The sequence below is a fragment of the Mauremys mutica genome, chromosome 5 (assembly GCF_020497125.1).
Source record: "Mauremys mutica isolate MM-2020 ecotype Southern chromosome 5, ASM2049712v1, whole genome shotgun sequence".
In the NCBI taxonomy this organism is placed as follows: domain Eukaryota; kingdom Metazoa; phylum Chordata; order Testudines; family Geoemydidae; genus Mauremys; species Mauremys mutica.
The window spans coordinates 24,973,710-25,550,425 of NC_059076.1; the positions used below are offsets into that span (position 1 = coordinate 24,973,710).

At 44.8% G+C, this 576,716-nt stretch overlaps 7 protein-coding genes across 8 annotated transcripts; 3 read left to right on the top strand and 4 right to left on the bottom strand.

Annotated features, from left to right (window-relative positions):
- The first annotated feature begins 560 nt into the window (after positions 1–560).
- LOC123371604 (probable E3 ubiquitin-protein ligase HERC6) lies at positions 561–41,134 on the top strand. The gene is made up of 23 exons (XM_045019366.1): positions 561–830; positions 7,652–7,811; positions 10,883–10,959; positions 12,289–12,516; positions 15,238–15,332; positions 16,598–16,725; positions 17,666–17,811; positions 18,450–18,523; positions 20,887–21,014; positions 21,701–21,760; positions 23,062–23,155; positions 24,642–24,831; positions 28,070–28,218; positions 28,312–28,428; positions 29,094–29,204; positions 30,826–30,996; positions 32,023–32,169; positions 34,212–34,378; positions 36,036–36,102; positions 37,337–37,407; positions 38,704–38,887; positions 38,992–39,094; positions 39,552–41,134. The coding sequence occupies exons 1-23, from the start codon at positions 584–586 to the stop codon at positions 39,761–39,763; spliced, it is 3,126 nt and encodes a 1,041-aa protein (XP_044875301.1). The 5' UTR covers positions 561–583; the 3' UTR covers positions 39,764–41,134.
- Positions 41,135–45,681: 4,547 nt separating this feature from the next.
- Positions 45,682–93,054, top strand: LOC123371608 (probable E3 ubiquitin-protein ligase HERC4). The gene is made up of 24 exons (XM_045019369.1): positions 45,682–46,273; positions 48,583–48,715; positions 50,219–50,295; positions 51,773–51,994; positions 52,884–52,975; positions 54,115–54,245; positions 55,115–55,272; positions 57,661–57,737; positions 58,091–58,191; positions 59,118–59,177; positions 60,258–60,363; positions 61,146–61,329; positions 61,693–61,865; positions 63,256–63,354; positions 70,623–70,670; positions 72,462–72,563; positions 72,658–72,771; positions 81,485–81,628; positions 82,408–82,574; positions 84,530–84,596; positions 84,813–84,895; positions 85,757–85,940; positions 90,734–90,833; positions 92,492–93,054. Exons 1-24 carry the CDS (start codon positions 46,021–46,023, stop codon positions 92,704–92,706), a joined length of 3,090 nt encoding a protein of 1,029 aa, XP_044875304.1. The 5' UTR covers positions 45,682–46,020; the 3' UTR covers positions 92,707–93,054.
- PIGY (phosphatidylinositol glycan anchor biosynthesis class Y) lies at positions 75,896–76,614 on the bottom strand. The gene has a single exon (XM_045019368.1). It carries the CDS (start codon positions 76,612–76,614, stop codon positions 76,399–76,401), a length of 216 nt encoding a protein of 71 aa, XP_044875303.1. The 3' UTR covers positions 75,896–76,398.
- On the bottom strand, positions 76,681–78,336 carry PYURF (PIGY upstream open reading frame). The gene is made up of 2 exons (XM_045019367.1): positions 78,041–78,336; positions 76,681–76,822 (listed from the first exon to the last, which is right to left on the bottom strand). Exons 1-2 carry the CDS (start codon positions 78,256–78,258, stop codon positions 76,681–76,683), a joined length of 360 nt encoding a protein of 119 aa, XP_044875302.1. The 5' UTR covers positions 78,259–78,336.
- A 16,283-nt stretch (positions 93,055–109,337) lies between the features above and the next one.
- On the top strand, positions 109,338–209,581 carry HERC3 (HECT and RLD domain containing E3 ubiquitin protein ligase 3). 2 transcript variants are annotated; one of them, XM_045019364.1, is made up of 25 exons: positions 109,338–109,485; positions 129,937–130,200; positions 150,660–150,819; positions 153,260–153,336; positions 154,203–154,424; positions 156,614–156,705; positions 156,926–157,056; positions 158,668–158,828; positions 162,188–162,264; positions 162,965–163,089; positions 163,978–164,040; positions 167,072–167,183; positions 170,226–170,415; positions 172,522–172,685; positions 174,577–174,690; positions 176,322–176,345; positions 176,433–176,522; positions 178,250–178,420; positions 179,284–179,427; positions 180,875–181,041; positions 182,270–182,336; positions 184,232–184,314; positions 192,387–192,570; positions 194,568–194,670; positions 208,017–209,581. In XM_045019364.1, exons 2-25 carry the CDS (start codon positions 129,975–129,977, stop codon positions 208,223–208,225), a joined length of 3,156 nt encoding a protein of 1,051 aa, XP_044875299.1. In that variant the 5' UTR covers positions 109,338–109,485; positions 129,937–129,974; the 3' UTR covers positions 208,226–209,581. The 2 variants fall into 2 exon arrangements, with proteins under 2 accessions (XP_044875299.1, XP_044875300.1); XM_045019365.1 differs by having other exon boundaries at positions 163,981–164,040.
- A 7,415-nt stretch (positions 209,582–216,996) lies between these two features.
- Positions 216,997–419,428, bottom strand: FAM13A (family with sequence similarity 13 member A). The gene is made up of 24 exons (XM_045017748.1): positions 419,398–419,428; positions 416,294–416,483; positions 407,187–407,396; positions 395,232–395,412; positions 372,244–372,403; positions 365,160–365,240; positions 324,678–324,850; positions 281,216–281,257; positions 269,026–269,070; positions 266,179–266,358; positions 262,774–262,960; positions 257,834–257,910; positions 256,467–256,509; positions 249,974–250,124; positions 240,252–240,465; positions 238,712–238,850; positions 237,613–237,694; positions 237,264–237,484; positions 235,837–235,920; positions 231,647–231,742; positions 229,882–229,965; positions 225,800–225,996; positions 225,407–225,508; positions 216,997–223,143 (listed from the first exon to the last, which is right to left on the bottom strand). The coding sequence occupies exons 1-24, from the start codon at positions 419,422–419,424 to the stop codon at positions 223,017–223,019; spliced, it is 3,093 nt and encodes a 1,030-aa protein (XP_044873683.1). The 5' UTR covers positions 419,425–419,428; the 3' UTR covers positions 216,997–223,016.
- Positions 419,429–509,238: 89,810 nt separating this feature from the next.
- Positions 509,239–512,057, bottom strand: GPRIN3 (GPRIN family member 3). The gene has a single exon (XM_045019447.1). It carries the CDS (start codon positions 511,972–511,974, stop codon positions 509,539–509,541), a length of 2,436 nt encoding a protein of 811 aa, XP_044875382.1. The 5' UTR covers positions 511,975–512,057; the 3' UTR covers positions 509,239–509,538.
- Positions 512,058–576,716: the final 64,659 nt, after the last annotated feature.

Below are 576,716 nucleotides of genomic sequence, written 5' to 3' on the forward strand. Positions count from 1 at the left end.
GTTTTCTGGTTTGGGGGAGACTGCGGGGCTAGGGCTTTGTTTCTATACACACACTTTAAAGGCACTTAGGGGAGAGATTTCCAAAGGCACAAAGAGCAGTTGGGTGTCTCCATCCCATGGGAGTTGGGTGCCTCTCTCCTCAAACGCCCCCAGAAATGCCAGGGAAGGGGCGGCAGGGAAAGCTCAGGAGCGGCGCCCTAGGCGGGGGTCCTTCCGCGCTCCCGGTCGTTGGTGGCAATTCTGCGGCGGGGGGATCTTCCACGCTCCAGGTCTTCGGGGCACTTCGGCGGCAGATCCCGGAGCGAGTGAAGGACCCGTCGAATTGCTGCCGAAGACCCGGAGCGCGGAAGGACCCCCAGCCACCGAGGGCAGCAAAATGCCGCCCCCCCAAATCCTGGCTCCCCAGTCGCCTAAATGGAAGCACCGGCCCTGGGAAAGCTCCCGCCCTCCCTCCCCCCAGCTGCAAGGCAGGGCAGGCTGGAAAGGGGCCGGCTTGACACGCGAGGGCGGAGGCAGGTTCCCCCGAGGTGGCGGGGCAGAGGCCGGGCGAAGCAGCAGCAGCAGCCGCCGCCACCGGCCCAGCATGTCGTACTGCTGGGGAGCCGGCGCCTGCGGGCAGCTGGGGCTGGGCGAGGCGGCAGCCGGCGGGCCGGTGCGGTGCCGGCGGGGGCCCGAGCCCGGCGGGGGCTGGACGCTGCTGGAAGCGGCTTGCGGGGAGCGCCACACGCTCCTGCTGCGGCCGGACGGCACCGTCTGCTCCTGCGGGGCCAACGCCCGCGGGCAGCTGGGCAGGAAGCTCCGCCCGGGGCAGCGGGGCGGCTACACGCCGGGTAAGAGGCTGGGAAGTGCCGGGCTCCAGGCGGGGGGCTGCGGGGCCGGCGCCCCCGGGGCGGGGAGGACGGGACGGGGCCGGGCCAGGTGCATGGGGCGATGCGGGGAGCTGGGTGCAGCAGGGGAGCTGGGCGGTGCTTTTCCCTGCCCCCGGGCGCTGGGCATGGCAGGGGCTGGAGCTCTCCCGGCATCAGGGCAGGGCTCGGGGGTGAGGTGGGTTCCGCTGGGTGTGGGCAGCGGCTGGGAAAGCCGCCCCGGGAGGGGAGCCCGCCCCCGCTCTGGTAAGTTTCTATTTCTCCCTCCTGCCGATCCAGCTGCAGGTTTCGGATTCCGCCCCCAGGTCGCTGCTACTTTCGGTTTCGGTTTCCTGGTGGGGGCAATCAGCTGCTGAGAGGCGAAACCCAGCCCCAGCTGCTGCTCTGCTTTCTGCCTGTGTGGGGCTGGCTGGCGCCACTCACCACCAGTAGTAACTCAGCGAGAGTAGGAGGACTTGTGGCACTAACACGGCTGCTACTCTAAAACCTGTCCGAGACACTAGGATCAGGGGCTAGGCTTGTTAGTCTGTGGCCACAGAACAACAAGGAGTCCAGCGGCACCAAGTGGGGTTTTTTGACCCACAAAAGCTTATGCCTAAATCATAGAATCATAGATTATCAGGATTGGAAGGGACCTCAGGAGATCATCTAGTCCAAATCAATCCGTTAGTCTTTAAGGTGCCACCTTGTTGTTTTTCAAATAGTTTAGTGAAAGCAGGTAGAGAAGGTGACAGCCCTCTCTGCACCTGCAAATCAATATTAGTGCAGGGTGGATTTGATTTAAATCAAATTGATTTAAATTACTAGTCAGGAAGACTGGATTTAATCATGGTTTGCTACATAAAAGTGCATTCTTGTTGGTTGTTATAACCTTAATACATATTCTTCACAACTCAGAGATAGAGGTGGGTTTCATTTTTAGAAGGTACACACTATACATTTTTAAACAGTGATTTATTTTGAAAACTTTTTAGATGAGTTTTACAGCTATATCAGAAACTGAATGATGGTTATTTCACTTAGCAAAGGTAAATGAAGCAGATATTTATGAAGTCATTGGGAGGTGAACTATCTCCAATATTTGGAGGATTTTCTTGCTGTATTAGGAGGAGAACATCACCTGACAGACATTTAAATTGTTTTATTTAACTAAAACAACAGCGTTAAGTATTCTGGATTTTTTTTCTTGAAAAGCAAACTATAATATAAATATAATATTTTGCTTCTCACATTTATCTCCAGACTTCTTCTCATTGTCCAGATCTATTCCGCTCCCAACAATCTTCTGTTCATTGAACTTTTTGAAAGTTTGCACTTTTAGAGAGAGTTAAGGGATTGACTCTGTGTACACAAATTTGCAGAGGGAAAATGGAGTTGAGGCCTGTTATTCCTCATCTCTATATATTATTTATTTATTTAAAAACATTTTTGCTGTTAACAAGCATGTTACCTCTGGAGACACAAATCCACAGTTTGAGAACTGCAAAACTGAGCATCTTGGATGGTATCTTCTAGACCAGGGGTAGGCAACTTATGGCACGGGTGCCAAAGGCGGCCTGTGAGCTGATTTTCAGTGGCACTCACACTGCCCGGGTCCTGGCCATTGGTCCGGGGGGCTCTGCATTTTAATTTAACTTTAAATGAAGTTTCTTGAACATTTTAAAAACCTTATTTACTTTACATACAACAATAGTTTAGTTACATATTATAGACTTATAGAAAGAGACCTTCTAAAAACGTTAACATGTATTACTGGCACGGGAAACCTTAAATTAGAGTGAATAAGTGAAGAGTTGGCACACTGCTTCTGAAAGGTTGCCGACCCCTGGTCTAGACTGAGCGCTGAGTCCCATTGGGTAGATAGAAAGATTAACCTAAATAATCTCTACAGAAGCCTGTGGAACCCCATAAAATTGGATCCCTAATCCATGAACTATGGGAACTCATTTACAAAATTTTCCTTAAACATTACATGAATATAGTTTCATACTATAGAATTAGAATTTATAATCCCTATTCCATGATGAGATATATTTGAGCTATAATGTATCTTAATTAAACCCATCCTTAGATAGGTTTTTTCCCCCAAAAAGCATTTTATCAAAAAAATCCAATTTAAATTTTAAAAAATCTGATATTTTTTATTTTTTTTTAAATTGATTTTTATCCACCTTGATCAGTGCAAATCAATATCGGTACAAACAAGCCTTGCTCCTGCAGAGAGACTTATGTGTTTGCGCAACTTGTAGCCTGCAGGTAATTTTCGTTAAAATTACAGTGCCTACAGGAGGCTCGGCACAGAATCTGAGCCGTTATATTTTTTGTTTTCTTCATGGTATTCTGGCTACGAGCATTTTTTTTATTTTAAATAAAGCACTGCCTAATTTGGTGTCCTGGTGTTGTCTGCGTGATGTGCAACCTGACAAGATGAGTCACGCTTTCTGCAAAGAGAGTGCTGTCACTAAGCAAAGGTTATGTGGCTGGTGGTTTATTTGTCGCCTTCCTGTGAAGCATCAGAGATGTCCGTGGTTGGAGATGTGATGCTAGATGAGGTGGGTCAGGGCTCTGATGTGGCGCTGAATGTTCTCTCTCTTGGGCGCTTGCCTGGCTGGTTCTTGCTCAGGTGCTCGGTGATTCTAACTGATCACTGTATGTGGGGTCGGGAAGGAATTTTCCCCAGATCAGATTGGCATTGGCTTGGGCGGGGGGGGCGCTTGCCTTTCTCTGCAGCATGGATCATCTCTGTGTCACTTGCCAGGATTATCTGGGTATATCTCAATCATTTTCCTGCCATTACAGGAGCCTCGGGCATCGGTGCGGCTCAATCCCTTCTGTTTTCTCTATGTGGCATAGAATAGCCTCATCTGCTGTGGGCTGTAATACTTTGGTCTGGTTGTTGGGTTTGGTGTGCAGGTGGTGGGGGTGGCCTGGTCAGGCTAGATGATCTAGTAGACCCTTCTGTCTTTAAACTCTGTGTCTAGAAAAATAATTAAAATTGCAGAATTTCAAAATCATCCCATATGGAAGAACATGACTGCAGGCAATCTTCTTTGCATGGCTTTTCTGCTGCTCTGCACACTTCTGCACAGCAGGGGCTATGTATTTAAACCGGTGGCTAGCTTTCTGTATAATTAGATTTTAAAAAATCAGTTTAATGTTATTTTGAATACACATGAATTGCTACATGGAATCCTCCCTTTTGAGTGCTGTTGCTTTGGTGTGGTTTCCAATTTGTTTTGGTACCAAGCTGTTATCTACTTCATTCTTTCTTAAAGGAGGGTGTAGAACATTCCACACTGAGACCTAATAAGCTGTTTATAAGCTTTTGAAATGTTTAAAATATTTATTACCAAACTTCAATTTGTGGAAAAAATCGGTTCAGCTGTGGTGTCCAAATCTCTAAACTCAGTTTTGTGGGCTACTGTATCTTGTAAATACAGTGAGATACCACTTGCCTTGTCCATATCTTCCCGTATATTCACTGTTTCCATGATGCCACAAGATGTAGGTTATTAATAATATTCCAGAAGCAAAAACTTTTGTTGAAAAGAACTAAGGATGGTTGAGTTGGCATCCCCCCGTCAAACACCCACCCCCCCCCATTAATACAACTCCCGAAAAGCAAGAAAATACCAATTTATGGAAGGTTTCAGAGTAGCAGCCGTGTTAGTCTGTATCCGCAAAAAGAACAGGAGTACTTGTGGCACCTTAGAGACTAACACATTTATTTGAGCATGAGCTTTCGTGGGCTACAGCCACTTCATCGGATGCCTAGAATGGAACATATAGTGAGGAGAGATATACACATACAGAGAACATGAAAAGGTGGAAGTTGCCATACCAACTCTAAGAGGCTAATTAATTAAGATGCGCAATTATCAGCAGGAGAAAAAAACTTTTGTAGTGAGAATCAAGATGGCCCATTTCAGACAGTTTGACAAGAAAGTGTGAGGATACTTAACATGGGGAAATAGATTCAATTTGTGTAATGGCTCAGCCATTCCCAGGTCTCCATTCAAGCCTAAATTGATGGTATCTAGTTTGCATATTAATTCAAGTCCAGCAGTTTCTCGTTGGAGTCTGTTTTTGAAGCTTTTCTGTTGCAAGATTGCCACCTTTCAACCTTGCAACAGAAAAGCTTCAAAAACAGACTCCAACGAGAAATTGCTCAATTTACGGAACCCCTTTTAATTGTACCCCAGTGGCCATACAGTGCATTTTCCCTGACTGACAGACTCCATCCAAGGAACTTCCTTTTGCTTCCAACAAGATAAGGAAATGTGCTTGTCACAGGCCCACAGGTTCAGTACTCTGGAACTGCTCTGAATGAAATTCAGACAGGACCCTCCTATAGTGTGACTACACCTCATGGCACACTCTCTTTAGGGCACGCCTCCTTGGCTGTTTCCCTGAGCTCCCCGCAATGAGTCCACCTGAACAGGACACCTGCGGAAGCCTTATATGCCTCCCCCAAGGGCCATGAACCCCCAACTTCGCAGTCAGCAGTGACTCTCAGCCAGCCTTGTAAAACAGAAGGGTTTATTAGTTGTCTGGAACACAGTGGAGAACGGACCTTGTTAGCACAGAAAGTAGGAAGATTCAGCATGTCTGGGAGAGCTGGGCCCTCCTCCCTGCCCCGGTCCCAAACCAGGAGACTGACTAGCTTCCAGCAGCCCACCCTCACTCAACCCAGTTGCCCCTCCTCTGCCCTTTGTCTCTTTCCTGGGCAGACTGGTCACCTGGCTTCACCTCCTTCGGCTGGCTCCTTGCAGAGGGGTCCCGGCCATCAGTTGCCAGGATACAGAGTGTCTGCCCAGTGTCTGGGCCCAGGGAGCTGGACGGCAGTCACACCCGCCCTCTACGAGTCTGTAACGATCACACACCCTTGATCAGTGGTGGGCAACGTGCGGCCCATCAGGGTAATCCTCTGGCCATTTGCACGGCTGCTCGCAGTTCACGTTCACCATTCCTGACCAATGGGAGCTGCAGGAAGCGGCGCCGGCTGCAGGGACATGCTGGCTGCTGCTTCCCGCAGCTCCCATTGGCCGGGAACAGCGAACTGTGGCCACTAGGGGATGCGGGCAGCTGTGCCTGCGGACAGTCAATGTGAACAAACTGTCTTGAGGGCCGCAGCCATTGTTCTAGTAGCGCCCGGTTACTAGTATAGTTTATGGCTGGAATGTGACCAATCATAGATGTCCCAGAACAGTGGGGGTTAGGGGGCAGCCCCCCAGATACACACATCTCGGCACAGTGGTGGGGGCCCCAAGAGGCCCACCAGTTTATTTCACATCCATTCCAGTGGCATTAACAGGCTCCAGACATGCACGTTAACCAAATAAACAGGATTTTGGTATTAAAACAACAACAACAAAACAGTTGCTCTACAGCAGTTGCTTTACAGCAGTTGCTTTCTCTATTAACAGTTCTCTACCAGCCTCTCTCTTTCCTTTGCTTATTTCTCCGCTTGCTGCCTTGATCATCAAAGCCCTAGCTAAAGCAGAATTGTATTCTTTTAATATTATTAAAAATACATACTTTGAATCTAGATATTTCCAACCAGGTTATAACAGTTTTATAAAGGCAAGGCTAAGTTTTAGGTTCAAAATCAGGGCAGTGGAAGGATTGTCTCATTGCTGTAAGTTTGGATAAAAATAGAATTTTACACAAAGACAATTACTTGGCTAAATTTTTTCCCTTCCTTTCTCTTTTTACTATTTTTGAAGCTATTCAAATGTTCGTGCTTTGTCCATCTCAGCCTACTTTCTGATTTTTCAGAAAGCACTGAAGTCATAATTCTGTACAAAAGAGATCATGGTCTGTTCTTATCAATAAAATTAGTGCTACAATTTGGTTTTATGACTTATTTCCAGCATCAAAGAAGAAAAAAAGTTCTCACAACCCATCTTTTCAAGTCAAAGTACAATAACATTGGTAATTAGCAAACCTAGTGAAGAGAAATGGAAAGGTGAATTCAGATTTTAGGCTGATGTGTTTAAATGTTTCCTAGTACAGGGGTGGCCAACCTGTGGCTTTGGAGCCACATGTGACTCTTTAGAAGTTAATATGCGGGTCCTTGAATAGGCACCGACTCCAGGGCTGGAGCTACAGGCGCCAACTTTCCAGTGTGCCGGGGGGAGCTCACTGCTCAACCCCTGGCTCTGCCACAGGCCCTGCCTCCACTCCACCCCTTCCTGCCCCCTTCCCTGGGCCTGCCGTGCCCTCGCTCCTCCTCCCCCTCGCTCCCGCCCCCAGCCTTCTTCATGCCAGGAAACAGCTGATCGGGAGGGAGGGGGAGGCACTGACCAGCGGGGCTGCCAGTACGGGAGAGGCGATGGGAGCGGGGGCGGGGAGCTGCTGACGTATTACTGTGGCTCTTTGTCAATGTACATTGGTAAATTCTGGCTCCTTCTCAGGCTCAGGTTAGCCACCCCTGCTTTAGTATAAAAGTTCTCTTATATTCTTGTGGTACTGCCATAATTTTTTCCCCTGAGGCACATTAGTGTTAAGTGTTAGAAAACTGAGAATGCCGTTGTTTTTCCTCTGTATTAACCAACACACTCGTGGTCCTGTCTCAGCTCTGATCTTTCCAGTAGAGGAAGGAAACTCCATTTAGAGCCTATTTATGCTACTTCTTAATTAGTGGGAGGAATCGTCAATGTGAATTTCTTCCCCCAGGAGCTGAGTGTTGCTATATGACTAATCCTTTGCTATTGGCAGGTATGGTTTGTATATATTTTTTCTTTCTGTAACCTCTGAATAACATTTTTTCCCCCACCAAAAAGAACAAATTCAAGCTTTAGAAGCACAGATTATTGTTCATGTGAGCTGTGGAAAGGAACACTCACTGGCTGTTTGCAACAGAGGAAAGGTCTTCTCCTGGGGAGCTGGGTCTGAAGGCCAGCTGGGCACGGGAGAATTTAAGGAACAAAGTTTAATCCCAAAGTAAGTAGCCATTTAAGCATAATGTTTCAGACTCACAGTATGGTCCCCATTCGTGCACCTCACGAAACCACTACAAAATCTGGCCCAGTTTGACCTGGGTCACTCGAACTGGAAGGTCTGAGAGAGAAAAGTTGAGTTTTGGGGGAAGTTTGCAGGGCATTGAATCTCACATGTAGTTGTCTCAAAAAGGTATAAGAGTATTAAGATGCTGTGCGTGGTTTCCAGCTCTTACATAGCATGTTCTTTACTTACCCAAACATAGCATTTCATCCACAAGTTAACTTTGTCTCTGCATGGTTTCTTTTATCATAAATGAGAGATTAGACAGTGGTTCAACATCACCTGAATTGTTTGCAGCTTGTTTAGAAGAGATGTTTCTGCTAACTATATTGGGGGTGATGTAGGCTTCAGCATGCATGGAGAGAAAACTGCTTGAGGATTTCAGATTTTTTTTTTAAGTGCATTTACGGGATTTATTTATAAATATCAGTACATGCTCTCATCTGTGAATATGGGACTAAATTCAGCTCTGGCATAAGTGTTCCAGTGGAAGTCAGTGCCAGAGCAGAATTTGCCCCCTGCAATTTTTGGGCAGTGGTGCAGGCACAGGTTAAAGTAGGGGATACATGTATTTATTTCACATAATCCTGTTAGTTGTTCTTGTAAATGACATTTGTTTTGCATCCCCCACTGCGAATGTCCGATCAATGCAAGTTACATTGCTTTGCCAAATATGCCTTTTTCTAACCATTTTGCACCTGACATGTTTATGACATGACTGAATGGTATACCAGAAATGTAAAGCACGAACAGTACGAACACAAACCCTTCGTTATTTTTATAGCAAGTATATTTCTGTCTCTCTCTTTCCTGTAGAAGGAGAATTGTCGTTTACCTCTTCTTCCCTTATCCCGCCTCCTCCTCCCTCAAAGTCAGATACATCTAAGACCAGGTCAGCTACTTCAGCTCCCTTTAATCCTGACTAAAGTTTAGGCTCTGCAAGAAGGGTGGGAACAGGTCTCCACTCTCTTGCATGTTGCACCGAAAATTCCAGAGTCTAGAGCTTACAGTTTGTTGTCATTTAGAAGCCAGTGCACGTCATGTAACACAAAGCTATTCTGGGACCTTCACGGAGCTGCTGTAATGTTCAGAGTTAGATTTAGGCTTGGATTCTGACTCCTTTTGCCTCAGGTGGCAGAGAAGTCAGCCCGCTAGAACCTCCCCTTCACCAGCATGGGTGGGTGGGGGGAAGAGGGTAGCAGCGAAACAGAGAAGCTCCGAAAGTGGGTGTTGCTTGCCAGGAAGGGGATGTGGCAATGATGGCTCAGGGATGGTCCTATGGGGGCATGACCAATTTAAAGCTGCACTTCCCTAGGGGAATCCTTGTGAGAGGACGGTGCCTGCCCTTTCCCTGACCTTAATTCTTTCCTTCCCCTACTTTGCTTCCCAGCAGGAGATCACTAGACCTCTCCTCACCAGCAGGGATGCAAACAGCTCCTCAGCACATCAAGTTCTAAAAAGCCAGTGAATGTTGTAAAATAGTCGCTAACATCTGTACGCCACTGTAGAAGAATCATCCTGACCAGACCATGACTTTTTGGTCACGTGAGGAGTGGTTTCGCTGGCGTATGAAATTCTGAGGCCTTGCTGAACTCAGGAACAAAACGCTCCCATCCTATATCAGATGAAACTCTAGCACTTCTTTACCCATTCGTAATGTTGTTTTTCAGTCTTGTAAGACAACATTTTTAGTTAGTTATTCATTCCTCACCCCACCCTGCCATGCATGCCCTTTCTATCGGCTTGTTGTGCATGGGGTTGAGAAAATTGTAAGCAGTTTATTAAAACTCACATTTGAAAATGATTTAGTGAAAAATATTGGGCCCATTCTTAAAAGCACTCTGCACACAGACTGAAATGGGAATTTAGCACATGGAATAGATGCAGTCTGGATGACTTTATGGCATATCAAACATGGCTCCTCAAGGAAGTGTGTAGAGCAGATAGGGTTTTTCAAAACGTTTGGAACAATCTAAAACACCAGTCAACTTTGTTTTACATGCATAAGCAATAACAACAGAGTATATTCAGAGAGTGCTATTTAGAAAAGAAGCTTTTATAATTAAGAAATATAGCATGCTTTTTTTACCCTTAAAATTCAGACATAAGAATGGCCATACTGGGTCAGATCAAAGGTCCATCTAGCCCAGTATCCTGTCTTCCGACAGTGGCCAATGCCACTGAGGGAATGAACAGAACAGGTAATCATCAAGTGGTCCATAATCCAATCCATAATGGATTTTCATTACCAAAAAATCTGACCTATAAGCAATCTTCATGCTAAATTTCCAGTTTCTGTTCTAAACTGCTAAGACACCAAAGTTCTTAAAAAAAAAAAAAACAACAACTTTAGAACATTTTCTCCATTATTAAAATTTGTTTGCTTTCTGTTTCCCACCCTGTCTTTGTAGTAAAACAAACAGCAGAACAATATTTGCCTGAGCTTTCTAAAGACGTTCATCATTAGGAAGAAACCAGACCCAGAAAGTTTCACCCTCTCTAGGTGAAAATTTGACAAAGTTCTAGGCAAAAGTCCTTCTTAGCATGGACATGTTTGGGGAACCTTAACGTTAGCTGTAGCTATGCTCTCCAGCTACAATGTTTATATATGGATATTTTTGCTGTCAAAAAAAAAAGTTACATTGCAGTGGATGTGTAAGAATCTATTCTGAATAGTGTCAAAATACAGTGCACGTTCACCTCGGTGTGAATAATAGACAACTGAAGCACAGGGCATATTAAGTCAGAGTCCAAATGACACATTTATGTGCAGATATTCTAAGTAGCGGAGAAACAACCTATTGCAGAAAACTCTGACTGGCTAACGACCAGGCAAAGGTAAAACAGAGACTGTGCAGAGTCAGTGTTATCATTATATAACATTAAAATATAATGTATTTATTATAATATTAATATTTTAGGTATTACATCATCTGTTGTCTGAAACATAATTGAGTTTTTCATGTGATCTAGAAGCCAGGTTAACTTGGCTGTCCTGTTATCTACTACAGGAAAATAGATGGTCTCTCTACTCTCAGAATAATACAAGTCACCTGTGGACACTTTCACTCGGTTGCACTGGCACAAGGTAATACACGTTTCATTTTTATATTATTTCCCAAGTGCAATGCAAGCAATTCTGTTCTTTGGTGCAGTTAATTTATATGCAAGTCAGATGTTAAGTTATCCATTACTCCTTTAATAGGAATTATTATTATTAATCATGCTTGTTAACGGTAGTTATGGACCAGCCTAGAATGGAGCCCCATTGTGTCAGGTATGATGCAAACACAGAGTAGTACGCAGTCCTTGTCCCCAAAGAGTTTATTGTCTAATAGACGAGACAGAGCAATCAGTGTGATGCGAGAAATGTCAATTTATCTTTTTCTGTTTTTCCTCCAGCCGAAATAATGCCCAGTACCTCATTTCTGAAAAAGGCCAGTGGGGCCAAGTTACCCATTGGTTAGTTATGCTCACAAAGGAGCTGCTCGTAACGTTTTTTGTCAAAGCGTTAGCTATTGTGTCAGGTGTTGTCTGTGATGGGAAGGCAACCCTTCTCAAAACTGCTATTTAGATAAGAAAATGTCAAAAATCTTCCCCACGTTCTTTTTGGGAATTGTTCATTTGATAGGTAAGATCCATCTTCAATAATAAAGAGATGAACGTGTCCCTTCTTTCTTCTCCTAGTGACGAACCACAGTTCCTGCTACATGCAATGAGGCTTCTTACATCCAGCACTGATGGTTGGATGGGCAGAGAAGAATCTTCCTCTGCTGTTGCCTGTTCTGTACTTGTTCTGTGGCTAAACAGAAGGCACTGGGTTCCAGGGCTGTCAATCTGGCACTTGTCATGAGCACTACATTAAATATATGCATTTGGCATAAGGTGTCATGTTAAGAGGGTGGTATGTTATTTTGTTACACAGGTTCACTGGCATTTTACTAGTAGAAGGGGACACTGAGAAGTATTTTCCATTCATTATTTTTTATTGTTAGATGAAAAACGTAACACAGTTTCTGTGAGCATACAGGACTACCTGACTCCTCAGCTTTGGATGGATTAGGAAACTACAGATACTAATTTCAGTTTGTTACAAACACAAGCTGTGTAAAATTATTCTGTCAGCACAGTGTCACGCAGCTCCAGGTATCTGCCAAATCACAAGCATGAGGAATAATGGGTATGTGCCAAATTTAGTTGTCATGACACCCCACAGTCATTGGGGTGGTGTGTGGGTTAGTGAGCGTAGAATTCACCCTTATGTGGCTTGACTGAGTGGTAAATCTGCCCTCTGTGCCATCAAGTTCACATCAAGGGCATAATTTCTCACAGCTCTTAGTGAGCTAGTTAATTAACATGTCGCTTGAAGGTGTGTTGTCTTTTACTTTGTTTCTCTCTTTCTTTAAAAAAAAAAAAGATGGCAGAGTCTTTTCATGGGGACAGAACACCCATGGCCAGCTGGGCCTGGGACAAGAAATCCCCTCCCAGCCTAGCCCACAGCATGTCACGTCTCTCAGCGGGATCCCCGTGGCTCAGGTTGCTGCCGGCGGGGGACACACCTTTGCCCTGTCTCTCTCGGGAGTTGTGTATGGGTGGGGAAGGAACAACGCACGGCAGCTGGGATTAAGCCACGCTAACACAAGAGGTAACTCTATCCTTTCATTTCTCAAGGAAACACCATCTTAATTCCAGATTTCCTCTTGTTGTATAGACTCTCCTGAGATAATGGGATGGACTTAGACTGTTCACTAGAATGAACCATGACTAGAACTAGATGAATATGAGGGGGAAAAGGATACGTAAATGTTTGAATGAATTTGCACCAACTGTGTTTGCCTTCTGTGCATGTTGTATCAAATGAGTTTATTGGCGGGAGAAATCACCAGAACAGCAAACTTTAAGCAAAAAATGGCAGAATGTTTGCAGGAAACACATTTTGAATTCCTATTGACACTGGAAACCTGATTGTAAGAGTTGTACCTACCCAAAGAGGGAGCAGAAACGTACTGTGACGTTACCCAGGGTACAATCTGGACTGATGGACAGCTGTGTCCCTTCAATTCTCCAACCTGGAGTCCCTTTCTCACTGCTTCGCCGTGACAGCAACCACTCCTGGTCTGCTCACACGCAGCCTCCCGCATGTAGGTTACTCCCAGTTATACCATATCAGTGCTATAGCCAGCCACTCATGAACTACTCTTCAGGGCAATACCAGCAAACTCCCAGTCCCGGACTTTTCCCCCAAAATGTGCGTTTTGTACTGCCCAGCGCCCTCCTGGACAATACAAGTTCATACAAAGTCTGTTATTTCATTAATAGAATAACAGGGGTGGCCAAACTGGCTCGCAAGCTCTTTTACCATTAAAGTGCGGCTCGCAAGCCCCCCCGAATCTCTCCCGTTCTCCACCTACCAGACTGGAGATGGGGGGGAGAAGCTCAGGACCTCGCCTTGCAGTACGGTGGTGGGGGAGGGGCTTCTGTCCAGCGGGGGAGGAGGGGTTTCAGGGCTTCAGCCCTGCGGGATGCCCCTGCCGGGGCTCAGGACTTCAGCAGGAGGGGGCTGAAGCCCCAACCCTCGGCTCCTGGCAGGTGTGCCCCGGCTCTTGAACTTCTAAAGATTGTTGTACGTGGCTCGGAGGGCCAGTAAGTTTGGCCACCCCGAAATATGAGATGCACCAATCCTGTTCTCCCAAATGAAGTTTCCCAAACACACTGGTTTAGATAAAACAAATTTATTAACTACAGAAAGATTTTAAGTGATTACAAGTAATAAGACATAAAAATCAGAATTGGTTACAAAGAAATAAAAGGTAAAACATAACTAATACTTAACAAGCTAAGTGAATTCAAAGCAAAGGTCTTTCTCACCAGAAGTTCCAACCGTTTTACTGGCTGAATCCTTTAGTCAGGATCCCTCTCCTATGCTGCTTCCTTTGTTTTTCAAGTGTTGTAGATGCTGAGAGTAGAGAGAAAGGGAGAGGTGGTTTGGGGTGTCTGCTCTCTCCCTTCCAGCCATTTCTCTTTCACAAGAATCACCTCCAGCTGATGTTCAAGAGACAGAAAGTCTGTGTCAGGAACCTCAACCTACTGCTTTGTCAATTCTTTGTCCACACCCTCTCTCCTGCGGAAGAGTGGCCACTTAATCAGCTGAGGGTCCATTTGATCTTGTTGACACCTGGCTAGCCGTTTGTCTCTGGGGAACTGGTTTGTGACTTCTCCTCAGAACAGGTTGCAGCATGTCTCAGTAATACCACCCAGTGGAATCTTTACATCCAGGGTTGCCACACACATTTTACCAAGACAAATAATGATCAGCAAATCCTGTGTTTTCAAATGATACCTCCCAATGCATACTTGGTACAAATTTTACCATAATCCTCTAAAAGGCGTGAACATAAGGGGACAGACTGTCACACATACCACTAGCCAATCACAACAGCTTGAATTTCTAACATTGAACTCTTTCAATGTCCTCCTTACAAACAAGATACCATGTAAGAACTATTTACTGAAATTCAGTGAATCATGTGAACAGCAATTAAATTGGAGAAAATGATGTGTTTGGACAGGAAAAGATGAGATGATTGACTCTCTTCAGCCAGCTCTAACCATAACATATTCACAGCTTGTATAATGGGCCCACAGTTCCGGCAGCTGTGGAGACAGTAGCATCTTTGGAAACCAGAGAGAATGACCAATTCATTTGAAAGTTGATGGTATAAAAACCAGCAGAGTTATGTGATAGTATTATACGCATAAAATTCTGGCCAAGCTAACAATATGCAATTTCTGTCTGGATGGAAAGTTTGATGGTTCACTATTTTCAGAGAATCTGTTAGGCCAGATTTAACCTGTATGGAATGTGAGGTTTGGGGTGGCGGGTTGTTTTGTTTGGCAGTCTGGATGTTTAAGCCAGCATCTTCAAGCACCCTTTGGGCTTCTTGCTCAGCCTGTAAGATTTCCCACCAGGAACCAAATCTATGATCTGTTTGGATTATAAATCCAAAACAAAGACAAAAACTACAGCCAGGTTGATGGCTTTCAAATGCAACTTCAGCATGGCCTAGAGCAAAAACTCTTCTGTTTCTACTGCTCACCAGACAAAGCACTTACATTCCTTACACTAGTGGATGCTATAGTAGGTGTGTATGTAAATACGAGGCGAGTAAAGCACAGACGATCTCATTTTGCCCTTAAATTCCCCTTCCCTTTTAAATATTTGTAAATAATCATGGTCAGATGATATGAAATCTCAGCGGGCAAGATGCTAAAAAGCAGGGTTAGAGTAACCCAACATCTGATGGATGGTGCTCTGAAAGGAAAGAAGCCATTTCACATGCTATAGGAATCTGTGCTTCTCCAACAGAGCAAGTCTTCAAACCGTATGCGGTAGCTGCTCTGACGACTATTGGCGTGGTCTATATCAGCTGTGGAGATGAGCACACTGCAGTGCTCACCCAGGTATGCTCCATATCCTTCTGTGTGGTGGACAGCCAGGCCATGACAGTCGAAAAATAAGTGTGTGCGGGCGCGCGCGCTTAGTTGGTATGATGGCACAGCAAGGCTTAAGGGCCTTTGTTTGATTGGGGGTGGGGTCGGAGGGATTAGAAGATCTGGGCAGTGCTACTCTTGTGCAAAGACCTTCAGCCTTGTAACTTTCACTGAGGTCTCTGGGATGTTTATGTGCTCAAGGACGTCCAGGTTGGACATTGCTGCAGTCTCTGGCATTGGAAACTCCTGTTGAGTGTTTACATGAAACAGAAGAAGGGCAGCTTAAGGTTATGGGACCCAGTCTTGCTCCCATTATATTCAATGGAAACTTTGCCTTTGACCTCAGTGAGTGTAGGATTGGGCCAAATTCTGCTCATCTTACTCAAACCTATGATGGGACTACGCAGATGAGGAAGACAGGAAGTAGGATATGGCCCAAAGTGCTGACCATATAACCATGAAAATCTCCATTATCAATGGATAATTCAAGAAGATTTGTTCCCAAAACAGAGCTGTTGGAAACACCCCACTTATAGCTACTCTTTATCCCAAAATTAACAGTTATTAACCATTATTCCAATATGTACAAACAGATGTAATGACAAATGTAAACAGGTTTTGTTCTGTAGGAAAACGGTGGTATTTTGGAAATTTTTTTAAAAATTTTTACTTTAAATCTAGACAAAGGCTACTAATGACAATAGAAATTGAATATATTTTTTTTCTAATACCAAAAGCTGTTTTCTGAAAAATTATCAAAAATAAATGGAAAGCACATGAAGTAAAAGCTACATCCCTGCACTACTTCTGACATAGAAATGTTCTCCAACCAGCCAGTCCATATGTTCAGCAGGTTGCTTTTCCCTGGGGGGGATGGGGAGCTGAGTGTGTGCGTGTGTGTGAGAGACCCCATTACTTTGACTGCTACTTACAAGAGGGTTATGAATCTGCTCTCTCTTCCATACAGGGAACTTAGCCCTGTACTTCAAGCAGCAGGTTCATGCTTTTAGTATGAGAAATCCCAGGTTCAAACCATGCTGATGGCCCAAACTGGATTAGTTACATGCCCACCGTGAATATGATCCTTCATTGGTTTCACTTGTGTATGGCCAGATTGCATCATCTTCTTTCAACAGTCTTCAAGTTTTCTTCTTTTTTGTTGGAGGGGGTTAAAAAAAAATAGGAGGTGAAAGTCCCATAACCATGGGAATCAAATTTTGCTTTTGTTTCAACAGGATGGCAGTGTGTTCACATTTGGAGATGACAGTGCTGGACAGCTGGGACATCGCTCTTCAACCCAGATGCCTGGTCCTCAAAAGGTCGAATGGCTAGATGGTCCAGTTTCCCATTTGGCATGTGGAAGGTGTATACTGTAGCTCATATGTTTTTCATAATAGTCACATTTTGCAAGGGAAAACAAAATTGTTTTCTAAAGGAAGGTAGACAATTTTGGGTATTTTTTTTAACCAGGTGTGTGCTTATTAAAAGCAAATAACTGCTTCAATATAAAGCTAAAATTGTACAGTTACAATCAAAGGGGCCGTTAGTGAAGAAGTTACCCTCCAGTTCTGTGAGAACACGGACACATTAGGTGTTTGTAGCAGCCGGTAGAAACAGAGTTTTAGGGTGAAGTTCAATGGTATGCTCTGACTGCTTGGCACTCATTCCTTCATTAACAGTAAGCAGCTGTAAACCCAGCTGTAACTGGCCCATGAAACTGGATTTCTTGCTCCTTTGCATCAGTGGAGGGATGCAAAGCATTCAGAATATTCCAGTAAAGCTGGCTCTTAATGTATAATTATAATACAACTTGCATATGCAGATTAGACACTCCTGAGGTAGTTCTACTGTCTGGATTTTTTTTGTGGATGGTCTCTATATAGCAAATTCTAGAGGGTTCAGAGGTCTGATACATACTGTAATATGAAATAAAATAAGGCAGGGCATTTATGTATAGTGTATGTATTGCTCTTCATTGATCTCAAATGATTTTGCAAATCAAGGGCCAAGCTGAAGTCAAATAAGCCTTGGTCACTAAGTAGTAGTACCCTCCTTTTCAGATAGGAACACTGAGTTACAGTGGGACTGTGACTTCCCGAAGCTCACCCGGTCTGTAGTGGTGAAGAATAAAGCCCATCTTGTCTCATTCCCAGTCCTGTGCTCCAACCACTAGATATCCTAGTGAATTTCTACAGGTGCCTTTATAACCCTGCTTTACCATCAGCTGACCCTTATTGACTGGAAGGGAGAACCGAGAGTTTTCTGGGACAGATTTGTAACATGTTCTCTCTTCTCTTTGGCAGCTATCACACCCTGGTCTACATGTCTACTCCTGGGCAGGTTATATCTTTTGGACGTGGTCCCCAAAGACACATTGAAAATGGAACAGCCAATAACCCAGGGGAGCAGACGCAGAACTTTGACATCAGCAGCCTGGTTTCAGCTAACGGTACTGATTATAAGTGGAAAGATGTTTGTTTTTACACAATGTGTAATGAATCCATGGAACTCCTTGCCATAAGAGATAACTGAGGTCAAGACCTTTAATTGGATTTAAAAAAGGATTTGACATTTCCTTAAATAACAAAAACAGCACCAGTAATATTAGATGATATGAGAATATCTATATTTAGAAGGAATATAAAGCCCTCATGCTTCCTGCCATAAATCTAACACGAACATGGGCTACGAAGAAACAGGTGATACCCTCACTGGAATATAACTGTCATGTAATTATTTCCAAGAAACAGAGAATATACGATGAAAGTATATGGGGGAGTAAAATGTTGTGCCTCTTGTCTGTATTTTTCTATAACATCTCCCAGGGTCCAGTTCTGTAACATGCTGAGCAGCTTCTGGGCATTTCTTAGCCCTCTCCATTCTCTTGACTTTAATGGGAGCTGTGGGCATTTAGCAACTTGCAGGTCTGAGGCCAGATCCAAAACCCCATTGAAGTCAATAGAAGGACTTGCACTGGCTTCAGTGGGCTGTGGGTCAGTGCCTAAGGCCCAAGAGAACAAAGTAGCAGCATAAATAGCAGCAGTAGAAATTGAGGATTTGGGATTGATCTGATTCATATTCTTGTAGATCTGTCGGGCGTCCAAGTGAAAATGATTTTTGCTGGAACGTATGTCAACTTCGTCAGTACTCTTCAGTCCCAGGTAGTGATATCCCGTCTTGTAGATTTCATTTAACTCATTTGTTTCAATGATAGTGGGCGGAATTGCAAGCAGTGTGTCACTAGCATGTTAGCAAATTTAAGCTTTATTTATTTTAAAGTAGATATGTCGTGTTTATGGAGAACGGGTTGGAAGCAATAACATGGCAGCAGTTTTTGCCAGGAACAAGCAATAGTTAGCAAAACACAGAGGAGAAAATGGTAATATCCAGTTTATAACTCAGCCAAATCTGAACAGATTTACATGGGGCCCACAACAGACACCTCCCTGACCCCAAGTTCATACCCTTGTGAAGTTTCAGTTTTGCTGGCTGTAAACTATGAAGGCATTAGAGGTCTTAATTAAGATTCTTACTACTTTTTTATGGGAAGTATTATGCAACTTTAATATTTGCTCTTAGTAACTTTTTTCTAAAATCAAATGTTATGGGCCAGATCCTCAGCTGCTGTCAATGGTGGTCACTGCATTGATTTCAATGAAACTTCGTTGATTTGGCATGAGGATCTGACACAGTGTTTTAAGAAAGGAAAATCCATTCCTTAAATATACTCAAGTATATGAGCCAATGTTGTTTTTAAAGGAAATATGTAACAAGTTTGTGTTGCAAGAGTAAATCACCCAGTGTTAACCTAGCACACACAGAACGGTAGAAAGAACAGAGTTACAGTGGTGGGTATAATTCTGACCATAATATCGCAAGGAGGAAGTTGAGGTTGAAGAGCTGCAGTATGGGCTGATGATAATATTTGGTATTTATACTGAGCTTTTACATCTTCAGCGTTCTGTAAAAACATTAATTAACCATAGCAATAGACTAGTGATGATTTATGGCTTTGAGCCCTTTGGTGGAGAATAGTGGTTCTCCATGGATGCTCTGTTAACCATAAGTCATCACAAAGCCCTTCCTGGTAGTCTGCTGAATGAAATAGTTTGGAACTAAGTGATGGTTGTTGGAGCAGGAGGAGGTCCAGGCGAGACTGGAAGTTTTCATTTAGTAGTTAGAACACAGCTCATGTATCTTTATTGCCTGGTTCAGGCTTGGAGAGCCAGCTGAGCAGAGAAGATCCTCCAGTCATCAGCTCAAGGATTTCTCAAGCAGTTCACTTTAATCTCCAGAAAGTGTAATCCATAAATACAAAGCGAATCTGGAGACCCACAGCGGTTGGTAGGAAACTATGTGGTCCCCTAACTCCTCTTCCCACCCCAAATTTAACAATTTTAATCTTCAAAACCTAGTTAGTGGCTCTCTTCCTGTACTGACCCTTCTTCCTCTCTAGAATTGTGTGCAGATTATTCTAGGGCTGGTTCATATGGAGGTCAATAGCAAAACTCTCATTGACTGCAATGGGAGCCTGGTTTTAGAATTGGTTGCTATCTCAAAGAACTGGTTGGCATAGAGAATCAATGCAGGAGCTTTCAGACTGTTACTACAATATACCTTAACCTGTGTCCTTTTTCATTTTACTAACTGTTGGATAGATGATAAGGGATACTGTGAAGAGGAAAATTGGTGACCTTCAGGAGCTAAAATTAAGTTGTGAGGGATCCTAGGTACAGTTTGGTCCCATCTCTAAGGGTTAGTAATGATGATCTCCTTCTTCTGCTTCAGAATCCAAGCCAAGAGAATTGCACATGTTTATTGTTTGTCCTCCCAGTATGTTACAAAGTGTAAATCAGGGGTAGGCAACCTATGGCATGCATGCCAAAGGCGACACGCAAGCTCATTTACAGTGGCACTTACACTGCATGGGTCCTGGCCACCGGTCCAGGGTGCTCTGCATTTTAATTTAATTTTAAATGAAGCTTCTTAAACATTTTAAAAACCTTATTTACTTTACATACAACAATAGTTTAGTTATATATTATAGACTTATAGAAAGAGACCTTCTAAAAACGTTAAAATGTATTACTGGCACGTGAAACCTTAAATTAGAGTGAATAAATGAAGACTTGGCGTACCACTTCTGAAAGGCTGCCGACCCCTGATGTAAATAAAAACACAAATTTTCTTTTCAATTTGGGAAGAACCAGGGTTATCATGGTAGTACTCGCATCTTGTTTTGCCTTTTTACTTTATAGCCTTCCACATAAAATAAATCTACTTTAATGTCATGAAGAGTATCACAAGATTAGCGACCTGGTAGTTTCTCCACGTTGCCTGTTGCATTTACCTGCCTAATGCAAATTCAGGGTCTTCAGTTTTGAGCAAAAGTGGGAGCAGATTTGATCAATTGCTTTGTAAAAAGCCTGTTTGCAGTGGTGGTTTATAATTTTATATACAATCATATGCATTTACTGAACTTAATCTTTTATTGTTGTATCTTTGCTTTTTGGTTTTATTTAAGGATCTTGAGCATGCACGTGGGATCTCTCCCGCAGATACCCTGCAGAAGATTAGCAGGCTTGACAGGACGTTGATAGATAAATGGATGGCAGTGACAGTTGGCACTGATGAATCCCAGGAGGCTAAAAGGTTCCTGTCTACCACTTTTCTACATTATGGGATATGAAGACTTGTCTTTAGACATCTTTATAGTCGATGTCTATAGTCGATGTTTATTCATAAACTTTAAACAAAAGTAGGGTCTGTTTTACTGCCTTTACTGAAGCTACTAGGCCCATAGCTAGCCTATAACGTGGCTATCCTACAATTTAGCCAGCCTTGTATGAACGCTCTTTGATGACAACCAGCCCTGACTTAAACACTGTTCCTGAACTCAATTCTTTCATTGTTTTTCATTGAATCATCAGAGACCTGTTTGCTGCTAAATGGGAATTGAAGCAGACCCTTAACTGACTGGAAAGACACCCTCTCATTTCATTTGGAGTCAGATTAAATTCTAAAGGCCTGATGCAAAACCGGTTGAAGTTAATGGAAAGACTGTCTTCACTGGGTTTTAGATCAGGCCCTGAGAGAGAATAAAAATCCTGCAGCAAACATTATCTTCCTCTAAATGACATATCTTAAGAGAGCATCTTTTGGCAGTAGAAAATTCATCATGCAAATAAGACAGAAACAAACGTGCTCTTTTAATAGCTAAAATAACAGAGTAATTGCTTAAGATTCAGTCTTGTAAATGTCTGAGCGCTAATATATTGACCTAGTAGGTGGGATAGTTGTTTAATGCCTACTTTCTTGTATTATTGTGCCTTTTGTAGGGAAATAGCCGTGATATTTTCTTCTCCCGCTTGTTTAAGTGCAAGTTTTTTAAAACCCAGGTAAGTGATATTTTCAATGCCATTCTTTGCAAAGTTTAAACAAGAAGCTAAAATTGTAAGTCAACTAAATTATGAAGACAAAACCTTATGCCCATTTCCAGAAGATGTACCTGCCGGGCGTAGGGGTGGCAAGGGAGTTAAAGCAGAGCGGTATCAGCCATTTTTAAGTTTGAATAACCGTCATGTTGCTGTGGGACAAGAAGGTGCCAGGTAGCAAAGAGGGATCATGCAGTTGTGATACTCTGCTGCTACTTTAACAAAGGAACACTATTCAACACGCTGAATCCCCAGCACCCATTCTAGCATATGCTACACACTGCAGTATATGCACTAGGCAGCCAGAGACCCAGCCATACCCCTAGCCAGCCAGACCATGCTTGTCAGCTGGCCAGTCTACTGTTTGGCCTCCTCAGCATTCGTTTGTGAGTGTGCTTAGGGGTGTGTTGGAAAATGCTCCCTTTCCCCTCTTCCCACTCCTTCACCCTGGGCAGGGCGGATCTAGCCCTTGGAATTTACCTGAGTTTCCTAAGGCTTTCATTTTAAAAGACCTGAATAAGAATTGCAGAAAGAAGCTGCCGGCTGAGCTAAGATGTGTTCTCGTACTCTTTCACTTCACTTCGCAGTTCTACAGCTCGAAGGCTAAACAACAATCCTTCGGGGCTTGTTACAGAGCTACAGCAATTCTAAGCTTGTTTATATTAAAAAAAAAAACAACCCACAGGTGTCTGATATCATTTTTGCTGATTTAGGGGACAGGGTTGGTATTGTGTTGTGAGCCTACAGCGTCACTGGTTCAAATCCAGCTCATTAAAATAGTGACTGACACGTGGGCTGTTTGGTGGCAGTGTGACCTGAGTGGGTAGTCCTAGGTCACTTCCCAGACAGTGGACCCTTGTCCATGTCACAGCTGGAACTGGCCCTCTTTATTTAACAGTCTCAGCAGAGTGACCAGGGATTGAATGGGCACAAATCCTCAGCTGTCCCTTTCCACCTGACAGGTGATGCTTGGTCGAGGCACGCTGACTGAGCATTGGGGGAAGCTTGCATTACCACTCTCTATCCTGTAGATTAGCAGAGAGAGTCAGTTTCTAGGGCTGTCAGTTTAGCACATTGCACAGCACTAAATTCTGAAGAAGAACCTGTTAAAAATCAGTACTTGCTAAAGGGGAAAGAGCGTTTTCCAGAAAAGATTTTAAAAGAACAACAACCCTGAGACCAAAATGTATCCATTGGGGTATATTGCAGGTATATTCCTCCTTTATTGTATAAAATGAGATGTATATTTTTCCTAATCACTTCAGCTCTGCGTTGGAAGCAAATTGTATTGGTGTTGATCTACAAAAGGCAAGGGACGTATTTGATGAGCTAACCAAAAACGAGTGGATTGTTAACCAGGTAAAAGATCTTGCAAGTTTTTGTGCAAATTACACTCAGGGTATAACTTAATTTAACAGGGCGTCGGGGTGCACAGGCTCAGTACTCTGGAATTGCTCTGAATGAAGTTGAGACAGGACCCTCTTGTAGCATGACACCCCGCAGGGTGCACACTCACGAGAGCACAACTCCTTGGCTTCAGCATCTCCTGTGTCTGATCTTGCAGTGCTCAGCACCCATTTCATGCTGTGAGCTCCCTGCAGTGACTAGGGGACCTGGGAAAGCCTTCCACACACCGTCAGGGGCCATGCATCCCCAACTTCGCAGTCAGCAATGACTCTCAGCCAGCGTCGTAAACAGAAGGGTTTCTTAGTCATCTGGAACACAGCACAGAACAGATCTTCTTAGCACAGAAAGTAGGAAGATTCAGCAAAGTCCATTTTGGGGAGCCGTAGAACCCTGGGCTCTCCCCCCATGTTCCAAACCAGGAGAGTGACTCGCTTCCCGCAGCCCACCCTCCGTCATGTCCAGTTGCCCCTCCTCCGTCTTTTGATCTGTTTCCAGGTCTTGCAGAGCGTGGGGCCCGGCTATCAGTTGCCAGGACACAGAGTGTCTATCCATTGTCTGGGCCCAGGGTGCTAGGCGGCAGTCACAGCTGCCCTCTAGGGTCTCTGAACGATCACCCACCCTTGTCCCACCACCTAGATACTTTTGCAACATATAGGGGAAACTGAGGCACACACAGTATTCCTACAAAACATTAAGTAAATTCCCACTTCATCACACCGGTTGCTACTGATTAATTTGTTAATGAATTAACTTGCAAGGGAATTTTTCTGTGTGTGTTTGGGGAAGACATGCAGGGTCTGTATTGCTATCTGCCAGAGCTGCTCAGGACAAGCGTAAGATCCAAACTGCTCCCTGTGCAGTGATGCGTTGCACTTGGATATGCTAACACATGGACTCTCCTGATAGGCCGTTAATTTCCCTAAACCTCTCATCTCCCAAAGTCTTCACCTCCCAAGTATGAGGAATTGTTTTTAAACATAAAAAAGAGGTAGCTGGCAAGTATATGAGAGGACGGGGACAACTCTTTATCCCACGTCTAAATCGCCTCGCGTGTGGCATAATGTCAAAAGTATTTCTGTCTTTTAACGCCGTGACTTTGTAATTGGGGGGTAGACAAGAAACAGAGCAGCAGCACAAATTCCAAATAATTTGGATAGTTTAGGCATTTGGGATGACCTTTCAAGGTCCCTTTCAGTTCTAGGAGATTGGTATATCTCCTATTATTATTATTATTTTATAACAGATTATTTTTTATTTTAACTACATCTGAACTCTGACTGCACTGAATGCTTTAAACTCTACATACAAAACTCTTCTGCAAAGTTTCAAGTCCAGCATTATGCCAGGTAGAAAGTATTGGCCGTACATGGCACTGCAAATCATTCTCTGAGTGCTTTCTCTCCTCCACCTTTATTTTATTTTATTTTATTGCATACAGATAAATTACTATCTGATGGCGGATCTGATTCCTGGTCTTCCACTGCGTTCTCCTCATCGTGAGGCTTTGTCTATTTTCCTACTCCTGCCAGAATGCTCTGTGATGTACAAAGAACAGAACTTGGAACCTTTTGTTATGCGACTTGCGCAGGCCATTAATAGCATGAGTGACCGTTCCTCAAACATACTGGGTAAGGTTCTTTCACTTTGAGCATGAGGAGAAGCCACTGCCCGAGATGGTAACTGCAGCACACATTTTAAAACGACTTCATTTAGGACCTGGTTAACATACTGGTGCAAACATACACAGTGATAACTTTTGCCTCTTCACTTCACTACTTGTGGATAGTGCTGCTTTCCCAAAATCTTTATATGACGTGTGTGTGAGAGAGATTTATTCTCTCACACAATTTTTGTTAGATCCAAAGGTGCTAGACTATACAGTCAATCAATGCAAACCCTAAAAAGCAAGGAAATAAAATATTCTACACTCCATCTACACTGTACTCCTCAGCTCCTCTTCTCAATTTCATGTGCATCTCTTCCACAACTCACAGACCATATATCTCCACCTTCATCCTAAACAACCAGTGGGCTCCCTTTCTTGTTGTTGTTTGTACTACCAGGCCTAGAAATCTTAGACCCAGAAGCTCCTGGTCCCTGGGGCACTGTACGCACAGAACAAAAAGACAGTCACTGCGCCAGAGAGCTTACAATCTAATTATAAGACCAGATAAATTAGGTGGACACAGACAGACTGGAGAGCATAGGAAACAATGAGATAGTATTGATCAGCGTGATAGGCAGTGGTATCAGCACACCAGTAGCCCAGTTGTTGTCAGGGATTGATTGGCATCTTGGCAGTGGGGTTTTGAAGGAGGGTAATGAGGTAGCTGTGTGGATGTTTATGGTAAGCACTCCCAAGCTTTCGGGGCAGCGTGGGAGAAACATGAAGGTGCTTGTTTGAAAGTTTAACAAGTGGACAGTGGAGGCTGGCATCATGGTCCATTTGGAGGCAGGACTCAACCTTTTGATACTGAATGAGAGGGTAGGGTAGGGATAGATTGTGAAGGGCCTTGAAATTAAGGACAAGAAACATATGTTTGAAACAATAGAGGGAGCCAGTGGAGAGGGACTCAGAGAGGGGTGACAAGAGCCTTTGATGGGCTAGGAAAATTACCCTTGAACTCTGACTGTTTATTGGTCTGGAGTGGTCATAAGTTCACGTTTAGGCTTGGTGTTTCTCTCATCTGCTGTTGTTCTGTATGTGTGTTTTATATGAGTGGGTGTAAATAGCTGAAGTATGGTGTCTGATTGCATTTAGTGGCTGCATTGTTTCCCTCCAAAACCATGTTGCATTAAAAAACACTTTGAATCATGTATCATTCATAAGAATGCAAGCTGAAAGGTGTGTTTGTGGATGTTGTACCAATATAATAAAAACCAGCAGGATCTTATTAAAAGGGATAAGGCAAAGATGCCACATTTATTGTAAATACCATAATAAAACAAAAGACAACAGTAAACAACGTTGTTTTACTACTTATTTCTTATACACACACACATATATTCATTCACACAATCATTCATTCAGGTTCTGTATAGATGTTATAGTTACCAGCCTAGATGTTGCTCATGCCAAGTTACTGGCCAGGTATCTTGGTCATGAGGATGGAGCCGAGTCTGTGTCAGATGCATCTGATGCTCCTGGAGGCTGGCGGCAGAACCATAGACTCAAAGTCCTTATTCTTTAGAGTCCAGTTTTATAGGGATTTTTCCCTATGTTAGTTGATAGGAGTTGCTTCATTCTGCTGTTGCTAAATCAATCAGCAGATGGCTGGCTCCATTCTGTCGGGGCTTGGCTACACTTGCAAGTTGCAGCGCTGGTAGAGGCTTTCCAGCGCTGCAATTAGTAACCGTCCACACCTGCAAGGCACATCCAGCGCTGCAACTCCCTGGCTGCAGCGCTGGCTGTACACCTGGCCGGGTTGGGGTGTAGCGATTGCAGCGCTGGTGATCCAGCGCTGCTCATCAAGTGTGGACACACACTAGCGCTTTTATTGGCCTCCAGGGAATAAGGAAATATCCCAGAATGCTTTTAACTAAATTACTCCCTTTGTTTTGTTATGCAGCCTCTCTTTGTTTTGTTGTGAACCTCCGGAGCTCCGAGCTCCGTTTCTACCGGAGCTGTTTATCAGCTCCTGTTTGCTGTGATCAATCTGTGAACAATCAAATGAGATCCTCCTCCCTGTTGTGAACGAGCTCTGTGGAGCTCCTCCGTTGCCGCTGCTGCTATCTAAAAAACAAACAAAGCTCCTGTTTGCTGTGTGATCATCTGTACCTGGCTGTAAACAATCAAATAGAGGCAGGCAGGGAAACAGTGGGGGAGTCCTGTTGCCTGCAGGCTGTTTGCAATTAAGAGTTAAGACTAAGGGTCGGAAAAATGTTCTGATTTTTCAAGTCAGGAAGCTAACACACAGTGTTGGCTCCAAAAATCCACTCTCTCTCTCCCCCCGCTCCCTGTCACACTAGAGCCCACTCCACCCCCCTCTTTTGAAAAGCACGTTGCGGCCACTTGAATCCTGGGATAGCTGCCCATAATGCATCACTCCCAACAGCGCTGGAAATGCTGCAAATGTGGCCACACACCAGCGCTGGTAGCTGTGAGTGTGGCCACACACCAGCGCTGCTCCTATACAGCTGGATGACCAGCGCTGCAAACTACCAGCGCTGCAAACCGTAAGTGTAGCCAAGCCCTCAGATACTTGTTTTTCCTTCCTTTGAGGTGGTGGGGGTCATCTGGTTGATCCCACTTGACACCTTCTTCAGCCAACACTGAATTCTTCAGACTGGTAACTCCCTAACCATTCATTCATTATTTAAACTAGGCATGCATTCACATACATTCTCTATCTTAATCACATCTATTTCACTGTCTCTTTACCTTTTGGGGTGTTACCAATTTATGTGAGACTCCCTGTCTTTTAACAAGCAAAGATAAAGTGAGATGAAAACTTACAGATGGTGGGGGTCTCTATCTATACACTATAACAGCTACTGTTTTGGCTTACTTAGAGATAATTAATGTTTAACAAGTTTTATACAAAGTATTTCTTTGAGCTTAACAAGTTTTATACCAAGTATCTCTTTGAGCAGGCTTTACACAGACACAGCTGGTGGCTTGCAGGTTAGAAGCTAAATGTTGGGAATCACAAATTTACTTCTAACATAAACCTTAAGTTATAAAGTATTAATTAACAATAAATCAATAAATCATTTCTCATATAAACCATGTTTAATATAAACCTTCCTTAATATCCCTACATGGAGGAAGGCTGGGATGTGTGTGTTTCTTTAGAGATTTTTTTTTTCGTTGGTTTTTTGGCAGGGGAGTTTCATTTACATGAATATTTTCCCCTCATATTTCAGAAAAATGCTGGATGTCGTTGTCAGCATCCTTTTTGGACACTGTGGTACAGATGTTCAAAAAGGCTGTAGTATCTCAGCTGCCATTTTACGCCACTCCCCGTTGCCGGGACACCAAACCGCTCCTAGAAGTGCTTGAAAAGCTGTACAGGGTAAGCATGTGTAGTCTGAATAAATGCATAGAGAATCGTCACTGGTTCTAAGCCAACACGTGCATCTTAACCCAAATTTTATTCCATTTCAAGGCAAACAGGAAGGCTAACTACACACTACAGTTAAGCAATTTTTACATAGATGAAATCTCCGGAACATTTATCCTTCCAACCGACGTAGGGAGGTGGCGCTCATGGCAAGCTACAGCTGTAAGTATGACATTGTACCGTCTCCTGGTTATTCCAGAGTTTCTAAGGACAGTGGATGGTTGAAAGACAGCAGTTGCTCCTTATTAGTGTAGCACCTAGCATCTGCAGCTGAGATGAGGGCCAGATTGGGCCTGGCTCTGAACAGCTGATAAGCAAGAGACCGCATCTGCCCAGAAGAGCTCACAGTCTAAATAGAGAAACACACACAACCATGGGAGGGGAAATAGAGGCACAGAGCTTTGAAGTGACTTTCCCAGTAGGTCAGTGACGGAACCAGGAATAGCACCTTGGTTTCCTGACTCCCAGTCCAGCGTCATAACCACTACACCCTGTCGCCTACCTCAGAAATGTCTAACCTTAATATTAACTCCATATTGTAGCTGTGTTTTGATTTTTAAGTCTGGGTTTGGTTGCAGTACCTGGTTGGTGGGGGAAATGGGCCCCAGGACCTGCACGTGATGCACAGCAGCTAATCCAAAGGGGTAGAGAGACTGTTAGAATTGTCTCCCAGGCAAGAAGGGGAAGGAGATTGCAGCCTTGCAGTGCCACTTCTTTGTGTGTGGGGGCAGGGAAGAGAGGGAATCAATGAGTTAAGAGTGCGGAAACTGGGACTTACCTGTTTTATTTTTAAGTATTCAAAAGATATGTACCATTCTCATTGGTAGAATTCGTGTCATGAAGACGACGTTCCCGTCATATTCTGCCGTTTCCCTTTTGTCTTCAACTTGCTTTCCAAGACTCAAGTGTTCCACTTTGATTCAATTTTCATGCAAGAGGTATGATCCGGTCTCTGTATACTGTGAGAAACAGTCTAGGTTTGTTTGTTTTTTGTGCACCACAAATCTACTGTGGTGTTTCAACCCCAGGAGCATGTGCTGAAGTGAAGGACTTAGAATCTATTCACTTTTTTTCCCCCCCAAACCAAGGCTGTGACTAAACTACAGCACTGACAGTGGTGCAGCTGTAGTGCTGCTAGTGCAGAGTCTTATGCCGACGAGAGGGAGCTCTGCCGTCGACTTAACGACTCCAGCCCCCACGAGTGGCAGTAGCTATGTCCATAGCGCTGTGCACACCAGCACTTAGGTCGATGTAACTTACGTCACTCATGGGGGTGGCTTATTCACACCCCTGAGCGACGTAACTTATACTGACTTAAGCTGTAGTGTAGCCATAGCCTAAGTAAAGGATTTGCATGACCCAGCAGGTGCTATCACATGCCAGTCTAGAGTATTTTGCTGGAGATGTTTATATTTTGTTCTTGGAGAAAATGGCATTGGTTGTTCAGATAATATACTAACAGGATCGACTCTGTAACATGACATGGGGCAGTGTGGTTTTAGATTGGGGTGGGAGGGAGGAAAAGAACTTGCAGTGGAGCTTGGGAGCACTGTCTCCCAGGACAATTATTTGAAAATACACCTGCAGTTCAGTGGAATTTAATCCATTATAAGTTGTGGTGGGGGGGGGGGCGGGAATTGTTCTAATTTCCCTGTGGTTTGGTGGCAGAATTTTAACAAAGGGCTTCTGGAGCCTCAGCCGGCACCTTCCTGCTTTCCCTACAGGAGAAGAGTAATTCCACCTAAATGAGAATTATTTAGATCTTATTAAGTGTGCCACACTGTGTCAGCATTCTGAACCCTCAGCCTCCCCGGGGGTGGGGGATGGGGTCTGACCAGGCTCAGGACTCTGCCCCTGTGGATTGAATTTCAGGATTTGGGGCCATTCTGATGTAACAAAGAACGGAATTTGCAATTGACCATCAAAAGTGACTCCTTTAAACATCACTTAAGTCTTCTTTTACCAATGGGTGTTTTGGTTTGCCATAGAGAGACAAGGTGGGTGAGGTAATAGCTTTTATTGGACCAACTTCTGCTGGGGAGAGAGACAAGCTTTCAAGCTACACCGAGCTCTGGGGAAAGGTATGCAAAGTGTCAGCGCTAAATACAAGGGAGGCCAGTTTTAGCATGAGCAGTTACCACATTTCATGGGACCATACCAGGTGAAGTGTCCAGTTAACACCCCTCCAGTCATGGGAGCCGTGCGGGGCAGGGGAGCGTTTAGTGGGTTATAGATTGTTGCAATAAGCCATAAATCCAGTGGTTTGCCATAGTCATTTCTGCCATGTTTTCCTGGAAAATGACTCTTTTGATATGGAGTTCATTCACATTTTTATCTAACTCTCCTTATAAAAGAAGTTCTAATTATGCTGTATGACGTGAATACCACTTACTTCTAACACAGTTTGTTTCAAATGAAAGAAAATGGGTGTGCAATGCAGTAAATTAGTGGTTAGAGCTGGGCAACTGTCACATAGGGGGAAAAATGTTTTACCCATTATCCGTGCAGTATTTTTTTCAGGCAAGATGCTGGAAATATAGTTATATATTCATTTTTTAGGGTGCGAAGGTAGAAGCCCAAGTCATACTGAAGCAGAATGAACTCCTGAGAAAGGGCGAGCTTCCTGAGTTCCCTGTTTTTCCTCTGCAAGTTAAACGCAGCAACCTGGTTGAAGATACTTTACGTAAACTAAGTCTGGTGGAGGACAGTGTCCTGAAAAAGCAGTTGTTGGTATGGTGCCCAGTCATGTTCTTCCTACTTAGCAATATGAAGGAAATTAGAGAGAAACTGTATAGCTGGTTGGAATTAGGGCTGATTGAAAAAATTTCCATTGCAACTGCCTCTCAAGTACCTGAAATTATTTCTGAAAATTGCCTGCTTTCCACAGAAATGTCATGTTTTAGTTGGGGGTGGGGGAATGAAAACTTTTTGGGTGAAAACTCAAAAACATTGTAGTTTCAGTTTTTGATGAAAACTCAGGATTTTCCATGGAAGAAAAAACATTTTCTGGTCAGCTCTAGCTACATTAGGTGTCTAATTAGCCAATTAGCAAGGATCGGTTTCAACGCATTAGGCAGATTTATATGCTTGGTTACCCTCGACAGCTTTGAAAATTGTAACCAGGGTTTTGAGATTTTAACCATATGATCCCCCCCATTAACAAAGATCAATTACTGCAAGGTTGTGGTCTTACATCTGCACGACAGTGAATGTTTACCCCTCTCTATTAATACTTCCTGCCCTTGGATCAGTATGACACCGCAGCTTGTGGTTCTTCATTAGAATGCAGGCTGACTCGGCGTGGCTTGTCTGTTGCTTTGTCATGGGACCTCAGAGGGCTGGCGAGTTCAAAAGCCAACTTCAGCTTATCTTGAGAGGAAAAAACGAGAGCAGTGCGTCTCTAAGCAGACATAACGTGCACTGTAGCAGTGTGTTGTGGACATCATTTTTCAGAAGGTAGAGAAGGGAAACGAGGTGAGTCAGAGCTCAGAAGAGAGGTGAGAATTGCAATTTGTAAGAGCAGGAATGATGAAGTCTTCCCAAATCATCCCTTTGCAGAGTTGTTCCTGCTCTGGTCTTGGAAAGGGCTGATTATTTCAAGCCCTAAAGCTGTGCATACGCTGCACTTAGTAGTTTGACTGCAGCACTAAGGGATGAATGTGGCGTTGATTGTTCCGTTTCTGGGGGAATAGTAGTCTGCAATGACTTTGGAACAATGGCTACGAAGACTAGCCCTCTTTCTCTGTGTTTCTGCAGGTGCAGTTTGAAGGGGAGTTGAGAGGCCTGGATGCAGGCGGAGTGACGTTAGAATTCTTCCTGTACCTATTTGAAGAGATGGTGAATCCACAGTATGGGATGTTCGTGTACTGTGACCCTGCGTCCCCAATGTGGTTTCCTACCAGCGTAAGTCAGAATCTGCTCAAGCCATTCAGGGTCAAGAGACAAAGGAAGTAATTTCAATTTTGACTCCAAGCTTCCTTACCTTCTGCTCAGTAGCTGGAGTCGGCAGGGGAGGTCTTGGAAGGCTGGGCAGTTTTCCAGAGGAGAGGGTCTGTTCCACCTGGGTGTTTTATATTGCAGAATTGGAGAGGGTTCAGAGAATGATTGGGTGCATGGGAAAACTCGTACGCGGAGAGATTGCAAAGACTGGGATTTAGTTGACCATAGAAAGGAGCTGAATAGGAGGGGACATGATTAAAGCACATAAATCAGTGAATGCTCTATACATGATAAGTCATGAGCTTTGTTGTCTTTGTCTCACAACACAAGAACAAGGAGACGTCCAACGAAACTGAAAAGTATTGAAGGAAATAATTTTCCATTCAATGGATAATTAGACTATGTCGTTCTCTGTGGCCAAGAATTTAATTAGATTCAGAAAGGGACTGGACATTTATATGGATTACAAGTTTATCCAGAGTTGTTATAGTACAAATAATAGTTTTTAAAGGGATAAAAATCTCATGCCTCATGTTTTACGTCATTCTCTAGATATTAGGGATTAGGATGCGATCTTTATGAGAGGCAGATTATGCCACTTCTGCCTCCTGTAGGGGTTCTTACTGCTTCTGACTAGCGGGACTTCTGATCCAGGTCTGGCAATTCTAAGAAATAAAGTTAGGGAATGTTAACCACTCAGATTATAGTCTCTGTCTAACCTCAGTAATTAGCCAGACCACAGCAGTGTGTGGATTACTGTTCTCTATACTGAAACTTTCCATTAGTAAACAAATTGTAACTGATCATCAGAGTGCATCTCTGAGAGTTCAGGTGAGCTGCATGCAGTCAGATGGGGGACCAGTTCCATGGTTCTAGAATTCTGAATGACTGGTGTTCCCAGGCTAACTACAAGCATAGTCAAAAACAATTAAATTCCTACAACCAGTAGCAACTCTTCAAGGGGTCATATGCTGCTTTTGTACACTTTATACGGCAGTGACCCAATTAATTCTGTGTCCTTACTCCATTGTGAAATTGAGTTTTATTGCTCAGCAAAATCTATTTTTGTCAGGGAGGGGGAAGAAAAAAGGTAAATTCCTTCTCCCCAATTTCCAAATGAATGTGAACAAAAAAGGGGAAGACTTAATGCAGCAAATTAAGTCTAAAAGAGGGCTTTTCAACATAATTTTGCTCAATTGCCTTTGGTTTGCACTCTGTGAAATGATAGTGTGACACACACCATCTTGGCGGATGCACCGGGGATTAAAAGCATGAACTGCTACAGCTTGAGTTAAAGAGCCAAGGTGTACTCGGTGGGCCTGTAACAGACTCTTATCCTTTGCAGATGAGGCACAGAGTGAGACCTCTAACACATTTCCCAGTGAGACACAGGAGGTCCATGAAATCCACTGATGGCAGATCTGTGGCTAATGCATGCCCCAAAGTTGCCAAATGCCCTGTCTTTATCAGTAGCCTGATTCAGTCCTCCTTAAAGAGTCTCATTAACTTCAGTGGACCTTGGACTGGGCTTCAAAACAGGAGCAGACCTCTTATTCCAAGTGTCACCACTACTTAGGACTCTGTCCTACTCCCATTTTTTTTTTCAGTGGGAGTTTTGCCATTGACTTGAATGGAGCAGGGTTGGAGCCTTGGGGAACATCAGAAGGTTCTGGTGGGGTTTCTTTAAACATAATTTCAGCTCTTCTTAAATGACTGATAGGTTCTGTTTTTGCTGATTTTGCTTTTTCTTAATTACCAGAACAAAAATGTTTAAAAAATTTGCAGAGGGAGTTAAATTTTGCATCGATTGACCTTGACGTGATCCAACTAGTATAAAAAATTCTGTAATTAACCTTTTTAGGGCTCAAAAATGAACCAAAAGATGTATGTAAATGTTGTCTTTCTGATCTCTCCGTTCTGGCTTGTTTGTTTGTTTTTTGTTCCATCATGACCTACTACTTACTTGGTTCTCCAGTTATAATATTTCAACACTTGGCTTTTTTCAGCCTTCGGTAGAGAAGAAAAAGTATTTCCTCTTTGGGATCCTGTGTGGGCTGTCCCTGTTCAACCGGATCATTGCCTTCATCCCTTTCCCACTCGCTATTTTTAAGAAACTTCTGGATAAGAAGCCTTCCCTCGAAGATTTGAAAGAGCTGAGTCCTGTAGTAGGGAAGTAAGTGATTTCAGCTATTGGTTCCAGCTGGATCTCTAAAGGAGTTTGTGCATGTACCCACATGTATATGAACGGGCTGGATAGTTTGTTGACATTCACTATATTGTCTGTAGAGTGGCGGAAGGAAGAATAGTCTTGTGGTTCGGACACTGACCTGGGACTTGAGGCAGGGTCCCGTTTCCAGCTCTCCCACTGATTTCCTGTGTGTGACTTTGGGCAAGTCACTTAAATCCTCTGTCTCAGTTTCATGTCTGTAAAATGGGATTAACATTTCCCTACCAAGGGGTTGTGAGGATAAATTGGCTAATATATGTGAGGTATTCAGGTACTGAGGTTAAAGTGGGGGCTATGTAAGAACATAGATAGGTGGAAGCATAAGAGTAGCAAATGTTCTATTATTTTTCTGTGCGTGAGTTCTGTGTCAGGGTCATGCAAGCTGCCTTTGTGAGGCTCGTGTTGGCAATAATTTGCCAGCAGCAGTGTTGCTCTTAAAATAGAGCGGATTGCAGTCTTGATCAAATTGAGTTTTATCTGCAGTCTCGTCATCGCCACTCTCTGGGCCCACATTAAGAATGAGGGCTGCTATGACCCACTCTGTAGCATTCCACACTTTGGCCACCCTCGTACTAGGCTGTCTGTCTGGTTTTGCCTATTTTTGTAGTACCTTTCTGTTGGTTGTGATTTGATGTGGGGATTAAGGCCATGCATTGTAACAGGAGGAGATGCATTGTTGAGTACATCTGGATCCATTTTTTTTAGGGAATCAGTAGCACCTTGAGCCACACAAAGCCCTAACGGTAAAGATCTGTCAGACAGCTGCACACCCTGTCCTACCTTACGTCTTATCTGCTGTCTGTTTGGAACAGAAGGAGAGAATGTAGCACAGGCAGCTGTGAAATACAGCATACCACATACATTGGCTGTTGTGAGGATGTCAGCATAACTAAAAGAGCAAAGCCTGAATAGCTTGTGTTGTCATCAAAGCCCAGCGATTCAGTGTTAAGAAAAAATAAATAAAAAAAGACAAACTACAGTTACTAGTAATTGTGCTGGACAATAAAACATACATACAAGTGCTGGTTGCATGCAAAACAACTTATGGTTTATAACATAGAACTCATTTTGACTTCTAAGAAGTTGAAATACCATATGTTTTATGGGACAACCAGCCTTGAGATACAGGTTTTTCCTGGACAGATATTGAGAAAACAAAAAATTCCCGGCTTGACCTGCAGGAGGGAAGGGAGACAGAGATTGATGAGAAGGACGGAACTCTGTGGCAGATACGGTAGCAGAGATGGGGGAAGTGGGTGTAGATTTTCTACTGGTTTTTGAGCCCAAAACTTCTCATGGTGGCTCTTGTCCTTGATGTGTATCCAGTCCTTCTACCCATAAATGCAGAATTTACTATTTTTTGTTGCTTGCGACTGGAAATATGTTTAACTATAGTATTTGCTACTATGGTTAGCATAATTTAATCTACAAACAATCAATTGATTTTTTAATTGTACATTAAACATAATGGCTCATAGTTATTACAAATCAATAATAAATGGTTGAGATTTCACTACTCGCAATGCAGGGTAATTTATCACGTGGTCTGTCATCTAACAACTTATAAGTATATTTTGGTCTCTCTTTTTTTTTTTTCCTTTAGGAGTTTGCAGGCAGTTCTAGATTATGAGTATGATGATATTGAAGAGAATCTTCAGATACATTATTGTGTGAGTACCTCTGGAAGCCGTTACGATACATGTCCGTTTCATTTGCTATGCACTACAGTAGTTACAATTGTTGTCACTTTTGAAATGTTGTTCTTCGCTTCACACGGTGGATTGGGCGCTTTTACACTGCTGAGGTGGTATTTGGAAACTTTTCATGAACTTACTTCAGTCGCTTATTCATTTCCCCCTCCCCCCCACATGCTATCCAGTTTGGGAGACAATGACTGTTCCCTTTGGAAATTCAGAATAAGCCACTATGGGAATGCAAGTCTAGAGTGTCTTTTTATCAGCTCTTTGAGGCAGGGGCAATCTTTTTGTTCTGTTTGTACAGTACCTGGCACAATGGTGTCCTAGTCGGTGACTGGGGCTCTGACGTGCTACTGCAACACACATTATTTTCCCTGCTTCCCAATCTTTGAAAATGAAAACCCCACTTTAAATAAGATACTTGTAGGAACTAACTGATTTTGTTTTAATTATCATAGCCTCTTCTTGGAGCGACGAGCCCTTTGGCTCTGAGGCTGGTCTCTTCCAGTCACAGGGGGCCAGATCTTGACTTGTTGTAAGCAAATGCAATTCCATGGACTTCACTAGTGTTGAATTTAGCCCGTTCTGGCCTGTCCGTCAATGAGCGAAAGCTCTGTTTATGATAGGGGAGACCTGAGCTTGAAGGGGAGATGGGAAAGGCAAAAAAGAGGACCGAAATCTTCATGTTTCCTTTAATGCCTAGAAACACACCCATCTGAAACTGACATACCCCTCTACCCCGATATAACGCTGTCCTCGGGAGCCAAAAAATCTTACCGCGTTCTAGGTGAAACCGCGTTCTATCGAACTTGCTTTGGTCTGCCGGACTACGCAGGCCCGATTCACCCCAGAGCGCTGCTTTACCACGTTATATCCGAATTCGTGTTATATCGGGCCGCGTTATATCGGGGTAGAGGTGTATAAGAGTTCTACCTGTGCACATTACTGACACACCCATGTCTTTTAATAGCTACAGGAAGTCACTGAAATTGTGGTCCCATTTGCACCAGGCTGGCCCCTCAGTCTCTCTTGCCACTCGAGTGCAGTTTTGAAGGTGATTGGATTAAAGGTTTCTGTAACACACACAACCCCAGTGGGAAACTTTGCCGCCATATTGATTTCAAGTACCGTAGTAGGGAATTGTTTAATGGAGAGAAGGTTGCCTGGATTGTTGCCTCTTGTCACGAGAATGTTTTCATGGTTTCAGGTGTCGTGGGACAACAAGGAAGTAGACCTGATTCCAGATGGCAGTTCCATAGCTGTGAACAACAAAAACAAGTATCTTAATGCAGATTGGTTTATTTAATTCTAACTGGTGGGCCTTTCACAACCAGGCCTCAGAGTCAGAGCAATTGCCCAACTCTTTACAATAGTGTCCTTTTACGTACTGCTGTTCTCAGTACCTCCATGCCAATGATAATGAGGCAAACCCTCTTAGCTGGGAGAGCAGGGATAAGATGGAAGCTACAGGAAAATATAAGCTTAACACTTACAAACACCCCTGTATAGAGACCTGAGCTAGCCTCCGTCCATCTCCCCATCCTCTCTGCCTGGAAGGCTAGGAGTGATTACATGTCTCCTTTGTTCAGTCCCAGACTCCTCTCCCTAGTGAGGTTATGTGAACCCCTGACTTGTCACCCAATAACTGATTTAAAACAACTCCTCCTTTGGCACGTGTCTGTGAGAGACTCACCAACATTTTCCCCAAATGCGTGTGTGCAATTGCATGGTCCTGGGACTCTCTCCCTAGAACCGGGCAGTCTAAAGGCACTTGTTGAGACTTTACCCACTTCAGGCTCCCGATGAGGACACAATCCCTAATGAAATTTTTGCCATTTTGTTACAAACTCAGGGCCAGATCTGTGAGTACTGAGTGTAGCTCTTACTGTCATGAGTAGTCACTGGGACTATCATGATTTCAGTTCGCAGTAGTAAGCAATAAATCCAGCAATAAATGTTTGAAGGGTCAGATTCTAAAGTACTTCCTACCCCTGGGACACAACACATAAGAACGGCCATACTGGATCACACCAAAGATCCAGCTAATCCAGTATCCTGTCTTCTGACAGTGGCTAATGGCAGGTGCCCCAGAGAGAATGAACAGAACAGGAAATCATCAAGTGATCCACCCCCTGTTGTCCAGTCCCAGCATCTGGCAGCCAGAGGCTTAGGGACATCTAGAGGCTGGGGTTTCATCCCTGATCATATTGGCTAATATCCATGAAGGACCTATCCTGCATGAACTTACCTAGTTCCTTTTAGAACCTCGGTAGAAACTTTTCTCTTATAACCATCTTTTGAAACTATTATCTGAGCCATTAAATGAATGTCTCCCTCTTCCTTAGCGTCAAAGAATGTCAGTCTTTCTAACAAGGAGAAAAACACTTTTTAAAAAAAAATTACAGGAAAAAATTGTGTGTCAAACTGTATCTGAATAAAAGCTATTCTTATTACTATTGTATTGCTGTGAGGTGAGAAGCAAGGTGACCAGGCAAATATATTTACTGTCCTATGTGTATGAAGAGAAGAATGTTGTGTGTGAGCTAACCAATGTCTCTCTTTGGTTCTGTGAAGGAAGGACTTTGTCAACAAGTATGTGGATTACGTCTTCAACAAATCTGTGGAGGTGATTTATGAGGAGTTCAAGAGGGGATTTTATAAAGTCCTGGACAGAGAGATACTTAGATTCTTCCAGCCTCAAGAACTGATGGAGGTGGCAATTGGAAATGCTAATTACGACTGGAACAAATTTGAAAAGGTATGAAGGGAACAGGGGAAAGAATCTTCTCCAATATCATTCTGATTTATCCACTGAGTTTCACTTCTTTAGAGTAAACATTTTTCCTTTGTTCCATTTTGAAGAATGCAGTCTACTGGGGAATGTACACTCCATCACATCCCACCATCAAAATGTTCTGGAAGGTTTTCCATGAGCTCACATTGGCACAGAAGAAGGGCTTTCTCTGTGAGTATCATGTCCACCAACAGAAGAGTTTTTCTCCCAAAACTTCAACTAATGAAAAATCTTTCAAAATAGAGTAGTTACCATGAGCAGAATTGACTCCTCTGGGGTTCTACAAAGTCTGTCCTGACATGTACAGTGCCCAAAGATTCTGTGCAGTAAAAATGACTTCTGAATGAATGTTTGCAGGATCAAGACCTTAGACAAAGTCCCTGCAGTTGAGACGCTTACAGTCTATCTGTTTGCCTTTAAAGTGCTAGTCACGCCTGTGGAGCTATATAAATAATTTGAATATCATTCTGAAACTGTACCATTCTGCAAAGCATTATTGGAGATAAGTTTATATGAAATGTGCTATCGTAAATATTCCTCAAATGTCCATCACTTTATAAAAGGTAACTTGAAATACATACTTCTAACTCTTCTTCCAGCTGAAATCTAATTCTGTTCTGTTCTGTAGTGTTTCTCACAGGAAGCGACCGGATCCCTGTAATGGGAATGGACTGTATAAAGATAAAATTCAACCCACACATGACTATGTCTGAAGATCACATCCCTGAAGCACAGACCTGCTATCACATCCTGATCCTCCCCCAGTATTCTACAACAGAAAAACTCCGGGAGAAGCTGCTTCTAGCAATCGAGAACAATCGGGGGTTTGGCAAAAATTGAGTCACAAATATGCACAACATGCATCAGAAACAGAAATGCTGTCTCTTGATCCTGGATTCCTTCCTCCAAAATTCCCATTGGAATCAGGCCAGTCGTACAGACTCTTCCGCATACAGGAGAAAAACTTTGGAATAATTTAAACACCACTTACAAAAATGGGTTTGTTTGTTTTTGTGTTAAATCTTCAGTGGCAGTTCCCAAACCCCTTTGTTCAAGAGTGTCAGAATTATTCAGGGTCTCACTAATGTGAAGAAACAGATTAAACCCAAATAATATCTGTATAAATTTAATGGTTTGACTAAGCCTCAGCAAAGCAGAAAAATGTAGAGCATAACTTAAAATAGGGTTTATAACAGAAACTGTGGCATGCTCTAACGCTAATCTAAAACTGTAGTGCTATAGGATGAGAATTTAACTGCCATATATTGAAAGCATCTAACCAACACACTATATTAAATTACTGCTATATCACTTAAATCTCATATTAAAAAAATTCTCTGACCATTCAGCATATACATTTTGTATTAGAAACTCCATAAAATATTGTCTTGAAGTATATGGGAAGAATAGAGAGTAGTTGTATATGTTACGATCAAGTATTATTAACCCTGCTAAAAGACAACTTCAAAAAATATATATAAAATATGAGTGTCGAAGGAATTATTTTCTTAGGTTGAAAACTAATTACAAAATTATAGCCTGTCTACTGCACCCAGCAGATCAAACAGCGAGTTCCAGTTTATAACCTTAACTTTAGTTGTTTGTCAAATTTCACTAGCTTCATGACAACTCTGCCAGTTATTGAAGCAATTTTGACCTACTCTTTTTTTGGTAGCGTCTTAAGGGTCAAAATTGCCTGGCCTCGTTTTGATGTTAGCAACTTGCAAACACTATTCAATACAATGTAGTAAGAGTGACATTGCATGTAAAAAGAACAGGAGTACTTGTGGCACCTTGGAGACTAACAAATTTATTTCAGCATGAGCTTTCGTGGGCTACAGCTCACTTCATTGCATGTAAATGATTCTGACCTATTTGGTGGTTGGGTGAGCAGGGTGAAAAGAATGTTAATGAAGAAAATACATTTGCTGGGATAAAGTTCTGTAATATTTGTGCAATAATGGTCTTTCTACTATATTTAGATAAAGACAATGTAAACTTTTAGGTCCACATTATATCACTGATGTTTAAGTAGAACTCCCCATTGAAATCAATGAGATCTACTTAGAAAGCAATTGCATTACATGGCCTTTTTTTTTTTTTCTTGGTATTTAGCAGCACAGAAGTCTGATTTCCTTGGCCTGACTGCTAGTTGCGTGTAGTTTGCTAATGAAAGTCACGTCAAATAAAATTGTAACCCATTTTTATTTCCTTCAGTCTTCACATTGTCTTTATTAGTAAGGAAGTCAATCATCTGGGCCTGTAGGCATTTCTCTAGCGAAAAAAAGGATTGAATGACCGGACTGTATTGTATGCATGATGGACATCTGAGGAAGGGACCTGGGGAAAATAAAGGGATTAGTAATGGAAGAGAATATAAAGGAGAGGAGAGGTAGTCACACTTCCTGCTTGGGCCCAGACTCAGCAAGACATTTAAGCACCTGCCTGACTTTAATCACGAATACCCCCATTTATTTCCACTCACGTAGTTGCTTAGAGATGATGCAGGAGGCTTAGTAAAAAGTTTGCACTTTGACAAGATCTTGAACTTCTAGAAATAATGAACAACGTCATATTGCGGATGCACAAATGGCAGTTTTCGATGGTGTATAATTAAGCGAAATAGATACATTTTCACAGAAAAAGGCACATCACCTCTGCTACATCTGTTAACTGCTCCCTACCCTGAGGACCAAGAACTGTTTAAAAGAAAAAGCAGGACAACTCAATATTCACATATTGTTCATTGACCTCATTCCTGCAAGTGGATGAACTGTTTTTGATCAGACTTTTCAAAAAAGTTCAACCTGAGACAGGCACAAAGCACAAAAAATTTACACCCTAAAGTTTAAAGATTATCTTCTGGAAACTGGGAGTTATAACATTATAGTGTTAAGTGAACCTTATCTATAGGCATTACTACTGTGCTGCTTGTAATCTTAGAAGTTTAATAGTCAACACAACATTCTCTTTGTTTGCAGAAGGGTGGCATTTTCTGATGGGGGAGAGACAACTGTTAAAAATTGCTCTTCACTGGACTGAGGCTGAGAATCAGTGGGCGAATGCGTCCTTCATAAACTGTAACTCCAGGGCTGAGGGGTGGAGGTGGGGAGAAATGCAACTTCAGATGGATGAGAGAAACTTCTGAGTTACATCACATACACATACCCACACACACACTTCTTCCATCAAACTTTGTTCTCTGGCCTGGTCTGGTTTCTGAACAGTGTTAGAGAAACAACTCAAAAACAGCATTTGTTTGTGTGTTCTGCTCTGGCCCAGGGGCTGTATTTTCTAAGTCAAGTCTCTGCCATCTTTCAGAAGTTGCCTTGGGCAGAGAACAGGTGTCAGTGAAGTAAGGCTGGAAGTTTTCATCCATCAGAATGTTCATCTTGAGGGGTTCACTTGACTTGTAGAGAAGATGACTGCCTGACTCCAGATATCCTAAATCTCCACACACTAATCCTCGTCAATTAAGGGCTCCCAGGTATCTAGACAATAACTTTCTGTCAGAAATGTATTAACTAAACAAGGGGGACCCTTTTTGCTGTGTTTTATGGATCCTGTTAGGACAAATAGAAACACCAAGTGAGCCAAGCCTGAGTCTCCAAAGAAAGAAGGCTGAGGAAACGAAGCAGTCTCTCTCGCACAACTCGGCAGCTCTGAGGGACTTTCGAACTACCATATTTGATCTTTTATCTCAAGATATACATGAGCTCTCTAAAGATCCAAGAGAAGTGAAAGCTTGTTTCACCTATTTAGAAAATGAACTATGAAAAACTGGCATAAAACTGAAGGAAGTTAAAACAGAGAACATTTCCTTAAGGCAAAGACTAACCAGTCTTGAGGAGAAACAAGAAGATCTTGAAAACCGATCATGCAGGAATAATTTGTCGTTACTGGGCATCTCTGGCGGGCTGGAAGGAAAAACATGATTCGCTTTCTCCAGAACATGCTCTCTGAGGTAATGGGATTGGGTCCCATTTTGCCTCCCCTAGAGATTGGAAGTGCCCATCAAGTGTTAGGAGCCAGAAGGAGAGAGAACAATAATAACTCCAGACCCATCATCATTAAATTGGTAAGATTTAATGACAAAGTTAAGCTGATGTCTGCTGCTAGGCAAAAAGGAACTCAAGTATAAGGATTTTAAATTTTCTTTGTATCCAGACTTCTCTGCAAATTTAACCAAGAAGACAGCAGCATTTAATGGCATCAAATGAGCTCTCTCGGGGTCAGGTATTAAATACAGCCTCAAATAGACTGTGATCTTCATAACAAAGATGACAAACTCCGTGAAATACTTCAATATCCCATTGGATGCTTGGCAAAGACTACAGAAGTCAAAACTAGATCTCGCTAACAGCATGATCTTGGCACATGTAGGTATTTTGGTAAATATAGGTATAATTCTGGCAGATTCTTAATTTGTATTGTGTATGGGGGAAGGGAGGATCGGTGCAGGAAATCTGCGATGTTACAGGGATGGAGGATTGCATGGGGTGTTGTTTTTGTTTTATGGAGAGGCACTTGGAGGCTGTGAGTCTATTGGGCATCAACCAGCAGCTGAACAATCACTGATTTTTCATGAGCCCTATTTAAAGTTTTGTTCCTGGAATGCACAGTGGCTTAATGAACTCTCCAAGAGATGTAAAACTTTGAGGCACTTAAAATCAAATGGATGTCTCATAGTTTTCCTTCAAGAGACCCATTTAAGGAATGAAGATGCAGACAGAATTAAAAAACTGAGTGGGAAGATGAATATCACTCCTTTTTCAACTCCAGATGAAGGGAAGTAGTGATATTAATCCACAAGAACCTAATTTTTCAATATATTCTGTCATGAGTGGCTCCAGAGGGCAGATACATCATAATTGAAGGCATTTTCAATGCTAAGTGATTAATTTTGGGGAGTGTATATAATCCTACTGGTGAGAATGCACCCTTTATCGCAGAAAAAAATGACATTATTTCCAACAGAACTGATGTCCCAGTGGTACCAGGAGGAGATTGGAATGGTGTCATAGCCGATATTGTAGACAAATCTCTGTATTCTAAGCAAAAATCTCAGGCCTTTGCAAGCTATCCATTATCCCTGCTGAAAGATAGTGGACTAATGGATGTTTGGAGTCTGAAGCATCCTAGAAAGGATAACTACACATTTCTCTATGGTTCATACCTCCTATTCCAGATTAGATTTTTTTTATATCATCTAAGGTACTAGCTTGTAGAGGTGTAAATCAGTAATATTATCATCTCTGATCATGCTCCAATTTCTGTTCACATAGATATTGGTTATAGTGCTACAAGATGCTCAAGATGGGAGTTAAACACACATCTGCTTAGAGACCCTACATTTCTTTAGATGATTGAAACCTCCATTACAAACTTGTTAAAAGAAAATACAAATACTGTCTCCTCTCCTACAACTTTATGGGATGTACCATAAAAGAAATATGGGAGGAGCTAAACATCTCCTTTTCCTCTGACAGGTGGGATAATATCTGGCGCAATATATGAGAGCATCCAGTTCTCTGTTTTTGCATTTCTTTCAGAACAACATTTTAATTAGCTATTACTGGACTCCGGGGCAACTGCATAAAGCTGTCCTCACCCTGCATAAGTAACTGCTGGAGATGTGACAGCACCTGTGCAAACCTGTCTCATACATTCTTTGAATGTCAAAGTATATCTACATTTTGGAAGAAAGAGTGTGGTTCTCTATCTAAGGTGACTGGGGTAGGGGTTTACCCTACTTCAAGCCTCTGTGTTTGGGACATTCTAGAAAATCTACCTGTTCCCCCGATGGCAGGAAACAGGATTGCTGCAGCACTTTAGAGAGGCCAAAAGAGTCAATTTACAAAAATGGAAATCTGCTATTCCCCCCCAACATTCTCTGATTGGCTGACAGCTAACTAACACCATCCTCCTGGGAAAACTGACAATCTATGGAGATACAAGAACCAACTATCAAGACACTTGGTCTTTCATGGGAGTGTTACAAACTGTTTCCAGGTACATTGGGTTTCTGACGCTTCTCCTTTTTGCGGGGTGGGTAGGGTGGTTAGGGAATTATTTTTCTTATAACACTTAGGCCAGGAGTATTTATGAATAGTTCATACTGTGTTGTTGTTAAATCCATACTCCTGCTGTGTTTTCTTTGTCATTGTATTTGAATATGGCTGTATGGATCTGTTAAAACTTCTGAAAGATGAAAAAAATAAGAATGTTCGGCTTCTCATCCCTGCTCCAGGGGATGCTGTTTGTGAGGCATGAGAGAAATTGCACCAGGCACATAGAGATGATACTTTTCTTATGGTTGTTTTAACTGAAAGGAAGGGGGAGCGATAAATACTACCGATGTAATGTCCAAATTTACAACAGGGTGGTCCCAAAGGGCTGCATTTTCTGACACAATGCAGGTCACTGAGTCGTTGCCATAACAGACTGGTTGTCTCTGCTGGAGAGAATGAATTGGATCCGCTCAGTCACCCAGCTAAAGAAACTCCGGCTCAAGTTTTCATTGCGCAACAATGGAAGAAGCTCTGAGTTTTTCTCTTTTCATTAACTGATGCCTTTAAATCCCTGCCCTTTGCTGCTTCTGTGTGTGTGACGAGCAGGTTTTACTTCCCTCCCCGCTAAGCAGAGGGCTCGGGAAAGCAGCACACTTTCGATTTCCTGCAGGGACACACCTCCTGGCTCTCTCCCTTTCACAGCAGGCAGAAGGGCGGAGCAGTTGGTGGAGATTTAAACCTGTAGCCTCCTCCCTTCTCTTCACCAACATTCACACCGAAGGCGGCATCGGACCAGAGCTTCAGCCATACAAGGAACTTTTTTATGAGCTAAAAAAATCCCTAGGCTGCCCGGTTCTGTTTTTCTTCTGCAAATCTTTAGAGTAAAAACCCTTTTTCTCTCTCCAATTACTGCCACAAGCAAAAGCTGAGAGACAGACGCAGCCTTTCCAACGTGGATCCCAGTGGACTTTGTGTTTGTCAGCTGGTTTTTGCTGCATCTGGAGCTGTTTCCACAATACCGTGTGTCGGGGCTGGCTTTCTGTGGAGTGCTGAACGCAGCTGGAGAATAAGAGCAAATCTAACAAAATGCCAAGGGGCTGCCAGACAGGCAGGCAACAGGCCGACAGCCAAACGCGTTTATTGTCACCACCGCCTCAACCAGCAGCGGTAGCATCCTCCTCGTTGCTGCTGTTCCCAAAACCAACCTGCCACCCCAACTTCTTCAAGAAGCACCCGCAAGAAATCTGCCAGATCAGCTGCAAAGAGAGCTCCCTAGCGGTCGTGGAGAAAAATGGGAGCGTTCTCGTGTTTGGCAAAGAGGGTGAACACAGAAAACCCGGTGAGTATTTGTTTTTCAAGCCCAAGGACCAGGTTCTGATCTGGTGTAAACTGACAGAGCTCCAGAGATTTCACAGCTTTCCAGCAGCCTAGAATCTGGACCAGTAGATGAACATTTTCTTTTTTGTTGTCGTACCCAAATCCAACCCCCTCGTTTAGAGTTAAATGTGTGATAGAAATGGAAGGTGCCTCTGCTGTGACTCTGTGATACATTATTTTGACAGTGCATTAATATGTTTATAGTCTTCCTCTTTAAAATAAACTTATCGCAGGAGACCAAAGTAATTTAGGACTTAGGTTGATTTTTCACAGGAACCGCCAAGCAGTTTGTGATTTGCCTACTCTTGCTGTTCAGAAGTCCAATTCCCCAGTCCCTGCTGCCACTCTTATTTCTGTCTTATCACTTACTTCTCTTCTCACTACAGCAGTTTCCTTTCTCTGTGTACCAAGTACCAGTTTCGGTTTCCATTCCAGAGGCTGAGCAGAGTGTTACTCAGGGGCCTGTCAGGCTGCCTGTCAACCTACAGCTGCCAGGAAATAATGGGTGAAGTGCTCACTTCTGCACTGCAGACGCCTCCTGATTGCTGGAGGAATAGCCCTTTCTCTCCGAAAAATGGGGATTTTGTTGTTATTACAGACACTTGGCTCTCCTTGACTTCTCAGTGATCTGAGTGCCTTGGGCACATAAATGTAAGCCCTGATGACTGGCTTCATGTTGATTTAGTTTAAGATAAATTTGAATGAGAGGATCATAACTGATGGAGCAGTAATGCCTACATGATAAGGCAAATGAAGGCATGGATTAGTAAAATGGTGTCAAGATCTGTTGCACACTTACAGGTATCTGAGATTCTGTTATATACTGTGAATGTTAAAGCTGCTGCGCTAAAGCCCAATTTTAGATAAAAACTATTGACTTTGTTAGGGTCCAGGGATAATCATCTTCCCCTTTTCACCCTTCTGGGTGGGTTTCTTTGGAAACAAACAAACACGGACTCCTGTGTGCAGGAGTCCAAGTCTAATAAGAATGGAGTTCAAGGGATTTAGTGGGGACACTCCTATTTTGGTAATGGAATAGAGTCTGTGAGAAGAGGACCTACAGCAGGGGTCGGCAACCTTTCAGAAGTGCTGTGCCGAATCTTCATTTAGTCACGCTAATTTAAGGTTTCGCGTGCCAGTAATACATTTGAATGTTTTTAGAAGGTCTCCTTCTATAAGTCTATAATATAGAACTTAACTATTGTTGTATGTAAAGTAAATAAGGCTTTTAAAATGTTTAAGAAACTTCATTTAAAATTAAATTAAAATGCAGAGCCCCCGGACTGGTGGCCAGGACCTGGGCAGTGTGAGTGCCACTGAAAATCAGCTCACATGCCGCCTTTGGCACCCATGTCATAGGTTGCCTACCCCTGACCTATAGGCTAGAAAAATCGAATTTAAAGGGACGGTGGTTAATTTTTGCCTCCCTTTTTGATACTATTGAAGAAGAAGAGGAGTTACAAAATCTAAGCTGACTAGAAAGGCTTTGATGATTTCTTTTGTTGTTGCACTAATGCAGGTTTTTATTTATGGATGTAACCATTTTCCTGCAGGATGGTGAACCCCAGCAGGCATGAGATCCAGACAGACAGCTCGGCTATATACAACCATGAAACTGACTAGTTTGTTTTCCATTATCTAGACTGAGGGATGTGCAATAAAGACAAACAGCCAGAAAAAACAGTGGCAAGCAAATTAGAGTGGTTTAAAACTCCTTCATTTGTGATCATCTGCTGGGCTGACTTTCAGAAGAACTGAGCACTCGTAGCTCTTGCTGAAGATCTGGGTGTTCAGCACCTCTGAAAATCAGGTCATCATTTATTATTAGCCATGTCACATTCCACTGCATTCAGGAGACGAGAAGCAAAGTGGACCTGCCGTGGGTTCCATAAGCCACAGAACTGAGCTCTGCAGTGTTTCTTTCTCTATGGGGTGTTGTGGGAAGGCTGGGGAAGTTGGGGAGGCAGGGACGGTGGGTGTACAAACTGCACGGCTGCACTAGAACACACCACTACACGGAGCGGGGAGGAGTAAGGTTCGACCATTACTGAAACCTATGGCCCACGCTACCCACTACATCCAGGTCATCTGGGTGCCCTGCATGCCACCTAGGAGAGAACTGTGTGCCTGAGAGTGGCCACATACCAGTAAATGCATATGTGCAAAGCTTTGTGCTGAGGATCATTAACATAGTGTGACATTGCTGGGTAGCTTTTAATATGTTCAGTGTCTCAAAATGATGGTGGGTTTCTGTCTTCATTTACTCTGCAGAATGCGTGAATTCCGGAAAGGACAGGAGGGTGCATTCCTTGGACTGTGGAGCAGCTCATATGCTTATTCTCTCCTCGGATGGAAAGCTTTCTGAGCACAGCATTTCAGCCACAGCTAATAAGTCGGAGATGAGGTGGGAAATGTCTCAGGGGATGGTGATGATGGTTAGAGAGCGAGACCAGTGTTTGGTGAATACCAAGTTCAGAGAGAGACCGAAAATGGGGGGAAGATGGTCCAGAGCTGAGGGTCCAATAATGAACTTAAGCAGAGAAAGATCTGGGCTGAAGTAGCCCAAAATAAGGGTAAGGGATTGAGAGAAGAGGGGACAGTTTAGCAGGAAATGCGGGGCCCGGTGTAACTGACAGCCAGCTGGAGAGTGCAGGGAGAGAGAAGAAGGATGGAATGGTCTTCAGAGGAGGATAGATGAGGGAGGTCCTGAAATAATGACAGGGCAGGAGAAGGAACCCATCCATCACTGTTGTCCTGGCCACTGGGAAGGGAAGTAGGGAACGGTAGAACACCTCAACCCCGATATATAACACAAATTCGGATATAACGCAGTAAAGCAGCGCTCCAGGGGGGGCAGGGCTGTGCGCTCTGGTGGATCAGAGCAAGTTCGATATAACGTGACTTCACCTATAACGTGGTAAGATTTTTTTGGCTGCCGAGGACAGCGTTATATCGAGGTAGAGGTGTAGTAAGCCAATGGTGCACAGTGGCAGAGACTGAATTAGAGGGGTATTTGGGGATATGTTTCCCTTTTGCCTAGGGAAGAAAGAGTTTGTTTTTCAACCAAAGAAAACATGGGTCTAAAATGTAAGTTAGGGGGTAGCTTTGTTTATACAGAAAGTATGGTCAATGCCCTGAAAGACCAACCACACTGGAACGAGGCTTGAGCGTCACCGGAAGGGATGCGCGACCCCAAGCAGACTCCTGTGATTACACTGTAGTGCACTGAGCATGTTTGAGGATAGCAGTACTTACAAGCAGCATATGAGTGCCTGCCTATTTCTCCTAAGGATGACAGCAGTGGACCAGGAGTTGCTCCTGTTATAAAGGAGGGGGGTGGAGCAGAGTCAGGTTTGGAGCCTACTTTGTTTTTTGTAACTCAGCAAGAAATAGACGATTGAGGATTGTTAATGGTACCAGACGAAATGGACTATCTGAGTACCAGATTCCCTTAGCATCAAGCAGTACCGTATTCCATCAGCCCCACTGGTCTCAATGGGACTACTTGTGGAGTAGAGGTACCGCTCAGTGTGGTGAGGGTGGGAGAACTGGGCCCAAAGTGACCATGTAGCATCTGACTGAACTGTATTAATTGACTCATATCAGTACACTGCCATCACCTGTGTGATGTATTCTGTAACCTTGCCCCAGTCAGAGTTTAAAAACTATGTAACCATAAGGCCTGATCCTACTCTAGCTCACATTGGTCTAAATCTGGATCAGCTCAGGTGAAGCCAATGGAACTACACCTGGGCAGAAGCAGGGTGAGTAAGGTTAGGATCGAGACTGTCCAACATGCTGAAAGTGGTAGAACAGGATAAAAATAGATTCTCAGGCAGGCTCTTGTTGGATTTAGATTAGAATCATTTATGTTGGATTCACAGCACTTTGTGTGTGTTTTTTCCAGACTGCTGAAAGAATTAAGAGACAAATACATTGTCCAGATCGCATGTGGGGACCATCATTCCATGGCACTGTCTAAAGGTATTCTCTTTGCTTAGCTTTCCTCTAAATTATTAAATTGGAGTATTGCAACCCTCTCCTCAGGAGCTAAAATTTTAAGCATCACAATTAGTTACTGAATTATTATGAAAGGGTAAATACTGGATAGGAAACTGTTTTCACAAGGGCCAGAGAGGAAGGGTGATCCAGTGGTTAGGGCGGTAGTCTGCAACTCAGGAGACCTAGGCTCAATTCCCTATTCTGCCAGAAAAAACTTGAGCAAAACTCAGAGTCTCTCTCTGTGCCTCCGTTTCCCCATCTGTAACTTAGGAGCAATAGTTACCCTCAATAGTTGCCCTCCTCAAAGGAGTGTTGAGGATAAATACATGATACTGGGATGTGCTCTAATACTATGGTAATGGGGCCATGTAAATACCTAGGATAGATATAATTCTCACTATATTTACATGAATTTGTATGTCTCAAATTGTGCTCTTCTCTGACTGTGCATGTTCGTTTGGTTTTCTCCAAATGACAGTGTGTGTTCATTTAACATTAGATGAAAGAGCATGGGGCTGTTGTCATACCACTTCCTATCAGATTTCTTCCTGTCACTTGTTCCTGGAAATAATAAAAAAAAGCTCCTACTCTGAGTCATAATTAATTCTTCATATTAAAATTGTGTGAATCATTTATTTATTTCTATAAATGTCAAAATTATTAATTAGGGTTTTTCACTTTTTAAAATATTGAATGTATAGAAGTGCCACTTTTCCATTAAAATTGTTTAAGAAGGCTACTCGTGTCTCTGATGGGGCTATTCCAGAGCAGAGATTACAGGATTGGATCCTTAGTAGATAGCAGAGGGCGGCTACATCTCGTAGACTAAGCCTGGGGCTGAGAGTCAGGAGATGCTTGGTTTATTCCTGACTCTGCCAGTGAGTCGCTGTGTGCCCTTGGACAAGTTACTTAACTTTATTCTCGCTCTTTCCACATGTGTAAAATGGAGCTGATAAAGTGCTTTGAGATCTATGGATGAAAGGTCTGAATTGCAGATTGGCAGGGAGGGTTACGACCCATCACAACTTTAGGGCACACTCCGGATTTTCACAAGTCAGAACCAGATCCAGCGAGTCCTGAACTGATTTAATGTCCCCATTGTGGAAACGCTGCTTTTTTACTGCCTGACCCCTTCTCCGCATGTGATGACATCATTCGATAATGTGATGATGCAACATAATCCTGCACTGATAAAACATTATGGAGCAAAGGTAGAGAAGGCTGGTTTGGGACCACCTCCTCCAGCTGCTCCCAAGGCTAACCTCGCTGTGGGCCCCTGAAAGCCAGAGCTGAGGCGTCCGGGATCTCTGCCATTACTGAGTATTAACTGGGGTCTCGATTCATATATAAAGAAGTTAGGCTCAATCTTCGGGTCCCTGGTGTGAAAGTAAGAGGGCCCATTAGGTGGAAACCTGTATGTTTGAAACTGTGATGGTTTTTTTCTCTTTCATGTGTTAAGGAGGTGAGCTTTTTACCTGGGGACAGAACTCGCATGGTCAGCTTGGAGTGGGGAACCAGACTGCCTTTACCAACAAACCACAACTGGTGCAGGAGCTCAGAGGCATCCCGCTGGCTCAGATTGCTGCAGGAGGAACTCACAGCCTTGTCCTGTCGCTCTCAGGAGCTGTTTACTCGTGGGGGAAGAACGATTTTGGACAGCTGGGACTTGGAGATATAGAAAGTAAGGAAAGACACAGAGCAGCATGAAAAGTAAGGCGGGGAGGATATTTTCCTAACAGAGGAGCTTGACACAGACACAGAAACTATTAAGGATGCCAACCACTATCAGAGCAATGATGTCTGACAGTGTCTCTGGGAACAGCAAATGCAGATAAATTGGTGTTCCACTTGCTAGTTTGCCCTGATCTGCTACTGCCCATGGAAAAGCCAGCTGGAACAAGGGAGTTTGGTGTTTTACTTCCAGAGGACTAATCAATCATTTTACACTCCCACCCAGATAACATGGGCTCATAAGATGCTCGGGCCTACAAGTTCTCTCCCTGATCGCATTATGCTCTGCCAGTAGTTTGCAGCCTCCCTCCTTCAGTTTTCTGTTTCATAGATTTTATAAATACAAGGTGAGAGAAAATTAGCTGTCCAGATTTGGAAACGTTGGTGGATTTTTAAAGTTAGGATCATAAAATCATATCTAAATATATATATGGCCTGATTTTCAGAGGTACTGAACACCCACAAATCCCACAAAAGTCAATGGGAACTACAGGTGCTCGGCACCTTTGAAAATCAGGCTACTTTATCTAGGTGCATAAATATGGATGTAAAAGCTTAATTTAAGGACCTCGGGTCTGAATATTGGCCCAGGTTTTATTCTTAGTTCTCACTACATAAATATGTAAAACAACCAAATAAACAAACTTGCCAGGGTATTATGAAGCATTCTGCATTGTAATGGAATGTAAATAAGCCTTGTAAGCAAGTTCTATATACAGGAAAAAGGCTTCTTTTTTTTTTTTAAGAAGTAATTCCAAGGATGGTTATAAGTATTTTCCTAGACCTTTATTTGCTTTAGATTTACCAATGTCATCAATCTACATTGTTTTTCTTTTCAGACAAATATTACCCTTCATACATTAGAGCCCTAGAACATAAGAAGACTGTGTATATCTCGTGTGGTGCAGAGCACACTGCCGTTCTCTCACAGGTTTGGTTGAATTTGAATTCATTCACTTCACAGAACACAAGGGAAGTTGAGCCCAACAGAGATGATACACTAACTAGTAGAGTGTTGATTCCCTGCAAGGGCAATATTTACATTTATGGGAATGTGAAGCTGGCCCCTGGCAGTTGCTAACTGAGTTTTATAGGACCATAGTCTACTTAAATTCCTGCAGAACTTTAAATGAGTTGTTGTTCTCATTCAGCCGTGGGTTATCAAAGAACCAAAGGGACATTCCAGTAGTGTCTGGCAGAAGCTGAAACTTTCAACCCAAGTACATGGAGACTGGATGTCTCAAGGCAATGTTAACAACACGCAGTTCAACTGTCAATGATGACCAAACATTATTACTTTTTGATGGTTTTTATAGTGTCCTCATGACTGAGAACAACAACAACTTATTTACTAAGTTTACTCACACGAGTAAAGCCCTTAAGCAATAGGACTATTCTCAGGAGCAGGGGCGGCTCCAGGCACCAGCGCTCCAAGCGCGTGCCTGGGGCGGCAAGCCGCGGGGGGCGCTCTGCCGGTCGCCGCTAGGGTGGCGGGCAGGGTGCCTTCGGCGGCTTGCCTGCGGAGGGTCCACTGGTCCTGCGGCTTCGGTGGACTTCCCGCAGGCATGCCTACGGAGGGACCGCTGGTCCCGCGGCTTCCAGCAGACCCTCCGTGCTTGGGGCGGCAAAATGTCTAGAGCCACCCCTGCTCAGGAGTAAAGTTACTCACGTGTATAGGTAATGCAGGATCAGGCGTTACATTAGCATTATTCAATTTGTATTTGCATCACCCATTCCCTGATCTATGGTCTGTAGCATGTTCTGACTTATATGTAGTGTAGTTGTAGCTCAGGATATTAGAGAAACAAGGTGGATGAGGTAACATCTTCTGTTGGACCAGCTTCTCAGAAGTTCCTCTCTTTTGCCAGCAGAAGTTGGTCCAACATAAGCAATTACCTCACCCACCTTGTCTCTCTAATGTCTTATCTGGATAATCAACAGGACTATCCACATGAGTGAAGTTGTGTCAGCATTCGCGGGATCTGGTCCATAGTTGGCAATTACCATTTTTTAATAGTTTGTGCTGTTTTGAGATTACATGACCCTCATGTCTGTCTGTTCCTCTCCAAGGATGGGCTGGTGTGTACCTTTGGAGCTGGAGATTATGGGCAACTTGGTCACAACTCCACCCGGAATGAGCTGACACCTCGTATTGTGACTGAGCTGTTTGGAGCAAGGGTGTCTCAGATAGCATGCGGAAGGTAGGAAATGGCAATGTCCTTGAAGCTTTAAAATGACAAGGAGATAACTTAGCGAAGCTTTTGGGACGCACAGGAGGATGTTAGGAAAAGAAATCTCGGACTCACTTTTTTCAGCTCCTCTTATTTTAACGGCTCGCAGCTGATAGACTATTGACCAGACACACGTTTTATTTATTAACTTTTCCACACACAGACCCTGCCCTCCATTGAGCTTCATGAGGACAAAGTCCCGCTCCAATCGCATGAGCAGATTTAAAAATCATACTGTACCCATAATCCCTGGCTGCTCTCACCAGGTGATGAAGAATACATACATGTGTCAAACAGAAAAAGACCATCAAATTACCTAACAGGGACGAAATCTACCAAAATTTCCAGTCAATCCCTGTACAACATGGGAAAATGGGTGTTACTGAGCAGTTACACTCTAACTGTGAATGATGGAAACTATGAAATTATATTCAGTCATTAACAGCCTGATACAATGTCCACTGAATCAACAGAAAATCTCCTGTTGACTCCTGTGGGCTTTGGATCAGACCTAAAACCACGGAAAATATTTATGCTTGCCAAATGGAAAAATATCAATGCAGAACACTATTGTTTGTAATTCTCACTGGTTCAAAATTAGAAAATAAAAAGCTATCTGGAAGCAGCGGAACCGTGTTCATTTAACTAAAGATGCACACATTGTTCTTTCCGTTCTCCATGCTTATTGTAAGGAATGCCCTACAAATTTGACTGGAAGGCTTCTGTAGCATGGTTCTCAGTAACTTTAATGGGAAGCTCCCCCATGTACTGCTCTGAAAATGTGCCTGTGTGTATTATCCTAAGTTGTCTTACGTTGTCCATTTTCCTTCTCTGAACAGATGGCACACGCTTGTCTATGTCCCCTCCTTGGGAAAAGTCTATTCATTTGGTTGTGGAGCAGAAGGGCAGCTGGGCAATCGTGACACATCTAATCAGTTGATACCACTGCCTGTCGAATTACCTTCAGACTGGGTGAATGGTGGAAAACTCAACCAGGGTAATTTGCACAGTAGATCTTTACGAGCTGTACTTTGTTATTTTAGGTCCAAACTAGGGAGGAGTTTGTTTTTTAAAATGAAAAACACGTTTTGTTTAAGGAGTGGAGTGACAAGAGCGAGGGAGAGAGAGGGCTGGAAACAAGGAGACTTGTGCCTAAACATTGGACAGCCTGAAAGCAATTGAGATGATTGACCTTACAAACACTTGAGAAGAACTAAGTAGATATTTGTGTGGGGAACCTCCTGCCAGGATAAAGTCACTAACTGCTATCTTCTCCTTCAAATTGGGCAAACTCATGAGAATCACACTCACTTCCAAAGGCAAAACTTGCCATCTTTCTCCCTAGCCTGAATAAATGAGTGGTTTCCCTGATGACTAATGTACTAGAGGACTCTGGGGGAAAACATTCCGGCAGAGTTGCTTTGCCTGAAGCAACAGTTACCCTGGTATCTTCTTTACCTCTCGGCCTGATGTCTAAATAAGCTGTCACCGGGTAACTGTCCCCTCTAAGGGGAGTTGGGGGCCAACCACACCTGTGCCACCATAATTAATTAGCTGCTTCCCACCCTGAGGGGGCAGGACTAAGGAGAGGTCAAGTGATAGATTAGTGAACACCTGGTCCTTTTAAAAGGGCTGTGTGAGATCTGGCTGAGTTGGAACCACAGGGAGTCGGCACCTGAGGAAGGCCCTGAACTGAGGTTTGGAGGGAAATGGTACTCCAGGGGAGCAAGTCTAGGGGCCGCGTGCTCTATCCCAGAGGCTGCTATATTCTCAAACGTTAGCCCAGAAAGGGGCTGGGAATGGGGCCAGGAGGGCATTGCTGAAGGGAAGCCCTGAAGGGCAGAAGCCCTTTTGCTTGTTTGGGAGTTTTTAGTTTGGACTTTTGCTACCCTGGAACAAGTGAGGTTTGTTTGTCACTTGGCCAGAAAGTTAAGCCACATCTCCATCACAGCCAGGTGCCTGGAAAGCCAAGGAGACCACCTTTGGGAAGGAACCTGAGGCAGGGAGTGCTGGCTACACCACAGCGAGCCAGCAGGGGGTGTAACTGAGCAGCCATGGCATTGATGTTAAGGGTCAACTGTGGATTCTGGTATTTCTCCTCTTCAGGCAATGTACTGCAGGCTACTCTTACTGCTGTGCTGTTCAATCTATTTAATTGTCTCAGTTGCCTCTTCTATGATGCAATGCAATTGTAGAAAGAACATCATGCCTTTAAAGGGTTGCTTAATAGCTGCTTACATCATTGTACCTATTGGTGTTTAGCTAGATGTGCTGTGCATTCTCATTCGCTGGATTTTTTTTTTAATTAAGTCATTTTAAATTACTTCACACCTTATTCTGAAACTCAGATTTAAACCTCTTCAATTAGTCTTGTCCATGAGGCACTGACTGAGTCTAGTAATGTTAGAGATGTGGAAACCAAGCTAGTGAAGAGCCATTGACTCTGGTACCAAACTCAATTTTAATGAATAGGACAGATGTCTTCTCAACAGCACACCCTGGCCATAACTAGGCAGTTCTTCAGAGGATTATAGCAATAGTTTTTCACTGTTGCCCTCCATGCTCCTAGGTTTGTAGCTGTTTGGGACATCTGGGATATATCCAGATCTCTCTCATATATTGGGTAAACATGCAGTGATATTGAGGGCAGATCAAAATTAGCTTCTTATTCCTTTTTTATATTCCCTTATTTAAAAAAAGTACCATATTACAAAGTGACAGTTGGAAACCGTTATATCACACTTTTCTAACAACAAAGTACAAGTAACAAAGTAAAATATGGAAAATAATGAGGAACGCTAGCTAGATACCACCACAAGAACTGTACAGAAAGCAACTAAGGAAACAGACTCCCCCTTTATGGGCTTATTATAACCTTAAGGTGACTCAGGTTAACCTGCAGTGGGCAGGCTTTACCCCTCTCAGAAATGGGGTTCCTCTGAGTTTTGTATTTAGGAGACTCTGACTTTCCTTGGGTCTCTTCAGGCTTGATAACCACTCTTTTGTGGAAGAAGCTCTGCTTCTGTGGAAGAAGCTCTGCCTCTGTGTTGGAGATCTGGAACTAAGACCTTCCATGAACTAGAGACAAACACAGCTCTCCACAGCTGGCTTCTTCCTGCCAACCAGAAGATGCAGGAACTTGCATGCTGCTTTTAGATTGGCCAGCCACCCTCTTCCAGTGTCCCCACGCTGCTGGCTGATCCCATCAGAGATACGTTTACTGTTTTCACCATGATAAATAAATGTTATATAGAATCACTTCTGAGGCTGGGAGCTTTTGATTAGTTTTTAAGGTTTGTTTTTATATGCCTTGTCCAGGCACTGAACTTTCTAAAGATAAGGGATTGTTCTTTGGCTCATGCTTTTCTTCTTTATCCCTTCACAGGAAACAGTACCTCTGAAAAGGTGATTCAAATTATTGCGGGAGGAAACCAAAGCATTGTGCTTTGCTTGAAGAAAAAGGTATGCAAAGTATCTGGTATGTTTTTAACTATGTGGTTCATGGCCAAGGCTTCTGTTTTGCTGCTGTTGAGCCACATATGAATTTGGATTTGCCATCTAGACCCATGATAGGTTTTTCTTCCAAAATCACAGCACGCTCCCCACCTCCCTCCATCCCTACACTGAGCCCAAATTGTGTCAGAAAAGCAAATCTCGCTCTCTCTCATGACATCATTTCTGTATTTTATGCTTGTGGTATTGTCTACTGATTGGAAGCCCATTTGTTCACTCCCAGTTTGGCTGTGATCCTAGCTAACCAGAGTCTCCTCTACTGGGCTTCTAACCTCATTGACATTCTTGCCCCTTGTATACAGAATCCATATGTTACTTTGAACGGAACTGCCATAGCAGAAGACAAGGAGGTGGATAAATGGATTTCTAATTCGGATCCTAAACAGTGGGAGACTATAAAGAAGTAAGTCAGCTCCCCGGTGGGTTTTTCCATTGATACTGTAAATGCTAAATGTTCAAAACACTGTATTTTCTTGGTAATGTTCTTCCCTTTCAAAAAATCTTGTCAGGAATGTAATTAAAAGGACTATGGCAGAGACGCAGAACTGGCTATTTGCTTGTTTGCTGTTTTGAGACTCAGTCCAGCAACGCTTTACTGCGTCTTTGCTCAGGCAAAACTCACATTAATGAAACAAGGGCTCTAGTGTTTTGGCCCTTGGTCACCATTTTCTTGCAAAAAGATGGAAGTGGACATTTCACAAGTACAGAGGTTGAGACGCTCCGGCCAGCTTTAGGAGTGTATCCTCCTCTTATTGCAAATATATACATGCCACTAGTGTTACTGGGAGTTAAGAGCGCACATCCAGGGGGAGACTTAACCCCAAAGCGTGGTGGCCTTAAAACAAAAGAGCCTGATGCAAAGTCCATTGAGAAGCTTGGCTGGAATTTTCAGAAGGACTCAGCATGCACAATTGGTGCCCAATTTTCAGAAATGCTCAGCTCTCTTTTAGGCACAGAAATAAGTGGGCAGATTTTCATCATAACTTGGTACATTGCGATGCTGAACACTTCTGAAAATCTCGCCTTTTTGAGGTGCCTGAAAGGGAGCTGACTTTCTTTCGGGAAGTCTGGCCCCAATTATGCATGCTGAGTACTTCAAAAACTGGCTCTTTTGAAAATCTATCCTCACATGGCTAATTTGGATCTCAGTGATTTTCCAAGTATTTTTAATTTAAGGTAAGTGGTAAGGAAAGTGGCATTTAGAACAGCCGGCATCTTTAAATCACAAACCAATTTGTACACATCTTTGCTGTTTATTCAGACTGTTGCTGCTGTTTTTGTTGGAATGATTGATTCTGGGTTGTTTTTGTTGTTCTTTTAAATTAACAGGACTATTTGGCTGATCTTTTCATCTGAGGCTTGTGTCAATGGAAGTTTCTTGGACAAAAGGTAGAGTGCACGAATTTGAAAACAAAATAGTACATCAGCTGTGTATAAATAGTCAGAAAGTAGCTACATCACAATGAATGTAGAGATTGCTAGGATTATCTGGATTTGTAAAATAGAAGCTTATAGAATTTTTTTTCAAGGGAAGGCTAAAATTCTCCTCTGGATCCACATAACAGATCTTGACCAAGATTTAAAAAAAATGAGTGCCTAAAATTAAGCTTCGAAATTCACATTTAGGCACTTAAATAAGTGGCCTGATTTTCAAAGGTGCTGAGCAAACCCAGGTCCCATTGAGGTCAGTGGGAACTAGGGGTGCTCAGCACACTTGCAAAATCTAATCACTTTGTTGCCTAAATATGGATGTGGGGGTGGGGCTGGCTCCAGGGTTTTTGCTCCATGCCGCTTTCTTCTTTGGCGGCAATTCGGCAGCAGGTCCTTCCCTCCGAGAGGGACCGAGGGACCCGCCGCTGAAGATCCCGACTTGCCATCCCTTCCTCTTGGCCACCCCAAGCACCTGCTTGCTGAGCTGGTGCCTGGAGCCGGCCCTGCGTGGGGGCCAAGATTTAGAACTCTGCTCTCCTTGCATGCTCCCATCTCCCACTAATGTAGAGAGGGCAAAGGCTCTGAGTGGAGGCTTATCACGTGGATGTGAGAAAAGCACTTTACCCAAAATGAAGATCGGCCAGGTTTGTCACATATTAACATTTACTGTTAATAAACTTACATTTATATAGCATCTTATACCCAGAAGGATTCCAAATCATTTCATAAATGTTACTTTACCCAGCACTGAAATGCAACCACTTGTAGGGTGGAATATGGCAAGCAGCTGATTAACAACACACAGCCACGCTATGTGAGAGTTTAGAACAGGGAGTATGGAATATCATTCAACTGATGCTGCAGTGAGAATTTCTTGGTAGGCAGAATATAATTATAGTAATTGGAATTAGGGTTAAGCATTTCTCAGAATGTACATTCCCTTCACACCCAAGGAGTGTTAAAATGCTTCAAAGTTTAGCCAGTAATACACAGCAGAAGAGCAGATCTTTCACATCCCTGATTTTTCTTCCCTTCCAGTAGAGACAAACATTTCAGAACCTCCAAAGAAATCTCAGGTGTGGATATGTCAGCAGTGCTTCTTTTTTATGAGAAGATGAACAAGAAACCAAAAGTTTTCCAGGAGGTAAGAAGTGGTGTAGAAATGATACTTGTTACACTGATACCCAGTAGCTTTGGATCATCCCATTTTTTTTTCACAAAGGGATGCTGACAAAATGTAGGTCTGGGTTTTTCAAGTGCTTTATAGACTCTACCATAAACAGGAAAAAACCAAATCTACTGCCTCTCAGAGCTGCTTCCAGTGGAGCAGAGAGAGTTTCATTTGTGGTTCTTTCTTTGTATTAAATTAGAAGTTGCTAAGATATTATGGCGATGAAGGCCATGTAATGACTGAGGTTCACGTAATGTTTTCATGGTTGTTTTGTTTTGTTTTTTGGTTCTAAGCTTGTTTTCCTAATTCAAACTCTCCCTGCTACAGCAACAGAAACGGAAAGGGAAACTGACTAGAAGTGAAATTGATCAATCTGCAAAACGGTGGTGCAGAAGGTGTGCGTTGTGCTGGGCACTATACAAACACAGAGTGTGAGATGGTGCTTGTCTCAAAGAGCTTACTGTCTCTAAATTGGCAGGCATATGGACAAGGGTGGAAGAATTATTATTATCCTAATTTTAGTGATGGGGAATCTGAGGCACTGACAGATTAAGTGATTTGCCTAGTCACACAGGAAATCTGTGGCAAAGTCATGAATTGAACCCAGATCTCCTGAGTCCCAGTTCAGCGTATGAAAGAAGATGGGACGTGAAACTGGGAATTCTGCTATTCTTGCTGTTATAAGTAATAAATTATGGCAAAACTCCACAGCATTTTTTAATTTCTCTTGTCCCCTTGCTCCCTCAATCCCCCAGATGATCTCTGCAGTTGAGAAATTGCTGTCATTGCTGTCTTCCTCTCCCAGCTCACCTGAAGCTCTCAGGCTCTACCTGATCATTCCTGTCCTTTTACGGGGGCAGGATAACATGTCTGACTGTCTTCTTGATCGGCTAGCAGCAGCCATCCTGAGTCTCCAACAAAAAGATCTGAAAGTTCTTGGTAAGGCCTATAGCAGTACCGCTGGATCACCTGAGTTCTTCAGCACTTTCTGGGGAGGGATGGGGGAAATACTTCCATTGACTTCAGTTGGGCCAGGATTTCATCCCAGATATTTTCTACAATGGAAAAGGGTTTTGACAAGCTGCTTATGCAGAAATACATGCGAAGGGATAACTTGTCTGGAGCAGTCTACAGATAAGAGCATTATATGAGTGTGAGATTTACTAGTTTAGTTTAAAACCAAGTGCTTTATTCGGTTCATTTAAAAACAAAACGAACTGCTGTTGTCCAAAGGACAGATCTTACTAAGGTCTATTTGTATATTGTCTAAGGTAGAGATGTCAACAGTTGTTTTCTTTACAGAATCCCTGTGGTCAAATCTAGAAATATCCTTTTTCAAGGACCTAGTGAGCATATATCAAAGGGTTTCCAGAATCAATTTATGTCTTTTCATCATGCAAGCCAGAAACTCTGAAGAAGTTACCTGTGAACCACACTTGAATAGGACTCTGAAAATGCTGCAGATTCTTTACCAGGTAGGAAAGCATTTGGCTCTGGTGGGTTAGAAAATACACATATGATTCGAATATTTTTTCATGTATTTATTTCTTGAATTTATGAATACATGGCTTTCATACCAAGGGTGACCAGATAGCGAGTGTGCAAAATCAGGACAGGGGTGGGGGGGTAATAGGCACTTATATAAGACAAAGCCCCGAATATTGGGACTGTCCCTATAAAATCGGGACATCTGGTCACCCTGTTCGTACCTGAGGTACAATTGCTGATTACAGAGCAGAATACACTTTGTCCCATCTGTGCGAAGAGACTGGAACTGTAATGTTGCTTTGCCCCATTACCAGGCCCCATTTGCCCCCTACACAAGAATAACCGGCATAGGGGTCTGCAATCAGTGAGGCTGAACTCTATTTCCCTCTTATTCTTCCATTAGGGGCCTGCCCCATGTCTTGTGGGCCCCACCCCAGAGGCAGGTTGAAATGTGAGTGTGATGTTTGCTGGTTGCACTCTAATGCTGCAGAAGTTTTTTCACACTGATCAGCTGCTCTGAGGTCATAATAACTTGAATCCTCTGGAGAGATAGGGGTTCTCTCCCCTTTTATTACTGTCCTGGATGTTCAGCATCACAGATTTCACCCCCTCTTCCCGTTTCATCCACCACTTTCTTAACTCTCTCTCAACAAGCCCATGCACCAGTTCCAGACACACGACTTTCTGAGCACCTCCACTGGATTTGCACCATCGTTGGCATAGGATTTGGGGGCAGATGGGAAGTTGGAGGGAACTCGGGTAAACTTACACACTGAATCTTGGGCCTTAAATCATGGGGACCCTAAGCTAATACCTTTGCTGGAAGCCCTGGATTTGTTTGAATTAGCTCTGCTTGTTTTTTATTTACTGACCTGATTAGAATCTGTTTTTCTTCTGATTCCTCCCCTGTCTCTCCATATTTGCCACGTCTAAGTAAAAGGCCTTTCTTTGTCCCTCTCATCCCCATTTGGTAGAATTGTCTCCCTTGGGAAATCTACACTGTCATTCTAAGATACGGTGTAATACAAAGGTCCTGATTCCCATTTACACTAAGGCCCCTTCTCCCATTCTCGTAGTAAAGAAGGGCCTTACGTGAGTATAAATGCAATATGTGCTCACTGCCAGAGCTGTGTAAAGGAGCTTCGGTGTAAAAGAAAATCAGGCCCGTGGAATTCTCAATTAATGCACAGAGTATACTACGATTCTTAGCTGTAGGGTTCTGTTTATTGTATTGGTTTTGCACTTCTGCCCATGTACTTTGCTCCTTTGTGAAAAGTGCTATGGTACATTTGCAATATAGTTCTGTTCTATAGATTGTGTTCCTAGCTCATAGGATCCGCTGGCTGTTTCCTTTTAACACTGTACGTATTGATGCAGGTGAATTCCAGTGCTGGTTTCAAAATACAAGAAAACAACTTCTATGTACCTGAAGTGAAAATGATTTGGGGACAGGATTGGGATTTGGATGAAGGACCAGTAAGTAGAACATCTTTCCAAAACTGCAATGTATTTTCTTGTTGTTATTCAGGAAGTTAGAGATATTGGGGCCAAATCCTTGGGTCCAGCTCTTCTATCCCCAGTGCAGCTCAGAAAGCTTTACATCCTCTCCGGTCCATGGCTACTGGGCATTAGGCTGGCCCCGTTACACCATTCAGAACAGCAAGGCTCTTCTAAGTTGTGCCAGCCGCCCATGACATCCGAGGTTGTTTTGGCAGTCAGAGATCGACTGGGTGCAATCACCCCCCCCAGCTACACCTCCTTTTCCATGGCCACATCCCCCCTTCACTGGAGGCTTGGGAGCAGAGTTAGCATAGGAGGAAACATTGGTGCTACATGATCTGGAGATTCCCACGTGCCTGACGTAGCCAATCCATCGGCCAGTCATTGCAAAGCAGCTGCAATGGGAGCCAGGATCTGGCCCATTATATTTCTTCTTATTTTGGGGTTTATCCATTCAGAATTAATGGACTCTTATACAGTCCTTTGAAACTTTTCACCAGGAAGCCAACAGAACATTTTAATTTCCTTTGAGTCATGGACGGGAGCTACATAACAACTTCAAACAAATTTTCACTCCAGATTTTGTTTGTTACTGAGACCCGCTCTACAAACTAATTTGCACCTGTTTAACCAAAGGCATTGTTTCCGATTCTTGTAGTTAAATTGGTGCAAAGGCCATTTTTGAATGATATTAAAATTGACATAAGCCATTTTTAAACTGATTCAAGAGTGTCCACACAGGGCTTTGCACTGCTTTAGTTTAAATCAGTCTTATATTGGAATATGCAGAAATCACATCTGGGAGAATCGGGTATGACTTTGGGTCTCATGCTGATTGGATGTGTATTCATTATGTCTAACTAGCAGCTATAATTCTGCACACAATGTTAAGTGTTTGTTACATGAGGCTGTTTTATAGATTTTCACCTTTTCTTAGCCATAGATTTAATCGGGTCTTGTCTTCCTTAGAGAATATGCCCTGATTCAATATATCACTGACTAGCCACTGATACAGCTGCATCAGGGCTGCCCCTAGCATAGATAGTGGGTTATACGCCATGATTTGCACTATGCAAGGGAAAGGTACACCCATGCCGATTACAGCTGCTTGTGGCTATCAATACTAGGGGTTTGCACTAGTTCAGCTACATCCATGGTTTGGCACCGATGGCTGAAATCCTCAGCATAGACCGGGTCTAAACTTCATCCTTGAGGTCTCTCTTGTCTTTATCTAATAGCGGACTTTGGTTTTGAGTCTCATTTGCTCTTAGTTTTCAGCGTTTGATGTCTATTTGTTGTGTGCTTGCTGCTTGACTGAAGTATGCTGTGTGGTTTGTTGGAGGGCGGTGTGCTGAGCCTAGTGGCCTGCTCAGCAAGGCTGAGAGCGTCTTAAGGAGGCTTTGATCCCTAAGCCCTTTAGGATCTGTTAACTAGGGGGCAGGGTTACTCTCCCTCTCCGTTTAGGCCAACAAACACTCCCCCACCCAAAAAAGCTGCAGGAATATAAAAGAATGCAGGCAGAAGTCCAGCAGTAGAGTGGGGTCTATCCAGTTAATTGCATTGAATGTATGATTACCTGCCTGTGGGAAGGTGGCATATGTGTGCATTCGGTGCAAGGAGCTCATGGTCCTCACAGACTGAGTATGGGCTCTGGAGACCAGAGTGGCTGAACTGGAGGAGCTAAGGGAGACAGATAGGGACATAAATGAGATTTTCCTGGACAGTTTCCCCACAATCTGATAGCCTCTGTGCTGTTGAGGGAGATGAAAGTCTTGGGGAAGGAGAACATCAAACTGGAGCAGAGGGAAATGATTCCATAGTTGGGACCCTCCTTCCAGATGATGTCACGGTATCCTCTTGCACTGAGGTTACCTCTCTGGGAGAAGAAATCTCAGTTATTAGGAAGAGATGGCTAATAGTGATGGGAGATTCGATCATTAGAAATATAGATAGCTGGGTTTGTGATGACCTGGAGAACTGCCTGCCAAGTACGAAGGTTGTGGATCTCTCCAGACATCTAGACAGTCCTATGTGCAGTGCTGGGGAGGAGCTGGTGGTTGCGGTACATGTAGGTACCAATGACATAGGGAAGGATAGAAGAGAGATCCTGGATGCCAAATGGAGGCTGTTAGGTAAGAGATTGAAGACCAGGACCTCCATGGTAGCATTCTCTGAAATGCTTCCAGATCCACGTGCAGGGCCAGCTAGACAGGGAGAGCTACAGGGTCTCAATGTATGAATGAGCCAATGGTGTAGGGAGGAGGTTTTAGTTTTTTAGCAACTGGGGAACCTTTTGGAAAAGGAGGAACCTATACAGGAAAGATGGGTTTTCCTAAATCACAACGAAACCAGATTGCTGGCGTAAAATTGAGAAGATTGTAGAGGAGCTGGGGGGAAGGACTGAGGGCCGACAGGTACAGAGGACTGAGACATCCCTTAGAGGAGACTCTCTATTAACAAGGATTCTCTATATCCTAGTAAAGATGAGAGGATAGAAGTTCATAGAGTACAGGTAGGAACTGAAGAGAAACAGTCAAATGAAAAAATGTCCCATTCAATTACATCACATGAAGGCAGACAACTAAAAAGTGACAAATTTTATAAGTATTTGTATACAAATGCTAGAAGTCTAAATTCTAAGATGGGTGAATTTGAGTGCCTGATACTAAATGAGGATATGGATAAATAAGGATTAAATGAAGATTTTGATGCATCAGAGAAACTTGGTGGAATGATGATAATCAATGGGATATGGTAATACCAGGGTACAAAATATATAGAAATGACAAGAGTAGATTGTGTTGATGGGGGAGTGGCACTCGATGTGAAAGAAAGCATGGAGTCAAATATAGTAATCAATCAATCAATCAAACTGTATCATAGAATCTCTATGTATAGAAATTCCAAGCTTGAATAACGAGAGTATAGGAGTAGGAATATACTACCAACCACCTGACCAGGATGGTGATCATGATCGAGAAATGCTCTAGGAGAATAGAGAGGCTACAAAAGTAGAAAACTCAATAATATTTATTGGGGGATTTCAGCTATCCCCATATTGACTGGATATATCTGTCACCTCGGGATGGGATATTGAGATAAAATTTCTAGACACCATTAATATCTGCTTCTTGGAACAGCTTCTCCTGGACCCCACAAGAGGAGAGGCAATTCTGGATTTAGTCCTAAGTGGAGCACAGGATCTGGTCCAAGAGGTGAATATAGCTGAACCGCTTGGTAATAGTGACCATAAAGTAATTACATTTAACATCCTTGCAGGAGGGAAAATACCAATGAAGCCCAGCACAGTAGCATTTAACTTCAGAAAGGGGAACTACACAAAAATGAGGAAGCTAGTTAAAGGAAAATTAAAAGGTACAGTCACAATAGTGAAATGTCTTCAAGCCTCATAGAAACTTTTTAAAACACCATAATAGAGGCTCAAATTAAATGTATACCCAAATTAAAAAACACAGTAAGACGACCAAAAAAGTACCCCCATGGCTAAACAACATAGTAAAAGAAGCAGTTAGAGGCAAAAAGGTATCCTTTAAAAATTGGAAGTCAAATCCCACTGAGGAAACTAGAAAGGAGCATAAACTCTGGTAAGTCAAATAGAATTAGACAGACCAATAAAGAATTTGAAGAACAACTAGCCAAAGACTCAAGAACTAACAGCAAATTGTTTTTTGAGTACATCAGAAACAGCTGCCAAACAATCAGTGGGGCCACTGGACAATGAACTTGCTTAAAAGAGCACTCAAGGAAGACAAATTTGAGGAACTGTCTCAGACTGAGGTGTCAGTAGAGGAGGTTTTGGAACAAATAGATAAATTAAACAGTAATAAATCACCAGGACCAGATGATGTTCACCCAAGAGTTCTGAAGGAACTCAGATATGAAATTGCAGAACTATTAAGTGTGGTGTAACCTACCACTTAAATCAGCTTTTGTACCAGATGACTTGTGTATAGCTAATGTGTCACCAATTTTTTTAAAAGGCTCCAGAGGCGATCCTGGCGATTTCAGGCCAGTGAGCCTAACTTCAGTCCAGGCAAATTGGTTGAAACTATAGTAAAGAACAGAATTATCAGACACATAAATGAACACAATTTGTTGGGGAAGAGTCAACATAGCATTTGTAAAGGAAAGTCATGCCTCTCCAATCTATTAGAATTATTTTAGGGAGTCAACAAGCATGTGGACAAGGGTGATCCAGTGGATATAATGTATGCTGACTTTCAGAAAGCCTTTGATAAGGTACCACACCAAAGGCTTTTAAACAAAGTAAGCAATCCTGGGATAAGAGGGAAGGTCCTTTCATGGATCAGTAACTGGTTTAAAAAATAGGAAATAAAGGGGAGGAATAAATGGTCAGTTTTCGGAATGGAGAGAGGTAGATAGTGTCGGAGAAAAACTCAGTTCTCGCTTTTTTTTTTTGGGTGCAGCAAAATCAAATACTTTATTATTTCTCCAGTAATTACAATAGAGGGAGGGAGTGCCCTAGGACACAGGGTTGCCCCAGTCCCGGACAGGTCTCTCAACAGGTAAACAATTACAGCAAGCATTTATACCTTTGTTACAGACAATAACAAGCAATAATACAGACAATAATGAGCAACAACTGCATTTTGTTTATACATAAGCCATCCTGCTATCTTATTTTTCTCACTTCTAGGAGACGCCAGTCTACATATTTGGTCAGTTGCAAGGTCATAATAACTTCTCACACAGTTCTTTCCCTCTCGCCTCACACCATCCTCGCTTCTACAAGTCTCACGTCATTAGGGTTACAGTGTGGCCTAACTCTTGCTAACTACGAGCCTGACTCTTGCTAACTGAGTGACATGCATTAAGCTCCCCTTCAAATCCTTGTTAATTCTTTCCCTACTTCCACAATAGTGATGTCCCCTAGGGGTGTGCACTGGGACCAGTGCTGTTTGACTTATTCATAAATGATCTGGAACAAGGGGTAAATAGTGAAGTGGCAAAATTTTCAGATGATGAAAAATTACACAAGATAGTTAAGTCCAAAGCAGAATGTGAAGAGTTCCAAAGGGATCTCACAAAACTGAGTGACTGGGCAAGAAAATGGAAGATGAAATTCAGTGTTGATAAATGCAAAGTAATGGACATTGGAAAACATAATCCCAACTATACATACAAAACTATGGGGTCTAAATTAGCTGTTACCCCTCAAGAAAGAGATGTTTGAGTCAAAGTGGATGGTTTCTGAAAACATCTGCTTAATGTGTAGCTGCAGGCAAAAAAGCTAACAAAATGTTAGGAACCATTAGGAAAGGGATAGATCAGTGGTTCCCAAACTTGTTCTGCCGCTTGTACAGGGAAAGCCCCTGGCGGGCTGGGCCAGTTTGTTTACCTGCCGCGTCCGCAGGTTCGATCGATTGCAGCTCCCAGTGGCCGCAGTTCGCTGCTCCAGGCCAATGGGAGCTGCTGTACCGCAGCCATTGGGAGCCGCGATCGGCCGAACCTGCGGACGCAGCAGGTAAACAAACCGGCCCGGCCCGCCAGGGGCTTTCCCTGCACAAGAGGCAGAACAAGTTTGGGAACCACTGGGATAGATAAGACAGAAAATATCATAATGCCACTATATGAATCCATGGTACACCTACACCATGAATACTGTGTGCAGATCTGGTCACCCTGTTTCAAAAAAGATGTATTGGAATTGGAGATGGGCAACAAATGATTAGGAGGATGGAACAGCTTCCATAAGAGGAGAAATTAATAAGACTGGGACTTTTCAGCTTGGAGAACAGATGACAAAGGGGCGATATAATAGAGGTTTATAAAATCAAGACTGCTGTGGAGAAAGTGAACAAGGAAGTATTATTTACCCCACCACATAACACAACAAACCAGGGGTCACCCAATTAATAGGCAGCAGGTTTAAAACAAATATAAGGAAGTTCTTCTTCACACAACGCATAGTCAACCTGTGGAACTCGTTGCCAGAGGATGTTGTGAAGGCCAAAACTATAACAGGGTTCAAAAAGAATTAGGCTGTGTCTACACTGCTACTTTCAGCGCTAAAATTTTAGTCATTCAGGGGTGTGAAAAAACACACCCCTGATTGACAAAAGAAAAGTGCCAGTATAGACAGTGCTTTATCCCGGCGATAAAGCTACCACTGCTCATTCGGGGTGGATATTCGGCCACGCTGTAATGTGGGCAGTGTAGACATACCTTAAGATAAGTTCATGGACAATAGGGCCATCAGTGGCTATTAGCCAAGATGGCCAGGGATGCAACCCCATACTCTGGGTGTCATAAGCCTCTAACTGCCAGAAGCTGGGAATGGACAACAGGTGATGGATCACTTCATAATTGTCCTGTTTTGTTCATTCCCTCTGAAGCACCTGGCATTGGCCACTGTCGGAAGACAGGATACTGGGCTAGATGGACCTTTGGTCTGATCCTGTATGGCTGTTCTTATGTTCTTAGCAATGAACAAAAAACTATCTTGTCTTATCCAGCAATGAGTCATAGAAGTCAAAATGCACTATCATTTAAATACTGGTGAAAACCAGACTTGCTGATATCTAAAGTAAGGGGAGGAAGAGGGGAGGGACATAGAATATTTGCCTCCTCTTCTTGAACTCCAAATCTATTCTAAATAATGTATTTTCAGTTATTGCCTAATATTGTTCATCATGTGGACAATGCACTTTACTGTAGTTTTTCCTCCTTAAATAAAATCTTCTGGTTACACTTTCTAATCCAGTGACTAATCACATTGCAGTGATGCTTTTAGATAAGCAGTTCAGTCATATAGTTCAACTTCTGGTTCTATGAAGTAGTCATATAAAAAAACAGCAGTGTGATTACACTGCAACTGCGGTTAAATGACAAACAGTGTATTATGAAGCATAATGAAATTAACAAGGTAAGAGAAGGGAGCAAGGGAGGGGAGAGTAGTGTTTGCTTCGGTATTATTTCTAAAGAACACACTGGCTGAGGTTTTTCCCTATTCAGTAGAGAAGCTAGTAACCAGGTTTTCTTTTTGATGTGGCATCTTGAATTAGACTATTTTGTATAATATCTATTTTTGAATATTTCCTAAAAGGTACCTATAATGATGAATCATTTTGCTAAATTTGTGCAATGGTTACTCAACGGTCCAGATGTTCACGTTACTGGTACATAACTCATTCTTTTGTAGAGTGCTTTGCAGTATCTGAAGTTTGAAAGGTGCTATTAAAACACCTATTCTCTTTTTTTAGACTTTTGAGCAGCGGATCAAAAACGAGATTTCAAAGCGTTTGGAAACGGTAAGCTATATTTCATATCCAATTAGAAATTGGCCTTTGGACATTAGCATTAAAATGTACTTCTTGTTGAACACTCAGTCATCCAAAAAATCCCAGACCGTTAGTAGAGATGGTTCTGAGTGAAAATTAGTCATAAGAAACACAGTGATGCAAAATGTTTGGTTGGAACACAGAACCCACCAGAATTCAAGCTGGGTTTGGATTTTAGTCTTTTCAATAAACGTCTGCCTAAGTCTTTAAAGGTTTATCTGGCCTGAGCCCCACACCTCCTGCCCTACACATACCCTTTCCTGACCTGTTTTCTTTGAGATGGGTTTGGGGTCTGACTCCCCCCAGCATCTCTATAGCGTACAGGTTCAGGGATTGACAGGGAAGAATTACTATCCTTTTCAATTCCTACAAGAGGAGACGCTGGGCTGGAGATAGTCCATCCTCTAGGGCATCAGGAGAAGGGAAATATTGGGTGTTCTTCTTGCAGCAGCTTTTACAAATAAAACTTAATTGTAAACCTCTGTTTAAAACCAAAAAAGGTGTAAAATGGGTTCATGTGTTGAGTATTCAACACTCACTTAATATTTCCGGTTTTTATATCTGTGTTACAGCAGTTTAATAAGAGCTCATCCACAGTGGTAGAGAAACATTGTGATGTTCTGCACAGTATAATAGTTCATTAGAAATCTATACAAGCACTACATTTTTCTTTCTAGACCTTCCTAGTGTAAACTTATATGCTGTTATCTTTCTTGCTCTGCAGCTGGGGTGAGATAACCAAGAGAGGGATGTAATTTTTTTCATCCATGCATTCTCTTGGACGGTTATCTTTTCTAGCTCCTAAAGCCCCAATCTTCTAATTTGTTGTTGATTTCAAGGGGTTTCCATGATGATAAAAGGGTTGGCCCACACACAGCAAATGACAGGAGCAGGCTCAGCCTGTCCACAATAGTTTTGGAAGTATACCAGATTGAAACCTCCTGCCGTAACTTACCAAATAAATATTTGAGTAGGCATAGTTGCTATAGTGAGTGGCACAGTTCTCAAACCATTCAGATGTCTCCATACCAGCAGCATTTCTCACACATTTGCTGCAAATTTATTAATAAAATGGTCCAGTCTCAAAGACTGGGGTGTTGTTTTCAGATTTTGCAATTTAGGTGAAATCCACAAATATCAGTCAACCCTTGTGTTTATAACCTACACTCACTGTCTCCTTTTGTTGGTTAATATATTGCTTTGGAATGTTCATCATTATGCCTTTAATGATAGCTACCATTGAAATTTAAGAGTAGCGACAAACAGAATTGTGGGGAGCTGAAAACCTCTGCAAAAATTCAATAGATTTTGAAGAAAATATGCTGAATCTGTATAAGCTATCTGGGAATTTCTACTGCCCATGCTCATTGCTGTAATTATAATGCCTAGGCCCAAATTTCAAAAGCAGCTTTCCGAAGTGTACCGAGTTTGCAAGTGAAAACCATGCATTTGAGCATGCAAAATGTGAAGGCCTGATTCTGATTTCAATGGGACTACTTCTGTAATGAGGTATGGTGCATTGTGAACAAGGGTGCAGAATATCAGGCTTTAGAGCTGAGGTACTCACAGTAGGGAACAGAACCTGTAAGTGGCCATTTTAACAGACAAATGGGGGATTTCACTTTTGGACGTTCCTTTTAAAAATACGGCCTTATGTACATAACATGACAGAGGAACAACTGACAATCCAGCTTGTCTTTATCGCAGTGATATTTTAAATACATTTTCCTAATTGAAAATGAAACTTTCTTGTCATTTCAGAGGGCTTTGTTGAAACTGACTGCATATCCTTGCATCTTTGACATGCAAGATAAGATTGTGGTTTATGACATTGACCGCCAAATTCTGTTCGGGATATATAACGTACGTATTGCCAAAGTCAATGAGGTTTTTTTTAAACAATTTAAAAACCAAAAGAATGTAAAGCTTGTAACACATTGTCTATTCTGTTTTGTAGGAAAACTCTTTCCTGGTGCCATGGTTTTTAGCGATCAGAAGAGCACACCTTGTGGATGATGTGTGGCAGAATTTAAGGAGCGCAGCACCTAAAACATTTGAGAAATTCTTGAAAGTAAGAAATCAAGCTTGATTATTTTGTTACCTCTGAGTATATTGCTCTAGAGTACTTCGCCTTTAATATAGCTAATAACCAACAAAGAGATTTTTCCAGCATTCAGCAGGCATTTTAAAATCCAGTTAAAAATGAAGAAGGGAAAAATATCATGGAAATTACTTAAAAGCAAGTTCCATGTGGGCTAGAATTAACTTCTCGTTCTTGGCATCCCTGTAATTAAGCTTTGTGAGATTAAAGCAAGTGGCTAATACAAATACCCAGTGAACGGGTGAGAACCAAGTCTTAGGACTTATCTACATGGTGTGGTATTGCGCACTACGGGGGTGGAGTATTTTATAAAGCACAGGAATGTGTTGCGTATTAGTTAGTCTGGGTACTCCCTGGTGGTGCACTTCAACATAGTTATGTTTGAAACGACAGTGTTAAAGTGCACTACAAGAGAACCGTTAGTGTGCAAAAGCAGGGTCTACAGGGACCAATTAACACAACACATTTGTGCGCTTTAGAAAGCACAGCCACGTATAAGGCATTACCCCACCATGGAGACAGCCCTTAGCCAACCAGTGCCAGCCATCTTAACTTAAACAGGAGCTCCCAACTGGACAGAGAGAGACAGCTCTGATGTTGAGACAGAGAATGGTGGTAGCAAAAGTGACTCCTCTGCATGAGCTAGACCGTACATGTACAAATTGTCCTTATGCATACCATTGCCACCGTGATGTAAAATGCAAGAGGGTAAGGATGAAGGAGCAGAAAACTCTCCCTATGTAACTTTTTAGCTTAGGTTGGAAATGTGCTTCCATGTACAGCTCAGTAACAAATATCTATCTCCATGTTAAAATTGAAGAGTAACATCTGTGTGCTGGATACCTATCTGGGTAGTGAGATATATATGTTCCTGCAAAGTGCCTATCTAAGCCTGTGATTCTGGCTGGTCACATATATGGGCACTCAGAGCCATCCCTTGGGTACGGTGAATCGGGGTGACCGCTGGGGTCCCCGCAGGAGGCAGCGGGGAGGTGAGGCGAATGAGGAGGCGAGCGGCAGCTGGGCAGGGGTGAGGAGCCCCCTACCAGAACCTTCCCCTCACGCCTCTCTGCACTACTCTCCCCTCCCCCCCCAGCACCTCCTGCCCACGGGCGGGCCCCGCTCCCTCTCAGTACCTACCCGCGGATCAGATGTTTTGTGGCATCAGGAGGGGAGAGGAGTGAGGGTGCAACGTACTCAGGGGAGGGGGCAGAACTGGGTGAGGAAGAGGTGGGCCGGGCAGGAAGAGGTGGGGCAGAAGGGACAGGGACGGGGCCTGGTCAGAGCGCCCTCCCCCCTGGCAGATTGGAAACTCAGCCCTTATGTCCCGGGCCCCGCAGCCCCCTAGGGACAGCCCTGTGGGGGCTGGTTAACATTGGTTATGTCTTCTAATGGGGAGGGGGAAGCTATTCCTTGCATTGGGATGGAGTCAGTGATCTGTGGGTCTTGTCTATAACTAACTACTATGACCCTAAGTAAGATGGAGTCACTGGTACAAGTTGACAGAACAAATACAGCAATAAATCAAAGAATACAAGTCTACCAGATTCATTCTTTGTTACCTCCCTGCCCCTCAAGTCTAACTCTGGGAAACAAGAGCTGGCCTCCTCCCCCCCCCCGCCCCCCCGCACCCCTTTGGATAAAGCACATGATGACAGCAAACCATGACACTGCCCAGCACTATGAGGTAAAGAGGAAGAGAGGAATCAGGTAGCATATTTATCCCATTTTCACAGAGTCTGTATTTAACTGGATGGTAGTTTACATACATGAATTTATATATAAACAAACCAAACTACAGGTAAATATTCTTAAAGACTTAGTTACTGAGAAATCAGAAGACAGTAATAAGATGCTCTAGGGAAAAGCAACTAGTTATAATCTGGGAGGGCAGTATTTTTGATGTGTTGCTTAATGAAGCAAAGCTGTAGGCAGGGCATTCGATGCTGTAAGGCAGAGTGAACCTGCGTGTTCACACTGCTGAGGTAGACGCAGGGTGGGAACTGCTGGCAGGGAAGGACCACCACCAAAAGAAAAAAAAATTGGGTAACAAGGGTTGTTGCATTTGCTGTCTCTCGTGGCGTGGATATGATAACCAGAGCACTCCAGTGCGTAGTGCTGATAATATGAGTTTGGAACATAGAAGCCTATATGACTCTATGATCCTGTAGTGAGATCTATGCAGATCCTGATCCTGGGCCCATGCAGAGCTCCATTAAGCTTTCTACCCAGATTTCCTGCAAGGTCAGGACCTTATTCACTCATCCATCCAATTGTTTTTTCATTATAGTTGGTGCCAGACCAACATAAATGGAAACTGAAGCCTCCTTTGTAACTACATGATGGTACAGCAGAGACAGCAGTTATACAGTCATCTCCCATGCTATGCCATCTCATCCATGGTGTGCAGGAGGCCATCTCCAATAGGGACAGCAGTTAGTCTCTGTGGCCAAGTCAATTCTTGGCCCCTAGTGCTGGTCATGGAGATGACTTGTGTTGGCCAGACACTGGTTAGCCTGGCCACCACTTCCACAAACAGCAGATTACCCAGCAGCCATGAGGAGGTGACCTAGCCGTGAAGGAGTACTCCATTGGGTAGTGCTAATACGAGTTTGGAAAACAGAAACCTATATGCCCCTATAATCCTGTAGTGAGATCTAACAGCAAACAGTGGATATTTTACCAGGCCAGATTCTGAGCCCTGCTCTGCTCCCTTTGTACTGCATTTCCCCAGACAGCATAGATCTGGCAAGGGGCTGGGGAGAGGGTGTGGTTGCTGCATGCCACACTGCTATCCCCAGCTGGTAGGGACCATTGCCAGTTGGCACAGATTCCAGGATCCTCCCCGGCTACTATCCCATGAGGAGCTGGGCCAGTTCTGCTATCCTGGCAATCATCATAATGCCTATTTCAGTAATGACAAATGCTGTCTTCATTCCCCCTATGATTTAAATAGCGACATTACTTTTCACTTCCCCATCTAAAATTAGACTTAGAGCGTTACAGGTGCATAAATGGATGCCACCTCCAATGTGGCTGCATTTCAGTAGTGACCGAAGAGCTCCTGGTACAGAGTCTGCAAAGCACATGTGGATTTAAGTTTGATGTATTATACTTTTTATTTCCATAGCACAGTAAGACAAATGCATTCTACTGCAGACATCAGTTCAAACCACCAAGGCAATTACTGAATGACAGTGCTGCTCCTTGAAAGAGGCATAGTGAAACTCACCATAACCTATTTAAAATAATTCATCTCAATCAGTGCACAATGTTTATTCTTAGCAAAGAGACACAATACCTTTGATGGGCTAATAGCATAGCCTTACAATACACCCCTGGGTTTTGATGGGACACACTGACACGGAGGAGGAACAAGAGACAATGTTGTTTAATGATCTCTCTCAGCAGTAATGAGGCCATTGTGCATCAAGGCTTGTGCAGAAAGTTACATTTTCAGGTGTCATTGGGAGATTAATAAAGACCACCGCTAATGCTAGGAGACCATTGCAATTGCACAGGATATAATATTAGGGTGCGGGTAGGCCACAAGGTTGGCAAGTCTACTTTTGTGGTGCCTTCCAAGCTTTTGCCACCTTAGTTGTGTCTAAAAAGTTTAATACCCATCCAGGTCCAAAGGTGAAAGAACACATAAACCGGTATGGTAACAGGAAGCAGCAGACTGTAGAAACACAAGCTGGTTGTGCTGGTGCAGCCCTCTGGGAACTTTTCATCCACACTGGCTGAATAAAACAGACCAGCTAAGGACAACAGTGGAACAAGTACAGTTAGTGTAGGCAGCGACAGGAACATTTTTCCTCCCTAGTTACTGTAGGCGCAGGTTAGTCTTCAGGTTTTGTTTTTAATGATAACAGCTATCTAGGTTTGCTTTGGTTCCTCATCCTGGGCCTTTCTGTCAATCATCCTTGCAGCCTGAGGGATCATATTAGGAATGCCATCAATGACTGGATAGGCGATGCCCAGCTCTTTGTTAATTAGTTCATTGGTGGATGCTTCATACCTGGTCAAAAGATTTAAAAAACTGAACAGTAGATACAAAGACCTGGATTGTTAAATTTAAAAAAAAAAAAAAAAGTGCAGGGATGGGAGGGAGGGTGAAAGACAACTGAAACAAACATCTCAACAGAAGTATATAGCTGGAAACTATGGAACTAGTAGAATTATCGTAACAGAAAGTAGCCAGGACACATTCTCAGAGCAGGAAATCATGCCTTCAAATAAAGATACTATTTAGAATGGAGGCAGGGTGTGACTCTTCATTACAAAATTTATAACATTTAAATTATGAACATGAAAACTCTCCTTAAGTGCTTGGGCACCCTACAGCACTGCAGCTGAGAACTAAGATTTTGTGTAGAAAATGCCATTCAACTCCGTTGTACTTCACAATTATGTCCTCAAGGCTATTCACGGGGTACTTTGATTGTGTGTCTGAGAAGGTGTAAATATAAATTATGGCAAACTGTAGCTTCCACAGAGCACATGTGCTTGTCATGAACCCTAGAGGTTACATTCAGTGCCCACCTTTTGCTGTATTTCAGTTAATTCTAGTAGATATGAATAGCATGCCCATGGAGGGAAATAGGTTAAAAATGGAGGGAGAGCGTGAATGGGTCACACACACACACACTCTCTCTCTCTCTCTCTTCCATTGTAACTTGCTTCCCTCCCCCCTGCAGATACACAGTTCAGTTAATGAATAGCTGCAGAAAACTGGAAGTGAGTGACCTGCCAAGATTTACTCCTTGGATGGCGTAGGCGCTCGTTCAGATTAACTTTATGGCTGATTTTAAAACCCGCTCCTTTTGTGATGAAAGGCTGTTGCTGTGCTTTTCACCAGGACAGTGAAATTTCACTCCTGCTTTGAAATCAGCCTCCAGGCAAAATTGTCACTGTTGGTTAAAATCTTCTCTCTAAAGAAGGGGGTGTGGGAGGGGGCACTTAGCTGAACTCTGGAAGTTCAGAGCGGGGTGTGTTGTGGGAAGGGGGGGAGGAGAGAATATTCCCCCCGGGCAGGAATTACTGGGCAAGGTTCTGTGGCCGGCATCGTGCAGCAGCTCAGACTAGATGATCACAAGGGTCCCCTATCAGAGGGGTAGCCGTGTTAGTCTGGTTCTGTAGAAGCAGCAAAGAATCCTGTGGCACCTTATAGACTAACAGACGCTTAGGGCCCCCGAAGCGCTCTGCACCCAAGCGAGGGGAAGGAGGCTGGCCTCACCTCAGCGGTTTCTTGGAGAGCGGGCACACCAGGAACTCCAGCAGAGCCGGGTCGAAGGCCTTGGGCTGCTCCTGGCCCTTCTGCCTGTCCGAGGCGCGTCTCCGGGCTGCACCCGGGAGCGGTCTGTTAGCAGCAGCTGCAGCGCCTGCTCCCAAGGGCTGCGGCTGCCTGCACAGCAGCACGGAGGCAAGGGACCTGCTCACAGACCGTCCTCGCATGGTCCTGCTCAGCCACCCCCAGGCCTGCTGCTGCTGCTGTGTGCTGACTCACAGGCCAACCTCCTCCCTCTGCAACTAGTTCCTTCCTGTGCTGGCAGGAGAGAGTCCCTGGGCAGCCTGGCTGCTTGCACTTGAGTTCCTAGTCATCAGCCCGTGCTGCATTGCTCTCAGCTGTCCCAGCCATACCCCCACTCCCCCCTGCTTTTCTTGAGCTGTGTTATTTATAGCAACTGCTCTTTCCTTGATAGCAATTCATCTTTCCTTTCAGCCCAAGCTAGATGTATTCAGTTCTCACTTTCACTTGGCTCGCCACACTATCGGCTAATTAAGCTATTTCACCTATGGCTTGGAATGCAGAAACTGTGGTTACTATTTTTTAAATACTTGGAGACTCTCAGATACTATGGTGGAGGTACTACATCAGTACCCTAATAGATTAATGGATCAACAGATGTAGTAATTTAATCTCATTCTAAAACAAGGAGGAGTATAAATCTGTTAGTCTTTAAGGTGCCACCAGACTCCTCATTGTTTTTGTGAATACAACCTAAGACAGCTACCCCCTGATACTTAATCTCATTCTAAGCATTTCCCTTAGCAGTTCAACCATGTCTAAAACCTGAGGCTACAGCCATTTGTGCACCTATAGGAAAAGTTAAGCTCCCCTAGAGCTGACAAATTGTACTCATGTGGAGGGGTTCGGGATACTCCCTTGCTGGGAGTTAATTTTTAGTCTATTTTTATTTTTAAGCTCACTGTGATGAGGAAAGGATTTGTTGAGTTGATTTCAGGGGGACATTGGAATTTCTTTTGAAATCTCACTTGTTCAACATATTCCAGCTTGACTGCTCTAAACCTTTGTTTTCAGAGATTTATCACTTGCTCAGGAAAAAATGGTTCCAGTGGGAAACTGGAAAAAAGAGAATCTAGGGCGTTTTAAACTCAATTAAAAAACTAAAGAAAGAAAAACAAACAAAAATACCAAATACTTAGTGTCTAATGTCATACAAATAATAAGACAAAAAATATTACATTTTGGCAAGTGAGCTTCCCCATAGCCCGTATTTTGACCCGAATACCTGCTGACATGCAGAAAAAAATCTAAACTCCCCAAACTGTGTCAGCAAATGCCCCAGACAGAGCAGCACTTGCTTTGATGTTTGATGTCACAGAGCTGCCCTGCCAGAAGAGGGCACTCTACAAAATATTTCAGTAATAGGTAACTGAAGCACATTGAAGCCACATGTGCTTTCAAATGTGGACACGGCCACTGCATTTTCCACATGCTATTTACTGCTGCTATGATACAACAGGGATGGAGCAGCAAAACACAACTGGGAGGTGAAGTGGAGGAGCAAAGAGGGGAAGGGAACACAGGGGAGAGATTGGAGGAGTAGAGAAGTATATTGGAGAAGTAGAAAAATTCATTAGGGAATAGAATGAAAGAACACTTCAAAGAAAGCACACTGCAAGAGAAGACTGGAGAGAGAGAGAGAGAGAGACTGTATCAGGCATGAGAGAGCACAGAATAATGGGAGTGGGAGCCTGAATTTATTACAGATGTTCCTGGGGACATTTCCTTGGATTCTTTTTCACTTTACAAGTTGGGGCCTATGTGACTGCTGCACATGCTCTTATTTTTTTTTCATAAGAATGTCTAATGCTCATTTTAAATTAACAAAGTAGTACATTTATTTAGTATCAGAGGGGTAGCCGTGTTAGTCTGGATCTGTAAAAGCAACAAAGAATCCTGTGGCACCTTATAGACTAACAGACGTTTTGCAGCATGTGCTTTCGTGGGTGAATACCCACTTCTTCAGATGCAAGATGACTTGCATCTGAAGAAGTGGGTATTCACCCACGAAAGCTCATGCTGCAAAACGTCTGTTAGTCTATAAGGTGCCACAGGATTCTTTGTTGCTTTTACATTTATTTACACAACAGTCAGGCTTAGCTGTTCAGGCAACTCCTAGCTGGGTAATTATCCCTATCCAGGGGTTCTGAGATTATTAGAAACCATGACCCAAAAGATCGTGTGATTTATTATTATCGCTAGAGGGGCAAGAAGGAATTACAGCTTTATACTGCAATCCACATTTGGGGAGTATAAAGTTTTCTGAGACCCGCTATACAAATGATGCAGAACAGTAAATGCATATAATTTTATTTTAATGGCATTGTGTATGCATGTGTGTTATATCAGGGGTTTTAATGCAGATACGGGTAATATTTAATTCATGGCATTAAAATTAGGTAGTAGCAACTGATTTCCACTAGATGGTGCTATGCTGTTTATAAAATAAGGTTTAAGCTCAAGTTTCTATGGTTTGCAATGTTATAAAACTACCAGTAGTGTTTTCTGTAAGTGAATGTATTGTTCTTGAAAGGGGCAAATTTGCACTGTGGCTTTATGCACAGTGCCCGCTGTGTGACTAAGCAGGAGACAACTATTTCCAAGGCTAAGTGAGTGTAGAACATTACCAAGTCAGAAGGATAGCCTTTTCCACCCACTGGGCCCTGGTGTAAATAACTGCACAGGTTGCAGACCAACAGTGATACAGATCCTGCAGGTTAAATCCTGTCCCCATGGAAGTCAATGGGAGTGTGGGGTCAGGATTTCACCCCTCATGCATACTAACATTCAGGTGTGGCTTATCGTCATTAAAGTGGGTGTCTGTCTGGCATCTTTCAACAGCACTAAGCAAATATTGGTGAAGCAAAGTAACCTGTGAAAACTGGGCAGGGGAGGAATTAGAGCTTTGGATTTAAGGATAAGGATATAATTTGTCAGATTATGGTACCGGTACTGCCAACTTCAAGCATTCAAAAAAATCACGAGTCAGGCCCCCAAAATTATTATTGCTAGCACAAGACTCACAACAAGTTTATGACCGTTGCCAACACTGTGGTATTGCTTATACCTTTTCCTCCTTCTATCTCCTGTCCATTGTAACAGACAATGTTCATTCAAGGGTAAACACACTGAGCGTTTCATGCTGAACAGCCGCTGCAGTTATGGGTATTCAGTTTGTTATTGCCACTTCTGGAAACAAAGGCCCCAATCCTGCAATTTCATATGCATTGACAGTCCCTTGCACCTGCGTCAAGCTCACTGCAGCTTTCAGGGACCGAGTAACTGCCTAGTGCTGGGAGGAGTTGTGCAAATGATCATTTCAGTATGGACACAAGAGCAGTGATTTTGTTGGGGTCTTTTGGGGCTATTCAGGTGCACTTCGTTGGAGAACAAGGTATTGATGATGGAGGGTTGTCCCAGGAGTTCTTCACTATCATTACAAGGGAACTGTGTTGTCCAGAAGCACAGATATTCAGACGTTTTGAGGACTCCAAGCTGATTTGGTTCCCCTCCCAGGTGAGTTATTAAGATGATACTATTTTTTCACCTCACTTTCAAAATAAAAGTCTCCTAGCTGGTATTTCCCCATATGACTGTCACCCCCCTTCACGTTTTTATGAACTGGGTCATCCTCTGGGTCATGTCTTCTGTGAGAAACAGAAATGCTGCAGGGCTCCCTGTGCGCAGTGCTTAGATTCCACTGAGCAAGCTCAGCCTCCATTAGGGGAAATCCTGGAGTTCCACCAACAACCAGATTCTCAGTTAAAGGAGTTTCCAGTTCATATTTTGGGCCTCAGAAATGCTTGCTCCTTTAAATAACAGGCATAGGGTTCTGTATGGATGCAGTTACTTCTTTCTTTATGCTTAGGGCATGTTCTCTGCAATCAGGAGGTGTGATTGTAGGACATGGAGACAAACATGAGCTACTTTTGAAGCTAGCTTGAGTAACAATCGCAGTGAAGCCACAGTGGCACGGACTAGCCCTGTCTGCCCAGGACCCTGGGTGTATACTTGAGTGAGTGTCATCTGCAGCTTCATGGCTGTTGATACTCAGGCTAGCTTTGGTCTAGTGAGATCAAAGTTAGCTCAGGTGTATCGACATATGCTGTAATCACACCTCCCAGCTGCAGGTTATGAGCTATGAGAACATGTAAGTGAGTTGCCCAAGAACTCAGCAGCAGAATGATGAATACAATTCACGGATCCAGATGCCCAGTCCCCTGCCTCTAGCCACACTCCCTCCCCACTATAATAAAAAGTCAGTAATAAGGGGTTTGTTTTGTTTTTTAAACTAGGTACCAGGAAGCGAAGACACCTTTTTCCTGATTGGCACTCTATTTGGAATGGCACTGTATAACATGAAGATCGCTCCCTTTCATTTCCCTCTAGCTCTGTACAAAAAGTTGCTGGATATTCCACCCACTCTAGAAGATTTAAAAGAGCTGTCGCCTACAGAAGGGAGGTATGATGAAACAATTTCCCAAGCTTTGTGCCATGAAATAAAAGTGGGGGAGGCAGTCTCCCGCTAAATGCAGTTATTCAAGTACATGCCTTCGATGAACCTATAATACCATACTGCTTTTGATATGATAATTCTAGGGCATGGACATGCTCCAGAGATGAGACACTCAGGGTACGTCTGCCCTGCAAGTGGATTGCTCCCTCTGTTGACTGATCATGTCCGCATTGGGGACACCATCATCGACAGGGTGAGCAATGCACCGTGGGTATGTATCCCACAGTGCAGTGTTGTGGGAAGGACGAGCGCTGATCCCTGGGCATCTTGGGATTCTCTCCGAGTTCTCCCACAGCCCCCTCAGCTGCCGAGAGCAGCATCACGTGAGCTCCCCGTGCTGAGGAATGGCAAAGCAGCCCAGCAGTCTGCCCCCCTCCCCCTGCAGCAGCAGTCTGCCTGCTGCTGTGTTCCTAGCGCAGGGCAAACAGGAGCATTCCAATGATTTGCTCTTTGTTCCCCAAACGAGCAGCACACAGATACTTCCTGGAGCTTTGGAAAGGGAGGGGCGCATGCCTGCAGGGCAGCAGAGATCAAAACACTGAGCAGAGCAATCAGAGCAGGCATTGTGGGATACTGCCTGAAGCCAGTTCTGTTGACAAAACAAGCAGCAGTGTCTACACTGGCTCTTTGTCGACAATAAAGGGAGGGGAAAAGACAAAAGTCTCTCCTAGGGGTGGAAGTTTTTTGTTGCCAAAACTGGGTGTTTTTCCTGACAAAAGTCCCATTGTAGTGTGTGTGCTCTTGTTGTTTTGTTGCCAAATGGCAGTTTTTGTGACAAAACTTGCCAGTGTAGACAAGGCCTAAGACTGTTGTTGGCTATAATTTAGACCTGGCTGAAACAAAGATGCATCTCATCTAATAGTCTCCTGATTGGCGGGTTATATATTTCTGTTGTGATTCAATTTTAACCAACTTAAATGGTTAGTATAACAGAAGTATTTCTCTATGCTGTGATCATGTCAGATCTGAGAAACTAAGCTTTGGTTGCGTTAGGGTTTGAATAAGAGATTTCAGCTATGTACAGCAGGAGATGGTGGTGGTGATTCAGTAAATAGCGTTCTCCTCAATTCAATTTTGAACCGATGTCCTATCATCATAGATGGGGATACTGTGGTGCTCGTTCTGGCTGAGAAGTCAGAGGCCAGGATCACAAAGATTGCATGGCAATTTATTTTGTTTGTTTTTTTAATAGCATGTCTATTAACTCCAGTGTCTTGGACAGGTTCCAACTTGGTTACTTGCATTCTGCCTACCCAACCTCCTCCCCCTGCTGGTTCACTTCTGATTTCACTAACTTGCACAGCACTTATCACCATGGCAACTAGGTGCTTCACACAAAAATTAAAAAAACAAGAAAAGCATGAATTACATCAGTGAACCAGATTACTAAAAAAATCTTCACTTCCTGTCTTAAATTGCTGTGTGGTGCCGCTCTGCACTACAAAATAGTTCTTCTCTACCATCCCCCTGGTCCATGATGGAATTCTCTTTACTCAGTAAACATAGCAGCCGCAGGCCTTGATTCTGCACTCACTTACACGTGTGATTAACCGTCAGTGGGACTATTCACGTGTGTAAGGTTATTCGCATATGTAACTGTAGCATGGAGGTCCGAGACCCCAGCCCTACAATGACCTGGGTGCAAGCTGACCCATACATCTGCATGGAATTCCTTTAAAGTCAGGGGGGCTCTGCTCAGGCCACATGAAGCTCATTGCTGGATCAGGCCTGAAGTTTATGGATCAGTTGTAGACCAATTTGCGGGTCATTCGGAATGAACGGTGCTAGATAAGGTGTAAGACATAAAATATGTGTATATATACGGAATTAGAAAATATTTTGCTAGCTTGCACTAACAACATTATTTAGAGTCTATTTCCGTATTGCTTCTTGTCTGACAGGAATCTTCAAGAAATCCTGGATGAAGACTATGATGACATCCTTGAGAACATGATGATCGATTTCACAGTAAGCCATTATCATCCTACTTACGGGCCCAGTTCTGCAAACACTTATACACAGAGTAACTTGGTTCATGAGTGGTCCCACTGAAATCAACACAACTGATCATATAAGTTAAGTCCTCACCTTGATAAGTGTTTGCAGTATCAGGCTCTGTGTAAAGAATAAGAATGGCATGTGTAGCCAGCATTCTGTTTTTTACTTTGCCTTTGACTGTTGTAGATAATGAAGGAACAAGGAGGATCTATAGTTTCCATCGAACTTAAAGAAAATGGTGCAGACATTCCAATCACAAAGCATAACAGGTAGTTCGTTCTCTCTCTCTCTCATACACACACACTTTTCTTTAAGCATTTCATGTTTTAGTTTCTGTCTTGGAAGAGGCATAGATTCATATATATATTGGTTTTAAACTGTAAGATTTTTCTGATGAGCGAAGTGTTTGTTACATAGGACAGAAAGATAGTTGGAAGTAAAAGTCCATTAACCTTACAGTGTATCAGGGATAACCTCAACACAGGGGTAACTGGGAGATGATAGTCTTTGGTCTGTGTTATGCAGAAGATCAGAAATGGTCCCGACTGGGCTTAAAATCTCTGAATCTGAAAGCCCTATTTATAATGTTTAAAATGGGTAGAAGGTATAGAGCTACCATTCCAGTGAATTATTCCTATCACAAATAAAAAGAAGACTCAAACTGAGTTAAACCTGTGTAAATCCAGAATAATTCTGCTGACTTCAATGGGAGTTACTCTGGATGTATACCACAGTAAAACAGCAGAACATGGACCAGGGATCTGTGTTCATAAATGTGCATATAGCACAAAATAAGGAATACCTACCATGTCTTACTCGGGGGCCCTTGGCTACTACTAGAATATAAATAATTAATAAGTATGACCTTATAATGTATAAAAATAGCATGGAAAATGCATTCATGGGGGTGAGTGAATTGACGGTCATTTGCAGTGGCCATTACTGTTTGTTTATGTACACAAGTAACCCTACTGAACTCAGTGGGATGGCTACACATGTGCACAAAGGTTCTTGCATGTGTTGGATTAAGGCCACATTCAGGAATGAACTATTCCAGGTTTCCCCTTTAAAGTCTCACTCTGTTTCACTAAAAGCAAGAACTCAATAGCATTCGGTTGATATTTCTGCAGGAAAGAATACGTTGATGCATACGTGAATTATGTGTTCAATGAATCGGTAAAGAAGCCGTTTGAGGATTTCAGGAGTGGGTTTTTAAGAGGCTGTCCAGCTAAAAAGTGGAAGCTCTTCCTTCCTATCGAGTTCCTGACTGTTTTCCGTGGACATACAAAATATGACTGGAAGCTGCTGGAAGAGGTAATGCAGTCCAGCAGAGCATGCGCCTGCTTTACTTGCTGAATATAGGTTCTCTGCCTTTGTTCTTTGTTGAGTACAAACCTCATGAATGAGGTTCAGGGGCCTGGTAAGAGATGAGGGGCTTTTCACTTAGGGTGACCAGATGTCCCGATTTTATAGGAACAGTCCCGAATTTTGGGCCTTTTTCTTATATAGGGGCCTATTACCCCCCACCCCCAGTCCTGATTTTTCACACTTGCTGTCTGGTCACCCTATTTTCACTTTGGTTCACACCAGTGCCCCAATGTATTGTTCCTAGTGGCTACTAGTCATTTTGGAGCTAAACAGGTTGATGATATTCCTTTAAATTCTTTTGGGTTGTGCTGTTGTCTCATTTTTAGTGCTCTGTAGCCAAAGAAACATGATCTGGAGGTCCATGCTGCAGCATACAGCACCAAGCATGCTTTGGGCACTCAAAGTAAGACAGTAGAAGAGTGGTGCCTCTGCTGACTATGCATATGTACAGCACCGAGCACAGTGGGGCCCCAGTCATGGCAGGGGTCTCTAGGCATTACTGTCATACAAATACTAATAACAATTTTCAGAGCTGCACCTGTTACACTCTTGTTGGAAATTTGCCCCATATGAAAGAGGCCCCTTCGGTTTTCCTGGTACCACTTCTTAAGATTTAAAAAAAAAAACACACAAGAGAAGAATTAGAGATGGGCCTAAAGCAATACCTCAGATCTGACCTGAGTCCTTCCCTCCCACCAACTTCAAGCTGCGAAGTGGGCATGTTAGAAATCCATACCCAGATCTGGATCTGAGATGTACTACACTCCCCTCTCTAGAGCTGGTTGAGGCAGGCCCTCGCTTAGAATGCTCTGAACTTCTGTGTTAGTGCAGGGATGTTAAAAATCTGAATTTGGCAGCTAGGGCCTGTATGTGGGAGGGTGGAAGTGCTGTGCGAAGAGATGGCCCCAAATGGAATCCATCGTAGCAAATAAGTCCAATGGCCTAAATTCATCTAGTTCTCTGTTACTCTGCACCTTATGTAGTCATTTGTACCCATGCTAAGTAGGTGTAAACACTTTCATTGTGATTTGGTGGCACTGTGCCTGGCACCCCATCAGGGGCGGCTCCAGGCCCCAGCACGCCAAGCATGTGCTTGGGGTGGCATACTGCGGGGGGTGCTCTGCCGGTCACCAGCAGGGCGGCAGGCGGCTCCGGTGGACCTCCCGCAGGCGTGCCTGCGGAGGGTCCGCTGGTCCCACGGCTTCGGAGGTCCACCGGAGCCTTGGGACCGGCGACCGGCACCATGCTTGGGGCGGCGAAATGGCTAGAGCCGCCCCTGCACCCCATGTAGTACAACCTGGGGGCAATCAGGAAGTAGACCCACTGGAGTTACAAAAAGTGGAAACTAGGTCAAATTACAAAGGATGAATATAAAATAAAAACCCAACACCACAAAAATATAAGGAGAAAATTAGAAAGACCAAGGCAAAAAATGAGATTAAACTAGCTTGGAACAGAGAGAGAACAAGAAGAAAGCATTTTACAAGTAAAGAAGCAAGAGGAAGACCGAGAACAGGCCCATTATTCAACAAGAAGGGAAAGACCGAAATGTTAAATGCTTTTTTTGTTTCAATTTTCACCAAAAAAGTTAGCCATGATTGGATGACTAGCATAGTGAACTTCAGTGTAAATGGGGTAGGATCTAAGGCTAACATAGAAAAAGAACAAATTAAGAATTACTTAGACAAGTTAGATGGTTTCAGGTTGGTAGGGCCTGATGAAATACATCCTATGTTACTTAAACTGGCTGAGGAGATCTGAGATATTAGCAACTATCTTGGAGAGCTTGTGGAGGACGAGAGAGATCTCAGAGGACTGGAAAAAGGCAAATATAGTACCCATTTATACAAAGGGGAATAAGGACAACCCAGGGAATTATAAACGAGTCATCTTAACTTTGGTACCAGGAAAGATAATGGAGCAAATAATCTATTTGTAAGCACCTAAAACAAAATAAAGGTGATAAGTAACAGTCAACATGGATTTATCAAGTATGAATGATGTCAAACCAACCTAATATCCTTCTTTGAAAAGGTAACAAGCCTTGTGGCTAGGGGGGAAGCAGCAGATGTAACATATCTCAACTTTAATAAGTCCTCTGATATTCTCTCACATGACCCTATAAACAAACTAGAGAAATATAGCCTAGACAAATCTATTATAAGGTGGTTGCATAACTGGTTGGAGAAGAGTACATGGAGAATAGTTATCAATGGTTCACAATTAAGCTGCAAAGGTATATTGAGTGGGGTCCAGCAGGATCTCTCCTGGCTCTGGTTCTAATCAATATCCTCATAAATGATTTGGATAATGGCATAGAGCAGCGGTTCTCAACAGGAGGGCTGCGGACGCTGTGGTTAAAACCCAGAGTCCGAGCCACAGCACCTGCCACTGGGTTGAAGCCCCGATCCCTGTCTCCACCCCTGCCCTGCGCGGGGCTGAAGATGGGAGCAGCAGGGCTGAATGCTAGAGCCCCAAGCCCTGGTACTGTCCATGGGGCAGAAGCCCTGAGCCCATGGGTAGAGTTGGGGGGCGCAGCGGGGGACACAGGTTGGTGGCGGCAGCTGCTGCTCTGGCTGGTGCCATTGCACAGGTAGCCAAGGCGTTCCCTTGTCTCCTGCTGCTGCAGGGGGTTGAAGCTTCTCCTCAGCTCCCAGCCCCCTTTGCTCACGCAGCCGGTAAGAGCCGTCTGGGCTGGGGGACCTGGCTCCGTGGCTGGCAGAGCCCTCGGGGAGCAGCTACCACAGGGGAAACCCTCCTGGCACACAGCCGCTAGCTACACCCTCCCTGCACCCCGAGCTACCCCCGTCCGCACACAGCCCCGAGCTACCCCTGTCTGCACACAGCCCCGAGCTACACCTCTCTGTACTCCGAGCTACCCCCGTCCGCACACAGCCCCGAGCTACCCCCCCGTCCGCACACAGCCCCAAGCTACACCTCCCTGCACCCTGAGCTACCCCACTATCCACACACAGCCCCTAGCTACCTCCGTCCTCACACAGCCCCAAGCTACACCTCCCTGCACCCCGAGCTACCCCCCGTCCGCACACAGCCCCGAGCTACCCCTGTCTGCACACAGCCCCGAGCTACACCTCCCTGCACCCTGAGCTACCCCACTATACACACACAGCCCCTAGCTACCTCCGTCCTCACACAGCCCCGAGCTACACCTCCCTGCACCCTGAGCTACCCCACTATCCACACACAGCCCCTAGCTACCTCCGTCCTCACACAGCCCCGAGCTACACCTCCCTGTACCCTGAGCTACCCCACTATCCACACACAGCCCCTAGCTACCTCCGTCCTCACACAGCCCCAAGCTACACCTCCCTGCACCCCGAGCTACCCCCCGTCCACACACAGCCCCGAGCTACACCTCCCTGCACCCTGAGCTACCCCACTATCCACACACAGCCCCTAGCTACCTCCCTGCACCCTGAGCTACCCCTCAACCCCTAGCTACCTCTCTGCACCTTGAGCTACCCCAGTCCACACACAGCCACTAGCTACCCCCTGCCTGCACCCTGAGCTACCTACTAATACATCCCAGAATGATGATCACTTTTTTGCAACAGTGGTACACTGTTGAGTCATTGAGTTTCATCCTGAGCTACCTCCCTGCTCGCACACAACCCTTAGCTACCCCTCTCCCTGCACCCTGTGCTACCCCCTGCCCACACGCAGCCCCTAGCTACCCCCTCCCTGCACTCTGAGCTATTTTCAAAATTTTTGACCTCAGCCCCCCACTTTTGCGTTATAATTTTTGGTTGCACCCTCTCCCACCCGAACCCAGACAGGCGGGTGGCACTGCTGAGGTGAGTCAGGGGGTGGAGGTTGCGCTCCCTCCCTGGACCCCACCATGTGGAGCTGTCTCGACCCCCACTGGCCCCAGCCCACCCAAAATAGAAGACAAAGTACATCTATGCCTGAGCCCCACAGCCCCAAGTCCTTCCCTCCCCCAGTTGGGCCCTGGAGTTTGTGTAGTATGTTGTGGGGGCTTAGAGAGAACACTTATAAAGTTGGTGCATGATGCCAACCAGGGAGGAGTTGCAAGCGCTTTGGAAGACAGGATTAGAATGCAACATGATCTTTTGGAGAAATGGTCTGAAATAAATAGGATGAAACTCAATGAGTCAGCAGTGTACCATTGTTGCAAAAAAGTGAACATCATTCTGGGATGTATTAGTAGGAGTGTTGTAAGCACGCCATGAGAAGTAGTTCTTCCACTCTACTCAGCACTGAGAAGGCCTCAACTGGAGTATTTTGTCCAGTTCTGGGTAGTGGGCACCACACTTCAGGAAGGATGTGGACAAATTGGAGAAAATCCAGAGGAGAGCAACAAAATGACCCTGAGGGAAGGCTGAAAAAATTGGGTTTGTTTGGTCTGGAGACGAGAAGATTAATGGGGGACATAACAGTCTTCAAGTATGTAAAAGGTTGTTACAAAGAGGAGGCTAATAAATTGTTTTTCTTAACCACTGAGGACAGGACAAGAAGTAATGGGCTTAAACCGCAGCAGGGGAAAATTAAGTTAGCCGTTAGGGAAAACTTCCTGTCAGGATAGTTAAGCACTGTAACAAATTACCTAGGCAGGCTATGTAATGTCCACTATTGAAGGATTTTAACAACAGGTTAGACAAATACCTGTCAAGGATGGTCTAGCTAATACTTAGCAAAGTGTCTTCCGGTCTTATATTTGTAGATTAACTGGGCAGGGCTATTTTTATTCTCTTTGACAGAATACAAAGTACGAAGATTATGAAAAGTCTGATCAAACCATCAAGAATTTTTGGACTGTGTTTCATGAACTCCCAGAAGAAAAGAAGAAGAATTTTCTTGGTAATGAAACAGGCACTTTAAATAATGCACTAAATATTATTCCACCTAAAGCTAAAATATAACCAGTGGAGGTGATGGGTCATGAATCAGCATGCAGCTGAGGCAGGAGGTATTTGATTAGCTTCACAGCAATTACCTCATGAGAGTATTTGACTAAATGGAAGAATATCTATTTCTTAATTCTTCATAGTGTAACCCCATTGACTTCAATGGGATATAAATGAAAGAATGTGACACTGGATACTAGTAGAATAATGAGCTACAACCACAGCAAGAAATCAGGTAGTTCTGCTGGAAATATTTTAGAAGTATTTGTTAGTGGTTAGAGCAGAGGACTAGGAGTCAAGACTTTTCCCCCCAGCTCCCTCTTTGATTGGATTAACTGATTTCTTAGTACAGCTGGGATGCAGATTTCTGTTAAAATATTTTTTCCACCAGAAAATGCCATTTTTCCAGGCAAAACTTATTTTTGCTGATACTCTTTGATTTTCCAGGAAAATCTGAACAAAATGTTTTGGGTCAAGTAGACCCAAATTGAACATTTTGATGTTTTTAAATGAATCAAAAAGGTTTAGTTTCAGGTCAGTTCAGCATGAATCTCTGCTCAACTAAGCAGCTCTAGAGCATTATGGAATATGTAGTTCAGTTGCCCCATGCCCCCATTTTCTTTTTTGGGCAACTACTCCCTGGCTGGACTGCATTTCCCATGATGCACCATAATGGTTCAACGAGCGGGGAGACTGTGATGCTTCATAGGAGATGCAGTCCAGCCAGGGAGCCTCGTCCATAGAGGAGAATGGGGGCATTATGCACCAGCACTACAACTCCCATGAGGTGCTGTGACAGCTTGGGAAGGCCCCAGATTAATGTTGAACCAAGTCAAAATTGAACCTTTTACTTTGGTTCACCAAACCAAAATGAAATGTTTCTAATTTGAGAGTGCTGAAACATTTAATTTTGATTGAAAATGTTGAACAATATGTGTAATTGAAATGTTTATGAACTTTCCAGTCCATGAAAAAAATTGAAATTTGGACTTTTTTTCCTGATTTGGGATGACAACAAATGTCAAAATATCAGAAATTCCCCACAGGACAGAAATTCTACTAGATCTACTAATTAATCTCTCTCTCCAAGGTATTTCAAGACATATATCGCCATAGTACCTTAGTGCGGGATAACCATAGATAGCAATTCCTGTGTGTCTTTTTGTATTTAATTTTATAAATGTTGAGGTGAAATTGTGGCACAGCTCAGAAGGAGGGGGCACAAAAGAGATGGCTTGGTCGGGGCCTAAGAGGAGTCCTTAATTATGTGAGTGGTCCTTACTGACACAAGTTGTCCCTGCTTTATCCAAGAAGGTTGCTGGATCGGGTTCGTAGTTTTTAAACACAGAAAGCCTAGCCTAGCATTTCTAACTTAAAAAATCTTTTTGATTAAAAAAGAAAAGAAGGGATCATGCTCATTATAAGTCAGCAAGTAAAAGGATTCAAAATACTCAAGTACACTAAGTGCAAAACAAAAAACACAGAACAAATAGCTTATACAATTACCTGTATATTTACTTTGTGATTCTCTGCCCCCGACCCCACTCTGCAATAATATTATCTTAGTATGTTTTCTGTCTGTATCTTGTTGACTTTTTTTTCTCCCCTCAGCTTTTCTGACAGGAACGGATCGAATCCCTGCCGAAGGGATGAGACATTTTCAATTCACTATTGCAGACTTTAAAAAAGAAAACCCAGACCTTTTCCATCCTGTTGCCAATACCTGCTATCACGTCTTGATGCTCCCGAGATACAGCAATGAAGAGATTCTTCGGGAAAAGTTCCTGAATGCCTTAGAGTTTTATGAAAAATTTAGCCTATCATAAATTGGGGCCAAGAAGCAATTTAAAAAACATTTTTCATGTCTTACTTGCAATAGTCTGTATTTTTAGCTCTTGTGGGAGAAGCCACCAAATCCTGTCTTTTATTTATGCTGCACCTTAAAAACATTCAGATTCATTCATCCATTGGGATTGCACTTTAACAAAGGAGGTGATTCTCAGGCCTGCAAAGTACCTAACATTGTAGAACAGGTTTGTAAAAAGACACTGAACTAACTAACCAAATGCAACATTGACCAAACAAAAATTTATTATTGTTATAGGTTAAATGACTTTTTCCCCTGCATAATCTCTTACAATAGTTATAAAGTGTGTGTGTGTGTGTGTGTGTATATATATTTAGGGCTTGTCTACACTACAGGACTATTTCGAATCTACTTAAGTCGAATTTGTGGATTCGACCTTAATAAGTCGAATTTGTGTATCCATACTAAATACACAAATTCGAACTTCTTAGTCCACATTCACGGGGCCAGCTTCGACTTTGGAAGCGGTGCACTGTGGGAACCTATCCCACAGTTCCCGCACTCCCCGCTGCCCATTTGAATTGTGGGATTTCCCCCCAATGCATGCTGGGGGGAAAAATGTGTCGTCATTGAACCGTCAATCCCGCCCTCCCTGTCTTCCTTGAAAGCGCCGGCGGGAAATCTGTTCGCCTTCTCTGGTCGGTTACAGCGTGGACGCCACAGCACTGCGAGCATGGAGCCCGCTGCGATCATCGCTGCACTTATGGCCGTTGTCAACTCCTCGCACATTATCGTCCACCTCTTCCACAGTCAGATGCTGAGAAACCGGGCGAGGAGGCTCCGGCAGCACGGTGAGGAGAGTGGCGCAGACCTCTCACAAAGCAGGGTACGCCGGGCAGTGGAGATCATGGTGGCAATGGGTCAAGTTCATGGTGTGGAACGGCGATTCTGGGCCCGGGAAACAAGCACAGACTGGTGGGACCGCATAGTGCTGCAGGTCTGGGATGACACAGAGTGGCTGCGAAACTTCAGGATGCGTAAGGGCACTTTCCTTGAACTGTGTGACTTGCTGTCCCCTGCCCTGAAGCGCCAGGACACAAGGATGCGAGCAGCCCTGACTGTGCAGAAGCGAGTGGCCATAGCCCTCTGGAAACTTGCCACGCCAGACAGCTACCGGTCAGTAGCGAACCACTTTGGCGTGGGCAAATCTACCGTGGGGATTGCTGTCATTCAAGTAGCCCACGCAATCGTTGAGCAACTGCTCTCAAAGGTAGTGACTGTCGGAAATGTCCAGGCCATCATAGATGGCTTCGCCGCGATGGGATTCCCAAACTGCGGTGGGGCTATAGATGGGACTCACATCCCTATCCTGGCACCAGCCCACCAGGCCAGCGAGTACATTAACCGAAAGGGCTACTTTTCAATGGTGCTGCAAGCTGTGGTGGACCATAGGGGACGTTTTACCAACATCAACGTCGGGTGGGCGGGCAAGGTTCATGATGCGCGTGTGTTCAGGAACTCTGGTCTGTTTAGACGCCTCCAGGCAGGCACTTTCTTCCCGGACCACAAAATAACGGTTGGGGATGTGCAGATGCCTACAGTGATCCTCGGGGACCCGGCCTACCCGCTAATGCCCTGGCTCATGAAGCCCTATACAGGCGCCTTGGACACTGAAAAGGAACTCTTCAACTACCGGCTGAGCAAGTGCAGAATGGTGGTGGAGTGTGCTTTCGGACGTCTCAAGGGGAGATGGCGGACCTTACTGACTCGCTCGGACATCAGCGAAAAGAATATCCCCGTAGTTATTGCTGCTTGCTGTGTGCTCCACAATCTCTGTGAGAGCAAGGGCGAGACCTTTTTGGCCGCTTGGGAGGTTGAGGCAAATCGCCTGGCTGCTGTTTACGATCAGCCAGACACCCGTGCTGAGAGAATATCCCAGCGGGAAGCGATATGCATCAGGGAGGCTTTGAAAGCGAGTTTCCTCGCAGAGCAGGGTAACCTGTGACTGTCCACTTGATTTTAAGAGAGCCTGATCATAAACCAAGTTTTCCCCACTTCCCAAGGACGTTTTAAAACTAAGGACATGTTTTAGTAATTAATAATAAATCTTTCGTTGACTTTGCATTTCTGTTTATTCGTTGAAACATGGAAGCATTCTGTGCTGGTTAAGGTGTGCACTGATGGGTGGGTTTGCAGGAAGGGGCGAGGGGTGCTGTCCTTGGATAGGGGTTACCATGACGGCTGTGGGTTTGGGCGTTGGAAGGGGGGAGGGGTGTGGGGGAAGGGTGAGTATCTGCCCCTGGATGAGGTCTCTTTTTGGGGCTCGTGGCACCGGGGAGGATCGTGACTACGGTCCAAATGCATGTGAAGGGAAGCCTGCCTTTACATTCGGGGATGTCAGGCACCAGGACCCTGCACAAGCATACACATCAAGGAAAGACCCGGGGCAGCATACACCACACAGACTGTCCCTGGTGCCTAGTGACTGCAGTCTGTGTGTGCCCTGCAGTTGACCCTGCAGCCAAGTCTGTAGCATGGCACTGTGGGCTATGCAGTGACATTACAATTCCCCCCCCCCCCCACAGAACAACAGACAGTCTTCTGACACCAGAAACGTGACGGAAACAGTCAGTAACACCAAACCGCTTTTAATAATGTAATACACAGTGGGGGGTTTGAACTTGGAGTTGGGACTGGTTGATGCTGTAAAGAAAGAGCTTGTACAAATTTACAGCGCGACAGTTGTCTCTAACATTATCGGTGTGCGGTGCAGGGACAGTTCTCACGGCCCCTACCGCCCCTCCGTCTTGTCACTTTGGGTGAGGGGGGGACAGGACTTCTTGGCGTTGGAGGGCGGTTGCAGATGCACTGCAGGGGGCTCTCTCCTCCTGACTGCGGTCTTGCAGAACATCTACAAGGCGCCGGAGCGTCTCCGTTTGCTCCCTCATTAGACCAAGCAGCGTTTGAGTCGCCTGCTGGTCTTCCTGCCGCCACCTATCCTCCCGTTCCAGGTGTGTGCGATGCTGCTGACACAGGCTCTCCCTCGACTGTCTCTGCTCTGCCGCCTCCGCTCTGGAGCTGGCCATCAGTTCCTGGAACATGTCGTCCCTTGTCTTTTTCTTTCGGCGTCTAATCCGAGCCAGCCTCTGCGAGGGGGATGGCGGGGCAGTCCGGGAAGGAGCCGAAGCTGTGTGATGTGAAAAAGTAGGTGATTTCCTTGAACACATACATGTTTGCCAACAGTAAACACAGTCTAGTCAGTTTCAGTTAACAAGACCAAAGAGGGAACCAAGTCTCAGGAGATCTCAGAACTAGTCCGAGATTTCGGAATACGCTCTCATTGGCGGCGCCATTGCACTGGAGAGCGCACAAGCGAGGAAAGATAGCTGCATCCCTCTTGCACAAAGTCCTGGTAAGCCTTACAGTACATACTGCTTATCAGTTACTGGTTAGCTGTGCTCTCCTGCTAAAGGCAATGTGCAAAGCAGAAAGGATAAGCCTTTAGCAGCCCCTCCCGCCAGCGCACGGGAACGATCAATGCATGCTTGTTCTCTGTGGACTCTCGCACGTGGCTGTTAGGCGAGGGTCATTGTTATGCAACCTAATTGTAAACCATTAACAATAGTAACACTACACTAATTGCCCTACTTAGATGCAGTATTTGCAGACCGAGATCACCCTGAGGCGGGTCACTCGTGCCCAGAAAGACCGCATGTTACGGGACGCACTGCACAGACCAGGACCATATGCAGCAATGCTAGTAGAGGCGATGGTTCCACTCTATATTCGGATGTCCTGGCGTGGAAGAGTCTGCTTCCACGGAGCGCCCAACAAGCGACCTCTTCCGACGAACCTCATGCGGAGGCTTTGCGAGGAACTGAATGACACCTTCGTAGAAATGTCGCTAGAGGACTATTTTTCTATCCCCATTTGTGTGGACCTTCTCTTTATATAGTTTAATATATATTATAGTTTAATATTTAGAATGTTTTAATTTGTAAATATTTAGAATTTCTTAAAGTCCATTTGTGTGGACCTTCTCTTCATATAATTTAATATATATTATAGTTTAATATTTAGAATTTTGTAAATACTGTTTCTATTTTTTCTATAACAATGTTATAAAAAATAAATGTTTATACGTGTGTTGCACTTACCGCCTGATCCTTCCCCTGATTCCGAGTCCTGGTTAACGGGCGGGGAGGGTTGGTAGGGGATCTCTGTGAGGGTGATGAAGAGATCCTGGCTGTCAGGGAAAGCGGGAGTGGGTTCCATGTCGCCTGCGCCGTCCTCTAAAGACCCTTCCTCATCTTCCCCATCGGCGAACAGGGAGGGGGAACTGTCCCGGTACACTATTCCGTCCTCGGAGTCCACCGTCACTGGTGGGGCACTGGTGGCAGACCCACCTAGAATGGCATGCAGTGCCTCGTAGAAGCGGCATGTCTGGGGCTGGGCTCCGGAGCGTCCGTTTGCCGCTCTGACTTTTTGATACCCTTGTCTTAGGTCCTTCACTTTCACGCGGCACTGCATCGCATCCCGGCTGTATCCTTTGTCTTTCATGGCTTTAGAGACCTTCTCGAAGGTCTTCGCGTTCCGCTTGTTGGAGCGCAGCTCCGAGAGCACAGACTCCTCGCCCCACACAGCGATCAGATCCTGGACTTCCCGGTCAGTCCATGCTGGGGACCTCTTTCTAGTCTGGGATTGCCCGGACTCCTCTGCTGGAGAGCTCTGCATCGTTGCAGGTGCTGCGGAGCTCGCCCCGATGTGCAACCAGAACGTCAGATTCAAACCGCCCAGACAGGAAAATGAATTCAAATTTTCGCGGGTCATTTCCTGTGTGGCTGGCCAGAGAATCCAAGCTCGGACTGCTGTCCAGAGCGTCAACAGAGTGGTGCACTGTGGGATAGCTCCCGGAGCTGCTAAGTTCGATTAGCATCCACACCAAGCCTAATTCGAGCTAGCAAGTGCGAATTTAGCGTTACTCCACCTGCCGGGGTGGAGTACCAAATTCGAACTAAAGAGCCCTCTAGTTCGAATTAAATGGCTTCCTGGTGTGGACGGTTGAGCGGTTAGTTCGAATTAACGCTGATAAATTCGAATTAAAGTCCTAGTGTAGACCAGGCCATAGAGAGAGATTGATTTTGTGATATGACAGGTGTATATATACTACATAGGAATTTAAAAGGTACGTAATGGAGTTAAATGCCCAATTCTCCTGGAATTTCATTTGGATTTGGGTGAATGAGTCTCTTAGGTTCCATTGCAAATCCTAGCCTTAATATGTATCTAAAGAAAACGTTGTAATTAATTATATAATGGTGTATATATATATATAATATAATAGGTACTTTTAACTTGAGTGCTACCTAATGAGCTGCTGTGTTAGGCAAAATCACCCTCCCAGTTTTAACTCTCGTGCTTCCTACATTCCCAGTATTTAAAAGAATCTTGCTGCTTCACAGATGTTTCTGGCTGGGGTTTTCAAAGGAGCCTAAGGGAGCTAGACACCCAATTCCCAATGAATTCTAATGGGAAATGGGCAACTGACTCCCTGTGGCCACTTGGAAAGTCTCCAGCATATCAAGCTGTCTCCACATTCAGCGAAAAAGAGGTTAATTAGATGCTGGTAGGAGGGGTTGGTAAAGACAGTGATGACTCTAACTCTACAGTGCTCTTATTTGACATGGGCCTGATTACTCGGCAAAATAAGTCACTATCTTTGCCAGTTGCAGAAGCCTGAATTGTGTTCACATGGTGACCTCGAGAAGCAAGTCAACAACTATAATATTAACAAATAAGAATTAACACTTCTCCTATAGGTTTCCCAATGCATCCTGTCTTCACTGTGTCTTTTTTTGTTAGGCCTGTAAGGTCTTTGGGGCAGAGATTCTCCATACTTTGTATCTTGTATAGAACCAAGCACGCTGTCAATGCATTCTTAATAGTAGTTATGCCAAGGGGAGAGGAGGATGAAATTTCCACTGATCAGATATACTAGTGATGAGTTCTCTAGCCTCACCCACTACCTAAGGGGGCTTGAACCTGCAAATTCGTACTTGACTGAGCAGTCCATACTCTCACAAGCACTGCTTTTGACTCCCCTAAGTAAGAGTTTTCAGGATCAGGACCTAACATGGCAAATATTTTATATTCTGTCAGTCATTTCCAGGCTTTGCTAAAAGCTGTATTTTTAAAACATTAATGCAAGGGCCTTGCATTCCCAACTTATTTTACTGTAAGTAGCTTTTTAAAGAGGGTGTGTGGTGTCCTAAGCAAATAGATTTCATTTTCAAAAGCATGATGTTTTTTTAAATAAATGTCACTGCTACCGTAAGTTAAACTCTTAGGGTCCAACTCCATGTGAGTGGATCTATGCAGGCTTCCTGGTGGGCCCTGGGAGATGCCCGTACTTTGCACAGTTAAGGCCCAACACTGATAACATTATGCAAGGTTGTAAACACTGCAGACTATACTTCTGTATTCTTCTGTATAGTTTTGTTTCTTGTAAAAAGCATATAAATATTGCATCTTTTTCACTGTCCGACAACAATGCTCATTGTTTACCCTGCGTACCATATGTTTGTTAGACATTGTTGAATATGTCAATGGACAGGTAGCTAAAGCAAGTTTCATGTGTAAGAAAGTGTTTTACTGGCCCTTTTGCCAAATGTTGTTTTGAAATAAATGACGATAGTCTTCCATATTTACAGCTGACAGTGTTTTTCTTTGTTGTACAGCTGCCGGTGGACTGTTGTGTTTCCTTGGGTTTCTCTTCGTAAAGCACATTTTGAGAAGTGGTCACAATAGGAAGTGAAGGCTGAGCTGAGTGTTTAAGTCCATTATGTGCAGCATAATTATGTTTCTGATCCAATTTCCTATTACATTAGTGAGCCAGGTCAAGGCCGTTGCTGTATGGTGAGATGTTTGCTTTATACTCGTATATAAATCTAGGACAAACATTAGATACAGTATTCTTCACTTCCTGTCCTAAACTGTTCTGTGTTGCTGCTGTGTGCTGCACAACCCCTATGTTTTGCTCCAGAGGCAGCTGCATTTCAGTGATAAGTGAGGTGATTCCTGTATAAGTCTGGCCCCACACTCCCTTTCCTTTTGTCAGTGCAGAGGAAACTAAACTCTTGGATGTGAACAGGGGAGCACCGGCTCTACCCATGGCTCCAGATTCCCACAGAAACTTCTCTGTGGGCCGGGCAGGCCTGGCTATTCTCTTTGGCATCCTGCTCCTTCCTCCTAAAACTGTAGGCCAAAGCAAAGCAAGTGCCATATGTTGTGATGCCTCCTCCCACACATACCCTCTACAGGAGTTTCAGAGAGGAGCAGCAGCTGAAGTCTCTGGCTCTGTCACTCCTGGAGGAGATAGGTTGCCATGGTGTTGCAGGGGGTGAAGTGGAAGTGTGTGATGAAACAGGCAGCAGGACCCTGTGCCTCTTTTATACACTGCACTTTCTTTCACTGTAGTGAGGAGATTTAATTGGGATGAACGTCCTGCAATATCGTATTCCCAAATCCTAACTGAGCTGGGACTCCCACTCAGCTTTCCTGCACGGCAGCTCAGAGCACCACCCCGGGCCAGCCTGCCGCTGATCTACTTGTTTCTTCCCTTTTATATTTTCTGATTCTACACTAGGGCTTGGAAATTCTGAGTGATTGTAAGTACTGTGCAACTATACGAAAGAGGTTTTCTGTTTGGATTTCACAGTAACCCAGAACAGATTAAATGATTATTGGTTTATTTGCAGCCTGCAGGAATTTCCTCCATCTTGTATGATGCAACTGGGCATGAGAGATAAAGCCTGGAGTAACTTGCAAGGCTATTTTTAATTCATCCTCAAATAAGCCCTAATCTTATAAAAATAGACTCCCTCACAAGCAGTACTTTGGGCATCAAGTTGTGTCTATATTACAGCTCCTGGGTACATTACCAAAAAACCCCAAAACAATCCAGAGGCGCTGAACCTATTTTAAGACATTAATTCAAGAGAGTCTGTGTAGGCCAGAGAAAGTGTATGAAACCCACATTAGAAAGTGTTTTTGAGACTCCTCTTCCTATCTGAATGTCACACTTAAAGAAGCCCTAATGCCGTTTGCAGAGAAGGAAGAGCTAGTTTTGTCAGGCATCCTTTGAGAACAAAATCTCCTTGAAGTTTCTAGGTCAAGATAAGCCAAAGGGTGTGAGATGTGCTCTGTGAAGAGGTTTAGCCAGGGGTGGGGAATGGATGTTCTGGAGGAAAGGGCCACTGGACCACTTGCACACAGAACTACAGCTGTAGCACTGGTTAGCATAACCTCGGCCTTGCTCTGGAGATCCTGCACGGGATACAGGCATGACAGCCCGGGACTCTTGGTAAATGTCCCCCAAAAGGAGGTAGCTAAACCATGGCAGGAATACAGGAAAAACACATAAATTGGTTCATTCCCTCCAGTGACAAAGAGACTTCTATGGTCAGCTCAGGGTTATTACTCCCACACAAGCATGTTTATGGATGGTGGGTGAATAATGTCTGGCTTGTCAGACGGCATCTTCTCCCATTAGATCAAGAGTTCTGCCTTCAGGCTATTCCCCACCCCCAACTCTGGGTCATTCTGACTTTGAGTCACTTGCTGGCTGACTGACTGACAGATTCCTCCAGGGACTAGAGACATCAGTGCATGTCTGCCAAGGACCATCTACCAGAACTATAATAGAAATTTTTAATCTGCCTTCATTCCAGGTCTAAAACCTTTCTGTTCCAACATTAATATAAGGCTTGTCTTATTTCTTCTGAGACAATGCAGGGACCATACGGATGAGAAAAGACCTGTGCACTTATGTGCTAAAATACTGTAAGGGGAAATAATTCCCAGGATTAGAGACTAAATAAAGAAATAAAAAATTTTAAAAACAAAAACAGACAGTAAGCCACCAGACACAAGAAATAATATTAATTTTAACAAGAGAGGACAGAGACTGTTGGAAACGTAGGGGCCCAAATTCTCTGCTGCACTGAGTTTCTGTGTGGCACAGCAGAGGGGGGGGCAGCTCCTTGAGTCTCAGGGTAGATCTGAACCCATGGTTGGTTAGAGCAGCACCTAGGCTGCTCTAACTTATGTCAGCTGACTGCAGCAGTTGGAGCTCAATGCACTCTTGTACATCCGGGCCCCCTCACAAATCTTTCTCCCCCATTCTGCAGGAATTCTCAGCTAGCCAGATCTGGCTGCTTCCTGGCCTTTTGTGTACCACCAGAGAAAAAGCAAAGGGGCCAGAATGCACAAGAGAATCTGCCCTCTAGCATATACCAGTTAACGAATGTTGGTGCTCTGATGTTTCTGTAAAAAGCTAGTAGAAGATGGGATGAAAATGACAAGCAAGGAGGAAAGCAGGCAAGAAATCTGTGAACTGACTAATCTGAGACAAACCAATAAAATGTAAAAATACATGACACGTACGCTGTGCCAGTATAGATGACCTAGCTGTCAATCTATCAAACATCCAATCACGCTGCCTAAGCACTGGTACAAAATAAAAGATCAGATTGATTTTACTACAGAAGACGCTGCTGTTGTGCTGAACTACTCTTACCTGGTTGGATGGATTTTTTTTATTTGTCTGAAGTTTTCCTTTTCTGCCTGTGAAATGGCTCATATGTTTTTCAGTCCTCCATTGTGGCAAAGCTCATGCAAAGAGATGGGAATTATGCGGTGATCAGAACATACACAGTATTTCTATCCCCAAATATTCAAGGAGAATGAGTCAGCTCCCTGCACCCAACAAAATAATGATTGTCTTATAAATTATGAGATTTTAAAGTAAAAACAATTTGGATAATTTTTCTTTATCTTCAGGTTTTGAGTCTTTAGGGTGCGCACAGGTCACATTCTCGAGCTTTTCTCAGAAGCCCCAGTGCTAGAGAAACCTGCTCTTTAGAAAAGGAAGCTGGGAGTCTCATGTCTTCAGTAGCTCGGGCTTTCGTTAGCTTGGGATTGTTCTGATCTCTTCCAGGAGTCAGTTCCCTAGGGCAGAGTCCTCTGGTGAAAAGCTCTGCCCCCTGCAAGCTGCACTGTGGACCTCAACAGTTTCACCAGCTGTGTCAATGGTTCCTGGCAAGAAGGTCTCAGAATGCCCCAGGCTCCTTTTGGATCGGTTTTCTGCTTGATTTTTGGGGAGTACGAACATACATTGTTTTGGGAATTATTTTAATATTACCTTCAAGTGATACTACACGAACGCTGGCACCTTTTCTCTTACTGCTGCATACTGAGAAAGCTGATCATCTGGCTAACCAGCACCTCTGTGCAATTGGCACTAAAAACTGGATTTAAAACAGGGCTGTTCCTCTCCCCTCCCTTGTTTGGTCACGTGGCTTCTCAGATTGTAAACTCTTCCAGGCAGGGATTATGTTTTCATATTGAAAGGACAGTAGCTACCACTAGCAAGTAACAGCAATGAGAATCATGCTAATTGTTTGGCTACTAATAACATGCTTAACTTTGCATGCTAGGATTCAGGCCAGATCCTCAGCTGGTGTAAACCAACAGTTAATAGTGCTACACTGATTTACACCAGCTGAGGATCTGCTAATCAAATGTCATGCTTCTGGGTGCAAGCTGATCATCACAGTAGTCAGGAAGGAACTTACCCCACGTACAGCATTGAATGATTACCCAGATAGCTATAAAGCTACCAGGAAGAGCATTTTGGTTAGGTTTGTGTGTATTTTTACTTTGCTTTGGCCTGCCTCTAAAGAATTAGGCATTAGTGACTGTTGAAGGAGCGACAGAAGATTTGATGTGGTATGACATCTCCTATGTTGCTAAGTAATAATGACCAATCACAGACCAATGCTATATCTGCATGAAAATATAGCCTGCAGCTATGAATTCCTGGGTCAAGAGATATGATACTCTACATCACCATTGAGACAACATGAGCCAAAAGGTACAAAAATAGAAAACTGGAACATTCCACAAACTATGGAAGGTCACATTCTTAACGGGGCCGAACAAACCATGAGAGCAGAGGGAAGAGCACAAAAGATGTTTGTGGCTCCCCGATGCTGGGGCAGGATCTGCCTTGGCCAAGTCCCTAATATGCTTTAGAGCAGCCCCAGACAATTATTTTCCACCAGTTCCTTTCAAAAACATCATTCCCTCCAAACATGAACAGCACCTGCTTGCCTCCTGAAATCAGACGTCTCCAACAGCTCTCCCATAACAGTCCTTAATGGACAGAAATCACATCCGATTGTCCACTTGTGCGGACAACTGTGGTGGTTTGCACCACAGTGAGGTCAGCCCTGGATCAGCTATTACTCAAGCTGGTATCGTGTATGGTAGGAGAAAGCTGGTCTGGCCAAAAGTACCCAGGCTCTGGAGTATCTGTAATCATACTCTCATATACAGTCAGTCTCTTTTCCCCTCCAGGCTGGAAAATAGGTGTCCAGACTCTAATTGACTCACATGGATAAGAACATAGTGAGCTGAAATGGTATTTAAAGAGAACTGTGGTCTAGGGCTTGGAGCTTTTGAATGGCAGCTAAAAACAGCAGCATTCGAAACCTGGAGCTGCCATATGCCTCTGAGTCAGTTTACATCTTGAGAAACTGGTAGCCAGTAGAAATGAAGCATCTTGGAGATCTCCCTGTCGTTAATGGCTGTCCCACTGTTGAAGGAGCATATTTCCTCTATAATAACTCCTATTTCACATGGGGATTTAGAGGGTTACTTTAGTACCTATTTGTGAAGTGTTTTGAAGAGGGGTAGTGCTATTCAGATGCATAAATAGAAGTCACAGTTAAAAATTCATACCATGCACAAAAAGTGCAATCAGCACTGGACTCTGAAACACACACTGAAGATAGATACCTAATTACCTATTACAGAATAGATGAATGCTCCTACCTCATCATCTTTCTTGGGCCTAAATTGCATTAGGAACATTAACCCCACCTTGGGATGTGTTAGACAATATCAGTTTTCCCCTCTTCAGTTGTGGATTCAACTCCAGACCTCTTAAAAACAGGCCAAGGTAACTAGCTTTTCTGGGCCAGCATTCCATCTGCAGAGCTAGTTGGCTGCAGTGAGGAATGCATTGTCTTAAACTGATGGTTGTGTCAAGTATCCCTACCCTCAGCTTAGGGTGACCAGACAGCAAGTGTGAAAAATCGGGACGTGGGGTGGGGTGGGGTAATAGGTGCCTATATAAGACAAAGCCCCAAATATTGGGACTGTCCCTGGTCACCTTACCTCAGCTTGTCTGAAAACCAGGCTGTCTAAAAAGCATTGCATACTTACATTTAAAAGCATCACTGTAATGTTTTAATCGTTCATGTTCGTAATAGCTGCATGATCTCTTCAGAAGTGAGATAGTCAGAAAGCTCTGCTAATTATGTTTCATAGGTAGGGAAACACCCACAGCTTGCTGAAGACAATATTCCCTGAGTCAAGGTCTGGTTCCTCTGTAATGACCAGCATTGCCGGAATCCAATATATGTAGATTGATTTTTCAGAATTACATGTGGAAATATAAAAAAAGAGTCAAACATTTCACAGTGTGTACTGCTCTTCACTCAAGTGAGGCTATAGTAAACTATTAACGACCATATTGTTAATGGTATTTTGGCACCTAATGTACAGATAGGTGTCTAGTGGGATTTTAAAAATGCCTAGGACCCTAATGCCTATTGATTTTTTTTTGCATCTTTTGGTGCCTAAATACCTTTGAAAATAACTAAAGCACTACAAAGGTGAGTGTAGACCAGGCCTGGATTTTGTGCTGTAGAAAATGTATACACATGCCATGATATCTCATTGTTGAGTAATTGCATAGGAATGCCAAAGAGAAGGGGAGTGAGTCAACACTCACCAGCCTGTCATATGCAGACTGAAAAACCAGATGACGAAAATTGGCAGCACATGGAAACCTGAGGTCAGGATGCAAGAAATATATGAACATAACAGTAAAAAGAAGAGCAGTGGGAAGAGAGATTATTTTATTTATTATTTTAGTTATTGGTACTGCAATAGCTTTGAAGGATCTCCAACTTGAAACCTAGCCAGTTAAAAACATACTTTAAAAATAGTTTCAGGTGTTACATTTGCCTTGAGTTCCTCTCACAAATGTTGTGGTTTTATAATCACATTTTCCTATACTTCTGGTGTTTTCTTTCTCCTCTTATAGCTCCATCAAAGACCCATGCAAACAGAGGAAACTGACAGTATATGGGAGAAAAACACAGAAATTGACTAAACACAAAGTGCTTCCAAATCACAAAGTCAACAAAGCAATAAATAAAAAGAGAAATATATTTTTCCTCTAATCCCTTATTACAAGTTGCCTCTAGATTACTATAAATAACAGTACATGAAACATTTTCAGTCAGCAGTGTAATTTTTAAGTTGATGGTATTCTTTTAAGCAAAATAAGTGTGCTAAATGCAACATATAAGGGTGGATTGAACTCCATCAATATAGAACCCTGGACACTGAAGGGAAAGAAAGACTATAGATATTGGGCCTCATTTCCAAAAGGGGCCTCCTTTTGTGCCCATGCAAACATGTGTGTCACTGTTCAAACACTAACATTTATTATGATACCGTAAGTGGCACATAAGTGGTGTCGTGATTTTAATATTGAGAGCCAGACTTGAAAAAAGACTATGGAACCTGGCCTCTAAAGTATAGACCCCTTCACCTCTGACTGAAATGCAATTACCCTTTGGGAAGAACGCAGCAGCTTTTAGATAACCCAGAGCAATATTGCACAACCATTTAAAATCAGAAAATGAGTCAGCATTAGTTATAGCTGTGTTCTCACTTGAACCCCCTTCCCCCTCCCCGAATTTACAATTGGGCTGAAACATGGTAAAAAAAAATCTGAGCCTCAGGGCAAATATTTTTTACCAAATGTCTCCAAAGACTCCAAAAATTATAAGATAAAAAAGGGAAATAATCACTTTGACATGATATTGTTATAAAAGAAGTGATGTTTCATGCTCATACAACTAAAAATAATATTTGGACAGAAATGGAGAAAAGGTGAACCTCACTTGAATAAAATATTTTTATTTATGGATAAAGGCCACAATTATGCAAAAATGTATGCACATGCTTAACTTTGCACATCTCAGTAATCTCATTGCTTTAAATACAACTACTGATGTGCTTAAAGTTAAACATTAGCTGTATGCAGGATTGGGTGTGATTGCTAACAGGGTGACATTTTCAAACATGCTCAGCTTTGAAGTCAGTGAGAGTTTTACTACTGATTATCCCCAGAAAGCACAAAAGACAGGGAGTGCTGCTTAGAACATAAGAATGGCCATATTGGGTCAGACTAAAGGTCCATCTAGTCCAGTGTTCTGTCATCCGACAGTGGCCATTGCCAGGTGCCCCAGAGGGAACGAACAGAACAGAGGCAATTATCAGGTGATCCATCCCCTGTCACCCATTCCCAGCTTCTGGCAAACAGAGGTTAGGGACACCATCACTGCCCGTCCTGGCTACTAGACGTTGATGGAACTAGTCTCCATGAATTTATCTAGTTCTTTTTGAACCCTGTTATAGTCTTGGCCTTCACAACATCCTCTGGCAAGGAGTTCCACAGGTTGACTGTGCATTGTGTGAAGAAATACTTCCTTTTGTTTGTTTTAAACCTGCTGCCTATTAATTTCTTGTGCTATGAGGAGTCAATAAATAACAAATAACACTTCCTTATTTACTTTCTCCACACCAGTCATGATTTTATAGACCTCTATCATATCCTCCCTTAGTCTTCTCTTTTCCAAGCTGAAAAGTCCCAGCCGTTCCATACCCCTAATAATTTTTGTTGTCCTTTTCTGAACCTTTTCCAATTCTATCATTATCATCCCCCTTCTTGAGATCCTGCACAAAATCCCACCACCTGAGTTCCATGGGGATCTGCCAGGTTTATGGGGGAAGCAGGGGTGGAGTCACTCTGTCTTTCACCTCTTTCTCAGCAGAGGAGACGTAAGCAGCAGAGCTCCATGGCAGAATTATTGCTGCTTCAAACAAATGCCCAGGGTTGGGTGGCCTCTACATCCTCACTCATTCTATTCAGGGGGCAATCTGCAGTAAACTCCTTGAGATGAAATGGGTGGAGATTTCTTGTCCCTCCGGTTTCTCTTGGGCCGCACACCAGGACAATTTTGACCTGGCAGCAGCAGGTACATTTAAAGACAGAGATCTTCCCCAGTGCATTTGTAAAAATGCCTCCTTCGAGAGCTCATGAAAACCTGCCTGTCACAATCAGAAATTTTACTTTCAAGAAATTAAAAGCTGTATGCAGTGTGTTGTGCAAGGTATTGCCTGCCTGTGCCGTATCCTTGCACATGGGGGTGGACAGTCCCCATGTTAGCCAAGCTGTATGAAATCAGTGCAACCTCTGTTTAAAACAAGCAATCTTTTGTGATTATTATGCAAATAATGAGGCTGCCAAGTTTGATTCACCCCCTGTGATAAGAATATAAGAACATAAGAAAGGCTGTACCGGGTCAGACCAAAGGTCCATCTAGCCCAGTATCTGTCTACCGACAGTGGCCAATGCCAGGTGCCCCAGAGGGAGTGAACCTAACAGGCAATGATCAAGTGATCTCTCTCCTGCCATCCATCTCCATCCTCTGACAAACAGAGGCTAGGGACACCATTCCTCACCCATCCTGGCTAATAGCCATTTATGATCTTTACACATCATGATCCTTTGCAAAAACACCAAACTGACTGGTGCCATGGGGCATCCTAATTCACCAAACTCGTTTTTTATCACATATAGTGTAGTTATCCAGCCCTCTTTCTCGAATAGGGGCTCATTCAGTGAGCACTCTGAGGTAGGGGTCCCGTGGGAAAAACCAGTATAGGATCATAGAGAGATAAGGTGGGTGAGGTAATATATTTTATTGGACCGAGAACAGCTCTGGGTGGCTCGAAAGTTTGTCTTTCTCACCAGCAGTTGTTGGTCCACTAAAATATATTACCTCACCCTGTCTCGCTAATATCCTGGGACCAACACAGCCACAACTACACTGCGTAGTGCATGATTGTTTAATTACTGATTGTATCATAATGCACGTGCAGAAGGAGGGTGAATTTAGGTTGCACAGGCAACCTTCATGCTGGCCTTTCCCAACTGCAGAGTGCTGGACTTTGTAACTTTAGTCTTTTCACATATTTAATGGAAAAGATCTATAATATTTATCACACGATTTCTCACTTTGTCCCTTTGATATCAGCTCTATACTATGTAGTCTCTCTCTCTCTCTCGCTCTCCTGAGTGAACCCCAGACACTCTCATTTTGACACCAGAACGCTGGCTGTCCTCCTGGCATTTTATTTCACCCATTTAAAAGCCTAGGAGGAGATGCTGGAGCTCAGACCGTTTTCTATGTACCTCCTCCCCACTTGCAGGCGGAGCAGCCGCCCTGTGAACATCGTCCCGCTGCCAGCGCGACCGCTGTCCCTCCGTGCCCACCCCAGCGCGGCCAGGCTGAACAAACCGCGCTGCTCCCCCGTCCCCCTCCTCTCCTACCCAGCCAGGCCTTGGCCCCGCCCTTCCAGATCCCTTCTAGGCCATGGCGATTGGTGCAGGCGGGAGCGTTTCTGGGGCTCCCATTGGACGTGGCGCCGTGTCCGTCACGGATGTCGGCCTGGCTGCTGCCTCGCTAGGGCTCGGGGGAAACTTCCTGACTGTGGTTCCCGTGAGCGACCCGCAGGGCGAAGCCCCGGCCCGCGCCAGAGGTGCCGCCGCAGCTGGACGGAACGCGGGGAGCAGCTGCCGCCGCCGCCGGAGGTGGGTAGCGCTCGCTCGCTCGCTCGCTGCAGCCCCCCGCCGCTGTGACCCCAGCCCGGCTTGCTGCGGATTTCAGCTCCCCCCGGCGGGCAGCGGGGAAGGCAGAGCCGCCGCGCTCAGCTTTCCGGGGGGGGGGGGGGGGGGGCAGTGGGTGTGACGCCCCTGTGAGCCCTTTCCCCCAAGCCTGCTCTCCGCCCCGGCCCGGGGCTTTCCTGTGTCCACAGTGGCGGGAGATAGGGAGATTATTGCTGGCTTGTATTAGCCAGAGGTCCAAGCAGGTTTGCCTGGCTTCCCCCCACCCCCTTCCACGTTTCTGTGCATGAAGTGACAAGGGCCAGGAAAAAAATGCCCTTGCCCAGCCCAGCCCAGCCATACGGAACTGGGCGCAGACTAAACCCGCTCACTTTCCAGTGAGCCCCCAGGGACTGGTGAGCTATGGACTCAGCGGCCGAGGAGAGCGAGCAAAGAGCATAACGCTTCTAATCCGTGGTAGGCGGCTTCTTGCAAGCGGCTCCTTCTCTTCTCTGCAGCCTGCCAGGGTTAGCAGCATTAGCATCCAGGCTTTTCCTGGGAGATAGGGGGTGTGCATGTAAAGGACTTGTCTGGGTGGTGTGGGGCTTTCATGGCTCTCCTGGAATTGTGGTTTTTCTCACAACTCAGCTGATACACACTGCAAAGTGCCCATTTTTATTAGCGAAGCAGCGGCAGAATTTGTCAAGTTCCAAATGATCTACCCTGCATTTTATTTAGGGTAGATCTTACTTATTTACCTTGTGTCTGATACCTCCAGGAATGTATGTAGAGGGATGTTGCTTAGTTAAGTCTTTATCCTTTTACCCATTTCAGCATCTTATTCTCTCCCTGGCTGGCTCTCTGTAGGGGGCAGAGACCAATTCTTAGTTTCATTTTGGCCTGATATTTTCAGAGATGCTAAACAACCCCGACTCAGTCAGCCTCAGGAGCTCAGCGGCAGCATCTGAAAAGCAGACCACGTGTTCCAGCCAGAGCATGAGGCTTATATACCTTTGTGTGTGTGAGAGTGTGTGCGCAAGCCTCATTCCCGAACTCCCCCTGGGCTCCGAGGATAATGAGGTCAAAGATAAACTGGTTTATGCTAATAGTGAGTGGGTCTGCGTGGTGACTCAGATATTTGGGTCTCCTTTAGGAATTACAGTATAGTAGAGTAAAGTTAATACACTAGCCTACCTGTACATTGATAGAGAAGTGGCTTTTAATAAGAGGGTTTTTATATGTGGTTGAAAAAGTCTCAGGAACTATAAACGTGGGTCCTGGGGTGTAGCTCTGCAAAGGAGTATACTGTACTTCTGCACACCTCAGTGCCATGTGTCTGCATATATGCAAAGAGTTTAAATTGTAGTAGATGAAAAATTCATGCATCTAGACAATCTTAAATCACTATTAGCAGTTTAATGGCCTGTACAGTACCATTAAGATACTCTAGAAAATTGCACAGGCGAGGATCCTGCAAGCGATTTTCACACATGTATAACTTTAGACGTGTGAGTAGTACCACTGACTTCAATGGACTACTCTCCTGAGTAAAGCTATGTGTTTGGCAAGATTGGGTCCTAATTCGATGTCCATTTGCATATGATTTATTTTTAAGAACAAAAATTGGCTTCCATCCAGCATAAGGCATGGCAGATGTCCCAGAAAAATGGATTCTCAGTCTTTTAAATGCATTGTAGGCAATTTATTTGCGGCTGTGTCCCCCAAACAAAGAAGCACCTTCATTGACCCTCTAAAAGTCTAAAGCATATAGCTAGTGCATTCTCTCTGGGGTTCTAAATGACTAAAATAATCAGCTGAACTAGCATTTTGCTCTCTAAAGCATTCTCCCCATCCTAGTGATCATGATATTTAGGGTTTGTGTACACTACAAAATTAGGTCAAGGAATGGTAGGTTGTCTTACAGCCACTGCAGTAATTACATTGGCTGTTGGTGTCCCACCTGCCTTCCTGCCAGTGGTACGTGTCCTCACCAGGAGCATTTGCACTGACTGAAGTGGGGCATTGACAGTCAGAGGGTGGGGCACTGGCAGCTGCCTGGGGCTCACAGCTGGAATCCTCCCACCCCGGGCTGACAGCCAGAGCCAGAGAGGAAATGTGAAATAATAGCAGCAGTGAAACTGACAAGAATGTCAATTTCACTGCTGGTAGGCTCCCTGCTGTGAAATTGGGCCCCCTGTGGGGCTCATAGATCTCGGCGCTGGGGGATGAGGAGGGCGCTCCCTGGCTCACAGCTTCAGCTGTAAGCCGGGGGCGGGCTTGCAGCTTGGGTTGTCAGCCCTGGGTGGGGAGAGGTGGGGGCTCTGGCTGTGAGCCCCGCATGGAGCTGACAGCCTACAAGTGATGTAAGTCATGCAGTGTCTACACAGACTGTGTCACCCTAACTGCATTGACCTAAGCACTACGCCTCTCGTGGAGGTGGGGTTATTAAGTCGATGTAGTGGGCGACTTACTTTGGCTGGAGGGTCCCGGAACGGAAGGGGCCCCCCGCCGCCGAAGACCGGGCTGCGCTTCGGCGGCGGCGGGTCCCTCTTTTCCCCACCCCGGCCGGTCCCGCTTCCCACCCCGGCCCCGGCCCGGCCCCGGCGGGTCTCGCTTCCCTTCCCCCACCCCCCGGCCCAGCCCAGCCCGGCCCGGCCCCGGCGGGTCTCGCTTCCCTCCCCCACCCCCCGGCCCGGCCCGGCCCGGCCCGGCCCCGGCGGGTCTCGCTTCCCTTCCCCACCCCCGGCCCGGCCCCGGCGGGTCCCACTTCCCTTCCCCACCCCCCGGCCCGGCCCGGCGGGTCTCGCTTCCCTTCCCCCCCCCACGGCCCGGCCCCGGCCCCGGCGGGTCCCGCTTCCCACCCAGCAGGGCCGGCTCTACAGTTTTCGCCGCCCCAAGCAGCGCGCCGAATTGCCGCCCTGGGCGGGGTGGAGGGGGGCAGTCTGTGCCCTTAGGGCAGCAGGCGTGTTTCCGTGGCTCTGGCTTTTTTGCTGCCACAAGCACAAAACAAACAAACAAAAACCCACCTGCACGGGGGCCCGGAGCAGCGGAGGGCGTGGTGGGGGGACAAACCTGCCGCTCGGCCGGGGCGGCGAAGGGGCGAGGGAGAACGAACCTGCCAGCCAGCCTGAGCAGCGGGGGGGGAGGGGGGGGACCAACCTGCTGGCCGGTCCGGTCGTAGCAATGAAGGGGCGGGGGCCGGAGCAGCCAAGTGGGGGGGACCTGAAACAAACCTGCCGACCAGAGCAGCGGGGGAGGGGGGGGGCGTGAAACAAACCTGCCGACCAGAGCAGCGGGGGGGGGGTGTGTGAAACAAACCTGCCGACCAGAGCAGCGGGGGGGGGTGTGTGAAACGAACCTGCCGACCAGAGCAGCGGGGGGTGTGTGTGAAACGAACCTGCCGACCAGAGCAGCGGGGGGGTGTGTGTGTGTGTGTGTGAAACAAACCTGCCGGCCGGAGCAGCGGGGGGGGGGGCGGGGTGTGAAACAAACCTGCCGGCCGGGGGAGCGGGGGGTGTGTGTGAAACAAACCTGCCGACCAGAGCAGCGTGGGGGGGGGGGGTGTGAAACAAACCTGCCGGCTGGAGCAGCAAAGGGCGGGTGGGTGCAAAACAAACTGCCCGGCTGCCCAGAGCGGCGAAGGGAAGAAAAAACAAAACAAAACAGAATCCCTGCGGGGCGGCGGGAGCGCGGGTGCGGGGGACTCCCCGCCCTGCAGCCCCCGGGCAGCGGAGCGCACACCCCAGCTGGGGGAGGGGGCCAGGGGGACTCCCCGCCCTGCAGCCCCCGGGCAGCGGAGCGCACACCCCAGCTGGGGGGGGGCAGGGGGACTCCCAGCCCTGCAGCCCCCGGGCAGCGGAGCGCGCACCCCAGCGGGTGGGGGGGGGCAGGGGGACTCCCAGCCCTGCAGCCCCCGGGCAGCGGAGCGCACACCCCAGCTGGGGGGAGGGAGAGAGAGAAGGGGGGCGGCCAGGGCTCCCTTACGCGGGGCGCTCGCCATGCGGCCCCTCCCGCCGCTCCGGGGGGCGGGCAGGGAAGGACCCGGGCTGCGTGCCGGGCTGGCTGCAGACCTGGCACCGCTCCCAGCAGCTCCCCTCCTCCGCGCGCCGCCCCCTGCAGGGCCGCCGGAGCAGCGAACCAAAAGAAACAAACCTGCAAGGGCGGAGGAAGGAAGCAAAAAAAAAAGAAAGGGGGATTTGGCGGGAAGCCGCCCCTGGGAATCTGCCGCCCCAAGCACCAGCTTGTTCGGCTGGTGCCTGGAGCCGGCCCTGCCACCCAGGCCCCGGCCCGGCCCCGGCGGCTCCCGCTTTCCCCCGCCCCCCTTACCCGAGCTCGTCTCCGGCGAGGGCTGAGCTTCGTCCCGCTCAGAGCCGCGTGGTGAGGGGGCGGGGCTGGGAGCTCCACGCCGAGCGCAGCGCTCAGCCCAGAGCTCCCAGCCCCGCCCCCTCCCCACGCGGCTCGGCTCGGGGCGGGGCTCAGGCGCTCGGACGGAGACGCGCTCGGGTAAGGGGGGTAAGGGGGGGGGGAAGGCTCCAGGAGAGGGGCGGAGGCGGGAGCCTCCGCTTTTCTCTTAGGGGCCCCTGCGGAGCCCGGGGCCCGGGGCAAATTGCCCCCTTTGGCCCCCCCTCTGGGCGGCCCTGGGGAGCTCCGCGGGCCGCAGGGAAGAGCTCCGCGGGCCGCATGTTTGAGACCCCTGGACTAGTAGATAAGGGCATCATCCTGGAGGGTGCTAAGTGCTGGGGAGGAGTTCTGAGCACCCTCTGCTTTCATTAAAGAACGGGAATTGAGGGTGCTCAGTGTCCTTTAAGAAGCATTTGGTACATTGCAGGCTCATGTCCAGGCATCATGTGCTGTATGCTGTCTCCAAGAAATGAGATGAGACAGAAATCGATGATGCCGATATTTTCAAGATGTGCCCATGTAACTGAAATGATGATGCTGTTGTCATCTTGACCTTCCCCTTGTGCCTGCTTATGATCCTCACTTGTTGTGTTGAAATTAGATTGTGCTCCTTGGGGCCAAGGGCATGGGTCTGCCTTTGAAAATGACAGAGCTAACTCAGAGAGAACTCCACTGGAACGTTACTGCAGGTCTTAGGCCAAGAGCAACCAGTAAATGAGCCGTCCCTGGGTTGGCCTCCCAGGCAGACACCTCGGAGAGCCTCATTAGCTATTCTGTTGATGCTGAGGCTTGTGATTATGTAGGTGTCAGAAGCTGTCTGAGGACTCCATGAGACTTCACTTAAAAGTGTGTCAATGCTCCTACCTGATCAGCTGGCAGGGTTGTCAGTGGGAAAAATGTGAAGCAGTTCCTCCGTCTCACCCCGCCCATCCTCCAGAGACTGAGAATCCTCCTGGTGTGGCGAGCAAAAGAAATTGGAATTGGGTGTTGTACCTGGAGCTCCTGCAGGCTAGGACAAAGGTGGTCCCAAGGTGATCATCTGACCCATTCACTCACCCACCACTTCTTCACTTTGCCAAAGACTCACATCCCAGAATTTTAAGAAGTCGACTGGATTTTTATTTCTGTAGTCCAGTGATTTCAACTTTATTTTCAGTACCAGTTTCCTCTTTCAGCCCTGTTAGCCCCATAAATAGGTGTCCGTGTAGTGGCACCGTGCTTCTGGGATATAGTCACATTCTTTTTTCCCCTTTATATACTAGATCAGGGGTAGGCAACCTATGGCACAAGTGCCAAAGGCGGCACACGAGCTGATTTTCAGTGACACTCACACTGCCCGGGTCCTGGCCACCAGTCTGGGGTGGCTCTGCATTTTCATTCAATTTTAAATGAAGCTTTTTAAACATTTTAAAATCTTTATTTACTTTACATACAACAATAGTTTAGTTATAGATTATAGACTTATAGAAATAGACCTTCTACAAACGTTAAAATGTATTACTGGCACGCAAAACCTTAAATTAATGTGAATAAATGAAGACTTGGCACACCACTTCTGAAAGGTTGCCGACCCCTGTACCAGATGTTAAAAGGGACAATGTCCTTACCAGGGCTACAAAATAGGGATTGGGAAGATTGTTGTTTAAATTGTCCCACGAGCTGAGGATACTTTGCTTGGGGGAGGGATAGCTCAGTGGTTTGAGCATTAGCCTGCTAAACCCAGGGTTGTGAGCTCAATCCTTGAGGAGGCCACTTAGGGATCTGGGGCAAAAATTGGTCCTGCTAGTGAAGGTAGGGGGCTGGACTCGATGACCTTTCAAGGTCCCTTTTAGTTCTAGGAGATTGGTATATCTCTAATTATTACCTTTATTTTTACCTTACAACAGAAGTGAAGGTGCCATACATTCTGTCACACGTGGAACGGTTCTTGTAAGCCTTCCACTTTTTGCTGCCTGTCCTGATTTAGCTCAAACGTCGAGTTGTAGCAAAACGAGGGTCTCTGGGACAAGAATTATTTCCGTTAGGAGAAAAAACATTGGACTAGGGGCTTAGCGAAGGGACCGTTTGGTAAATTCTGTAATTATTGGGGCAGTGTCAGTAGAAGAAGCACATTAGTTACCACAGCAGTCCAGTGAATAACAATGAAGGAAAAGTTTATTTGTTCATGCTCCGCCAATTGGCAGCCATCAGGTGTTTCGGGAGTGCTCAGCACTGAGCGTTGTTTGTTGTGAGTACAGTGCTGTGTTTACTTTCACTCACTTTCCCAGAGTGGTGTGGTTATAGCAATAGCTTTTGCTTCTAGTTCTTTGAGGTTGGTTGGAACAATAACTTCCTATAATCACATGAGGAGGCTATTAGATGCCATGCTGATAAAAAGAGCTACCTCTGTTTGTTAGATGCAGAGTTGTGTAGGACAAAAAGGTGTTAGTGTCCTATGACTACAGGGGTGGTAATAGGACACTTCGTCTTAAGTGGTTTCTTAGAATACGTGTTAACTACTTGTGCTAAACCCGGGGTGGGCAAACTTTTTGGCCCAAGGGCCACATCTGGGTATGGAAATTGTATGATGGGCCATGAATGCTCATGAAATTGGGGGTTGGGGTGCAGGAGGGGGTGAGGGCTCCGGCTGGGGGTGCGGGCTTTGGTGGTGGGGCCAGAAATGGGGAGTTCAGGGTGCAGGAAGGGGCTCCGGGCTGGGTTAGAGGGTTGGAGTGCAGGGGCTCTGGCTAGGGTCCATCTAGCCCAGTATCCTGTCTACCCACAGTGGCCAATGCCAGGTGCCCCAGAGGGAATGAACAGAACAGGGGATGGATCACTTGATAATTTCCCTACCGTCCATCCCAGCATCTGGCAGTCGGAGGCTTATTACCAGGCGTGTTGTATGTAAGACATGGGTGGCAATTGTTAAGATCTACTCGGCATTGGTGAGGCCTCAGCTGGAGTATTGTACGGGTCCCTCCTCCCTTAACATGCTCGGCCCCTCTCCCCGGCAGCTGAGCCCGGGCCTGGAGTGAGCCACCGCTGCCTCCCAGCGAAGCGCTCTCAGAAACAACTCTGTCTCGCTCCCCACCTTGCTGCCAGGGAGAGCGGTCGAACATGCCGGGGGAGGCACAGGGAGAGAAGGACAGAGCCCCTCTCCCACCCCACCAGGCCAATCTGGAGGGGCACTTGACCCCACATGCCTCCACTACATGTTGCCTCTGCCATATTAGACAATTTTGGGGGCTTTCACTTTCACAGGATGGCACCTCTGGAAAAATCAGATTCCATGTCCTAGGGGTGTCTCAAGTTGGGCACCCATAATGACTAATCACTTTTGAAAACTTAGGCATATATATATATATTTTCCCTTTACCTATTGCCTGTCCTGGAAGATTTCCACATGGTGGTCATCAGGATAAAGGCTTGTCTACATTACAGAATTAAGTCGACTTAAGTTATGTTGACGATCATAAGCCGCTTTAATTACATCGGTTGTGCACGACATCACAACGCTCCTTGTATCAGTGAAGCGTGTCCCAGTCGTTGCTCTTGCATCGACAGAGGGAGTGTTGCATTGTGGGTAACTATCCCACTGTACAACTTGTCACCCTCTGTCTCTGGGAGCTCTGGGAATGGATTGTGATGCATCATGGGGGGGCATGCTCGCCATCCCATGATGCATTTATTTCCATCCCATCATTCCATGGGCTTCCAAATTCGTTTAGTGCCGTTTTTCAACAGCCCTTGTAAACTGTGCACCCACCATCTCTGTCTAACAGCATGGATCCTGAGTTGCTGACCATTGTGGTGATGAACGTTATGAACACAACACGGCTGGTCCTGCATTATTTCATGAACTGCGAAAGAGAGAATGACTCGGTGGTGCCTGCCCTGCTGGCTGCCATGGAAACAAATAATTCAAGATTGCTGCTGGCATTCACGGAACAGCTGCACGCGGTGGACCGTCGGTACTGGGCTCGGGAAACAAGCACTGAGTGGTGGGATCGCATCGTGATGCACGTATGGGATGATGAGCAGTGGCTGCAGAACTTTCGGATGCGCAAATCCACCTTCCTGGAACTGTGTGCGGAGCTTGCCCCAGCACTGCGGCGCAAGGATACCAGAATGAGAGCTGCCCTCACTGTGGAAAAGCGAGTGGCGATCGCTGTGTGGAAGCTGGCAACTCCAGACTGCTACCGGTCAGTCGCAAAGCAGTTTGGAGTTGGAAAGTCCACTGTGGGGGCTGTGATAATGCAAGTGTGCAGGGCCATTAACCGCCTCCTGCTACGAAGGACCGTGACTCTCGGTAATGTGCAGGAAATAATTGATGGCTTTGAGGCAATGGGATTTCCTAACTGTGGAGGGGCAATAGATGGAACTCATATCCCAATTTTGGCCCCAGACCATCTTGCGAGGGAGTATATCAACCGAAAGGGCTACTTTTCGATGGTCTTGCAGGCTCTGGTGGATCACCGGGGCCGTTTCACTGACATCAATGCAGGGCGGTCAGGGAAGGTGCATGATGCACACATTTTTCAGAACACTGGACTGTATAGAAAGCTGCATTCTGGGACGTTCTTTCCAGACCAGAAGATCCCAATCGGGGATGTTGAAATGCCCATAGTGATCCTGGGAGACCCTGCCTATCCCTTGCTGCCATGGCTCATGAAGCCTTACACTGGGAAACTAGACAGCAGCAAGGAGCGCTTCAACAACAGGCTCAGCAGGTGCCGAATGATCGTTGAACGTGCCTTTGGCCGATTAAAAGGTCGTTGGCGCTGCCTTTTTGGCCGGTTAGACCTCGATGAGGAAAATATTCCCATGGTCATTGCGGCCTGCTGTATTCTGCATAATATTTGCGAAGTGAAGGGGGAAAAGTTTCCCCAGGAGTGGAGCGCTGAAGTTGAACGTCTGGCTGCTGATTTTGAGCAGCCAGATACCAGGGCAATTAGAGGGGCACAGTGTGTGGCTATTCGAATCAGGGAGGCCTTGAAAGAGCATTTTGACCATGATTCCCAGTAATGTGTCTAAGCATTTGGCCAGGCACTGTTTACTTGCTGCCTTGAATGGTCCCTGTAGTGCTTGCTTCCTGAGCTTTAAATGTAGTGAGCAAATGTTCCTGCCTTTAGCCACTGTGTTTAAATGTTAGCACTGACTAACGTGTGTATGACACAAATAAAAAGTCAATTTGTATCAAAGAAGAAAGTTTAATAACAGGACAAAACACAATTTTTTTGTCAAACTAGGGGCATGGAAATGAGGAACAGTCTCAGTTACGGCTCTCACAGCTGAGTGTAACTCCAACTTTCACTGTGAAACCAGTCCCTCGGGGTTGAGTGCAAGGTGTACTGTGAGGGACCGGGAACATGCTTAGAATGTGGTGGGGACTTTGGGGAGGACATGGAATGGAGTTCTGTATTAGCTGCAGGGGGACTTGTGCATGGATGTGCTCTGACAGCAGTGTGATGAGGGACTTGAGCATCTCTGTCTGGTCCTCCAATAGCTTCATCATCTGCTCCTGCCCATATCTCCTTTCCAGGGTATCCATCCTGAGTTTTTCATTACTTGTCTCCCTCCACACACTTATTTTGTTATGTGCTGTATCTGTTGACTGCAGCACTTGACGAAACATATCCTCCTTACTCCTCTTAGTTCGCTGCCTTATCTTACGGTGGCGCTTCACCGGTGTGGAGGAGTGGGTCCTCAAGGGCACATCTGCAGAAACCAAAGAAATAATGAACAGTGACAGTCTTGTGAGTGCGCTCACAGCTGTGAATCATAACATTTACACACACCTCTTTCTCACTGTCTCTTGGGTAGCACATGGGTCAGCGCAAGCCCCAAATACGGTGAGTTCGGCAGGAGGCGCGGGAGTATTGGAAAGAATGGACTAAGGGTCTGGGTGGTTTCCAAAGGGAGTAACTAGAAGCCTCACGGGAGACTTTTCTGAATATTGGTAATGTTTTCCACAGGCTAGGGTAATCGAACCCAATATCTCACTCCTAAGGGTAACCTAAGATGCAAGGGTACATCTCCTGCTTGCGTGTGGCTTCAGACCAGCTCTGTATGCTGCTCGCCTATGTGCCGCTCTGGTCCCTGCAGAAATTATTGTCATGTGGTGCGGCAAAGTTTCGTACAGCAGTGGGAAGAAACAAGGCAGCTCTTCCAAGAAATTTTTGGCAGAGGATTGCAGAATACCTACAGGAAAGTTTCCTGGACATCTCTGTGGAGGATTCCTGGGACATCTCGGTGTATGTTAACAAACTTTTCTGCCGGGTCCCCACTGTGTAGATGCACAGGCTCTGCTGCATGCCCCTTCTTCTGCATGCCACTCACAATCAGCCTGTAGGTATCAAAGTTCCTACAGCTGGAGAGAAGCTACAACCCCATAGACCAGGAGTAGGCAAACTATGACCCATGGGCCAGATCTGGCCTGTTGGGGCTTTGGATCCAGCCCATGGGATTGCCACCCCCGTGGCGCTCCAGGAAGTGGCCGGCACCACGTCCCTGTGGCTCCTAGGGGAGGGGGAGAAGAGGGCTTCGCATGTTGCCCTCGCCTGCAGGCACCGCCCCCCACAGCTCTCATTGGCCGGGAACAGGGAACCGCAGCCAAAGGGAGCTTGGGGGGAGGTATCCACAGGCGAGAGCAGCGCGCGGCGCCCTCTGTGCCCCCTCCACCAGGGGCTGCAGGAACATGGTGCCGGCCGCTTCCAGGAGCGGCGCAGGGCCAGGGCAGGCATGCAGCGAGCCTGCCCTGGCCCCGGTGTGCACCGCTGCCACCCCGGAGCTGCCCCAAGTAAGTGGCGCCGGGCCAGAGCCCCACCCCAACCCCCTTCCCTGAGCCCCCTCGTACACCCCGCACCCCTCCTGCACCCCAACCCCCTTCCCTGAGCCCCCTCGTATACCTCGCACCTCTCCTGTGCCCCAACCCCTTCCCCTGAGCCCCTTCCTGCACACTGCACCCCCTCTTGCACCCCAGCCCTCTGCCCCAGTCCTACATCCATGGCCCTGCATGCAATTTCCCCACCCACCCTTGGGCCAAAAAGTTTGCTCACCCCTGCCATAGACCCAGCAGATCCAACAGCTCTGGGAGTGCGTTTATTGTGGAAAGCCGGCATGGTCTGCTGGGAAGGTGCTGTGTGCATGGTCCATGCAGAGCAAACAGGAAGAGGAATTTTAAAAATTCCCAGGCTTCAAAAGAGGGAGGGGCGCATACCTATGTACCTTCAGGGCATGGAGTTCAAACTGCTGACCACAGCAGTCAGGATGAGCATTGTGAGACACAGGGCCATCCTTAGGCATACGCAGAATACGGGACCCCCCCAGGGCACCTGAAAATTTGGGGCACCCCTGGTTCTTCGTGTCCACCCTCCCAGCTCTTCGCATCTCTGTTCTGACCCTTCCTGCAGACTCCCACAGCCAGCTGCTGCGGCCGGATGACTCTGACTCCGGAGGGGATCTAGTAACTTAAAAGTGAAAAAGCCTTCTAGACCTATTAGCACAACACTGAAACGGTTAAAGAGCCATTCAAGGGGTAATGAAGCCATTTAATGGGCATTCGCCAACCCACAGGTATCTACGGTCAGTTTCTGAATTTACTGGGCAAAACAGATGTGCATGACTGTATACTGGTTTCTCTTTTCGCCCTTTACTCACAACATGTTAGTCTACAGGACCTTTGTTTAAAATTTGCTTTAAAATATTTCATTCGTGAGTTGATGAAGATTATAAAATCACATCTCTAAAAAATCCTTGCATAGATTTTTAGATGCACAATCATCTTTAGCCTTAAATGCTTGGCTCTTCAGACATATAGTTTTTTAAATAAAGCCTTCAAAAGACCTCCCTTATCTAAAATACACATTTTAATTTTAATTACTATAGTAAAAAAAAACTTGCTTCCAAAGTCTTCCTGTCCTTTCTGTCCATCCCTTTCTCCCTTCACACACCTCCACCCCCGTTGAAGAGAGCCCTTAAAGGGACAACACCCCTTTCCTTCCAGGTAGCTGGACAAAGAGTTTCCCTTTCTTTACTTCCAACTATCTGATGAACTAGTTTTAAGAGAACCCTCCAGCAAAATCAGTACCTAGTAAAATATAAAATCCTTTGTTATGGCTAAAATCTTTGGAGACAAATTTTTTAAAGTTGGCGAAATTTCATAAACATGTCTGTTGTTATGGAGATCAACAAAGTAATTTAGTGTTTCCTTTTTCTAAAAGCAGTGAACATTGTTATGAACACACTAAACCTCTGTGATGGATTAATTTAAAATAATGTCTTTGTTTCAGTGAGTTAAATATGTAGTAATCTGAACGATTATTTTATGAAGGCTTAAGAGTACATTTAAAAAATATAAAATAAGCTTAGAAATACTGATTAAGAAAATGTAAAACAGAGGAGAGCTACATCATGTATTCCATAATATTTAATGTTGTAATCAGCAAGACAGCTGACTCACCCTTACTACAAAGTTTTTGCAAATAAATCTCGGACAAACTTCTGGGCATATCAGAAAACCTGTGACCGACATTTTTTTATTCCCAAGTTTAGTGCTTTTAATTAGGTACCTTCTGCATGTACGGTCTTCACCATCAGGCATGCAGTGGAAAACAGGCTCCATTTTCTTTAGAAAGAAATTGCAGAAGAGTGTTTTTTGTTTTCAAATGTCGTTTGCTTCATTTGGGTTCAGGGGTTTGGCTGAAAGGGGTTGAGCAGGGTGGGGGAGGAAAGAGAGGAGGGAGACAGTAGGGAGAGGGCGGGGCCGGAGCCGGGGGGGGTGGGGAATGGGAGTAGGGTCTGGGGTACAGTAGTGGAGTATGGGCGAGGCCACAGGCAGAATTGGTGGGCTGGAGAGCTAGCCTCGCCAAGCAGTAGCTTCACCCACCGCCCATCAGGGTGGATTTGATATAAATCAAATTGATTTAAATCACTAGTCGGGAAGACTCAATTTAATCATGGATTTTTACATCAAAGTGCATTCTTGTGGGTTGTTATAACCTTAATACATATTCTTCACAATGCAGAGATAGACGTAGGTTTCATTTCTAGAAGGTACTCACTATAGATTTCTAAAGTGATTTATTTTGAAAACCTTTCAGATGAGTCTTACAGCTATATCAGAAAATGAATGATTGTTTGGTTATTTCATTTACCAAAGGTAATTGCAGCAGATATTTATGAAGTCGTTGGGAGGTGAACTATCTCCAATTCAACAGGTTAATCATTAATATTTGGAGGATTTTCTTGCCATGTTGTGTTGGAAGGAGAACATCACCAGACAGACATTTAAACTGTTTTATTTAACTAAAACAACAAAGTTATCTATTCTGGATTTTTTTCTTCAACAGCAAACATATAGTATCTTAACAAAACAAGCATATGAATTTTTTAATTTAGTTAAACATTCAAGTTTTTTAAAATCAGGTTTGTTCTTGTTTAAAATAGTTTTAAACTAAAATAGTTAAATGAAATATTTAAAAAACAAAAATTAAATTGACTATGTCAGCCAGGTCAACATGAGAAACTTAAAATATTGGCTTCCGCAGCTAACTCAGTCATCTTCACCTTCATTTTCCTGTTTGTTCATAATCTGGAACAGAAAAACAAACTTTCCTGCTTTTTCGGGTCCCAAACGATTTTTCAATTTGGAATGAATTAGTCGAAAGGAAGAAAATATTCTTTCTATACTGGCAGAAGAAGCTACTGCTGTTAAAAGTGAGATTATCACTTCAACAGTCTCTGAATCCTTAAGTGACTTCCACCAGTTCACTGGTGTGACTTTCTTTAAAACATCATCAGCCAGGGCCGCCCAGAGGATTCAGGGGGTCTGGGGTAAAGCGGGAGAGCTGCGGCTCTTGTACTCACCCTGCGATGATCCGGATCTTCGGCGGCATTTTGGCGGCGGGGGGGACCCTTCAGTGCTGCTGAAGACATGGAACAACTGAAGGGCTCCCCGCCGCTGAAATGCTGCCGAAGACCCAGAGTGACTGAAGGGCCCCCGCCGCCGAAGACCTGGACCGCCGCTGGGCCAGGGCTTGTGGAGCATTTCGATGGTGGGGGGACCCTTCAGTCACTCCGCATCTTCGGCAGCACTGAAGGCCCTCCCACCACTGAAGACCTGGAGCGACTGAAGGGCCCCCCACCGCCGAAATGCCGGCCGAAGACCTGGACTGCCGCCAGGGCAGGGCTTGCAGGGCCTCTGTGGGGTCCGAGGCCTGGGGCAAATTCCCCCACTTCCCCCGACCCCCCACCCCGGGCAGCCCTATCATCAGCAAACATATTTCTTGAACGGTTCGCCCTTAGCTCTGAAGTTTATTATAGTTGATATTATGGAGGGATGATTGCTGAATGTCCATGTCATAGCCAGCTCCTCTTCTTCAGCAGTTAAGGTTTGACCCTGGTACTGAGTATGGAGAATATTTGCAAGAAAATGAGCTGGAGATAGTGCTTGTCCCATTTGTTTTTTTTAATGCTTGTAATTTAACTCTGTCATTGAATATATCTCTTTTTAAGATCTCACTCAGTTCCTTCCAAATTTCAACAGTGTCAGCAATAAAACAGCTACTTCCCTGCATTTTCTTCAAGGCTACGGAAATAGGCTTCAGAGTACTCAGCACGTGTTCAACATTTCTCTGAAGCCCAGTGTTGAGAACTTTGGCTGTGACAGTGCCATCCGTTTTTTCACGATTTTGTTCACAAACTGTCATCAGATTGGGCCAGTTCTTGAGATAGTGCTCAAAACAGTCCACTACCGCAGTGGTTCTCAAACTAGGGCCGCTGCTTGTTCAGGGAAAGCCCCTGGTGGGTGGGGCCGGTTTGTTTACCTGCCGTGTCTGCAGGTTCAGCTGATTACAGCTCCCAGTGGCTGCGGTTTGCTGCTCCAGGCCAATGGGAGCTGCAGGAAGCGGCACGGGCCGAGGGACATATGTCCAATTAGGGTGACATAACTAACCGCAGGGCTATGCTGGCGCTGCGTCACTCTAACTGCGTCGCAAAAAGCTCTGAGCCGCTCGTCGAGGCGGTTTTATTATGTCGGCGTAGCAGGGGAGTTACATCTGTGGGAGGAGCATTTCGGTGCGGTCACCTCCATTGTTTTATCGACACAAGCTGACTTTTGTTGACAAAACTGTGTTGTGTAGACAAGGCCAAAGTTTTTTTTAATAGAGCTTTCAGACTCAAACTCCCAAAACAACATGAAGTTTCCACTCACGACATTAATGGCAAGGAAGAGTAAAAACCTTAAATAGAATCGGCAGTGGAGCAGGAAGCTTCCATTTTGAGTCTTGTGGATAAGTATACAGCAAACACTGCGCCCATTTGAACATACGACACACAAAACTTGCAGCATTCTTGCGTAATGCATTTATAAAAAACAAAGAATTTTAATTTAAACTTTAAAATGCACATCTTAGAAATAAAGCAGTAACAGGCCGGGACTTACGGGACCTTTGGAAAATCTTCTGATTTGTCATTCTTTCAAATAGATGCTGCATTTGTGTCTTGTTCTGCTTCCTGCAAATATAGCACTTCCTGGGAAGTGTCAGTAAAAAAGCTTGAGAGACACAAAGGTGCCCTTTCCAGTGCCCTCCTAAAAACTGTTTAGAAAACTCATGTTTGTGGTCAGTTATACCACCATGCTTTCAAAAGAGCTCAGCACCAGCATCTCCCATTGTTTTCAGTAGGAGCTGCTGGTTCTTCTGCACTTGAAAACCTGGCCACTTAATTTATGGGGCTAAATGGGGGCTGAGGCCCTTTGAAAATCTGGACCCTAGTTTGTATTTATATTACAGAGGTTCTCAAATTTTTTCATTGCATGGATCCTGTTTTAAGAGATGCTCTTGGTGGCCACATTCTCTCCAATTGTCAATCACTTACCATCCCTGTGGCAATTGCTGCAATTGCTTACATGGAAAATTAAATTAGGGGAAATAATTATTCGATCTATTTTTAACTTTAGCAGCTGGAAACAAAATAGCCAGCTCTCCCCAAACCATAGCCCTGCAACTCTTGGGGAGCGGAGTGTGTGTGTGTGTATCCAGCTCCTATATACACACCCAGAAGATTAATATATAGCTAATATATTGTAAGAAATCAACGTAGCTTACCTGTATAAACAAATGCTGGAGACCAAATTTAATGTTGGTGCGACTCTTACAGTCAGTGGAGCAGCACCTGTTTTCACTATCACAGATTTTGGACTTGGACATGTAGGGCTGCTGTTGTGTGGATAGCTGTCAAGCAGGTTTCATGCTGGGAAGAGAGTCATGTCCCAGAGCGAACGTTGAAGCTGTGGCCTCACTCTGGATCGCACTGGCTGTGTTGCTACCCAGAGGTTGGATGATGGGCTTCTTGGAGCGGGAATGTGAGTTTACTACAAGTAGATATCATTTGAAAAACAAACCATCAAAAATGCGCGCACACCACTTTTACTGCGCTGCAGTATTGCCTGTTCTTAGGGAACTGCTGTGGTGCACTTAGTTATCACTGCCTGGTGCGTATCAGCTGGGATCTGTTTTAGTGTCAGCTACTGTGCAAGTTGTCTTTCACCCGGCATCTATGTCCAGTATAATTAAAACCCAAAATACATGGAAGAATCAATTTGCACAGGTGGACAGAGCCCTGTCAGCTGGCACAGGAGGAATCCTGACAGGCGACTTTCACTGTTCAGAAGGAGCAGTTCCCCACTGGTGCAGAGGATTTAGTCTATACCATGGGTGGATTTGGAGGGGGCGGGGGGATGGCTGGGAGGGAACAGCCCTGAAAGTTTAAATAAAAAGGCCAACAAAGACCAATGGGATTTGCAGCATGTTCTAAAGCAACCCCAGGAAGGGACTCTCCCATACCCATTCCAGGAGAAAACTCCACCCTTCTCAGTCCTGCCTTAGTGGAATTGAGAGCAGGTCACCTCAGCTGACCTCAACCAAGATAGGGTGAGAGATGATCACTCAAATGTTTAGGGCCTCGATCCCCAGGCTATTTCCTTCTCTTCCCCCCTCACCTTCCTCCCCCAAAACAGTAACCTTGAATCAGTCCTGTTGTATTCCTAGAGCAGCCAAAGGAGTTTGCTGAGGCTTCAGGGGTGGAGTTTTATTGTTAGTGCAACATGTTTTAACAAATGACCCAAATACTTTGAGATTAGGCCTGATGGGAGAATTTACAAAAAGTCTCACAGTCGCTTCTTCTGGAATGAGAGATTGTTCCTCTTGCTGCTGCCAGGTATAAACCAGGAGTGAGCTTGGCTTCTGGCAGGAGTGGCCAACTTGAGCCTGAGAAGGAGCCAAAATTTACCAGTGTACATTGCCAAAGAGCCACAGTAATATGTCTCCCGCTCCCAGCACCTCCCACCCACCGGCAGCCCCGCTGATCAGCGCCTCCCCCCTCCCTGCACCTCCTGATCACCTCCCATGCAGGAGGCTCTGGGGGGAAGGGGTAAGGAGCGAGGGCACGGCAGGCTGAGGGGAGGGCGTGGGAAGGGGTGGAGTGGGGGCAGGGTCTGTGGCACAGCCAGGGGTTGAGCAGTGAGCACACCCCCCCCCCCCAGCACATTGGACATTTGGTGCCTGTAGCTCCATCCCTGGAGTCGGTGCCTATACAAGGTGCCGCATATTAACTTCTGAAGAGCCGCATGCGGCTCCGGAGCCACAGGTTGGCCACCCCTGGCTTATGGCATTGTCAAGTACTGGCTGACTTCATGTTTTCTTCTTTTCTTCCTCTTCTGTCTATCTTTGTTTCTTTGTCCCATGTTACTGTTCCCTCAGAAGGTGCTGTCTGTTAGATGGTTTAGTGGACCCAACAGAGGCGGGGGGGGAGCCAGGTGTTCTAGTATACAGGTTTGGGCAAGTCACTTCACATCAGTATCTTGTTTGTACAGCTCTGTTAGGTGCTAAACTACTGTTGTGATGCTCCATGGGAATTATATATGGTGCATCCTTTCTCCTGGACACTTCATGGCCATGGGGTGGGTGGGAGGACGTGTGTGCACACACAAACGTGTTTTGGTTATGCTCAGTAGTGCAAATCCCTTCTCTGCCTGGATTTCTCAGCTAGTAGTGTACTATGGTATTGCACGTGGCCAGTACCCTGTAAATAATTGAGATCAATCTAATCAGGACCTGTTCAAATAACTTCTTTGCAGATGTCATCCTTTGAAAAGGTGGTCTATTGTAATTGCCCAAAACATTGCACTATCATAGAATATGAGGGTTGGAAGGGACCTCAGGAGGTCATCTAGTCCAACGCCCTACTCAAAGCAGGACCAGTCCCCAGACAGAGTTTTGCCCCTGATGGCCCCCCTCAAAGATTGAACTCACAACCTGGGTTTAGCAGGCCAATGCTCAAACCACTGAGCTATCCCTGCTGTGTTTTGAGCCATTAGTTTAGAACATTGTAGTGGGTTTTTAAGGGTCAGAGGAAGAATAGTTTTGTCTAAATAACAATACTTAGCACTCTCGTATAGTGCTTTTCCCTGCTAGATCTCAAAACACTTTAAAAAGTAAGCACCATATCCTCATCTTATATTGTTATATCAATATAATAAAAACCAGCAGGATCTTATCAAGAGGGATAAGGCAAAGATGCCACATTTATTGTAAATACCATAACAAAACAAAAGACAATGTTTTCCTACTTGTTTCTATTACTAATTATTCCTTATACAAACACACACACACACACACACACACACACACACACACACACACATATATTCATCCACACAATCATTCATTCAGGTTCTGTATAGATGTTATAGTTACCAGCCTAGATGTTGCTCATGCCAAGTTACTGGCCAGGTATCTTGGTCATGAGGATGGAGCTGAGTCTGTGTCAGATGCATCTGATGCTCCTGGAGGCTGGCAGCAGAACCATAGACTCAAAGTCCTCAGTCTTTAGAGTCCAGTTTTATAGGAATTTATTCCTATGTCAGTTCATGAGAGTTGCTTCATTTTGCTGTTGCTAAATCAATCAGCAGATGGCTGGCTCCATGTTATTAGATGTTTTGTTTTTCCTTCCTTTGAGGTGTGGTGGGTGGATTCCAGTTTGCCCTCCGGGGGTCATCTGGTTGATCCCACTTGACACCTTCTTCAGCCGACACTGAATTCTTCAGGCTGGTGACTCCCTAACCATTCATTCATTGTTTAAACTAGGCATGCATTCACATACATTCTCTATCTTAATCACATCTATTTCACTGTCTCTTTACCTTTTGGGGTGTTACCAATTTATGTGAGACTCCCTGTCTTTTAACAAGCAAAGATAAAGTGAGATGAAAACTTACAGAGGGTGGGGGTCTCTATCTATATACTATAACAGCTACTGTTTTGGCTTAAGTATCAGAGGGATAGCCGTGTTAGTCTGGATCTGTAAAAGCAGCAAAGAATCCTGTGGCACCTTATAGACTAACAGACGTTTTGCAGCATGAGCTTTCGTGGGTGAATACCCACTTCTTCAGATGCATCAGATGTATTCACCCACGAAAGCTCATGCTGCAAAACGTCTGTTAGTCTATAAGGTGCCACAGGATTCTTTGCTGTTTTGGCTTACTTAGAGATAATTAATGTTTAACAAGTTTTATACAAAGTATTTCTTTGAGCTTAACAAGTTTTATACCAAGTATCTCTTTGAGCAGGCTTTACACAGACACAGCTGGTGGCTTGCAGGTTAGAAGCTAAATGTTGGGAATCACAAATTTACTTCTAACATAAACCTTAAGTTATAAAGTATTAATTAACAATAAATCAATAAATCATTTCTCATATAAACCATGTTTAATATAAACCTTCTTTAATATCCCTACAATATATTGCCTGGGCAGCTAAATAAGGCACAGTAGCTGTGACACACTGAGTCTATAGCAGAGCGGGGAGTGGAGCCCATGAGTCCTCATTCTACTGTCTAATGCCCTATTTATTGGTAAGGGTTAAAGGTGAATCCATGTAGCAAATACACAGACATGACGGGATTAGACAGGAAATATTTTTCTGTTGGTTCCGCGTCCTTCTGAGAACAGGATGTGGTTGCATCACTTGTTCATCACTTTTCATTTCTCTTCTTCCCCAGGAAGGAAAAAGCTACATGACTTGCTGAAGGGAGAGAAAATGTTATGTTGGGGATGTTGGTCTTTTGGCCAACCTGGGATAGGTAGCAATCTCCAAGCAATCATCCCTGAGCCACAGGTGTATGGATTCATTCACGACCGAAACATCAAGGAGGTGGCTTGTGGAGGAAACCATTCTGTTTTCTTACTGGAGAATGGAGAAGTTTACACCTGTGGCTTGAACACCAAAGGACAGCTAGGCCATCAGAGAGAGGGAAGCAAGCCAGGTACATGGATTTTTTTTTTGGCTACTTCAAACACCAGCTGCAGTGGTGGGGCACGTGTTTGTTTGATTCTTCATGTGAAAACTCTTGTATGAGTTCTTTGTGACTCAACAATGACTGGAGCTGACGGGCATGCTTAGTTGTATAGAATTAGGGTGCTGAATAAGGTGGGTTTGGTCATTGGAATCTATACCTATAGAACGGTGGGGTGAGGAGAGAAATAACCATGATGTATCGAAGCACTGCACAATGGTAGAGGCGTCAATACGGGCATAGACGATCTGGGGCAGAAGTTTCCTACTTTGTGTAAATGTGACTTGCTTTCTCTTAGCGTTGTAGCAAGGGAAGGCTGTTAGTTACAGGGCTCTCCCCTGCCTCTCAGACTTCACTGTGTTCCCCAGAATCAAAGGTCTCATTAGTGTAGGGGTTGACATCCTGCTGGGAGCAACCCTGGGGGCTGCTCCTGCTCCTGTATCAGTGGAAGCTTGGTCATTGCTATTAGTGGGAGTGAGCCTATTTTTAGCACAGCTGCTGATAGCAGGGTTTCTTTAGACAGGTGGGAAACAAGAGGGTGTCTTCTGAGAACCCTGTAGCAGGGTGTCACGGGGTACAGCTTCATCGCCAGACTGGTGCCTCCTCCTGATCGAGTTGGGGATTAGCTCGAGGCCGACGTTCACATCTGTGGTTTGCACACCAGCACTCTGTCTCTGTTCCCGCCTATGGCTCCTCTCAGCTCCCAGAAGTGCAGTGACTTCTTTGCGACTCCAGCTAGGTCATCATCTGTGTTTCACTGTCCAACAGTCCAGCCACTTCCCCAGTGGCGAGTAGTGGGGACCCGGGCCGTCTCCTGTGCTCTTCTGTGCCCTCCGTCAAGGCTGCTCTATTTCCCTGGGCCACTTCCCCATGACCCCAGCACCTTCTTCACCCTCACCTCAGGGCACTCAGCTGCTCAGTCCCAGCAGCCAGCCAGGAGCTCCATCTTGCTTCCCTGGTTCCTGCCAGCAGCTGCTCTGTCCAAGGTGCTTAGTTCTCCCAGCCCTTATTCCCTGGGCTCCATGAGAGAAACTGATCTTACTCTGCCTTGCAGTTCCCTTTTATCTGAGCCTGCTGGGCCCAGATTGGTTGCTCCCTACAACTCTTCCCTGATTGGCTGTGCTTCACACAAGGACTCACCTCCATTGCTCCTTCTGGGGCAGGGCATGATTAACCCCTTCTATGCCTGTGTGGGGTAGGGACCCCATCTGACAGGATTCTCAGAAGAATCTGTGCCACAGTCTGTCCCTGTCCCTCCACCTCTGGAACAAGGTATTCCCCCCCCCAACACACACACACACAAACTTGCCTCCCCATTCTGTGTTAGCCAGCAGAGCCTGTGTGTACAAATTGTGGGTTCTCAACCCCTCCCCTCCCATGTGCCCACAAGGGTGAGTCAATCCCCTTACCTTTATTTTTTTGGAAGGAGTTACAGACCTTCATAAAACTGATCTCTCTAACAGTAACATCCCAGTTTGCTTGGAGCTGCTTTATATCTTTCTCACTCCAGTGTGGTCCAAAGAGCTGGAGTTCTTGGCTGTGATTTTCACTGAAAACAGAATATTAAACGGTTTAAAAAAAGAACAACTCCAAACCAACACTTCCCTCCCAGGCATCCCCAATCCAGGTCAAGGCTATTTCTGCCCTGCGAGGTAGAGGTGTGATTCCCCTGCTCACACGTTCATACTCACGCTAGCTCTGATTGAGGTAGATAAATAGCAGCCTATCCACAGTAGCTCGGGTAGCAGCCACAGAGACATTTGAACTTTTTAGCAGATAACGGTTTAAAGCTCTGACACACTAAAATGGGAAGGCAACAAAAATCTGTGTCACAATATGCTTCAGAACACAAGGACGTATTCAAAAGTTTAAAAAAAAACAAAACCAGGAGAAAAGGATGAAGTTGTGTGTGTGCTGCAGATGGTGTGGCCCAGTTATTAAATGTAAGTATTTATAGGCCTAATAGTTCTAAGTCTGCAACAGTAAACTGTTTATTGAAATGAAAAGTTTTATTTGGGGAGTAGAGGTATATTGGTTTCTTAAACTCAGAGGTGGTGGTGTGTTTTGAGTTCGGTTTTAGTTCTGCAGCAAACCACATTGAATTCCATTCATCAAAGCTTTCATCTACTGAATACTTTCCCCCCCAGTCTTTCCGGCCACCAAAATAAACCCCCATAGTTACCCAGAAAAATTATGAATTGCTTTTTCCACTGATTTTTTTACCTGTTTTTGTTGCCGTAGTAATAAACACGGATACATTCCCAAAAAACAAATTAAATAAAATAAAAACAGAAAACAAAGAGCCACACTCATTTTGTAAAGGGGGAGTGGCCCAAATAAAAAAAAAAAGTTGGCGGGTGACTTGGAAATGGTTGAGTTCCCTTGTCCTATTGCAATTCCTTTGGTCCTACAACTTATTTTTCAATTTGTTATTTATGGAGGATGGGGTTTCAGAAGTGCCTAACTCACTTAGGAGCACAAATCCCACTGACTTTGGGACTTGTGCTCCTCTGTGACTGCAGCATTTTTGAAAATCCCACCGAGAATCAGAGACTAAAATTTAAAAATCACACACTTGTGTGGCTTAGTGCCCACTTGGGTCATTTTTATTCAGCTGGATACAAATATTTCTTCCCACAGATCTTATTGATTAGTTGTGTTGCTGTTGCACATAATGGCACCCTGACCTTGCTTGGGTCTTCTATGCAAAGGTACTATATGGTGACATAATAAGAGACAGACTGTACAGAGTTTTCAGTCTAAATTCACAAAATAGACAAAGGTGGGAGGGAAAACGGAGACACAAAGAGGTCAGGTGATTTGCCCTAGGTCATACCAGTGTCTGCATTCAGAATAGAATCCCGCTGTCCTGAATCCAAGTATGGTGCTCTGTCCGCTAGATCATGCTGCTTCCCATAAAGATTTTGCCAAGGCTGCAGTGTGGGATTGGGAGGATGGGATAGGAAGCCCTTGGATTGATCCCAAGTTCGCCTCTCCAGCATAACCACAGAGCCATTGCTCCTACTGCTGATTATCTCAAATATTTAATTGCTTTTGAAAACGTTACCCAAACCACATGCTTTCTGAGAGCATTTCAGTGTCATTTGTAAGTCATTGTGTCGCTCATGCTATGGTTCAAAGCAGTGCTTTGGGTCGCATCTCTCCAGGGTTTAGTGCTAACTATGTGAAAGGTAGCTGGCGATGCTCAGGAGCACAGTACTCGAAAAGAAAGGAAAGCATCTTCCCGTCTCTGATTCCTAGTTTCTTTATACACATACAAGAGTTTGAATGGTGAGAGTGGTTTTAAAGCTCCTGAAGGCTCCCAGCCTGCTGCTCCATTGGCTGCAGGAGGCCTGCCTGCAAGGTCAGGGCCCAAGTTACTAAGCTTAACTTGTGAGTAGGGGCGATAGGAACTGGGTATTCCGGCTGCCCTCCCACCCCTGGATTTTTATGGCTAGACATCGGAAAGACCTGGCTTATTGTCCTACTCTCTGTTAGCAAACTGTGAATCCATAAATAAGGCTTCGCTTTCATAGAATATCAGGTTGGAAGGGACCTCAGGAGGTCATCATGTCCAACCCCCTGCTCAAAGTGAGGGGAGCTTCGGAATGGGTATACTCGCTGGCGTCCCAAACTGCTGGCAGGAGAGGGATTGTGTCCCCTTCTGATCTTAGCACCTGCATGTGTGTGGTCGGGGGCAGGGTGGAAAGCAGCGGGGGAAGTCGGGTGGCCAGTTGTTGAGCGTTGCTGGAAAGGGCTGCCAGTGCTGTTACTTTACTGCACTCTCCATTGATCTAGGCTTTGGGGCCCAATATGTACCCAAACTCCTGTTAGCTTATTGGCACAACCTGGCTGTGGCTGAAGCAGTGCAAATAGTGTGTGATCCCAGCTATGCCAGTGGGTTTGTGGCTGGCTGGGTTACCCCCAGAAGTGGGTAGGGTCCCCTAGGAGGCTGTTGAACCCAAGCTGGCCAGAGGATAGACACAGATTTGTTGTGTCTCCCGGGCAGCTTTGGCTGGAAGAGCAGCTGCCAAGCCCCACCTGGAATGTGGAAAGGTTTACGTTGCCCTACCACACGGCTTTGCTGTCTCAGAGAACAGGGAGAACGTTCGGCGGTCCTGAGCCTTCTGAAGCCAGTGGGGAAAAACTCGGTGACGTCGGTGGGGTAGGATCAGGCCCCCAACGGTTTGCATCTCTAAGGGGAGATTCCCATTCCCCCTCCTTATCGCCCCGTGGGAGCTTTTTGCAGTTGCTGCATCAAAAGCCTCCAGTAGCGTTTTGGGATCGTGCCATCCTGTCGTCACGTCCAAGATGGTTCCTTCCCCTGGTGACGTCTGCTCTTTAGCGAAATTCTGGGTGGGACTTTCAACAGCGCTGCACATCAGCCTAACTCTGCTCCCATTGAATCAATGGAAGTTTCACCAGCAACTTCAATGCGAGCAGAGTTAGGCCAGCGCTGAGCACTTCTGAATGTCCCACTTTCTGTCCCTTTCCTAATTCCAGCTGACTAGTGTGTTCTCCTGCCCCACATCTGTGCATCCATCAATCAGATGGTCACTTTATAACGCCCCCTTCTGTCAATGTCCTTAAACATCAGACGGTAGGGTGTCTGTGTGTTCAGGTAGCTCCTCCTGGATGAGTGTCCCGCACTCTCAGAGAGCAGCTCTGGAGATGCAATAGGGCTCAGAAAGTGGTTAGTTAAGAGGTGGGGTGTATCGTCACCTCAGGCAGGCACGTGGCTGTAATACAAAAATCATACAGGAACAGCAGGTAAAATCCCAATCTGACAGGCTGGACTCTGGTCCTCCCTCCAGTCTGGGGTATCAGACCCGCTGGGGCTAGGCTGTCAGAGTAGAACTTGTAGAGATTTCTGCTTTTCTGCTAACTCCCTTCTCCCTGATTCGACCACTTGTGCAGAATAGGCAGAGCAGAGCAGTTAGAAGTGGAAGAGCCCCATTGAAAGGACCCTCTGCAAAGACAGGGTATATTTCCTCCCCTGTGTGCTCTTCTCTTCCGTCCCCCGTCCTCCCCGCCCCGAGAGTTACCAGTTTAATGTCTGACACATCTCCAACTTCACATGATGACTTTTTATTGGAGTAGATGTAAATGTGCTCCCCAAGACTTCATTTGTACATTTCGACTGAGTCACCCATGGGTGTAGAAGCTCTCTCTCCTTTGGCCTGGGTTCCTTAGAGTCCAGTCTCACCTTGGCTGCCCAGCGTGATCCACAGCTCGTGCGGCTGCCGAAAGGGGCATGTCGCTTCAACAGCAGTTGCTTTTGCCTGGAAGTGTCAGAACAGGTTGAGGGGCACTAGGCAAGGGTTCTTGCTGGGTGTATGGTGTTGGCCCCATGGGGCTACGACCCCAAATGGATCTTCAATGGCTCCCAGTGGAGCAGATTACTGAAAGGTCCCCAGTAATTAACTTGCATAGACTGCAGTTCATTCGCGAAGGAATTACACAAGCGGTAAAGGGTTACATTAAGCACATAACTCCTATGTTAGACATTAAAGAACTATACAGTAAGAGCGATACATTCCTCTTAGCGAGCCTCTCTTTCACAACCATACACAAACAGGCCTGTGCTAGCCTCACACAGTTCCTGCTTGGCAAACAGAGAAGGTGGTTACCAACTTCTATGGACGATTTCTTCTCTCCAGGTCCGGTCTCCTCAGCTCTCTGGTCTGTCTCGGATTTTCCTCTGGCTCACAGTCCTACTCGAGCCCACGGAGCAGAGTTTGGGCTACTCTGTCTAGCAGCTTTGCTTCTTTAAGTGTCAATTAAGAAATTCCCCATCACTAATTTAATTTGCTTGATTTTTATACTCTTTTTCCTCAAAGGAGTCACATGTCTTAAAAGCATCCCCAGTGGGGGTGTGGCTACTAATTTTTACCTAATTAATACTTTAGGAGGAGACTGCAAAGTGGTGCCAACTGAACATTAACCCACATTCACTCCCTTATCAATCCTTCACTTCAGCCCCCTGTGTGATGGCCTTCAACAGGGTCGAGATGCCCCGGTCAGCCCATGCTCCACTCAGGATGTTCTGCACATGTTGTTTGCTTTCAAGTGGACATATTTGCTGACCCAAAGATCAGTACTGATCATACCCGCAGCATGGAGCCAGTCAGTTTCACCTCTGCTATCTGCCTGATGCTAAGAGAGAGATTTTGGTCCCTGAATCCTCTTTCGTTCGTTCAGTACGGCCACACCATTTGGGCACCATCCCAACATATGGTATGCTGTGTTATTATTCGTGCCGCACCAGACGTGTGCTAAGCCATTTAAAAGACACAGGCTCTGATTATTCAGGTTTTTTTCCTTGTACCTGGAGGTATGGTACCAGCAGCTCCATTTGGCGTTGTGGATCCTTGGTCCTCACGTCGTATAAGGATCCACTATTTCAAATGGGCCAGGTCCCAGGAAGCCTATAATGTTAAGATGTGGGGTGGGGTAGGATGGAGAAGGAAGCTTGCACCTTTCCTCTAGCAACAGGAAGCAAAGAAAACCGTGCTTCCCTTACCCCACCATTGCCTGTAGAGCTGCAGATCGACAAGGCATCAGTGCGTCAGTTTGCATTGTGTAGGCTATCGACGCAGCCTGGGGGCTTGACATGTAATTAAGCTGATATGTAAAAAAAAGATTCTGGAGAGTTGTAGGAATATCCACAGAATGATCCATATCCCCTGGATTTCTCTGTCCCTGATGGCCTGTACTCTGCAAATTGAACTGCACTCATTCTAAACTCCAGTACACGGTTAGCTGTGTCCGGAAATCTCAGTGCTCGCACCAGAACCCTGCTAACAGATGTGTATCTTGAATGGAAAGGCTGTGCGGATGCTTGGTCCCCGCTTAACCTCTTGCAGCTGGATGAGGAGTTAGCTGTGCCAGGGCTGCTTCATTTAGACTGTGGGAGGAGCGTGAACGGGAGTCGTTGCACTCCCTGGAAGCAGCCCCGGGAGGGAGCAGGTCCCAGATGGAAAGCGGTGCCTGGGGGAAGGCGGGGGTGGTGACTGTACGGACTGGGTGAGCATGGGGTAAGTTGGAGAGCCACTTGGCAGGATGGCAGCAGTGGCACAATTGGGAGGGTGGTTGGTTTGCAGCTGTGCTCCCCTCTCCCCCGTCAGTTTCCTTTCTTGTTTGCAGAAAGACAAACCTGAAACAGGAAAGAGAGGGAAAAAAGGCAGTTTAAGCACCAGTGACCTGCTGGGCTTGGTGCTCCCGCCCATGCAGCCTGAGTGAAGAGGCTTTTCAGGAGGGAGCTAAAGGGAATGTGGAAGATTCTTCCCCCTGCCGACACGGGAAATGTCAGCACAGCTCAGAGCTGCAGGAGTGCACTTCCTTAGGCCTGTGGCAGATCTGCTCTCCTGGTTTGTATCTGCCCTGCCTCCAAGCCCTCTGGTGTCTCCTCTGCACTGCAAAATAGAACTCCACAGTGCATAGGGAATAACGCACGGTCCCCCTGTAGACTCTCCATTCTGCACTCTCTGCAGCAGAAACACAGCGGTCCTGCTTTTAGGAGTCAGTTGTCAAATCAGAGGATGCTCCTATTTTACGGTCTTGTCCTGCGTGACTTTTCTGGGCGAGGGAAACCCGAGCAGAGCAGCACAAACCCTTTTGGGACCACTAAACTTGTTGAGAATCAGAGATTGCAGATGGAAAAGTATCTTAAAGCGGTCAGAAATATTTCTTCTGCCACCACAGAAAAAGTTAACCTCCCTTCAGAAAACAGTCCAACCCCTTTACCCCTGTATGGACACCTGCAGGTCATCATTCCCAATCACAACACACTTTTACTTGAGCGACCTTCGTGTAAGACATGCCCCTCCCATAATTGATTGATTGTTTAATTTTGGCATCATGTGTCCCCTTTACCCTAGTTGCCCGCCCCCGCCCGCCCAAAGTGTATAAACTCCTATTAAAGTTCATTTTGTTTTTCCAGTGAGACAATAAAGAAAATAGTGCTGCGAATTTTAACTCTTAGCTAAGGGAGCAATAGGACAGATTCTAGCAAGTTAGGGGGAAATTGTAATCCACCTGGCACTTGCTTGTTGCTGTTTCTCTTCTGGCAAGACATGAAATGTCCCAGAGGCCTGGTAATTACTCCAACAACTGGAACCTCGGATGTAAACCCGCATTCTACAGTTCCTCAGTTCCACTCAAACCACGAACAAAGCGCTTTTTCTCGTCAAGATAATCAGTTGGCTCACTCCAGCCGCTCCCTTCTAGATAAGGTCTCTTTTTGGAAACCAGAAAAGCTCAGACCAATTCAAGGTTCGCAGCAGCATCTGAGAGGATCTGGCATTCCCTCCTTTTCGGTAACGCACAGTGCGGCTGTGAAAGGCTGCTCTGTCTTATCTCTTGGCTTACCCTTGAAACCACCTGTCTAAGGGAGGGAAGCTTACAAACACTCCTCTCTCCTCTTCTTAGAATGCCCTTTGCATGTTGTGCAAACAAAGAAAACTAAATTATTCTGTTTGTTTCTTTAATGTAATATCATTACAGCTTCCTGGCCTTACTCCTGCACTGATGCTGGGGAGCATATTTCTTTATGCTTTGCTGCTGCTTTTCTACTGAACAACCACTATTAAATTACTGAATTGCTTAGCCTTGAACTTCACAATGTTTTTACTATGTTGACAGGAGAAGACTGGAGTTTTCCTGAACTCTGCATTGATGCCTGTGTTCTAGCTGGGATATTTTTATGACTCATTTGTACTTTAGCCCCATGGCAATGGCAGAATATCCAGCATTTTGATGTTTTCTCCAAACAGCCTGAATATATTCACAAGAACTACAGCAAGAATTCCCCCCCCCCCCTTTTTTTTTTAACTAGATGGTTCCAGAGACAGCAAGCTGCTTTCATACTGTATCTATCTGGGAGCTGTGAAATCACTGCCTCATTGCACATCCTACACTTCCTCAAACTACCACTTTCTTCTCTTACGTATCTTGCTAAAGCAACAATTTGGTTGGAGTGCGCTTTCTCATTAATTTAGCTAACCGAGCGATTCATGAACCGGGGTCAGAGTAAATGCCAATCCACACCAGGGAACTGTCTCATATTACTCGGCGTGTGTGTAAATGACATCAGTCTGTCTCAGGGCTGAGGGTTACTTAAGTCATTTTAAAATGTCAGTAACTGTCTGAAATGCTGCTTTCAATCCCCCTGCCCTCTTAGTAGTAGGATATTCTTGAGCAGTATTTGTGAAAGTGATCTGGATTGCACTGGGGGGAGGGAACCAGCTCTAAGAGAAATGATCAGAGAAATGCAGGGCTGGAGGGGACCTCGAGAAGTCAAGTCCAGGCCCCTATGCTGAGGCAGAACCAAGGAAACCTAGACCATCCCTGACAGGTTTGTCTAACCTGTGACAGAGATAAGACCCACTCCCCTGCCATGGAACATTGTTCTCTTTGTTGTCATCCTACAGCAGACCAATGGTCCTTCAGCTTGGGTACCTAGGCGCCCACAATGATAAATACCAGATACTGTGGGGAAGGTGTTCAATAATCCCCATAACACACCCTCCTGGGCAATGACTTGACTGAAGTACATGGACAGAGGCTCTTGTGATTTTTTTTTTTTAAGCTGTAGATGATGTTAGTGTTAATGTCCGATCCCTTTAATCTACATGTCCATCCAGCCTTCAAAGCTGGTAAACCCTGGTTGAGCCAGAGAGTAGTTTGTTAATCTGTGATCAAGTGGAGAAGGAGGTGGGTGCAGAGGGAGATTCCTGAATTTACTTAGTGTGTTATTCTCTTTTTCCCACTGATGCTTCTACTCAATAAGAGTGTAGCTTTCAGCTCCCTGGCCAGTGCTGATCATCCAGGCACGGTAAAGGGCCAGTAACCCTGTTGTCCAAGAGTGTGTGAGCTGCCATAGGAAAGGATGCTGAGAGATCAGCCATAGCGGCACACCCCGGTCTGCAGGGGTGGGATTCCTCCTTTGAATATGAGTGGACTTTTGAGTTGGTGCTGTGTGTCGTTTCCTGTCTGAAAAATGGGCTGTCGGTCTTCTGGAGCTGTAACAGGTTGGTTTCAGCTGTCGCAGTTCTCCAGGCAGACTTAACAGGAATGGCATCTTCGCTGAAGGTCTGGTGGAGCTACGTGTGCTAGCACATACAGGCTGGAGGTTGGTGAATAGTTCAAGCACCCTTTAATAATACTAGTGGCTGACTTCAACTCTGTGTTGATTAAGCTGTGTGCGGTGACTGTTTACCCCCAAACCGCAGAGCAGTATTCATTTGGAGCAAACAGCAGGGCCGAAGCAGAGGTACGAAGGCCCAAAGGGTCTGCTTTGCAGGAAATTCCTGATAGTTTTCATATCAAGGCAGTATGAGAAGAGACCTTCATTTTCAGGTGTTCCAGGTGGGGCCAGTATGTCAGGCTACGGTTAGTTTTATTCCCAAGTATGTGACAACTGGTCAGAATGGCAATAACCATCCTTGTACACCAATATAGATGGGTTGATTGGCAAGACGATTGTTTAGATGGAAAGTAGTTGGTTCTGCCTTGTTTTCACTAAGGATTAGTCTTCATTGTTGGAAATAAGTGGTCAAAATACCATGTTTTGGCTGAGATTCCCTTCAGTGCTATGGAAATCATTTCCAGTGTCTGCAATACAAATGTCATCAGCATACGCATACTTCTGGGCCTGCATTTCAGGAAGGTTGCATGAGTATATAGCGAACAAAAAGGAGGCCAAAACTGGCCTTTGTGGAAGGCCATTGCAGAGACATTTTAAGGTGACTGATTTTTTTCCCAACTTGCAGAATGAATCTTCAGTTACTAATAATTTCTCAAATGAGCCGCACCATTGGCCAAGAAAGAAAGAGAATAATTTACAAGAGCTTGGCAATCAGCCCGATGTGCCACACAGTGTCCTAGGCTGCCATCAGGTAAAGACTACACCACCTTTCTTTCCTGACTCAAACACATTTTCTGTGTCTTGAGTCAGACAACGTACCTGATCTTGCGTGCGTTGTCCCCGCTGAATCCAGCCTGAATGCAAGGCAGCTGAGGGTTTGTCTACACTACCGCACGGGGTTGATCTAAGATACGCAACTTCAGCTACATGAATAGTGTAGCTGAAGTCGACATACTTAGATCTGTTTACCACGGTTTCTTCACTGCGGTAAGTCGACAGCTGATGCTTTCCTGTCAACTCCACTTGCGCTTCTCATTCTGGTGGAGTACTGGAGTCGACAGGAGAGCGCTATAAATCGATCGCTGCCCGCCGATCCAGCAGGTAGTGTAGACAAGTCCTGAGATCGACTACCTTATTATTCCACCTCAGGATTAGTCTGTCAGTTTATAGGTAACACACAGCAGAGAAATTGGTCAGTAGCTCTTCAGGTTTATCAATGATTTCCCGGGCTTGGGAACAGCTATGACCTCTGCTCTGCACCAGACTTTTGGGATCCTAAGTACAACAATTCAGAAAACAAAGCAGCCTGCTTTTGATGATTGGATGAACTTGTGGATGTCACCAGGAGCCTTGGTAGTCTGCAGTTGATGTGTGATCTTGATTTTGATCAGAGAAAGGAGTCATCAGGTTTGTTTCCACACGTAGAGCTGCTATCTCTCCACAACCATCATTTGAACTGCATGGCTGAAAACTTTTGTCTTCATTAGGATGTCTTCCATTGGCCACCAGCTGAGATGCAGTGGAGTTTGCTGTGACTGGGTGTTCCTTCTTGCCCAGACTGGAATATCCACTCTGTCTCTGAATAGTTTTCCAGGTTTTGTGATCACAATGTGTGAAGACAGTGTTTTTTCCCATTGCTCTTGTCTGTACTTTTGTTGAAAACCTCTTGTTCATTCTTGGCAGATTTAAATTCATGATATAGTCTGGTTGCATCAGATGACCAACCAGGAAGGAACTGTTGATGAAATCCCAAGCTTTGTATTTCTTTGTAGCGGCTAGAACTTTATTGCCGTAAGCTTGGTATTCAGCACTGATATTGTTCTCAATATCTGATTCCGACTCTTTGTCCACAAGAGACTCCAATTCAGATTGGAACAGGCCCTACCTTGCCTTCCAGAAATTCCATCGAGGCTTCTGGAATTTGTATGCCTGTTTTGATCAGGCATGGCCAATGCTGAGATCAGCAGTGTCAGTCTCCTCATCAGGTCCGAATGATGTTATCGAATGGCAGGCTAATGACTGATATTGGGGATTGTTGTGGGATGGGAGATGAAATGGTCTGTTCTACTACCACTCTGTTAGATATGTGGGCAGAAACAGAAGGTTTATATAACACGCAGTGTGCTCCCGAAATGAGTTGATTCTGTTATGGTAGTGTCCAGTGACCCCAGTCAAGATAGGTGGCCCTGTTGTTCCAAGTACTGTACAATCGTATTGGGAGATATGTCCCAAAGAGCATGCAATCTAAAGGCCTTCACTCGTAGTGCTGTTCAGAAGAACAAATGCCATGTTTCAGTTATTTGGGGGGATAACAAGAGCCTTGTTGTCTTCTAGGATGGGCTTGGGAGAGAAGATAAAGGAATGGGGAAAGTGAAGAAAAACTGATTAGAGAGACTAAAACATGCTTGTAATAAAATTAAACTTAACCTCCTCTCCCCTTTTTAGGCTAATAAGTCCACTGGCATTTAATCAGCCAAGGAAATCGTTATTAGTTTGTAAACACAGGGAGTGTCCTAAAGTCGTGTTGGTCTTTACAGCACCGTTAGTGTGAATGTTGATTTGCGGATGTTATAAATAACAAACTGAGGAGCTAACAATTATACTTGTAGATAACACAGTGGTAGAGACCGCAACTGATCAGATGATGTGGGTGGTGCTGACAGACCACGGAAAGGTGATCAGAGTGTGATGAGGAGAGTGAGTTCTTGGTAGGTTTTTCCCTTTGAGCCCTTTTGATGACAATTAATTGAACTGTTGTGTTACCTGCTCCAGTCTTAGGGCTGGTCTACACTGGGGGTGGGGGGGAAATCGATCTAAGATACGCAACTTCAGCTACGCAGTCGAAGTATCTTAGTTCAACTTACCTGGCCGTCCTCACGGTGGCGAGTCAACTGCCACGGCTCTCCCGTCGACACTGCTTACTCCTCCTGCCGAGGTGGAGTATGGGCATCGATTCGCGGATTGATTTATCACGTCTAGACGAGACGCGATAAATCGATCCCTGATATATCGATTACTACCCGCCGATCTGGTGGGTAGTATAGACGTACCCTTACAGGCGCCAGTTCAGCCATTTTTTGAAAACATTTAGTTTTAAATTTAATTCTGAATTGCCTGACTCGCCAGTGTTGTTTTTAGTAACTACCCATTTGAGTTTTGGCTTTATTAACAAAACAGCAATCAGGGAACATAAATAAATAAGCTCAAACTTCCCCAGACTTGGCTGCTCCCAGAATTCCTCTCAAGCTGCTCAGCCCACATCGTAAATGACCCTCGCTTCCCCCCCTCCCCCTGAGCCAGTCCCCATATCCCTTGTATCCACAGGTAATGAGCCACCTGCCTCAGTGAGTCAATCAAACCTTTCCCACAAGCAACCAGAGTAGAATGTTTCAGGCAAAGCCTGTTACGCTCCTTCATGTCCCTAGTCACTTATAGGGTTGCCAACTTCCTAATCGCACAAAACCGAACATTCTTGCGCCACCCCCTGTCCCGCCCTTCCCTGATGCCCCGCCCCTTCTCAGAGGCCCAACCCCCACTCACTCCATCCCCCCTCTCTCCATCGTTCACTCTCCCCCACCCTTACTCACTTTCACCAGGCTGGGTCAGGGGGTTGGAGGGTGGGAGGGCTCTGGCTGGGAGTGCGGGCTCTGGAGTGGGGCCGGGGATGAGGGGTTTGGGGTGGAGGAGGGGGCTCAGGGCTGGGACAAGGGCTTGGGGTGCAGGAGGAGGTGAGGGGTGTGGGCTCTTTAAGGGAGTTTGGGTGCTGGAGGAGGCTCAGGGCTGGGACAGGGGGTTGAGGTGTGGGAGGGGGTTCAAGGTGCGGGCTCCAGTTGGGCAGCACTTACCTCAGGTGGCTCCCAGAAGGGGCCAGCATGTCTAGCTCCTAGGTGGAGGGGCTGGGAGATCTGCAGTTCCTGGCCAATGGGAGCTTCAGAGCCGCCGCTCAGGGCAGGGGCAGCACGCGGAGCCTCCCTGACTGCCCCTCCACCTAGGAGCCGGACATCCTGGCTGCTTCTGGGAGCCATGAGGAGCCAGGGCAGGCAGGGAGCCTCACTTCCTTAGCCCCACTGTGCCGCCGACTGGACTTTTAGTCAAAAACTGGACACCTGGCAACCCTAGTCGCTTAACTGAGCGGTGTTTTTTTCTGTTGTCAGCTAGGGATTCTGCTGCTTACTGCCTTGATGACCGGGGAGATGGGAACTAGGTTTTCTTCTTGGCTATAAAAAATCTTGATATTTGAATTATCCAGCTCTTTCTGGAACAAAATCCACAGATCCTGAATCACTGTGGTTGACTTCATCCACGCTGCTGTGAGTCAGACCAACACAGCCACCTCCGTGTTCTGCACTGCAAAGGTTACTTTTCTAATTGGCTGAGTCAAGGTGTGTGGTTGCTGTCAGCCTTAAAATAGAGTGACTTCATATGTGCATGGGAGGTGGCATCCTCCAAAACGTGCTGGGGGGAGGGTGACATGTATGGGGACTCATCCCACCGGGTACTTTGAAAATGGGATTTGATTTAAAAGTTAGTGTGTGTTATGGAGACACCCTAACCCTCTGCTTCCCAGCCTTGTTTTGTTGGAGTCCCTGACCCCCCTTTTTTTTATCGTGTTGTTGTGCAGTCATGTGCTGTTATTTCTGCAGGACCTCTGGGGAGTGAATGGCGTCTGATCGTGTAATTAAATATCGTCATAATGCTTATGTGCAAGGAGGCAAAATGAGTTGCACTGGCCGACTTTGGCATTTCCTGCCTTTTGAGCGCTTCGAGTTGCAACCTTAATACTTTCTTGGTGTGGGGTGTGGGCGTTGTATGGGACCATACACGCCCTGTGTACCACTGGCTGTCAGATATACCATGAGCAGTACTCATCGCCCTCAGGCAGTAAGCTGGTCGTTTCACCTAATATACAGTGTAAAGCTGCTACTGCCAAGCCTTGGAGGAGGTGTGGTGTCTCAGCTGGGAGGTCACTCCCCTGTGGTGGAAAAGCCTGCACCTTGTCTGTACTGAAGCTTCCACCAGTTGTCACCATCAGTGGAGAATTCCAGATCCGAATTTTGCCAGTGCAGCCTCAATACATAATATTTGTTACATTTAGATGGCATGATCTCGGGGTAACTTTGTTCTATATCTGTGCAGTACTAGGCTTGCTTATGGTGCTATACGTACTATATGTATAATAAATCATCTGGTGAAAACCTGTCTTGCAAATGCCAAAGGGAGCCTCTTGTGTCTGCAAAGGGAACACCACCTGACTAGGAAATGTGTTGGAAAAGGAAGGCCTGATTAATGGTGCAGTGGTTTTATCTTGCATGCAGACAATCAGGGTGGATTTGATTTAAATCAAATTTATTTTAAATCATGATTTAAATCACTAGTCAGGAAGACTCAATTTAATCATGGATTTCTACATCAAAGTGCATTCTTGTTGGTTGTTATAACCTTAGTACATATTCTTCACAACTCAGAGATAGATGTGGGTTTCATTTTTAGAAGGTACTCACTAGAAATTTTTAAGTGATTTATTTTGAAAACTTTTCAGATTAGTTTTACAGCTATATCAGAAAATGAATGATTGATTGGTTATTTCATTTACCAAAGGTAATTGAAGCAGATATTTATGAAGTCATTGGGAGGGGAACTATCTCCAATTCAACAGGTTAATCATTAATATTTGGAGGATTTTCTTGCCATGCTGTATTAGGAGGAGAACATCACCAGACAGACATTTAAATTGTTTTATTTAACTAAAACGACGACCTTCTGGATTTTGTTCTTCAACAGCAAGCTATAATATTTTAACAAAACAAGCATGTGAATTTTTGAATTTAGTTAAACATTCAATTTTTTTTATATCAGGTTTGTTTTTGTTAAAATTGTTTTTAATTAAAATAGTTAAATGAAATATTAAAAAAAAAATTAAATCGACTATGTCAGCCAGGTCAACATGAGAAACTAAAAATTTTGTACTTCTAATAAGCCCTTGCTTCCAAGGATCTCGCAGTGTGTTACAAATAAGCTTCACATGACCTTGGGGAGTAGATGTTATCCCTGTTTAATAGATGGGGCGGGTGGAGAGAGAACCAAGGCTCAGCGATTGAAGGTGGTATTTTCATTCCCATTCAGCTTGGGCCTATCTCTGCTCCCATTGAAGCCAATGAGCAGGCTCCCTTTGTCCAAGGCTGCAGAGTCAAGAATAGAATGTAGGGGTCCCAGTTACCAGAACTGGGTATTACTGCTAGACTACGGCGAAGTCAAACTGTCTTGAAGACAGTGGGCCTCTTCACCATTATACTAACCCATCTGTGTTGCTCCACTGATGCAAAGGAGCTGTAAAGCTGGGGGATGTTATCAGCTGGGAATTCCACCTGCGCAGAGAGCATGGCTGCAGCATCTCTTCATGCCGGTTGCTAAAATTGCCCCTTGGGGCCACTGCCAGGAATAAATCAAAGCAGACTTGGGGATGCTCTAAATGTACACTGGAAGCCAAGCCACCTTTACCCCTAGCTCTCTTGGGACAGACCTTGCACCAAGTACAGGGTCCAATTTGTATTCAGAAAAATCTGAGGACGACCCTAAAATAAATCAAACTTTGTTACCTTCTCCTAGGAAAAGTGGGTGAGCGGGAGCTAGGGATGAAAGTGGTCCCGTGGACCGAAGAGCTACATTTAAAAACTCCCTCAGGGATTCCCAGCTGGCACGCTGGCTCCGAACACAGATGCTGCAGTGGGGCGCGGCTGTTCTCTGAAATGAAGGGTTGTGACTGGGTGTGTTTTCTATAAACACTTTCAGTTTGGAGTTACAGAGCTGTCAGATGAGGTTGACTCTTTAACGTAATTGGTTTGATATTTAAACACTTTCCCATTCTCTAAGGATTCACACCATTTTCCTTTGTGAGTTCCTGGGTGCATTAAACTATCTCAGCTTGGCCTATGAATCTCCAGCAAATATGGTAAAAACAAGATAGTGGGGATAAAAAGCACTAGCCACACCCTTCTCCACTACGTATTTTCAGTCCGGTAATGCCTGTTACTGACGTCCAAGTATCGATTGCCATTGCCTATGGGAACCTGTAAACGTGCATCAGACATTTAAACTGTCTGTCCTCTACACTCTGTGAGGGGGTGATGGAGGATGAGTTAGGGAAGTATTTGCCAGTTGCCTGTAACACTTTGTACTGTTTAACAGGGAAGCGGTAGATTCTATAGCATAGTGCATTGCATGTAGTAGCACTGTGTGTGTGGCTTAAACTTCGGTTCCAATCAGAAGAGGATGTAGCTAATACAGCGCCAGGGCCGACTCCAGCTTTTTTGCCACCCCAAGCGGCGGGAGAAAAACACAAAAGGATTGAGCTCCCGCCGAAGTGCCGCCGAAGAAGAAGAGATGTCGTGAAGGACCCGCTGCCGAAGACCTGGACGTGCCACCCCATTACCGGACGGAGTGCCGCCCCTTTCTATTCGCTGCCCCAGGCACCTGCTTCCTCTGCTGGTGCCTGGAGCCGGCCCTGTACAGAGCATATGGGCTGTGCCTTTGGAGCTCTTGGCTATAAGCAGAGCATTATGTGCAGAGAACAGACTTGGGAAAGGCTGAAACTGTGGGTTTGTGATGAGTATATTGAATAAACCTTGCACAGCCTGTAATAGCAGATGGGTAAGTGCATCACAGCAAGCCCAATTAAGGTAACATGAGAGGTGGGCTGCAATTTATAGTTAAGAAGGTAACAAAAGCCAGTTCCTCATGAATGCAAGGAATGTTTTTATTTGACATTTCTTCACTCTGTTTTCTTGTGAAGATTCCTTTCCAGCTGGGGATTTTAATTGGGGACTTTCAGATCCTAAAGCAGGAACGCTACCTTTTGAGCCGAAAGATGATCTAACATCCTCTTTTAATTGTCTGGCCACTAAAAGGAAGAGACTGGTAGAACTAGAACCAAAATCAGTCTTTCAGTGTATCACTGTGTGCTCAAGAATGACCTATTCTTACCATCCATGGTACCCCCAGGCAGCAGCTACGTGCTTGGAGCCTGCCTGTAAAAACAGGCCACCTAAATCATAGAATCATAGACTTTAAGGTCAGAAGGGACCATTATGATCTGACCACCTGCACAACGCAGGCCACAGAATCTCACCCACCCACTCCTGTAACAAACCTGTGTCTGAGCCATTGAAGTCCTCAAATCATGGTTTAAAAACTTCAAGGTGCATAGAATCTTCCAGCAAGTGACCCGTGCCCCACACTGCAGAGGAAGGGAAAAAAACCCCAGGACTTCTGCCAATCTGCCCTGGAGGAAAATTCCTTCCTGACCACAAATATGATGATCAGCTAAACCCTGAGCACATGGGCAAGACTCACCAGCCAGACACCCAGGAAAGAATTCTCTGTAGTAACTCAGATCCCAGCCCATCTAACATCCCATCACAGGGCATTGGACATATTTACCGCTAGTAGTCAAAGACGAATTAATTACCCAAATTAGGCTGTCCCATTATACCATCCCCTCTATAAACGTATCAAGCTTAGTCTTGAAGCCAGATATGTCTTTTGCCCCCACTGCTACCCTTGGAAGGCAAATAGCACAGAACAGGCCACAGAGTGCTGCAGTTGGGCACGGAACGGCCCAAACCTTGGTCTCGTGTGTGTAACTTACATGGCTGCTCTTGACAACTGAGTCCTGAGCTACATGTGTCCACCCTTACTGTTATGAGAGAAGGTGAAAATCTTAAATTAGGTAGAAAAAGTTACAGAAACTAAGTTACTAAGCACCGATCACTATTTTCATAGAATGTAATCTCCCCTCCCTTCCCTCTCCTGCTATAGGCAACCTGGTTTTCTTATGAAAATGAATCCTTTGCTTGCATGTGACAGAGCAAAGCTTTTTTGGTCCAGTCTGAAACCTCCATCTGTATTTAATTTTTGTCTAATTAAAAATCATTTTGATTTGGTGGGAAAGTTTTGCTACCAAACATGTGCCAGCTTATTGCAAGACAGGAATTTTCATTTAGTTAAGTAAGCACTTAAAAAAACACCCTTGTAATGAAAGTGCCTTGATCGCTGATGCTACAATAACATTAAAGCTATTTCAGATACATAGAGTGACTTAGTAGTGAAAAATTAATTGCAGACAATATTCTTATGGCAGAGTGACTGACTTTTACTCCTCTGTAAAATCTCTTGATGTACTCACTGTTTAATGCAGACATGAGAGAGTGTTATAATTTGTAGTAATTTAATTGGGCTGATTGATTTCTGCCTGGTTCAGTCTTGGTACTATGTGATATTCTAGCAGCTCAGCTTTGGTAAGCTGGGTACTGTCCCAGGAGATGAGTAGGGAAGAGAGGTGAGCAGTGGAGCTAACATTAGGAAGATGTGTGAAGTAGGGAAGGAAGGAGTGAGGAGTTTTGGAGGGGCCTGCTAGGTCACTCACTGATTCCTCACAAGAGAGCTGAGTGAGACAGTCGATGGGTACGTCTACATTACCCGCCAGATCGGCGGGTAGTGATTGATCTATCGGGGATCGATTTATCACATCTAGTGTAGATGTGATAAAATCAATCCCTGATCACTCTGCCGTCGACTCACCGCCATCCTCACAGCCAGGTAAATCTTAGCTGAAGTTGCGTATCTTGGGTCAACACCTCCTCCCCCGCAGTGTAGACCTAGCCTCAGGCAGGGACAGTCCAGTTCATGACTAACTCGCTTTATTAGCTCCCTAAATACTTAACTGCAACATGCCCTGCACCTGTACCTTAATTACACTTGCTTTGATGCACATTACTTGCACACTACAACACTACATCAGGCTAGACTTTCAAAAATCTCAGCAGACACAGTTTTGGCCAGACTTTCAAGAGAGCCCAGCACGTTGAGTACTGAGCTCCCCTGAAAATTGGGTGACACGTGCCACAGCGGAAGCTGCTAGTTACTGAGCTCTTCGGAAACTTTGCATCTCTCTGCTGCCGTGTGGGTGTTGGTCACAGATGCAACATGACTGTGAAACAGTGCAGGAGAAATACATTAACGGTTGTGAGGTGATCCGATACCATGGGCGATGGGGGGCAGGTAATCACCATAAACAGAGGGGTAATTCAGTTTTTGTATCATCATTTGTATTCGACTTGTGCGTAGTGGGCTTCCCAACCAAGCCTGGGATTTCATTGTGCTAGGTCCTGTACAAACATATGTCTTCTTTATACCCGAGGATATGTGGTGTATGTACAGGGCTGTAATGTCCATGCAGAAATATGAGAGCTGCCCTGTTGCTTAGGGGGTTTCTTGTCTTCCTCAGAGCAAATTGGAGCATTGGCAGATCAGCACATAGTCCATGTTGCCTGCGGGGAGTCTCACAGTGTGGCACTCAGTGAGCACGGCCAGCTCTTTGCCTGGGGTGCAGGTAGTGATGGACAGCTCGGGATCACGACTAGAGAAGATTCTGTGGCAGTACCAAGGTAAAGTTTACAGGAACCAAATGCTAAAGTTTTCACATGCAATGTATAAAGTTAGATCTTCTAGTTCTTTTTCCTGGGCCTGTGTGAGTCTTTTCATGAACTTCAGTGGCCCTCCTTGTTTTAAGAGTAGTAAAGGCAGGACTTTTCTCCCCATCCCTATTCTGGTTATCAAGTCATCGAAGCCCTTTGGTTTTGGTTTTTACTGGAAAAAATCTCAGGTTTTGCAAAAGCTATTTGGTTTCCACTGATTTCTTCTCTTCTTTCCACCCACCCCCCGCCCCAAATTAATTTTGGACCACTCAGGTACATGAAAATGTGGATTAAGTTAAGAAAATCCAATCCATTACATTATTTATGTTAATTACGGTTTAGTCTAAGTGTAAATGCAAGACTGTCAGAGTGAGGCAATGTAGTGGAAGATACGCATGCACATGTATACACGTGTGCTCAAGTACTCATAAAAGAAGGGCCAGAACTCCCTGGACCCAGTTGCTTTCTCCAGTAGGAGAGATAGCGACTCAGTAACATGGGCCGCCCAGGTTACTGAGTCACCATCTCTCCTTCTGGGTGAGGAATATTCTTCCTACTTTCTCTATTGCCTTTTTTTCTGTCCTCTCATCCTTCCCTAGTAACCCTGATTTTGACCCTGAAAACAGAAGTTAATTTTTTGCACTGATTTTTCACTTTTAATTTTTTGTAATATACACCAATCAATTCCTGGGAAATTTTAAACAAAATAAAAACTACAAGCAAAGGACCTTGCAAGTCATTCATCCCTTTTGGTCCAGAGATGAGTTTTTGTTAAGTTCTGCTGCACAATTCGATGCATTATACTACGCTATCACAGACGAAATGGACCTTGCACTCTGGTTTCTCAGGAGGAAAAATGGGGCGTAAATTAGCAGGTACTTTTTTTTCTGATGCCATAATATTTTAGAACTTTGTATGAGACGTGGGGAGGAGTTGGGATGCAATGAAAATGCTGATTGGCACCCAACCACCCTTTTACTCCCTAAAAAGTCTTGTGCTATGGGATCTGTCTTTCAAGACTAGAGAACTAAACTTGGATGTATGAAGGAGCACTGTGATTTTGAAAACCTTATGCAGCGTTGCCTAGTCACTCATTTTACTTAGTTGAGTTTATGGCACATCACAGTTCATTAAGGAACTATGAAACTGCCCATATCAGCACTGTAGTTAATATTACTCAGAAATCTTTAGATAGTGCTGACATTTTTTACATTTGTTTAATCTGATTGGTTCCTATCATTTCAAAGTGCTGAAAGTCTTAAAAAGCATAATAAGCTTGGTATCATCTGAAAAATGATGAAAAACATCACCTTAATCCAGCTACCTAGTCCCTGTATCTACTGAGTCAGAACGCCTTACTTTAGGGGCAGATATATGCTTTCTCTGTTACTTGTTCCTGGAAGCCTGGCAGAGCCAATACAGAGATGGAAGAGGAACCTTGAAAGCTCTTCTAGGTTGTGCATCATGAGCAAAACTGTTAATGAAGTTCCAGTTTCAGAATCTTGATGATGCCTGATCTGAAGGAATCCAGCTTGGCTCGCAGATGTCAGGTTGACTCTATGGTACTGGCTGCTAGGAAAACATCTCTTGTAAATTGAGCAGAGTTATACAAAAATCATGGAAGCAAAAATGGAAACCCCCTCAGTGCCATTTTCTGAGTGTTTCAAAGAAATAACTGCACCTTATGAGCCTTATGCCATTCTCCATGCAAGACCTTAAGCTAGTAAACAGAAAGAAACTGCACATCCCACCCATTGACACTGGCAAACACCAGTTGCTTGACAGAGGCTAGCACTATAGACACTGCGACCCAGCTGTTCTAAGTAATCTACAAATGATAGAGCTCAGCTGTACTGAAAAAGTTAGCTTGGCTCTATTAAAGCTAGTTGAAGTCTGTGGTGTTACTCTACTGTCCAGGGATGTTTTTAGCCGCTCCACTGCTTTGTATCCCGAATGGGTGTAACTGTAATCTCAAAATTAGAACTATATATCGCTGTAGGGGAAACATGTTGCAGGGAAAATATTGGTTTTGGGTTAGAATGAGCACGTGCGCTGGCAAGATGTGATGGACTCCAATAATAGAATAAAAGAATATCAGAGTTGGAAGGGACCTCAGGAGGTCATCTAGTCCAACCCCCTGCTCAAAGCAGAACCAATTCCCAACTAAATCATCCCAGCCAGGGCTTTGTCAAGCCGGGCCTTAAAAACCTCTAGGGAAGGAGATTCCACCACCTCCCTAGGTAACCCATTCCAGTGCTTCACCACCCTCCTAGTGAAAAAGTTTTTCTTAATATCCAATCTAAACCTCCCCCTCTGTCTCTTGAGACCCTTACTCCTTGTTCTGTCTAATAGTATTGTGTGTATGTGTGTGTGCGCGTGGTTACTTTTTAAAATAACCTTTCCTCTTTAGGTTAATAAAGAAACTGAACCAACAGACGATACTGCAGGTTTCCTGTGGCAATTGGCATTGCCTAGCTCTCGCGGCAGGTACTGTCACATTCAGTCTGTGTTGTTAATGATAATATTTGCATTGTGGTCGTGCTTAGAGGCCAGGGCCCCGTGGTGTTATGCTCCGTGTGCTCACATAACACAGAGACAGCGCTGCGCAAGGAGCTTGCAATGAACTGCAGAAAACCGCTGGAGACCACAAGCGGGTGGAGGGAGCCCAAGGACATGAGGAGAGAATTCTGGTCAGAAAGAAAAGTGATGGTCTCAGCACACCAGCTGCCTAACCGTTGTAGGGCAGCTGAGTGGGAGGGATAGCTCAGTCGTTTGACCATTGGCCTGCTAAACCCAGGGTTGTGAGTTCAATCCTTGAGTGGGATCTGGGGCAAAAATCAGTACTTGGTCCTGCTAGTGAAGGCAGGGGGCTGGACTTGATGACCTTTTGAGATCCCTTCCAGTTCTAGGAGATTGGTATATCTACAATTATTATTATTAGCTGGAATTTTTTTTTAAGTCTTTCAGTCTCTGTGTAAAAAAAAAAAAAAGTTCACGATTACAGTCGTTGTGACATTGGGAAAAGCATTCCTGGGTGCTTCTCTTCAGCATGCAGAACATGTGTCTTTTTCTATTTAGCGGCGTGTAAGCCATGGTAGTTTTCCGCTCTGTCAGTCTGCTGTCTGTTTTACCATAATATCTGCTGAATCTCCTAATTCAATCACACACTTTATTTATTATTTTACCTGGTAGCTCCATAGTGCACATTTTTGTAGCCAGTAGCGTCTTCGTCACCACTCCTGCCTTCAGTAGCACTGAAGCCCAAAGCAGTGTTTCTTATTCAGGCTTATCAGATTTGTTTTGATGTTGGGCAGATTTTACTTACTAACTTCAGTTGTCTGTCTTCATTTCAGACGGCCAGTTCTTCACATGGGGACAGAACAACTATGGCCAGCTGGGTCTGGGTAAAGAATGCCCCTCTCAAACCAGCCCGCAGCGCATCACATCTCTCGATGGGATCCCCTTGGCTCAGGTTGCTGCCGGCGGAGCTCACAGCTTTGCCCTGTCTCTCTCCGGAGCTGTGTTTGGCTGGGGGAGGAACAACTCAGGACAGCTGGGCTTAAGTGACGAGCAAGGTATTGGAACACTTAACAACGAAGGATGAGCTGATTGCTGAGCATGGCTTTGCTTTTTGTAATAATCCATCATTCTACCAAGTGGCTTATAGAGGAGAGCACGGAAACGTGATTCCTCCCTAAGGGTCCATGAGCCTTTTATACCATCAGTGGAAGGAAACTCTCTGCAGATGTAAATAGGAATTAGCAAGGTCAAAAAGAGAGTGGCCAAACATTTCTGGGTGCCTGTATTTTGACACCTAAATCAGTGGTCTGATTGTTTTTGCAGTGGCACTGAGCATATGTAACTCCTGTGGAAGTCAATGGGCTCCACGGAGGAGCTGAGATCCACCCATGTGGAACAGCCTGCAGGATCACGGCCCTAGGTTGGTTGAAGCTAGCAGCCAGCAGGTATACAATCTGCAATGATTAGCAATAGACATTATCACAGTATTGTAAAATTGTTTATTGGTGGCATGTGGGCAATGACTCTTTTTTTCCCCTGACAGCCATGCTAGCCAAAGTTGCGTGTAGCCTGGTCTCCAAACAGTCTGCAGCATGGATAAGTTTCAGAAAAGCAAATGTCATGTCCATCCTAGCCTCGAACACCTTGGTATTGTTGTTAACATATTTTCAGTATGGTGTATATATCAGAGGGGTTTTTCTGCAGGTGCAGATGAGCCTGTCAGCATTCTTTAAATGTTTTCTGAGTGGCTTTAAATACATGTTTTAACTACTAGGTAGGCTATTGATTGTGCAATGCAGGTAAGTTAATGATGATTCTGTTTTGCCATGTATGTAAGTGTGTGTATATACAGTACATACAGCCTTTTATAATATGCTGCATTTTCATAATGTAGATTGCAAAATATGATCTATGCATAATATTTATATATGTTGCAAAATAAAGCCATGAATTTGCTCCACATTTCACATACATGTAAGTGGAAGTTGCAGCTTTTAGCAGCTCACCTAACTAATACAAACCTGTATTTTAAAATTACACAGAAAATGTGCAAAGAATGTTGAAGGTATGACTTTAACCTGCACAATGCCATATGCGCGCAGTCTCATCAGTGCTGGGGAATTGCTGCAGTGTCTAGGCAGGTCAATCCTCCATTCCAGGGGTTCTCAAACTGGGGGGTCGGGATCCCTCAAGGGGTCACGAGGTCATTACATGGGGGGTCGCTAGCTGTCAACCTCCACCCCAAACCCCGCATGTCTCCAGCATTTATAATGGTGTTAAATATATTAAACAGCATGTTTAATTTATTAGGGGGATCACACTCAGAGGCTTGCAATGTGAAAGGGGTCCCCAGTAAAAAAGTTTGAGAGCCACTGCTCCATTCCATATTATTATTTATTAGCATTGTGGTAGCTCCTCATGGAGGTTAAGTCCATGAATGGCTATTAGCCAGGATGGGTAAGGAATGGTGTCCCTAGCCTCTATTTGTCAGAGGGTGGAGATGGATGGCAGGAGAGAGATCACTTGATCATTACCTGTTAGGTTCACTCCCTCTGGGGCACCTGGCATTGGCCACTGTCAGTAGACAGGATACTGGGCTGGATGGACCTTTGATATGACCCAGTACGGCCATTCTTGTTCCTAGGAACCCCATGGAGCAGGGTTCCTAGAGCATTCCATTGCGCTAAAAGACAGTCACAGAGCTTGCCTTCTGTAGCTATTAAGTTTCTCTCTCAACAATAGTGGTGTGTGATTAATGCTTTAGGGTATCTCCTTTATTTTTGTTCTTTTGAGGAATGGCAGAACACATTTTTAAAAGGTGTGTCGGGGGCGTTTCATGTGTGTTTTTTTATAAGATCTAAAACTTTTCTCTCATGTAAATGACTCATTTAAGAATTAACCGTTGTGTCCCCTGCAGTGTTATCCTTGAGGATTTCCCAGCTCTGCAGAACTTAACTCTGTCTCACATGGTCTTCTGGCAATATATTACCTAGCTGCTCATCTGCTTACTATGGCTGGATCCTCCTGTGGCTCCAGTTAGGGCTCTTAAGCTTTGGAGATGGAAAATGCTATTTAAACACTTAAGAGTCTGATTTTTTTCAGAGTTGCTAAGCACCTGCAGCTCCTGCTGATGTCAGAGTTGTGAGTGCTCATCGCCTCTGAAAATCAGGCTGCGAGAGTTTTTCAAGTACTTCAGCACCTTATCGATGAATTGCCTCCTTTGCTCCCATTGTCTCTAATGCAGACCGAGAGTCCCCTTGCCACGTGAAGCTCTTACGGACTCAGAAGGTTGTCTATATCAGCTGTGGAGAAGAACATACAGCCGTTCTGACAAAGGTAAAGGCACCAATCAATCCAGGAATTCCTTACTAGTTTCTTACTTACTGGGTTTGCTTAGTTTAGCTTTCTGGGTGATATCACGAAAGAACCATGTGGCTTTTTGCACCTCTCTTCTCTCTCCTGGCCCCAGCATGATTGTCTTTAAGTACGAAATCTTGTTTTACTTTACTCTAAGATTAATCACCAAACAACCCTTCCTCTACTCTTCTGCTAACAGAGTGGAGGCGTGTTCACGTTTGGTGCTGGTTCCTGTGGGCAGCTTGGCCACGATTCCATGAATGATGAGGTTAACCCCCGGAGGGTTCTGGAGCTAATGGGCAGCGAAGTGTCCCAGATCGCTTGTGGCAGGTGAGTGACTGTGTGGAATGGATGACTCCTATCTTGTGGAGGATAGCCCAGATGACTGCCCTTGTATTTTTTCAGGTGCAAATGGAGGGGTTAGATACCTCTCTGCCTTGTAGACCACACTTACAGGTCACTAGGTTATAGCTTCTTGTATGTCTGAATTTTAATGTTCTCTGTAAATGAGATTGGTTCTGATTTGGGCTGTTAATCATACTATGGCCTGGTGCTGTGTAAGATCCCCCTATACAAAAACAGCCCAACTGGATCCTAAAGCGTTATTACCATTATACGAGGCACTGGTGAGACCTCATCTGGAATACTGTGTGGAACCCTGGTCTTCCATGTTTAAGAAAGAGAAATTCAAACTGGAACAGGTGCAGAGAAGGGCTACTAGGATGATCAGAAGAACAGAGAACCTGTCTTATGAGAGGAGACGTAAAGAGGTTGGCTTGTTTAGCCTAAAAAACTGAGGCTGAGGGGAGGTATGATTGCAGTCTATAAAAACATCGGGGTGGGGAGGTAAACACCAGGAAGATAGAGGAGTTATTTAAGGGCCAATATTGGTAAAAGAACAAACTGGCCATCAATATGTTTAGGCTTGACTTTAGATGAAGGTTTCTAGCCATCAGAAGAGTGAAGGTCTGGAACAGCCTTCCAAGGGGAGCAGTGGAGGCAAAAAAACCTAACTGGCTTTAAGACTGAGCTTGATGAGTTTATGGAAGAGATGGTGAAATGAGATCGCCTACAATGGCATATGACCCATCCGCCAATGGCCACAGATGGGACACTAGAAGGGGAGCGCTCTGAGTTACTACAGAGAATACTTTCCCAGGTGTCTGGCTGGTGGGTCTTGCCCACATGCTCAGGATTTAACTGATCACCATATTTGGGGTCAGGAAGGAATTTTTGACAGGTCAAATTGGCAGAGACCTTGTGGTTTTTCATCTTCCACTGCAGGGGGCGGCCCACAGGTCACTTGCTGGTTTGAACCAGAGTACATGGTGGATTCTCTGTAACTTGAAGTCTTTAAATCAAGATTTGAGGACTTCAGTAACTCAGCCAGAAGTTATGGCCCTATTGTGGAGTGGGTTAGTGAGGTTGGTTGGCCTGCAATGTGCAGGTCAGACTAGATGATCATGATGGTCCCATCTGGCCTCAAAGTCGGAGTCTCTAGCTGCACTCTCCTCACCCTAATTATTTCCAGCCTTGCTGAGAGAGAGAAAGTTAGCAATGCTACATTCTGTAGTAGCCTTGTGATGTGGCAGACCTTTGCCAATGACGAGGCCAACACCAGCAAACTCATTACATTTGAGGAATGAACCCAGGTGTGTTTAGGAGAAAGGTTGAGTGTGTTTTCACACTGTGCTGTGCATAGGGCTCCAGTTGTGTCCCACCTGTCTTAGGTATCCGCATAGGGAATTCTGTCGCACTTTATCATGGCTGAATGCTCCTGTTTTGGTGCAAATCAGCAATCTGCTATTGATGTAAATGGAGCTGTGCTGATTTACTCCAGCTGAAGTGCTGGCCCATAGTTTTCATAGCTAGTTTTTAGTCTGCTTTTGAAAAAAATATTATTTAAACTTGGCACAAACATTGCAACTGTCTTCATTGCAGACAGCACACTCTAGCCCTTGTGCCTTCTTCAGGACTGATCTATGCATTCGGCTGCGGAACAAAAGGCCAGCTGGGAACTGGACACATATGCAACGTTAAATGCCCATCTCCAGTGAAAGGTCACTGGGTGGCTCACAATGGTCAGCTCGCAGGTAGAGCTGGTAAGTGTTCTGTTTGTGTGTGTGATACAGAGTAGCATCGCAAAGAGACAAGCACAGGCTGAAATGAGCTAAAGACATTTTGCATTTGACTAAGGGTATGTCTACACTTGCAGAGTTTTTGCGCTGTAAGTTTCACTGGTGATAGGGAACCAGTGAAAGTAAAGTGCTGGTTTGTGTACTTGCTTAATTCCTCAGGTGTCAGAGAGTGTTTACACTAGCAGCACTTCCATCGCAGAAGAGAGCAGCTATCCCACAGTGCAGCTCTCTCGATAAGTCTTGTGGGAAGGGGGTGAGTGGAAGGCATTCTGGGTCCCTGCTCAGTGTCCCTCTATAACAATGACATCTATATATGGCGATATACCTATCTCATAGACCTGGAAGGGACCCTGAAAGGTCATCGAGTCCAGCCTCCTGCCTTCACTAGCAGGACCAAGTACTGATTTTGCCCCAGATCCCTAAGTGACCTCCTCAAGGATTGAACTCACAACCCTGGGTTTAGCAGGCCAATGCTCAAACCACCGAGCTATCCCTTCCACCCATGCTGCACTGCTTCATAGGATGACCATACAGCAAGTATGAAAAATCGAGACGGGGCTGGGGGGTAATAGGCACCTATATAACACTAAGCCCCAAATATCGGGACTGTCCCTATAAAATCGGGACATCTGGTCACCCTACTGCTTCATGTCCCAGCAGCCCCATTACTGCCTTGTTTCTTTTGTGGCTTTTTTTTTACACCCCCCCCTGCTGTCTGGCTGCTTTCCCCGCCACATCTACAAGCAAAGGGAAAGGGAGTTTCAAACTTCCTGGGGCTTACAGCGGGAGGGGCAGAGTCCGTTTACCTGGCGTCAGAGCAGCAGAGATGCTGGCCAGAATGGTCACTTTTGGACTTATGGAATATCTCCTGGAGGCCAAAACGTGTTTACACTGGTAGAACGTGTCTTCACTTTCACAACAGCGCAAAAAGAACAGTGGGAAGAGCTGTATGCCTCTCATGAAGGTGTTTTCACACTGTGCTGTGCATAGGGCTCCAGTTGTGTCCCATCTGTCTTCGGTATCCACATTCCTCACATTAGCATAGGGAATTCTGTCGCACTTTAGCATGGCTGAATGCTCCTGTTTTGGTGCAAAAATTCATTAACCGCTCCCACGGCTTTAGCGCAAAAAAGGGACAGTTTGCACTTTAAATAGACATAGCCTTAGAGTGAAACTGCAAACAACAAAACCACATAACTGGGAGGACTCTGGGAATTAATTTGTGCCTTTCTCATCTTCTGCATGGCAGTGCTGAGCCTTCGACTGGGCCACTCTGTGCCACTGGTGAAACACTGATGAGTTGTTCAGTGGCTGACTGCTGGGAAACCATTCCATCGTAATTAGGGAATGGGGACTTTTCTCTCCATAGACATCATATTGGCTTTCTCTATAACAATATTACAAAATAATTGACAGCTTTTATTTTAAAATTCAAAAGTAGCTGTAATTTTAGTTGGTAAAACATGGGGTGGGGATTGATCTTTATCATTGTAAAGCCTGATCCAAAGCTCACTGAAGTCAGTGGACAGGTTCCCGTTGATTTCAGTAGCCTTTGGGTCAGGGCCTGAGTTCATAAATTTGGCCAAGCGTGCTCCTCTGTTGGAACGAATCTCCTGTTCATCTGAAAGGGGTGATGACATCCAAGTGGTCACAAATTAACTTTGAAGTCAGCTCATAACATTTGAATCTAAGTACAAGAGCAGCTGGATGTAATTTCAGATTTGATTTCTAAAAATCTAGGTATAAAAACTTTTCCTAACTAAAATGGACCCTGCCCTGTGCCATCTCAGAATACTTACAATGAAAGTTTATATTCCCCTCATTGCTATCATTAAAGTAATACCAGATTTTCTTTATCCCAATTAATATTTCTGGTTTTCAGCTATTTGTATCAGGATTTTATTTAAACAGAGGCCATCAACTTGAAAATCACATTTCTGTCTGAAAACCACCGACTAAAGCTGCAAGTAACATGTAGGATTACAAAAACTAAAAAATAAGTTAACACAATTATATTTTTTCCTGTGTTTTAAAGCTTAATTACTCTGTCCATTAAACAGCACTTTGTGTATAATCAGTTTTACTGGTTTGTCTTGTATAGTCAGGTTTTGTAAATATTAATAAGGGAGCAGAAAAAAATATTAAACATTTTTAAGGACTTTAAAAAATGAACCAAACCCTACATTTCAGGTCTCACTGTTTAAAGAGTGCTCTTCACTTGATAAATAGGAAATTCTCATAAATGTGAAAATCAGCATGACATTAGGAGTATTCACAGCTATAACAAGATCTGAGACAGTCGTCACAGCTTTGGCCAAGACAACTAGTTTTAAATACCAGTATCATTCTTGTCAGAATTAGTTAGACAGTTCTAGCGAACAGGGCCAAACACTTTGGAATGCGTACATTGTGTCACTTACTTGCTGATCCTGCGCCATTCAAATCGGAGCGTTTTAACCATTGCCTTCAGTGGCAAAAGATACAAAAATATAGGCCCTGATCCTGCAGTAGGCTCCGTGCAGGTGCTAGGGACCACCTGTCTGACTCAAGTTGTAGGATCTGGGCCTAAGTTCCTATATAGCCCCCCTTCCCTGCCCCGCCCCACCCCACCCCGTTGTTGGGATGGTCAATTGCATTTAATTGTGACTAATTGCAAATAGGTGAGGTTTGTAAAGAGTATCAGAGGAGTAGCCGTGTTAGTCTAGATCTCTAAAAGCAGCAAAGAGTCCTGTGGCACCTTATAGACTAACAGACGTTTTGGAGCATGAGCTTTCGTGGGTGAATACCCACTTCATCGGATGCATGTAGTGGAAATTTCCAGAGGCAGATATATATATGCAAACAAGAAGCAGGCTAGAGATAACGAGGTTAGTTCTGCTGCTAGAAGAGGGCCTCATCCTCCCTGATTGAACTAACCTCGTTATCTCTAGCCTGCTTCTTGCTTGCATATATATATATCTGCCCCTGGAAATTTCCACTACATGCATCTGACGAAGTGGGTATTCACCCATGAAAGCTCATGCTCCAAAACGTCTGTTAGTCTATAAGGTGCCACCGGACTCTTTGCTGCTTTTGTAAAGAGTGTTTCTTGCACGTCATGATGTTTCTTTTCTGATATGAAAGTGGAGTCTTTATGCCCCCTTCTATTTTAAAGGGCCAAGCCCAGGGCATCTGCTAACAAGGTGATGAATGCTTTCCCTCCCATTGACCTCAGTCGGAGTTGAGGGTGCAGAGGGCCTGAGGCAATATAGGTCCATAGCTGAAAGAAGTAGGAAACTTGTGTTGATCGATCTGTAGCACGATTGTAACTCTTTCTTCAATAGATGCCTTTAAATATCACATTGTTAAACACATCTTCTGTGGAGGAGACCGGACTTTTGTACTTTGCTCCAAATCTGAGGTAAGCAAAGAATGCTTTGTCTCTTCTCTACAAGAGGGTGTCTGTGTGTGTGGAGGGGGGGAAATGTGTCTCTTCTTACTTTGCTGTTGAATTCACATAGGTAGCATCAGTTCTGAAAGGAAGCAGGGTTAGCCTGTCTGATTAGCAGCTGTGCAAACTCAAAAGAGGGATATTTGTCAGTTGTAGAACGGGGGTCCCTGCTGTGTGGTTGGTGAGCTTAGGGCCACACAGTGAGCATGCTGATGGTCTGCCAACATAAGCTCATCATGAAGTTTTGTGACCACCAAATATAGAGATCTACAGTGGTGATAGGCAGGGGATGGGGAGGCTTTAGGTGACTTTTTTCCCCCTCATTTCCTCAGAGATGGGTGCCTTAAAGTGTCAAGCACCCTTTTGGGGCTATATAAATAATAAATCACACAGTCACTGTTATAAAACCAGTCCCTTGAGTCCACCCAATCTGTACTGGTCAGTGGTGACTTTGAAATGGCCTTTGGCACGGTGTCAGAAATCAAATTCTCCATTTTTTTCTTTTCCCTCTTTCCCTTTTTAGTTTTGTTTGGGAGTATCTTCTCCTTTGGAGGTGGTTGAGAGATGCCTTTGGGATGGTAAATGGTGCGGCAGCCCTATTATCAATCCACCCCAAAGAAACGTGTTATGTGTCTTCTCCTTAAATCCTGAGATCTGTATCTTCTCACAGAATTCCTTGCCTGCTGATGATTTCCGGACCATAAATCAATTACGTTACACTTGTTTAATAAATGATGAAACTATAGACGTTTGGAAACAAAAGCTATTAGAACGGAACAGCTCTAATTCCGTCAAGTAGGTGTTATTGGACAAGCCACTTTTGTTTTACAAGCTTTTCTTTAATTGTTTTGTTGGCATCTGTGCTTTAGAACTTAGCAGCATTTTCTAGTTTGGGTCTCGCTCATATCAAAAGGAAAGGCCAGTAGGTGAGAATTCAGCTTTTAGGAAACTTTGTTCAGATACAACCCTTTTAAAAACAAACAAACAAAACGTATTTAGGTACAGTTCACTACTCATGGTCTACTCTGATTATTGCACAAAGTTTGTTTTGAAAGTGGTATAGAAATCTAAAGGCTGAACTCAAATGATGCATCACCCAAGTCTCAGCAGAATTTCTATGCATCACACACACACACTATGTTTGAACTTCAGTTACTGTTTATTCTGAAACCTGGGATGTTCTCTTTTTGTCTAAACCAGCACCAATTCATAATTTATATCAGGAATCTCAGGTCAGATCTTCCTAGCAAAACCAGGAAGATGTGTCAGAGCTTTCTCAGACCCTAACTGAAGGGATGGGGGCATTGGATTCTAAAGAAAGAATCTTTTAACAAAAGAGTGGAGTTCACGAAAAGAAGCAAGGAATTTTGAACAGTCTGATTTAAAAATCCCTTCCCTCTCCAATGTGGGTGCCCTAGGGAAAGCATTGTAAGTGAAAGGAGGTAGTGCCAGCCCATCTCTACCAAAAACTTGTCATGTGACCTTGAGGAAGTCTCTAAACCTCTGTGCCCTGCCGTCTTCCCACTTATAATACAGGGGCGGTGATGATAATACTTTCGCATACAAGGGATAGAAGGGAAACAACTAGACTTGTTGGTAAAAGAGCAAGTGAGATATGCAGACATGTAGCATGACATCTGTTCATATTAGCACCCCTGTTTCCTTTTGTCTTCCCCCTCCAAGCAGTGAAGTTGTGCAGATATTGTCGTCGGCTGCCTGTTGGAATGGAAGCTTCCTGGAGAAGAAGTAAGTAGCCAAATGGGGTCAAGAATCATGGCTTTCTTGTGCTTGCTATTCTGTAGAGATAAAGTAGGAGTCACCTACTTTCTTCACTGCTGCAGTGGGCTGTGAGACTAAAGAATTTTTGATCAGGCCAAAAAGTGGGACAGAGAGTGATGACTGGATAGATGTAGACAAGAGGTTTAGGGGCAGATTTGTGACTTGCTGGTAAAGGAAGACAAATTGCTTAAGAAAAAGACTTGTGCGTGTGTTGTTAGTCAGTGTGTCTGTTTCTGTTGAGGGATCAAAGTGAAACTCACCAGACTTGAATTGCTTTATTAAACATTGCTTAAATGACTTAAAGACATTGGGGGGACCCTATGGGTAGTTATGATTATTTTCTATCTGAGGAAATAGTCATCAAAACAATATACTCTAAAGGAGAGAGTTGGCCTATTGAGGTGAAGTGAAGTGAGAATGACAGTGGGTATATGGGCTGGGTGAGACTGCCACTTTCAGTGCAATAACACAGAGAAGGTTTGGGGCTGATAGCAGAGTAGGCCCAAGCTCACAACATGTTGCTATTGGGAAATATGTGCTTTTGTGGTGGAATGGCGTGAGTACAGGTGCGGCCCTGTAAGAACGAGGAAGCAATTCCAATTTGATGATGTCATCCTTGGAAAGTTTTGAGCTTCTCGTTTTTATCAAAGTGACCAATAGAAAATGAGATAATTCAAGGAAAGCTGACAAAGATGGATAAAGGATTAGAGCAGGGCTTGGCAACCTATGGCACAGGTGCCTAAGGCGGCACGCAAGCTGATTTTCAGTGGCACTCGCACTGCCCGGATCCTGGCTACCGGTCTAGAGGGCTCTGCATTTTAATTTAATTTTAAATGAAGCTTCTTAAACATTTTGAAACCGTATTAACTTTACATACAACAATAGTTTAGTTATATATTATAGACTGAGACCTTCTAAAAACATTAAAATGTATTACTGGCACCCCAAACCTGAAATCAGAGTGAATGAATGAAGACTCGGCTCAGCATTTCTGAAAGGTTGCCGACCCCTGGATTAGAGGGTGTGACCGATGGGAGGAGGCTAAAGGAAGTGAACACGCACAGCTCAGTGGAAAGACCAGGGTGGGTTGGGAAGGGTGTGGGTTGTGACTACTGTGGCTATAAATTGTTGGGAGGTAATAAAAATAAGATGACGTTGACGACTTTTTTTATGGGGACATGATGAGTCATGGCCTGCAATTAGGTGAAGGAAGACTTGTTATACCGGGCAAGAGCAGCTCAGACAGGAAAGAAAAACACCATTTGTTCTTCCCATCTTCCAGTGGTGTGAAGCCTTCAGCTCAGGCTCTCTGAGAAGGCTACAGTCATTTTGGGGGTCTTTGGGTGTAAATTCATTTTTTATTTAAAATATTCTATTTTTTAAACTTTAAATGCTTCTATTTACTAACTCTAGAACCTCATTTGAATGGGGAAGATAAGCTGGGTGTAGCTGTGGTTGGGGTACCCTGACATGATACCCCTCCAAAACTGGAAAACCATTAATGGTATCATACACTGAAACAGTAACTAACGCTGATGGAAACGGCTGTGATCTGTGCCCAAGCGGCACATCAATCCTGGAGTGTGATTGCTTATAGCCTTCATAATATGGGGCATGACTGTATTTTAAATGTGTCATTTTATATGAAAAATATAAAAATCTTCATATGCTTGAGAAATAGGCCCTACAGCATTACTTCTGATGCGCTGTCCATCTTGGAACTTAGTCAAGTTGTAGCGCCGTTGGGCGTGGACAAAGGGGAGAGACCCTGCTTGCCTACTATGCCTGCTCGACTTGCACACTGTCATCATTGCTCCTGTGTGCTGCTTCCACACATTGCAGCGAGAGCCTCCCTGCACAATAGGACTCATGGGAGTTCTTTCCAGCCCCGTCATCTGCGCTGTTATGCTAATAATAGCCATCCTATCACAGGCTGCAGCAGTAAACTGACAAATTCAGTACATATTTAATAGGTGTCTTTCCTTTCTGAGAGCGTCTAGCGTTGTTCAGGGTTAAGGCTGGCTGGTTCCCACAGTGATCTGGGGAAATACTGGGTGCTGATGCTTGAGATCTGTGGAGTTGTAAAAATTGCCTTTTTACTGCCATCTGCAAGTTGTACAGGCTATTTTACCTGCGTAGAGTTGTGCTGTAGGCATCTGATACAAACCATTAAACCTGATGCAGGGTCAGATCACTCACCAGGTGCATTGCATGAAGCTCCAGGACCTAGTCAAACCGTTAGCCTGCTTGTCCTCTGCAAGCTTGACGTCTGTCTCTTCAACTTGGGCAGTTTCCAGTGAGATGCAGCCTTTTGCATTCAAAGATGTCTGTCAGGCCGAAAAAGAAAAGGATTTGTGGCTTGATCCAACACCAGCTGAAGGCCATGGAAAGACTCCTCTTAACTGTATTGGGGGTTTGATTGGGTCCTTGATTAGCTGGAGGACTAGAAGATTTTAGGGTGAGGTTGTCAGAGGGGCCAAAGGGAGTTAGCCCATGGGAATTGGGGGTTTAGCTTGCTTAGGCTACTTTGAAAAACCCAGCCTCATCTCCTTTGAAAACCATTCCAAGTTCTACTGTGTGGCCCTAACCACAGTCAACATCTTTGTCCGCCCTCTCCTGGAAAAAAACAAAACAAAAAAAACTTGAGTTCCCAGGGGACCATCATAGGGACTTTTTCCACATCTAGCAGGACTGCTGTTTTTCAAGCTTAGGTCCCAGTTCCGCAACTGGATCTGTGTGGGCAGACCCTTTGGCCTATATGCAATCCCACTAACATCAGTGGACTCAGTGCAGGGATCTGGTTCCCAGATTAGGACCCAGAGGGAGTACAATAAAAGGAATAGTTTATCTTGCACTATTGTATTTAGCCAAAGATTCCAGTTTTTCTAAGTCTTGTTATCTCTCTGTCTATAGACCCGTTCCCCATTGGTGCACTTTGCCTGTGTATCTTATATCTTTCCTATACTCACATCTGTCTGGGGCTTGTTTTTTGTTTTAGGATCGATGAACATTTTAAAACCAGCCCCAAAATCCCAGGAATTGACCTGAATTCCACCAGAGTGTTGTTTGAGAAGCTAATGAACTCTCAGCATTCCATCCTGTTAGACCAGGTATAAAGGTGTTGTATAAGTATTTTAAAAAAACGACTGTTTCATAGTGTTGCCAGAGTGTTCTGTGTGTGTGTGAATTTTAAAAATGTGAGACAGTTTTTATTGAAAGCTACAGGCTAGGTCCTAAACTACTGTAAATCAGCCTAGCTCTAGTAATCTCAATGGAGCTACACTGATCTTCGCCAGGTGACAATCTGGCCCTGTAATTGTTTTTAAAAAGTGTTTGCAATTAAGTGTGTGTGTGATACGCAGAGCAGATGCTTGCTAATCCCTTGCACCTGTAAATTCATATCTCGGTGAATGTTTTAGGAAAGACTGAATAATAGAGTGGTGTAACTAGGACTTTATTACTGCACAAAACTTTTACTAAGACGTTATGAAACGTCACATAGAAATTAAACTGCACAAGTACATCTTGTGATGCGGAATTTTAGTTTTGCATGCGTCTGTATTTGGCTACTCATTGCTTTACAAAATTCAGTCTGTCACACTGGGTCTCTGCCGTTAATGCAAAGTAGGATCTTCAGCTGGTGTGGCAACTTCAGTGGACCTAAATTGATTTACGCCAGCTGAGGATTTGGCCCACAGTCTTTGTAATAACTATTGATGATGCTCTGGTGAGAAATACGAACATTTTGCTATAACTTTGTCAGATTTTCAGGAGTTGTAGAGTAACTGCACTTCTTAGAGGTCTGTTCTCCCACTGATGTTAATGGGAGATGGAGTTGTATGTGCTTTCGGAGGAAACGAGACCCCTTTAGATATAGGTATATGGCTACATATAGTGGGCCTAATTTTTCTCTTGTTTACACCAGTGACTCCATTGACTTCAGCGCAGCTATTCCTGATTCACACTGGTGTAAGCAAGAGGCAATATAAGCCAGAACATTTTACTTTTATTTCTAAAAAGTAGTGGCAATTATACTCTCTAGTGCAGCGTTAGTTAATGATGGATGGATTTGTTCACTAAGACTTGTAGGACATGGTCCTTTTCAGAGCCCCCCCCGAAATACATTTGTGTCACTTATGGACACAGACATTTACTATCAGAGGGGTAGCCGTGTTAGTCGGGATCTGTAAAAGCAGCAAAGAGTCCTGTGGCACCTTATAGACTAACAGACGTTTTGGAGCATGAGCTTTCATGGGTGAACACATGCATGCATCTGACGAAGTGGGTATTCACCCACGAAAGCTCATGCTCCAAAACGTCTGTTAGTCTATAAGGTGCCACAGGACTCTTTGCTGCTTTTACAGACATTTACTACTCTTCTAGCTATTATAGTGATGATAGAGTAAAAGTTAATTTTCATTATTACCTATTTTCTGGGCTTTATCAATGGCCTGTTTAAAGAGAGATTTTTTTCTCTGAGCTAAATTTAATAGCGATGCATGTTAATTAAAAATTGCTTTTAGAGTTAAGGGAATAATAGATCTTAATATGCGTGAAGTATTTAAAGCAGTCTTAAATTAGCTAATTGCCTTGTCTGTTAGATTTTTTGTCATCTTGCACCTCAGTATTAACCTGCTTTTTTAACCTGTTTCCCCAGAGCAGAGACCACCTAGGTGTGTTGAATTGTATAGTAATGTTGTGGGTAACGTGACTCATTGTATCCTTGTTGCATGCAGAGTGGATCCCATTTACAATGGATTCCGTATAATGAAACTCCGTTTGTTATAGGCAGCACAGGTACCGGCACCTGTCGTTACGGCTGCCCAACACTTCCAGTTATAAGACCTTGTTTTCAGCTGCTTGTAACATTGCTAAATGTAACCTCAAGCTGAAATTTTCCAGGCTGGCTGTCCACTTCAGGCTGACTTTTCTGAGAAAGTTTCGGCTAGAATTGCTCATCCGTTTCTCAGACTGAGCTTAGGGAAAAATACATTGTTTTGACCACGTTAAAAAAAAAAATTCTTGCAACTGTTCCATTGAAAAGCTTTAGCACCTCAATGCTTTGAAGCAAGGACTTGATATTTGGCAAGGGGGTTGGTTGGGTGTCAGAGATGAGTCATCTGCCCTCCCGGTGAAAATCTACCCAAATTTTAAGCCCCTGAAAAAAAATCTGTTTGCATGTGCTCAGTAGAGACTTGTTAGAATTGGGCAGCTACATTCTCCGAAGAGATGTTTTCACAGCTCCTACGTGCCAGCCAGACTGCACATGCACCATCCCCAGGGAGTGACTGACCATGCTGCGAGCCGACTCAAAATGCAGAGGGTTGAGGAACAGGGAAAGGAGATGCAGGGCAGAGGGAGAGGAGCAGAAGGCTGAGGAGGGGGTAGAGGAGAGGCAGTAGCAACAAGGGGAAGAGGGGCATTTCCTAACTAGAGAGCTTGACTCCGCACCCTCAATGTTCTTTTAATGCGTTTTTGGATGCAGTAGGTGAAATGGAACAACAGTTCTCCGGTGTTGCATTACACTGCGGCCTCTAGGTTTCTGTACAGCGATGCTGTAGTCTTTGTGTGGGTTAAAAATGAATGCGCTTTAAGAGGATATTGCTGTACACACCTGTCTACTCGCCACCTAGCAAATACTGTATTTCAACAGAGCCAAATGGAGGAGGGTTTTTTGGAGAGGGGCGTGTGACGTTGCTCACTTAAACCCCCAAAACTATAATAATAAAGTGTAACAAAAATGAATAGAAAGAACAGGAACTCAGGTCTGCAATAAGGATTTTTAGTATCGGTGTCAGATTAAAGAGCACAAAAGCTTAAGCAATGGATTAAATTACTATCACTTTACCTTTTTCCTCCTGCTGCCCTTCACTCCCAGAGTCCACCCTGCAGGCTGAGAGAACAAATGGGAATGTCAGCCTGGATTTTCAGCCTTCACAAAGTACTTCCTTGCTTTAGTGAGTTATCTTTAGACCCTTAAGTGTACTGACACTTACACAGCAGAGTACAGAAGAGCTGGTAATGAGACAAATGTGCCAGATGCGCACATGTGACACACACAGCGTGGTCTTAGGTGAGCACTGAGCCAGCCTCCTCTTGTTCTTCAGGGATGTAGGCTGAGTTAACTTCTCTTGTCCTTTTTTTCCCTCCAGATCTTAAAGAGCTTTGAAAGCTTTTTGATTCCCCAGCTGTCCAGCTCCCCACCAGATGTTGAGGCAATGAGAATCTACCTGATTCTCCCTGAATTCCCCCTGTTTCAAGACTCGAAGCATTACATAACGTTAACGCTTCCTCTAGCGATGGCCATTCTGCGACTGGATACCAACCCCAGCAAAGTATTAGGTAAGGGGTGAGCTTCGTAGGGGTGCATCTTGTTCTGCGTCATGCCTTTAGCATCAGTCTGGGGCACTAGGGGGAGATCATTCACAAAACATAGACTTGGGACTTTCAAAAGCGCTCCGTGTTGGCTAAACTCTTCTCCTGTTGAGCTACTGCTGGCTTCAGTGATAGCAGAGTTAGGCGGGTACTGAGTGTCACTCACAGTGCTCCGTTGATGGCTGGTTTGAGATTCAAATACTTGACCCTTCCTCTCTTTGTTCATAGAGACGTTAGCACCAGCTGTCCCTCGTCCATGAAACACTCTCTATAGAAATCCTAGTTTATTGTGTTTGTGACTGTCTAGAACTGAACAGGGTGCTAATACTCCTCCCTGCCAGCCTCTAGTTTTTTTTAAATATTAAAATCTCCAGGGGGTAAATCCCCAGATAGTGGCTAGTTCCTAGTGGTTGAATTCTAAATGCTATTTTGTTTTTCGCAAAATATAGAGGCAGACTGGTTCTTGGGGTCGTGGTCCAGTGTTGGTAGCAGAGCAGTGCTAGAAGCTGACAGGCAGTGTCCCAGCAGAGGCTGGGCTGGGGGTATTGCCTTTGGCTAGAGAAGATCTCCCCCTCGAAAGAGGTGGTGTGGGCCGACCTTAAACACTGATGGGATTTTCATGGGGCACGGGGAGAGAGAGGGGAAAACCCTCAGGCAGATGGAGTGACAGGGGCCAGGCAGGGGAATGGAGTGATGCAGAGGGGCAAGCGTTTCTCCTTCATTTAAGAAGGCATGATGGGGTTCTCAGCAAGGTAACAGAATCCTGCAAAAAATCGATGTGGGCTCTACCACTGCTGGGAACAGGGGGATTACTGCTGAGCTAATTGGTCGTGGCTAACAAAGGAAAGAGGGGTGGAGGGAAGGGATCCCCTGAGCTGTCCTGGGTTCAAACCGCTGCCTAGGGCTGACTCCTGCTTTCTCCCCGTAAGCCTCTTGGGAAGGAACTGGAATCTAGATCACTGTGCGTAATTGCGGGGGGGGGGGTAGGAGTGTATTGTTTAAAGATGGAAATGGCACATGGGAGTTATTGTGGCTCCTAAATTCTGCCGTCGGCGTCTCCCAGTACCCAGAGATTCACTCATGGGCGTGACACTTATGCTGTCTCGTAGGAGAAGAGGGTTTGGACAGGTCGTGGAACAGCCCCTCTGTGGTCTAGAACAGCCTCTGGAAGGGGGTTAGCTTATTGGCAGTCATTGGGTGTAGCTTGGCAGGCACTCACTGCCACGGCATCTCCTGCTGGTTGGGGGGACCCCCCCCCAAACCCCTAAGCCCTCCTTGCCTCAGTGACCCACTGCCAGTCTTCATCTAGCCCCTTTGCTCAGGGGCAAACTGAAATGGCCGCTCATCATTGGCAAGGGGGTTTGGACCTACTGCCTTTTCCTGGCCTGGCTGCCCCCACAGGCCCTTTTTGCCTGGCCTTAGCCTGGGGACTCGCCTGGCCAGAACTCCCCAGCTCTGCCTGCCCTTCCCCAGCACCGCTCTGCTTAGGACACCCTCCTCTAGCCAGCAGCCAGGTCCTTCCCACCCCACCTCTGGAGTGAGACTCCTCCTGCCTAGCTCCCAGCCCTTTTATCAGGGCGAGCTGGACTCTAATTGGGTGTGGCCACATCTGCAGCTGCCTACCCAATCAGCCTCCCTCCCTTTCCAAGGGCTGGCTTTTAACCCTTTCCGAGCCGGAGCGGGGTGACTGCCCCATTACACGGGGCTATTGAGCCATGGTTGTCACTTGCTCTTCAGAATACAGGACATGTGACTAACGAATAGGAATATAAATAATGGCCAAGCTGGAGTGCGGAAACTTCCCCCAGCTCCGCTGCTTAAAGGAGTCCTTGCTTACAACCTTCACTTCACAAATACATATATATGGTATCATTTGTGTCAGTGCTTGCATTTTTCAGAGCTTCTTTTAATGAAACTGCAGAGCCCATCTTTGAAACAGAGAGAGGAGATACAATATATTGTATAGTGTTACAATACTTTTTTCTCAGATTCCATCACTATAATGCCTGCTACCACCAAGTGCTCTAATAACAATATTGACATATATATATATATATATTTTTCCCCCTGTAGATAACTGGTGGTCTCAAGTATGCCCAAGGTATTTCCTGAGGTTAGTGAACCTCTATAAAGGCGCGGTAGTTTATCTCCTGAATGGAAGAAAAACATTATTGATCCCTGTCCTGTTCAGTAGTTACATTACAGCTGCTCTCAGACTGCTAGAGAAACTTCACAAGGTAAGAGGCAAGCATGTGTGTTTCGGAACAGTACAGTGTCATAGTCCAGGGGCTCTCTGACCTTTTCCATGCCAATCCCTCTTCCCTGAGCAATGTGGGAAGGGCAGGGCAGTCGCAACCCGTGATGCCAATTCACAAGCCCCAGGTTGAGGACCCACACCACCATCTACCACAGACATTTGTAATGGCAGCCAAGGAAAGAGAATGTTAGCGCATCACCTGAACTTGAGGCAACATTGTTTAACTTTATAAGAATTTGTTTGAAACAATTTAATAAATAGCTGAACTTCGGTAGAACACCCCACCAGCAAAGCGCGCGCGCGCACACACACACACACTCACACACTCTCTTGGTGTGCATGTTCTTTTCTAAAAATACCAGTAGCACAAAGCAACAGGAAAGTTTAAAATCTTTTTGTACATAAGTGGATGAGTTGTTTCTTGATTGTATTTTAACATCTTTCCATGTGCACTGTAACTAATGACACAAGTTTATTGGATGCAAACTAAAATCTGAGGCACCTCAGTTGTTTGCAAATGCTCTTTTTGGACTGCTGCCTGATCTTTAGATTATATATTAATTATATTGATTATGTAAGAATCCCCAGTGATCACTTGAGGGTTAACAGGTTCTTGCCCCAAGTATTATTTAAACTATTATATAGTTGGGAACCCCGATGCGCACAGTTGCAACACTCATACTATAGGACCTTTTATATTTACAAATAGAGTGTATTAATACTCAGTAAGGTAGATAGCGATACTACAGAATATACATCTGCACATCCATACACTCACAGCATCCCTTGCAGAACAACCTGAAATGTTAGCCATCATCTTCCTCATCATTACCAGTGGCCATCATTCTGGCACCTCCCAAGGACTACATCTTCTCCTACTACCCCTAGGCTGGGATGCCACTTTTATAATATGTTATGCTGGCGCCGCTAAATTTGATGCATATTCAGTAGGGGATTTTCCCCTTTTCCTTATTTGTATTTACTCACCTTACTAATGTTGGAGTGTCTTTTCCCTCTAGGCTAGCATATCAATTATTTTCACTTATTATTATACACGTCAGTTCGTTACCATGGCCCTTTTGTGATTAGGTATCACATTTGTTATTTCTGTCCTAACCGGTTCTTTCGGTTCTTTCCAAGTTGTGGTGTACCTGTTAAGTTTAGAAGGGTATGAACTTAGGAAAGCCCCTGTGCCAGCCTAAATATGGCCTTTATATGGACCTTATGCTTTAGTTCATCTAAGTGAAAGGTCCCAAACATATATATGCTAACTTTGGTTTAGCTCAACATACAGGATGTGGCCTGTAGGTCTCTTGTGTTACATCCAAAATATACTCTAATAGAAATCCATACACCTGTTATAATAAAACAGTCAAACCCATAAGAAAATAAGAAACTTATAAGAAAAGAGATATAGGCAAGCAAGCAGGCTAGCCTTAGATGTATCTCATGTACCTGTTATGTACGTCAGTTTGCTGCCAGGACACTATTGTGGTTGACTCATGTACCTGTGGTCAGAACTTCCCCTTAAACTCTATTTTCAGCTCCCCAAATACTTGGGGTTTTCTGTTGGGCTGTTTATCTGTGCAAAGTTTATCTGTTCAAAGTGCATAGGCCTCAAGCCGTATGCTAACTTGCTGAAGCTAATGTCTTACAGGATACAGGCTGGTAGGTTTTTTGCATTACTGCTGAATATAATACAAAGCAGTGAATATTAATAAAGGCAAGCTAGCCCAATCCTGCAAGCTGCTTTATGCAGGCAGATCTGAGTATGTGTGGAGCCCCCAGTAAAGAAAAAGAGCCTGTGTGTTTCTAAAGGTGGGAAAAGTGCATATACCCTGAAATTTTAAGCCTTTTGTTTTCTTAATCAGGTGAATCTGAAAGTTAAACATGTGGAATATGACACGTTCTATATCCCGGAGATTTCCAACTTGGTGGACATTCAAGAAGACTATCTTATGTGGTTCTTGCATCAAGCAGGAATGGTAAGGGGTTTTAATGAGTTACGAAATTGCTGTCCATCTTCACCTCTTCAGTGCGATTTATAAATTTCAGTATCCCTACTAATAATGATTGTTGGTTGGTGTAATACATTGAATACTGGAGCATATGTGGGTAAGCCGTCTTTGATTTGGGTACTTACTAGCTCGATGAAGATAACTTAAAACAATGCCATCAGAAGAATAAAGCTACCAAATATATATTTAATGTCTCCTAAATGATCTCTAAAATTCACTAACGTGGTGTTATGCCTTCAGCTTAATTCAGTCACTGTTTAACTTGATCTTCTTAGTTAAATCAGAACCTCAGGAACCAGCTCATATATAATAAAAATATAACTTCTACCCTTAACTTCCAGGCAGTGTTATTGTAGCCATGTCGGTCCCAAGATATTAGAGAGACAAGGTGGGTGAGGTGATAGCTTTTATTGGGCCAACTTCTGGTGTTGAGAGAGACAAGATTTCGGGCCACACAGAGCTTCTTCTTCTGGTCTGGGAGAAGAGCTCTGTGTGGCTCAAAAAATTGTTTCTCTCACCAACAGAAGTTGGCCCAATGAAAGATATCACCTCACCACCTCTTCACCCTTTACTTCTATCATTTATAGATATTAGGTATTATAGAATAAGGTGATCATTGGCTATATAATGCGGCTCCTTAAAAGGAAACATTGTCGTGCCAATGAGCAGGGCACTGAACTGGGGCTCAGGAGATCAGGTTCTATTCCAGGCTCTCCTAGTAACCTGGTGGGTGATCTTGGGAAAGTTCCTTCATCATTTGGTGCCTCAGTTTCCCCATCTCCAAAAATGGAGGTAATGGTATTTGCCTCCTTTGTAAAGCACTGTGAAACCTGTGAATGGAGAATGTGATATAGACGCTAGGGATTGTTAGTCTTAATAATGACTATGACCAAAATTTTGAATGAGAGAGAACAAAAATATCAAGGGAGGCCACAATAATAAAAGATGGTTGTGACTAAGAGTTGTTCATCTACTTTTATGGAGAATAAAGACTACACTCTACCGGGCCAGCTGTGACACCCCCTTTCAGTCGTACGGTAATACTGTAATATCCTAGGCTTGTTTTAGCCAAAGTGATGAGATGCGATCAGAGCAATACGGCAGCTCTGTAATAGTAAAACTTAGTCAATTGAATGAAAAGCTGGTTAAAGGGATAAATGTGTTAAATGAAAATTGTAGCATTTGGGAATTGACCGAACTTAATGTTGTCACAGTTGTGGGCTTAAAATAGTACCTGTTTGTTTGAGATAGTCCCACTAGCAAAGCTAGAGATGAAGTAATAAGAAGTTAATGAGTTGATTTTGTTGATTTTTTTGGGGGTGAAATTCACCCCTGTGCATAGGGTTAGCTCAAGGCTTATGGACCACTTGGGATTTAAGTGGGGCCTTTCTGCCATATAAGCCTTGACGTGGCCCTCTGCTCAGAAGTGACACTCACCATGTCTCTCTTCCTCCAAGAGGAAGAAGCTGGGGTTTTCATCCCCGAAGATACGAGGTTCAGAGGAGTTGGATCTCCTCTGAACTGTCCATCCGAAAAAGCAAGACATGGAATATCGAACCAAAAGAATTAACCTTTTTTCCCCTTCTCTCTTTCCACAGAAAGTAAGACCATCTATCATGCAGGTAAAAAAAATAATTGATGACTCTTCTCTTTACAAGTGCTTGTCCAAGTCGCAAACAGCAACTGAAATTTCCCTTTCTTCCTTCTAGGATGCTGTAACACTCTGTTCTTATCCTTTCATCTTCAATGCTCAAGCCAAGACCAAAATGTTACAGACGGATGCTGAACTACAGATGCAGGTAGCCAGCTCTCCTTTCTTTCACTTTGCCTGTTCCTAGTCTTCTCTTCTGCCTTCTCCCACGTACTTAGGTGAAGTTTGCTAATCATTTATACATGGGCAGGATTTCATCGTTAGTGTAGTTATGTGCCATCTCACGACGATTAACTATCTGAAGGGCCTCTTGCTACTGGATTCCACTGAGGCACTGCTGAAGTCCTTATTGTACAATAACCCTTTATGTAAATAGAGCTATTTCACTAGGCGAGGTTCACCATGATCAGAATTGTGATTTGCACCTTGCAATACATTGAACAATGTGAGATTTTCATTCTGTTCCACTAAGTGGGTGGCATCAAATATGGCTTCCGCCTGGAGATCCTGATGTTGAGTGAGTGATTCTCAAAAACGTAGTGCTGGGTTCTATCGTAGTATACGTGATCAAGCACCAATTTGCATCGAATTTGTGGCCACGAGTCAGCATCATGGTCCTCAGCTAAACCACACGTGTGCACTCTAGGGAATGGAATCCAGAGCTCTAACGGAGGACAGTGGCTTGTGGTTGGTCAGGTTTGATACATCCCTTCCAGTAGATGGCAGTGATGCCACGTACTAGTTAGCTTTCCTCGGTTATCTTTGTGAATGTAAAAACGTTGTGTGTGAACAATGGGGTCATTTCCATCGACATTCATTGAGGACCAGGGTGGGTGGAGAGGGTCATTAATAATGAGTCACTTGTTAAAATGTAGCACAGATTGCTAGTGTCCAAAAGTCATTACCATCTGATGCCTGTTATGCGGACTGTGTGAAAAGAGAGTCTAGTTCCTAGCTGACGGGTTCCCACACAATGAAAAACGGTCACCGCAGTTGTCACTAGAGGTGACTCTAGTCTCGGTGGTAGGGTTACCATCTTTGAAATGAAAAAACTAAATAAATTGGCACCTCCAAGGCAAGTCTGTCGCAACCTTAACCCCCAACCACAAGGCAACTCCGCAACCCACCCACCCTTCAACAGCCACTTACAGCGACTTAAACCCTCTCTCAGACACACACACAGTGCTTTTGGGTATTGGTGGGCAGACGGCTGCTGTATTTTCAACAGTTTTGGTCTGTTACTGCTTAAACTACGGAAGTGAGAATATTGCATCGTCTTTAGCTGGACACAGAAACTTTTAACATTAGATATCCCAGTGTATTTTGGTGATGATGCAAATCTTTAGACCCACATAAAAAAAACCCAGCAGATTACATTTTTTTTCTGTCAACTGGCAAATCCATTTAAAAAAAAAAATATGGACAGGCCGGTCAAATACTGGCCAAGTGATAACCCTACTCGGTGCAGAGGCTAAAAGCTGAATGATCCACAGAAACTAAACTACCACCTCGCTCCTTGAGAAAGTCCTTCCAAGTCATGACCAAGGCATGTTGTTTGGGTAGCGTGGGACCAGCTTGAACTGCTGTTTCCTATGTTGCATCTATTCTGTATATTAAGGACTTTAGCCTTCTGGGAGGCAGTTTATTTATGAGCACTGTGCTGCTGTGAAGAGAGTATTTGTAGTGAATCCTCTGGGTCTCACCCTCAACAGTAATCAGATGGCTGATGCTGGTGTAACAAGAGGCAGAAGGAAGGAATACCAAGGATTGGTCACAGACTAGGGGGTGGTGGTACGACTGTCTCCACTCAGGAAATAAATAGTGCCAGGGTACCCTGCTTTTTTCAGTCTCTCTCTTTTTTGTGCTGCTTTATAGGTGGCGATCAATGGAGCGAATTTGCAGAATGTTTTCATGCTTCTCACTCTGGAGCCTCTGCTGGCCAGAAGCCCTTTCCTAGTTCTTCACGTCCGCAGGAGCAACTTGGTTGGCGATGCTTTGAGGGAGCTGAGCATTCATTCAGATATCGATTTGAAAAAGCCTCTGAAAGTAAGATCCTTCAGGAGTTTTTTCCCTAATCTGCCTGATTTTCCTTGTTTCCTTCTCAATTCTCTTGGAAAACTGTTCCCCCCCCAATCCCTGCCACCCACACAGTGGACTCATAATAAGGTATATGGACTCCACCACAGCTATAACTGGTTGCAGGGCTTCATCTAACCAATGAGGGGATGAGTCTGCCTCCTTCCTGATCAGCAGGCTTTGTTGGGACTGGTTGGCTCAATACCTATGGGCTTCTCCCTCATTGTAAAAGGACCAGATAAAAGAAGCCATAGGGAGAGGTTTGGCATCCACTGTGGAGGGCCCCCTTGATGTGGCTACTGTATGTGTGTGGATGGGTGGGTGTGGAGGGGGATGTGAGACCAAAGCGAAAACAAACCCCAGAACAAGTATCTTGTTTTTATACAGTGTTAAGCAGTGTCTTGTTGCCGTTTTGCAGGAAGAACTAGACTGGGTCACCTAATAAGGAATGTGTTTTATGTCTGAGAAGATGCAGCAGAGTTCAGCAGCTGCTGGTATCAGTCCCCTAACACTTGTGACCAGGAGAATGGCCCTCCTACTGGGGCGCGGGGGGGAGGGGGAGAGAAGGGGGACATACAGGAGGGGGGGCTGTGCTGTTACCCGCAGAGCAGCTTATTATTCATGACGTTTCCTTCTTGCGCGAAATGTTGAATCATCCATTAAAAAAAAAAAGTCTTCTTAATACTTCACTTCCCCCAGCACTGAAACAGTCCCGTTGTTGAAGTCAGCTTTGTATGCTACAGTTATTAATTTGCATGACCTGTGATTAAATCGGATGCCTGTAATCTACAGTCACATTCGGTATCCTGATCAGTTACCTGTTTTCACGGCAGGTGATCTTTGATGGCGAGGAGGCTGTTGATGCTGGAGGGGTCACAAAGGAATTCTTTCTCTTGTTGCTAAAAGAACTCCTGAATCCCATCTATGGAATGTTCACCTACTATCCAGAATCGAACCTGCTGTGGTTTTCAGATACGGTGAGTCGCTGACCTGTCTGTACTGTTTGCGCACACGTGCTACATTGAAGTTAGTGACAAAAGCTATGTGAGAGAAAGTCAGCTTCCTCTCGTTTTTTCCCCATGATCCTAATTGATAAGTGTGGAGCAATTGGATGGTGTGTATTCATTGCTTGATTTGATAGTTTGGTGTTTCAGCTATAAACTGGGGATGTACAAAATCAGACTTCTAATCCAATTTAAATTTCTGTGCATCCCCTGCTCTTCATATGATCATAATCAATACACTACAATATCTCATTCATGCTTTGAGCTTTTTAATGTACAGTGTCAGGGAGCCATGATCTAACCATTAAAATAGCACCATTACTCTGACTTGCCTACCTCTCCAAACAGTGTTTTGAGTGGTGTGGAATGAATGTCAGGTATTATACAAGAGACGGTCCACTCTCTCTTCTTGACTGCAAAATTGAAAATTGCATTGTTGGGTAGTTCTAGTATGTGTGGTGGTTTCTTAAAATAATCTGATTATTTTTAAACTTGAAATTTTACAAGCGAGAAAACAGCACATTACATTTTGTAACCCACAAATAACATTACACTGCAATTGTTAACATTAACATTGTGAAAACAGCAAATCAGATGGTGCTAAGAATAATTGTAGTATACACATGAAAATATCGCATTCAGATGGTTGCAAAGTTCAAAAATATGTGCAACACTATTGTCACTGACGCACAAATCTCAAACCAAACAGCAGTGAAGATGGACGTGAAACACAGCAATAGCTACTTGTGTGCTCCTGAACAACAGTGCAATTATGCATGACTTTTAAATGAAAAGAGGCTTTGTTGTTTGGATTGAAACATTGTCCTGCAGTATTTGGAACGGAAACATTGTGGCCTGGGAACCTGGCTCTGCTTTTGTTAGGATCCAACTTGAGGGATGTGCAAAAGGCATAATAGATTAAAAGTAATTCGGCTGTAACAGTCTAAGGTGGTGATTCAGCTGAGGCTCCAATCCTGCCGTGAGCTCTGTGTGGACTGGGGGTTCTGCTCGCAGGGAGTTCATGGCAGGATTGGAGCGTACAAGTGATATTTTTACATCTGTCCCTCTTGAATATCTGGGGCCAGTTCATTAACAATAAAATTATTAATAATGATTTACGGTACCATTTACTGGGTGGGAGGTGCTGTCCAAACAGTCTAGGAGCACAGTCTCGGCTCAGATGCTCACAGTTGAAGGCCAGATTTTCAAAAGAGCCCAGCTTCCGTTGAGGCAACCAACTGAAATGACTGCATTTTCAGACAGGCCCCACATCTCTATGGGAGCTGCTTGGGGGCTGAAAGTCTGAGCCCAAATCATGATGCTGCAATATATGTATATCTGCAGGGGGAAGATACATTGGCGTTCCATGAAGCTGCACAATGAATTTTGTTCTAACTGTGACTTCCCTGTGTGTTTGAAGTGTTTTGTAGAGCACAACTGGTTTCACTTGATCGGCATAGTATGTGGACTTGCTATATACAACTTCACTGTGGTAGACCTCCATTTCCCGTTGGCGTTGTACAAGAAGTTATTGAATGTGAAGCCCTGCTTGGAAGACTTAAAGGAGCTGTCCCCTACAGAAGGAAGGTAAAATGCTGAAGGACTATCTAGGCTGCTGCTCTGACTTCTTCCCCTCCCAGTCCCCACAAGGTGTTCATCTGAGAACAACGTATGTTAAACTGGTTAATGTCAGTTAAATAAATGACCTGCTGACTTGATCAAGTAGTTCATTCTAGGGGCCCTGATCCATCAAAGTGCTTAAGTACATGTTTATTCTAAGCACCTGAGGGGTCCCATTGAAATCAGTGTTCCCCCTCACACGCATAAGTGGCTGACTGAATCTGGACCAGAATGGAGTGGAGTTATGGGGGAGGCTGCTTGTCCTTTTGAGCTTTCAGCAGCTATGTAGGTATGTAGTGGGCTGTAGGTGGGGGTTCAAGAGATCTGGGTTCTAGTCCCCACTCTGCTGATGACCTGCTTGGTGACCTTGGACAAGTGACATCGCCTCTCTCTGCCTCTGTTTCCCCTTTCCAACCTTGGTCTGACTCATCAGTTAAGACTGTAAATTCTCCACCGTACAAGCTCTGCCATCTGTTCATTGCTTGGCGGATGGGGCTCTGATTTCTGTCGGAGCAACTGTGACGATAACTGGCTAGAAAGGCAGTCAAATGTTCAGGAGAAATGGCTTCTGAACACAAGGAAACTGAAGAGTTACTCCCCGAGCGTTGTTTTTTCCAAGCTCTGACAGGTTGCAAGGTTCAGGTCACATGAGATTCTTGGTCTGATTATCATCTGACATCGATTGCTATGTGATTTTTTTTTTTTTAGCTCAGAGTTGAACAATATCTAAAAAAAGAATTGATGGGGCAAAGCGAGGGGCCAGGAATATACAGGAGTCCTGCAGCCACGTTTTGGGAGACATCAATGAGACTCTAGAAAAGGGGGCTATGGACATGCCCCCCCCTTCTGCAGCCCTCACGCCTATCTTTGTTATCCTTCAGAGCTAGAAATCGAATGCTTTTTCCAAGCCCTGGGCCACTAAACAGGATCCTTGTTCTTGTCAGACACAGACTAGATTGAGAATTTGTAGTGCGGCCTTTATTCTATGTATAACAAAGCACACACGTATATGGGAATGCAGGTCATTGTGCTCCTTTACGCAACCCAGCATTTCTCTCTATCTTGTCCTGTTACTCTGACTTACATTATTTACTTTCACTGCTGGGGTTTTTCCTTTAAACATAAAGCACAGACAGTATTGCCTCTTGGATATCTGATTTGTCTCCTTCACCTCCCTCTCCCGCCTGTCTCATAGGAGTCTTCAGCAGCTTTTAGATTATCCTGGGGATGATGTAGAAGAAACCTTCTGCCTGAACTTTACAGTAAGGCAAATTCATACCATTTCTCAGTGACGTGATTTGTTGTGTGGGTGCCTGCAGAGGCCATAGATATGCATGGGTGCTGTGGGTTAGACCCAAACATGCCCATAAAATACGTGCTGTATATTGCAGAAATGTTAAACTTCCTTGCGGGTATTCTGCTGTTCTTGTGTAGATGGTCAAGAAGACTGCGCTGCTAAGTGGATTAAGGGGGTACAGTTTTCAAAAGTGCCCAACTCCCGTTTTCAGAAGTGACCTAGGCACTTAGGAACCAGTGTCTCAGTCACTTTCAGTGAGGTGTAGGCTCCAAAGTCACTTGGTTGCTTTTGAAAATGTTACCCCATACCCATCTTTTTTTTCTCCCTTCTCATAGACTTTAAGGTCAGAAGGGACCATAATGATCTTCTAGTCTGACCTCCTGCACACTTCTATCATGCTGTTATTGGTAAACAGTGCAGACTCCTTTTGTAACTTCAGACATTTACAGTGAACAATATTTTACTATTGTGTCAGACCTTCTTTGAGACCAAATGCTGCACTATATCACTAGGACACTGGCTTTAGCAGACTGAAATAGGGAGGCTCCAAAACATTTTCTCCCGGCCAGTAAATGCAATCGAAAGCCTCTGCAGTGGGGTGGAAATCCATGAGAGTCTCTCTGGTTTCTCTGCCTGGTCGCTCAGTCTGAAGACATGCACCTAGAGGCACCTCGTGTACTTCAAAGTTACAATACGCTGGCAGGCCTCAAGCTGAAATGGTCTCACCTGGAACAGGATGTTCTGGGTAGGCCCTAACTTTACAAGTAGGTGCTTATCACCTTCCTGTTTTATACAGAGGAGTGTCTGGGGTGGAGATGGATGCATTAGTCCAACATCTGAGCACACCTGTTACTAGCGAGAAGACACGAAAGCTCCTTTCCCAAGGGGCTCTGATATGAGCTGATATGGCCAGGAATTGGGTTGAGTATTGTGAAGAAATCCTTCCCACCTCAGTGTGCTCTGAGAAGGCTACACTTCGTCTTGTTTGATAAGGGAGGGCTTTTAAAACAAAGCTGTCTTATAAATCTTGGCTCTAGAGCGAACCAATTCTGGGTCTAACACAGCCACACACAGGTCTGTGCTACCGTTCAGGGTGAAGTCAGGAGGCGATAGCACTGATCGCATCTGCCTATAAAATGAACAGTTAAAATAACCTTATATAACTTCCCCCAAGCACTTTTGTGCCTGGCTTCAGGCAAAAGGACATCTTTACTGCTGTGTTGATGCCTTGAAATGGATTCATAATTTTCCCCAAATGGTCTGAAGGAGATCTGTTTTGTGGCTTATTTATGCTGTCTGGCTAAAAATCTGCCCCATAATATTTTATCCATGAGACACTTTAAAATAATAGAAATATGTATGGAGTGCCTATGTACCGCTGGCATTCTAGCTCTGTTACAAACACAGACAAAAGTAGCACATCTGACTTATCAAATGGTCTGGTAATCTATTGTGAGAGTAGATTAATGGAGCATCCTGCATTGCCGTTATTCAAAGGGGACTTCGTTGGTGCCAATACACATGGCATTGGTTAAATGTAATTTTTAGCGGTTATCAATCTCTTGTTTTTCAACATGCAGTTGGTTCTCTTCCAGGTTTGCATTTGGCCTTGATTGCAAATCATGATCTAAGAGCAAATGTTGAGTATGAAAAATGATGCAAGTATAGAAGGGTGTCTGCATATTTTTTTTTATTCTCTCTAACTCATTGTATCTGTTTTTCCAGCCTCCTTCCCTCGCCCTTTGTGTCAGTAGCTACGCAGTTTACCTGGAGCGAGTAAAAGAACCCTGCACCCATTCTGCAAGCTTGTATGGTGGCACACAGAATGGAAAAACAGCCCTTTTTTTTTTTTTAACATAGATATGCAGAGAAAGCTATGGCGTGACAGAGCAGAAGAAGCTAATACCAGAAGGAGACAAAATTACTGTGCAGAAGGACAACAGGTGAGTTACTATAATTGAGAAGCCATTTCAACTGAAATGCTCTTTTGGTGATGCCCTACGTCAGTGGGCACTGGGTGATAACGAACTGAGACAGGGGATAGATAGGTTAACACAGGGGAAATGTTGGACCAGACTTTGAAAAGATGTCAGGACCCAGTGGGTCCCATTTCGGCACTTGAATAAGTGCCCAGATTTTTAAAAGAGCTTAACTTCCTGCCACCCATTGTTAAGACCTGGTGCACACCCCTCACCCCACCTCACCTGCACTCTCCCTATAAGGCCCTATCCATCACTTGAGCCCTTAATGCAGCTGCTAATCTCCCTTTGCAACTGATTATGGGGGAGACCAAATCCGAAAACACGCCTCAAGACTGGGACAGAAGACATAGACATCGATATAAACGGCCCTAGCCAAAGACGACACTTGAAATCGTCCTTTCCAGGATGGAGGGATTTTCTGCAGAGAAGGCTGCCATTCTGCCTGGTACAGAAGCAGACATCGTCTGCCTGCGAGAGAGAGAGAGAATAGCCCCAAACATCCCTGGCATGCATATAGGTACACTTAATCAAAGTTTAGGCCCCAGACCATTTTTCCTCCACAGTACGAATGCTGAATGCAACATTTATGGCAGTACAATACTTGCATGTGATAAAAGGTTGATGAAAAACACTGTTGTGAAAGACCAGGGTATCATGGCTGAACTTGACCAAATAGCAGTAGTTTCTGTTACACGTGAACTTCCACTTGACAGAAAAAACATGCCTTTTCATAGGCGACTTCAACAGTCACTGAACCATCTGGGGACACCCCAGCAATGACAACCATGGGGAAGACGTTGGGAAGTGGGCAGCAACAAACAACCTGACTCTGCTGTATGACCTCCCAGGACTAATGCTCCTTCCAAAGTGCGTGATGGAACAAGGGGATATTTCTAGCCCTTGCCACTTCTGAAAATGCAGGTAACTTCAGAAGGGAGGTCATGGCAGCAATCCCAAGATCATGGCATAGGCCAGTACAAGTCACAACAGAGGCTGCAGTACAACCCAGGAAAACAAAGTACTTGCCGAGATCCAACCTCAAAAAGGCTGACTGGGAAGACTTTGCCTCTGAATTGGATGAATCCATCTGTATTAGTACTCTGACACACAAGAACTCTGGAGAATTTGTCTTGCTGGTGTGGAAGATTGCCCAAAGAACATCCCGAGGGGATTTGGACATTATATGTATGGTCTTTTCAGAAGAAACCCACCAACAATATAAAAGATATTCAGAATTGACAATTCAGTGAAGAAACCATTGGGCTTGGGGAAATGCTTGTGAGAGAGATGAGAAAGGAGTGGTGCAACTGCTGGTGGTAGATAGTTGAAACAACAAACCTGTGGCACAGTAGCAAAAAAGCATGAACCACCCTTCGCAAGCTGAACCCAGATGGACAACAACCAAAGCGCATTGCCACAGTCTGTCCCAACCAAGTGACACACCAACTCATCCTAAATAGGAACCCAGCCCACAAAACACAGCGTGAAACAAAACAAATCAAGTGGGAGCCTCACTCACTCCTCACAGTAAGCAAAGTCCAGAGTGAGCAGCTCAATACTGAGGAGCTCACGATAGCTATGAAAACTCTGAAACGTGTAAAGGCAGCTGGATGTGATGGTGTATCTAATGGACTATTACTACACTTGGGGCACAAGAGCACAGAAGTATCTACCTGATTTCTTTAATTCTCTTGTATGGAGACAGTGCAGATACCCAGGCTGTGGAGACAGATCAAAGTGGTTGCACTACTCAAACCACGTAAAGATGTTAACTATGCAAAGATTACGGTATCCTTACTGTATTACCAGTATCCTTATTTTGCTTAACGTACAAGCTATATAAGCTGATGAATATAACTAGAATAGTTTAGTTGAAGGGCAACTGCTTGATGACCAAGCTGATTTCTGCCCAGGATGTTTACACTGTGGCCAAGTTGTAAACCTAACTTAATAAATCGAAGATGGCTTTGAAGCCTGCAAAATTACAGGGGTAGTGTTTTATAGGTCTGTCAGCTGCTTATGACACTGTAAACCATTGTTCACTTCTTCTGAAATTGGCAAGAATTTAGAGCAATAATAAGATGGTCCAGGTCATCTCCTCTCTGCTCGAGAATTGATGTTTCTCTGTTGAGATGGATGGTTAGAAAAGTAAATGGCGAACTCAGCAGAATGTGTTGCCCCAAAGTTCAGTTCTAGCACCCTTGCTGTTTAATGCCTACACAAGTTACCAACCAGAATTCCCCATTTTGTAAAGATGTATTTATGCAGATGATCTTTGCATCGCCACCCAATCGGAAATATTTGAGGACATCAAGCACATTTTAACTGACTCCCTGGGCATATGTCAAGAATACCATTGCGCGAGGTCCCTGAATGTTAGTTTTAACAAGATACAAGTGTGTGCCTTCCATCTGAAACACCTTCAGACCAAGAGAAAAATCCAGATATCGGGGATGGTACAATCTTTGAGCATTATAAATATCCATTGTACCTTGGGGGTCACATTAGACTGAATGTTGACATACAAAGATCACATTAAGAAGTTAAAAAAGGAAAGTGAACTCCAGGAACTGTGTACTTAAAAAAAAATTGTGAATACAAAATAGGGAGCTGGTCCCAAAACACTCTGAGCAACCAGTGTTGCCTTGTGTTACTCACTTGAGCAGTTCTGTACACCATTATGGTCACACTTGAGCCATACACACAAAATTGATACTGATCTCAGTCAATCTTGTGGGATCATCACAGGGACTTTGAAACTGACTTGCGGTGATTGCACCACCATCAGTGAGCTCAATGCTTTCAGTAGGAAGGCAAGAGAGACAAAAACAGATGCATGATCCAAGACACTCATTGTATGGACACATTCCACCACCCAAGAGGCTGATGCCCAGAAAGAGCTGTGCCTCTGAAAATTCCTCACCACAAAATACCACTGTGGAAGGCTACAGAATTACAAAATGGTGAGAGAGGCTAATGATCCTGGAGAACCTGGCTCCTTCAGAACAACTGTCCTCACGCACTGACCTAGAAGGAGAACTCTGGTATGCTCTAAACTGAGTAAGAGCTGGAGTGGCAAAGATTGGTGACAGTATGACCAAGTGGAAGCTGAGGAAGGACCCCCAAATATGAATGCAGAGAGCCTAGGCAAACACGTGAATACTGCCTAAGGCAGTGCCCTCTGTCAACATCTTGCACCCCAGAGGTGCTGTTTGAGATAAGCAATAACACCAGGTCTTGGTTATGGTTTTGGAGCTAGATGATGATGATCAGCTGCTTATATAGTGTATAGGGCACTGAGTGAGTGATTTTCATCCTTGAAGACTAATTTGAGATTTTGCAGGACAGATACTGTACATGACAGTAAATTTACTGAATGAGGTTAAGACCAGCAGGCTTACTGTTAACTCTTTGAAGTAGAAGCCATCTATTTTTATGCATATCTGATACAGTGGGGTCTTGATCAGGGGCCGTAGGTGCTACGTAACACAAATAGTAATTAATTCCTTTCAATTTGAACCAGCTCCTTGGATTGGAATCAACACACCTACCTTTTTTCTTTTTTTCAGCTATTAAACTGTTTTCTTCTCTTAATCCTGTAATCGGATTTTTACAAAGACCGTTTTTACTGGAAACGGCACATAATTATTTTTGTGATAGTGAAACAGTGTGATTCAGTGACTACTCAGCAGCATGTCTTTGGATTGGCATTGGCAATCTTCAAGAAGTTGGCAAACTTGACGAAGTCCTTTTCTTCTAATCTGATTGTTTCTCAAAGAGTTGGGAAGCAGAATCTGTAGCCCCAAGACTGGTGTAATGAAAGAGTTGTCTGTAGGCTGAACTTTCAGTAAACACTATAACAAACATCTTAGGATATGTCATCACTACAGCAAAAGTATTTTTTTATCTCAAGATGACTTTGCCACTGTAAAATCCTAATGGAGACCAAGTGCAGTAGTGTTTATCTCCAAGTAGCTAACTGAGGTCAATCCTGGATGGTTGTGCTGTAGGGTATACCTAGCTCCATTACACTGAAGTGTAAAAAAAAAAAATCCATGCATTTTCTCCACTGGGATGTAAATAATGCACCTTTCTGCAGTGAAGACAAAACCTTAGGACACGTCTGCCCTGGGGAAAGAAGTGTATATGTTAGCTTGGCCTAGGGTCAAGCACAGATGTTTGCAGCCTGGAACAAACATTTGGGGAGTGTCCAGTTTAGTCTTTGCAAATGTGTTAATGAACTGGAGGTTGAAAAACTCTAGAGAAGGAGGAGCCTCGACTAGACTTTAGCTCAATCAGTTTAGCAAATGCGGCAGTAGAACTGTTTTCTCTTGACTAGAATTCTGAAGGTACAGATTGTGCTAGCGAACCTGAGCTAGCATCTAAATTCTAGTCTAGCCAAAGCCTAGCTGGCTACACATAGTCACCTGTCATCACTAATGGTTAGTTTGCCCCTTGGACTAAATAAATAACACTTCTTGCCCATTATTGTTCCAAATACAACACCAACATGCTCCTCGGAGTGCAGATGAAATGGGATTTGGTTAACTAGTGACTCTTCAGGGTTTCATTGCTTGATGATTTTCCGCTCCATTCCTCTGTGCTTTGGAGGCAGTCCCTATCCCAATAACCTGCTGAATGCACACCCGTAGGTATTTCATACTTCAGTACTGCTTTCCTGGATATTGGTATACTGGATAGGTGTATAATTTTAAGGAAAAGTAAACTGTGAAGCATCTGCAGCGTTCCCTTCTCAGAGTTGCCTCGTAGAATTTTACATCAAAATGACAATGTTCCAGATAATGTTCATGTAAACAACTTCTTTTGAAGCCACAAGGGCAGAAAAGGGATGTTGGGCAACAGATCAGTGTTTAGTGTCTTGATATTATCAGTGGGAATTTCTCCAAGGGCTCAGTCAACTGTCAAGAAAACAGCAATAAAAGACGCACACCGGATAACAAAATTTCCCTCCCCCGTCTCCTTATTTCAGGTTTTCATGTCTCTGTCTGTTGTTTCCTTTCTTAATTTCTCACATTTCCCTTGTGCATGCTACCCAAGAGCATATATAAGAATCTCTTTCTCCCACTCTTTGGGAGGTCACTGTTTTGGTTTTTGATTGTGTTCTGCTTTCTGTCTATTGGACTCTGCTCCATTTCCTGACTCGCTTAGCAAACGAACAATAGTGTGAACTGTTACCAAATGTCACGCAGAAACAACTGCTGGAAGAATTTGGGGAAGTCACGTCCACCCACATCCCAAAGAGCAGCCCACAGACAAGCTTGAGCTGGTCTCTTAGTTTGCCATGTTACTGTAGGGCTAATACACCGCAATGTACTGAAAACAGCTTTAAAGGGAAATATTGCTGGGTCTTTGCATGAATAATGTTCGTGTGAAATTAGGCATTTGGGTAGTATTCTGGTCAAAGTGTAGTGCGGAGAGGGAGGAGGGTGGAGAATAAATATGCCCTTAGCAAGAGGTGGAGGAGTCATAATGATGCCTGGCGCAAGATTCTGGCTTTTGGTGCCAAAGGCTACAGGACATTGTGTTTTATTCCAGTATTGTTCTTGACCACCCCCAAAGCAAAACAGTGTAGTTCTTGTAGGCCGGGAGAAGCCAGCTGCTTCTTGCCAAGCTCTCTTAGGGCTGGTCTGTGTAGTTTTTTGCACCAATTGAACGCTAAGAAAACCATTTTACTCAAATTGGTATAACCCGTTTGTTGTGTGGACCCAGTTATACCCTATCAAGGTGCTTATGACAGGCTATACCCTTATAAGCACATTTACACCAGTATAACTGCGTCCACAGTAGGGCCGTATCACTTTAACTCCATCGGCAGCGGACTGCACTCAGCTACGTTCGGACAACGCATGGAAGGTGTGGCTATCTCCTCTGCAAATGGAAAATCAAAGAATCAACAAATTGTGACCCACCACGGACAACTATCCCATTCACATGTACAGTGGGGGACCCACCCAGCTATCCACGAAAGCATTAGAGTGGCTTTTGAATCTCAAGATTCAACTATAATCCCAGCCAATTGCTTTTCAAATGCCATATGAAAGAAGAGGATGACTCCATTGGGTTGTTTACCAATTTAATAAGCTGGAGCAAAAACTGTGTGTGGAAATACCCTAATATTTTATTCTAATCCAGGGATCGGCAACCTTCGGCACGCAGCCCATCAGCGCGACATTTTGTTTACGTTGACCATCTGCAGGCAGGTCCCCACACACCTCCCAGTGGCCGCGGATCACTGTTCCTGACCAATGGGAGCTGTGGGAAGTAGCGCGGGCCACAGGGACGTACTGGCTGCTGCTTCCCACAGCTCCCATTGGCCGGGAATGGCGAACTGCAGCCACTGGGAGCTGTGGGGGTCCGTGCCTGCGGACGGTCAGTGTAAACAAAGTGTCTCATGGCCCGCCAGTGGATTACCTTGACGGGCCATGTGCTGAAGGTTGCTGACCCCAGTTCTAATCTTTCCTAGATGAGCCTTCTCTTAACTTAATCCTTATATAGAAACCATGGCACCCTCTACTGGCAGTCTCTAATATTGCATGAGTTCACTTAACCATATTAGCATCTTTTAAATGAAGAAAGTCTCACATGCATTTGTAGGATTAAACACTTCAACTGAGTCACTTCGTTCACCCTGCCTGGCCCTCTGTGTAAATTAGAGCAACGTCTGGGCTGACTTAAATTTCAATTCTGCTTCTCAGGGCCCGCTATGAATTCTTAAAAAGTCAGAAATAGCTGTAGCATGAGGCACTTGATCCACAACACCCTCCTGCCCTCGGCTCTCCGACTTCTTCCTCCAGCCTGCCCTCAGCGTACCCCATACATTAGGGGTGGAAGCAGGGCTGGCCTACAGCTCTGACACCAGTTCTGCATTGACCATGGAGGCCCTTGTGCCAAGGATAGTCTCAGGGAATAATTTCTAGCGCTTTCCGAGCTCCTTTACGCTGCCAGAGTGGTGTAATGAGATCTTAGTGTAACTAAGAATCAGGTCCTTTGCCTTTCGCTGCTTTCTGTCTGTTACACAGGTTAGCTGTTACTGGAGGTATCTGACTCTAGAATGTCCTTGTATCTTTTCCCTTCACAGCCCTCAGCACACACAGCGCCTGTGTTAATGGGAAAGAGAGGGAGGTTATTGTAGGTTTAGACCAAGACTTTCTAAAATAGGCCCTCCAGTTTAGGCTCTTCTGAAGTGCTGAGCATCCAGCAGTTGCCAGTGAGCTCTGTCCAACAGGTGCCTAAATATAGACTTCTTAGGCTCTTCTTTTTGAAAATCTTGGCCATGGTCTCTGTCCCTTTGGTTTGACTCCCAGTCCTGAGGAGAGCATCAGCTCAGGGCATCAGGAAGCAGCAGGTCGGTGTAGAGAAAGCAGGAAATGCTGTGCTGAGTGATTTCCCCCCTCCCGCCCCTGTTCCCTAGTCACTTTAATGGATGGCTGAAAGGAGCAGTAAGTTATTTCATGCACGTCTTAAACATAGGGCTGAGAGAGCTGTGCTGAGGCGCTGGTGTGTCCTATGGAGGCCTAATGGTAACTTCCGCTTTAGTGGAACATCAGCTGTAATGTGCACAGCCAGGAAAAGGACTCCACAACTCAGCAGCTCCCAAAGGCTCAGCTGACTCCTAGCCCTCGATGCTCTGGGCATCTGGATGCTCTGCCCTTGAGTGGGTCTGTATTCATAATGCGCAGCATGTGCTGTCTGAGGAGCTCTCCACTGCCATTGGGTCAAACAGGCCCCCGGTGCCACTTGCTCTTTGACTCTTTACACTCGTGTGTGCCGTTACCGGGGAGGTCTTGAGACATGGGGCGGACTGGAAGCATTTCACTCCGGCCTCCTGAACAGCGTGTCCATTTTATTCCTAATACACAGGAGTCCCCTTTTTAAACCTGACTGAGCGTGTGTGTCTCCCTATAGCTTCCAGCCCACCGCGTGAACCGTCACTTCCTGACAGTTTTAATAAAACCCAGCAATGTGAATAACAATCTTTTCTCTCTCTCCCCTCCCCTTCTCTAATACACCAGGCAGGAATTTGTTGAGGCCTACTTGAATTACGTCTTCAATCTCTCAGTCCATGAGTGGTATATCGAATTCTCCACCGGCTTCCTGAAGGTGTGTGGTGGGAAGGTCCTGGAACTCTTCCAGCCCTCAGAGCTGAGGGCCATGATAGTAGGGAACAGCAACTACAACTGGGAGGAACTGGAAGAGGTAAGCTGCCGTGGGGCGTCTTTTCTGTTTGTCTTGATGGGCACAGAAACCAGTAAGGATGGTCCAGTGGTTAGGGTGCTAGTCTGGGACTCAGGAGACTGGTTCCTCAATCTGACGCAGACTTCGCGTGCGACCTTGGGCTTGTCACGTAGTCTCTCACTGTCTTAGTTCCACATCTGTAAACAGAGGGTAATAGCACTGCCTGGCCTAACAGTCGAAGTTGGGAGGAGAAACCCATTGACGATTGTGAGATGCTCAGATATGATGGTAATAGGGGCCACATTAGTACCTAGCAGATAGTTTATCATGTGGGTAGAATTAAGTATGCCTATGATCCGGACACTGCATGCCAACTGCTAAGGGACAGAATAGAGCCTCAACCTCTAATGGGAACTTCCTCGTCTCTCCTCACTGGAGCACCTTCTCCTGAGTCCCCTGAAAGTCATTATCGCCGGTAAGTTTTCCTGCCACTGACAAAGGCAGGCAGGAAGAGAAGGCTTTGCACTGTCTTTGTTTAGGGGTGAAGTCTGGATTCAGTGGAGGATATGAACACAGCATAGCTGGTCCCTCTCTCGGGGAAATTCACCCTGGGGCAGAGAGGGCAGGAGAAGGCCAAGAGTTGAAGTGGAACTCGCGTAGTACACAGGGCGTGTGCTGCCCCTCTGCATGAGAGTGAATTGTACCCTCTAAGTACAAGCATGTAAGCTAGTTTCTTTCCCCTTTCCACACCTTATAAGTAGTACTGGGCTTGTGCTGTAGATCAGTGGTTTTCAAACTGCGGGTCACGACCCGGTACTGGGTCGCGGAATGTAAGGCACTGGGTTCCGACAGCTCTGGTCAGCACCGCCGACCAGGCCGTTAAAAGTCCCATTGGCAGTGCTGCTCGGCTAAGGCAGGCTAGTCTCTATCTGATCCGACACCACGCTGTGCCCTGGAAGCGGCCAGCAGCAGGTCCTGCTCCTAGGCGGGGGGCCACGGGGCTCCACGCACTGCCCGAGCACTGGCTCTGCACTCCCATTGGCCGGTTCCAGGGAACCGGCCAATGGGAGCTGGGGGGAGCAGTCCCTGTGGGCGAGAGCCACGCATTGCCGCTTGCACACCTCCGCCTAGGAGCTGGACGTGCTGCTGGTTGCTTCCAGGGTGCAGCACGGTCCGCAGTGCCAGAACAGGCAGGGAGCCTGCCGTAGCCCCCCTGCTGCGCCGCTGCCTGGGAGCTGCCTGAGGTAAGCCCATGCCACAACCCCATGCCCCAATCCCCTGCCCCTGCCCTGAGCCCCCCCCAACCCAGAGCCCCTTCCTGCACCCCAACTCCCTCATCCCTGGTCCCACCCCAGAGCCTGCACCTCCAGCCCAGAGCCCTAACCCCTCCTGCACCCCAATTCCCTGCCCCAGCCCTGACCCCCCCAAACCTGGAGCCCCCTCCTGCACCCCAACCCCCTCATCCCTGGCCCTACCCCAGAGCCTGCACCCCCAGCCCAGAGCCCTAACCCCCTCCTGAACCCCAATCCCCTGACCCCCCCAAACCTGGAGCCCCTTCCTGCACCCCAAGCCCCTCATCTCTGGCCCTACCCCAGAGTCTGCACCCCCAACCCAGAGCCCTGATCCCCTCCTGCACCCCAACCCGCTGCCTCAGCCCAGAGCCCCCTCCCACACCCTGAAACCCTCATTCCTGGCTGCACCCCGCAGCCCACACCCTGCACCCCAACCCTCTGCCTCAGCCCTGAGTCCTTCTCAAACCCCTCATCCCCAGCTCCGTTGGGTCGCGGGCATCAGCAATTTTCTTCAACTGGGTCACCAGAAAAAAAGTTTGAAAACCACTGCTGTAGACAGTAAATTACCACGCATGGTGTTATAAGTATATCAGCAGTTATTCTTGAATTTCTAAACTGTGCATTTTATTAGTTAAATACCTCCTGCTTAGGATTCTAAGGAAGCGGAGGTTAGTTGTGGGCCATCACTTTCTCTCATAAGAAAAAAGCTTGTGCCTCTTTTAACAGTGTGCCATCTACAAGGGGGACTACTCCGCGACACACCCAACAGTGAGAATGTTCTGGGAAACCTTTCATGAATTTCCCATGGAAAAGAAGAAGAAATTTCTATGTAAGTATCTTGCGGTGGCATTGAAATTGTAGAGCCAGATTTGAACCTCAGCTATATTGGTGATCTCTCGAGTAGCTGCACTGACTCTTGCTGCACAATCAGAGTTGAAAGATTGGTGTCTTAAATAAGAACTACCGGCCAGAATAGCTTTTGCCTTTCTCCTCCTGTTCCTTTTCTCTCCCATGTGGAGCTTGGCACTAAACATCCCCATAGTCCCCTTATCTGGCTATGCCGCCCCTTCCTTGTGTCTTAAGTCGCTTACGCTCCTGCCCTCCCCTTTCTCCCACCCTGCTCTGAAGGCAGCACCACGCCAGCAGCCGCACAGAAGTGAGGGTGGCAATCTGAGAAGTGGTATTTGTCAATATCACTTTTCACAGCCAGTTTTGCACGCCGTTGCCACCCTTACTTCTGTGCTGCTGCTGCCACCCCGGAGCTGCCTGCTGGAGCCACGCCGCCACCTCCCGGGGAGGGATTGGGCAGAGGGATTGAGGGGGATGGGGAAAAAGGAGAGCCCGAGCCCAGGCAGTGGGGCTCTGACTGTGCTGTCCCCTTTATTCCCCCCTCGCTCCACCTCCCAGGTGTGCACGGCCCTTCTACGCAAGCCCCAGGTCTGACAGCTGGAGCTCTTAAAAAGAAAAAAGGCCCACAGCTCACACCTCCCTTGACACATTCCCAAAGAAGGCGTGGAAAATACAAAAAGCAGTAATTTCTCTGTGGTGGGAAGTATAATGCCGCTATGTTCCCGCTGTATACCGCGTAAATACCCTGCTATGGCAGGGGAAGCCAAAGCTGCAAATAGCTTTCCAAAGCTTTCAGTCCTGGTCAGCATGGACTTTCAAGTGAACTCAGTGACCTTAACCATGATCAAGGGACTTTGGAGGTTGGCCCATCCCTGAAAATCCTTCAGCTAAACGTTACAGTCTCTAGTCCCTAACGCTGAAACGTAACACAGTTGTAATCTGCCTCCAGGAGACACTTCATCTCTCTTTCTGCCAGCTGCCTTAACATCAAAGGTTATGACCTTTTGAGTGACTTTCGGCATAGTAAATATGCTGTGCTGCCTATGTTAGAGCCAATCTTGCTGGCACAGAACCTCTCCCATCTATTTCAGACCTCTGTGATACTGAGAGAGTTGGTCATTTCAGAGCGGCAAATGTGTACAAGTCACCCGGCCTACTCCAGGCTCTTAGGGTCCCACACCCTACCATCTATGTTGGAGACTTTACTAGCCCCTGGGATATGGATAGTCTGATCAAAATGGAGTTGACTTTTTTCACTGAGTCTCACTCCATGACCTTCACCTCATTCAATATCCAGAACAACAGGGTACATTTCATTCTGCCAGATGGAAACAAGACTATTTCCCTGGCCTCCCCTGGACCATCAGTACAGGCAGTCATTCATTTCAAGCTGTAAGCAGTATATTGAAAAACTTTCCACACAGTCAACATCATTTGGTCCTTATCAAAGTTGAAGTAATCATACCTGTTGGGAGCACCAATAAAAGCCCTCACTGGAATTATTAGAATGCAAACTAGCCGAGCTTTACTCAGTTCACTGACTGCTACGTCACTTGTATCCCACACAATATCTCCATTGAAGACACTTACTAGTTACGCGACCCCCGAGCATGCTGCAAAACGTCTGTTAGTCTATAAGGTGCCACAGGATTCTTTGCTGCACTTACATGTGGTTCATAAAAGCCATATATGAAGCTGCCATGGAGTCAATTCCAAAAGGTTGCTATGAGAGACGTACATTCCCTGCCTACCTGAGGAGTGTGTAGAACTCCTTCTCAAGCAGTATGGAGAGTGTGGTGCCCAGGCATTGCCACACATCTCTTGGACAACTTGAATGCTTCTGGAAGAGCAAGGTGAGAGGAACTGAGGAACGAAACATATTGAGATCCAGCTGCAAATCCTGGGCCCCCATCAGAAAAGTGTTGTGCTGCTGAGAAGCCTTCAGCACAGCACCTTTATGCAGTCTCTGCAAAGAGTATTGCTACCCACCTGATAAATGTTACAAATGCGGATAAGGACAAAATGTTTGATGGAGGGGTAAAGAAGAAATAGTGACAATACAAACAGTGCATACCAAAAACCAAAGAAGACCTCCAGCCTTTCACCACAGATTAAATTTAAATTGAAAACAGGTAACGTCTGTGGGCTTGGTAACCTCTCCCACGAGTTCCTGAAGAACCTGGTAAAAGCTAGCAGAAAATGGCTAGCCATCTTTCCGTCTAGAGCCATCCAGGAGAATGAAATACCGAAGATCTGGGGCAGAGCAAAAGTAATAGCCCTGTCAAAACCTCACTAGCGACTGCAATATGTTACCAGCCCATCTCTTTGCTAAGCTGTGTGTGCAAATGACTTGATAGGCTTATCCTTCAACGAATTGTCTCCACCACTGACGGTATCCAAAGTGTAGATTTAAGCAGGTTTCAGATCAAGCTGCATAATTGTCATCAAATACTGGCACAATTTGGTATACAGGTCTACTGTACAGACTGTCATTGGTCCTACCAAAGTGGGTTGTCACAGCTGTGGAACTGTTGCAGAGAGGCTACCTGTTCCAAGGTCTACTTGGACAAAAGACCAGCTCCTGGAGGTCCCAAAACAATGGTCTACCTCAGGACTCGGTTCTAGCAGTAACACTTTTCAACCTCTTCCCAATTGACCTTCCCAATCAGGGCCGGCTCCAGGTACCAGCGCAGCAAGCAGGTGCCTGGGGCAGCTGATGAAGAGGGGCGGCACGTCCGGCTCTTCGGCAGCATTTTGGCGGTGGGTCCCTCAGTCCCTCTCAGAGGGAAGGACCTGCCGCCGAATTGCTGCCGAAGAATGAAGCAACACAGTGGAGCTGCCGCCGAAGTGCTGCCGATCGTGATCGTGGCTTTTTTTTTTTTTTCCCCCACACTGCTTAGGGCGGCAAAAACCCTGGAGCTGGCCCTGTTCCCAATGCCGCTGGCAGGCATTTTATTGATGCAGATGATAGCTGTTTGGCACTACGGGACTGGGATTTCAGTCACCTAGGAGAAGTTCTGAATGCTGACATGAAAGAGATGGCCTGCTGTTGTAAAAGATGAGGACTTAAAGCTCATACCAAAAACACAGTTTCCAGCTGCTTCCACATCAAGGCCACACCAAGGCCAATAAACAGTTCAATATCTTCCTGAATGGACATAGGCTGGATCAGGACCCAAAGTCTGTGTATCTGTATCACACCTTGACTTTCAGGGAACACCTTCCCAAGACCTCGCTGAAACTAAAAACCAGAAAACCTGGTTCTGCCTGGGGAGCCAGGGCACAGACTCTAAGACACTCTGGGTTCATTTTGTGCCATTCAGTGGCAGAGTATTGTTCCTGGTGTGGCTCATTTCTGTTCACACAGAACTAGCAGACACTCAGCTGAATGAAACCATGCATATAACAGGTACCCTACCATGAGACCGACCAGCCTGGCTCAGCTGCCGGGTCCTGTCCACCGTCACTCCTCTTGACATTGTGTGAATCTGCTCCTTAAGGTGCAAGACTCGCCACAACTATCTCTTTAAGGAGTCATTGAAAACTACACACCATAGCATAATCCCTGCTTAGACAGCACAGCTCTGTCTCCTTCTAGTGTCTGGGCCACAGAGAGATTTGATTCTGCAACAGACCTGTGTCTTTTTTTAGCCCAGGTAGTAGAGGCTCTTGGTTTTAGATCCAGAAGTCCCAGCTTTGGTCCCTGCTGCTGTTGACCCCTCAGGGGCAATGGAGAGCACAGAAAACAGACAAACTTTAGTTTCCTTCAAGTATAATAACAACAATAGTTGGTACCATTCTAATCAGCGGAGGGTGAAATTCTCAAAGGCACCTTTAGGGATTAGCTGCCATTTTCACTCAAGGTCACCAAAACTTCACCTCCCTGCTCCTTTCTTCTCGTCACACGTTCTTCTTTCCAAACTTTTCCTTGGTCCCTCCGCCAGCACCCAGATGGCCCTCTGTCCCACAGAAACCTGGTGAGGTTAACGGTCCTGCTTTCCAGTGGCATTAATTACGCCAGAGCCCTGGGCTGAGATGCTAGAAAACTGGGCGATAGAAACGAATCCTGTAGAACATGGAGCTTTCCCCAGCACCTCCAATGTTTTGGGTTTCTAAGCTGTTGGTGGTATGGCCAGGAGAAGGATATTTTTGTTTTTTATACAAATGTCATCTTTAAGGGGAAACGCTGCGGCAAGTCTCCCTTGGTGGATCAATGTGTAGATGATCTTGTAAATCAGCATGGCAGAGCGATTGGTGAATATTTGATAAGATGTAGCTGTGGAAGCTTCCCCTCTTCTATGGCTAGAGAAGGCCCTGATTTCCTCATGTGGAGGCTGCTTGTTCTTCTGGCCGAACAACCTGCCTTCCTAGCATGGCTTCCCTCTACACGTGCCACAGCTCCTCTTCTACCCACTGCACCACTGGTGTACATGAGTAAACCTCTCCCTCTGGCCTGTCCTCATCTCCTGGCTACCATCCTAGCCAAACCTCTCCCACTGGGTACTAGTAGGGGCTGTTCTCCTCACACTTCTTGTTCTGTATCTATATCAGTTTAGACACCACTGGTGCAAAGCCCAGTGTGGAAGCAATTGTACTGATGTAAGCCCTTTCATACCAGTATAATTGGTTCCATGCCACGGGGATTGCACTGATTTAATGCTTCTAAACCGGTATAGTTAAACTGGTACAAAAAGCGTGTGTAGCCAAGCTCCTCTGAGTTTCCAAGCCTGATGTTTGGTTCAGTGGCCACCCTTCCTTTTAACTAAACATCCAGGACTTGCTTGTGAACTCCCTTCCTGAGTCACTTACCCTGTTCTCCTGCTCCCTTCCTGCAAGCTGTCTGAGTGCCCTGGGCTGTGTAGAGAAGAGAGATGTTCCCTCCCTGAGGCTGGAGCAAAGGCCTTGTTGCAGGCAGGGGGGAACGTTGGAATGTTGCATGCTGAGTCGCTGGCTCCCTGGCCAGATGACGGGAAAGAAAATGAAACACCAGGATTGTGAGCTGTGAAAAGGCTCTCTCTGCCCTCCAAGCACTGTGAAAACCCTTCCCCCTGGGAAATCAGGGTGGGTTTTAGATTACAAGCTGTTTGAGGCTCCTGTGTGTCAGTGCAGCACCCCGGGTAACAGGAGAATCATGGTTTGTGTTAGATTTACCATGTGAAACCTGCTCAGCCACTTTTCTTTCTCTTACGGTGGTGAAAAATGGAGTTTGCTTTTAGCAAAGGGCTTTGCAGGTGCAATGGGAGGGCCAGAAGGGAGCTGAAATAGAAACAACAAGCAGTGATTATACAGCATCCCCTTCCTCCCCTCCACTTCTCTGCAGGGACCTCTCTGATGGTCTCAGCTTTCCTTTCTTGTTGATCCTTGGCTTCCTGGGTAGGCCTCTTGTAGTGCCTGTGCAAATGTGGCAGTAGAGTGGGATTTTCCAAAGCACTCAACGTTGGCCGAACTTTGCTGCTATTGAAGTCTATGGTAAAGCGCCCGCTGACTTCAGTGGGGCCAGATTGGGCCCACTCCTGCATGCTTGTGAAAAGCCCACCCTATAGCGTGTGGCATTCCATGTCCCACCAGCTGCTGCTGGACTCCTCAACTAATCCTTTACCTAGTGGTTGGAACTCCGCGAGCTGTGGCTCTCAGACGATTTGGTTTGTCCATAGGCAGAGGGGTTTGTTACAGAGGGGGAAACTCTTCCTCTCCCCTTCTTTGGTCTTGTGTAGAAGTGAAGATGCAGAAGTCTGCAAAGTAAAACTGCTGAATTCAGCAGCGCTTGGGCCCTGGTCCCCATAGAGCACTGTCAGCTCATGCTTTACACGCCACGTGGGCACCACCCCAGGCTGTGCATTCTTGCCAGTGCTTGCTGCCTCCTTTGCCAGCACACTTCCTTCCTCCTCCCTCCCATGCCCTCTTATTCTCCGCAAAGCTGTACCGCCACCCTTCAAAGTGAGTTCATGCCAGCGAGAGATCCACACGGAACCAGCGCTCTGGTCTGCTCTGAAGGCTGCACATATCTGTGTCCAGAGCTGTGCTGAGGTTCACACGGGGGGCAGTCCAGCTGCCAGCATTTTTGCCAGGCTAACATTGAAATGAGCGAGTGTTTCTTTGCCTGCAATGGTAGCTTGCTTAGCGGATGATCCGGGGGTGCTGCATATGAAAGATCTGGGTTTGAGCTAGAGTCTGGGAGTCTATTGTTTAAGGTCAGTACAACAGCTATTTATAACTGCCCTTGGTTATTTTCACATGACAGAGGCCAAGCTGCATATTTGTGGCGTTTTTTGCATGTTCCAGTCCAGTCTCTTTGTGGTAGTTCTGCTTGGCAGGCAGCCACCAGCCCACTGCTCAGCTGGCACGGGGCACGGGGAGGGGACAAGCCTGGAAATATTTGCTGTCAATTTATTTTAGCTGATTCCTTTTAACAAATCCAACATCACAGGGCCAGATTCCTTGCTGACGTCACGCCATTGACTGCAGGGCCAGCTGGGCAGGAGGCTGGGGACGCCATCAGCAGAGAACAGGGCCTATAGGATAAGAATATCAATGGTTTCAGGGTAAATCCTCCTCCTCCTCTTGCAATAACTAAAACGCAGGTGGAAGAGAGTGAGTTTCAAATGATCAGACCCTTGTGAGATGTCATCGTTTCAGCTTGGAAGAGGGGACAGCTTCCCCGGGGAGCCAGATGGAAGTGGGCAAGTGACACATGTATGCACAGCCCCTGTGGGGCTCTTGCTGGTTGCAGAGGGCATTTCCCTCCCTGTGTTTCCTGTTCCTCTCTCATTTTTGTTACCAAAGGGCAGGGGCAATGTTTGCCTTGGTTACAATAATAACTGCAGCCCTCGGCGCTCCCCCCACCCCAGGTCTGAAAGGGTCTGGGTAAGTCTTTGTGTAACAGGGGAACTGGCAGTGGGGACAGAAAGGAAAAGGCCAACAGTTACAAACCTGGGTGCCTAAAGTTAGGCACCTACACTCATATGTAGTGTTACGAACTGCCCTTCCTCCCCCGAGCAATTGAGTCACGTTTGAGAGAGACCAGCTGGTTTTAACAAGTTATTGAAAACCACAACAGGATCTAAATATACGATCCTAGGTACAACTACACCAGGTAAGTAAAATCTCACTCCCTGCTGGGCGGTGCGGCAAGGCGTGCCAGCTGCAGTCAGGTTAATCTGTTTCTCGGGCTAGAGTCTGTCCCTGCTGCTCCACACGCCACCCAGAGACGCTCTTAACACACCCATCTATACTCTAGGCCAGTGGTTCTCAACCAGGGGTACGCAGCGGTCTTCCCAGGGGTACATCAACTCATCTAGATATTTGCCAAGTTTTACAACAGGCTCCAGAAAAAGCACTAGCAAAGTCAGTACAAACTAAAATTTCATACGACTCGTTTATTCTGCTCTATATACTATACATTGAAATATAAGGACAATATTGAGATACAAAACTGATTTATTGTATAATTATATGGTAAAAATGAGAAAGTCAGAGATTTTTCCATGCTGTGACACCTTTGTATTTTTAGGTCTGATTTTGTAAGCAAGTAGTTATTAAGTGCGGTGAAACTTGGGGGTCCACAAGACAAATCAGACTCCTGAAAGGGGGACAGTGGTCTGGAAAGGTTGAGAGCCATTGATCTAAGCTACACATGCACCCTGTGACAGCACATAGCATCTCCAGACCTGCCTCAACCTTGGCTCCCTCAGCTGCTAGAAAACGTAGAATACATACTAAAAAGATAAACATTAAAAACAAGAAAGGGGTGAAGGTGCCTCACCCCAGGGACTCAAGAGCATCTCCGGGTGCAGCCTGTATGGGGCTCTCCAGTTCCATAGCCATCCATCTCTCTTGGCTCACTGTCAGATTTTACCAAGCTAGTGTCAGGCCATACCCACATTTTAGCGAGTATCCTCATACTGCTTTTTCCTTTCCCATTTGGTTAATGCCATTTCCATATTGATTTGAAATGCCAAAGTAAATAACAGGCCCAACATCAAGATTGTGGTTATGCTTTGAATTACAACTATTAGAGCAACTGTGTGCATCAGCATCACTACCTTAACTTGAGCATTTTGGAGCATTCTGGTGGGTTGGTCAACCTTCATTTGGATAGTTCCTGCAGATTCAACAGGCAATTGTTTTAATGATTTAGGAGTTGGCAAAGGAATAATTTTAGGAGCAAAAGTAGTATTAACTTTGTGATTGCTAATGGACGAGCCCTTAAAAGAAGTGATTCAACACATTTCTATGGACTTACATTTAACTTAAAATAATAACTACCATTTATATCTTTAACAAATGTAAAATTAAACCAGCATTCACTATAGTACATGCTTCCATAAGTACTCGAACCTCCATCATGCCAGGTTTAAGTTGGTACGGTAGATTCAACTGAACTGACAGAAAAGGTTTGCCATGCACAAAAAGACCATCTATTACTATCGGACTGATGTGATCAATTATTTTTTTGTCAAAGTAAGTTGCGGGAGTGTATGTATTAGCAGGAGTGTACTAAGCAAGACACAAGAAGTAATTCTTCCGCTCTACTCTGAGCTGATACAGCCTCAGCTGAAGTATTGTGTCCAGTTTTGGGCGCCACATTTCAAGAAAGATGTGGACAAATTGGAGGAAGTCCAGAGGCAAGCAACAAAAATGATTTAAGGTCTAGAAAACGTGACCTATGAGGGAAGATTGAAAGAACTGGGTTGTTTAATCTGGGGAAGAGAAAACTGAGAGGTGACATGATAACAGTTTTCAGGTATATAAAAGGTTGTTACAAGGAGGAGGGAGAAGAATTGTTCTTGCTAATCTTTTGAGGATAGGATAAAAAGCAATGGGCTTAAATTGCAGCAAGGGAAGTTTAGGTTGGACATTAAGAAAAACTTCCTAACTGTCAGGGTGGTTAAGCACTGGAATAAATCGCCTAGGGAGGTTGTGGAATCTCCGTGATTGGAAATTTTTAAGAGCAGGTTAGACAAACACCTGTCAGGGATGGTCTAGGTAATACTTAGTTCTGCCATGAGTTCAGAAGACTGGACTAGAAGACCTCTCAAGGTCCCTTCCAGTCCTACATTTGTAAAGAGTTTCTATAAATTCTAAATTTCTGGGTCAAGTTGTCCCACCAATTACACTTGTAAGTCCTTCAAGGCTGCATGGACCTGACGGAGGGCTAGTCTACACTGGGAGTGGTACATCGGCACAGCTGCACTGATGCCGTCTAGCAAAGGTGCTCTGTGCCAACAGGAAGGAGCTTTCCTGTCAGCATAATAACTCCAGCTCTGTGAGAGGCGATAGCTATGTCGGTGAGAGAAGTTCTCCTGCTGACATAGTGCTGTCCACACCATCACTGAGGTTGGTGTAACTTACGTTGCTCCAGGGGGTGGATTATTCACACCCCCTAAGTGATGTACGTTGTACCAAAGTGAGCACCTGTATCAATTAGACTAGATAAAAAGGAGCCAAAACAGTCCTCTGGAGGCAATCCAGCCCCTATTACCACCCAGACAACTGGATTTTTGTGATGTGGGGTTATTAAAACCAAAACCATCACATGTTCACTTTTTACAGTTCCAAAGAACCAGCCACACATCCCAGGTCAATATATAGCTCATGTCTTACCCAAAGACCACACTTGTAGCCAATCCTCTGGTAATGAAAAGCTAAAAGTTAATTTAAAAAAAATGATGACTTATTACAAAGTTAAAATCAATCATATATGTTACAGTTGATTTCTGAGTTTGTTAGGGTAATAGCAGTGCTGTTAAACATGCTAGTTTGCAGTAAGTCTCTCTGGATCACCCAAAAAGTGTTGGGGTCACCAGTCCTTTATTCAAAGCTTCCCTTTGTTAGAAATTGTAGCCCAGAGATGTGGAACAGGAATGAAGACAAAGAATGATGTCGCAGTCTGCAATGTATACCTCTTACTCCAGGCGCATGGAAAGTTATTGACACAAACCTGGAGGCCTGGGTCATATGTCTTTGATGAATCATGAGGCATTCGTTGGCTGCATGCTCCTGAAGAGGCCTCAGAAGGGGTCCCTGAAAGAGCTGATTTGACTGTAATAGGCCATCAAGTAGGCTGGCTAGCCTAGGTGTAAATCTGTCTTACCCAGAAACAACAGGTTTGAGATATATAAGCACATAGCAAAGTTTCATAACTTCATATGCAATGACGATACGTCCAGCTAAACAGGATAATCCTACTTTGTAGATTATAACTGAACACAACATACAAGATTTATCACAACTGAGCATCAGTGATAATATAGTACTATAAACATAGGTGCCTTGCTTTCATACAGCGTCATACAGTCCATGACCCAGAATGCCTCCAAATGTTTCCTCATTGACCCACCATGACCCCATTCCCTCCACCCTCTCTCTGTTCTTCTGTGTGCTCCATTCTTGTTCGGCACACCCCGAGTGACCCCCTGTTTCCTCCACGTTATTCTTCATTGATGATTATGTAACCCCCCACTTTATCTAGCATTACTTCCTTGCCCCATGTGACTTCACTGCCTTCAGACAAACAGTCATTCACACCTTCATGATCCCAACTGTATAGAAATTCATCCCCAGTTGGGGTCATGCAGCGTTCAAACAGGGTGAGGAGCAGACCATGCAGGTCATCTGAGGACACGGACTCTCAAGCTCAATGTAGTAGGGGTCACAGACAGATCAATTTGGAATACTTCCAAGGCAGTTGGGGTCACTGAGGATGAATTTACAAACAATTAGAGTCATGAAGAGTTCAGTCAGGATGAGGACGAAGCCAGTGAGATTATCTGCGGACACAGACCCTAAGGCTCAATGTAGTCTGGGGTCACAGAGGTCAATGTATGAAACTGTCAGGGCAATTGGGGTCAGCTGGGGTCATTCAGGATGAATTTACAAGCACTTGGGGGTCACTCAGAGTTCATTGAAGGTGAGGATCAGCCCATGCAGGTCATCTCAGGCCACAGACCCTAAAGCTCAAACTACTTTCAAGGCAGTTAAGTTTACCTGGGGTCATTGAGGATTAATTTTCAAGCAATTGGGGTCATACAGAGTTCAGTTAGGGTGAGGCTGAGACCATGCAGGTCATCTGAGGACACGTGCTCTCAAGCTCAATGTAGTTGGGTTCATGGGCAGCTCAATGTGGAAACTTCCAAGGCAATTGGGGTCACCTGGGGTCACTGAGGAGGCTTTCTGAAGCAACTGGGGTCATACAGAGTTCAATTAGAGACCATTGAGGTCAACTAAGGACACAGACTCTCAAGCTCAATGTAGTGGGGGGTCACAGGGAGGTCATTGTTGAAACTTTCAAGGCAATTGGGGTCAGCTGGGGTCACTGAGGATGCATTTACAAGCAACTGGGGTCACGCAGAGTTCAAGCAGGGTGAGGATGAGACCCTGCAGGATATCTGAGGACACGTGCTCTCAAGCTCAATGTAGTTGGGTTCACGGACAGGTCAATGTGGAAACTTCCAAGGCAATTGGGGTCACCTGGGGTCACTGAGGATGCTTTCTGATGCAAATGGGGTCATGCAGAGTTCAATTAGAGACCATCGAGGTCATCTAAGGACACGGACGCTCACACTCAATGTAGTGGGGGGTCAGAGAAAGTTCAAGGTGGAAACTTTAAAGGCAGTTGGGGTCAGCAGGGGTCACTGACGATGCAGTTACAAGCAATTGGGGTCATGCAGAGTTCATTCAGGCTGAAGATGAGACCTCATAGGTCATCTGAGGACACGTGCTCTCAAGCTCAATGTAGTTGGGTTCACGGACAGGTCAATGTGGAAACTTCCAAGGCAATTGGGGTCACCAGGGGTCACTGAGGATGCTTTCTGAAGCAATTGGGGTAATGCAGAGTTCAATTAGAGGTCATCTAAGGACACGGACTCTCAAGCTCAATGTAGTGGGGGGGGGTCAGAGAAAGGTCATTGTGGAAACTTTCAAGGCAGTTGCGGTCAGCCTGGGTCACTGAGGCTGCATTTACAAGCAATTGTGGTCATGCAGAGTTCAATCAGGGTGAGGATGAGACCCTGCAGGTCGTCTGAGGACACGTGCTCTCAAGCTCAATGTAGTTGGGTTCACGGGCAGGTCAATGTTGAAACTTTCAAGGCAGTTGGGGTCAGCTGGGGTCACTGAGGATGCTTTTACAAGCAATTGGGGGTCATGCAGAGTTCAATCAGGGTGAAGATGAGACCACATAGGTCATCTGAGGACACGAACACTCCAGCTCAATGTAGTGGGGGGTCAGAGAAAGTTCAGGGTGGAAACTTTCAAGGCAAATGGGGGTCACCTGGGGTCACTGAGGATGCTTTCTGAAGCAACTGGGGTCATGCAGAGTTCAGTTAGAGACCATCGAGGTCATCTAAGGACATGGACTCTCAAGCTCAATGTAATGGGGGTCAGAGACAGGTCAATGTGGAAACTTTCAAGGCAGTTGGGGTTACTTGGAGTCACTGAGCATGGATTTACAAGCAAATGGGGTCAGTCAGAGTTCAGTCACGGTAAGGATGAGCCCATGCAGGTCATCTGAGGACACGTGCTCTCAAGCTCAATGTAGTGTGGGTCACAGGGAGGTCACTGTTGAAACTTTCAAGGCAATTGGGGTCAGCTGGGGTCACTGAGGATGCTTTTACAAGCAATTGTGGTCGTGCAAGGTGCAATGGGGTGAAGAGGAGACCATGCAGGTCATCTGAGGACATGGACCCTGCAGCTCAATGTAGTGAGGGTAACAGCCCGGTCCATGTGGAAACTTTCAAGGGAATTGGGGTCACCTGGGGTGACTGAGGATGCTTTTACAAGCAATTGGGATTATGCAGAGTTTAATCAGGATGATGCTGAGCCTATGCAGGTTGTCTGAGTACTGGGACTCTCAAGCTCAATGTTGTGGGGTTCACAGACAGGTCAATGTAGATACTTTCTATGCAATTGTGGTCACCTGTGGTCACCAAGGATGCATTTACAATCAATTGGATTCATGAAGAGTTCAATCAGTGTGAGGATTAAGGTAAGGAAGTCATCCAAGGCCACAAACACTCCGGCTGTACGTAGTGGGGCTCACAGGTCAATGTGGAAACATTTCTAGGTAATTGGGGTCTGGTGAGGTCATTGAGGATGAATTTGCAGGCAACTGGGGTCATGGAGATATCATAGATGGTAAGACTCAAGCCAGGGAGGTCATCCAAGGACATAGACACTCAGGCTGAATGTGGTGGGAGTGACAGCGAGGTCAGTGTCGAACAATTTCAAGTGGGTTCTTAGTTGATGACAGTATTTGTTCTCTAGTGTTGGTGCCTTCATTAGTGTGCAGCTGCCTTCTCAAAGTTATGTGTTTTGTTTCTGTTCTCTTAGTGTTCCTGACCGGCAGCGACCGCATCCCTATCTATGGCATGTCAAGCTTACGTATCATCATCCAGTCCACATCGAGTGGGGAGCAGTACCTGCCCGTGGCTCACACCTGCTATAACCTCCTCGACTTGCCCAAGTACAGCAGCAAGGAGACCCTGAGCGTGCGGCTTACACAAGCCATCGACCACTACGAGGGTTTTAGTTTGGCCTGATCGGCAAGAGACAGAAACAGACACAACCAATGGAGCAGGTTTTTATTTTTGTACAGTAATGGATCAGAATGTTTTTTAAAAATATTAGAATGAAGGGACACACAGGCCCAGCATGACATTGTCAACTCTTTCTGGGATTTTAGCAGGGAGAACGTGTGCACTGAAGTCTCGAACCCATCAACCAAAATCAGTTCAGACTTGTTTTGGTTAGTTGTTTTTGTCACTGGCAGTTGCTTGCAATTTTCTTCCCTCATCCCCCATTTTTTCTTTCAATCATCTTAATTATTTTGATCTTTGCTGCTCCTGGCGTTTCTGGCAGTGGGTGAAATGGTGGTTTCTTTTTAAACTATCCACCTCTCCCTCCTTGACTCCTCTCCTCTCCTCCCCTCCAAATGCAAGCTGGTTCTTGCTTGCATAGAATTGCTACATCTCATGCCCACTACCCTCCTCTCTGCAGGACAGTTGGGTACTGGGGTGGGGGCACTATTGTGATGCTTGTCTCCAACCCCACACTCATTTTGTTTGCACAAGACTATGGATTCTCTGTTTTTGCTTTTGGTCTCAAATTTTGCTCGTATCTCCCTGCTTAGCCTTTTGAGAGGGCTCTCTTGGGGGGCTAGGTCACTTCTTTTTAGTTCTGAGGCAGAACAAAATTTAGAAATTGGTTTCCCAAATTGAACCTCTACCAATATAGAAGCGCAATATACAACTCTACAGTAGACTTAACCTAGTCCTAGTTTCTCTCCTCTAAGGCAAATGATCCTGATCAAATGTGAGATGGCAGCTCCAAGAAATCAGAATCAAATCAAATCCCCAGGCTCGTATATGTTTGGAGTCGGGGGTGGGTGGGTTCAGTGCAACATTTCTACTGTCTACTTGCCACTTTGTGTTACTATTAAATGCTGGGACTTAAAGGCAATCTTTGTTATGAAGCTTTTGTTGAGCACATTTGAAATGTACATTAACACTTCTGGGTAGGTAAGAGGGTGAATTAACCATCCATTTCTCAAAAGATTAGTGAGCCTTCTTTTTTCCCCTCCATGATCAGTTAAAATGGTGAACAATCTCTCATTTTCCAAGAAGCGGTGTAAATCTGTTGGAGAATGGACATATGTATAGAACATACACTATTTATGTCCCCTGTTTGATATGTAGTATTGAGCTTGGCACCTCTCTAACAAAAGGTTGTAGGCATGGGTTTTTTTTTTAAAATGCGGATTGCTACATTAGTAGCCTGTCAGCCTCTTTATAACACAGCATTAAAGACAAATATACAGCTATAGCAAATGTTTATTTTCTATGTGTGTGTGTACATAGTTCGATATTATGCAATAAATTTGATGTTTAATTCCCTGAGCATTAGCTCCCTTTGTTTGAAGGTGTGGAAGAGGGATGGAAATATTCTGTGTGGGCTTTCAGCTTGGAGAGACGTGGTAGGAAAGGATGCCTTCCTCACTCCACTAGAATCTGCTCACTTCAGTGGAAGTGCTGATGGTGCTATAAGTTCTCTCCCCTCTGCCTTTTTCTCTACACCAAATGGTTTTATGGGTATATGCTATAACTAATGGCTTCCCTCCTGCATCAGCAAGACATGTTTGTCAGCTTCCCTTCAGCTGCATCAGTAATACGGACCAGACAACTCAATTATGTGGTGAGAGCACCTAAAGCCACACACCCCCAAGCAAACAGTGTGAGAGTCCCTGCCCCCAAAGCACATATTGCCTAAATCAGGGGTGGCTCTGATTTCGCCGCCCCAAGCACGGCAGCATGCCACGGGGGGCGCTCTGCCAGTCGCCGGTCCTGCGGCTCCGGTGGACCTCCCGCAGGCGTGCCTGCGGAGGGGCCGCTGGTCCACCAAGGTCCACTGGAGGCAGCCTGCTTGCGGCCCTCCTGGCGACTGGCAGAGCGCCCCCCGCGGCATGCCGCCCAAACACGCGCTTGGGCCCTGGCCTAAATAGTCAAGACCGAGAGAGGTAGTACTATTCCCATTCTATAGATGGGAACTGAGGCAGAGAGCGAGACTTGTCTAATGTTGCAGAGAAGTCCCAGCTAACCTCCATGCCATCTTTCTTCTCCTTGTACTCCACTTTGTACAGTGCTTTGGGAGCTGCAGAAGGGTGGGGCTAAGTATGTGCCTATTACTGTCATCTTCTCTGGGTACTGTTCTGTCAGTGCACAAGCAATGCTGTAAAATGGTGGTGTGAGTATCAGGGTCCAGTCCCAATAGCAGCTCATTAGGGTGCCAGGCTGTGGGCACATGAGAACTTCCCCAGGCCACAGGCCCTGCAGCAGAGGGGAAGAATGTTCTCTGCTGGCTCAATCTCCTGGAGGCTCCTGCAGCCAATCCAGGAGATTTTTAGGCTGCTAAAAGTCAGGTGGTGCAGCGGGGCTAAGGCAGGCTCCCTATCTGACATGGCTCCGCACCACTCCTGGAAGTGGCAACGTGTCCAGCAGCAGCTCCTAGGCAGAGGCATGGGCAGGGGATCTCCATGTGCTGCCCCCTCCCCGAGCGCTGACTCCACAGCTCCCATTGGCTGGGAATGGGGAAGCCAATGGGAGCTGTGGGGGCAGTACTTGCAGGCAGGGGCAGTGTGCAGAGCCATCTGGCCGCCTGTGAGCCTAGAAGCCACTTCCCTATGTGCTGCTGCTTCCAGGAGCCACCCAAGGTAAGCACCATCCAGCCAGAGCCTGCACCCTGAATCCCCTCACACACCCCAACTCCCAGCCCCCCTCCTGCACCCAAACTCCCTCCCAGAACCCACACCCCATCCTGTACCCCAACCCCCTAACACAGCCCTGAACCCACTCCTGCACCCAAACTCCCTCCCAGAACCCACACCCCATCCTGTACCCCAGCTCCTGGCCCGGTGAAAGTGAGTGAGGATGAGGGAAAGCGAGTGACAGGGGGAGGGGGGCTGGAGTGAGCATGGGTAAGGCCTCAGGGAAGGAGCAGGGCAGGGCAAGGGTGTTTGGGTTTGTGTGATTAGACAGTTGGCAACCCTATGCCCACCAAGATTTTTTTGGGTGCTGATTCTGTCATTACAACCCGGAAAAGGCCAAGCTGCTCAAAGCATTGATAAAGTGCACAGAGAAATCCTTGCATTGTGTCTTTTTTGATGCTGGAGCTTGGGATAACTATTTTCAGTTGCTTTCATAGGTGGTTGCTCTACAGGGGAGTGCAGGAGGGGACCAGCGCTTCCTCCATTTTATTTTTTGAAGGGGTTTGGCTCTGATTTCTCTACAGTTGGCTAGGCGTGGCTGGGGAGCTGTTTTCAATACGCCCAAATACCCAATTACTTGTTAAAGGATGAACCTCTTTGTGGACGTGGTGGCAGCTGACTGCAAGAGGGGTGGGTGATGCTGTGTGGAATAGGGGTGACCATTTACAATACTGTTGATACCAATATTACAAAATATGCCAGGTAAGGTCGCAGTGGAAAAGTTATGATTTGCCAAGTATGATAATCTTGTTTGTATCATCGTTGTATGGCGCACTATAAATGTGTGTGGCAGATCTGTATCTCAGAGCTGTGCTGTGTATCTGGGTGACACCCCCAGACAGATTGGCATCAGCACTTTCTAGCCAGCGTGATGGCCTAGCAAAGGCGACCAGCTGTACAATGAACACATTGAGAGAAGGCAGGGATACACCTGAGTCAGCAGGACATGTAGGGACATGCCTGTGGACAGGGGACTCTGCTTTCGCAGGAAGTTTGTGTTTGGGACAAAGGAAGTACAAACCACATGGCAAAGGATATAAAGAGGCAGCTGCTGCTGCTCCATTTTGTCTTCAATCCTGCTTCTTACCACTGCAGTAACTTCTCTGGAAGCTGAGCAAAGGACTGAATGACTCATCCAAGCTTTGGATTTGTTTCAGAGGGACTCTCCAAGCCAGCAAACTCACCAATACTGCTAAGAACCTGATATATGGACTCTGAAGTCTTACTTACGTATCTGATTGCTTTACCATCTAACTCCTCTCTTCTCATTCTTTTCCAATACACCCTTAGTTTTAGGTACTAAAGGATTGGCCAGCAGCATGGTATTTTGGGTAAGATCCAAATTAATATTGACCTGGTAATGTGGCTGGCCCTTCGGGGTTCAGAAGATTTTGTATCATGACCAGAGGTTTTAAATACCTCTTCACTTTACTGGACCCATGCGCTGATTGAGAGCCAGAGAACTGCAATGCACTAAAGAGGGAGGTGTGATTCCTTGTTTCAGCTTCTTGATAATGAGCGTGGGAGAGCAGGAGCACAGTTTGTGACTAGTTGAGCACAACCCCCTAGTTTTGGGAGAATCTGCACATCTTCTTGGCACCTGCCCTGACCTTGGCATTCTCAGTGGGGCTACCCTAGGCACCCCAAGTCACAGGGTGTTCCTCTTGGTGGCTCAGGTCCAGGTCCTCAAAGGTAGGTTGGTGTTCAACTTCCAGTGTGGTTCTCAGGCTTTGGAAAATGTGGTCACTACAGGAAGAGAAGGTGAGTGGGGAATGGGAGGAGGAAAAGGCTTTAGCTTGAAAGCTGATGCTATGTCCATGCTCTCAGAAGGACTTTCTCAGTCTCTTCCCCAGGCAGCACCCGAGTTCAATGCTGAGACTATTTCTAGGAACTCGTTCTTTGTGCTTGCTGCAAGACAGAACTGCTCAAGGGAAGGGAGGTTGGACACGTCTGTTCTCGCTGTCTCCTGCTACATGAACAATGTCAGATTGAACAGATGCAAAAGGTGGCAAGTTCAGCCCTGCTCAAAAGAACTACGCTCTTGCACAATGAACCTGGGGAACTCATTGCTACCCAAGATCTTAGCAGAGATGAAAACAGGATTGGATATTTATATCAGTAACTGGAGCCTCCATACTTTACGCAAATAGGAGTATTAACATAACCTGATATCTAGCTTTCAGGAGGAAATTGTTCAGGGGGTGGGGTGGGGGAAGGAGCCAGTTAGCCTATCGCTGCCTAGTGCAGTGTCTTCCTCTGAAGCATTTGGTACTGGGTACTGTTGGAGATGGGCAAGAGGGCGCGATGATCACTGGTTGGATCCACTCGGGCAATTCCTGCGTTCCTGAGAGGGAAGTTGCCCCAGGTGCTCTGTGTCTGATGGGCATCGTGTATGAACGGAGAGAGCGCTCTAAGGCCTGATAGCTCTTGCCTTGGTGTATTGCCCCTGTGACTTCACCCACGATGACTCCTGGCTCACCCCAGTGGAGCTGAGGGGAGAATCTGGCTCTTTCTAGCTGCAAACAAACCGCTGAAGCCATCTCACTCCTATGTGTTTCCAGGCTGCAGCGCTGAGCCTGACCCGTCACCCTGGAACTAGCACTGAAAAGCATGTGATTTTTTCCCCCAGAGGATGCTATGAAACCGATCTCCCCCCCGACTCAGCTCCTGGACTTTGGAACGGCTGCAGTCTCCCATGTGCCATTGAGCCCCGGGAGTAGGAGTGTCACGGTGGGTGGAAAGAGGGGAATCCCTACCTTGGCAGAGAGCGCCCGTCACGTGTGGGTTTGACCCTTTTCAAAGGCAATTCTACCGTGGCTCATCCCAGGGGAGTTGCATGCAATTTTCTGGCTTTACTAAGCCAGGTCCCAATGCAGCTGAACTTCTCGACTCCGGGAAACAAACATCGCAACAAGAATTGCCCCAGCTGAATTCCAGCCCATAAGGGAAATCACACAGCTTCTTACAGGGAGAGGGGCTCAGGCCTGGCTGTAGGCTCCCGGGGGTCGGTACTCAGCCCCAGCAACTCCCATTGGGACATACTGGGGGGTGGAGTTCGTAAATTCTGGCCCTGCTGGCAGGGGCACACGACAACCGGCGGCTTCCCCTAGCTTTGCTCTTCACGTGAATCCAAGATTGACCATGAGTCTTGAAGCTCCGGAGGCCCCACTCCCTCCCCTTTTCTAAAACTCTGCAGGTGAATAAGAGATCTAGTTTGTTATGCTACTTCAAAGCACCAGGCACACTGGAAAATCCACAGCAGAGTCCCTCTGCACCTGATGTCCCCACAACAGCAAGAGCAAGGTGTATTTGGGTCAAACTTTCATGAAAGGGATCCTGCTGTATCCCATTTCTTGGGATGAAAACTGGCTTATAGCAGCTAAATGGAGCTGCAGGCAGTTGTCCGATGACTGTGCTTTGTCCCAGTGTGACAGCCCATGGGATTCAGACCCTGGCCTGGCACACATTAGCTCAGGAAGCCGGGATGTTCCCACTTTACCTCAATGAAGGATGGAGAGTATCCACTTCCTAGTCTTTCCCTTACCTTACTTGAGCCGGAGCAATGACACAACCGTGCATTTCTATAGCTGCGTCTCTCAAATTCAGTGCTGATAAATGCCAAGTAATGCACAGTGGAAAACATAATCCCAACTGTACAAAAAAAATGATGGGGTCTAAATTAGCTGCTATCACTCAAGAAAGATCTTGGAGTCATTGTGGATAGTTCTCTGAAAACATCCACTCAATGTGCAGTGGGAGTCAAAAAAACTAACAGTGTTGGGAGTCATTAGGAAAGGGATAGATAAGGAGACATAAAATATCATATTGCCTCTCTATAAATCCATGGTATGCCCACATCTTGAGTACTGTGTGCAGATGTGGTTGCCCCATCTCAAAAAACAAAATAAAATTGGAATTGGAAAAGGTACAGAAAAGGGCAACAAAAATGATTAGGTGTATGGAACAGCTTCCATGTGAGGAGAGATGAATAAGACTGGGGCTTGGAAAAGAGATGACAGAGAGTGGATATGACAGAGGTCTATAAAATCATGATGGGTGAGGAGAAAGTAAACAGAGAAGTGTAATTTACTCCTCATAACACAAGAACTAGGGGTCACCAAATAAAAATAATAGGCAGCAGGTTTAAAACAAACAAAAGACAACCTTTCTGCACACAACGCACAGGCAACCTGTGGAACTCTTTGCCAGAGGATGTTGCAAAAGGCAAGACTGTAACAGGGTTCAAAAAAGGACTAGATAAGTTAATGGAGGCTAGGTCCATCAATGGCTATTAGCCAGGATGGACAGGGATGGTGTCCCTAGTCTCTGTTTGCCAGAAGCTGGGAATGGGTGACAGGGGATGAATCACTTGACGATTCCCTGTTCTGTTCATTCCCTCTGAAGCACCTGGCATTGGCCACCGTTTGAAGACAGGATACGGGGCTAGATGGACCTTTGGTCTGAAGCAGTGTGGCCGTTCTTATGTAATTGAGTGCTGGTGCCGGAGCCCAGTCACAGCTCTAGAGCCTGCAATCTTGTTTATCTATGGCTCCAGCACACCAGAGGCAGATTCTCCCACTCCCACCCCATTTCCTTTGCCAATAAAGCTCCAATCACAGGCAGAGCCCTCCCAAGTGCTGCTCATTTAGCCTTAGGTTGCAAATTCTCATGCTAGTGCTTAGAGATGATGACACTTGGCTTCTGCGTGGCTGCTTCATTCTTCCAGCTAGTGCAGCCTGTCCCAACCAGAGCAAGCATCTCTCATTGGTTCCAAGAGAGCTCTGCCTGTCTCAGGATTGGGTGCTAAATAAGGGTTCTACTGTACCAATGGGAGTTTTGCTTGAGTAAGAAGAGCTTAGCTAAAGCCTCAAAGGGAGACAAGATGCTGGGTCAGGAGAACCTGGCTCCCGAGTCTGCTCTGAAAGGAGTTAGCGTGATCAGGTCTGTTCAAGAGAGAGAACTTGGATGGGGAGGAGGGACTTCTACTGGCAGCAATCCTGCATTGTTGAGAGCGGCAGATGCTTTCCAGCCCCGCCCCCCCGAGTAAGAAACTCACAAAGCTTTACAGCGTGGAACTCCTCCACTACGGGAAGGAGGGCGGCAGCCTGGAAGGAGGGGGACATGTGCACTTGGCAGCAAGTCAGCACTTTAATGCTCCAAGATCAAAGGAATCTGTGGGATAATTAGAGGATCACAGATGTTTTAAACAAGTGCACCAGTCCCTATCCCAGAGAGCCACACAGGGATGGAGTTTGCAATGCAATTAAACTGGGAATCTGGGCCATACCCACACCATCACTTCGCCGCTAGGGAGCAAGTGCTGGAGTCTTTTCAAAATGGCTTCAAGTTTGCCTCTGTTTGCAGAAAAATAAAAGCTTTGAGGTGAGGGTGCGACTTGGAAACACGGATGCCTTTGGCATGACCCGCATCTTGGTTTTTATCTTCCTGCACACTTTACAGTGGCATCCCCCTCTCGCTGCAGCAGACTTCTGTAAGGAAGCTCCCTGTGTACCCTATGAGACAACATATCGGAGGGGCAGGGGATGGGCTGAAGGGGGCTCTTGTAAATGTTTTCTCACCAAATTCAAAGGCAGGTGGGGCGATTTCTCCACCTCTCGTGGGGTGCGCACTTCTCTCTGGATATTGCTAAATCATCCCTGCTGCAGGTGAGACAGCCTAAAGCTCAGCAAAACACTCTTGCAGGGCAAATATTTTGCCTTTAAATGATCCAGATTTATTTTACCAAATCAGCAAAAACTCCCAAAGCAGGATATACCTAACGTTTATTTCCGGCCATGGTGATCTGTGCCAAGTGTCTGGGACTAGCAGGGCAGTTTCCTCGCACCCCTAGTTGAGGACTTAACATAGCAAGGCCCTCACCTCGGAACGATACCGTATTCTATCCCTGGAGATGGGTGCAGCTGCTTTTTCCTCTCCTCACCCCTAATCCTTGCCAGCCAGATCCCTCATGAGGGTTACTGAGCCCTGTTGATTGTTGCACCAGTCTCTTTTGTCAGCAATTCATGCAGATAGCAAGGATTGCTAGAGACCTGCAGTCAAAATAGTTTTATTTCCTTTGTTTCATACAAAATACAATCATGTACAAAAATGTACACAGAACATTTGTCAATCAGTTCACATTAAAAAAGACACTGTAGATTCAAATTAAATTTGCTTACATAAATCATGTAAACATAGAACCGGGCCCACACTGGCTAAGATTGCATTATTTGTTAAATATGTCATTTGCATGAGCTGGTTATGGAGTTGCTTTCATACAGAGAATGAAGTCTGCAAAAGTGATTTCTCCAGCCACACATCTGGCTGTTACTGGCTTCCGACCTCCAAAATCAAATTGTATACACACATGCACAGTCATTTGTGTAAATATATACCTCTCTATGTATATACATATACACAGAATAGAAGATGGTTTACACCAATGCATGCAGATGTCCACAGAGAGGCACAATGAATACTTTGAACATACGAAGTTGTAGCAAGCATTAAATACCCTGTGTCATACAGAACAGATAATATACAGGTTGGACAGAGTTTGATGCCCGCATGCCATCATGAATAGCTTGGATGTGCAGATCCTCTAGCTGTACAAGGCCAAGAACTTTTACAATTCTTTTTGCCAAGGACAACAAGATACTTCAACGATACATCAAAGTGTAAGGCTACCACAGCCTATGGTTCCTTCACGGATAAAGCTAATAAGGTAACCGGTAGAGGACTTACCAATCTCATGTCCAAAAATAAAGAGGTATTATACACTGCAAATTATGGTTTCCAGGGGCAGAAATCTATTTGCCTCAAAAGAATGCGGCCTTTCCTCATCCTTCTTTGTTTAGTACCTTCCTATAAAAAGCACGTAGAAATAGGGTATGAGAGAAAAGAGGTCAGAGGTCATTCTGGTGAAACCACATTCTTGTCTATCTAATTTGCCCTCCAAATGTAACAGTCTGCAACATTTGGAAAAATGAATATAATGCTGTGCATAGTTCCTCTACATTTCCACTTCAATCTGCTACGGGTTACCTTGCATTTTCCATCAGGGTTGACAGCAGAGGGTAAATGCATTTTTGGTTGGCCTAACTGACAATTACAGCTCCATTATTATTGATGGGGGAAGAGGAAATATATAAACTGTTAGTTCTGCTTAGTTTTCCTCATTTCCTAAGAGAGAAATTTAAAGGGACATGCTGTGGACTCTAGTGGCAGCAGGATCAGGTCACACATGGCACAGGCATTTCAATAACCCAATGACTCCCTGAGGGGAAAAGCAAGAGGAACCGGTCAATGTTATGCATTTAAATGCACTGCAAGGATTTTGGCAGGAAGTGGGCATACAGTCAATGCACTTAAAAGGTTCCTTCTTGTTCTGCAGATATTGCCAGTTCTAACAATGATCCGAGGTACAGGCTACTGCTAGAGCCAGTAATCTCTCAACAACTAGACAGCACTTTTTAAGTGCATCCACTGTAGCAAAGTGCTTCTTACTTTCTGAAATATACAAAAAATGAGAGACATTCACAACATTAGCAGCTGCAAACAGGCAGCGGCTGTTAACCATGTGCAGTGATCCCCCAAACTAGCACAAAGGCATAGCTAAAGATAACTACTGCAAATGGCAACAATTCCAGAATGCAAAGTTACTTTCCTCTCTAGGATGAACAAGGGTGCACAAATTCCACTCCCCTGCAATCACTGGCCTCCAACCCAATTTCTCTCCCACATCAATAAGAAACCCAGATGTTGCTGTGGATCCTCGTAGTGAGTTCCCTGGGGCACGGAAAACGGGAATAAGTCAACAGTACAACTTTGCATACTGCCTGCAAAGCATTAGTGTTTGACAAAATCCATGCTACAAGCACGCAGCATGTGAACTCCTGTACTAGGAGCCTTCACAAATTTAACAAACACTGTTCCTAAACAATATTACACCAAGGCTGCAAATAAAGCCCTCTCTGACTTCTAACCAGCTACTTCCATTACGACCTAGACATGAGAACCAGGCATCGACTGAAAGATCTTACTCTCAGTGATTTATCCAAGCAAGCTTCTATTTCTGTTCTGTTTCCAGTGTGTCTGAATTACCATTTTGCAAACATTCCCCTAAATAGAAGTCTTGCTGAGATGTCACTAATCTATGCTTTTCCCTCTCAGGCACAAAGGCTTTTATTATGACTTGATGGCACTTACGAATTTTTGCACATACATGTAATAAAAACTGAATTCTAACAGAATAATCAAGAGTTATATAAGATGCTTTAATTACACCATATTTAATATAAACATCTATTAACTGAGTGTTTACGCCAAAGTAAACAGAATAAAAGCAAATGCTACCTGTGAAAATTACAAGCTTTTGCCATCTTTAACTCTTTTCGTTTTATCATTATATTTATACCCTGTTTATCATCATCATCACCATTAAATAAACCTCAGTCATTTATGATGTTCACATTCGGTAATACACAACCACGCATTCCTGAAAAAACAAAAAGGACACGTGCCTGTATCATTCTAGGCCATGCGAAGCCAGTTACCAAACAGGCCATAATGCCACCAGAGAACACACTACAAGTTCTATTGCCATGGAAGTATATTTTGTCTTATTCGAACAGCTTACTCATTTTATTTGAAGCAGATACTTGTACAGCATTTCACCCCTATTAAAAGCACTCTCACTTGCATTCAAACGTTCTCATGTAAACAGCAATATAAACTGGGTTGTACACTCAAGGGCCTGCAGTAAGTGAAATAACAAAGGAAACCTGAAATGAAAAAATTTGATTTTTGCATGACTATTTTTTTGGAGATGGTGGGGGTTGATCAGTACCTGAATGGCTATTTTGTGAATTGCAGTAAATTCTACCAAACTCAATCAGTTTGCAGGAGATACAGAGACTTCATGGAATTAAGTTCAACTGGTGCTATTCATTTTATGTTTTTGTTTAAAGAACAGCCTTTTAAGAAGAGAGAGCTAGACAAGGATTTTTAGAGTACAATTTTGGCTATATCGGTTTTATTATTAGCTTTCAAACTTTAAAAATATAATCTCTCTAAAGTGCATCATTATACTTATCATTTATATAAAATATTTGAAATCATAGCAATGTGCCATGAAAACAACAGTAGCTAGGCAGTCAGAAAACCCTACAGTCTTAACAATTTAAAAACAAAATATTTTGCTATGTACTGTTGGTCAAGAATTGTCGGGGCAACAAAACAGTTAATTATCAGTACACAGTTCAAGCAGGCTTTTAACAACAAAATGTAGTCTTTGTGACTTCTGGAGTTTTGCATGAAGGCTATGGACACTGATGGCTAGGTAATCACAGCCACTGTAATTTAGGTATTAAGGAGATAAGGCCCTGATTCAGCAAAGTATTTAAGTTTGTGCTTAAGTCCACCTCTACTCACAAAAACACCAGCCACAGGCTTGACTTCAAGCATGCGCTTATTTCAATAGGATTGACACATGGCTAAAGTTAAGCATGGGTTTCAGTGCTTCATTTAACTGGGGCTTAACCGTATAAAAGGCAGCCAGCAATACTGACTTCTGAGGAACCCAGCAGCCATTTTTGTCCTGTGACATATCATCACTGTCCTATTAAACAGTTACGCCCCAAATACCCAACCCTCCCATTCATCCTTTCAACGGGCATAAAGCTGGTTTGGAGGACAACGGCACCACTGTTATTTGCTGGAATTCTCAGACGTCCTGCATGCAGAAGGGAAAGAGGACTGCAGTCAGCCAATCCGGCCCACATTTTCAAAAGTAGCTTCTGCAAGTGTGTACCCAGGTACAGACACCTATGGGGTCTGGTTCTCAGAGGTGCTGAGTGCCTACAACTCCCAGGTCAATGGAAGCTGTGGGTGCTCAACACTGCTGAAAATCAGGCCCTAGGCTGGGCGCCCAAAAACTAGGCTACCTTTTTAAATATAGGCTTCAGTCTCTCCTACTTCTGTTATTTCTTCTAGATGGAGGGGATAATTCTGTGATCGATGAAGAACCACCTGGAAAATCCCCCTAAGTACAATGAATTTGGTGACTAGCAAAAGAAAAGACCCAACTTCTACTACTTCTTACCAACTGGCGCTGGCTTATCTTTAATGTACTACTTCTCCCGGGCACTGTCCCACGCCTGACATTCTAGAGAACCTTGCCAGGGCTCAGGGATGGGGAAGAGAGACACATTTCTTTTTAATAAGTTTTGAGATACAGAAGCTATTGAAACACGCTGTAGATGTTCTGTATCTATCGTGGCAAGAGTCAATGTAACATAGCAACGTGGGGGAAATGCGCTTAGGGAACAGGAACTGCCACGTATCTTGGAGCCAGACTGGCCTGGTATGTAAGCATGGGGTAGGGCACAGGCAGGCTTCCCACCCCCTCGCCAAATACAATTGCAATCCCTGCACTCAATATCACTGCCCTGTTCCTCCACACTGGCTCACTGATGGGATCAGTATGCAGGAGGGAGCATGCTGGCTTGCTCCATCTACATGCAGCAGGGATGAACCCTGCCCTGGGAAGTCAGAATTCTTACTCTAGTTCCAACTAGGGGCCTCTCCCTGGGCTGTGTGAAGCTGCACGTTGACGCTCTTGAGGGTAACACAAGGAAATAACGGAGCCCAATGGCTCTGCATGACAGAAAGAAGAGCCTTCCACCCTTTTTTTAGCTCATTTCCCTTCAAAATAGCAAATGTCTAACATAAGCGTCTAAACCACCTGTCTATAATTCATTCACAACAAGGCTTTCCTTTCTGAAAATTGTTCATGTTGATTTGAGTGTGTTAAGTTCCAACTTTTGACCTCAGACTCTCACACTTCCAAGGGCAGAATCTGGCTCAAAGTTTCCCATTTCCTGAAGCATCCTCTCTCCTCCAAAGTATTTATATTTGCAATTATCATCGGGAAGAAAAGATCATGAATTCACTGTGTTCTGTATCTCCATCTCTGCAATTCACACTTAGTGCTGCAATCCATGTGGTCTTACCATTTAGGTGCACAAAAGAAAAAAGTTTAGGGTGTGTGCACTGTATGTGAATGGACTGTCCAGCTCAGTCTTTAATGTCAGTATCAGACACTGAAAGACTGGTGGTCTGTCTATGCTGATGTGGACAGATCTTCACTCTGCTTACCGGATACCTGAACTGGGACAGCTGTAGTGACAGAGCAGCATGTTCATTTCAATAGAACATCTCAGCTACTAAAACCCAATAGGATTCTGACTGCTGCCATCAGAACCTCCACTCTGATCCAAATGCCCAACCACAGTCCCAGTGTCACAATTCAAAATGCCAGCTAAGAGGACCCGGCAACTAAGCGTATTGCTGAACTTCCTTTGACAGCGCTTTTATCATCAGAGGCAGCTACCATCTACCTAAGCAGAAGTGACAGCTAGAAAACACATGTAAGAAAATCAAACACTGGGAAAAGTCACACTGAAGGCCAACGCAGTAGGCAGGGCGTTGATTAATAGCAATTCTCCAGCACTCAGTGGGGTAACTGAAAAGGCCCAATTCCCAAACACCAAACCTACAGGTAATTTGGGAGCCAGAGCTCACTGTCATGGTAGCTAAGAGAGAACAGCCTCAGGACTTCCCGACAGCAGGAACCGTGTGTCACTTTCCATTGGACAGGGCACTCGGTTGGGAAAGAAGAGGACATTATTGGACGATTCACCACTATTCATAGCACTCAGCCTCTCAGTATGATTCGCTGGAAAAACGTAATCTGACTCTGATATTCTAAACATGACAGAATTGGTAAGCGAATCAAAGCTAAGGACCCTTTCGGCGCCGTCTCTGAGCACAGCATCACCTCTCTCTTGCTGGCAACCCCAGTCTAGGTGACTGGCCTGGTGGCACAATGGACTACGCCGAGTGCAGAGAGTGATAAGCCACCTTTCCTCCACCTCCCACCTCTAAAAATGGCCTTTCAGTTCTTGGGGAGCTGCTAAGCCCCTCATTGTCGGGCTCCTGCTGCACCCTTCATGCATTCATCTGGTTGTCTCGGTCTCTTCTTAGCCTCTCTGTGAAGTCGATCAGCTTCATTACATAATCTTGGAACTAATATCTCTTTTACTGATCAGCACCTCCAGCAACCTCAGCTTTGCCTTAATCTGCTTGTATTCATTGTATTCTTCAGCCATGGGAGTACGATCTTCTTTCTGGACATTTCTAACAGAAACAAGGAGGAGATGTGAGAATTTTCTGGCAGGACATTACTTCCCCAGCTATCCCCCCGTCTCCATTACTTGTCATTTTTAGTTAGCTACAAAAGGAAAAAAAGGTGCATAACCTAACCGAATAACAGGGGGGTGAAACTCAGCATATTTCTGTGTCAAAGCTGAAAGTGATCCTGATGCTATTCTAGAGTCAAAACATATTGACATCCTTGTATCAGAGCCAGTTATGCTATTTCCCCCCCCCCCCCCGATCTCAAACAGTGCTCAGCTTATGATGTCTTATGACAGCTTCCTGTTCCATTGAAACGCTCTCACTGGCTATAACAGAAGCTATTATGAGTGGGTACCCGTTTCCGAAGGTATAAAAGCTTCCATTTCTAGTTCTGGAGGGTCATGAGATATCAGACCATACATCTGCCAGTGGAGCAAGATTGAACACTGCCCATCCTGGGATCCAGGCCACACATTTTGGGCAGAAACTTCTGCGACTATAGAAAGAAGGAAACTTTTTGTTGTAGATTAACCCCGGGTCCTTTTTGAAGCCGCGCAGAGATTCAGCATGTTAGAAAAAGTCTCTGAGAGTGCTGAGCCAGGGGACAAAAGGGCTGGCGAGGTTGTCAAAGGTGCATAAATAGATGAATTTATCACATGGGTATCATCAGCTCACATGCTACATAGATATATGCCCATGGGCAAGTGTACATATACACACAAACACCAGCAGCCGATGCAACTGAAGTGAATTCCCAGGGGCATTAACTTTCTGAGCTCTGATGCTGTTCACAGAGCGAGTGCTCGAGCTGCATGCTTATGGTCAAATTCTCCACTCAGATGCACTTGGTTTATACTGAGGCCAACGGGAACCATGCTCGTACAAGGAGAAAATTCGGCTCGTAGGGTTTATGATGTCAGTTGAGCCTAGGGTGACCAGATGGCCCAATTTTATAGGGACAGTCCCGATATTTGGGGCTTTTTCTTATATAGGCTCCTATTACCCCCACCCTGTCCCGATTTTTCACACTTGCTGTCTGGTCAGCCTAGTTGAGCCCCTCCCCAAAGTGGGCCTAGCCTTGCATTCACTGGGACCATCTTTCCCCCTAGAGCACGTATTTTCAGTATCCAGAATCTCTAAAGTCTAGGATGTAGCATGTTATTTCTCATTATGGAGACTCAGATATGGAATAGACTCTTCATATACACAATACGTTACAAGAAATCACACGCATTTAACTACTGAGTTTCACATTTCTTTTTGAGAGATGATTACACCTCTTGTTGCATTGTTTTCCTGTGCTGCTATTGAACATTAATTTATTCCATGAATTACCCATTAAGTACCAAAGTAGTGTTTGCGCTGACCACAAGATGGGAGGGAGGGATAGAGAGATACATTTCTATAGTGTCCCTTCAGACAAGATTATTGTTCTGTCCAGGGCTTTGGAGCTGTGCTCCAGCTCTGCTCCAGCTCCAGGCAAAAACCTGCAGCTCCACTGCTCCGGAGTTGCGCCGCACTCCAGCTCCAGGCTCCGCTCCAAAGCCCTGATTCTGTCCCAAAGAATTACATTCCTAGGAGTCAGTCCATGAGTTGGCTCTAGATTTTATCTTATGGTTTATGTGATTTACTACTCTGAGCATATGAGAGGGAGCTTGGAACACTTGGGTTTTCATCTTGGCTCCATTGCTGCGTTAGGGCAAAATTTTCAAAAGCCCCGAAGTCCCTTAGGAGCCTAACTTCTCATGGGATTTAGGTGCTTTTGAAAATTTTACTCTTAACCTCAATGTGTTGTGTCTCACAGAATTAACGGGAAGACTCTCAGGCCTGGTCTATACTGGGGGAGGTGGGGGTCGATCTAAGTTATGCAACTTCAGCTACGTGAATAACGTAGCTGAAGTCAACATACTTAGATCTACTCACCGCGGTGTCTTCACTGCAGTGAGCCAACTGCTGCCACTCCCCCGTCGACTCCGCCTGCGCCTCTTGCGGCGGCGGAGTACAGGAATCGACGAGAGAGCGCTCGGGGGTCGATGCTGCCCGCCAATCCGGCGGGTAGTATAGACATACCCCTAGTGACTTCAATTGGCCTTGGAACAGATGCTCTGTATCCCAGCTTCCCTATCAACAAATTGAGGATAACAAAGTGAGGATTAATTTGATAGCATACCTAGGGCACTTTCTATTTTCAGAGCCTTTTGCTCTCAGTAAGTATTACTGGCAGTAGTTATAGAGATAGATGGATGAATTAGAAATGAAATACCTTCCATTTTCTCGGAAAAAATTATCTTCAAATTCTCTCAACTTTTTTCTGATCTGTTTTTTCTCTTCCCTGACTTCTTGGAGCTGCTCTAAGAGTTCTGGCCTGTAGGGTTAAAGTACAGATATAGAAATTACATAGAAAATTAAAACGGGAGTGGTAGAGTAATTCTACCAAAATATATGTAGCCAATCCTACAAACACTCCCTAACAAATTGACACAACTCTTAAGTTTAAGAATGTGAACAGTCCCATCACTGATCAGCAAAACAACTAAGCATGTGTTTAACTTTAACCATGTGCTAAGGTCCCTTTGGCTTCAATGAGATTTAAGCACATGCTGTGGTTTGCTGCATCTAGGCCCACACTTGGTATAGTACAAGAAACCTGACATACACAGAAGCAGCATGGAGGGTAGAAAGCCCCATGTCCTGGCTGCTCTTTGAAGGCATCTTATCATCCACTGGAGAAATGAAGCCATCAGCCTCATCTTCTAGTTGATCCAGGAAACTCCGCACGCTGAAATCTGGTTTCAGGGTGACTGTGAAATCTGGTTTCACGGTGCTGTCCTCGTCGGAACCCTCCTCTTCCTCCTACAGAAAGAGAGACAGAGCCCTCATAACAAGAGGTTACTACTTCTCTCTGCAGACACAACCCACATATTATATTCTTTCACCACAAGCACTGGGCTACAGATATGGAAAGCGGTCAATAGACAGAGACATCACCTTAATTGTTCTAAGATTTACAGTGCACTGAAGTATCAGTAGTAACCCCCCTCCCACACACACACACACAGAGCCCCTACCCATTATTAGTAGAAACCACCACCACAAATTCAGCTTTGTTAGTGAGACAAAGTGCGGCAGAATCACCATGATGAAGGAAAATCAGAATTCTTGGCAGCCTGCTATTGTTTGTTCATTTGTTTACAGCATTCTTGATTATGCTACAAGTACTTCCAAACTTGACAACTATTGGACACAATGTCTCAATGGTGCCAGCGTCTTCCACACCTAAGCCCATCAGTAATTTAGTTGTGACAAATCCACAAGCTGCCACGTTAATTTGCATGAAACCTCTCCTGTGGTGGATGCCTCGCAAAGGCTCTGTAGCACTTGGCATGTTGCCGATAACTTTTACATATGGTGAGGATAGAACACAGCAAGGAACCTGTCAGAACCAGAGAGCTAAAGGACTGATTTGTGTTGCAACAAGGAGTTACAAAGGGAAGGTTTGTGATATTTCAGTCCAATGGAGGCGTTCAAGAATTAGACTGTCTATCTGGATTAAACTGGAACACTGAACTCAGCCCAGAATTTCAATTACATGCTAAACATTAAAAAGCTGAAATACTTTAGTGAGAGCATCTCCTTCAAGATGCACTTGGGGGCCCGGCTAAGTGAAAGCTCCCTTTGTTTATGGCTATACAATGTGAAGGGCTCTGCACACCCAACTACACACCCACAACCTGGCGCTCCCAAAGAGGAACCTGTTCTGGGATTGAGTTATTTGCTCAGACTTTGTTCCGGCTTCTAAACAATTGAGCCTTGTCCTCCTCTCACATCAAGCTAAGTTGCTGTAAGCCAGTTGTATGCCATAATATAGGTAGCAAGGGACAGCAAATGAGATAAAAGAAATAAATAATAAGATAGGTAAGAAATATTTTAAACAGGGACTGACACGCCGGGTTCAGCAAGGTACTGACGGACACCTCTAGGTGTAATGAGCTCTTGGGCAGTCCCAATGAAGTCCTGCAGGAAATGATATATGCTAAAACACACTGCTGAATTGGGGCCAAAAAGAGCCACTGCCTTTGCCGTTTCTCCTGTGTTCCCTTTGCTAGTATTTCAATTGTTTCTATAAGATCTTTCTCCCTTTCAAACCTAGATCTCCTTCTGCTTCATTCAGTAAGGAAGCAACAGAGCCAGATTCAGAGCTTGTGTACTCAGGTCGGAATCCACTGAGGTCAATAATGTGTAAATGGCCAAGAATATACCAGGTCTGGATTTGCCCGTAGTCTTGCGGTTATGAGGTCAGTGGCCTTTCCCAGGGAAATGTAATCTGAAGCCACAAACTGAGAATGACGACAGATGTAGCATCCACTGGCTAGCCAGGGACAAAATAAATAAAAACAGAAACCTGAAAACATCAGAAGGAAAACAGCAGGGAACAGGTAAAAGATAACGTGATTTCTGATGATTAGATTTTAAAGCTTTTCTAGAGACAGACCATGGCACAGTATCACTGCCAGTTACAAAACTTAGGCCAAGGAAGAATGACTGCCAGTGCCTTCGGTTGTGTACTGTTCTCACACCTCATCCTGCTGGCTAATTCATAGAGCAGTGCGTGGGTTTCTGCATTCAGGTACAGGGTGCTGTGCACACTAGACCTATGTGCTATGATAAAAGCAATGAAGAACGCAGAAGGTGACAACAGCACCTGCTCAGATGTCTGGGAGTGTCTGCTACTCTCCTTTGCCATAGGGAGAGAAATTTTAAAACTGATTACTTCGGACCCCTCCCCCTCTAGAGGGCTGTGGATATTATGTCAATTAAGTCTATCCTAGTGGGGCTAGTTCAGGTGGCTTTTTCCATTTCTAACTGCACTGTACTCGCTGTCACGACTGCCAAAGAGTAGTGTGATTCAAAAACATGCTAACTAGCTTTTGCCAACTGGAACCAGACACCATCAGACACAGCACAGAATTGTCACTTGTCCGGGGCATTAGTGCCTCAGATTACAATTTATAGTCACAGACCATCCGCAAAGATTTCAGCTCCTTGAACTGAAGGGAGCGAATCGGAAGGCTCTTTAGTGAGAATTCAACTGGAAATGGCTGACAGACACGTAGGAGCATGATTTTAAATGGGCCTCGACCTGGCCTCGAATTTTGTCCCCACAATCAATTCACTTCTGCAGCCAATCAGACTGTAACCACATGTGACTATTTGCAGCTGCAATCCATTAATTTTTAGTTATTTTTTCATCTTTGCGGGCATCTATTTGGAGCTCCCAGCACCTTAAAACATTCTAAAATATACAATTACAAATACACAATTTTAAACCCAATACTACAGTGCATCAGTTTTCCTAGTGAACAAACTTTCCAATGAATTAACCTGGCTATGGCCTCTCAGGGAGGTCGACTATTTATGACAATAGGAGAACCCCTCCCATTGGCGTAGGTATGGTCTACACTGAAGTGCGGCTGCGACCCAGCTCTGCCGCTGGAGTGTGTTAAGTGCAGACAAGCCCTTGGGCAGATAGCCACAACGTCACTACTGCTGGTACCCATGCTGCTAGATTAAAGCTAGCTCGGGTATGTCTACACATATTGCAATCACACCTGGAGTTGGAAAGAAATCGCAGCGCAAAATTGGTGGTGTAAAATTAGAGGACACTTTAAAAGAATAGGGCCCTTAATTCAGGCTTGGTTCAGCAATTATCTATTAAATATTAAGAACAATTCACTGAGGGATAAGCAGCTATGTAAACACACAGCCACTTAACATGTATGATATTGTAACTTCACCTTAATTCATATGTACTTCATATATGCAATTAATATTTAGCCTGCAATAATTATAATTAAAGAATATTTAGTTCATGGTATCTGCAATATTACCCAGTTTTGGATGGTTAACAGAGAAATGAGCATGAAATCAGAATGCACTGCAGCATGTTTCTCTTGTTCATACTGTGATGGCAATAAAAAGCATGCAGATAATTGTGTCATACGCTAAGCCCCATGGTGCTGGTGATTGGACCTTTCTTGGACAAAAGTAATATGGACCAAATTAATCCCTAGGGCGTTAACTATTTAAGGTACATGCAGTAATGAATCTGGCCCAATGTTTTCACATCAGTGCTTAACACTGAGAAATACCAACCCATGGCTGCACAGAGTGAAAAAAAAAAATCCAGCCAAACAAACCAGATCAAATATTCACTAACGTAACTAAGCTGTACTTACTCTGCTTCGAGAAGTGTAGTTTCAAAGTGTAAAATAAGAACTGAACACAGCCAGGAGGTGAACAGGGGTGGGTAAATGTCCATAAGCTATATGGGTGTGCTAGCTATAACCTATTCATGTTCTGGGAAAGCCCAACCCAGCCATGGTGTGGCATAAAAGCATCAGAGCTTTGGTGCGAGAAAAAGAACAGCAAAAAACTGGTGAGGACTATTCAAAAGCAAAAGAAAGCAGAGGTGCAACCAATAATCGTGAAGTTTTTACCAAGTAAAATACGTGTAGAGAGGAAAAACACAAAGCCAAGGAAATACTGTAGGCTGATCTGCAGTAACTTAAAGGAGGGATTTGTTCAAAACTGGCTAGGCTTAAGCAGCTACTGATTATTTTTTTTTGGCGACACTGCAAAGAATCAATACTAATGAAAAAAATCAATCAATCTCTGTTATTGGCAGGAAGGGGAAACTGATGCAGACTGAGCAATTAGTTAGCAGCTGGAGGTCTTCACCTTTATCTCCTTGAAGAAGGAAGCTGTTTCGCCCTCGATAATTGGCTGCAGCAAAGGGCTTCTCCGCTTGCTGGAGGGGGAACCCTGTGACAGGTGTTAACAAGTAGGTTACATTGTGAACCCCTTTCTCCTCCACCACCTGTTCTCTTGCTCTCCTCTCATCTCCATGACTCTTTTAGCTCATCCAGACCATCATAAGAAAACTGCTTCTTAAAAAGGAAAAAAACCTCTGGCGAAAACCTTGAAGCAGAGAAAGGTTTTGTTTTTTTTCAAGTCGCTGCTTAGCAATGGACATCAGTGCCAAGTGCAGGCAAACACAACACTATGCATGGAAGGACGAGCTGTGCATGAGCGGGAAAATAAATGCTTTAAGGAAGGGGGGGGAAAAAAAAAAGGCAACCCCATAGATGTATAAAGACAACATGTGGCTCTCTGCAGCTACGCTGTATGCCCTGCAAAACTCCACTGGGCCGATTTTCAAAAGCGCTCAGCACTCACGACCGAGGCCAGACTTTCAATAACTCAGTTCCCATTTAGGCACTTAATTGACATGGCTGGATCTGCAAAGGTGCTCTGCCCCCAGGAGCTCCCACTGTTCTCAGAGAGGTGGGGAAAGGGGAAAGACATGCACCATTGTTCTCAATGGCAGCTGCTGGGGGCTGACTGAGCACTTTTGAAATTCTGGCCATTTCATTTTGGTGCCTGAATGGGAACTGAGCTACTTGGAGAAGCTGGCTGCTGGGTTGGATGGCTTCCTTCTACTTGCTAGCCTTACGTATCTAGTTCACACAGGGGACTAATCATAATAGTGATTCCAGGAGTTTTTTTTTTTTTAAATACAGCAGGACATGCCGAGAACACCCAGAAAAGTGTGCTCGCCAGTGTGTCTGACTGCTCTGAGTAACACTTCGCTGGTCTGTTCTTCTGAACAGACACCCTGTTAAAACAGCTGCCAAGACACAAGCATGGCCTGGCAATAGTGAAAGGACAAAGGATCATTCGTGAAACAAAGAGCAGGCAGAAACCAATATAAAACAGCTTACTTTCACTGGCAGGGTGAAATGAGTGTGCATATGTGTTTTATAGTACAATAATTTTAGGGCCAGTGACAAGCGCAATACCAGATGTGTGACGCAAGGAGCTTCAAATTTGGGTCACTGAAGATAAAAGCATGTCCATGGAGCTGATGACAATGGGCCTGCAGGACAGATGTGTGGGACTCTGTGGAAGTGGTAGCACTCCTTGCATCAACTTAGAAAGCAGCAGCAGCCATTTGTGTATACTGCTAGTAAGTGTTGCGGACTGGGAGACTGCCTGTCCTGTCCTCGCCTTCAGACAAACTGGGCAGGATGGCTGCTGGTGCAGTTGAGCTCCTCAGCAGCGTAGGCAAGACACAAGTCTCTACTCCTGCCAACGTAAGTAACCAACACCGAGTCTATGATGTTGAGGGGAAAAAAGGAAGTGAGGCCTTAGTCAAAAACCATGTAATGAAAAATCAACAGCAACCCAGTGGAAGGAGGAGCACCAGAAGGTGAAAAGTGCTCGACATCCAGCTCTGGGGCAATGGAGTCCTTGACCAGCTCGTCACTAGTCCCAGCTGCTGTGGTATGATTGACTTGCAGTCGTTCAGGTACTCGGTTCTTTGGTGACCAGGGAGGTTGGGCCTCTGTAACTGTGCAGACGTGTGATTCTCCTGTCCTCCTCCCGCCAAAAAAGCTCCCTCACCAAACCAAAGCAACCCCCCCTAGAGAAGTGCTGTACTCACAATAACAGGGATGGTGTTGGCCCTGGAGAGGATCTGTTTGACCAAGCGGTACCTGTCATACAAAGGCTTCATCACCTGGCGCTCATTTTTTGTTACCTGAAAAGCAAGAAAGAATGGGACCATGAGGCTGGCAGCAGATACTCTGGTCTGTAATGTATGCTCCTGCACCCTCATTTATCTGGGTTCAAAAGAACGGTGTGCTAACGGCAATGGTCCTGATATTAGTATGGGGGGAGGGATAGCTCTGTGGTTTGAGCATTAGCCTGCTAAACCCAGGGTTGTGAGTTCAATCCTTGAGGGGGCCATTTAGAGAACTGGGGTAAAAATCTGTCTGGGGATTGGGCCTGCTTTGAGCAGGAGGTTGGACTAGATGACCTCCTGAGGTCCCTTCTAACCCTGATACTCTATGAACTTTGCCACTCTGACCTGCCAGTGTACCTTTAGCCCTGCTCTTCCAATCCTTGGCGTAACTTCCAGCTGTGTGGTGCTTTTGTAATGTGGTTAATCGGAGGTTAAGACATTTAGGCTCAAGCTAGTATTCATTTGTCCTCGTCACAACCCCCTCCCCACCACACACACACACACTAGGCAGTCTGTGTCTGTGACCACTTCTGTACTCGTGGCCAAAAGCACAGGGCTCACACCCACAGTCCTGTGTCTGGGATCCCAGAACAGGGTGATCATTTTGATCTAGGAACAAGGGAAAGGAGCTGTGATGACTAACTGCCTTCCCTTGGAGGCCCCTCCCCAAGCATGCTGATCTACAGCCCCTATGTAAAATGACATTGCAATGACCCTCCTTTGCCTCTGCACTTTCTCCCCTAAGCTGCCTGCAAGTTGTTAGCATAGAATTGCTCATTTTACTCTCCAGCTCATCTTCTGGAACAAAGCTAGGGAGTAAAACTCCCTTGTAATGACTGGGCAGAATGCAGGAGAGGAGAGGGGGAGATTTAAACCGACACTAGCTAAGAGGGGTGTATGAGAAAGTGAAGCTCTACACTTCTACAGAATCGTTTGCTTAAACGGGTTTCTGTATCTTTAATATCTTGTGGGTGAGATTGGAAAACAACAAGTAGAATATTTCACATGACCATGTAGTTTATCCTCTTCATTTTATTCACCACTGTGTCTTGGCTCTAAGTTTACATTAGGAGGCTCTTAGGGCAGGGCCTTTAACGGACTGTGATGTCATTTCTATCTACCGACATTAGGATTTTAAAGTGCTGCTCATCACGGTAGTATCTGGGTACCTTCCATGTAAAACTGATAGCAATAGAAAAGTCCCTCGTGTAAAAACTCTGCTTGGGGTAGGGTGTGCGCTTCGGATAGTTTAGATTTTATTAATTTACTTTTTTGCTGTTTTGTTTTAGGTTGATTCTTTTCAGGATAGGTTCCCCCCCCCCCAAGGTGTTTTTGTGGGGGTTGGTTGGGTGTTTTGGATAGAAGGGAGGAATGTAACCAGCAGTACGGAGCCCAGAGATACACCACCCATTTACAGGACTCGCAAGGCAGGCTCACCACTGTCTTCATTGGGTTTCATGCTGATGTGATTAAATTCATTAGCTGGTGCAGTCAGCATTGCCTTGTAAACTGTGAACTATTGTCTGTAACTAGATGGTTTTAATGGTGTTACAAGGGCACAAAATGGAGTAATGCAGTGGTGAATCAGGATCATCTCCTCCCTGCCTAGGCTATGCTGGGACCCAAAAATGGGTAGAATGCCCTGGCACTGCTTTGCTGTTGGACTATGCTGTCCTTAAAGGCTAGAAAACAACATGAGAAGGTGCCTGTTGCGGGAGAGAACCGAACCGTTAGTTAATGCCACTTCAAAGAGGATAAACTCCCATGTTTTGTAAAAAATAAAAATATATAAGGTTTGGACTGGGAAAAAGAATCCCTAAGTGTGCAGAGGAAATGGAGGCTCCTTACCTGTCACTAAAGGTTCTTCCAGATGTGTGGTCCCTATCTGTATCTCTGAATATTTTCATTATCGATTTAGATAATGGCATAGAGAGTACACTTATAAAGTTTGTGGCTGATACCAAGCTGGGTGGGGTTGCATGTGCTTTGGAGGATAGGATTAAAATTCAAAATGATCTACACAAACTGGAGAAATGGTCTGAAGTAAATAGGATGAAATTCAATAAGGACAAATGCAAAGTACTCCACTTCGGAAGGAACAATCAGTTGCACACATACAAAATGGGAAATGACTGCATAGGAAGGAGTACTGCGGAAAGGGATCTGGGTGTCATAGTGGATCACAAGCTTAATATGAGTCAACAGTGTAACACGGTTGCAAAAAAAAAAGCAAACATGATTCTGGGATGTATTAGCAGGAGTGTCGTAAGCAAGATACAAGAAGTAATTCTTCTGCTCTACTCTGCACTGATTAGGCCTCAGATAGAGTATTGTGTCCAGTTCTGGGCACCGCATTTCAGGAAAGATGTGGAGAAATTGGAGAAAATCCAGCGAAGAGCAACAAAAATGATTAAAGGTCTAGAAAACATGACCTATGAAGGAAGATTGAACAAATTGAGTTTGTTTAGTCTGGAAAAGAGAAGATTGAGAGGGGACATGATAACAGTTTTCAAGAACATAAAAGGTTGTTACATGGAGGAGGGAGAAAAATTGTTCTTCTTAACCTCTGAGGATTGATGGCTTAAATTGCAGCAAAGGCAGTTTAGGTAGGACATTAGGAAAAACTTCCTGTCAGGGTGGTTAAGCATTGGAATAAATTGTTTAGAGAGGTTGTGGAATCTCACTCAAAGGAGATTTGTAAGAGGAAGTTACATAAACACCTGCCAGGGATGGTCTAGATAATACTTAGTCCTGCCCTGAGCGTAGGGGACTGGACTACATGACCTCTCGAGGGGCCTTCCAATCTTACAATTCTATGAAAAAAGCAGTTAGCATAACGGAGCCTTTGGTCGAAATTCCAGGCCCACGCCACGTGGCAAACAGCAGCTAATGAAGAACAGACCATTTCTTGCTTCATTAGAGTGGCTCCAGGAATTCTGCAAAAATAGACTCTCTGGTTTAACTATAGCTGTTCAGTCCCTACCTCTGCAGGCACATCTGACACCGGTGCAGACCCAGTTACACAATAAATCTAAGCGCCACTGATTTTTGTTGTTTTTTTTATTTTATTTTAAGTGGCCCAACTGTCCACATTATCCTAGATCTCTCAGTACTTTTCCACAGCAGTAAAGCCAGTAGTTGGAAACAGGAAAGCTGGTCAGCTGTAGACTTCCTTGCTACTAGGTTCTGTTTTGCTGGGTTGTAAAAGTAGCTTAATTTAAAAAAATTAAGAAGCAGTTATGCTAATAAAAAACAAAGAAAAATATATTATAACAACAGGCCAGATTCTGCCCTGACACTGGTTTTACATGGGTGTACATTCATTAACTTCAGTGGGGGATTACCCCTGATTTACATCACTGTGAGAGCAGAATCCAGACTCAGAAAGGAGACAGGAAAGATAAATCACTTCCCTGGAATGGTTTGTTGCTGTGCCTTACACAGTAATAGAAGTCTATTACCTAGATGACTGAGTGTAGGCAGTAATAATCATGTGGCCTTTGAGCAGCCATGCAGATGGTGTTGAGAGGGGGAAATTAAAGTAAATAGTTTTAGAACAACGGGCCGAGAAGCAAATATTTCAGGCTTGAGGGAAAAGAAGGGATCAGGGACTCCAAAGCATCAGCACAATGAAGGGGAGAGAGAATTTGCCAACTTGGCACCTTCGGATACATTGGCAGCAGAAGGCAGGCGAAGTGGAACTAGAAAACGTTAGCATTTACCAGAGGTGTGCGCTGTTTAAACAACTGTTACAACGGTCTCAGAAAGGTGACATGTGAATTTGCTCTCTCATATATTATCAGCGTCACAAATGAGTTTCCCTTTACATCCAGCCAGCCTCCACCGGGACAAGGCTCAGGGCTACCAATCATAATTAAGAGCCTGTTGCTCTGATAGACACCAAACTTTGCAGTTAATGCAGGACTAAAAGCACTTCTCACCAGATGAGTGATTGCACCGAGTAAAGGGGCTGGGACTGATTAACAAAATCACTGCGCTTTTTTCCCCACCCGCGTGGGTGTTAGTGTACTTATAAGGTGGCGGGAGGTTAATTATGACAGGCGAAGACAATTCAAGCAACTATTTTACACGTGTGCGGCTGTACGTACCGGTCTTCCATGAATGCTTTCATAATACAAGAGAGCTTTCTGAAGAGCCACTTTCTCAGCTGATATCTCATCTCTAGTCATGTCCTATATAAAAGATGGAGGGAGGGGGAAGAGAAAAAAAAGTCACATTTCTGCACTCAGAGAACACTGAGCTTTAGCCTTATCTGCATTCACACTGTACTTTGAACGATTAAGCCACATTATTTTGCAATAAAGCCTGCAATACTTGCCACTACTTCCCCGAATCCCTTATCCTGTGATGCACTTTAAAAAATCGTTACCATAAAGGACCCATGTTATGTGCTATGGAAACAAATGACAGCTAAATGCCATTTAGATTTCAGGGGTAAGGGTTTGTGTGTTCATCAAGGGGATTCATTAGTTTTTTCCGTGCTTTGAAAATGTAAAGTGCTATATAATTGTTAAAGTTTATTGTTTATTTTGAAGTAAGAGGACATAACAGTGTAAATCATTCACAAGACACTTGCCCTTCGAATCCAACACCATTCATTCTCTTGTCCCATCACTGCACCCAATATTACAGTAGCCCACACAGAACGAGCACTTTTGAAATCTCTCAGTTTGCAGCTTTTTGTCCTGCAAATCCAAAGCGATGAGAGAATTCTGTCTGCACCTTTTCTAAAAGCCGTCGTCAGGGATTACATTTTTGTTTTTCAAAAAAAGGTTTTGCTTAGTTGACATGTCAGCGAACTCAAGGCCTTAATGTACAAGGCTATCAACATTTCAGGAACTAGCTACATCAGATTGAGACCGCTTCTCTGCCAATCACCCTCAAAGACAACCATGTAGCTAACAGGGCCAGATATGAAACTCCTAAGAGTGGAGATAAAGTGCCCTCAGACAAGGGCGACCGACTTTGAACGAGCTAGCAGGGAAGATAAGACTAAGCCAAAGCATGCCCATCTTCAGAGAGTGCAAAAAGACCCACGTGGTTTGCCTAAACCTTCCCGTCATAACAGAAGACAGGGAAACCCAAACATGAGAAGGGGGGACCCACAAACAAAAGCACCTCAAACACTTCTTGGAACCTGGGAGAGGCAAAGAACAAAATCCATTATGAAATTCAGTGTGGATAGTTCTTTGAGAATCTAAATGATCAATTCCATACTTCAAACCTCTGGTGAGAGATACCACAGGAAAACGAGAGCGAGAGAGAAAGAAAGACTAAGTAAAACCAATGTAGTATCATAATTAAAGATTATTTGACAAAAATGTATGTTACAGTCCTCCAGTGAAAAGTAAAACTACTTTAAAAACGCTGTATGTTATACATATATCAATATCACTAGATTCTAAACTCAGCAGTTTGCAAGATCTTGCATGGATTTCAGAAGCTGTCATACAGCTGTGCATTACAGGACTGTATTTGAAGTCCTGACATCTAACCTGACCTGCATGCACTGTACCTTAATGTCCTCAGGCCGGTTCGTCTCTGCTCGTTTTTCTTGCAGCTTCTTCTGGATGGAGTCTAAGGTCACCTCCACTGCAGGTTTTGCAGATTTATCGGACAGATCTTGCTTCTTGTCATCTTCCTTCTCAAGCTGTGACCCGAAGCTCTTGGGGAGCGTGTTGCTACGCTGGCGCATCACAGGAGCCAGATCCTCTTCCGATATCTTTAGTTTTGACTCTAGATGGATTTTTTTGGATGGGGATGGAAAAAACAGAATATTTTCAGTTACTGGATAATAGCTCCATGAAGCATTTCAAGATAGGTCAAAGTCAATCTAGGACATTTTCCCCCTGCCAGTTACTCACCTTTAAGCTGCTTCCGGAATTTTGCCAGTTCATTTGTCCATTTCAGCACCTCCGGGTTGGCTGCTTTGTCACTGTGGGAAGGCTAGAGGAAGAGAACAGAAATCCACAGTGAAATCATTCTGAAGAGAGCAGGGAGAGAACCTCAAACCAAGATCTGTATAAACAGGCTTACTGCCTACAGCAGAGGTTTGGCCATAGCAGAGGGAGCCAGGAACTTCTGCTTTCCAATCACAATTCTATTTATTAAGACCCTCTGTGGCTTGGGGCTACTTTCTTAAAACTTCCTGCCTCAGCTTCTCCCTCTGTAAAACATGGATAACAACTCTCATGCAAGGGCGCTGGAAGGGTTAATTCATATGTGTAAAGCACTCTGAACGTGGAAAGCACAAGATACTATATTGTAAAAGGAGAAACACTGAATCATCACTGCTATCTGCAGCAGCTGCCAAACAATGCAGGAGGGCGCTCTTCCTGTCTGGTGCCAGCTTTTCCTAACACAGACAAGACTGTCTCAGAACTAACCTTTTCTGGTTAAATCACTAGCAAATGTGGGGGTGTGTGAATCTTTTCTCCCTTAGAAAGCTTCCTGTGCCTCAGAAGAAAACATCAGCAGTGACTGGAGTACAGTTCACATGTCCTGCTCAGCAGCACTTTGCAAGGGTGCATGAACTAGAGTCAAGGAGCGCATTCCCCATCCCTCCCGAGTACATGAGTACCCTGGAGTTACTGCTTTCCCCAGAGTGAGAACCTCACTAAAACACGATGTGCATCCCATCAGCCCAACTGTCAATCAATAAGAGGTTTAACTTAGCCATTCTCTCACACAATTCCCAGCTTTGGGCAGATTTACTAAACAGGTAATAAAAATCCTACCAGTTTCTTAGATTACTTCCTGCATGTACTCCCAGCACCTAGTGCTTTGGAAGGGAATTCGCTTGGCGGTGCTAACACATGAATATGTGCTTTCCATTGGTTGTGTGGCGGCTCTACCTCCCTCTGTTTCCTGGTACTCAGGCTGTATCTGAAAATCTCCCCTGAAGACCTTGTCAGCTTGGGCTCTGTTCCTTTGCTTACATACGCTCACTTGCGAAGAACTTACTCTGTATTTCCTCTCCTCCTCAAATCTGTCCTCAAACTTCCTGATTTTCTTCTTAAGCCCCTGAATCCTCCGGGTCAGCTGTGCAGGTGTCAGATCCTCTCGGTCATCTTCACAAGATCCTAAAGAAGAACTCCGTCTCCTATAAGGAGCACAGAATGTAGTCAGATCCTATGCAAGCAGCCAGTTTACATCTGCATGCACAGAGGGTCAATTACAGCTGATTGTAAGTACATTCAACTCCCGTGGACATCATGAAGCCAAATTCAGGCGTGATGGAATTGGTAGTTAAAGGGCTAGCATCCAAGCAACAGTGAGACCAAGAAATGGGGTGTTAAGTCTCTTTAGGTTGAAGGTGAGTAGGTTGACCGTTGGCTGCGATTCCGAAGAAACTAAGCAGGGAATTTAGGAGAAAGCAGGCCCACCAACTTGCTCTCTAAAATGAGGTACAAGACCTGAAGATTAGCTGGCCAACTCCAGAGACGTGATGGAGAACTGGTAACTGGCCCTCCCTCCAGAAGCCAGGCTTCCTGCAAGGGAGGGGAGTTTGGGGAGGCTGAGAGGGAGGTGAGGGAATATTCTCACATTATTCATTGTCCAGAGTTTAAACATTTCCCAAATTGCAGGAGCTCCGAATAAAAACACCTGAATGTCAATGATGAGCCACTCCTCTTGCATCGCTACTTCCAGGGTATTTCATACTTCTGCAGTGGCTCAAGTTCACCTTTAGCCCTCATGCTAGAACAGGAGTAACAGCACCTGGGATGAGCTACCATTGGGAGCTTGTGATGTGCTATTGTTCAGACTGAATTTAAAAATATCAATATATTGATATGACGTGGAACTGGTAATAAAAAGGGGGGGGGTGTCTACATTTGTTTTGCCATTCTTTGCCAGAATTTCCACACTCCTAGTCCAAATTATTTCCATTAAAAAAAACAACCCTCTAATCTCAGACCACGTTTCAGCAGGGAGAAAGTTTGTATGGCCAAATGATAAATCCCTTAAAATACATATTGACCAGTATGTAGGAGATCACAACACAGTTTTCACCATGCCACTACCTGGGCATCATTAGCACTTCAAGTGCTTTTTATCTGAGGATGCCCTCAAAGCCTTTTACACAGGAGGGTAAGTACCATTATTCCCATGTCACAGATGAAGAAACCTGGGGCACACAAAGTTAAGTGACTTTTCCAAAGCAACACAGAGAGTCAATGGCAGAGCTGGGAATCCAATCAGGCGTCCACTGCCTCTCTGTAATGACAGACACACTGCAGCAAGATATGACAGCTTCCTTATTGTGACAGAAGTATCCTGGGTATTCAGGCATGAACCTGGAAGCCACTTCTAGAAATCACTGCAATAGCAAGCGAGGAGGCTTCTGTCGGTGGGGATCACCAGCCCCACCCACACATCGGGTTACATGGCATTATCTTGCTAAACGAGATGCTGCTCATTGCCACTGTGCAGTCCCTTGCTACTGGGCAGTGCTGGGAGCAAAGCCTGCAGCTCAGATGGCCGCTGTGAAACCACCACCTACCTCATGAATGAATGGGAGTTAGGAGGGGAGGGAGGCACTTCTGTATCATCCAGGTACTGCTGGCTTTGCCCATAGGCATAGAAACGAGGGGACAGCATTGGATCGCTGTCCTCATCCAGAAGCTGGCGAATTAGACCTCCAGCCTGTGGGGACAGGTGAGCTTCGTCGGAGTCTAAGCCATCTCGTTCCCTGGAGGAGAAAGCTGGGACGGGCTCTGGAAATCAATTGAAACCACTCAATGAACATGAGCTTTAATTTTCCTTATTCTAAATGCATTCAATGATCATCACAGCCATGGGCCAGTTTTTAAAGCCATATTTGTCTCAACTTTCCCCCTCCTTTAGAGAGAGGGTCTGATTCTTCACTGGCTGGCACCCATGGTCACCCTTTACTTGTGCGCAAAGCGAGTGCAGGAGGCGTGTGAAATGTTACCAGGTCGGAATGGGAGCATGCTGCAAGGCAGGTGCACAAGGTGCCAGGCAGGGGAGAACTAAGCCCTAAATCTGGCCAGTCATCACTGCTCATTGATTCCAACAGACACTAAACCTGACAGCACCTTCCCCCTTTGCTGTCCAAACCTTTGGGGCAGGAACTGAACAGACTTGAATATATTCAGGTATAAAGGAGGTAACTCAGTGGGGGCAGAACAGTACATGCAGGAGGAATCAATTGATTCACAAGATGTGCAAATGCCATAAATGATTAACAAGGTGATCCCATTGTTGTAAACCCCCCATCCTTCCCTACCTTATCCCCTCCCTGCTTTATGATACCCTCAATCACTGCATCATGGCTAACACTCGATTTTTATCTCAAGGGAGCATGGTTCAGTTCTTACTATTTTGTGCTGTGGTGTGCCTAGCCTACTACAGCTGTAAAAGTGTTAACAACAATAAAATATTCAGGCTCAATTATTCTCATGTTAAAAGATAACGACGACACCTGGAGCCACCCAGTCTCTCTCACACTAGCACTGCTAATAAATCTCCCATCCACGGGTTGAATTAATCGGCTGACGGTAAATGTAACCATCTCGGAAGACTGGGGGTGTGAGAAAGGGAAATCTGTTTTGGGAATGCCGATTAGCATACTGGAACAAACCGAAAAAAATCATTTAAATCCCGTGGTCACTCTGTCCAGATGCCATAAGGGGTCTAACATTCTCTGTTCAGATCGTTTACTAAGCTGGTTTGCATGCTCCTACTTAGCACCACAGGATTAGACGATCTAAGAGTTGTGCTTTGAACATGCAATTCTAACAAGAAGTTCTGAAATCAAATAAAGTTAGAAAAAACATCAAATAGTGGGTGATGAATCATTGGAAAGGGCCTTAAAACAGCTACAGAGTCATCTGCTTCCTGCGGATACAGGCTCTGATCCTGATCTTATACCAATGACAGAGATCAGGCCTTTTTATTTTGTAAATTTTGAAAAATAGCACTTCCATTTACTGCATAATGTTACATTTCCGTGTTCCTATCCTCTTGTAAAACCACCGTATGGCCCAATAGGTTTAAGGTACTCCACTGTCCTCTGCATTACTGAATTCAAGGGATACTCAATTCAGCACCCAATGGGGTGTAAAGTGTTTTACATGATTTATGCATCAAAGGCTAGATGCACCCCTCTGCCTCAAAGACTGATGCTGTTCCCAGAAAGTTAAGTCACTCCTGAAGGAATGGTAGGTGGTATTCGCACAATGGCCCTTCTCTAGGGTTCTGAGATGGAAAAGGCAAACTTTCACTTGTGGCCAGCCTCCAGAAAAGCCCAAAAGGACCACAGTTGCAGAGAAGATGCACTGATTCAGCTGTGATGGATGTGTAATTTTTTTTAAACCACAACACGTGTACATCATGTTACCACTAGTTTATACATATATATGTAGGGCCCTATCAAATTCATTGCCGTGAAAAGTGCATCACAGACTGTGAAATCTGGTCTTTTGGCTATTTTTACCCTATTCTGTACAGATTTCACAGGGGAGACCCGCGTTTCTCAAACTGGGGGTCCCAACCCAAAAGAGGGTTGTTGGGGGAGTCGCAAAGTTACTGTAGGGGGGTTGCAGTATTGCAACCCTTACTTTTGTGCTGCCTTCAGAGCTGGGGGGCCGGAGAGCAGCGGCTGTTGGCCAGGTGCCGAGCTCTGAAGGCAGCGCCCCCCCCCCCCCCCCCCCCGCAGGGCAGAAGTAATGGTTGCAATACCGTACCATGCCACTCTTACTTCTGCGCTGCTGCCTTCAGAGTTGGGCCAGGATCCCTACAGTTACAACACCATGATAGTTCAGATTTAAATATCTGAAATCATGAAATTTACTATTTTAAAAATCCCATGACTGTGAAATTGACCAAAATGGACCCTGAATTTGGTAGGGCCCTATATATATGTATATGTATATGTAAACTTCAGTTCCCTTGCATAATCTCTGCAGCAAATGTTTTCTAAATTGCCTTACCCTGAAGGAACCCAATAATAAAGAGAGAGAAAATACAGCAGTTTAAGGTTAAAAAATAAACCCACAATCTACAAACCCTTGAATCAAACTTTGATGATTTGGAGCCATACACATTCCAGAGTCCAACTATTTCCCTGAATTTTAACACAGCCCAATGTTTTCAGAAAAGTCTTTTGAGACCCTGTGGTAGTGAAATGTGGAAACTAATGTCCTTTGATTCCCCACCCTCACTGGTCAAGTTACTCTCATATAATTCTTCCAGTGATCCCTCTTCCCATCATGGAGAATTAACAACTTTAGAGTAGGACCTTCTAAAATAACAAGTAATTGGGTGATTTACAGTCAGTGGGATTAGCATTATGCCTTGCTGGGATTTAGAAGGGAAAAAATGAGGGCAAAAAGGAATGCATATAGTAGTAAACAAACTCAGCTACTACCCAACCTGTGAACAAAGATGTATGTGACTTTGTCCTGAGGTAGATTTACATTCCAGATATCAGGTACCATATGAAGTATCACAATGACTCAAGAGGGCTCGGAGATAAGCGGTTTTACAGTCAGCAGTGACTGAGGCATGTGCGGTACCACTATTAATTTCAAATACAGATGAAAAGCTGAAATGTACATTCTAAAGGAGAATGGGTCAGAAAGGGGGAGAGGAAGGAAGTCCTAAAAGGAAAGAAAGTTTGAAACTTGGACGGAACAAATGGCAGCTACAGAAAACTGACTATTTCCCACTTTCATTCCTCGAGGTCTTGACTCTTTGGGTTAGTTGTTCCACTTGTGGTATATAATAACAAAGCCTGAACAGAAACGGAGCAAGTAGCAAAGGAACACACAATCTGCTGTATGGAATCAGATCAATGAATGGTCCAACTAGTCCAGTATCTCATTTCCCATAGTGGTTAGTGCCAAATGCTCCTTGTCACGCACAATTATAGAATAACTGACCCAAAGGGGAAGGTTCCTCCTAGTCCCTGGTTGGCTTATGGCCCGAAGCATAAGGATTTGTATTATTTATGTGTTTATCTTACCTAATGTAACACTCTCATAATGGAAGCTCTCCTTACCTATATAAACAACTAAGACTTTACGAAACCTGCTAAATTCTTGCACTGGGTAAGTTCCACAGGTTATTTATGTGTTGTGTTAAAAATATTTTCTCTTCTCACTTTTACATATACTTTCAGCTTTACTGAATGTCCCTTGTCCTTGTGTGAGTAAAAAGGTGAATAGGAGTGCTCTATCTTCTCTAAGCCATTGATTAATCTGAATACCTTTATCATGTCTCCTCTTATTCACCTTCTCTCTCAACTAAACAGTGCCAGTCTTGTCAACCTCTCCTCCATAGGGGAGTCTCTCCATGCCTCTAACAAGCAACCAGAGCACTTCTATTTTAAGATATCTTTTTTCACTCTTCAGTAATAAGGGACATGCATAAACACAGGGAAGAAATTACTTAGAGATTGTGCACATGGGTGTAAACACTTCAGAGTGTCTATGTATGAACATTCTATTTGTTGGTTTGGAACTTCCATTTCAATTCCTTTAGCCTTGCCTCTGCCGAGTTTGTGTGGAAAAGGCAAACTTATGTTTGTAGCCTTCACTCTCCTCTTCAATACTGGTATATTACCTTTCATAGTCCCACAACTAACCTGCCACTGAAGCTTTCAGCCACCTGTTGTGCACGTGTGCAACTATGCAGGTGCACATATATATGTTACCATGTTACCTCTTTAATAAATGTCCATAGGAAGGATAAATGATGGTCTTCAGTTGACAATAAAAGTATTTTAATCAAGAGGTGTGGAGAATGCAGTGTAGTGGTCTCTAGGCTGAATAAATGAATATGGTTATCTCAAGACCAGCTGTTATCCTCTTATAGGGAATTTTTTATATTTTTATTTTGTTTACCCTCAAAAAATTCATGTGGTCCTCTGCAGGACGAAATATCACCTAAGCATATGTAAAATACCTATGCATACAGATGCAAATACAGTTGCAAAATGGGTTCATACACTGAACAATGATATCTAAAGTACTGTACCAGTATTTCTTAAAGGAGACAGATATCTGACTAAAACATGAAGGCCAGATTTTCAGATAGTGTAAACTGGTGAAGCAACTGAACTATATCAAGTTTTATCAGCTGGGATGCTGCCCTAAATTTCATTGGAAAACGCTGAAGAAAATGAAAGGAATTAAAATGATCTTTTAAAATTAATTAATACAATTTTAAAGTGTAACATACATACTAGTTTTATAATGAATGAAATGTGTTGTATCAGTAGAGAAAATAACTATTTTTATTTTTAAAAAATTTCTTATACTGTGGCCTCTCTTAGTATATCAAAATAATATATAGCCCTAGTGAAGCATCATCACATCTTCGCTCGGGAATAAAAAAAATTTGACAGAAGTCAAATTCACACTATTCCTAATGTACCCATGTTTATATTTTGTTAACACAATAATAAATCATCATAATAAATGATGATAAAAATATAAGTACTATTTGTTGCAAGTAACTATATGGTGAGGAGAAATGACCAAATAGAATAAAATTACATTTATTTCATTTCTGTTTATAACAGTGAGAAAAGACAAGGCAATTTATCACCTTTAGACTGGTTACATTAAAAACAAGTCCCTTTAAATATGTTTTTAATAACACTGTTGATTAACCAAATAATGAATTTAAAAAACCCAATCTACTGGTAATTATTTATGCCCTTTGTTGATTTTTTGTTGTTGTTCATTTTCAGGTTCTTAGTGGTGCAATGTTTCTGTTTCCAACACTGCAGGAGAATGCTTATTTGTTTAAAAATGCCTGTTTTCACTGTAATTAAAAAAATAAGGTGAAAACACTGCTGTTGATTGTGGGTTTTATAAAAGATTTTTATTACAAAATCTGGGCTAAAGTTTAGTTTTAATACGCTAGTGCAAGATAAATAAGGCAAAGTAGACAGCAAACTGAGGGATAGTCAATTTGGGTCAACCCAGCAATATTCCACTTTCCCATTGAAAAAAAACATGCCTAGCCTTAGGCAAGTGGGAACATTACATATCATTAGTTGTTTTCACTATCATTTTTTCATTGTGGTAAAGGGTGGGGGAGGGGGTTTGGGGCCCAAGCTAGTAAAGTTTTGTGGTAATTTTGCAAAGCAACGTTAGACTATGAAAGCAGCAGGCTGTCCCTTCCACTCCTGGCACTTTGATCCACATGATCCACAAGGACTAGATTAAAATCCTTTGTGATGGGAGCGGTTCTGGAAACGCTCTGTTTTATTTGTTGCCAGCCTGCACAGACTCACTAACTTTGCAGGCTACCCTAGCAGTCACAAACTGCCCAGTACAGAACCCATTTACAGGCAGCAGAGATGAGCTGCAGGGCCAGTGTTTCTCTTTATGAAATGCATTTTATCCGTGCCTCACCTTAGCATTTGATGCAGAAACAGAAAACCCGCTCAATTTGTGTCAACTGAATGTATCCTATAAAATCATGGCACCTCTGCAGAGCGATAGCTTCTTTTTTCAATGCCTATGGGCACCACAGTGAAATTCATTCTGGTGCAAGGGGCCGGTGCGAGGCCCTCCATACTCTAAGCCCTGAAGGGGCTGGCACCAGAGTGCCTGTGCACACCCTATGGGCTGGTCTACACTAGGGGAGGGGGTCGATGTAAGATACGCAACTTCAGCTACGAGAATAGCGTAGCTCAAGTCGACGTGTCTTATTTCGACTTACCTCCCGTCCTCACAGCACGGGATCGACGGCTGCGGCTCCCCCGTCGACTCCGCTTCCGCCTCTCACCCTGGTGGAGTTCTGAAGTCAACGGGGAGCGCGGCGGGGATCAATTTATTGCGTCTAGACGAGACGCGATAAATCAATCCCCGATGGATCGATCGCTAGCGGGTAGTGGGGACGTACCCTATGTAGCACAAGACTGGTCTGTGTGCCAGCTATGTGGGGATGGTCCAGGGAGGGCCCACATCAGGAGCTTTTTTTATGCAGATCCACTGGCTCCAGCCCTTGAGAGTTTGCAACTGCTACTCCAGCTGAATGGTAGCCCTTGTGTGTATATGGGTGGTGGTGGTCGTGGGGGGATTACACCTCCCCAAACTCCTCCTGCATAGGACCCAAATAGTCAGTCTTTATGCAGACAGAACAAATGTCACCCCATGTGGGGATGACCATTCTGTGTGTGAGGGCCTGTCCATATAGAGAGTTAATCAGCAACAACTCCACGTGTAGACTAGCCCCAAATCTGACTTCATTCCAGCTGCCAACAAGTGGGCCACCTCCGTAGACCACTTAGATCAGAGCGAGGAGCACAGAGGGGCGGGAGGGGGGGGGGTCACAGAGTTATCCATGTCGCAGTGGTCCCAAAGATGAACATTTCTAACCTGATGCTGATCTCAGGTGGGCTGGATAATTGCTACTTTATGTCTCCACCCCCAAAAGATACTCGGTTCTAGTGAAGTGCCTGGAAGAATCCCCTGAGGGAGAGAGACTCTGATGTGCGTTAAGACATTGTGGTTTAAATATGATGAGATTTAGTCTGTGTGTGTAAAGGTAAGAGAACAGTAGCCATTCCCCACACAAGACTATCTTGTAGAACTGTTTTCATATCTGCTTCCCCTCAGACCTTTCCTAAGAATTTTAATCGGAGGCTGTGATACCTGGAGGAGAAGGGAACCTCAGCTACTGAATTTGTGTTCACAAGCCAATTATGAGTCGCTCCACCAGAAACCCATTGTTCTGTGGCTTCTAAATACCTAACAGTGGATACAATCAGGAGTACACAATGCTAGAATTTCACAGGCAGTCCAAACCACAACCTCAGCTGCTTGCCGAAGGAATTGGCCATTTCACTGATTTTAAGGGCAGCTTCTGAGCTCAGTTACCCCAGAATTTAATAGAATACAATGATGAACACTGTTACTGTATTTGAATTTGGAAGATTTTGCTGTTTACCATGGAAGTGAGCAGAGCTGCAGTGCCAATTCAGAGGAAGAGGGAGGACATGCAGTACACTGCCATGCGGGTCAGACTGCCCAGATCGTAAGAATAGGGGCCAGACTGTGAACCCCTTACTCATATCTGTGAGCAGTGATTTACGAGTCATCTCACAGACAAAATCTGGCTCTAGATGTGGAAATTATGTCTGAGTTTGGGCTAGCATCTTCCTCTTTTTAGCCACTGCCAGACTGATTACATGTTCACAGCTGAAATGGGTTCAAAGTCTCCTGTTCACCAAGACACAGAAGCCACCATTTTGCTCCACGCGTACTGCAACTACAAAATGGTGGCATTTGGAGACAACTGACACGTGTCTCACCTGCTCTGGCTGTCCCTTTTGCCAAACTCCTCTTCCGTCACATATGTATTTTAAACAGGAAGGAGGAAGAAAAACAGTCTGAAAGAAGTGCTTTCTAAAAAATATATATATACACACCCACATACACTCCTTTCATTTTCATGAAAATGGTCCAGAGTCCTTATGCAAGTCAGAGCATCTCTAGAAAAGTTCTTTGTATCAGAACTAAAATGTGTATCACAAGGTGGGGCAGTTTCTGGGAGACAAGCTTATCAGTCTATTCTCCCCTTGAGGCATACACAGAACTCCGTTAATGTCAATGGGAGTTAAGTGCAGGAATCAAGGAAAGAAAATAATCTTTATTTCAAAAGGCGCAAGTGACAGCAGAATACACAGGGGTGATTCTTGCCTCTGTCACCTTTAAAAACACAAAAACTCCTATGCTTGTCCAAACCCTTCAGGTTATGGCTAATTAGAATCCCAATAAAATATAATGAATCAGAGATCTCTTGGGAGACTTCCTTGCAGTACGTGTTGCCCTTTAATCAGATGCGTTGTACATGATGATATCATCTAGGGAATTCCCAGGCTGGAGGTGGGGGTGGAGAAATTCAATGCCACTGAAGGTAGCTGGTGGCCTGACCTTGAATCAGGGGCACCCACTGCTACTGGTTTGGTCTGCCCTGCCCCACACTGTCATCACTAGTCCCTCCTACATGGAAAGCAGAAGACATGTGTCACGTAGGCTGTGGAACCAGGAACAAAGAACCTGTCCATTGTCAACATGCTGCACTGCTCACAGGTTTTGTTTTCCAGAGTAGCAGATGCCTGTTACACGCTTGTCTCTCTCTCTCTCTCTGTCTCTTTTTTTAAACACTCTTTTTCTATACCAAAAGCCCCTCCCAATCCACGCCTGCCAAGTTTCAGGACTAACAACAAAAGCACACTCACTTGCACACTGGAGAAAAGGATATAGGCAGGAATCATAATTGATCTGATCCTAAAAGATGCTGAGCGTCTTCAACTCCTCTTGATGTCAGTGGCAGTGGAGCTGCTCAGCATCTCGCAGGATTGGGCCCAAAATGTGTAATTCAACAAATATGCATTACAAAAAAAAGTTATTTTTTTTAGCCACTTGGCCCCTTAGCATCTCTGGGATAGATCAGAATGCCTGGCCATTTTGCTGACAGGAAAATGCTAATGATAGCAAGTGGCTCCCCTCGCCACAAACATGCAGCGTATATGGTGTAAATTACTCAGGAGTATGACTTCAGTGTTTATTTACATGCAATGTAAACAATAAACAAACAACTCCTGCATTAATCTCTGCAAAGCACTATACTGAAAAGATCGTTGAGTGCATCTGAATATAGGTAACCCATTAACGAAGTCAGTGCGAAAAAACCTCTGGAAAACCGAACTAAGACAGAGCATTAAGATATTTGAACTGCAAGCAACTTAACATTTTTTTTTAACCTGGTGAATAGAATTCTACACGGAGTATAACACAGACTAGGGAAGCACTGTCCCTAAGGACCACTAAAGGACAGGAAATAGAACCCTGATTTTCATATCTTTGTAGGGTGTGAGTGGAGAGGGGTAAGCACAGGAGAAAGCAGATATTCTCTTTTGTCTATAAAATACTCAGTTTTGCTTAAGTAAGATCCAGCTCCTCACTAGCCTGGGCTGCAAAACACCATGAAAAGAATAATTCTTAATCAGAAAGGAAGAATCATTGCAAGAAAGGAGCAAACACATTCTCCCGCCTTTCCCTACATTACAATCAGACTTGGCACCAATCCAGTATTCCATTTCCAGTTTCTCCAGACTCCAGATAAAAATACATTTCCTGTTGTTTTTGGCCAGGCACTATAAGCCCAAAGATACGCCCACCCCACTCATGTTCCCCTCACTCTCTCTTTCTGTTTCATACAGCAAGCACACAACTGTACCTTCCCAGCTGTTGTCATCGCACAGGGTTGTCAAGTCCAGCCGAGGCACTTCTGAGACGAAGCTATCTTCCTGACCATCAGCATCTTGGTTCCTCTGTAATTTGGTATCGGGGATGCTCGGGTGCTCCTGAATCTTCATGCTCGAAATCTGCTATAATCCCAAACACACAGAAAAAAAAAAAAAGTAATGTTCAGAGGGAGGTGAAAAATACCTATAGCTGCAGCAACAAGTGTGTTCCTTTAAGCTAAAAGATCAAAAACAAACAGTCCACAATGTTTCCAGAAACTAAATGCCCTGTTCAGTGACCCCAAAATGCTAATTGGTCACTCACACTGGCAAAAACATCCGTCCATCTGCTTTCCTTGAACTTTTCCTTGTTTGGAAAGCCACAAGGAGCTCCCGAGGCTGTTTGTCCAGACAACTGCATGCAGCTGAAAAACGCCTCAAATCATTGACTGGGAAGAACAGAGATGGAGGGGGGAAGAGAGGGTGGGTGCGTTTCCTTAAAGAAGTGAAACTCTTTGGAACGTCAACAAAAATGCCGCTGTTGTTGCTAAGGCTACAGCAGCAACATGGTGTCTTTTAAAAGCAGCTGTCGCTGCTCCTGAGGCAGCAGCAGCTCTGGAGAGCGAGAAGCGCAGGCCCCATACACAAATGCTCTCATGCAGGCTGTGCAAGGCTCAGATCAATTAGTGCCAGCTAAGCTGTGCTGGCTGCACATATGCCCTGATTTCCTGTGGTTGTTTGCTAGCTGGGCGTGGGGAGAGCAGAACTATTTATGGAGGAGCTCTGGGCATTAAAGCAATGTTGCGCAAATCTAAACGGCAGTAGGGTTTGGCATCGCAGCTGGAAGTAATGCGGACCCTGGGAAAAAGCCAAAAAAATGCAGGGAAAGAGCAAGTAGCTTTTTTTTTTTTTTTTTTTTTTTTTTTTAAAGCACACAACCTGCTGTCAAGTAAGTGATCCATAATTTATATCTAGCAGGAAGCAACTGCTGCTAGCTTCACTATTATTCACTCACTGAATACTACATAGGCTGCGTGTTCATGCAGAAATCACTGCTATTCTCTCACTCCAGATAAACTGCAAGTGTGTGTGCATAACAGCATATATGCTGTGTGCACACACAGTGTATATCACCTTCTGATCTCCTGAATAGTTCTGTCACTATCTGACAAAGTAGGGGAGCTGTCCCTGAGGGCTGTTAATGCACAGGAATCTGAGCAGTCTTGAATAATGATCTTCAGAACTACTCAGAATGGGGGGGGGGCAGATAGAGAAAAGAGAAAGTAAAGCACGTATGTATGTATATACACCTATACCAACACAGAGCATTCAGATATATACATAAACTGTTACATAATACTTGATTTCAGTAAGCATCGTTTATTCTTAACTGATCATAGTGAAGTAGGTAACTGACAAGCAGAATGTCAAAAACAAACAAACAAACAAAAAGACCTTCTAGCAATCCAGTGAGTGATACAGAGTAGCACAAATGATTATACTGAGAGTTTGTGTGTCCAAAAAACTTGACTCTAAAGAGAATTGTCATTGTACAGACAGTGACACTGGATCCAGCCCACACTTCAAAGCTGCACAGAATGAGCTGTCAGAATTGACACTGCCTACATGCATGTCCCTAAATCACATACAAATTTTGTGTCCTACTTACAATATTCTAAGGAGTAACAATTTTACTGTATTCAGCATAGCAATGAATATTCGACGTTAGAGAAAATTGCTCAGAGAATATGCATGACATCTTGATTAAAAAAAAAATTATAACCTTGATGCTGAAGTTCCTGGTATTTATAAATACCGCTATGTAATGCATTTGTATAACTTTACATTTTGTTTCTCTTTTTGGTAGGTTAGCTTTTTTAAACATTATTTAACCATAATAAGGCAATGCTAGCTGATATTACCATGAATTAGAAACTTAACTCTCCCTGTTTTACATTGCACCAAGGAAATACTTGACAACACTAGAGTGTGTGTATCATGAGCACAAATGTCAGTTTACTACCCGATATCTTACAAGCTGCTTCCCACATTCCTTACATTCAACAAAAATGTGTTTTGTTTTGTTTTTTCTGAAGAGATTTAAATGATTGCAGACTCCTACAACAACAGGATTCATGACAGGGCAGAAACAAACACTGTTATCCACTCCCTAAAGGACAAACTGTACCATTTTATAATCTGGCCTCGTGTTGTCATCACACTAATTTAAGACTGAAAATCCTGCAATGAGCTTTCAAAGTGATGTAATTAATAAAAGCATCTGAGGGGAAAAACATACTAAGTTTCTACAGCAACTAGAGTAAACCAAACTATTTTCTTTAGCAGCTAACAGAACATTCAGGAATAAACGGAGCATTTAGAAGGCAGCAACCAGAAAAAGTAATTTACCTTATTACCATCATTTATACTTATTACAGGATTAACTGTTTTCCCAAACAACCTTATAATTTCATGATTCATCATGACTCTGGATACATTTATATCTGCTGCAGATATAATGTATGTTCCAGATGGGTACATTTCACCCCAATGTAAATATTTCCATTGACATAGTAACTTAATGACGTGTTTTCCTTTGAGTTCACTTAGCTGATTGCAATATTTGAAATTCTTGCTTAAAAATGGATCTGTCCTGTTATAACAATCAGTTACTCTCAGTTCTTGAGGGCATGGGCTACTTACTCACTCATGTAGCTCCTAATACTATGAATAAACCATTAGGCATTCTGAAGAATAATGGTGGCATAAACCCAAGAGAGACAAGAAGACAGATGTGCACTAGTGTAACCTAATGCATTAGAATTAACAATCTCAACCTACAATTCCATGGATAGTTCACTATTTTAATGACAACAATTTTCTTTTTGGTTGCCTGATGCAACTGGCTTCCAGCCTTTATGAAGCTGAGTTGGAAGTATAAATAGCAACAGAAAAAATGGGAAGCAGCATGCTTCAGGGGTCAATATATTACCATTCCTCACAAATCTAAAGAACTCTGTACTGATCTTACTAGCCGGAAGTCATGACATACCATTGATCCTAGTAACATTAACAACAACAAAATCTTACAATGAGACACTTTGGATATGATTTTTAGAAACCGTTCACAGCTACATTTTGTAGGAACAAATATTGTGGTTGCAAATAACTGGGATTGCAATTGATGCCACCTAGAGTTTAACTACATGACTAAATCAATAAATCAGGTAGGCTGATATTTACATGCTTTATTTGTGCCTGGCAAAACTGGAGCTGCAAAATAGAAGGCCAGGTTCTGATCCCTTTCAAAAAATCACGTCCTTTATTGAGCTGTTCATTTTAGGGATGGAAGATTACGTACAGGCAAGCAGCATATTTCACCGCCATCGTTGAAATGCTGGTACTAGAGCCAGAATGGAAGTGACTGACATAGATTCGGATCTCTCTCATTCATGGTGCTTCATGGGTAAGACAACAACAAAGCAGAGGTAACCTTTTATGCTTATTTTAACTCTGCCTGGGGAATGATGACAGTGATTATTGTTTTGGTTGCAGTAAGTGTACTAGGTGCTGTCTAAACAGAGACAAAGTTGTGATTCTTATTCTGAAGTGTGTTTGACAATGTGCTCAGCCATCTCAAAATGTTAGAAGGAAACAGAAACGTCTAGGAATTGAGTTCAGAGTCTGTATTCTACTGACAGTCGGAAGTGGATCCAAATCTCTTTTGTGTTTGTTTTAAAGGGCTCTCTGACTCTCCCACTAACAAACCACTAGAACTGTGAAACATGGCACACCTTCCCAGAGCTGCAAGCCACTATCCATTCTGTGGCTAACCCCCTGAATTATGCAAATCTCACTGCATCTGGGGAATCATTTGCAGCTTTGCATAAATGTAAAAACCTAAAGATTTCAGTGATTTAACTGGGGGGGAAATACCACCACCTGACAGGACCCTCTGTTAGTTCATCTGGCATTAAATTCCATTTATTTTACTCAACCCTCGACATGTTTCATGTGCTGCAGAGTTGAATACTGGAAATGCATTAACTGTATTATAAACATTGGCAGGTGGAAGCGAGAGGTTTTTGCAGCTGAAGCCCCCACACCCGTTTATTTTTTTAAGACCTGGGGAGGTCTGGGAAGCCATTCTAGTTTGTGGAATGAGCACATCAGCTGGATGTCAATATGATCAGCAGTTAATATGCTGACGAACAGACTGGCATCATTACATTTCAAGGTCAACACTGAAATGAATGGGAACAGTTTACATGCCTCTGAGAGCTACTGTTTCAGGGTGTATGCAGACCCAGACAGACATCATTTACATTGGTTACATTCAGTTCCAGTTTGGAAAGGTTTTCTTCGCAACCGTAAGTGCTAGGACCCCCCCCCCTTTTTTTTAAATGAAAGTTTAGATTCTGGAGCATGTTTCTACAGCAAAGGATGGACCCTAGCAAATTCCAATGCTCCAGGAGTGCAGAATACATGGGACTCTACATGCCTGCATCCAGGGTCCAGTGCAAACCAAAAACTGTATGAGTAACAACCAATGCCTATTCAATTATCTCAGCTTGCAAGCTCCTCATATCTTCTTCAAAATCCTTATACTGGAGGTGGTGTGGGTGGGTGGAAGGGTAAGTAAAAGTCTTTCACTTTTAGTCAATGAGTTGTTTGTTACAAAAGGTATGTTTTAAGCTCCCCTAAGCAACAGGCTTACAAAGCACAAGGAATGTAAAACTACCGTGAAGGAATGCAACATTTTCTTGACCTTGTAATTCCTATATAATGCGATCTCAGGGTTAATGCTACACTTTTCTTATTGAATTTTAAGTTCTTTATACGGAGAAGTTCATTCTGAAACCATAATTTAATATTCCAGATTTTTTAAAATAAAATGAAACAAAACAAAACTAGTTTGAAATCCAAGGGTCAGCTCTTAGAAGTTACTGTCCATACCATGCAAGAGCTTGGAGACAGCAGCCTCTGCAGACCCCTGTGTCCTCTCCCACACAGAATGGAGAGGTAGGAGAAAGGCATGGCTGAAGCCTGGGCTCTATCCCTGTGCCAATGTGCTAGCCAGCCCAGCTGAGCCAGCGTGGAGTTATCTGTACCTGGTGCAGGGCTGTCACAGATTGTTTCCCTCCCTAGAGCCCAGGGGGAACTGGGGACTAGACTGCATTTCTAGTCACAGGGTGAACTCTGGTCAAGCTGAGAGCTTGTGGCAAAGCTACAAATTGAGTCTTAAGGCAATGCCACCTCCCTCACTGAAAACACGGCCTGCATAACCTCTGTAGCAACATGCCATGACAGGGCCACACTGAGCCCAATGATTCATCATTTTCAGACAATCACTTCCAGTTCTCCCTACCCTTCCTGCTTCTTGAGAGTACCACTGCTGGAAATCAAAGGGTCTAGCAACATCAACAAAACAGCAGCAACTATTTTTAAACAGCGCAAAGAGATGGGTTTAAAAATATCAGCTGCAATACCCCTTTCCACCTCCAACCCATCATGTGGAATACAGACAGCCCGTGTCCACAATAGTTTTTTCTTTTCCCCATCCCTCTTAAAATCTCCCTCTGCCACTGGTGCAGCTCCAACAGGGGTAGTAACTAAAGGGGCGCTGGTGCAGATAAGTCTCCAGTGGCATTTTAACTGCTGTGCTGTCTAGACCTGCTGAGCAGTGCTAAATGAACCAGTGATTAAAATGCCGGCAGCCCTACTTACGCTGGCACTCCTTTTATGGCACTTACCGGCAGAGCTGCACTGGTCGTATTGCATCTTTAAGGGAAAAAAAGTCTTGTGCAGGCACAACCACAGGGAAAGAAATGTGGCGTAAAAAGATGGCATGAATGCGTTTCAGCTCAAACTCCAATTAAACCATATCTAGCTGGCTTCTCAGGGTACATTTCTTAGAATAGTTACAGAGTCACTGGCAAGAAGCCAGGGTGAAAAATGATTAGCATAGGGCAGAAACAGACCCCTTCTAAATAAGCAATTCCCTCCCTCAAGTCACCATCCCCAAGAGAGAAAGAGGGGAAAAAATGAATTTGCATCAGACAGCGTCATGAAAATTTATCCACCAAGATTAGGAAACCACAATGGGAAGTCATATATAAAAGACCAAAATTATTTCAGAAAAAACCAGGAGAGGCAAAGTTAATCTCAGTACACGGTGAACTAATCAGTCACATGCCCTGCTCACTAGGATCTGTATGGAACTCAATGTCAAACTGCTGAGTTCAGTGACTTTTGTTTTTTTGATAAGTAAGGGTTACGGGGAAAGGAACAGATGTTTTAAGCCTCATTGTTCAATTATATCCAGGAGAAAAACAAAGCAAACTTCATTTTGGAGGTCAGGGCGCTGCCTCAGAGTTACAATGTTTCATTTGAAGCATTTACCTTCCTGACCGGCTAGTTCTATAAAATTGAACTTTTTTGTTTGTTTTGCCCAGGGCCAAATCTCAAAAATATGAAGATACCAACCTGTGAGTGCTTGAAAAACATATCGTCGTTTTCATTTTCTTTGCTATTTAAAAAAAAGAAAAAAGAAAAAACAAAAATAAACCAGACTGTCTCATAGTGAAAGCAAACAAACTTTTGTACCCTCCACTTTTTATACTTTGGCTCCCATTGCCAATACCATCTCTTTTAAAAGGATTGGAGTGTGCTTGCTATTGCTTGTAAATACAGTAAATATGTGATACTCAGTGTCACAGCACTCTAAGCTGCTATCCCATCCATTTTGCTTCCTCTTAGAAGCTATTTGTGGAAAATATAATAGAATTAAATTCTTCTGCCCTTAATCCAAACAAATTCACATCTCCCAACAACCCCCACACTCACAAATACAGCGATGGAGTAAAATTCTCCTTACTCAAGCAAAGCTGAGTGATTAGGCTCTATGGGGGAGGAAAATGAAGTGCAGAAAAGGGGGTTGGGATCCCCAAACTTGGGGGCAGGGATCTGGGCTAAAGTGCGTCAGTTGCCCTTCTGCAGCAGTTGTCTTGGGGGGGTGTTGGAGTTTACAGTACCCATGAAAACACAGATCCTGGGGCCCTTCTCCTGGCCTGCCCGTCTCCCTACCCTCCATGCTGTTCTATGTGGCATGGGGGCCGAGCCCCTTTTTGTTATACAAGAGAGGGCCAAGGCTTCCTGCAGAGCCTATCTCCTCTCTATACAAGCCCAATGTGGGGCTGTGATGATGATGAAGCCCCTCTGCAGCCAGGGGCGGCTCTAGGAATTTGGCCACCCCAAGCAGGGCGGCACGCCGCAGGGGGCGCGGCTGCTGGTCGCCAGTCCCGCGGCTCCGGGGGACCTCTTGCAGACGTGCCTGCGGAGGGCGCAGCTCCAGTGGAGCATCCACTGGCATGCCTGCAGGAGGTCCACCCGAGCCGCGTGACCAGCGAACCCTCCGCAGTCATGCCTGCAGGAGGTCCGCCGGAGCCGCCTGCCATCCCGCCGGCAGAATCCCGCCCCAAGCGCGCGCTTGGGTCTGGAGCCGGCCCTGTCTGCAGCAAACTGAAAGTCACCCCCATGGACTACTGAGGGTCTGTCTGTACAGCAGATGGGAGCAGGCCTGCCAGCACAGGGAGACAGAACACTAAAAGGAGCAGCGTAGCCATGGTAACAGGGGTGGCTCAGGCTAGTGCCCGAGTACACACCCACCCATGGGGTGGCTAGCTAGTGCCACAGTGCTATTTTCAGCAAGCTAGCTTGAGCAGAACTAGCAAGCGTCCATCTGCTTGCCCTGAGAAGCACACGCCCAGCTGCGGTGTGGACGTGCCCTAAGAAACAACAATCACATCACATAGAGCCCCTTGGGAGAGCAGAACGTAAGTTATAAAAGTCACCTTTCGTCAGACAAAACCTCCATGTCATCAGGTCCTGCTCTGGCTATCGGCCTTGAGGAGCTAAAGCTTTCCATACTCTGTAACACAGCAAATATTAAGACAAAAAGTTAGATAAAAGGAATAATAATGCAGGAGGTCATTACAGCACCATATCCAAACCAAGTACTACATAGAACAAGGGGACAGTCGCGGGTCTTTCATACAATTACAATTTAAAAACCATGCTTTACTATCAATTTCCTGCACCAAAAACAACAGCGTGGCACTAAAACAAGTGCCCGTCACAAGAAGCCCTTAAAGAACAGTTTGTGAGGCTAGGATTCCTGTCCCCCATTTAACAGACTGGGAAAAAGAACAAGAGGAGGGCAAATCTCTTAACAAGCTGTGGAAGAGCTGGTAACAAAATCCAAGACATCTGCCACCAGCCAATCCTACGCTTTACTCACTAAATCACGTTCATATCAAGAATTTTAAGGTGAAAGCAACCAAAGTAATAGAGTTGCCTCAAAACACATTTTAATGACAGCACAGTTTGTGTTTGACTCAGGAAGAATCAAAGTGCCTCTTCTTGAAAGAGGAAGAGACTAAGGATGAAAAATGATTACTATATACATGGAGGTTACGTAAACTACAACAACATGAATACAGGACAATCAATTACACAATCTTGATTTGAGGTTTGCTCTGGTCACCAGCTACAAGGAATATTAATGATGTCATTCATCTCAAGCTTGAAAAATTATGAAAAGAATCTGAACTCTGGTCTATCCTGGTTCGCTTGTGTAAAAAAGGTTTATAAATGACCTGTGTCAGTTTTACAGACATGATTTCATTAGACACTGGTTATCCCAGCCACTGACCATAAGGCTGTTTGTGTCTCTTACCAGCCTCCAAGCTAAATTCTAAAAGGAGCACCAAAAAACCAGACAAAAAATGGGTGCACAAAAAGACCTACATTTTGGACACACAGCACATACAGAGTAATGGCATATACAAATGGCTAATTATGAACACAAGATACAAAAGTCAGATTTTACAAGTGTAACTGATGTGAAAATCTAATCCTTAATTTGAATGAATCAGAATTTTTTTTAACCTTCCATCACTCAAGGTCAAGTCACATACTCTATACTTGTAAGCAACTCATGCAGTTCATTTTCTTTCTGCTGAATATATCTCACCTCTATAGTGCCTATAAAAACCGATAAATAAGAGGGACTGGGAAAGCAGACATAAGTGAGCAAGTCCTGTACACACTTGAGTGTCTGCTTATTGAAAATTGTTTTCCTACGGAGTTTCTTTCAAACTGGAAGCATGTTTCAAAATCGCCTATAGTCTCTTACTAGATACGCTGAATATGGCCATTTCATGCATGCGAGTACAATTTTTCAGTTCTTATGTTTGGATATGTCTCCTTCCCGGAAGGCAGCCTTCAGTGGTTTTAAATAGAAGAAAAAGCCCTCTGCCAGTGCATCAGAGTGCAGTTCCTGAACAAGACTACGTGAGAACAGAATTCCCAGAGCACTCAGAGACGTTCATGATGCGGAACTCCCTTCTCTTTAAAATCCAAGCAGATGTGTTCTTTTGGCTACACGATTCCATCAGCACAGTCTAGTTATGCTTCAGCATTGCCTTCGGAGCCTCTTCGGATCTCATTTTTATGCCTGGTCATCTTGAATTTCAGCAGTTTAAATAAAAACGGGGCATAACAAGTTTTAATGTTTATTATTTGGTTTCGCTTAGGAGGGTTAATTGAAGAGGATTTCTCTTTGACTGTCCCTTCACACTCTGGGTCAGATGCTACTGAGCAGATAAGACAAGAGTTCCCACACAATTCCCTACTAACCACTTCAAGCTTCACTGATGGGGTGGGAAGAGTTAAGAGAAAATGGGAAAGAGGATGTTGCCTGAGTGCTCCTGGGGCAGGAACTGTCTCTTAGGGCTTTTCTACGGAGGAAAGTTATATTGGGATAAGCTAAGGTAGGAACTTCAATCTGTATAGTTATACCAGTGTAGTATAACCACTCATGTGGACACCCTAATTCTGGTATAAGAGTGCCTTTTTCGGTTTACTTTACATCATTTGGAAAAAAAGTCACTCATGTACCCGAATAAGAGTATCCACGCGGAAGGTTATACTGGTATATCTATCTATCTATAATGATATAACTGGACAACAGTGTTTAGACAAGGCCTTACTATGTATCTATACTTCACCAAGAACAATAGGGCCTTCTTCCTGGCTGGGTCTCTGGGCACTACTGCAATACAAATAGGAAATAAATCACATTCATAAGAGAGAGTTCAGTCGCCATGCCAGCTCAAGCTACATCTTAGGGTCCCACAGGAGCAGTAACTTACGAGTATACGTGCATGCTCTGTGTATGATGGGAGATGCAGTTCTCCTATCTATTTTCCAAGCAAGTTCCTGGGCAATGTCCTGTTGGCAGAGGCTGCCTCTCTACAGCTGCATCCTATACTATGTGTATTTTGTGCATTCTGACTTGTGCTTTCCTTAAACGGTCACAGAAATATTCCTCCTGTTTCCATTTGACAGTTCCACGGAGATACACTTTCAGCCACACCACACAAGGTGACAACGTGCCTGGCCACGTCTCATAGGTGTGCTCCAGGTAGGATCTGTGCAGCCAGTGTACGAATCCCGGCCTCCAGCAGATCCACAGTTCAGAGAAGGGCCACAGAAGGGAAATGTGTAAGGGACAGAGAAGCTATAGGCAATGCAATTTGATGGCCCTTCATTTGAGAGTGGTCGATCGCGATTGACTGGTCGATCCTAGAGCTGAAAGTGAGTGAGGGTGGGGGAGAGTAAGCAACGGTGGGGGGGATAGAGTGAGTGGGGCGGGGCCTCGGGGAAGGGGCAGGGTAAATCCTGGGTTGCACTTAGATTCAAAAAGTGATCTTGGGCGTAAAAAGGTTGGAGACCACTGGGTTAGAGCCTCCCCAACCCCTCAACCCCAAGGTATCAGTCAAGTAGGTATTTTGGCAGGTCTTTCCTTCTTAAAGGCCACGTTCTGGGCCAGATTCTCATTTACACTTCACTCTGGCAGAGTGAAGGGGCCTGAATGGGGATATCAGTGTAATGTCCTTCCACTTTCAGGCCCCTTTACACTGCCAGAGTGGTATTAAAGGGCCTTAGTGTAAAAGCAAATCAGGCTCTCCGTGGCACTTCAGTGGAAGTTCCTCATGTGTATCCAGAGCCAGGACATGGCTCCACGTCTGCAGAAACTAATTTGCTTTATGTTTATTTAAAAGAAAAGGAGAAATATTTCCAATGTCTGTGGATGGTCACTGTACCACCCATTAACACAGTAATGGGAAGCAGAAGAAGAATCCCCCACCAAAGAAAATGATGCGGTCTTCTCCAGTAGAGAGGAGGAAAGGAGGCAACTGCACATACTGTCCCACAGGGAAGCTACTGCATGTTCAGTACTTGCCGCCAGAGGGCAGTTAGCTCTACTCTGGCCAGTTACTTTGGAATTGTAAGTACAAGAGGGTCTTTTTTGGATGGGGGAGGCTCCTTGCACGTTCCCCACCTCCGGAACACCCACAAAAGAGCCACTTGCACTCTTGGACCAAATGCTGAAATCTGTCTCGTGCAGCAGCTCTAAGGGTGCAAACATTAAATGTCTATTATATGCAATAGGCTACTGATGCTTCGTGCTAAATCTAATACATGGAGCCTATGATTTCTCAGTTTCTTTCCTTAATGTTATCAATACCATTTCTATCTAGCACACAAAAGAACCCAACTCATTCTCTCATTGGTATCTGTGTACATTTTAGACTGATAAATAACCACGGTTGTGTAATCTAAAACAAGTGTGCCAGAACACAATGTACTTTTTCAAAACAAACCTAACACATTTCACAGGCACTCACCTATAGGAGACTTTGGAACTCAACCAACAACAACCAGAGAAAATATTCCACAGCTGGCAAAGCCCACTCTTTTCTCAGGGTATTGTAATGCTATCAATGGTGCTAAAAGTTTGTGATGTACCAGGTACCATATGGCATTGCATGCCTGTCTTTATCAAGGGCCCAAGTTGAAAGACCCTGTAGGTTCTAACTGCTAACACATTTGGTGCCTGTGTTGGCTATAGGGGGAAGGAGATGTTGCATCAGCAATTTTTGCGGTTTGTCACTGTGGGCAAACTGTCTTCTACTGGGAAGGTCAAACGGGGATCACAAACATGCTGCGATTCAAAACAAAAACGCTGCACAGTTTAAACCCGTGTCTTCTGTAGGCTGTGGTACATTGCAAACATAACTGGTGCATTTGCAGTCAGAAGGTGTGATGTATCTAGACTGATCACCTTTCATCCTAAAGGACTCCAAAGCATTTTGCAGAGTGTATGCATACAGCACCACTGCAGTGCAGCTGCTGCTGGGAGGAAGGGCAACCACCAAACTGACCCACTCATAATGTCCCTGGCACTCATTCGCTACAAATAACACGCTGATGAGCTACATTGTGATGGAAAACTATCAGACAGAATTTAAAAAAAGACACCACCCCCACCCCCACACACAAGCTGCTGGTCCAACCTGCGAGGTGCTGGTCTCAATCCTACTAAACTCTTGCAGAGTTGGGGACAAATTTCACTTCCTTACTCTATTTTTGAAACCACATTGTTTTGCTTTATTAAAAACAAAAATAGCTACGTGTAGACTAAGAGGGTCAAAATGTGAATTTGGCCCTTCTGTAACCACAATGCACTTGTTAAACATGTAGGGCCTGATTCTCCATGGCCCTAATCAGCCATTTACAGCTGTGCAAAGTGCAAGTGATTACATGTTTGTAAATGGCTACACAAAGTACAAGGCAGTGGAGAAGCGTGATGCTTGCTTGTGAGTGGGATGCTCTTTCCCAACATGATACTGACCCTCTCTGCAAGTGGTATGGCATGTTCGCTTACCACAGGGCTATCTTGGTTATCGTTGAGCTCAGAAAGTTTAGTGCTGGATTTCTGCCGTTTTGGTTTATTCCTTTCTCCAATATACCCGGAGTTGTTTTCTTGTAATTTTTCTACTTCCTGAGGAGTCAGGATACAATCTTCAAGGTTTCCGAATCCAGAAGGAATGTTTTCTTTGTTGATGACCTCTCTGAGGAAGGAAAATAACATTGCAACAAAACTGTTTTTTAAAAACACAATCCTATTGCATTTATGCTACTGGCAGAGAAATGCATTATGCTGACTGGTGCAGTTCTGGATTTGTCTCTTAAACCCCATCTGCGTTTCATCCTATTGCAAGAAACACACACAGGCTGCGACATCCTAAACCCCAACAAGGAGTTAAAAACAGGTGTACTACATAGCATGAGAAAACATGGTGATCAACACTGTGGACCTGATCCAACTCCCACTAAAGTCAGTGGAAAGAATGGATCAGCCCCTGGATGTACTAGTTATTTTTATAAGGTTATGAGAGTTAACTTTCCCAGAGACAAATGTTAGTTGCTAAAAAAAACCCACCAAACAACTTGTAATAATTTCCGGTATAAACTGAAAGCAGAATTTGGGCATGGCTCCCAAACCTACTGTAACTCATCCCTTTACCCAAGTTTGCAGGGTAAGAACACACGAGGCATTTCCACTGTACACTCCTTTTCTTTTTTGGGGGGTGGGGGTGGGAGAGTGATCAGTAACAGAGAACGGGATGGGAATTAAAGTGCCTCATCAACAATAACTGCACTGCTGTGATAGAGAAGTGTGTGATTTGTTGTGCTGCATGGAAATGTGTTAGCTTGCTTAAATGCTTCTTATCAGACACTGCGATAAATTCCTGTTTGTCTAGTCAGATCTGTGTGTTTTCCAGAAATGTCATCTATGCTCATCTTTGCCTCCTCGTTTAGGAGGGTGGAGATCTTCCGCTAGCTCCCTTTCCCTGCAGTCGTTCTTCTGCAAGGCCACTCCTCTGCCCTCTTTAATAGGTTTTTTCTATTATGTGCAATAATAGAGACACTTCCAAAAATACAGACATCACTGTATTTCTTCTATTTGTATATCGATATGTATTTCCTTCCTCCCAACCTCTGTGCTCCCTTCAGCTATAAGCACATCTATCCTGCCAGAGATGGAAGGCTGGAATGGAGGGTAACAGCTGTCAGCATCCACAGCAGTTTTGTACAGAGAGGTACAAAGCTCAAGGTCTGCTTTCAGTAACACCAGTGAAGTTGCTCTAGAGTGGCACCGGGGTAAATGAGAGAGGAGAATCTGGCCCCAAAGTGTTGGCTAGTCCTCAGGAGGGAGAAAGTACTCAGATTTTTTAAAAACGCTCTAGTTATTTTCTAGGTCACAAGTCATTTCTATGTTTTGTTTCTGGAAAAGGTAGATGACAGAGGCTTTATCCAGAGATCTATAATTCTATCAGACCCATTTAACTTGGTGCAATTATTATTTTTAAACCACTGAGATGTGATTCATTACATTTAGATGGTAGGTCATGTGGTGTGCAAAATGTAAGCCTCTGCATATGTTTATGCCATAAATATTATCCCAGCTGTATGCTGCCACTGTATTGGGTAGCACCATGGGTCGTCTTTAGATCTGTGTCCAGACAGCAAAAAGATCAAGCCAGCCAAAATCAAAAAGATCTCAAATGAAATTTTCAATTTTCACAATTTCCCATAACAGATCCCAGGACAATTTATGTCTATGAAACCATAGAAATGACCTGATTTCTCAGTGCCATTAAGTTAGGATTTTTGATTTGCTTTAAATTAATGTCTGGGGCTTTGGGGTCTATCCGGTACTGAAGAGTTAGCAGCTAAATGGACTAGAAAGCACTAACGGCAAATATACAATGCAATGCAGAGGCTGTGCAGAAAAAACTGCAGTGCTATATATGCCGCCAAACACGTACGCTAGCCCGCCTCTGACCTACTTACCTGAAAAGCCAGTCAGAAATGCTTTTACTGCAGTTACATTTCTCTGCTATGTTAACATTCCATATTTACCCTAAGTCGTGGTGTATTCTCATCACTGACCATTTTTAAATCAAGACTGGATGTTTTTCTAGAAGACATGCACTAGGGATTATTTTGGGGAAGTTCTATGGCCCTGTGTTATACACAATGGTGAACACAATGATCCCTTCTGGCCTTGGATGTCTATATTCCTGGATGTCAAGTAGTATGGATTACAATTTTTGAGCCTGGGTGCCTAAAGTTAGGCCCCCTAAATAAAAGTGGCTTGATTTTAAAAGATACTAAGGCCTGTAGCTCAGTAAGATTTGCTGGTGTTCAGCAGCTCTGAAAATAAGGTAATTTTTATAAAGGCACCTATAACATGTATTTAAGAGTCTAACTTTAGGCCCTCAATTATGCAAACACATATGCACATGCTTAACTTTAATATGACTTCTCATATGTTTAATGTTAAACAGACGCGTAAATGTTTGCAAGATCAGGGTCTCAGTTTGAAAATGTTGGCCATAGTATACAGTTGTACTCAGTTACTGCCCTACAAAAAAAAAGAAATATTTCAATTTCCCCTCACACACCCATAATACACATTCTTGGGATTCAGTCTTCCATATATGTATTTTGAAACAGTTTAGACTGTGCAAACATCTTGCCCATTTAAAAATACTTTTTATTTGCTAAAAGTGGGGAAAGGTCACATTTTCCCTTTCAGTAAAAAAAAAAAAATCCTTAGATCTGTGCGTGAACACCACCTCTATTCAGAATGCAATGGTGACACATCTGTATTATATGCTGTATGTTATCAGTAGGAATACTATGTATGACTAATCCTTGAGAGGCGTTTAAAAAAAAGCTGTCTCAAAATACGGTTGATCTGTCTTATAACCATTTAGACAAAAGTAGTTTATTTTTTATTAATAAAAGGGGCACATTCTTCTCTCAAGTGCACATACGGAGCATTGCAAAATCTGAACAGAAGCTGTCTTTCTACATGTGAAATTAGAATTTGGTCCAAATTTTGTATCTTTCTTGTTATACAAAAGCATTTGAAAGGGTTTTTTGTCCAGTATTAAGTTACAAATGCCCAAACTGATTTTTTCAGGAGTGTTACTGTTTCCAGATACATACAACTAAAACAAAAACCGAACACTACTTTTAGCCCATTCCGCTGTGAAACGACCACAAATCAAGGCCCTGGTTCTGCAGTTCACAGCTCCAAGCAAGTCAATGGAGCCTGGCACAGGTGCAGCAGTCACTCTGTACGCTCTCAGTTGCAGAACTGGGGCCAAGGCTTGTAATAACGGAACTACTGACAGAGTCTTGCCTATTTAATGGGTGTGATTATGATGCTATCAACTAAATATAATTTTTAATGGAAAAGAAATCACGAACATACACGTCTCTGCTTCGTCGGCCTTCATCCTGTTCTTTGTGATGCCGCCTCCTCTGCCTGGTGGACACATTTGAAGAGGCTGACGATGTTCCTGATTCGGAGTCTTCTGAACTCTGCCCACCTGAGCCATGAGCATCAAAGAGATGCTGTTCCACTGCTGAGCGGATCGTCTTCTCTAAATATCTGTCAAGATGAAAAATAAGGTCAATTAAACTTACCAGGAAATCTCTCCCTTTTTAAAAGTCACAATTTTTTAATAACTGCAGTAGTGTCCAAAACATGCTAAGGATGGTACAGACACATGGCAAGACATCAGCTAAATTGTTCAGATGTGGGTGACTAAAATGGGGCACCTAGAACAAAGTGACCCAATTTTCAGAAGCCCTGAGCACTCTCGGCTCCCATTACCATCAACGGCTGTTATGGCCGCTCAATATTTCTGTAAATGAGTCCATTTTTACGAAGGTGCCTAACTGGAGCCCCCCCGAATTAACAGACCCCGCACGAAGAGCTTTAGTTTGAAACGAGAATTTAAGATTCAAGTGATTAGACAATCCATACAAAGATAACAGGGTCTACGGGTTTTTAGTGTGTGTTTTTAAATTCACTCCCATTTTTGGGGAGAGAGCGGGAAAACGGGGGGTGGTGGTGGAAAGAGGGATACACCTCGGGCAAAACAAGAATCACCTCATGCTGGGTGACTCACGACAAACAAACCCAGGATAGGGGAGTTGCTTTAGGTTTGGATAGCTGGTGCATGCATGACGCAAATATGTGCAAATGGCCCTGCGTCATCCCTTCTCTCACCTGCTCTTCATGTACTGACCCACACAGGGGGTGGAGTGGTGTGTATGGGTGGGGAACACCACTTCTCACAGCTCCCTGGTGCACAGGCAGAACGCTCCTGCTGCACCTCCACTTCCAATGGTGCAGTGCACTCCCTTCACTGCACCTGACCAGCACTGTTGGCCTGGATAATGTGAGGCTGGGGCTATATGACTCCTCTTTAACCTGCCCCCGTCCTTTTGGGGTGACTGACTGCCAGAGGAGCTTGTGAAAGGCCTGCCAGAAGGAAAGGCTCTTTGAAGTTAGGACCGTAAGTGACCTATAGATAAAGGCCATGAACATGTGTGCAGCAAGTTCTTTAATAAGGTATGTTAAGGGCATGCTACTGAAAGCAGGGTTAGACAGGTTATCAGGGTGAATGCTATTCATATTTACACTCATCATGTATCTCCACCATCACTGACAAAAGGGGGAGATTTTCAAAGGCACAAAGGGCACTGAAATGGGACCTGGGCACGCAACTGTTCACTGTGCCTTTGCCCATCTCCTCCTAAACACACGGAAGTCATTCTAACATTTGCACATTTTTCAACAGAAATCATGCCAATGCCAATAATCAATTCAAAGGAGGCCCCTTTTCATTTCGATAATATTCTTTTAGCTATAATTGCTGCTCTGAAAAGTATCTTTTTATGTGAAATGGTTATTCACTGTATTTTTTTCACATGGCCAGCTATAAAACTCAAGGAAACCATTCTTATTTAAACTAGATTATGGCATTCAATACCCTCCTTGTTTGTTCACAAGACCAGAGCAGTCAGATAGAACATCTGGATGGTACAACTTGTCTGTGTAACAAAACAAAGCCAGTAGGTCAAATCTGACAATGCCCAGCAGCCTTACAGTGCCCAGGTGAAACTATATTATATAAGAAACGGTAGCATCTGTGAGAATGAGGAGTGACTACCTTCTCACAAGTATGTTGATCATACAGTAGGGCAACTCATCATAAACTTTACTCAGCTATATATATATATATATATGCCCAATTCTGATCTCATGCTGTTTTAACACTGCTGCAACTTCACTGATTTCAATGGAACGACTCCTGTTTGATTCTGGTGTGAGATTGGAATCAGAACTACTGTGAGCAACAGAGCTTTTATTCACTTCAGTACAGTGATGGAGTCACTGCAGTGACACTGGAGATAAGGTTGTGAGACTGCTTCTGTTGTAAACCTAACAGAAGCCTTCCATTCTCACTTTGTGGGAAAAAAGTTCCTTTTTCCTTGCAATTTCTTCTGCTTATTTTTGTGACAGAGGAGGGTTTGGAGGTAAAGACTGAGATATATCAGACAAACATTTTTGATACATGACAGTTTGAAAAAAGGAATTTCTCTCCCTGTCCCCCCAATATTTTGAAAAAATCTTATGTTCTCTGGAACATCATGGCTCACAAAAGGTTTGATTAGAAACTCCAGATTTGTTTCATTCATTCATGTTCAATAACATTTAGTGCACGAAAATGATTTATTGAGAGAATCTGATGGTTAATTATGAGCGTGTTGGCTATGAATGTGAACCTGTACATGGGCCACGAGGCCACTGAAGAGTTTATAAACTTGTTGCTAATTATTGTTAGCTGAGTTTGTAAACCCTCAAAAAAATTAGCAATATCATAAAAGCGTATTTTAACTTTGCCAAGTGTGTGTGCGTGCGTGTGCGCGCGTGTAATATAAGGGCAAGAGTAAGTCCATACGCCAAAAGTTGGGACTTGAATGTCAGGCAGGTAAGAAGACGCCTTACAGCACAGCGAGGTTGTGCTTCTTGAAATCTCTGTGGTTGCATAATAACCACAACATCCCATGGGTGTGGGAAAAAAGCAAGGAACTATGACACCCAGGCACTTATTTGAGAGGAAGTGGTTTATGATCACTATACACAATGCACTTTTCTTTGGACAATACTAGGCTATTACAGAAAAATAAGAGAATAACATTTTTAAAACCTTAAATAGACAACAAGTGATAGCAACAAAACTTAAAAATAAACAGAGTCACTTACTCTCCAGTAGCAGGAATGTTACTGCTCACTTGGGATACATGGGCACTGTGGAAAGGGAAGAAAGATCTAATTACCAAATGGCAGGAGAGATCACTTGATCATTGCCTGTTAGGTTCACTCCCTCTGGGGCACCTGGCATTGGCCACTGTCGGTAGACAGATAATGGGCTAGATGGACCTTTGGTCTGACCCGGTATGGCCGTTCTTATGTTCTAACACCTGAAGGACAATGTTGGCTTTTCTTCTCTCATTGCCTTTTCTTAAGACACTCCACCATCTACTAGATTAATTAAAGGTATGATCTGTCAGCAGGAATTCATGTCCTAGAATTACATACGCACATGACAAGCTTCTGACCCCCTCAGAATTTTGACTCACACTGTTAGAACGCACATTTACACCAGGCTCGTACACTCAGAATTGGATTGCTTGTCATTTACTACCAAGAGACCAGTAAAAAGGAAAGTATTTTAGCTATAGCACATTATGATTCTTCTCCGCCTGAATATTCTGCAGCCCTAGATCACACTTAGTTTAATCAAATGAGCTCTGTTCTTTTGAGTCAAGATTTCAAAACGTACACACTATAAAGTGACTTAACATGTTTTCAACTACTCATCAGGAAAAAGGCAAAACATATTTCCTCTTCACAGATTCCCCTTCCCCAACGCCCCATTTTTCATGTTCTTGGCTCCCTCTCCACTTTTTTTTTTTAAGTATATTTTCTCTCCTCTCTGTTTACCTCTCAGTCTGACTCCAGGCTCAGAAAGAGGTAAAATAACCTAATTCTAGTTGTCACCACTTACTGTTCAAAGCACTTTCAAGTAAGGTGACGTGCCATCCCGCATGGCCATTACTGCTCTGCTCCCTAACTGCAGGGTCAGATTAGATTAGGCTAAAGAAAGTCCCTCCCCTTTCATGTAGCATCAGATTGCTCCCCATGTGTTGACTCAGCTTTGCAGATAAGAGGGCACGTGAGATTTCACTCCTGGTCATCACGCCAACAATAATAATTAAATCAAACAAATTAGCTTAAATGTTCCATTTGGCTTTATCCTCTTATCAGCAAGAGGATCAGTAGCAGGGTTGCCTGGTGTACTCAGATGTACATCGATCCTACGTTAGATTACAAGAGGGACTTGTGAAAGTCTTACTCCAGAATTCTAGGTTTACTGTGCCACCCTAATAGAAATTTACTGCTTTTAATCTATACATGCAAGGGGCGTCCTTTCAGAAACTTTAATTGCTGATGATTCAACAATTGCTCTATTACTTTAAACCAATCACAGTTTCTAAGGTTTCAGAGTAGCAGCCGTGTTAGTCTGTATCCGCAAAAAGAACAGGAGTATTTGTGGCACCTTAGAGACTAACAAATTTATTTCAGCATGAGCTTTCGTGAGCTACAGCTCACTTCTTCGGATGCATAGAATGGAACACACAGACATGAGATATTTATACATACAGAGAACATGAAAAGGTGGAAGTATGCAATCAGGAAGAATCTAATCAATTGAGATGAGCTATCATCAGGAGAAAAAAAAACTTTTGAAGTGATAAGTAAGATGACACATAGAAGGTGTGAGGAGAACTTAACATAGGGAAATAGATTCAATTAGTGTAATGACCCAACCATTCCCAGTCTGTGTTTAGGCATGAGTTAATTGTATCTAATTTGCATATTAATTCGAGTTCAACAGTCTCTCTTTGGAGTCTGTTTTTGAAGTTTTTTTGTTGCAAAACTGCCACCTTCAAGTCTGTCACTGAGTGGTTAGAGAGGTTGAAGTGTTCTCCCACTGGTTTTTGAATGTTATAACTCCTGATGTCAGATGTGTGTCCATTTATTCTTTTGCGCAGAGACTGTCCGGTTTGGCCAATGTACTAAGGTTTCTTCTATCCTTTCTCTTTAATATTTCTCCCACCAAACCACTGTAGCTTCCCTGAAGAGACCTGATGCCAGCCGAAAGGCTGGAGCACTCATGCTCCTCAGAAGGCAAGCACACTGTCGCTTCGCTGGTAGCAAGTGGTAGGGAGAGGGAGTTGAACTGGTGTGAGGAGGTAAAATAAAAGTGACACAAAAATCAGTTTAGGAAAGCCACACAACAGCACACGTCTCTACAGGTCTAGAGGACAGAACTACTGCAAGCCTACATGTTGTAGATAAGCCAGCATGCTGCAAGGAATTCAGTGCATCCCCACTAACCAGCTTGGTGTGTGTAAATTAGTGCAGTGCATCCACACATGCCACTCCCTGCAACTATGACTTCACCTGTGCAATCTGACTTCTACCCCAGACACAGTTCCTCAAAGGATTCACATACCATGAAAGCACATGTATATTTGGCAGTCTATTCCATGTATACATGGATGTTATACCTATAATAATACATATACAGTTGTATATTTCTAATTAATACATTTATCATTTGTATCATCTTATTGTATTTAATATTACCCTTACACACACACACACACAAAGTTGCATAATACATGTAATTTCTCACAAATGTGTAACTGCCACAAGTGTGGTTGTACTTTAACTTTACATCAAATTTCTGTACTTCCTCATTTCTAATATTTACATACAACACATATCAAATATTGATATCTAACACACACACATTCACTTGCCCTTTATCTCATCTCTCTTCGTCCTCCATCCCTAATAAGCTTTCTGTTTCAGGGTTTTTGTGGGTTTTTTTGTGTGTTTTTTTTTTAAAGACATGGGGTCTGAAAAGGAAAGGACACTTAAGAGGATATTAAACTCAGAAAACAGCATTTTCCTTCACATTATGCCATATAATTCCAGCAAAATTACTGTTGTGTAAAAATGCAAACTCCTGTTTCATGACTGTAGTCTTGAGCTCTTCCTTCCATTTGTTTACTGCTGATATTTCACGGTTTGGGCAGAATTCTGAAGGTTTATGGGGGAATGATTATTATTCCCTAAAACTATTTTTTGCCTTTTATCACTTAACTTCATTTAAACTTGGGGAGAAAGGATTATTAGAGCATGCAGTTCCTTCTTCCAGGAAAAAAGTAAATAAAAATCAAATGCAAAACAGCGCATAAAATTCCTAACATTTTCATAACTTCCACATATATTGAGTAGTGATTTTAACCCATAACAAAGGTGACCTCATCAACACTGATTCAGTTTTAAGTCTATTAAACCTGCTATTTTCTAATGACACATATACATATGGCAATTATTTTGGGGTAGCTATTAAAATATCTACTAAGGGACTGTAGGTTCTATCTGAGAGCTATACAATACTGATTTTAAAATTACTTCATGGACATAGAGAGCATGACGTAAATACACCCCCACCCACCCACCCAACCCCACCCCACCACCACGTGAAGAGAAAGTACTTTAAAAAAAAGCTTCATTAGCCCTTTTAAATTTAGAAACTAACTTTTTCTTGGTCCTGTGATATGTTAATGCTCTTTACTGGGCCTGTCTCTCAATAATAGTGGGATTTTGAAGGGGAAGTTTTCAGATACACTAAATTTCTTGTAATTCCACAGTAATTGGCTTTCCATGCTATTTAAGTTTGAAGCTTAATTAAAACGCACTGCCAAATTGGTTCTATTCTGTACCATTAGCCAGGAAGTTAGGCCATTTAAAAAAAAATATCTTGATGGAGTAAACAGAATTATGAAATAGCTTTAGAATGTTAGGCACAAATGGTATGTGTGTATTACTGCCTATGTTAATAACCTCCAGTAAATACATGGAGATATTTAATGAGAAATTCTCAAAAAGCTAACAGCAAAGAAACACTTCTGGTAACAAATTCCTAGAGGTTTGCTGAACTTCTTGGGTGGCTGAAGTCACTTGGTCCTCAGCTTCATGCTTCACAAAGCACCCAAAGGCATGCTATGAATGCCCAAAACACATTACTTGCCATGTCTTACTGCGTAATTAATTGCCTCTAAATAGCAGCTTTGTTCATTAAATCAGTGAAACAATGTGAACTCATGTCCGGCTTGGTTAATAATTTTCTCCTTCTGTGTTTGACGCCTTGATATATACAGTCGATTATTTTCATTACATTATACTGGACTTCTACTGCTCCACCCCATGCCCCACTGACATCATTTGGAGAGTTATCCAGTTCTGGGACTTCATGCTCCCTCAGAACCAGCCAAGGCCACAAATTCCTGACAAAAGTCTTGTTTTAAACACCAACCCCTCACTGACCTGCTCCCACAACCCCTTCATACTTCTTTCCCTAGCGGGGGAATCACCAGAGTGCCTCAGTGTTAGCTTACACCAGAGGTGGGCAAACTATGGCCTGCAGGCTATATCTGGCCCGCGGGACCATCCTGCCCGGCCCCTGAGTTCCCGGCCCCTCCCCCGCTGTCCGCCCTCCCCGGGGGTTTCAGTGCACTGCACCACCAGCGCTTTGGCCCACCACTCCTGCCGGGCAGCGTGGGCGGCATGGCTGGCTCCAGCTGGGTGGCGGGGCTGAGAGCTCCTGCTGCTTTGAGCGGCATGATAAGGGGGCAGGGGGGTTAGATAAGGGGCAGGGGGTCCTGGGGGCAGTGAGGTGACAGGGAGCGGTTGGATGGGGTGGAGGTTGGAGGGGGGACAGTCAGGAAGTCCCAGGGGGGCCTGTCAGGGAGCGGGGATGTGGACAGGGGTTGGGGCAGTCAGGGGACTGGGAGTGGGGGGGTCGGATGGGGGGTGGGGGTCCCGGGAGGGGGCAGTCAGAGGACAAGAAGCGGGGGTTGGATGGGTCGGGAGTCCTGAGGGGGGCAGTCTGTAATAATGGAGTAGTGCTAGAAAAATGTAGCATCTGTTGTCCGAGATGGACAGGGACTTGGAGGATGTGGGCCATGAAGTAAATCATTTTTTCCTATGCATGGGAGACGTTCCTTGAGGTGAAGGGTACACCTGACAGAGGCTGTGTCCATGAGACTATTTGCAAGTCTAGGGAGCTGGGTGTAAGCCAGGAGTGGGCAAAAAAGGGCCACATCGGGGTTGTGAAACTGTATAGAGGGCCGGGTAGGGAAGGCTGTGCCTCCCCAAACAGCCTGGCCTCCGCCCCCCATCTGCCCCCTCTCACTTCCCGGCAAACCATCAATATCCAGCTATGGTACATAAAGGCCAAATCATTCAAACCTGGGTGCCTAAAGGTAGGCCTCCAAATTCATATTTAGGCACCTAGTTATGGGCATCTGACTTTTACAGGTACTGAGCAACCCCAGCTCCCATTGCTATTAACTCCAATGAAAGGAGGCGGGAGGTCGTATATACTGTTCCATTTAGGCCTATTAGGCAAGTGGACTGATTTATTTCTGTTACCATTCAATAGACCAGTTTTTATTAGAATTAGTTCCAATCTCACCTAAATATTACAAAGCTGGGCACGTTCATTGTAAGGGGCTTGATTTTCCTTGTACCCAAGGGCAAAACAGGAGTAACTTCACAAAATTAATGGCGTTCCAGTGGGGTCAAACTGATGTAAGAGGAGAATCTGATCCAAAGGATCTGTTAGCAAAGAAAAAGCCTTCATCACTTGCTCGATCGTTTCTGCCTCCGTCTCCTTGTTTATTTATGTTATTTTTAAATATTGCAAAGAAACTCTGACACTAATAAACTGAAAGCTGGAAATTACAATCAGTGTAGCTTAGAATTAGGCAGACTGAACACAGCAATGCTACGGAGAGGCATGCATCTCGAGATAACTAGTTACTGGTTGGATATCTATCTTAAAAGATCTTGAGTATGATTTTACATGTAAGTCATCAAGGTAAAAATACAGGGTGAAATTCTCATCTCTGCTCTGGTACCTTTACACCAGGTAAAAGGGCTGGAGTGGTGTAAATGGGCCCTAAAAACCCTGGTTCTGCCTTGAGGAGGATTCCCCTCCAATGTAAGCACCGCAGAAGACAGCCATAAGGTTGCCCTCTGAGACCCCCATTACAAGGCCAGGAGTAACGGGCCTGCGGGGAAAGGGGGATGGAGACAGGAGGGGGGTTCTGGGTGGGGGCTGCAGCACACAGTACTGTGGAGATTCTGGGCAGGGGCAGCCCAAGGAAGCAGCCATAACTTAGATAGGGCCTCAGGGCTGTCTAAATTATGCCAGAGTCCTCTTCAGCTCCCAGGGCAGCTCAAGACTTAGAGGTTTCGTAGGTGGCTTAAGCCACTTTAGCCACACCCCACTTGGTCTACAAGTTCTCTAAGAGACACAAACATAGAAAGTCTACACTGGAAAAAAAAAAAAGGTGTGTTCTTAACTCAGGTTAACTAATTTGCGTTAAATTAGCAGCAAAGACCCAGCAACTTGGCTTTTAACTCATGATCAACCCCAGGGAGCCCTGCCCTCTAGGTTTTAACTCACACGGTTAGCCTGAGTTTAAAGCCAAGTCTCCCTCTCTTCACTGCTATTTTAACCCCAGTTAAGAACACACTTTTTTCTGCAGTGTAGACACTCTTAGAGGCACAGTCCAGAATTTCACCTATTGTCCTTTGCTACAATAAAGCTACCAAAAATGTGCAAATGAGGGTGATTTCATTTTGCACTTGGTCTCACACATTTGTCATGGCTTCCACAGAGGTCACAACTGGAAAAGTTTGGGTACCACAACTCTTTACCTCTTTAATGAATACTAGTCTTTTAATCTAAACTGAATATACCCTGTCATGATTTTGAATTAAACTTCCCAATATCTGCACCTTGTGCAGAGTATATCATTAACCTATTATTGCATTAGCCACATGATTGATGTTACTCAGGAACTGAAAACCTTCCCCCCCATCTCCCCTGCAATAACAGAGGCACTGCAGAGCAAAATGTATTACTGTCAAATATTAAGAATTGTAATTAGAATTAGTCAGAACGTACCATACTATAATCTTGCACACGACTGGCTTTTCCCTTCTGCCCCAGGGAAGGTGCATTAAAAGAGCATGGAAACATCTATAAATTTAATCTGAAACATTAAAAATATTTTAAAAGCATACAGTGTTGCTTTCTGGCCATCAGTAATGACCTATAATTACCAGGGTCTCAGGCTATGGAGAGCTCAGAACTTGGAACTAATGCTATCATTTGCACAGGGGGTTACTTATAATGCACATCCTTTATGCAGAGAAACAAAATGTTCAAAAAGAAAATGTAAATGAAAAATGATAACCAAAGGAAAATTACAGTAGAGGCAAACAAGTTCACTCTTCTAGCAAGGCTGCTTGAGGAAAAATGCAAATGAAAACAGTTTCTAGAGCTTTTTAAAAACAGAACAATTCCAAAGTCTAGTTGGTACATAATTCCTCTGGTTTAACAATGGGACTTTTCAATGTTTAAATGAACTAGAAGACATTGGAATCGGTCTAAAAATTATTTATTATCCAGAATCGTAATGCTAGGTGCTTTCTCCTTTACAGTTTAAGGTATGTAACATACCTTGTGTTTTGCCTAGAAGTTACAATTCCATTATAAGAAATTTGCTTCATGCTGTAATTTGATGTACAAATCTTCAAAGCAGGAGAGGATTGTTTTTTGTATATAAAATCTGAAAATGGTGATGTGCTGCAAATGCCTAGCTATGTCCAACCATGGTATGGACTTGATTTCAACCTTCTCTTAATAGTTTCATATTTTTGAAAGTTCAAATACAACACAATTAGCCTTACCTTAATGTGGTATATTGTATTTGCACGGTTATCTTAATGTCAGGAAAAATGAATCCTATGAAGAATAGCGATTCTCCTTTGCTTTTCTTATATATGCCTCTCTTTATCCCTTGTTCTGGTATAATCTCCTGTGGCTGGTGCACACTGGCACCTACCGTTCAAAGCAGAGATATCTGAGTGATGCAAGTACCCTGGCTAAGGCTAGAACTCTACTGGAGTGGAGCAGTAAGTATACAGAGATCTACACTCCAGGCTTCTTTCCCCGCTACCACTTTCATCTACTGCACATGCAGTGGAGCACAGAACCACCAGCCCAGCAACATTTTGTTTGTTAAAAGGGCCCAACACTCAAAGGGGCCTGACTAGCTAACATTAGGACTCTGATTCTCTCAGGATCAGCCCCTTAAGTAACAGCCAATAACTCTACAAACAGATTTTCAATGTCGTCCTGAAAGGCTGACATCAGAATAGACACAGTAAATGTCACTGCATGACTTGCCCATACGCACCACACAGGCTAAGACTCTTGTCAGTAATGCTGCACTGATAAGACCATTTCTCTTGTGTAACAGGGGACAGATGTTAAAGAGAGAGAGAGAGGGAGGGGCATTACCACAAAGAAAGAGAACGATGGGATTGAAAGGAGAAACACAAGGATAACACTGGGGAAAACCACCTGATGTATGAATGCAGTGTGTGCAGGGCCAGACCCAAAGTCAATGCAAGTTTTGTCACACACTTCAGTAAGAGCTGGGTTGGGCATGGTACCATTTCAATACAGTACTCATCAGTGGTGCTGGAAGCCTTTTAATAGCGGGGAGTGCTGAAAGCCAGACCCCTCACCCCTGTCTGTGCCCCCGCACCCCACAGCTGGGGCCGGGAGCAGTGACATGTCTGGGGGGGGGGGCTGGATGGGGTCAGAGGACAAAGGCTGGGGACAGGCACGGGGCCAGTTGCAGAGCCCCGGCCTCAGGGCCAGCGGCCCGGATCCTGAGAGCAGAGTCCTGAGAGTGGGGGGGCCGGGCACATGGCCAGTGACCCCGTGTAAAACCTGAGGGTGCTGCAGCACCCCCCGCACCTCTAGTTCCTGAGGCTATGGTACTCATTAGTGAGATAGCCCTGCATCTCAAAGCAGCCCATTAATAGTAACTCATGAACCATGCTATTTTCTTTTTCCATTCCTTTGGTTTACGTCAGGATATACCCACGGAGAAATTTCTTTAAAAACAGTCTATATGACAGTGTAATTTCTAGACCATACACGTCACCACAGATCACTATTACCTTCCATTAGTTCATCCCCACCAGGCTGGGCACAACTGCCCTTACTTGGAATTGACTTTGCCAGCTGCTATTTGTATGTGAAACTGCGTTATCTAACACAGCTGACATTAGCTTTCCTGTTGTATAAGCTAAGTGGTCCAGAGCACTCTGTCTTATGTAACAATTTCAGTTCTAACATTCACATGGCTTTCATTATGAGACATTCTGGCACACAGATACCCTTCAAGCACGAACAGGTCTGTCGCATCTTACGCTGGGGTTACGTTCCGCAGTCAGCGCGTAAAGCACAAATCACGTATAGTTAAAATTACATTGAGTGTAAGGGTGGGCGGAATCGCCCGCACTACAGGTACATTATTCAAATTGTTGTTTTTCTTTTTTGTTTTTGCCAACCGTGTAAAGTGGAAATCATGCATGTTAAATGCGCGTAAGATGCAACAGACCTGGACTTCTAGGACAAGCAATCGCCAGTAAGGTTTTCCTTTTCTTTTATTATTGTAATATTCACATTGCAAGGTATTCAATACAGCACCGCTGAGCAAATGAACCAGATCTTCTTGATCAGGCTTACTTGAGTTGTATTCTCCCCCGTTGCCAGTAAAATCCCCCAAAGATGGATTTTTTTATTAGTATATTTTAATAATAGTGGGTTAAGAACAGTTTTGATTCACAATAACATGTGGAACATCATTTAAGTACTAATTCTTGCCCTTCTTTTTGTTTGTTTGAAGTAAGATCAAGGAAAATAAAGTTGTTTCTCACTAGTCAAGGATTATGAAATACAGAATCAAGTAAAAGAGTTTAATAAAAACATCATGACATTCGCAAAAGTGATAGAATGTTCTGCTAGTTGGCAGAAGCCAAGTATTACGTAGCATTTGGAATATGAACAGCTCTTGTTCACATCCAACCAGCCTGTTACATAACGGTCTGCATGAAATTACTGTACTACAGTACAAACCCAGAAACAACTATACGCCTAGCAACCCACATCCCTATGTATTTACATTAATTATTCAACTGTTGCATCACATGAATAAGGCTGCAGACTACGTAAGCTTGGTTAACAGCAAACCAGGGCAAATAAAATGGACCACCAGACAGACTTATGCACTGATTCAAAGGGCTCCCCCGGCCCCTTGCACGGAACAAAGTTGATTACAACACATGTCATCTGCTTCCCTGGAGCAGCAATAAAAATGGTAAAAGTCACATGGGAAAATCTGCCACCCACCACAGGAGGTCTGAACTGAAAAAGCACCAGCCGCTGCCCAGCCTGCGCTGGCTCCCCTGCCAAATCACCTCCACCTGGCACCCAGCCTAACATTTACGCATTTCTGATGTATGATAAATAACAGCAAGAGTTACAAGCTGTTGGTTTTATTTAACAGTAATTGCTTCTCAGTGTTGTTACAAAAGAAACAAGCTAGGCACGAGGGCTGATATCACAAGGTGTGCTACCCCCTCTTTGTTCTTATTTGCCATTTCTTCAAACTACTTATTGGCTCTCATTTACTCCTCTTCAAATTTGCAAAGTACATCTTCCCATCCCATAGAAGTCACCCCCCCTTCAGAGCTCTCTCATCCATTCCCATTAAAGCCAAACCTATACTTAAGAGACCACTTGAATCTTTCTAATTTCCTCCTCCTAAGAAATACTGTTCCTCTAATCCCACAGAGTCCATCCTTCCCTCTAATAGGCTTCTTGATTCTTCATCAATAACTCCACTCAAAACATCCATCCTAATCTCTCTTGATCACTCCAGCTCAAATGATATTCTCCTGGATGTTCTTTCCAGGAGATTTCTGCTCTAAGGGAGGTCACTGCTCTCACTAGGTCCCAAATCAGGAATGCACTTAGGCATGTGCTTAGTCCATCCCTCTTCAGAAAAGTACAGGCTTAAGAGTTTTCCTGAATAGGGATGCTTTCATGAGTTTGATCTTAAAGGAATATACACTTCATTTTTAACAGAAAGGAAACTCGAAGGAAAACAGTACGGTACATAATTAGTAAGAGTCCTTATTATATTCCCTCCACCTACCACAACCTCCAGGGTTAGTTAGAAGGAAGTATATCTGTTTCAATTTTTGTCCAATGATCTTTTATTTTTAGCTATTGTAACAATATCTACAAGGAATTGTCTATTTTAGAGTAAAAATAAAACACAGCATTAAGGCGTAGTACAGAAATGAAAATGCAATGAGATGTGGGGAAGCTGCATAGCATGGATGCTACAGGTATCGATGTTAGGGTCTGATCTTACTTACATCTTCATTAATGAAATTTGCAGATGATGCTAAAGTGGGTAGAGTTGCAAACACCAGGCGGGATACAGAGACAACAATAAAGGAAACTAAAGAGGTTAGAAATATGGGCAGAAAATAACAAAAAAGAGATTCCACAAGGAAAAATGTAAGATAAGGAAAAATAATCTGGAACACGTACACTAAATGGGAGGGAGAAACATGGGAATCGGTAATTCTGACAGAGAGCTAGGAGTGAAGTTTCTAGGCAACAACTAAAAGGGGAAGGGGGAAATACAGTGAGAGTCTACCAGTATCAGAGTGTAAACACCAAAGAGGGAGGGGAATTATTCAGAGGGGTAGACAGAGACATAGCTTGGAGTGATGGGCTGAAATTGTGGGCTACCTAGCAATCTGCAAATATATCTCCACCGCTATAACAATCAATAAACCACCCCCCAAACACACCTTTTAAGATCTCTGAGTCCTACACAAGCCTCTTTCTCATACAGACAGATGGTAATTCTCCCCTGAACAGGCATGTTTGGAAGTGAGGCATTTTCTTATTTTCCTGCACTCGCTTCCTGCACTAGCAGGAAAGCTGCCACTGCATGGCTGCTAACTTTCAATCTGATTTCTGGGGCAGTGTAACTATGTGCTGTCTCTTAATCAGGGCTTGTGGCAAAGCTGCCATTGAGCTTGTACAGTAGGAGTTGTTTATAATGAATACTATCTAATGAATGAAGTTATGTAAGCAACATGAAAATCAAGTTCATCCGCTAACTGAAAAGTTTACTAGTCTGATGTTAAATCAAACCTCACGCCCACAAGCTTTCCATCTTTTTACATCTCAGAGGATTCACCCACCCCACTGGCTGCTGAGGTGATCGTGACAGTAAACAATAATCTCAGACTTGATTAGAGACTGTTGGCACATTTCCGGCATCATCCCCAACATTATGTTAAAATATCAAGGCCTTCCCACACAGAGAAACCAACCAAAAGGAGGAGTAGTAAATACCTTAAATAGAAGGGTGACATGGGCCGCTCATCTTCTTGGGAACTAAAAATAAAACACATTTTTGAAGTTAGTATGTAGTTCTGTTCTTTATTTGCAAGTTAATTTGTAGCAAAACATTTGCTCTTTCAAAAACAAGATAAAAATAAAACACCATGTGTCTGGCCCAGAGGCTATATTTAATGCATGTATTTTGTTCTACAATAACTGATGGAAGGGAATTTTAAATTATAGTTCTAAAAGTCATGAAATCCCAACTAATTTTCCAGTGATCATGAATGTGGAACAATCTGCTGTAGAACTGTCCAGAGTCACTGCAGTTCTGCAGCACTTCAGGGACTATTCCCATAGCAACAATATAGAAATTCTGCCAACAGAATAACAGGGCCTTTTGCTTCGCGTAGATCCAGAATTGAATAACCTGCTAGTAAAGGTAAACAGAAAAGCTTCTGTTAAACAAGGAAGATTATTTAAAAACATTTAAGATGCCAATTTAGTAACTAAGTATGCGAAGAGTGAAAAATTCCAGGCCTGATTCACAATGCAATATGCTGGTTTTACTCTACTTAAATGAAACTGAGTTGCACTGGTATAAAACCGGAGTGGCACAGTGGTGAGTCAGGCCTCAATAAAACTCAATCATTTTAAAAATAAATACAGATGAAAAAAAGCAGTTCCTCCTTGACTTGAGTCCACTGAGTCCCTGATTTGAGATTACTGGCCAAATTCAGCCCAGGTCCGACTCCATTGATTGAAGGACTGTGCTGACAATTAGAATCAATTTAGCACTCAAGGATTCTCCTCTCTGAAGTGTTGTTCAGTGTTTTGCCTTTGTATTGTTTAAAGGCCCGTTTGTTCTAGCACCCTGATCCTACTTACATTTACACATGTTCTTAATTTTCCTGCTGCGAATAGTCCAAGCCAATAGGACTACTTCCAACCGTAAAGTTAAGCACTTAAGTGTTTGTAGGATCAGGGCCTAGAAGTCTAATTGTGTCAGGGAACAGTTAGAAGTGTCTACATGTTTACTATTTGTAGCGTGGAAAAAAAAGATTAGAGACTCATTTCAAGGAACTGTGTTGCTGTCTAGGTCATACCTAGTCAAGACACTGAACAGCAATTCAGTGTTCCCACTTCAGGAGTGGGATCTCCAGATTCTAAAGCAGATTGAACAGTGCAGGAAAATACTGTTTCTGGTATTATCAACTCCTATCCACAGATTGTAACACCCTCCTCCAACATGGTTATATGATCATCTCCTAGCCACCATACAAACGCAGTGTTAGAACACAAACTTCCTTAATCAAGCCATACAAAAATAAATGTTATGGTCAGATGCATAGGGTAGATAGGCACTTAGATTGTAAGTCTTTGGGGCAAGAAACTTGCCTTACTCTATATGCATATAGGACATGATCCAAAGACCACTGAAATCAGTGAGTCTTTCCAATGTCATCAGTGAGCTGTGAATCAGGCCCATTAAGAGCTGTGTAAATTTCAGGGTCTGTATAAATTATTTTAAACAAAATAAATAATCATAGTAAAAGATTTGAGAAACTCATGTGCACTAGAAACAGAGCATTTATAGTCTTTCCATTGTTTCAGAAGCTTGATGTCAGGAGATCACAACCAGGACATGGGTGGTCATGCCCAATGGTCAGAGCCAGGGGGTAGCCAGGCCTCGAGGTTAGCGTGGAGCCAGAGTCAAGAATCGAGACCTCAGGACACACCCGGGAGCATGGCTGGGAAGCAGAAGCTGAATGCCACAGCCAAAGGGTGAGCCAGAGATATGGCGAGAAGCAGAGCCAGGGGAGTCAAGGATGGAGAAGGGCAGGTATTGCAGTGGGCACAAGAACAGATGGGAAAGGAACAGGCACAGGAAGCAGGACCATGGAATGTGTGGAGCAGCCAAGCAAGCTCTGGCTGCTGCTGGGTTAAGTAGTAGCTTAGCTACACCCCTCACCCAGTGAGGAAGTGCAGTCAACCAGGCAGCCCCTGCCAGCTGTGCCCAGTGTGTGGCCAGGAGACTGATCCTGCTGCAGTGGCTCCCTGTCCCTTAAAATATCATCAGCTCTTGAGAGGGAAATACAGCACCGTGGACTTGGGTCTTATCAGATAAATCAAGAGAGAAACTGACTTTGTTATATGAAAAGTACTGCTGATGTTTACGTTTACACACGGCTGGCCTAACACAGCTTACACTGAGTTAATTGAGTTAGATTTCATTGCAGTCTGGGTAAGCTCCCATGGCTTTAATGGGAGCAAAGCTAGGCCAGAACTGAGGAGTAGCAAAACACCTACCCCAACTCCATGACTGGTCTGAGTTGTTAAACAGTGTAAAGTCGTACATTTACAAACGTATCTTGGTACATATCTTTAAGAACAGAGTAAACGTGAAAAGAAAGTCTCTGTGGATTTGTTGGTATAGGGCCAAACACTGTACTCTGACATACATCAGCAACTCCCTGTGGAGTCAAACGGAAGCTGTCTGAGCATCCAAGAGTTGAACTTGACCCAGAGCCAGCTACATACAGCTTTCGTAAGCAAAATCTGCCTCGGGTTGTATTTACTGACTCTAGCCAATGCAATTACAGCCCCACCATAAATGAACACCAAATGTATCCATAAACAATTAAAAAAAAAAACCAGAATGAAATCACGCCAGCATAGAGAGAGTACTACAAGCATGTTTCTGCATTATCCTCTTCATTCCCCATTGAAGTGCAAGTAAGGGAAATGTCTAGACAAGATGACAGATACTGGTGTCACTAGATATTAAATAATCTTCATGATGAAATGACGGCTCCATTCTCTGAGAAAACACCTGTGTTTTTAGGTTCCTCAGTGGTCTAGAATTCTCAGGCAACATAAAATACCACAGAGAAGGGAATGGAGGCTACTGTTGAAGTTATGAGATCTGGCAAAACCCAGACTGACTCCTCTGTCGTGCAACACCAATGACTCTGCAGCATTCCCCTTCGTCTAACCGATCCAACAATTCAACCATCCATGGAAATGTTGTTGTTCATATCCATAGATTAGTTCTACATTGCTTGGGCAAGATTATGCTCGACTTTATATGGGTGAGCAAGGGAGAGGGGGAAGAGAGGGTAGGTGCAGTGGTTCCCCCACCTCCTGCACTGGCTGGTTTAGCTGTTCCTGTAAAGGGGAGCACACAATGCACTTTTCAGAGGTGCTGTGTAATCAGGCTCCTCTGTGCTAACTGTGTCAAGTGGCTTAGTTAGCAACTCTGTGTTTAAGGTGGGAATAACACCACCTCCCAGGAGTACTGAGAGCAATAGTTAGTGCTTGTAGAGTACTCTGAAGAATTAAAAGAGAGTCATGTAAGTGCCAATTATTATTATTATTGCTTTGTAGAAGACAAACTACAGCATGTGTGTACATAACACATTCTACAAAGACAAGCATTTATAACAGAAAGAAGCTAATCACAACAACATACGCAGTCCTTATGTGTGTATATTAATCTGTGGCACATTCTTTATTAAATCAATAACGTTTCTTATGATTCATAAGGCCAGAGGCAGAGTTTCCATCATTTACTCATTACACTTCAATAACATAACAGCTTTACTTATAGCCTGAATACCAGTACAGTCCCTATGGTCTAAGCAGAACATAAAAAAATAAAGCCGAAGTGCCGAACAATCCACAGTGCTGTCAGAACTTCTAAACATCAGTGTAATTTGGTATGACAACATAAAATGCCTTTCTGTCTAGAACAGACACCAACTTCATCACAACCACACACATTGTCTTCCCCTATCTTAGGGCTACTAGTTAGTTCCCAGGTCACAGAAAACATTACAATGACATTAAAAGGTCAAAATGACTTTCTGATATAGATATCCACTCTAGATTTTTTTGATGGGTTTGTTGGAGTGGTAGCATTAATAGAAGTTGCTGTTTGTTTCAGTTATCATATTTTCATTTGATTGCTAGTAAAATCATTGCATTATGAGTTCCATTTAACAAATTTTATATGTACACAAACATATTCACCACTAGATATTTTTGCAAAGTAAACCAGAAGAAAAACTATTCTGACAGCATTAGTCGGGGGCGGGGGGGGGGGGACCATTTCATTTAGCTTATAGAGTTATGAATTTTCACAGGCTAAATAATAACTTTAAATGCTTTATAACTGTCTATACCCAGCAGCACTAACATACACCCACCTCTGGGATGAATGGTGGCAACTTATCATGTCACAGCACCTTCACAGGGAGAGGGGAAGACTTTGGACAGGAACACTGGTGTTACCCTAACCTTACGAAGTATGCTATGGTGCTTTGATATCCACAAAGAGCAGGTTCTCTCCGTTTCTAAGATCTATTCCAAAAAGCACATCCTCCCCCTGACAAGTGCATGTTAGTCACTTGATCTACTGTGCACTGGATGGTTGAAGACCTGTGTAAACCATGCTCAGATTTGAACCACTGGTTCCATGTAACCTAGGCATTCCCAAAATCGGATGTTAGACCATCAAGCCCCCTGAAAATCCAAGTAAAATTCCCATATATAAATTTTTTAAATTTAAAACTACATTTTGTAGCCTGCTGCTGTAAGGTAACACCTTGTTTACACAAACACACAAATTGTAGCACGAGCAGAATTGGGAGCATCATACAAGAGCTTTTAAACCAATTCCTACCTACTTTAATGCTTTGAAAAATCAGATGCGAGATATAAAAAACAAACCAATAAACATAATAAAAAATAAATAATAATTGGAGATATACCAATCTCCTAGAACTGGAAGGGACCTTGAAAGGTCATTGAGTCCAGCCCCCTGCCTTCACTAGCAGGACTTGCCCCAGATCCCTAAGTGGCCTCCTCAAGGATTGAACTCACAACCCTGGGTTTAGCAGGACAAATCACTGAGCTATCCCTCCCCCAATATGATTTAAACCATAAAGGGTTATCTTCCAGTCGTTATGCCATAAAAGTAGGATGGTAGTGGATTTAAAAGTATTTTGCACAAGGCTCCTTTACTGCCAGCGACACTAAAGATGTTTCCTAAAAGAAAGATCGCTGACTGGCACAGGGAAACATTTTGTTCGGAGGGATCCATCATTAATGACACACAGCAAAAAGAGTTCCTCACCCTGCAACCTTTCAGAACACAGCCCTGAACAAAATGCTTGAAGTCCTTAAGAAATCTTAAACATTTAAGTGGACTGCACCGTGTAATAGGAATTCGACAAGGACCTTTTCAGAAAGAAAGGATTACTTAGCACTTACCACTGTAAAACCAAGTCAACTGCTTGCACAGTGGTAGAATGAGTGAGCAATTCTAAAGTTAATTTCTGGTATATTCTAGACTTCTATAGTCCTCAGAAGAATATTCACCCATTAGAACCTGCTAGTCCTTCTGTAAACTACAGAACACACGTAGAAAATAATAACTATTGGGTTTTCGGTTGTAAACTATGATTTTCCACTCCCACCTCCCTGTTAAACGTTACACACTATTTACAGCCACAAGGCACTGAATATATATGGGGAGGGGAGAAGTGATTTAAGTTAATAGTTGTCTGTTCAGCTGCCATGCACTGGCATGGCTAAGCAGTTGACTGGGGAGCAGAGTGGACTAACTCTGCTCCAGACAGGTATATGTTTCCCACAATTAGGATTTTGAACAGACATGCATGGCACTTTCAGACAATCCTTCAAAAGGAGGCAGTTTCTCACTCACCCCTCAGCAACATCTAAATCCTGACCATGTCCTTGCTGCTATAAAAAAAAAATAATAATCTCAATGCATTTATCTTTAGTTGTCCTTGCTGCTAAAGAAATGTTGCAATTCCGGTCTCCTACTGAGCTGATGAAAAAAAATCTTATTTGAAAGACTGGGAGAATGCCAGTAATGTTCCCTAGCTGTTGTAACACCTAATAGGAGACACGATCTTTAAGCAAATATTTTTCTTATGGAAAACACACAAAGCATTATCCATAAAGAATAAAACAAGATAATATTTAATTCAATAACATCCATGAAGTTTGAACTGTTTATTGATACACTGTCATAATCCAAAACAACACTCTTGCACTATATTTAGCCAGCGGTCAATAGCCTGGCAGGAACTGTGCCATGCAGGTAACACACTGTAAGGGATGTATTCATGAACTCTGACTCAGGTCAAGTCTGAAGATGGTTATTGTTTTTTCTGACAAAACTGACCAACACAGAGAGAGAGAGAGAGAGAGAGAGAGAGAGAGTGTGTGAACTTAAATTTCTGAATGCTTATAAAATACAGAGCTGTACCATTGCTTTCCCTGGGCCTTCGTAAGGGTGGACTGCATTGGCTCCCCAAAGATGTTCCCGCCATCATATGGCAAGTTCTTAAGGTTCCACTGTGCCTCTGGCTGAAGGCCAAACATTCACAGCCAATGCATCTGTGAGTATCTATCCTGGAAGCTATTTCCCTTCCTTTTGCAACATGGTCATTACAGGTAGGCTGTACTTGCTGCTGGCCTGTGTTCATGCTCTCAGTGAAGAGCATTTTTTTTTAAATATTCCTCATATCTTTTGTTGGATAAAATAAGAGAACAGGCGAGCCTTTCCCAGAGCTTGAGCTAATTCTTGTCCATTTGGACTGATCGTTTTTAATGAGGGTAACCAGTACTGAGGACAGATAAACTTTCCATCCCAGGATATCCCGGAATCCTGGCCCCAGGATGCCAAATGGCCAATCTTGTCCTTGGCTACAGTTCTCCACAACCACACCCTTGTCAGAATGGGAGCTCTACAAAGGCTGGGAAGGACCTTTATTTTAATCCTTCGTTTGTTTTAAATTAGAATAGTTCAAAATGTACTTTGACTGAAAGGTCAGTGTTTTGCACTGGAGACAAAGAAGCTAGACATCAGCAGGGTATGCTACTCATCCAAGGTCATGTTTTCCTACGGCCATGCCATAGACTGCATGTTTGTTCTGTCCCCAAAAGTTAGATAAAAATAAAGGCTCTCCTTTCCTCTCCATTGCATTTCAAAAAGCTATTCTGGACTGCAAAGTAAATCAATTTATTTTTTGTCACAACACTATCTTTATGGAAATAATGTTGTTGCTACTTTTAATACAGCCAAACGGAGGAGCCATGGAAAAGCCAATGGTATCAGTTTACTACTGGTATCTATGTTAAAACAGGTTTTGTTATTTTGGGCTCAACTGGGAGATCTGCTATTCTGAGACCAAAAAGGCATCACAGTCTAGTTTTCTTCCTTCCATTCAGAATGAGCATGTCAGGCTAATCTACATGTGTAAGAGACAGCAACACTTTTCATTTGCAAAAGATTTTAGTGGCACTTTTTGGTTTTGCTTATTTTGATATTCAATATTTATAAATCTCTATAGAATATTTCGTAATGAAGTTATTGGAAACAAACAGTCCTCACAAAAAGCCGGTATCTTATGGTATGGTAGTATTTTGCACCAAATGTATAAGTTTTCCCCACAGATTCTTCAGCACTCCATTATTTTTTAAAGCCGATGTGGTTTGAGTGAAAGGTGCAAGATTGAAATACCTGATTCATCTTTATTGCATGTGATTTCTTAACATCACAACTGTTCCCTTGTACTCCCCTCCTCCACAACCCTGGGCGAAAGGGAAGGATTGCTAATGAGAAATATTATCAGGCTCTTTCAGGTTCTTTGAAGAGAAGAAGCTGCAGACCAAAAACATTAGCAATAATACGGAGGTGGGTGATGGAGAAAAAAAGAAAGGAGAAGGCATAATAACTAGTAGAAATAAAATCCAGTTTCCTTTATGCAAATAAGAGGAAACAAGTTTAACTTAATGTTGTAACACAGCTGTTTCAGCACACTGAGTGGTCACCATTAAAAATCAACGTTTACTTCAGTTATTAAGAGATATCATTGTGATTTCCTACTTTAATTACAGAGGGGGTGCTGTGGTATTTCAGAAACCACTGTATAGTAACTGTTGGCATGTCCTGACTTTTTTTAAACAGAGACCAGTGCTCTTCATTAGTTCTGTGGATGCCCTAAAGATCAACTTTCATATCCAGCAAATTTCAGAAAGATTTTATGTCTGTAGCACTTCTCTTCCCAATGGCCTCAATGCAGTAAAGTACTTAAGGACGTGTATAACTTTAAGCATGTCAGCAATCCCACTGAAATCAAGTTAGGAAAATAAGTACTTTTACTGACTGGGGCCTACGCAACAAAGCATTAAGACAGCTATTCAATAACAGTTATCTTTCTTCTAGACCCATGCCACATATATATATAATCTAAAAGGCCCTTAACAATATTTCAGCGACCAGCTTGGCATTGACTTAGAAGGTCCAGAGGAGGCTCCTACTCTATGTTCCACAAAACCTGAGCTTTTCTCTCAAGGTGTCTCATCCAAGGGTTGACCCAAGTAGACCCTGCCTTAGCTTGTAAGATTATGGCTTGTGGGGGTATGACTGCAGGCTGCGAGGAAGGCAGGATGACCTCTTAGTATGAGATCTCCATATTAGATATCAACGTGGGTGAGCCTCTGTGTTGATTAAAGCACTGATTTATCTGGCATTAAAAAAATGGCCAATTTTATAACAAAAAAAAGAGAAATGTGCAGAATCAGTATGTCATACCACTGAGAAGGTCTTATTAGCTAACCTATGTCTCAACAACAAGACTCAGGCATCAGTACCAAGTCTATAATGGGAAGTCATTCTCTTTTAACCCTAGAGAAAGCCACTATACAGTATATGCATGTATCATTTAAACCACTACTAAGTATCTACATGTGCACTGCCTGAATAATATACACTGATTCCTGAGGACAAGGAGATGAAGGACTGCAGACTCAATAACAGCAGTGACACTTCCTTCAGCCTGGCCAGGGTTTTGCTGTATATTTTGCCGGTGTTCTCTCATTACAAAACAGCGGTGTGGAAAGAGACATTAATTTAATAAGGCTACCATTTTGGGGCAGAGGTCACAGTTTTCAAGGTAACCGTGAATTTGAATGAAGTCCATGACTCATCAGCAGTACCTCCTATCCCACAGAGCTCGGCCTGGCTCCCGTTCCAGGCATTTGACCTGGCCCACTCCGGTTTGGCGCGTCCACCCTTCCGTAGATGGAGACAGAGGGGCAATGAGCCAAATTTGATCGGCGTCGTGACCTAGCGGATGGGATTGCAATGCCACTCAGATTTGGCCCATCTGTCTCCATCGATGGAGTGGTGCTGTGACCATGTGGGCCCTGTTCCAACACCCAGAGCAGGGAGCCAGGCCGAGTCCCAGGAGGCAGTAGCCATCACAGAAGGGTGAGTGTGGGTGAGCTTGCTCTCCAACACCCCCCTATGGACTCCTTGCTCCTCACTTTCCCTGACTTATCTTTTTCCTCACACCTCTGCTCTGAAATTTATTAAAAATGTCTGTGACAAAACTCTAGCGCTAATTATAACATAGCACGATAAGCAGAGTGGAACCACCCCCTTCCCATTGCAAACTACAGTCCATATTTACATTTAACTTTGTTTATTTGTATGTGGTGGAAACTTATGATTGTGGAATTCTGTACAATTATTTTCCTCTCGTATCTTGTTATATTATTGATAGGTTTGTCTTTGTAAGCTGCTGTAAATAGTATTCGACCCTGTTCCTTCCTTCCTTTTTTTTTTTTTAAGATTAAAATTAGTTGAGGTTTATGATTAAAAAAAAAAAAAGAGAGGGCAGCATTTTGTCTCCTTATTTGCGGTTTGGCAACGTTCTCCAGTAGGATAAAATCAGAAAATAGGTTAGAAAGAGGTGGAAGGAATGACTCCAAGTGTACTCCAGCCAAAGTTGCACCCTTTCCTAGAATTTAACAGTGGCAAGTTGTACAATCGCTTACACACACACCTTGCATAATAATGGAACAAAACTGACTATAACTGCAGGCTTTTTTGTTTCAGGATTGCTTCTAAAATGTTGATGGGTGTCAAGTGAACATTGTTGAGAGGCCCAATCTTTCAGTATAAAAAACTAGATTTTCTTCTCTAATCTGCCGATTCTGGCAAGAGAAAGTGATCAAACATGGTTACAGATAGCTCAAGTTAACAATACTATATTTCATTCACAAAGTTTATCACATCCAGAATATTTATCACAGAAAAAAAATTGGAGGCAAAGCTTAATACATGAGAAGATTTACAGATCAGATTGCACTTTAGGAGCTGGAAGCCAACTCGCATTGGAGTCAATGGAAAGACTCCCATTCAATGGTTTCAGCGAGCACTGAGTCACAGAGCTAGCAGATCAGGCCTGGGACTTGAAGTCAAGAGATATGGACTGTATTCCTGGCTCTGTCGTGGCCTTCATATCTGACCTTGCTCACGTCATTTATTATCGGTACCTCAGTTTCCCCTACCTGTAAAATGGGTTTAATAATTCCAACCTCCTACCCCCAGAGTTAAACTGTGAAGCTTATTTCACTAATGTTTGTAAAGCACTTTGAGTTCCTTGGAGGAAAGGTGATACAGAAGTCCAAAGGATCAATATGATTTCATCAGGCTTATCTTACAATATGACTTTCTGATCAGCTGCTCATTGCTCTGAAAAAGAAAAGCTAAAATAAACAACCTGACTACAGTTCCAACAAGAAGAAAACAAACTAGAATAGTAACGTTTTACTCCAGCTAAAATACAGTTGTACTCATAAAAACAGACCGTAAATGAAACAATCTGATTGGGAACGAAGGGAGTTCGGCATCACCAGCAACCCAGTTGGAAATCATTAGCCACACTCATCAGCCCATAAAAGGGTTTAAAAATATCTGACATGGTTTTCTTACTCCTTCCTCCAATTTGTTTATTTCTGGCAGAGTGTAAAAACATTAGAGGTCACTGGACTGCACACAGAATCTAAATCACATACATGGCTCGCTTAACGGCCAGCTCCTTGAGCCTGAGATGTGGCAGGTACATTTTGCAAAAGCAGCCTCATGACGTCTGTAATATGATACATACACTCAGCTAGAATAAATAAGATAAAATATGAGTCAATAGTACTGCTAATAAGATAACTTAATAAAATGATGTTACTGTTATTCAGAAGAATACTTAATGTATTAACTCAGCAGTTCTCAAACTGTGGGTCAGGACCCCAAAGTTGGAGAAACCCTGTTTTAACTAAATGAAATGAAAAATGTCATTGACTGATGCTGACTTTGAAAAACAGGAATGTGGTAAGTGTTTTGGGAACAGTGAAGTACCAGCTGCACTCAACATTCCATCTCATGTGCCACAATAAAGTGCGTCCTGGGCACGCATACTGTGTTTCTCTCTTACAAAGACAGCATGCCTAGTCACATACCATTCCTTAGATAAACATCTATATAAGGTATGAAATGCATATGTCCAGTACACATGGTTATGTGCATACATAATTATATAATATTATGTGATATCTAGACAGACCTTCCCCTACATGAATATCTTGATTAGAGCTGGGCAAATTTTTCAGCTGAAACTTTCTTGGCTGAAAAATGGAGATTTGGGTCAACCAAAACATGTTGCTAACATGTGTCTATTTTGCCAAAATGCTTCGGCTGAAATGAAAACAAAACAAAAATTCAGAAGTATTAAAATGGTTCATTTTGTCATTAACAAAATGAAATATTTTGATTTTTCGGGCTAGATTCAGATATAGATCAAGGAACAACAGTTGTGGACATAGCACAGACACATCACAGAAAGATGGTCTGTGTCCCCAAGACCTTACAATCTATTTTGTGCTTATGAGCCCCGGTCCACGATGCAGAGGTCCATCCACACAGATCTTATTGAAGGATTCAGGCCAGAATTTGGTGGTTGCTGGGAAGAGATTTGTTTTCTGAAAAGGGAGAAGGGGACTAAGGCTGTGGCTACACTTAGCGCTTTGAAGCGCTAAGTGTAGTCAAAGCACCAGCTGTACTCCACCTCCCTGTGGTGGGAGCCGCGCTCCCAGCGCTGGGGCTTTGACCACACTGGCGCTTTGCAGCGCCGCAATTTGCAGCGCTGGAGAGGGTGTGTTTTCACACCCTGCTGCAGCGCTGCAAATTTGTAAGTGTAGCCAAGCCCTGAAGCTCATGGTACAAGTGCTTCCATTTGCTAGTCTGTGGAGTAGCACTTGAAGTTGTCATTAGCTTGCCTATCAAATAAGCCAATGGGAGCAGTGCACCCAGGAATCTAAGGCTCTGTCTTCGCTGCTGAAAAAATTATGTTTTACCACAGGATACTGTAACACACATCAGCTCTCCAGCTGCAAAGTATTAATGGTGCCAAGGCACTGCAGTTTTATCACGAAGTAAACTAAGCAAGGTCAACACCCGGTGCCTTGTCTCCGTTAGGATAGGTAAGACACAGGATAGGTAAAGCACAAGGATCCCACTGTAAACCTCCCCCCCCTCACACACACCCCTTTTCTGCAGTGAAACGACAGCATAGACAGCATAGAAAGACGATATTAGGTTAGGCAGTTCTAGGAGAGAGTGATGTTGTAGGGTGCCCGCAGGACTTTATGTGCATCTGCCTAGTTAAGGGAAATTAGGGGGGTGTAGAAACCAAGGAGATACAATATTCATGTGTCTATTCTAAACTGTTACTTTAAAATAGGAAACCCAAATGATTCTACACAACATGCAGTTTCATCACCGACTAAGAATTTAAAAAAAGCTTCCTTTTTAATCAACTGCATTATTGTTCAAATACATTGCATTTATAATTGCTCTCAAGTTAATCATTTCAACTAACAGAAACAAGGAGCATAGTCAAGGCAGCCCTGTGAATAAGAGCTACTTTCCCCAGCAGAGCACACCTTTACGGTCAAGAGGCTGCTACAGGGAACACAGTAACAGCCATTGGTTCTGACAGTGAGAGAGACAGTATCTTGGAACTGAAATCAGCACAGTGAATATTCGATCCTGTAAGGCACAGGCAGTATCTCTGTTTCTCTGCTGACATCAACATGAAGGCCTCTTGACTGCATTACTGCAAAACAGAGCTGCCTGCATACGACTGATTCTCCATGTTCCACAGTACATTGAGTCCAGGATCAGGGCAATAAGATTTGGACATCAAATTCAATTACTATTTATCATTGCAAAGAACATACAGCAACTTCAGAGAAGCTGTTAAAATAACAACGCTAACTCCTTAGAACAATGTTGAAAAAGCATGATCACTCACTTACTGCATTTACTGGTCTTTAGTTTGCATTGAAGGTGACTATTCACCATATTTTATTGAAGAGGGAGGCAAACACAACATTTAGAAAATTAACACACCAACCAGCAAAAATATTAATAATGACACAATCAAGGGATTGATTACATTTCCCCCTAACTGGTTATATATTTCCATGTTAAGAGCCCAGTAGCAGTTTACCCTACACTGTTTTAGCACAGGCACACATCAGCACACAGTGCTAAGGAGCTCTGTGTCCAGGTGCTATCTTTCCCCCTTTCTAAGGCAACTACAAAGGAGAATTACACCTGACATGTATCTGGGTGAAAGTATTCAGAGGATCAGGGCATCTCTAGTTGTGTTCTGTCAGTCCAGCTGTTAATTCTTCATTCCTGCACTTCAGCTATACATTACTGGAAAGGGATGGGAAACCCCTATCAATCAATATGAGATAAATTTACAAAGGCAAAAAGGGCTTTTAAGCACTCAAATCCCATTAAAAGTCAATGGGATTTGGGTATCTAAATCTCTTAGTGCCCTTTCAAAATACCTGTGTCATCATGGTAGGCTCCCCGGAAAGGAATGGGGTCATTTTTGTACTAAGCACTGAAATCAGGGGCGCTGGAACAGTTTTTATAGTGAGGGTGCTAAGAGCCATTGAACCAAACTGTAAACGCTGGATATAATGGAAACCACTGCAAGCCAGGGGGTGCTGCAACACCTCCCGCACCCTTAGTTCCAGCACTTATGACTGAAACCTTCACACAGAAAACAAAGCAAAGATGTGGCTCTCATGCTCCAAAGGACCGGTAAGGAGCTGGTCAGACACATCCTGTAAACCTGCCTCAGGAATTCTAGAAATTCAGCTATTTGCTATAAAGAATATGCAACTAGGTTTGAAGTGGAGGAGGTTAAGGAGGCAAGTCTAGTATTTTACATTGAGCTAATCAGGAATAAGACAAACTTTTAAACAACTACACAAGTTTCGCTCAGCAATGAAAAGAAAATGATATCCTGTAAACTGTCAGAAAAAAAGTCATCCATACATAATATACAGTGCTATTACAATGCACAAGTACTACTGCCATTGCATCACTTCAACCCTGGTACTGATTAATGTCTACATGAATCCAAATAATAGCTAGTAAAAAAAACCCAGCAATATACCTTTGCAGAGGCATGATTTCACAAGCCATTCCTGAAATGAAAGTCTATATTGGTAACATACAACTGTTTCTTCCACAACCGGTTTTTCTCTGCAGTGAAGGTCTTCTCACACTACCAACAGTGCATTCCTATTTGCTAGCCACAGAGACAGGCGCGGGATTACCACTGCACTAGGCTACACAGAGAAAACTCACTGGAGAATACAGCAAGCTACTATCACCCAAGGAAGCTAGCGAAGTACTGTACCCTCTCCAAACTTCTCCGAGTAAAAGTAATGCTGTCTTATCTGCTGCTTCACTGTGCTACAATATGCTGCTGCTGCTGCAGTACTCTTTGACCTTTTGTTCCAGAGAAGCAGCTGAAGCATCTAGCCAATCAGGAATAGCAGCTGCAACAGTTCTGTCTGCCTACCTCCTCCTCTTCTGTGGGCTTGCCATCCTGGTAACTTGAAACTTTCCCCAACAACGATACCACTGCTGAGGCTGACAGTCAGAGGACACGCAACCAATGGCTGCTCCTGAGAAAAGTACACGCAGCCTCGTAAGGAGACAAAAGGTTCCAGTAAGAAACTGCATTGACACGAGGAAGTAATTGCTAGTCAACCAGACTAAGATCACCAGCAAGATTAAAAAAAACCCAACAACACAGTTATCATCAGCAGGAGAGAGAGAGAGAGAGAGAGAGAGAGAGTGTGTGTGTTTAAATTGACGTGACTACGCGAAAAGGCACAAGAAGTTTCTCTAGGGGAAACATTCTACGTGATCCCTGTGCATGCCATGCCTGCTTCTATTTCCTGTCGATATTTGTTTTCATCCTGCTGCAGGCATGTCTGCTGCAGATTGCAGTACTGACTCCAGACCTGTGACATCACGTCAGGCACGTAGCTCTCGCTTCTTGGGGGAGGACAAGAACAGAACATCTTTTGATGCAACCCCTTGCGTCTTGCTCTTAATAATCAAAGAGGTGCCACCAACTACTGGGAGCCAGCCACATACACACAATCAATGAATGTCAAACCCAAGCAAGTTGGAAAAACAACTGGTTTCTAATGACTAAGGGATTGGATGGGTCCTGAGTCACAGTGAAAAAATAAAAAAAAATGTGTAGCTTTGGGGGTTTAAACATAATCCAAGGGAGATCTGAATCCAGTTGTACTGAAAATGCAAGTTACAGCTGTTGAGCCATTAAGTGGAAGAGATTTTTTTCTTTCAAGTGAATTTTGTGCAAGTCAAAAGCGCCAGACTGAAAGCCCTGGTGACTGAAATCTATTTGTCCTCAGAACAGGCAAAACATGGGAAGTAGCCGCACTTCAGTTATTCTTTAACTATATACAGCACCTAACACAGAGAGCACTAATTTCAGTTACTGTCTGTAGGTGCTACCACAAAGCAAATAATTAATAATAATATTAATGTAGTGCATAAAGGCCAACCAGGTTAGGCCCTCTTAGTCTACAGTAGAAAGGATGCTATACTAGCAAACCCTCCTAGTCTAGATGCAGCTTATACTTGCAAAAGGGTGCTTTTGCTGGTAGAGGTTATACCAGTTTCCCGAAAGAAATAATCTACAGTGGCAGAAGTACTGTTATATTGGTATAATTTCATTTACACTAAAGCTGTTGCCAGAATAGAAATGTCATTTTTATATACATCACTCCTGAATCGACACTACTGTACTGGCATAAATTGCTAGCACAGACCCAACCTTAGAGGCTACTGGAAATGCTACATACCTAAGCAAGATGCCAAACTTATATCCTTTTTGTTTACAGCACATATACAATTTAATGAAACACTGAGCAAAGCCTCTTGCCTAATTCCCCATTACTGAACTAGAAGTTTATTTGTGTTTCAAAAATGTCATCCTGAGTTTTAAATGAGTGACTAAGAAACATCAAAAATACAATGATCTATTCCAGCCATGCGGACAGCTCCATGGTGGAGCTGTGCGTCCTAGTGAACTGAACTAATGGTATAAGACTGAGATACAACCAAACTGTCTCCCTTAGACACCTACTAGCTGCAAAGGGATTCTCAAGGAATCACTGCTATCTCCTCAGCAATGTGTGCCAATGTTTCTAAAGACATTTAGAATGAACCAGCCCAAAGTGATCTCCCTAACCCTTAATAATGACCACCATTTATTATTTGTATTGTGGTAGTGCCAAGGAACCGCTGTCATGGACCAAGGCCTGTACAAACACAACAAAAATATGGTCCCTGCCCCAAAGAGCATAAGCTTTAATGCCAGAAATCAGTCTCTTAATAACAATGGACCAAACTGAAACCTAGTATAAGCAAGTACGACTCTAGTAACTTCAGTGGAGTTGCATCAGGTTTGAATCTGGCCCAGTGGCTTTTTCTAATGTAAACATCCTTCAGTGTTCAGCAATTATATAGAAAAAGCATCAAAATAACTGAATCTTTGCAATAAAATTGAGCAGATATTCTAATTACTTGTACATTTTTTCTAATATTTTACAGTATATACAGTGACTGCTGTTGATATAAAAAAAGATCCTAAAGTGCTTTAGTAATTAGACACATCTCTGAAATGCAGCCATCTCTGACGCTGAGGGTAAAAAGCACACATCACACTACACAAAAGTGCAAGGAGGTGAAATTCTCACCAAGTACACAGCATACATTCCCTACTCTTATGAAAAATACCATGAGATCTTTCATACACACCACAAAGAGACAGAACCTTCATTTAAGTAATATCTCGCTAGCCTGACTCGTGTATTCTACTCTACTACTTCTATCCTGGTTTTAAAATCCATGTATCCGGATAGACCTACTGAATAGCAGGGAATGAACAGAACAGGGCAATCATCAAGTGGTCCATCCCTTGTCATCTAGTCTTAGCATCTGGCAGTCAGAGGCCCAGGGACAACCCAGAGCATGGGGTTGCAGATTTGATTTCTCCTCCCCAACCACACAGAGGATCTGAGTCATAGGCGCCGACCTGGAGCACCCACGGAAAAAACTTAGCGGCAGTCAAGCTCCTCCCCCCTCTCCCGGCGCCTCCTGCACGCCGCAGAACTCCCGCAGCATGCAGGAGGCGCCGGGTGAGAGGGGAAGGAGCAGGGACGGGTCACGCTCAGGCTAGGGGAGGGGGCGGGGCTAGGGTGACCAGATGTCCCGATTTTATAGGGACAACCCCGATTTTTGGAGCTTTTTCTTACATAGGCACCTATTACCCCCCAGCTCTCTGTCCTGATTTTTCACACCTGGTATCGGGTCAACCTAGGCAGGGCGAGGTTGGGGACTTGGGGGAAGAGGCGGGTGGGGATGGGGCTTGAGGAAGGGGTGGCGTGGGGGCGGGAAGAGGTGGGGGGGGCTTGGAAGAAGGGGTGAAGTGGGGGTGGGCTGGGAGAGGAGGAAATCGAGCACCCCCCAGGTAGAGAGGAAGTCGGCACCTATGATCTGAGAAAATCTGTTTTAACAAGGTGATTATACTATTAATAATACTTTATATGGATTTTGTTTTATTTAGATCTTAGGCTCTTCAAGCCAGCGACTGGCTCTGACTCCGGGTATGTACCTGGCCCAGCACAACAGAGCCTCAATCTCAGCTGGGGCCCCTAGCCACTGGCGTAAAGCAAATAAATAATAAATAGTTGACACGGTATTTAACAACACAAAGCCAGGCTCCGGACAGCGGAGGAGAATGGACAGGGACTGTACATTTCAAATGGTACAGGGAGAGTGCGCTGCAGCAACAGCACAGGTTCGTTTTACTGATGTTCCCAATATGCCCCTTCTGACTAGGTTTGCCAACTTTCCAATTTCTTAAAACCGGACGCTACACCTTCCCACCCCATTGCTTGATCCCCCCGCCCTCCCCACCGGTTGCAGTCTCCCTGCCCTCTCAGGACTTACCTGTGGCCTGCAGAGCCAGGCTTGGTAAGGCCTGGCCTGCTTGCCTGCCTGCCCAGGAGTTGCAGGTAGGAGGTGGCCCTGGCAGAGAAGGGGCTGGCGTGGGTTGACTATCCGGTGCCCGCCCTGTGCTGCTCCCAATCCATAGGCCAGGCTGGCAGGGGGAAGGCTGGTGGTGGCATTTGGAGGCAGCAATCCCCCTGTTTCGGTGCCCTTGCAAGTGGTAACTGGACTTTTAGTGTCCGGTCAGAACTTTTGACCGGACACCTTACAGGTCTCCCTTCGACCGGACTTTCTGGTCGAAAACTGGACACCTGGCAATCCTACTTCTGATGCCCTCAAAATCTGCTGCCTCCACATCCTCTGTAGCTGCTGCCAATGGCAGTCTAAAACCCTGACCCTCGATCTTTATGTTCCAAGATGAGGAAAGCTGGGGGGCACAGGGTGGGACCACCAATGGTGGGATGCGTGGGGTCATTAACCAGTTGTTTTGGGACACTGGGGTCTTGGAAAGCAAATTCTCCGATACCTGGAACATGATCCTGCATTCAAGGAACACTGAGGCAGGCACGCAGAGAGTTTCTGGCATCCCTGCATTACGCACTGGCCAAGAATTCCCAGGAAATGAGCAATGACTTTGCTGCCACATCTAAAATAAATAACAACCCACCGTGCAGCAAAAGTTACTCCTTGGAAATGAACGATTTTGCTAGCTGAATAGGGAAGCTTTCTGCCATCTTCCTCACTGAAAATGGGAAGGATCTCAGATTAAAGGAAGGCATAAACAGTGCTCTGAATAATGCCCTTGGTCATTCCCATGTAGGAGCTAAAATTCTAATGATCTATGGGCGGGTTCTAACGCAGTGGTTCCAATCCCATCTTGTAACCCTGATTTAATATCAACATTGACAGCATCAGCCTTAAGAGACATTAAGGCTCAGAGGAGCCAGACACAGACTCAGGGGAAGCAGTGGCCAGAGTCTGTTAACTACATGTTTAAAGCTTCCATGTGGATGTAGGTCATATGAATTAGTCATGAGCAGTCAGATCCTTTGAGAACCAAAAGACCCCCATGGATTAGCAGAGGTTTGCCAGACATCAGACAAGGATGCCTAAAATCTGCACCTCCTGGTCCCTCACAGCAGGAGAAGGAAGAGTTTGCATTTAAAAAACAAAACCGAACAAAAACAATGGACAGTCCTGCAGACACACAACAGTAGGGGGCGTGTCATGGAAACACATAAAAGAGGCTAATAAACTGAGAAGTGGCTCTGCTTTAGTGTGTTAAGCTGTTTGTTTAGTGCTTGCTACCGTTGACAGGCTCACTGAAAGGTCATTAACAATGCTTCTGTAAATTGTTTCAGATGTAGCGCTCTGTTGCATAACAATCACACCCATGCACATTATAACGTGATGCTGTTTTTTAAAAAAGAACAAGCCGTGCTAATATACGCTTCTCTGCCATCTCAGATCTTTGGTGTTATTATCTGACCTCTCTCTAAGTAAGTGACTATTCGCAACACATAAACCTCCATGGTTTCCTGTTAAATTAAATGTGTTTTTATTTATCTAAAACCAAGTACAACACAAAAGAGGACGATTTAAAAAATCTTGTATATAAAATTGCTCTTTAGCCAAAAAAAACCCTTGTATAATATAGTTTCCTGACTTGATATTAAATGCACCTGATATTTATCAGGGAATGCCTTATTTTTCATATAAAACAGCAATTATTGCCATAGTATATTTCTATAAATCCGGGTACAGTAGAACCTCAGTTATGAACACCAGAGTTACGAACTGACCAGTCAACCACACATGTCATTTGGAACTGGAGGTATGCAATCATGCAGCAGCAGGGACAAGCAAACAAAAGCAAATACAGCACAGTACTGTGTTAAATATAAACTACTAAATAAATAAAGGGAAAGCAGCATTTTTCTTCTGCATAGTGAAGTTTCAAAGCTGTATTAAGTCAATGTTCAGTTGCAAACTTTTGAAAGAACAACCATAGCAATTTGTTCAGAGTTATGAACAACCTCCATTCCTGAGTTGTTCAGAACTCTGATGTTCTACTGTATTGCCATCAGGATGCTAAATCAGCTTAAAAAACAATCAACTAAAATTTACCTAAAAGTCTATTGATTGCAGAGAATTTTCAGATGAAAGGGGAGGTGATAATTACCAAAAGATTTTAACTTGGAAATCTGCATCAGAAAAGAAGGACCATTCCTGGCATTATTCTAAAATAAGTTGTAGGGCTCTGGCGAGCATTAGTTGTTAGTCCTTAATGCGCTCTATGAAACTCAGCGTCACCCTCTTTGTGCCTTTTTCCCATGGTGTTTCCCTTCAAGGGGCCTTCGCTTCCCGCACCCCCTCCCTCAGCTGCGTCTTTAACATTTCTACAATGCCAAGTCTGCGGCATGGTATCATGGCTCATGTTTCCCCACACGTTCACTGGCATGAAACTTTAATGCCCATTAAGTGCAGAGAGATCAAAGATGGAAAAACATAACTGCTGGCCTTTTGCTAGAAGTCCTGCTTTCCGAGGGCTTGAATTATTTCTGGAGTAAAGGCAGCTTTAAGAATCAAATGGTGTAGACATTGGAAAATGTGAAGAGGAGTAAAAAAAAAGTACTGTATGGGACGGAGGTCAGCCATGTCTGTGGCTGGGACTATCTGCTATTCAAATTGGGGTAAGTCGCACCAGTGCAAACCTGCATTTACACTGGCGCAGCGCGTCACTGGGGATTTTATCACTACATCTGTGTCGCTACACCAGTGCAAAATTCCCTTATCTTTGATCTCTCAATACGAGTAATTTCTCACTATACACTATACAGACCATGAACTCTTTATGTAGTCCTCCTTTAACAGTAACTACCTGTAATAGTAATAGCAGACTAGACAATGCATGTTTAATTTGAAGTCATTTCGCTATCTTAAATGTAGCAGAGATTTTTTTCTGTCCCCCCAATCATACTTTTAACTTATGCTCCCGCATAATTGAGGCTATTTATCACATGTCAAACTTGGGCTTCACATACTTTTTGTTGTTGATTGTTGTCTGTACTTGTTAAATCTGTTTCCAAGACTAAACGAAAAAAATTCTCTTATGCACGTTTTCTCTATCAAATTTATATTGCTTAGGCTGGCAAAACTAATTTGTCCGCAGGGGGAGTACACTTCAGCAGCTGCGTACTTATCCTGGGATAAATGGCATCATCACCTCAGGAGAACGTTAGCCCACGGTTTATCCCCACCATATATCAGGAAGGGCCCAGAGTGGAATCAACCCTCATTCTTACATGGACAGAGCTTTGGCATGGGAGAACCTGGGTTCTATTTCCAGCTATGCCGCTAGCCTGGTGGATAAACTTGGGCAAGTCACAGCACCTCTCCAAAGCTCAGTTTACCCATCTATAAAATGGGGATAATACTCTCCTCCTTTGTAAGCACTTTGAGAGCAACTGCTGAAAAGATGTAAGAGGAAGGGATTGTTATTATACAACCCCTACTCTCATACACAACGGTGTGTGTACTTGCATAGAAAGATGACAGGCACTATAGAAATTAGCTAGTGTAGGCAGGGAAGGGGTCTTCTTTTGTACCTATACCGCTCCTAGCATATTGTATGCGCTATCAGAAATAAATAACAAAAAATGAGTGAAAAAAGTAAAAGTGTCTGAGGCCAAAATATTCCAACTGGGTTACTTAAAAGCAGGCATCTAAATTCATATTAGCACCCAAATTTGAACAACTTGCACTCATAATCTTTTATCAAGGTTTCTTTAAAAAAAAAAACAACCCAAAAGACACTGGCTGAGACCACACATAAATAATCTCAGCTTCCCAAAAATCAATGTTTAGAGATTGAACGTAAGGATTTGGATAGGAAGCGTCATGGCAATCATTATTGTACTGTTGCTTTCTCCTCTTTCTTTACTTTAAACACTTTACTGCATAGCAAGTACTTTTCCCCACAGTATGAAAAAAGACAAGAGACCAGGAACTGTGAACCGCACAGAACGGGGAGCTTGAGGAAATAACTGATCTACTTAATGGATTTTATAAGGATTGTGGCGGTGTCTGCCACTTGAAAAGCATTATAGCAATTATCCAGTGCCTCCCCTCACTGTGATACACACGTAAGATACCCACTGAAAAAATAAGATCCTGACTGTTCTGATGAAAGTTTTAGTTAAAGCTAAAGATCAGTTCAGTGCCTCTTAAACATTGCCTTAATACAGGGGTCGGCAACCTTTCAGATGTGGTGTGCCAAGTCTTAATTTATTCACTCTAATTTAAGGTTTCACGTGCCGGTCATACATTTTAACGTTTTTAGAAGGTCTCTTTCTATAAGTCTATAAACTATTGTTGTATGTAAAGTAAACAAGTTTTTTAAAATGTTTAAGAAGCTTCATTTAAAATTAAATTAAAATGCAGATCTTATCAGTTTAGTGCAGTGGTTCTTAACCTGGGGTGCACGCACCCCCGGGGCAGGGCTGGTGCAAGGATATTTTGTGCCCCAGGCAAAACTTCCACCTTGTGCCCCCCTCCCCCGCTGCACATCGGTTCATTGAGGGGCAAATCCCAACAAGCCTTTATAGACCCCAGGGGCCAGCAGTGCCCAGGGGCTGCTCCCCAGACTAGGTTCCCCCTCCCCACCCCCTGAACTCCCCTGTGGGGTGCACAGCCCGCCATCCCGCCTCGTGAGCCCTCCCCACCCCACCCTGAGTCCACTCACTGGCTTTGCCGGGCTTGGGCCGCTGCAGCAGCTCAGCAGAGAGGAGCCACCTTCCGGAGGCACCGGAGAGCCAGAGTGTCCTGCTTGCGGCAGCATCGAGCCCCAGCCATGGAGGAGCCGGCGCGGTGCAAGGAGGCAGCAGCCCTGCAAAGGCGGTGGTGCCGCTAGCGGGGAGCAGCCGTGACCCCCCCCACCCCTCCTGCCCAGGCTGCGGCCCGGCACCCCCCCCCCCACAGGGGCTCCTGCAGGCTGCAGTGGATGTATGCGGGCGCCAGCCCCCATGCGCCCCCCGGTTCCCCCCTTACCTAGGGTTACCATATTTCAACAATCAAAAAGAGGGGAGAGCCCTGCCCTAGCCCCATCCCCATCTACTCCCTCCCACCTCCCACCCCGACTGCCCCCGTCAGAGCCCGCAACCACTCCTGCTCCTTGTCCCCTGACTGCCCCTCCTGAGACCCCCCCACCCTAACTGCCCCCCAGAACCCCACCCCTAGGGTGACCAGATGTCCCGATTTTATAGGAACAGTCACCATTTTTGGGTCTTTTTCTTATATAGGCTCCTATTACCCCCCACCCCCTGTCCTGATTTTTCACATTTGCTGTCTGGTCACCCTACCCACCCCCTACCTAAACCTCCCTGCTCCTTGTTCTCTGACTGCCCCCTCCTGAAACCCACCCCCCACCTAACTGCCCCCCTAGGACCCTACTCCCTACCTGTTCCCTGACTGTCCCAACCCTTATCCACACCCCCGCCCCCAGGCAGACCCCCGGGACTCCCACGCCCCATCCAACCACTCCCCGCCCCCTGACAGGACCCCTAGAACTCCCGACCCATCCAATCCTCCCCCCCGCTCCCTGACTGCCCCCGGGACTCCCCTTACCATGCCCATGCTGGTCAGACGCTGGCTCCACGTGGAGGCAAAAGTCCACGTGGAGTGCTGAGGCAGCGGCAGGCGGGGAGCTGCGGGAGAGGCGGTGGCGGCAGCGGCTCACACTTCCGGGAGCTGCAGAACCCGAGCGCGGTGAGGGGGGAGCCAGCACATCCTCGGCCCGTGACGCTTCCTGCAGCCCCCATTGGCCTGAAGCGACAAACCACGGCCAGTGGGAGCAGCGATCGGCCAAACCTGCGGACATGGCAGGTAAACACACCGGCCTGGATCGCCAGGGGCTCTCCCTGAACAAGTAGTGGACTGGCTTTGAGAACCACTGATCTAGTCCATCCCCCTGTGCTGTGGCAGAATCAAATAAACCCAGACCATCTCTGACGGATGTTTGTCTAACCACAACCACATTTCAGAACAGCCAAACAAAGTCACACATCTAGGAACAAAGAATGCAGGCCATATTTACAGGACAGGGGACTCTATCGTGGGAAGCACGGACTCTGATAAAGATGTGGAGGTCATGGTGGCTAATCAGCTGAACATGAGCTCCCAGTGCAACACTGGCTAAATGGGCTAATGTGATCCTTTGAGGTATAAGTAGGAGTAGGAAGGTTATATTACCTCTGTATCTGGCACAATACAATTGCTACTGAAAATTCTGTCGAGTTCTGGTGTCCACAATTCAAGATAGATGGTGGTAAGCTGGAGAGGGTTCAGAGAAGAGCAACAAAAAAGGATTCAAGGATTGGAACACATGCCTTATGGTGAAAGATGCAAGGAGCTCCATCTATTTAGCTTAACAAAGAGATGATTAAGGAGTGACCTGATGAACAGAGTCTTTAAGTATCTACATGGGGAACAAAAATTTGAAAAAAGAGGGCTCTTCAATCTAGCAGATAAAAGTATAACAAGATCTAATGGCTGGAAGCTGAAGCTAGACATATTCAGATTAGAAATATGATTTAAAAAATTATCAATGAGGGTAATTAACCACTGAAACAACTTACCAAGGGTAAGTTGCTGGAAAATTGCTGGAAATTCTATTGCTGGAAAATTTTAAATCATAATTGGACGTTTTACTAAGAGATATGCTCTTGTTTAACCACAGATACTCGATTCAAAGCAGGAATTAATTAATGGAAGCCCTAAAGCATGTTTTACACAGGGAGGTCAGACTAGATCAGGTGTCGGCAACCTGTGGCACGCGAACTGATTTACTATGGCCCGCTGCTGCTGGCCTGGGGTTCCATTCGCCGGCCCCTGTAAATGTAAAATGTATTACTGGCATGCAAAACCTTAAATTACCGCAAGTGAAGACTTGGCACACCACTTCTCTTGCCAACCCCTGGACTAGATGATCACAATGGTCCTTCAAAATGGTCCTTCAGGACTGGAGCACCCACAAGGAAAAAAAATGGTGGGTGCTGAGCACCCACTGGCAGTCTATCAGCTCCCCCACATGCCCCCCAGTGCAGCCTATCCACTGGCAGGCCCCATGGATCAGCACCTCCCCCCTGCCTCACACCCATGGCAATCAGCTATTTCGTGGCATGAAGGAGGCTCAGAGGGCGGGGTGAGGATATGGCGTGCTCGGGGAAGGGGCAGACCTGGGTGGGAAGAGGCGGGGCAGGGTGAGGCCTTGGGGGAAGGAGTGGAGTGGAGGTGGGCTTGGGGTCGAGCACCCCCCGACACTTTGGAAAGTCGGCATCTGTGACCCTATGGTTCCAGAAATTGACAATAGTTCAAATCTGATGCTTACAGTATATCACTAAGACATGGCTGTCCCCTTTTATCAAAGTCCAGTAATAATTAAAACATGGTACTTGTGGAAACAAAACCCAGTCAAATTACTTAAGGTCCGTATTAAAAGGGATTATGAAAATAAGTGTATAATGAGTAAATTACTAAATGAAGTAAGATTTACTAGACATGTAAGGTATAAAGTAGGAAATTAAGAGAAAAGAGTTATCCTAAAGGGCCTATAATGCACATATCAAAGATTTCAGACACACAAAACATATACCGTGCCATAAAAAGATCTTGTTGGAAAGCTGTATAAAGCTTTTAATGAGAAGATAGCTGTTACCTTAACTAAGGACGGGCTAGTGCTCCTCCATAATGTCTACAGCCGCATTGTGACCTTTGTGGCTTTTAACAATGCATAGGCGTTCTACCTGGCAGACTGCCCCTACACTGGAAACTCATTTGCAGCTGCCCACGTAGGAGAAGACTGAGCTTTAGATAAGCTACAGAGATGGGATTTCTTTAACCATCTATATATTTCCCCAACGTCACTAACTGATTCCCTCTTGTCCAAAAGAAAAATAAGCCAACCTCAGCTAAATGTTGTCAGGTTTTATTTTCTGCATTGATGACTAAAGACTATAAAAGGATAATTCCTTGGATAAAAAGGAGGGGAATATGAAGTGCTTTTTTCCTGCAATTCTGCTGGTCCTTGTTGAAAATGCAGGAGCTGAAATTCCTTTTCAACAGAGAGCTAAAAAAATTGTACAATTTACATAATTGTTCCTTAACTCCCTGGGACAGCAGGAAAGCATCCACGTCAGCCCTGGGGTTGTCAGTTACTGATTGTATTCTATAACTATGTCCTCAGCTACATTTCCCATAGAACCGGACATCCAGAGCTCTTCCAGTCTCTCCCAGGGGTGTCAGATTAGATGCCACTGCTATTCTTGAAAAAGAAGCAATGTCCTTTAGAGGGGATGCCACACACAAGATCAGCTGCTTCAATTTGTTCCAATGGCCTATCACCTCATGAGATGGCACAGAAGTTCCTTCTTGGCTTCCCTGCTGGAGAAAGAGGAGGACTAGGAATAGGTTTCTAAAGGGCTTTCCAGGAACGTATCACGTAAGGAATGACTGTGCCAGTCGATGTGCCATGGGATCAGGATAAGACATATGGTACAAAAGTTCACTGGGTTCTTCCTCTGCACCACTCAGTTCAAGTTCCAGAATACAGGACACCAAGCAAATAAAAAGTCTGGTTTTGCACAAGTCTTTTCAACAGTGGGCTTTTTCCTTAGCTCTGCAAGCTGATGAAGTCCCTGTATGTTCATGTCTAGTGAAATTTCTCACATCACGCTCTTCTAAAAATGATTATAATGTTATAAAACTATTCACATCTCTCTCTCTCTCTCACTCACACACACACACACACACACACACACACACTTACACTTTAACAATTCTGCATTGTAAAAACAGTGGGGAAAAAAGTATCCAACACCCAAGTAAAAGCAAGTATTAGTGACAAATTTTAAAACTTCCCATTTCAGGGATGATCCATGTACATTCTCTGCCCTCCCCCCCCACACTTCATCCATTTTACTGTTTCCCATTCCGAAAATAACTCCCACAATCATGACACACAGGCCACTCACAAAACACTCACTCCTTCCCTTGTGCTCCGGACCTCATATCTCTCTACCCACTATACTTCCTAAAACACATCATAGACGTTCTTAAGGTGTCAGCCCATCAGGCAATTGATTCTTATGGTAGTAGTGGTGGTGAACGATGATGATCATCCTGTGGAAACTGGCTGGATGAAGGGGAATGTATTGGGTGTCTGGTGGTAGGCTGGATGGTAAGTAGCCTGTTGGGAATGTGCTCCTTTGGTTCCAGAAGTGAGCAGCTCTCCCCTGACTACTGGTAGTTTCCCCTAGCTGGTGACAATATAGAAGGCTCTCTCTCTCCAGATGATTAATGAGAGGGTCAGGTCGATGTGGGTGTGAGCAGTTCCTAGCTCGTGCTGGAGGAAGTGTGGGGCTCCAGACTTGCTCCCAGTAGCAGCTCTTCACACTCCACGCTGGGGCTGGGCAAGAAGGCACCACTGATGGAAGGGGTGGAGCTGCAGGACTCAGGTTTAGGGCAGCAAGAGCAGTTTAGCTCCAGCTCCTATTTTCTTCTCACTGCACTGAGCTGCTCCTGGGAGGGAGCACGTTTCTGAGAGCTGTTTGGTATGTGTGTGCCTGGGGAGGCTGAAACCTGGAGAATGTCTGCAAATGATGCAATGGTTCAATTGACACACCTGAGGAATACACATGACCCCACTGGCCTGCTCTGGGTTTGCTTTTTTCCCGTTTTCATTTTCTACTCCTGCCCCCTCACCGCAGTACCTGATGCTCTGCTACAGTAACAGGAATACCACAGCAGTCAGTTAAAATACATAATGTTACTAGCCATTTAGGTGCCCTAGAAACAGCGAAAGATAAATACAAACTTACGGTAAACACCTGGAAATAGGACGTTATTCACGTAGCTGAAGTTGCGTATCTTATATCGATTTTCCCCCGTAGTGTAGACCTGCTCTGAGCTAGGCAGGTGAGTTCGAACCAGCACCCAGAGAGACAGTCTCCCCTGAACGAACCAGAAATCTCAGGGATATGATCCCCCCCTCCCCCCGGATGACTGTGTTATTTGCTTGCCCTCTTTTGGTGGCTGCTTAAGTTTCTGACACAAGGACCCCGTCCCCCTGCCCCCTCCCCGCCATCAGGTGTCAATGAACAATGTAATACAAATAAATAAAACAACACACAAGATCCCATAGCGGTATGACACTTCAAGATCGAAAGCTAACTACTCCTCCAGCGCAGTGGCAAGGAAGATTAAAAACAAACTTTTTTCATGCAGATTAAGAGCAAATTTAACATTAAGCAGATTTAACATCAATTTTGGTTGAAAATAATGAACAATTATGCCTTCTGGGGTGGGGAAGGTTTACCACTGGGCGAAATGCTTGTGCAGACAAGGCCTTGAACCATTTTTACAACCTTCTTGAGCACGAGGGACAGCTACAAAGTGGCTGGGGAATGCAGAGGTTGTGTGAGGATAGTGCCACAGACAGAGCAGCTTTCCCAAAGATAGTGAGGAAAGACAAGATAAGGGTGAGCCCATGATGACGGGAAAGCCATTCTCTGGTTGCTAGTTAGAGCTGGCAGAATGCCGGGGTAAGCAAATACTTTCAGCCACTGCAATGTAAGCTCCCCGTCAGAGCTAGCAGGATAATTCTGCCTCAGTCAGCCCCCGCCATGCCATCTCTGAGTGCAATGCTACATTCACATTGATTGGCTAGTGTGAGCTGATTTTGCCTGCCTTTGCGATGACAAAACACTTTGAATATTAACTGCTGCAGGTGGGATTTTTGCACGTGCTCCTCACCTAACTCTGCTCCTAGCAATGACAACTGTAAAATTCCCTCTAATTTCAGAGGGAGCAGAGTTCGAACAACCCTGAGCGCTTTGGAAAAGTCCACTCTATGGCCAGATTTTATTCTGCACCCGGTAGCTCCCATTGTTAAAAATCAAGCCCTAACAGTTACAATTACAAACAGGTTTTTTTTTAATTGATGTGACAAACACTGACAAATACACGTCGCATTTAAACGTCCAATCTTCATTTCCATCTAGAATTAAAAGAGACAACCCTACAAAAATGTCTTTTTTATTGATTTAAGGCTAATCCGTCGCTCTGTGTATTTACAGCACGTTGTTTACTCTGGAGTACACAGTATGGAAGGGCATGAGCTGAAACTGTTTACAAGAAGTTTTAGACAAATCACACAAAAATCCACTGTTCTCAATCATTTTCCAATGCAAGCAGCAGAGTCATGGAAGTGAACTCTGACTAAGATGGGTTGTGTGGCAGGTGGTATAATACCCTCCAGAGTGAGCGCCTCTTCCTGAGCAAATGATATACTACAAAGGAATGCTCTTTTTGAAGCAATTACCAGGCAGTCAAGTGGTTCACGACAGGGGTGTTGGGAGGAAATGACTGGGCTCAGGCTCTGCTGGAAGGCACTATGAGAAGAGTGAGCTGTAGACAGTAACTTGATCTCTGCATTTGGACAGAACTGGCAGTCAGACCAATGCTGGGAGGAGGGGAGATGTAGGCTGTGAGAAACCCTTTGATGTCTACACAGCCAACGAAAGTTTCAGCGCTGTAAGTGCCAGTGTAGACAAGGCCTTACACGTATTAAACCCCCACTGCAAGAATCCTGTTTGCCTTTAGCTCTCTGAACCCAAAATTGTGGGCTGTTTCTGCTGCACCCTAGCTTCAGTTTACCTAACCTATCACATTACGAACATGAACGGTGCTTTCCTGCACAGCTGAATACAATGGTGCCAGCTCAGCAGTGTATTAATCAGAGCCATTCACTGTTATGGCCAGTATTTAAGATTCACATTAGATCCTTAGCTCTCAGGCTGATACAGGCTGCGAGCATTGCAGAAAGAGCACACTTTACCTCTGAAATCTGAGACAGAGGATGCTCTAGTCATTCTGAAGTGACCATTCTGAACAATTTATGAGTGAACAAGATCTCACTGAGAGTAAGAGCTTAGATGGATTCAGAAAAGGCCCGGCCATTTGCATAGATAACAAGAACATCCAGCGTTACAATAGAAAGGATTAAAACAACAAAATCAAATCCCAAGTGGTTTGGATGGGATATAAACCCTCATGCTTCAAGGCATAAGATGATCACAAACTAATGAGGGCTTTAAGAGAAAACTTTCCCTACAGACCTGTTATTTTATAATTGCTTACTGCAGTATTTCTTACAGTTTCCTCTTAAGCATCTGGTACTGGCCACTGCAACTAGTAATTCCTGAAATGACCAGACAACATGCCAGGCCTGTGCAGTAATAGATGTTTAGACATAGCAATGATATGAACACTTGAGCCACTCATTTTTAAAATCTTGATTAGATTAGATTTTAAAAAGCCAGAGCTGCCCAGAGGGGCAACTACATCTCTAAAAATAGTCTGCAATCACTTCATAGAGTCTCATGATACCAACAACCAAAGCAAGGTAAACAATTCATGGTAAGAAGAATAAGTGTTCCAGCTTGTAAGCATCTTGGAGCAGGGAACTTCTTTTGGTATGTGTTTGCAAAATGCTGCATGAATCAACGGTGCGCAATGCAGAGCAATAATAATCAATTTACGTTTGGGTAATTTCTAACAGTAACTTAACTAGAACACATCACCAGACATCAGGAAATACCTGGAGACATGAGCTGGAGTGCCAATGAGAAGTGCAATTGGGAAAGTAACTGAAATACTTCCCCCATGGATTGTATTTTCTAATGGACAACCTATCCTAAATTCTCAATTACTGAGGGACAATCTTCACTCAGTCATCGATTTGCTTTCTGCCAGGGCCGCCCAGAGGGGGGGGGGGGCAAGTGGGGCAATTTACCCCAGGCCCCGGGCCCAGCAGGGGCCCCCACGAGAGTTTTTCGGGGCTCCTGGAGCGGGGTCCTTCACTCGCTCCAGGGGCCCCGGAAAACTCTCGCGGGGCCCGGGCCCCCGGAAAACTCTCGCGGGGCCCGGGCCCCCGGAAAACTCTCGCGGGGCCCGGGCCCCCGGAGCTTCTTCACTCCCGGTCTTCGCTGGCGGGGGTCCTTCCTCTCCAGGATAGAAGGACCCCCCCCCGCCGCCGAATTACAGCCGAAGCGGGACCCGCCGCCGGAGTGCAGCCAGGTCTTTGGCGGTAATTCGGCGGCGGGGGGGTCCTTCCGTTCTGGGACCCGCCGCCGAAGTGCCCCGAAGACCCACGGTGGGGGCTGCACTTCGGCGGCGGGTCCCGCTTCGGTGGTAATTCGGTGGAGGGGGGTCCCCGCCATAGGTCTTTGGGGCACTTTGGCGGTGGGTCCCGGAACGGAAGGACCCCCCGCCGCCGACTTACCGCCGAAGCGGGGCCCCCCGCCGCCGAAGTCCCCGGGCCCCCGGAATCCTCTGGGCAACCCTGCTTTCTGCAACCAACTCTCTGTATAACTTTTCATGAGTGATATTAGCATCCGAGTATTCGGGTACATCTAAATTGTATCGTTATTTACATTTATTAATCTTATTTGGGTTATTGCTGATTATGTACTATGTATATTGTATTACTTTTAAACCAACCTTTGTACTTTTCAATAATTTAAGCATTATACCCATATGTATAGACACTCTTTTCTTAACCTATGTATTATATCATTTTAACATTCACTCACTAGAAAATCACAGCTTTATTAATCCATACCCACTTCATCCTAAAATTCTGATGGAGTAAAATAAAATAAGCAAGTACAGAAATCATGAGAGGCCTGGTTGACTCAGTGAATTGGCAATGGGATAACAGAACCTTTTGACTGTGGGTCACTAGTCAGATTTCTGCCAAGTCATTAATGACTGGAAGTCATTAACAACAGATAGACATTTGGGAGTTCCCCAGTGATCCACAGCACCATAGCACTCAAATCATGCTACCACAATTGACAGAGTGACTAGGGACCAAACAGATATGGAGACAAAACTACTTTTTGACCCCTAAACCAGCGGTCCTTCTGAGTCAAGTTTGAGGCATGCTGCTGATGCAGTGAAGTGCAGATTCCACTACTTGTGGGTAAGCAGACCCTTTCAGTACCCAAATCACTTACAAAAAATAAAAATAAAACTCTGTTTTTCCTTAGGCCATGCGGGAGAAGGATTTTACAGGATTGAAAATGCTCAGATTACAGATACAAGCAAAATGACAAGCCTACCCTTCTAACCTCTCTCTTCACTAGACATCTAGCTGACTACCTTGATTAAAAATATCTGTTTGTCCTGGGAAATCATAGTTGAACTCCTTCAGCAAACACTGCACTGCACACAACATTCCACACCACATTTCTTGCCACTGAACTGGGGAAAGTGGACAAGTAAAAACATGATTCTGATTCAGAACTGGTGACCTTTTATACCAGTTTTTACTGGAGATGGTTAAGGAAAATGCTCTCTGGAAAGCACAACATGAAAAAAAAAATCACACAACTTCAAATGCAAAAATAGCTGGTATATTCATGTCTGAAAAGGAATCCTGCTGTTCAGCGCTGAACAATGCAACCAGCATGTTAGGGAAAACACCAAGAATAAAATAGAAAAGGACCCACTGATTCTCGAGAATTAAACATTAAGTGGTCAGTGCTCTGAACTGACAATTTTATCTGTTTATAATGAACTGCTGGGGATGTGCAGAGATGGACAGCTAGGTGTCACGGTTAAAAATCAACTGACTTTTCAAGCATAGGCTGAAACTTCATCAGCCATTTGAGTACTGCCTGTTCTTCTGTGCAAGAGCCCATTGATCCCTCATGCTTGAAAAGGCCTCCAAAATCTTCAAGGAGGAGTGAAGTTCAATTTAATTAAGGTGAAATGTAGCCTGACTACTCCATCTGACTCCTCAGGCACCAAAGTAAGGAGTTCTCTCTGGCCTCATGAGATGAAAAGGCTTTCTCCACCAGGGAAAAGCAGAAAGTAAAAAACAATCCTCTCATTCAGTGAGGAAAAGCCTGAACTGTGGAATGAGTTTCATTTCAGATTGCTCTTTATGCCTCAACTGTGATAAAGAATTAGAGGAGAGGAAAGTGATCAGGAACAGTCAGCATGGATTCACCAAGGGCAAGTCATGCCTGACTAACCTAATTGCCTTCTATGAGGAGATAACTGGGTCTGTGGATGAAGGGAAAGCAGTGGATGTGTTATTCCTTGACTTTAGCAAAGCTTTTGATATGGTCTCCCACAATATTCTTGCCAGCAAGCTAAAGAAGTATGGGCTGGATGAATGGACTATAAGGTGGATAGAAAGCTGGCTAGATCGTCGGGCTCAACAGGTAATGATCAACGGCGCCATGTCTAGTTGGCAGCTGGTTTCAAGCGGAGTGCCCCAAGGGTCAGTCCTGGGGCCGGTTTTGTTCAATATCTTCATTAATAATCTGGAGGATGGCGTGGACTGCACCCTCAGCAAGTTTGCAGATAACACTAAACTGGGAGGAGTGGTAGATACGCTGGAGGGTAGGGATAGCATACAGAGGGACCTAGACAAATTAGAGGATTGGGCCAAAAGAAACCTGATGAGGTTCAACAAGGACAAGAGCAGAGTCCTGCACTTAGGACGGAAGAATCCCATTCACTGTTACAGACTAGGGATCGAATGGCTAGGAAGCAGTACTGCAGAAAAGGACCTAGGGGTTACAGTGGACGAAAAGCTGGCTATGAGTCAACAGTGTGCCCTTGTTGCCAAGAAGGCTAACAGCATTTTGGGCTGTATAAGTAAGGGCATTGCCAGCAGATCAAGGGACGTGATCATTCCCCGCTATTCGACATTGGTGAGGCCTCATCCGGAGTACTGTGTCCAGTTTTGGGCCCCACACTACAAGAAGGATGTGGAAAAATTGGAAAGAGTCCAGCAGAGAGCAACAAAAATGATTAGGGGGCTGGAGCACATGACTTATGAGGAGAGGCTGAGGGAACTGGGATTGTTTAGTCTGCAGAAGAGAAGAATGAGGGGGGATTTGATAGCTGCTTTCAACTATCTGAAAGGGGGTTCCAAAGAGGATGGATCTAGACTGTTCTCAGTGGTACCTGATGTCAGAACAAGGAGTAATGGTCTCAAGTTGCAGTGGGGGAGGTTTAGGTTGGATATTAAGAAAAACTTTTTCACTAGGAGGGTGGTGAAGCACTGGAATGGGTTACCTAGGGAGGTGGTGGAATCTCCATCCTTAGAGGTTTTTAAGATCAGACTTGACAAAGCCCTGGCTGGGATGCTCTAGTTGGGGATTGGTCCTGCTTTGAGCAGGGGGTTGGACTAGATGACCTCCTGAGATCCCTTCCAACCCTGATATTCTCTGATTCTATGATCATTCTTAAGATGACATGCTTGTTGGAGCCTCTGAGGCTACATCTACGAGGCAAACAACAAGATGCAGCAGTCCCGGGACAGCCGACTTGGGTGCCTGGGGCTCAAGCTGCAGGATGTTTCATTGCAGCGTAGACTTGGGCTGCAGTCTGAGCTCTGAGACCTTCCCACCTCACAGGGTCTGAGAGCCCAGGCTCCAGTCTGAGCCTGGAAGTCTACAGAGCAATTAAACAGCCTCGCAGCCCCAGCCCAAGTCAACTGGCACAGGCCAGTTGCAGGTGTCTAATTGCAGTGTAGAATGACCCTTATAGTCCCTGAGTCCCCACAACACTTTCCACACAAAGGAAAAAAAGTTCACTTTGCACACAAAATGAAAGAAGAATCTTTTTTCCAGATCAGCCACTAAAAAGATGAGTCAATCAAATGCAGTCTCACACGTGCAACTGGTGATCTCTCTCACATGTACAACTCTTAATTCTTTGTCCCATCAAGAACTCTTGCTGTTTCCATTGGTTGAACCTCTACTTACGACGCACCGTTCAGACCACTATATTTAGAATGCTTTTCAGCTCTCCAGCCACCACTGTGTCACCAGAGAAATTCTAGGCAGAGACAAAAATATGATTGCTAGAAACAAGAAGGTGCCAATGCCCAGATGGCTTGATAGTAAGGTGTTTTGAGTCTAGCATACACACCCTAAGCCCAAAGAGGTAGCAATGTACCTGTCCTGGGCTGATGAAGAGGTGGGCAACTGAATTCCCCCCCCCCCCCAATCAAACCAGGTGAATTACAGGAGGAAAAATAATGTGTTCACATGTTATTTTAATTGACAAGGTGACCTGATTATAGATGGCCAAGGGACAACAAAGGGAAAATTGAGACCACACCCAATTCCTAGATCACAATCACCTAAGCTGACGAAAAACATAAATTGCAATAGTCTTTGTTGCCTGTGCCTTGGGAGAATATAGTTCTTGAAAACTCGTTATGTAACAGTTCATACTGCCAAGGTCTCTCAATGCAAGAAAGAAGGGCATTGATTGCATATGAGGGTGGAGACAAATGTACTCTCAAAATTAAGTGAGTCAGCTTGGAAAAACTAACTCAACAGAGCCTAAAGCACAGAGAGAGTCAGACACAGAGAAAACAAATCTCGATTAAATGAAAACGAGTACCTCACTGACTCATTATTTATTAAGGATATTACTACAGCCCCACAAAGGTGCTAGGCACTGTGCAGACATACAGGAAGATATTCCTTGTCCCATAGAACTTACCACTCTCTATCATCAACCTCACCCTAAATCTTTGCTCCATTGTTGAGAAATCAGCAGCTTTCTCCAAGATTCAGGAGAGCTCACAAGGGCAGGGATTGTTGTTTGGTTCTGATCCCTTATGTAAGCCTGTTACAGAGGCTCCTGAGTGATAAGGGAAGTTGTTAGTTTGGGTAATAAATATGTACCAAATGTAATGCCCAGATAAACTGAAAAAAACAGGTCTGCTTGATTACTTGCTGCTGATAGAACAAATCAAGTTCTTATCACATCACATACCACAGAACAATGACAAGTTTTTGCTTGTGTTGCTTTAAAGGAGAGTTGCTAAAAAGAAAGCCAGAAGCCAGCAAAAGAAAAGGCAAGTGTTTATATTATGTACATATTTTAAAGTGCACAGATATACGTATTGACACCTCAGCAGTTTACAGCTCGAACACACAAACATCGTCCTTAAGAACAGGGTGCAGCTATGTACACAAACCCACACCTTGTTTTAATGACATATGAGCATGTGACCAATACGATGGTAGGAATTAGGACAAGAGGCAATATAAGTTACTTTGTGAAAGAAATGTTGAAGTAAACAAAGCTTCCCTTTGAAAACATTCAAAGGTTGGAAAGCTACTACAGGGTAGCTCTGCTGGCAAATCCCGCGGTAGCTGAAACTGCAGCCATAAACAAGAGTTTATGATCTATGACACAAGGGGAGAATGGATGGAAAGCACTCCAAAAGCTAGTTTACACTTTCTGATCCCCAAGTGACTTCAGACTGGCTGCTCTAAGATTTCAGGTCCTGGAATCTGCATGTCATTTTTCTTTCAATTTCCCTGCAGATTTTTCCCCCACCACCTGAGTATGTAAATTGGTGATAAGGCAGGTATCTGGAAAAACACTTCTTAGCTGGGTAAGCCTGTGTGTAATGGCTATGTCTAGCAAATAGGGTGTTAATCTCCCAGAATAGGCAGATGTCCTTGAAAATGCTGCCAGGATCAAGAACGGATATGATATCAAGATCAATATGCAATGGTTACGAGAGATATGCAGCAAAGCCTTATTAATTGGCAGGGGATTCATGATGGTGATGCTAACAAGTCTGTAGGTAGCAAACATCTGGTACTCTACAGGAATATAAACAGCATCTGGAAAGGACCTTTGCTCAACACAACACGCTCCCACCTTGGGCTTTGGCTGTGGGAAGCATTTTTCACTCTTACCTTTGGGCTGTAGAAAGCATTACGCTTTCTGTTAGTGTTATATCTGGGCACATGAAACATCAAACTTTTGTGTTACAGACTTTGGCAGAAGGAGGCCTTTCCTCCTTTGTGACTGAATAAGCTTCACGCACCCTGTTCCGGAAAAAAAAAAATCCATTTGAACCTCAATCCAAAGCACTTAAGCCATGCAAAACTTTAAGTATACAATTAATCCCCATGAAGTCAATGGGACCAGTGCTTAAAGTTAAGCATGTGCTTTGCTGGATCAGATCCTTATGCATGTTCCTCTTTTCTAGCTGGTAGAGCTCTGACAGGCAGTTATACCTATACACTTTCAAAAATGGGAGAAGTCCTACAAAAATGTGTGTGCGCATGTTTATTCACTTTACCTCTTCTTCCACAGTGCCTGGCTTAAAGTTGTGTTTTCTGCTACTGAATGCAAAGCACTTTGCCCTTAGCAAATAGTTTTAAAGATGATGAAATTCTTGAGAGAACATTTACATTAGGTACTGGCACAGATTGCTGGTACAAACAGTACTCCACCTATTTTGGAAAGACAAAATTATCTCTTTTTATACATACAGAAATACATCAACCTCAACATAAAATTGTTCTCTATAGCAACAGTCAACATGGTGTAGGGCAGGGACTTCAGAAACGGCAAAATACATATTTTCTGCATTGCAATATACCTTGACTGCAAACAATACTTTGCATATTTAAATTTGTAAAGGGAAATCATGCCCCACCAATCTATTAGAATTCTTTGAGAGTGTCAAGAAGCATGTGGACAAGGATAATCCAGTGGATATAGTGTACAAGTCTTTGAAAAGGTCCAGCACCAAATGCTCTTAAGCAAAGTACGCAGTCATGGGATAAGAGAGAGAGTCCTCTCATGGATCAGTAACTGGTTGAAAGACAGGAAACAAAGGAGAGAGGTAAATAGTAGGATCTGTACTGGGACCTGTGCCATGAAAAATATTCATAAATGATTTGGAAAAAAGAGGGTGAACAGGGAGGTGGCAACATTTGCAGAAAATACTAAATTACTCAAGATAGTTAAAACCAAAGTGGACTGAGAATTCCAAAGGGATCTCACAAAGCTGGGTGACTGGGCAACAAAATGGCAGAAGCAATTCAATGTTAATAAGTTCAAAGTAATATACATAGGAAAACATAATTCCAACTATACATTCAAAATGAAGGGGTCTAAATTACCATTCAAGAAAAATCTTACAGTCATGGAGGATAGTTCTCTGAAAACATCTGCTCAAGGTGCAGTGGCAGTCAAAAAAGCTAACAATATTAGGAACGTTTAGGAAAGGGATAGATAATAAGAGATAAAATATCATATTGCTACTAGGTAAATCAATGGTATGTCTACATCTTGAAGACTGTATGCAGTTCTGGTTGCCCCATCTCAAAAAAAAAGTATATTACAAATGAAAAAAGTACAGAGAAGGTCAACAAAAATGACTAGGTGTGTGGAACAGTTCCATATGAGAGATTTAAAAGACTGGGGCTGTTCAGCTTGGAAAGGAGATGACTAAGGGGGGATATGATTGAGGTCTATAAAATTGATGAATGGTGTGGAGAAAGTGAATAAGGAAGTGTTATTTTAACACAAGAACCAGGGGTCACCCAATTAATAGGCAGCATGTTTAAAACAAATATAAGGAAGTTCTTCTTCACACAACGCACAGTCAATCTGTGGAACTCATTGGCAGCGGATGTTGTGAAGGCCAAAAGCATAACTGGGTTCAAAAAAGGATTGGGTAAGTTCATGGAGGATAGGTTCATCAATGGCTACTATCCAAGATGGTCAGGGATGCATGCCCATGCTATGGGGTGTCCCTAAGAGTCTGACTACCAGAAGCTAGGACTGGACAATAGGGGATGGATCCGTTGATAAGCGCCCTGTTCTGTTCATTCCTCTGAAGTATCTGGCACTGGCCACTGATAGAAGACAGGAGACTGGGTTAGATGGACTGGTCTGACCCAGTATAGCTGTTTTTATATTCTTACATTATTTTCCTATCAATGAAACTACAGCAGAACCTTTTTTAAAAAATACCCTGGAATAAATAATATCATACCTGCAAAGGGACAAACTGTACTTTTAACATGAAAGGGTAATAAGCCATTCCACAGCCAACAGTGAACACTGTATCTGGTACCTAATACTTAGGGTTTTAATTACAAGTATATTGTATAATGACAACATAACACTTGTTGAAGTGGTGTTCTAAATACTGCCAAAACATGAATACAAACAATCTAAGGCTCCTTTTCTTCTTCCTAGAGACTCTTTCTGTAAGTGCAGTTGAAAATTCTTGATCCATATTCAATGTTATAACCCATTACTATGATTCCAATCTAAAGAAAACCTTCTTTATTAGTGGAATTCAAAAATCAAACCAAAAATGATTTTGGAAAAATTACACCAATTAAGAGTTACAAAATTCATTTGTACTCAAACGAAAGAAGTGTGTCCCTTTTCCAGTTAATGATTCAAGCTGAACAATGAGCACCATTGTAGAACAGTTTCCGGCAGCTGCAACTGTGGTGGCAGCGGCCTACTAGGTGAGATTACTGGCAAATGGTTAAATCTGACAGCCCACCACGACAGAAAGCTGAGCCAAGACTATGCTTCTGGGAAAAATTACTATGGATTAATGTGCTCGATGTCTGAGGGAGAATGCCTCAAACAGGAGGTATAATTAGGTGAATGTTTTTCCAGACAGGTACTGGGCAGCCTTGTCTGATGAATACTAGAACAGAAGAGAGCCTGGAACACCACCACCACCAAAAAATGGGTTTCTCTGTTCTGTTTGTTTTGCCACATTCCATCTCTCCCCCCACAGAACCAACTTTTTCCCCTCCTCAGTTCAGCTTGCTTCTTTTTGTTACTAGTGGCAGCCACAGGAGGATAGGACCTATGGAAAGGAGCAGGAGCTTTATAGCTCCCTTCCTCCAGTAATTCCAGAAGACCCTTCCCTGCGGAGAAGCAGGGTTAGGGGGGAGGCTTAGTGTCCCTTCCTCCCTCAGACAACAAGAGAGGAAACCTCCAGTGGAGGGGAGATGTCTACTACTAAGGAAGCTTCACAACACAGTAGGCAGTGTTCAATGTGCAGTGGCTGCCAGCAGGGGGTGCAGCTGAGCATGCTTTCAATTGAGAAGGAACCTTGCTTGCAACCATGATCCTCTCAACACAAAACCATCAATGGCAGAATGAGTACAGTACAGGAATACTGTTTCCATTCCAAATACTTCCCCCAGCTCTGCAAATATTAGAAGCCACAGTATTTGTGTATTGTGCATATGCCAGGGCCACATCATTAACATTACTTTTGTGAAAAGAACAACATTCTCCATCCATTTCTTCAGATCAATAATCTGAGTTTGCAAACAGGCTATCCTCAGTAACATGAGCACATAAAAGCAAAACTTTTTTCTGAACTAGGCCCTGGCATTTCATAGGTAGCTCATAATTTGTTCTAATTAAGACTGTATCTATGCAAGCAGTAAGTGATACTTATGAAAAATCAGCCCAACCCCTTTCCCCCTACCCTAGACATTTGATACAATCAGTCATTCATTGGGGAAAGGGATTTTCAAAAGTTCAAGGAGTGCTAAAGGAAGATGAATTGTCTTGAAATTGCCTCAGTTTGAAAGGAATGTTTTGAATATAATTCAATGAAGAGGAGAGCTCAGAAGTCATGCAGCACAATATACATAATCTTATAAGTGCTTCTCCTCAGTAGATCACAAAGTGCTTTACAAAGTAGGTGAGTATGATTGTTATATGTGTATCTGTATATATTACACACAAAATCTATGTTAAAAGAACATCAAGTTAGCAAAGTCAAGCACTCAAAGGTTAGGAAATGACAGAATTAAGGTTGCCACGCAGCTTTAATTTGGCTGCTTTTGTGCACACATTATGATACAGTCTTTAATTATATGATCACATACTCAATATCTTTTTTTTGCCATGGGACCCTGGTCTCATTCAGTGCACAGAATGGAATGGGCTCACTAAATGGGCATCTATTCCATATTTTTTATCCTCATTGTTCCATATGAAGGTATCATACACCCTAATGAATTTATTTCCACCATACTATCCCGCAGATGGGGAACTGAGGCATGTAGATATTAAGGTCAGTAGTGCCCAGTTTGAGATGCTTAGGGCATAATTCTTCAGAGGACCTAGCATTTTTATAGCTCATTATATGTTCAAGGGGCAGCTCCTGTTGAACTTGGCTGCAGCTTAAGTGCTCAGCGCTTCTACAAACCAGGCCCTAGGGTCTCAAGTTGGGCACCCAGAAAATGCAGAACTCACAACTGGTGACCACCTGGGAAAAATCTAGTGTAACTGACTTACTCATCACCACACGGGAATTCCGTGGTAGAGGCAGAGACAGAATTCAATTCTACAATATTCAACATGTATCACAGCATTCAACGTGCATCATAGCACTGAAAAGCCTTAACCACAAGACCATCCTATTTCTTCCTGCAGTTTGATGCCTCATTCACCGCACATCTTCCAACTTCTACAAGCTGAGACAGGAGACCTACAGACCACAGCCCCGTTCACTACACCAGTGGCTCTCAACCTTCCAGACTACTGTACTCCTTCCAGGAGTCTGATTTGTCTGGCATAACCCCAAGTTTCATCTTATTTAAAAACTTCTTACAAAAACAGATATAAAAATACAAAAATACAGAGCATTATTACTGAAAAATGGCTCACTTTCTCATTTTTACCATATAAATATAAAATAAATCAATTGGAATATAAATATTGTACTTACATTTCAGTGTATATAGAGAGGAGTATAAACAAGTCATTGTATGAAATATTAGTTTGTACTGACTTCGTTAGTGTTTTTTATGTTGCCTGTTGTAAACCTAGGGAAATATCTAGATGTACCCCCGGAAGACCTCTCTGTGCCCCTGGTTGAGAACCACTGCACTACAGAACTCATTGATTCCCAGAGCATCGTCCATCCTGTGTGTGCGCACGCAGACACACACAGATGTAATATATAATGTACATATACACACACATTTTCAGTGTGCTCACATTTACACAGCAGCCTCAGAAACCACGGCACCATATTGACCACTTTTTTAAAGTATTATAATGTTTTGTACTTCCTTCCATTCAAGGGTGACTTCAAAAACTTTAAATTTAGCTTCAAAACCTTCCTATAAGCCAAGTAAGTATTATTATCCCATTTTACTAACAGAGAAACTCAGGCACAGAAAGATTAAGTCACAAGACTAAAGTCATATAGGAAGCCTGCGGCAAGACCAACCTTCCATCAGTTTGTGTGTTCAGTTATTCCAGAAACACATGTACATTTCTCAACACAGTTTCAAATGTGTAACAGCTTTCTCGATCACAATCCTTTACAAAACAGGCCAGGTTTATACACATGCAAATTTTTATGGGGAACAAACGTGTGTGTTCTTTTTATAGATGCATCTATCCGTTTGCACACACTACTCCATTTGGAGCATGCATGTTTTTAATAATTTAGCCCTATGGTCCCATAAGAGTAGGCACATGTGTGCATGAACATGTGTATAAATAAAGAAAAGAGTTGGATTGCCAGGTAATGGTTTATCAAGAAAGCAATATGGGATTAAGTTCTATCACTTAGTGAAATTTGTTTCAATATTAAACTTACCGTAAGAAACTGAAAAAAGCAAAAAATGAATTGATGCCCTTTTATTACAGTATGGCTGAGAAATTTTACTTTTTAAAAAGTATTTTTAAACTACCCTTCTTCCCTCTTCACTGGCTCACCACTGGAGTGCTTAAAAATTGCCCCCACATGCCTATGAACAGGGCCACCAGAGGATTCAGGGGGCCTGGGGCAAAGCAATTTTGGGGACCCCTTCCCATAAAAAAAAGTTGCCATACTATAGAATACTATATCTCGTGGGGGGCCCTCCGGGGTCCGGGGAAAATTGCCCCACTTGCCCCCCCGCCTATGAAACATAAAATTGTAGATATTATAAAAATGGCTGTATCCTCTTCTTAAGAGTATATTTGAATATTTTCCATAGTTCACAGTTAGTATCTTAGAAATACATTAGTCTTAAATCATGGATGTCTTACACCGCATTTCAAAGAGTGTCGGGGCATTTGGGAATTTGGGAATCTGGGTGAATTATGGTGCTCTTGCTTAGTTAGGCATGTAGCATAATGTTTTATTCCATGCAGATGGTAACATGACGCAGGCCCTATTTAATGTAAAAGGAACTGGCTGCTTTAAGATTAAAAATGGAGCATCAGCAGCATTTACAATACTGATACAAAGCTACACACCTGCTTTATGTCCTGGCAATATATTAGTACTCTGAATATAAACACATCCACAGATGTATTTTATGAAAAGAAAGGAGCACTAACCTGGAGAAGAATGCAGCACTGTTAATGAAAGAGATTTCATCTGGTAAATCCATTTCCTCCAAACATGCACTACTGTCAGTTAATCGGAGGCGGACTTGAGGAATTCCATCCGACAACTCCGGTTGTGGCAAGAGGCGTTCCTGTACAGATCCTGCCCTCGTGGACTTTGTGATCTAGAGAGGAAAAGAAAGAACAAAATGAAAATGAAAGAAGGGCACAGCAACCTTCCCAGCTAATTTGTAGCAGAAAGCCATGTTAGAATAGTGTATACATAACAAAGAATGACAGGCTGCAAAACATTTGTATAAAATACATAAAAACCAAACCTTTTACTAAAGGAAAACAATTAAACAAATAAAGACTGAAAAGATGTGTCAGCTGATTATTAAGGAAATTAACCAAAGGAAGGTAATTGCAATCACTGGAAGGTTATTTTCTACATGATGGTAGGATATCATAGATGACAAAAAGACAAATTAATTATTTCTCCTCGAGATCAATAGGAAAAATAGACTGTAAAAGATAGGAAGTATTAGCAACGGAATTAAAATCTGTTAGGACAGCTCATACTTCATTTTTTTTAAACTGCAGTTAATGTCAATACATATTGCATGTCTGCTCCGCAGGATAAATATATTGACAAGGATGCTCAGAAATAGTATGATTTAATTTTGGACAAAATCCCTCAGTGATGAATTCTGCTCTCATATGTCCATGCATGACTCCCACTGACTTGGACAGGTGAGACGCACACACATCCAAATGGGAAATTTGGACCGGAAAGGTTAGGAAGTATAAATAGGAGCTGAAAGAAAAATATTTTTACAACATAGGAAAAATGTTAGTTCTTGGGGACAGCAACTGATAGCAGTCATGCAGGAATTAGGCGTAAAAGGAGGGACAAGATGGATTTTCTTTAAGTAATTACATATGGAACACCAGTTACTTGGGGAGGAAAGGGATTTATATTTTTCTATTGCCAAAACTTTTGCTATGAAGCCACTGTGTGTTTCTGAAATCACCCAGACCTGTGAGGGGTTCTGTCACCGCCTGCCCTGTAACCTTAAAGTGTCTTAATTCTGTGTTACTATGGCTCAGATCCCTGACACCAGTATCCTGCCCACAAGCACAAGGTCTCACTCTGGTTTCCACCAGCCTAGTTACCCCTTGGAGGGTGACACAACAGCCTTTCTAGTCCCAAGTCTCCCCGTATCTGTGCTCTCCGAATTCTTAACTACCAGATACTCAGATAGTTCCCCTCTGGTTCGTCACCCCTGACAGCGTGAAACCAGTCCCCCAGTTATCGCATCACTTTGGCTCCCCACAATTTATATACCAGAAACCCGCTTGGAATAAAAAACAAGAGTTTATTTAATAGAAAACCCCCAGATTCAAAAATGAAATAATATGGGGAAGCAAACACATGCAGATTACACAGAAACTAAACAAAGTCGCATCCTCGGACTTTACACTTCCATAGTAGATAACTTGTATTAGAAAAAAGGATTTTAACTATTGCCATTGCACAGTTTCCCAGCATACCTCCTGTCTATCAGGGGGTGGGGGAAATGGGGGACAGGGACGACACCAATGTTCACACCCAGCCTCCCGCCTAGAGGCTGTCCCTCAGTTTCTGGATGGATTTCACTTCAAACCCCTTCCATTTTAAAAGGGGTTGCAGTATTTTTCTTCACTCGCAATAAGTATGAAATGTGAGGAAATTCTCAACTGATTCAATGTCTTCACATTTACTCTAATGGTCCCTCAGTGTCATTTCCTGGGCTGGATAATGGAGGGGTACTTGAAGTTGGCGGTGTGTAAACATCTGGCTTGGGAGATGCTTCTCCCTTCTTGATTGCTTCACCACCCTGCTGTGAAGTGGAGCTGAAGCTGCCCCACAGATTAGGAGTACAGTTTTCTATATACACAAATACATACATTTATAACCATAGTCTGTATACATATCTGATAGCAACCATCAAGTTCAGAACAGCACATGGTTTCATAAAAGACCTTACTCTATATACTTTATACTGACACTACTATACAGGTAGTTTATAGCTATACAGGTATAAAGTTTATACAGGTCTTTCGCATCTTAGGCGCATTTAACATGTGTGATTTCAGCTTTACGCGGTTGGCAAAAACAAGAAAACAACAACAAAAAAGAGAAAAATAACAATTTAAATACTGTTTCTGTAGTGCGGGTGATTCTGCTCACCATTACACTCAATGTAATTTTGACTATACGCAATTTTCGCTTTACGTGCTGTGATAGACCCAGGCCAGTTGGGTACAGCAGAATAGCAGAAGGCAGATATACTGGCCACTGGATTAACAGTTTTCTGTTCCCTGACTGACCAGAGCAGGGGCTGCTCCAGGCTAATGAGAACACCTGACTCTAATTAAACTGTAAAGAGTCAGGTGAGGCCATTCAGTTAATGTGACCACCTGACTCTAATTAAGGCCCTGCTGATACTATAAAAAGGGCTCACTCCAGTCAGACAGGGGAGTCAGGGAGCCAGAGGAGAGGAAGTGCGGCTGAAGGGCTGGTTACTGAAGACACCCTAAAACATCGTTAAAGGAGCCCTAAGGTAAGGGTGAAGAAGGAAGAAGCAGGAGAGCTGTGGGGAAGTGGCCTAGGGAAATGTAGCAACTCTGGCAGTGAAAGGTTGGCTGCCAACAACTGCTACCATTAGGGTCCCTGGGCTGGAACCCGGAGTAGAGGGCGGGCCCGGGTTCCCCCCAACCCACCACTACAGGAACAGCTCCTGGGAGGGGAAGTCAGGTCCCTATCAGGACAGGAGGCTGAACAGAGACTGTGGGAGTTCTCTCACCAACCTCCTTGCAGGCCTATGATGAAAAGGGCTCAGACTGTAACCCTGGCCCTAGAGAGAGAAGGGCTACGTGGAGGGTCACAGTGAGCCACTGAGGCTAAGCATAAACCGCCTAGAAGCACAGGACCCACAGGGCAAGGTCAGAGCTCTGCCACAGTGCTGACTGCGGAACGTAACCCCAGTGTAAGATGAGACAGATCTGTATTACAATAGCATTGGATACAATCAGTTGATTTAGCTGCTTATTTGGGGGGTTTAAACCTTCTGTTCTCCCCTTGAGGTGACTGGACCCTGATTGTTACATAAGAACGGCTATACTGGGTCAGACCAAAGGTCCATCCAGCCCAGTATCCTGTCTACCGACAGTGGCCAATGCCAGGTGCCCCAGAGGGAGTGAACCTAACAGATAACGATCAAGTGATCTCTCCCCTGCCATCCATCTCCATCCTCTGACAAACAGAGGCTAGGGACACCATTCCTTACCCATCCTGGCTAATAGCCATTGATGGACTTAACCATCATGAATTTATATTAGACACTCCTGTCTGTTCTGAATAACAACAATATATCTCTGAGACACAAGGTGGGTGAGCTAATATCTTTTATTAGATCAACTTCTGTTGTTGAGAGAGACAAGCTTTTGAGCTTACACAGAGCTCTTCTTCAGGCCCTGAAGGTCATTTCATAATGACCTGAAGAAGAGCTCTGTGTGGCTCGAAAGCTTGTCTCTCTCACCAACAGAAGTTGGTCCAATAAAAGATATAACCTCACGCACTCTGTGTCTCTAATATACCTGCATAAGATAATAGGTGCTCTAATAGAGATTCTCAGATTTATAAGAGAGAATTATAGATGTCTCTGGAAATTGGTTATGAATAAGTTTATGAAAAGGATCATAATAGTTGCACTCACATCTACCTAGTTTCAGGCTTTTGGCCTGTGACTCTCACTTTTGGGGAATTTCTTAAGCTGTCAGAACACTGTTCAAAATCTCAGGACCAGTGGTGGTGATGCAGCTGCAGGTGCTGGGGCTGGTATGAAATTGACAGTAGAGGAGCAATGGAGAGGTCCTGTTCCAACAGGTACACAGGAGACAATTCCTACCATCCTCTGGATTCCTTTAAAGGGGGCATGTGACCCAGGAACTTCTTGGTGCCAGCTGGCAGAGGGCACAGGGGTTTCAGGGATCTTCTGGGTCTGATGTGTACATAGAAGCATGGCAAAGGTGGCATGTGAGGTCTTTACCAAGAACCAGGAATGCACTGGTCATCCTAGTCAATATGAAATGTACATATCAGTAATATTTATGATGTTAGGTATCTATACTGGAAATTAAGTTCTCAAAGCCTTGAAGGTAAAAGTAGGTCACCAGGAGGTGACATGCTGTGGAGAGATTCTGTTCAGGCAGGGGATAGGACATGCTTCTCTCTCTGTGTCTGGTCAACTGTATATTGTGCATTTTGTGTCCCACAACGTAAACCTATCTGCATGTGGAGCCAGATACAAATTAAAAGACTGTTAGGTCAACAAGAGAAGGAGGCCACAGGAAAGAAGAATGAGTAGAGGGTGTCCTGTTTACAAATAAGATCAAAGGACTGTTATGATATATCTGGGATTGCAAAGAGACGGGATCTTTCCACTGAGGCGGCAAGGGGACAGCGTGATTTATCTCATGACTGTGAGACCACAGCCAAGTCTGGCTGTAATACACTGGAAGGATTTGGGGTAAGCTTTTGCTCTATGTGATATGACAATAACTATCTAAGCAAGTTTAGACTCTAGAAAACATGTTATAATTTTATTTTATATATGTAACCATTTGTTTCCATTCATTCTACTTGCCTCTTCTCAAATCTTGCTTCTTTTTTAAACACAATTCTTCTTTTTATGGTAAATGTATCTATGTGCTGTGTGATGAGCAGAGTGGTGATCCTGAGGAGTAACTGGTAAGCTGGTGTGTACCGGTTCTTTGGAAGTTCTGAGTGTCCAGTGCAAGTGGGACCAAACACCCCAGGGCACGCTCAGAATGCTAGAGGGGCGGGGGGAGGTTACCTGCAGAGAGACAGCCAAGCCTGCATGGGCTGAGAGGGGAATGCTTGTGTTGCCTGTGGCTGTTGGAGTCCTCCTCAGACTAAGGCAGGGATTAGTGAGGTGCCTCATAGAGCATTATTATTTTCCTCAGGTAAAATGAAAACTGTAAATGTATCTGAGATGTCAGTGGAAAGAGAAACCCAGGTATACCGGTACAGGCCTGTGTGGAAGTGGAGGGGGGTCACTAAAAAGGGAAATCTCAGGCTTTCAATTTTCCACTGTAGGCAGGTATAATTTGACGTCACTTGGCCACTGTTTCACCACGTGTATGCACAGGCACGGGAGAAGGCCTGAAGCTGGCATGATCTAGGTTTCTACAGTAGATAAAATAAGGGTACAGATGACCATAAGAAGCATTTACCTTTGTTCCTGCATGAGCATGGGACTGACACTACTGGAATAAAGGAAGAAGGTGGGATTAAAATGAACTGAGAAGAGACAGGCATGTCAGGCAGAGTGACCTTTCCCTGTTCTACCATTTATGTCACATGCCCCAGAGGCAGAGTGAATTCAGCAACAGATAAACAGTGAAAGAGCATTTGTTCAGTGTCTCTGGCTTACAACCTCTAGACTGAACACCTAGGGTGTAATCCTGGCCTCCCTGAAGTCAATAGGCATTTTTCCAGGGGTAAATAGGGCCCATTTGTCAATGGGGCCAGGATTTCACCTGTGGAATGTTACAGCCAGATTTTGCCACCCCATCTCATGCAGTAACAATATTCTATTGTCATTGAAATCAGTGGGGCTGTGTGCATAGAAGTATGAGTTCAGAATCTGGCTCTTGGCAGCTCCATACTGCAGGTTGGACTGGTTTGAGGGTGACTGGAGGAAACAAAGTGAAACTGTGTTCTTCTGGGAGATATGGGGGGTGTCTGAAGCCAGCACGAGGGGTACTGGGGTGTGAGGATTCCAGTTCATTAAGCCTGTTGGATACTTTTTTGACAACGTGGTGTGCCTTATTGATCCAGATATCCCTGATGCTACTATAGTTTATGTAGCATGATGAGATGTATGTATATTTGCTGATACAGATATCATTTGGTTGTGCTGCTTTGAAAGCTATAAACATTGATGACTGAATGAAATATAAAGAATTTACCATTATTATAAGCCTTAAATAGAACAGAATTTGCTCTGCTGTACTTCAAAGAGCAAGAGAATATGGGCCTGATGCTCCACTCCTTACAAATGCAAAGAGCCTCTTACTTACCCGGACCGCCAGTGGGCTTCAAAGGGGCTCCTCATGCATTTTAAGAACTGCAATACCAGGCTCATAATTATCTGGTTTTTAATGAACATATAAGAAGAAAACTATTGAAAAATCACAGTTAAAACTAGAATCACAGCATTATACAACAAACACACTTAAGTAGCCACTAAACTCATCAGGGGAAGAAGAAATGACCTCTCAGTAGCAATATTTTTTCTTCATGTGGCAAGTGTATTTTTCTTTGAAAGCTGGCACCCCTAGGCTTCATTTTCCTGAGACTGTGGGGGCTGTTGTCATTTGTTTTATGTCTGTACAGGGCCTAGCACAATGAGGACCAACCTGACTGTGGCCTTTAGGTGCTACCACAATATAAATGTTAAACAACAACAACTCCATTCAAGTCACAGCAGCAGAAAACTCCAGGCAATTAAAAAAAATATTATTTATTTGAATAGAGAGCTTTTCTGCTGCTGTGATTTGAATGTAATTGTTGTTATTCTATATTTATGTGTGTACACACACACACACACACACACACACACACACTATTCTGTGCAAAATACAAGGCTCAGTTGTGACTTTAAGGTACAGCTCCACGTTAGGGGCAGCAGGAATTACAGTCTCGAAGATGTAAACAATTCCACTAGAACATTGTAATGAATAAGGAATAAATAAATAAATGTGTGTGTAAACAGAGCAGACTCACATGCCGTGCTAGATATGGGGATTAGTGATCCAAGGCCAGGAAGTAGCAGAAAGTTCCCCTTATGCCCTTAACAAATTGTAGGCAAACTGATTTAAGTACACGATATAAACAGTCAGGGGATAAGACGGAATGTCCTCTTATGAGTAAGCAGTCACAGATAAGAGGGAAGGTCCCCTCATGGATGAGTAACTGGTTAAAACACAGGAAACAAAGGGTAGGAATAAATGGTCAGTTTTCAGAATGGAAAGAAGTAAATAATGGGGTCCTCCAGGGATGTGTATTGGGACCAGTGCTGTTCAGCATATTCATAAATGATCTGTAAAAGGGATAAATAGTGAGGTGGCAAAATTTGCAGAGAAAACAGAACTACTCAAGATAGTTAAGTCCAAAGCAGACTGCAAAGAGTTACCAAGGGATCTCACAAAACTGGGCGATTGGGCAGATGAAATTCAAAGTTGATAAATGCAAATTAATTCACATTGGAAAACAAAATCCTAACTATACATACAAAATGATGGGATCTACCACTCAAAGAGGAGATCCTGGAGTCACTGTGGATAGTTCTCTGCTTAATGTGCAGAGGCAGCCAAAAAAGCTAACAATGTTAGGAACCATTAGGAAAAGGATAGATAAGACAGAAAATATCATAATGCCACTATATAAATCCACGGTACACCCACATCTTGAATACTGTGTGCAGTTCTGGTTAACCCACCTCAAAAAATATATATTAGAATTGAAAAAGGTACAGAGAAGGGCAACAAAAATGATTAACGGTATGGAACAGTTTCTGTATGAGGAGAGATTTAAAAGACTGGGATTTTTCATTTTAGAAAATAAACGACTAAGAGGGGACATGATAGGTGTCTATAAAATCGTGAATGGTGGGAGAAAAAGTGATATTTACTCCTTCATATAACATAAGAACCAGGGGTAACCTGATGAATTAATAGGCAACAGGTTTAAAACAAATAAAAAGAAGTACTTCTTCACACAATATACAGTCAATCTGTGGAACTCATTGCCAGGGGATGATGTGAAGGCCAAAACTACAACTGGGTTCAAAAAGAATTAGATAAATTCATTAAGGTTAGTCCATCAGTGGTTATTAGCCAAGATAGTCAGGTATGCAACCCCATGCTCTGGGTATCCCTAGCCTCTGATTGCCAGAAGCTGGGAGTGGATGACGGGATGGATCACTCAATGATTGTTCACTGTTATATTCGTTCTCTCTGAAGCACCTGGCATTGACCACTGTCGGACAATAGTATACTGCGCTAGATGGACCCTTGGTCTGAACTGGCCGTTCTTATGTTCATGATCAATGCAGCGACGTAATATTTCTGCCAGACATTTCATCTGTAGAATCTGCCTCACACAATGCTAGAAAAAGTAATGGAAAGAGGGCCTTTTGGCAAGTTTGCAAAACAAACAAGACACTATGCGTCAGACTGAATTCTTTAGAGCTGTTCAACCCCCTTGGTCTGTAACACCATGACACACAAATCCTTTGATATCTTGAGGCTTTCCAAATAAAAACTGATCTATTGTTCAGGTGTCCATGGGGGGAGGGGGGGAATTCTAGTGAATCATTTTATTCTTTCCTAACGTTTCCCCCCACCCCTCTTTACAGTGTTGGTATTGGGATCACTTATATAATGCCACTGCTACAAGCCAATATATGCACCACACACAAACTCTGAGGGACAATTAGGCTTGTAAAACCAGATTTTAGGCTAGGATTATCATTGCAGAATTACAACACACCAATCCGAATAGGTAAAGGGAGAAAAAAAGGAATGCTTCTTTCTCGATTCCATACTACTTGTAACCTAGCAACATGACAACATTGTAACACAACATCATAGTATTGTGGTTATTTGCCCTGCAACATAACACACGAATAGCAGCAACCCTACTTAAATCTTACCTCACTACATTTTTTTGCACTCTTTCTGGCCCAAATTCTGCTTTCAGTTACACCAGTGTAAAATTGGAGCAACTCCCTTTAATTCAGTAAGGTTACTAGGGGTTTAGAACCTTTCACCCAGATGAATGGCTGGAAGACACAATGCTGATTATCTGGTACTACAGTTTTTAGTGACTCTATGACGAAAGTAACATCATAACAATAAGAAGAACCCAGGATGCTGCATCAAAGAAATGAACAGAAGAACCTCACTCAGGAGGTTCAGCATGAACTGGGGAGGCATGCAGCTGAGTGAGCGCTGGTGACGGAGAGGAGCACCTGCACCACTGGCCATTTGCTCATATCCTAGTTGTGTTCCAGGGCCCGGCTGAGTACCAGTGGAGGAACCACAAAGTGACGTAGTGCTCCCCCATCAGCCCACAAGGGGGGTGGCATTGCCCATAACGGCCCCACCTTGGCACGGCAGCAGGACTCAGACCATGGTTCAATGAACTTCCCCTTGTCACTCCACACATTTATTTTCAGTAAGGATTTGTGGGTTTGTTGTTACCGAACTCTGCAGTTTAGTGAGAATTTTCACACACACACACACACACACACACACACACACACACACACACAGAGTCCAGAGCCAGAGGCTCAGCTACTGATTTTTACATTAGCATTGTGCTGGACAACATTTCCCCCTTTTCCCCTGTAAAACTTAGTCTGCCTGAGGGGAATACCATCTTGCTGCCTCACTTGTCTCTGTTCTACACTTGGGCTAGCTAGGGATGGTTAGGAACTGAAATCCAAGAGCTATACAGTAAAAGCTGATGGGGATGTGTTACCTAGCAGTTCTATGTTCTTGGGGAACCAGGGCACAGTACCCAGCCTGTCTGACTCACGAAAGACCTCCCGCTTCCCAGCCTCTGCTTGAACCAAAGCTGATCAGAAGAAAGGCTTACAAAAAGCAATGAAAAGGTAGGAAGAGACACACCTAAACCCCTCCAGAGAAGGGTGACAGGATTAAGGAAACTCCCCTAGCCTCATCTGCATCGAAGATGGGACAGGGAGGCATCTCCATTAGCATACAGAATGGAGAACAGAGATTCCAAAGCAAGAACTGCACTGAACTCTGGGACCAGAAAAGCAGGGAAGCAGTGCATGATGGGGGATCTCTGCTCCAGATGTTAATGAACCCACGCCTGCACACACCCAGCTCAGTGCTTATCAGACCAATTCTAGGAATAAATCCTTTATTGGTATCCAAAACACTGAAGCTGCCTAATTGCATTGTGAGCTCCCTCGAAAGAACACCACCCATAGGAATGATCAGTTCCTATTGTCTAGCCTGAACAAAACAACTTTGGTATTCTCCCTTGAGTCATCAGTTTATGCACAAACAAATCTAGTGTTCTCCCTTCAACCATTGTTCTTTCCCTACAAAACCTCTACCCATGCTCAAGTAAGTGCTCTGATGCCTGGATCCAAAATCTCCATCAGTCCCATTGGGACTTCATCTTCTCCTGACTGATTGTGCTGGGGGCTCTGCCTGTCTCCAGCACTCCGGACCCTCAGCTACCACCACCACCTGGGACCCCCGATTGATTCAAGCTTCATGGAGTGATGAGAACCCAGCTCTCTCTCTTTCTCAGTATAGTCTTCTGAACCTGATTTGTGTGATCAGTCATAGTTTTCTAAACATGACTTTTATAATCAAATTTAAGTTAGATTTAATATTATAACTGTTTTGTTTGGTTGGTTCCCCTATGGTTATTACCTGGCAACAATATTCATGGTTAAGCTGGCTGCTTCTCTTTCTCTCTCTTCCCCTCATGGGTGTTTTTTGGCTTCCTCATTTGCTCTGCAGCAACGTTCCTTGTGCCTAAGCTAAAGATCCCTGCAGCGCCCAAAAATCCTCTGGGGTTTGCTCATCAAGTGGGTTACTACCAGAACAATTGTAACGTGAAAGTGGGGATAGGGATATGCTGAACCTGGGGCATATGAGGGTGACAGCTTGGAGGTGGTGTTCGACCCAGCCTGCTGAGTCCAAGGGCATATAAGGGTGACAGCTTGGACGTGCTGCTTGACCCAGCCTGCTGAGACCAAGGACATATAAAGGGCCAGCTTGGGAGTGCTGATTAACCTGGTCCTCTCAGACGCGCTGTGTTAATATGTGTGGGGTGTGCGTGTGTTCATCCGATTCTGGGGCTGGAAGAACCCAGCCCTGCAGGATAGCTCCATTGGGACGGAACGTGCAGAAGCAGGACTCCGTATGAGAACACATGTGACACAAGCAGTACATTGATAGAATTACAGAACACTCCCCCCCCCGCCCCCAAGAACAGCAACCCTAATAAATGAGCATACCTCAAAGTAATGGGCAAATCTGGTAACAGATAGGAGGGTAAATGTCATGAATCTGAGATGTCAGCACTAGCAACCTCTGCCTTCTCATGGGGGGATTAATTGGTCTGCCAGTCCTGGCCTGAACTCCTGCCCATGTATGTCTCTATCCAATTCCCAAATCTCTCTCTGCAAGGAGCCCCTTCCTCCACATCATCAGAGCCACACGGCTCGGCTCTGTAGGGGGTCAAGATTTGCTGCAATCCCAAATGTACCCTTAATTCCTCACAAACAGGACAACAGTAGCACTACATGGAAAGTTTGTGCAGGTGACTACTCTTAAGAAAAGAACAGAAACCATTCCTCATTAATTACAGATAACTTCTCGTGTAGGCCTCCTTCGGGCTGACCTTTGGACACAGCAGAGTGTTTCTGATTTTGGCTTAAGGCCACTTGTTTTTGTTTTGGGAGAGGCCTTCAAAAATTCTGCATGTTCACCATCCCATCCACAAAAGTTGTTAACCTCTCTATGCTTGTTATTCATCTCCTGCATTCCCACCCACCAGGGCACAGTAATCCTGCTAAAATTCGGAGTTGCTGCAGATTGCACCGGAGAAAAGCGTTGGGTTTTTTTTCTGGCATGATGTTAACTCTATCAAATGGGGACTGTCTCCTGCTAGAATTCAAGCTAGTGTGTAAGCTTCGCACCAAGCTGAACCACAGAACAGAAATCTTTCTAAATGAGTAAACAACTTAACCTTGTTTGATGTTAAGAGATACTGATAAATTCAAGGACAGCCCAAACAGCAAGGCTTGTTTAGGGAAAAGTGAAATGTCTAACATCTGTCTGCTGATAACCTTTTCATTGATGAAGCTGAACCTCAAATGAAACATGACAAAGACAGGAGTACGCCTGACACTCTATGCAAAGACTGTGCTACCACTGCTATGAGCTATCCCAGCGGGACAGCAGGAAGGTGAGCAATGGTTCCCTCTGGAGGGAAGGAGGCTTTCATAGAGGAGTGCACATGCTGCCGCATATTAAGAGGTGGGTTTGTGTAGGAGGGGTACACAGCAGTGGGGAGGGTGCTTCCCAAGCATAGGTGCTGACTCCACCAGCTCTCCCACTCCTCCTCTTGTCCGCCAGCGGCCCAGCTGATCAACTCCTCCTCCCTCCCACTGCCTGCCACCTGTCTCGATCAGCTGTTTTGCGGCATGCAGGAGATGCTGGGGGGTGGGGGGAAGAGAAGGGGAAGGAGCAGGGACAGGGCACGCTCAGAGGAGGGGGCGGAAGCGGGTGGGAAGAGGTGGGGCAGGGTCCTTGGGAGAAGAGGGTGAGTGCGGATGGGGCCGGCGCCTGTATTCCCAAGTGAGGTAGACAAAACATGCTGGCAGAGTGGCTGCGCAGTGGCTCAGGCTAGCTGCCTGAGTGCATACCAGGGTGGCAGGTGGGACTGTACTTGGGTGGCTAACCCAAGCCACTGCCCGTGCTGCCATGGACACACTGTAATTTTTAGCATCCTAGTTCAAGCAGAGCCAGGGTGTGCCTGTCTACATACATTTTACTGTATGTATTATTTAAGACAATAAAAACACCTATATTTTAAATCCAGAGACAGCTATTTCATGACTTGAAATGCGAATTGACTTTGTGCTGAACACACAGAGAGGAAAGCAGGATGCTGCTCTGGTTCAGGTGTGAGGGGCTAAAAACAGAGGGTCTCAGAGTGAAATTAGCTGTAGGATCATTTAGAATTAATACAAGGAAATACCCCTTCACACGGACTGGATTCAGCCATTCACTGTCCCAGCAAAGTCACAGAAGTCAGTAATTGTATCCGGACCTTAAAAGAGGCTGGATACTTTTACGCCAATATAAAAAATTTGTAATGATTCACGCTAAAATAAGGATAATTTAATCTCTCCCCTCGGGGCATAAACTGACCATTCAGGAAGGCATCCATTCGCAGTCCCCACTGTTAGTATTTCACAACTGGCTAGGTGCACTATGGGGTTTTTTCCATCTTCTTGTGAAGCATCAGACATTGGCCAAGTTCAGAGGTAAGATAACAGAGCTTATAGACTAAAGATCTGGTGGAGTACTGCAAATCCTAGCTTTCTGTATTCCTAAAGAGGAGGCTGTGATGCTCCCCAGAGGTATTCAGGGTTGAGAGGCACCTCACCATCACCTGCCCTTAGCATAAGGAAATCTTGTCTGTGCCTGCTATGGGTCAACTCCCTGAAACCACCGGCCTCCTGGCAACACAAACACTACCTGCCAGGCCCCCACAGGGCTTGCTTTCTCTGTATGGGTCAGCAATAGGCACACACCAACCTCTGAGTCCTCAGAACATTTCCTGTGGCATCCAGCCCCTTATCCACTGGGCACTCACAGAATTACCAGACCAGCTGTTCACAAAGGAACAAAACATACCAGCTTGTAAGATTCGTTTTAGGATTATCAGTTTGATTAACATCACAGCACTTAGATATATTTATAGTGAAAACAAGGATAAATTTATCATCAAAGAACAGAGATTCAAGTGATAGTGAATAAGAACATTGGAAACGAATGGTTACATATAAAAACAAAATCATAACATGCTTCTAGAGACTAAACTTAACTAACAAATTACCTCCTGTCTAAAGAAACTTATCTCACCCAAATTTCTCTCCAGAGTTTTCAACCAAGCCTGGCTGAGACCCCTCTTTCATGAAGCAAACTCACTGTCCATTTACTACTTATGTGAAGGATGATAGAGTGTCTTCTTTGCCCCCCAACTATACTAGATCAAATCTTTGATGTGCATCACATCCCCTCCTCCTGTTACTTTTATCTTTCTGAAGTTTTCACAGTCCTTCATTAGCATTCGGTTCACAGTGGTGAGAGGAGACCCAGCATGAAAATATACAACATGTTTCCAGATAAACATTTCTTATCTGACAGAAAGCCTGTTTCTTACCTTTCCTGGAGACCGGTCCCTGGCCACAGACTTTAAGAACATAATTTTCAGTGTACATAGTGATGTCTTTCATACCATTGGTATACACGTTTCACAATAATACTGATGACCAGCATGACACTGGCTCTTCTTAAGACCTCATATGACACTCTTTGGTGAACTAGAATGTATCCAACAGAACCAGAAGACCCCTGTAGCCCTTATACAACCTCTCTGTACTCCTGGCCAGTTGGCACTAAGAGTCACAAGGGATTACAAGTATTCTAGGAGTGAGGCAGTGAAGATATCTAGTTATATCTCCATTGGCACGCAATAAAGATGCAGATGATCCTAATACAGATCATCCTTCTTCACCAAAGACCTTCCCTCATCCTCTGAGGGAGGAAAAAAGATACTCTCCAGTATCTCAAGTTACACATCCTCATAAATATATAGTTAGGATAACTTCATAATTATATACATTTAAACAAAGATGAAGTCAGAATAAGGCAATCAAAATAAAGTGGAAATAACATCAGCTAGTTATAATTTAAAATAGCATACACAAAAATATGCCTTCAGTTAGTATTGCATTAAAACAGCACTCTCCTGGTTGCAAAATCAACTACATTCAAAACATGATTTATACAAGTGAAACTGCAATCCTAAAAATATAAAAGTGAATTGATACTATGATAGGAACCATATACGTACCTAGATAGATGAATATATTATTTGAGGGGCTCCACATATTACCAATCTAATCTGTTGCAAAGACACTCTTCTTATTGCAGGTTGATGTATGTCAGCCTAACCACTATACTGAACAGGTAAAGGCTAAAGGTGAGACAAGACAGACTGATTCAGAACCTGCAGAACGCTATTTTAATTTAACACCAGTCTAAGATTTTGCCTAAAACACTTCAATTAGCTATCAGTGTAAGCTGTATATTTTAACATGCAATCTATCTATCAGCATTATCTCTGCTTCATGAACAACAATTGGGGAAGTGGGAGGAGCCTTAGCGAGATGCACGTCTCACCTGTAGGGCAACGAACTCGCTCTCACTGAACCTGACTTACCCAATTTGTCTAATCAAGTAACTTGGAAATGAGCCACCTGCCTAGTTACCTACATTTTGTATTTGACCACTGGTGCCTCTTGATGCAAACATATTCTCCATTTGAATGATCAATAGTTTTGATGTGGTTTCAAATTAAGCTTACGGGTCTGTGTATATGTAACACCTCGATCATTTAAGATAAACTATTTTAGGTTTTGCTTTAAGACAGATTTTTGCATGAACTTCATGTTGTTCCTATTTGTTTATTCCCAGATGGTGGGGGAAGGACACATTTTTGGGGCAGCAGCACCCTTTAAGTCCCTTACAGAACTCCCAGAGATATCTCAATTTCTTCCTGCCTTATACCCCCTCAAAGGTTGTGCAGTGTAGCAACCTTCCTCCCTGCCCAACATCTCAGCCATTCATGACAGCTATAGACTTGCCTGGAGACTGGAGCAAAGTCATGAGGACTCTGTGTCTGGAGACCCCCACCCGTGCCATCCCAGGATGGAGGAACTAAATTTCTGATTTAAAATCTGGGGATTCATTTAAAAAAAAAATTATCCTCCCCCTTGTTGCCATCCTCTCTCAAGTACTATTTGTATCTAACAATTCAGGGCCTGATTCATTACACGCAGAACACATTACAGAACATCCCAGTATGCAGAAGCAAGTGCCAATCTTGATTTTGCACATCTACCAGGCTTCATTCCCATCTCTCCCAAGATAGGCTCTTACAAGTGTCACTCATTTCCCATGATACTTTATTAACCAAATAAATTAGAACTATAGTGGCATTTTCCCCAAACAACTACGGCACCAATTCAGCAAAGTCCTTAAGCACATGCCTAACTTTAAGCACAAGTACCCTATTGATATCAGTGGGATTACTCATGGGCTTAAAGTTAGGCATGTGCTTAAACACCCTGCTGAACTGGGGCCTAAATCCTGAGAATATTTAAGAAAATAACTTCACCAATCATTTAAAATACTGTAGATATTATGTTAAAAAACATACACACAAAGCATATTTGAAGAGGTTAATACAGATCAAGTTTTCAACTAGAAAACACAATACCATGTGAGTCTGAAGAAAGTGAGAGAAAGCTTCGTAGTCCGATTCTTCTTACCAAGATTTATGCAAACCACCAGAAAGGTTAGTATAGGCAGCAAAGGCAGCTGAATGCACCAGAGGAGTGAAGTTCTGGAACAGCCTTCCAACAGGAACAGTGGGGGCAAAAGACATATCTGGCTTCAAGACTAAGCTTGATAAGTTTATGGAGGGGATGGTATGATGGGATAGCCTAATTTTGGCAATTAATTGATCTTTGACTATTAGCGGTAAATATGCCCAATGGCCTGTGATGGGATGTTAGATGGGGTGGGATCTGAGTTACTACAGAGAATTCTTTCCTGGGTGCTGGCTGGTGAGTCTTGCCCACATGCTCGGGGTTTAACTGATCGCCATATTTGGGGTCAGGAAGGAATTTTCCTCCAGGGCAGATTGGCAAAGGCCCTGGGGTTTTTTCGCCTTCCTCTGCAGCATGGGGCATGGGTCACTTGCTGGAGGATTCTCTGCATCTTGAAGTCTTCAAACCATGATTTGAGGACTTCAATAGCTCAGCCATAGGTTAGGGTCTATCACAGGAGTGGGTGGGTGAGATTCTGTGGCCTGCATTGTGCAGGAAGTCAGACTAGACGATCATAATGGTCCCTTCTGATCTTAAAGTCTATGGCCTGGTCTACACTAGGATCTTAAATCGAATTTAGCAGCGTTAATTCGAACTAATCGCTCAACCGTCCACACCAGGAAGCCATTTAATTCGAACTAGGGGGATCCTTAGTTCGAATTTGGTACTCCACCCCGACAGGTGGAGTAACGCTAAATTCGCACTTGCTAGCTCGAATTAGGCTAGGTGTGGATGCAAATCGAACTTAGTAGCTCCGGGAGCTATCCCACAGTGCACCACTCTGTTGACGCTCTGGACAGCAGTCGGAGCTTGGATTCTCTGACCAGCCACACAGGAAATGACCCGGGAAAATTTGAATTCATTTTCCTGTCTGGGCACTTTGAATCTGACGTCCTGGCTGGACATCGGGGCGAGCTCCGCAGCACCTGCAACGATGCAGAGCTCTCCAGCAGAGGAGTCAGCCCAATGCAAGAATAGAAAGAGATCCCCAGCATGGACAGACCGGGAAGTCCAGGATCTGATCGCTGTGTGGGGCGAGGAGTCTGTGCTGTCGGAGCTGCGCTCCAACAAGCGTAATGCAAAGACCTTCGAGAAGGTCTCCCAAGCCATGACACAGAAAGGATACAGCCGGGATGCGATGCAGTGCCGCGTGAAAGTCAAGGACCTGAGGCAAGGCTATCAAAAAGTCAGAGCGGCAAACGGACGCTCCGGAGCACAGCCCCAGACATGCCGCTTCTACGAGGCACTGCATGCCATTCTCGGTGGGTCTGCCACCACTGTCCCACCACTGACCGTGGACTCAGTGGATGGCATAGTGAGCCAGGACAGTTCCTACTCGATGTTCGCCGATGGGCAAGACGACGAAGGGTCCGTGGAGGAAGGCGCAGGCGACAGCGAACACAATGCCGCTTTCCCTGACAGCCAGGATCTGTTCCTCACCCTCACAGAGATCCCCTACCAACCCTCACCGGCCGTGAACCCGGACTCAGAGTCAGGGGAAGGATCAGGCGGTAAGTCGTATAAACAAGAAAATATTTATTTGCTCGAAAACATGTATACCAAAAATATAAATTCTATCTATAAATACTATATCTAAAACTTTTTAAAGGGAAACTAAACGAACAGTAGGTCTACACAGATTGGGATGGAACAATAGTCCTCCATGGACAATTCCACAAATGCTTCAAACAGTTCCTCAAATACCCTCCGCAGGAGGTTTCGAGGAAGAGGTGCCCTATTTGGTCCTCCGGTGAAGCTCACTCTTCCACGCCACGACATCCTCAGATACAGGGGAACCATCGCCTCTACCAGCATGGCCGCGTAGGGTCCCGGTCGGTGAAGTGCTTCCCTTAACATCCTTTCTTTCTGCACTCGAGAGACACGCCTCAGGGTAATCTCGTTACTGAAGTGCTGCATCTAATTAGGGCAATTAGCGAATAGTTACTGTTCTTAATGGTTTACTTATACTTTGCATAACAAAGCCCCGCGCTTAGCAGCCACGTGCTGTAGGCCACACAGGAAAAGCATACATTGATCTTTCCCCTGCAGTGTCGGGAGTGGCTGCAAAAGGGTCATAGTATCTGATTTCCAGATTGCCGTTAGCACGACGGCACAGCTATCCGTTAACTGATAAGCATAATGTACTGTAAGGCTTACCAGGACTCTCTGCTAGAGGGATTCTGCTCTCTCTCCCGACTTCTCCGCTCTCCTGTGCAATGGCGCAGCCAATCAGAGCGTAGGCCAAAATGTTGTGCTTCTCTGGAGACCACGTGACACTTGTTGTCCGGTACGGTCTTCTTCATGGAAATTGACTAGACGGTGTTCACTGTTCGCGAAAATGTATCTGTACAAGGAAATCACTAACTTTCCCCATCACACAGCTTCGGGTCCTTCCCGGACTGCCCAGGCATCCCCCTCGCAGAGACTGGCAATGATTAGACGGCGAAAGAAGAAGACTAGGGACGACATGTTCGCTGAACTGATGGTCTGCTCCCGAGCAGAGGCTGCAGAGCAGAAACACTGGAGGGAGACCCTATGTGAGCAGCATCGCACACTCATGGAACGTGAGGATAGGTGGCGGCAGGAAGACCAGCAGACCACCCAAACGCTACTTGGTCTCATGAAGGAACAAACGGACACGCTTCGTCGCCTTGTTGATGTCCTGCAGGACCGCAGGCTGGAGGACAGGGCCCCCCTGCAGTGTCTCTGCAATCGCCCTCACCAGCCAAGAAGTCCTGGCCCCCCCTCACCCAAAAGTACAAGACGGAGGGGTGGTAGAGGACGTGAGAACTGTCACTGAACCAGAGCAGAGCGGCCGTGTACCCCGCACTTCTCACGTTAGAAATTTGTAGAAGTGCTTCCCTTATAGGCTCAGCCAGTCCCAAATCCAAGGTTCATCCCCCCACTGTTTATTAGATTAATAAAAGCTGTTTGCTGTTAATCACTGTTTCCGTCATGTCTTTCCTGTCAGAGGATTTTTCGGTGTATGGGGTGGACAGGGGTTTCATACTTGCACGGTATAGCCTACAGTACCAGGGTACAGACTTGGGGAAAGGATCAACTGCGGGGCACACACACACTGCAGTCAGTAGGCACCAGGGTCATTCTGTGTTGTGTATGCTGCCCCTGTTCATTTCGTAATGTGTATAATTGTCCAGGGTCCTAGCGCCTGTCACGCCATTACTGTGAAGGCAGGCTGCCCTTACGATGCACTTGCAACGGATCCACGAGCCTATCCGCTGCCCTGAGCCCCAACCAGAGCCCTCATCCACGGACAGATAGTCACCCTTCTCCCACACCCATCACCCCTTCCCACGCAGAAACCCGCAGCCCACTGCCGTCATCCAAACCCCTATGCAAAGAAGGCACCACTCGCCCCTTCCTGCAAACCCTCCCCTTCATGCAGAACCACTGTCATCCGTCCCCCACCCCAGAGACCTATGTAGGAGCAGGAGGATGTCAGTCCTCTATGGAGGAAGCGGTCTGTACGTCAGTGCACACCGTGCCCAGCACAGTATGCGTCCATGTCTCAACACCAGAACAGAAATGCAAAGTAAAAGAAAGATTTATTAATAATGAGTGTAACAATTACTTTGCTTAAAAACGTGCTTTGGAAGTGGGGGAAACTTGGAGAACAAGGCATGTAGCCGCAGATCCAAATCGACACAAACTGACACAGGCCCAGGGTCAGTTTCTCTTGAAAGCAAGTGGAGAGTCATAGGTTACCCTGATCTCCGAGGAAACTTGCTTTCAAAGCCTCCCGGATACAGAGCGCTTCCCGCTGGGATATTCTCTCGGCACGGGTGTCTGGCTGAGCGTAAACTGCAGCCAGGCGATTTGCCTCAACCTCCCATCCGGACAAAAAGGCCTCGCCCTTGCTCTCTCACAGATTGTGCAGCACACAGCAAGCAGCAATAACTACGGGGATATTCTTTTCGCTGATGTCCGAGCGAGTGAGTAAGCTCCGCCATCTCCCCTTGAGACGTCCGAAAGCACACTCCACCACCATTCTGCACTTGCTTAGCCGGTAGTTGAAGAGTTCCTTCTCACTGTCCAGGGCGCCTGTATAGGGCTTCATGAGCCAGGGCATTAGCGGGTAGGCTGGGTCCCCGAGGATCACTGTAGGCATCTGCACATCCCCAACCGTTATTTTGTGGTCCGGGAAGAAAGTACCTGCCTGGAGGAGTCTAAAGAGACCAGAGCTCCTGAACACACGCGCGTCATGAACCTTGCCCGCCCACCCGACGTTGATGTTGGTAAAACGTCCCCTATGGTCCACTAGTCCTTGCAGCACCATGGAAAAGTAGCCCTTTCGGTTAATGTACTCGCTGGCCTGGTGGGCCGGTGCCAGGATAGGGATGTGAGTCCCATCTATAGCCCCACCGCAGTTTGGGAATCCCATCGCGGCGAAGCCGTCTATGATGACCTGAACATTTCCCAGGTTCACTACCTTTGAGAGCAGTTGCTCAACGATTGCGTGGGCTACTTGCATCACAGCAACCCCCACGGTAGATTTGCCCACGCCAAAGTGGTTCGCTACTGACCGGTAGCTGTCTGGCGTGGCAAGTTTCCAGAGGGCTATGGCCACTCGCTTCTGCACACTCAGGGCTGCTCGCATCCGGGTGTCCTGGCGCTTCAGGGCAGGGGCCAGCAAGTCACAGAGTTCAAGGAAAGTGCCCTTACGCATCCTGAAGTTTCGCAGCCACTCTGTGTCATCCCAGACCTGCAGCACTATGCGGTCCCACCAGTCCGTGCTTGTTTCCCGGGCCCAGAATCGCCGTTCCACACCATGAACTTGACCCATTGCCACCATGATCTCCACTGCCCGGCGTACCCTGCTTTGTGAGAGGTCTGCGCCACTCTCCTCACCGCGCTGCCGGAGCCTCCTCGCCCGATTTCTCAGTAGCTGACTGTTGCACAGGTGGACGATAAGGTGCGAGGAGTTGACAACGGCCATAAGTGCAGCGATGATCGCAGCGGGCTCCATGCTCGCAGTGCTGTGGCGTCCGCGCTGTAACCGACCAGAAAAGTGCGCGAACAGATTTCCCGCCGGCGCTTTCAGGGAGGGAGGGCGTTTGTGAGTGACGGTTGAATGATGACAGTTACCCAAAACCACCCTCGACACATTTTTCCCCCAGCAGGCATTGCGAGCTCTACCCAGCATTCCAATGGGCAGCGGGGAGTGCGGGAACTGTGGGATAGCTTCCCACAGTGCACCGCTTCCAAAGTCGACGCTGGCCCCGTGAATGTGGACTCAGAAATTCGAATTAGTGTATTTAGTATGGATACACAAATTCGACTTCATAAGGTCGAATCCACAAATTCGAACTAAGTTGATTCGAAATAGTCTTGTAGTGTAGACAAGGCCTATGAGTCTATGAGATTCAGTCTTTAATTCTTACACTCACTCAAAACCAAAGCTCAAACTCTTCCTTTCCAAACTGCCACAGTGATGACACAAAATTCCACATACCCTGTCATCACATTCTGCGCTGCTGTTACCACATCCAGCACTGTCTACGCCAAATTCTGATTCAGTTACACGGCTGAAACTTCACTTCAGTGGAGTTACTCTGGATTTACACCAGTGTAGCAGAGATTAGAAACTTGGCCTCTGTTACGCAGGGCCCTGGTATACCAAATGCTGCTGGCAGCTTCTGAAGAAACATGGTTGAGCCATTTTGGCTGTCAGTAACTTCTTTAAAAAAAAATCTAAATAATTACCAGGCATGGGAAGGGTTAAATAAGGTTTATTACTATAAATAAGATGTCAGATAAATCCTTCACACATATGGCATCAAAAATCTTAACTGAATCAACAAAATTTTCATTTACAATGATACAGATTGAATGGTTACTGTATCTGTATGTTTAAATAATATATCACTAAACCATTTACTCTGTGCAGCTGGCCTTTTCAAACATCAACGCTTTTGGTTCAGTGCTATACTAAAATGTCTGAAGCTTTAAGACTCAACCTGGCACTGATAGTTTAAGAAGTGTTTCTCCACCCCAACTTTATGGAGGACAAAGTTTGTTGGGATTTACAGGGTTGGATATTACTTTGGGGCCTGATCCTCCTAAGCACATGCTATCTTTCAGTATGCGATTACCCCCGCAGAAGTCAACAGGACCACTCATGTGCTCAAAGTTAAGCGCACATTAAAATACACGGCTGGACTGGAGCAGAGAGGAGATGCCAGAAGATACTAATTACTGAGGATAAATCTGTGTCAGAATTGCTGGAATATATAGCACAATATTTCACTAGTAGGGTGAGGTTCTGCCGGGATGACTTCCAAGCAACAGTTCACTCATTCAAGAAATCTTGGTTCTAGAAACCTCTTAATTTGATTTAAAAAGCAAATTTACTCTGGAAAATAACTGCACACACTGTATACAGGGCATTATGGGGTTCCCTATTTATTACCCCTCAGTGAATTCCTCATCAAGTGTGCTCCATTTATGAGGAAAAAGGTATTTCACCTAATCCTGCTGTTCCCCACTGTGAAGGCAAAGTGCTTTCTTTCTTGCTCAAGAATCATCATCAATAACAAAGATTCTGTGAGTTAAATTTGATCCTCAGTTATACCTGTCCAAGCCCATTGGTTTCAAACAGCACACAAATTACTTTTATTCTGGTTTGCATATCAATAACAGAATTGTTAACTAAATTGCAATTACAGGGCCAACTTTTGCCTTCACTTATAGCTAGCCAACCTGGTCAATGGATTGAACAGGTATCGCTCAAGGTATAATTTGGCATTGTAAATGCAATTTTGTTAACAATTCTGTTGTTGATATGCAAAACTTCACTGTTTCTCACTTGCATTGGCTCTGAAGAGCAAACTCAAGTAAAGAGTAATAAGTTTAGTTACTCAAGTAAACAGATATGATTCTGAACATAGACAAGGAATAGATCTGTTGTGAAAGACGATGCCATTTCTCCATAGGCACTTTTCTGATCTTAACCACTTTTATAAAAGGCTTTTGAGACTTAACTTCGGAGGAATCAAGGAATCAGATGGAGGAATTTGTTTTGAGAAGGAGGGAAAAATCAATTCTGGGAGAGAGATTCTGTTCTAGAGACGTGAGACCAGTTTGGGAAACTGCTTTCTGCATGGCTTTATCAGAGCTCCTAAAACGATGGCAGCATGCTGAGCATATCTGAACTTATTTATTCACTGCTCTTGGTAACAGCACGTAAAGAAAGAAGGCACTAAAAGGAATAGACTGCAGCTGTCCTCATCCTTAATAAGAAAATGCAGCCCATGTATACCACATGTCTCAGGCTACTTAAATCATGAGAGCGCATTGCATACTTACATTATTAATATGACTCAAGAGTCTGTATTAAAAATAAGGGCAGCTTTGAACAGCTTTGCAGAATTCCAAATGCCACATTTTGCCATCCCTGGCCTTAGCTGCACTTAATAGTGTGTGTGTGTTGAGGGAAAGGCCTATCCATATGCCTGCTGCTGCTTGATGCAGCAAGACGTACTCCATTTCCTTGTGCCTCCATGCTTGTTTATGTAAGCAGCTGCTGTCCTGATCCTAACTGTTCCTTGTTTGACTCGGAAGGGCTGGTGTTAGGCTAAATGATGCTCTACACGTACAGGCTCATGATAAGACCCCCAATCCTGACCCCCACCTTTTTTTTAAACTAAGTTCTTCCCCCAAATCCCTATCACATGGCCTATCAAATTATCCAAGCTTCCAGTGTTAGAAGGCCTCTTACTATAAATCAGCTGTTGTACAGTTTGGGAAAGATTAGTCCAATACCAAGAACTGCATTAGAAAAATGGTCATTTGTGATGATATAGGGCAAATAATTACCACAATTTTTTTTAAAAATACCACTCTCCCATTTGCTCTGTGCAGCTGGTGTTTTCAAAGAGTATCAAAGCTCTTGCTTTACTGTATTAAACATGACTGAAGCTCTAAGGTTCAGCTAAGTACTGACAGAACAATGAAGCTGAAGAACTAACTCTGGAAGCATTGCTGACAGGATGGATTGACTACGTGAGTTTCCAAATTTCTCTCACACTAACAGTAAAGACGGAACATAATATAACCGCACCCCCGCAGCCACATCATTCTAAAAATCATCATATGCAATAAACCAAAGAATTCGATTACATTGGAACGTGGGATTGTCCCACATGGCAAACAAAGAACTCAATATAGGGGCAACTAGGTGAAATTCTCTGGCTTGTGTTATATGGGGGAACCGGAGCTCTGATTTTAGCTTCACTTTTCACGACTGACATTGGGTGCCATGAAAAGGCAGTAGACTTGCTCCGCTGTCATGCAGGAGCTCAGATTAAATGATATAATGGTCCCTTCTGGCTTGGAAAACCTATGAAATCTATGAGTAGTTTTGCCAAAATTCCAACAATATCCAACATATTTAGAGCTCAGTCCAGAAGATGTTCTGTACTCAGAATGCTCATTGATTGCCATGTGAGTTCTGCCTGCAGTAGGTAGCAGATAGAGGATCCAGCCCTTGTCGAAAGAAGTGTGGGACAGACCTTGCCCTGAGAATGAGCACGCAGGGATTATTTCATGTGAAGTGTCCCTCTCTGCCCACGGAACAGGGGGCTCAATCTACAGCATTCTTTGTAAGTCAACAAACTGTGACTGGGCAGGTAGGGGTTGCCTGCAGCAGGATGACACACACGGTGCCCACTGCACCCAGTGCAAACAGAAAAGGAATGTGAATATGGTCTCTGCACTGGGGAACCTCAGTAGAGGGGATTCCAGAGGAAGGTGTTTGCTGGCAGCTTTGGAACAGAGCACAGGGTACCCAGTCTCTGCATGCATAGTCCTGTCCCCTATCCAATGGACTGGAAGCTGTTTCCTTTTGAGGGTGGGGGTTTGACTATAATCAAAAGATTCAGAGGAAACTCTACTGCATTGACCCTTCTGTCCTCTGTGCATGTATTTCCACACAGAGCCAGAAATCTTCTTTATCCACCAGAAATGGAGATTCTAGCTCATGAGTGTCCTTTTCCCCCTTCAATTTTCTCTGTTTATTTTTTAGGCAAGTTGAGGTGCATTTAGTTTGATGATGACTGGTTTGTTTAAATTGGTGTGGAAAAATAAAAAGATTTTTCTTGGATTCTAGAAAAGGAATGGGTGAGATCCTTGCAAGCACAGGGGACCTTTTAGTGCTTTTTGCTGCATACAATTTTCAATAATGGGCCAACTATGAGTCACAGGGAGGGGGCACAAGAGATACGGATGGACTTTGTTTTCCAAAGATCTGTTCTCAAAAACTGCACTGGAGAGTTTTATTGGTTTTAATCTAAAATAAGAAGCCCTAATCATGAATACCTCCACCCCAGATGAAGGTGATTTTTCACTGTCTTGCACACCCTGTGGTTCTCACACTTGTGCAGAGCACTGATACCACAATGGTTGTGTTTCACATGCTCTATGTTCCAGTCCATACATGGTGCAAACGCAACCACCAACTGCAAAGTAGTAGTGAATCAGGTCTAATATGTCAATAATTCTTTAGCTGTAAATCCTTCTTCTTTCCTTTCTCCAACATTTCTATTTTGCGTACAGACAGGGGTAAAAAAATATATGCAAAATGTCTTGTGTTTGCATGAATCTGACAGGGTGACACTTCTGATGCTATAGCAGGTAACTGATGTTTGGAATGGTGCCTATCTGCATGTTGGTGACTACATTTTAGAGATAGCTTTTTAAATCACAGGGCTTACAGTATAGTAATGATTCAGTATCTCAAATTACTAAATTAAGCTTTGTTGTCAGCCCTTTGATGACTCTCTTATTTTTAAACATACACAGTAAAGTAAAACTAGTAGAGAAGAACACCAAGATTTATGCAGAATAATGTACTCCTGGCTAATCATCACCCTAAGAAAGCGAGCAGGGAAGGGAGGCACACAGGGAGGGAATGGGGGATTTGCAAATTTTGGAATGAACTGTCAGTCTGTACCGTTTCTGAAGAACTACAGAAATGCATTTGTGTACTGCTGTCCAGTACAAATATTATCTCTTGCCACAGTCAATAGGAGAGACACACATACAGGTTAATGTTTAAAGCAGGGTTCTCAGACTTTTGTACTGATGACCCCTTTCAAACAGCAAGCCTCTTAGTGCAACCCCCGCCCCCTTATACATTAAAACACTTTTTAATATGTTTAACATCATTATAAATGCAGGAGGAAAAGCAGGATTTGGGGTGGAGGCTGACAGCTCCCAACCCCCAATGTAATAACCTCGCAACCCCATGAAGGGTCCCGACCCCAGTTGAGAACCCCTGGTTGAAAGGATTCCTGAGTGCTTTTGTTGTGTTGTCTGTGTGCATACCCCTAGTTCATTCTGAAGTGTCATCCTGTATAAATGAAATGCAATTTTATATTAAAATGCATCTGTCTACAATGTACCATTTAGTATCCATGATGAATCACTTACTAGTGTGCTATCAAAGGGTTGCCGGCTTTCAGGCTCTTTCTGTTTTTCATCTCAGTTCAGCATAATGAAAGCAATTATTGTACTATTTCATTCCTGCAATAACAGAGTCTTACATGGTCATCTTTGTGGTGTTCTCGTCTTCAGTGGGTTTCTGATTCTCCTCTCACTTAACTCCCAGTTTTAAATTCTCGTCAGGGGCATTACTTCTAGCTTCCATCAGTGTTAGTGAAAGAAGAATCTGGCCCAGCCTGACGAGATGAGTAACTTCCCTTATGAGTCACTTGTCTGTCATAACTCCTACTTAAAATTAGAGGTGTGCCAACACTAAAAGCATCATGTTATGAAAATTGGGGATGGAGAAGATGTATGAGATCACCCTGCTCACCCTGTGTCAATACAAGATTATTCTCCGCAGCGTATTTTCCAATGCTTTGTCCACTCTAGTTCTAAACGTTCCAAGAGATGGAAACTTCTGCCTCTTCCCATGGCATATTTTTATACAGTCGCACCATTCTGGAGATTTTCCTAATAATCACCCTAAATTTGTTAACTTAATTCTGTCATTATATTTGTACCACTTTAAATAAAGTCTCTCCAAACGAGAAACAGGAGAGAGGTTGCAAAATGGACGTCTTACAGGGGATCACTTTTATTCCGCTGTGGTTCTTTGCTCTTGATTCAGATGGCCACAACAAACTAACAGCTGTGAGAGACCAAATGTGTTTCTGTTGCTGTTTTGCTTGGGAAGGATAAGATACTACTCAGTGTGAGTAACAGTGGCAGAATTGAACCCAGGATAATTATTTCAGTGCTTTAGATTCGTCCTCTTTTTAATGAGCTGTTAATATATGGTATGGGGTAGGAGAAAAATAGGGTATAAATATAAACTATTCACTTTCCTTGAAGGACCTGCCCATGTCTCTTGATTTATCGTGCAGGATAGGACAATGCCAATGACGTCAGTCAGGCACCACAAATACTTTTATTAGTCTGTAATTCTTTGTGATGATGGTAAGTTGAGCAACACCATAAATGGAGAAAGACAAGTTTCCCAGCAATGTATTCTAGCCTTTCAAACCTACATACATGGACTTCAGTGGAGCAGCTCTGTTGTACTGGCACATCTGCTTCTTTTACTAATGCAGAAATCTTACTTCCATATTTACAGCAAAAGCACTTTGCTAAAAGGAAGAATGGAAATATGCAATTGGCACGTTGTTTCCTTACCTCTCAAGCCTACCCTTTGGTGGTCATATTACTATTTGTTTTTTTAACACTAGGGCTGATCTTTTCAGAGTCTCTGCTTGAAGATTCCTTTACTGTAATCTGTACATTTGTTTTCAGAATATGTTAAACCGCCAATAATCAGCATCTATTGTGATTACTTCCGATTATTAATTATTATTATTATTATGGTGGCGTGCAAGTGCTAAATGTAGGTCATACAGGTAGCAGAGGCAACTCATTAGGCCAATATGCTTGCAGAAAATCTGCTCAGCCACGGGATGATAAGAGGAGTCCTACATCATGGTTTGCTGAGATGTTGAATTTTTCCTAGGGCCCTCCTCTGCATGCCATTTATGGCCATGATCTGCACTCCTTATCCAGGCAAAACACCCATTCAAATCAATGAGAGTTCAAAGAACCAAATAAATGAACAACAGGAGTTTTGTCAGAGTAAAAAGTGAGAGATTGTTCCTATTTGTAATATGGCCCAGTCCTTTACTTGTTGAAGTCAGCAGCAACATTCTTATTGGTTTCAGTGATTGTTAACAAGTCCGCCTCTTTAAAGATCAGAAATAAGGGAACAAACAAAAATGAAAACATGGTACCTGAAGGCCTAACATTTGCAGGATATTCGTGTTCATATATTGACTCAAACTTAAAGAAAAAGTCTATTAAATTCCTTGCAAGTGCCAATTTTGCTTTTACATATTAACTAGCCAATATTACCGTCACTCTGTCTGATGTTGTTATTCTTTATATCTGTCATTGCTCTTTTGTTAATGGGTCTTTCTGTTTTTCAGTCCCGCTAGAAACTCAGGGCTTAAAAAGAATAAACAGGTTAGCTAGAGGAGGGGTTACACGAATAGCAAAAGGGGAAGGTAAGAAGGAAGATATTAGCGCTAAGCACAAAATTGAGATATTGAGAACAAAATTAATCAAGGAACCAAAGGACATGAAGAGAAGAAATTCTTGATTTACCTATACACCAATGCTCGGGGCCTGGGTAACAAACAAGAGGAATAGAAATTGCTCATTTAAGAGCATAAATTCAATCTAGTTGGTATTACTGAAACCTGCTGGGCTGACTAGCACCACTGGACTGTTAAAATCTATAACCAATTTAGGAAGTCTAGAATTGGCAAAGGGGGCGGGGGAGTGGCACTCTATGCCAAAATTGGCATTACCTATTACTGAGTCACTGATAACTCAGATGGATCTAGGTCCTAACAGATAAAGCATAATATAAGGCACTAGTTGGTGACTACTGCAGACCACCAAATCAAACTAGGGAGCAGGATGACAGCTTCATTAAGCACCTATCTACAAAGAATGGAGGAGGGGAACTGTGTGATCATGGGGAACTTCAATCTGAGTGACGTATGCTGCCGGTCTCATGCTGCCAGTACTAAAACATTCTTGGAATTTCTAAATATTATAGATGACAAATGTCCTAACTCACAAAGTGCTGCCGCCAGCATAGGGGAATTCTATATTATACCTTGTCGTAACAGATAAAGAGGAACTGATCACACAACTAAAATTTAATGGTAGCTTAGGTACATGTGATCATGACTTGATCACATTTATAATGTGCAAGCAAAATAAAGTCCAGACCAGTGACATATATATACTTGGTGCTTTAATAGGGCCAATTTCACAAACCTGAAAATAAGTATGAGCCAAATCAGGTGGGAGGAAGAATTTAATCAGAAAAATGTGAATGACAATTGGAAATCATTTAAGAACACCTTCCTAGATGCCCCAAAATCCCACAGGCTGCTGTGAGGATTAAACAACTAACCTAGTTTGGAGGGGAAGCAAAGGCAGCTGTAAAAAATGTATATTATATTATTATATTATATTATATATAAAAAACAAATGGACAAAAGGGATGGTTGATAGTAATGAATATAAATCAGAAGTTAGGAATGGCAGAAAATTGATAAGGGAAGCCAAGAGAAACAAAGAGAAATCTATAGCCAGTAGAGTTAACGACAATAAGGAGTTTTAAAAACGTAGCAGGAACAAAAAAAAATATCCTGACAATGGTATCAGTCCATTACTAGATGGAAATGGTAGAATTATCCATAACAATGAAGAAAAGGAAGAAGTGTTCAATAAATATTGCAGTTCTGTATTTGGGGGAAAAAACAGATGATGCAGTCTCATCATGTAGTGATAACACTCTTTCCATTCCACTAGTATCTCTGGAGGATGTTAAAATGGAAGTTACTAAAAAGTTAGACATTTTCAAATCAGCTGGTCCAGATAGCTTTCATCCAAGAGTTTTAAAAGAGCTGGCCGAGGAGCTTGCTATAAGCCTTAGAGCACTGGGGAAGTTCCAGAAGACTGGAAGAAAGTTAACGTGAGACAATTTTTAAATACAGTAAAGATGACAACCCAGGTAATTATAGGCCTGCCAGCCTGACATCGATCCTAGGCAAAATAATGGAGTGGCTGAGTCAGGACTCAATTAATAATGAACTAAAGGAGTGAAAAATAATTCATGCAAATCAATATGGGTTTATGGAAAATACATCCTATCAGGGTGGATTTGATTGAAATCAAATTGATTTAAATCACTAGTCAGGAAGACTCGATTTAATCATGGTTTTCTACATAAAAGTACATTCTTGTTGGTTGTTATAACCTTAATACATACTCTTCGCAACTCAGAGATGTAGGTTTCATTTTTAGAAGGTACTCACTATACATTTTTAAACGGTGATTTATTTTGAAAACTGTTCAGATTAGTTTTACAGCTACACCTCTACCTCGATATAACGCTGTCCTTGGGAGCCAAAAAATCTTACCGTGTTATAGGTGAAACCATGTTATATTGAACGTGCTTTGATCCTCTAGAGTGCGCAGCCCCACCCCCCCCAGAGCACTGCTTTACCGTGTTATATCCAAATTCATGTTATATCGGGTGGCGTTATATCGAGGTAGCGGTGTACATCAGAAAACGAATGATTGTTTGGTTACTGTTTGTGTACAAACAGGTAACACAGAGTCAATCCCTTACCTCTCTCTAAAAGTGCAAAGTTTCAAAAAGTTCAATGAATAGAAGATTGTTGGGGATGGAATAGATCTGGACAAGGAGAAGAAGTCTGGAGATAAATGTGAGAAGAGAGACATATGCTTGTTTTGTTAAAATATTATATGACTGTTGTTGAAGAAAAAAATCCAGAATACATAACGTTGTTGTTTTAGTTAAATAAAATAATTTAAATGTCTGTCTGGTGACGTTCTCCTACTAATGGCAAGAAAATCCTTCAGCACCTGCAGAGACTTCTCCCATGTAGGGTTTACTGCCAGTAATCAAACCCCACAGTGTAAGTCCACATCTTGGTAGGCTGAAATAAATAGCTAATATCCTTATGGTAAACTGTCAGAACCCATCTTTTGGGTCATATCACTTAACAGCACTCCCCTCGCAAGCAGGTAGGTGCAAAGTAATAAGGAATGGCAGAGAACGTACATTTAACTTGCTTTCTTTGATAAGCAGCGACTCCTGTCACAAATCTGCCAGCATGACGTGTCAGCTCTGTCATCCCTTACATACTTGCTCATGGACTGAGGCACTTTTAGAACACCCTTTAAAAAAAGGACCTTCTGTTGCAACAAAAGCTTTCGTTAACCCCTTCTGGACCAAGTATTTGGCTCAAAATGGCTGCCATTATTATTTATAATTTGCATTACAATAGCATCTAGAGGCCCCAACCAATGTGCTTGCTACTGTACCAAGTAAGGCTAATCTCTATGGAGCAAGGACAGTCCTTTTGCTCTGGGTTTGTACAGCTCCTAGCACAACAGGGTCCTGGTTCCTGGCTATGGCTCCTAGGCACTATGGTAATACAAATAATAATAGTGAAAGACGGAGCCCTGAAGGTCACAGTCCAATAGACAAGCCAGATAAGGAGTGGAAGTAGAAACAGAGAAGTGATTTACCCAGGATCACACAGCAGGTCAGTGGCAAAGCCACAAAGAGAATCTAGTTCTCCCGGGTCCCAGTCCAGTATCCTGGATCATGCTGACTGTATATTTCCTCAAGCAATAAGCTCCTTCTCCCCACCACCATAAACGTCTTGCTGGCCAAGAATCTCTTTCTCATGCTCCCAAGCTCCTCATGCAATCCGTAAGTAACTCTAAATGCCGTTTCTGCTTTTTTCAATGTATTAGAGAGCTCACTTGGATATTATTTTGAACCAATTAACAACAGAGAACTCCCTGCTTAGAAAAGATTACACCACTTCAATAATGCTTTTCGTCCTACTTATTTTGTAGGTGAATAATCCCTTACTGTGAGATTGAGTTGACACTGCTCAAGACAGGTAGAAAGGAGGAGAATAGAGCCCAGGGTGTTCCTAGAGGTGATAATGGAACAGCATATGTGGGGGAGAATGGCCAGGGAGAAAGGGGAATACTGTGCAGGGCAGGCAGCCTTAGCCCGTGAGCCACAGCTTGACCACAGGCTGAGGAGTGATAAAGCAAGAGCCAGGGGGTGAGAGCAATACATGAGGTTATATAGGAGAACATGGCTGGCAGAGCAAATCTGGAGAGGATGGCATGTGTGACAGGAGGCAGGCAAAGTGGGGCCCTCAGTTAGCCAAACTGAGGAGATTCCCTGTCAGCTCCAATCACTGATAAAGATGACAGCTGTTAGAGTTGAAAGTGTATCAACTATGCCTGCCTGTTGTGTCCACACTGGCACAGAATCGACTGAGTCTGCACCAGTTCAGACTATCCTACTTCTTATCCGGACAGTTTTTGAGTAAGGCATATGGATTGCTACCTTTCCAGAAAATTGAGCGTGGTCCTTTCGCATGTGGGCATGCAAATTCTTGATGGGGGAGCAATTAGAATAATTTTTCTAACTGCCCAAAGCTGAGAGTGCTCAGAAAGCAGGATGGGACTCAGTCATCTAGCCAATGACTTAACTTTCAGTAAGTGCTTTATAATTATGGGGCAAATCCTTTCTTACTAGCCCCAGTTGCCAAGTGCCCAGGGAATCCTGCTTCAGGCTGCAGAGCAGGCTCCACACCCCCTTACACTGACATCATGGAGGTGGGGAGGAAAAGGAGAATCTGCATCCCAATGGATTCTCTGGCTCCACTGCTCAACTGGTCCTCCCATGGCCTTCCCCTTAGGTGATAATGCACAGGGGACCCTCCTGGGGCTGAGCTCTCTGCGGGGATTATGCACCCACTAGATTCCTCTGTGACACACATCAGTGAAGACTGGACTGAAGCCAAGATAGCTGAAAGAAATGGCTCCTGCTGGCTTGGTGATGGGTCTGAGATGTCCACACATCAAAAGGAGTGTTGTTAATATTTCTGTGGGTTCTGCATTATGACTGAGGAATGACAAAAAGACTTTGAATAGTGCAGATCTGCAGCCATGTATTTATTTATTTTTGACAGTACAGCCTGCATTGGTTCCTTTTTAGGCTGTCATTACTCAGTAGGAATAGTCCATATTAAATATTTGTATCTTGCATTATTGTCCTGTTATGATATGAAACTCAAACTGGACAGGATATTACATTTGTTTTTGCCCTTTTAAACAAAATGCTGAACAAGTGTAAACAGCCTGCCAGGCATTAACTTTTAATATAGTGTAACCGCAGAGCTGTAAAGCCTCTCCATAAAGAGCAGAGTTATAAAGGAAAATTTGACAGATCTTTTGTATCTGTAGCACACCACTGCTTTGTATTGCAGTCACTTAAGTGCATTAAGTTTATATTAAGTTTGAGGTTTTAAAACTAAGCTCTTTTTAGGTATTAACAGATACCACAACACGTTAGAACCTTCTGTCAACATTTTAAATGTGACTTGCCTCTGACTCCATTCAGCTGGGTCAGTTTCCTTGGAACTTGGCAAAATATAAATAAATAAATATCCTTCCTCTGAGATTAAGCATGGCATTTTGAGAGGCCAAAAGGAGGTTACTTAATGAAATTAACACAGGAAGGAGGAGGGGGGTTGGAAATAGGGCTGGAAATGGGATGCTGGCAAAGCTGACTGTAAACCCTGTCTTATTACCTCCATAGTATTTAGCAAAGAAAGTTAATATCCACCAATAAACCAAAACGAACTGAGCTTACCAACCTTTGTTCCCTAGTGCCGTTGATCTAATCACAACCAATGCATTTCTGATACCACAATGCAGAGCAGTTGTGATATTTAAAAATACCCACAAACTTCTTGAATAGTTATTCTGTGAGTATTATTTGACCAACCATCATGGCCCTCTCCCTTCTTAATGAAAACTTAGATTAGCACTGACAATGGCAGACTTAATCTCCAAATGCTCAATAACTGGTTTCTCCAGTCGGAGCTGCTCACATAGACTCAGTCAGTAAGCAAACAAACCTTTACCAACACTTTCTTTTCAAGACACAGAGCCAAATTCCCTGCTGATATCAACGTGGGGCTGCTGCTCTGAAGTCAATGGAGCTGTGCCTTGTATCAGCAGTGAATATGCCACACGGTTTCTGCAAAACGTGTGTGTGTGTGTGTTTGTGTGTGCGCACGCGGATGGGCGGGGGGAGTGTAAAATCTGTGCCAGACCTATACCTGGTATAGACTACTTCCCCAGCGGCAATGTGGGGGTATAAGAAGGAGTAGCTACTTCATGGAAGCTCTTCCTCCCACCCATGCAGTGCAGGTAGTTCACCTAAGGAAAGAAGAGGGCAGTTTACTCCACCTCTCTCCCCTGCATGGTTGTGTAAAGTGGTTCACTAGTGAGCCCTAATGAATTAAGCCTCACAGCAGCCCTGTGAGATGGTAGTAATCTTCACCTATTCTACAGACAGATAAATTAAGGTGCAAAGAGGCTAAGCCTGGGATCTTCAAAGGAGCCTAAGGGAATTAGGTGCACAACTCCCATCAAATTTCAATGGGATTTGGGTATCTGACTCCCTTCGGCTCCTTCGGAAAAAAAACAACTGAGCCTGAATAGATTGGACAGGTCAAAGAGCACTTGGAACAGAATCCAAGAGCATCGACTTCCAGCCCCCTGCTTTAACACTCCCTTCTCAGCACAAACAACCATGTTCAAACACACACAACTTTATTCTTATAGCAATAAGTCCTTAAGTTAAAATGTTGACCTTAACAAAAAAAAAAAAGTCTGCCCAGAAGTCAAGAAAGCTAACCTAAAGGAACAACTCCATCAATAGGTCCGTCAGTGGCTATTAGCCAAGGTACCCAGGGACACAACCTCATGCTCTGAGTGTCCCTAAACCTCTGACTGCCAGAAGCTGGGACTGGATGACTGGGGATGGATCACTCGATAAATTGCCCTGTTCTGTTGATTCCCTCTGAAGCACCCAGCATTGGACACTGTCAGAAAACAGGATGCTGGGCTAGGTGGGCCATTGGTCTGACCTAGTATGGCCGGTCTTATGTTCTTAACTCATTTATCAGTTCATGAAACCACCACTGTGGCACAATTTTCTTCTGGGTAAAAGCAAACATGTACAGTGATTTAACATAAGCAATAAAAAACCTTTGCTGCTACTAGTGTTCCACTCCACATCCCCCACTATGTAATCCTATTGGTTTTCGGCTTCACAGAAAAAGAAGAAAACATCCTTGTTGAAAGAGGAAATTATGTAAGCAAAGTTGTTTAGATAAAAGAATGATTAACAAGCCATACAATGAAGTAAAAAACTCCTGTTTTAAACATGCTGATTTCATCTCAGTTGCTACTGAGGCCTGGGAAGAAAAGCTAAGGTACATCAGAACCGATTTTACAATCTTTCCAAAAATTCAACAGGGACTTTTGAGATGGAAGTAATAAAAAGCACAGCCAAACAGCTTTCAAATATAGACCACCACTGTTTCACTGTGTAATGAATACCCACATTCAGTTCTCCTTTCATTTCCTTTTGTCCTCCCAACATTATTTATATATGCGACCTTTTACCTGAGACCATATCTCTTACTAAAAAAATACACGCGACTTTGCTCCACTTTGACACGGCCTTAATCTGCTTCATTTATTTGTTATAGATATTGCTACAAAACACATACAAGGGTCATGAAATGTAGTTTGTGATGAGAAAGAGATGGAGAGACCCATTTTTTAGAAAACACTACAGTATACAATAGTAACGGTCCAAACACAGCAGGAACACTCTGATAAGCTGGAATGTTGGAGATTGGTGCTAGAGAACGTAGCAGTATTTTTATAAGGAAATCCAAAGCATCTACAAAAAAGTTTTGCTACACATATAAAATACACTCTTCCCCTGTTGCCAAGTTGCCCTTAATTGATCACCTTTTAAAATTTGTCATTTTCTTCTGTTCTTAAAAAGTGTTCTCTCCACAGTTGCCAGATAGGGATTTTATTTAATTATATGGGTGAGGCAGAGACACTTTTCCATATTGATACAGTAAAACATGCATTTTGGTAATCAAGGGGCATTCAATAATGAATGCATGAAGGGTTACACAGACAATACTGCAAGCACATGCTGAGCTTGTATTTCCTGAGTTTGGAAAGGGCACATCCATAATATTTTAGGGTGGCTCATTTTCTCCCCTTTCCGTGACTGTAACCCCCATTGTTATTAGTTCAATAAGTGGTCTCAGGAGACAAAAGACCCACATGTGTTTCCATCTAGCATAGCCATCCGCACACATTCAGCATCTGTCACATCTGACACCTTGAGAGCTAAGATGCCATAAGTAAAGTTAATGAGAATGATTCAAGATCTCATGACCGTCAGGACACTGCAACGTAAGCCCTGGCTGAGACCAGACTTGAGCCCAAAACCCCATTTCCATCTATACACAAATCTCTCAGGTTAGGGCAGGGGTAGAGAGTTTGAGCCCAAGTCAAGCCAGGACCCACGGTTTGAGCCTATTGCTTTGCAGTTTAGTGGGAGTCCCCCCAACTCAGGTTCTGGGAGTCTGGCAAAATTATCCCAAAATCCCATGGGCCAACTTCCTCTCTAGCCCAACTGACTCCAGGGAAGAGGAAGCAATCCTTCTTAGTATAGTATAGCAGCTCGGTGAGTCAGCGTTTAACCTTCCATTGGCTTCTGAACACACCAGGAGAGAGCCTTCTGTGCCGGCAACAGAGACTGACCAGAAGTCGTCTTTCAGCTTCATGGTCACAGGTGCAAGGCCAGCAAAAGAGCAGACTTCAGTATGAGGACCAGGAATGACCATGCATACCAGCAAATAACGAAGAAACTGGAAATGATGCAAATTTACTGGATCAATGACCAGTGCAGGGAACAGATTAAGCGTCTCACGATTGAGTACAGGAAAACCAGAGACCAGAAACGCACCTCAGGCAACCCATCACCACACCTGTTTTATAAGGAGTTTGATTGGCTGCTGTGCCGAGCATGGGGTCAATGGTGGTGCATGATGACCTGGTCAGCCAGGATGGTGCCTACTGGCCCCAGAACCCAGCATGGGGCCTGATGGAAGCCAGCAGCAGGTGCAGAGTGAAGACAGTGAAGTGACCTGTTGCATTCAGCAGCCCCTCGCTGTCACATGTCCATTCAGAGCGACATGGCTCACCTCGGGCAGCAAAGACACAGCAACGCGGATAGCACTGATATGGAATCCATACAGATCTGCAAACACCTCCACAGAGATTTCAATCTGTCAGAGCACATTCAATCACCATTCTACATCTGCTGAGAGTGTAATTCAATTGTCTTCTGTCAGGGCCTCGGAAATCAGGACACAGTTTCATGATCCTAGGCAAAAGGAGGTACTCAGGGTCCTCCAAAACAACGGTGGGGACAGTAATTCAATTTATGACAATGTCATTTGGTGGGAATAGTGTCCCAGCCTGTCCATGAATGTAGACTCCCAACCGGCAAAAAACCCTGGCATCATGAACTTTTTCAGTGCACCCCCTGTTGACAATCATAAATCAACCTCTGTGATCCACAAAAACCTACATCTTTGTGGTTTATGTACTCATGTACAACTCGAGGATGGCAAACTATGGGCACAAGTCCCACCAATGGCTCCGATGCAGACTGGAAACCCCATTCTCTCAAGGCCAGCAATTACTTCAGGAATATCCCATCACGTTGGGGTAAACCACGTGCCTCATTTGCCTCAGAAAACCTCTGCCACTGCTTTCCCACAGTTGATTTTCTGACACCCAACTGGTTAGCAATGGACCTGTAACGGTCTGGGGTAGCCAGGTTCCAGACAGTTAAAGCAATCCGGTTTTGGACCAGCAAGGGTGCTCTCATGTGTGTGTTTTTATGCTGGAAGGTTGAGGTAAGCAGCTCGCAAAGTTCCAGAAATGTACCTTTCTTCATACGGAAGCTCTGGAATATCTGCTGGTCATCCCAGGTCTGCATGACAATGGGATCCCACCAGTCTGAGCTTGTGGCCATGCTTCAGAAGCGGCTGTCTATCTAGGGTGCATCAGCGGCTGTACCAAGTGTCATATGCAGCATCAACTAGTTTGAGTCCGCAGGTCTGTGTGCTTCTCCTTCTCCATCATAAGCTCTATGAGGAGCCTTTGGTGGTTCAGAAAACACTGCTGAAACATCCACCCACATCTCATGCATCCTGACAGAGGAGTGAAAGGGCAAGCAAGAGAAGTTAATCAAAAGATGCCTCCTCCATGTTGCTGGGTCCGGTAGCTAGGAGCACAAAGACCAAAATGACTGCTTGGCAGGATGTGTTGTGGGCTGTTCAAACTTTCTGTAAGGTGCAGGATGGACAGTCGTGTTTTCCCACAATGCATCACAGTCAAAGGGCTAGAGCAGCCACATTTCAGGAGGGCGCTAGGGAGCCTGGGTCTGCGTGCTGCAGCGTGGACATCAGAGATCCAGGCTCGAGCCCGGGTTAGAAAATTCTTAAAACAGGGTTAACAATAAATCAATCAATGTAGACACTCAAGCCCTGGGTTCTTGAACCCAGGGTCTGTTGATTCGAGTCCCACTAACCTGGGGCTTACACTACCATCTAGACAAACCCTCATAGTTATGCTAAATAAGGAATCAGTATCAAAACTAAAATAAAACCCGCAAACAAACATTGCCAAAGCAAATGCCTGGCTAAAATTCCTTGCAACTTACCAGAAAGATAGGTGTATGTGATGTAACGTGGGTTTGTTTATGGAACAGCAAAGCTCGGATCAGCACTAAGGACCTTTATTGTTCTCTCTGAGTGGTTTAAGAACAGGTGTCTGATTTATCTATTTATTGTAAAGTAATCCATAAATAGAACATGATCTCAAAGGAAAGCATGACCTAGATGTGAGAGAAATTCAGGCTCTCCAGACTAGCATCTTATGTTACTCTTGCTTTGAGTCAGCCCTGAAAAAGTAGAAGTTGTGCTGCTGATCTAAAAGTCAAGCACACACACAACAACAGAAACTTGCCATAGGGAAACAGCCCAAAGAGAATTCATCAATTTGAATTTTAAAATAAGTATTTGCCATTTCAGTAAATTATTTACTTTTAAATTTACTTACATAATTCATTCAATGACTGTTCCAGAGATTCCCTATGTACACAACACAGGAGCTTTCTAATGACTGGAAATGTGCTATTAACTACACGCAAGCTAGTTCCCTCTAAGTAAAGACAATCAGGGCCCAAGGGTGCTTGGACCTGGTAGACTAGACAAAGAATGTGCATAACAGGTAGCTAGAGCTTTTGTCCCCTCTCGTACCTGCACAGGAACCAGTCATGATTGCAGTTACTGGGCTGTCCTGAGAACAGAGACTGCTTACTTCTAGAACACCCTGGGGCGCAAGCCACAACCAAAAGAGGTACCGTAGAGGTGGGGCAAGGACCCAACCTCTATGCTCCGCAAAGACCAGCAGAAATGGCCAGAAATGAGGGGAGATGATGTTGAACTCTCTTAAGAAATAGTGCAGCAGCTGTGCTTAGCCTGTGCCCCCAGGAACCCATTCTGCCTTCCCGCATAGCCCCTGGGATGGTGTGACTCCACTCAGACCCGAACACAGGCCAGTGTGCTATTAGGCACTATCTGTCCTTAAATATATTTGATGATGGGATTTTCACAAGTGCACAGTGTCTGCCGAACTCTGCTCCCACTGAAGTTACTGGGAGTTTTGCCACTGACTACAATGGGAGAAGAGTTGCACCAATGTGAAGCCCTTTTGAAAATCCTACCCTAAAAGTAGTGTAGATCAATACACCATAGTTCAGAATCTGGAGAGCTCCCCACAGTGAAAAATATCTACACTTAACCTGTCGGGAGTAGAACTGCCTGCTTGTAACATGCCCTTCTTCTAAACATGGTCTCAACCTTATCAAACTTTAAAATGGTTAAAAAGGGTTGCTGTGAAACTTGACTGATCAATTGTGTGACTAATTAATGAGAAGCAGCATGAAGATTGAGGAATCTGAAGAAGAGGACCAACGGGATCTTGGCAACATGAAAACTCTCATTCCCTTTACCCCCCAAATTCTTGTTTCCCATCTGGCAGGGAAACTGAACAACAGCAGAATGGTGTGTCTGCGAATATGCCCATTTTACTGTACCTTGCTTCGTGGCGTTGACTTCGGTGCCTCTCTTTCTAAAGCTCTTGTCAGATTGATAGGCAGGGACTGCTCACAACTGGCCTAATATAAGGAGACCCCAAAAATAAACAGACAATAAAAACACTTAAAACTAAACATGCACACACACACACAAATAACTGTTTCTATTTACTCAGATCACTCAGCATTACTGCCAAGCACCTGCCTGCTTATATATACACAATAGGCAAAGCTCCCGAATGATTTCAGTGATGAAAATTTGGTGGTTATCTTTAAAGAAGGTACTCAAGAAATAGAGATGGAAGGAGGGAGGAAGGAAGGAAAAGATCTGCTCTCTGATTCAATCCTAGTTGAGATGTGCTATACCTGAAGTACTCTATTTTATTCTCACAATAAACTGAATTTAAATATTCTATCACTTCACATATGGTGCAGCCAAAGTTTACATCATTTGTGCATATGCAGATCTTTGTATTTATTCAGGATTATATTAAGGGCTCGTTAAACGAGCTCCCCAGTGACATAAACTATACCAGCAACTTATACTTCAGTTTAAGTTGTGTCTACATGGAGGGAGGGAGCATAGCTGTGATGGTTACGGATGTGATTTTCACTTTCCTAATTAATAAACCTATGCCAACAAAACTCTGCAGTGTAGACCTGACTTTAGTAACACCACTATCTATTGCTTTATAATTTTGCAAGTGCTTCAGCTAAATTCCACTAAATGAACGATTATGTATTAATAACACTAACCCAATAACTCTGTTTTACATAAGTACAGTGGGATCCTGGTCCATTAATAGGGCTCCCAGGTACTAAAGTAATACAAATAATTATTATTATTAATAAATAATAATAATAAAATAATAATAATACTTAAAGTTGCTGAGTCAAGAGCATTAGAAAGAGATGCCAAAATTATACATGTGATTATTTGAGGGTCATCTGATCTTTCCCGTTCCTACTTGACTTATACATAGACTAAACATCATAGCATCCCTTTCCCTCCTTGGCATTCAACACATTACTGTAGGTGAAGTGTTTGGAGGCTTGTAAACTTTCCCTTACACAGCTCATATTGCTCATTTCCTGTCAGCTCTCATCTTAAAATGTCAACCTAGCTGAATCACTTTTTGCTCCTATTATAAATATGCCCATCTGCTCATTGGTGGAGAACACTAAAGTACAACATTCACTAAACAAGGAAACATTACCCAGAAAGCCAAAGAAAGATATCACCGGTGCTTTCCCCCACACTGCTCTCTGCTCTCTCATTTGAGTCTGCTATCATAAACACTGATTGCTCTTTGGACCAGATGGGAGAGACCTGTTGTTGTCTTGTCCAAATATGGTAATACAGAAAGAAAAGAGAGCCTGCACCGTTCATCAGGGCTGCTATATCCTTAAGGTGGGGTTTTCAAACAGGATCAGTTCCCACTGAAGAGTTAAGCAATGCTGAGCCCTTTAGAAGACCCCAGCCTTAGTACAATGTTAGAATGGCACGGAAAAATATCAAACTGGACATAAGTAGAATGAAGCTGTTTAGAACTTCAAAAGCTTCCCCGGGGGGCAAGAGACACATTTGGGACTAGAACATGGGTCTTTCTTTTCCTGACCAGTGGAGGGACAACTCTCTTGTGTTTGTTACATGTATAATGTCCAGGAACTCAGCAGAGATGAGTGAAGGGGAAGATCAGTTGATTAAAATTAGGGAGGAAGGTGAGGGACTTCACCACAAGACTCTCATTGGAACAGTTTTGGGCAACTCTTTCTGGCCATTGTCATAGAAGCGAGTAGGCTGTTTTAAATACTTGCGAGAAGAGGGCTGAGGAAAGGGGGGGAGACTATTATTTTAAAAATTGCTGCATGCAGGATGTTTTCTCTCCAGTGATCTCAGGGTGGAGTTTGCAAAAGTACAAAGTGGAAATGGAGTTTTACCACTGACTTAAATGGCAGCAAAGTTAGACCAACGCTAACTACTTTTGAACATCCACCTTCACTGTTCTACCTGGAGATAACATGCTTGATTCTGCAAGGGGCTGAGGCCTCTGGCCTGATCCAATTAAGCAATTAAGCATGTGGCTAAGATTGAAGTCAAAGGGATCGCTCATACTCTTAAAGTAAGGCACATGCTTAAGGATTTTGCTTTGCTGGACTCGGCCCAGGGCGCTCAAGCCTCCTGAGGATCAGGCTCCAAATGATTTAATTTCCAAAAACAATTGCACTTGATAGTTCTCTCACAAAAATCCAACTAAGCATTCATAGACCAACAGTGGGCATAACGTTGTGCTAGCAGCATACACATTTCTGCTAGAATACTGCTGTGATTTAAAGTACAAAGTGCAGAAATCTGTTTAGCCAGCTAATCCCCTATGTGAAGTGGAACCATTTAGCTGAACAGTAGAAATGGGTGAAGGGAAAAGTACATTCCACATAAAAAGAAAAAGCTGGCAGGAGACCAGTTTTCGTATCACTCCACAGTTTTAAATCCCCTAACTAACTTCCCCTCCCACTCATTGGAATGTACCTAGAGATTGCTTGTAATTTTATAAACAGAGTTTACTTGGTATTTTGCATCCAGGCAAACAGGGGATGTCTGCTCTGTCACTAAAAGGGGAAGAAAAGGACTGTTATATGGCTTTTCCACATCTCCTATAGCAGCGTTTCTCAAACTGGGAGACAGTTTGAGAAACTGCTTGTGTAGGGAAAGCCCCTGGCGGGCCAGACCTGTTTGTTTAACTGCCCCGTCCGCAGGTCCAGCTGATCACAGCTCCCACTGGCCGCAGTTCACCGCTGCAGGCCAATGGAAGCTGCTGGAAGTTCCTATTGGCCTAGAGCAGCGAACTGCGGCCAGTGGGAGCTGCGATCAGGAGCAGGTAAACAAACCGGCCCGGCCCACCAGGGGCTTTCCCTACACAAGCGGCGTCCCCAGTTTGAGAAACACTGTCCTATAGCTAAACGTGGAGCAGAATCAAGTCCTGTTCAACCCACTGCTGAAGCAGGTTCTGTTGTGTTTCAGTGGAAGCATTTACATGTAATGACACTCTTCTGTGCTGTCAGCTGATCAGTTATTACAAATTTAAAGTGTTCTGCTAAAAAGATATTTGGGTGGGAGACCTCCAAAGGAAAACATTTTGTGTGGCTGGGAGGCAGGTTGCACTTTTCCATCCAAGTCAGCACTCAACCAAGGCCTTAGCTTTCTGCTGAGAGGCACCCTGCTACTCGAGTGTCATCTTTCACCTGAGATATACTGTAAGACTGAGGTCTTGATGGTTTCTGGTCATTAAAAAGCCCACTATTTTTTTTGGTAGGAGTGGTAATCTGGCCAGACTCTCACTGGAGTAATTATATTCTACCTGCCTAGATTCCCTCCGCAATTCAAACTCCATAAGAGGCATTCTTCACTTCTAATTCATAACTGTTGGGTAGCATTGTTGATCACTGCTAATCAGTAGTCACATTTCATCACAGATGTGATTGCATAACAATGGATAATTGTGTATTATTGGACTGTCTATAATTGCAGTTTGAACAGCACTTTGAGATCCTCTAGAATGAAAGGCACTAGATAAAAATGGAAGGAAGCATTATTATTGGGTAGGCTTCTTAAACCACTGTATTCACAGGTCAGGTGATAAAATGGCAATAGTGAAATGGGGAATTGATTTATATTTTAATTATGTGCGTTATTTTTCAGTTTAATGCCACAAAACTCAGTCAAAACCACATCTAAACACCCTGAGAATTCTGCTCTAAAGCATAATATGAGTAACATTTTCTTTTAGCACACACATACCCACAGTGCAATTCATACACAGCAGTCCAGTTATACTGTCCCCTTTCCTGGATGGATTGTCAAGTAATAACTAGTTCTGATGTGACACTACTCCATAAATGCAGAAATTAGGAGGGTGCACTGAGGTTTTATTTTATGGCTCTTGTAAATCAGAGGTATGCAACACATGATAGATATCTAATCTGTACACATAACCCTCTTGTTAATGTGTGCCTACTCTACTAGTTTCTCTTATTATCTTTAGGCTAGCAAATACCACCGAAAGGAATCACCCCCAATTTGACAATTATGCCTCTATATGATAATGGTCCAGAAACTTTCTCAAGGTAATTGAACGGTACCCAAAATTAAGGAACAACTTTGAGATTATAATCTTACAATATGGACTGAATAACAAGCAGCATGCAGCTGTGCTGTCCCAGGAGCAAAGCAGGGACTGAACTGTAACTTGGAAAGTCTTCATTCAGTCCCTGCTTCCCTACTGATCCATGGGGAAAGCCAGCCCTCTCCCTGGCACATCTTATATTCCTGTGCACAGCGACTGAGCACGTAGGGGGGTGGAGCCAATGTCCTGTCCACACCCTTACCCATCTGTGAGAGAGGCGAAACACACGCAGGGAAGAAGATGCTCATTCCCTGCCCTCTGCAGACAAACAGCAAGAGTCACAATCGCACCTTTGATATTTTACATTGTTATAGCATTGTGGAGTCACTTCTCTTTTTTCCTTCTCATAAAGCTATTTACTTTTGGTTTCCTCCAAAACACTGATTTTTTCAAAATTCTTGCACTTTGTACAATAGTAAAACTACGAGGTGCTGAGTTTTAAATGCTTTGCATCTTGCATGGTTTTCGCATTCAAGTGTTTTGTCAAAATGCAACTCAAAAACCACCTGTGATCTTTGCATGGCCTTGGTTGAATGAGCCACGTTTTTATTTTTAAAAAGAGCACATTCTCTTCCTTTAGGGAAGCAAAGGGTTTTATTTGTAGTCTGGGCAGATCTTAAGATACCCCGGCCACAGGGCGTCATGCGTCACGTGAGGTCAAGAAGGTGATGAGCATACCGGAGTTCAAGGGAAGATGCTACAGTTCCAAAGTGAGAAGGGACGGCAAAAGCCATAATCCCCTTGTATCATGTTTTACCAGCAAATACCGAGAATAGGCCTGGGGCCTTTTCTAAAAGTAGAGCATTATGTATGCAGGATGTGAGGCCAGCTGGCAATCACGTGTCTGAAATGCACTCATGAAAGACAGGGGAGATACAGGGGAAGGGAAGAAAAGAAAAATCTATACTAAGGCTCTGTCTAAGAGCAGGTTCCTGATTTCAGCAACAAAACAGAAGCACAGAACCGTACAAAAACACAAAAGGCCTTTGTCCAAGGCCCTTGGCGCTTGCCCCCAGCTCTGCAGCAGGAAGCTTTCTGTGCCAACACTGATGTTTTTAAAAGTCTAAACAGGCGCTGGACAAACACATTTTTTAATTACTTTCCTCCACCTATTTACCCCTCTGTTCCCATCCCCTGGGCTCTTCACGTAGTGTTTCAAAATAAAGGATTCCCACAGAATTGTGTCCCAATGCCCTAGTGTTGCAGCACACACCCAGGAGGAAACAAGGCTAAAAATACACCAAGAAGGGTGGAGGAAACATGCAGACACAGTGATATGGGGTAGGAGGGACCATGGCCTGATAGCACCAGGTGGTTATTTTATTTTACAACATTTGTTTTATTATACAAACTTGATTTTGGATTTGGGGGCAGAAAGACAAGTTGGGGTTAAAGTATGAGAACAGGAATTGTGGGATGAAGGGAGGGGAGAGGGAGCAGCGAAGAGACAGGGGAGGGGAGATGGGCACAGTGGACAGGGAAGGTGAGGTTGGGCACCTGGAGGACTGCAATGATAGGAGAGGGAGCTGGATGAAAGGGAGGTACCAACCAATGGCAATACAGATAATGATGAAGGGGTGGAAATACCCCACATTCAAATTTATGAGTCCAGGGAATGATGATGTCAGGAAGCTGCAAAGGCTCCCCTCAGCTGCTCTCCATGTGGAAAGAGGGTTGGGAGGCCACTGAGACTGGCACCCTAGGATGAACCAACTGGACCCAGCAAAGAGGAGATGGAAGGCTGTGTATTTTCAAACTGTAGCCAGTGCTCGCTGCACCAGATTCTGTCCTGGTTCATACCCCATGCAACACCACAGAGTTTAACGGGATTGCACGAGGGTGTAAATCGGAGCAGAATCTGGACCAGACTCTTCACTTGCGCAAACACTGCAGTGACTAAGTCTCCCACTAGCCAGCAGTACCTGGGAATTACTCAATAGCTTTGCAAGAAGAATAGACTTTGCACACAAACCACATGTAAATTGCTGGACTACGTGACCCAGAGCAAGCCAATAAATCTGTAAAGTAATTGTATTTTTGTGACAGGAGCAACGTGCTGCTACCTTCTGCTGATGCATGAGCTTTTGTAATCTGGAACCTCATTGACTTTCTCCTACATACTGAACTAATTTATTATCATTCCTTTTTTAAGTTCCACTGCGCCATCTAGAATTTATTACACAATCAGCAGATTTAGGGATATGTGCCAGGAAGGTGACTTTTAGGAATGGCAGAACACACACCCTCAAAGGGCCCATTAAGTATTTATGCAGCTTTGAGTAAACAGGTTGCTCTTATTCCTTTTGCCTGAGCGTTTGGTTAGATCATACCAGATCGACTGTGAGTAACACCAAACATTAGCCACAGGTCTACAACTAATTGCTTCCAGAAGTACAGGTCTTTCCAGGAAGGTGATACTCTCTTTACTGCAGGTCAATGGTGAGGGACTATGATGTTTTAGGTCGGTGCATGACTAAACCTTTGCCAAGGTGGCCCCTGGGCTTTATACTTGCTTGTCTTGGACACCGATCTCAGTCACCACCTCCACCCCACCATTATTAGATCCATCTTTTTTATTTTAAATAAATAAAATTATTAGAGATGTTTCCTGTTTAATCATAGGCACTCCCTATGTTAATTTAATAGAGAATAAACGTGTTAAATAGAATAAACTCCCAAGGCATCAAAAGGTAGTAGAAAACTGACCCGCTAAAGGACAGAGTTGTTAGAAGAGTGAAATGGTGGTAGCAGCATATGAAGGTCAATATCAGAGAAATGTATTATACTAGCATCAATGCCTCCCATCCAGCTTGTGAAGATTTCTAGACTGCCCCCTGCATGGTCTCACCTGTATCACAGTATTGGATCAAAACTCAAAGGGCAATATTCCAGGTACTCACTTTCACTAAAATAATTCTTGCTAGCTCTTCACATGCATGATTTTCATCAGCCTTCTGTGTGCGCTCCAGCTCAAACAAGGTATTATAGTTTTCCAGCATTTTGGCCATTATTTTGTTGCAGATTTCCTGTTCCTTCATACCTTCAAATCCAGAAGGCACGCTACAAAATTGGATGAAACATCAAGCAGAGCATTAGAAGGACTCAAATACCAGTGATCTTGCACATAGCCATCATATTGTAATAGATATTCTTGCTGACACATAGAAAAAACTCCCTTTACCTATGAATAGACTTTCAGTGAAAGAAGGTCCAAACATTCAAACTTTACCTTGTTTACAATTATTGCAGTTTGTTCTCAATTAATTTGACCTGCTATTAAAAATGTGGTCACACCTTATATTATATGGTACATTTCTAAATAATTTACAATGAGTTTAGCAATTGTTAAATAGAGGTTATAAGCATATTACAGACATGAGCAGTATGTTGTACAGATGGTTATAAGTAATCTGTTAACACATTGGACTCTAACAACAACAACTGATTAGCCATGTATTAATCATTTATTAACTGATTAGCAATTAGTCATTTATAACCCCTTAAACTATTTATAAGTGGACACTTAAAAGAGTGACCAAAAATGCAAACATTTAAAAGGGCAGCAGCAGCATGTAATCTAGTCAATTAAAAAAAAATTTAAAACTTAGCAAAAGGTAGTTTCCAGCATTAACCCTGCCCTTGTCTCTCTCTGACAATTTTTGTGGTTTTACAATAACATTTTCTTATTTTTAAAATGTTTTTCTCTCTCCTGTTGCAATGTGACAGACCCACACAAACAACAGGGGAACTAACTACTTGACTAACTATATCGGTGAAACAGACTAATCACAAAAGTGCTATTACATGTACAACATAAACACACTGAAACATTAGAGGAATAACATCCTGTCTCTGTCACTCCCCTTGCTATCTCAACACTGGGTTCCACTTCAGGGCAAACTGTTCAACAACAGGAAAGTTAACTGCACTGCTTAATAACTCCCTATGCTTTTGCCAGCCTTAATATCAAATTTAAACAGTGCCTTTGAAAATCCCAGTCCTTCTTGATACCATGTAAATGTATCCCTGTGATATCAGAGCCCTTTCACCGTAATATCACAGAAAATCCAAGTTCCTCTGTTCCCAAAGGACCAAACATACCATTGGTCCGTTCCTCCTCATATCTCCCTCCTGGCCTCCTTTATGCAATAAGGCAACACTAAGTCCAATCCTGTAATAAACTTATCTAGACTTTATTCATTTTAAATGAAAATGTAGCAAGAAACAGTTGAACAAGAATACTAAAGAGACAGACAAAGATAAACTCAGGTTATTATTTTATAAAACTTCTGATCAAAGTAATGAAGTCTTATCCCAGCTGTGGCAGCCAAGGGTCGTTTACCTGGCAGACAAAGTCATTGCCTTGTAGGATCCAGTCCGGTAAAAAGAAACGTGTTTCCTTCCATTAGTCAGCTTTTACCCCCAAACCCTGCCATATGATTGTTCTGACCCCAGTGCTCACCGATGCAAAAGGTGATGGGGGGAGTCCATGAGGTAATTCTTCGGTGAAGTCATGCTGTGTGGGAGTTCCCCCTTCTGCATTGTCCTGTAAGGCTTGTAAGCTGTTTGCTACCTATTGTATTGAGACTCAAGGAGTTTCCTCTGGACATGTTGCTTTTTAATGGGCATCAACTGACCACTCTCTCGTCTAAGTGGTGTACCCAAAACTCAGCAATGACTCATTATCATGAAGAATGTCCCAGACATATGAGAGTTACATAACACACATGTACAGATATTACTCTCAGTAGGAGAAATACAGAGATTGGCATGAGTATTACAGTCATCCGTTCACCAGCATTTAGAAAAGTCCAAACACTATATATTTTACTGCAATTTTATTAACGTTCCACCAGCATTAAGCCTGAGAGACTCTCAGTCGATATGTAGGCCTAGAGTTGGCTGAAGCCTTTACAGTCTCTCTGATTGGTCTTAGACCTGGTCTACATTACTAAGCTATGTCAACAAAAGCTGCCTTGCACTGCCCTAGTTGTGCATGCATCTACACTTAAATTTGCCTCCCACTGATGTAAGTGGCCCATTATGCTGACACAGTAACACCATCTCCACGAGTGGCACTGCAATCTTTACTAGTCACCAGTTCATTTCATATACAGGAGGTCAAGCGATAGAACAGACATCTGATAATTACCACTGAAACCCAATTGTGCAACAGAAACTCAGCAAGTGGGGCAAATATAAAAAATAATCTGCCTAGATATGCAATAGCCTACAAAATGCACCAGAGGAACGGCACACCTGCAAATATTTTCATGTTACTTAGGAACACAACCGGGTGCAATTTTGGTGTTATCATCCCATGTCTAACATTAATAATTTGAATTATAAGTAGTAGTGTGCTAGATTTCTATTGAATCAATTATGTTCATTCCCATTGGCTATCACATTACTTCAGATCTCCACTAACACTCTACAAACATTCCAGACATTTTATTTACATAGACACACAATTTTACAATGCAGTTCTACTCTTAACGGCAACTATTTGTTCCTTTCATGCATTCAGAGTCATACCTGCCAACGATAGTGAGAAAAATAATGTTTTTACTGCACTTTACTCCTGCTCCTCCTTCAGAGTTGATAGAGCTAAGAGAGAATGAGCTGAATTCTATTCCATTTCATGCATCATCAGATTTACTAAAATCCAATCACTGGCACTTCTACACCACAACCGAAAGATCACCGAGGGCATCATGCAATAACAACAGAGTTGTAAGTCCAACAACAGGTGTGACCAGGGGCCTAGTTTGCCCTGCCTTGTAACCAGAGGCCTCGAACCTTTTTAGCAGTGATGATGCACATAATGGAAATAAAACATGACTCTGATTGCAGGGTGAGTCTGAAGAGCTGACAGTTAGAAAAGTAAACGTTTCTTTACTTGTAAACTGAGCGTTTTTTAACCTAGAGATCAGTAGAAGACAAAAAAAACCACAAATTACTTTTTGGGAATGTTTTTCCCCCAAAAAAACATTATTACTGCCTCTAAGGCCATGATAGTCAAGTTTGGATCAGGTTATGAGTGAAATTACACTGGTAGTGGGTTCACATCACAAAACTAACACCTAACCACACACAAGAGGCACCCTGTAGTCTGAGGCAGCAGCCTAGGTCTACAGTAACAGATGTGTTACAGGTCAACGACTGAGCACTAACGTGCAAACTTTAATCTCCAGCCAGTAATATTCATCCCTCGCCTTCATAAACAATAAATCCACTCACAGAATATAAACAAATAAACAAAAAAACTAACACCTCCACTTAGGTAACAATGCTAAAATGCTAGATTGCTGGGGATTAGAACTAACTTTGGAATGCTTTAGAAATGATAAATCTTCAGGCTTTGCCTCAGGTTATGTTGTTCTCACCCAGAGTCTACAACAGGGTTGGCCACACGATTGGTTTCCCTGTCAGAACTTCTCGCGCTATTGGAACTCCCCAAAGAGGGCGAACACTAGGCCTGATCTAAAGTCTACGGAGGTCCATGGGAATCTTTCCTCTGACTTCAATGGGTTTTTGACTCAGTACCATTTTGCTCAAGAACAACTTTTCCAAAACTCACTTAGCATCTTACAGGATTATAGTATTGTAACTAATAATCAGATGCCAACAATTATATTATGGCAACTTAATAATTTATACACGACAAAAGTCAGACAATATTAAAAGTTAAGGCCCTCAGAATAACATTACCTCCTCCACGTTACTCCAACTGTGTAGTAAAATGTAAATGTAACTGCCTAATTAATAATAGTTATTATATAGATATGTGAAATAGGAATGATTTGATACTCTTCTGAGAATCTTAGATTTTTCATTTTCTGGTATTTTCCATGTTGCAGTTTACTGCCCTAACATGGCATTGAAATAAGGAAATTAAATGCCCAAAACTTGGTATTTTTGTGAACGGGAAAAAGAAACAAAGAGGACTCCCTAAAACTCTCCCGCTCACATTCATTATTCCTACTTCTCCTCTCCTCCTACTCACATCCATCCAACTTTGCAATCAGTCCAGAAACAGACTCCTTTTGATCCCTGCCCTGTGAGGAAAATCCCTGTGAGCCCTGCCCATCCCAATGAAGGCTCCAGTAGCATCACGGAGAAGGAGTGGCTACAGAGGCTCCCCTCATACCGCACCGTTCAATGGGGAGCAGAAACAATGCCTAATCCTACTTTGCTGAACATGATCACTGGGGACCAGAGGAGTGAGCTGCTGTAGCTGCGGCAGTACTAAAGTCCTGACTAGTGTTGGGTCTAGTAAGAGAAGGGAAATCATACCCTTTGGTCACATCTTTGTGGAGAAATACACAGGAAAAATCAACAGCACTTCTTCCCAAGCAGCACCAGGGATTAATTCCAGCCCAACCCCTAGCAAGGCAGGACAAATGTTCAGAAATCCCCTCCTGCCTGGCTGTGACAAAATGATGTTTGTATGTAGGTCTGGCTCTAGTGCTGGCCCACACATAGGATATGGGGCCTAGCTCTACTGCCCGATAAGTTCTCTTTTTAGCTCAAGCGTTAAGGGCCTGTTCTTTGGAGCTGTAGGACCAGAATTTTACTCCTGGCTGGGAGATTTTATCAAGTAACCCACATCTGTAGCATTTGGATTTCATTATATCAAGACTTCCTTAGGCTCTGCAAAAATCTTAGACATTTCCTACTCATCATGCTCACAAGCAAATATTTCAACTCTTGTAATTTTATTTTAAAACTTAGAATTTTCTTCCTTCACAGTTGACAATAACTATTCCTCTTTGAGGACTAGGTATGTGCCTCCTTTGAATTTTTTGTCTAAGGGTATGTCTATACTACCTGCCGGATCGGCGGGCAGCGATCAATCCAGTGGGGGTCTATTTATCGTGTCTAGTCTAGACATGATAAATTGACCCCCGAATGCTCTCCCGTCGACTCCTGTACTCCACCACCGTGAGAGGTGCAGGCAGAGTTGACGGGGGAGCGGCAGCAGTCAACTCACTGCAATGAAGACACCACGGTGAGTAGATCTAAGTACGTCGACCTCAGCTACGTTATTCATGTAGCTGAAGTTGCATAACTTAGATCGATACCCCTCTCTCCCCCCTGTATAGACCAGGCCTAAGTGATTTTGGGCTACCAGTCAACAAAAAAAGAGCAGTTATATATTTTAGTTAAAAAATGTATTTCCTTTATTCTTCAGTAGCTCAAAATGGCTTAAATTGCTTTCTTCAAACCCAAAATTAAAAAAAAAATATCTGGAGCAGTGCCAGCTCCAGGTTTTCTGCTGCCCCAAGTGGCAGGAGAAAAAAAAAAAGCCAATCGGCTCTTCGGCGGCAGGTCCTTCACGCCCTCTCTTCCTCTTCATTGGCAGCTCAAAGAGGAAGAGAGAGACTGAGGGACCCGCCACCGAATTCCCGCAGAAGACCCAGACTATTTCTATTGACTGCCCCAAGCACCTGATTCCTTAGCTGGTGCCGGCCCTGATCTGGAGTGAGCTCCTACAGAGTTTCCCCAAAAGGAAAGTTTTTCAAAAAGGTTTCAACAAGTGTCACTCGCACTTTACATAACAGGAGTTATATTCCAAGCTTAATTTGCGATAGTGACTATTACACCAATTCATGTTCTGAAGTATCTTTTTTAATGAATACCCTGGCCCCAATCTTACAGTCCAGATGTGTAGAGCTCATTGCAGGAGCAGGAGCAGTGGGGGCTGAGACAAAATGTAACCAAACATAGCCTGAAAGGCACTTTGGGCCAACGCTAAAAGTTACACGACAATTCTAGTTTTAAAGATTCAGTCCCTCTACTTTCATTCTAATAGTCTGTGCACTATGTCTGTATACGTAACGTCACCAGCAGACAAAATAGTTACAATTCAATTCAACATAACCCCTGTTGAAATTTAGGTCACATTTTTAACTTTTGCAAATTAAGCAATAAACCAAAAGCACAGTTTGGATCCTTGGCTTTCATACAGCAAATATGTCCAGCAAATAGCCCTTTCGCACAATCAATACATTCCACTCTGGACTCCCAAGAAATGCTTGACAAATTGTAGAGGGGGAAAACAAATCTGAGTCTCAGCCATTACAAATATTAAAATCCCATTTTGTTTTTTTACACAGAGATTTTATTCTTCCCAGTAAACAGAAGTTGAAAAGCTAATTTTGTTCATTTGTACTATTAGAGTTACATTGTGGTCTAGCTCCACACCTTTTCTTCCGTTTCCTTGTGTTCTTCAGACACAGTGATGCAAGAGTAAACCAGAGACAATTTACTTAAAACACACACACGTTGGAGTTTGTACCCTGGCAATCTACCAGGGGGTATAATGGTTTAGATGTGGGTGAAATAGTTATCTAGGGCAAATAAATGAAGCAGAAGTGCAGTCTGTGCAATGGTGCAATTCACTAATGGCCTAAAACCCCACAGCCAGGGTTGGAGTCCAGGAGAATTGTGGGAGCAGGGAAAGAGGAGAATATGCACCCTCTCTAGTTCCAAGAGATCACAAGTCAAACTACTGTTGTTTGGCCATGACTTCAACCCTATTCCCAGCAGGGCATCTGTCAATGTCCAAACTTACCTGCCCAAGCAAAAGAACACGTCTCACTAAAAAAGAAAAGAAACCCCAACGGATGTTTTTTTCTACATGCGCAGCCCCACACTATCATCTGTGAGTGGGTTTCAAGTAGGCTGCAATTTATTAGTTGCAGATGCACAAACTGAGAGTTGTACAAAGTACTAGGCCGTACAGGTTTGATTAAGGGGACGGGGTGGGGAGGACCCTTATTCAGAACCCACAGTAATCCTCCATAGGAAATATTTCAGATATTCATAGGGGCAGATCCTGAAAAAATTATTCAGCACAAGTAATCCTCCTGAAATCAAACATTTGCATACTTTTGTAGGGGTGAACCAATAGCGATTGGACTAAACAGCCAATATTTGTTGCCCATTTGATCTCTGTAAGTTTTTCCTCTGTTCCCTGTTATAAAATGTGTAAGATGTGTTATAAAATCTTGAGGCAACAAAATCCATGTATGACAACAACCAAATGGACATGTACAAAATTCTTCTGAAGAGTTATCACATCCTCTGGAAAGTGTTCTCCCGCTACCACGCTACCATCAACAAAGAAGAAATACACAAGGGAGAAGAAAAGGGCACAATGCCTATTTATGGAAGCCAGCTGCAAAACAACAATATCAGAAAGAAAAATGTTCTTGTCCACCACAATAATAAATCTCCACTTGAGGCAATTAGACTTATTTTGTCATCATAAAAGGGCAAATATCCAGCAAGCAGAAAAAGCAACAACATGCAACGCCTTTTAATACTGCGCTTGAAAATCTCGTCCATCTGCTTTTAAAGGTATTCACAATTTGCACCATTTTAAATTTCATCACTGTGGCTGCTTTGTCCATTAAGTTTGTCCATCACATCATCGTTCCATAAAGGAGCTTTCATATAGACCTTCATGCACCAATTTACAGATGTAAGTAATGCAAATGCAGAATAAAGTAATAAGCAGAAAAATCAGAAGATATAAAAGAAAGAAACGTGTTTTTAGCTATGATTTCAAGAAAAAATTATACAGGACCACAGTTTACCAGCTGGCAGAGGAAGGTATAATATTACACCTTCCTAAAGAGCTGTTTCCAGAATAGAAGCTGTTTGGTTTGCAGAGCTTACAAATGTTGCTCTGTCAAACTTCCAAACTCCTTGAATAAGGCTATTTGGTTTACACAGTTTACAAACTCCATAGACTATGGAGTTTACAAAATGTTTTGTGGAGCTTATAAACAAGGTGGAGTTTCAATGGCTAAGTGTATCCTTTCAAAATTACAAGGAAGGAGCATAGAGCTTATAAACCATGGTAAGCAAACCTTTCAGATGTGGGACAGTTTCTATGGCAGTCAGTTGCAGTTGAAGGGAATCTGGAGACAACATCCCAAAATAAAGTAGCTTAAATAAGGATCCCTCACACTGTGCCAAACAATTCACTTTGTCACTTTATTTGTGCTGTTGCTGCTGCTCTGAACCAGTGAAAGACACTGTGGTTAATTAAAAAGTCATGTTTTGTTTAATGAATTTTTGGGAGACACACGAAATGTCCCAACATGGTGTTAGAGGGACTGTGCTGTCTTTCAGATGACACATAAACCTACAGTCATAATCACACGTGCTCTTTGGGATCCTATGGAAACAGGAGTGTTAGCCCCAGCATTTCAGCCATATTCATAGAATCATAGAATTCAAGATCAGAAGGGACCATTATGATCATCTAGTCTGACCTCCTGCAAGATGCAGGCCACATAAGCCGATCCACCCACTTCTGAACTAATTCTCTCCCTTGACTCTGCTGTTGAATGCTCCAAATCAAGATTTAAAGACTTCAAGTAGCAGATAATCCACCAGCAAGCGACCCCTGCCCCATGCTTCGGAGGAAGGCGAAAAACCTCCAGGGCCACTGCCAATCTACCCTGGAGGAAAATTCCTTCCCAACCCCAAATATGGCGATCAGCTGAACCCCGAGCATGTAGGCAAGACTCTCCAGCCAGACCCTCTGGAAAAGGCTAACAATATCCCAACATTGACCCTTTGTACTAATTACCAGTGTGGCACGTTATTGACCTATTGACTAAACCTGTTATCCTATCATACCATCCCCTCCATAAACTTATCCAGCTTAATCTTAAAGTCATGGAGGTCCTTCGCCCCCACTGTTTCCCTCGGTAGGCTGTTCCAGAATTGCACTCCTCTGATGGTTAGAAACCTTCGTCTAATTTCAAGCCTAAATTTCCTGACTGACAATTTATATCCGTTTGTCCTCGTGTCCACATTAGCACTGAGCTGAAATAATTCCTCTCCTTCCCTGGTATTTATCCCTCTGATATATTTAAAGAGTGCAATCATATCTCCTCTTATCCTTCTTTTGGTTAAGGAAAACAAACCGAGCTCCTCAAGTCTCCTTTCATACGACAGGCTTTCCATTCCTCGGATCATTCTAGTGGCCCTTCTTTGTACCGTTCTAGTTTGAATTCATCCTTCTTAAACATGGGAGACCAAAACTGCACACAATACTCCAAATGAGGTCTCACCAACACCTTATATAACGGGACTAGCACCTCCTTATCTCTACTAGAAATACCTCGCCTAATGCATCCCAAGACCGCATTAGCTTTTTTAACGGCCACATCACATTGCCTACTCATAGTCATCCTACGATCAACCAGGACTCCTAGGTCCTTCTCCTCCTCCGTTACTTCCAACTGGTGCATCCCCAGCTTATAACTAAAATTCTTGTTAGTCATCCCTAAATGCATAACCTTACGCTTCTCATTATTGAATTTCATCCTGTTACTAATACTCCAGTTTACAAGGTCATCCAAATCTCCCTGGAGGATATCCCGATCCTTTTCCGAATTGGCAATACCTCCCAACTTGGTGTCATCCGCAAACTTTATCAGCCCACTCCTACTTTTGGTTCTGAGGTCAGCGATAAATAGATTAAATAAAATCGGACCCAAAACCGAACCTTGAGGAACTCCACTGGTAACCCCCCTCCAACCTGACAGATCACCCTTCAATACGACCCTCTGCAGTCTCCCCTTTAACCAGCTCCTTATCCACCTCTGGATTTTCATTTCGATCCCCATCTTTTCCAATTTAACCAGTAATTCCTCATGCGGTACCGTATCAAACGCCTTACTGAAATCAAGATATATTAGATCCACCGCATTTCCCTTGTCTAAAAAATCTGTTACTTTCTCAAAGAAGGAGATCAGGTTGGTTTGGCACGATCTACCTTTCGTATAACCATGCTGTAATTTGTCCCAGTTGCCATCGGCCTCAAGGTCCGTAACCACTCTCTCCTTTAAAATTTTTTCCATGACTTTGCATACTACAGATGTTAAACTAACAGGCCTGTAGTTACCTGGGTCACTTTTTTTCCCCTTCTTGAATATAGGAACTATATTAGCTAATCTCCAGTCAAACAGTACAACCCCCGAGTTTAGAGATTTATTAAAAATCATCGCTAACGGGCTTGCAATTTCACTCGCCAATTCCCTTAATATTCTAGGATGAAGATTATCCGGGCCCCCTGATTTACTTCCGTTAAGCTGTTCAAGTTTGGCTTCTACCTCAGATACCGTAATGTCTACCCCCATATCTTCATTACCGTCAGTCCCTCTACCACTATTCCTTAGCCCTTCATTAGCCTCATTAAAGACCGAGGCAAAATATTCGTTTAGATATTGTGCCATGCCAAGATTATCCCTAATCTCCACTCCGTTTAAAGTTTTAAGCGGTCCCACTTCTTCCTTCTTGGTTTTCTTCCTATTTATATGGCTAAAAAACCTTTTGCTATTGGTTTTAATCCCCTTCGCTAGGTCCATCTCCACCCGGCTCTTTGCCTTTCTCACTGCTTCCCTACACCCTCTGACCTCAATAAGGTAGGTTTCTTTGCTGATCCCTCCCATTTTCCAGTCCTTGTACGCTTTCTGTTTTTTCTTAATCACCCCTCTGAGACGCTTGCTCATCCAGCTCGGTCTAAAACTGCTACCTACGAACTGTTTTCCCTTTCTCGGGATACATGCCTCTGACAGCTCCTGCAACTTCAACCTGAAGTAACCCCAGGCGTCTTCCGCCTTTAGATCCCTAAATATGTTAGTCCAATCCACTTCCCTAACTAGTCGCCTTAATTTAGTAAAGTTAGCCCTTTTGAAATCGTAAACCTTAGTCTCAGATGCAATTTTGTTTATCCTTCCATTTATTTTGAAACGAATTAGCTCATGATCACTCGAGCCAAGGTTGTCCCCTACAACTATTTCCTCAACAAGGTCCTCGTTACTCACCAAAATCAGATCTAAAATGGCATCCCCCCCTCGTCGGTTCAGCAACTACTTGATGAAGGAATTCATCAGCTATCACGTCTAGGAAAAGCTGAGCCCTATTATTATTACTAGCATTTGTTTCCCAATCTATATCCGGGAAGTTAAAGTCTCCCATGATCATACAGTTCCTATTAGTATTTACCTCCTTAAAAACATTAAAGAGCTCTCTATCCATATCCAGGCTAGATCCCAGCGGTCTATAGCACACCCCAATCCCTATCCCAGGGGACGCTCTAGTAGTTTTCTTCCCCAATGTCACCATTGCCCAAACAGACTCCGTATTATCCATTGCATTGCTAGTTATTTCGTTACATTTCACCTCATTATTGACATACAATGCTACTCCCCCACCTTTACCTTTGTTTCGGTCTTTCCTAAACAGCACATACCCTTCCATACCTGTACTCCAGTCATGGCTACCGTTCCACCATGTTTCGGTTATTCCTACGATATCCGGTTTCAATTCTCGGACCAGGAGCTCCAGTTCCTCCATTTTGTTACCTAAGCTTCTCGCATTGGTGAACAAACATCCTAATTTTTGCTGTTTGGCTCCTCTCACCCTTTTCACCCAACTTGGTAGGGACACAGTACTACCAGTATGACCTGTCAGTCTAGTATCCGTCCCCCCCGTCTTCCTTATACCTAACCCTCCCCCTCTGGCTATATCTGTTGTTATCCTGTTGTTCTCACTCTCAATGTATAAATTTGGCGTGGAGAGTACCTGGACCTCTCCCAACCGTCTCCCCCCAATGTCTAGTTTAAAGCTCTTTTAATCAGATGAGCCAGCCTCCCTCCTAGAATTCTACTTCCTTCCCTACTTAGGTGGAGCCCATCCCGTGAGAACAGTTCTCTGTCCCCGAAAGCCTCCCAGTGCCCATACATCCCAAAGCCCTCCTTGTAACACCACTCCCTCAGCCAACTATTTATCGTCACGAACTTGTCACCCCTTTGGCGCCCTTCCCTAGGGACAGGTAGAATCCCACTGAAGATCACCTGAGCCTCAATTTCCTTGAGCATCTTACCCAACCTGGCATAGTCTCCCTTGATCCTCTCTAGCGAGAATCTAGCCGTGTCATTCGTTCCTACATGAAGGATGATCAACGGGTTCTTACCTGCTCCTCTTAGGATCCTTTTCAACCTCAGGTCCACATCCCGTATTTTAGTGCCCGGTAGACAGCACACCCTTCTGTTCTCCGGATCGGCCCTGGTCACAGGCCTGTCCAACCTTCTCAGTATGGAATCCCCAATCAGATAGACCTGCCTTTGCCTGGGGACAGTGCGGTCCTCTAACCTATCCTCCGTCCCCCCTGGTTGCAAGCTCCTTCCATTCCTATCATCCCTTGTGGTTCCCCTTAAGCCATCCTGCATCCTCCCTGGGCCCAAACTTGGTGCTGCCTCCATCGACTCCTCCCCTCTTTCTATCGGACTAGCCGCTCTTCTCTTTTTCCTTGCCCTCCCACCGTCAGCTACCACCTGCTGTGCCCCTTCCTCATTCTCCAAACCTTCAAACCTATTCCTTAGCTCTATTTCTCCCTCACTGGCTCTCCTTTTCCCCTTCCAGCTTCTCATGGTCACATGCTTCCACCGCCCATATTCCTCATCTGGCAGTCCCCCCCTCACTGGCCTTAGCCCCTGCTTCCTCCTGTACTCCTGGGCATTCCCCTTCAGCCACTGCTTGCCATTGCTCCATCAGCTGCTCGAACCCCCTTCTATGCTCTACCAGGGTTTCTACCTGCAGCTCTAGACCCTGGATCTTTTCCTCCAGCAGCTCTATTAGGCGGCACTTCATGCATACATAGTACTGTTCTGGGTCCCCCGCTAGGACCATGTACATACCGCAGCTGCTGCATGCTATCATCCTCAGTGTATCCTCTGCTGCTTGGCTCATGGCTGCTGCTGTCTCGGCCTCACTCGGCGTTCCTACCTGGGGAACACAGGAAACATGGTGCCGCCCCCTTCCACCTCCCCCTGTAAACTCCCACTCAAACTCCCCTGTTAGCAGCCCTGTTTGCCGGCTCCCGTGCCGCTGCCTGGCTGGGCGGCCGCTTTTATAGGCCCCTCCTCAGCCTAGCTCCGCCCCCTACTCAGGGCTCGGCTGCCCACTCAGCAGTCTGCCCCTGCTCCTCCAATGGGAACTCTCCCACTCAAACTCCCCTGTTAGCAGCCCTGTTCGCCGGCTCCCGTGCCGCTGCCTGGCTGGGCGGCAGCTTTTATAGGCCCCTCCTCAGCCTAGCTCCGCCCCCTACTCAGGGCTTGGCTGCCCGCTCAGCAGTCTGCCCCTACGGATAGATACAAGCACTGCTCCTCCAATGGGAACTCTCCCACTCAAACTCCCCTGTTAGCAGCCCTGTTCGCCGGCTCCCAATTAGCAAGATCATAATGGGCCTGAACCAAACAGAAGATTCCCATTGGCTTCAGTGGGCTTTGGATCAGGTCCACTCTGCCTACAAAGTCTCCTGTCAGATGCAACTAGCTGGAGTATTTTTCTTTGTTTCCTGTACTAAATGGTTATGTCGGTTGTTGTGCACTAATAGTAACAGTTGTCACATTCAACCCTGGAGATGGCTTAACTCCACTGAGGAACAGAGAGATTCCTATATACAACTCAAAAAGTTATTTGGATATCCTTCCAGATGCCAAGTTCTACATAGCTACACGGTTTTTTTGTTATTAATTGTAGAATATGACACGAACACTAGGCCACCACCAGCCCTGATATTCAAGGCTAGATGCTGCTCATGGCTACATTTTAGTTTATAAACCAATTATTAGTTTGTTGTGCAAGGTCTTCTCTATTTGTTTCAGCTGGGCCCATCTTTCTAAAGGCTCTCTCTTTCTGCACCATTTACACTGGGTGCTACAACTTTGCAACACTTTGTGACAGTTCACAAATACATGCGCAACTGCGTTCCAAAGGAGTCAAGGAAGTCAAATGAGCACAGTGCATTGTTCTGACCAAGTGTTTTGGCCAGCATTTAATTTACTAATAAAAATGGATCTCCATGTTGCTGACACTGAGAGCCTTGTTCATTGTTTAATAGCTTTGTTAAAAAAACCCACCCCATTAAATTGTTAATCGGGACTCATTTACCATGAATCAAACTCAAATAAGAAATGTTACTGTAAAATAATCCATAAAACAATCAAGGCCTTAAATTGTTAGTCGACAAACAGGTTCTGAAACAAACACCAAGTAATCGACACTACTAGAAATCACTTTAGCATTCACTGACCTCTCTCTTAATCAATACTGGGAAATAACAGTAGTCAGTGAGCACTGTAAAAGTGTCAACAGGTAACCTTTTAATGTTGTAATAGAAAAGAAGGGGTGCGAGGGGGAAATTGTCATGCAGCATGCAAAGCAACAATGTAAAAAAAATACTCATGATTGATCTAATAATTATTTACACACCAGTATCACATTTCTGGAATGTGTTAATTTTTAGTAGCATAAACTTTGGGGCAGTTTTGCAACTTTTGATGCCTTAACTGCTATTTCTATTCTCCTAGTTCATGTCAGAATGCAATTTTCTTTTTTGCCCTGCGAGGGCTAGAGCTTCTAGCGTGCTGCTAGTCTGCCTCCGTCTTTACATGAAGAAATTAAGAAAAAGTCAAGGGTTTGGACATGAAAATCTCCACCAGTTCAAACAGCTGCTGCGATGTATAGATTATGAAGTAGGATTGACAGAAATGGAAGAGATGTTCGAGGAACTAGGAGAGTATTACAAACAACAGTATTCAAATCAGAGCTACAAAAATAAATCCCTTATTATCCTAATTCAAAATACGCTCTTACTAAATATTTCACTTTGGACTATACTGGAACTGGAATTAGTGGTTAGGATTTACTGAACTCCTCTTCCTCCCAGCTCCACTCCTCAGTGGACAAATCAGCATGTCTGCAACTCTTAGCTTTTGCCCACGCTCAGGAATAGCCTTATTCAGCAATAGATACAGCTGCACCAATGCTGACTCCCAAGCGTAGACAAAGGCATGCAAGGGTTTGCACAGACGGAGCTCATGGAGGTTTATCCCTTCCCATAATCGGGGTAAAACCTGATTAGCTCAATCACTGCAAAACTCGGTTTGCCCTTGTCTACTCTTAGGGGTCAGTCCCAGCACAGCTCCATCAACTGCTTAATCGGAGCAATTCCCGACTGCCGACAAGACTTTGGGGGAGACCAGGAAACCTACATTTTTATTATATTTTTCTTGGCTTCACAATGGCATGTGGTATGGCCTTGTCCAAATAAAAACAGACATACACTGGAGGGACCACACCATGCCCTCCTGTGGATATACCCATGGGAGGTGTACAGAGGACCTAGGTGATTCTAAGAAGCTCACCTATGGAGTTCCCATCTAATGCATCTTCCATAAAGGAAAGAATTTCCTAATCCCCACAGATCCTCACGTTGGCAAGATGGTCTACTTCGATGCACAGTCAGTTCCTACATGCTCCTCCTCTCCCCTCCCTTCACCCCCACAGGAGCATGCCACCATTCACCACCCATCCTGTTTTTACACAAAATTCCCTTTTCTAACTGGCATGCAGGCATGGACCTTTCCAGCAGCACTCACTTAGGTATGAATATCAACTCGGTTGTCGGCAGACTCTGCAGAGTAAAATGCAACAGAGTGCAGCTGCATCCCAGCTCCATCTCTGCACCGCAGCCCCCGTAGAAGACCTTCCATGAACCCTCTCCCTCCCAAGTAGAAGAGGCCTGATCAGGGGTATGGAGCTCAGGGGATGATTGGGCAAGCTAAGCTAAAGAAGAAGGGAAGTCTCAGAGGAAAATATCCCATTGCTAACTAAGCTCCACTCCACGGATCAGACTAGGAAACTCTCCTGTACTATTTCCAAGCAATGTAACCAGCATCACTGGGCAACTTATATCAGCACTTACAGTTGGATGCATGAGCTTCTCCCTCCCAACACAAACCTCTGTGTGGGGGGAAAAAGAACCAACAATATTGTTCATCTACTTCAGAATGAGATAGGTTTGTTCAGGACAGAAACCCTGGGGTGACACACAGTGTACGGTTAGCCAGAGAACCCGGACAGGGGGACTAGGAGACGAGGCAGTGCACTGCCCCCCCTTACAGGTGACCATCCATGAGCCGACATTTAGCGCTTCCTGAGCTCAAAAACAGGACACGTCTGGGGTGCCTCTGGTACTAGATGCAAAGAAGGCAGGGAAGGGCAGCGTGAGGCCAGAGCCTTGGTCCTACATTCCCCTGCCACGCTAGCCAGGAGAGCTGAACAGGATGCAATACCACTGATTTTCAGTTTCATGCACTTACACAACCAGAGAACTGGGCTGAAGAAATCTGAATTATTGCTCGCGGTTTAGAACCTCTTTCTCCTCACTATAGTGTATAATTACCTATCACCAGCAGATCTCTGAACAGCTGAGGACCATTCCTTCAACAGCACCATGCTGCTAGAAGAATGGGTCTGATGAAATGCTTAAAAGAATTTTCTTGGGTTGAAAATAAACGTGGACTTATTATAATAAGAATCTACATCTCTTCTCTTTGACATGTCTCGCTCTTGTAAAGATATAGCAGCCAACTGTCAAAAGCTAAGAAGAAAAATAAGCCAACGGGGACCGGCACCTGCATGTCTTACCTTTGGGAGATTAGCATCAGCGGTGAATACCAGACATTTTTCTCAAACCAGAGTACTGTTTAATTTTAGCAGCTGGAACAAAGCATGACAACAAGCTTATAGGCGTGTCTGTCTGACCCAAGCCCCATCACCCTGTGGCAGGGGGCCAGGGAGGTTTCGATTTTTCAGACCCTCCAGTGGAGCATGTCTCTGTATCAATTTGTTCCCAAGGGACAGTTCCCTGATAATGACTCCCTTGCCCAAGAGAGGGACTACTGAATTTCTTAGTGTCCTTCGGAGCTTCTGGATCCCAGCCGTGGCAAAACAAGGCTTATTACTTTGCTAGTACTTCCCAGCTAATAGCTCAGGCAGGAGGCTGCTCATCTGGGGCCATTGTGTTGCCTTCCTGTTAGTTTCCTATCAGCCATGCTATTAAACTAAACCAGCCTACACAGAAAACATTCTCCTAACTCATTTACAGTCATACTGTTACCATCCCCAACACTGGTTAACACATAGTATTTGTAATTGAATACAGACCAGCCCCATGTCCTCTCAGTCACTTTGACCTCAAAACAACAGTAACTAGGCATAGGGGCTTTATCTTTTCTGTACAGAGAACTACACTGACCTGGTATTTTGATCTTTTCTTTTTTTCCACTTGAGAAGTATCATAGAATCATAGAATCTCAGGGTTGGAAGGGACCTCAGGAGGTCATCTAGTCCAAGCCCCTGCTCAAAGCAGGACCAAACCCAACTAAATCATCCCAGCCAGGGCTTTGTCAAGCCTGACCTTAAAAACCTCTAAGGAAGGAGATTCCACTACCTCCCTAGGTAACCCATTCCAGTTCTTCACCACCCTACTAGTGAAAAAGTTTTTCCTAATATCCAACCTAAACCTCCCCCTCTGCAACTTGAGACCATTACTCCTTGTTCTGTCAGTAGTGAATAAAAAGGTGGAAACGCACAGAATCATGGCACTTCACTTTCCTTGGCATAACACTCACTTTTCCTTTGTCTCTAAATTCTGACCATTGCCAACACCAGTGGCAGAGCTCTAGTACAGATCAGACAGCAGCACTGTAACCACCCAATCCTTCAACCCTTTCACAGCAGGTCTAAAACACCAGCAGCTTCCCGGCCACCATCTATGCTAGCACTCCCCATTGCTATCATGGTGCAGCTGGCAGCAATGATGGAGAATTTTAGGCAAATAAATCTAATCCACACTAGGCTAAAGGCATCCCCGTCTGCCCTGTGTCCAGGCACATCCCTCAGCTCTAGCATACCAAATACTTCAGTGGATTTCAAACTTATCTGCTTTTCTTTGGAAGTTTTCCATTCCCACCTGTGGGTTCATGCTACCTTTTCCTTCCCTCCTCATCAAAATACATCATTGGATGGACACTTCTTCTTGAGAGTCATTCATTAAGAAAATGAACGAGGAGTCATGAGGAGTTGAAGGCTATAATGCAGAACTTCACTTTCTTCTTGTAAAGCTTTTTATTCTGCTTTGTTAAAAAAATTAACTTCTCTGCTTGCTCACTGATGAACAAGACCACAGATTCCAATGACAAAAAGAAGCCCAAAAAGAACATATTTTTTAATATTCAATGTCCTGCATAGCTGCTGTGATACCCATTTCTAGAGCTGGGTGGCAGCACTCTTCCTGTCCTGTGAAGCTTTGAGATTTCAGATATATTCCCGTTGCACATCAAGGAAAAACCCAAGACTTTTCAACATTTTTTTTAAACAAAAAACCAAAGATACACCCAACCCAAACTAGCCAAGAGGCTGGTGGTCAGAGCACTCACCTGGGATGTGGCAGACCCAGCTTCAAGTCCTGCCTGATTCAGAGCAGACACTTGAACCTGGGTCTCCCATCACCCAGGCGAGTGTTCTGACCAGAAATTCCACCCTGGACCTCAGAAACCTTCCCCAACGAAAGTTGCACTGAAACTTGCCCATTTCCAGGAAAAGTTTCAGTTTCAACAAAGCAGCATTTTCCAATAAAAATCTTCAGTCACACAATTCATGACCATTTCTATCCCTGTGTGTAAGTGTTGGTAAATGTTAGCTTCTTAATGGTGACCCACATATGTGATGCTGTATAAACCAATGTTTGCAATCCTGTGGTACTGAGGGGTTTTTTTTTGATTCCAGTAATGAATGAAGACTAACACTATAAAATTTACAAGATTATCTGTAACTTTCAGGTTTATTTATGGGCTCTTCAACTCTAAGAAAACCAAACACATGTCCCCACCACCAACAGGCTGGTTAAAGTTTCAAACAGCAATAATTTGACACAGAGTCATAGAAGATTAGGGTTTGAAGAGACCTCAGGAGGTCATCTAGTCCAACCCCCTTGTGACGGTCCATGCCCCTAGGGTCAGGTCAGCGTGGGCTATCCATCACAGTTTGCAAAGCAGCCCTTCGGCACAGGGCGGCGTGGCCTCAGCGGCCAGAGTCTATAGCGCCCTCTCTGGTAAAGGGCGGCGTGGCCTAATGACCAGAGTCTATGGAGCCCCCTTTGGAGTAGGGTGGCATGGCCCAACGGACAGAGTCTATAGCACCCTCTTTAGTGTAGGGAGGCTTGGCCTAACAGCCAAATTCTACAAAACAACCCTTTGGCGCCAAGTAGCATGGCCTAGTGGCCAGAGTCTATGGCGTTGGGATTTGATAGCCCCAGTGGGGGGGGCTCGGGCCCTCCCGACTCCACCGTGCCCTGACCCAGGGCCCTAGCAGTGGCGGAGCGGCTTGCCACTGACTCAGCGGGGGAGGGGAGGTCCTACCAAAACACGCTGAGTTTCCCTGGGTGGCAGGTACCACTCTGCCACCCTCCCTGGGTCACTTCCGACCAGAGTCTGTGTTGGGGTTTCCCATGAGACGTCAGGTCCTCTGTGTTCGACAGGTCCAGTGGTCTCCAGGGTCTCCTCCAGTCACCGGGGTGCAGGCGGGCCATGAACAGCTTCAATGCACAGCGTAGTCAGAGGCTGTGGCTGGCTCTCCACAGGAGCTTCCCAAGCAGGTCCTTCCCCTGGGGCCTCCCACCCAGAATGAGCTGGTCTCTCTCCCTTTATACTACTAGAGCACTTGGAGCATGCCCAGTCTTGCCAGGGAGGCAGGACTTCCGCTGTCAATACCTGGGGCTTAACCCTGTCTGGGCTAGTGCAAGGTAAGCGGGCCCCGTCACACTCCTGCTCAGAGCAGGACTAACACCAACTAAATCATCCCACCCAGGGCTTTGTCAAGCCAGGCCTTAAAAACCTCTAAGGAAGGAGATTCTCCCTAGGTAACCCATTCCAGTGCTTCACAGCCCTCCTAGTGAAATAGTGTTTCCTAATATCCAACCTAGACCTCCCTGACTGCAACTTGAGACCATTTCTCCTTGTTCTGACATCTGCCACCACTGAGAACAGCCTAGCTCCATCCTCTTTGGAACCCCCTTTCAGGTAGTTGAAAGCAGCTATCAAATCCCCCCTCGCTCTTCTCTTCTGCAGACTAAATAACCCCAGTTCCCTCAGCTTCTCCTTGTAAGTCGTGTGCCCCAGCCCCCTAATCATTTTCGTTGCCCTCCACTGGACTCTGTCCAATTTGTCCACATCCTTTCTGTAGTGTGGGGCTACAAACTGGACGCAATACTTCAGATGTGGCCTCACCAGTGCCAAATAGAGGGGAATAATCACTTCCCTTGAGCTGCTGGCAATGCTCCTACTAATGCAGCCCAATATGCTGTTAGCCTTCTTGGCAACAAGGGCACACTGCTGACTCATATCCAGCTTCTCATCCACTGTAATCTCCAGGTTCTTTTCTGCAAAACTGCTGCTTAGCCAGTCAGTCCCCAGCCTGAAGCAGTGCATGGGATTCATCCATCCTAAGTGCAGGACTCTGCACTTGTCCTTGTTGAACCTCATCAGATTTCTTTTGGCCCAATTCTCCAATTTGTCTAGGTCACACTGGACCCTATCCCTACCCTCCAGCACATCTACCTCTCCCCACAGCTTAGTGTCATCCGCGAACTTGCTGAGGGTGCAATCTATCCCATCATCCAGATCATTAATGAAGATGTTGTACAAAACTGGCCCCAGGAGCACTCCGCTTGATACCGGCTGCCAACTAGACATCGAGCTGTTGATCACTACCCGTTGAGCTTGACAACCTAGCCAGCTTTCTATCCACCTTATAGTCCATTCATCCAATCCATACTTTTTAACTTGCTGGCAAGATTACTATAGGAGACCGTATCAAAAGCTTTGCTGAAGTCAAGATATATCACGTCCACTGCTTTTCCCATATCCACAGAGCCAGTTATCCTCATCGTAGAGGGCAATCACGTTGGTCAGGCATGACTTGCTCTTGATGAATCCATGCTGACTGTTCCTGATCACCTTCCTCTCCTCCAACTGCTTCAAAATGGTTTCCTTGAGGACCTGCTCCATGATTGTTCCAGCGACTGAGGTGAGGCTGACTGGTGTGTAGTTCCCCAGGTTCTCCTTCTTCCCTTTTTTAAAGATGGGCACTATATTTGCCTTTTTCCAATCATCCAGGACCTCCCCCAATCGCCACAAGTTTTCAAAGATAATGGTCAATGGCTCTGCAAACACACCAGCCAATTCCCTCAGCTCCCTCAGATCCATTAGATCTGGACCCATGGACTTATGCATGTCCAGCTTTTCTAAATAGTCCTTAACCTGTTCTTTCACCACTGAGGGCTGCTCACCTCCTCCCCATACTGTGTTGCCCAGCACAGCCGTGTGGGAGCTGACCTTATCTGTGAAGACCGAGGAAAAAATGCATTGAGTACTTCAGCTTTTTCCACATCATCTGTCACTAGGTTGCCTCCCCCATGCATTAAGGGTCCCACACTTTCCCTGACCTTTTTCTTGTTGCTAACATGCGTGTAGAAACCCTTCTCGTTACCCTTCACATCCCTTGCTAGCTGCAACTCCAATTGTGCTTTGGCCTTCCTGATTACACTCCTGCATGCTCGAGCAATATTTTTATACTTCTCCCTAGTCATCTGACCAAGTTTCCACTTCTCGTAAGCTTCCTTTTTGTGTTTAAGCTCACCGAAGATTTCACTGTTAAACCAAGCTGGTCGCCTGCCATATTTGCTATTCTTTCTACACATCAGAATAGTTCGTTCCTGTGCCCTCAATCAGGCTTCTTTAAATTACAGCCAGCTTTCCTGGACTCCTTTCCCCCTCATATTAGCCTCCCAGGGGATCCTGCCCATCAGTTCTCTATGAGAGTCAAAGTCTGCTTTTCTGAAGTCCACGGTCCGTATTTTCTTACTTATGTGAGGATCCTGAACTCAACCATCTCATGGTCACTGCTGCCCAGGTTGCCACCCACTTCTACTTCCCCTACCAAGTCTTCCCTGTTTGTAAGCAGCAGGTCAAGAGGAGAACAGCCCCTGGTTGGTTTCTCCAGTAATTGCACCAGGAAGTTGTCCCCAACACTCTCCAAAACCTTCCTGGATTGCCTGTGCATTCCTGTATTGCTCTCCCAGCAGATGTCCAGGCAGCACTGACTGAGAACACTCATCACTTAACGCAGTGCAGTTATCTAAAATAATCATTGTTCTGACAACTACCTGGGATTTTGAATCATGGAGGTTAATGGCTATAAGAACAAGTGAGCAGGAAGCAACTCTGCATCTCTGTGCAGGCTCCTATGATCTGAAGCTCCTGCACAACATACGCTGAAGTTCACGTTAGCCCTGGAGGAGTCCATTACATCCTTGCCTCCAGAAAGGAGGAGGAGTCTGGACCAGAAGGAAGCAGTCAGCAGAATCAATGAATCTCATGGCAAGTCCCACTTGCTCTCTGCAGAGCCTCATCCCTCCAGATAGGTCTCTGGACCCTCTAGGAGCACAGCTCCCATCAGCACCACAGCGCCATTGGATCTGGATCACACACTCCTAAATCAAGAGGGTTTGCATGTCTCGCCACCTGGAAGCCTGGAGCAGGCAGCATCCACCAGTTGCTCTGTGATGCCATCTTCCCTAAATGCCCTCTCTCTAGATGTTGTGCAGAGAAGCCTCCATGGTGTGTGGCAGAAAAGGAAGAATGTTGAGTAGATGCAACTTTCTTCCTTCTAAAAATTTGGGGGATTTTCTGCTCCATTTTTCTCCTGTTTACATCACCTAACAAACTGCTTAAAAAAAGTGTTTCAAAATGCCAACAAATTCCCTCCCCCCCCCCCCAAAAGGACAACCCAAACCCCAAATGTTACCCTTAAAGTCTGCATCCGTTGTTTAGGGAATTTATAGGATCAACGGAAACGGTGAGAATTCTGATCTGCGTCTCTTGCCACCTGCTTCAAAATGTGCTCAGCTGAAGTGACAGAAAGGAGGGGAAAAAAACCCCCACAAACTTACTGAAAACAACTTGGTCCAAAAATGGTGGCCAGATTGAAAATGTTCATTCTGTTCACCGTGTGATGCTCAGCAACTCGGGTCAAGAACCGGCACAGATACTTCAGCAGGCAGTAGTTGGCATCAGGTAGCTCTTTTATGAGTTCTTTCAAGTTGTTCTCCTTCTCAGCATCATTTCTAGGATCTGGGAAGAAGAGGGGGAGGAGAACATGGTTTCTGAGCTCGATCCTTCATCACCTCCAATTTATTGATGGACATTAACTAAAGTAATTAAATGGACAGGATCAGATTCTTTTGTAAGGGCTGCTCTCCACACAAACCTGCACTGAAATAACTAAATCGGAAACTGATGCAAGCTTGTGTGCAGATCAGCCCTTATTTACACAGGATTAAATCCAGATTAACTCAATTAAACTCGGTGCAGTTATGCCTGTGCGACAAACCTCTGCCCACAAATCCTGCCTCAAAACAAACTTTTGCCATTCAATCAACCTGTCGTCTTTTTCTAATCCACCTCTCCAAACAGTGCACCCATGGCACTCGTATATGGGAACTTCCTGTTCATCTTATTAGACTGAAATTTCTTTGGGCGGGACACTAAACGCATTCTGTGCAATAAAACAAATCATCTGGGCTTGAAACACTTGCCTGAAACCTCTCAGCCGAAGCAGGGCTGGATTTACACTCAGGCACCTCTAGGCACAGCATCTTCAATGCCCCCCCCCCCCTTACAACTGACCCTGTTTTCTGTAAAAAATGAAACTTTTAACCCACTTTTAACTTTTAGGCACCCCTAGAATGCTGGCGTCCCTTGGCACATGCCCTCCTGTGCCTAATGAGAAATCCGGCTCTGAGCCTAAGGACTAACCAGAGCGAAACTGCCATCACAACACTCAGAGCCTCTCTCGCTGTAGTTTATTCTGTACTGGTTATTTGACATTGTATTTATTTGCACGTTCATACCTTTGTGTTATACTTTGGTGCCCTTCTTCTTGGCTTCACTACACTTTCTTTCCCACATATCACCACATCTTTTCTTAAGGGCTTTTTTTGTGGGGCAGGGGGGGCTACGATTCCCCTTTCCCCTCTCCACTGTACTTGACTATCTTCTCCCCTTTCTTCTTTCACTAGTCACAACATCTCTTTCTTTGTACCATACTTCTCTAATTTATCCTACCGCTTTCTCCCGCTCATCCAGTCCATGGGCTCTTTCCCAATCCCAGAGGATGGATCTTGGATACTGCGTCTTGCTGCAGTTCTCCCATTCCCTTTGCTCCGTGGCTGTACGAAGAAGGTCTCTGTGCTACCCTATCCCTCCCTCAATCTTTGGGTTTCAGTTCCCCTCCTCATGATTAGCTCCAGTGATATTTGATTAGTGCTTGTGAAGTGTTCAAATGCCATAGCAAGAAGTACCATAAGAACAGCTAATAAACATATTCGTAAAAATGTACATTAGACTTTTCAAAACTTTTTTTTTTTAAACTCTGACCCCCTTTTTCTTGATCATTTGTTTTAGTATAGCACAAAAAACCCAGTTGTATAAGAATGATCTATAGAGCGAGCAAGAACTGCATGATGGTTCAGGTGTTGTATAGTTCCTGAACTACAATTTTACCATTCTGTTATTGGAATACGTTTTGGCAAATACTCCTTGAAGTGTACTTTCATATAGGTCCAATTCTGTAACCTTTGCTCACGCTGAAAAACATTTATATGAGCAGTCTTGCTGAAGTCAAAGGGCTCAGTCACAGGTGTAAGTGTGACTTATGTAAGGAGTGCGGAATCAGGACTGTTTGGGGAAACAGGAAATGTAGCTCTATTGCTGTATTCTATATGTAAACAAGTCTTTTTTTCCCTGTGTACAAATGGAAAAAGAAAGGGCGATGTTTGTTAGTAGCTATGTTTTGTGGGTGAAACTGCAGCGTGCTATTGGTGTCTCTAATGTGAATTTGCACACCTGTGGATTTTTAGAAGAAATTGCATGAATTGTGAGGGTATTATATTACAAGTAGAGCTGGGAAGCGAATGAGAATTGCATTTTGTGGAGAATTTCGAGATTCTGAAATTCTGTTTTATTCCGAATTGGAACAAAATGCAGACATGTCAAAAGTTCTCTGATTTTTTAAAAAAGTAATTTTGGATCAATAAGATGATTTTGTTTTGACAAAATCATTTCGGTCAGAAATGTTGCTTTGCTTCTACCTAGTTTTAATGCTGCAGGTAAAACTGACAGGTAACCAAGTTTTTTTATCCTCTGTGATTGAGTTAAGATATATTCAGTAACACTTATAGCTCCTCATGTTTCTTTCTTGCTACTGGAGAGGCATCCTTTCTCCATGTAACCCCAGTTGAACTCTTCTATCTCCCTGATACTGACCTACTTTGTCAGGGATGGACAACTGGGGCCGTACCCAATCTACCGGATAACTTTTCGTGGCCTGAACTGTACCAGCTCAGGGCAGGCAATCCGGCAGCACCAGGGCCAAGAAGGAGGCAGGACATGGAGTCACAAGGGGAGGCCCAACCTGTGCGCAGACGTGCATGTCACATGATGCTGTGGCAAGAGCCAACGGGCCGAAGCAGAGAGCCATGCCACCTCTTCAGGACAGCAGCCACCCTGAGGGGTGAGCACAGGGGTGGGCTCACTCTCCACACTCCTACCCAGACCCTCCCCAGGACCTGACCTCTCTCCCCCATCACATCGCATCCCCAGGCCCACCAAGGGTTTTAGTGGATTTTGTCACCATGTACTACCTTAAAGTTGCCCATCCCTGTACTATGTGTTCCTAGCAGAAGAGTATCTTGTCCCAAAGCAGCTAGTGGTTTGACGAGAGAATACATAATGCTGTGAGTCAAAAGAGCTTCTTTAGTTCAAGAGGTAAAGCCTTTTGGTTTTGGAACAAAACGTCCTCTGGTTAAGTCCCAACTAGGTCAGGGACTTCTGAGACCTGTGTCTGGTAAACAGCCTAAACCATGCATGTTCTGTCTGAGGTAGCTCAGCAAGTGCCTACTGGAACAATAGACATGCCAAGTATGTGCTGCTTTGGAACAGTTCTCTGTTTTGTGCACTCTGTGCAGAGTGTTTTGCAAAAGAAGGAAAAGGACATTGTGTTGCGGGTTTGCCTTCTCATGGCTGGAGGCTAGGATAGAGGATACATAAAATGCGGTTACTTCTACTGACAGCAGAGATGGAGGTTCTGCTTTAGCACTAATGCCTGAACTGATGTTTTTGAACTAGTGCCCTCAGTTTCAAATACCAGTAGAGGACAATTCCATACACTAAGTCACAGGTACAAGGACTTTCAAGGCAATCATATTTTTGGCTTACATTTTCCCAAACCTCTTTAACAGAGACTGTGAAAACAAAAAAGGAGTTGGTGTTTTTAAAATACTTCTGTGTCCAGTAACTATTTTCAGGGTGAATTACAGAGTACCCTGGGGAAAGAAGAGCGTTAGGAAGAAAAATATGAATGAGCAACATTGTTAAAACTGCCACAGTTTGGGGACTGAGGGCATGATCGTTAGGTTGGGATATGCTTTATATTTTGCACAGTCAGACATTCTTACAGTTAAAAATTAAACAAGACTTATCTTGTATGTCATTTAGGAAGGCCAGGCAATAAATGTTCTCACATCTGTCACTCAATATAGTTTCTCATAAATTAGATTAACTGGAATTACAGCATGCTGAAATACCAGCGACAACTGTTTCTCAGGCTATGGTTTAATGCAGGGGTCGGCAACCTCTGGCATGTGGCTAGCCAGGGTAAGCATCCTGGCGGGCCGGGCCAGTTTATTCACCTGCCGCGTCAGCAGGTTCGGCCGATTGCGGCTCCTACTGGTCGCGGTTCGCCGTCCCAGGCCAACGGGGGCAGCGTGAAGCTGCGGCCAGCACATCCCTCGGCCCACGGCGCTTCCCACCGCCTCCACTGGCCTGGGACGGCGAACCGCGACCAGTAGGAGCCGCAATCGGCTGAACCTGCTGACGCGGCAGGTAAATAAACTGGCCCGGCCCGCCAGAGTGCTTACCCTGGCGAGCCGCGTGCCAGAGGTTGCCGACCCCTGGTTTAGTGATTATGTGATGTACTGATTTGAGAAGCCCTTTAAAAAAAATTTTTCCAATGCACATTACAAATTAAGCTTATTGCTATCTCTTTTTACACTACAGGCTTAAATCAGAAATCATTCATGGTTTGTGTTGTCAAATGTATGTGTAAACATACCTGACAATTCCAGCACACAAATTAATTTTAATTGTGCTTTTCTCTCTGCAACCAAAAGCTAGTTTCTTCCTCAAAGGGAAAAGTCAAACATTGCATGGAGCAGATTTGCAAAATTCTTCTCACCCACTTAAACTAGGACAAGAAATTTTTTTGGAAAGACATATGTTAAAATATCATTAGATCCCTTATTATCATCCATCAGCATACGGTGAGACAGTAGGGTTTTTTTCTCTCTCTCTTTTTTTTCCTCTCTTTCTTTTAACTGGGGCTGGTAAAACTTATGACAATTTTGTAAGGCTGGGATAATAATAAGGAAGTTAATAGTATCTCAGTTTGCACAGATAATTGCGTATCCCTTTGGTTTGATGACTAACTACCTTTTTGTTTTAACAACAACTGGTTAAAAAGCCAGGTCAGTATCACGGCCACGTTGCCAGCACATTAGAATTAAACCTCCACAAATACTTCTGATTAGGCAGCAAACACTGCCTACTATTCTAAATATTTGTTCCCCTAAGAAGCTTACAGTTATGGTCAGTAAAGCCAAATCCTAACATTCAGGGAAAACATGTCTCCTCACACCTAACTACCTGATTAGGAAATGCCTTTGAGAGCTAATTGTCTCTCTCACCTTCCAACTGGCAACTGAGATTGTTAGGTACTTTTCCATCTACTGAAGGCTCTTTCATCCCTGGAAAAACTGGCAAGATGCTAATCCCCTCTACGCTATATTTTGAAGCCAGGAGGGCACTCTTGCTGTAAACAAAGCTACCAACATCACAGCAGCAGACTTAATTCAATGGGTTTGATTTCCCTATTCATTAAGTGTACTACCCTGCAAGGTATTGATCAGGAGCAGCAGGCGTATTTAGCCCTGGGCAGGATCCAACCCATGGCCCTCGCCCAGCATTACTCTGATCTTAGGTGTGCCATGTCCAGTGATTTCAGGAGAAGCTCAGATTGTTCAGCTGTCAGAGAGAAACTGTCTGGGCACGAGAGCACATTTCCACTGAGCAGCGTGAAGCACCGATCCCTCTTCTCCTTCACTGAACAGGCATCCATATAGTGGCTTCTCCTCATCAATCTGAAAGGGGGATAGGTAAAGGTGGGTGCTCTCTCTTGACACCCCCTGCAAGGCGGGGTGCGGAGGTGGAGGGAGAGACGCTTGAGAGGGGCTGGAAGTCAAGCCCTCCCTTGCCACCACAATTTAAAAAAAGAGGCACAAATCTACACTCCATTTTATTCAGTCATCTTAATACTTACAATAAATATAAAGACTGATGAATTGGGAGGAGGCCAGGAAAGACACACATAGCATTGCACGGGCTTTGTAAATGTGTTAGGGTAAATCTGTCTCAACCACACTTCACAGTATCTCTCCAAATGGGGCAATCTCTTTGCAGCCTACCAGAGGGCACAAATGTTTTCGTGCCATGACAACCAAGCACACAAACTACTCCTGGCTTGTCTGGTCATCTGCTGTTCAAGTTTTCTATTCCATTTTAAATCGAGCATTAAGAACTACTTAACAACTAGCGGACAGCACAGAAAACACAATTATTTCTAGAGTGCCACTGCTGTTCACAGTACTATATAGACAAGTAAATAGCAAATAGGCAAAGTCCCTGTCTCAGGACTTCACAATCTAAAGCTCTGATCCTTATGCACATGCTCAACTTTATGCACTGTGAGTAATCTTACTGAAGTCAGTAACTTTTATGGATTTTGTATATCCTATGGGCTTCAATAAGACTACATACAATGCACAAAAGTTAAGCATTTGCTTAAGTCTTTGCAGCATTGTGGTCTAAATTACCTGGTGATCATTGTAACAACACATGAAGCCCCGGATTTTTAAGGAAGCACAGCTCCAATTTAGGCACTTGAATCAGGGCCCTATTTTCAGAAGTGCTCAGCAGCCAGCAGCTCTGACTGTGACACATAAAGGCCAGATTTTCAAAAACAGTACAGGATCCAGCGTGCTGAGCTCTTTTGAAAATCTGGCCCTAACTGGTGGAAAGGAGGAGGAAAGGTAAGAGGGAACAAGAGGAACGTGAAAGCTGCTCTGAGGTGAGTATAGTGACAGCAAGGTTTGCCTAGCTTGTGTGTGAGCACGCATATTATTTAAAAAAAACAAACAACTTTTCAGCCAACAAGAGAGCAGAGACGAACAAGAGAAGCTCAGCTAGAAGAAGTGAGCTTTGATGGAGGACTTGAAGAAAGGAGAAGAGAGAAGTTGGAGGAAAAGGGAGCTACTTTCAGGCACAATGCACAGCATCAAGAAATGCACAGAACTGTGACTGGGGCATTAAAGAGAGAGAAGTAAGCAGACTATAGGTCGTGATGGGAGAGAAAGGAGTTTGAACTGGATACAATTGTGTAGTCGTTTTTAGGCTCCTGGCATGTCACTACCCATTCACATAATTGAACAAAGGGGACAGCTTTGTAATGGGTCATCATATTTCTATACGTACTGGATTTCTCTGAAGGAGCAGTAAGCATTAGCTACTCATCTAATTCAATCCCTTTTGCCCTGAAATCATTTCCCTCCCATTTCAAAACACGATGACTGAGCATAACTAAGAAGTGCCATGCAATGAGTTAAGTTTTACAATTGCCATTGTGGCTAATGGGGAGTTGGGAAACTTTGAAACCCTCTTTTATTCACTCATACACCACCCTAAAAATATACCTATATCAGCTCATTAGTCAGACACGGTGACATGTTTAAGATGTGGCCCTGCCTTAGGGGAACAGATCACACCTCGTTTAAGTCAATAAAAGAAATACCAAAAAAAACCACCACCACCTTCTATAATAATGTAAACAGGTAGCTCAGGGGTAAACCACCCAAACCAGGAACATAATGATGCAGAGACGGGTCTCATAATCCACTTCATAAAGCAGCATTTATTCTCCCTCTCTAAAGTTATCTCAAGTGAAATGCAGCTTCAAGTGTTGTTATTGGTTGATACGTATCTTGTGTATTTAGAAAACAAACAAGTTGTTCTTCTAGTTCCCAGCTAACCATGATATTAATCAAAAGGAAAATACAAGCCAAGCAACACTGAAAAAATGACCAGCCATAGCCAATAACAATGCACCACACAGAAGTCGGCCAGCTTTATTACAATGCTGGATTTGAAATACTTTGATGAAGAGGTCAGCTCCCATTTCCGTTCTTGGACCCATTTCTCAGGTTGAAACTTGGCCTACAGAAGTTGAGAACCCATATTTTAGCTCCGTCTTTAAGGAGTTAATTGGGACAGTGCTTGGCTAGGAAGCATGATATAAAGGGCTGCACCGGAACGAACTGTTGCACAACAGATCTTCCCTGCTCTCATACAAGAAAGCCCTTCCAATGATACTACTTGCCTCACCTTGCCACACAAGGCTACTGGGGAATACATGAGCTCACTCTAGATGCAACATGTGACAAAAACAACACTCTCAGATGGAGCCGCGACCGCACATGAACAATCTTTAGCCAGCATTATGATCAGGTTTCTCTTCAACATAAATACACGGAGTGCCAAAAAACAAACGACCCACAGTGGGGCCCACTTTTCAATACATACCTACTCAAGGGAGGAACACCACAAAAGGATTATACAAGAAAAAGTTTCCTGTGTTCTGGAAGAAAAGTCACAGTAACAACTTGGCCTGCTGAAAGGAAGTGACTGGTGGAAGGGGATAAGGGCTGGATGTACAGAGCTTGTGCTTCACTGGTTCCTAGAACGTACCAGGGTCTTTACAAGGCGGAGATCAAGAAACAAAAGATAAGACATGAACGAATAAACCATCTTCTACAGGGGACCCTGGTCTGGGGGCTGCAGAGCACTTCCAAGGGGAACTTCCATCACAACAACAAAATCTCCAAGCAGTGATGCTTCCTGTTAGTCTATAGGTTTGATTCACGCTGCTTGGGCAGGCAAGTACCAATCACACTTCCCTGTACCAGTAAGACACTCTGTATAGGCGGAGGGAGGGAGGGAGGGGCATGTCCTCCACCATAGCAGGGAGCATTAATTTCTGCCAGGTGCACCACAGGAGCCAGCTGGCAGAGGCTGCATAGGGATGTGCTAGAACCAGTGCATCACCTACCCATGCATCTTCTCTAGCCAATGCCACCCACTTTTGGGGCAATGGTGGCCTGCTACAAGCACCTTGCCAAAGGTGTGGCAGCGACCTGAACTGCTGCAAACCCTCTCCTGGAAGACTTGTCCCAGGGCCTGGGAGAGAATATGGAGCAGAGTGAAGGGTGCCTTTAGAATATGTTGTAATATTTTCTCTGGGATTGTATAAACAGAGTTCATTTCCATACATTTAAATCCTCTTTTCAGTGGAAATAAATAGTAACAACCTTAAAGCTAACACACTTGGTTGTCAATTTCACTTAAACAATTTTTTAAAACTAAACTATGGGGTTAGGAGCTTTCTCCCTCTTTCATACCCATCCACCCTGCCTTGCAAAGTGGAAGTTCACTACCTGGCCGTGTTCCTGGTTTCCCACCAGTGGACTCTGTCATGCCGAACTCTAAAGCTCTACAAGATTCTCAGCTTTCCAAAGATTCTATTTGCTGTTCTAGATAGGTTGTTATAGCACCCTCATCACCAGAGTATCTGAGCACCATCCAGTAGTGCATGAAATGATGAGCCTAACCTCTGTCACATGTGGTTCGTTCTCTCTCTTTCTCGTCCCCTCCTCAGGGGGTGGGCTGTATATTCAGTGTGTTTTGTTTTGGTAGGGTTTTGTTTTTAAAATGTGCACACTGCTCTGTGCTTATGTTAGAGAAGGCAGATTGAAGAAATGCGCCCTGCATTTGAAGCAGAAGGTGGTGAGGACAGGTTCTTAGTTCCTGGGGGGAAGTACTGCACAGTTTTGGACCAACCCCTGAGAAACCTCAGTCTCCTCTACGGACTAGATAACCAGTGCTGTGGGACTCAGGCGCTCCACTGGTTCTCCACCTCTTCTTGCCTCTTCTAGCTCTGCAGATCTCTCTCTCTCTCTCTCATATCTTGCATACCCTTTGGCATTTAGGAGCCTTCTGCTGGGCACCTTGCCTTACATAGACCAGTGATACTCAGACTGGGCTTGCAAGCCACAAGTGGCTCTTTAATGTGTCTCCTGCGGCTCTTTGCAGCACATGATATTATAACACTGTGTGATTTAATTATTAACCAATCTAAGTTATTTACCAATGAGGATGTTTTTACTATGTTATTAAAGCAATTGTAGTTGATAAAATAATAAAACTTGGTCAGTCACTTTGCTGTGAGAATAATATAAACTAAATGTTTCCCCTGTCATACTGTTTAAATATGGATATTTAATACTACATTAAATGAAACAATGAAGTCATCCTACTGTGGCTCTATTGGGTAATACCGATTGCTAATTTGGTTCCTGTACCACTGAAATTTGAGTATCACTGGCATAGACTTTAGAAAGCACATCAAGCCATGTTGACTTTATAAAGTACTTGTTGCTGTACTACACAATTACAGTTTGTTTGTTTTTAATAAGACTTCTGCTTTAATTAAACTATGCCCTACACGTTAACAGCATATAAAGACAGTAAAGTTCGTAGTTTTTTAATTAAGTTATATTTATGGCAAGAGGGATTTCTCTCACTCCACAATTAGGCATTTTAAAAAGTTACTTTTAGGCTCAGATAACTTACAGATGTTTTGACACCAATCCCCTCAAACCTTTCCAAATGAATTCTAGCGTACCCTGAAGCATTCACAAAAGTACATTCCCTGATCCTAGTTTTAATGGGAGTGAATACAAATTTGTAATGAAACCTTAGTAGCAATCTTCATCGTGGAGTCGCAGATGAGTGGCCCCAGACAAAGTTATTTTTAACAATTTGTAACCCAAAAATAGCTTGACCCACTGTCTTCATGGTTTGCAAGAGAAAACCACACATACACAAAAGAGGGTGCCATTTTGCAATGAATCTGCCAGTAAACCCATACATAAATACCTGGATAACTCACACAAACCTGCACAGCAGAAACTAGAACTCTGATCCTTCAGCTTCAAAACCACAGATACCTACCAAGTGAACGAAGGTAAAACCCCTGCCAAAGTCAACATTTCAGATCAAGGTAATTTGTTAATGATCTGTATATGCCACAGAAAAAAATTCATTCACACTTCAATATTAACAGAAAAATTCTTAGCTTTCAGCATCCATCTGGCATTTTTCAGATCAGATCCTAGCTTTCCTGCCAAAAAGGATCTGGCAGAACTAAAATTAGGATTTACTGTGGAATAGGGTGAAACCTTAATCACCAAGGTGCTTTCACAGCTTCCTAATTAAACTGCCTTGTGCAGAGAAAAAGTTTGTATGTCACACAAATAAGTGCACCAATGTGTTTTAAATTCAACAGTGGCATTCAGTGGCCAGATCTCTCTGTTAATTAGAGAGGTGTTTCCCATGGAAATGAGATATATATACCCAGAGGAACTCTCCATTCCTAGGGGAAATTGCCTGTGGATTCCAAAGTACGAATGGAGCTTTCCAAATGGCTGGCTACCTGCGTTGTTCATACCACGTGTTGGTAATTCCCAATATAATGCACTGGTATGACCTTTTGGAGGACGAGGTACTAAACAATTTTCCATTTCAGAACAGCAATGAAATACAAGAGGCACCATAGGTAGATAAGTCACAGCTGATGAAATCTTAAAATAATCATCATCATCATCATCATAATCAGTAAGCGTGGCTGTAACCAGGAAAGGACCCTTCTAAACAATGACATCTTCTTCTCAACTACGGGACAGCGTGTCCTTGTGCGTGTACGGAGTGTGGAGAAGGGCGTAAAGAGCTTTCCCTTGCATTTGCACAGCCTGCAGAAGGGCCAGTTACAAAAGCAATTCCTGCACTCCTGGACTGCTTCTGCCCTGCATCTCCAAGAGAACACATCATCCCAAGGGGGGCACAGAGAAAGTGGGACTATGGCCTTGCTCTCTCTTCTCATCAGCCTCCAAGCACTGAATCCCATCCCCACTCATTACTCCAGCCAAACTAGGGTGGGGACTGAGACCGGGGTGAGTGTAACCTTTGCAGGGTCCTTTACTCAGGGCTCTGCTTTAAAATGTACACCCTAGTCCTTAGCGTGTGCAGTCACAACCACTCACTTTACTGGCAAGATACATTTCTAGTTCTTTTATCCATTAGCTTTGCTGCTTCTGCAGGTGGTGGGAAAGCAAGAAGGGACCCAGACCTCCTGCAACTGGATAAAATAGTTCCCCCCAAATCAATGAGACCCACTCGTATCCTCTGGAAGGACTGTAGGGCCACTGAAGTCTATTCTGGCCCATACAATAAAGAGATCAGATCGATGCATTATTCAACAGAACTGTTAATTCAAGTTCCGACTGAGGAATCTTTATTACTGGTGATGATGCATGAGCCAGGGGGAAGAACGTAGCTTGACAGTCACCTCCCAGGTTGAGTTTGCCATTTATGGAAGAAACCATTTTCTATCTAAAGATGTAATAGCTATCTCATACACAACCACGATGTTTACAACTCAAATTGTTAGGAGTGTGTGTGTAAGCATATGCATTGGGACGAGATGGTGGTTGATGCCAAGGGAAATCCAAAATGGAAAGAGCAAGACAATAAGAAATTCTATACAGGCAGGTGGAGTCTGTAAATTCTGGTCCCCAAGAAAGCAACTACATGTCAGGTTATCAAGGGGTTTTACTTGTACTCACCCTGGTAAAGCTGTATAAATCTGGGATGCAATGCAGAAGTGATCACCCCATCTGGCAGCTCCCTCAGAAATAACTTCAGCAGACTGGCTACTGAGCACACATCAGCATCTTTAGCCAGCTCCACTTCCTCCCCACGGTCATATTTCAGACGCAACTGATCCACCATTTTCATGTTACCATTCACCCTGAAGAGACCTTCCTGTGTCAGCCCTGTAATTACATATTAAACATGAGTAAAACAAACAACATGCACTTGGCTTTCAATTAGCACACCCTGTTGATAACAGTACCATTCTGTAAGTAACCAAGACACCACAAATATCACAAAGCTATTAGCCAGTGGATTCTCTGGATAATGAATGTTGAAGACCAGATCCTGAATCCTACAAATATCTAACCAAGCACCCACAATGCCTAATGACTTCAGTATAACTTGTCAATATTCAGCACCGTTCTGGATTTGGGCTCAAATGGCTGGAACCTATTTCCACATACTTCAACTGGTGCCCAGTCAGGTCCTGATCCTGCTACCACTTATGTGAGTAACTTCATTCATGTGAAAAGTCCCGTTTGCTTCAGTGGATCTGTTCGGGTAAGTAAAAGAAATCTACATCTTCCATAGAGGACGCCAGGAGAACTACATCATATTAAAAAGTTCACTACATTCCAAGGACATTCCTAGATTCAAACACTTAAGTAGAACAACTCCACAAAACTGAAGAGTCAGTATATTTTTTTTAAAAGCACCCCAGTAACCAAAACGTTGCATTCTTTCAAACCGGTTCTGCAGAATTACTCTTTCATGCTGAAGCTTAATACTAAAAGGGTTACAAACATAGCATGGAACATTTTAAAGAGTCAGAAAGAGACATCGTTAAAACACAAGGCCCAACTTGCAGAATACACCTGTACACAGAAACCAATGTTGCAATGTGAAATGCTAGTCTGACATCTGCTGGACAATGGGAAGCATTGCAGAACAGTAATGAACGGCATTTCTGTGCGAGAAGTTGGGCAAAGTAACAAATTCCCCACACAGATAAGACGTTCTTTATCTTCCAGTAAGAAAGTCATTCTGGAAAAAGGCTAGGCTAGATGGTTTTGGGGAAAAATGGGCTATTTTTAACATTTGCAGAAGTAACTTCCCCCATAAAATGCCAATTCTGTCTGTATAACACAGCGTGTCTAGATGATACAGCTGACCTACAGCCAGCTCAGCTAGCTTGGATAGGTATTCAGTTCAACATGAACTTGACCGGGGTTCTCCAGTGGGTTGCCCACATCTAACTTTAGATGTCAGCAGTGACCATTCACGTGGGTCTTCACTCTAGTGAGAGTTCCAGGATGGAACTGAATTGCCACAGTGGTGGTGCACTGTGTACCTCCTATTTCCCATCCAAATTAACTGAGCTCACATGGAGGGCCGTGTTAGTTATTCTTCCTAGTTAAGGTCAACATCTATGCAGAAAATTACTCTTCCAGGTTACCTCAGGAGCTCATGGCTGCCTTGAAAACCATGAGTTTATCCCAGGCTCTTCTCACACAAGTGGACATCTTTTAGATCTTGTTTTCACATTGGAGAAGGGATGGGGATGATATCTTTATCAGACCATCACCTTCTCAGTTTAGAACCCAGGGGTCACTTAAGTTTCCACCAGAGATGAGGATCTAATTCAATCAGTTTATGTTGGCAGACAGACGGGGGCATTTGGGTTTCAGGTTTCTTTAAGGGAGCGTAGTGTGCCGCCACCAGTCCATTTTATCAATACACCAGTAGGATATTACCATGATCTTTTCCCCTTGACTATTAGTTGATTGGCTCCCAAGCATCTTCTCCCTATACATCATCCTCACAAGTCATTGTGCTACATGAATAAAACAACACTGAAACATGGTGGTGGCAATCTCACTCCAACCATCTGTAATACACAGAGTGTGTCTACACTGCAATGAGATGCCTGGGACAATGAGATGCCTGTGACAGCTGACTGGGCTCACAGGGCTTAGGTTAAGGGGCTGTTCCATTGCAATGCAGATGTTTGGGACTGGGCTGCAGCCCAAGCTTTGGGACCCTCCCACCTCACGGAGTCCTAGAGCCAAGGCTCCAGCCCAAGCCCGAACACCTACATTGCAATAAAGAGGCTCCTCACCTGAGCCCCATGAGCCCAAGTCAGCTGACACAGGCCAGCTTCGGGTTTTTAATTGCAGTGAAAACAAACCCACAGAGTGTCTTCACCCTAGAACGTGGCAGTAGAAGGCAGCCCATGGTAGGTGACCAGGTGTTCGGTTTAGGACCGGAACACCCGGTCAAAAAGGGATCCTGGCCGCTGACTGTTGGGTTTGTGGCGATCCCTGCTAGCTACCGCGTGGCTCCCGGGTCCAGAAGCAGCTGGCATGTCCAGCTCCTGGTCTTAGGGGCAGCCACAGTCTGTCTGTCTGTCACCCCATCGCCGGCACCCAGGAGTTCAAGGTATGCGTATCCCCATCTCCGAGTGCTGGGAATGGGGTTGCATCTCCATCCCCTTCACTGCATCCCTTCCCCCGTCCCATCCTGTCCTGCCCCCCACACCTACTCATCCTAGCCCTGTACCCCTTATAGCGCTCTCCCACCCATCCTCTCCACCTCCCAGGGCCACCACCCCCATGTTCCTCACCCCCCGCAGCCCTGCACCCCATTCACCTCCATACACAGCTGCACTCCCATTATGTCCCTATACTCTCTTGGGCCCCCCACATCCTCATTCACCTGTAGCCTTCCGCCTCCCCCTGCATCCCTATCCACCCCACATACCTCCACACACCCCCTCCTCTCTCCTTCACTGCCCCCTCTCACCCCCACCCCGCTCTCGTCCCTCCCCATCCTCTCTCCTCCATCCCCCTCCGGCACCACTTTTCCCATCCAGCCCACCCTCCTCCCTTTCCGGCTGGTGATTTAGGCAGCCCCTGGAAAAGTGTATGAAAAAGTGTCTCTGTGTAGGCAAGTGTATGCATGCATGCATTGTATGTGTGTAAGAGACTCTCTCCTTGTGTAGGGAGGTGCATGTATTGCCGCATATGTGTATACCTGTGTGAATAAAATTTGCAGCCTAACTCTTCGACTTTTATTCCGTTTGCAGGCTTGCGCACAAAAAAATTGATGACTTAAAAAACTTGTCATGAAATGAATATATACATATTTTATAAGAGAAGGAAACTCTAAAAGAAATGTATTATTTCTTAAAAAGTGAATGTTGTTGACTAGTAGTTGCAGAAGAGCCCATGTTCCATACATTTCTCCCCACCTTTGTCTAGCTACATTATAAATTCTTTGTTGCAGATTCTCTCTTTTTATGTATATGTCCAGCACCTACCAACCTGGAGCCCTGATCTTCATTGGGGTCTCTAGGCACTAAGCAACAATTGTAGTATTAAATAATGTGGAAGTATATGTGTTAGGGCATGTTAGATGTGTACATATGAATACACATGTGTATCTGCATGTAGGCGTGGGAGTCAGTTTCAAGAGGTTTATTTATATAGGTATCTGGACAGGTGCATTTCTGTGGTTGTGCTCTGTGGATTTGTATTTGGGCTTCAGGAGTGGGCTTTTAATGGACCCATTGCAGCTGTGATAATGTGTGGTCCTAATTCCACACATAAAATTACAATAACTTTAGTGAGCAAAATACATGGAGCTGGTTACGAAAAAATGGGAAGAGGTGAGGGAAAGAATCATGAAAACCTTGTGAAATTTTGTTTTTGTTTAAATTATACTTTTTGATTATTTTGCTGCCAGCTTTAGCGTAACAAATAAAACCTGAACTTAGCATAATACATCTGTCAAAACAATAACACTGCCTGTTTGGGCCTTGCAGTGAAAATAAGCACGTGAGAGAGGGTGAGTGAGAGCAAGCGATGGGAGGGAGGGGAGATGGAGTGAGCAGGGGCGGGACCCCAGGAAGGGGCAAGGCATCAGGAAGGGACGGGGACCCGGGAAAGGGTTGGGCAAGGGTGTTCGGTTTTCTGGAATTAAAAAGTTGGCAACCCTAACCCACGGCCTCGTGAATCTACTGGGAAAGAAGAGTATTTCTTATCATACAGACTAGATCAATAAAAAAGCAGGTTGATTCTATTCTGCTGTTGCTTGTCGAAAAAGAGAGGATATCCCCGGGCTCAACAATGGAGGTTGGAAGACGGGCACAGTAGCAGACACCTTCCCTTTTCTCTCAATAAATGTAGCCAGAAGGTTGAGGGGTAGAATAGCAAAGATTCCGTTCCTCCATCCTGACCCCTCTCTACACAACCCCCCTCACTCACAGAAGCCAGGAAGCTCTGTCATTTGGAGTGCTAGGATTTGTCTTCCTAGTACCATCCCCTAGGTCTTTTGACCTAGGGCAGTGGTCTCCAAAGTGGGGTGCGCAGGAGGATCCTTCAGGGTGCGTGGCAGGAGGAGCACCGCCGGAGCAGCGCCACTTCCCCCCACCCCCTTTGGCAGTTCGGCCAGGAGCAGGGGCTGCGTGCTCAAAACATTTTTACTGATGGGCTGTGCGATCAAAAAAGGTTGGAACCACTGACCTAGGGGATGGTACAAGGCTTGCCGATGAATGCTCTCACATTAGCTGTTATTACATGCTTGCTGTTGCACAGGTCAGCAATATCTACATAGGCCCTGCCTTAGAAAGCTTACAATCTAAAGATCAGAGATGCACGGAGCAACCGAGAGGAAGGAGTCATGTATCTAAAGAAAAGGGTACATTCACCAGATGTGTCTCAGCCAATCCCCTACCTGATTTCAGTACAATTCCTCACCGAGTAACTGCACTGATTAACATTTGGAAGGTTATGTTTCCAGCCATACAGGCCAGAAAAGGGTTCATGGGTTGTTGTTTTTTAAATCCTGCAGAAACTGACTGCTCCGGTTCCTCGATCTCTGCTTCCCTACCGTCCTCAGGCGAGTGATGGTAGAAAAGGAAAATATGTCAATGGAAAATTAAACTCAAACAGCAAGGTGTTGGGACAATAAAGAAAAGGAAATCTGCCACAGCGCCATACTCAGAGGTACAGAAAGGGGAGCCATTCTCAGCCTGTAAACTTCAGAGGAGTTTGTTTCTCTCACTAACCAGAAGATGTGAAGCTGTTAAGTTTGGATAAAGAAGAATCCAAACAAAACAAAAACAAAACCAGAGGAAGAGTCCCCGAGGAAACTCAAGTGAAAGAAGACACGATGATGGCCAGAAGGGTCCCATGGGAAAACAGAAGGAGCTGAAGAAGCTGTACAAAACCCAGCAGCATCTCGTGTACACTCATTTGAGTGGTCATGGCACTGAGGGAGGCTTGTTCATTCACATCCACCCACCACTTGGGATCAATGCCAAGAAGCCTTCTAAAGAAAGTCCACATTCTTGCTCAGAGAATTTGGGAGAGCAAATTGTAGGTGCACAGAAATGTTTTCAGCGTAGAGGGGAAAAATCCAGAGGAATATCTGCTCTAGGAACCTTCTTACAAAAACAACCGAGTGTTCCAGCCAACTGCCATTGCTGTATGCGATCACAGTCCACAACGCTCTCTCATGCCAGTTAAGGAGCAACACTGGAAGACTCCAAAGGGAGCACCAATCTTCATCCCCAGCCCGACCACACTTTAGACACATTGGGGTAATACAGGTGCAGCACTGCACCACTATAAAATACACGTGGCTTGAGACCCCACTGCGCTGCACCAGTTTATGACAATGACCCTCCCCTTGCATCAGACAGACATAAAGTAGTGGAGAATCTGGCCCAAGCACTGTATGTTACTTCCCAAGGGCAGACTATTGGCCCTTCACAATGCATACAACAGAGGAATACTTATCACTAATCTTCTCAAGGGTTTAGGGAAGATTTCACCATAATGTATGCTAGGGTGACCAGATCGCAAGAGCGTGGGGGAGGGAGAGAGAGACAGACACAGGTGCACAGCCCCGACCGGAGCCAGGGGCATACTGGTCCGCCTGGCCCTGTGCTACCAGCGTGCCCCTTCCTGGTTGGGATGGGCCCATGCTGCGCCACACAGCTCCCCTGCCCAGCGTCCCCTGGATCCACTATGCCCAGAGCCCCCCTATAACTCTTCCACCGCAAATGCACAGTGCTGTGCACATACACGCCGCCCAGCGCCCCGCTGCCCACAGCCCCACCACAGCTGCCCAGCACCCCACACAGAATCCCCCACTCGCTAGTTTCCCAATACACACAGATTTCCCCTCCCTCCCTCCCTTCCTCCCAGTGCCCTTCCCCACAGCCCCACCACCACCACAACTACACAATGCCCCACACAGACCCGCCCTGCCCAGTGCCCTGACACACACAGATCTCCCCACCGCACAGCATCCCCCAACAGGCCCCCATTGTCTAGAACCCCAGAACACACAAACCTCCCCCACTGCCCAGCGCCCTCCACACCCTCACAGCCCAGCACCGCCCCACACACACCTCCCAGACACTCACTCCATCACACCCTGCCTCCTTCCCTGGCCGCACTCACCAGCCCTGCTGGGAGGTCTCTGGCTCCTAAGGGTGAGAGCGGCGAGGGGAGTCTCCAGACTCTCCATGTGCTGCGCCCGCCACAAGCGCGAGCTCTGTGGCTCCCACTGGCTGGGAAAAGCACCAGTGGGAGCTGCTGGAGCTGTGGAACAGGGCTTGCAGGCACTGGCAGCACGCAGAGCCCCCCCCCCCCCCGAGCCAGAGGGACCTGCCAGGGGGCGAGGTGGGGAGTCCTGGCGGTACTCACCTGGGGCGGCTCTCATCCTGGGAAGCATCTGGCAGGCTGGCCCTCTGGCTCCTAGGGTCGCGGGTCGGGTCGGGTCGGGGGGCGGAGGGCTCTCTGCCTGCTCCCGGCGCCTGCAAGCCCCGCCCCTGCAGCACACGGCGCTCCTGCTGGCGGGTGGGCATCGGGAGCTGCACCAGGAAGCGGTGAGTGGCAGCACTGCAGCTGCAGTCCAGACGGTCCCCCATATCGGGACAAAGGGCATCCCAACCGATGCAAGGTTGGGATGCAGGACAAGTCCCCTAATATTGGGACATTTGGTCACCCTCATGTATGCTGAGAATCCTAATCATTCTCCAGTGTACAATATAACCCCCAGTGGACTGTGCCTCCAATTCCAAAGGATTGTACATGCTACAAGTACTACATCAAGGCATTACCAAATTGGCCTCCTCATTGATATGACACAAAATGAAAACGAATCTAAAAATGATCAACCCTCCTTCTCACTAACCAAATCAATTACACAAAAGTGAGGTCCAAACCATGCCCCCAAACAGCAATCGCCCACATCACCTGCTATGCAAAGGTCTTGGTGGGTGACTGAGATCTCACACCACTTTTATACCAGTGTACCTCCACTGGCTGAAATGGAGTTATATAAGTTTAAGTGAGAAGAGACTCAGGCCCTTGATTTCTCTCTCCTCCATCACATCTGAAATATCTTACAACTTGTCTAACCAGGGAATTATCCAGGAACAGCTGTTCCTGAATAACTCTATATGTGGACACTCTTATTCCAGAATAAGAGTGCTTTGTCCCTGTTTAGCTTAACCTACTTGGAAAGTTATTTGTTGAGAGTTAGTCACGAACAGCTATTGCACTGTGAATTCACTTCCTATACTAACTCCTGTTAGCTTATTGTGAGTTTGTTTTTAAAAGCTTGGTTATTTTCTCAAAGTGTGGGCTGGAAACCTAAACACTACAATTTAACCAGTATTTTTTTTTTTCCCCACCAAACCTGGTTTTATTTATTGTATGCCTGCTACATTCAACTACAAAGACCAGAACCAGTCCAGAACGTGAAAGCTCAGGGCTACCACCCATATGGATGAGACCTTCATTCTTAAGATGGAAAACTCTTGAAGACTGATAGGAAAGCACTCCTGCAACACCAGGAAGTAGTTGTGTCTGGAGGTCTGCGTCCCAAGCTCCAACGTTTCTTTGCTCTGCTTTGCAGCCTCAGTAGCAGCAGAGAAGACATCTACTTAGACCTCTGCCTCATCTTTCTCCTTTTGCGCTTCAGCCTGCGCATACGCTTCTTTCGCCACTTCGCTCTCATGGCGGCCCGGGCTCAGTGCCCGTGGATGGCGGCGGATGGCGGCAGGAACCTCGGAGAATCCTTAAAAAGGACATTGTTCCACTCTCCAGGGTGAGACCAGAAGATGTAAATTCTCACAGGGTGAAATTCACTCCCATGTAGCAGGCCAGCACAAGGCTTAGCCATCACTTAAGAGCCACAGAAGTGCTTCACATTTGTACCAATGGGCTTGCATTGGCCCTCTGCAAAGAGGTGTATTTTATCCACTGAGAAAGAAGTTCATTCTGTTCTACAACTTAAATGTATGGAAGGAGAGGTTGGAAGTTTAGAGGCTTACATGAAACCTGCCAGTGCTAGTTGATAAAAACAAAAAGCCCATTCTGGGGCTTATAATTACACACGGCATTCTATTCACAATCATACACATTCACTACTATCAGAGGGGTAGCCGTGTTAGTCTGGATCTGTAAAAGCAGCAAAGAATCCTGTCTTGCATCCGAAGAAGTGGGTATTCACCCACGAAAGCTCATGCTGCAAAACGTCTGTTAGACTATAAGGTGCCACAGGATTCTTTGCTGCATTCACTACTATGCTTATTTCAGAGTAGCGGCCATGTTAGTCTGTATCCGCAAAAAGAACAGGAGTACTTGTGGCACCTTAGAGACTAACAAATGTGCCACAAGTACTCCTGTTCTTTTTACTATGCTTATGTGTAGGACCTAGAGTCAGAAATGATGGGCATAGCTGGTTAATTTGAATCAAGCAATAATGCAAGTCTAGTTATGAAAACTGTTTAAATTATAAAATGAACAGATTCTTTATAGCCACTTTATAACACAGCAGATTACATTTGCGAATGTCCCTTTGAATATACTTCCACATAAAGGCAACCAAACAAACAAAAAAAGGAAAGCCAAATGCAGTATTATTTTCAGCACCCAGTCTGAGCCAAACTTGATTCAGTTTTCATGCCGAATAAACGAAAACAAACAAACAGAAAACTTCCTTTGAAGAGACTTACATAAATAACACGATTAAATGAAAGAGACTGTGTCAACTTTACCGTGCTGGGTGAGATATTCTACTGTATTCCACACCACCGCTGGGAGGCCATTCTTGGTAAGTCCCTGCTGCTGGAGGTCCTGGAGGCTCACACCGAACATCTTCTGACAGCTATCATCCCTCTGCTTGCTCAGTGGCAGCGCAGCTATCTTCTTCATGTCTTCCTTCAGCCTCACTGCTGATTTACTTTGCTTAAGGGAGCAGAGGAAAAGAGAGCAGTCGGTCACATTTACTACAGGAGGTTGCATGTCAGTTAAGAATTAAGGTTTTGAAATAGAACAGTGTGTAGGGCTGGTGGGTTTTTTTTGTTTGTTTTACTTTAGTCCACAGCAAAATCTCTATGAAGTAGTACTTTATAAACGGGCAGGACAGAGAACAAGAGGAGGGAAAGGAAAAAGAAAGTAAGGAGGAGGAGGAGTCCAAAGCCACAACTTATCTGTAGCTAGGAGATAGGGTGGATAATACACTGCAGTAGCTAAGCTATACTGCTACAGTAACCAGTGGGCCAGACTCAGAAGGGACCACTTATGTTAGCTGCAAAATCTCAATCATCAACTTAGACTCCGATTTTAAGGCCAGAAGGGACCACTCTGACCACCAAGTCTGACCTCCTATATAACACAGAGAAAAGAACCTCTCTCACCCAATAATTTCTGCATCAAGCCCATAACTTCTGTTTGAACGATAGCATTATCTTTTGGAAAGATAACTCGCCTTGACTTAAGACTGCAAGAGATGAAGAATCCACAAGATAAAGTGTCCAGATAAAATCTATTGGTAACAGGGTAAGTAATAGATAAGGGTAGAAATGTAAACCAAGATAAGATAGCTTGTGGTTGAAAGGAGAACTCTCTTCATCTAGCAGTAGCTTAACACATCATACATCACATCATCTTTGGTTTATTTATTATAGGCAAGCAGAATATAACTCACCTAAATCCATTCAACCAGCATTTTTAAAAAAGTGTTTTCACATATTTCTGGCATCAAGTTTATTAACAGCTAACAAGACTGGTGGCGATGACCCATGACACCATGGAATTCAAAGTGTGGCATATAAGAAACAGCTGAATCTGGCAATGTATTGATAATAAGCACTGAAACCTGGTAGAAATGTCTCAAGTCTTGTCTGTAGAAACCCTGTAGAAATGTCTCAAATCTTGTCTGCAAATTGTGTGTTACAACATATAGGGACAGAGCTATTTAACGATACTCACACCTATGGTTTTGTTTTCAAATAAACATTACTATTTTCTAATCTCTTTAAATGCAACATGATGTTTCAACTCCACCTCATTAATTAACTTGAACACTTGCCCAGACTTTGCTATTAAGCCAGGCTGTACCTTGTTCCAGGTACAAGAGAGAATTTGCATTAATCGTTTCTTACCAAGATTGATGCATCTTTTTGCTAAGCACAGCTTCTCTGAGGAAATGTGTACTAGAATCATCTGTTTGATACTAGGACTTGGCAACTTCATGCTATCTGGTATGTAAATGACTTTCTTGGACTGTGCTGGTCTGACATATAAAGAAGATGTTGCTTGTGTAGCTAAGGCTATAGAATAAGTTATAAATACTCTATATTATTTGAGAAAGAGTATTAGTCCATATAATTAAAAATTGTGTTGTAATGATCACCTTATAAATACATATGATAAATAAGTATAGTCAATGTTCAAATTCCAGCTTTCACTGACTGTTGCCAAGATGCCATTTTAAAAATAATATTTCTTATGAGAATTACAAGTGACTACCGTAAGCTATTTTCATTTAAGATATATGCCAATGCAAAGATTGGGTTGTATGGACCAGACAAATAATAATGATAATAATAATACTTCCATTAGAGGATTTTGAAACACTTTTCTAATTAAGGCCCCAAACTTGTAAACTCTTATGCATGTCTTAGCCGCATATAATCACTGGGAAGCTGGTTAGTGGTCACCCATCTCAATTTCACAATGGGGAAACTGAAGCCCAAGGGGTGAGGTGTGTTGCTCAAGTTTACAAGGGAAGTCTGTAAAAGATCCAGAAACAGAATCCAGATCTCCCAGTCCTATTCTTTAACAGAGATTAGAAAAAGGAAATTGTTTAAAGCCGACATATCCTGTGTAATTCCTGACATATTTATAAGTCTTTGTTAGACCTAAGTATGAAAAATATAAAAAAGTCTTGCCTCTAGCAGAAAGAAAAAACCTACTTAAGTGATCAGTAAGAAACCATTCCCCGTGGCAGTCTCTAAGCAGTGAACTGAATCCTACTTAGTCTCAGTTGGGGAAATATATTAATCAAAATATGGTTATACTTGTATTTTTTTATATTCACTGATTCCTGTAATCAGTTGCTTTTTTTTTTTTTTTAAGATAAAGATATAAATGATTGGCCCACTTAACCATTTTTTGCTTAATGGCATTGCAGAGTGGAACAAGAGACAGCAGTATGAATTTTAGAAGACTAGTCATACACTTCAGAAACATGTTTTTTCACTTCTGCCCTTTTCAAATTATCTTAATTAAACTACATGTTGCAGTTGGCCTGTGGTTAAAAAACAAAACTGTCAATCAATTTCACCATCACTAGACACTGTTTCAAAGGGGCAACAGGTCATCTAAACATAAAATAGAGTGAAAAGATTAGGATCAAAAAACAAGAGAGGAGAAATACCAATCATACCATTTTAGTTTACTGAATCAACCAAAAACATGTCAGTTCTAGTACATGTATCGTGTTCCCACTGTAACAGCCTCCTGGACTAGGTGTCCAATATAAACAGGGGGGAGAGAGAGAGAGCCTGTATTTCCCTTCAGAGTAAAAGTGAGAAAGAAACTAGGAAATACTCACTCATCCCCCCCATGAAATTAACAATGGCTCACAGTCTAAGGATGTTGTGGATGGAGCAGAAGAGGAAAATCCTGAATAGATCCACAGTGATTGGTTAGTTTAGATTTGAAAGATAAAAAAGTAAGTCATCCAATCTCAGACATGTTGATACTATCCAGCGTCTTCCCCCTGCAGATGCACACACTGTTAAGTTTATGCAGTTTAATAAACTAGTGACTGGAAGAGGCCTCCCTCCACATACAACAGACAGTCTGTACTCACACAGATGGCTAATGCGCCTGCCCCCATTCTTTCAGGAAGTGTCTGGACGAACTGATGAAGATGGGATGAAAGCATTAAGCAGAGTACTGAAGGCTATTAAGATTCCATGCCATGAAAGCCTTATAGATCAGGAAAAAAAGGCAAAAATAGCCCCAAAAATGGGCCCAAAATTGCTACGGAACTCTTATTATTTTGTTGGCTGAATCTCCTGCAAAGTTAGCTTTTGCTTCTTAGATTCAACACGCATGGTTGGGATCAGCCCCTGCAGTTGAAATCTGATTCCAGGGAGTCTTTTATTGGCAGTCTGGAGGAGTCATGTGACTTGGTACTTAAGTCCTTAACATCTCTTCATTAATTACCAGGCATTTCTTACAGGCAGGCAGTCCAAAGACTTTACAGAAGATGTGTCCTACAACAATCTTGCCTCAGGCAGAGGCTAACACTCAGTGACTCTGCGCCATTAACATCATTATTCCCATTTCTGAGTTAGTGATACTAATACTTCTCTCTTCCTTCCAGCCTGTTACAAAACTCAAACATACCTTCAGGCTGAATAAATCCCTTTGTGAAGACTCCACAGTACAGTACTAGCCAACACACAAACTTCTCAACTTTCTGAAGCAATGCTGATTTCTCAAAACAAAATGCATTCTGCATAGAGTGCATATAGCATACGTCACTTCCTCTGCATCATTTTAACTGCTCCATTTAGCCTAACCTAGTAAATGGCAGTTGCCATTCAATTCAAAGTAGCAAATGCATTAATTCCTTTTAAAATTGTGGCAACAAAATAATTACGTAGCTTGACAAATAACAAATAACATGACAAATAACTGGATGGCATAAGAACAAGGGCAACATCTAAGCCTTTTGCATTGATGGGGCATGTTCCTACAGAAATTTACAGTGGCATTTTTCACTTGACACATTTAACGGTTAAAGTGAAAAAGTCTTAGACATCACAGTTCTGTCACCAGTATAATGTATGATTAAGTCAGCCTTGCAAAACATGTCCATTCACCCGGAGAGAATTATTATTAATTATTATTTTTACACAGGTGAATGTTACCTTTTCCCCCTCCTATTAGCTTCAGTCACGGCAAAGGGCAGGCAAGTAGATTTTGTGCATGAGCTGATAAATTTTCATGTAAGGTTTCCTAAGGCGTAATTCTATTAACCTCAAATTCAGTACTAATATGCCACCCCATCTCAATACAGTACTGTCCTTAGCAGTGCCAAGTTAGAATACAGTACTATGAGAGCCATTACGTGACCTGAATTTTGAAATGCCTGCGATACCGCTCGTTCCCCTCTCCTCTCCCCTGAAGCTTAAACGACACAAACATAATCCTCCTGGGTGGCCTCTTCTCCTGTGGTACTGGTCAGATGGCAAAAGGAACAGAGAGAACCATGGCTTGTCTACACAGAGACTTAGTGGATGGCAAGTCAGGGTTTAAATCTACAGCTTGGTAGCCTGTCGTACACTGGGCAAGCGGACCCTGCTACCACGCATGCCCAAGTGCCCTACAGAAGGTACAGCATGTGGTACCGGGGTGGGAGGAGCATGAGACAGGAACTGACAGTATTCAAGCATCCATAAAATTCCAGAACACTTTACAACACTTGGAAGAGAGCTAGAGAGAGTTCCAGACTCTGCCCAGTTCCCTTTCATTCGGGCTTCTACCAGCGTTTGATTTCCAGCAAGGGTTAGACATTACTCAACTAGGAGTTGAAATTCAGGGCCAGATTTTCAAAACAGCTCAGCTTCCATTAGGCACTAAAATAAGGGCCCAGATCTTCCAACTGCATTCCAGGTGCTGAGCTCTTCTGAATATTCGGCTCTCTTTTGGAACCCGACTTCACAAGAGCACTTTAGCATGTACTTAAATCGATTTCTATTCAGAACACCACTTTGGCGTGTGTTTCAGGGCTTGGCTACACTTGCAGGTGTGCAGCGCTGGGAGTTACAGCTGTCTTCGCACAGCTGTGTAGGGAAAGCGCTGGAGTGTGGCCACACTGACAGCTACCAGCGCTGCAGTGTGGCCACATTTGCAGCGGTGTTGGGAGCGGTGCATTATGGGCAGCTATCCCAGCATTCAAGCGGCTGCAACGTGCTTTTCAAAAGAGGGGGGTGGGGTGGAGTGTGACAGGGAGCGTGGGGGAGAGAGAGAGAGTGGATTTTTGGAGCCGACAAGTCGTCCTGCCTTGCAAATTCTGATCATTTCCCCGACCCCTCATTCACTCTTAAATGCAAACAGCCTGCAGACCAGATAAGCAGCTGCTCCCACGGACTCCCTTTCCCCCTTCCCCTCCCCCGCCGTGCTGTTTCTCTCCTCAAGCAAACGCTAGCTGTGGACATTCATCCCCCTGCCTGCCTCATTCACAGCAAACAGGAGCTGTGTTTGTTTTTTAGATAAGCAGCTCCGGGAGCCCAGAGTTCACAACAAAACAAAGAGAGGCATCATAACAAAACAAAGAGAGTTCTTTAGTTAAAAGCATTATGGGAAAATTCTGGAGGCCAATTACAGCACTTTTGGTGGCCACACTGGCGGAGCAGCGCTGCATCACCAGCGCTGCAATAATTATACCCGAGGCAGAGCAGGAATACAGCCAGCGCTGCAGCCAGGGAGGTGCAGCGCTGTATGTGCCTTGCAAGTGTGGACGGTGTGCAAGTTGCAGCGCTGTAAACCCACCACCAGCGCTCCAACTCTCCAGTGTAGCCAAGCCCTAACTTTAAACACGTGATTATAGTGCTGTCAGGAATACCTGCTGCTTTCCTGAATCAGGACCTAGGTGCCTAAGTAGAAGTTGAGCTCCTTTGAAAATCTGGCCCTTGGAGGTGGGCTAGGTCATCAGGTACAGGAGCACTTAACTTCAAGAGAGAAGATGAGGTGTCCAGAGACTGAGTGAAAATGGAGCAAAGAGAATAGAGTTTTTTCAGGGGTAGGTGGGAAGGGACTGAACTGCAAGTCAGAGGGGAAGGGGATGGGCCCAGCTGACATCAGCCACATAAATATTGCCTTGGGACCAAGGAGATTTTTTCTGTAAGTGGATTGAGTCTTTTTTGTAATTAGGTGAAATTATTAGAATCGCCTATATCAAATTTCAGTTCTCCTTTAAGAACGGATTTGTCAATTTAATATGTACCTTCACCTGCAAAGTGAGGGAATGGAACAGTAAAAGACGGTTACTATTACCTTAACATCAACTGTCTTTTAGTTTTCTGTTTCCTTCAAGGAATTATAGGACTCAAGAGTGGATTTGAGTCAACATCCTCCTACTCCATTCCTCTCCTTAAGCCACTAATGTGCTTGAGCTGTGTTCTTCTTAACCTTCATTGTAGTTACAAAGGTGAAACCAGATAACATGTCTCAGACTAGGACCTGGACAATAGTCTCTGGGGAAAAGACTGTCCATGTGGACAGTAAGAGTGATGGATTAAAACCATGATCCCAAGATAAATAACAAGCGCTTTACTACAAGGCTTTCATAAACTTATTTATCAGAGTGGACAAGAAATTCTCATTTCCATAACAGTGGAAGAGTAAAAAATGATCTGTTGGCCAAAGGTGGCAATGGTGAGGAGTGTTCACAGGGAGAAGTTACTGCAACTGAAAGATGCAATTAACAAGAACTGGCAGGAGTGAGTTTAAAAAAAATGCAGACTCTGGCTATCTTCGTTAAAGTGCAACAGGTCTCCTCCTTCAGTATTATTATGATGTACTTGCTTAACCTCTTCAGAGAGCTGACAAGTATATGCATCATCTACTCCCCTATCCCTCTTCCAAACAAGAAATGCTTCCCAAATGCAGCTATCCCCATTCCGCCTCTACTTACTTTGCCCATTGCAGCACCGCAACTCAACCTCCCATTGTCCACACAGATGCAGTCCAATCTTTTCTTGCACCTACCATCTAATACCAGCCTAGGCTTAAGCATTCCCTGGTCCTTCCCCTGGAAGCACTCCCTGGTCCTTCCCCTGGAACAAGGTGACTTGTTCCCTCACTCCCAGCCGTTTCTGGACCAGGGGTCAGGCTGAGAATTGTTAGGAGGAAAGCATGCTGCATCAACAGCTCCAAGGATCAGTTCATATTTCTGGCACTGGAGAAGTAAGGCAGACACTGACACACTCTGGTTCTTAACTGCAGTGAATCTCCCTACCTAGGAAACCTTCAATGATTTGCCATAAGTGACTCTCAACATCGGTATAGAACAAAATCAGCAGCAATCATCCCTGTCACAGAGAGCCACCAAATAATCCCTGTATGACATCCCAACGCTGCTTCGGGTATTTGGTTGTAGCATTGCATGAAACTAATGTGGTAAAGTCACAGTGATGCAACATAGCAACTAAAACATTGCAACTTAATGCCATGATCCCCCATGATTGCCTTTTGCTTCTACACCACCATTTGACGTAACATTGCTTCTCTTTACCTCTTCCTTACCCCACTTCCTAGGCACTTAAATGTGTCAGGCAGCAAGGAGAGCGCTCTTGTACGGGAAACATTTATGCAACCACTATTCCGACCCCAAGACCAGCCAGCACGTGAAGGGATCCCGACAGGGCCGTCCTTACCCATATGCAAAGTACGCAGCTGTGTAGGGCACCAGGAAGTTTGGGGCACCACATTTCCTGGTGCCCCGCGCGGCTGTGTGCTGCTCCAGCCCCTGCTCCGCCTCTTCCTGCCCCAGCCCCACCCCACTCCACCCCTTCCCCAAAGCTCCTGCCCCACCTCTTCCCACCCCTGCTCCGCCCCCATTCCCCTGAGGGCTGCTGCAGGGGACGGGCCTGCACTCACCACATGGTAAGTGGAGTGACCCGGCCCCAGCACTGCCAGTGAGTGCTGGGGAGCGGTGCTCCCCCTGCCGCCCCACGGAGGCCTGGGGGCCCACACACAGCCTCCCTGCAGGGGGGCCTGCATAGGGCACCAAAATGGCTAGGGAAGGCCCTGAGTTCCGACCAAACTGTGCATTTCACAGGAGATCTATGCAGGGCCCTCTAGAGCATGGGTGTGCGACCCTCCAGACGTTTTAATCCGGCCCTCGAGCTTCCTCTGGGGCTTGCCCCGCTCCGCACGGCTCCTGAAAGCAGTGAAATGTCCCACCTCAGGCTCCTATGTGTGGGGCAGCCAGGGGGCTCCGAACGCGGCCCCCGCCCCAAACGCAGCCCCTGCAGCTCCCATTGGCAGGGAACCAGGGCCAATGGGAGCTGCAGGGGCGGTGCCTGCAGACAGGGCACCATGCAGAGCTGCCTGGCTGTGCCTTCGCATAGGAGCTGGAGGACGGACATGCTGCTGCTTCTGGGAGTTGCTTGAGGTAAGCGCCACCCAGAGCCTGCACCCCTGACCCCTTCCCATGCCCCAACTCCATGCCCCTGCCCTGATCCCCCTCCCGCCCTCCAAACCCCTTGGTCCCAGCCCGGCGCACCCTCCTGCACCCCAACCCCTCATCTCCAGCCCCACCCCAGAGCCCCCACCACTAGCCAGAGCCCCCATCCCCTCCCACACCCCAACCCCCAATTTCGTCAGCATTCATGGCCTGCAATGCAATTTCCATACCCAGATGTGGCCCACGGCCAAAAAGTTTGCCCACCCCTGTGCTAGACCCACAAGCTGAGTATCCCTGGCCGCCAAGCTAGCTTTAATCACATACAGGTCTCCTGCAGCGCGCAGCTGTACCACCATCTTAATGCCTGCACAAGATATTGCTCGAAGGCTTTCGAAATAACTCTGTTGTAATCCAGAGGGCATGCTTTGCACAGCTTGATGTACAAGTCTATATTATCTGCTCTCTAATTAGAGGTAATAACCAGCACGTGATGCAAAGACACTCAAGAGCACAAGCTAGCTCCAAAATTATCTGGCCATGCATCTAAATCTAAACATCAGGTGATAATCAACACTCCCCAGAGGAAAGGAACGGTTGGAGAAGTATTTATATGTTCAAAGGAATTTCCCCACATCTCCCCCCTCCCACAGTACGTAATATCACAATGGTGGAAAGTGACTATTGTTCACGGTTTCCACCGTGACACCAGAATTCAGCATTGCTACCGTGACAGCCCACACATGAACCGGGAGCCGGCCGTGACAACAGTCCATCTATGTATTCCTGGACCCACCCCTCATTCCTTTCTTGCCCATGCCGATAACAAGCCAGAGGATTCTTTGCTAATGCTGTGGACAGCAGCAGTAAGAAAGCAGCCACTGCTGACCGCACTGGCTGACATTCTGCTGGGCTGAAGGACTTCCACACTCCCAATTCCATTTTTTTTTAAATTTAAGTTCCCTCTTCCCACTAATAATTCCAATGGGGTGGGAGGCATGTGCATGCCAGGATACCACAACTTAGAAAGGTGGGTGGGGGGGGAATTAACTCAGATACTACGGTGATTAGCACAGATCTGGAGAGAGATTAAAGGAATTGGATGCGACAAGAAACCTCAGGTGTGGCTGGAGAACGGAAAGCACTGGAAATGCACAGACTGACCCAATCTGGTCCATTTCCTCTCACAGCAGTTTCTCTGGCATCATAAGTAGGGCCTACCAATTTCATGGCCATGAAAACCATGTGTCACGACTGTGAAATAAGCCCTGCCCCGTGAAATCAGATCTCCCTATGCTCCTGGGAGCACCCTAGCTGGGGGCTCCTAGCTGCTAGTCTGCTGCGCTGGAGAGGGACAGGACTTGTTCTTCCTCTGCACTGCCACTCTCGGTGGGGAGATCAGACCCACCTCCAGAGGCAGTGCAGCTCTGAGCGCCTAGGCCTGGGGCTTCAGTCCCCTGCAGCTCCAGCCATGGTGCCCAGGCTTGGGGTTTCCACCCTCCACCCCACCTCCAGCCAGGGCTCGGGGGGCCCGGCTGGGGGTTTCCACCCTCCACCCCACCTCCAGCCAGGGCTCGGGGGGCCCGGCTCGGGGTTTCCACCCTCCACCCCACCTCCAGCCAGGGCTCGGGGCTTCTGCCCCTCACTGCTCCAGCCAGGGCTCGGGGCGCCCGGCTCGGGGTTTCCACCCTCCACCCCACCTCCAGCCAGGGCTCGGGGCGCCCGGCTCGGGGTTTCCACCCTCCACCCCACCTCCAGCCAGGGCCCCCCGCCGCGCCAGCCAGGGCTCGGGGCGCCCGGCTCGGGGCTTCCATTCCCAGCAGCTCTAGTCAGGACTCGGGGTGTCTAGCTTGGGGGGTTCTGCCCCCTGTGGCTCCAGCCAGGGCTCTGGCCTCCCATTTTTATGGGGGTCCCCCAAGTTGGCCAGGGCCCATGCGTTAATCTTCCAGGGGACTAGTAGCTAGGAGCCCCCAGCTGAGGCGCTCCCAGCAGCTGGGACCCACCTCCACCTCCAGGAATCTCCTCTAGCTTCAGGAAGGTTGGTGGCTGCAGCCTTCAGAGCCCAGCTCTGATGTCAGTACCAAAGTGAGGGTGGCAATCCTGTAACCCCCCTCAACAACCTTCAATCTCCGCATTGTCCGATTTGGGGCCGGGATCCCCACAGTTACAACACCCTGAAATTTCAGATGTAAACGTCTGAAATCATGAAACTGACTAATTTTAAAACCCTCTGACCGTGAAATTGACCCAAATGGTCCATGAATTTAGTAGGGCCCTAACCATAAATGAAACTACTCCAACACAGCATCGTCCAAAAAAGGCCTCATTGCTGCAGCGACCTCCTATATAACACAGACCACAGAACTTCTCCCAAAATAATTCCTAGAGCAGATCTTTTAGAAATACATCCCATCTTGATTTTAAAATGGTCAGTGATGGAGAATCCCACATGCCCCTTGGTAAATTGTTCCAATGGTTAACTCCCCTCACTGTTAAAAATGTAAACCTTATTCCCAGTCTGAATCTGTATAGCTTCCAGCCACTTTTGTCTGCTAGATTGAGGAGCCCATTATTAATTATTTTGTTCCCAGTATAGGTAGTTATACACCGTAATCAAGTCACCCATTAATCTTCTCTTTGGTAAACTAAACAGATGAGCTCGTTGAGTCTATCACTAGAAGGTGGGTATTCTAATCCTTTAATCATTCTTGTGGCTCTTCTCTGAACCTGCTTCAATTTTCCAATAATAGAATCATAGAATATCAGAGTTGGAAGGGTCCTCAGGAGGTGATCTAGTCCAACCCCCTGCTCAAGGCAGGACCAATTCCCAACTAAATCATCCCAGCCAGGGCTTTGTCAAGCCTGACCTTAAAAACCTCTAAGGAAGGAGATTCCACCACCTCCCTAGGTAACCCATTCCAGTGCTTAACCACTCTGAGTGAAAAAGTTTTTCCTAATATCCAACTTAAACCTCCCCCACTGCAACTTGAAACCATTACTTCTTGTTCTGTCATCACATACCACTGAGAACAGTCTAGATCCATCCTCTTTGGAACCCCCTTTCAGGGAGTTGAAAGCAGCTATCAAATCCCCCCTCATTCTTCTCTTCTGCAGACTAAACAATCCCAGTCCCCTCAGCCTCTCCTTATAAGTCATGTGCTCCAGCCCCCTAATCATTTTTTTGCCCTCCGCTGGACTCTTTCCAATTTTTCCACATCCTTCTTGTAGTGTGGGGCCCAAAACTGGACAGAGTACTCCAGATGAGGCCTCACCAATGTCAAATAGAGGGGAATGATCACGTCCCTCGATCTGCTGGCAATGCCCTTACTTATACAGACCAAAATGCCGTTAGCCTTCTTGGCAACAAGGGCACACTGTTGACTCATATCCAGCTTCTCCTCCACTGTAACCCCTAGGTCCTTTTCTGCAGAACTGCTTCCTAGCCATTCGGTCCCTAGTCTGTAACAGTGAATGGGATTCTTCTGTCCTAAGGGCAGGACTCTGCACTTGTCCTTGCTGAACCTCATCAGGTTTCTTTTGGCCCAGTCCTCTAATTTGTCTAGGTCCCTCTGTATCCTATCCCTACCCTCCAGTGTATCTACCACTCCTCCAAGTTTAGTGTCATCTGCAAACTTGCTGAGAGTGCAGTCCATGCCATCCTCCAGATCATTAATGAAGATATTGAACAAAACCAGCCCCAGGACCGACCCTTGGGGCACTCCGCTTGAAACCATCTGCCAACTAGACATGGAGCCATTGATCACTACATCTTCTGTGTCCAGTTCTAGTGCCCACAATTCACGGTGTTCCTGCAGTGGTTGCCCCAGTCCCAATACAGAAATAAAATAACCTCTCTACTACTCAAAATTCTCCTGTTTATGCATCCCAGGATCGCATTTGCCCTTTTGGGCACAGCGTCACACTGGGAGCTCATGTTCAGCTGATCATCTACCATGACCCCCAAATCTTTTTCAGAGTCACTGCTTCCCATGATAGAGTCCCCTATCCTGAAAGTATGGTATACATTCATCATCATTTGCTTTGCAGCTTGTGCAGGCAGAGCACCAGCACTGAAACTCCTTGCTGTTTTCATGCTCTACAACTAGTTCAATACCAATAGTTTAAATACCAATTTAAATTAAGAATAAATATTTGTGGATTTTTTTCTACATTTTCCAATATATTGAACATTCAAATATTTTCAATTACAATGAAGAATACAAAGTGTAGAGTGCTCACTTTATATTATTATTTTTATTACAAATATATGCACTGTAAAAAAAGCTAAACAAAAGATAGTGCAATCTACAAGTTAAAGCACAAAGGGGCATACAAATGTTTAGCCTATCTGGCACATAAAGACCTTGCAATGCCAGCTGCAAAAGTGCCATGCAATCACCTGTTCTTACTTTCTGGTGACGTAAAGAAGCAGCAAGCAGCATTATCTCCCCATAAATGTTTGTCTTCGCAATTTGCTGAACAAGAAGTAGGACTGAGTGAACTTGTAGGCTCTGAAGTTTTACACTGTTTTGTTTTTGAGTGCAGTTATGTAACCAAATTTGTAAGTTGCACTTTCATGATAAAGAGATTGCACTACAGTACTTGTCTCACGTGAATTGAAAAACTTGTATTTTTTACAGTGCAAACGTTTGTAATAAAAATAATACAGAGTACTGTGCACTTCGTATTTTGTGTTGTAATTGATATTAATATATTTGAAAATGTAGAAAGACATCCCAAAATATTTACAATAAATTTAAATTGGCATTCTATTATTGTTCAATTAAAACTGCAATTAATCGTGATTAATTTTGAATTTGTTTTGCGTGAGTTAACTACAATTAATTGACAGCCCTGCTGTACAGTAATTACAAGACTGAGCTGGAAAAAAAAATCTACAGAGATGGGTTTGACTCCTTAACTTCCACCCCATTTCATAAGTGACTGCACAGGCATACCTGCATAGAATCCTACTGACTTTAGAGGGTTCTGCCAGGGCACAAGGTCCACCTGTGCAGAATCTCTGGCCAGACAGGCCTACAGCAGGAAAAACACTCAAACCACGTTAACTGCACCTTACTGTGGTTCACTGCCTCTGTGGGGAAAGAGAATAGCGAAATTAGACTGACTATATGAACTGTTCAGACCAAGCCAGTTGCCCAAGAAGAGAACTTAAGATGACTTCAGGGATTTCACTCCCAACCCAGGTTACCATAGCAATTCTAGGTAAATGAAAGTTATATTATAGCAAAGTTGTACCAGATAAAAACTGAAGCTGAAGGCAGTATAGGAAAATATAGTGTAGTGCATCCAACCTGCACTGACAGCTGGTTGGACTAGACAGTGGTTCTCAACCAGGGGTACACATACCTCTGGGGTACACAGAGATCTTCCAAGGGGTACATCAACTCATCTAGATATTTGCCTAGGTTTACAACGGGCTACTTAAAAAGCAAAGTCAGTACAAACTAGTATTTTATACAATGACTTGTTTATACTGGTCTATATACACTTTACACTGAAATGTAAGTACAATTTTTATATTCCACTTGATTTATTGTATAATTATATGGTAAAAATAAAAAAGTGAGCCATGTTTCAGTACTAGTGCGCTGAGACACCTTTTGTATTTTGATGTCTGATTTTGTAAGAAAGTAGTTTTTAAGTGAGGTGAAACTTGGAGGTCTGCAAGACAAATCAGACTCCTGAAAGGTACAGTGGTGTGGAAATGTTGAGACCCACTGGCCTAGATAACAGCACCTCTTTAAAAGACCGATCAGTTTGTCCAGGGGTTAGAAGCCAGGGCTGAGGCTGGAGTCTGAGCACCTAGATTCCATTCACACCTTTGCCACTAACTCTTTGGGTCTGGGCAATTCCTGTAGGGCCATGTTGCCAGGTGCTGCTTCCAAGTATCCGCTTTCACAGGCTTCGGTTTTGGAAACGTGGAGCCTCCCAGAAGGCGAGTTCCCGTGATCCGGGGTCACTTTGGAAAATGTAGGTCTTGGCGTCCCTGCTTTTAGTTTCACCAACTGCACAGCTGGGCTGTTTACTTCACAGACGGGGCACGGGGAGGCTTCCCTCGTTAATGTACGAAGTAGGATCATTATTCCTAGCCTGGTAGCGGCGCTACGCACAGGGAGCGGCCCAGGGCAAAGGTAGGTGGGCGCTCGCTCCCCCCACGCTACCGCGAGGAAGTGCGGACAGATCACAAGGGGGTTTCCCCCCGGCCACTCCCGCAGGCAGGCGCAGCCCTTGTTTTCCTCCAAGCGCGATGCCCCGGGGAAGGGAAAGCCCAGGGCGCCGGAGCAAGGACCACGGGCGCGGACGGTGCGCGCCCCACGCGGGACAGAGCCAGGGGCTCCCGGGGGGGGAAGGAGGGAAGCAGGGCGGACCCTTGCCCCCCCCCGCGGTCAGTAGCTGCGAAAGCACAGGGGCGCTCCTGGCTGGCAAGCTGGGGGGCGCTGCCCGCCCTCAGCCACAGGGGCGGGGGGAGCGGTCACACCCCCTGGCCGCTGCGGGCTCCTCCAATCCCCGCTGCCCTGCGCGGCGGCACTTGCACTCACGGGCTAGAGGGCCGAGGCTCCCCCGCCCCCAGCGGCTCCGGCCCTCCGCCTTCTCCTACCTGCTGCAGCGGCTCCAGGCGCTTCGCAGCCTAACGTGGCACCTTCCGCCTCATTGTGTGCAGCCGGGGGCGGGGGAGTGCGGCAGGACACCCCTCCCCCCCCACCCCCGGGCTGTGCCTGGGTGGGGTAAGGCGGGGGCACCGCCCCCCTCCCAACTCTGTTTGTAAACACACGCCACGTGCGCGCTGCCTCCCAGCGATTCACCATCGCTTTACGGCCCGGCCGCCGCCCTCCTCCCGGCGCAGGAATAGGGCGCTACGCCGAGCGCTGGCGGAGGCCCCGCCCGAGGCCACCAGGCGCCCGCGAAGCAGCCGCGGTGGTGGGGGCAACAGCGGCCCTGTCTCGCGCCTGCCGACACAACGTTCCATCCGCTCCCGGGGGGGGGGGGGAGCCCACGCCCCACCCAGAGCGCGTCACTAGCGTTCCAGCGCCTGCTTGGCTCTAGCAAGGAGGAGACGTGGGGCAGGGATGCACCCGTGCAGGGCCGGCTCCAGAGCCCAGCGGGGCAAGCACCCGCCTGGGGCGGCCCTTTCCCGGGGGGGCGGCAGGCTGGGCCGGCGGACCTGCCGCAGTCATGCCTGCGGGAGGTCCACCGGAGCCCCGGGAGCAGCGGATCTGCCGGAGGCATGACTGCGGAGGGGACGCTGGTCCCGCGGCTCGGCTGGACCTCCCGCAGGCATGACTGCGGCAGCTCAACCGGAGCCGCCGGACCAGCGAACCGCCCACAGCTGCGGGAGGTCCAGCCGAGCCGCGCGACCAGCGGACCCTCTGCAGTCATGACCGCGGGAGGTCCGCTGCTCCCGCGGCTCGGGGGCGCCTCCCGGGCATGACTGCTTGGGGCGGCCAAATTTGTAGAGCCGCCCCTGCACCCGTGACAATCTGTGAAATCCGTGAGAACTTTGCCATTCACTCCCATGCCAGCTGCATTTCTCTGACTCTGCAGATGCACAGCAGGAAAGGGCGCAGCCCTGCAGCAAACATAACTTTCCTCTTACTACAGTGCTGCCTCGGTGCTGAGTACAGGGTTACTATGGGACATGCAGCAGGGCAGGCTTTTCCAGGGCACCCTGGCAGACAAGCATTTGGTCCTCCAGCAGGCCTCCTGTGAAAGTAAGAAATTGCCAGTGAAACTTACTACATCCCCCCTGAATTTCCCCAACACCCTCCCCCCCAGTTTTGTGAACTAGTTACATGCCGATTGAGTGGCTGTTTGGAAATTTGAATTGAAATTGAAACATTAATACACATTTTAAAAGCATATACAGTATATGATAAAATACATGTATCTGAAAAAGTATAATAGATTTGAAAAGTATGAACATAGACTAGCTTCCTTATGCAGCTGTTGTTTTTATGACAAGGTCAGTGCATTCATTTCCGTGATGTTGGCCAACCTAATAATTTCAAATGATGATTTGTAAGCAAAGTCTAAATGAGCTCTCCCTGACAGCTAGTGATGAGCTGGGGGGAAAGGCTTCAGGACACAGGGCTGATTGGGCTCCATAGATAGTCTTTTGTTCTGTTAAGTGACCACTACAGCTGAAATCACTGATAATCAGATCTAAGTGCTTAGACCTGCTGTGGGACAGTGTTTCTGTGGAAGAGACAGCCCAGACTGCACTAGCAGTGAAGTTCCCCCACTGAGCGCTCAGCTGAAATCACTGAGAGGGGGGTGGAACCTCAAGAGAACAACTTGCAGAGGTCACAGAGGCTGGCAGAGTGAACAGTGAGCAGCTGGAGGAACGAGCAAGGTGCCTTCTTGCCCCCCCCCCCACCTAGGAGGCACACTCACGTGAAAGCACCTCTGAACTCTGAGTCTCCACTGACCAAGGACACCAGTGAGCGGCATGTAGTGGAGGGAAAAGTGAAGGGCACGTTAAATAAACATTTGTTTGTTGGACTATATTTTAGTGACTCTGCTCCAGAATGCTAGATTTGTGACTGGGAATGGAAACTTATATAAATGTTTCCTAGTAGGCCAAGATTTTTAAAATGTATTATTTGCCATGGTTGTTATCTCACACCGTTGCTATCTTGAGAGATGATTATGTTGGGGAGTTTCTGTACTAAACATTTTTATTATTATAATTAATTTTTACATAAGAATGGTCATACTGGGTCAGACCAATAGTCCATATAGCCCAGTCTCCTGTCAGTGGTCAAGGCCAGGTGCTTCAGAGGGAATGAACAGAGCAGGTAATCATCAAGTGATCCATCCCCCATTGCCCATTCCCAGCTTCTGGAAAACAAGCTAGGGACACTCAGAGCATGGTGTTGCATCCCTCCCCATCCTGGCTAATAGCCACTGATGGACCTATTCTCCAGGAATTTATTTAGTTTTTTAATCCTGTTATAGATTGGTCTTCACAGCATCCCCTGGCAAAGAATTCCACGGCTTGACTATGTTGTGTGAAGAAATACTTCCTTTTGTTTTTTTAAAACCTACTGCCTATTTATTTCATTGGGGGACTGCTAGTTCTTGTGTTATGTGAAGGATTAAATAACATTTCCTTATTCACTTTCTTCACACCAGTCAAGATTTTATAGACCTCTATCATATCCCCGCTTAGTCGTCTTTTCTAAGATGAAAATTCTCAGTAATTTTAATCTCTCCTCCTGTTTCATACCCCTAATCATTTTAGTTGTCCATCTCTGTACCTTTTCCAATTCCAATATATCTTTTTTGGGATGGGGTGACCAGATCTGCACACAATATTCAAGGTGTGCATGTACCATGGATTTATATAGAGGCAATATGATATTTTCTGTCTTATCTATCCCTTTCTTAATGATTCCCAACATTCTGTTGGCTCTTCTGACTGCTGCTGCACATTGAGTGGATGTTTTCAGAGAACTATCCACAATGACGCCAAGATCTTTCTTGAGTGTTAACAGCTAATTCAGACTCCATCATTTTGTATGTATAGTTGAGATTGCACATTGGAAAACAATACAAATTCAATATCAACATTGAATTTCATTTGCCATTTTGTTGCCCAGTCACCCAGTTTTCTAAGATCCCTTTGTAACTCTTCACAGTCTGCCTGGGACTTAACTATCTTGAATAGTTTTGTATCATCTGCAAATTTTGCCACCCCACTGTTTACCCATTTTTCCAGATCATTTATGAATATATTGAACAGTAATGGTCCCAGTACCGACCCCTCAGAGATACCTCTATTTATCTCTCCCCATTCTGAAAACTGATAATTTATTCCTACCCTTTGTTTCTCATCTTTTAACCAGTTACTGATCCATGAAAGGACTGCCCTCTTATCCCATGATGGCTTACTTTTCAAAAGTCAATTTAAATTAAATACATTTAAAAACAAAATTGTATTTTTTTAGAAATCTAGACCTGTTATGTATTTTGGTGTAACTTGCATTATCCTTATGTTAAATTTGCATTATCCTAACAAAACATTTACTTGATTCATATCTCTTTTATATGTTGCAGGTCAAAGTGAAAATGAAAAGACAAAAAACAAAACAAATTTTCCACTCAAAGGCCTCAAACTAACCAAGGTGAAGAACACATCAAGAACCAAGAATATCTCAACATGTCATCTAAAGGTTCAAGTGGTATATCTACATCCGACCAGCCTGAAGCACAAATATAGCTACCTACTGAAGAAACAGTGTCTCCAAAACCTAAAGGCAGTTCCCGATGTTTGTCAGTCAAAGTGTTCCCATTTATTGAAGTTACAAAAGATGGCTACTGGTGCACCTCTTGCAAAAAAGCTTACGAAGAAGGAAAGCTTCCCAATGCTATAATTGGTAAAAGTGGAGGAGCTTGGTTTGTCAAACCAATCAGCAAAGCCAATGCTGACAAACTACGTGAAAGGGCTGCAAAACACCAGGCCTCTGGAGTGCATCCACATGCAGAAAGCCTTATAAGCCCACTTTCAAAGCCAATTTTAGAAGTACTTCATGAGGCTGTTAAGAATGCTGGAGACACAACACAGTTCATGCGAACAAACATGGCTGTGGCATCCTACTTTCTATTTAAGCAACAGATACCACACACTACAACCCGGAGGCCAATGTGAAGTGCATTGTCACTTGTTCATCCTGAAGTGGAACACTGGTTCCAAACAAGACCAGCAAATGCTCACTACCTTTCTGCAAGAAACTCCACTGACTGGCTAGAAGACTTCAACTTCTTTTTTATCATCACTAGTGGCTCGACCCGATCTTTGTTCTGTTTCCTGGGATGAAAGAAGTAGGAATTCATCTCTTGTTACTCCCAGTCACACCAGCTACAGTTGAGCATTCTTTTTCATCCTTGAATAGAATTGTGTGTTCTGAAAGAAGTTGCCTTCTGCCTGATCATGTGAATGAACTAGTGAGCTTATCAATTGAAGGAATGGAAGTACCGGACACATGAGAAACCACCGAAGATGAACGCATTGCATTCAAGAAGTTAATTAACAGAGTTGTGCAAAATTATAACAAGAAACCAAGAAGGATGTAGATTTAGTGCTTCATAGAAGGCTTGAGCAGCCAACTTTAATTGGTGTGATGATTTAAAAACATGAGTTAAATCTAATAAAATGGTCATGAAACATTTTTCAGTTTTTACTATGGTGCCATACAGCCCACCTTCAGCCTCACCCCTCATCGGCCCTGACACCTCCCTCCCCCCCGTGTAAATTCAAACACCCCCCCCCCACCCCTAATTTCAATTCCTGGGGAAACCACTGCTCCATAACTAGTCCTAGCCTAAAACCAGAGGGCTTCTAGTCAGGGAGCAGATTACCATGGAGAGTGACATGGGTTTTCCCAATTCTTTCCCTTTCAACAGTCACTTGATGCTTCATGACCCCCACCACCGCAGGCTGAAGGGAGTGAAGTGTAACACTTCACCTGCCCAGGAACAGTGGAAGCATTCACTGTATGATACCATTTCCAAGCCTGGTCACAGGGAAAAGGAAGGGGTGGATCACAATGCATAAGCCTGTGGAGAATAATAAGGGTTTATGTGGAAGAGGGAGGGGAGGCTAGGAAAAAGAAGTGTTCCACCAGGAAGAGGTAGAAAGACCATTCTCTTAGGGGGACAACAGCTTGTCCTTGGCTGCCTACCAAACCTTTCTGCTGATCATGGCAAGGCAGGAAACTCTGACAATCCCACCACCCCTACCTTCCTTTTCTTACACTCATGGTTACTGATGCCTCTGATCCTGCCCTGCCTCACCCTACTGCTTCCCCCACGTAAAAACAAAAGCCAGGGCCCAGCTCCTCACAGATATTTAGACACACAACTTCCACTGACAATCTGGGCCCATGGAACTAGCCAGCTGTTCCCATCCTTCACCACATTCACTCTCTTTCATGTTATTTTCCCTTCCCCAGCTCTTCCTCATTGGTGCCTTTTAAATAGTGACCCTCTGCAGCAGGGACTGTACTCCTGTTCTTTTTACGGATACAGACTAACACGGCTGCTACTCTGAAACCTGTCTTATTTATATTTGTGTAACCCCAAGCCCTACTGGAGTCTTTGGGCACTTGTCTAATCAATATTTTTTTATTGCCATTCCTAATAATACCAATTAATAATAGCAACGGAGGTACATTTGTACACATGCATTATAGTTCTGGTACTCCTTAATAGCATGAAGAATGCCAAAGAATAAATTAGTCAAACAACAGTGGAATCAGCTGAGAAGCAAGTACTCTGCTGCTGGCTTTGGAATTGCTTTGACACAGGGTGGAGTAACAATTGCAAGCATCACCATTTTGCTGGTCTAAAGCACCTGTAGTGAATAGGAACACAGGAACTCACCTGAATTTCATCTCAGCCTATACACATACATTGAGAGATAATTAACACTTTAGTTATAGGACTGACAACTTTACAAAGCAGATAGCCAACAACTGTGACACTAAGCACATGAATGGTCCCAGTTAAGTAAAGTTAATGAAATATGCTTACATGTTTTGCTGGCTAGGAGCCTTTTGCTTCACCTTTTTTATTTTTAGTGTCTTTGGCTAAGAAAAATCACACAATGTAATAATAAACTCAAACACCACGTCCAAATGATGTTCTGTTTGGGAGTTTCTTAAAAAAAAAAAAGGGACTTTGTCCTCAGCTCAGCTGAGCTAAGGAGAAACTTTGTAGATGAAAGTTTCTGTGCCCTAAAATAACCCTTTGATCCCAATGAGAGAAAAGGCCACAGAAGCAATGCTAGGGCTGTAGGCATTTGGGAAGCCTGCTGAGGTAGATTAGTTCTCTCTCTGCTCCCTGGGATCTGCTCCCTGAAGTCTGTAGCCTACATAATCATTTTTTTTTTTTTTAGAATCTAAAATCTAAAGGTTTATTTACAAAGGGAAAAAGGTAGAGATGAGAGGTAGAATTGGTTAAATGGAATCAATTACATACAGTAATGGCAAAGTTCTTAGTTCCGGCTTGCAACAGTGCTGGAGTAAACTGCAGGTTCAAATTGAGTCTCTGGAATACATCCCCCACTGGGATGGGTCGTTCAGTTATAAGATCCGCACCTTTCCTACCTCACTGAGGGACTAACAATGTGTTTTCAGCAAAGGAAAACACTATGGATTTTACTAAAAAAAGTTCCTTTTTATCCCAGTTTTTACTAGGAAATTGAAGATAGTCACCTACATTCTGTTCAGAGGAACAGTTTATCTGTTGAAGCAGATGAGTAATTCCTTCTAATGGACTTTAATCCTAAACCATTTAATCCGTCCACCTGTGCATCTGAGTTACTGTATGTTTTTAACTATTGCTTTGTAAGAACAGCTGAGGATTGTCTCCTCCGAAACTAAATTCCTAGAAGTCAAACTTTTATAAGATTTATTTCTGATTCAAAATCATTACAATATCTCCTTTCCAACAGTGTTCTTGGCACTACATTTTTGACAGACCTGAAAATTAGCTGCAATTAAGCTGATGCAGAATAAGACTGAGGCATTCTAGGATGGGTTGTGTTATTTTCAACACATCATTCAACACAATAAAACACTAAGTCTAAAAACACAGTTTCAGCTTCCCTCTCTTTTCAATCTACCCTGAACCACAATTTTCCTTATTGAGTATTTGGTTCGTGGAGGGTAGCCCTACACATCATTTCCAATGCAAGCTTCCTGAACGAGGATTTAAGAGCTGCAGGTGAAAGATTCTTTGAATAGTGGAAATCTGGGGAGTCAATGACATTATTGCATAGACAGTTCTTGTGAAGTGTTTCCCCAGACACTTCTACAGTAATGACTTTGATTCAGCCTCTAAAAAGGATGTTCGTACACCTTGGAATCTGTAGCTGCTGCAATGCAAGCAGTTCCTATTGGCCTTTCCAGGAGTTGCTCATATGCAGGGGGTGCACAATCAGGCCCAAGCAGATGAGAAAGCGTAAAAAAATGGAGAGGAGGGAGAGAGCAGCGCTGGAATTAAGCCAGGATTGAGCACTCCTACATAGCTCCCCAAGGAGCCCAAGTACCTTTCATGATGGCAGGTCTGGCTACATCACAGTGGGTCCCTCGGAGCTGGCAGCCAAATTCCAATACTAGAGAAAATAGTTGAAGTCATATGCCTCAAGCCTTTTGGCAAAAGTTCGGGAACACAGAATCTTACCAGACAAGATTCATACAGTGACCTACTGAAAATAACTGTAGTTTGAGTTAAACACACCTTTTTTTCAACTTGCAAAACTCCTGCAGAAGGGCCACAAAATCACCCATCACTTGGAAAAGGCAGAACTGTTTGCACAAATAGCAGCCAGGAGAGAGGGAAACTGCAGTATTGCTAGCCCTAGGCATTCAAAAGTCATGCATCAGGCCCCCTAGAAATCATGAAATTGGCTTAAAAACATGACATTTTGAAATATTGGATTTTGCATTTTTTCTTGGTCGTCTAGATTTTGAACCATTAGAGGTTACATTTTCAATCTTTTCTCTGCAACAAAGGCTAAAAACTTACGTTAAAAAAAAAGCAAGCTGTGATCCAGGTGTATTTACCCCAAGGTCTAGGGCTTTAAGAAACCCCCCCACCAAATATTGTGGATTACAATAAAACAAACAAACAAACAGCAATGTAAGACTGTCAATATTGACTGCTTAAATTGGCCTGTAAACTAGTTAACTGCACACAAATTGATACTTACAGATCCAATCAGTGCTTGAAAATTTAAGCTCTGCTGGCACAATTATACAACCATTATTGAAAAATGAGTTTGTTACGCTGATTGTGGATGCGGTTGTATTTGCCACTCTGGTTTAGTCAGCTTTCCATTCATCTTTGCTTGATGACAGTAGTATAGTGTCACCTGCCAAATACAATCACTGAAGGGTCAATAGGATACCACACCTTCCCCCAAAATGGTTTTTGTTTTGTTATAAAAAGCTATCAAAACATTTTTGAAAATCTAAGAATAATAGAAATCTTTCCTTGTTTTTAGTTTGATTCAGTTGAAAACATGAAGAAACCAAAACAAGCAAACACCCATGTAGTGTGCCAGCATTGTGCTAATGCATGAAAATCAGAAAGTAAAATGTACTAGAAACTGACTAGCCTATGTTCATTGTCCAAACTTAGAGAAATGAATAAGGCAGCACAAACAGCGAAGAATAAATCAGATCTTGAAAATGCTTTCAGTTTTAATAATCTAGGGCATATGATTGTGTTACTCCAGTTTCACATCAGTGTAACTCAGGCCTTGTCGGATGACAGTGGTTCTGCATGAAGGGGAGGGTTTGCAGGAAGGGGCGAGTGGTGCCTTCTTTGCATAGGGGTTTGGATGACGGCAGTGGGCTGCGGGTTTCTGCGTGGGAAGGGGTGATGGGTGTGGGAGAAGGGTGACTATCTGTCCGTGGATGAGGGCTCTTGTTGGGGCTCAGGGCAGCGGATAGGCTCGTGGATCCGTTGCAAGTGCATCGAAAGTTAGTGATTTCCTTGTACAGATACATTTTGGCGAACAGTGAACACCGTCTAGTCAATTTCTATGAAGAAGACCGTACCGGACAACTACAGTACATTATGCTTATCAGTTAACGGATAGCTGTGCCGTCGTGCTAAAGGCAATCTGGAAATCAGATACTATGACCCTTTTGCAGCCACTCCCGACACTGCAGGGGAAAGATCAATGTATGCTTTTCCTGTGTGGCCTACAGCACGTGGCTGCTAAGCGCGGGGCTTTGTTATGCAAAGTATAAGTAAACCATTAAGAACAGTAACTATTCGCTAATTGCCCTAATTAGATGCAGCACTTCAGTAACGAGATTACCCTGAGGCGTGTCTCTCGAGTGCAGAAAGAAAGGATGTTAAGGGAAGCACTTCACCGACCGGGACCCTACGCGGCCATGCTTCGTGGCGTGGAAGAGTGAGCTTCACCGGCACCTCTTCCTCGAAACCTCCTGCGGAGGGTATTTGAGGAACTGTTTGAAGCATTTGTGGAATTGTCCATGGAGGACTATTGTTCCATCCCAATCTGTGTAGACCTACTGTTCGTTTAGTTTCCCTTTAAAAACTTTTAGATATAGTATTTATAGATAGAATTTATATTTTTGGTATACATGTTTTCGAGCAAATAAATATTTTCTTGTTTATACGACTTACCGCCTGATCCTTCCCCTGACTCTGAGTCCGGGTTCTCTCTGTGAGGGTGATGAAGAGATCCTGGCTGTCAGGGAAAGCCTCAGAGTATTGGAGATGAATTTGAACCCCACTCCCTTCAATCTCATCCTGTTTCTTGCTGGAGGGGAGAGGGAGAGATCATTATTCTTACTCTTAGGACAGGGGTGGCCAACCTGAGCCTGAGAAGGAGCCAGAATTTACCAATGTACATTGCCAAAGAGCCACAGTAAGACGTTAGCAGCCATCCCACTAGCTCTCCCATCCTGCTCCCAGCGCCTCCCACCCACTGGCAGCCCTACTGATCAGCGCCTCTCCCTATCTCCCCGCACCTCCCAATCAGCTGTTTTGTGGCACGCAGGAGGCTCTGGGGGGTAGGAGGAGGAGTGAGGGCATGGCAGGCTGAGGGGAGGGGCGGGAAGGGGTGGAATGAGGGCAGGGCCTGTGGCAGAGCCAGGGGTTGAGCAGTGAGCACCCCCTGGCACATTGAAAGTTTGCGCCTGTAGCTCCACCCCGGAGTCGGTGCCTATACAAGGAGCCACATATTAACTTCTGAAGAGCCCCATGTGGCTCCAGAGCCACAGGTTGGCCACCCCTGCTCTTAGGAGGTGCTTAGCTACTATGATGATGGACACCAATGTAAAAGCCAACAGAGGAGGGACACTTCTTGTATTTATTTTAGCTCTTAATACAATTAACCATGTGATGAACTAGAATGATGTTGTTCCGCAGGATGAGTTTTCCCTTAAGTTGTCTTTTTAACCCCCACTTTATTGATAGATCCAATATTTCAGTTAATGTTAATTCTTACTGGGGGCAACAAATTCCTATGTGTGGCTACTTTGATGAAAAAAATAAATATCTTAAATAGTCAAGAGACAGACTTTTCGTCAGACTAAAAGTTACCATCAGTTCAGGAAAGTTTCCATGCATGAAGAGAAAAAAAATGAGTGGCAACTTCTAGGAGAAATTGGTTTTGCTAACACCAAATATCTCTCTGTCTAACCATTTGTAAATCTGCTATTTGACTTCTTGCCTGTAGGAAATGTTGAAGATAATGAAATACAGGTACTTACATATAGTATTTGTTTTGGATAGTACCTGAAGGGTTAGGACATTTGGAAATAATCCACCATTATCTCTTTTCTCCAAATAATATTGCATAAACCAGGTTAGAGATGTCACAATGTGAGGGGGTGATCCAATGGCCGGACTCCTATTGACTTCTATGAGCAGTAGATCAGGCCTATAGTGGTGAGCGAGCTAGTTAATGATGGTGTCACAGACTAACACATAGCAATAAAGATTTAGTAGGACACTGGCCAAGAGTGCAAGACACTGAATTAGCTCAGAAGGGGATGGGAGAATTCATGGTACAAAAATTAAAATAACCATATAAGGCATGCCAAAGTTCCCCCAAAACCAGCAAGGGATGACTATAGCACTAGGATACAATGTGTAATGAGTTACTTATTGTGTCCAACTTGTCAGCCCGCTTCCAATTTATCTCCCTCTATATTTCCCCACTTTCACACCCATAGCAAATAATTGCCAATTTAGCAAGACAGCACAGTGATCCTCCAGCCTTACAGGGCAAATCTGCTGAACAGCAGTCTAATGCAGAGAGTTTTTAGACTGGACCTTTCCCCCTCAGTGGCCATATTATAACTATGGTATTATTGTTACATACTGACGCCTAATTCAAAAGGGACGATAAAAGTGTCTCAGATTAGCCTAGTTTAGTTTTAGTTTTCTGTAAGGAGAATATTAGCCTGTACTAATTGATATAAAATTCTTTAGATAGAGGCTTGTCTCCTACTGATGCTACTGTAATTCTGACGTGGAGTTGTCACAAGCCCATATTATACAAAATATAATATATAAAAATTATATAAAATATAATTGACTACATCAGGCAGATGTTTTATTCTCAGTGAAGGGAAGGAGTATTTCAGATGCAGACTTCTGAAAATAATTACAGGGAAGAATTCAAGCGGGTACTTCTAAATGAACAAAATCTTGCTTGTGTGGCCACTACAGATAATAGCTGCAATATTAAATAAGTCCCCAAGTGGGAGAATGCCCTGGAGATTCATCCTCACTGTGTAGAAAGCTGATTGCTACACTTGTCTGATGGAAGTTAATCTAGACTTCAAAGCCAAATCTGTGTTCTCTGTAGAGAATTTAAAGTGTTATCAACATTTTTAACAGCATTAGGAAATTATCCTCATTTTAAATATATATATATAGCCAATGAAACAAACCAACCAAGTGCATGTGAGAAATCTCCAGCATGCTGGCCCTGGGGTGCTCAGTACTGAGAGTGATGTCCTCTTGGAGCGACAGACGATGTTCCACCATCACTGATCCTTTGCACACTGTTGGTCAGGAGCGAAAATTGGCCAGGCAGGGGAATCCAAATGCATTCCTCCCAGCTGCTGTTACCTTCCTGGGGAGGTGCCTCAGGAAACTGGAAGAAATTTTAGGGAATCAAAAAGATGAAGAGGTGACTTGATTGTGGTGAGTAAGTACCTTCACAGGAAGAAAACACCCTGGGAGGAAAAAAAAAAGGGGGGGGGGATCTTTCATCTAGCAGAGAAAGACAGAGCAAGAACCAATGTCTGGAAGCTGAAGCCAGACAACTACAAATCAGGAACAAGGCACACATTTTTAACCATCAGTTTGTTAACACTCTCATGAACAACCCCCACAGACGCTCACTAGGTTGCTGTTCTGGACCCAAACCATGTGCTCTTGGCTTGCTGGGTAGAGCTGAGGCAGCATCACTGGGTCTGCCCTGGAGGGTGCAGCTAACTTGGCAGAAGAGACTATCTAGGCCAATTGCCTAGGCCCTGGAATAGTGTCAGCTCTCCCACGCCTCCCTAGTAGCTGTTAGTGTTCTGAGTTCCTCCAAAGGTGTGGCCTCTCTGGTTTACTATTTCCCTCCTCAGGGAGTGCATGACAGTGTAAGCAAGTAACACCCGGACTCCGCAAAGGGATCTCACACTTTCCCCACAGAGAAGGGACAAGAGGTATATAAAGATCTATAACAAACAAAGCTGCACACAAATCCCTCTTCCACTGCCCTCACCACTCCAAGAGCCTGCCCCTTTGGGCATTGGTCAGTCGTTGCTGGGGTCTCAGGCCCTCCCCACACACCTCTCCTCCTGCTTAGCCTTCAGGTTCCAGTCAAGGTTTTGTCATCCCCACAACCCCGGAGAAGGAGCGCTCCATCCTTAGGTTGTTCAGGTCCCACAGTCAAAAGGCCTCCCCACACAGAAAGCATGTGTCTTTTGAACATCAGCACCTAACACTTCTTTGTTCCTTTTCTTTCCTGGGGATTTTCCATTCCAGCCCCACCCCCAAAAGACAACCTGGGAGAACCAGCTTCTGTTAAGGTAGACAATCACTTTAGCACATTCATTGTTCTACTAGTACATTTTGATTGTCTTCCCATAGCAGCTTCCACACAGGGTTTGTGAGATACATGACCAGTATTTGCTAGCAAATGGCTGTTTCCGTACACATTTGTTGGTGTCATTAGGCATAACCCTAGGTAACTCAGAAGGGTGGAAAACCATAAGTGTCAATAAAGCCTTCCTGTACTAGGCCTGAATGAACTAAAGTCACTCCATGTCTGACCAAAGCCTTTCCATGTTTGAACTTTAATCGACCTAACAGGCCAGCAACAGAGAATGGTTATCAGATGCAACACCTGTACCAGAAGGTAATAATGAGGCCTGCTTGCTCCTGGCTAAGGGGCAAAGTAACAGATCAAAAGAAATAAAACAAGGTAACTGCTCACAGAAGAGTTACTAACGAGCTAAAGTGGTTGTTGCCAAGTATGACTTAACTGCTTAATGTAATTGCTACTTGCATGATGTATCTGCTATAGAAAAATAGACGGGAGGGGGAAGAAGGGGGGGTAGTGGGGGTAATAGGAATGCTTAGCTGAAGTTATATATAAAGAGGGAAAAACTGCTTGTAGGTGGGTGCTTGATCTGAGACGTGTCTGTGTCTCCGAGCACCGCTTTGAGATCTCAAATAAACTTTGTCTGCTTCTCCACCTTGGTGTGTTTATTGGAGCGAAGCACACCGGGCAACGAACCACTGTTGCTGCCTCGGGCACTCTGTGCTGGCAACACACTGATGGTCAGTGTTATACATAGACTTCATAAAAATCACTCAGAATTCTTAAGTTTTACATAGAGAAATTCCCCAAATGATCACAGAGGATGATCAACCACTAGAATAAACTACCAAGGGAAGTGGTGGATAAGCATATCTGGAAGATATACTTTAGTCAAACACAAGTTATTAGGATCAATACAGGGCTAACTGGGTGAAATTCAGTGGCCTGTGTTATATACAGGAGGTCAGAGTAGAGGATCATGAAGGTTCCTTCTGGCCTTAAAAATCTATGATCTTCCTATGAAGAGAATCTCTCAAATTTTACTACAGAAATGTTTCCCTCCTTCTGGAGCAGAAAAGCATTCAGGGCCCAAGCACTACGTGGTAAGTCCATCCTTATTCAGAAAAAATTCTCACTGGTGTATGCACTTCGGCACGGGGACCTGAGTCAGTTCTGATCTAAAACATAGGGCAAATTTTCAATGGAGGGGCAGTGATGGTGCATCCATAATCAGCATTATTTGCACCTGCCCATTCAGTGAGTGAGTGTGCAAGAGGGTCATTAATTAGTTAGTGAGTCATGTTGAGAGCACAGAATTAGGAGAGGAGACATAGGTTCCAGTCCCAGCTCTGACTCTGATGTGCTACGTGAGCTGGGGTAAGTCACTAAACCTTTCTGTGCCTCAGTTTCCACATATGTTTTGAGACCGTTAAATGAAATTTGCTATATAAAGGCTCAGTTCTGCAAACCCTTTCTCACACATGAAGATCCATTGAAGTAAAGGGATTACTTGTGTGTGTATATTATTCATGTGACTAAGGGTTGCGAGGCTACGTCCTATGTGCAAAATTACTATTTATTCCCATCTTTGTCCTTCCGTGGCAAAACTCCACCCCTCCTGCCTATGTGACCGTCCCTTGAGCAGTTCCCCCTACATCTGGGGGAAAAGCTCAGGAAGGCCTGTGGAGGGAATGCATGATTCCCCTGTGCTGAACAGCTCCGCTCCTTGTGACTTTCCTGTGCATTAAGAAGCAGCCGGGTGTGGGCAGAAGGGTGAGGCTGGAGGATCTGCCATTATACAGCCCCAGGGCCTACATACATCTCACAAAGATGATGCGGATCAGTATGACATCAGCTGTTATTAGATATCTCATGTGTTGTTCTTTATGGGTGAACATTATGAAAGCAGCGTGCTAGGTGTAGTGAGTTTGTCAGGCCTGGTAGGAGTTGCTGATGGAATAGTGAACCTTTTGCCAGCTGGCATCAATGGGCCTCTGTGTCATAAATGCACACTGGAGGCAACAATTTAAACTACTCACACACCTTATAGGGTTCTAACTTAACTGTATCAACCCAAGAAAGGGACATGGGTATTACTGTAGACAGGTCAGTGAAGACCAATCCTCAAAGCGCAATCACAGTCAAAAAACCAAAGACCTTAGGATTAAGGAATAGGCAAGAGAATAATAGGGAGACTATTATAATGCCTTTATATAGATCAATGGTGTGACCTCCTCTGGAATACTGTGTGCAGTGTGGGTCAGTGGTGAGTGATCAAGGAGATTGGCTTGTTTACCTTAAAAAAGGGATGAATAAGAGGGGGGTACGGTGAAATTATATAAATAATGAATGGTCTAGGGAAGGTAGATTGGGAGCGTCTGTTCTCCCATAACTCAAGAACAAGGCGACGGGCAATGAAACATTTTTTTTTACACAATGTATAATTAGACTGTGGAACTCACTGCCACATGAAATTGAGACTAGGAATTTAACCAGACTCAAAAAGGGATGGGCATGTATATGGATATTAAGAGTATTCACAGGTATCAGAATTAATGATAATTTTCTGAACCTCACGCTTCCGGGTTTAAGACTCTCTCTAACTATTAGAGTTCAGGGAGGGAGAAATTAGCCCACATTTGCCTGTGTGACGTTATGAGTGTAATATAATATCTCACTGAAAGGTGACAGGGCCAGAAAGAGTTAATTACCTCACAGACTGACCTGACCCATGGCCAAACTTTAGAGACTTGTTAGGAAGATGTGTAAATGAATAAAGCTTTGAAATGCAAGTCTGCATTGTTACAGATAGAAGGGGAGATGTTTGCTCAGGTCTTGTAATGTAAGCAAACAAGTCTTGACTATGGCTATAGCTTTGATTCCAAGATCAAAAAAGGAATATTAACATTTAGGAAGATACTTGAGTGAAATAGTATTATTGTCTATATGTCTCTTTGAAGGTTGTGATAAACTGTATCTGAACTGTTTAATGGATAAAATTACCGTGTGCTAATTGCCAGGATGTTTGGGAGAAGAAAAGTTAAGCCTATTGTTGTCTCAAGCCAAAAGGCTGCTGGAAACGTACAAGAACCCTGGGACACTATCCTGCTTTATCTCAGATCTGCTTTGGGTTTCAAGAAGGGGAAACCTTAAGCCATAAGGATTGAGATCCCCAGTCACTGACTGGAGTCACCCTGAGTATGGACTATGGACTATTTCTAAAAGGACTTTTGGCAACTACAGGCTCACCTCTACTATGTATCTGAACCTCAAGAATTGAATTCAAGTCTGTATGTATATTGATCTTTTAACCAACTCTCTCTCTTTTCTTTTTTAATAAATTTTAGCTTAGTTAATAAGAATTGGCTAATAGTGTGTATTTTGGGTAAGATCTAAGTTATAATTGAACCTGGGTATGTGGCTGACCCTTTGGGGTTGGAAGAACCTTTTCTTTTATTTGATGAGATTTTCAGTAATCATCATAATATCTGACAGGTGTGTCTGGATGGAGGCCTGAGGCTGGGCACTTTAAGGGAACTGCATTGTTTGAACTTCCGAGTAAGCAATGAGGTACTATAGAAGCTGTTCTTTGCTGGCTTGGTAAATCTAAGTATTGGAATAACCACCAGCTTCTGGGGTTTGTCTGCCCCATTTTGTTTTCAGTTCACCCTAATTGAGTGACCTCAGCTGGCTCCCCCGGGCAGCACCGTCACAGCCTGCTGCAGGGTTCTTGTCACAGGGTTCCTGGAAAATCCAGTTTAAAACAGTAAATTCAAGCCTCTCTCCAGTTGGTGGTAACTCTCTAGAGATGTTGCAACCTGAGTGAATTTGCCTAACTGCCCACCACTGTTCTTAGTTTTGGAAGGGCTGTGGTTCCTCTCTCCTATGGAAATACATACTAACCCTGGCTGGGGCCAGAAGGATACATAAACCTAATTCATTATTTAGCTTAGGCCTGGTCTAGACTAGGACTTTAATTCGAATTTAGCAGCGTTAATTCGAACTAACCGCTCAACCGTCCACACCAGGAAGCCATTTAATTCGAACTAGAGGGCTCTTTAGTTCGAATTTGGTACTCCACCTCGACAGGTGGAGTAGCACTAAATTCGACATGGCTAGCTCGAATTAGGCTAGGTGTGGATGCTAATCGAACTTAGTAGCTCCGGGAGCTATCCCACAGTGCACCACTCTGTTGACGCTCTGGACAGCAGTCCGAGCTTGGATTCTCTGACCAGCCACACAGGAAATGACCCGGGAAAATTTGAATTCCTTTTCCTGTCTGGGCACTTTGAATCTGATGTCCTGGCTGGACATCGGGGCAAGCTCCACAGCACCTGCAATGATGCAGAGCTCTCCAGCAGAGGAGTCCGGCCAATCCAAGAATAGAAAGAGGTCCCCAGCATGGACAGACCGGGAAGTCCTGGATCTGATCGCTGTGTGGGGCGAGGAGTCTGTGCTCTCGGAGCTGCGCTCCAACAAGCGGAATGCAAAGACCTTCGAGAAGGTCTCTAAAGCAATGATAGAGAAAGGATACAGCCGGGATGCGATGCAGTGCCGCGTGAAACTCAAGGACCTGAGACAAGGTTACCAAAAAGTCAGAGCGGCAAACGGACGCTCCGGAGCACAGCCCCAGACATGCTGCTTCTACGAGGCACTGCATGCCATTCTAGGTGGGTCTGCCACCACTGCCCCACCAGTGACCGTGGACTCTGAGGATGGCATAGTGTACCTGGACAGTTCCTCCTCGATGTTCGCCGATGGGGAAGATGAGGAAGGGTTTGTGGAGGACGGCGCAGGCGACAGCGAACACAATACCGCTTGCCCTGACAGCCAGGATCTCTTCATCACCCTCACAGAGATCCCCTACCAACCCTCCCCGCCCGTTAACCCGGACTCAGAATCAGGGGAAGGATCAGGCGGTAAGTGCTATAAACATGGAAACTTTTATTTTTTAAAAAACGGGTATAGAAAAAATAGAAATACTATATACAAAATTTTACATGTCAAACTATATAAATAGTAGGTCCACACATATAGGGATTGAACAATAATCCTCTTGGGACAGTTCAAGAAAGCTCTCAGAGAGCAGCTCGAAAAGCCTCCGCAGGAGGTTCCTGGGGAGAGATGCCTTATTCTGTGCTCCATGGAAGCACACTCTTCCGCGCCAGGAGATCCTAATGTAGAGAGGAATCATCGCCTCCACCAGCATTGCTGCATATGGTCCTGGTCTGTGCAGGGCTTCCAGTAGCATCCGCTCTCTCTGACTGCGAGTGACCCGCCTCAGGGTGATGTCGTTCTGGACAGGCTGCATCTAAGTCGGGCAATTAGTGTATTGTTACTATTGTTAACGGTTTACAATTAAGTTGCATAACAACGCTTAACAGCCACGTGCTGGAGGCCACAGAGAACAAGCAGACATTGATCTTTCCCGTGCACTGGCGGGAGGGGCTGGAAAAGGCTCAGCCTTTCTGCTTTCCAGATTGCCTTTAGCAGGAGAGCACAGCTATCCACTAACTGATAAGCATGATCTACTTTAAGGCTTACCAGGACTGTCTGCAAGACGGATTCAGCTGTCTTTCCCTGCTTGTCCGCTCTCCTGTGCAATGGCGCCGCCAATGAGAGCGTATTCCGAAATCTCGAACTTGTCCTGAGATCTCGTGAGACTTGTTGCCCTGTATGGTCTTGTTCAGAGAAACTGACTAGACTGTGTTCACTGTTCGCAAACATGTATCTGTTCAAGGAAATCAGTTACTTTTCCCATCACACAGCTTCTGCTCTTTCCCGGACTGCCCTGGCATCCCCCTCGCAGAGGCTGGCTCAGATTAGGCGGCGAAAGAAAAAGACTCGGGAAGAGATGTTCGCGGAACTGATGGCCTGTTCCAGAGCCGAGGCGGCAGAGCAGAGACAGTGGAGGGAGAGCCTATGTCAACAGCATCGCACACACATCGAACGGGAGGATAGGTGGCGGCAGGAAGACCATCAGGCGACTCAAACGCTGCTTGGGCTAATGAGGGAGCAAACGGACACGCTCCGGCGCCTCGTTGATGTTCTGCAGGACCGCAGGCAGGAGGAGAGAGCCCCCCTGCACTGTATCTGCAACCACCCTCCAACGCCAAGAAGTCCTGTCCCCCCCTCACCGAAAATTACAAGACGGAGGGGCGGTAGGGGCCGTGAGAACTGTCACTGCACCACAGCTGAGCGCTAATGTTCCACACACCTCTGACGCTATAACTGTTTAGAAGCGCTTCCCTTACAGGATCACCCAGTCCCAAATCCAAGTTTCATCACCCCACTATGTAGTAGATTAATAAAAGCTGTTTGCTGTTGTTCACTCTTTCCGTCACATCTTTCGTGTCAGAAGACTATGTATGTGGGGGGGCAGGGGATTTATAATTGCACGGGATAGCCTACATTAGCAGGGTACAGGCTATCGGGGGCAGGATCAACTGCAGGGCACACACAGACTGCAGTCAGTAGTCACCAGGGTCACTCTGTGTGGTGTATGCTGCCCCGTGTCATTCTGTGATGTGTACGCTTGTCCACGGTCCTAGCGCCTGCCACCCCCTAATGTTAAGGCATGCTGCCCTTACCATGCACTTCCACTGTAGGCGCGATCCTCTCCGCTGCCCTGAGCCCCAACAAGAGCCCTCATCCACGGACAGATACTCACCCTTCCCCCACACCCCTCACCCCTTCCTACGCCCAAACCCGCAGCCCACTGCCGTCATCCAAACCCCTATGCAAAGAAGGCACCACTCGCCCCTTCCTGCAAACCCACCCCTACATGCACAACCACTTGAAACCATCCCCCACCCCAGAGACCTATGTAGGAGCAGGAGGATGTCATTCCTCTATGGAACAAGCGGTCTGTACATCAGTGCACACCGTACCCAGCACAGTATGCGTCCATGTTTCAAACCCTGAACAGAAATGCAAAGTAAAAGGAAAGATTTATTAAAAATAACTGTTCCATTTAATTTGTTTAAAAATGTGTTTTGGAAGTGGGGGAAACTTGGAGAACGGGGTATGTAACCGCAGATCTCACTCAACACAGAGAGACAGGCCCAGGATCAGCTTCTCTTAAAATCAAGTGTAGAGTCATAGGTTACCCTGCTCTCCGAGGAAACTTGCTTTCAAAGCCTCCCGGATACACAGCGCTTCCCGCTGGGATAGTTTTTCGGCACGGGTGTCTGGCTGAGCGTAAACAGCAGCCAGGCGATTTGCCTCAACCTCCCATCCGGACAAAAAGGTCTCGCCCTTGCTCTCACACAGATTGTGCAGCACACAGCAAGCAGCAATAACTACGGGGATATTCTTTTCGCTGATGTCCGAGCAAGTCAGTAAGCTCCGCCACCTCCCCTTAAGACGTCCGAAAGCACACTCCACCACCATTCTGCACTTGCTCAGCCGGTAGTTGAAGAGTTCCTTCTCACTGTCCAAGGCGCCTGTATAGGGCTTCATGAGCCAGGGCATTAGCGGGTAGGCTGGGTCCCCGAGGATCACTGTAGGCATCTGCACATCCCCAACCGTTATTTTGTGGTCCGGGAAGAAAGTTACCTGCCTGGAGGTCGTTCTAAAGAGACCAGAGATCCTGAACACACGCGCGTCATGAACCTTGCCCGCCCACCCAACGAAGATGTTGGTAAAACGTCCCCTATGGTCCACCAGTGCTTGCAGCACCATTGAAAAGTAGCCCTTTCGGTTAATGTACTCGCTGGCCTGATGGGCTGGTGCCAGGATAGGGATGCGAGTCCCATCTATAGCTCCACCGCAGTTTGGGAATCCCATCGCAGCGAAGCCATCTATGATGTCCTGGACGTTTCCGAGAGTCACTACCTTTGAGAGCAGTTGCTCAACGATTGCGTGGGCTACTTGCATCACAGCAACCCCCACGGTAGATTTGCCCACGCCAAAGTGGTTCGCTACTGACCGGTAGCTGTCTGGCGTTGCAAGTTTCCAGAGGGCTATGGCCACTCGCTTCTGCACACTCAGGGCTGCTCGCATCCGTGTGTCCTGGCGCTTCAGGGCAGGGGCCAGCAAGTCACAGAGTTCAAGGAAAGTGCCCTTATGCATCCTGAAGTTCTGCAGCCACTGTGATTCATCCCAGACCTGCAGCACTATGCGGTCCCACCAGTCCGTGCTGGTTTCCCGGGCCCAGAATCGCCGTTCCACACCATGAACTTGACCCATTGCCACCATGATCTCCACGGCGCGGCGTACCCTGCTTTGTGAGAGGTCTGCGCCACTCTGTGAATTCCTGTCCTCACCGCGCTGCCGGAGCCTCCTAGCCCGATTTCTCAGCAGCTGACTGTGGAAGAGGTGGGCGATAAGGTGCGAGGAGTTGACAACACCCATAAGTGCAGCGATGATCGCAGCGGGCTCCATGCTCGCAGTGCTGTGGCGTACGCGCTGTAACTGACAAGAGAAGGGCGCGAACAGATTTCCCGCCGGCGCTTTCAGGGAGAGAGGGCGTGATTGACGGTTCTATGATGACAGTTACCCAAAACCACCCTCGGCACATTTTTCCCCCCAGCAGGCATTGGGGGCTCTACCCAGCATTCCAATGTGCAGCGGGGAGTGCGGGAACTGTGGGATAGCTTCCCACAGTGCACCGCTTCCAAAGTCGACGCTGGCCCCGTGAATGTGGACTCAGAAATTCGAATTAGTGTATTTAGTATAGATACACAAATTCGACTTCATAAGGTCGAATCCACAAATTCGAACTAAGTTGATTCGAAATAGTCTTGTAGTGTAGACAAGGCCTTAATTCAATAAGGTTTGTCCAGGGTATTGCAAGAAATTGCCCTATCAGAGACGGCATACTGAAGCAGATGGACCGCGGGTGTGACGCAGTGTGGCAATTCCAAGGTTCCCATGTCCCAGTTCTAGAAACAGCATTCTGGCTTTGGTGATCACTTTGTCTTCCCTTTGTTTAGCAAGAATTTGCTCCAGCTAAATTTTGAGAAACCTCTTTAAAATTTAACTGCCTGGGAGAAGCAGCAAATCTGGGATGGAGTTCATAAAAAAAAGTCAAACAAAGCAGCAACCATTGCCACCAAGTGCCCCTACCATACTGCCTCCAAAGCTGTTGTGAACGTACACTGGGTTGCTGGGTGGCTCATTCATATTATATACATGTTTGTAACCTAGTGTGAAGGATTTATTTCACCTTCAGAAGAAGGACATTAGCAGCCATGGTTCTGTAGTGATTAGTAGTTACATAGGATGACTGATGTTGCCGCTTTGGCATAGAAAGGTACATTGAGTCCCAAGAGATAGGAAGGGTTATAAACTGTTTACATAATTAGTCTGGTGGGGTTGTAAAAAGAATAACCAATCTGATGTGGGAGGGGAAGGAATAGAGCAGAAAGCCTGTAACAAATATCCTGCGGCATAACTAATGCAGAGTTGCCAGCAACCCTGTGGGAACAATGAAAAGAGTTTTATGAACAGACAACAGACAGTGTTGTCCCCACTAACTGAGACTACTTCAATGAATAAACCACTGAAGATGAACTACATTACAAGAGGAGATAAATGCTGGTGCCTGATGGCATTATTACTCAGTAATGAAATGCTGTCCAGTGATAAATGGCAATAATATTATAAAAGTGATGTATGATATATGATGAACCTTGCCCAGATTTTCTAAACCAGACATATTTTATGCATGCACTTGGCAGGATCTAGCCTGCTTAAGGATTTTTAGGAGGCATATGAGACAACCAGCATAGGAATATGAAATGATAAGCATGTGCACTTGTATCAGGATTGTAATATTTGTAGTTAAAAACAATATGGACTTATTCTCCAAGCCCCACCTCCCAGCTGCCTCCAAAACACACACCATAAAGCCCCAGGCCAGATGTTCAATGGTGTTTAGGCATTGCTGTGCCAGCGTTGCAACGCCTAACTGATTTAAGAGCCTAAATTGCATTTGCAAGAGGGATTTAGGAACATAGAAGCCAAAGTCCCATTGACAGTTGATTCAATGTAGACTTTGGGCTTGTCTACACTGGCAATTTCCAGAGCTGCAACTTTCTCGTTTCAACGCTGTAAAGTGCCCGTGTAGACAGTGCACCAGCACTGGGAGCCGTGCTCCCAGCGCTGGTAGCTACACCCCCTCATGGAGGTGGGGTTTTTTAAGCCCTCTCCCAGCGCTCTGCCGCAACCACTGGTAAACCTACACTTTAGCATTGCCAGTGTAGATGAGCCCCAACGGAGATTTAGGCTCTTTAATCAGGGCTTGGCTACACTTGAAAGTTGCAGCGCTGGGAGTTACAGCGCTGGTCATGCAGCTGTGCAGGAACAGCGCTGGTGTGTGGCCACACTCACAGCTACCAGCGCTGGTGTGTGACCACATTTGCAGTATTAGCAGCGCTGTTGGGAGTGCTGCATTATGGGCAGCTATCCCAGCATTCAAGTGGCAACAACATGCTTTTCAAAAGAGGGGGGTGGAGGGTGGTGTACTGTGACAGGGAGCGGGGAAGATAGAGAGAGTGGATTTTTGGAGCCAACACTGTGTGTTAGCTTCCTGGATTGAAAAATCACAAAACATTCGCGACCCCTTACTCTTAATTGCAAACAGCCTGCATCCAACACTGTTTCTCTGTCAAGCAAACATTCACTCCCTGCCTCTCATTTGATCGTTCACAGCCAGGTACAGATAGCTCCTGTTTGCTGTGATCAGTGTTTGTTTTTTAGATAAGCAGTTCAACGGAGATCAGAGTTCACAACAAAACAAAGAGAGGCTGCATAACAAAACAAAGAGAGTAATTTAGTTAAAAGCATTCTGGGATATCTCCTTATTCCCTGGAGGCCAATAAAAGCGCTGGTGTGTGTCCACACTTGATGAGCAGCGCTGGATCACCAGCGCTGCAATTGCTACACCCCAACCTGACCAGGTGTACAGCCAGCGCTGCAGCCAGGGAGTTGCAGCGCTGGATGTGCCTTGCAGGTGTGGACGGTTACTAATTACAGCGCTGGAAAGCCTCTACCAGCGCTGCAACTTGCAAGTGTAGCCAAGCCCTGTAATGCATTGCAACATTGAGCACAGCAATGCTGAAATACCTTTAAAAATCTGGGCACAAGAGCTGATAGTTCAATTTCTCTCTTCCTGGCATAGAAACTTAAGTACTGGCAGACTCTGTTTGCATATGTATTCATGAATTACTACAAATGATGGGGGAGGGCAGATGATTTAATAGGGGTACGTCTACACTACAAGACTATTTCGAATCAACTTAATTCGAATTTGTGGAATCGACCTTATGAAGTCGAAGTTGTGTATCCACACTAAATACACTAGTTCGACTGTGTGAGTCCACAGTAACGGGGCCAGTGTCGACTTTGGAAGCGGTGCACTGTGGGAAGCTATCCCACAGTTCCCGCACTCCCCGCTGCCCATTGGAATCCTGGGATTTCCCCCCAATGCATGCTGGGGGGAAAAATGTGTCAAGGGTGGTTTTGGGTAACTGTCATCATTGAACCGTCACTCCCGCCCTCTCTCCTTGAAAGCGTCGGCGGGAAATCTGTTCGCGCCCTTCTCTGGTCGGTTACAGCTCGGACGCCACAGCACTGCGAGCATGGAGCCCCTGCGATCATCGCTGCACTTATGGCCGTTGTCAACTCCTCGCACCTTATCGCCCACCTCTTCCACAGTCAGCTGCTGAGAAATCGGGCGAGGAGGCTCCGGCAGCGTGGTGAGGACAGGAAGTCACAGAGTGGCGCAGACCTCTCACAAAGCAGGGTACGCCGCGCAGTGGAGATCATGGTGGCAATGGGTCAAGTTCATGGTGTGGAACGGCGATTCTGGGCCCGGGAAACAAGCATGGACTGGTGGGACCGCATAGTGCTGCAGGTCTGGGATGAATCACAGTGGCTGCGGAACTTCAGGATGTGTAAGGGCACTTTCCTTGAACTCTGTGACTTGCTGTCCCCTGCCCTTAAGCGCCAGGACACCCGGATGCGAGCAGCCCTGACTGTGCAGAAGCGAGTGGCCATAGCCCTCTGGAAACTTGCAACGCCAGACAGCTACCAGTCAGTAGCGAACCACTTTGGCGTGGGCAAATCTACCGTAGGGCTTGCTGTGATTCAAGTAGCCCACGCAATCGTTGAGCAACTGTTCTCAAAGGTAGTGACCCTGGGAAACGTCCAGGTCGTCATAGATGGCTTCGGCGCGATGGGATTCCCAAACTGCGGTGGGGCTATAGATGGCACTCACATCCCTATCCTGGGACCGGCCCACCAGGCCAGCGAGTACATTAACCGAAAGGGCTACTTTTCTATGGTGCTGCAAGCACTGGTGGACCATAGGGGACGTTTTACCAACATCTACGTGGGATGGCCGGGTAAGGTTCATGACGCGCGTGTGTTCAGGAACTCTGGTATGTTTAAACACCTCCAGGCAGGTAGTTTCTTCCCGACCACAAAATAACGGTTGGGGATGTGCAGATGCCTACAGTGATCCTCGGGGACCCAGCCTACCTGCTAATGCCCTGGCTCATGAAGCCCTATACAGGCGCCTTGGACAGTGAGAAGGAACTCTTCAACTACCGGCTGAGCAAGTGCAGAATGGTGGTGGAGTGTGCTTTCGGACGTCTCAAGGGGAGATGGCGGAGCTTACTGACTCGCTCGGACCTCAGCGAAAAAAATATCCCCGTTGTTATTGCTGCTTGCTGTGTGCTCCACAATCTCTGTGAGAGCAAGGGGAAGACCTTTATGGCTGGATGGGAGGTTGAGGCCAATCGCCTGGCTTCTGATTACGCTCAGCCAGACAGCCGTGCCGATAGCAGTTCCCAGCGGGAAGCGCTGTGCATCCGGGAGGCTTTGAAAGATAGGTTCCTCGGAGAGCAGGGTAACCTATGACTCTCCAGTTGATTTACAGAGAAGCTGAACCTGAGCCTGTTTCAGTGACTGTTGACTTCGATCTGCGGTTACATACCCCGTTCTCCAGGTTTCCCCCCTTCCAACACACGTTTTAAAATAACTTTATTAATAATCAGTGTTCCATTAAAGTTTTCTTTAATTATGAATTCCTGTTCAAGGGTTGAAACATGGACGCGGACTGTGGTGGGTACGGTGTGCACTGATGTCCAGACCGCTTCTACACTAGAGGAATGACAGGCTCCTGCTCCTACAGCGGTCTCTGGGGGGAGGACGGTTGCAGGTGGGTGTGCAGGAAGGGGTGGGTTTGCAGGAAGGGGTGAGGGGTGCCATCTTTGGGACGGAGTTTGGATGCAGGCTCTGGACTGGGGGTTGGGGCGTAGGAAGGGATGAGGGGTGTGTGGGAAGGGTGAGTATGTGTCCGTGGATGAGGGCTCTTGCTGGGGCTCAGGGCATCGGAGAGGCTCGTGGCTAGGGGGGAAAGGGCATGGTAAGGGCAGCCTGCCTTGCCATTTGTGGATGTCAGGCGCTAGGACCCTGGGGCAGCATACACCTCACAGACTGACCTGGGGCAGCAATCACCTCACAGACTGACCCTGGTGCCTAGTGACTGCAGTCTGTGTGTGTCCTGCTGTTGATCCTGCCCCCAAGTCTGTACCCTGGTAATGGAGGCTGTCCTATGCAATTAAAAAACCCCTCCCCCCCCCTTCACACAAAGTCTTCTGACAAGGAAAACGTGACGGAAACAGTGAACAACAAACTACTTTTAATACTCAACTACACAGTGGGGGGGGGGATGAAACTTGGATTTGGGACTGGGTGATCCAGGAAGGGAAGCACTTCTCACACTTTAGGGAATGAGAGCTGTTTGGTACATGAGCGCTCTGCTGGGGTGGAGTGACAGTTTTCACGGCCCCTAGCGCCCCTCCTTCTTGTGATTTTTGGTGAGGGGGGGACAGGACTTTGTGGCGGGGGAAGGCGGTTGCAGATACAGTTCAGGGGGGCTCTCTGCTCCTGCCTGCGGTCCTGCAGAACATCTACAAGGCGCCGGAGCATGTCCGTTTGCTCCCTCATTAGCCCAAGCAGCGTTTGAGTCGCCTGCTGGTCTTCCTGCCGCCACCTGTCCTCCTGTTCACTGTGTGAGCGCTGGTGCTGACATAGAGTCTCCCTCCACTGTCTCTGCTCGGCCGCCTCGGCTCTGGAGCAGGCCATCAGTTCCGAGAACATCTCGTCCCGAGTCTTTTTCTTTCGCCGCCTAATCTGCGCCAGCCTCTGTGAGGGGGATGCCGAGGCAGTTCGTGAAAGAGCCGCAGCTGTGTGATGGGAAAAAGGAAGTGATTTCCTTGAAAAGATACATGTTTGCGAACACTGAACACAGTCTAGTCAGTTTCTGTGAACAAGACCATACAGGGCACCTAGTCTCACGAGCTCTCAGGACAAGTTCGAGATTTCGGAATACGCTTTCATTGGCTGCGGTCTTGCACAGGAGATCGGACAAGCGGGGCGGTACAGCTGAATCCGTGTAGCAGCCAGGCCTGGTAAGCACTACACTATAGGCTGCTTAACAGTTAATGGATAGCTGTGCCCTCCCGCTGAAGGCAATCTGTAAAGCATAAAGTCTGACCCTGTTCCAGCCCCTCGCGGCTGTGCACGGGAAAGATCACTGTATGCTTTTCCTCTGTGGCCTCCAACACGTGGCTGTTAAGCGAAGGTCATTGCTATGCAAAGTAAAAGTCAAGCATTCACAATAGTAACAGTACACTAATTGCCCTAATTAGATGCAGCAGTCACCGAACGAGATTACCCTGAGGCGGGTCACTCGGAGAGAGAGAGAGAGAGAGAGAGAGAGAGAGGATGCTGCTCGAATCCCTGCACAGACCAGGACCATACGCTGCAATGCTGGTGGAGGCAATGATTCCACTGTACATTAGGATGGCCTGGCGCGGAAGAGTGTGCTTCCACGGAGCACCAAATAAGGCACCTCTCCCCAGGAACCTCCTGCGGAGACTTTTCGAGCTGCTCTCCGAGAGCTTCGTGGAACTGTCCCAGGAGGATTTCTGTTCCATCCCTATCTGTGTGGACCTTCTCTTTATATAGTTTTTTAAGCAAAAGGTTTTATATAGTTTTTACATATTTTTTTATTCCTGTTTTTTAAAAAAATAAATGTTTCCATGTTTATAGCACTTACCGACTGATCCTTCCCCTGATTCTGAGTCCGGGTTAACGGCCGGGGAGGGTTGGTAGGGGATCTCTGTGAGGGTGATGAAGAGATCCTGGCTGTCGGGGAAAGCGGTATTGTAAGCGCTGTCGCCTGCGTCGTCCTCCACAAACCCTTCCTCATCTTCCCCATCGGCGAACATCGCCGAGGAACTGCCCCTCGACACTATCCCATACTCAGAGTCCACGGTCACTGGTGGGGCAGTGGTGGCAGACCCACCTAGAATGGCATGCAGTGCCTCGTAGAAGCGGCAGGTCTGGGGCTGTGTTCCGGAGCGTCCGTTTGCCGCTCTGACTTTTTGGTAGCCTTGTCTCAGGTCCTTGATTTTCACGTGGCACTGCATTGTATCCCGGCTGTATCCTCTGTCTCTCATGGCTTTGGAGACCTTCTCGTAGGTCTTTGCATTCCGTTTGTTGGCGCGCAGCTCCGAAAGCACAGAGTCATCGCCCCACACAGCGATCAGATCCAGGACTTCATGGTCTGTCCATGCTGGGGACCTCTTTCTATTCTGGGATTGCATGGACTCCTCTGCTGGAGAGCTCTGCATCGTTGCAGGTGCTACTGAGCTCGCCCCGATGTCCAACCAGGACATGAGATTCAAAGTGCCCAGACAGGAAAAGGAATTCAAATTTTCCCGGGTCGTTTCCTGTGTGGCTGGTCAGAGAATCCAAGCTTGGACTGCTGTCCAGAGCGTCAACAGAGTGGTGCACTGTGGGATAGCTCCCGGCGCTAGTAAGTTGGATTTGCATCCACACCTAGCCTAATTCGACATAGCCATGTCGAATTTAGTGCTACTCCCCTCGTCGGGGTGGAGTACCGAATTCGAACTAAAGAGCCCTCTAGGTCGAACTAAATGGCTTCCTGGTGTGGACGGGTGCACAGTTAATTCGAATTAACGCTGCTAAATTTGAATTAAAGTCCTAGTGTAGACCAGGCCTAGGACACTAGGTATCACTAGAATCCAGCTGCAACCCCTGCTTTACTGAAAGGCCAGCACTGTGGGCTCAGACTCTCCTATCTGTGTTGCTGGTTGTCAGGAGAAGGTAAGTACCTCTGTTATGCTCATACAAAGCACACAGTATCTTTTCAGGAGAAGGCAAATACGCAGCATTTATTTAGAATACAGCAGTTAGCATATGCTTTTCAGTCTCTCTCTCTCACACACTCACACACACACACTCCTGCCAGTTGATGTTTATAGTTACCAGTCTGTTGTAGCGCGAGTCAATCTAATGGCCAGTTAGACTGATCATGAGTGAGGAGCTGGGCTCTTGTCAGTCGCGATCCGATGCTCCGAGGCTTTGCAGGACTGAACCCAGAGTTCCATGGCAAAACACTCCAGCTTTATAGTTGTAAATTCCCATTCAAGTCCATGCATTTTGCAATGTCGTCCTGTAATCATTAGTCCTTAAGTAGTGTTATCATTTGATGATTATTGTCGGGCTTCCCTATTTGTTGTCTTGCCTTCGGAGGTGCCTCCCTCACCTCTGAGGTCCTCAATGCTGCTAGCATGTTTAGCATTGGACGTTTTCTGATTGTCTCCTGGTCTTTCCAAGTCTCTCACTTCTTCTTGACCATCTGGATATTTGTGATGGCTTTCACACCTTATCTTTTCCTGACACATGCATTCCTCATTCACATAATCTCTTACAGAAACCTTCAAAGGTATACAGACAGCAGTATTGTGTATTTAGCAGAATACATTATAAATCAAGCCTTGCTAAATCTTATAACTATAACAATTCACATTGGGGCTTCAGGCCCTCAACATTCCTCTAAGCTCCTTAACATAGATACAATACAAGATCCTGTCTCTTACTTACTAAAACCTTAAAACTAGTTAAATATACATTTCTTTGAGTGCCTAATTTGTAATACATATAGGAAACCATACTAGAGATTATAACTTATCCTAAAAAAAAAAGGGGCGGGGAGGGGTGACCATAATCAGTCATAAGGATTGTTCTGGTCTGTCATTCCTTTCCGCTATTCAAAAAGGGTGGCTGACAGGATGAAATCAAATCATACATTAATTCTTCTGGGACATTTTAAACTCCAGCAGCCCCACACTCAGAGGTTTAGGAGCAGGATTTTATAAAGCAATAAACAAGCACCAGAAATCCAGGGAAGCAGCTTTCAGCACTGCCTTCGCATCACTTCAGGGCAGTGATGAGCTGCCAAAATCTTAACAACCGGTTCCCTATAAAAAGTTCTGATTTAAGGGGGGGGGAGGGGAGTCGGGGAGGGGCCAGGCGGGGGGGGAGACATACTCGTGGGACCGGGGTCCCCTGCAGGGCCGGGGCCAATTGCCCCACTTGCCCCCTCCCCTCTGGCCAGCCCTGGAGCTTGCAGCAGCCCCCCCGCCCTTCTCCCCCACACCTTGTCGGGTCACTCAAAAAGCAGCAGCAGGAGAGCTCAGCTGAGCTGCCCAGCTGGTGCCAGCTGCAGCTGGGGGGAAGCAGGGGAGGGGCCCGCGGAGCCTCAGCCTCCCCAGCTGGGAATCCTGGGAGCAACAGGATGGTCTGGCCCCCGGACTGGAGTTCTTTGCCCACCTCCTGGTCCTTTAACAGCTGGTTCTCCACAGAGGTCTAATTTTAGCAACCGATTCCAAGAACCAGTGGGAACCGGCTCCAGCTCACCACTGGTTCAGGGTATCATACTGAACACAGTGCAGTGGGATGGGAAGCAAAAACATTAGGGCAGAAAACCCTTCTCTGCTGTATTTCCTGGTACAGCGCTAAACCCTCTGAACAAAGCAGAGGTCATTTGGACAGCCATAAGGCAAATACTTCAAATAGTAATAATAAAAAATGTGTTCATAAATCAATTAAACCAGACCATTTGCAATAGATCAATTGTAACTGAGGTTGACTATTTGCCAGTTCCTAAAACACTGTTATGACATACATCACCGGATGGCACAGCGACACAGTCTTACACGTTCTTTTTCTTCGCAGCCGAAGAGGTTGTTAGACCCTGGAAGATGTGTCTGTCTGTTAGTTTTTGTCTTGCAGTTATTCTTTGAGAGCAGCTGTGGCTGGAGGAGTTGGTGCTTTGCTTTACTCTCTATATTTGGAGACAGTCCAGGCCCACATCCCAAAGAAACTCACTAATACTCTTTTGGGGGCTCAGTCCATGCACTAAACTCCTGTTCCACTTCCTCTTTCAGTCACTCTCACCCTTTTTGGAAAAATGAAATGCTGATAATGACAACACAGCTAAGAGCAGTGGATCCCCTGTCTGTTCTTTTTCAGCTCTCTCCTGTTTTAAGCCTCTCCGGCATGTCTCGGGTCATCCAGAGCCGTGAGCCACTGTGTTAAAGCTCTGCCTCAGCAAGAGAAAGCTGTAGGGTGGCTTTTGCTGGGTATGGATCCCTGGTGAGTGGGGTTGTAGGAATCTTGCCCAGTGGTGAACCCCCTTTGGGTGAATTCTACTATCAGGCACCCTACCTCCTGGTGGAAGCTAGCCTATCTCAGGGATGACTCAAGCCCAAGATGTTTAGCACTGGGGACTCTTGAGTAAACACTGAGAAGGTGGGGTAGGTCTAGCCTGTGGCTTTGGGATGGACACACAAAAAGGGCAAGAGGTTGGCATATATTGACTCATCAAGGAACGAATCACTGGAGGAGTATCTCATGTAATGTCCAGGGCACACATGTAGTAGCTGCCCAATACCTATAGTAGTATGTTTAATGAGAGACAGCATAGTGGGGATTTGTGCTTAACATTGTGAATGCAGTTGGCATACAGGTGAAAAGTTCTCATGAATTCAAGTGGAGGGTATCTGGGAATACAGGGAGGAAGGACAGAATTTTATCTGAGAAACCTTAACTCTATTTTCATATGACCTGATGTGTTTAGAAATTGTAACAATAACTTGGAATTTCTTCACTTTCCAACAAAACTACAGTGTTTTACTTTTTTCCTCCCTTTTGATAACGGATACAAATTTGCTACCTTGACTCCAACTTAATCACTTTTGCTTGGGAAGTGTGTTAATTACTGTGCATGAGCTAGAAGCCATTAATCAGGCACTTCAGGGTAGGGCCATAATGGTTGTTTCATAGGGATGCTGATTGCTTCTAGTCAATGCAACACAAGGTGGCAGTGCATCACAATATCCTAACACAGCCCCTGGCCAGCCATGCTTTCCATACTCTCCATTGCTCGCTGGGTGTCTGCTTTTTTATTACTACTCTTCATTGTAAGTGTGCAAGTCCAGGCTGTCCCCCTGGGAAAACTATTTCGCAATGTCCCTGCAGCTCTGCATGGTATTATTAATATGTTCAATCCCCTTGAAACCTCAAATCAGATGAAACTATTCCATGTTTGCTGGAGATGCAATAAAGTGGAGCTACCCAACACAGACCTTTGCCCTGCCTGCAGGGCTACTTTCTCCTTGTGTGAATAGGAAGGCTTTAGAGATGACTATTAGGTCTTGTAAACTTGGATCCAAGGCAGTCAGTCATTGGGAGGAGGAGGGAGCAGTAGCACAAAGTATTGGAAAATATTTGCTCCCACACCTCCAAATACTGCCAGGATGTACTCAGGACCAGCAGGGATTAAGAGCAGATGGTCTTGGTTACCCTGCCATTTGACCTAGCAAAAAGATATGTAACATGCAGACTTTGCCTGAAGGAAAGGGCTGAAAGATGCAGGAAGGAAGCATGCCTCACTAGCTGTGGGGAGGATTTACCCATTGTGATGCATGACTAGAATGGTTAAACATCCTGCAAAATAAATAACCCTCAAAAAACATGTAGGGAGATAATGTTTGTGGTTTTGTGTATTTACATATGTATGAGTAGGGTCGACACTGTAATTAACAGTCACTGTCTGTGCTGTATTCTGATATAATTTAAATGAACTGTAAACACGAGATATCTCGGTATTCATCTCTCTTTGAAATGTACTGTGAATGGTGGAGGAAAAAGCAAATGGCCTTATGTTAAGTCGTATAGCTAAGTACCGGTGATGGACCTCTTTCAAAGTCATCCTAATTACCTTTTGTTCCCAGAGGAAATCCCAACTTGTCAAAGAGGACATGAAATTGTATAAAAGATCCTTGGGTCCTGATTCTGTCATCTCAGATCTGCTTAGGCTTCAACAGGGGAAGTTTGAGTTGCAAGACTTGAGGTCTCAGTTATGCTAGTACACCCTGACTATCATATTTGGACATTGGACTATAACCTATATGAACTGAATTCTAAAGGAACTCTTTGCAACTACAAAGCTCACCATCTCTGCTATCAATCTGAACCTCAATGGATTGAACTCCTGTCTGTCTGTTGATCTTTTAACCATACTCTCTCTCTTTTGTTTTTAAATAAGTTTTACTTTAGTTAATAAGAATTGAATGTTTCAGATCTTATCCAGATACACGCTACAGCCATTAACCTGGGAGGTTATGTGTCTGATCCTTTGGGAGTGGTAGAACCTTTTCTTTTATATGATGAAATAAGGTTTACAGAAATGTTCATCATATTTGACGTGGGTACCTGGATGGAGGCCTAAGGCTGGAGCACTAAGGGAACTGTGTTGTTTGGACTTCTGAGTAACCAGTAAGGTAATAAAGAAGCTGTTTTATGCTGTCTTGGTAAATCTAAGTATTGGAATATCCACCTGCTTCTTGGGTTTATCTGCCCCATTCTTTGCAGTTCACCCTAATTGAGTGACCACAGCTGGCTCTCCACTAGGACCATGGTGACACCCATGTTTGGTGTTTCTGTTCTTTTGCTTGTTACAGTTTGTTGACTAGGCAAGAGATGTTTGGCCTGGGACTTTGGACAAAAAAGGTGTTCTGGTATTTTTGTGGTTTTGTCGTCATCTTTTGTTCTGAATCTGAATCCTTCCTGCACTGCGAGACATTGCTGAGGGCAGGAACAAGGTTCTTCCGTCCCTGTCTATACTGTGCTGCTCTTTGCAAGTCCTTTCAGTAGTTAAGTGCCATACGTTTTCCTTCTCTAAGGGTATGGCTACACTTGAAAGTTGCAGCGCTGGGAGTTACAGCGCTGGTCGTCCAGCTGTGCAGGGACAGCGCTGGTGTGTGGCCACACTCACAGCTACCAGCGCTGCAGTGTGGCCACATTTGCAGCATTTGCAGCGCTGTTGGGAGTGATGCATTATGGGCAGCTATCCCAGCGTTGAAGTGGCAGCAACATGCTTTTCAAAAGAGGGGGGTGGGGTGGGGCGTAGTGTGACAGGGAGCAGGGGAGAGAGAGAGAGGATTTTTGGAGCCAACACTGTGTATTGGCTCCCGGACTTGCAAAATCAGAAACTTTTTCCAACCCCTTACTCTTTAACTGCAAAAGCCTGCAGACCAGATAAGCAGCTGCCGACTCCCTTTCTCGCTGCTGGTCAAGCAAAAAGCAAACACTCAACCCCTGTGAATCACGGAGGGAGGGGGATCTCTCATTTGATTGCTGTGATCAATCTGTGAACAAACAGGAGCTGTGTTTGTTTTTTTAGATAAGCAGCTCCTGGAGCCCGGAGCTGGGTTCACAACAAAACAAAGAGAGGCTGCATAACAAAACAAAAGGGAATAATTTAGTTAAAAGCATTCTGGGATATCTCCTAATACCCTGGAGGCCAATAACAGCACTGATGTGTGGCCACACTTTACGACCAGCGCTGCAATGCTTATTCCCCAAGCAGACCCAGGTGTACGGCCAGCGCTGCAGCCAGGGAGTTGCAGCGCTGGATGTGCCCTGCAGGTGTGGACAGTTACTAATTGCAGGGCTGGAAAGCCTCCACCAGCGCTGCAACTCTCAAGTGTAGCCAAGCCCTGAGTAATGTTTGGTGGAGGGATTCTTGTAGTCCACCCCTTTCTGCATTCCTCCAGCTGCCCAATGGCATGCAGTGCTGTAACGAGGGCGAGGTGAGTGAGGCACTTGCCTCCGGCGCGCAAAGCGGAGGGGCGCAGCTCTACCGTGATCGGCGGCAGCTCTACCGCTGCCGCTTCTTTGGCAGCGGGTCCCAGAGTCCCTGCTGGAGGGAAGGATCTGCCGCCGAATTGCTGCCGCTTCATTCATTCTTCGGCAGCGGGTCCTTCTCTCCAAGAGGGACTCAGGGACCCGCCGCCGAATTGTCGCTGAAGAGCCTGGAGCCGGCCATTGCCTCAGGCGCAAAAATTCCTTGTTATGGCTCTGATGGCATGTGTGCCATGGCAGATGCTCTGGCTTCATTCTCAATGCACGTCCCAGATATTTCCATCTTTGGATATACTGGGTAGATAAGTTACCTTTTAGCCCAAAGAAAACTGGATGGCCTAATTTCTGAGCATTGACAGATACCACCTCAATATTATTTGTTAGTCTCTAAGGTGCCACAAGGACTCGTTTTTACCTCAATGGTAGTAACTCAACATATGCTGGCAAAGAGTCTATGTTGGGGGACACCTATTCTATGTTAGATACTGGATGTATAAAACTCCCATTAATATGGAGGGTAGAACATGTCATGACATTACCTAGCAAAGTGTGTCTTTTGGTGTGGGTGATTCCTGAGCCTTTTCCATTTTTGCTTTATGTAATAGCTATATTGCTAGCCCTAATTTCTATTTTATAGTATTTAAGCACATGAGGCCAGATCCCTGGGTTGCTCAGCCCATGACCTGGGGTAGGCTGGCTCTAAGCCACCCTCTTATCCTCAGCCTGATCACTACGGGCAGATCTAGAGTGCAGCTGGGTTGAGGTGCTCTGTGCAGGGAGACAGACTTACACTAGCTTCACTCGAACTAGCATGCTAAAAATAGCAGGGTGGATGTTGAAGATCTGGGGGAGACAGGGGCTAGCCTGGGGGAGGGGGGGGGGTCGGGAGTCAAGGAGAATAAGCCCAATACAGAAATAGCATAGTAATAATAAAACTTGTCACTCAGACTCAGGATTCTTTGACTGGAGTTTTCATGCTCTCTGAACTTCCAGTCCTCCTGGCAAAGCCATCCGCTTCTTTAAGGAGTCTAAAAATAAGTCTTTTCTCCACATTCACCTACTCCAAGCTTTGTCACTATCTGGGATCAACCTGCAGCTCACTGTACACTTACATTATTTTGCATTGCTGCATTCAGCTGCCAGTGAAATCCTTTACAGTTTTTGTGACCCATTGTGACAGGGCTCTCATAATCTTTGCAAGATGCACTTGGTCTATTAAACTTGGAAAGACTGTGCAGACACCTGAGAAGGATGCAACCAAAGTATTGTGAGGGATCAAAAAATATTTTCAGGAATGAGATATTGGCAGTTACCCCATCTGTAAAAAAGGGGTTATCCTCCTTATCCACCCTAGTGAATCACATTGAGCTCAGTATTATTATATTACATTTGAGCTAAAGTCAGCCCATAAAGGCAGGCTATATGAATAGCATACTATTCACTTCATACCGTAGCTACGTGGCTTGTAATATCCCTATTAAATACAGACTTTTTAAAAATGTAATTGTTAAGACGTGTTTAATGAATTTCCTTCCCCACGTGTGTGTTGTGTGTTGCTGGGCACCGCTAAAGAGCTGCCATGTTGCTTTTCAGTGGTGGGTGAAGTGATCCTTGCATAGAGGGTGGGATTTTCAAAAGAGCTCAGCATTAGCCGAACACCGCTCCCATAGAAATCAATTGCAAACCTCCCATTAAATGCAGTGACAGCAGAGTTAGGCTTTTCACTAGTGGTCAGCATTGGGCTATGAAGAGCCTGTGAAGTGCTTTCTAATCAAAATGCAAACTGCATTGGGAACCTCTACACTCATGCAGTTAATCCTTACCTATATGAGCAGTCCCAGTGATTTCAGTGGAGTCATGTGGCAGTGAATCCAGCACAAGGTGTTCAGATTTGTTAGAAGGGCAATAGTCATTTAAAGTATAGTTTTATTCTGAAACAGAACTTTATGCCAATGGTGTCGCAAGGCCACACTTTTAGTGGCTTTGTGATTTCCAGGTCAGCGTACTCTGTTGCTGGTAAACCGATCATTTTTTTCCTGAGTGCCAGCCCTGCAAACTCAGTATATCTTCAACAGGAATAAAGTGTTTTACAAGCCAAAATGCCTCCTCAGTGACATCTGAGCAACCCAATTACCTTCAATGAGGTTGCACAGGTATTACTGACTGTAAGCAATTCTGTGGATCCTCAAAAAGGAACAAAATCCAGCTCACTCTCCCTAAGCTTTGTTGGCTCTGGAGGACTAGAGGAAGCACATTTGAATCTAAATACATACCCCTTACACCCCAGCTATGAGTAAGAAAGTGCCATTTTTACAGTCACTTTTCACAGTGTAGCGAGCGCTGACTCATCAGTGTGGCGCCTCCTGCTGGTTGTCTGGGAATTAGCTCTCTCAGCCCTGAAGCACCCTCTGTGGGCCGGTGTCGCGCCCTCTGTTACCTCCCCTCTGCAGTCTCTTTATCTCCACCACGTATAGGCCTCACGTCCCTCTTGGACCATAGTGCCCCTTACCTTGGGTTGCTGCCCCTCACCCAGGGAACCCCACTCCCCTGAGCCCACCTCACCTTAGTGACCCACTGCTAGTCTTCATCTAGCCCCTTTACTCAGGGGCAAACTGCAGTCTACAATGGCCACTCATCATTGGCTAGGAGGTTGGACCTGCTGCCTTCTCCTGCAGCCCCAATACCTCCACGGGAAGTTGCCAGGTCTGAGCTCCCCAGCTGGAGTGAGACTACTTGCCACCTAGCTCACAGCCCTTTTTATACCTGGTCTGGATTGGCTGCTACCTGCCTTCTCCTGATTGGCTCCTCAGGGCAGCCCTTTCCCAGAGCTGGTTTTAACCCTTTCTCTCCAGAGCAGGGTGCTCGCCCCGCTACACACAGTATTAATACCCTTCAGCAGAAAAGTTAACTCTTGGTGGTGTTATGGCAGTTCACTGCAGGCTCCCTTTAATGGGTTTATCAGCTTCCCATCAACAGCGGTTTTGTTTCAGTGACTCCACTGTAACTACAAAGTTTTCCAGGATGGTCATTGAAACAATATGAATCATTTGCCTGACTAAATATGTTCAAATTTTTGGAAGGGATTCCATGGTCAGTGCAAAATTACCTCAGAGCAAGGATTCCAATGTATTCTTAATGTAACTCCACTGAAGTGTTTGGAGTTACACCAAGGATGGATTTATCCTAATAGTTCTTACTGACACTGTCATACAGCAACTGCAGATGCATGAGTAGTCCCACCATAAATTGGTATATTTCTAGGCCAAGGTTTTATTTTTTTTTTAAAAGCGGCTCCTAAGTTGATATTTAGGCACTTGAGTAACCTGATTTTCAAAAGTGATGAACACTCAGTTACTCTTTAAGGAGTCTAAATAAGGATTCAGGGCTGGAAATATTCAAAAATGCCTAAAGGAGTTAGGCATCCAACTCCCATAGGTCTCTGAAAATTCCAGCGTAGGAGCCTAAATTTTGAAGATCTTGGCCTTAGAGACAGATACTAGGTAACTGGAAAATAAATTCATGTTAGGTCAGGTTTTCAGAAGAGCTCAGCCCACAGCTGCTCCCATTTGGGCACCTAAATGAAATGACCATATTTTCAAAGGTGCTTCAGCATCCAGAAGCTCCCGCTAGTTTTAGTTGCTGACCACTTCTGAAAATCTGTCCCTTTGCAAGGAAATATTTTTCCACATTCTATCTTGTTTTTCTAGTCATATTGTAAAAGCCATCCCTGTACATTCGCCCCACCCCCAATCATCCTGGGAAGTGTAGTCCCCGAAGCCGGAACTAGCACTGTATTTGGATTTATTCTTACACCACTTTTCCAAACCCTGTTTATTTAACAAAATATTAGAAAGGTGGCGGAGCTGCAAAATTTATAGTTGGATCCAGACTCCTTATTTCCCAGAGTTCAGGTGTGTTCTGATCCTGATCCAGGAGTTGGCTCAAAAGCCATCTCAGCTGCTATGAAACACACACAAACACTGACTGTATTCTCTTCGGGTGCGTGAGTTTCTGGGCGAAATAGCAGAGTCCGACACTCACTCTCTATCAACAGGTCCCCAGTTATTAGACCCTGCCTGCATGGAAAGAATGTTGACATACCTGACACTTCAGCAACTGATTGTTCTGCTTTACCCCAATTTCCCCAGGCTGCCTTCCCTACTGTCGCTGACAGCGGATGTAGCTGTCAGTGCTGGTTTGGAGAATACAAAGTTACTTCTGCTGTCTCTCCCCCGCGGAGTGGCTGGTGATTTGAAGTCTAGCACCTTTGCCTATATATGAGAATATGCAGCATAGGGACTGGCTGTTAACTGCTCGGTCTGTCCTCAGTAGAAACAGGAGGTCTCTGTGCTCAAATGATCCTGGCTACGTTTCCTGAATGGCCTTACCTTTATGTACTTTATGAAGTGAACAGTAGACTATTCACGTAGCCTGTAAATAACAACACTTAGCAATTAGAGCACTGCTCATTCATAGATCTCAGTGAGCGACATCAGAGCGAGTAAGCAGTATACACCCCATTTTACAGATGGGTAACAGTCACCGAGGTTACATCTTCCCAGATGAGGACCTGGCCATAGTGATCTATGCACCTGTCACCTCCACACTGGGTAACTAATTCATTGCATCTAAACTCAGTGTGAAAACACTGCACTGACTCTGGGTGGTTGAAAATGTGATTGCAATGCTTGCCTCTCCACAGGACAGGCCACTGTGAGCACAACAAGCCTGTGCTCTGGTCCCTTCTCAGCTCTCAGCCTGCTTCTGTTGTCAATTTAAGGGTTTGGTCCTAACTTTGAAAGCAGTTAGAGTATCAGAACCCAGCTCCGTTAGCAACCACAGATCCACTGATGAACTGCTGTTCCACTGGCACAAAGCCAACCACAAAGGCAGAATGACCTGCATGAGGTCCAAGGTCAAAGCATTCTCCAGGGATGTGATTCAGCTCTAGTTTAGAGTTGGGGTTGAACCAGGGCCTGAGGACTGTGAGAGGGTGAGAGAGAGCTGGCTTTTCTGGCTCTAGGCCACATGGCGATTCCCTGAGGCGTCTTGGGTCAGCCATTAGCATAGCTAAGCAGCCATGTTGGAGGCTGAGGACCTGGCCTAAAATACCACTGCTGCCGGCACGCCATCAATGAACTACCACTCAGTGACGTGGGTTAAGCACCTACACATACCACCAAGGGAAGCCATCAGATTTTCTCTTAAGCAAGTGTCATTTTGGGGGGAAATTGTAGGGCCAAAAATTCCTAAAGGTTGGCAGTAATGGCGATCTAAATCTATTACAGCGCCAGATCCCTAGCTGGTGCAAATCAGCATGGCTGCATTGACTCCAGTGGCACTACACCAAGTTAATCAGCTGATGAACTATTTAAGCAAGAGGTTCACAAGACACCACCCCCGTCCCAAAATACACATGTATGGAGTTCTACAGACCCTACCCTCTGGCTTCTTATCTGATGACTGACAGACTCCTGATTCTTGAGCTCTGACTATTGCTCTGCTCTGGGTTAGCATTAATCCCAAAGATGCTCCTGACCAAAGTCCCATCAGGAAATTCATGCTGCAGTGGGTCTGCCGTTCCCAGATATGCAGACCATTGCATACTGAACATGGAGTTGAAGGGTCAAGCAGCTCAAAGAACGTGTGCCATGTGAAACTCCTCCCTTTCAAACGGGAGTTGATGTAAAAATAGAGGGGATGAAACCACATCTTAGCCTATAAAAGGTTGCATTGTATGTGGTTTTCCATGACATGGCCGTGTGAGGTATATCATTTTTGAAGCTTTGAACCTTCTCAATTGCCTTTGTCTTACTATGAAGTGTCTCAGAGCAGGGGCTTGGTGACATTGCAAACCACCTATTTGAAAGCACACTTGTGAAGTGCTCTTTTGTTCTTGAAACTGGCAATTATTTTGTCCCTGTACTCAAGGCTGAGACAAGTACAATCTTTTCCACAGCCGTTAGACAATGGGCAGAACAAAAGCTTTTATTTTATGGAAATAGACAAGAACGGCCTGAATCTCCACTGCCTGGCACTTTATGTTGTCTCTCACACCTAGGCAAAATGACTAACACAACTGTTCTGATTTTCTACATCCACTTTACACAGGTATAAATGTCCACACAAGGTGCAAGGCAGTGGGGAATCAGGGCCTACAATGTTAGACAGTCTGATATAAGGTTGCACTTTTATCCACATAAATGGTTTGTAAAAAAATAATAATCACTGAAATGTTGAAATAAATATACAGTTCTGCTCTCACTCTGGTCAGAATCAGGAGCAACTCGACTGACATTCATAGAGTTACACTGGTGTACAACTAGTGTTAGTAGGATGAGAACCAGGCCCACAACTTTAATTGCAACTTTGGTGACCTAACAAACCACAAATATTTTCAGCTGGTGTATATTGCCATAGCTCCATTGAAGGTAATCAAGCAACATATGATTTATTGTCAGAGGATCTGGCCTAAGGGTCTTCCTTTTTATTCAACCACATAATTATTTCAACATTGTTCCAAACTTCTTATGGCCATGCCTGTCTTTGTTTGATGTAGCCACCTAATTAGCTATACAGGCCATCTAACATTAGTATGTGGATGGGAATTGTATGTTTCAGTCATTTGTCCTTTTCTGTCCAGCAGTTCTTTAAACTGATATCACTTATTGACTCTCATTATATATATGTGTGTGTGTGTGTGTGTATAAATAAAAATAAAGAGAGAGATAGACACCCCCCTCTAATATTTAGGTTGCAAAGTCAAGCACTCCAATGTTAGGAAAAACCATAAATTAAGGTTGCTGCTGCAACCTTAATGCAGCCTCCTTGCTCATATGCATGATGACAGTCTTGAATTACATGGTCAATACTGTTTTATCCTCATTCAGTGCACCAGATGGACTATTCAATATTTATTTTTATGCTCATCATTCAATGTGCGGCCCCAGGCCTTATTTACTGCACATCATCCAAACTCTGTACTGAATACAAAAAAGTTAAAAATTTCCTTCTGGCTTTTTTTTTTATTTTATTAAAAATGACGCTCATCACCACAGCATTGCTTCCAGTTCTGCCTAGAGGATCTTGTTTCACTGTCTATTTCTTTCTTTGCTCCCAGACCGAATAGTAACGCTGTGACCTTTTGAGGACATTTGGCATCTGTGTAACAAATTAAATTCCTCTTAAAATTTAGGTTGATGCATCCTGTCTTGTAACAATTCAGTGGGCTACTTTTTGTTCCTATTTACCACAGGGTAAATCTGATACAGCTCTAGTAAGTGGCAGTAGGAAGGAATGAAACTATAAAGCCCTTGGTACAGGGACAAAGGGCCCATGAATCTCTGAAAGGTTCACCTTAGGGAGAACCTCAGTCATGTTCTACAGGCGTGAGAGAAGGGGATTACTTGTGGAGAGAAGCGAGTTCCAAATCCCACAGATCTTGCAGTTCCTTGGGGAAGAAACCTCCAGTCCCATGGTGCAGCCCATAATCTATGTGCACAAAGAAATGTGACCGTATCACCCTCTTTCTCAAGCAGTTTTCTGATTCCGCCCCCCACATTAATTTTGTTACCCAATTAAAATATATGCTCCTTTAATAAAAAAAGCTCTGTGGGCTTGCCTCAGCCTACCTCATAGTTCCTGGGCCAGATCTTCTACTGGTACAACTTCACCCGAGGCCAGATCAAAATAATGAGAGATCCTGTATTTACACCAGCTGAAGACTTGGTCCCTTGCTCTCCCTGTTTAGATAAAGGGCCAGAAAGTGCTAAATAATCTCACCACTCTTGGTGTAAGAACATTCTCTCCTACAGCAGCCTTCCTGTATCTCCCCATCTCACTGACTTTTGACCTTTTTTTCCCCTCAAATTGGATCAAAGATCTCTTTTCCCTCCAGTTCATACTTGCTAATTTCCATCTGCTTCTGTGTTTTATTTCAGTTTTGTAACTATTTGGGACATGGTTAAAAAAATGCACCCTTCCCCCACTTGAAATTGTTACATTCATGGCATTTGTATTTCATCTCAGCCTGAACCTTTCAGATGTTTTGTGTCTGATGAGCTCCAGAACAAATGAAGTCAAAGCCAGTTAGCTCCTAAAGCAGGGATTCTCAAACTGGGGGTCAGGACCCCTCAGGGGGTCACAAGATTATTACATGGCGGGTCACAAGCTGTCAGCCTCCACCCCAAACCCTGCTTTGCCTCCAGCATTTATAATGGTGTTAAATATATATATAAAAAAGTGTTTTTAGTTTATAAGGAGGGGTTACACCCAGAGGCTCCCTATGTGAAAGGGGTCACCAGTACAAAAGTTGGAAAACCACTTTCCTAAAAGATAGGTTTAAAGAGCTGCTAGGGGCTCATGGAGAAGTCTGAAAAATATAGCAAGAATATTATTTTCTCCAATGTGTTACTGACTCAGGGTGGAGTTTTCAAAGGACATGTGCATAAAAACAGAGGAGCAACAGGCATGACAACAGGACTCAGAAGCACTGAGATTAGAAGGAAGATGTTGGTCATCCCAGGATTCCATCAGGTTCCCCCTCCATCACCGAGGGTACATCGATACAGCCAAAAACCCCACCCCACAGTAGCAAGTCTCAGAGTCCAGGTCTGCAGATTTAGGCTATGGAGCTGTTCCAGCTCTGGCTCTGAAACTCTCCCCTCTCCCTGGAGCCTGAGCTCCACTCCACATTGGAACATCTACACAGCTACTTCTAGCACTGCAGCGCAAGCCCCACTAGTGCGAATCCTGAGCAGACCCCAGCTCTGAGACTCGCTGTCGTGGGTTTGATTTTTGCTGTCTAGATGCACCATATGGGTCCTGACATGGGTGAGCAGACAGCTTTACACCTCTCAACCAATAGGAACAGAGGTGCTGTTTGAAGAAAAGCCTCTTTTATTAATGTCCCTGTACCACCTAACTGGCTTTAAAGAAAAAGTGTGTTTCCAACCATTTTAAAGTCAGTAGGCGGTGCTAGTGATATAGACATGCTGTACCAATATTAGAACATGGGGTATCTAGTGAAAATACATCTTGATTAATATTAAACATTTTACATTTATACAAACTTCTCTGCAACCATTAAGGCTAGAAAACTGACTTAAAAAAAATCAAAGCTGAAATATTCCCTTAATCAAAGGATTCCAGCATCCTGGCTTTAAGAAAAAACACCAAACATCAGAAGACTTGTGATAAAATTGAGAGAGAGTTGCAACACTGTAGTTGCCACCACTGTAATGTGATATATCCACCAGTCTGTATTACAAATGACTCCCTCTCAGGGGACACCGGGAGTGGGAACACCAAAACCTTTAAACACCTGGCAGAATGTTATGCATGTGTGAGCTTAAAGGCAAGGACTATAGGCACTCCAAAGAAGCACTAGCAATAAAGTTGAATTCACACATCAGTATGACAAAGGGGAATTCATTTTTGGAATGCTCTTTATTTTAGAAGCTGAGCTGAATTTTTGTAGGAAGTCCTAATTTGTTTGGATGTTTATCTTAAATTTGTTATGTTTTAAATCAGCGTCTAGGGCTTGAGACAGGTACTTTTTCAATACATCCAAATAAATCAATCACTCCAGTTTTGCAAGCTACGTGCACAGCATACATGGGTCATGCTGGGCCATAACTCATTCTCTGCTCTATTTTTTATGGATGCATCGGAACAATAGTATTTTGAATTTCAAGAGTTCTATGGTGACAAAAAAGGCCCCAGTCTACCAAAATTCTTAAGCATCTGCTTAACTTTAAGCATACGAGCCATCTGATTAGCATATGAGTAAACCCACTGGCTTCAAAGTGCTTTTCTGGATTAGGGCTCAAGTATGGTACATCATCTAGTTTTCTATAAACGATACTTTAAGGGGACTTAATATCAAGTTAACAAAACTTGTACTTTCCCCATTGACCTGTCTGTCTCCATCTGTTGCCTCTTGTCTTAGCCTTAGATTGTAAACTCTTTGGGACAGGGACTATCTTTGTTCTGTGTTTGTACAGCACCTAGCACAATGGGCTCCTAGGTGCTATGGCACTACAAATAATAATGCGTGAATAAAAATCAGCTTGAGACATCAACTATTCAGAGAGGGGCTGAATCAGGTCTGTGGAAATCAGCATCACCAGAGCTGAGCAAAAAAAAACCCAGTAAGCTCTGCTGACCAAAGTGGAAACAAAACATTTGACCATCTATGGTGTGGCAGAGCTCTGACCTTGCTCCCATGGGTCCTGCACTTCTAGGCGGTTTATGCTAGCCTCAGTGGCTCACTGTGACCCTCCACAGAGCCCTTCTCTCTCTAGGGCCAGGGTTACAGTCTACTGAGCCCTTTTCATCATAGGCCTGCAAGGAGGTTGGTGAGAGAACTCCCACAGTCTCTGTTGTCCCTGGGAGCTTAATTTCAGAACAGTTTAGCCTCCTGTCCTGACAGGGACCTGACTTCCCCTTCCAGGAGATGTTCCTGTAGTGGTGGGTTGGGGGGAACCCGGGCCCACCCTCTACTCCGGGTTCCAGACCAGGGACCCTAATGGTAGCAGCTGTTGGCAGCCAACCTTTCACTGCCAGAGTTGCTACATTTCCCTGGGCCACTTCCCCACAGCTCTCCTGCTTCTGCCTTCTTCACCCTTACCTTAGGGCTCCTTTAACAATGGTTTGAGGGTGTCTTCAGTAACCTGCCCTTCAGCCGCACTTCCTCTCCTCTGGCTCTCCTCTAACTGACTGGAGTGAGCCCTTTTTATAGTATCAGCAGGGCCTTTAATTAGAGTCAGGTGTTCTCATTAGCCTGGAGCAGCCCCTGCTCTGGTCAGTCAGGGAACAGAAAACTTTTAATCCAGTGGCCAGTATATCTGCCTTCTGCTATTCTGCTGTACCCAACTGGCCTGGGTCTATCACAATGGGTTAAGCAACCTACCTACCCACTGACCACAGTAACGGATGACTTTAGATGGATGCCTATCTAGTTTCTATAATCTAAATCCATCAATGGTATTTAAGTGCCTCTAACAATCACCTGACCATAGAAAGAAACACTTAATTCTGATCTCTTATTTTTCCACTGGATTCAGTGGGAAAGTGACCAGCTCTTCCTGGTTCAAAACACAGTAAAATTCTCCTGCATACAGTGGTGTTGTAGCTGTGTCAGTCCCAGGATAGGAGAGAGAGACTAGATGAGTGAGGTAATATCTTTTACTGACTGACTTCTGTTGATGCGAGAGACAAACTTTCAAACTACACAGAGCTTTTCCTCAGGCCTCGTGAGAAATTCACAGTTTTGATCAGTGGTGGATAATCCCAATTTATGGTGTCATCCACAAGCAGCAGCTGCAGACACCATTCCAAATTCAGATTCACGTTTAGCATTTTCACACTTTATTTCCTACTGGGAGATATAACCACTCGAATCTGGTTTCTAAACCCACCATTAGTGTAGTCTATTTACACTGAAGCCAGTTAGCCTGTAATTGGTGTTTTACCCCACCCCATAGTATGTGAATTAGGTATGAACCTAATGGTATTACTAGTTGATACAAAATAGGATTCCTTATGTTCACTCTTCCCAAGCATATAATCATTGTATATCACATCACATCACCGGCACTCTGTCCACCAGAAAAAGTCATGGAGATGGACAAACATTCCAAAACTGAACAACTGCAATCTGCTGTCAATATCTTTTAAAAATCAGCCAGCCTTCCAGGAAAATGTTTCCTCCTCCTTACTCCAAATAGGGAGCTGCCCTCCAAACACTTTGTACAGTAACTCCTCACTTAAAGTCGTCACGGTTAATGTTGTTTTGTTGTTACATTGCTGATCAGTTAGGGAACATGGTTGTTTGAAGTTGTGCAATGCTCTGTCATTTGGCAGCCGCCTGCTTTGTCCACTGCTTGCAGGAAGAGCAGCCCATTGCAGCTAGCAGGTGGGGGCTTGGAACCAGGGTGGACCGGCAGCCCCCCTATCAGCTCCCCGCTTCCCTAAGTTCCCTGTGCTGCAGCCGCCTACAGTTCAGCTGTCCCTCCCCCCACTGCCATGTGCTGCTCCCGCCCTCTGCCTTGGAGCTGCTCCCAGAGACTCCTGCATGCTGCACAGGGGAGGCTAATGTCAGCATATCCCTCTCCCCCCTGCTCCTGCACTCCGCTTACCCCTTCTCCATATAGAGCAGTTCGCTCCTCCCATAGCTATTGTCTCAGGCTGTCTTCAAATTTAGGAAGACAGCACTGCATTGGTCACTCACTTCACCCTTTCAAGCTTTTCTTCACAATCATAAGCGTATGATACTTTTGTTTATAAAATGAAAGCTTGAGTCTCTGTGTACAAGTTTGTGGAAAGGGGTGGATTCATTGATAAGTTCTGCGGCCATATAATATATGGGGCCTTGATTCTCAGGCTTTTGTTTAGTTAACAAAACCTCTACTAAAGAAATCACTCCCTGCTGTAATTGCAGCTCTCCTAGTTTTAATTATAAGCAGTGTCAGATTGACGTACCTAGGTTTGCAGAAAAAGCAAACCGATTTCAGTAAAGAGCTGGATGGCAGCCTGCATTCAGCAGGGCTTTAATGACTCTACCCTGAGCCTCATCTCAGCTTCATGCCAGTCACACACAACTGGATTCAATTTCAGTCTCAAGTCTAATTTCTGCACTGTAGGATGTGCACCATTAACGTGGAAGTTCACCCAAAAAAGTTGCATTAAAAGTAAGTGATCTAGAAACATTTACTTCTATTAAAAAAAATAACACCCTAAAGTTGGACCATCTTCAGGGGAAAGGAAACTAGCCAACATTTGTAATAGGTTTTTGGGGGAGGGCCTATCAGATAAGTAGTCCTCAGATTGTTCTTAAATGAGGTCACACTGGAATATAAAGAACAGGCTGCCATTACTTATTTGACTCATGACTGTGTCCTATTAGAAGCATATAAACTGCTGGAATCAGCAAATAGAAATATGAACTTGCTCTGCGGATGCTCTGGTACTAATATACAGCACATGGCTCTTATGTTTAGATGAAAGCTCCCTCTAGTGGCAACAACACACTTCGTAACAATGGAGCCAAGCAACATGACTTTCTCGGGGGCAAAAATTTGCAGACCAAAATTTAAGAGGTAGTTTTAAGTCATATTTATATGTTAGAAGATATTTATCTTCATAAGGACAGCTGAGCATTGCGCCCCATTTTCCATTCACTTCAAGAGATGGGTGAACATATGAGACCATCCTTGCCAAATTGGTTCTTTCAACCTCAAACAAAGTTCATAAATGAAATGAAACACAGTGCAGGAACAGCTAGACTGAAACCCATTCAAACCAGGACCTCACAGTTAATGCACCAAACCAGCATCTTTAACCCACACATTCTGCCTCAGTATTGTTGTGTTCACTGAACAGCAGGGATCCTAGAAATCCGTTTGCCATGGAAAAAATGCAGAATTCACTTTTTTTTTTTAAAAACAGAATAAAAACAGACTCTAGTTTTTACATTTTGTGAAAAATAAATACTAAAATTTTACTGAAAGTAACAGTGTCACTTATTCAAGGTGCACAACCTCCCACTCTTGGGGCTGATTTTTGAATGCGCTTTAAATTTACATAGCTAAGCTCCAATAAATTGCTTCTGGCATATATAGGTTTGTGTTTTAACACATCACAAATTTCACTTCAGCCTCCAGTTGTGAGTAATTAAAGTTAAGAAAAGATGCCGAAAACTTGAAAAATCCCCCCTAAACACCAGGTCACTGAGTTCGGCAAGGACAAGTTTCATGTTGATGGTAATGTGCTGTTCTGTTCTCTATGCAGAAAGGCTGTAGGCTCCGTTCGAAAGCAGACAATTGGAGAACACATGGAAAGCACTAAACAAACTGAAAAGAGGCTGAAACAGCAGGCCCATCAACAACAGTAAAGAAACAGTGCGCTGTGACTGCATCATTGCATTCATTTTATTATAATAACTGATGGCATTGGGTAGGCTTCAAACTTGCTGAAAAATTGTAAATATACCAATAAAATATTGTGTTCAACTGATACCTATATGTATATTGTGGCTAGGGAAACTACAGTTCAGCGTTTTCCCACTATTAACATGAAACATGGATTTATGTTTTTTTTTTTAAAATCAGAGAATTTTGTTTTTAACATGGAAAAGTGAACAGTGGTGGATTTTTCTTTTAGTGCTTAGATACCATGGAAAGAGGTGTTAGAGCAAACAGAATACTGTAGATAGAGCCTAGAGTTGATTCAAGAGCTATACATGGGGTAGGTTACGGAGAACAAAAAAATCCTCTCAATTCTACATTTCCTGACTCTTTTTAGTTTCAGTGAACCCCTATGGGTCAGAGCTTCAGCTGGTTTAAATGCACATAGCACAATTGATGTCAATGGAATTATGCCGATTTACGCCACCTGGGGGACTGGCCTATTAAGAAAATGTCAGGATTTAATTTTCCTTTTTAAAGCTTGTTTTGAAAATGTATTGAGGCCCCAAGTCTTGCTTCAGGTTTGACTATTGACTTGACTGGGAACAGGAGCGGGGCTTGTGGTTTCACGTATTAAAATAGAAGAAGATTCTGAAAAGCCTTGTCAAAGTATTAACAGTGCTGTCAGCTCTCATGAATTGATTGCCAGAATCACACTATTTGGTGTTTTTCTTAGAGCCCAAGCTTTGGAGTCATGTGAATGTGTGAGGATTCAGCTTGCATTAAAGTTACTAGCCTCATGGTTGCAGACAAAAATCTTGAAAACATGAACCCTAAAGGCTCAGAAACTAGAGGAGAAAGACCCCAGATTTTTAAATTATTTTAAAGCCAGTCTTGTCTTATTCTGGGGGGAGGATTTGGCATTATTGAAATCAATCCAGTGCAGTTTCAGCCATGTCAGTCCCAGGATATTAGAGACAAAGGTGGGGAGCGGGGAAATGTAAGATAATACCTTTCATTGGACCACATTTTGGTGGAGAGAGAGAAGCTTTTGGTCCACACAGAGACCTAAAGAAGAGCTCTGTGGGGCTCAAAAGTCTGTCTCTCATGAAGAGAAGTTGGTCCAATAAGAGCTATCACCTCACACACCTCGTCTGTCTGACATTAGAGTATAAATAACAACAATAGAGTAATAACTGTCTACACACACTATCCCTTACCCTTCGTCAAATACTTCTCCAGAATACTATGTCCACAGCTTTAGTTCCCTTTTTATTAGTGCTGATTAATTAAGAGGAAATGATTTCTCAGAGGTGTGCACCAGGGCGGAGATGACAGATCACACCACCTTGTTTGTCTTTCACAGCCTAGGTGCAAATCCCTAAAATACCAGGTGTGGATAATGAGTGCTGACACACCATTAACAGCAGTGGTGCTACTGTCAGGCTTCGGTGTTATTTGGGAAATAGACCTTTACGAGTGATCAGGGTGATGTAATCAAGGATATTTTAGTTTTCTGCAACAATCATTTTAGTCGTTACCGTAATGAACATCTGTAAAGGGAAAAATCTGGGGTTTTTAAATTCTGAATCCACTATTCAAAATGCCTCCAACAAAGTAGACAGGAAAGATTTAAAGTATAAAAGGGCTTCAAAGAAATATGCAAAAAAACAACAAGCACACAATGAAGTGAAAACATGGTCACAAGATGTTGCTTACATAGCCCAGCTCTTATTTTTATAAGCAAAGTCAAAACCAGGACCAACATAGAGGCTTCTTTAGGAAAACGGTCAGTTCTTGGGATCTTGTTTTCATTAATATGTTGTCTGTGGCTTTAAACAAAGTTTATAACACAACCATGATTGATTTGCTATTTGGGCAGCATTTGCTCTCTTCAATCAACTTGTTGCCAAAGTCTTCACACGTATTTCTTTGTGCAAGTAGGCTTGGTGAAAGTCTCTGCAACAACTCCTCTGGAGAACTGTCAATGTATCCACAGGACAGGCACACAGCAGAGGGAGTGGACATGCTTACATCTGAGCCTGTAGCTGGAGACTGACAGTTCTAGGGCCAGGTTCAAATCTGCCAAATGCGAAGACATTCAAAAATTGGTTGTTGACAAATTGGAGAGGGTTCAGGAAAGAGTTAAGAGCAATACAAAGTCTGGAAAACCTGCCCTCTAGTGAGAGATTTAAGAATCTGAGTCTATTTAGTTTATCCAAGGCTAGGTCTACATTGGTCGGTGGAGGTCGACCCAAGATACAGAACTTCAGCTACGCAAATAGCATAGCTGAAGTCGGCGTATCTTAGGTCAATTTACCTGGCTGTGAGGACAGCGGCGAGTCGATCGCTGCTGCTCCCCTGTCAACTCCGCTTCTGCCTCTCGACGCAGTGGAGTTCCAGAGTCGATGGCAGAGCGATCGGGGATCTATTTTAGCCCCAATAGATCGATCCGGTGGGTAGTGTAGACATACCCTATGTCTACACTAGCACTTTTGTTGGTATAAACTTATGTTGCGCAGGGGTGTGAAAAGCCACCCCTACGAGTGACATAAGTTACACCGGTAGAAGCGCAGGTGCGGACAGCATTATGTTGATGACAGAGCCCTCTCCTATCTACACAGAGCGGCTACACAGGAGATTTTACTGCAGCACAGCTGCATTGGTACAGTTTTGCTGCAGTAAGGTCTCTAGTGTAGACATGGCCTAAGAGGTTATTAGATCATGGTCCACATCTTGCTAAAAGATATGGTCTAGCTCAAACATAAGTTATGGGCTTGAGGCAGGAATCACTGGGAAGAGGTTCTATGGCCTGTGTATACAGAAGGAGATACTAGAGGTTCATAATGAAGTCTGTGAATCTAAAATACAGCTTTAAAATCTGACTGTCTTGGAAGCGGAGCTGTATTTTTAAACAAATAAATTTTGACTGTGTTCATGCCACTTCTGTGTTCAATATCTGCTGATCTAGCAAGAAAGTTTTTGACACTGATAGTTGGAAAAAAGTGAAAATAAAGCAATTTTTTATCTAATATTGGGGAATAGTTTATACAAACACCTGATTCTAGAGAATTGTTGTCTCCCCTTATGGGGCCAGCCAGCCAGTTAGTTGTACCACTATCCCTATTCAAAGTGGCACTGAAGAATACGCTTTTTAAAAAAAAAATAAAACTAACAACAACAACAAAAAACCCCACACTCAACCCATGTTCTTATATGCTTTGCTGAATCAGGGCCTGGATACTGATGGGACCATTACATTTTCTTGCATTGTCTCCCAATCCAAATGTGAAGGGAACAAAATGGCAAGGAAAGAAAAGGGAGAAAGGATTGTAATGGGGTGATCAGATATCCTGATTTTATAAGGACAGTCCTGATATTTGAGGCTTTTTCTTATATAGGTGCCTATTACCCCCCACCTCCATCCCAATTTCTCACACTTGATATTTGGACACCCTAGATTGTAGTAAAATGAGGTCTGAGCTCTGTTTGTAACTCACCCAATTCAAATCTAGTGATATTTTGCATCTTTAAACAAACACAAACAGTTCCCCCACTTACAATGCCCTTCAGGATAGGACAGTGGATGACAGTTTACATTTGCAGAGGGAGGGCTGCCATTATATTTATCACAGGGCATTTGGTGCAAGTATCCTTGACTTTTTCTGGACTGTTTCCTGAACAGATGTATTTTCTGTGGTCATTGAAAGTTGTCTATTTCTCTCTCTCAGGCACACTTCCTCTTACTGCTCAATAGCGTTTTTTTTAAACCATTAAGGAAGAACGTTAGCTCAGTGTAATTTGAGGGGCATGTTTGCCATTGAGACACACCTACCTGGGAAGGCAAGGAAAGGGAAGATTGCTCACTGCTGCTGAGGCAAGGAGCACCTCATAAATACCCGTGCTGATTAGTTTAGCTTAGTCTGGTGCACCAGACTGCATGAAAAAAAAGTTACAGCTAGCTGCTTAATGGTTTGGAATAATTTTTTAAATACTAAGGAGGGGAAATTCACAGGGAAGCTGGCAGGGGCTCAGTTGAGCAGTGAAGTGAAAATGCATAACAGATACAAGCAGATAACCTTTCTGAGCAAAAATGACCTCTCAGGTCTCAGCAAGACGTGCTTCGTGGGTACTCAGGCCTGTGATAAGGAACAAATGGGGCCGTCCATCAGCAAAAGTGATAATTATTGGCCAATATCATAGGTGGATCAAACAAACTGTTTAGTTATAGCTGGAGTTGTTTTATGCTTGATAAAGGAAATAATGTTATCGAATTAATTGCTGCCTTTCATGTAAGATACCTGAGACAGGTAAGCACGTCACTGCCCAGAACAGCGATATGCGAGTCCGCTCAGGAGTTCAAACGATGTGGGGAGATTGCGCCAAAACAATATCCAGCAAAGCCAGAGAGAGAGAGAGAGCGTGTGAGACCAGGAAGCAAAAGACAGCCTGAACGGACTCTCTGTAGCACAACACTGAGAAAAGACTGGAGAGGGCTTTTGGGGGGTGCTGGCTGAAAGGAGTTTGGTGCAAGGAAATGGTCTACTGTGATTTGGTTCCTCCTCTCATCAGGGGAAAGAAGAATTCGTACATTCTTTGCAAAGAAGATTGAATAAAAAAGGTGGCAGACTCCATCAATTTCTCCCCCTGACTGGGGGAACCTATAAGACCCTAAGTTTTGGCTAGCCACTTGGGGCAGAAGGGGCAACAAGAACTGACTCCTAGCAGAACTTCACAGCATTAGAGTCTGGCTGGGGAGCTTATAGGGTCTGATTTTCAGCTAAGCCTCAACCGGGCCAATAATTCTTACTGTGTTTTTGGCTTGAAGTGCATGCTGGGAAAACATCTAGCTACCTGGGGTAAAATCCTTTTGCTAGTGAAGTCTATCAGGGTTTTAACACTGACTTCCATAAGGTCAGATTTTCAGCCAGCTCTGTGCAAATGTAGTTACTGCTGGGCAATTTCAGACCCTTTCCTCTTCATATCCATTTCTTTCCCCACCCCTTCCATGGAAAAAGCTACAGTAGTATTACAAATTAATCCAGCTAATGAAGTGTCTAGTGCAAACAGCTTTTGTTACAACCTAATGAAATTCCATCACTGGGGAGTGATAGACCTGACATTACTTTAAACCCCCCCAGCAGGGGTTATTCCAGTCCTGCAAATTCACTATTAGACATACTCTTTAGATTTTCTCTTTGTAAAGACTCAGCAAACCAGGACCGAGACAGACATTAAAACCATAGGAAAAGCTGCTGTCATCCTTTGCACTGTGTGTTTTTTCTGGTGCCACAAACTTTTATTCTCAAACTGTAACAAACAAACTAGGAAACAGCCGAGTGCAGGGCCTGCTCAGAGCCCCAGTCAGCACCAAGGGGGCCTGCAGGGGCCCACGGGGTGAGATGGGGACCAGCCCCTCACACTGGCCGCAGCAGGCAGCACGTCACATTGTCCAGGCAGGGTTTGCACTGTGTTGCCGCCAAATGAGCCCCTTATACTTTATATTTTAAGGCACAGTGGTAATAATCCCCAGCACAGAGCTGCTGCTCAGAGTAGGGTGACCAGATGTCCCGATTTTCACATTTGCTATCTGGTCACCCTAGCTCAGAGAGAAGCAAATATTAAAATCAATGTCACAGCAACCTGTTAAGACCTTGTGGGCTTTGCTTGAAGTTCTTAATTCTTCCCCAAAGGCGGATACATCAGTGCCTGGAAGAGTTAAAGACAACCTGCTTGCTTTAAGACAGTTTATAGCCTGTTCATTTGTGTATACCTTTTTTAACTCAGGTTCTTTCTTGGATTGTATATTGAGCAATTAGCTAATTGCTAGTGGATTAAGAGCATTTCAAAGGGACCATAAGAGCCCTGGAAATAAAGTACAGCAGTGTCACGAGCCATGCAAGCTTCCCTATGGCGCACCAGCAGTGCACCTCATTGCTTGTGGGACATCATCAGGGGTGAGACCAAAGTTCAGTCTCCAGGCTTGTTAATTCATCATACCATGGTTCTAAAAGAACCATCTAGGGCTTCAAACAGTTTACAGTAAAAGAGGAACATTTCCTAAACAGGAACATTATGACAAATGGCTAATCCAATTCACAGAAATACAAAACAAGCTGCATGTCAGGGCAGGGACTGTCTTCCTTTCCCTCCTTTTGAACAGCACTCTCTGCACTGTCAGCATTTAACAAATACATTATTTTTCCCTTAGTGCAATCACACCTGGAGGCCCCAGTCAGGGATCAGAGCCCTGTTGTGCTAGGTGCTGTGCAGACTAATAAAAATACTGCACATCAACACACCCTCAGAAAGAGGTGAACATTTTAGCTCTAACTTGTACTTAAAAAATAAAACCTTAGGATACGTTATATAAACCAAAGTTTAATATGAAAGCCTGTGTTGATGTGCAGTATTTGGTGAGGTGTCCCTTGGAGAAGGCTCTCACATCATGCCGTGATGAACTTCTGATCTGCTTGTAACCCCTGAAGAAGCTGGGAACTTGGAGGCTGACTGGACCAGAGATTAATGGGTTTTTCAGGAAATAGGTAAAGGCAAGAGGCACATTCCCTATGGCTCCCAGATGGAGATCAAGGTAGTTCATTTTTCCTGGAAAATCTCTTAATTGCTTAAAATTATTAAGCACCAAAGCATTAGTAGAGCAGGAGTTACGCTGGGAAGCCAAAGAATTTAGGAATTTTCTTTAATCTCAACATCATTCATAGGTAAAAGGTCAGAGGGATGCCCTCTGTCAGCCTCGTTGGGGAAAAATAAAAATAAAATCAGGATGTAGTTTATGCTCAGTGGAAAGAAAGCTACCAAAAGACTCCATGACATAATATCCCAAAGTATATCAAAGGGTGCTATGAGAAACTGATGGCATTAGCTATAGCACAGTGTCTCCCATGTTTACTGAACAGTCTGAAATGGTGCAAAAAGACTTAACAATTCAGACCTCCTTCCAGTTAGTATGGACAGGGCTGCCCAGAGGATTCCGGGGGCCCGGGGTCTTCGGCGGCGGGGGGCCCTTCCGTTCCGGGACCCGCCGCCGAAGTGCCCCGAAGACCCGCGGCGGGAGCCCCCCACCGCTGAATTACCGCCGAAGCGGGACCCGCCGCTGAAGTGCAGCCCGGTCTTCGGCGGGGGGGGGTCCCCGCTGCGGGTCTTCGGGGCACTTCGGCGGCGGGTCCCGGAACGGAAGGGGCCCCCCGCCGCTGAAGACCGGGCTGCGCTTCGGCGGCGGGTCCCGCTTCCCCCCCGCCCCGGCCCCAGCCTCTTACCCCCGGCTCCCTCCTCACCCGGAGTCTCAGCGCCTCGCTGGAACAGCCGCAGCATGTGGCCGGCTGGGCCTGAGCCCCGCCCTGCTCAGAGCCGCGGGGTGAGGGGCGGGGCTGGGAGCTCCACGCCAAGCGGAGGCAGCTGAGCTCAGCCTGGAGCTCCTGGCCCCGCCCCCTCACCACGCGGCTCTGAGCGGGGCGGGGCTCAGGGGTCCCAGCGGAGACTCGGCGCTTGATGCGCTAAGGCTCCAGGAGAGGGGCGGAGGCGGGAGCCTCCGCTGTTCTCTTGGGGGCCCCTGCGGAGCCCGGGGCAAATTGCCCCCTTTGCCCCCCCCCTCTGGGCGGCCCTGAGTATGGAAGTTTGTTACCATACGTTAGCATATCCAGGGCCGGTGCAAGGATGTTTCACGCCCTAGGTGAAACTTCCACCTTGCGCCCTCCCCCATCCCCGAGCCCCTGTCCTGAGGTGCCCTCCCCCCACGGCAGCTCCCCCCCTCCACCAGCTCCCTACTCCTCCCCCTCCCCCTGCCCCAGCTCACCCATGCTTCGCCTCCACCCCGAGCACGCCATTGCTGCTTCACTTCTCCCGCCTCCCAGGCTTGCGGCACCTAAGCTGGATTCCCTGGAGGACTGTGTTTCTGGCTGCTTGTTAGCCTGTGTGGTGACTCAAGAGCTCAATTTTGATACTGATTTAGTGAATCTAATTCTAGAATAAGCCATGAGTTTGGGCTGCGGCTGCTCTGTTTTACCAGTCTGCCCTCAGTTTGGCATTCTCAGCTGTGACCCAGCCCAGCCACCAGTCAGACCCACCATAAAGCACACGTCTCCCACAAAGGCTCTCAGTGGTAATCAGCAAAGAGCTGCACAGATAATACACAGAACAAAACAAACATGCCCTGCTTGAAGGCTGGTGCTTCAAACTGTAGATCATGTGTGTCTAGACCACGTGGTCTGTGTTGTGCTCCCCTTTCTGTCAGCTTACTTAGGGACCAATTTGAACGTGCCGAACATCACCAACTCCCAGCTGTTCTCAGTGGAAGGAAACATTCAGGACCTTATTTAAGCCTTCTGTGACATCATGCACAGCCACACAGAGGAAGAGAAGCACCTTAGATTTTTACATCCAGAAAGGACCATTATGATTGTCTTGTCTGACTTCTGCATGACATAGGCCAGATAGAAATTATTGGGCAAGGTTGTGTCATATACATATCTTGGGGCTGAGCTAAAGTATATATTTGAGAAACGCGTTCAACCTTAAAGAGTCCAAGTGATGGAGAATCCACCACATCTCTAGGTATGTTGTTCCAGTGATGAATTACTCTGTTAAAACCATGCATCTTATTGCTAGCCCCAGTTTATCTAGCTTTCGCTTCTAGACACTAAATCTTGTTTAAGTTGTCTGGAAGATGATCTTTGTTGCAGGTTGGGTGGCTTGAAAAATGTCCTGCCTGAGAGTTCTGCCCGCTGAAGCAGATGAACTAATCCCCTTGGACCAAGCAAAGAAGCAGTAATATGTTGTGACAAGCAGCCTGACTTTTGGATGACCTTTGGCAAAGAACTCACGCCCTGGCTCATCTGTTATGAGAGTGTCGTGAAGAAAGATATTCCCTCAGGCTCTGGGTGAGGGCTCGTGCAGCAGTCACACGCAAGGACTTCATTTAGAGTTATGTAATTACACCGTTAGCCAGCATTCTAAACCATTAAGCCAGAGCCTGCGTAATAGAATATAGAAGAACCTTTCACTTCTAGGTCATCAATTCAAATACAACTTAGGCAGGGGTGGCCAAAAGTTATTACTGCCTGGTGGCTATTGGGTGGTCTAGGCGAAAGGGATGGTTGTCTCAGTCCAGTTTCCAGTGGATAGATACCTCCGCTCCAAAAACGGCCACTACATTTGGCACCACTTAGCCACCTTGTTGGCCATTTCAGCAGAGGTGAAGGAGTGGATGGGCACTGGAGAATGGGCTCATCCTTAGAGGCAGGCCCACTGGGTCAGGCTGGAAGTGCATTGGTGGAGTGGTGCTGGTGAGGAGATGGCACTGCTGCCTGCTTCTGTGGGTAAATAGTAGACTACTGGTTTTCCCTATTTACTAAAGCAATGCATGCTGGCACTAAGCACTAGACCTAATAAAAATGTGCACAATGCACAGCTTCTTAGGGTGAAGTCTGCCTCCCTCCTGCCATGTGCAGCAAATGCAGCCAAAGTGTTGCTCTTGTGAGCAGGAGGGGCAGGCTTCATGAGTAAACTCTGCATCTACTACATGTGCCACAGAGCGAGCCATCGTGGAGCTGCAGAAGGGAGGAGGTAGGTGACAGGAAAGGGATCGCAGCAGATCCACAATTATACATTGATGCATTTACACTGTTCTCCATGGAAGGGAGGTACAGGGGCTCCAGGTGCTAAGTACTGAAGCCCTGTCATAGCAACTATGGAGAAGTGTGATTGACCGGTGGTCCCCTTCTGCAAAGCCTATGCATACCTTGAGGATTTAGCTCTTTGTGAACAAGAAGTTATAGGATAAAAAAAAATCACAATAGAATTGTCAGACGTGCGGCTTAGGCAGTAGTGTGCAGCAATATTTTATCATGAAGAATTCTAATTAATTTATCACATGCCCCATGTCTATGTAGACATGAGAAGGGTCACTTTTGCTCCAGGCAGACAGACAGAGCCATGCAATGCAAAAGTGCTGCCAAGGTTTTTTTGTCTTTTCAAGTCTTGTCAAGGTTTGACAGCTCATTAAAAGTTTTGAAGTGTGAGCCTCAAATCCTGAAAATACATACATGTAGAACTGGGCCAAAGTCATCTCTGGGGAAACTCCAGTGAACCAACAGAATTACTCTAAAGATTTGCCTGCTTCCTGTTGCAATCACTATGAAGAGATTCTAACCTTTCACTTGCGTGGGGAAGAAGAGACGCCCTCCACACTCCCTGGCTCCCCTGTGCCACAACAAAGCTAACACCTGGGTCTAGCTCGGGGAAATCAAACTCAGAGGAGAGAGCAAAATGTGTCTGTAAAATTGTAGTCTTTGGGCCAGGGTATAAATTTAAGACGAGGTACTCCCCACTGTACACAGTGCAATGCTCACTGACGTCAGTAAGAGCTTTGCAGAGAATTCAGGACAAAAAAAATGGCCTGGGTCATAAGTGTTTATTTGTTCAGTGCACTATTTTCACATTCATCATTCCATGAGAAAAATCTGCCTCCCTTGAAGCTGCTGGTATTTCTGCCTTGGGTTTCTTTCCCTTCCTCATCCTCTCTCTGTTTCTCCCCTCCTTTCCTGTCTTTGGGAGGTTCCCCATTTTCTCCTCCCCCCACCCGGAATATCTAGAGTTGATGTACCCCCTGGAAAACCTACATGCTTGAGAACCACTGGCCTTAGTTGATCTGGGTCTTGACATACAGATAAGAGCTATACTTGGTGTCACACGAACGGTTTCAAGAAGTTTATTTAAATTAGTCTGCCACTAGAATTTCTATGTGCTGCATACAGTTCTAGGTAGGATGTGGTCCCTGGTGGTAAGCAAGGCAGACAAAGCTGGAACCCAAGCTCTGTGGAAGGAAGCCTTTTTGCTTTTGCTTTTAATTGTGGTTTTCTTTAATAAAAAAAGATCTCTACTTTAAAGAGAAGATGGACACAAGTCAGATATTAGGAATAACACTTCAACCTCCTTGGCCACACAATAGCAGATTTAGAGGTAGCCATTTTACAGCAAAAAAACTTCAGGACAGACTTCAAAGAGAAACTGCTGAGCTTCAGTTCATCTACAAATTTGACACCATCAGCTCAGGATTAAACAAAGACTGAACAGCTAGCCAGCTAGAAAAGCAGTTTCTCCTCCCTTGGTGTTCACACCTCGACTGCTAGAAGAGGGCCTCACTCTCTCTGATTGAACTAACCTTGTTATCGCCAGACTGATTCTTGCTTACACACACACACACACACACACACACACACACACCCCCTCTGGAAATTTCCATTATATGAGTCTGACGAAGTGGGTATTCACCCATGAAAGCTTATGCTCCAATACATCTGTTAGTCTTTAAGGTGCCACAGGACTCTTTGTTGCTATATATATTTATTTTCACACCAAAAACATTCTTGTTATCAGAACACATTTATCATCATGTGCTCACTCATTCTTAGCTGTAGTTTTCAATGGGATATTTTCTGCCTGGCTGGATTAAAAAAAAGTTACTCAATTTTTCTGTTTTTAATTTAAACCATTTTTATTTGAATCAGACTTTTCAAAAATAAACTGAAGTTGACAACCTATGCTAAGGCCTAATTCATTGAAATCATATAAATGAAATATAGAAGCCTGGGCAGTGGGTATTATAGGCTGGGGGAGGCTGTGCCTCCCCAGACAGCCTGGTGTGGCCCCACCTATGCTCCACTCCCAGGTCCCCTCCTGCTGCTTCCAGTTCCCTTCCTGCTCTTCTGTGGCAGAGAGGCTGGGGCAGGCAGGCTGCAGCAGTGGGTGTTCTGGCCACGCCACCCACCTCGCACTCTGGGACTGGGGGCGGTGGCCGTGGGGTGTGCGCGCACTCTGGGCTCTGTTGCAGGAGGGGCTTCAGGCAGAGGGGCAGGGGCTAGCCTCCCCCAGCAGCTCATTCAGCCACCACCCATGCCAGCAGCAGCAGCGCAGAAGTAAGGGCAGGATGGTATTGTGGAGGGGTGGGGGGTGTCACAACCTGAAATATTTTCAAAGGGGGACCCAGCAACACCATAAGCCAACACAGTGTGGTGTTTGAAGGGAAGGGGTTACTTACCCCAGTTAAGTTAATAAGCTTTAATCTCTTTAAAGGAGCAACAAATATTATTTCTGACTGGTCCAGGGGAGAGCTGGAGATTTCAGGGCACACAGTTTTGGGGAAATTCAGGACTGGGCATGTGTTGAGGTCACCCTGCTGGTTTAAATAAAGGCTGGTGGAAGCCAGAGCGGGGCAGTAGGCAGGGAGCTGGGGTCAGAGCTGCTGAACCAGGGCTGTCTAGTGTACAGACGCTCAAAGTATGACCTGCATGCTTATCTGCTGGTGCCCAGGTTGTGAGCTGCAGTAGCAGGGCATTGTGAGGCACCCAGGATTCTAGGGTAGGCCATGACAACCCCTCACTGATCTTGATTGCACCCCTAGAATGTGACAGGAAGTATATTAGAATGCAGAATTTTCCCCACCCATTGCTTGGGATACATAGAAGTGGGCAAAACATTTGAGAATATACTTTAGGGAAAAGCCTTGTATTGGCCCTGATTTAATTTGAGTTATGAGAAATGAAAAAAAGTCAGTCCTTTTTCTAGCAAAAAACAACCTCTACAAACCTTAGTCCCATCAGTCACCATCTCTGATGTAACTAATTGATCAGGGGACTGATATTAGAGAGTGTAGAAAAACAGGAGTGGTGACGAGGTTCATACATGGAAAGGAAAGAGACATACCTGAGCAAGCATCAGTACTGTTCCCCATGCCTATCCAACTAGCGGTGCTGAGCCACACCCCTCAGAGAGGCCTGTGCTTTGATGCCAGAGCAGCATAGAAGTTACTGAACTACAGATATCCTGCTGAGATAGAGATACCCACAGAGGTTGCCCCTCACATCAGCCACACGAACAAGAGTTGCTGAGCCAGCAACTCTGGACCTTTACTGAAGAGCAGTAAGCTAGATATTCTTAATCAGTAACTTCACAGTGGCTTGTTCCTCAAGATCAGGTTGGCAAGATATAGACACTGCTGACATGCATGTATTATTTCCAGGTTATTACTAATGAACACTTACCTCTGTTAAGCATCACATGGGTCCTCTCTGTGATCCACACCATGATTGTCACAGGGCACCATCCTCAAGCAGTCCCCCTTGCAGCCTTGTTGGTGCTTCAAGTCATTTACTCAGAAATTGCAAACAAGATACCCACTTTGCTGGGTCTTGTTTACTAACTCCTTTTATCAAGTGCAAACCTACCTCATTAGCCCCTCAAGTCCAACCCTTCTCCTGGCCTAGAGCCAATCCCAACAAGCCTCCTGTCTGAACACCCTCCTCCCCAAGCAAGGTTATATTTCCAAACAACCTCACACTCCTCAAATAAGGATTCTACTGCTCTCTTACTAGAGCTGAGTTGGGTTTCAGGCTAGCTATAACCCTTAGTCAGCTTATCCTACCCTGCTTCCTTGGTTCCTTTTAAATCAGTCCCTTCACCTGCTGGTTTGGGGGAGATTAGCAGGCAGGTAATCACAGCCATCACCCTTCTTGGGCAGAGCTCCAGTAGCTTCTTACCAGCTCCAGGTGATTGTTAGTTAGCTACCTGGCTAGCAGCTAATGGCTTACGGGATGGCTGAGTGAGATGGGCTCATTCTCCTTAAAGAAGCCCTTCATAGGTTGAGTGGGTCCTCAGTCCCTTACAGGGTTAACCACCCCATGACAATGGCCGTACGCAACAGTGCTCAGTTGAGTGCAGGTACACAGCTTTACTCGCTTTGCTGAGCTCTGTGGGCATTTCTATATGGAAGCCTTCCGTATAGGTGCCAAAGAAACCATGAATGCGACTGCTATAGCTCTCAGCAGCCTGTGGGAACAGAGCTTTAAAAACTTCACTCACCTGAATTTTTCTGATATGCTGTAATAACTGAGTTTAAGCTGGGACTGAGTAACAAGCATAACCAGTGAGACAAAGTATTAGCAAGAGCAGCTTTCTCAGCATTAATTAGGAAAGGAAATAAATGGAGTGACAGAATTAAAGCAGAACCTCAGCATGAATGACCCAATTCCCATCTTTGTGCTGGAGCACACAGCAGGCCAGGAAGAAACAGGTTTTCTTCAAAGTTAATTCAACACGGAGCTGGAATAACAAAAGCAAATTCCTTTACAGGCTAGCCACCACAGCTCTGAGTCGCTGACCCCACTTTCCTGGATTCTTGTAAACATACAGGACTACAGTTTCAAAAATGTGCCGCTCTGTGGCAAACGCCTCCCCCTGCACACATGCCCACCACTGCTGTTAAAACAAAGGGTAACATGCTGTTACCATTTCCTGATGGCTAATGTACATGGGGCTGCATGCACACTTCACTGCAGGCCCACATTTTGAAAATGTAGGCTGACCTTTTCAATCATAACTGCCTTCAGTGAAATATCTAAATTGTATAAAGGCATTTAATGAAAAGTGGCTTGATATGCAGAGATACTGAGCAGCTATGGATCCCAGTGATTTTAGTGGGAGTTTTGGGTGCTCAGTGCCACTAAAAATTTGGTCATTTTTATTGAAGTGCCTGCTTATGGATTTCAATGCCTAGCTTTAAACATGTTAGTGTTAGAAAACATTGATAAGCCTCTAAAATGCAGGATGCTTATCTATATGTAACTTAAGGTCCTGGGTTTTTAAATCTCATGAGAAAGCTCCTGCGATTTCCACTGACAGTACATGTTGCATAGTGTCTTTGACACAAACTGAGTCCCAAACTGCTTTGCAGTTTTCTGGTTTCATAGTTTACTAAGCTCGGGTTATTCTGACGTTTTCTCCTTTTATGTTGTGAATCTTGTGGCCTCAATAAATATAATCAATCTGCATAGATGGGACCAAACTGATTCTTGAGTTGATGTAAGCAGATGCAACGCCATTGAGTTGTTTCATGGCATTGCATCAGCTGTGAAAATGGGCCATATTTCTTGGCTGCTTAGATTCATGCTCACATGAACTGGCTTCCAACTTGGCAGCTTATCTTTGCAGTATGGTATTGAGCAGTGATAGGTTGCTTGTATAAACGAGCAACCCAACTAGTGTCATGTTTTTGCAAGCCCATTCTGTGGGCTGGATGGGCTCTTTAAACTTTAGCGTACATCTGCACCACATTAAGAATCCATGAGCCGGGTAGGAAAGGGAGCGCTCTTGTAGGTTTTGCTGGCTATAACCAAGAGACTCTCATTTGTAGCAGATAGCTGGAAAACCCCTGAAAACCACATCTGTTGTTGAAACACAATAAGCTCCAGGCGCGCCGTGTGCCAGCTAATCCCTGGCAGACAATGGCACCAGGATGAACTGAACCATACAGAATAGGATCCTGGAGAGCTCATTAATAAAACAAGTTGTGTAATTGTCCAAAGAAATGGGTTGTTAGCAGCTTGGGCTCATGCTATTTCATCTAACAAAAGGGGAGTGTGAAGCCCCATATACACGTGACACAGGGAGCAACAACATCATGTGACTTTTGGGGGCAGATGCTCAGCTGATGTAAATGGTCATGGCTCCATTTGAGTCAACACAGCTATGACCATTTACACCAGGTGAGGCTCTTAGAACTCCAGGTGAGATTAGAGAGCAGAATGTAACGCAGCTACTTGCTCCCCAATGTCAGGGCACAGACGAGCTAGTCAGGCCATCTGGGACACCTGCTGGAAGAGAGCAGGCAGGCATATGGCAAAACCACACCTCCCTAGGTGATCAGACTGCTGCAATGGGTGTGTCAGTCATCCTCTGTGCTGTGACAACAGTATTGTCTCTGGGGGGGTTATTCTGACACCCGCGCTCTGAGCACCCTCCTACACAGGAGGAATGTGGGGAAGACACAGAACAGCTTACTCCATGGCTGTGATGACTTGAGTTACATTTCTACGGGGCTAAATAACTGTTGGACCTGGAAACAGGATATCCCTCCTGGGGAACTGAGCTGGATGTATCATACTTTTCTCCCAGACTGGGGGTGATGAGAGGCTAAGGGTGTATCTAAACTGCAAGCAGAGGTGTGACTATAGTCCATGCAGACATACCTGACCTAGCTTTGATCGAGCTAGTTTGAACAATAATAGCAGAGAACTCAGTGCGGCATAGGCTACCTAGTCTGCTGTCTCCCTAGATACCTTTGAGGAGCAGTAGGCGCTGTCCAGGGTTCCCTGCTTTCTTTTTAGCAGTCCCCCAAAATTATTTGGGCCCTGGGTTTAGTGGCTCCTCCCCTTAGGCTCAGGGGAGGGGCCTTTTGATGTGGGTGGACTTGCGCCCGCCTACCTCCTGGGACTCAACAGGTATATAGCCAGGATGGCAGGAGGGGTGGTACAGATCCTGGTACCTGAGCTACTCAATCAAAGCTGGCTACAATCTCTTCTCCTCCCCAGCAGGGACGAAGGATGTTGGTTTTCCAGCACTCTTGGGCTAGGATTCCCAGCTCAAGTAGATGTACTAGTGCTAGTTCCCATCGGGCTGGCATACTAAAAATAGCATAGCCACAGCAGCATGGGCTAGCCTCCATGGGTACAAAGCTGCCTGGACCTTGCAGGGATGAACTCAGGGTGGCTAGCCTGTGTCACCGCTCACTGCTGCCTGTGGCTACACTACTATTTTTAGTGCGCTAGTTTGATGACAACTAGTGCAAGTACGTATATGCAAGCTGGGAATCACAGCCCCAGCTCCAACTGGAGACATAGCCGTAGTCTTTGCTAGGGAGCCAGCTTCACACCTAAATTCGGAAAGCACTCTTGTGTACTTGTTGCTTGCAGATACTCATAGGCTTAGAAACAACATCCAGTGACTCTTACAACCTATTTCTTCTCCACATGCTCAGCCCACACCCAGAGACCCAAAGTAATTAAGACTGTTTATTTTATTGTATTTATTGTGGAAACCAGGAGATGTAAAACAGTGAACAGGATTTCCTAAGGGACACGACCAGGTCAATAATGCAATGTTAGTATCACCGACACTGAACAAATCCTTTACATGCACGTTTCTAAAGTTAGGTCTAAAATTAACGGTAAAGTACATTCTGAAGCCTAGCACTAGCTCTGCTTTCTACAGTACGTCACGTTCAGTCATTCTGATTAGAAAAAGAATGAAGCCACAAGACCATTAGTCAGCATTAAGAGCCCATAGATTCTAATCTTTTAACAAGAGATTTGTGGCCATCTTTCTAAGGACATTTTGCAATGACCAGGCATTTAAAGTTCACACCCATCTCTCCACTTAACTTTGGAGTCAAATTCCATTAATTCCTCAGTGGGCTGCTGAGACTTTTTTTATACTCATTTTTATACTTGGCTTTATGTACCACAAGTGGACAGATCCTTCTATTCCACAGAGGTGCAGTTTTTCAAGATAGCTTCTAAATCTGGGAGCTTCATCCAGCATCTTTGAAACCCTTCGCTACTTATAAAGGAAGAAGCTATTGGGAGAACCAGCTCAGAATTAAAGGATAAGCTACTGTGTCAGAACTGCTTAGAAGGGTTTGGTAGATAATGGATAATATTCTGTAGCAACACCTGCTAGTCTCTCTGCTGGCAGCATTCCTATGATGTATATCATCTTTTCCAGGGTTTGACACTAAATGCCAAATGTTTCAAAGTGGGAGGAGGTTCCATGGGTGTGTTGCAAAACTCCACCACTGTGTGCAAAATGGGCTCTTACGTAAGCAATTACCAATTTTCTAGTCACACAGGCTAGTTTACATATGCAAATGTGGGTTTCTGCAGGGGCACTGAGCCAGCATGCACTTCTGCAGGCTCATCTGTTGCACTCTCCTTTGATGATCTGGAGCCCAAGATCAGTTAGCTGTCTTCCAGCGCAGCCCTAGGCTGCAGAGCACTATGCAGCTGCTATTGCTACCCCAGGGCAGTAATGGACCACATCCAAAGGGGGTGGGAAACAGCTGGGAGGCCGCACAGTCATAGATACACTAATCTCCATCCCTGCTCTTTCCTGGGCCCTTCAACTCTTCTGCTTTGGAGAGAAAGGATCCCACTTCCACACATGAGCAGAGTTTCACATGGATGCTGGCATCCTGCCCCCATGCAGAGAGGAGCACACCAATGCTATTGTTTCCTGGACCCTCTATTTCAGTCACAAATAGACATTGCCCATTTATGCTAAGATAATGAATATCTGCTATTGGAGACACTGCTATACCATAATAGTTTAACACTGATATTCCTCTGTTTACTGTTCTGGGGCTAAGCCAGTGCCTAACGTGACTTTAGCGTCATCCTGTGATAGTATGTATGCAATGTGTGTATGTGAGACCCTCCCCTCCAAAACACACCCACTCACTCTCTGACCTGTTACAAACGTCTTACCATAAGCAAAAATATTAAAAGTGTTGCCTTTGTTAAGCCTGTCTGAATGGTAATGATAGAATTCCAACTCTCCAAACCTGTGACACTACACCTCATATTCATCATAGTAATAGTATGATGTGATTATGACATAATTATGATGCATTTTGCAGAAGATGGGTCATATAAGGTGTCATTTGATACATTATTTGCATGATATGATTATCATATTTGTATGCATGTATCATTTTGGTATCTGAAGTTATGAATATTGATTATGGATCTGTAGTTCAAATGGGCTTACTCTGGAGAACACCCACAACCAGCCTTTCGGGTACAACAATGAAGAAGCCAGAGCGTGTTAATGGCTCATCAACAAAGACAATGGGCTGTGGAATAGCTTAGCCTTCCTGTGGACATTTCGGCCAGCCTGTAAGTAAGGGTTGCTATGACTCTGCCAGGCCAGGTGACCAGACCACATGACTCTGGACCCCATTTTGGGTGCCTGTATTTTTTCACAAACTGGGCTGGGAACTGCTTTTAGAACAAGGGGTTCCCACCATATGCTAAAGCTATATAAGGCAGGGAGTGACCTCGTCTGTTGTTCTTCACTTCCCCACAGCTCAACACCGAAGAGAAGCTCCCAAGGAAAAGGACTTGGAACAGGAGTGGAGATCCCAAGCTGCAAAGCAAGTGCAGCTTGTGCCTTGAGAATCTGCAAGCCTGCTAGTATCATCAGTCACGGTGAGAAATTGCTAATTCATATCCAATCTTTCTAGTCCCTTAGGCTTAGTTTGCGTTGTTTATTTACTAGGTAATCTGCTTTGATCTGATTGCTATCACTTATAATCACTTAAAATCTATCTTTTTGTAGTTAATAAATTTTTGTGTTTTAATCTCAACCCGTGTGCCCTTGACTGAAGTGTCTGGGGAAAATCTCAGCTTGGTTTAACACAAGTGTATTGTGCATATTCCTCTCCCCATTGAGCGAGAGGGGAACTGAGTAATAAATTCTTACTGGTTGGGGTTTTGACCAGGGCAGGATGGTACAGCTCTGGGGTCCTAGGCTGGAGAGCTGGCGGTTATTTTGGCTGCAACCTCTCTATTTGTCGGTCATGCAGTGGCAGGCCAAAGCTTGCATGCAACTGCAGCTGGGTGTGTCCCTGCCTGTCTGAATGCTAGTGGCGGTTTGGGACCGAGAGTGGTCTATAGCCTGTCATAGCAGCACGGTGCTGAGAGGGAGCCCAGGCTGGTGAGTCAGAAGGTTCAGTGGTACCCCAGTTCCACATGGCAGCCTAGGGAGAACTTGTCACATCTTCTTTCCCAGGGTCTGACTTAAGATACATTACAAACACTGGGAAAACAGCTGCTTGGAAAGCACAAAGGGGAAAAGTAACTAGCCACTGCCTTTCAAAATAACTGATGCTGTGTTTTATTTCATTGTGGGATTTGATCATCCTAAGCCCAGCTATACTGCTTTGCTTTTTCTTTTAAATACCTACACAGGCCAAGATGGGTAACTACATTTAGGCTCTTAAATTTATATTGAAGCTTTGTAATAAGTGGCCTGATTTTCAAGAGAGCTGAACACCTGCAGCTGCCACTCACTCCCGAGGGACTCAGAAGCTCAGCACTTGGAAATAAGGCCAGCTGCCAACCTGGATAAGGATAGACTTAGGAGCACAAGTTTAGGCACTCATTTTTGAAAAATGTGGCCTCTGTCTAAATCACAAGTACAAATACATTACATACAAAAAAGAAACCAACCAGCGAAAGGTGAAATGTAAAAAAGACTCCTTCAGATCCCAGTGGTTTTCAGGTGGCACACTACTAGCATTATTCCTAAACTCAAGGGGCTGGATGGTCTTGCACCTTGTGTATTCATTTACACACGTGCAAAGAGGGTGTAAAACACCCATTCTGATTGGGTAGTACTTGCCACTCACTTTGCAAAGGTGTCAATGGTTACACAAGGAGACAGGCAGTGGAGAATCTAGTACAATATATTGATGGTGCTTGTACTTTTTATACATACCTTGGTATATGGTAAGAAAAAAAGCCCCTCTCTTTTTAAAAGTCAGAAACAGTGTACAGCACTGTAACATTTCCCCCAAATACGGATAATATAAACATAAGCTAATATTTTTTCTGCGTAGGGAAGAAGTCCATCATCCAGTTATAATTTCAAAGCCATCACCACACCTGTATAGAAAATTCCATACAATATTTTGGTTGCTAGAGTTTAGTTTGTTAGTTTACTCACTTTTGTTACCACACCCCTGGCACCAATGAGCACTCTGGTGTTAATACCTTTTTTTATTTTGTCTACACTACTCCTAACGTGTCTGTCTTTTCAACTGACTTTGGATCACCTTCCTCTCACTTATGACTGGAGTTTATTTAATAACTACAAGATTCTGGGCACTTTTCAACATACTGCTTATGCTTTTTCACCATGGGATTGATCTTGCCAAGGTGCTGAGTGGTCTCAGCACCAACTCATGTCAAGGGAAATTAAGGGTGCTCAGCACCACTCAGCAGATTCTCAGCACTTTGCAGAACTCAGCCCTAAAACAAGGGAATACTGACATTGTGGTCTTTGTTAAATTTCCCAATTAAAGGCCCATGGGAAATCAATTGGAGTCTTTCTATTGATCTCGATAAGGTTTGGATCAGGCACTAAATTTGTAGTCATTTATCTTTGTACGTTTATTTGTAATGTTGCCAATGACACGCAATAATGGAGAATAAATCCCAAAGGGATTAGTTAAAAATGAATGCTAGTGATAACACTAACAACAATAACTTTAGAGAGCACACTCACTTTCCCCACATCCCTGGGACATACTTTGCCTGCGGGTTTGTTTCACAGGACCCATGTGTAACAGGGGTAACCAACAACAGACTGAGACTTTTCACCTCTGGTGCTGCCAGTTAGCTTTACCAGTTAGGTTTCACGACAACAGCATTTATACGCATCAGCAAAACAATCAATGTCCAGGAATGTACAATACCCGGGACTATTGCAGATACAGATTCTTTATTTCAGAATAAGCCAACGGCAAAAATAAAATGAACCAGTGTGGTCCTGGATACAGGATTTGGGGAGGCTCTAGTAAAGCCCATATCACTCAATTTCTCCTCCTCTTTCCCCCATTTTTCTCATCCCTTCTCTCCTCTTCTATGATAAGAGGGAAGGGATAGGTGGTGGATCATCCTTCCTTGAGAGAGGCGAGGGTCGTATTTCCTTCCACCTACCACTCATAGATTGATTGCCAGAAGAAATTCTGCCCGCATGGTCTTTTCCCTGAGTGGGCTAGCAGAAAGCACACAGATCTTCAATCTACTGGTTCTGCCTAAGCCAATGCAAAGCTAACAGAACCCGGATCAATGACCTCAGACAACAGCAGACTCCATAGGTCTTAGGGACTATCCTGCAAATTGTCTGAGTTGGGGGTTCCTCTGGGCTTTATGTTTCATGGATCCTAAAAACTGGCTCAGGTTCCTAATCTAGAAAAATATCGTGTTCCTGAGGTCAAGATGGAAACAACCTTTCTATTTCCATTAACTCCACTTATCTCAAATCCATCTGGCCTCTTATAGCTTTCCAAGAGACCCACCAACATGGACCCTCTTCCCTTTCCTCTGGTTTCCACATTTTCTTTTTTCCTACAGCAAATTAAACACAAGGGTTGCTTCAATCTGCTCCTCTACCTTCAGTTTCAAATTGCAACTGGGGGCTTTTCAGACAGTTTTACCCATAGGAAAGACATCTGTCGTTCAGTTTCACTTTACACTTGGACCTTCTTTCACCATTCTGAGTGGTATTCCTTCATATTATTAACCATTTAATTGCTGCAGTGTGGTTTTGGGTCACAGGGCAAGGTGACTGTAGGGCCTGTGTGTGAAGGCAAACAGGACTTTTTAGTATTTTCTTTCATCCCACCAAGCCAATTACACTTCTGATTTTGACACCAACATGGCTGAAACCAAGAACAAGTTTTCCCAGCCAGTGGGAGGACGGCTACATAATCATATTCCTTGCTCAGCTCCATGACGTGTCAGCGCTGCCCCGAGCATAAGGTTCCTTTTGCTGATAGTAAAATCTCCAGTAGCTCCAACAAGGTTCATTTCAAACATGGTTGTCTAGATAGCTTATGAAGGAGAAAGCTTTAACCTGGCATTTAGTTATCAAGTTGCTTAAATTCTGCCCTAATAGAGCGAAGTAAAAATATAGACTAGTTTACATGAGCTGTGCTGGTGTTTATTGACTCTTTTTGACACATTATTGCTTGGCTTTGAATGCATTTCAGCAGGCGGTTGTGCCCACATATAGTTTCACTGACATTTCTGAGTTTATCTTTAAACAACATTTTAAAGGATCATTCTGTCGTTATGTTCTGCTGACCACCTCAGTCTTTCCACTGATGCCTGAGCAGTCTTTTGGACGCAGCCGCCTGTCAGTCTCGTTCTTTTAGTTTCAGTTTATAAATGTATTGGCGATACTTTACTTAGAGAGAGGTTGTTCAGTTGTGATGAGGGATGTATAGGCTGGTGAATGTTACAACTAGAAACAGCTGCAGGGAATTAAGACAGATCTTGCTGATTCCTCATGAAGCAAAACAATTATTTTATTCAGTTCATCTACGTGTTCATCCGTCGTCATTAAGCGCCAAGCAAATTTTGGTCTAAATTGAGCAAACAGAGCCCAGATTTTCAAAATATTTTTTGGGAGTGGGCTGCTGGATGAAGTCCATGGAACTCTGTAAATATCCATAGCCGTTGATCGCCCCTAGGACACCCTGAACCATACATGTATATGCTCATATTAACAAGTTTGTACAGGGACAATTCAGACTAGAATGAACCACAAAAGTTTATAACAAGGGGAATAATAGAGAAAGGGACAAAAGACTCCTCAATTGACATCATTTCACAGGCACAGGCACGGCTACAGCTGATGAGGGTGTGAGCAGAATTGAGCTGAAGTCACAAGAACAAACAGCACAAAGGCTTAAACCTGAACATGAAACAACAAACACTGCAGCAAATATTGGGAACCTCTTCGGTGCCAACACAGAAACAAACGTGGTAAGAGACGCCAAACATGTCAACTTGCCTTACCAAACAATACTGCCAACGTTTAAGTCACATGAAATTCACAATGCTAGGAGGGGATGGAAAGAAACAAAAAGTACGTCCTTGACAGATGTACAAAGGAAGAATCCCTATATGTGTAAGCCTAAGTTCAGCAGCAAGTTTGGAGGTCACTTAAAGTAATGTGAGATGACAGGGTGAAGGAATGGAATCAGAATGTGTTGTAAGCCTGAAAAGATGCCAAAAGGAAAGTTAAGAATCAATTCAGTACTGAGCTTAGAAATAATAACTTTAATTAAACTAGGCTAAAATATTATATAAACTTTATGGGATTGAAGTCTCCTTTGGGGATGAAAAGGACCCCAAAGCTTACATACCCACACATTTTGGTTCCATCAATGAAAAGGTAATTACCTCAGGGCTGTTTCTGAGAAGAGCATTGCAGTACCTTTACATTTTGTACGTATAACATGATCTACAGTATAAGAAGGTATGTGGTATTGCAGACAGGAATAAATGACCACCACCATTCCTAATCAGTTTTTGGCGGAAGCAAAATAATTCCTATTTAACAGTCGCCCTCAGCGGGAGTGCAAAAACCAAATCCACAAAGCCACACAATGTTGAAGACAGGATTTTCTACAAATCACAGCAATTTCCCCCAAATATCCCACATATGGTAGTGGACAGGGTAGGAAAATTAGTGGGAAATAAACGCTCAAGCTTGGAGAATATTGCTAATCTTGCAAATGTGGGAACATACACTGGAAACAGTATTGTATATCACGATTTTGGGGACGTCACTATGCTACCATTTATTAGTCGATGCTATTTACTACTACTCTAATACTATAAACACAGTAAAGACTGTCTCAAAGGCTTCTGCTGCTGCACGGTAATAATTTCAAATTTACAATACAAGGGATTATAACGAGTGCCATGTAAAATGGGAACTATGCACAGGATAATTACATGGAATGGCCTTAATGAAAGGCAGCAACAGAACTGTGAACCTATTGGAAAAAGAAAGATTTAAACAAGAAATCAGGAGGAAAAAAATCAAGACGGTGTGTAAACAAATAGACCCAGATGAGCTGTATGGCCTCTTTCTACCTCAAAATATTACTGTGTGTCATTAAAGACCAAGTCCAAGATTTTCAAAGGTGATTTACACAAAAGGCAGGTGCTCAGCCCTTTCGGAGAAGCAGCTCCCTTTACACTGATGCAAGTTGGGCACCGAGACCCCCCAGCTACTTTTGAAAATCTTGGCTACCTTCTTATTTTTCCACATACAGTCTATATTGCCTGTATGCACACTCCACTTATTTTCAGTGCACACTGCTGAAAAAAAAATTAAATGCCAGTAAAAATCGGTCTATTTCTTCCTCTCTCACTTCTTGTTTTGTGCTCAACAGCCATGTCTGTTTAGGTCACTTCTTCCCCAGATTGACAGTGTCTCACTTGGATCTACACTCTTCTCTTCATTCTGCGCCTCAGGAGTTTGAAATCAACAGCAGAGTCATCAGACTTCTGTTAAAGATACCGAGCCTTCCTGTGCTGGCCCCAGCATGTAAAATGAAAAGTCGGGGAGGGGTCAAGGCCTACAGACACTGCTGGGAACACCCAAAATAGCATCTGATAAATATTGAAAGCAGCACTCGGAAGCGGATACAATACCCCTTTCTTAGTGAGAAAGCTCTTACTCAGCAGAGATGTATGACAAAGTACTTAATACCTTTCCTTTCACAAGATGCTATACTCTATATTGAGTCCTGTGGCACCTTAAAGACTAACAGATGTATTGGAGCATAAGCTTTCGTGGGTGAATACCCACTTCATCAGACTCACACGGCTACCCCTCTGATACTATACTCGATATGTATCAGTGATCCAAAGCACACTGACGTCACTAGGAATCTTTCCACTGACTTCATGGGTTTTTGCATCAGGCCCTGGGTGAGTCTCAACTAGGGTGACCAGATGTCCTGATTTTATAGGGACAGTCCCGATTTTTGGAGCTTGTTCTTATATAGGCTCCTATTACCCCTCACCCCCTGTCCTGATTTTTCACACTTGCTGTCTGGTCACCCTAGTCTCAATGCCAAAATTGAAGGTGGGGAAATACTTTCCATAAAAAATGCAGATAACATACAAAACGTAACGGTGACACAAGGTAACAGCTTTGCTCTCTAATTGCAATGCATCAGAATTCATATGTTTTTTAACTGGGCTGTTATTTTCGGGGTTAAAAAGGCAGCAGGTTGCAGAACCACAGCTTATTACAGATGATGAACTCCTTTTATCATCAGCGTATTAGGATAATGTCCAAGTGACTTGCTTTGCAGAAAAGCAAACAAGCAGCAAGACTAGGATAAGACGTCCTGCTGGCTAAAGTCCAACAGCACAGCTGGCTGCTGGAGACCCCAAAACTCAGCTAGGATCAAAACGCAAAATTTTACAAATCACAAAATAAAACTTAAAAAACAACCACTTTTCCTTCAGGGGATATTAATGCATTGCCCAATGAAGAGCGGAATAAACCATTTCTTTTCACTCCTTTGGAATGATCCTGCAACTCTGCCTCTCCAAACTTCTCACAAGTTATGTGGTCATTCCCAACGTCTGTAATACACAAGACTATTACCCTACATAGAAGGTCAGCTCCTTAAGATGGTGTAAATCAGCATAGTTCCATTGACTTCAATGAAGCGGCTCCAATTTACACCAGTGGAGTGTTTGGTCCCTGAAGTTTGTTATCCTGCATGATTTCAGTATATGCATTTACGTGACGGTAAATAGGTTGTAGTACATGTACATATAGATCATTGTGTTGCATTGGTTATTCTGCACATGACAGTGTATGTACCTGTATGACATGAATTACACTGCACTATCACAAGAGCAGAGCTGTTACCTTGAGTCACCATTGTATTTCGGATAGTAGCACCGTATTTTGTGGAAAGAACTTGCTACCTTTGAGTTTTGGGATTCAGCTCACTAAAGGCTTGATTCTGCACCGGTTTGCCACAGCTTATGATGGGTGCGGGATCGGGTCACAACAGTGGTATAAATCATACATTCATATGGAATGGGAGTTTTGCTTGAACAGGACTGCAGCACTGGCCCCAGTACCAGATTTTAGTTAGTCTGTTCTACCTTGAACCATAGCAGAGGATGGACTAGAAACATTCCAATCTAGTTCCAGTAATGCTGCATGCACAGTATATTGTGTCTGGCTATAATAAACTAAACACACCCATTTGAAAGAAACATGGGGCCAAACCCTTAGAGGGTGTAAGACCAGCATACATCCATTAACTTGGATGAAGTTATGCCAATTTCCATCTGCCGTGAATCTGGCCCATGAAGATTAGAGTTGAAATAATTCCAAGTGAATACTTTACTCAACTAATTTAGCCGCCAGTGGTATGTCTACACTGCAATTAAAAACCTGCAGCTGGCCTGTGCCTGCTGACTTGGTCTCTTGGGGCTCGGGTTAAGGGGCTGTTTAAAGCAGCGTAGATGTTTGGGCTTGGGCTGGAGCCCGGGCTCTAGGACTTGCTGAGGTGGGAGGGTCCCAGAGCTTGGGCTGCAGCCTAAGCCCAAATATCTACACAGTTATTAAACAGCCCTTTAGCCCGAGCCGGTTGGTATGGGCCAACCGCGGCTGTCTTACTGCATTGTAGACATGCAGCAAGTAGATCCGAATTTTCTCAGGTTTATTCAAATTGTTTGAATTTGTTCAGCATATAGTTACCAATCAATTCACAAAGTAAAGAGATAACAGTTTGCTGTGAATATTTATTCGGGGCTGTGTTGGCTAATTGGGGTTCTTCTCTCTGACTTGTTGAGCAGCACTTTTAGGATCAAGAGGAAGTGTCTGAAAACGCTACTGAGGCTTTGACTCTCTCAAGGACAGGTAACAATTTAGGGAGAGGTGACAGGTAAGCGGGAATACCTGGGGAATTTTAGATCAATTTTTTAAACTTTTTTTGTCTCTGGATCTCTCAGAGGCCTTGCTGGAGGCATTGTTCCTATACTAGTTAGACCTCTGTGAAATTTACTAGCTGGGTGAGGATTTTAAATATATATTTTTCTCATCACCGCTATAAAAAGAAATTCATGATTGTGCTTTGTCCTACTTGCCAAAGTGCAGTCAGATCGATTGCTGGCTGATTTAACTGCTTCTGTTCCTCGCTTAGTTTTGTCTGTTGGAACCCTTTCCTCCGCAGGGACAAGCCATGTCCAACTGTATATCAAATTTACTACTTCTAAGTACTTATGTGTGTAAATTTAAGGTTTGTTATTTACGAGCACTTGGGCGTGCAAGCTTAGAATTCATTTTCCATGCGCATCTGTGTAAAACAACCTGCATTCATGTTAGTGCAACACGATCAAATTATTTGGAATCTGCAAGTTCATGGCTAAGGGCCCAATGATGCAAGTGCTCCACAGGAGGCGCTCCCACAGATTTGCAGGACTGGGCAATAATTTAACCGTATGTTTGTGGCTAATTCTTCAAGCCCTCCCAATTTGGAATTCCTACCAACTTGCAGGCTGGAGATATAATATGGGCTCAAGTCAGTTTTTACATGTTCAGAATCTGAGCTGGATCTCTCCCCCTGGAGTTTGGAACTAAGGCCTGGTCTATGCTGGGGGTGGGGCGGGGGGAAATCGATCTAAGATACGCAACTTCAGCTACGAGATAGCATAGCTGAAGTGGACGTATCTTGGATTGACTTACTTCGTGTCCTCGCAGTGCGGGATCGACGGCCGCCGCTCCCCCGTTGACTCCGCTTCCACCTCACACCCTGGTGGAGTTCCAGAATCGACGGGGAGCACATTCGGGGATCGATGTATCACATCAAGATGAGATGCGATACATCGATCCCTGATAGATCGATCACTACCCGCCAATCCGGCGGGTAGTGTAGACATACCCAAAGATTTACCAACACACAAAAAACTGACTTGTGGTCAGATGCAAATAACTGTAACTGTAGAGTAGAGAATCTAACATGTTTCTGTGGAAGCTAGAATGATTCGAAAACTCATATTTGATTTGCTCACCACTTTTCTCTTTGGAAGGAATATGCCTGAAAGCTCTTTTCTTTTAAAATAAACAGAATTCTAAAGGGACTACAGAGCATTCCTCATAATTACCTCTCTCCTTCTGAATTTTAATGGCTAGTTCTAGCGATTCCCCTCATCAACAGTTACCTTTTATTAGTTAATGCTGGGATTTCCTAACAAGCCTAATGGTGCTAGGAAACCAAATGTTGTTATATTTCAAGGGGAGACAAGCACTTACCTACCTTGGTGTCTTTTGAAAATTCCCCTTTTATATGTTATCACTGAAAGCTATTAACCCCTTATTCCTTTCATGCACTTAATGCAGATTTTTTAAAATAAATTTGTATTTGTTAGTATTGGAGAGTATGTGTGTGTTTACAACTATTTAAGGTCAGTTTAATTAAAAAGAACCACCACCACACCTTATGCTAGTCCTTCTGATACAACAAAGATCACTTTTGATAAACACTTATGCTGTTCTTCTCTCTGCCTCGTGTCTTGTCAGGAGATCCCAGTCTCACTGCAGTACACTGGCAATTTAAAATTGTGCTTTTGCGAAGTGCCTCGCTTTTCATTTGACAGTAGACTGGGTGAGGGTCTACTACAGAAACAACAAAGGGGTGATACCTCATCCAGGGACAATGTAGTGACTATTCTGAAAATTTCAGGTAAGAATTTCCATGGTCACCGCATCATAATCCCAGATAATACAACTGTGCAGTGGGGTTTCTTTCCACCTTTGGGGGAGGGCTTGTCCCTGCGGACACACAACCCCCCGTCAGTCTAACACAGAAGAAGGAGCAGGTCGGATACAGCAGTTAGGTCGCCTAAAGTTCTGCAGCATGGACTGGAACACATTATGCTGCCTCCCTTTAAGTTTCTTATTTGAAGATGTATCTGAGGAAATCGATTTCCGGTTCTGGGTGCTTTGTGCCCTGATCAGTTTCTCATGTTCTCGTATTTGTCTTTGTAAGTGATTTTGGATAGCGATCCCCAGTGACTCTGGGTCTAGTGAAGCACCATATACCTCCCATGTCATGCCTTGTTCATCCCACACAACATCTCTGATGTGCTTGGATTGCTGCACCTGTACTTTTGCCTCCGTGGCCACCGTGGGCTTTTTCTTCTTTTCCCCAAGATGTGGCAGTAGTGGAGCAGAGGCAGGAACAGCTGTTGGTTCCTTCCTGGTTTCACTGGCCTTGCTAATTTGATCTGGTGGAGCTGTTGGGGTCTTCATCCTATGGGGGTCGTGGGTAGAATTCATATTCAACTCAGGTGTAAATCCAGCTTGCAGACTCAGGCTGCTAGACTTCTTGGCCTGAGCAGTTTCTTCCAACATTTTATCCTGCTCCGTTTTAACTGTGCCTGGTGCATACACCTTCATAGAGCCAGCAGCAGCTCCAGTACTGGTGTTAACGCCTCCTTTAGAATCAAGCAGCATTAGCTTTTCTTCCTTGTTTGGCTCTCTCTCTGTTTTGACATTAGCCAGACTGATTTGCACTTCATCAACACTTTGGAAGTGCGAAGGCTTTCTGTCAGTGCTGCTACCAGCTGCTCTGCACAGGGTCTCTGTCTGCTCAGTTCCATGGGGTACCCTACTGTGTCCTGGTGACTGGTTACTTTCTGAATCACTGACTTGGTGCGGAAAGTTGTTGCTGGCTTCTGGGACTGCTGCAAATGGAGACGGGTGGGGTTCACCATCTCCAGACTCCTGAGGTGCTGCAGGTTGATTACTGGTGTTAACCGTAATCTGGTAAACAGGTTTTGCCCTCAGTAAGACTGCAGCATCTGATGGCAGCTGAGAAATGTCTGTGCTGTCTCTGGCCAAGCAGGCTACTTGTGTTTCTGCCCCATCAGCAAGTATTCCCTGGGTGTTCCCGGCTCCTTGTGGGCACAGACAGGCAGGTGTTGTGCTACCTGACAGCACTGGACAGATGGCGTCAGGTGGGTCTCCTTGATGCTTTTGCAGTTTGGTAGGCTGAGCTTTCCCTGTATCCATCACCCCTGTCAGAGCACACACTTCTGGTACGATACCCGGACACAAGGCTGGCTCTTGGAGTGATGCAAAGTCATCAGCAAGTTCTGACTGGTTCTGCCCACCACCACTCTGATAAATGAAGTGCAATTGCTCAGTTGCCTCCGAAGGAGGATTCCCCTTGAGGAATGCAGCAAGGATACTTGGGCTGGTGGAAGCGGATTTGGTCTCCATACTGGCCACTGCCTGAACCTCAGCATCACGCCATGTCCTGTTTACTGCCTCCCGAGTTAAAGATGTGCTCTCAGGCTGGACTGTCATTGTACTTGCTTCTCTGAACCTGGAGAGCTGAGGCAGCACTGGTCCTGTTTTCTCCGTCTCTGCCTTGCACCCGGGCAGTGTCCCCTCAAAGCTGGATGGTGGCAAAGCCTCATTGCTCTGTGCAAGCACAGTCCTAAAAGTGGGACAGGATTTCACATCATTTGCAGCCCTTATCTCTGCTTCTGAATAAACCTGCGGCCTGATCCCCAGATCAGGAATAGCTTCAAAGTCCCTCACTGGAGTGGCTGCCAGAGAGAAGCCAGGGTCATTTATTTCCACTGCTTTTTCTTTTTCCATGTCTATTCTTTGCAGGGTATTTGCTTGAGAAGAATGGTGACAGGACTCACTACCCTTGATAGCGTTGTCTGGGGAAGGATACTTTAATTCCTGAAGTTCTGCCGAATCATTCATCCTACAGACCTTCACTGCACAATCATCAACTTGTGCCAGTGACTTTATCCTTGGTAGGTCACTTTGTATAAGCTGGTTGGAATTGTGGGTAGCTGGCATCATATCTGTTGCATGCCCAGCTGCACAGGTTCTTGCTATAATCGGTGTTTGCACTGTGGAGTCACTGCTGACCTTTTGCTCAGAGTCACGGGCCGATTCTGTACATGCAGGAGGCACTTCTTCAGCTTGGCTGAAGGACCCAGGCAAAAACATGTCTGGCTGGCTAGTATCATCCCCACAGAGGTGCTCATCCCTTTGAATGTCGGAAACTACAGTACAGTTCAGGTCAAACAAGCAAACTCCAGCAGATTCAGCCTGGGTGTAAGAAATGCCATTACTGCTCCTCTCTAGGCTTGCTTGTTTGTGCTGGTGCTTAGTGGATTGCGGATCTCCCAGGCAATCTCTCTCTTCAGAAGTGGCAACCAACAAAAGTTTGGCAGATCTCAGAGGATCTGGTACTGTCCCCATGGAATTTCTCTGAGCTGTAGCTCGCAGTCAGCTTCCTCTAGCAACACTCTTGCAGAGCAGTATTTGTATCAAGGGGATCGTGGTCAGGAACAACTTTCCCTTAGAGCCAATCTGTTAAAGAAGGAAACACAGCGTTAACACCAATCAGATTTAAGCTGGGAAAATACCACTTTAGATACTTTTTAATATATAAGGGAGATGTTCAAAGGCACAAAGGGCTGTTAGGCACCTGACTCGCACTGAGTCAATGGGAGCTGGGCCTTGGAAAATCTCCCCCCAAGTAATTTTTTACTTGCAGAATAAAAATTTTTCATATGATTATTTCCAAGGTAGGATCGTGAAGCAGAAGTAGCCATTAGCCACAAATGCATCAAAATCTGCCCTGCTTGTTGAATATGTTATGGAAAAGATGATCAATAAATTAGAAAAGAACAAGAAAGTCATGCACTCATTTAGTCATGTGATTGACCTGGCACCTAAAGCTATTTAAAAAAAAAGGGGGGGCAGTGGGATCTGTGTTGATGCTTTGTGGAAAATATTCTGCAGTCAGAATTCAATAAATAATGTTAAGTAATGCAAAGGTAGAGATACAATAACCTGCAGAAAGGAAGTTTTGTCCCATGGCTAGGGGGCTAGCCTGGGGACATGGGAAATCCAGGTTCAAATTCCTGTTATGCGCCAGACTTCCTATGTAACCCTGAGCAAGTTACTAAATCTCTCTCTGTGCCTTGGTTCCCCATCTGTAAAATGGGGTTAATACTTCTCTAGCCTCACCGATGTGTGGAGGACCAATACACTAAAGATTGTGAGGTGCTTTATAGTGCAAGAGAAGTATTGAAGATGGACAGGTATCTGTGGCAAGTTTCTAGTACCTTCAGACTAATATTTGTGAAGTAAAACCTGGCTGCTAAAATGAACTGCTGAATGAAATACTATGGACTAATGTTAAGAAAAACACCAGAACTGATTCTGCTGTGCTACTGGAAGTACTATGTATACTTATGTTCATTAAGGAAAACGATTCCGCATTTATAATCTTCCAGAAGCATTCTTGACAAAATGTACTAAACTGATTTACGAACTACAGGTAGATCCTGTATACACATCTGTTTGCCCACTGCTGAAGTGCAGCCATTTGTCAGGTGAAACACAGCTAAACTCAGCACCACCGGAGAACAGGACATCAAGAAGAATACCCTTTCCAAATGAAACAGCAGGGGGGAATTTTAGACAGAGGGAGCAGAATTATCCGAACCTCAGGGTAACTCTCATTTTGAACTCGGAATACATTTTAAAATGTACTTTTAGAGTGAGATTCTCAAAAGAGCTCAGAGTTGGCCAAACTTTGCTCCCACTGAAGTCATTGGTAACATTCCTACTGACGACAATGGAAGCAGAGCTAGATCAATGGTGAGAATTTGGGAAAATCCCTGCCTTGTTCTTTTACATTGTAGGTTGTCTGTGTCTCCCAGAAGGCTTTCATTTCAAAGCCTCTCCCACGTCTCCACTGCCAGTGGAGAGGTAGGCTGGGACTCAGGAGACTGGGTTCTATATTTCCATCTCTGCCACTGGTCTGCTAGATGGGCTTGGACAAGTCATATCACCACTCTGGGACTCAATTTTGCCATCTGTGAAGTGGGGATACTGATGCCAGCAATGTAAATGTGCACCAACAGACACTGCCCTTTTCAACAAAAGGTCTCATTCTCCCCTCATTTTACACCAGACTTGTATTAGTGAAACTCTGCCACGGACCTCAGTAAAACGCCCCCTGACATGCAGTGCATTGAGAGAGAGAGGAGAAGCAGGTCCCAGGGGTTTAATGAAAACAAACTTGAAATGAATACAGCAAACCTAGTTTTGCGCATAGGAAAACATGGTGACTCATTATGAATTCATTAACAGATCCAGCTACGGCAACATGGACATTCCTGCATGCAACATTCCCTGGCTGACCTCAGGAATAGATTTGTATGAGAATGAAAGAGCACAGCAAATCTACAGTCCATGACCTTTTACAGGTCTTCTCCAGCTGAGCGGGTGAAGAACCTGCCCTAACATTACACTGATGGGGGCTGGGAGAACTCCCTAGTCTTGCTAAAGGGGAGTCCCCCCAGTGGTGTTCAATGCCTTGATTGCTACGGAGAGTATGTGAGTCTGGCTAGGAGGTTAGAGACTCTGGAGAGCAGGATAGAGCCTAACCGCATACTCCAAGGCTGCTGAAAGAGGGTCACTGCTCTCTAAGAATCACAATTAGCATCTCTGACTGCAGAACCCAGAGGTTACACAGAGGTTCCCCAGGTCTATGAAGCAAGCAAATGTACTTGCCATCTCCTCTTGCAGACCCAGTGAAAATTAACAAAGAAAAGGCTGGATTTAAGCAGTCCGGCCTCATGATTTGATCATTAGCACACCAGACAGGCTGCACCCATTGGGCTGGATTTTCTTTTGACACCAGAGTAAATGAAGTCATAACAGAGTAAAGCTGGTGGAGTCAGAAGCAGGACCACTCCTTTCTGCTACTCAGAGATTTTGTTAGGTGACTTGCTGGTGGAAGGAAGGAAGGAGAGAGAGAGAGAGAGAGAGAACTCTTTTCAGTGACAGGCAATGCTGAGATGCAAAATTTTGGGAGCATGGCATGTTATTGAAAACTAATCTGCTGAGATTCGGATCCCTAAACCTTCTCACTAGAGCGAGACATGACCCCACAGCCGTGGTTTCCAAAAGTTAGGATAAGTTATTTTTTTAAATTGATACAGTATCTAAAAACCGAAACCAGATATTACATATACTCCATTGTTCTCTCTTATCAGGACTCGTGTTAGGATACTTGAGTGGAGCACAATCCCTGAAACAGGAATACAGAGAAGTGGATGATCAGGGATTCACAAGGAGTTTCCTGTCCCCTGTGTTGTGGGGAGAATAATCTGGTCCCTGGTGTGTTCATATGACTAAATTATTCACTTATTTTGCAGCACGTGAGGGTTTGGTCCATCCTGCCAAATGTTACTGGCAATTCACGTTTCTGCTGGTACTGATCATAAAATGGCCATAGAGACTGCCAGTGAGCTACTGAGGGATGGACCACACATATGCAGATACATATTTCTGGACACTGAAAAGTAAACTCTGTAGAATATTACATAAAATAAAATGTTAGCAGCTTGTATAAATATTTTCACTTGTTGGGTATAACTCACTTGTAGCTCTTCTGCACACGCTTCCACGTGAATTATGAGCTCTTTCCTAACTTGTATAAATATTTCTCATCTCCTAATCCTTATGTATTTGCCTACTGGATGTTCACACACACACACACACACTAGAGGAAACTTGGCAGAATGATCAGTTTGGTCCACCCCTGTTTTGAAGGGTATGTTGGATGCATCCCTATATTCAATCTGTGAAAAAGCGTGAACTTCCCAAAATCAAACACTTGTAGAGAAGCAAAATCTGAATGTTGCCGAGATAGCAGGTTCTAATAAGCTTCTTCATGCTAAGGTAGGTCTATCAGGTTTTATGTAATAGGCTCTGTCTGGCACTCCCACAAGTGCCATTAGCTACAACTAATCAGGTAAGAGATCTTGGAGTCATCGTGGATAGTTCTCTGAAGATGTCCACGCAGTGTGCAGAGGCAGTCAAAAAAGCAAACAGGATGTTAGGAATCATTAAAAAGGGGATAGAGAATAAGACGGAGAATATCTTATTCCCCTTATATAAATCCATGGTACGCCCACATCTTGAATACTGCCTACAGATGTGGTCTCATCCCAAAAAAAGATATACTGGCATTAGAAAAAGTTCAGAAAAGGGCAACTAAAATGATTAGGAGTTTGGAACGGGGTCCCATATGAGGAGAGATTAAAGAGGCTAGGACTTTTCAGCTTGGAAAAGAGGAGACTAAAGGGTGATATGATAGAGGTATATAAAATCATGAGTGGTGTAGAGAAAGTGAATAAGGAAAAGTTATTTACTTGTTCCCATAATATAAGAACTAGGGGCCACCAAATGAAATTAATGGGCAGCAGGTTTAAAATAAATAAAAGGAAGTTCTTCACACAGCGCACAGTCAACCTGTGGAACTCCTTGCCTGAGGAGGTTGTGAAGGCTAGGACTACATAAGCTTTAAAAGAGAACTAGATAAATTCATGGGGGTTAAATCCACTAATGGCTATTAGCCAGGATGGGTAAGGAATGGTGTCCTTGGCCTCTGTTTGTCAGAGGGTGGAGATGGACGGCAGGAGAGAGATCACTTGATCATTACCTGTTAGGTTCACTCCCTCTGGGGCACCTGGCATTGGCCACTGTTGGTGGACAGGATACTGGGCTGGATGGACTTTTGGTCTGACCCAGTATGGCCATTCTTATGTTTTTATGTTCAGCTGAGGACTTCCCTCCAAAAAGGTGAGATTCCTTCCTATCTTTGAAACCATCAAAGGAATTGCTTCTGAATGAAGCATACAAGCAAATTCCCAGGGAATCTGCAAAGGTGAAGTGCAAATACACTAGCACCTATAAAAAATAGCATGGGAAAAATGGTTTTATTCTATTCATTCAAATGACCCCTCAAGTGGTGATCACTAAAACTATACTCTACTGCCTATCCCAGGGATAGCCACTGCAGAGGGACAAGATCCTGACCTCAGTTACCTCCAGGACGCCTTGTTGACTTCAATGGGGTAAGAGAACTTAACACAGATATTTCACTTAACCTCAGAACATTAAATACATTTAATTAGGCTCAGGTTGTGGAGACTTGGTTCATGGTCATGAGCACTTGTTCATGGGAATAGTTCCAGGGAAGTCAATAAGAATAGTCCTGTGAAGAAGTGCTCCCCGAAATGAATGATGGATCCACAATCTGGCCCTTTTCTAATAGGCCAGGTGGTCAAACAGTACCTTACCCCTCAAGTCGTTCTGCTGACATCTGTGGAACTGCTGAAGGAGTAGGTGAAGGCCAGAAGCAGAATCTGGCCCTCTGTGATCTGTCAAACTGGCTGCTCTCCATCTATTGTAACAAAGGCTATATAGGAACGCTGACACTCACCACAGCCTACCCAGAGTGATGATCACTTCGCTGCTCCAGCTGCATATGGCAGGCAGTGGTATTATTTCTATTGACAGTACTGAGGAGACCTCTTGTACAACACTGTCTTTTTTCTGTTTCTAGGCACTTAAGAGCAGAAAGGAGGATCTTGAAGGGGAGCCACAATCATCTGCTAGAATGACAACAGGTATCAATGAACTAATTTATAAGGAAAGACTAATTAAAACAATGGGGAACTATTTTGCCATGTAATTTAGGCAAGGGTCAAATTCTCCACTCAGGGTACGCCTATACTATGATAAATGACAAAGCTTCGGCTGGCCTAGGTCAGTGGACTCAGGTTCATGGCTTTATAGCTGTGGGGCTATAAAATTGCAGTGTAGACATTTGGGCTTGGGCTGGAGCCCGGGCTCCGAGACCCTGACCCTTGTGCGGTCTCAGAGCTCAGGCTCCAACCTGAGCCTGAATGTCTACATTGCATTTTTTAGCCCTGTAGCCCGAGTCCTGGAAGCCCGTGTCATCTGACCTGGGCTCTGAGATTCAGGCCTGGTCTACGCTGTGGGGGAGGGGGAGGAAAATCGATCTATGTTACGCAACTTCAGCTACATGACGTACTTCGATCTACTTACCATGGTGGCTTCACTGCGGTAAGTTGATGGCTGATGCTCTCCCGTCGACTGCCCGCACCTCTCACCCTGTTGGAGTACCGGAGTCGACGGGAGAGCGCACGGCAGTCGATTTATTGCATCTAGACTAGATGCCATAAATCAACCCCTGCTGGATCGATCGCTGCCCATCGATCCAGCGGGTAATGTGGACAAGCCCTCAGCACCGCGGGTTTTTTATTGCAGTGTTGACATGCTCTCAGTTACTCTGGTGAAACCCCACTGAAGCCAATGAGCGTGCACAAGTGTAAACGAAAGCAGAATTTGAACCAAGCTATTTATATTGTCAGAGAATAACAAGCCAACAGGAACTATAGTATGACAGTTCAAAATCAGAAGCAAAGAGAAACTTTATGTAAAGGAGACCAAATGAACTGTGGAAGTTCTCTCTGTTACTGCTTTGCAAGCACAGGTTGACCCTGGGATCCTTGAATGAACTATATGTAGACTGTTCGACTGGCACTGCAGTAAAAAATTCACACTGACAAACAAAACCTATGGCAAGCAAACAGCCACTGGAGGAAATATGAAAATAAAACCCAATATTAGGAAGGAAAACTCGCCAAGACAAATTGAAATCACTATGAAATTGCTCAGGTGAAACGTGTTCAGTGTTTGACCTGGAGAAATCACCTGAAATGTAATTTTATTAGGAAGAGGTGTTAGTTCCCAGTAATAAACATGGATTTTCAACACCAACACCCTCCTCATTTCTTTCAATCAAAATCAATCAACCTGAAAATGTCAAGTCATATCTTATCCCAGGCTGAAATTTTCCTGGACATCTTGAGACAAATAACAAAAAAAGTTTTGAAAGCCTGCCAGAGTCCATACCTGGCTTGTATGGGCAGACAGAATCCCTGTGTGGTTTGCACGTCTTTTTTAAAATCTAAGGAATTTCCCAGGCAAACAGCTTTGTTAACTTCAAGTCAAGGTGGAAAGAATCTACCACTTATTTCAGCATATCCCCCTTTTAAAACAATGTTATAATTTCCTCTATTGTCAAAAAACAAAAATCCTGCAAATGTTAAAGCCTGAGAATTGCAAGCTAAGGCTTCACTTTACAAATAACCCTCAAACATGTGGAAGTATGCCAAAGATTAGTTAACATTGTCAGCACTGCCAAACCCCAAAGTTCAAAAGTCATGAGCTAGGCCTCCAAAAAATCATGAAATTGACTTAAAAGTCATAAGATTTAAAATAGTAAATAAAAAGAATTCAATTTTTTTATTTGTGGTCTGTTTTTTGAGTCTTTAGGGTTCACATTTTCAAGCCTCTCTTTGTAAACATGAGGGACAGAAACTTTTCAAATGAAAGCTGAGATTCTGATCTCATCACATGACTCCAGGAGCTGGGGCTTTCAGAAAAAGCACAAACTATAACAAGGAGTTGACACAACATGCGCTCTGCCCCAGTAGCAACATCAGCCTTCCCTCTGGCCTTTTGATTTTGGAGAAGACACAGATGTTCTACAATTTGCTGTGGAGTACTGAAAATGTGAACCACAGAGCACCAGTTTTGATATTTAACTTCATACATACATGTCTCTGATACCAAGACTTTTATTTCCACTTCAGTCTTTCCATGGGAGTGCTGTAATTTCATGGTCTTAGCACAGGAGTGTTTGTTTTGTTTTTTTTCTCCAGGGGCTTCTATTAATAGGTTGTAGTTTATTTTCTTGTGGTATCCGAGGGACCTAGATCTGTCACTATGAATGAGAGACTGAGAGAAGTAGGGACAAAATGACAGCTCAGTACAAATGAGAAGTTAAAATAGCTTGAAAGGAATTATTTTAACTAGAGATAATCAGGACTTCTATCATCCTGCCTGGTTTGGGATACATAGTTGAAAGAAAGGAATTAAGATGCTCAAAATGAGATATCAATCTATGCTCCCATTATGGGAAGGTGCTGGATGATACTATGGGATGCACTTGGCTTCCCTGTGTTTCATGTGCTTTGTAGGGAAAGTGGGTATAGCTTTCCAAAAAGATGGTGTGGTCACAGCCACATCTCTCACTTAGCAGGCTCCAGTACAAACGCAAAGCCAAACTGTAAGCAAGAATTATTTAAAGCTCCATTTCCCTTATGCACATGGGAACACAACTGTTATTAGTGCTGATGTGTAGACATTACTCCCTGTCCCCTGACTGCCCCCGGACTCCCACCTCTGACTGCCTCCCGCCGTCCCATCCAACCCCTCCTCAATTCCTGATGGCCCCCCCAGGACCCCTGCCCCATCCAACCACCCCTTCTCCCTGTCCCCTGACTGCCCCCTGCTGTCCCATCCAACCTCCCTTCCTTCCTGACTGCCCCTCCCCGGACCCCTGTCCCCATTCAACTCCCCGTTCTCCGCCCTCTGACTGCCCCGACCCCTATCCACCCCCTCACCTCCTGACCACCCCCCCGAACTCCCCTGTCCTCTATCCAACCCCCCTGCTCCCTGATCCTTTCCGCGCTGCCTGGATCACTGGTGGCCCGGAGCACCAGGACAGGCAGCCGCGCCGCCCGGCTGGAGCCAGCGCACAGCACAGAGCACCGGGTCAGGCTGCGGCTCTGTGTGCTGCCTGGCAAGAGCTCGCAGCCCCACTGCCCAGAGCATTGCACCGGCGGCACAGTGAGCTGAGGCTGTGGGGGAACAGCAGGGGAGGGGCCGGGGGCTAGCCTCCCAGGCTAGGAGCTCAGGGGCCGGGCAGGAGGCTCCCGCAGGCCGTAGTTTGCCCACCTCTGGTTTAGAGCATGCACCGTAAAAAAATCTAGAAGAGGGTTAAATCGGAGATTTATCTAATTGTAATGGTCAGGCGATACAGTAACACAAGGAGAGTGTTATGATCTGAGAGGAGCATTAAAATCAGAGGAAACATGAACGTCCTGACTTTTGTTGCTCTCTATTGACCAGATCTTCATCTGGTATAAATTGGGATAGCTCCATGGAGGTTAATGGAGCTCTGCCAAGATACACCAAGGATCTGGCCCAATAATTTTTAGTATACAAAAGACCCATCCTCACCAAATAAAACCCAACACCCTGCCTGCAAACATCCAACAAAAACAAAACACCAAGCACCAGTCTAGCACTGTAAATGCCTTTGACACAAAATTACAAAAAAAAATCACCAACAGCCCCCTCACAAAACCCCTCTCTTGCTCCTCCTCCCCCAATGTCTGAATAAAGTGCTGCACTTTGCAGCATCTAACAATTTGCTGATGCCACTGCCCATGACAGGATACTCAGCAGGGGCGGCTCTAGGCACCAGCAAAACAAGCTGGTGCCTAGGGCGGCAAAATCTAGGGGGCGTCCCCTGCGGCCGGGGGAGGCGGCAGGCTGGGCCGGCGGATCTGCCGCAGTCATGCCTGCGGGAGGTCCACCGGAGCCCCGGGAGGACTGGACCTGCCGCAGGCATGACTGCGGAGGGGCCGCTCGTCCCGCGGCTCGGCTGGACCTCCCGCAGGCATGCCTGCGGCAGCTCAAGCAGAGCCGCCGGACCCGCGAACCGTCCGCAGCCGCGGGAGGTCCAGCCGAGCCACGCGGGACCAGCGGTCCCTCTGCAGTCATGCCCGCGGGAGGTCCGCTGCTCCCGCGGCTCCGGGGCGCCTCCCGCGCATGACTGCTTGGGGCGGCCAAAAACGTAGAGCCGCCCCTGATACTCAGACGTGCTAAAGGAGAGGAAAGGAATAGGTTATGAACCCGAGAGGAACAACTGGGGGAAATTGCTACAGAAAAATGTCAGCGTGTACTCATGCTTTCTTTGTAATGGTAGAAAGCATGTGAAAAAACAGGTGAGAAACCAAGGGCAAAATGCTGGGAACAAGGCATGTGAGAACACAATACTCCCATTCTGGCTCAAAGGGAGTGCTTACCAATCACTCTGAATGCTACAGACATTTTTCCAGAGTAGCTTTAGCATTCGTGGTAGAAACATGTTTTTATCAGAGAGGTAGCCGTGTTAGTCTGGTTCTGTAAAAGCAGCAAAGAATCCTGTGGCACCTTATAGACTAACTGTCTATAAGGTGCCACAGGATTCTTTGCTGCTTTTACATGTTTTTATGACAGCTGAGTTCTCTCCCTGACTCCCACTGCCCAGGGAGACTGTAATTCTGTAAGGGGCTGAGCACTCTGGCCCCAAACCAGCAAAGCACGTACGCACATGCTTAACTTTAAGCATGGGAATAGTTCACTGTTTCCTCAGGCTCTCTCCTGTACCCCACCACATCCCCCTGTACCTACTGCCCATTTCCACATGCCTGCTTTTCACATTCCTCTGTACCCACATCCCATTTCCCCCCCGCCCATAGTGCTCGCCATCTTCCTCTGGACCCCTCAACTACAGACGTTAATAATAAAGCCGCAGAAACTTGACAGATTTTAGCCAGAAGGCGATTTAAAATATTTTCTATTAAAAATTTATCACACAAAACCAAACAAAAACACCACAAAAAATTCAAACACACAAAAACTAACATTATGGGAAATTTCACATCAAGAAAAACAGGAATTTATGCCCCCCTTTAAGCCCATATCAGAACACAACCCAAACTACAGAGCTGCAACCAGCAGCTCCCTAATAGACACAAATCATGAAATTGTGTCTCAGTGTACAAATACAATGTGAGAAAACTCACTTGATTCTGCCATCCTCAATGCTAATGAAAGAATGGTTTAAGGCAGGGGTCCCCAACCTCCGGTCCGCGGCCCGGTACCGGTCCGCGGCCTCTTACAAACCGGGCCGCGAACCGACCCAGTGGACCTCCCGCAGGCGTGCCTGCGGGAGGTCTACCCGAGCCGCGGGACGAGCGCTCCCTCCGCAGTCATGCCTGCGGGAGGTCCGCTGCTCCCGGGGCTCCGGTGGACCACCCGCAGGCATGACTGCAGACGGTTCGCTGGTCGCGCGGCTCAGCTGGACCGCCCGCAGGCACGCCTGCAGGAGGTCCACCGGCTCCGGTTGAGCTGCCGCAGGCATGCCTGCGGGCAATCCAGCTGAGCCGCGCGACCAGCGAACCATCCGCAGTCATGCCTGCGGCAGCTCAACCGGAGCCGGTGGACCTCCCGCAGGCACGCCTGCGGGAGGTCTACCCGAGCCGCGGGACGAGCGCTCCCTCCGCAGGCATGACCGGTCCCTGGTCCTGAAAAGGTTGGGGACCCCTGGTTTAAGGGATCCCTAGCAAATCGCACAATACGCTAGGGGCCTGATCCAAAGTGAACAGAAAGACATTCTGTAACTGATTAACCCCAGTAGACCAGTCGCAATACAATTTCGTTAATTTCAAATGCCAATTTTCCCCACAGTTGTAGCAGTTCCTACAGGCCATAAGCTGAGTGCTCGGAGTTTGTTTAGGTGTTAGCTGCTGTACTATGGCCTCCCGCTGCAACATGCCTAGTGTTTCCTGTGTGGCATCAAGTGCCCTTGATTTGTACTGCTCTGGCTATGTCTGATTAGAAACTGATATAGTCAAAGCTGTACAACCTCTAGTTGGGAGGCAGTAATACCTGTACAATCAGTACGGATATAAGCACCTATAACTGCACTCACGTTAGAGGGTTATGCCTCTTTAACTAGATCAGTTCCTAAACTGATACAATCATAGCAGTTCAAAAACTATGTGCAAGACCGTGGCCAGTGCCAGATGCTTCAGAAGGAATGAACAGAACAGGGCAATTGATTGAGTGATCCATCCACTGTCATCCAGTCTCACCTCCTGGCAGTCAGAGATTTATGGACATCCAGAGCATGGGGTTGCATACCTGACCATCTTGGCTAATAGCCATTGATGGACCTATTCTCCATGAACCTATCTAACTCTTTTCTGAACACTGTTATACTTTAGCCTTCACAACATCCCCAGGCAAGGAGTTCCACAGGTTTACTGTACATTGTGTGTAGAAGTGCTTCCTTATGTTGGTCTTAAATCTGTCTATTAATTTCATTGGGTGACTCCTGGTTCTTGTGTTATGTGAAGGAGTAAATACCACTTCCTTATTCACTTTCTCCACATCATTCATGATTTCATAGATCTCTATCATATTCCCCATTAGTGGCCTCTTTTCTAACCTGAACAGTCCTAGTCTTTCAAATCTCTCCTCCTATGGGAGCTGTTCCATACACCCAATAATTTTTGTTGCCCTTCTGTACCTTTTCCAATTCTAATATACCTTTTTTGAGATGGGGTGACCAAAACTGGATGCAGTATTCAAGGTGTGCGTGTTCCATGGCTTTACATAGTGGCATTATGATATTTTCTGTCTTAGAATCATAGAATATCAGGGTTGGAAGTGACCTCAGAAGATCATCTAGGGTATGTCTACGCTATGAAATTAAGTCAGTTTTTTAGAAATCAATTTTATACAGCTGATTGTGTGTGTCCCCACTAAGTGCATTAAGTCGGTGGAATGCGTCCACAGTACCAAGGCTAGCGTCGACTTTCAGAGCGTTGCACTGTGGGTAGCTATCCCACAGTTCTCGCAGTCTCCGCCACCCATTGGAATTCTGGGTTGAGCTCCCAATGCCTGATGGGGCAAAAACATTGTTGCAGGTGGTTTTGAGTACATGTCGTCAGGCCACCCTCCCTCCTTCTGTGAAAGCAACAGCAAACAATCCTTTCTCGCCCTTTTCCCTGGGTTACCCGTGCAGACGGCATACCATGGAGCCTGCTCAGCTTACTGTCAACGTACGTCTCCTGGGTGCTGCTGGCAGACGCAGTGCTGCATTGCTACACAGCAGCAGCTCCTTATCTTCGCGGCAGCAGACAGTGCAGTACAACTACTAGCCATCATCATTGTCTCCTGGGTGCTCCTGGCACACCTCGGTGAGGTCGGTCAAGGGTGCCTGGGCAGACATGGGTGCTACTGGACGACCTCGGTGAGGTCGGTCAGGGGCGCCTGAACATAAATGGGTGTGACTGCAGGTCATTGTCTTTAAGTTTCGTCTCATGGAGATTCAGTGCTGTCTGGAATATCATGCGAGCTGGAGGCTTCTGCCTCAGGCTGCTCTTCCAGCCAGCAGCACTGTGCAGTCACACCTACCCCAGCCTACCCCTTGCTCCCATGGTTCATGAAGACTGGACAGTAGTAAGGAGCAGTTCAACTATAGGCTGAGCAAGTGCAGAATGGTGTTAGAATGTGCCTCTGGACGTTTAAAAGCACGCTGGCGCAGTTTACCGACTCGGTTAGACCTCAGTGAAACCAATATTCCCATTGTTATTACTGCTTGCTGTGTGCTCCACAATATCTGTGAGAGTAAGGGGGAGACGTTTATGGTGGAGTGGGAGGTTGAGGCAAATCGCCTGGCCGCTGATTACATGCAGCCAGACACCAGAGAAGTTAGCAGAACACAGCAGGGCGCGCTGCGCATCAGAGAAGCTTTGAAAACCAGTTTCATGACTGGCCAGGCTACGGTGTGAAAGTTCTGTTTGTTTCTCCTTGATGAAAACCCGCGCCCTTGGTTCACTCTACTTTCCTGTAAGCCAACGGCCCTCTCCCCCCGCTTTGATCACCACTTGCAGAGGCAACAAAGTCATTTTTGTTTCAAATTCATGCATTCTCTATTAATTTGTCACACAAATAGGGGGATAACTGCCAAGGTAGCCTGGGAGGGGTCGGAGAGAAGGGAAGCACCGGGTGTGGGGATGGAGGAGGGAAGAACAAGGCCACACTGCACTTCAAAACTTATTGAATGACAGCTTTCTGTTGCTTGGGCAGTCCTCTGGGGTGGAATGGAGTTCTGATAGCATGGATTCCTCTCCCAATACAGCAATCAGATCCAGTACCTCCCGTTCAGTCCATGCTGGAGCTCTTTTGCGATTCTGGGACTCCATGGTCACCTCTGCTGATGAGATCTGCACGGTCAACTCTGAGCTCGCCACACTGGCCAAACAGGAAATGAAATTCAAAAGTTCGGAGGCTTTTCCTGTCTACCTGGCCAGTGCATCTGAGTTGAGAGTGCTGTCCAGAGTGGTCACAATGGAGCACTCTGGGATAGCTCCCAGAGGCCAATGCCGTTGAATTGCATCCACACTACCCCAAATTCGACCCAGCAAGGTCAATTTCAGCGCTAATCCTCTCATCGGGGAGGAGTACAGAAATCGATTTTAAGAGCCCTTTAAGTCAACAAAATGGCTTTGTCTTGTGGATGGTTAAATCCATCTAATGCTGCTAAATTCAACCTAAACTCATAGTGTAGACCAGGGCCTAGTCCAGAGGTAGGCAACCTATGGCACACGTGCCGAAGGTGGAACATGAGCTGATTTTCAGTGGCACTCACGCTGCCTGGGTCCTGGCCATGGGTCCGGGGGGGATCTGCATTTTAATTTAATTTTTAAATGACGCTTCTTAAACATTCAAAAAAATTATTTGCTTTACATACAACAATAGTTTAGTTATATATTATAGACTTAGAGAGAGAGGGACTGTCTAAAAACATTAAAACATATTACTGGCACGCAAAACCTTAAATTAGAGTGACTAAATGAACACTCGGCACTCCACTTCTGAAAGGTTGCCAACTCCTGGCCTAGTCCAACCCCTGCTCAAAGCAGGACTAATCCCCAGACAGATTTTTGCCCCAGATCCCTAAATGGGCCCCTCAAGGATTGAGCTCATAACCCTGGGTTTAGCAGGCCAATGCTCAAACCACTGAGCTATCCCTCCCTTTCCTAATGGTTCCTAACATTGTTAGCTTTTTTGACTGCCACTACACATTGAGCAGATATTTTCAGAGAATTATCCACAATGACTCTAAGATCTCTTTCTTGAATGGCAACAGCTAATTTAGACCCAAGCATTTTGTATGTATAGTTGGGATTATATTGATAAATGCAAAGTAACGCACATTGGACAACACTGAATTTCATCTTCCATTTTGTTGCCCAGTCACTCAGTTATGTGAGATCCCTTTGGAACTCATCACAGTCAGCTTTGGACTTAACTATCCTGAGTAATTTTGTATCATCTGAAAACTTTCCCACCAATTTACCCCCTTTCCAGAAAGGGGTAAATGAAGTCTTCTTAACTGATTTTAATTTAAAAGCTAGTGTAACTTCTGCCTTAAGACTGTATCTTCCAGCAAATTCCAATCTGTTCACTGTGTGCTATACCAGTTTTCTTCATACCAGTGGAATACAAGAAACAGTCCCTTGCAGCTCCAGCTCATAGTCTCACAGTCCTTCTGAGAACTTGCTTGCTATTCAGCAGTTCTCTGAGATATACCTTTTGGGTGCAGGTAATCTGGGCCAAAGTTCACTTTCATGCAGCCAATATTATACTATAGCAAATAAAATTCTCCATGGGTTAAAATCAGCTTCTCGTCACTTTGCAGCATCTTCATATATTGCACTAGATTACAGATGACTGTACCAGTCTCACACTCAGCGTATCAGGCTACAAACTTATGCTCCATCTTGCAAAAAAGGACTCATCTTTGCAGACTCTTATTCCCATGCAGTCTCTTCCATTGAAGCCAATGGGATTCCATGTGCTGGTGAAGGTCCATGTCAGCAGATCCCTTTGCAGGACTAGGGCCTAAGGCTGTGAAATGCTTGCAGTGAAGTCTGAAAACTTTGAAATTAGAGGCGTTTGTATTTCATTTTAAGTTTACAAAAAAGGATCCGATTTTGCAAAAGTTTAACATGTTCCTTTGAAAATAGGGTCCATTTTCCACTCAAACCCCCTGCATTCCCTCATCTCTGTTCCCCCCCCCCCCCCCCGTGCTCCCATGCTGGCAGGAGGTAGTGTCAGCAAATGCAATGCCTTTCTAGTAAAGCTCTGCCTGTGACCCCCCACATGGGCAAAGTTGTGACTTCTGCCTTTTAGTCAATCAGGTCTTGACTGGAAAGCCTCATTCCTGATGCTCTCTGTCCAAGGTTACAGTGCTTGTTAAAACAACACTTTCTTTTGCAAGGTCCCTAAAATTCCTTGCCAGAAAACAAGCTCATTACAGAACACTGCAAAAAGCCCAACAGTCATAGGATAAATGGTTTACAAGTCTATAAAAATAGCTAAATCAAACAATGACTAGACAAACAGCTGGTCAACTACAACAGTTACATAAGTTAAGGTTACACTTACATTCGTATCATTGCCAGCCTAGCAGGGACATGATTGGTTGGCAAAACCCTATTTGGTTTCTTTTTATTGCACATTGTTACATTTATCCTACTACTTATCTGCATGTTCTATTCAATTAAATAATTTCACATGAGGTTTCTCAAAGGCAGCATGGGATCATGATGTTTATGGCTCATTTCTGGGGTAGATACTATTTGAAGGAGTGCGTGTGTGTGCACACAACAAGCCACCTATTATACAAGCAGTGACTGCACTGCCTCGTTTTTTCCCCTCTTTCTTTTAAAGATGAAAATGGTGATGACATCTAAAAGCACCACCCAACACCTTTTTAAAAAAAAAAAAAGATGCATGAAATGTAGTGCAGTTGAAAGGTGACGACACTGAAAACTGAAGTCCTGTGGCTCCACAGAGCAGCTACAATAATAGCAAGTAGCCATAAAAGCTTCCCCACCCTGCAATGACAATGTGCCTTAATCTGAATGCAGAGTGATCACCTTCGAGGTGAAATGACCATACAATTCTTGTTCTCTCTCCTAAGGCTGTGCCAATTAGAATGGTGGCTTTTATGATGTGGACACATGTCTACTGGGTTCTGGACTGAGACCAACAATACATTCATATAGACGTGAGAAGATAATTACTCTTGGTCACTACTGATCAGGGCTGGATTTGAACTGATGCCCTGAAAGTTAAAAGGTACCATCCGTCTCTAAAACACTTCCAGTTCTTTAAATGTAAATTGCCTAAATTTATATTTTTCCAATGGCATTTATAAAACAAACAAAACAAACAATAGTGAGTCACAAGTAAAACACCCAACAAACCGCTGAGAGAGAAAAACATAAATGATGGCAGCAACCTATTCAATCTGAACTATTTGCTACTGCACCTACTGAAAGCACCCGCTACGTATTACTGTGCAGGGCAACAGAACTCATGGAAACGGTGACAAACACAGAATATAATTATAAAGGTACAGCTACTGTCACCAGACAGGAGCATTAACAGTATTATATTCCTAAATGTACCAGCAAGCACCACACAATTCCTAACACCCCCAAAAACTTAAGGGACAGATAGAATGCAGCCCACACTGCATTACTGTGGCTGGCTGTTAAAGTGCTCAGCCTCCCTCAGCTGCATAGCGCCATATTGAGCTCTTCTAATAGCCCTTGTGTCTGGCCATTCAATCTCAGACAGCTGCTCCACCTCTGCCCTCCATCCCAGCAGCAACTTTTCCGCCTTTGCCTGCCATATCATGCAGGACACAGCAGGCAGCCATAACCATTCGGATGTTTTTCTCACAGAGATCCAATCTTGTGAGTAAACAATGCCAGCGTCCCTTCAATCTACCAAAAGCACATTCAACTGTCGTTCTGCACCTACTGAACTGGTAGCTGAAAGTTTCCTGGGTGCTGCCAAGGTGGCCAGTGTATGGGTTCACGAGTCAGGGGAGCAATGGGTAGGCTGTCTCCCCTAGGATCACTACGGGCATTACAATATCACCAATGGTAATCTACCGGTTGGGAAAGAATGTCCCTGCTTGCAGCTTCCTGAACAGTCCTGTATTCTTAGAGAGCAAGATTCATGCACCTTCCCTGACCAGCCACCACTGATGGCTGTGAAACATCCCCACTTTAATCCCACCAACACTTGCCTAACCATAGAAAAATAGCCTTTTCTGTTGATGTACTCGGGCTAGTACCAAAATAGGGATACACGAGCCAAATATTGCCCCACTGCAATTTGTGAACCTCATTGCTGCAAATGCATCCACTATGTCCTGCATGTTACTGAGAGTCTCAGTCCTGTGTAGCAGAAGACAATTAATGGCCCTGCACACTTGCATGACGACTGCCTCTGCTGTGGATCTTCCAATTCCAAAATGTGTTGCCGCTGACCGGTAGCAATTTAGCATTGGAAGCTTCCATGGTGTGATCACCACTCACTTCTCCACTGTCACTGCCGCTTTCATTCTGGTGTCCCTGCGTGGAAGGACTGGGGAGAGCTCAGCACACAGATCCTGGAATGTGGCCTTTTGCATCCAAAAGTTCTACAGCCACTGGTCGTCATCCCAAACCTGCATTACGAGACTATATCCCCAGTCAATGGTCATTTCTCAGGTCCAGAAGTGGAGCTCCACCATCTGCAGCTGCTCCATGATCTCCACCAACAACCTTGAATTTGTTTTTATTTATGGCCCCCAGCAATCTGTCCTCCATGAAATCGTCACGTTCTTCCTGCGGCTCTGCAAATACCGGAGGATTGTGCATCCTGTTTTTGCAACACTCATAACAATAGCACAGAACTGTGCGGGCTCTATTCTTCCATCAGAGATGGTGGACAGTGAGGAGGGCCCCATAGGTTTGTGGGATTTTTTTTTAAAAAGGTGTGGAAATTATGGGATAGGGAATGCATTACGGGATGGAGAAAGTTGCATGATGGGAACTTGATCCCTGACTCCCAGTCACTTCTGGGTGACTTGTTTCTTCCTCCTCATGCATTGCCCAAATTTCCCAAAAGACAGCGGATTGAACAATCGTGTGTTGCACACTGGGATACCTACCCATGGTGCACGGTACTGTGCATCAACACAAGCCCTCATGCTGAGTATGTACAATGCCGGTGCAAGGAGCCAAATATGCATGCACATGAGTATCATAGTAACAGTGGCAGCTTTATGTGGACATAACTTGTGTCAAAGCAGTTCATTTTTTTATCCGAAGGAGTGCACATGCACTACAGTTTACAACCATTATCCTAATGCAGAAGAATTACCCCAAATGGTGTGCAGAGGAGAAGGATGCAGTCTAGTCAGCCATTACAATAATGGAGATTCACAAAAGTGTGCGATTAACTCAAGAAAGCAGATCTGTGATCACGATGTCCCCATATTTACCCTGGCCTGCTGGCTAGAAGAAACATCGCTAATGTTGAGAGGCTTGCAGCCCTAACACTTAAAAACACCTTCCTTCTTCTTGCCTGCCACCTAGGAAGTTGTTTCCTGTTTCTTCACATTTTCACTGTGCTTTGCTGCTATCTGTCAGTGACAATGGACACAGTACAAAGTACAATATAATCTCAGTGAATTGCCTACTCCTCAACACTATGCCTGAAAACAAGAGAAAAAAATACAGTAAGCTAAAGCCACTTGCCATCTGATGTATTGTTGCTCTGCAGGAAACCAAATGGTTGCAGGTCAGAAGCCTTCAGTGCTGGGAGATAAAAATCAAAGCAATCCGATGGCATCCTTACACCCCTGGTAAACACTCTTTAGAGGGCACGGAGTCCAAAGTGTGCATCTCACTAAACATCAGGGCCAAACCTGCTCGCTTGAGTCACACCAGTTTACTATCCAACCGCAGGGAGAGTATTCACTTAAGGCAAGATCTGACCTGCATATCTCAGCCTCTTTTCTCTCTCTTTACGTTGATAATATTTCCTTTATTTGCTCTGTTTAGAACATGTTGGGTTCAGTCCCATCAACATCTTCACGCAAGATATTTTTCTCTATCTTTTGCATTTCTGCCTGTTTGAAAACTGACTGCACAGAGCATAAGAACTAGGTACTATTGAGTATTATTATTTTTTATTATTACATCTGAAATGGAGCCACTAAGATGTCAGAGGCAAATGGAAGGTTCTAAACAAGATGAGAGAGTGTAAAGTTCTTCCTGTCTGTGAGGCCCCTACTGTGCCGGTGGAAATGATGTATATCTGTTGCAATGATAAATGAATGCATAATAGTTACCAAGCTATACATTCACAAGAGCATCTTACACCCCAGAATGGCACCAAAGCACTTGGTTCTGAACCAAAGCCAATGGGAGTCTTTTCATTCATTCCAGTGGGCTTTGGGTCAGGGCCTAACAATATACAATGTGGCAGAGCTCTGTCTAAGCCTGAAGGCAATAATGAATCTACCACTGATTCCCCAAAAGGGGACACTCTAGACAAATGCAGCCATGAAAATCCCTACTCTTACACAATGTGCCATTGCATCTTGAGTATCCACACAGAGCTGACAGGGTACTGGTTTCAAAGGTCTCCCCTGAAAGACCTTACATTGACTTTGTCTGCATGTCAGCCCTGAGAAAATAAGACTGATTGGATGAAACAAAGTGGTCAGATCCTTCTCTTAAACAAACAAAACAAACAACACGTGAATTGAATACTCGACCGGTAAAAGATGCTGGATTGGCAGCCCTGGGGCAGCCCTTTAGTTATCCAGAGAACAATTACAATATAGGCAATGGCAATGAAACTTCCCCCATCCATGTGCCTCAATGCTTGGCTGATGGGGCCATCCAGAGGGACTAGAAAATAGTTCTCTCTCCATACACATTCAATCCTTGGCCTCTCTGCTGACGAACACAGGTACTAATGATTGTGCCAGTCTGCGCTGTGAAAATATGTACACTTGCAACTGGGCCTACAATTCATTACATATACTCCATCCAAAAAGGCATCAGATGGTAATGAACTTCAATCACCACCTGTAATGGACTTGGACTCGTGACCTTGGTCTATAAGACTATATATTCCATTAACAACCTTCTGAACCATCCCCTCTACTTCTGGTTACTTTCTTCTTCTAATTGTCTGTTTATTTAAAATTAATGTGTTTTTTTTAGACTAAATTTTCCCCTATTTTTTCATCCTCAGTGAAATGAGTATGATGATGGCTGACCAGGTCATGTTTATTCACAGTTTATTCACTTGCGTATTAGATCAAAGCGATTGCAAATGTGTAAGTGTTTTGGATGCTTACCCGTCATAAAATTAATGGAAAGTTACTTGTATTGTTTTAGCTTATTTATTCCTGTCACAATGTAATAGCAAACATTTACATGGTAAATACCCTTGCAATTAAAATTACCTATCAAAGAAATCTTGTGAAATGCTAACGAAGGACTAAAGGACGTTAACGGAAAATGCTCATTTCACACCAAGTGGCCATTATGTATATGGTCACAGTTCAAAAGTCTAAGTGCCTTCCTCATGCATCATCATCAAAGGGAAAACCTATGTGGGTAGAGAGACTGTCACCTCGTCTTCTGTGAGACGAAGATATAAATATGGATTCAAAGACGGATCCTTAATCTCTGTAACAGGGCAGAATAACTGACTGAGAAGACAGAGATCCCCAGAGTTATTCTGGGTAGCCCTGAGAGACTTTTGGGAAACTGGCAGATTACTACATCTCTGCTACCATTTGATATTATAGACTGTAACTCATCTGTACATATATTTTACCTGCTTTAACCTCTCAATAACTCATTATTTTTTAGCTATTAAATCTGTAGTTAGTTTACTATAGAACTGGCTGCCAGCATTGTCTTTTGTGCAAGGCCTGGAGCACCAATTGATCCAGGGTAAGTGACTGGTCTCCTGGGAGTGGGAGAAACCTGATGTGGTATGATTTGGGGTTTAAGTGATCTTTTTATCATAAAGTTCAGTTTGTCTGGGTGACAAGATAGACTGGCGACTCTAAGGGGAATGCCCGTGACTCCATGGTAAGACTGGTATAGTGATCCAGGAGTTCACCTATGTTACTGGCTTGGTGAAATCTACTAACAGAATATACCCTCAGATTGGGATGTCTGCCCTGAGGTAAGCACTTGCAGTTGTGAGCCACTCCAGACAGCGTGACAGTGAGGGAAGGCAGTGAAATGCCTCTTGCTTTGTGCAACATGTGTCTTAAATCTACTTAACATCTAGGCTTGGATAATCATTACATTCTCTTTTATCACTTATCTGCTGATAAATTCTCAAAATAGCTACAGTTAGATAAATTCCTGAGCACTGGCTACGACTTGGGTATTCATCTCCACACAGACACAAAGTGAAACCAGAAGTACCTCAGTCACAGAGAAAACATTAAAAAAAAATAGGCATGCCAAAAAAGAAGTTACTTCACTAAAATCTCTTTCCCTCCCTCCTTCCCTGGACTATTGCATCCCATAAAATTCTGCTGCAATGGAAAAGGAGACCCAATAAGCCTGACACTGCAATTGAAAGATCTTTCTTTTTTTCCATGCAAACAAACAATGACGATTGATTATTGTACCAGCCTTGGGCAGGATCCCCATCTGAAAAATACTCTCAGAAAAAGTATACAATTTTTACAGTGTAAAATGGTAGGTATACATTCTTTTTCTCTCAGTTCTGGAATTCATGCCAGATATATTTCTCTCTCTTTTTTTTTCCTTCTCTTTTTAAATAGTGAATTAATGATGATAAGAGGTGAAGTACTGGACTCCAGTAATTATCCACCAACAGCACCAGCAACCTAAGATTCCCCAACACTGGCCAAACAATGGGCCTCAATTCTAAACTGGTGTGACCACCCTTCAGGGAGCACTGAAAAGTATTTCCCCTGGTAAAATATGTTAAGGAATACAATTAGCATCAGTTGGGATGCTGGGTTATATGACGTGCGCTCCAGTCACCAATTTACTGCAGATGATTCAGTTACACTATTTGTCCACATTACCCTGGACTGCATTTCAAGCTGGTGACCTACAGATGAAAAGCTGTACGCTGTCATCAGTCCACTGAGCCAGCCCCACAACCAGCCCCTCTCCAGATATAGTCTCAAACTACCATGCAATTCTTTAGTCCTCTGAGGGCCAAATGAGCCCCAAATGTGCAAAAAGTGAGACTAATAGGGCCTCAAAGTTGTATTTTGTTTGTCAGCTAACATCCAACAATTGCTTGTCAATCTAGACTTCCCCACCTGCTTTCAAGTAGTTTTAGCGATCCCCATTCAAACAGCTCTTCCATTTAGTCTGTCAATCTTAAGAGGGACCTGAGGTCATGCTGTATCTTGCTAGAGAACAGCTGCGAATTAAGCAAGGTTGTGTGAAATTTCTTTTCCTTGTTTCCAAGGGCCGGCTGCTGGAATAGAACCTGGCAGAGAGTGAAAACAGACCATTCACAGCTCAGAGCTCAATTACTGGCCTCAGATGAAAAGCTGCAGACACACGGACAAACGCTCACCTGAGGCAGTGAGAAAAATATATGGCAACTTTACAGCCATTATGAACAGCCAGAGCCTGTGATTTATTTTCAGAGAGTAATCTCCTTGTAGACTATCACCAAATGTTTCACACGTCCCTTGCCAGTTACAGAGAAAAGGAAGAGTTTAAAACGAGGTTTAGAGAGGAGAAAACTCAGGGGCCTGGAGAGAGAAGGGCAGCACAAGTCAACGGATGATCCCGGACCCTCACTATGGAGGATCAGGAAAGGGTTGGCAACCCCATTTCTTTTAACGGACACACTTTTTTAAATGGGCAACTTTTTTTTACCACAGAAGTCCAATACACAGACCGCCAAAATTTTCCACCCAAGTCACTAAAAGAAGGCTTGTGCGTTTACATTCAGGCTCCAAAATCAAAGTGGTCTGATACTCCAAAGTGCCGAACTCATAAATCCCACTGAAACAAGTGGGAGTTTCTGGGTGCTCAGCACTTTTGAAAATCAGGTCCTGTTATTACTATTTGTATTAGAGTAGAGCCTACGGGCTTCAACCAAAAATCAAGGTCCTGTTGTGCTGGGAACTGTACACACACACACACTCTTGCTGCTCGCAGTCTAAACATGCAAGGAGTGAGCAGTATTATGAAGTCTACTCTACAGACAGGGAACTGAGACCCAGCGACTTGCCCAGTATCACACAGGAAGTCTGTAAAACAACCTGGAATTGAACTCAGATCTCCTGAGTCCCAGTCCAGTACCTTAATAAGACCAACCTTCCTCTCATTTATGCCACTTTCTTAGGTGCCTAAATGTGGACTTAGGAATCTTCATTTACGCACTCAGGGCTTGGCTACACTGGAGAGTTGCAGCACTTGTGGTGGGTTTACAGCGCTGCAACTTACACACCGTCCACACTTGCAAGGCACATACAGTGCTGCATGTCCCTGGCTGCAGCACTGGCTGTACTCCTGCTCTGCCTCGGGTATAACTATTGCAGCGCTGGTGATGCAGCGCTGCTCGGCCAGTGTGGCCACCAAAAGTGCTGTAATTGGCTTCCAGCAGAATTTTCCCATAATGCTTTTAACTAAAGAACTCTTTGTTTTGTTATGATGCCTCTCTTTGTTTTGTTGTGAACTTGGGGCTCCCGGAGCTGCTTATCTAAAAAACAAACACAGCTCCTGTTTGCTGTGAATGAGGCAGGCAGGGGGATGAATGTCTACAGCTAGTGTTTGCTTTAGGAGAGAAACAGCACGGCGGGGAGGGGACGGGAGGGGGGGAAAAGGGAGTCCGTTGGAGCAGCTGCTTATCTGGTCTGCAGGCTGTTTGCATTTAAGAGTGAATGAGGCGTCAGGGAAATGGTCAGAATTTGCAAGGCAGGGAGCTGACACAGTGTCGGCTCCAAAAATCCACTCTCTCTCCCCCTCCCACGCTCCCTGTCACACTCCACCCCACCCCCTCTTTTGAAAAGCATGTTGCAGCCACCTGAACGCTGGGATAGCTGCCCATAATGCACCACTCCCAATACCGCTGCAAATGCTGCAAATGTGGCCACACTGCAGCGCTGGTAGCTGTCAGTGTGGCCACACTCCAGCGCTTTCCCTACACAGCTGTACGAAGACAGCTGTAACTCCCAGCGCTGCACACCTGCAAGTGTAGCCAAGCCCTCAGTTTTTTAAAAGGTTTCCAATATATGAAGATCTAGAGGGGTTTCCTGCAGCTAGATTGCTGCCATAAGGAATGGCTTGGATCAGTGCTGGGCCAGTCAGACAGCTGCCTTTGCAATGCTACAGGATGGGTTGAAGCTGAAGCTGAGAAAACGAATGGGTAGCTTACAGAGAAAGCTGACACAGAGAGACTTGCTGACCTGCTATTGACGCTCTTAAGAATGGCAGTGCATGAAAGAAGCTACCCACGTAACTAGATGCCATTGACCAGGAACCATCGCTGGCCTGGGGGAAGTGCTTGCTGCTACTGCGGCTCTATAACTGGTCCCAATGGGGGGACAAGAAGTAAGCAGGCAGCCCTGAGAATGGCCCTATTTATGCTGCTGCACAAAACTATCCCCTCATGGCTGCTGGATACAGGGAGGCCAGGGATCAAGAATGACAGTGTCACCGGACAGATGGCATCCAATGTTCACTAAACATCGGGTGTCATTACCCTGAGTTAGTGACCAGCCACGTGTATTTTTGGTACAGACAATGTTTAGCTTTTACAAGATATGGACAGCCCAATGTTTGGGTTTGGTTTCTAAATGGATTGACTGTACATTCACTGGCAGCTGGCAGGAGCAGAGGGGACAGAAAGGAGACCAAGAATGAATGAAGGACGTGAGCAGATACAGGGTAAGTGGCTCCGAAAGTTATGGCTCAGTAAGCCCAGGCTGGAGACCTGGAAAAACTAGGAGAAACTTATTTATTATTATTTGTATTGCTGTAACACCCAGCAGCCCCGGCCATGGATCAGACCCCTATTGTGCTAGGTGCTGTACAAACAGAACAAAAAGATGGTCCTGTCCCAAAGTGGCTAGTTGTCACTAAGCTCAAGAGCCTGATTTGCACTATCCCCAGGGTTCTTCTCTACCCATTAATCAATCAAGATAATTACTCTAACCTGACTCAAGCTGGTCCCACAGAATCACTCTGCTCCCTGGTTTTCTAAAAATTGCAGATGTCAGGCTTGGGTGGCTGTGGGAAAACTCCTAGATTTACTGTGCATCGAGTTACTGGGAAAACAAACGTCTCTGTGAATACAGACAGGCTATGGAGGTGGCTAGAAAGAGTCAGCTGTTTAGCTAGCACAGCAGATGGACAGGAATATCCCATGGCACCATTTCAACCCTCTCACCCATTTCTCTTTCCCAGCAGAACATGTATCTGATTCTTTCCCCTGATAATTGTGGGGAATTTGCCCTCTAGTTTAAGGATAAGGTTGAGGCTGATAGAAATTCATTAGCCCTAATGTCTTCTCCGTGGGGACTAACAGCCAAGCAAGTCATCTAGCTAAGTTCCATGGTTATCCGATATTCATCCTATTTCAAAGTCAGAGCAGGAAACTTGCCCTGAAATGTTTGTTCTCTTGATCCCTGGAACACTATAATTCTCCAGTACTGGGCCAATGCACTCTGTCCCATTTATCACACATGTATATTTTGTACAAATTGTGAATGAATTTGTGGTTGGTAAGCAGGCAGGAGGGCAGCGTGAAAACAAAGACAGCTGAAAGAGAAAGAGGGAGCAAAGAGGAAGAAAGTAAACTCTCTCCTTTGGCATAAAAATGTGTTGGCCTTCTGGCCCTGGGCTTGAGTGCGCTTCCAGCACTGATTCCTTATCTGCCATTTACTCCACTTCCCTTGCCAGACTATTCCACAGCTTAACTTGTCTCAAGGCCAAGAGGCTATTCATGATGTTCAGTATAAATGGACAATTTTTTGTAGTTTCAGCCCATTATTTTTTAATTATCCCACCTTGTACCCTCTAATCTTAGTTTTAACACCCTTCAAATATTTGCCACTGTCATACAGATAAGCTCTACATATTTTGCTCTTCAAACCTTTCTAGCATTACTGAGTCCTTCTGAGCCCCATATCATTGTTGGTTTTTTCCTTCTCTGAACTCCCTCTAATCTATCAGTATCTGTCTGGTGATGTGCTACCAGAACTAAATGCAATAATCCAGATGCAGCTGTCCTCCAGCCGTATGGAAAGGGATTCTCTGTTCTGGGACGTGAAAGACAACAAGGAAAAGGAAGGAAGGAGATGTAACAGATAGAAGAGAAAAGCAGGAAGAAAGAAATGAAGGAAGAGGAATTCCATCTCTGCAAAACCCGCTCTCTTGTCAATCACAGACAGGAAATACTTTCTATTCAATAAGGGCAGATTCAGTCATTGGCAACTGACAGGAGAAACTGATTAATTTGGCCTACAGCAGGAAAGTCAAATTGAAACAGGGAAGAATAAATAATAATAAAAAAAACCCACTGCTGATAAAGTATGTGGAGGACATGAAGATTGCCCAAAAGGTAAACAATAATGAGGACAGGGCAGTCATACAGACCTGTCTGGATCGCTTAAATAGGCTGGGCTCATTCAAACAAAATGCATTTTAATGACAGCCAAATACACCTGTATACACTTAGAACCAGAGAATACAGGCCATACCTACATAATCCTGGAAAGCAGTGACTGAAAAAAGATTTAGGGCTCGGAGCAGATAGCTCAACACAGGCTCCCAGTCTGATGTTGCTGCGAAAAGAGCTAATGTGACGTATAGACAGGGGAGCAGCGAGGAGATTTCACCTGTGTACATGCCATTGGTGAGACTGATGCTGGAATACAATTATGGTGTCCAGATTTTTTAAAAGGACATGGAAAAAACTGAACAGGGTGTAGAAAAAAAGTCTTGACAATTATTTGAGGGTTGGGGATGGGGGGGGGGAAGTCTTGTAGTGAGACACTTTGGCTATGGCTACATTAGCGCTTCAAAGCGAGCGCTCCCGCGGCAGCGCTTTGAAGCGCTAAGTGTAGTCAAAGCGCCAGCGCTGGGAGAAAGCTCTCCCAGCGCTGTCCATACTCCACCTCCCTGTGGGGAATAATGGACAGCGCTGGGAGCCGCGCTCCCAGTGCTGGGGCTTTGACCACACTGGCGCTTTGTAGCGCCGCAATTTGCAGCGCTGCAGAGGGTGTTTTTTCACACCCTGCTGCAGCGCTGCAAATTTGCAAGTGTAGCCAAGCCCTTAGAGCTCAACCTGTTTAGTTTATCAAAGAGACGGTGACTTGACTTCAGCATATACATACCTTCACCGGGAGAAAATACCAGGTACTAGAGGGTTCTTTAATCTAAAGGAGAAAGGTGTAATAAGAACCAGTGGCTGGAAGCTGAAGCACACGAATTCAAATTAGAAATATGCAAACATTAATAGTGAGGGTGACTAACCACTGGAACAAACTATAAAGAGAAGTGATGCATTCAAATCAAGACCGGATGTTTTTCTGGAAGACGTACTTCAGTCAAACACAAATCATGGGGCTCAGTAGGGGGAAAACTGGTGAAATTCTATGGCTTGCGTATACAGGAGGCCAGACTAGACGATCGAATGGTCCCTTCTGGCCTCAGAATCTGTGAAGAGGGGGAACGAGAGAGAGAACAGTAGCAAATGAATGGGACATTAAAATGTTTTCCCATTTTTCAAAGTTTTCCAAAAGCAAACCAAAAGATCCCCACAAACCAGATATAGCCTCCATCAAAGTGAGCTTATTCCCCACCCCCCCTTTTTGTTTTTCCAGGTCCTCCTTGATAGACTTGCCAGAGCAGAGTGAGCTGAGGGGGAGGGGGGAGGACTTTTCACTGACTGGTTTTAGTTCAAGATGTGGCCAGGAGAAGCTCATTCAATAACTAGTCAGAAAAAAATCCAGTGAGGTGTCAGGAAACCTGCTCCCTACAGCCAAATCAAGCATGAGAAGAGGGCTCAAACCCCACTCAACTTTCCTTCTCCAGGCCTGTCTCCTCTCTGGTGCTGTCTACGCTTCGTGAGATGATGTTGCATCAAACCATTGTTTGAAATACTTTGAGCCTGGAATGTCCATGCAACACACTGAATTCATACACAACTGCCAGGCTTTACAAACACTGGCCATATCATTTTGTTGCAAAACATGGGATGAAGTCTTTAGTGCAGGTTCCACAAAACCAGTGCCGTCTACGATGTTTTCTCTGCACTGTGGACAGAAGACAAAAGCAACATAGCTACACTTATTCAACTGGTCCTCAACTCCATCCCATAATATACTGCTTTGCATTTGGAAGGTCTAAAAAAAATTCATTCAATGATAATGGGATGGGTTCTTCAGGACACCCAGAACACACTGATACAACCAAATCTCTTAGATGTGAGCACCCCAAAATGGTTCTAACAAAATCAGCATTTGGGCATGAACTCATTAAGGCCCTGATCCTGCAAGCTGTTCTGGGTCCTTATGGCCTTGCGGAGCCCCACTGAAGTCACTGACGTCTACCCCTGTGGAGTGAGTTGCAGGATCAGGGCATAAATTGTTGTCAAGTGTAATGGGATGTCTACCCAACACAGGTCGCAAAGGGTGGGCCAGGACTGGGCAGAAACAAAGCCCAGTTTGGGGGAGAGCAGGTTTGTCTCCATGAAGAGCTGGGTGAGTCTGGCTGGGGAGGAGACTCAGAGGAGAGAAGGTCGGAAGTGCCCATGTATGCATATGCTCGCTCTCTCTCACCGCCTGAAAAGAAGGCTGAGAGGAAGAAAGACTAGACAGACTTCTCCAGAGGCGAGGTGGAAGCCTGACTAAGATGGGGACACTGATGAGCTGGAGCATGCCAAAACCTGAGTAAGGGAAGGAGCGTGCCAGCCCCTGGACTGTGGGGGACAGAGGTATGCTCTGCCGAGGACTGCCCGCTGAGCCCAGGCGGAAGGTTTGCTTTGTATATATTTTTTGGTGGACTTTGGAGCCCAGGGAGAGGCTGGACTCTGAAGTGGTCAGTCAGGGGGCCAGGAAACCCCTGCACCAGAGTAGGCAAAAAGTGTTACAACACCACATCCAGCCAGGAGGGGGCGTTTGGGGGGGCAGCGACTTGTCCGCACAAAGACAAATGATACAACAAGCAATGTCCCTACTACTGTTTACACTTTTCAGTGTTCACCTCAAACTTAGGCCTTGCTACTGCACTATCTGCAGATATATGGAGATATCTATGTCTCCCTATAAATTCCAGGAACCCTTTTAGGATCATCTGGCTATACAATAGAGGATAGGGATTTAAAATGACATCCTACACACTAGATACAGTGTAGAGTCCAGCCATCCCAACAAATCATCTCTACCTCATCTGCCCTCCCGTCATTCTGAATCAGCTACCTAGATACAGCCGACTGCCAGGACAATGCTGGTTGACGTCATGCGTCAGGATTGTAGGAACTGAACCTGCAGTGCTTTGGATACATATGTTAATATTTCTACCTCTAAACCTATGTTAACAGGGCAAATTTAACTATGAGCTAGTGCAACTCCATTGATTTAAGTCAGATTGCACCCTTTTATACCGTGTCAAACTGAATTTATGCTAGGCAGTGTCTTGCTTGCTAGTTACTGTTCTCAGCATAACCTGCTTTAAAATAATTGGGGTTGCCTTGGTTGCCAGCTAATTGAACTCCTGTGGTCAAATAACTTGTGACTAGAGGCTAGTCTGATTGTTAAACAAAGCTTAGACCACTCACGATGACCACAACTAAGTTTAAACACAGTTACAGGAAACGTAGGGTAAAACGTTAAGTAGGTGAGATTCACTACTCATTAGAAGGTGGCAGATTGTCTTAGTGGGAAGCATATGATAACTGGGTTATCCTGGCATGTGAGTCCAGGCTGCAGTTAATTATTAAAGGTAACTGACTGTTATATGCTTGATTGTTAAAAATATGATGAGAAATGCAATATAAAATAATTGAATTGGCATTGCCTTGCTTGTTAGCTACTTAAAAATATTACCTCTGTCCCCCTTTCAGCATTTTTTCCTCCTGGGCAATTCTGATGTGGGGCTACAGTAGAAATGGTTTGGATTCTTTCCTTTCGTCTGCCTATTTGGGTTGGCTCCCAACAGCAACTTTTGCTCCCATTCTCACAAGCCTGATGTTATGGATCTTGCAGATACCCACAAACACACTGTGTACAGGAACCCTGCTGAGGAAACCTTGCGTGCTAAATCAAGACATCCAGTATATTTGTCTTATTTTTGGGGACAAAGTGGGCGTGTACTTAATGGCCATTTCTTTGGCAAGGCGGCCTTCCTGCCTTGTCCGGCTAGGAAGAGTATAGTTCTACAATGAACCAATTTATAATAAAAATACATTTTCCAGAGGATATTCCCCAGAGCCCACTTGAGCGAGATGCATATTACTCAACAATTTCCCAGTATCATGCCGATGTGTATTTCTGATATTACCAGCCATGGCTCCTTTGGGAAGTAAATTCCAAACAGACAATTTTACACAGGAATTTTCCAGGGAAGGCTTCCCAGGCCTCTTTTTTTATGGCCTGGTTGTACAATTTGACATTCCGATCACTATGGATGGTGCAAAACTGTACCACCACAATAGCTGGGATTGTGCCTCACCTCCTCCTTGTCCCTTTTAGAGTGATTTGCATCCATGGTGGGGATGGAGGGTGGGGGGGGGAAAGGAGGGAACTATTCCTATCCTTTCTACAGCTGAGACTATTATTGTCAGATCTTCGTGTCTGGGATGCTCAAGGAGGAGAGGGAGAAGACTGCTTGTGCCCTCCCTTTCTTGGGTATCTGCGCAAGCCCAGACGCAATCTGGCCCTTACTGCTTAATTCCTGTGTGGAAAAGGGCATGGATGGCTAAACCAATCAGATCAATCCCACCGAACCCCCTATTTATGAAACCTTTCCATGATCACCCCCAATTCAACTTGTCCAACTCTCCTGCAGACTAAGGACCGTTTTGTTCTCAGGCCCAGCGGAGTAACCTCACTGCCTAGAGACGAATGAGCCAGCAGGGCTGAAACTAAAGGCTGAATTTCGTCCTAAAAACCTTCTGTGCACAGAACAGGTGCAATAGGAGGAGTGCAAATGCCTAAAAACTATCTCGCCAATGGGCCTCAATTCTGACCTGGAGTGTTCAGCTTCAGAGGATGGGACTCTTTCTGCCCATTCATCCTTGGCTGAAATTGCTGATAACAAGAGTGCCAGCTGTGGGAGGCAGCATATTTCCTGCTCTGCCATTGACTTCTTTGGTGACCTCAGGAAAGTCACAATCTCTCTGTGCCTTGATTTCACAATCTGTAGATTAGAAGTGCTAAATCTTCATAGATTCCAAGGCCAGAAGGGACCATTGTGATCATCTAGTCTGACCTGTATAACACAAAGCACAGAACTTCCCCAAAATAATTCCTAGAGCACGTTCTTTAGAAAATATCCAATCTTGATTTAAAAACGGTCAGAGATGGAGAATCCACCACGATTGATAGTAAATTGTTCCAATGGTTAATCACTCTCACCATTAAATATTTACGCCATATTTCCAGTCTGAACTTGTCTAGCTTCTGCTTCCAGCCATTTAATCAGGTGTTATCTTTTTCTGCTAGACTGAAGAGCCCATTATTAAATATTTGGTCCCCAGATACTTACAGACTATAATCAAGTCACCCCTTAACCTGCTCTTTGTTAAGCCAAATAGATTGAGCTCCTGAAGTCTATTACTATAAAGCAGGTTTTCTAATCCTTCAGTCACGGTCATGGCTCTTCTCTGAAGCTTCTCCTATTTACAAACATCCTTCTTGAATTGTGGGCATCAGAACTGGAAATGGTATTCCAGCAGCACTTGCAGTGCACCAGCCCCAGATATAGAGGTAAAATAAGCTCTCTGCTCATACTAGAGATTACCCTGTTTATGCATTCCAGGATCGTATTAACTTTTTTTAGTCACAGTTTCACGCTGGGAGCTTGTGTGCAGCTGATTTTCTACCCCTTACCTCTCAGTATCTTTTTCAGTCACTGCCTCCCAGATTAGAGTGCCTCATCCTGTAAGTATGGCCTACGTTCTTTGTTCTTGGATGTATACATTTACCTATATTAAAAAACACAGTGTTTGCTTGTGCCCAGTTTACCAAGCAACCCAAATCACTCTGTTATCAGTGATCTGGCATCTTCATTATTTACCACTACCCCAATTTGTGTCTCATCTGCACACTTTATCAGTGGTAATTTTACATCTACGTCATTGATAAAAAACTAAACTAGCGTAGGGCCAAGAATTGATCCCTGCAGGAACCCACGGGAAACAGACCTGCTCAATGACAATTCCCTCGATTACATTTACTTTGAGACCAATTAGTTAGCCAGTTTTTAATCCATTTAATGAGTGCCATATTAATTTTATAATATTCTAGGCTTTTAATCAAAATGTCGCATGATATCAAATCAAATGCTTTACAGAAGTGTAGGAATATTACGTCAACACCATTATCTTTATCAACCAAATTTATAATCTCAACGACAACAAAAGATATCATGTTAGTTTGACAGGATCTATTTTTCATAATCCCATGTTGATTTGCATTAATTACATTACCCTCCTGTAATTCTTTATTACTTGAGTCTCAGATCAGCAGCTCCATTATCTTGCCCAGAATCAATGTCAGGGTGACAGGCCTATAATTACCTGGGTCATCCTGTTTAACATCTTTAAAAACTGGCATAATTTTAGCTTTCTTCCAGTCTTCTGGAACAAGAGTTATTGAAAAAAAAATCAACATTAATAGTCCAGGGAGCTCCTCAGCCAGCTCTTTTAAAACTCTTGGATGCAAGTTATCTGGACCTGCTGATCTGAAAATGTATAACTTTCATAGCTTCTGTTTAGAATCTTCCAGAGACACTAATGGAATGGAAAGAGTGTTTTCACCATATGATACTGTTTTGATGTGGGTGGGAAGATGAAATAGTAATAGTCATTGAACACGTCTGCGTTTTCTGCATTACTATTGATAACTCTAATATTTTCATGTAGTAATGGTCCATTCCTGAAAATGGTCCAATACCACTATTATAACTTTTTTTTTTTAATCCTCAGGAACTAGATCAGGAGTTCTCTGACTTTTGTATTGGTGACTCCTTTCACAAACTAAACCTCTGAGGGCGACCCCCCCTTATATATTAAAAACACCTTTTTATATATTTAACACCATTATAAATGCTGGAGGTGAAGCAGGGTTTGGGGTGGAGGCTGACAGCTCACAACCCCCCACATAATAACCTTGTGACCCCCTGAGGGGTCCCGACCCTCAGTTTGAGAATCCCTGAACTAGATGGAAATCAGCAACTCATTTTACTGTGTAGTGAAACTGACTGACCATGATTACTCAGGGGAGCTTTAAAAATGGTGGCAGTAGGGGGTTAAGCTTGGATGAAAATGTGGGTTTCTCATAATCCTGTGCTGAATTTAATTCCATTCACTAATTATCAACCCTGCAGCATGGATTAGCATTTTGTTTTAACAATACTGAGATGCCTCAGCATGACAGAGTGTTATAAAACTAAACTACTGTTGTAAGATACTAGATTTCCAGGGTGGTATAATTCTGTCATCATGTTTCCATACAATTTTGCTCAGTGTATCCTCCTCCTGATAAATGTTTTATCACACTTGTTCTGCCTCCTCCAGTGCCATCCTGCATATACTTATGTTTTATCATTTTCCTAATGACTTATCTTTGAGGCTGAGCCTATGAACCATGACATTTCTTGTGAAACTGGTGCTTAAAAGTGACAAAATTGACAGTAATGAGAGTGGCCTTTGGAGAGACTAAGGTTAAGATGTTAAATACTAAGGGCCAGTTTCCCCCCCTAAACTGTGTAGATTCAGAGCCAGATCCTCAATTTTGCCAGTACGGTTTCTAGCACAGCTGGGAAGGGAGAACTCATTTACACTAATCTTTAAGCCCTTGACATTCTGACAGCAGGATTGGCTATGGTCCAATTTGTCCCCAGTACAACTTAGAGTAGCTCTGAAGGCTGCTCTAAAATTGTGGTCAGATACAATGCTCCCCCTCACACCCCACAAGGAGCTGTTCTGACAGCCAGGGATTACCAGGCTGCAGCAGCACCTCAACTACACCATTGTTCCCTTTATCACATGCCCTTACACTAGTGGAGTCGCCACATAGCCAGGTACATTGGATTTTCAGGAGGATGTAGCCCTCTGGTTCTTATATTCACACTAAGGGGTGGGTGGGTGGGTGGGTGAGAAAATTTCATTCATCTAACTCCACCCTCTATTGTCTGACTTAAATAACTAACTTTAAATATAGGTCTCTGGAGTAGGATCAGTCAGATATCGGATACTGTACACCTTTCTCTTGCAAGGGAATGGACTCATTGATTTTAAACAGGTCTTCCTTTATCTGCAACGTCTATAATCATATCAAGCAATATTTTAGTATCCAGTCCAACAGCTCTTATAATGGTGGTTTCTCCTTCATACCAGAACATTCCTTAATTCGTGCCAAATTGCTGCTAGGTTGTATTATAATATAACTCGGCAAAATCTGCCAATAATTCAGGAGTACCCAATAACATGTAAAGACTGAACAATTACTGTGTGAAGACTGTTTTCCTCTCATATTGACCTGAGGTTTCCTACAACCTAATGTAATTCTATTAAAGCAGACACAAAAGTTATAGGGGTGCTATAACTTGGATTTGGAAGCTACTGTTTGTTCATAAGAATAACCCCAAACAGAAGTTTTTGCCTTCTTAGGAAAATATTCAGGTTCCGGATCCTCAGTTGGTATAAACCAGCGTAGCAGCATAAACCTGCTTTTGGAAACATACCATGCGCCAGATCTTGCAGCCCTAAAGCAGAAAGGCTCTATTATAGGCTTATTTGAAAAGCTACTGCTTTCTGGACTAAGATCACTCTGGTTTGAATCTGGCAGAGTAAGTGTAAAGTGGGTGTAACACACAAGTCTTCTGAGTTGGGAGTGTTTTATAATCACTTTATGAAGGTGTAAATGACCACACAAGATGAAAAAAGCACAGGGAAATCAGGCTCAGTGAGTTTAGTCAAGGCTTTAATTGGTTAATTCTTGCTCCATTGTTCAAATGCCAAACGTAACATTTCCCTAACCCCACAAAACTACAGTTTGGCTCTATCTTGCTCTGACGTAAATTAGCCCCTTCTGGCTGGAACACCTCTCATCCCTTCCCGCAGGCGTTTGTATATTGGATTGTGAAGTCAGATCAGGCAGTCTGGGTCTAAACAATACTTTCACAAAGCTTTTTTTTCCTCCTCTCCTCACCTCCAAGTGAAATTTGGTCTCAATTCCCCTCTCACTTAACTTTTTCTTTACATGTTATCTTCAATGTAGCTATTCCTGAAGTACACAGGTATCAGAAAACAGTCAGACCCTTTGAGTATTCCCTTCACAGGAAATGCTATTATAATCCTTCACTTGGTTTCTATGTCTCTGTTGGCTTCTGATAGACAACCAGTAACCTCAGGGAGCAGCTGATCACTGGGCTTTGTTGCTGTGTTCCCAAACCTACTAGATTAGACGGAATTTACTGCAACTAGCTGAAAATTTCCAACTAGAATCTTCGCTGGGGACTTGTCTTCTCACTTCTTGCAGCTCCTTGTCGCTCAGGGAGCAGACACACTGGGTTGATCTCTTACACCACAGAACTCCAGAATGGAGCCGGACTTTCAGCCAACATATCACCCATCCGCATCTCAGAGGGATTATTAATGCCACACTAGCCCCGGAGGAGTTAACGTAGGCAAGAGAGGCCAATTAGCTGTAGGCTGTACCCAGAGGGGAGCCAAGATGCAGTGAGGCTTAATTGGGGATGAAACTCACCTGGGCAGAAACAGGCAGGGCTTCTTTAAAGCCAAGGAGCTGGCAGCGGGGAGGGAGGACTGCAGTGAGGAAGCCTGCGGTCACAGTCCCTCAGACAAGGGGGAAAGTAGGGAGCAGTCCAGGGAAGGAGCAGTAAGGGCCAGGGGAATTAAGACCTGAACTTCTGTTTTGAACCTGGTGTAGAGTGCGGACCCAGGTTCCTCTACAAGCCACTGCGGGAGTGGTGGCATTCCAGAGGCAGCCTATCTGGGGACTGCTGAGGATAATACCTTGGAAGGAGGGCGAGGGATGGGACTTCAATGTGACTTGGCCATAAGGCTAAGCCACGAAGAGGAATGTGCTGGAGCTCCAGGGGCACGAGAGAGGCCTTAGAGTAGTGGTCTCCAACCTGTTTAAGCCCAAGATCACTTTTTGAATTTAAGTGCAACCCAGGAACTACCCTGCCCCTTCCCCGAGGCCCCGCTCCACTCACTCCATTCCGCACCCCCCATCACTCACTCTTCCCCCCCCCCCACACTCACTTTCACTGGGCTGGGGCAGGGGGTTGCGGTAAGGGAGGGGGTGCAGGCTCTGAGCTGGGGCTGAGGGGTTCGAGCTCTGGGCTGGGGCAGGGGCTATGGGGTGCTGGCTCCAGGAGAAGGCTCAGGGCTGAGGTTGAGGTATGAGATGCTGGCTCCGGGAGGGGGCTCAGGGCTGGGGGTGCAGGCTCCCGCCAGGCAGCACTTACCTTGGATAGCAGCGCAGCAGGGCGAAGGCAGGTTCCCTGCCTGCCCCAGCCCCACACTGCTCCCAGAAGCTGCCGGCACGTCCCTGTGCCATGGCTCCTGGTGTGTGGGGGAGGGCAGCATATGGCTTTGCATGCTGCCTATCCCTGCAGGCACCGCCTCAGCAGCTCCCATTGGCCATAGTTCCCCATTCCCAGCCAATGGGAGCTGCGGAGGTGGTGTTTGCAGGCAGAAGCGGCACACGGAGACCCCCTAGCCACCCTCCCATCACAGGGATGTGCCGACCACTCCTGAGAGCGGCGCAGGGCCAGGGCAGGCAGGCAGCCTGCCTTAGCCCCACTGCAACACCGGACTTTTGGTGGCTGGAGATTGTGATTGACTGGTAGAGGCTCCATGACTGACCAGTCGATTACCATCTACCGGTTGGTGACCACTGTCGTAGAGCAAGTGAGTGGGACAACAGGCTGAGCCACCCCAGGAAGGGGTGCCAGCCTATTTGGTGAACTAATTCCCAGATGGACCACTAGGAGGCACCAGAGAGTCAGAAGCGAGCAGCCTCCCCATTACACATTCCAAGAAAGGACTTAAAAAATACAATTCCTTGCCAATACGATAAAACAAAACCTACAGGGTCTGATAGCCTGTGAGCAACTCCTACTAAAAATTATATGTAATGTATTCCTGTAGCTTCTCCATTTTTTAACTGCTTCACTGCTCTTTCTGTTTCATCTTCTGAGGGTAATTCAGTGATGACATCCATTTTACCTTGCAAGGCGCCCTGTTCATTTCACGTGTCTAAAATACTTGCATCTGGAAGAACGGCAGGGTTCAGTAATTTGCCAAGATGATCCTTCCATACTTCCAGCACTTCTTGTCATTTGTTGTCAGTTCGTTTGTTGCCTCTCTCACCACTTGCTTCGCTGGCCTGATTGGGTTTCCATACAACTTAAATCTTTTCATATGGTTGGTCTTTAACTGAATCGTCATGTTTCCCATTAGTTCATGATCACTACCACACTCAGCATTTCTATAGACTCTAAAAGCTAGTGGGACAAGTGCTCTCAAAGCATTGAAAGAATGGGAGCAAGAAGAAGTAGCAGATGACTGACTAATGGCTATAGCTGTACCAATCCTGAAGAAAGGAGAATCTCCTGATATGAATAATTATAAAAATATAAGTTGATCACCAGTGGGAAAAATTATGATGAAAGTACTGCAATTTGTCAACAGATTAAGGCCCGTTTTAGAGGAAGTAGTGGGCAAGAAACCGTGGCTTCAGACCAGGCTGAAGTTGCATAGGGTGATCTAGAGTGAAGCTCTCTAGCTTGTGCTGATGACCTCATACAATTTACAGACACATCTGAATTATGCCCCGTCTACACTGGCAAGTTTGTGCGCAGTAAAGCAGCTCTGAGCGCTGTAACTCCCAAGGGGTACACACTGCCAAGCCACTTAATGTACAGAAACTGCGCAGATACAGCTCTCTTAAAAAAAAAAAAAAAAGACACCCCGACAAGAGGTGTAGAGCTTTCTGCGCCGGGGCTACAGCGCCGCCGCAGGTTCCTCAGCAGAGCTGCTTTGTTTCTTGCCCCATTAACGGTAACTTTCCTGCGCCATCACGGGAGGGTGGGAGGGACCACTGCTGCACACAGGCTAGCTGCATAGGGGCCAGGGCAGAAGCTGAAGGCTTGGAGAAGACCCTCCTTGATTCCCTGCTCACCCTCTCAGATAGCTTCCATAATGATCCCCTCCTGTGGAAAGTGTGGGGACAGGAATGTTTATCAGGCCCACCCTGCAGTGCTGGCTCTCCCCAAGAGCCATGTGCCCAGTGTACAGGGTCCAGGAACAGCGATTTACCCTGCCCCTTCGGCTACTCAAACATTATGGAGCTATAAGCATAGGAATATTGTCATCGGCCATGTCCAGCTTCCCATACAGGCCTCGCCAGCAGGCTTTTACACAGACAAATGCACACTCCACAGTCATTCTGCGCTTGCTCAGCCTGTTATTGAACTGCTCCTTGCTGCTGTCAAGCTGTCCCGTGTATGGCTTCATGAGCCACCGCGTTAAGGGTAGGCAGGGTCTCCCAGGATCACAATGGGCATTTCGACTTCCCTGTGGTGATCTGCTGGTCCAGGAAGAAAGTCCCTGCTTCCAGCTTCTTGAACAGGCAAGTGTTCCGAAAGATGCGTGCATCATGCACCTTTCCGGGCCAGCCTGCCTTAATATCTGTGAAACGCCCACGATGATCCATAAGCACCTAGAGAACCATTGCGATTAATAAACTCGGTGGCTAGGTGGTCTGGTGCCAGAATTGGCATGTGCCTGCCATCTATCGCCCCTCCACAGTTAGGAAAGCCCATCTGTGCAAAGCCATCCACAATCTCACGCACGTTGCCCAGAGTAATGATCTTTCAGAGCAGGATGCAATTACTGGCCCTGAACACTTCCATCAACATGACTCCAGCAGTCGACTTTCCCACTCTGACTTGGTTAGCGACCGATCAGTAGCAGTCTGGAGTAGCCAGCTTCCACAGTGCAATCGCCACGCGCTTCTCCAGTGACAGGGCAGCTCTCATTCTCGTGTCCTTGCACCGCAGGACTGGGGCAAGCTCATCACACAGTCCCGTGAATGTGGCTTTCCTCATGTGAAAGTTCTGCAGCCACTGCTCATCATCCCAGACATGCATCATGATGCGATTCCCACCACTCAGTGCTTGTTTCTCGATCCCAAAAGCGGCGTTCCACTGTGGTCAGCACCTCCGTGATGCCACAAGCATTCTCGTGTCATAGCTAGTACGCGTGGCAAAATCAATGTCACGCTCCTCTTGCCTTTGTAGTTTAAGGAATAACTCCACTGCCACTCGTGATGCGTTGGTCAGCGCAAGCAGCATTCTGGTCAACAGCTTGGAATCCATTCCTGCAGCCAGAAAGAGGCAGGGCAGGATGCGCAGTACACAAACCATTGACAGATGGCACCAAATGCGGACAGAAGCACAGGGATTACTGGGATGCGAAGCAATGCATCACGGGGCACAGGTACAGGGCCCAGGATGCCCCGCGAACCCTTCCGCTTTCCCACAAGTCTTAGCGGCAGAAGAGGAAGAGATGCTCTGTGGGATAGCTGCCCAGAGTGCACCGCTCCAAACAGCGCCACAAGTGTGTGGATGCTATTGCGCAGGCAGCTGTCAGTGTGAACACACAACAGTGGTTTTCCTTCGATGCTGTAACTGCTGGCGCTGTAACTTTTAAAGTGTAGATGTGCCCTTAATGATGATACTCTTAGTTACCTTAGATAACTGGTTAGTCCACTTGGGCTTAAAATAAATGCCAAGAAGATGAAGTGTTTGCTTTTTGGAAAAGGAACTATAGATCAACTGTTGAAATGCAGCAGCTAAGTGGTACAACAAGGAAAATCTTAGGCATACCGAGAAGCTTGATCAGTGCTGATGGTTATATCGACGATGAGTTACAAGAAGATATGCTTTAGCTTCAAGTGCTGCACAGAAGTTGATGAAATTATGGGCAGATACAAACATTAAATTTGGTACCCATGTGAAAACTTATCAAACCAGCATACTAACAGTATTACTCTGTGGTTTGGAACCAACCAAGTTAAATGAAACAGACATCGGAAGGCTTGGGGCAGTAGGAATGAATTCTTTGGAAGATGGCAGGTGTAAAGTGGAATGATTTTTAAGACAAAATACGTTAGGAGAGTAGGATGTGAAATCAGGGTATGGGACTGGCTGCAAATGAAAAGATTATGGTGATGGGGACACCGCAGAAGACAAACAGATGATAGGATCCAAAAAAGGAACTCTAACCAGTCTGTCAGAACTAGAAACTATATGGTGGGATGTCATCCGCAGGTATATAACCAGCCGGGTTTAACGGAGGAACAAGCCATGGACAGGAAAAAAGGGTGATGCTGTACTACTCTGTCTCTCTAAAGCGCCTCTGGGATGAGAAGAAGGTGAAGTAAGTAACATGGATCAGAAGCAAGATAATTCACAGGGCCAGATCCCCAGCCCTGCTAAATCCCCTTTATGTTGCTCTAACAGAGCAGTCCTACCTGTGCAACAGAAGGTTTCCTCCCCCTCTACCCTAATCTCAGTCCACCCAGGGTTCTTTTTTGTATCCTCTGGCTGTTTAGGGTTAGTTATTTTTATGGGCCTCTAAGGGTATATCAGATTCTAGCAAGAAAACCAAGGTCTCTACCCCACGGCATTTGAAGGGCCCACTCCTGCAAACACATTCATGTCAGCAGCCCTTACTTGTGCAAGTTCTCCCACTAAGTCTTACCCTGGTGAGCACGAATTCATAGGGCCAGGACTCAATCCTGATAAATATGATACAAATCAAATAACGGGGGTGAATAAGGGTGGAGACAGAACTAGAGATCAGGTTCATGTGTGAATGTTAAGTGCAAGTAGTGGGTTTTAAGGGGGAACTGCAGGAAAACTTGTAGGCCAAGGCGGCAAGAGGCCCAGTCCTAGTTCCAAATGCCTGCCTCTTCCATTGACCATGGGTGCGCAGCACCTCTGAACCTCAGGCCACTTACTTAGGTGTCTAAATATAAATGTAGTTGCCTAATTTTAGGCACACAAAGTTGAAGACTCTGACTGTATTTTCTCTGCCTTGTTTTCCTTACAGGGGGTAGTTGTGAGAGTTCAGGTTTGTAAAACGCTCTGAACTGTATTACAAATCCCATTGAGGTCAATGGGAATCTTTCCATTGACTTCAACGGATGCTAGATCAGGCCCTACAAATGTTTGCTATCATAATTTGAGAAGAAGCTATTTTCTTTTACAACCCCCTTTATGGTTAGTCATCTTCTCTAGCGGTACCAGTTTACCACATGCAGTCCCGAGGCAGCAGATAGTATTAGTGTTCCCTACCCAAACCAGCAGTCCTTTTGCACAAAGGAAAGCTTTTAGCAGCAAAACTGACTGCGTAACACCTTGCACAGGTTGTTTGTTTTATTTTTTTGGCTTCTCTTTGTTTGCTGTCACATTCACGTCACTGGAAATGATGAACCAAAAGATCTTCGTCACCAGAAAGCAATCTGGGATCCCGATCACGCTAACTAATATTTGTCTGTCATGTTCTCTTAAGATACCCACCCCCCTCCACATACATATAAAACCAGACTATTTGTTTTCTGGATCACAACAACAGCTAATGTTATAGCATGACCTTGATGCCTAGACAAGAGATGGCTGTGACATTTATTAACGTGGGTCAGTTATAGCAGGATATAATTTAATTCATATCTATATCTATATCTATTCAAGTGGAAGTTAATCACTTTCACAGAGAATTAAATTCCAGGAAATTCCTACTCCCTTTAGCAGAGAGAAGACCTGCTCCCTTAGTGCTGAATGCTTTATAGGTGCTTTTTGCCTGTCATATGCTCAGGGTTTGGGGTTTTTTTCCTGACAGTAAGGATGGAGTACTGCTTATCTCAGCCTTCATTTCAAGCAGGTCACTATAAACTATATGCTTCTCTCTCTCCCCCTACCTTTGAAAGAACAGCTACATCACTGTAGCTAACAATAATCCTGAAGTGTGTCTCTTCCAGCCTTTCCACTAGACAGACTGCTACTCCTTTAGAAATGCAAGCCTTCCCACGGTAGATTACATACACAGAGACTTCATTCTTCACTACCTATTTGGAGAACTCTAATAATAAACCTGCTCTGATTTATAGGATGACACACACACAAAAAAAAGGATCAATATGGTGTGTAATAGTGTTAATAGCCAGTGATCTATGGGCATAGTTCATTAGAAATTTGTTCTCTGTAGCTACTGACTGCTCTGCAGGCTTCTGCTGCTTGGCCACGCTGGCTGCCAAATCATGATGCATGAGTTCCACATCACTGACCTCACAGACAATTTATAAAAAGAAATTAAATATATTGGGGCAGATTGGCCTGAATTAATTTACTTTGAAAGATCACTGCTAGCAGGCAAGTAGGCATTCAAAAAACAAAAACCCAACTCTAAACCCCAGGCACTTAAAAGGTGCATGTCATCTGTTAACTAGCAGGTTAGAAGGGGGCTCTGCACCAGAACTGGATGGTGTGTTGTAGTGCAAGAGTTGGACTGAAACTCGAGATCTGGATCTATATTCCTGGCTCTCCAGTACCCTTCTTACATGAACTTGATTTTTCTCTCTCTCCTGCCTCAGTTCTAATACTTCTTTATTTCCACCTTCTGTCTTGTCTACATAGGCCCCAATCCTGCCAGAAGTTGTGTCCATGTGCACCCCTGTGTCTAAGTGCAGTCAGTTACATGACTGAAGCCACAGCTTTGGGGAAATCTCACCCCAAAAAACCCAACACCTTGTTAAACTCTGAGACCGGAACTGTACATACAGACAGCAACAAACAACTATCTATGTACAATTCCTAGCGCAGTGGGGCCCTATCTTGATTGAAGCCTCTAGGTGCTATCATAGATCATCACAATTTGTAGTGTCTTCTTAGCTAGGAAGTTAGATCATAATATTACAAAGCTTTTGGGTTGAAGCAGATCTACTGAGGAAGCTGAGCTGGAACCCTCCTTCCAGGATAGCACACTTGGCAGAGGGTATTGTGAGCTGGGTTTTGTCTCTCTCTTAAGCATCCCTCACTGGCACCACTAGGAGCAGGACAGTAGTTCAGATGGACCCACTTGTTTCATCCACCATGAGTAACTCTGTGCTAATGGTCTCATTTACCTGGGGCTGAGGAAGCTGTTCAATTAGATGTTCATAAAATACCATCCTGTCAGGCTTTCCACAACTCAGACCTGAGCAATAGTTAAAAATATCCCACTTTTCTCTCAGCTCAACATGTCAGCCAGGTCGAGAGGCAAAACACAGTGGAAAAGCTGCCAATCTTTTCTGATTAATTCCAACTGTTAAAACACTGCAAGAAACTGCTCTCTCATTACCTACATAAACTTTCTGAATAAAGCAGTGATAAAATAGCTACAAATCACAGGACTATGTGGCACTTTATTGCAGTAAACTTCAGTTGGTGAACACTAGTACCAGTAAGTAATGGTGTTACTATGCATAAAATCAGTCAACAATCTTTGAATCTATAATGGGTTCTATTCTGTCACCAAATCTCCAATGCCACCCTTTCAGCCTGTGTTGATTAGCTCTGCTATACAAGATAATTAATCCCTTATAGGATAGGATGAGTGGAAGTGGAAAAAGAGAACCAAGTTTCAAGAGGGACTCAGACAGGTTAGGAACCAGATTCTGAAGAATTCAAGGGTGGGGCTGGCTGTTCTGAGAAAAACAGCAGAGCATGTAAAACAGGGGTTTCTCAAACTTTTGTACTAGTCACCCCTTTCACACAGCAAGCCTGAGTGCGATCCCCCCCCTTATAAATTAAATACACTTTTTTATATTTAACACTATTTTAAAGGCTGGAGGCGAAGCGGGGTTTGAGGTGGAGGCTGACAGCTCGCGACCCCTCATGTAATAACCTCATGACCTCCTGAGGGGTCCCGACCCCCAGTTTGAGAACCCCTGAAATGACCTATTTTATAAAGCTCTGTTTCTGACAGCTCTGCATGCTTGCTCTCCACTTAGTGCTAATTAAATAATTAGCTCTTTTAAAAATTGTGATGACATGAGGTGGTTAAAAGACGACAGAGCAGGGGCCAGGGTTTCTGCGGTAAGTGTAGGCTAAGTATCGATGCTGGCAAACCTTTTACCAAACATGCTGAACAGACCAGTGCCTGGGGATGTGGAGAGAATGAGGAAAAAAATACTAGGAAGGAGATACTGAAATAAACAGAAAGCCATGGCAGGATTCCAATCACCTGAATTTTTTAATGTCACTTAAGGGAAACCCTTTTTGTTTGTTTTGTGTCTGACACTCAGGAATCTAGGCCTGAACCAAAGGGAAAAAGTACACCTGGAAAAATCTGTTTCCCCCTGAAAGGAGTATGCTATAGAGCACGGCAACAAGAAAGGAGGGGTGGGATCTCTCACTAAGAGGGAACCTCTCCGCTGTCACTTTTGACTTATACAAGATTTGAAACCTGGTCTCTGGGATAAAAGGCTAGTCCATTGACCAAACTGCACCACCTCCTCTTTAGACTCCCAATTCAATTCCAGTCTAAAATTATCCTTCGCTTCTACCAGAGCAGCCATATCATCCTCCCTCCCCCTCACTCCCTTTTTTAAGCTTCTATCCTTCATCTTCAAGACAGTGCTGCCACTGCCAAAGTTTTCTTCCTACATTCTTCCTCATGCCCCCCTCAATCCTCTCTCCTTAGAGCTCCCTAGGTCTCCTCCTATCGAAAAACAATTATTGTCCTAGAATATCAGGGTTGGAAGGGACCTCAAGAGATCATCTAGTCCAACCCCCTGCTCAAAGCAGGACCAATCCCCAGACAGATTTTTGCCCCAAATCCCTAAATGGCCCTCTCAAGGATTGAACTCACAACCCTGGGTTTAGCAGGCCAGTGCTCAAACCACTGAGTTATCCCTCTCCCCCATACATTCTTACACCCAACCATCTTGTGTCTTATAATCTTGGTATCCACATGCCTTTATCCAGTAGGTACCCTCTGAATGCAGCCACCTCCACTTATAACAGCACAGCCAAATGGTATTTATGAAAATAAAACCACCACCCATGTGTGTTCTTTGCCAACTATTCCAACCAGCAACTTGCTAGGTTGGAAACTACTTTGTGCTCCTTAGAGCTTCAATTGAGGCTATGTCTTATGTCTACACTATTGTGGTAAGTCGACCTACGCTATGCTAAGTTAATAACATAGCTGGAGTCAATGTACCTTAGGTCGAGTTACCACGGGGTCTAATCTGTGGGGAGTCAATGGGAGAAAATCTCCCATCAACTTATCTTACTCTTCTCGTTGGGGGTAGAGTACAGGAGTCGACTGGCGAGCGATCTGCAGTCAATTTGGCGGGTCTTTAATAGACCCGCTAAGTCAACAGCCGGTGGATCGATCTCAGGGCGTTGATCCCTGCTGTAGTGTAGGCCTGCACTAAGTCCTTCAACACGGAAGCAAGGAAAGAGCTACAGCAGAACCTCAGGGTTACAAACACCTCGGGAATGGAGGTTGTTCGTAGCTCTGAAATGTCAGTAACTCTGAACAAAACGTTAGGGTTGTTCTTTCAAAAGTTTACAACAGAACATTGACTTAATACAGCTTTAAAACTTTAAAAGCATATTCCTTCTGCTTAATAACCACCATTAATTTGAATGAAACAAACACAAACAGTTTCATTATTTTGTCAAATCTTTCCCTTTATTTTTAGCAGTTTATGTTTACCACACTACTGTACTGTATTTGCTCTTTTTAGGGGAGGGGAGGAAGGAAGGGGGCGTGTGTGTCTGCTGCTGCCTGGCTGCATACTTCTGGTTCCAAATGAGTTGTATGGTTGACTGGTCAGTTCATAATTCTGTGTTTGTAACTCTGAGGTTCTGCTATATCTCTGTAAATTCTCCACTACACTAATTTACCAAAAGCAAGGTCTAACAAATGCTGTCTCTTAGGTAAGCATGCAGTGTTGTATTTCATACTTTGAAGAGTTGTCATGTACACTGGCCAAACCGGACAGTCTCTACACAAAAGAATAAATGGACACAAATCTAACATCAGGAATTAAAAGATTCAAAAACCAGTAGGAGAACATTTCAATCTCCCTGGTCACTAAATAACAGACTTAAAAGTGGCAATTCTTCAACAACAAAAAAAAAACTTCAAAAACAGACTCCAACGAGAGACTGCTGAACTGGAATTAAGTGGAAATTGGATACCATTAAATTAGGCTTGAATAAAGACTGGGAGTGGATGGGCCATTACATAAAGTAAAACTATTTTCCCATGCTTATTTCACCCCCCCCCCCCCCCACACAGTTCCTCACATCATCTTGTCAATTGCTGGAAATGGGCCATTTTCATTACCACTACAAACAGTTCTTTGTCTCTCCTGCTGATATAGCTCACCTTAACTGATCACTCTCCTTACAGTGTGTATGGTAATACCCATTGTTTCATATTCTCTGTGTATACGTATATCTTCCTACTGTATTTTCCACTGCACGCATCCAATGAAGTGGGCTGTAGCCCATGAAAGCTTATGCTCAAATAAGTGTGTTAAGTCTCTAAGGTGCCACAAGTACTCCTCGGTTGTTTTTACAAAAATTACTTTCCCCTTGCTAAATACTCACTCCTTCTTGTCAACTGTTTGAAATGGGCCAACTTGTTTACACTGGCCTCGTTAACACTACAAAAGTGATTTCCACTCCTTGTCAACTGTTGAGAATAGCCTACTTCCAACTTAATTGGATTGGCTCGCTAGCACTCACCCCCCCCCCCCGCTTGGTAAGGCAACACCCATCTTTTCATATGTTGTGTATTTATACATCCCTATTGCATGCTCCACTCCATGCATCTGATGAAGTAGGTTTTAGCCCACGAAAGCTTATGCCCAAATAAATGTGTTAAGTCTCTAAAGTGCCACAAGGATTCCTCATTGTTTTTGAAGAGCTGAACTCTCATGATCTTGTCATCAAAATGACATGAAATCTTTCAGCACCCTTAAAAAGCTTCTTTATGTCATGGTAAGAGAGACCACCTTGGGAAAGCAAAATCAAATAAGGGGAACTAAACATCCCATGATGCTACTATTAGTGTACAGTAAAGTGAACAGAGAAAGCAACTGGAGCTACTACTATCTACAGTCCAGACAGACACCATGTTGGAAAAAAAAATGAGACCTGCAGCTGGATCCTTCTTAAAATAGTAGAATCTTAACTACTCATTGTACTTGGGAAACTTGGTAATAGCAACATATCAGATTTCTTTTTTCCACCATTTACTTTTTATATCTGAGGATCATATTAGTCCAGGGTGGAAAACACTTATGAAAGCACAAAGTCAGTCTCTCCAAGAGACTAGGCTATAGTACATAAGTAGGGGGACGATAACTGGTGAAATAATTCATGGGGAGCAGTATTTGTTGTGCATTTTGGCATTTCCCTCTCCTCCACCTCAATTAAATAGTTGTACCCAAGTAAATGTGTCCATTCTTCAGCAGAGGACGGATCAGAGTGTGAAGTGGTATTACACTGCCTCTTAGCCACAAAGCGCACGCGCTCTCTCTCTCTCTCTCTCTCAAACTAATAGATTGAATAGGGTCGGGAGTATTGTTGATTACACTTTTTCCATGTTTACACAGCAGGGTACCGACATCTCTGCCCTTTCATATTTGCCACAAATGTGCAAACTCAAACATTTGGCCACTGACTCTAAACAAGAAGTGAGTTGCTCAACTTTAATAAGTAACCGAATCTCTACGATTCGAATATCAATCAGTGCATGTCTTTGTTGCTATAGAACAGTTTCCGAGTTCAAAGTCCACGTGTACAACAGAATGGAAAACACACACATACACCTGGTTTTATTTTGTTAGAAATGAATGTAAAACATTTATTCAGAGACACTATCTAAAGCATTCTCTTTATGGGGGGAGGGATAGATTAATTTGACTCAAAGTACCAGGAATTATTGTATTTCAGTAAAACACCCTTTACTGCCATTGTTCTGCACCTTGGCCTGTCATAAAGTCTCTTGTAAGAAGGTGGGGTGTAATCCACAAAGCAACTGAGGTGACTCGGGGATGCTGTCCTGGGGTGTGGCACCACTGTGATCCACAAAACTCCCGCTCAGCTGCCGCCTCACCCTGCAGGTGCCTAACTCACTCGGTGCCTAACTTTCTGTGGGTGGCCTCTGAGCATGCCTACAGGAACAGATCCCATTCAAAATTTGGCTGGAGGAGGAGGAGGTAGTGATGGTGCCCACTTTATAGCTTTTAGCTCAGTGGTTACAGCATTTGCCTGGGATATGGGAGAATGAAGTTCAATTCTCTCTGCCAGAGTGGGAAAAAGGATTTGAACAGGGGTCTCCCATCTCTCAGGACAGTGCTCAGATAGACGATAATGATGTGGGGCTCCCTCTCCCTCCTGCTGAGGCTGCTCCACTGTGGATCAATAGAGATTGGAATAGGGGGACTGGATCAAGAGTCTCCCACCTCCCAGGTAGGGGCCCTAACCACTGGGCTACAGAGTTATTGCCATTTTCTCTCCCTCTTTCAATGATTATTTAAGTACTTATCCATAGTGGAACAGTCACTGGGCCAGAGAGAGCATGTGGTCATAAAACAAAGAAATAAAATGAAACAAAGCCCACAATGCAATGCGTTAAAAGACTGTTTGATGATTTGCAAGTCACCAGTAAAAATTCACTCTAGGTTCCTAACTATTTTATCCCAACTAGTTTCACTCTCAGTCCATATCTGTAATTCTGAAAGTAGCAGCTTGCTTTTGCCTTTTGCACCAGTGAGGAAACCCACAAGTAGTATTTGGTCCTTTAATATTAATCATCTGTTGTTCTCCTTAGCTTTGATTTTTGTTATGGAGGGTATTTTGTTGGTTAAATAGTAAAATAAATAAAAAATAAAAACAATGACAATAGCAAGGTTTTTACGCCTCAGATTTGACCTACTTTACCATTCCCATAATGTACTAATATAATCCACCTCCTTCTAAGCTATCCCCAAAGGGAAGACTTGCATGAGTAAGTTCAGGTCTGGGCTTTTAATGTTTGCAAATGAAGCAATCTTTTGTAGTTCGAAAGAGAAGAGAAGATGGTTAGCCCAGTAATTTTTTTTTTTACTCTTACAATTTCAAAATAGTAATCGATATTCTTCAAATTGAGAAAAAAAATATTACTCCCAGTCTGAACCTAGATATTATGGTGATGAGTGTTATGTAACAATCTAGACAGGACCCTAGAGTGATTTTTTACTGTTAACTTACAAATAGATGAAAACACAGGTTTATAATGGAAATGCTTGCCGGCCCTGCCTACCTAGTGAAAACAGTAACTATATTGGGATAGCATAGCGATACAGGCTCAGATAGAAGGAATTTCTATGGGCTTGGCTACACTTACAAGTTGCAGCGCTGGGAGTTAGAGCGCTGGTCATGCAGCTGTGTAGGGCCAGCGCTGGAGTGCGGCCACACTGACAGCTACCAGCGCTGCAGTGTGGCCACACTTGCAGCACTTTCCAGCGCTGTATTGAGAGGTGCATTGTGGGCAGCTATCCCACAGAGCACCTCGTCCCATTTTGGCGCTGAGTATTGTGGGAAGGGGAAGGAAGTGTGCGGGTCATTCCGCTTCCTGTGCCAACGCCCCGTGGTGCATCGCTTCACATCCCAGCATTCACTCTTTCCGGCAACGTTTGGCGCCATTGTGAGTGTCTTTCTGTTTTACTCTCTGTGTGTGAATCGCGATTTCTGTGGCAAATGGAGCCCGAGCTGCTGAGGACTGTGCTGATGAGTGTTGCCAGCACAACACGTTTGGCAGTCGAGCTATTCCTTCAGCTCCAAAGTGACAGTGAGGAGTCTGACGATGATATCGATATCGATTCTCCTGCCGCGTGTGACACTAAAGTGCTTGTGGCATTCACGGAAATGCTCAGCACCGTTGAACGCCGCTTTTGGGCTGGGGAAACAAGCACTGACTGGTGGGATCACATCGTCATGGAAGTCTGGGATGACGAGCAGTGGCTGCAGAACTTTCGTATGAGAAAAGCCACTTTCATGGGACTGTGTGCTGAGCTCGCCCCCACTCTGCGGCACAAGGACACAAGATTGAGAGCTGCCCTGACGGTGGAAAAGCGGGTGGCTATTGCAATCTGGAAGCTGGCAACTCCAGACAGCTACCGGTCGGTCGGGAACCAGTTTGGAGTGGGAAAGTCGACCGTTGGAATCGTTTTGATGCAAATTTGCAAGGCAATTAATCGCATCCTGCTAAGAAAGACCGTGACTCTGGGGAGCGTGCAGGACATTGTGGATGGCTTTGCACAAATGGGTTTCCCTAACTGTGGAGGGGCGATAGATGGGACGCATATTCCTATTCTGCCCCCCCCCCACCTGGCATCAGAGTACGTTAATCGTAAGGGGTATTTCTCTATGGTTCTCCAGGTGCTTGTGGATCACCGCGGGCGTTTCATTGACATTTACACAGGCTGGCCTGGAAAGGTGCATGATGCACGCATCTTTCAGAACAGTGGCCTGTTTAGGAAGATGCAGGCAGGGACTTTTTTCCCCAGACAGGAAGATCACAGTAGGGGACGTCGAAATGCCCATTGTGATCCTTGGAGACCCCGCTTACCCGTTACTGCCTTGGCTCATGAAACCCTATACAGGGAAGCTTGACAGGAGCAAGGACCGGTTCAACTACAGGCTGAGCCGGTGCCGAATGACTGTGGAGTGTGCTTTTGGCCGTTTAAAGGCACGCTGGCGTTCCTTGTATGGGAAGCTAGACTTGGGGGAAAGCAGCATCCCTGCGGTTATATGAGCTTGCTGTAACCTCCATAATATTTGTGAAGGGAAGGGTGAAACATTCAGTCAGGCATGGACCACCGAGGTTCAAGTCCTGGAGGCTGAATATGCACAGCCAGAGAGCAGGGCTAATAGAGAGGCCCAGCACAGGGCTTCAAGGATTAGGGATGCCTTGAGGGAAGAATTTGAGGCTGAAAGCCAACAGTAATGTTTGCTGCCTTGCATGGGAGTGAATTGCACTGTTTACACTGTTATTCTATTATCCCTAAAATGATTTGCAGTGCCTCTTTCTTTACTGGGCTAAGGTATCTTTCACTATCTGCTATAATAAAGACTGTTTTCAAAGCCAAGAATTGTTTTATTGAAAAGAAAAAAACTTCCTTGACAGACAGACACACAACATTTCATGAACACAAGAGGGCAGGGGTGTGGGTTGGTGAACTGTACAGTCACAAGTTTGCATATGTCCTGTCTGGAGTGCTGTTTAATGAATCCTGCACTTCAGGGTGCATATACTGCATGGTGATGGGGGTTGAGTGCAGAGGGTAAGGGTGGTAGGTATCAGGGCTGGTTGGTGAACGTACAGGTGTTGGAGGCAGCTGGTGGTGGTAAGAACCTGGAGGCTGGGGAAAGGTGGTTTGAGCTGACATTGGGGCACAAGGCAAAAAGCTTTGGGACGGGGGGGGGGTGAGTAGCACGGTAGTGCTCTGCTTGCATGGCAACGAGTGACTCTATAGAGTCCGCTTGGCGCGACAGGATGCTTAGCAGCCGCTCTGTGCTTTTCCTCTTGGCCACTGCATTTCTCTTGCGGATCCTGCTTTCCTTCTCTCTCCACGCCTTCAATTCTTTACTCTCTCTAGCAGAGTGATGAAGAACAGTTTTCAACATGTCCACCTTGCTCTTTCGGGGATTTTTCCTCAAATTGTGCAGCCTCTGTGCTGTGGTACATCTGCTCAGTCCAGCAGTCAAGGTCACTGTAGAAAGCCAGAAATGTATACATTTAACAGGGCAGCATTGTATTCACTATCTCCAGACATTAATTGCTACACTGAGGGAGTTCTTAGTCCTCAGTTTAGCATTCTTTTACCACACACATAACACAACAGAAGCCACAAAATGGTGAGTGAGGGGTGCTTATAGAGGGAGAAGTGGGGCTTGAGTGATAGAGGGGTGCTTGCTTCGGGTAATCTGGAGTGATAGAGGGGTTGAGTGAAGATGCAGCTGCAGGGGTGATCTTCACTATCTCTTCACTAAAGAGTCTCCCAACATTTTTCACAGGAGTTAATCCTGGAAGATATCTCCCTGCTGCGAGTCACTAGGGAACAGCGGGAGGCTCTTTTACAGCAATGTGGATTCCGCCCTGGACCCTATGCGGCTTCTCTGTGTTCAGAAATGGTCCCCCCACCCCTCGCGGCACAGTGGCGCGGACACGTCAGCGTGACTGGGACAAGGAACACAGTGGCTCTCCCTATAAACCTGCGCAGGCATATTGCCCACGCTCTGGCTGAAACTTTTGCTGAGATCACTGCAGCCGATTACCGCGACGTGATAGACCACATCAATGGGCTATTCCACATCTAGGCTGGCATGCATGCAGCCCTAAACCCCCTTCCTCTCCAGAAACATTTCCACCCAGAAAATAAAAGCCGCTTACCGGTAACCCGCTCCTCTGCTTGTCCTTCTGCAACTGCTGGCTGCTGCGATTGGGTACTTTCCTCCTGGCTTGAGAAGAGCTCCTGGCTGCATGCCCACTCTGGGGTGTCTTCCCCCATCCCAGTAGCTTCACTCGCGTTTTCCTCCGCCCCCGCCTCCTCCTGCTCCTCCTGTCCCCCAGCCTGCTCAGAAGTGTCCATCGTTGTCCTGGGATTGGCAGTGAGGTCACCCCCAAGTATCGCGTCCATCTCCCTGTAAAAACGGCAGGTCGTGGGGGCAGCTCCGGATCGGCGATTCCCCTCGCGGGCTTTGTAATAGGCACTCCGCAGCTCTTTAACTTTCACCCTGCATTGTAGTGCGTCCCGATCATGGCCCCGATCCAGCATGGACCTTGATACCTGCTCAAAGATATCGTAATTCCTACGGCTGGAGCGCAGCTGGGACTGCACAGCTTCCTCCCCCCAAACACTAATGAGGTCCTGCAATTCGCCAGTGCTCCATGCTGGGGCTCGTTTGCCGCGTGGAGGCATGGTCACCTGTAAAGATTAACTGATTGCACTCCACACCTGGCTGCAGCAAACAGGAAGGAGATTTTTAAAATTCCCGGGGCATTTAAAGGGCGGGTCACCTGAGGCAAGAGCAGTAGAGTGCAAACTGATGAGCAGAGTGGCTGAACAGGAATTGTGGGATAACTCCTTATTCCCTGGAGGACAATTAAAGGCTGGTGAGTGTCCACACCTGCTGAGCAGCGCTGGATCACCAGCGCTGCACTCCTTATACCCCAACCGGGATGGGTTTTCAGCCAGCGCTGCAACCAGGGAGTTGCAGCGCTGGTTGTGTCCTGCAAGTGTGGACGGGGTGTAATTGCAGCGCTGGAAAGCCTCCACCAGCGCTGCAACTTGTAAGTGTAGCCAAGCCCTATAACTCTATGCCTGTGCTCTGAAGAAGGCAGGGAAAGCCTCATTTTCCACTCCCAAAGCAGCAGCATAGTCCTGCCCTGCAGAACTTTTCCAGACCGTAAATCACTATGCAAGTACAGACTTTTTCCATTCAGATCCAGGCAACTGTTTCTCCACTCCTAAGCTTTCACCCATGCAGTCCCACAAGGCTCAGTTCTCTCCCACCCATTATTCAACACCAGTGGCACAGCGACACATGGACAACATACGGCTCTGTATCTCTTCTACATCACCATCTCCCAGCTCTCTCTTGGCCTAGGTGGGAGGAGGAGCAGCTGGCTAAAGCTGAGCACAAGCAAGGCTGAGGTGAGGGCAATAAAGCCAAAAGTGCTTCGAAAGGACTTGTCTTCCAGCCTGAGGGACATTACAGAACAGACATCTGCCCTCAGATTGTTAATAAAGTCCAAAGCATTTCAGTCCTGTTACACTGTTAAATGTCACTGGTTGCTCACAGAGCCAGTGTCCAAAAAAAAAAAAAAAAAAAAAAATACCCACTTCCCTCTGCAAGAAAGTTGAACCCCATCACATCAGACTCAGTGCTGTTCACATTGATCCATATGTGTGACCTCCCGGCGCGCAACTAAGAATACGTAAGAATGAGACCACACATCCTGAATAAAGTTCCAATGGGTACAAAGCAGGCGCCCAACCACTTAGCAACACAGGTCATTGTGAATGCATCATCTGGGCTCCACCCTTGGCCCTGGCTTTCCATTGAACAGAGTCCTCTTAAAAGTCTCTGTCCTGGTATTGAAAGAATGCATGGGATTGCACTTAAATGCCTGAGAGAGCATTTCTCCCACCATGACCATGGCAGACGTGATTCACTGGAACGGTGAAAATGTCGGCCAGTGATGCTGGAACAATTTTTATAATGGGGGTGCTGAAGGTGGAAACCATGTATTTGGGTTATTACTCTTTCAAGCCGGCGGCAGCACCTCCCCACACCTATGCTGTCAGCCAATACAGGGATGCTGAAGAGTGAAAGAGAAAGAACTTTCACAGTAGCTGGACATGGACCACAGAACTCACTCCTGCAAGAGATAGGCTAACGGCACCAACTAAAAGGAAAAATTCATTGCCCCCCCACACCACCAGCTTTGCTTCCCTGCAGTAACAAGTTCTTCATGGGCGCAGGCACACACAAAACTACACAGCAATCTAGCCATTGCCTCTTACAGGATATAAAAATCACACATTTAATAAATTGTCAAAGAAACATTATTGTAGTACTAACTTTATAATTCCACCAAGAATAGGTTTGACGTACCATTTCCTATTTTTAAATACTTTGGAGGCAGTCAGTCACTGTAGTGATGAGGGGCTGATAGATATACTGAATATCTATGCTCACACCCATGCTGTTTAAGAGGTAACCCAAAGCAGGTGCCACAGTGGTCTCAGACATCACTACATACACTTTGGACTTGTAATTTTATAAGAGACAGCAAAGCAAATTCCTTTTTCTAAAGACCAGCAAAATAAGCAGGATTTTTTTTTTAACAGAGCTACATGTCCTTATGCTTGAATTGGTTCATTATAGCCATCTACATTTATAGTTACACACACATAATTTAGCAATCATGCCCATACTCTATCCTTTTTTTTTTTTAGTTAAAGAAAGTCTGCTCCTTGGTGTAATCTTTATTTGAGAAGCAAGAAAATGTTGACCTTTACTAATTTCTAGTTAGCTTTAAAGAGCATGAAACAATGGACTTTTATCTAGTCCTTCCATGGACTGATTTATGCACCACCATTAAAAGAACCTGCCATCCTAAAGTAACATATCAGGTAGGGACAGGTATTTATTATAATGAATTGCCCAATTAATGACAATCTGAAAGTCTAAACTCTTTACATAATAATACAACACTTGAGTGCAAGGTAAATTGTTCATTCTTAGCTTGGCCAACAGTATGGATTACCATTCACACTGGTTCAAGAGGCAAAGCTTTGAAATGTCAGACAGAAGCAGCACAAGAAGAGACACACAAGCAAAAAAAATATTATACTACACTGGCAGGGGATATGACTAAATTGCTTGTTAAGTGTTTTCCATCTCTGACTTCTATGATCCCATGATCCACAATAATTCATGACAGGCCATAGGAAGGCCTGCATCTTCCACAGGAAAGGACAAGAATCTCAACCATTCAACAAAAAGGAAAAAGTAGTGGTAGCAGATGAAAGTTCTTAACCTTTTCTGCTCCTCTAGTTCTTTACCCCCCAAAACAGAAAGCATGGAGAAGCACCATTCATGTTTCACTGGACTAGCAACAAAACACAATACTGCTCACAATCCAGCTTTCCCCAGGTTCACAGAACCACTGTACAGACAGTCCATCCCAGAGGGGACAGGTAGTGCAATCTTCATTGTCTCCAGTCTCTCCTTTCAGGTGACTGCTCCTGGCTACAGCATCTGGACAGTCAGACACACAAATTGAAACTATCCATCTCCCCCCACCTGGAACTTGAGACACCTCATCTCCCTGCCATCCCTCCTGAAATCCCATTGGGGGGGAAGCTCCCCAAAGTCATTTTGGAGTGCTGCGAAGACACCAGGAAATGCTCTATCACCAACCCTGTGCCATATTTTGGGGAAGAGAAGCAGCTTCCTCCCATCTTCATGGAGAAGTAGAGTGCTCTGGGATTTAGAGTTTGATATAATGTACACAAGTGAATAGAGGGAAGGCAGAAGCAATAGCAGCAACTTAGCAGCAGAATCCAACACAGACTGCTGGAGTAACGCTTCCTCAGTGACTCCTGGAGTCTTAAAACTCACCAGAGCTTCCCTGCTACCCACCAGAGCTCCTAAGCTCTGTAGGCTTCCCCTGGCCTTGACAGATCCTGCGGTACTCCTAGTTCCCAGCCAACCTACTCTGAAACATGTACCCCTACACCTCGGCTAGCTCTACTCACACATGATCCATACCTCGATGTCTTCTCCTGCGCCAAGATGGCTTCCCTTCTAATGTTTTAAAGTCTGCTGGCGTGAATGTAGACCTGATTAGAACATGGACATGAGCACCCTGGCTCTAATCCAGTCATCCATAACGAAACACTGTCTTCAGTTACTCCAAACACTAGAGGGGCTTAATTTTAGTAGTTGGGATGACGGTGCTTCTCTTTACAGAGTTCAGCAATGCTCCGCCCTATACATTACAGACCCCCTGTTTAGATACTAACATACTGAAGGCAGTAATTCTCCATTCTTCATTAAGGCTACGTCTTCACTACCCGCCAAATCGGCGGGTAGCAATCAATTTCTCAGGGTTCGATATATCGTGTCTCATCTAGACGCAATATATCGATCCCCGAACGTGCTCCTGTCGACTCCAGAACTCCACCAATGCGAATGGCGGTAGCGGAGTCGACATGGGGAGCCGTGAACATCGATCCCGCACCGTGAGGACGGTAAGTAATTCGATCTAAGTTACTTCGACTTCACCTACGCTATTCACATAGCTGAAGTTGCGTATCTTAGATCGACACCCCCCCCCAGCATAGACCTGCCCTAAGATCCAATGTGCCACTACTCACTCACGTGTCATTAAACATCAGTTATAGATACAAACTTCCTCAGAGCAGAATATGAAATTACAGCACTTGCAAGAAAAGAGTGAAGCTCGGTGTAATGGGGAAGCACCATACTAACAACTGGAGACACGTATGAATGAAATCAAATTACAAAACCAATGCTCTACGGTGCACATTATCAATATTCAACCCCCCGTTTCTTCTCCAGACGCAAGATGTCTGCAGCCATACAACCTTGAAGTCCGTATGAAACAAATATTACAAGGAGAAGATGGGAGGATGATGCTGACAATGAAGTCACTGGCTAACTCTAGGTGACTTCTGGAGAAGGAAACAGTGGTGCCCTGTTATTACTCAATTGCAGACCCCAGTGAAAGAAGAGATGGGGGGAGAACAGATCATTTTACTATTGACAAATGCAAAGCTATGCATCTTGATAGAATGAATGCAGATCACACTTACAGACTAGAGGCTATTCTGGAAAGCAGCGACTCTGAAAAGGACATAGGGGTCATTGTAGATAACCGACTAAACAGGAACTCCCACTGTGTTGCTGTGGGGAAAAAAAAAAAAAAAAAAAAAGAGTTACCACAGTCCTTGGATGAACAAACAGGTGAATATTGAGCAGGACCGAGGAAGAGAGTTTTTAATCTGTGAGACCATTAGTGGAATACTGAGTGCAGACTTTATAAAGGAGATTGGAAAAAGTGGAGAGGTTCCAAGAACAGCTACAGAACATGTGTGTTCTGGAAAACTTGCCTTCCAGGGAAGACTAAAGGAGTTTGATCTGTTTAACTTAAAGAGATGGTTAAGAGGCAATTCAATTACTGTCTATAAGCAGGTGCCAAGAGAAAAAAATATCTGATACCAGATGGCTATTTAAGATGACAGACAAAGGCATTACAAGATCCAGTGGCTGGAAGCTGAAGTCAGAAAATTTCAGACCGGAAAGAACACATACATTTTTAACAGTGAGGGTAATTAACTACTGGTGCAAATTCTCAAGGAATGTGGTAAGCTCTCTATCACTTAGAGTCTTTAAATCAAGATAGATACCTATCTAAAGAGATATACTTTAGCAGAACCATAAGTTGTTGGGCTAGATGCAGGAATCCCCAGGAAATATTCTATGGCCTGTGTTATGCAGGAGATGAGACTAGATGATCATAATGATCCCTTTGGGCTTTAAGATCTGTGAAATCCATTGGCAGAGTTAGTTATCCCTTCCCGAGATAAGAAGAAAAATGCGGGAAAGGCAAAGAAGATGGGATTAAAAAAATGCAGATTCACTTGTGAAGAACTGTAATTCCCCCCCTGTAATACATCAGTCTGTGATTTTGAGGTCAACTGGAGTTTTGCCACGGACTTCAGTGGGAGCAGGAGCAGGGTTTTGGAAGATTTATGAACAGTGAGTGATGGAATGGCAGTAATGCTCAAAGCCAGGGATCTCAACATTATTTACATGTGGACGACATCTCATTAGAGTGCTTGTCCTCTGCACGGCCCCTCCCCCCATTGCTATATGGACAAACCTCATCTCCCTCTGGCAATTACTTGACTACAGTGTGGCAACTACATCACTGGTTTACAGGAAAAACAACATTAGGAAAGTATTTAATGTTATGTCAATTTCTTTTAATTCGTTTTAGCAGCTGGAAACAAAGAGAACTAACATCAGGTGACCAGCCAGCTCTCAGCAGACTTCCGCTGAATGCATAGGTTGGGAATCTCTGGTTTAGGCAATTCAAGGGGAAGGGTAGGGTAACGTGTATTTTCATTCCTGGGAAAAGTACATCCCAAGGACAGAGATTGGGAAGGGGATACAAAGTATTGCTCACTGGCTTTTTTCTAGTCTCTTTTAGGATGGTTGCTGTGAAGCCGCATTCTGTCATCCACCTCACTCTTATTCCATCCAACCCTTCCTTTAAAAACAAAAATCTGTGCAAAAATCAAAGGTTTTGAAACAAATGACACTGCAAAAAGAGATGGACTGTTTTGTTGCTCGTCACTTGAGTCTGGGCAAGTATTTGTACTGTGCAACAGTGCTGTTGCTAGGGTAATTACTCTCCACTGTTGAATAGCAAAGCAACGCTGCAGCAAAACTATTAACTCATTTTTACCATTCAAACACCTGTCTTTTACAGATGGAAACATAGCACCTCCTCTCTTTCTTTAACATCTGACTATTCTGTTTATTTCATTTTGAAAACCAAAACCCCATAACATCTTCCCAGAGACAAACCAGGGAAATAAAAGCAAATACAAAATAATTTTGAAAGCAACAAACAACTGAGCAATTATCTTTTCAAGACTCGTATGGGTCTCTTTGCCCAGATCTACTATGGAGAGGTGACCATTACAAACCTGAGAAGTAAAAAAAACAAAAACAAAACATGCAGCATTTGTGACTGGAAAAAAATAAACAGGTTGGCCCCACTGCTGCACTCCTTACTCAGGCAAAACTCCCATTGAAGCCATTGAGAAGACAATTCTGCCCCTCCAGTGAAGGGTTTGCCTAATTATTTTGTTATTGGTTTTATCACAGCATTGCCTAGCAGCCCTAACTCAATTTGCTAGACAGTGTACAGACATATAGTAAGACACACTCCCTGTAAAGACTTTGGGATTTGACCCTGAGCTGGGATCTGGGAAAATACATGCAATGTATTTTTTTCTGAGTAAAATATGCAACAACAATTCCCTCCACCTTCTATAAATGGGGTGTAAATATGTTATGAATCTGGGCCTGCATCCCATCGGTTCTGTTTGTTTATCTTCCTGCTGTAGTAAACATTTCTTCCAGCCCCACCCACGACCCAGATTCCTTGGAGGGGGAAATAACCCCAAAGGCATACTAGCTTTTAGCAAGCGATGTTCAAGTGTTTTGGATGGCAATGGGTTCTTCCCCAGTGCTGCACTAGAACAGAGTCGAGGACCCAGACTGCGGTCCCCCGTCCAACTGCACTTGTCACCCTCCTCCTCCTCTCCACACTTCAGCCGCTTAAGAATTCACAGCGACAACCTTGGGCTGCAGACATCCAGGGCACAGACGCATCCCCCACGCCAGCCCCACCATGCTCCCCTTCCCCAGACCGGCTTTGCTGCTGATTCCTCGAAGCAATGTGTGTGTGTGGGGGGTGTGTGTGTGTGGGGGGGGTGTGTGTGTGTTGTGTATTCACCCCATTTAACAGCCCCGATTTCTACCGCCAGCCAAGCCACCCCCCTGCAGTGCCTCGCTGGTATCATGCCCGTTCCCAGCCCTCTGCAATGCTAATGCCTTGGGGTTGATTTGCCCCGATCAAACTTGCCGGCAGAGTTCGCCTCCAGGCGCAAGGGGGTTTCTGTCCCTCCGCGGCAGAGAAAGCCGTGTTGCACTGAAGCGGCGGGTGCAGCGGGAGGAGGAATGACCCCATGATTGTGTGACTGACTGACTGACTGACACCCGCCCCACCCCAAACACCGGCCACGTACAATCGAGATACACCAGCCGACGGGCTGCCCCGGCCGCAAGCCCCCGGCCCCGGGCTCGCTCCCTTACCTTCAATGCCGCCGCCGCCGCGCAGCCGAAGGCGGAGATGACCTTGCAGAGACCGTCATCCCCCGAGCAGCACAGGAAGCGCTGCCTCCGCGGGCGAGAGGCGAGCCGCGCCGCGAGCCCCGCCAGTGACCGCGCCGGCCGGCGGGGCGGGGCAGCGCCCCTGCGCGGGGCCGGGCTGCAGGTGCTGGGCGGGCGGGAGGGGGCTCCGCGATTGCCTGCCCGGGGAGGGTCAGGCTCGCCCACAGCCGCACCCCAGCGCAGAGCTGGCCCTTTAAATTCAACGGGGGCGGGGGGCGGCTCTTCCCCCTGCTGCACGTGCCCCCCCCGCCCACTGTCTGGGGAAAAAAACTGAGCCCCCCCCTCCGCCGTCTCCCCCTTCTGCCGCCAGCGCCCCCGGGGGGGGCGTGAGCCCCTCTGCCCCCACCTCTGCCATCTGCCCCCAGGGGGGGCGTGAGCCCCTCTGCCCCCACCTCTGCTATCTACCCCCCGGGGGGCTTATGAGCCCCTCTGCCCCCACCTCTGCCATCTGCCCCCAGGGGGGCCGTGAGCCCCTCTGCCCCCCCTCTGCCATCTGCCCGCAGGGGGGGCGTGAGCCCCTCTGCCCCCACCTCTGCCATCTGCCCCCGGGGGGCGTGAGCCCCTCTGCCCCCACCTCTGCCATCTGCTCCCAGGGGGGGCATGAGCCCCTCTGCCCCCACCTCTGCCATCTGCCCCCAGGGGGGCCGTGAGCCTCTCTGCCCCCACCTCTGCCATCTGCCCCCAGGGGGGGCATGAGCCTCTCTGCCCCCACCTCTGCCATCTACCTCCGGGGGGAGCATGAGCCCCTCTGCCCCCGCCTCTGCCATCTGCCCCCGGGGGGGCGTGAGCCCCTCTGCCCCCACCTCTGCCATCTGCCCCCAGGGGGGCCGTGAGCCTCTCTGCCCCCACCTCTGCCATCTGCCCCCAGGGGGGCATGAGCCTCTCCGCCCCCACCTCTGCCATCTGCCCGCAGGGGGGCATGAGCCTCTCTGCCCCCACCTCTGCCATCTACCTCCGGGGGGGGCAGCGTGAACCCCTCTGCTCCCATCTCTGCCATCTGCCCCCAGGAGAGGAGGGGACTGAGCCCCTCTGCCATTGCCCCCCTGGGGGGAGCCTGAGTCCTTCTGCCCCCACCTCTGCCATCTCTCCCGGGGGGGGGCAGCGTGAACCCCTCTGCTCCCACCTCTGCCATCTGCCCCCAGGAGAGTAGGGGACCAAGCCCCTCTGCCCACTAGCCAGGATGGTGAGCAAGCCCTTTTGCCCTACATTTTGCTCTGTTTTGCTACCCCCTCTTGCTTCCCCTGTCCTTTGGGCAGGTGCGTAATGCCAGGGACGTGTTTGGAGTGCTGCCTAGTTTCTCCCACTCAGCCAGCATGCCCAGAGCACGTGCCAGCCCCACTTCTCCCCAGGGCTCCACCGGCCATTATGGCTTCTCCCAACCATGGGAAAGGAGGCTTCAGGGTGTCCTGGTGGTAGTGGGGAAGGGATTAGTGACAAGAAATGTCAGACATGGAGCAGCAGGTAGGCTCCGGTTGCTGCGAGCGCTCAGGCAGGGCTGCTTTGCCTCATCTATTATGTCTGAGCAGTATTTGTTCTCTCTAGCCCCTACAGTGAAACTCTCTCTCTGTATTGTGGACACAGGCCACCATTTTTATATGGGAAGAGGGAGACCCATGCATACAAAATCCATTAAAACCATAACCATTTACCAGGGCTACTCGTGCACATTAGGATAGTGTGTCTGCAAACAGCTATTTATTTAGGTATCTAACTAGAAACTTCCTAGCACAGCTACACCATTTACTTCTAGAATTGTGGCAAATGTGTATGTGAAAAAAGGTACAATTTCTGCTGTGACTTTTTCATACACAAGTCTGGTCTCTGCTTTGAAAATTCTGTCCAACGTGCCTGTCGTGAACCAGAAAAAACAGGTAGGCTCTCGGTAGTAGTGGCAAGCCTAACTGTAGACTTTCTATGCTTAAAATTGTCTAAAAATTGTAGATAGAATTTCATACTAGTAGGAAGAGGAAATACTTTCTCTGTCTATTTACTGCAAACTGGAGACAATGATCCTGCACTGCCAGGGAACAAAATGAATCATGGGTTCTCAAAAGGGTCCGTGACCAGCCTCCCTTTCTTTATGGCTAAATGAGAGTAGGGTCTCAAATGCTTTATGGTTAAAGGCAGGAAGGATTCTGTTATAACATGGGGGTTACAGTATGGAAACATTTGAACAACACTGGAGCAGATGATCTGGCCAGTCTTTTCTATCTCTAATTGATGGGAACAATAAATCACGTTTCCCTGATCCATATTAATGCAAGTGTTTGCATTGAACACACACAACAAAAGCTTCCACCCACAGTTCTGCAGAAAACCCCTGAGGGCTTGTTATTGATTCTCTCCCTCTTATGAGTTGAGTAGTCATGTGTGAGTCAGAAAAAATGGAACATTTATTACACCCCCTCCAATTGCATATTCTATTTATATCCCACCCGTGGCCATAAACATCAGGACATATTTATGTAGTAGGATTTATTCCAGACTATGGCTTCCTGGGTTTATATAACAGTGTGAAATCCAAGATATATTTTTGATGATTACTATCAAGTCTTTACACTTGTGCCAAAAGCCAACAGCCATTATTTTAACTGTCCAGTCTTCCAACTACTAAACCTCATTCCCTGGAGGCACAGGAAAGTGTACAACAATAACCGAGGGAAACTTTTAAAGATCAAGGAGTAAAATTTTCTAATGTAATTTAGGAGCCTGTCTCTCATGGAAAGCCAATGAAACACAGGCTCCTAAGTCACGTAGGCCCAGATTTTAACGGTGTTTAGGGGTTGCTGTGCTGAGCACAGTAATACCTAATAGATTTAGGAGCCTACATCTTATTGTCAAAAGGAATTTAGGCATTTAGGAGCCAATGGGTATTTAGGTTTCAGTGCCTAAATCACTTTTGAAAATATGATTTCGGTGCTGCAACGCTGAGTGCAGCAATGCCTAAATACTTTAAAAAATGTGGGTCTTAGGCACATTTAAAAATTTCACCCTGGTTTTCATACCATTAGACACAGATAAATGTGGACAGATTTGCCGGTGCTGACCACTCAGCCTCTCTTATTTGCTCCTTATTTGCATAACTCCTCCCTAGTTTTCTGCTAAATGACCAGTCTTATTTATACAGATGTATAAATGTATCCTGCAGCTACTGACTGTACTTCAGTAAAGCTTCCCCTTCTTGTCAAAGAAGAAAGGTTGGATGATGCAATTTCCCTTTGTCACTAATTGCATTTGTTAAAAAAGAGCCAGCCTTCAGCACTTGTAAACCTTGCAACTACAAGTGGTCACCCAATTCTCAGTTGCACCTCAGTAGTGGCAGATCTTAAAGTTGGTGCAGCTTTCATACTTTTTTTGATGTTGCAAGATTCCATTTGGATTTTTAACAGAGGCCCATATACCCTTGGACCAACATTTTTGTTAATAACACATGGAATGCCCTTGGCATTAAATTCACTTTTACCCTTGACTCAGCTACTCTCTACAGCAGTGGTTCTCAACCAGGGGTACGTGTTCTGCGGGTATGCGGAGGTCTTCCCGGAGGTACATTAACTCATCTAGATATTTGCCTAGTTTTACAACACGCTACATAAAAAGTGCTAGCGAAGTCAGTACAAACAACTTTTATACAAACAATGATTTGTTTATTCTGCTTTATATACACTATACACTGAAATACAAGTACAATATTTATATTCCAATTGATTTATTTTATAA

What these genes read in the sequence shown, in the direction of transcription:
- PYURF (XM_045019367.1), bottom strand. Translation starts at nt 78,258, where the DNA reads ATGCGAGGACGGTCTGTGAGCAGGTCCCTTGCCTCCGTGCTGCTGTGC. An exon ending in CTCTCCAAGAAACCGCTGAG is followed by an intron (nt 76,823 to 78,040) that starts GTGAGGCCAGCC and finishes TCTTTTGACCAG; the next exon opens with GTATGAAGCATCCACCAATG.
- FAM13A (XM_045017748.1), bottom strand. Translation starts at nt 419,424, where the DNA reads ATGGGGGCAGGCGCATTAGCCATCTGT. An exon ending in AGTGCTGCATTCTTCTCCAG is followed by an intron (nt 281,258 to 324,677) that starts GTTAGTGCTCCT and finishes TTTTATTTTTAG; the next exon opens with TTCCCAAGAAGATGAGCGGC. An exon ending in AACATTCCTGCTACTGGAGA is followed by an intron (nt 266,359 to 269,025) that starts GTAAGTGACTCT and finishes TCATCTTGACAG; the next exon opens with ATATTTAGAGAAGACGATCC.
- HERC3 (XM_045019364.1), top strand. Translation starts at nt 129,975, where the DNA reads ATGTTATGTTGGGGATGTTGGTCTTTTGGCCAACCTGGGATAGGTAGC. An exon ending in ATACAGCCGTTCTGACAAAG is followed by an intron (nt 156,706 to 156,925) that starts GTAAAGGCACCA and finishes TTCTGCTAACAG; the next exon opens with AGTGGAGGCGTGTTCACGTT. An exon ending in GGAAGCTTCCTGGAGAAGAA is followed by an intron (nt 164,041 to 167,071) that starts GTAAGTAGCCAA and finishes TTTTTGTTTTAG; the next exon opens with GATCGATGAACATTTTAAAA.
- PIGY (XM_045019368.1), bottom strand. Translation starts at nt 76,614, where the DNA reads ATGTTCCTGTCGCTGCCTACACTAACTGTACTTGTTCCACTGTTGTCC.
- LOC123371604 (XM_045019366.1), top strand. Translation starts at nt 584, where the DNA reads ATGTCGTACTGCTGGGGAGCCGGCGCCTGCGGGCAGCTGGGGCTGGGC. An exon ending in ACACTGCAGTGCTCACCCAG is followed by an intron (nt 15,333 to 16,597) that starts GTATGCTCCATA and finishes TTGTTTCAACAG; the next exon opens with GATGGCAGTGTGTTCACATT. An exon ending in CTGAGTCCTGTAGTAGGGAA is followed by an intron (nt 34,379 to 36,035) that starts GTAAGTGATTTC and finishes TTTTTCCTTTAG; the next exon opens with GAGTTTGCAGGCAGTTCTAG.
- GPRIN3 (XM_045019447.1), bottom strand. Translation starts at nt 511,974, where the DNA reads ATGGGGACAGTACCAGATCCTCTGAGATCTGCCAAACTTTTGTTGGTT.
- LOC123371608 (XM_045019369.1), top strand. Translation starts at nt 46,021, where the DNA reads ATGCCAAGGGGCTGCCAGACAGGCAGGCAACAGGCCGACAGCCAAACG. An exon ending in GGAAGTTTCTTGGACAAAAG is followed by an intron (nt 59,178 to 60,257) that starts GTAGAGTGCACG and finishes CTTCCCTTCCAG; the next exon opens with TAGAGACAAACATTTCAGAA. An exon ending in AACCAAAAGTTTTCCAGGAG is followed by an intron (nt 60,364 to 61,145) that starts GTAAGAAGTGGT and finishes TCAATCCCCCAG; the next exon opens with ATGATCTCTGCAGTTGAGAA.